The 421,444-nt window shown below is 38.7% G+C and overlaps 7 protein-coding genes and 1 long non-coding RNA gene across 16 annotated transcripts; 2 read left to right on the top strand and 6 right to left on the bottom strand.

Moving 5' to 3' along the window:
* Positions 1–3,355: 3,355 nt before the first annotated feature.
* Positions 3,356–10,096, bottom strand: LOC140658028 (uncharacterized). Of its 2 annotated transcripts, XR_012044574.1 has the most exons (7): positions 9,590–10,096; positions 9,446–9,504; positions 9,307–9,360; positions 7,412–7,467; positions 7,267–7,325; positions 7,129–7,182; positions 3,356–5,728 (listed from the first exon to the last, which is right to left on the bottom strand). It is a non-coding gene; the product is annotated as an uncharacterized lncRNA (long non-coding RNA). The 2 variants fall into 2 exon arrangements; XR_012044573.1 differs by lacking the exon at positions 7,412–7,467.
* A 28,205-nt stretch (positions 10,097–38,301) lies between these two features.
* On the bottom strand, positions 38,302–69,625 carry TKT (transketolase). The gene is made up of 14 exons (XM_072875809.1): positions 69,316–69,625; positions 64,677–64,794; positions 62,951–63,064; positions 62,180–62,277; positions 53,770–53,961; positions 52,820–52,938; positions 50,935–51,128; positions 50,150–50,314; positions 48,857–49,013; positions 45,282–45,412; positions 43,832–43,915; positions 43,559–43,652; positions 41,733–41,855; positions 38,302–38,600 (listed from the first exon to the last, which is right to left on the bottom strand). Exons 1-14 carry the CDS (start codon positions 69,420–69,422, stop codon positions 38,413–38,415), a joined length of 1,884 nt encoding a protein of 627 aa, XP_072731910.1. The 5' UTR covers positions 69,423–69,625; the 3' UTR covers positions 38,302–38,412.
* Positions 69,626–79,648: 10,023 nt separating this feature from the next.
* Positions 79,649–118,474, bottom strand: DCP1A (decapping mRNA 1A). 2 transcript variants are annotated; one of them, XM_072876001.1, is made up of 11 exons: positions 118,229–118,474; positions 117,084–117,124; positions 115,557–115,684; positions 106,067–106,133; positions 99,607–99,745; positions 95,118–95,237; positions 91,032–91,111; positions 90,347–90,443; positions 87,716–87,781; positions 85,398–85,616; positions 79,649–83,727 (listed from the first exon to the last, which is right to left on the bottom strand). In XM_072876001.1, the coding sequence occupies exons 1-11, from the start codon at positions 118,361–118,363 to the stop codon at positions 83,647–83,649; spliced, it is 1,173 nt and encodes a 390-aa protein (XP_072732102.1). In that variant the 5' UTR covers positions 118,364–118,474; the 3' UTR covers positions 79,649–83,646. The 2 variants fall into 2 exon arrangements, with proteins under 2 accessions (XP_072732102.1, XP_072732101.1); XM_072876000.1 differs by having other exon boundaries at positions 90,347–91,111.
* Positions 118,475–163,481: 45,007 nt separating this feature from the next.
* CACNA1D (calcium voltage-gated channel subunit alpha1 D) lies at positions 163,482–356,319 on the top strand. Its single transcript, XM_072875921.1, has 49 exons — positions 163,482–163,518; positions 165,766–166,084; positions 168,543–168,648; positions 230,220–230,359; positions 234,247–234,389; positions 235,788–235,940; positions 236,934–237,130; positions 250,670–250,773; positions 261,535–261,704; positions 270,620–270,707; positions 271,408–271,434; positions 277,711–277,871; positions 278,464–278,689; positions 278,834–279,041; positions 280,963–281,083; positions 282,145–282,259; positions 282,972–283,041; positions 283,655–283,724; positions 284,525–284,669; positions 286,490–286,619; positions 289,487–289,546; positions 294,047–294,153; positions 295,354–295,441; positions 295,944–296,051; positions 296,222–296,274; positions 296,535–296,681; positions 297,379–297,580; positions 298,799–298,957; positions 300,284–300,394; positions 306,006–306,089; positions 306,419–306,502; positions 317,677–317,715; positions 318,135–318,263; positions 319,006–319,071; positions 320,833–320,924; positions 322,245–322,404; positions 323,667–323,794; positions 323,909–324,005; positions 325,614–325,716; positions 326,834–326,935; positions 333,653–333,783; positions 343,312–343,428; positions 344,959–345,326; positions 345,641–345,667; positions 346,576–346,725; positions 348,981–349,144; positions 353,773–353,894; positions 354,669–354,989; positions 356,026–356,319. Exons 1-49 carry the CDS (start codon positions 163,482–163,484, stop codon positions 356,317–356,319), a joined length of 6,543 nt encoding a protein of 2,180 aa, XP_072732022.1.
* On the bottom strand, positions 346,590–379,879 carry CHDH (choline dehydrogenase). Of its 6 annotated transcripts, none has more exons than XM_072875924.1 (10): positions 379,682–379,834; positions 377,296–377,421; positions 373,425–374,236; positions 372,847–372,998; positions 368,900–369,029; positions 368,073–368,207; positions 366,758–366,900; positions 365,711–365,813; positions 364,718–365,132; positions 346,590–346,635 (listed from the first exon to the last, which is right to left on the bottom strand). In XM_072875924.1, the coding sequence occupies exons 3-10, from the start codon at positions 374,176–374,178 to the stop codon at positions 346,605–346,607; spliced, it is 1,863 nt and encodes a 620-aa protein (XP_072732025.1). In that variant the 5' UTR covers positions 374,179–374,236; positions 377,296–377,421; positions 379,682–379,834; the 3' UTR covers positions 346,590–346,604. The 6 variants fall into 6 exon arrangements, with proteins under 6 accessions (XP_072732025.1, XP_072732024.1, XP_072732023.1 ...); XM_072875923.1 differs by lacking the exon at positions 346,590–346,635 and adding an exon at positions 360,874–363,332 and having other exon boundaries at positions 379,217–379,847; XM_072875922.1 differs by lacking the exon at positions 346,590–346,635 and adding an exon at positions 360,874–363,332.
* Positions 379,880–386,091: 6,212 nt separating this feature from the next.
* On the top strand, positions 386,092–393,960 carry IL17RB (interleukin 17 receptor B). Its single transcript, XM_072876430.1, is given in 5 exon segments — positions 386,092–386,151; positions 389,280–389,406; positions 390,586–390,633; positions 391,908–391,972; positions 393,146–393,960. Coding segments are annotated over 5 exon segments (789 nt in total). The 3' UTR covers positions 393,635–393,960.
* A 1,006-nt stretch (positions 393,961–394,966) lies between these two features.
* ACTR8 (actin related protein 8) lies at positions 394,967–408,475 on the bottom strand. Of its 2 annotated transcripts, XM_072876519.1 has the most exons (15): positions 408,431–408,475; positions 407,703–407,795; positions 404,785–406,620; positions 404,414–404,584; positions 403,424–403,534; positions 403,007–403,111; positions 402,185–402,358; positions 401,526–401,619; positions 399,395–399,527; positions 398,898–399,051; positions 398,257–398,352; positions 397,520–397,660; positions 396,846–397,110; positions 396,350–396,513; positions 394,967–395,647 (listed from the first exon to the last, which is right to left on the bottom strand). In XM_072876519.1, exons 3-15 carry the CDS (start codon positions 404,905–404,907, stop codon positions 395,504–395,506), a joined length of 1,875 nt encoding a protein of 624 aa, XP_072732620.1. In that variant the 5' UTR covers positions 404,908–406,620; positions 407,703–407,795; positions 408,431–408,475; the 3' UTR covers positions 394,967–395,503. The 2 variants fall into 2 exon arrangements, with proteins under 2 accessions (XP_072732620.1, XP_072732623.1); XM_072876522.1 differs by lacking the exons at positions 404,414–404,584; positions 404,785–406,620; positions 407,703–407,795; positions 408,431–408,475 and adding an exon at positions 404,005–404,081 and having other exon boundaries at positions 394,967–395,075; positions 395,508–395,647.
* On the bottom strand, positions 407,699–410,103 carry SELENOK (selenoprotein K). The gene is made up of 4 exons (XM_072876523.1): positions 409,956–410,103; positions 409,285–409,375; positions 408,431–408,511; positions 407,699–407,795 (listed from the first exon to the last, which is right to left on the bottom strand). The coding sequence occupies exons 1-4, from the start codon at positions 409,972–409,974 to the stop codon at positions 407,699–407,701; spliced, it is 288 nt and encodes a 95-aa protein (XP_072732624.1). The 5' UTR covers positions 409,975–410,103.
* Between the last annotated feature and the right edge of the window lie 11,341 nt (positions 410,104–421,444).

Genomic DNA, 421,444 nt, shown 5'->3' with positions numbered 1-421,444 from the left:
TACTATTCCATCTTTATGGCATAGTTGGCTGGTTTTCTTCTAATACTACTCTGACACAACTCATGCCTGCTATGGTTTTGCTCTTGTCATCATTTTGATTGGGCATGGATTATGTCCCTAGAGTGCTCCACACTTTTTCACAACTACTCAAAGTTGTTATTACTGCATAAAACCTTCCTACAACTATGAAGAGTTTAGATCTACTCAGGAGCCAGTACTGCACGTGCTTTCTTTGAGCTTGCAATGGCTACATTGACCCATGGGCATTAACAAATTGCCCTCTGATGCTTGAGTCCAATTTAAATGATCATCATTTAAAAAATTTTCCCTGAGAGGCCCCCATTAGGAGCTGTCAACACCTATTTTCCCCCCCACACCCAGCTCTTTTTACCTGTGAGCATTTCCAACCCCCACTTAGCATTTTACTTTCATTTGCAACATCAGGAATGGCCATTGTTCTCATAGGGATACATTTTCGCGTACAATTTCTTTCCTCAGCCTTTTTGTTACATTTGAGCCATTACTGACTGCGAGTCCATTTTCCACTGTGATTTCTCACTATCCATTTCTATAATTTCCTTTACTACAATGACAACAACCACTGGCTCTCTAGCTGCTCACATGCTTGCTCCTCTTACAGTTATTTACTTATTCCTGTTATATATATACACACACATTTCACCTCTACTGACTCTCTATTACCTTGACAGTCATGGCAACTATTTAGTGCCCTGAGCTCTCTACCTAGTCCTCTCTCCAACATTTCTCACTTCTGCTAGGTACTCAGCTAAGCCCTTTACATCCTCCATTTTTCCTCTAGGGCACCATCATCTTCTCCCATTTGCATTCCTGAGCAGAAAGACCCAGAGCTTCTCTACTAGTCTCTACTAGCTCTCTACTTCCATGCCTGCACACAAAAATAAAACTCCAAATTATATCATTGCATCAGAAATCATGGAGCCCCTCAAAACACTTTATAATCCTACCACTAGACAATAACATTAAGGCCCACCCAGTTCACAGGCTTGTCCTCATCATCACTACTACAACCCTGACCTTCACAAGCTGCTCCTCTTCAACACCGCTGCAACCCTAACACAACAACCTACTCCAATTCCCCGCACCCCTCAACTGCAAAAGCCTCAATCATCCTCCCATAACCATTCCAAATATTTGCCTCAATCCCAATCATCCTCCCATAACACAGCCTACCTCCCTGCAATGACAGGCATATGCCACATTCCAGGTCACTGCTCCCCAGGAATAGCATTCCCAGGGGCCTCAAAAATCACCCTGCCTGCAAAAACCCCAGCCCGAGCCTGACCTCTGCCCAAACATGGGCAACAAACATCACCTCGTAGAGCAGCCAGGACCAGGGAAAAAAATCCAGCCAGGGGAGGGAAAAAGATTCCCCCTGCCTGGGGCTTTTTTTTATTTTCTTCTCTAGGTGCCTGTAAAGAAAAAATTCTCTACTCCACACACAACCTGCAAATGAACTAGAAAAAACCCTCAGCACCGTACGAGCTTCAATACATTCAAAACACCACACTCATTCACCTACCACACCAACCACCCCTCACTCTCTGCTGATCCATTCTGACAGCCAGCTACAACTGGTCTTCATCCTGAGTCTGCAGTGCTCCCCAGGAACAGTGTTCCCAGGGGCCTCAAAAATCTCCCTGCCTGCAAAAACCCCGGCCCGAGCCTGACCTCCGCCCAAACATTGGCGATGAACATCGCCTCGCAGAGCGGCCGGGACCGGGGGAAAAAAAAGCCCAGCTGGGGGAGGGAAAAAAAATCCCCCAGCTGGGGCTTTTTTTTTTTAATTTCTCTCAACATTAAACACAACCTGCAATAAAATACTTCACACATACAAGATTACACACATCCAAAAACTAACAGTCCTTCAACAGCCACCACCCACTCATAACACTACTGTTTCACCACCCACCTGCCACAATGGTGTATCACCCCACTTTTGGAGCCATCCCTGGAACTGTCTCACTGTGCACCTCAAAGCAACATTGCCGCTCCATACCATTCTCTAGTTTCCGCTTTCTTAACAATGCGCCAAGGAAGACACTTCACTACATGCACCGGTCCTGCTCCTCCTTCACTTTGATTTGTGTGCTCCCACAAGACTTGCCTGAGGATTTTCTCCATGGATCCCAAGCACCCTGGGACACCTGCACAACACAAACGGGACTCAAAGCCCTGCTCGCTGCTACCTATTGCCTATCCAAAAAACCTGCCCGGACAACTGCCGCCCAAACAGGTCACGCTACTCATACCGCATATAGTGAGTCACCTGGATGCTGACCCATCACTTGACAAAACCAAAGATCTCTCTTCTTTTTGCATATGCCTTCTGACCACAGCTGGAAAACAAACAAACCCCAGATATTTAGCCCCATGTATACAAGTTAAGCCAAATTCAGGATGCAACATGCTCAACTACTGTGAAAACTGATGCTCCCAAAAGGCCAGAATCCATCCCTGAGAACCCACAAAACACACTTACAGTAACTGCAGCAGCTATTGACAGCTGCTTGCCCACAGGTGGCCTGCACTGGTTTTGCCTTAAGAATCTGGACACATCCACATACAACCAGTTCACCAAACTAAACTACACTAGCCCTGCCTTTAATGTGGCTACACTCCTGAGCAGGGCAGCTCCAACCCTGACACGCACAGACACTACACACAATGTGACCGTGAGACACAAAATGATAGCGATCGATAATGACTCCTATTGGGAAGATGCCTCCGCCGCAGAAGCCCTATGGTGCCACGACACCGCAAATGCTCCGTACCGTCCCTGGGAAAGAGAGGCAACTGCTGCTGCCTGCGAGAGAAAGCTACCTTCTAAAATAAAAGAAAGGATGCTTGAGAAGCTGCGCTTTAAGACCTAAGACCGTTAAGGACACAGAGATGAAACGCCTGAAGACAACTGTGGAAACAGAACCATCTAGAGTAGAGCTGCAGGCACCGCCTGGCTTGCCACCACAAAAGATGACCCCTCAAAAACATCTACGATGCAAAGCTTGCCAGACGAGTCCATGCTTTAAGCCACAATGGCAAGAAAAGAAGGGCTCGCCAAGGGCTATGCTGATGAGGCAATGCATTTGAGACCCTCAGAAGGGCTACCGTGGTGCCTGCTATCACAAAGAACTATACAGACATCGAGACCTGAAAAAGCTATGGTGTAAGACACAGAAGACAAACTACAGAAAGTGAACACCACAGATGCAGGCTGGAACTGCCCTGCCCAACACCCGCTAGCGTCATGCTGAACACTAACCTGCTCCCCTTGCCTGCCCAAAAGGCACTCTTCCTGGACAGCCTTCTCCTCTACATGACCTTTGTAACCCCTCCCTGCAATTCCCAGCCTCGTTCCCACCCCGGTCCTGGTCTCTCCACCTACCTTATGGAGGGCCTGGGATGTGATTCCAAGCTCAAAAAAAGCTGGTAACTGAGATGTTGCTGCACTCACCTGGTGGTTCATCATTTGCAAAAAAAATTTATTCAAAACACACACCACAAGACAATGCTGGTATTCTGCATCACACCGGTAACTGCCAACCTCTTCCACAACACTTAAGATACCAGGACATACAAAGTTACCATTGCGCTTGTGAGAAATCACCAGCCCCACGCTCTTCCTCTCTACTACCTTGCTTGCCTCAAATGCTCATCGGACTCAAAGGAAGCCACCACAGCTCCCACAAAACTGAAAGGTAAATGCTTAACCAAGATGCCATATAATACTTTGCTATTAAAGGGGGACATGGCCAACAACCGCCTCACCTTCTCGGACCACGCCTCGGCAGGCAGCTACACCCCTCCGAGGCTGCCTGTGGCACATGGAAAAACCAAAGCGGAAGGCACATTCTGATAGAGCCCAAAACCACAGCCTGCCTTGCTGCAATTCCCCTCTCCCGCTCCGTCACCTTGGCCGCTCGTGCTCCCAGCCTGCATCATCTGGGACTGCCGCTTTGAAGCTTGTATACCACCTGCCTAACCCTAACAACAGGTAATAACTTCACCTACAATACAGCACTGGTAAAAAGAACTGCTCCTTCAATCCACTAGTCATTGCTCATCTTGCCCAAGTCAGCTCCAGTGCCTGTATTCCACTTTACTCATTGCTTTGCACCTTCAAAAAAACCACCAAAAACCGCTACGCAGTCACCCTGCCAACAAACCTCATCTTCCCTCTGACACCACAGACTAACTTGCCTTCATGATGGATGTGTAAAATACCAGGTTGGAAGGGACCTCAAGGATCATCTAGTCCAACCTTTCTTGGCAAAAGCAATGTCTACACAAGACGGCCCGGCACCCTCTCCGGCTGAATCTTAAAAGTGGCCGGTGTTAGGGAATCTGCCGCTTCCTTGGGAAGATTTTTGCCGTGGACGATTATACTCCTTGTGAAACATTTTCCTCTTGTGTCCGACCGGAATCACCCCACGAGTAGCTTGGGCCCATTAACCTTCATCTTTGCCGTGGGACTCCCTGTAAAAGGGGAGTCTCCATCTTCTTTGGAGCCAACCTTTAAAGACGGGAACATGGTGATAACGTCTCCTCTGAGCCTGCTTTTCACAAGGCTGAACAATCCCAGTTCTCTCAGCCTTTGCTCACAGGGCAGGCTTCCCAGTCCTTTCATCATCTTTGGGGCCCTTCTCTGCACCCTCTCCAGCCTATTCACCTCTTTTTTGGGTAGCAGGGTACCAAAAGGATATATACACGCAGTCTTCCAGGTGTGGCCTGACAAGCGCCAAGGAGACTGGGATAATGCCTTCATCTCTGCTGCTGACAGCCTTCTTAATGTACCCCTGCATCCTGTTCGCTTTCTTCGCTACAGCATCACATCGTTCGCTCGTATCAAGCTGGTTCTCCACCGGGACTCCCACGGTCCTTTTCCGCGGCTCCTCCCCAGACAGGTAAATCCCAGCCTGTGCTGTGCTCCTGGATTTTGTTTTCCCAGGTACAAGAATGCACTCTTCCAGCCTATCCAGGTCTTCCTGCAGGGTGGCTCTCCCCTCCAAAGTGTCTGCTTCCCCATTCAGTTTCAGATCATTGTCAAACTTGATCAGAGTACACTTGATCCCATTATCAAGATCACTTATGAAGATACTAAACAGCATTGCCCCAATATTGATCCCTGTGAAATCCCACCTCTGCCAGGTGGCCTGTTTCAGAAGGAGCTATTTGCCACCACCCTCTGGGTGTGGCCTGTCACCCACTTCCCCATCCACCCCACAGACCACTTGTCTACACCAGAATGCAGCACGCATTCCAGGAGAAAGCTGTGGGAAATCAAAAGCCTTGGAACAATCCAAGTAGACAATGTCCACCGCTCTCCCCACATCAACCGACCAGGTTACTTGGACACACAGGGCAATCGGGTGTGCAAAGCACTACTTGCCCTTGTGGAATCCGTGCTGCCTTTTCTCAATCACATGCTTAATTTGACTTGTGATAGCCCCCAGGAGACTTCATTCCACAGCTTGCCCGAGGACCGAAAGATGACTGCCAAGCCTATATTTTCCTGTATCCTCCTTTAAGCCCTTCTTGTAGATGGGGGTGACATTAGCCTTCTTGCAGTCTTCTGGGATCTCCAAAACAGCTTCTCAAAGATTACAGAGAAAGGGCACACAATGACCTTCTTCTGGGGATCCGCTTGCCTCCTCTACAGGACACTGGTGCATGGCTCATTCCTCTGCACCTACAAAACCAATATCAAACAACTCACCTGGATGCAGAGCAATACCTTAACAAGCCCAGAGGTCTTGTTCCCTCTTAGGAAAACCATCTAATATATAAATCAACTACAGCCTACCATTACAAAACAATAAAAACACCCCCACACCTTCAAGTTCCACACAAAGAAGCCTTCACACCTCTGAGATGGAAACTGCTTCACTGCCCCTGAACAGCCCCTCCCACGTGGCTCCCCTCACCCCCATAAAACACTATTAGAACAGCCATCCACACAACCTGCTGATGGCTATTCAACCTGAGATGCCTATACAACCTTTGCTGCAACAGTCTAGGCATATCAACAGGTTAGCCATAGGCTCTTGTTGCTATGCCATGTACCCCTGACTCTACAACCCTGGGCAGGGCAGCTCCAAGCCAAAACACACACATGCACAGGCCAACACTACACAGAACACTACAAACAAGGCACCTCAAAGATGAGAGAACACTCTCAGCGAGAGAAGTGGCACCCAGACAGAAGATGTCAGCAAGCAAGACCACCTGCAGGGCTGTGATGGTGACATGAGGAGGCTCTGTGGCAACCCCAGAAAAAGAGGAGAATGTCACAGCCCATAAGAAGAAGTTACCCTCAAAAGCGAGAGGATGCCTGCGCAAGAAGCCTGGCTTCAAGACCTAAGAACTTAAGGATGCAGGGAAGAAGTCCCAGCCCACTAAAATAGATGGCTAGAGAGCAGACCTGCTCACAGCCAGGAACAACGCTGCAACAAAGAGGACCGCTGGGAAATCTCCAACACACAAGACCAATCCATGCTTTAAGACTTTGATGCAAGGAAAGTAGTGCCTGAGTAGCACTATGCCAATAAGTACAGGCATTCGAGACCCTAGGGATGGCAGGTGAGGCATGTGCCGTGCTCCTTGAGCACAAAGGGCAAAGAGGACATTGAGACCCGAGGAAGGTCCAAGACACACAAGACAGACCACACAAACTACACAACAACAGACACAGCCTGGAACTGCCCTGCCCAGCACACACTAGTGTCATGCTGAAGAGTAACCTGCTCCCCTTTACCTGCCCAAAGGGGACTCCTCCTGGACAGCCCTCTCCCCTACACTATCTTCACAACCCCTTCATGCCATTGCCAACCCTCTCCCCTTGCCCCATCCACAGCACCGGTGCCTCAACTTAGCTTTCAGAGGGCCAGGAGTCTGATTCTATCCTCAACAAGACAAAAATCACAATCAGCCCACTGGAGTAATCCTGCAGTTGCCAGGTTCCTCGTCATCATCTGAAAAAAACCCACCCCAAGCCACACACAACAGTGCCGTCAGCCAGCAGCACATCCATCACCACATACCTTTCCCACAACATCCCCCACATCAGACACCCTGTGGTCTTCTGCTCACCTGCTGCACCCTGATTCCACAGTCAGACGCTATGGTTGTCATCACTTGTGGCACCTAGGATACCAAGAGATGCAAAGTTACCGTTGCACTTGCAAGACATCACCAGCCCCTGCTCCTCCGCTCTGCTACCCAGCTCACCTCAAACACTCTTCCCACCTCAAACGCTCATCCAATTCCAGAGGCAGCCCACACAGAACCTGCAAAACCAAAAAGAGTAAAAGTTCACTTAATTGGCATATAGTCCTTGGCTATTACATGCCAGCCTGGCCCACAACCGCCTCACCTTCTCGGACCCCTTGTCAGTACACAGCATCACCCCTCTGAGCCTGCGTGCGGCACCTGAAAAACCCCAAGCAGTAAGGCACACGCTGAGATACAGCCTGAAGTCGCAACCTGCCCACAGTGATCCCCATCTCACGCTCCTTTCCCTTGACACCTCACCCACCTGGTCTCCATCTCATTGGTTTTCCATTTTGAGGTTTGCACACCACCTGTAACATCCAAATAACATGTACTGCGTATAAACTGCACCAGCAACACAACACCTGAAAAATAACCGCTACTTCAGTCCACCAATCAACTACCACCTTGCCCAAGTCAGCTCCGGTGCCCTTATCCCTCATCGATTCACGCTTTCACAAGAAGAAAAATAGAAATACCACAACATAGTGATGCCACTGACATCTTCCCTTTATTATCACCCAATTCATAATACAATCCGCTCTCCTACACTGCGCTTAGTCGCGTGCCTTGTCCCTCTGTATCTGCAAAAATAATATCATTGAAAGTCACCCAGATGCAAAGTCCTATCTTAACAATTCCAGAGGCCTTCTTCCTATTTAGGAATACCATCTGCAGTCCAACTACAGTCGGCCATTAGAGGAAATAAATAAATCAAACATTAAGCCCTACACATACAAGCCTAAACACCTTTGAGACTCCTTCTGCTCAACTGGCACCTTAGCTGCCTCGCCCAGACACCTCCAGCTCATCCCCTTGGCACCTGCAAAACACTACAGAAGTCACGGTCCTCACCTGCTGCCAACAGCTGCTCCATCCCCAATGACTGTACAACCTTTGCCTCAACAGGCTAGGCATATCGACAGATTAGCCATAGCGATTCTTATTGCTATTCCACCTAGCCCAGTCCTGACTCTATACCCCCGAGCAGGGCAGCTTCAAGTCAAACACACACATGCACAGACCAACACTACACCGAACACTACAAACGAGGCGCCTCAAACATGAGAGAACACTCTCAGCAAGAAAAATGACACCCAGACAAAAGATGTCAGCAAGCATGAAGACCTGCAGGGCTGTGAAAGTGATGTGAGGAGGCTCAAGGCAACCCCAGAAAAAGAGTAGAACATCATGGCCTGTGACAAGAAGTTACTCTCAAAACTGAGAGGAAGTCTGTGCAAGAAGCCTGGCTTCAAGACCTAAGAACTTAAGGATGCAGGGAAGAAGTCCCAGCCCACTAAGACAGCTAGAGAGCAGACCTGCTCACAGCCAGGAACACTGCTGCAACAAAGAGGACCGCTGGGAAATCTCCAACACACAAGACCGATCCACGCTTTAAGACTTTGATGCAAGAAAAGTAGTGCCTGAGTAGCACTATGCCGATGAGTTCAGGCGTTCGAGACCCTAGAGATGGTGGCCGAGGTGTGTGCCGCACTCCTTGAGCACAAAGAGCAAAGAGGACATTGAGACCCGAGGAAGGTCCAAGACACACAAGACAGACCACACAAACCATGCAACAACAGACACAACCTGGAACTGCCCTGCCCAGCAACACACTAGTGTCATGCTGAAGAGTAACCTGCTCCCCTTTACCTGCCTAAAGGTGACTCCTCCTGGACAGCCCTCTCCCCTACACTATCTTTACAACCCCTTCATGCCATTGCCAACCTTCTCCCCTTGCCCCATCCACAGCACCAGTGCCTCAACCTAGCTTTCAGAGGGCCAGGAGTATGATTCTGTCCTCAACAAGACAAAACCACAATCAGCCCACTGGAGAAATCCTGCAGTTGCCAGGTTCCTCGTCACCATCTGAAAAAAAAAAGAGACAAACCCACCCCAAGCCACACACAACAGTGCCGTCAGTCAGCAGCACATCCGTCACCACACACCTTTCCCACAACATCCCCCACATGAGACACCGTGTGGTGTTCTGCTCACCTGCTCCACGCTGCTTCCACAGTCAGATGCTGTGGTTGTTGTCACTTGTGGCACCTAGGATACCAAGAGATGCAAAGTTACCATTGCGCCTGTAAGACATCACTAGTCCCATGCTCCTCCGCTCTGCTACCCAGCTCACCTCAAGCGTGCTTCCCACCTGAAACGCTCATCCAATTCCAAAGGCAGCCCACACAGAACCTGAAAAACCAAAGAGAAACACTTGAGCTGACTAGCCATGTATTACTTGGCTATTAGATACCAACCTCGCCCGCAACCACCTCACCTCCTCAGACCCCTCATCGGCATGCACTGTCGCCCCTCCGAGCCCATGTGTGGCACCTGAAAAACCCCAAGCAGTAAGGCACATGCTGAGATACAGCCTGAAGTCACAGCCTGCCCACAGTGATCCCTGTCTCACACTCCTTTCCCTTGACAGCTCCCCTGCGTGGCCTCCATCACTTTGGGTTTCCATGTTGAAGTTTGCACACCACCTGTAAAATCCAAATAACATATGTTGCTTTTAAACTGCACCAGCAACACACCACCTGAAAAGTAACTGCTACTTCAGCCCAGCAATCAATGCTCACCTCGCACGTGTCAACTTCGGTGCCTGTATCCAATGGACTTCATTGCTTCACACATTCAAAATAAAGAAAACCCCACCATAATGTAGTCACATAGCCACCATTCACATCTTCCCTCTAATACCGTGCACCAACCGACCTTCTTATTGTGCTCTGCTCAACTCTCCTCCATCACCCTGCACAGCTCGTCCCTCTGCAGCTGCAAAAACAATATCAAACAAGTCACTCTGATGCACAGCAATACCTTAATAAGCCCAGAGGTCTTGTTCCCTCTTAGGAATACCATCTAGAGTCCAACTACAGCCTACCATTACAAAACAACAAAAAACCCCCACACTTTTAAATCCCACACAAAGAAGCCTTCACACCTCTGAGATGGAAACTGCTTCACTGCCCCTGAACAGCCCCTCCCACGTGGCTCCCCTCACCCCCATAAAACACTATTGGAACAGCTGTCCACATAACCTGCTGATGGCTGCTCAATCTGAGATCCCTGTACAACCTTTGCTGCAACCGTCTAGGCATATCAACAGGTTCGCCATAGACTCTTGTCGCTATTCCACCTACAACCCTGGGCAGGGCAGCTCCAAGCCAGACACACATATGCACAGACCAACACTACACAGAATACTACAAACAAGGCACCTCAAAGATGAGAGAAAACTCTCAGCGAGAAAAGTGACATCCAGACAGAAAATGTTGGCAATCAAGACAACCTGCACAACCATGATAGCGATGTGAGGAGGCTCATGGCAACCACAGAAAAGAATAGAACATCATGGCTCGTGACAAGAAGTTACCCTTAATATTGAGAGGATGACTGCGCAAGAAGCCTGGCTTCAAGACCTAAGAACTTAAGGATGCAGGGAAGAAGTCCCAGCCCACTAAAATAGACGGCTAGAGAGCAGACCTGCTCACAGCCAGGAACAACGCTGCAGAAGAGGACTGCTTAGAAATCACGATGCAAGACTGATCCACGCTTTAAGACTTTGATTCAAGAAAAGAAGTGCCTGAGTAGCGCTTTGCCAATGGGTACAGGCATTCAAGACCCTAGGGATGGCGGCCAAGGTGTGTACCGTGCTCCTTGAGCACGAAGAGGACATTGAGGCCCGACGAAGGTCTAAGACACACCAGACAGACCACACAAACCATGCAACAACAGACACAGCCTGGAACTGCCCTGCCCAGCAACGCACTAGTGTCATGCTGAAGAGTAACCTGCTCCCCTTTACCTGCCTAAAGGTGACTCCTCCTGGACATCCCTCTCCCCTATGCTATCTTTACATCCCTTTCATGCAATTGACAATTCTGTCCCCTACCTCCCCCAACCTCTCCCCAGCACCGATGCCCTCAACTTAGCTTTCAGAGGGCCAGGAGTCTGATTCCATCCTCAACAAGACAAAAATCACAATCGGCCCACCGGAGAAATCCTGCAGTTGCCAGGTTCCTCATCATTACCTGCAATAAACACCACGCACACAACCTCAAGCCACACACAACTGTGCCTTCAGTCAGCAGCACATCCATCACCACAGACCTTTCCCACAACATCCCCCACATCAGACACCCTGTGGTCTTCTGCTCACCTGCTCCATGCTGATTCCAGTTGGATGCTGTGGTTGTCATCACTTGTGGCACCTAGGATACCAAGAGATGCAAAGTTACTGTTGCGCTTGCAAGACATCACCAGCCCCATGCTCCTCCGCTCTGCTACCCAGCTCAGCTCAAACACTCTTCCCACCTCAAATACTCATCCAATTCCAAAGGCAGCTCACACAGAACCTCCAAAACCAAAAGAGTAAAAATTCAACTGACTAGTCATATAGTACTTGGCTATTAGATGCCAACCTGGCCCACACCCACCTCACCTTCTCGGACCCCCCCATCAGCATGCACTCTCACCCCTCCGAGCCCATGTACAGTACCTGCAAAAACCCAAACGATGGAGCACATGCTGAGATACAGCCCAAAAGCACATCCTGCCCACACTGATCCTGGACTCACGCTCCATTTCCTTGACAGCTGAACTGCTTGGCCTCCATCTCATTGGTTTTCCATTTTGAGGTTTGCACACCACCTGTAAAATCCAAATACCATTTGCTGTGTATAAACTGCACCAGCAACATACCACCTGAAAAGTAACTGCTACTTCAGCCCACCAATCAATGCTCACCTTGCACGAGTCAGCTCTGGTGCCCTTACCCCACATCACTCATCACATCACACTTTCCAAATAAGAAAAATAGAAATACCATAATGTAATCATAGCCACACCAGTCACATCTTACCTCTAATACCATGCACCAACCCACCTTCTTACCATGCTCTGCTCAACTCTCCTCCATCACCCTGCACAGCTTGTCCTTCTGCAGCTGCAAAAGGAATATCAAACCAGTCACCTGGATGCAGAGCAATACCTTAACAAGCCCAGAGGTCTTGTTCCCTCTTAGGAAAACCATCTAATATATAAATCAACTACAGCCTACCATTACAAAACAATAAAAAACCCCCACACCTTCAAGTCCCACACAAAGAAGCCTTCACACCTCTGAGATGGAATCTGCTTGACTGTCCCTCCCACATGGCTCCAATCACCCCAAAAAAACACTACTGGAACAGCTGTCCACATAACCTGCTCATGGCTACTCAATCTGAGATGCCTGTACAACCTTTGCTGCAACAGTCTAGGCATATCAACAGGTTAGCCATAGACTCTTGTTGCTATGCCATGTACCCGACTCTACAACTCTGGGCAGGGCAGCCCCAAGCCAAAACACACACATGCACAGGCCAACACTACAAACAAGGCACCTCAAAGATGAGAGAAAACTCTCAGCAAGAAGAGTGACACCCAGACAAAAGATGTCAGTGGGCAAAGAGACCTGCAGAGCCATGATGGTGACATGAGGAGGCTCGGTGGCAACCCCAGAAAAAGAGCAGAACATCATGGCTCGTGACAAGAAGTTACCCTCAAAAGTGAGAGGATGTCTGTGCAAGAAGCCTGGCTTCAAGACCTAAGAACTTAAGGATGCAGGGAAGAAGTCCCAGCCCACTAAAATAGATGGCTAGAGAGCAGACCTGCTCACAGCCAGGAACACTGCTGCAAAAGAGGACCGCTTGGAAATCTCCACGATGCAAGACTGATCCATGCTTTAAGACTTTGATTCAAGAAAAGAAGTGCCTGAGTAGCACTATGCCAATGGGTACAGGCATTCAAGACCCTAGGGATGGTGGCCAAGGTGTGTGCCGTGCTCCTTGAGCACAATGAGGACATTGAGACCCAAGGAAGGTCCAAGACACACAAGACAGACCACACAAACCATGCAACAACAGACACAACCTGGAACTGCCCTGCCCAGCAACGCACTAGTGTCATGAAGAGTAACCTGCTCCCCTTTACCTGCCCAAAGGGGACTCCTCCTGGACAGCCCTCTCCCCTACACTATCTTCACAACCCCTTCATGCCATTGCCAACCTTCTCCCCTTGCCCCCTCCCCAGCACTGGTGCTTCAACTTAGCTTTCAGAGGGCCAGGAGTCTGATTCCATCCTCAACAAGACAAAAAACAATCAGTCCACTGGAGAAGTCCTGCAGTTGCCAGGTTCCTCGTCTGCAAAAAAAAAAAGAAAAAATCACACAACCCCAAGCCACACACAACAGTGCCGTCAGTCAGCAGCACATCCATCACCATACACCTTTCCCACAACATCCCCCACAGACACCCTGTGGTCTTCTGCTCACCTGCTGCACCCTGATTCCACAGTCAGACGCTATGGTTGTCATCACTTGTGGCACCTAGGATACCAAGAGATGCAAAGTTACCGTTGCACTTGCAAGACATCACCAGCCCCATGCTCCTCCGCTCTGCTACCCAGCTCAGCTCAAATGCTCATCCAATTCCAGAGGCAGCCCACACAGAACCTGCAAAACCAAAAAGAGTAAAAGTTCACTTAATTGGCATATAGTCCTTGGCTATTACATGCCAGCCTGGCCCACAACCGCCTCACCTTCTCGGACCCCTTGTCAGTACACAGCATCACCCCTCTGAGCCTGCGTGCAGCACCTGAAAAACCCCAAGCAGTAAGGCACACGCTGAGATACAGCCTGAAGTCGCAACCTGCCCACAGTGATCCCCATCTCACGCTCCTTTCCCTTGACACCTCACCCACCTGGTCTCCATCTCATTGGTTTTCCATTTTGAGGTTTGCACACCACCTGTAAAATCCAGATAACATTTGCTGCGTATAAACTGCACCAGCAACACAACACCTGAAAAGTAACCGCTACTTCAGCCCACCAATCAACACTCACCTTGCCCAAGTCTGCTCCGGTGCCCTTACCCCACATCACTCATCACTTCACGCTTTCAAATTAGAAAAATAGAAATACCATAACATAGTCACATAGCCACACCAGTCACATCTTCCTTTTAATTCCACACACCGACCCACCTTCTTACGGCGTTCCGCTCTCCTACACTGTGCTTAGTTGCGTGCCTTGTCCCTCTGTATCTGCAAAAATAATATCATTGAAAGTCACCCAGATGCAAAGTCCTATCTTAACAATTCCAGAGGCCTTCTTCCTATTTAGGAATACCATCTGCAGTCCAACTACAGTCAGCCATTAGAGGAAATAAATCAAACATTAAGCCCTACACATACAAGCCTAAACACCTTTGAGACTCCTTCTGCTCAACTGGCACTTTAGCTGCCTCTCCCAGACACCTCCAGCTCATCCCCTTGGCACCTGCAAAACACTACAGAAGTCACGGTCCTCACCTGCTGCCAACAGCTGCTCCATCCCCAATGGCTGTACAACCTTTGCTTCAACAGGCTAGACATATCAACAGATTAGCCACAGTGATTCTTATTGCTATTCCACCTAGCCCAGCCCTGACTATATACCCCCGAGCAGGGCAGCTCCAAGCCAAACACACACATGCAGACCAACACTACACAGAACACTACAAACAAGGCACCTCAAACATGAGAGAACACTCTCAGCAAGAAAAATGACACCCAGACGGAAGATGTTGTTGGGCAAGACAACCTGCGGGGCTCTGACGGTGATGTGAGGAGGCTCTATGGCACCCCCAGAAAAACAAAAAAAGAGTAGAACATCATGGCCCATGACAAGACGTTACTCTCAAAACTGAGAGGATGTCTGCGCAAGAAGCTTGGATTCGAGACCTAAGAAGCGAGGATGTGGGGAAGAAATCCCAGTCCCCTAAAATAAATGCCTAGAGCAGACCTTCTCATGCAGCCAGGAACGCCGCTGTGGAAGAGGACCATCCAGAAACTTCTGAGATGTGAGACAAAAGCACCCAATTGATGCTATGCCGATAAGTACAGGCATTGGAGACCATAGGTATTGCACTACAGGTACACGCCATCCTCCTTGAGCGCAAAAGAGGGTATTGCGACCTGAGGAATGTCCAAGACACACAAGACAGACCACACAACAACAGGCAGAGGCTGGAACTGCCCTGCCCGGAGCATGCTAGCATCATGCTGAAGAGTAACCTGCTCCCTTTACCTGCCCAAAGGGGACTCTTCCTGGACAGCCCTCTCCCCTACACTATCTTTACCACCCCTTCATGCAACTGCCAACCTTGTCCCCTCCCTAGCACCGGTGCCTCAACTTAGCTTTCAGAGGTTCAACTTAGCTTTCAGAGGGCCAGGAGTCTGAACCCATCCTTGACAAAAAAAGCCATATTGGCTAGCAGATATTTTCCTGCAGTTGCCAGGCATCATGCACGGCACCTAAAAAAACAGAGGTACAAAGTGACTGCTGGGCCTCGAAGCGGTTGCCCGCTCACAGACCTACCCCTCAAAAATAACCACCGCTATGGTTTGGTGCTCATCGCTCGCCTTGCCTGACAAGCTGAGGTGCTGACATCCTGCTCTGCATGTTGTTTTGTGCGTCGCTTTACGCCTTCCAAACAGAGCATTAACTAGTCACATAGGCACTAACAGTGGCGCGTTCCTTCCGTCATCGTGTGCCAACCTACCTTCTCATTGCGCTCCGCTCGCCTCCTCTCTTCGGTGTTTGGCTCCCTACTGTGCGTCTGCAGCAAGAATAAAACAAAGTCAACCGGACGCTGGCAAATACCGTAACAAACAGCGAGCCTACCCTATTCTGGCCCCTTTGCTCCGCTAACCTTGTCAATCCGTGCTTTGTGCTCCGCTCTGGCATACTGAGTCAGCAACATCAGTGAGTTCAAGAAAAGACAAACAGTAACGCCCAGAAGTGGTATACACCCTTCCCTCTTCTTTCCCTTAGCTTAACAGTCACATCCCAGACACATCCTTTTCCCCCAGCAGTCTAACACAGCTCTGCTCACCTCCTGTGCTCTACCTCGGGGTCACTGGCCACAGCAGGAGCCCACTTGTATAGTCGGTCCATCTCCGATGACTCAGGAACCGTAATCTTCAATGCCTGGCTGGCCTAAGAAAAGCAATCGAGAGTGAAGCGACCGAGACTGCCTGACAGATGAAGCCACGAGGATGAGAGGTCCACCGTGAAAGCGGCTTGAGACCCTTGAGCCCAGTTACCTACAAAGCCCCTTAGGGAATTAGAGGCAGGCGGCCGACAGAAAAACCACCATGGTGTGACATGGTGACTCAAAGATCTAAAATGGACACCTTACACCTACAGAAACTGGGGCTAAAAACACAATAGCTGAACAGGAACAAGAGAACCTAACTGCCATGACCGATACTAGACCAGACCTCATTGGACACTTCAGGAAAAAGGCAAAAATGGAATTATAGGAAAAGCTTGTGTGCCCAGGACTGAGCTAAAAAAAACTAGTCCTGGCTGGAGATTGTTACAAGCACGAAGAATACACATCCTCTTCTCCAGGAAACTCCAGGGAAGACAATGATACAAGAAATCTGGAAGTAAGTGCCTAGTCAATGCCTCTAAATAATGACTGTGACATCCACATGGACGGTGAAGGGATGGATGGAAAAATTCAGTCAGGGAACAAAGTAAGGAAAAGGCACAGTGGAGCAGAGACCTCCAACTTCTGGAGGATGTATTTTAATGTACCTCATGCTTTCCAAGATGAGGTTCAGTCCCGCATGTTGTGATGCAGAGGCCTAGACAGTTTACGCTGCCTCTCTTGTGACTTTGGCATACCTCCCATCAGCTGTGGGGAGACTAAAATACAGACCTCATCGATACCCACATCCAAGTGCAAAACCCATCTGAGAAAGGCTGATGAACCTGCCTCCCTTTCTCAACTGTCCCCTGGTCCCAAAACTTTAGAAACCCCCTTTTCTTCTCCTGAACTATCAGGGAAAGATCCCCCTATTTCCCGACAGCTCCTGCACTGTATTCGCACCCCTAAAGCCCCTGTATCGGCCGCTCCTCGGGAGCTGCTCTTCCAATCTGAGCCCTGTGAGCACCTCCCATCTTCTGTCTTCCCACAGACTCCAGGCTCTGCTACGGGCCCACAAAATAAGTGAGGTCCTGATGCTTATAATCTATGAGGGGCCTGCCACAAGCTGCAAAAGTTCAAGAGACAACATGGTACTCTGTGGGCAATTGGGAAAGGCAATGAGCCGGTCCATACCCTCAAACACACTATGCCTTATGTCCCCATTGCTTTCTTGAGAAATGCTAAAATATACAGATGCATACAAGATGCTCGCCTTAACACCTGCTAGATCATCTCACCATCAGTCCTATAAGGAGATGATATCAACAACTTGCATAATATACAGCCAGACTGGTGAAAAAAAACAAGACTCCATCTTCAATAAAGTCAGTAATGCCAGAAAAATACAATGCTCTTAGAACAAGGGAAAAACCCCAAAACATACTCTTAAACCATCTTGACACCCCTGAACATGCAATATAAAATTACTCATCTGAAAAAAAAAACCTGCATATAAATGTACTTTCTGGTATATATGCTGATAAAACCTTGAGCAGACCTGAGGCCCTTAACTCAGACACCTCCACATCTCTCAATATCAAAACACAACTACCCAAATAGCTTAGCTCAAAAGCTGCCTCAAAACCAGCAATCAACTGAAGGAATAGCAGAGCACACACAACTAGGAAGCACAGGAACACAATGAGCTCCCTGATGAGAGGCTGTGGCTCATATACCCCAGGCCCTGCCCACCACCCTTCCCGCCTCCCTGGGAACAGGGAGGGGCAAACCACCAGAAAGCATAAAGGCGGCCACAGGAGCAGCAGGGAGTTTTTTCATCTGCCTTAAGTTTACAGCATGCAAAGTACTGGACAGAAAAAGTGACCCTTACTGGAGACGACGACGATCCCTGCTCCTTTACTACAACTGCATCTATTGTATTGATGACGTGACAGGGTAAAATATTAAACTTAATTTTTCTGGGGCGTAGATAGAAAAAGATAGATGTCATGCTAAGCTCTGTAGGAAAGTAGCTTGTTACATGCAATATCAATATTACTATCAAAAATGATGTGCTTTAGTTCCCAATAGAAAATAACAAAATGCTATAGGGTTATGCTTCATTTCTAGCAAGACCGCACATGCTTCCTAACTTCTACGAGAACTACGTTGTGGACAGGACTGAATGACAAAGCAGATCTAGATCCTGTAAGAATCCTTTCTCAAAAATATCTCTGGTTGCAAAGTAAACTATTTACTGTAAATGGCTAACAATTCAGAGGTACCTCGACGGTCTCTCCGACTAACTCTGTTAACAGAACTACGTGAGTCCCAAAGGACAGAAAACACAAAAAAACCATGGAAATACAAGAAATGTATGAGAGGCTGTATGAAGCAGCCTAATTAACACCTAAGTAGTTAGAAGAAAAATAAATTGCAAAGCACGGCAGAAAACACCACAGGAGATGCATCCATCAAAACAGATGAAGGCTATCGCCTTCTCTGAAAAACTCGAGAGGAGATCTGCGCTGACAATAGACATCTTTGGGGTGCCAGATACCAAACAGAAGCTTACTATAAGGCAGAAAACACAGACCTCTGTGGAGCACAAAGATAGCTTAGCCAAAGGTTCTGACAGAACGAGAGGCATCGTCACAAGGATGAGAGAGATCCCAAAGGGGCCGGAGAGACTGTGCTGGTTTTGGCTGGCATAGAGTTAATTTTCTTTATAGTAGCCAGTATGGGGCTACATTTTGGATATGTGCTGAACACAGTGTGAATAATAGAGAGATGTTTTAGTTGTTGCAAAGTAGTGCTTATGCTAAATCGAGTACTTTTCAGCTTCCCATGCTCTGCCAGGTGCACAAGAAGTTGGGGGGGGGGGGGGGGCACGACAGACACAAACAAACACAATACATCTGGGACAGCTGACCCCAATTGACTAAAGGGCTATTCCATACCATATGATGTCATGCTCAGCATATAAAGGTGGGGGAAGAAGGAGGAAGGGGGGACGTGTTCCGAGTTATGGCATTTTGTCTTCCCACCTAACCGTTACGCATAATGGAGCCCTGCTTTCCTGGAGATGGCTGAACACCTGCCTGTCGATGGGAACGAGTGAATGAATTCCTTGGTTTGCTTTGCTTGCGTGTGTGGTTTTTGCTTTACCTGTTAAACCGTCTTTATCCCAACCCATGAGTTTTCTCACTTTTACTCTTCCGATTCTCTCCCCCCTCCCACTGCGGGGGGAGTGAGCACGTGGCTGAGTGGTGCTTAGTTGCTGGCTGGGGTTAAACCGTGACGGTCCTTTTCGGTGCCCAATGTGGGTCTCGAAGGGTTTGAAATAACAATAGGTTTGATTGCCATGTGCTAGGTTGAAGTTATAGCTGTTATTGCTGTTTAGCGATTAATTGGCAGGCTTCTGTGCTTACCGTGGGGCATGCTTGCCTTACTGTATATGACAGTCTAGTGCTTGTTAGTGGCTGCTTTTTGCTTTCACAGCTTGCTGTACTGCTGAGCATGTGACTCTGCTGTGCCTGGGAACACTTGGATGACAGCAATGGCGGCGTGCCTGCGTTATCCCATGACTGTGAGGTCGTTTACCCTGTGTGCGAGACGCCAATATACACACAGGGCAGAGGTATTTTTATTTCATGTCTGCGCAGAGATGGGTGCTAGGCGGTAGCTCCGCAAAGCTAGCGCAAAGTTCGGTCACGCAGATATGGTATTTATATGGTCTAGTTAGACGTAGGCATAAGTAATTACACAAAGCAGTTTTCTATTGGTCTACGTTCCTCTTATTTCAACTTAAAGCTACAGTGCTACTTTAATATGCTGTGCATGCTCAGAGGTGAGGGGTCTCTGGCTCGAGGGGTGTGACTTTTAGTATTATAATGAGGATAGGTTGCGTGAGGGTGCTTCTTATCATGCTTCTACTAGTAGGTTCAGATGGTTCCCAAAACATGGTAATTAGCTTTCATATTTCTCCAGGATGTGCTTCTCTCCCAAGGACAGTAATGCTTGTTTAGACGTTCCCCTTTCCAGTCTGAATCCCCCTTACCGGCTTTATGTAAGCCCTGGCCTTCCACCACCTCCTGTTAGACTACAATTCCCCCGTTTGTGACTGAGACTTTTCTTCATAGTCCCCATATGTCTCATTATTAGTTCTCATGAATAGTATATTATTTCCTGTAGTAACTTGTACAATTAGTCATGTAACACATTTTAAGGCACCGCTAACAACAATACAGATGAATATCACGACGATTACAATTATAATCATCGTTTGAAGTAAACTTGCCAACTGTGCGGTTAGGGAGAACCCAAAACTTTGTAACATTTTGCTTAGAGACCTGAATATCTCTACCAGATTTTGCCACTTATTTTTTTTCATCTATTGAGCTAAATGTTCAGTTATATTGGGGATATGGATGCGACAATCTCTTTTTTTCAGTTTTAGGTACTGACATACCCTGTGTTCCTGTAGTAACATTAAATCTAAGGTTAGCCTATTGTGCAACGTCATTTTTGAAGTTTCCTGTCACTGAGTACTTTAAATCTTGTAATCCTACTCTAGTTGCATTCGCTAACCACATTCTATTCTGAAAGGAGGTAATTTGGAGACCGAAGATAGCTTCGGTTTAAATCTAAAGCTAAAATTCCCCGCTCGAGGGGATCGGCTGTAGATTTAGGTAGTGGTAAACAGGCCATTATACCGCTGATGTTATGGATTCTTCCAAAGAAATGGACAAGTGTTAAGACTAGAGATCTGTTACAAAAACTAAATGCTAGGTTAATCGATGTCAGAGATAAAATTTTTATTGGACCGTGCTCAATTAATAACACTTTCTGAGAGTGTCCTAGGAGTAATTTTAATAGTACTTTTCTAAAAGAAAAACCTTGATATGATTCATCGACAGTCCCTGGTTAGTCAGAGTTTCAGTTCTCCAGTTGGCATAGAGATCCACTTGTCCTGGTCTGGTGCCGCCTTTACTCTGTTGCCATGAAAAGCTGAAATCGGGACTCGATAGTCGGGATGACTATTAAGCGGGTATTCTTTATTGCAGCGCTGGGCATCGCTCCGCCAGGTTAGCGCAACACCTCGGTTCATATACAGAAAAATTATACATAGTCATCAGATTTCCTGAAAAGGGCAGTTTTATGGTGATGAGTTCCCAGAGTTTATTTACATAGTCCGAGCATGCGCAGTAAAATTAGGGTTAGGGTCTCTTCACCCTCCCGGTGGTCTTCCGTAGTCTTCCTCACATTGTCCGCTAGTTGAACTTTGGGCTTCCTTTGTCCATAGATAGTCATTGAGTTAGCTCATCGGTCCTTCGGCCTCGGAATGTTACGAGGGGGTCGATTTAAACTAGTTCTTCGGTGCTTCTCTTCGGCACAAAGGTCCCGAGTTCCTGTTATCGGTGATTTAATTAGGAAGCCTAACGAGCTTGCTCAAGGCCTGTTTAGTCGTATCGGGTAAGAAGTTACAGAAAATGTCCTACCATAAACTCTGCTCAGCAGGTAACTAAAACTATCTTTGCAAAGGGGAAGAGAACAAAAGAGAACAAGGATGCGAGTGAAACTAAAAAAAAATGCGAGTCTATGTATCACAGTAAGGTCTTAGTCAGGGATTTAACCCTTTCAACTCTGGTATAACGAATCCGGGAGTCAATCCCATTCACCTTTACCGCCGTGTATGTTTTCAATAGCACCGTATAAGGTTCTTTCCGCTTTTCTTTCAAGGGCTCATCTTTCCAAGTTCGCACGTAGACCGTGTCTCCTGGTTGGAATGGGTGTATCGGAGTCTCCTGGTTTAGGTACCTACGCAGGGAGGATAAATTCTGCGACAGAGAAATCAAATATTCTTTAATTACAGCCTGTCCCTTGACATGCATATGGTCTCCCTTTGCGGTTAAATGATGGATTGGATACGGTTCCCATACGGGATCTCAAATGGACTAACAGTTTCCCTAACTCTGGGTGTAATTCCTACTCTCATTAATGCTATGGCTCGAATATCTACCCATTTCATTTGAGTTTCCTCAATGACACACTTCAGAAATCTGTCTTTTTAGAGTCCGATTCATTCTTTCTACTTTGCCACTGGACCGTGGCCTCCAAGGGGTATGCAAATCCCCTCGGATGTTTAGAAATCTGAAAACTCCCTGCGCTATTTCTGCAATAAAGCGGGGTCTGTTATAGGAGAATATACCTTCTGGAATGCTGAATCTGGGGATAGTTTCTTTCGATAAAATTTTAATTGCTTCCTTAGATTTGTTAGTACAACAGGGGAAAGCTTCGGGCCAACCAGAAAAGGTGTCTACCGTTACCGATAAATATTTATACAGATTACACCTCGGCAATTCCGTAAAATCTATTTGCCGGTATTCCCCGGGAGTTATTCCTCGTTTTACCGTTCCTCCCGTGATTTTCTTTGCAATTTTTGGGTTATTGGCACGACAGATAGCGTGCTTTTTAACTATTATATCTGCTAGGCTTTGCGTTCTTGGCCCAATGACGTGTCTTTTGGCAATTAGTACTAATGCATCTGCTCCTGAGTGTGTTTCTCGGTGCAGTTTCTCGAGTAGAATTTCCATCATCTTTTCAGAAATTAATAATTGCTTCAGTGGTGTCACCCACCAACCCTGATCGCTTTTGGAACGATCTAATTGCTCTGCCAATTGATTTTGCTTCTCGGTATATTGTGGGGCGGATAATTCCAAAGGGGTACTGGAATTAAAGCCCCTTCAAATTTTGATTTCTGTAATGCTGTTTCTTTTGCTAACGGGTCTGCTTTTCGATTTCCCTTCGTGATTTCATTGTTTCCCTTCTGATGTGCTTTACGATGCATTATAGCAACCTCTTTTGGTTGAAGGACTGCCTGTAAGAGCTTCATTATTTCTGTTCCATATTCGATCGGAGTCCTGTGTGAACTTAACAGTCCTCTTTCTTTCCAAATTGTCCCACGTGCGTGCGCTGCTCCGAATGCATACTTAGAATCTATGTAAATATTGACTCGCTTTCCCTGACTAAGCTCCAAAGCTCGTGTTAGCGCAACCGATTCTGCCTCTTGAGCAGATGTATTACTAGGCAAAGATTTAGCTTCTAAGGCCCGAGAATGTGTTACCGCTGTATATCCAGCTTTCCGTCTTCCTTCCAGCATAAAACCGCTTCCATCGGTAAATAACTCCGGTTCTGCATTTGGTAGGGGTTTGTCTTGCAGATCAGGCCTACTACAATACGCTTGTTTGATGGTTGTTAAGCAGTCACGATGCAATTCACCGGATTTGGAAATCGGGAGCAGAGTTGTAGGATTTAGAGCAGAGGTCGGGGAGATTACAACATCATCTTGTTCCAGCAGCGCAGCTTGATATTTAGCTAACCTGCGTGGGGAGATCCGCTAATGCCCTTTATTTTCAAGGAAAGAAGACACTGCGCGAGGTACAAATACAGTAATCGCTTGGCCTAACGTCAACTTCTGAGACTCTTCAACTAAGGTTGCGGTAGCTGCTACTGCCTTCAAAGAAGCAGGCCAACCTTTACTGACTTCATCTAATTGCTTTGAAAAGTATCCCACCGGTCTCTTCCAGCTCCCCAACCTTTGTGTCAAAACTCCTAATGCCGCTCGCTGTCGTTCATGTACATATAATTGGAAGGGTTTCCTCAAATTCGGGAGTCCCAAAGCAGAAGCCTCTGTGAGTTTCCTTTTAATTTCATCAAAACTCTTCCTACGTTCAGGTGTCCATTCGAGAACCCCCTCGGGTCATTTCGCAGCAGCATATAGTGGTTTGGCAATTAGTCCAAAATCGGGAATCCGTAAGCAACGCCATCCGGCCATCCCCAGAAATCCTCTTAATTGCTTCTCTGATGTCGGTACAGCAATTCTACAAATGGCCTCTTTTCTCTCCGTACTTAATTCTCTCTGTCCTTTGGCAATTTCAAACCCCATATATTCCACCTTTTTTTTTTCTCCCCAATCTGAGCCTTTTTCTTAGAAACCAGATACCCCGCCAAGCCCAGAAAGTTAAGCAAACTGGTGGTGGCTTCCAGACATGCCTCATAACTGTCAGAACTAATTAGCAAATCATCAACATATTGCAACAATGTTACAGCATCGTGATCATTTTGCCATAGTTCCAATTCTTTGGCTAGTACGTTACCAAACAAGGTAGGGCTGTTCTTGAATCCCTGGGGAAGGACAGTCCAGCAGGGCTGTGTCTTTCGTCCTGGAGTTGCATTCTCCCTTTCAAAGGCGAAGATGGTCTGGCTCTGCGCATCCACAGGTATACACAAGGTGGCGTCCTTTAAATCTAACACTGCGAAATAAGTATTACTGTGAGGGATTGTAGTAAGGAGGGTATATGGGTCTGGAACCACAGGGTGGACATCTACTGTCCTTGCGTTAATTTCTCATTAAGTCCTGTACCAGTCTACATTCAGAAGAATGGGGATTCTTTACATATAGTATGGGAGTATTAAATTCCGATTGACAGTCCCGTAACAATCCATGTTCTAAAAAGGAGCTTATTATAGGTTCTAATCCTTTTCAGGCCTCCAGCTTAATGGGGTATTGTTTCTTTCTTACTGGTTAAGCTCCTGGTTTCAGTTCAGTCTTTACCGGGGTCGCATTCTTTGCTCACACCAGCGGTGTGACTGCATTCAGTACTTCCTCTGAAATATTCATTTCTTCATTAAGATCTTTCTCAATTAACAAACATATCTGGGCTTTCCAGGCAGTCTCTGGAGGAATATGCAACTAAACAGAGTCTTCAGAAGAAGTTAGTTGTGCATTCAGCTTACAAGTAAATCCCACCCAAGCAATGGTAGGGGGCATTCTGGCATAGAAAGGAATTCATGAGTTCGTTTAGTATTTCCAATGGAACATTCCATAGGTAGTAAAAACAGCCTTAAAGTCTTTTTCCCTGTTGCACCAACAACGCTTATTTTAGTTCTACTTAAGGGTCCCCTACAACTACTTACTACAGCATGCGTGGCTCTGCTATCAATTAAAAAAAAATTATATTATTTCATTCCCCAGCTTGACTGGAACCAGAGGACCGTCTGGGGAAACTTTCATAGATTCCTCCGGTCCCCTTCAGTCCAACCCAATCTCCGTCATGACTCCAATGGCTTCTTCTGTCTTTCCCGATTACTCAGACGGCGTGGACAATCTTTTTTCCAATGGCCCTCTTGCTTACAATTTGCACGCCGATTGATTCCCAGGGGAATGTCATACGGATTTCTACTATCATCTCTATGGCCCCTTCCTCACCCACAAAATTCACCTCGTGTATTTTCTCTCCCTTTTTCTTGTTCTTCTGTCAAGGCAGCCAACAAAGAAAGTTGCAGCTTTACTCGTCCCCGCTTCTCCTTCTCTTCTCTTTCCTCCCGATTATTACGTACCTTATATGCGATTGAGAAGAACCGTGAGATTGTCATTCCATCCTCGCCCTCTACCTTTTGTAATTTCTTTCTTACATCTGCTGTTGCTTGACCAATAAACAGCATGTTAAATAACTTTAAATTATCATCTTCCGGATCGAGATCTGTCCATTTTCGAGCTACTTCACACAATCTCTCATAGAAAGCTGTCGGGGTTTCCTTATCCCCCTGCCTTACTTCATATATAGTTTAGATAAATTCTTAGGCTTTTGCACTCCATGTTGAATCCCATAAAAAATTAAGTTTTGATATTCCTTTACCCTCCGTAATCCCTCACACTTGTGTTTGGATTCCACCCCGGACCCTCTTTTGGGAGGTACATATTGGTATTAGGCACCCCCACACACACACATTGTTGGATCCGTCCCTCTCTAGCCTTCTCTAAAATTGTTCTCCTCTCCTCAGGGGTAAACAAATATTCTAGGAGAGCCTGTACATCTCCCCAGTTAGGATTATGAGTCATGATTAACAGTACTATACATTCCTCTGGATTGTTTCGATAGGATCCAACTGCCTGTTTCCAGTTTAATAAATCAGAAGCAGTAAAAGGTATGTGTACGGATACCGCTCTTCCTTCAGGCCCTACAGACTGAGGGGAGCCTGAGCTATCGGTTTCTGTCCCCTTGTTCTTTTAGAGATAGCACTCACAACTCTGTTACCACTTGAACTATCAGATTCTGGCTGTTCTGGGGGAGCTACCAATGGCTGAATATCCTCTTCTGAATTTTCTGATTCAATACAACGAGGGTTTTCCTTTTTCTCTTTTAACGCTTATATTCCAATCTGATGTTTAGCGTCCACTAAACCACATTTCTTCCTAATATCCCAATCATGTCTTAACGAAAAAAAACATCTCCACATATGGCATTTGATCCCATTTTTCAGTTCTCTGACAAAACAAGATTAATTCCTATATAGTGTTATATTTCAAGGATCCATTCAGACAGCCTGAGCTGTCTTATGATGTATATGAGCTTGGAACACTTGACATGTGAATACCGGATGGCTTTTCCAAGAGTCGTTTATCAAGGAACAAAGAAAGCTGTGGGTACAAGGAGCCTCACGCATAGCTTTCCTATCGCATGTAATTTGACTCCAAGCCAGCCACTTTATCTATAAAAATGACAGCCTAAGGGAGCCTTCTTTGAGCTCTCCCTGCTAGGCAGCGTGGCTGTATAGCGGTGATCTCCCCTTGAGCTGGGACACCTCCCAAGGTTGCTCCTCGAGGCAGAGAGACCTTTTACCGACAGCAGATCTTTGGTAAGCGACCTATATCACGCATAACCTTGTAGTATGGTAACTTTGACAAACTTTGCATATGTAATCCCTTAGACATAAACCGTTGTCCAAGTCTGAGACTAAGATTGGACCTAGCTGCACCTAAGCTCCATCAGGAGTTTAGAAAGCAAAGGGTCTACTCTGAACCTTAGGACTCAACCGGAGGGTCCTCCGTACCCTTTTGTATCCCCAATCCCTCTACGAATCATTCTAACTCAAGTACAACCCCATTTTCCTTTGTATGTTTCTTCCATGCAGTAGAGTGAACCTCGCCATTGAGCTTTATTAAGTTGCACTTTTACAACATCACATTAAAACCACTTTTTCCAATACCTTTGACGGTGATTTTTTTTTTTTTCAAGCAATCTAAAGCGCTCTTTTGCGACAAACTGGTTTTGTTGGCAGGTTGGCAAGTAGTATTGCTGATTACTTACGGAAGCACGGAATAAGTCCGAGTCCCAGATTCTCAGAAGAATGGGCCGGTGATAAGTGGCATGATTGGGAAGCCGTGAAAGAACAGCTAAAAGTGGCCAGGGGACATATAAAGGATGGAAAAGGGAAAGGAATTATTGGCAAAATGCTAGGTACCTGTTTGGAAGCTGCTTATCAGGATAGGGAAAAGAACAATAAAAAGCAGCAGGACCTAAAAGAAGAAACAGAAGGCAGAAAGGCAGCTGAATTAATACTGTATTTGAAAATTGAGCAGCTGCAGAAACAATTACAGGAAGAAAAGGAAAAAACACAAAAGCTGGAGGAAAAGATTGAGATGATGCTCGTGCAGCCCTGCATACCCCTAATGCCATACAAATTAGGAAACTCATAGAGCCCCCAGAGAACTGGGATGGTGATACTGGGGTGATCCAGATGACCATGAAAAAGAAAATGCTAACTCACTACCCCTTCCGGACTCCTCTGAATATAAGACTAGGCCCATTATTAAAACAGAATACTCTGAAGGACCTCGAGGAGGCGGTCAGTGATATAGTATGCAAAGCACTCCATAGGATGCATTACAACTGGCAAAATTACAAGATAAATACAGCAGAAAGCCACGTGAAGCTGAAACTGAATATTTGTGGTGCGTCCGCCTCAGCGGTGGTGACCGAATAATGTTGAGTGGAGACGAAGCAAACTGTTATTGGGGTCCAGGAATTTTCTTAAACCTAGGACCCAACCTGACAGATGAAGGCCATTCTATCACCAGTAGGGTAGTCTACGGGGCTGGGGGAATAGATGCCTTGGATTGAGGTGAACCTTCTGTAAGTAAGTCCCATCCATTCCCTAAGTGAACTCTCCACTGCCATCCCAAAAGCCACCTGCATATGCATAAACGTGGAGAGTCCAGTGATACCCCGGTATCTGCTACTGTAGATTATAACAGGCTAAAGCCACTAATTAGGGGAGCCCTGGCCATTCTTAAACCTTATTTAATTGCAAAATGGGATGAGATTCAAAGACACACAGGGCAAAATGAGGAATTTGACGGTGATGATCCCCACAGACAACTCACTACATGGGCAGAATTAATGCATGGTGTTGGAAATCATAGCCATGAAATGGGGTGGGATGATCTGTCGACCGAGAAATGGGACCCAAGATCCCGAACAGAAGATCATCAAATGCGACCGGTAAAACAAACACCCCCAGAGGGAACAGGAACTAAACCAAGGGAAAATACACCTAAAGACCCACGAGCAGAGTCTCGGGAGTAGAGAACTGAACTGTGGAGGAGAGCACTGGCACTGGGCATTCCCAGAGCTGCGATTAAGGCACAGCCTACTAGCATTATCCTGAATCTAATTCAAGCATTTCAGAAACACAGTGTTGGGGAAAGGACAGAACGTACTCCAAATACTCCGGCACCATTGCCAGCTCCGAGAAAGAGCGACAACTCTTTCCTCCCCCTTAAGGAGGAATTACAAACCTTGAGATCAAAAAACAAATAACGCCAGGAGAGCAATTGGGCCGGTCCGTCCGGCGAGTGGAAGCCTAGCCCTGGCTAAATGAAGGAAGCCCTTATATTTTAATTCCAGTTGGCCCTCAGTGACAACTGGTAACATTTCTGATAGATATGGGAGCAAAAATTTCAATACTAACACAACAGAATGCCAAGAAGCTGGGCGTGTGATGCAGACGGCAGAGTTAAAATAACTGGAGTGAACAGAGCAAGTGTTACTTGCCAAGCCGTGAAAGTTAATTTGTGGCTCCTGGGCGAGAAGTCCATGTTATCTACTCGCTTTGCAATCAAAGATCACAGTGAAGATGTTTTGGGTTTCAATGGTTTGAACAGCTGAACCCGGCGCCTGCCTGACAGCAGCGTATGGTCCTTCAGTTCAAATATCAACCCTAACCCTGACAGAAATCAGGAGGGTGCGTGTATTCTGCACAGCCCCTGCGCTCCCCAATTCCAAGGTTACTAATGTACCATGATACCCGATTTCTGCTGCGGCACGAAACAGAATTTCTGAAGTAATAGCAGACTAGGAAAAATGGCACATTATTTCCAGAACCCACTCCCCATACAGTTCACCAGTCTGGCCAGTCCAAAAGCCAAATGGGAAATAGCAGCTGACAATTGATTATCGGCACCTAAATGCCAACACAGCTCTGCTAGCGGCTGCAGTACCTAACATTGCAACTTTAATAGCCACGCTACAAATGGCCACACACCCATGGACGGCAGTGCTAGATGTGAAAGATATGTTCTTTACGGTCCCCCTGCAGGAGGAGGATAAAGAGAAATCTGCTTTTACTTGGAAAGGCATACAAGACACTTTTAACAGACTCCCACAGGCATATAAACATTCACCCACGATTGCTCATGCTGCGCTCGCTGAATTCTCACAGACAGTCTCACTGCCTCAAGATGTGAAACTGTACCAATATATAGGTGATATCCTAATCAAAGGGACCTTCGCTAAAAAGGTGGGGGAAGCGGCAGCAGCAGTGCGGCAAACGCTGCATAAAGCAGAAGTTCAAATCCCACTAGAAAAATGTCAGGGACCGAGCACAGAAGTAAACATTTTAGGTATTTGACGGATTGCAGGTAGTGCAGCAATCCCACCAGACACCCTAAGTAAAATAGAACAGTTACAGATGCCCCAATCTGGGAAACTTCTCCACCAGAAGGAATTGCACAGAAACCCACCACCAGAAAAGGGTACACCTACCTGATGGGAGTAGCAGATGAAATGCAATTGACTGAAGGACATACAAAAATTTCCAAGTTACAAATACCTGTAAACACTGACCCGCTAGCACTAAAAGAGCCATTTAAACCCTCACCGATTCTAAATGCGCCTCCCCTCACGGAGAAAACACTGACCGAAGGCATTTGGTTTACCCATGCCTCAGCAAAGAGGGTAAATGGCAAATGGCGGTACTAAAGCCGCTGCACTAGAGATTACCACCGGCAAACAAGTAGTATAAGGTGGTGAAGGTAGTGCACAAGTGGGAGAACTAAGGGCAGTTGTTCCAGCAGCACAAAACAGAGAAAAAGTTATCTTATGTCGACTCCTAGGCCATGTGGGCAGGTGCCGCACAATGGCTTTGTCAATGGGAAGCCCTAAATTGGGAAGTAAATAGATCCCCAGTTTGGAGAACTGAAGACTGGCAATTACTATTAGATATAGCCAAACAGGCACCCTTTAAACTAGGATGGGTAAAAGGCCATGTAAACAATGACCAACCAGCCACAAAATGCAATCACCAACGAGTACATGAATTAGCCAGAATTAGGGCAATAAAAACAGCAGATACACGAGATTCCCAAATGGTACCGACGGGGGGAACGGTTACATCAAAAATTAGGCCACACAGGCTGAGAAGCGCTTTATTTTGAAGCCCAAAGCTGAGGTTGGTCTCTAAACAGGAAAACATGTGACACCATCCTTACAGAATGCCCCCAATGTAAATGGAAGTTGCAAACAGAGCACCCTGCTACACCACCACCCCTACACATTAATGAGGGAAAAACCCTCTGGTCAACATGGCAGATTGATTACATTACATCCTATTGTAGTTTTGTTAGTTTTAACCTTATTATGTTTATTGCTTATAATCGTTCTGTATATCAAAGTTTGGCAAAAAATGAAACCAATTACATCAATCCAGGAGGTAAAAAGCATACAATCAATTGATTCTGTATGTCAAAGAGTATATAACTCACATTAATTAAGACACTTAAACTAAACAGCTTATCAAATAATTGGACTCTTACCACTGATCTGCAATACACCACATATTTATGACATAGAGGCAAGAGGTAACCGTGCTACCGCTCTATGAGTCGATAAAGCGGATTGACTGTAGTCACGGGGTGGAGTGTGATGGATGCACTTGACCTCTTAACCAAACTAGCAATAGTTTGGTACAGGCTCCAAAAGAGGTGAAGGCCTGAGCAGCGGCCGGGCCAAGAACTCCTCCGGTTCCGATCTGTTCCCTGCGAACCCACAAAGAAGCCGAGTGGCACAGTGAGCATCGATGCATACGAGCTTGGAACACCGATCGTGTGATGACACATGAATAGCAGATGGCTTTTCACAGACTCGTTTATCGAGGAACAAAGACAGTTGTGGGTACAAGGAGCCTCATGCATAGCTTTCCTATCGCATGCAATTTGACTACGAGCCAATCACTTTATCTATAAAAATGACAGCCTAAGGGAGCCTTCTATGAGCTCTCCTGGTCATAGACTGACCCGGGTAACAGATGCGGACTCAGGAAGGGTTCTGAGGGGAAGAGAGGGGTGCAAAGTGCCCTGCCAATCTAAAACAGGGCTCTGGGGCATAGGAGATGTCTCACGAGACCTCGGTAAAAGGAGCAGAGGAGTCCCGAGGGGGCCTGAGAGACCTAAGAAGCCTCAGAGATAACAATGAGGAACTCTGAAGGAGATTTGAACCAAGTACAGATGTCATCAGGAGGCCGAGCGCTGAATGAAGGCATCCTAGATGGCAAAGAGTAAGATAAGAGCGCTCTGAAGTGCACAAAACAACTGAACAAAAAATCAAAACGGAGCCAAAGTGCTACAAGAGTGTTGTGGAGTACAAGAAAGGACTCAGATGACATTGTTATAGACAGTAGAGGAATGAGGAGGGGGCGGAGTAAGAAAAGAAGGCTTGGAGACCCAGTGAGGACCTTGGAGTCTCAGGAGGGCATCTAGGCAAACGAGAGATGACTGAGCGAGAGAGGAACCGAACAGAGACGCCCTCGCAGACAGAAAGATAAAGGAGTGCTGCATGGCAAAGAAAGACCAGCCTTGGGGCAGATCTCTGGATGATATTCTTAAATTGCTTACTAACCTTAGACAAAACCAAAACAATATTCCCAAGCAATACCAATAGATGTAAGTTAACTACCCAAGGATGTTCAAGATACTGAAAAGTTATTGTAACGAAGGAGGAAACATCGCAGAGGAAGGTAGAGAAGGTGCCATTTTGTGTTTCCTCCATAAAAAAACCTCTCAGAGGAACAAGTATAATTGCTAATTGTCTCCATGAGGTGGTACCCGACATACAGTAATGGTTTCAGTATGAAAATTAGATGCCAAAGTAAACTCAAGGTCACTGTTTTAATAACAAATCTCCCAGGCAAAACATCACTAATCACTGCAGAGCACAGGAAACTGCAAAAACCGACACTGATCTTTAACATGTACAGCAAAAAAATGAGCATGGTGCGGATCAGATAAACCAATATGGAGAACAGATGAATCCATATCGTGACTCGCAACTATTAACAGATCTGAATTCCTTAACACGCTCTGGTTAATGTGGTATCATCTCAAACCATTCGTGCCCCACACTGGGCGCCAAAAAGGACTGTTGTGGTTTAGCCCCAGTCAGCAATTAAGTACCACACAGCCGCTCGCTCACCCTCCCGCCCCGGTGGGATGAGGGAGAGAATCGGAAGAACAAAAATAAGAAAACTCGTGAGTTGAGAGAAGAACAGTTTAATAATTGGAACAAAATAATAATAATAAATTGTAAAGAGAAGGAAAACAACAAGAGAGCGAGAGAGGAACAAATCCAAGGAAAAAAAAACAAGATGATAATAAGGTACATCGTCCTCCTGCCATTGAAGATTTATATACTACTTGCTTCCCCACAAACACCCACCTGTCTCAACCTAATTGTCGATCCAGAGGCAACGCCAAGCAGGCCACAGCCTGAGGCTCAACTGTCCTGCTTAGCCTAGGTCGATTACTTAAACTGCAAGAAGAAGTCAAACCACTCACCGACACACAAAAATTACAGTTACTGCCAGATGACTCGAATATAGGCAGAGACTGATACGCCAAAAGAGGTATGGGAAGCGAATGACCGTGGCTGGTGTAACCTCAGATTCTTCCTTTACGGACAAATAACTCACAAATGACTCCATGAACTGCAGCATGGAGAACCCCTCGAGGAGGCAGCATGCTCGCATGAGCGCGCTGATGTATATGGCGCGGGAGACCGGGCTGCCGGTAGCTGCTTGCATGCAGAACGCTACTATTAGATAACACTGCACTATAAAGTCTTAAGACAAAACTGCATAGGAGTTACAGGAGACCTGAGTGCAGACAGTTACTGAATATGACAGGAAAGGGGCCCACAGTCTAATGGACACCCCTCAGACCCAGATGCTGGATGAGAGATGCTTCTTGCCAAAATACGAGCTCAATGAGGAAAAGCCAAAGGTGATGCAGACCTAGCTATTAAAAATCTCAGTGCAGAAGTATTCATTACTTCAGATGGCAGGATGGTTCTGCCAGGTCGGTCAAGCCAAGCACTGGGTTCTGATGCCAGCCCAGTGGTGCCCATGATATGTCTCACAGCCTCCCATGTCATAGACAGCTCCCCTGTCCGGGACCGTGTTTTGCATGTCCCAGGCCCTCCCCGCACCCATGTTGAAAATCAAACAGAACAAATAAGGACTCTGCTTCATTGCCTCGGCCTCCAAAAGAAGCTTCCTTCCTCTGCTGACCGTCAACACGGATATCCTTGTGCTGTTCCTTGAATGCAGGCCGGCTTTGGGTGCCTGGACTGCCAAAGGAAGAGAAAATGATTACGCTCTTGTAACGTGCTCCATCATCCTCTTGTTCTTCAAGAAATCAAAAGAAAGCTACCAGCCCCATTGCTACATAACAGAAGTTTGTGCAGGAGACGGCTGAGCCAGACCTCCAGAAACGGAAAATGCTGCTATGACCCTGCTTTGCCTTTTGGCGACAGCGCCCGCCATCGGTGTGCCTCAAACCCCTTTGTGAGTCACTAGGAAAACCAGATACAGTTAGGTCAAAACACCTGGCAAAGATGATATGACCTTAAAACACGTGTACCCCACCTTATCCCAAAACCACTCAGATAGCTGGCTTCCTTCTGCACAAAACTCACATCTTCAACAAATGCACAAAACAGAACAACACGACACCAAACAGAACAAAATCCTGACCCTCTGACACACTCTGAAAGGGATTAGCGCACCCACGTCACAGATACTCACACTGTGGACCCACATAGGGCAAACGGGCAACGCTCCGGGCAGGGGGGCGCCCGCCCCAAACAGACGACGGCCTGGAGCAGGCGGGGTAAGAAAAGAAGGCTTAGAGACACAGTGAGGGCCTTGGAGTCTCAGGAGGGCATCTAGGCAAACTAGAGATGACTGAGTGAGCGGAACCAAACAGAGACACCTCGATGGCAGAGAGAAAGATAAAGGAGCGCTGCGTAGCAAAGAAAGATGGGAGGCTCTGACGGAACAAGAAAGATGGAAAGGGAGATAATGTGCTACAAGGTGCTACGGAGAACGAGGAACGTCTCAGGAGGCATCGTGACTGTGCGAAGAGGGATGTTGACGGGGGCTGACGGACAAAAGGAGGCTTGGGACAACAAGGAGGAACTCGGGTGATCATCTGAAGGGAGTACAGATCGTCTCAGTTGGCCAGGGACTGAACACAGGAATCCTAGATAGCGTAGAGGAACAAATGAGCGCTCTACAGCTCAAATTGCTACAAGATGGATGTGGAGCACAAGGAAGGTCTCGGGAGGCATCGTGACTGGAAGAAAGAAAATGTCCTGAGGGAGCCAGAGAGGCAGAAAAAGGATTGGGGACACGACGATTAAATCCAGAGGGGATCTGAATCAAGTAAACATGTCATCAGAGGGCCAGGGAACAAAGAGAGGCACAGCTAGAGGGAAGAGAGGACAGAATGCCTGGGCTGCGTCACAGATACAGACTCAGGAAGTCTTCTGAGGGAAAAAAGAGGGGTGCAAGGTCCTCTACAAAGCTAAAAGTGTGCCAAGGGCAACCTTGAAGGCATCGATAGGCATCGTGACACCATCAGAGGGGTCACAAATGGGACAGAGAGACCAAAGGGGGCTCAGGGACACAAGGAGGAAGGCTGGAGGGCATTTGAACAGAGTAGGTATGGCCTCAGGAGGCCAGGGACCAAATAGAGGCACCCTAGATGACAGACAGGATGATAGGAGCGCTCCAGTCACAAACAAACTGGAGAACGGGGTTCAGAGGTAACGAGAGAGGATCAAAGTCCGCTATGGAGCAAAAACAGGGCTGTGGGACACAAAGAAGGTCTCGGGAGGCATGGTGACTGGCAGCAGATGGGTCATGATAGAGACCCCTAAAAGGGAGGTAAAGCACTACCAAAATGCTATGGGGCACAAGGAAAGTCTCCAGAGGCATCCTAGATGGCATAGAAAAGAACAAGAACGTTCTTTTTTGGGAACAGAGATCTTAGGAGAGGTGCGATTGCAACAAAGTGAGTCCAAAGGGGGCTTATGGAGCTAAAAGCGTGCTGCTCAGAAGGCATCGTGACAGTAGCAGAGGGCTTCTGAGAGGGACAGACAAAAGAAGGCTCGAGGACGTGATGAAAAAGCCCCGGGGGGATTTGAACAGACTACAGATGTCCTCAGGGAACCAGGGACTGAACAGAGGTGTCCTAGCTAGCATAGAGGACAACATGAGCGTTCTGGAGATGAAAGATGTCATCGGGAATGGTTCTCGGGAGCAAGAAGGGTGCAAATTGCGCTACAGAGCCAAAGAGCGCTGTGGGGCACGAGGACGGCCTCAGGAGGCACGGTGACGGCAGAAGAAGGGTCCCGAGAGTGAGGGAGACAGACAGAAGGCGGCTCTGGCACGCAATGCAAAACTCAAGAGGGTGTCCCAGCAATATCCTCAGGGGATGAGCGACCGAATGGAGACATCCTAGACGGCAGTGACTAAGGTAAGAGAGCTGTGGGGCACAACAAAAGCCTGAGGAGGGGTTCTGTCCGAATAAGAGAGATGCACAAAGAGGGCTGCAGAGCTCGAAGGGTGCCGTGGGGCACGAGGACAGTCTCGGGAGGCTCCGGGGAAGGGTGGGGGAAATGTGGACAAACAAAGGATTGCCGACACAATGAGGTACTCGGGAGGGGATCTGAACAGAGTAGAGATGTCCTCAGGGGACCGGGGACCGAACAGAGGCATCCGATGTGCCAGAGGGAAGATAAGAGCTCTCATGTGGCAAAACAAAAGCCTGAGGAGTTGTCCTCTCTGGATAAGAAGGTACAAAGCCTGCTGCAGAACTAAAGGATGGCCATGGAACACAAGGACAGGTGCAGGAAGCATCGTGACAGAAACAGAGGGGTGCTGAGATGGCCAGAGAGACAGAAGAAGGCTTGAGGGCACAAAGGTACTCGGGAGGGGATTTGAACAGAGTACGGATGTCACGAGGGAGACGCTGACCCAGTGGAGGCAAGCGAAATGGAGGAGAGGACAAAAAGACTGCTCCGAGGAAGAGGGATGACCTGAGGAGATGTTCTGGCAAACCGAGAAGGGTGCAAATTACGCTTCAGAAATAACAGCATGCTGAGGAGACCCCCTAAAGCCTTGGGATGCCTAACATGTGAGGGGTTAAATTAAGCAATACAGATGAATACAAGTTATCCTGTAATATTTATATTCTCATTTACCTGTACTGCTTACAGGTCTTTGTAGAAATAGTCTGTCATACCAAAATACTGTACGTTTTACGTTGTCAGTCTGCAAATAGTCTTGCTCAGAACAGTGTAGTTAATGTCAAATGGCTTTTGGGTGAACTGAAAACTACGCATAGTCACGCTGCTCTGATGAAAATTGCTTTTTTAGTTTCCTCTGCTGTATAACATCTTTCTCAAAGGTAATTTGTAGAATAGTCAGGATGCGAAACATTTTAGTACTAAATGTGTTTTCAAATTTGGTACTCTGCAGTCAACAAAATGATTTTTTTTTTTTTTTTTAAACAGAAGCTGCTGAAGGGTAAAATAAGCAAAACATTTAAAAATCACCCAGTGGAACGCATCATGTGAGGTGAACAGCTGACCTAACTTAAGAGCAGGTCACATGAGAAGAGTCAATTCTATAGAAAAAAGCAACTTACACGTTCAGTCGCATCCTCTCAGGTATCTGGGAATTTCCTGCTGTTCTTTCAGATCCTTTTTCTTGAGTCCATCTCAGCATTTTAAACATTCCTGCCTCTTGCCCAATGGCAATGCTCTCATTCTGGTCTCACGTATCACCCGTGCTGCAGCACTAGCCAAGCACTCAAAAATATGACACAAGTTCCTATGAAGAGTTTCAACCTCCTTAAATGACCTCATGCTCACTGAGCTACCATTCTCCAAGTCCAGCAAGTCCCTCCTGAGCCCATGGCTCATCACTGATTCCCACAGCTCTGCTGGGCCTCCACCTCCCCCTGTTGCTTCCCCAGGACCTGGTACATCTCCTTCCTCTTCAACATTATCCAGCACATAGGGTGCTTCCTTCTTGTCTTTGGTTTTAAATGGCTGGGGGGCAATGCAGAGAGGAGGAACTGAAGCAAAGGCACTAGCCAGCCTCCTCCTGCAATACACGTTCCTGCTTTCCACTATCAAAGGCCTAACATTTCTGTCCAGAAGAGGGGCTAGTGACCTCTTCTGGCAGCGAGCGAAGAACTGTGTTTTTGCCAAACTCCCTTCAAGACAGGATTTTAATCTTCAGCAGTAAGTTGGACCAAACACTGAACAATACTTGCTCTATTCGCTCTAGGCTACAATGCCCAAGATCTATTTCCCTGCTGAAGCACAGCCTGCTCAGAACTTCAGTGAACACCCAACCACTCCCGTGCTAGAGATCGCAGTAGGGAAGGTTAGTTGCAAAGCAGAAAACGCTCCTGCTATACAGCAGGCAGACAAAGCACTGCTGCCCACAAATTGTTAAGTAACCTGAAGGTTTTTCAATGACTGAAAACATTCAGATGTTACCCCACTGCACAAAACCCCACAAAATAAAAAAAGAGATTAAAAACCAGAAGGTTTTTTAAGCTGGTATTTTTATTAGAACTCTCTACACAAAGCACCTTTGCCTGCCTTAAACTTACAGTACTTCTCTGAACAGTGCTCTTCCGTAACACAGCACAAGATGCTTCAAACTACTCCGCATTTCTTGATTTGGATGCTGCCACCTTAACAGCTTGCACAATGGCATCTTTATCGATGCCAAACATCTTCAGGAGCTCAGCTGACTTCCCACTGCGTGGTACATGAGATACAGCCAGGCGATTGACTGTGATACCAGGCTCACCCACTACTGCAGCGCACACTGTTTCTCCAATGCCACCTATGAAAAAAAAGTCAAACAGGACATACATCTGTATGCTTCAACAGGCAACATATAGACTCATGTATATCTGATTCAAAGGTCTATGCAAGTTAAATCCTCAACTCACATGCTTATGAGAAACATCAATCACAATATATGTCCGAGTTACCCACGTGTGAAATGAAAACTATTCCCTATTTCAAAGGCATTCTGAGGACAACTAGCCTGACATTTCTGAAGTACTTAATAATTGGCAGTACGAAACATCCCCCTAAAGGGCACAGAACTGTCAGGAAGCCCTCACCACTTCAGCATCAGCCACCGAGGGCCAGCTTTAAAAATATATTTAGACTAAGGAGTATTTACAAGTGTACTTAATGCACTGAAAGTCTTAATTCCCACCAATCTCAACAGCATTTAAGAGCTCCATCTTTTCACAATGCCTGTACATGCCGCTAGGCACCTCTCTGAGTTACGTAATATATTCACAACCTTTTCTTGGAGCTCAGCTCAGACTCAATCACTATCAGTCACAGGGACAAAGGATGCAATGGAGGACTGTGTGGTGGCAGAAGACACACTGGAAGCAGGAGTACTAGGGAAGAAGAAAACACAGGAATAGTGTCAAGAGCATGTGCTCCGAGACCTGGTAGGCGAGACACCTTGGTGCTGCACTTCAGTTAGGGTGTATCCAGGAACACAGGGCTTTTCACAGCTCCAGGCGTGGTGTAATTTAACCAGTCAAACTTAGCCTTCAGCCGGAGGCACCTCCATGAATGCGGCTGGGAAGATCAGCCTGATGTGGGCTTGCAATGCATTCAGGCTTGTGATGCGTTTATACTTGACCTTCCTTGATTGCATCACACAGAGAAAGCTGTGTGATGTGATCACACCTCAGAGTGTGATGATTTTGTCATCTTGCAAATCTGCAGTAAAATATTTGTCCAGAGTTGAAAGATAAGCTAGAAAATGATGAGGCTCAGTGACGCTATCACCATCCATAGTCCCGAACAAAAGTATGATGTAACGAACACTTACAGTAATACCAGATCACTTCAGATACCTGGCAAGAGTGATGCTTCACCTTAAAGTAGGATAATATTCTCATAATATCTACTCATTTCTATTAGTAGATATCTACAATATCTACTAATGGCATAGTTCACAGATGCCCCTCTGCTAATTTCTCTGTCTCCCCCAAGAGGAGCAAGCCTGACATGCAATTCACAACAGCGGCTCTCTGTTTGCATATGGTCTCATCTTCATGGGACACGTTTGCACAGGCAAGCCCCTGAAAACCTGTGCGAACAAGGCACGTCAGAGAGCAAGTGGCAGCAGATTATGGAGTTAACTCCAGTTGGGGTCTGGTCACGAGTGCTGTTCCCCAGGGCTCAGTATTGGGGACAGTTCTGTTTAATATATTTATCAAAGATCTGGACGAAGGGATCGAGTGCACCCTCAGTAAGTTTGCAGATGACACCAAGCTGGGCAGGAGTGTTGATCTGCTGGAGGGTAGGCAGGCTCTACAGAAGGATCTGGACAGGCTGGATCGATGGGCCGAGGCCAACTGTATGAGTTTCAACAAGGCTCAGGGCCGGATGCTGCAATTGGGTCACAACAACCCCAGGCAACGCTGCAGGCCTGGGGAAGAGTGGCTGGAAAGCCGCCCAGCCGAAAAGAACCTGGGAGCGTTGGGTGACAGCCAGATGAATACGAGCCGGCAGTGCGGCCAGGTGGCCAAAAAGGCCAATGGCATCCTGGCTTGTATCAGAAATAGTGTGGCCAGCAGGGCTAGGGCAAGTGACCGTGCGCCTGTACTCGGCACTGGTGAGGCCACACCTCGACTACGGTTTTCAGTTTTGGGCCCCTCATTACAAGAAAGACACTGAGGTGCTGGAGCGCATCCAAAGAAGGGCAACAAAGCTGGTGAAGGGTCTAGAGCACAAGTCTGATGAGGAGCGGCTGAGGGAACCGGGGTTGTTTAGCCTGGAGAAGAGGAGGCTCAGGGGAGACTTTCTCGCTCTCTACAACTACCTGAAAGGAGGTTGTAGAGAGGTGGGTGTCGCTCTCTTTTCCCAAATAACAAGCCACAGGACAAGAGAAAACAGCCCCAAGTTGCGCCAGGGGAGGTTTAGATTGGATATTAGGAAAATTTCTTCACCGAAAGGTTTATCAAGCATTGGAACAGGCTGCCCAGGGAAGTGGTTGAGACACCATCCCTGGAAGTATTTAAAAGATGCGTAGATGTGGCACTTAGGGTCACGGTTTAGTGGTGGACTGGGTAGTGTTAGGTTAACAGTTGGACTCGATGATCTTAAGGCTCTTTTCCAACCTAAATGATTCTACGATTCTAAATAAAATCCCGGCACAGAAGCTAGGGGAGTCTTATAGAGACTACTCTGCTTCTCCCAAGAAGCATTTTATCTTAAGATTTACTTGGAAATCATCTTGGAAATTCCTTCTTGCATGCATCATGCACTTTTTACCCTAGCTTAAGAACACTACCATATACCAGCAATAGATTCTGAAACTGCCTGTAAGCAGGTGACACGAAGGAACAAAAACAAACAAAAAAAAAGAGTCCAGTGAGGATATAAAGTTCTCTGGCTCTTCACAGGCCCTGATCTGCTCTTTTATAGCAGTGGAGATGAGAGAGAGAGGAATTTATCCCAGAGTGACTGTGGAATCTGCCCAAACCATCCGACTTCAAGCAACCTGGAATCAAGCTTTTGAACACATGGAAAACTTAAGAAACCTGCACAGCAATGGCGTCTCTTGCAATTTAACACACTGCAGGGCAGCTGCTGTAAAGCCATTCTGAGACCATTCTGTGCAGAATCACTGCACCACAGCAGGAATTTACAATTTCACTGGGCACAAATGAATCAAGACTTCACTTGGGCCAAGCATACAGAAGGGCACGCAAGGCCAAGTTCATCAGAAAGGCAACCCTGATTAACCCATTGTATCTTAGGAAACCTTCAACCCTCAGGGTCATCTTATAATCGTAACAGCAATGAAAAAGGCTAAAACCTCTCTTTTGCTTTAACTGAACGACAGCATCAGGTCCCATACTTCTCTCTCACGTCAGGAGAAACTGTGAGCTTCCAACCCCTGGGGAACAACTGTGACCTCCTGGACCCAGCTCACCTTCATGGTAATGGTCCTCAACAGTGATGATTCTGCCCTTGGTCGCTCTTGCATTTTCAAGTATTGTCTTCTTATCCAGGGGCTTTATAGTGAAGGGATCAATCACACGGATGAAGATTTTTTCTGCAGAAGTAGAATGAAATGATTTGCAACATGAATTTGGAGAATGCAAGACAATAAAAGCGGTACAGGCAGCCCCTGCGATCTTTTAGAGCCATTATGAAAACTGTCTACACTAACTCCCAGGTATCTGTACCTATGGCTTGTCTACCACAGAACCCAACCAACCCTCATTTTTGTATGTATTCTTTCTTCATGCACCTTGTGAGAGAGTAATATCCATCCATCTCACAGACAAAACTCTCGAGGCAGAAAAGCCTTGGAGAAGTGACTCAAGGTCACTAGGAGTGCCCGTCAGCAAAACAGTAATCTAACTGGCCTTCCCACAGGTAAGAGCAGAATCTAGTCACCAGGAAATCCTTCTTATGCAGACTGTCAATCACAATTTTTTTCCCAGGCTTTATTTTACCTTTAACTTTATTGTCAAGGCAAGCACAGTTTCCTCTGTAGGCATTCTGAATTCTTCATTGCAGGCTGTCCACCTATCAGGTATGCCTGTTTAAACTGCCCCAGCCCTGATCGTGGCACCCTTAGGGTTGGCATCAAAACCAGAATTTGTCCTGACATCACAAGGCAGGCCCGCATTGCTTGTTGAAGCTACGTACAAATGGCGATTGTTTATAAAGAATAGCTAATTACATGAGGTTTTGTCTGATCTTGGCTAGCTGAACACTGAGTCAACTCTTATCATACATAAAGAAGCCCTATGTTATGTTGATAGTTTTGCGACTGAAGGCTCTTTAGTGACCAATATATTTTGGGTATTGGACACTGCCTCTACACTAAGGGATTATCTCTCCATAGCTGGTTATTCATTCACACTGCAAGATCAGCAGAGCATCGCAAAGCATGGTAAATGCACAAAAATAACAACAGTTCTGCAAATAAAATTTTCAAAATGTCCTAAGCCTGATGACTCAAGGTCATGACAAAATATCTGTCCACCTAGATACAGCATACAAAGCTACCCGTAAGCCACAGGCAGCATTAACTGTATTATCTCTTACTATTTGTAATCTCTTCCTGGGCACAGGCCACTGACTCAGAGATGGATTTTTGATGGTTTCTTTCTCTTCTAGTTTCATTGAAGGACTTTCATCTTCGCTGTGAGATGTCAGTGCATTTGAGCACTATCATAGAATTACTGCCTCCCACCCTAGTTAAAAGTTATACATTCATTCAAAGAAAACAAGTTAGCCGTGAACCATATCGACACAAAGGCACTGCGTATCAACGGCATTGTGTAGGAGCACACACGGTTGCTGTGGCTCAGCTGACGAGCTGTATTTTGTTAAATGGCCCCAGCCTGATTGCATTCCATTGTGTTGGTACCCTAGCCTGCCCAGACAATATGCCAGGGAAGGATCACTCCTGCTTCTTACAACACTTCCTCTAAGATTCTGCCTGCAGGGCCCTTTCAGACAGATTAGCAGTTCTAAGGAGACTTTGATCTGATCAGTTTGGCAATTTTCATGGCTACTAATACTGCTAAGCTAACTAAAACCTACTCAATTAGGCAAGATTGGCAGATGTGTACTATGTTGCACTGTATCGGCTTAACAGGTGACCAGCTGCCTGTAACATATTAATTAATGTTTACCGGTACAAAGGGTGAGCAGTTAGGCTGAGTGATATTGATTTCTTTGCTGTGTTAAATGATTAAAAAAGGAAAAAAAAAAACACAAACCAAACCATAAACTGATCACCTTTTCTCAGCTGCTCTGCTGCAGCCAGAGCCTCATGCAGAGTGACTCCTGCTCCTATCACAGTCACTTGGTCATCCTTACTCTTCAGAACCACCTGCAAGAAAAGGTTCCCACCTATTTTTAACAATAAATCTTATTGATATTTCTAACATTTCTGGAGATTTTATTAAAAAGATCAAATCTTTGGCATTGGAATGCTTTAGAGGGCAAGGGGCTTTTACAGGAGGAACTTTGCATAGTTTTTCTGATTCTATTTATCTGGGCAATATTTACCTTTGCCTGTCCAATATGGAAGTCCTCGTTGTTGTTGTAAATAACAGGATTTTCAGGACGACTAGTTCTTATGAAACAAATGCCCTGTTTCCAAAGTAAACAAGTTATAAGTTACAAAACCAGAAAGGTGTTGACATTCTAGTTTTTAAACCCTACGAAAAAAATACAGCAAACCAACTTTTTCTCTTTGTCTGGTTTTCACCCTTTTACGTTACCTCTGGTTCCACTGAGTAAACTTGCCCCCCTCCCTTCCCATTAGTCTTTTTTCAATAGCTGGTTGTTTCAGACACTACAATACAGTCAACCTCTTCCTAGAGCACACTGATAACTTACAATTTTCTTTCTGAGTCCAAGATCTTTATTTCTCTTTTGTTCTCTTGTGGAAATGGAGAATCCTACTCGAGTTAATTAGAATCTTAGAACTTTGCCAAATGTGCAAATTTTACTCTAGCGACTTTAAAGCAAAAAAAGAAATGCTCACCTGAAAGCAAGGAAAAATCCTTACCATCGTTTAATGTTCAGATGCCCTTCCAAAACAAGTAACAAACCAGTACTTAAATCTAATCTCTCCCTCACACTACCTTACACTCCTTTCCCGCCCCGCCCCCCATCTTTTTTCCCCCACAAACCACTTGCCACATTCATTACATACCAAATTTCCACACTCCTTCACTTAAAGGCTGTACTAGCAAGACTGAAGGTTTTTCAGATTATTTTCTCCTTTCTCAAGGTAAATTCCTATGACAGCCAAAAGACGTACCACTCAAGATGATCCGACCCAATGCTACCAATGATGTTTGACCATTACTATGTCAAATTAGCTGAAGATAAGAGAAATCAGAAACTCTGTCACAGCCATGTGGGAAGTCTTAGTCGTCTTCAGCCACAGTCCAATTTAACTGCAATCCATCATTGGCAACAGAGGAGCAAAAGGTGACCAGTGAGACTGTCAACCAGCATAAGCACCAACTCTCAGTATCTCCAAAAGATGTACTGTCTTAGACTACTAGAGGACCTGACTCCTGAGCTTTCATGTACAGGCACCCGATGATCAAAATCCTCAAAATAAATTTTTCTTTCCATATCCTGCTTCAGTTCTGACCCCAGAGATATCATACTAGGAGTGTACTTTCTGTAGGTTTTCTGAAGACCAACAAGAGAGTTACACTCGCCCTTATTTCTGAGCCAATTTAGACCCAAACTGCTATCGCTGTGTAATCATTTACATCTCCCCAGATCTGGCCCACAGCATTCTGTGGCCACATTGTTCATTCTGCAGTAGCCTGGACAGAATGTCTGCAACCTTTCCATGCAAAGAAAACATCCCACTGCCACGCTGAAGCCTTTGAAAGAATTTCTGTGGGTAGAGACATGCAAGAGACATGCCAGAAGCAACAAAAAAAGTTTAAAAAAAAAAAATTCTCTGGCTCAGAAACACTGTGATGCAAACCTTGGTGTTGGCAGCTATTTCCACTGCTTTTTCAGTGGCTACAGCATCGCTAGGGTAAAACACAGTGGCATTGGGAACAGCCCGGAACATGCACAGATCCTCCAGTCCCATCTGAGATGGCCCATCCTCACCTAAAAGAATTAAACCAGGGTTACAAAAGAGTAAGTGAGCATTTTTGACAGTCACTCAATATAGCAGTGAGGTTCAATGTAAACCAGGGGGAAAAAAAAAAAAAAAAGTATAAAATCAGGCACACACAGGACATGCAAGTCTACCTGCTTGAGAAAAGAATCATCTTCTCCTCTAACTTGGACCCATCTAAACAGCAAATAAAGATAGAAAGAGACTAAAAAGAAAGAGAACTGGGGTTAAAAAGAAAAAATAGAAAATAAAGCGTAACACAAACACCACAAAAGGAAGACAACCAAAGCAGGAAGGGTACAGATACAGAAAGAGGATCACAAGATATCTGAGCATTTTCAGATTTACAAGTACTGAGGCTGCACCAGCAAAATTTGTACTTGTCAATAGCATTCCTCTCGATTTAAACTGCTGGAAATGTGAAAGGAGAATTGCATGTATTCCGTCAGAAATGGAGAATGCACTTGGTACAACTACTCTCAAATTCTTAGGCTCACTTCAAGATTAAATGAAGGGTATGTATTTCTCAACACTATAAAAAGTCTTTTAAAGAGCAATAGGGCATCCATGTTGTTAATTTAACAACTCAAGTGCCTTATGGCATAAACTGCAGATCTATAAAAAAGAATCGTTAACCAGAACATGTGCTGGATGCCATGATTTACCATAGTTAAAGAAACAACCACAACGCCCTCCGCCCCCAATGACCTTATGTAACGGTGCTTTGGGAATGGCACTGTTCCAAACTAACCATGCAAAGAGTTCTGAATCCAGGCACGTCACAGCCTGCAGAGCAGAAGCGGGGCAATAAGCCTTCCCACATGCACCCACTACCTGTTACTCAAGGACGCGTTCACGAGGAAGGAGGGGAGCATTTTCGTAAGAGCAGCACAAAACTCTGAAGAACTTTGAATACGTTAAAGAAATCAATCATTGAACTCTGCCGCTATACATTACTAATAAAGTAAGCACAAACCAGGAAAAGAGAGCATCTTGGCTTTCAGTCATGACATGAAAAGAAATTCTCAACGTCACAGTTTCTAAATCAGTGCGCGCTCTGACTGAAAGAACGGGAGCTCAGCGGGCATTTTCCTCTCCTAAAACATATCCACACAATGTATACATAGAAGAAAAGTGAAATTATGAAGAACAAAATTAACAGGTACCTGAATCAGAATCTTACCCAAGGTAAAGAGAGTACTCATCTTTGTCCTACTTTTGCTAACGTGGTGCCAATAATACCGGCATTCACAGTTCATACTAGTAATTTACAGACTCGCACTAAGCTGAGTTCGGCCCCAAGTGCAGCCTTACAAAAATCCTGATTTATGTGGTTTTAGAGTAATGCAGATCAGAAGAGCGTGATTCTCAATTACATCTGCAAAACCTATATTTATAGCTTAACAAAAAAATGCGAGTGCTTAATATGAATGGTATCAAATGTCTAGAATATAAAACTGGTTGTCTAAACAACTGATATTTCTATTTTTGACACATGTAGACTATGATTTCTTTCCCTATATGTTCAGTTTGGAAAATACAGAAAATTTTCCATTATTCTCTTATGACCTTGAAAACATATTTAATGTTTCATTAGATGTTTTGGTCCATCAGCAAGTATTGGTCTAGGCGTGAACTCAGGACAAGTTCAGAAGGTCGTCGTGATAGTTATTTCTCATAAATGTAATGGGTCCACATTTCAATGCAGCAGAAGCCCAGGTCTACCTGGAACTGCATACATAAAACTTCAATTTTCACCACATATCCAGTTAGGATTCTGAATTCCATGCAAGCTCAAAGTTCTAACAGGACATACACTTAATACATACCCTTCCATTTAGAATTTAATTTTCTAACTGCTAAAAGATTTCTCTGAATTACTTTATTTTACAACTTGGTTGCAAAACTTTGGATTCAAATTCTTTTTTGAAAATCAGAGTCGAGGCCCGAATCAGATTTGTAACTCAAACGACTTTACAAATCTAAGTAGGCACGTCACAATCACAGCTCCCAGCAGAACATTTCAAGTGCTGAAAACTGAAACGTGCAAGTGTAGTTCTAGGAGACAATTCAGGTAACCCAAAGGAGTTTTATCTTCTTAAATGAGCAAAGACCAAAGCTAATTGACTTTTGCACCAACGCCCTTTGCTGTTTGCTAAAAGTCTTAAACTGGATTGAACTAGACTATGATGAGGTGGGAGGACTGATTTTAAAAAGAAAAGAGGCTTGTAATAGAATCCCTCCCTTAATGACACACAAGCCATAATCTGATACACTCTACTTACAGTCTCCGCTACTAAAACATGCTCTATACTGCTGCAAGTTAAGCTTGAGGTTCTGGATGAGACTACACACATTTATGAAGCATCTTTAAATCTTTAAAGCTTTACTAATATTACAGGTCAAACTAACTATTTTGCTTTAAACAAAAAACCCCAACCCTCCTCCAAACCATACTGCTAGTCAAAACTATTAAATCAACTGAAAAATTTATGTATACAGAGAGCCTTAATTTACTACCCCTGTCAGCTCTCTCTCTCTTTCTTTTCCCCTATAAATACCTAGTAGTTTTTCAAGCATGAATGTCTATTGGCATTTTCCTTCTTGGTATGCAAGTCTGCTCCTGTTTTCATGGGTGATGTCTATGCATTTCATTAAAAACAAACAAACAAACCAACCAACCAACCAACCACACCACCACAAAAACCACAACTCCCTTCCTCCCTCAAACCAAAATCAAATCCCAATCTGATCTGACATGTACCAAACAGTTATGATGGGAAGCAAAGACCAGAGAAGGTACTGCCAATTTTCTGAATTACGTAACAGCTTCACAGTTCCTGTTCCATTAGTACTTTGGGTTTTTCTAATCAATGCATTAACTGCTTCAGTAGTAACAAATACTGAGATAAGTTGAAGCAATTATTTCAAATCGGTGATCTTCAAAGGCATAATAAACCAAAAATATTTATCCCTTGTACAGTGTTTTTGAGATTGGTGGTCAAGAGCATCTGTGCAAGAGTAAGTATCATTAGTTTCTCATTTTAGGGACCGGAAAACAAAGACACAGTAAGCACACGACTACTCTCATCACAGAGGACGTCAACTGCAAAGATGGAAAGGAACCTAAGCTCCTCGCTTTCAATACAATCCCTTTACATCACTCTATCAAACTGGTAAAACTGATAAGGTCAAACTGATAAGAGAAAAAAAGCAGATGAGCTGATGAAGGCTTGAAATCTTACTCATTCTTTCTGAATACAACGTCTGATAAAAGCGAATTGCAAATATGACTTCTTCCTATAAATGGTGCCACTGTTATACCATCACAGCTATATTACTGATTGTCTCCACAAAGCATTATCAGTTTGACTGCTAGACACTTATCACTAAATGGACGGGAATGCTGATAAATACACCAGGGCTGCCCTTACCAATAGAAACGCCACAATGCGACCCACAGAGATTGATGTTACTCTCGGAGATGGCAGCCATACGGATTTGGTCAAATGCCCGTGTGAAGAAAGTAGCAAAGGTGCTGGCAAAAGCAACAGTTCTGTCACGAGTGGCACAACCAACTGCAATGCTCACCTGAAAAGAGGGAGATTGTACAAGAACAGTGAATTCCTCATTTATCAATTGTTTCCAAGAGATCATCTGTGGGACTTCCCACCATAAAACTTTAGCAAGAAGCTCTCAATGCAGATTAAAAATCTCTGTCTAGTCCTGCTCCTAATTGTTGGCCTTTCCAAAAAGGAAAGGAGGCAACTCGCTCTCCCAGTATCTATCCTCCAGCATCTTCCTCTGCTCCTTGCCTCAACTGCTAGCTGTTATTGTTGATCCTTACCGGCAGCTTCTTTTCTCTGGACTGGTATTTAGTAAAAGGGCCCTTCTTCAGCAAGATGGAAATTAGAACAAGGTCCTTAAATTGTTTACTGCTACAATTACCCCATACATTTACTTTACGTAGAAATCGGCCCGCTCTTCATGGCAAGTTTCTCCTAAGCTGATGTAAATCCAAAATGCGTGACTCAAGCTCATGAAACTGCCCTAGTATAACATTTGCAAGAGACAGTCCATGGCTTATTTGGTTATCAATCATTAAAGACAACAACAAATTTCTGCCTGAATTTGTGTCTTTAATTTCATTTGCTTCAGTGAACCCATACAGGTGGCAACTGAAGACTTGGTCAAACAGATGAGTTATCAAATTATTTTAGTCCTTTCTGTACAAGTGTCATCAGGCTAACTTTATGAACTGTTTCTCTGTCCTCATCTTTGTACTGCAGTCTGGCGTAGAACTCATTGTCACGTTGTGACATTCCATTTCTTGTGGGGAAAAAAAAAAAAAACAAAAAACCAAACCAACCCTAAAAAGTCTTTTCAGAGTTAAACGTCTACAAATCACACTGTGGAAAGTATTCCTGTTGTTTACATGTTGCCATCTCTTTGTGTTCTGCTGAAACGCAGACAATATGACCGCAAAAATAAAAAAAAAAAAGAGGGGGATTAGGAAAGAATGATTAGAAGCACTCCTGTTGTATTATATTTGTAAGCTTTTGCCATAGCCTAGTTTTTCCCTAAGAAGCGAGCAATTCAAATTAAATATCCATGAATACACATATGAAAAGTAAACATTAAAACCCCACTCTCTGAAGACTCAGACTGAATGGTCTTAGATCCTGCTGTGTAATACCGGTATTTCATAACACTAAGAGACCAGTTACCATGTTCTGTTCAGCAATGTAGCATTCAATGTAGCGACTGGGATGTTCTTTCTTAAAGAGCTCTGAGAAGGTGGAGTTCTTTGTGTCTCCATCCAAAGCAATCACTCGATCATTAGCATGGCCCAGTTTTGCAAGTGCAACACCATAAGCTTTGCGGGTAGCCCACTAGGAAAAGAAAAATACAGCAGTACTGTTAGAACTTTCTGTTTCTAGAAGCTCCCCCCCCCCCCCCCCATTTTCTTGTTTTTCCATGAGTGCATGCACATACAATTAAAAAACCAAACCGAAACACAACCAAAACCATTTCAAATGTTAGCAGTGTCAAAAGTACATATGAGAACAGTGACACACAGAAGAGTAAACAAACAAACAAACAAAATACAGTGAAGCATCAGGACACACATCTGTGCTGAAATCAGCAACATCCTACCAATCCAGCCAGGAAGTTTTGAAAACCTTGGTTTCCAATCATGGAAATTCACTGAACCTCTTGGAGTTTCTTTAATTTTAAATACACATAAAATAGTTTGGATAATTGATAATGATCACAAAATTAAGAAGGGCGATTTGAGTCTTTATATTTTAATACATCCTTTCAATACCCAGTGAGTTGACTGTCTGTGTGTCACACCACGGGGGTAGGTGTTTACCAGAATACTCAAAATAGCAGAGAAGAGGTGGGTAGTTGAAATCGTGGCAAGGGATAACACAGAAACTCCTGCCATCCATTAAAGAGTCTCACACTTCGAAGATATCTGACAAACAGTGAAAAAGGAAGGGAGTACCTTTTCTCCCACTTTGTAAGTTGGTGGAGAGGGCATCTTAATGTTTCTAATATTTACTACAGGTGCGTCTTCTTCTGGGAGGGCTGGAGAAAGCTTTTTCTTATTTTGGATTTTGTCATCTATTTCCTGAATGACTTGTTCAGCCATGTTTTTTGGAAGGGGCTTTCCATGCCAGCTTTCCTTATCTTCAACACCTGGGTATTTAAAATTACATTACGAGTAAGAAAAATACAAAAACTGTCTAAGGTTTTAGCTGCAGATTTTACCCAGATAAAAGTGCAGTGGAGTATTACAGTCTTCCAAGGAAGAACTTCCTTATCATACCCACTGTAAACAATTACAATACTCTTCAATTGCATTAAGACAGACACGCTTACATACGTAAGAGAAATAGTAAAATTCCATATATTCCAAACTAGCAATGAAATTCCAGCATCTTCTACTGAAATTGTTTTTAAATTGGCACCTAAAAGACCTGGTCCATAAGTGTGGCAAGAAGTAAACGGTAAATCAGTGTGAACAGTTAACATGAAGTTTCAACAGCTAGGCCTAAATAAACAAACTCAGATAAGTTTCAAACAACAGTTAACCAAGCTGTCTAATTCAAACAAGACCTGACATTTTACAGCTTTATTTTAATAGCTTCCGATGACGCTTATCTTTGTGCAACCGGCACTAACAGCAAAATTACCTCTCTGGCTGATATACTGCTTTTCACTAAGAATAATAAATTTTGCTTGCTTACTCAATGAAAAGGAATGAAGATATTCACTCCTGTTAGTAATATTTATCCGGTCAGAAAAACAAATTCACAGAGTGCTGCTAAAAGCTGTAGCTGAACAGAATCATGGCAACCCCTGACACACTGAATATGCATTTACTCCATTCTATGGATGCACACATCTCACTTGCAAGAACCAAAATCATTTTCTTAGCACTAACGTTGTTGAGAAGTATGGAGAGTTTGAAAGACTTTCTGCATGCTATTGCTCAAATGTGTAGGTACACATCTGTCCCCTAGACAATGACGTTTAGGTAAGTTTCACACCACGTGAAAACTACAAAAGGATCTTAGAGGCACGGTGAACTCCAAAATCCAAAACAGCTGCTAACCTATGAAATAATTTCTATGGACTACTGTATCCTGTATCTCAATGAATTACACATCAGATCATACGAAATAACCTGTAGTATGACCAGGTAGCTTATATACCACGTCTCACCGAGCTCTGTCAAAACTAAAATGCAGCATCCCTCCTTGTTTTCTATGCATTTATACTGCCTGGCTGGTAACGACCAGACCCAGTTATCTGCAACACAGGGAGCAGGGAGCTTCTGTGACAAAGTTACACCCTTCTCAGACTACTCTCTCTGAGTCTAGGGATCAAGAGCAAGCCAAGAAGGTTGACCCCTTTTGCTAGGGCAATTTTCAAGACCAAGTCGCATGGTCCAATGTTCCCTCTCCCCCTGGCCATCTTCCAGACTAGAAAAGACCTTTTAAAGAGTAACAACTCAAGTACAGCTGACAGCAAGGGAAATCCTACTCTGCAACTGGGAATCTGTAAAAGCCCAGTCTATATGGAAGCGCACCTGGCTGGATGATGTGAAGAACTGACAGCCACATCTTTGCCTGCTTCCAATGAAGCATCAATCTAATGTCCTCCATAAGAAAAGGCAACAAAGGAAAAAAACAATAGGGTGAAGTTCTGAGTTTTCAGAGCATATGGTAGCATGATCAAGTCAAAAAGCTGACAGGATACCAACCTTTTTCTAATGTATGAAACATTAAACTTCTATATTTTTTTAATGACTGCACCTTTATTGCAGCACTACGTACATATTATTATATACCCATGCGTATGCAAAGCAACGGAGATTTTATTACCTGATATGCCTTTGCCTTTAAAAGTCTTTGCAATGATAGCCGTTGGCTGATGTTTGGCTTGGCCAAAGGCTTTGCAAAGTTCCTCCACACTGTGTCCATCAACGATGATAGCATGCCAGCTAAGAACACAAACAGATCAACTGTTTCTAAAGGCTTGTAGCATGTGATGCTCTCTGGTAGTTAGCAATAACAATAACGAATACTAACTTCATTCCAATGCAGTGTCTTTTTAAGAGACCCAAATTACGCCAGAAACACGAACTAGCATTCGAGATCATAAAATATCATAGTCCCTTTTTTATAACGCAAAATGAGTCACAGAGGGATTAACAGCTACTAGCAAAATTCACAGCCCACAGATAACTAAGTTATCCTACATTTCTTCAGACATAATAGCCATTTTTAATCACAAGAGTAAATCAAACATCTAGAAATCATTTTAAAAACTGACAATGAAAGTTAATTAAAATAAAAATGCTCCATCATAATTTGCATGGCTACTATCGCATCTGACAAAGTTTTTCATCATGGATTTTTGCATCTACATAGAAATATACATTTCTAAACTAAATTAAAGCCAATACAAAGAATTCTCTCACGAGTAATGGTTTCCATGCCCTTTTTTCTGATCTACTCCCTACAACAGCAAATTTGGTCACACAAACAGTTATAAAATCTGTATTTAATGTGATAAAAAACTGCTTTAAGATCCCCTAACAAATTTATCCAAGTAAGCAGTCCTTTTATTTTTTCTCTAAACAAAAAATTCTGCCACTTTTAATATTCCTGCTGTAGCAATAAAGACAACCAGTATCAGGCATTATGAAAAGACCATCTTTCTTGGTGAAGGTATCCTTTAGAGCTGAAAGCTCATTCAAAAAATTCTGAAAAGCAAATAAAACATACAGTTTCAAATGGGAGACTACACTGAACTTCTTCCAATCACATACCCAAAGGCTTCACAGCGTTTCTGGTAAATTTCAACATGATGCTGCAGAGGGGCAGGGTCACTTTGTCCAAGACGGTTAACATCAAATATAGCAACGAGATTATCAAGCTTGTAGAACCCAGCAAAGGCCATTGCCTCCCAAACAGAGCCTTCAGATAACTCTCCATCTCCAAGCAGACAATACACTCGATAGCTAGACAAAGAAATTAATAAAAAAAAACACCAACAAAACTTTGATGTGTAAGCGCAATCAAATCAAAAGCAAAACCCCTCTAACAATTCATAGTGAGACTTCACTACTTTTTCTGTCCCAAACTCAACTCCCATTGCTCAATACATTCCCCTCGGATAACCTTACATAACCCTTACATAACCTTACATCCCCTCAGATAACAAATTAAATTAAAATACTTTTGAGCTGTTTACACATGAAAAAAATAAGATGCGAAATACTGTACTCCTTTTCAAACTTTTGTCTCAAAAAAATCAGGCCTTAAGCCTCCTGTTGCAAGGCTTGAATGAATAGGCCCATTAAACACTGTCACTGTGACTCAGCAAGTTCACTAACAATGCATGAAAGATTACTGTCTGCTTCCTCGTTCCTACCATATACTCTCTGGAAGGACACCCAATAATTTAATTTCAGGAAACTATAAAAACTGGGGACGAACTCAACTACGGATTACAGCATGCTGCATAACCAAATTCGGAATTCAGGAAAAAGATAACCAGCATGAATATGACTTTGTAGACTACTTCTCCAAACTCTAAAGCTTTCTATTTAGGTAAAATTCAGGTAGCAGGAGTACGGCCTGATCTCTGCAGAATTCAGCCACAGTATTTTTCTTGTATTACCACTCTTTTTTTGGATGACAAAGCTTTATAAATGTTTATTACCTATTAAAATTTAAAAAGAATAGTAAATCAGCCTTCACATATATAATTTTAAAACAAAATAATCAAGATGGCTGTTAGCGATTTTTTTTTTTACTAGACATTAAGCTATAACAGACTTTCGATCTGAATCCCACCTGCCTTCAGCTAAATCTGAACTCCTTCCACATAAGCTGCTCCCCAGTACTACATGCAAGACCACCTTTTTCCTCTGTCCTGTAAGCACTGGTTAGATTTTTTTCCACATGTAGCATCTGCTAAACTCAATTAAAATCAGCAAGTCATCTTTCACAGAAATAATTTCAAGCTAGTGAAGTGTAGGACACATTAACCGGGCAGCCTATGCTCGAATGTACTAGATCTGCCACATAAAATATATCAACTACATCAGGCTATTTTCTTCCTCATAGAGATTTGCCTTTAGACATGTACTTTTCTTGTCCACAAAACAAATGGCAGAAGCAGCCATTTTTGTCTCTATGGAGTCAAGTGCCTTTCTGATAACATTTTCTGGTAACATAGCCCTACTTTATGATTCAATGGTGCTGTTATTGACCATAACAGTTCCTTATCTAGATACATGTTCTCCATTATTTGTCATCTGACTTTGAACAGACGCATCTCTAGTTTGCGTCTTCCTTCTAAGGGGACACATACCAGTCTCAAAATGGCTATCAATTACTCTCTGGAAGTTAGAGGCTGCTCCAACAACTTACTGTCTTCTCTGTTTAGGAACATCACCTTGCAATGCTGTCAGGTTACAGAAGGAACAGACATATGCACTAATTCTTGCTAGTCTTTAAATCCTTGGTAATTTCACTGGCAATAGCTTTGTAATTATCAGGCTAGTAATCTATCAGTTAAAACCTGAATTTGAAATCAGATTTGGGAATGGAAAATAGAATAAAGGATGTTGTGGTTTAACCCGGCAGCCAGCTAAAGACAGCACAGCCATTCGCTCACTCCACCCTGCCCAGTGGGATGGGAGAGAGAATCGGGGGGGGGTGGGGGGATGGGGGTGGGGGGGGTGGGTGGTGGTGTTAAAATTTGTGGGTTGAGATAAAGGCAGTTTAATAGGACAGAAAAGAAAGGGAAATAATAATAATAACAACAACAATCATAATCATAAAAGAATACACAAAATAAGTGATGCACAATGCAATTGCTCACCACCTGCTGACCGATGCCCAGCCAGTTCCCAAGCAGCGGGAACCCCCAGTCAACTCCCCCCAGTTTATATACTGAGCATGACATCATATGGTACAGAATAGCCCTTGGCCAGTTTGGGTCAGCTGTCCTGGCTGTGTCCCCTCCCAGCTTCTCGCTGGCAGGGCATGAGAAGCTGAAAAGTCCTTGACTAGTGTAAGCACTGCTTAGCAACAACTAAAACATCGGTGTGTTATCAACATTACTCTCATACTAAAATCCAAAACGCAGCACTATGCCAGCTACTACAAAAAGAAAAAAACCTCTATCCCAGCTGAAACCAGGACAGTATCCACCCCTTATTCTATACCATCTACGTCATGCCCAGGTCCCACACTTTCCAATACATTCCAATTAATCACCAGCACTTTTCCTGTCTTCTAATATATACACACATATCATTCCCTTCGTCTATAGACCATCCCAATAAAATGTTCACCGAGTTCATTTAGTCCATGACTTTGGGCTCCATCTGCCATAACAGTCCTTCCGAGCAGGAGAGATGGTGTGTGGTGTTGGACTGCTGCATGTTGAAGCCAGTTCTGGTTCCATTATCGCTGTGCTTGACCGGTTCTATCATCACTGCACTTTGCTCACCTTCAAAGTTCATTCTTCATTAATCTGGGTGACTCCTACTGTAATACCATTGATATGGCATATAGCCACCATTGAAGTGACGATATACAGTATTATATAGCAATTAACATAATATAATTTAATTCATTGGCTATTTTCACCCAAAATCAAATCCCCTTGAGGTACACATTGGATATCCCCATCCTCCTGCATCACCCACCAAATGCACCCAGGTCCTTGAGCAAAAGCAATCCCACAACTGGGTTTTCCTTTGCCCGAGGCAGGAGTAACCCAGACTGTCTTCCCCAGAATATTTTTCATGTGCACTACAGGGACTTTATCCCCCTCCACTGTACGTAAAAGGTTTGACTGGGCAGGACCAGCTCGATTGACAGATGTCCTAGTGTTGACTAACCAGGTAGCTTTTGCTAAATGTGTATCCCAATGTTTGAATGTCCCAGCACCCATTGCTCTCAGTGTAGTCATTAACAGTCCATTGTATCGTTTGATTTTCCCGGAAGCTGGTGCACGACAGGGGATGCGATATACCCACTCAATGCCGAGCTCTTTGGCCCCGGTGTCTATGAGGTAGTTTAAGAAATGAGTCTCGTTGTCTGACTCAATTCTTTCGGGGGTGCCATGTCGCCACAGGACTTCCTTTTCAAGGCCCAGGATAGTGTTCCAGGTGGTGGCATGAAACGTGTTTGGTGGCACGAAATGTGTTTCCAGCCATCCGGTGGTTGCTTCCACTGTGGTGAGCACATGGCGCTAGCCTTGGCGGGTTTATGGGAGTGTGATATAATCGATCTGCCAGGCCTCCCCATATTTATATTTCAGCCCTCATCCTCCATAGCACAGAGGCTTTAACCGCTTGGCTTGCTTGACTGCAGCACGTTTCACACTCATGGATAACCTGTGCAATAGTGTCCATGGTCAAGTCCACCCCTCGATCATGAGCCCATCTAATATGCTGCATCTCCTCCTTGATGGCCTGAGGTGTCGTGGGCACACCGAGCTGTAAATAATTCACCCTTATGTTGCCAGTCCAGATCCACCTGAGCCACTTCGATCTTAGCAGCCTGATCCACCTGCTGGTTGTTTTGATGTTCCTCAGTGGCCCGCCTCTTGGGTACATGAGCATCTACGTGACATACTTTTACAACCAGGTTCTCTACCCGGGCAGCAGCATCTTGCGACAATGCGGCAGCCCAGATGGGTTTGCCTCTGCACTGACGGTTGCTCTGCTTCCGCTGCTGCAACCACCCCCACAGGGCATTTGCCACCATCCATGAGTCAGTATAGAGACAGAGCACTGGCCGCTTTTCTCATTCAGCAATGTCTAAAGCCAGCTGGATGGCCCTCACCTCTGCAAACTGACTCGATTCACCTTCTCCTTCAGGAGTTTCTGCGACTTGTCGTATAGGACTCCATACAGCAGTCTGCCATCTCTGATGCTTTCCCACAAGACAACAGGACCCATCAGTGAACAGGGCGTACTGCTTCTCATTTTATGGTAGTTTATTATACAGTGGGGCCTCCTCAGCGCACGTCACCTCCTCCTCTAGTGATATTCCAAAATCTTTGCCTTCTGGCCAGTCCAGGATCACTTCCAAGACTCCTGGGCAACTGGGGTTCTCTATCTGAGCTTGTTGTGTGATCAGTGCGACCTACTTACTCCACGTAGCACCAGCTGCATGACATGTACAGGGGACCCTCCCTTTGAACATCCAGCCCAGCGCCGGCAGTCGGGGTGCCAGGAGGAGCTGTGCTTCAGTACCAACCAGTTCCGAAGCAGCTCGTACCCCTTCATATGCTGCTGATATCTCTTCTCCAGGTGGAGTATAGCAGGCCTCGGATCCTCTGTATCCCCGACTCCAAAACCCTAGGGGTCAACCTCGAGTGTCCCCTGGTGCTTTCTGCCAGAGGCTCCAGGTAGGGCCATTCTCCCCGGCTGCAGTGTAGAGCACATTTTTTACATCTTGCCTTGCTGGGACTGGCCCAAGGGCTACTGCATGAACTCTCTCCTGTTTAATTTGTTCAAAGGCTTGTTGTTGCTCAGGGCCCCATTTGAAATCGTTCTTCTTCCGGGTCACTTGATAGAGAAGGCTTACAATCAGACTCCAATTTGGAATATGCATTCTCCAAAATTTGCTAGTTGGTGGAGCCATGGCTGTTATTTTGTTGATCACATCCATTGGGATCTGATGACGTCCATCTTGCCATTTTATTCCTAAAAACTGGATCTCCTGCGCAGGTCCCTTGACCTTACTTCGTTTTATGGCAAAACTGGCTTTCAGGAGGATCTGGACTATTTTCTTCCCTTTCTTAAAAACAACTTCTGCTGTCTTGCCCCACACGATATCATCACCACCATATTGCACATCTTCCGGAGCCTCACCCTGTTCCCGTGCCGTCTGGATCAGTCCATGGCAAATGGCGGGGCTGTGTTTCCACCCCTGGGGCAATCGATTCCGGGTGTACTGGACGCCCCTCCAAGTGAAAGCAAACTGTGGCCTGCACTCTGCTGCCAAAGGGATTGAGAAAAACGCATTAGCAGTACCAGTTGTGGCATACCACTTGGCTGCCTTTGACTCCAAGTCGTATTGAAATTCTAGCATGCCCGGCAGAGCAGCACTCGGCGACAGCGTGACTTCATTCAGGCCACAATAGTCGGCTGTCAGTCTCCACTCTCCATTAGACTTTTGCACTGGCCAGACGGGACTGTTAAAGGGTGAGCGAATCTTGCTGATCACTCCTTGGCTCTCCAGTCGACAAATCAGCTTACGGATGGGAATCAGGGCGTCTCGGTTGGTGCGATATTGCCGCCGGTGCACCGTTGTGGTGGCAATGGGCACCTGTTGTTCTTCGACCCTCCACAACCTCACAACGGAAGGGTCCTCTGAGAGACCGGGCAGGGTGGACAGCTGTTTAATTCCCTCTGTCTCCAAGGCAGCTATACCAAAAGCCCACCGGTACCCTTTTGGGTCCTTGAAATACCCTCTCCTGAGGTAGTCTATGCCAAGGATGCACGGAGCCTCTGGGCTTGTCACAATGGGGTGCTTTTGCCACTCGTTCCCAGTTAGGCTCACTTCGGCCTCCAATACAGTCAGCTGTTGGCATCCCCATGTCACTCCAGAAATACAGATGGGTTCTGCCTCCTTATAGCTTGATGGCATTAGGGCGCACTGTGCACCCGTGTCCACTAGAGCCTTATACTCCCATGGGTCTGATGTGCCAGGCCATCGAATCCACACAGCCCAGTAAACCCAGTTGTCCCTTTCCTCCACCTGGCTGGAGGCAGGGCCCCTCTAGTCCTGGTCATGCTACTTGTTACTCACTTCTTGTAAATGCAAATCAAAAGTCCCTTTATTAAGATCAGAAGTAAGATCAGCCCTTCCGCTCTGTCTGGGGAACTGCTCACTGGAAACGGGAGCAGCAATTTTCCTGGAAGAACCCCCTTTTGTGATTGTTTTTCCTTGCAACTCACGTACCTGTGCCTCTAGGGTCGAGGTCAATTTTCCATCCCACTTCCTCGTGTCCTCTCCGTGGTCACGCAGGTAAAACCACAGGGTGGCCTGTGGTGTGTATCCACTATATCCTCTCTCTTGAGCAGAGGGATGCTGACTCCTAATGGCTGAGATACTGGTCCATACAGGTGGGGAGTAGGACATAGCCTCTTTGAGCTGCTGGAACTCTCGGGACAGTTTTTCAGACAGTTTTTCCACAGCTGAGACGCAGGCCCGTAGGGAGGAAGAGATACTTTCTTCGCGTTGCCAGAGTTGGCCAGCCAACGCATCCAGCGTTTGTCCCTCTCCGTCTTTCCACGTCGTTACTGCCAATGAGTTTGCGTGCGATGATGGTGCGTGTCGTACAAAATTCCGCCACATGGGTCACGTGCACTTGACTTCATCTGGATCTTTGGATAACCGCTCGTTGTTCAGGTCACCTTAAACCACCTCCAGCACGGCTAATTCCCTCAGGTACTGGATAAGTCTCTCCATGGCGGTCCACTTGCCTGGGTGACATATAACATCTTCCTTGAAGGGATACCTTTCTTTCACGCCCGACAGGAGTCACCTCCAGAGGCTGAGGGCTTGTGCCCCTTTTCCAATCGCTTTGTCAATGCCCCCTTCCCTAGAAAGGGATCCCAGCTGCTTGGCTTCCCTACCCTCTAATTCCAGGCTACTGGCCCTGTTATCTCAGCATCGGAGCAGCTAGGTGACAATGTGCTCACCTTGACGATGACTAAAATCTTTTCGCATATCTCGCGGCTCACTCAGGGATACGGTTAGGGTGGTTACCATATCATTTATGGGTTCTGTCTCCTCCTCCTCCTCCTGTCGTCATGGTGGCCCTGGTTCATGTTCTGACGAACTAAACGAACTGATTTTCTTGTGTATTTCTTCTTGTGTATAGGGGCGACTGATACCAGCATGGGTTGGTTCTTTGCTTCAGCTGCAGCGCCCGTCGCCGGGATTGGAGTCGCCACAGTGCCTGTAGCGATGGTATACTTAAATAGTTGTTTAACCCTAAACAAGACCTGAACCACATTCAGGAGCCATAGCAATACGAACATGCTGGTTTGAACATCCCAAGGGTATTAAAAGTTCTCAAGAGATGTTGTAACTAGCCTGAAGGAGAAAGGGAAGGTGAAGGAGCAGGGAAAGTGTCCCCCCACCTCCCCCATAGATTGGCTCTCTGAGGAGAAGAGGTAAAAAGTGTAATTATTAATAGTTTCTGAGAGATGGCTCCCAAAGTATGGGGATGACGGCAGTGCTGAGTACAATCTCACAACCAATAATTTTATCATACCGTAAGCCAGTGTTACACAATACAGTGAAGCGATAACTTCAATCCAACTCCCAGTGGTGATACACAGCACCACAGGGAGTGCATACGGCAAGTGAGGTGTTACATAAGACAACTCCGAGAACAAGCACAACAACTCTGAGAGCAAATGAATCAACATTGTGACCAGCAACTATTAAACTAATAGAATGAATGCTTATCATAAATTTGTTTTAACACGCTCTGGTCAGATCTGTCATTATCTCAACCCTTCGAGCCTCACATTGGGCGCCAAAAAGGACTGTAGTGGTTTATCCGGCAGGCAGCTAACCACCACACAGCTGTTCGCTCACTCCCAGCCCTGCAGAGGGATGGGGCAGAGAATCGGAGAAAAAGTAAGTAAAATTTGTGGGTTGAGATAAAGACAGTTTAACAAGACAGAAAAGGAAGGGAAAATAGCAATAACAACAACAACAACAACAGAATATACAAAGTAAGTGATGCACAATGCAATTGCTCACCACCCGCCAACCGATGCCCAGCCAGTTCCCGACCAGCGGTCCCCCGCCCAGTCAACTCCCCCCAGTTTATACACTGAGCATGACATCATATGGTACGGAATAGCCCTTGGCCAGTTTGGGTCAGCTGTCCTGGTTGTGTCCCCTCCCAGCTTCTCGCTGGCAGAGCATGAGAAGCTGAAAAGTCCTTGACTAGTGTAAGCACCGCTTAGCAACAACTAAAACATCAGTGTGTTATCAACATTATTCTCATACTAAAATCCAAAACACAGCACTATGCCAGCTACTACGAAAAAAAAATTAACTTTATCACAGCCAAATCGAGGACAAGGAGGAGGTTTTTTTCCTGATTGAGATAAGAATATAATTTATTTTCACAAAATATTCCCATTGAGTGCCTATAATAATGAAATATGAAGATGGAATTACCTGGCTCTGTCAAAGAATTTACCAGTGTATGCCATTCCACATGCAGCACCAAGACCCTGACCAAGGGATCCAGTAGCCACATCAGTGAATGCTTGTCTCTGAGAATAAAAAGACAATTATTTTACAGTTAAGAAACAGAGGAACTGAATTCCAGTTCTAGAAGATGGTTCGACACACATCAAAATTCAGCTTCTCAGCCCCAACAATACAGTGCAAGTCCCTCCAAATTTTGTTCTGTTCCCCTTCTTTCCCTGCAATGCACGTACCTTGATGATCAGTGCCACAACCTAACTAGGGTCTCTGAGAGGGAATGGTACCTACGGCCCAGGAACTTCTCAGCTATGCCTTGGATGGCAACAGCTAAGAATTGGTGATTTTGTGTAAAAAAGAATCAATTGAAACAACTGGCTGGGAATGGAAAGACCAATGAAGTGACCAAACTGCATATAAACTCTTGAAATACCTCAAAGCTTCTTAAAGAATGAGGAAAGCCATGCTGGAACTTCACATACACCTTTTTTAAACGGAAAATACTGACATACAGGACTGTAGGGGAACTGTACTACAACAACAAAGGTCATTTTTACATGCTCATTCAAACACAGACACTGATTCAGTTGTGAAGCCATAAATACCATCATCCTTCTTATAAGTCTTTGTCTTTGCTCTACTTATCCTTTCCTGTACTGGCAACCAGGAATTGCTGCAAAATACATGCACTTCTTGTTTTACAGAAAACACCATCTTATATCAAAGGTTACGAGCACTCACTGGTACTGGGTGTCCTTCTAAGACAGAATCAATTTTCCTCAAGTTCAGTAATTCTGCTTCTTGTAGAAAGCCCGCCTCTGCCCAAACTGAATATAAAATTGGTGCTGCATGACCCTAGAAAGAAACATAAATTTTAAGCAAAGCAGAAGCTTCACGATATCCTAGTATCAAGGCAAAATTCTACAAAGCTGACAAACCCCGGAATCAGGTTCTTATGTCCACTAAAAAGGGATCGAGTTATAAAACACCTTTACAACGCAACATTCACGCTGATGCTTGTTTCCGAGTCCCCCGTGTCCCTGCTTAGAGCACCCCAGATCTGACTACAGTTAAGACAGAAAGAATGCAGCACTCCTGAGGGCTGTTTAGGATGTCCTCGACAAAATCAACATGGAAGAGTAAGGGGGTATCTCTCAGCCATGCAGGTCCAATTCCAAAAAGTAGTTTTGGTCTCCAAATAAAAAACCTTGATTAAATTTGCTTAGGTACCAGTTTCAAGAACACAGCACTGTTCACTAAACCAGTAAGCAGATGGATGAGCAAGCGTTATCCCATTAGAACTTCTTCAATACATACATATTCAAGGTAAGATGCAGTGAGTGACAACAGGCAAGATTTTAAGCTTTAGACACTCAGATCCTTGCGGCCAGGTCCAACTGGACAACTGCAAAGTAGTAGTCATCTTCCACCCATGAAGTCATTAGGAGTCAAAAAAGCATGCAGAGGTTTGAAGCCATTTAGCAACTCTGGGCAGAAACCCTGATTAATTAGAGAGAGGTAAAGCAAATATGAAGAAGCAACCCTCTCTCTATTGCTTTACCACCGCAGCATTAGCTGCTTGCTTCTCCTTCAATTACTTATTTCAGAATGGTAACCGGAAGTGGCAACAGTTATTATATCCAGTGCAAGGATATATCCCATCAGCTATGCAGCACTATTGTAAGCCACCATGTGAGAAACTCTGACTCAAAGATGGAACCTGCCTCACTGGAGTACTTCATCTGCCATTTTTTACATCATTATGTTTTCTGAAGGCCCCTCAACTGCCTTTATGTCATATGATCGAGATGTCCCTGTGATTTGCAAGGGCACAATGCAAAAGGCGATAGAAACGCTAATGGACAGTCCAGATTGTGGTTCTATGTGTTTTCTGAACCACAGTGGCTTCAGAAGTAGTATTGACTTTAATATCATACTGGCACTGTAGGAATGCAAACTACTCACTAACCTACCATAACTATTTCATATAATGCTCCCTGAAAAGCTGACAGTAATTAGTGCACATCCGTGACGTGACTGCAGGCATAACAGCATGTCTGCATTTAACAAGTAGAGCACAAAAGCTAACTGTGACTTACTCATTAGAAAATTGGTTAAGCCAAAATAAAACAGATGTTAATATTTCTTCATAGATTTTATAGACAATATAATAACATTTATTATTTAATATTGGAACAACTTAACATAGTGAAGTTAAGACTTACCAAGACATATTATACAGACACTTTTAAATTATTTTTGAGTTATGCTACAACTTAAGTCAACCAGCTTTTATTTGTCTTTCTGAAGTAGACAAATTCCAAGCTCTCAAATATTTCCCGTAGACTTCTGTGTAGATACAAGCATAAGTAAGCATAAATCAAGGAAGACAAGTCAATTTAATTTACAGACAGACAGCTCCTTAGTAGCAGACTGCAACTGTATAGCGTAACAGTCGTTATTTTACCTTTGAAAGAACAAACCGGTCGTTGCTGGCGTTTCTGGGATCTTGCACTTTGTACCGCATGGTATGGAAAAACAGAACAGACATAATCTCTGCTGCACTGCAACATGATGTAGGGTGGCTACGAGTAAAGACAGACCCAAGATTACCACTTCTCATTATTGTTTGCTCAGGGCCGTATCTTTAAAATATCACTTTACCAGTCCCTTACTCCTCAGCATTAAAATACACAGTCTGAAGTGTTTTTGATAACCCATCCCATCCACCATCACCCCAATGCCAATTAGTTGTACTTTGAGACAAAGGGAGCCTTCTTATCTAGTTGAAGTGGATTTTGAAAGATAGACCCTGGTGACAGTTCAAGGCCATATCTTTTAGAGCTCTCTGTTCTTCTTCATGCCCAAGAACACCGCCCTAATTGGTGACTGTGAAGCACAGGAAGCAGTATGACCCTGATTTACTGGTGTAAACAGGATCATTCTTGACATCAGTGGCGGCTGCTGCTGAAGTACAGGAAAGTGAATGATGAACAGTGACAAGGTTATGGTTGCAGAAATCTGCACCAGCTCTGAAAATAACTTGCAGTCTCATCTCACTTTCTCTTCTACCAACGTTTATTTTTCATCTTGAACACGATACTCTTAAAATATTTGACCCTACTTGTAAAACAGGACAAACTTACTATGGAAGTGTCACATTTCATTTCCCGCATGTACATTTACCATGCATGTTAGGATTAGACAACACTTTCACTAGAACTTTAATCAGAATATTCTCTTCTGGTAGTAATAACTCTTCCCTCCCAACATCCCCAACAATGCTGTAATAAGAGAATAAAAACATGCAAAACACTAGCAAAATATGAATTACAGTTAGCGTCCATCCCTTAGTAAGAACTCACACACAGGGAACCAAAAGAATTAGATTTAAACCATGGTTCAAACATATTAGTAAATATTTATGTATTTGAGTTAATCAATAAGCCTTACATGCTTGTTTAAAGCTTTCATTCCTTTAATTTTATTAACTTTATACTTAACCATAGTTCTATGAACTCCTGGTCTTGGTAAAAAAAGTTTTAAACAACCTAAAATGGTAGCATGTGGAAATAAAAAAAAAAAAAGAAAGGTAGAAAGATTTAATAAATTACCTGAAAATTGAAAAAAAAAATTCTTGTTAAAACTACAGATTAATTAAATTACTTCCTACTAACAGAAGTTACCCAGAATTTAACTACATATCAGATACCAGAAATTATTCTAAAAGTTACTACACAATTTTCCTTAAATACAGCCATCTTAACTACATCTACTGGTCTTCTATTAGCTCATACTTTTCTAATAAGTTCTGTTAAAAGAATTCCTTGTTAAGCCTAGCAAAGTGTATTTGGATTACTCGTACAAGGGGAGAAAAAAACCCACGGCAAGTCATCGCCACTATTCTCACACAATCTTCCACATTTTGTTCCTGACTGACAAGCAACCTAGAACTTTGCAGTGGTGGTCCGATTAACACACTCCTCTGCCAGATAGCTTCTACTGAAGAACTGCCTTAACTTTGAAATATAGCCCTTTAGTCAGAAACCAAACCAAAGTACATTAGAACACTGAAATCCTGGATCCACACAAATCAAGAGTAAAATAATTACGCCAACATAGTTTTGTGGGTTTTTTTTATTACTCTGCATCAATTTATATTAGCTCCATCTACACGCTTCAACATGTTTCAGCTAAAAAGAATAGTGGTGGAATGTGAAAATGGAATACAGAATGAAAGACAAAAGCTAAAGACCTAAAGGAGAAAATTATCTGCAACAAGTGATCATACCACATGCTATGAATCCTAACTGCCTCTTAAGGAACTCTTGCAACTTCCACTTTCAAGAATTTAACCATCTAATTCTAGGAAGCCAGGCACTGTTTCAAAACTGCAGAAATTTATCATTAGCTACAAAGGAGACACTACCAGTTCTGATGAAAATGTCTGCACTACTCATCTAAAAGAAAATTTTCTTCCATGCTCAAAAGCAAGTACGTTCAATCTTTACAACTAACTTAATCAATTTTTTCCCCACCTAAGGCATTTCAAGTACAAAATTTTTTTCCCAGTTCACTGAATTTTTCCACTACAGCTGGTAAAGTAGTCAAAGTGATATGTTTGAGCATCTTCAGGATCAGACTACCTGATCTTTTAGCTCTTGTCCAGACAAAGGCTGTACTTTCTTCAACAAAAGTTAGTACAAGTAAAGACTGCAAGAACTGGTGTGTCAGATCTACCACGGAACCACTTCTGTCGCAACGTATATCACAGTTTACAGAACTTACTTCCTTGAAAGAAGTAGGCAAGTCCTGCTTTGTTTAAAGTGCTCTTATTCCAAGTATTTCCTTCAGTTTTATAAACTACACCTTTAACAAACACAGATTTCCTTAACAAAGTCAATGCAAGCATGACAATTGTTTTTATTAACTGTAAGCTTCTATTTAAATTCAACTTGGATTCAAACATCTGTCTACATTTTTAGTGTCTACTAGAAGTTTAAGCAAAGCCTACCGTCTCATTCAGGTTTTGGGAAACACATTCATAATGTATAGACTGTTTTAGAAACGTATGTGATTTGCCTAACAGCGCAACAGACTCTGAATGCCTTTTTCTTTTAGGCACATTACTACACCATCATCTAGGTAATCTAATCTTATCAAGAAAACATACGACTTGTCAACGGAATCTTCTCTCCAGAGCCCATCTTTCGTAATCTGCTCATTATCAGGGTGTGTAATAATTTCAGGCTTTACACAACTCTAGCGCTAGAATAAGCTAAAGTGATTACTGAAATGCCTGCGTGCAAGAAGTACTCGGTATTGTAGCGTACATGAACCAGGAATAAAAAGCTTGAGTAACGCTACTTTCACTGTTTCTTCATCAGTATGGGGAGAAGGGTTTTACTATTGAATTTCATGGACCACAGAAGAGAAACAAAGGCTGTAGCAAGATCCTTATTCTTTAATAGCAAATCAGACAAAACGGAGAAATAATTTTATCTGTAGATCAGAAAACTGATACCATACATCTCTGTGGCCTGCTTAAAATACACACTAGAAGCTCAAGACCGAAGCCCAAGCCCTACTAAGTAGATTTAGCACAATTTTTCTTACCTACAGTTTCACACAGGCTTGTGTAATACTGCCTGTACATTGTAGCTTTGAAACAAATCCAGAATTAAGAGCAATTGTTGGGTATCCTGTACTTCTCTCTCCAGACTGGACCAAACAGGTTACAGCTTTGTAAAAACCCACTCCTACAGCTAGCTGAGAGGTTTCCCGTGTCCCAACGCTGCATTTTACAGGAAGAACCAAAGCAACATTTTCATTTGCTGTATGAGAAAGGAACTAGTACAGTTCCGTTTCTGTATGCTTTGAGAAAGAGCCATGTGAGGTAGCCCATGCCAGACACAGGGTGAAAAGCGTAAGGCAATTCAAAGAAGAAGCTTTAAAATATTTTGCACGCTACCTTTCTCCACACAAGCCTCAGCATCCAAAGGACTCCTTCAATATATTTTTTTTTTCCCAATCTGTACAGCCAGTCTCAAAGAGGCCCAAAGGAGGAAATTGCAACAGGGTGGGATTAAAAAAAAAAAAAAAAAAAGCCAGCACTTTATATAGAAGCACTCAGATGTATTATTCAAGCAGAAAAAATGGCTTTAATTTTACATCAGTAAAAGCGGATTGTATGCAGAGATATTTTTCCATAGGTAAAAGCACGATCAAAGGAAGGATAACCCTGGAATCTGCACACATCAGAGCCTACGCTAAATCCTGTCCAGAGGCCTGAATAAACTGTCCATGTGAGACCGCGTGCATTTCACAGATAATCCCACTTGGGCTCGCCTGAAATTCTGTGCGGAATTAGTTCCAACTGACGGGCACGAAATGAAAAAGAAACCGCTTGCGCCTCAGGCACAAATTCTTTGGTTTTCAGTCCTGCATCAACTTAGCATTCCCGGTCTCTCTCCGCAGTCACAACACCCGCCAACCCCGGCGACCGACGTGGCCCGCGGCAGGGCGGCTGCCGCCCCCGGGTCGGGCCGGGCCGGGCCGCCTTTGGCAGCGGGAGCCCCCCACCTCATCCACGCTCCTCGCTCGCGGCCGCCATTTCCAGATGCAGCACCTCCACATCAAGTAGCTTCGCGCGAAGCCCCCAACGTGCCGGAGGGTATCGGGGCGGAGGGGTACAGGGGATTTGGCCGTGACCTCCGCGGTATCATCCCTCCCATACACACCGCGCTCGGGCTCCCCTATCCCCGCGCAGCGCACGTCCCGCCCGGGGGCCGCCTCAGCCCTCCCGCCCACCCGCGGGAGGCACGGATGGGCCTCCAGCATGCCCACCCGCTCGGCGTGCTGCCTAACGGGCAGAAAACAGAGTGCAAGGGGGAAGGGATCTGCCGGTGTGTCCCCGGGAAAGGGGCTGAGGGAGCCCGGCACAGCCCCTCCCAGCGCCACCCCACCTCGGCCTCGCCGCTGAACGGATGCACGACCCGGGATGCGGCAGTGCGGCTCGCCGGCAGGGCAGGCGCCGCGTACCCGCGGGCGCACCGCGGGGCCGGTCTGCGGCCAGGGCTGGGACGCAGCCCGCCTGCCTCACTCACCCGGAGCCGGCCGCGGTCGTGGCCTTGATGGAGCTGATGCGGAGCCGGTTGGCCGTGTCCTTCAGGGCCTGCAGGGTCTGCTGGTCGGGCTTGTGGTAATCCTCCATGGGGGCAAAGCAGGAGGGCCGCGGCGGCAGCGGGGTTTGGGCAGCGGTGGCACCCGGGGCTGGGCAGGGACAGCAGCGCTCCGCGAGGGCTGTGGGCAGCGCGCCTCAGCCGGGCCGTGCAGCGGGGTCGGGAGAGAGAGAGCGAGCGAGAGGACAGCCGCCCCGCCTCCCGCCTGCGCCGGACCTGGCCGCGCACACCACCGCGGCCGCCCGCAGGAGGGGCGGGGCGGGGCGGGGCGGGGCAGGCCCGGACGGCACGGCACGGCGCGGCGCGGCGCGGCAGCCCTGCCGGCGCCAGGGGGCGGCTCTGGCTGCCCGCCCTTGGCCGCGCGCAGGCGCCATTGGCGCCATTTCCCTTCCCCGCCTGGCAGCCGATGAGAGGAAGGCGGCTCAGCGGCGGCCCTTCCCAGCCGTGCGCAGTAAGTAGGGGCGGTCCTGAAGCTGGGGGGCGGAACCCGCCGGGCTTAGCGGAGTGGACTGTAACTCACGTTTTTCCACCGTTCAAACCCTGTTCGATAAAGCTAAGTTTCGGAGGGTTTCCAGCTCAACCCTGTTCCTGTCTGTAAAAGAGTGTCACTGCATCCAATGCCTCTTAACAGTAACCTTGTTCCTCTACGCAGTCAGGAGAAATAGTAACAGAATTACCCTGTCTGTCTCCAAGAAATTACTCATATTTCTGTAATATACGTTTAAGAATTTGACAACTACAGAGACTTTTGCATAAAAGATTGACTTCACCAGCCATCAATCAGGAAACACATTTTCTCTAGCAGTTCTGAACACTATGACATTGAAGCTACAGACTTAGCTAGGCAAGTTATATATTTCATATTTGTTCTAGAAAGCTCGAGCAGCACTAGAAGTCACAATCTGAAAAAAAAAAATAAGTTCAAACAGACAACAAAAAAAATCAAATACTTCACATCTTGCCCGTGAAACCTGGTATTCCTGCACTGCACTCTCCGTGTATTTCGGTGTTCTGTCCACTGGTAGTTTGTCCTGGAAGCTGTATTACATGATTTAAAAATACAAATATATTTTAAAATCTGTTTCACATGTAAACTGCTACATCTAGTGAACTAGTGCTATCATCATCTAATTTCAGAGGACACTAGTGATGTGTACCATTTACATTAAAAAAACTACACCTTTGTCTTCAAGACTCGGAAAACTTTGGGTTTCAGAAACAAAGGAAGCCACCTATATTTACAGAGTATCCATCCATCCTCACCTGGCAAATTGCAGGTAAAAAGTAACACGTGAAACTCTTAGCAAGGTAAGATAAACCCGTCTTCCATAAACGAACCAGTTTATTGGAAGAAAAAGAAGCAGACACCATTCCCTCAGCTTAACTGTTTTCTTCAACTGCTCCATCAGTTGTCTTTTCAAAAATACTTTTAATAAAAAACCTCAGAAGAAAAACTAGACTGGAAATAGGCTATATGCCAGGAAGAAGGAAAAAACGGAGCCAAACAACCAAACTTGACAGTAGCAAAGTGCAGAGTTCATTTGAGAGAGCACATTTGAGAGAGGTAGTTGCTGCAACTACCATTTGCCGTGCTCCAATCTATATTCTACTTTAAAATAATTAGGTAGGCCAAATACTTTATTTTCTTTTTGCAGAACGTTACCCAAATCTTTTAATTTCAGTAATATGCTTTGAAGTGATATGGACAATAAAATTGGGATATGGAAGAGCCTGATGAGAATCGCATAAGCCTTGGTTTAAGTTTAGGAACTCTGAAGACATGGCCTATAATGCCAAGAGCTTTCTAAGGGCAGAGCAATGCCCCCTTAGAGCAGAGCGCCAAGAACTGAAGTTGTTAATGCACTTCAAGGGTCATTGTGCAGATCCGCTACTGTCTCACGGTACAGAAAGACACATCATATACCCTGTGACATGCTGTGTCTAAACGGCAACTTGGAAATTAAATAACACTCGATAGCTAGAAGCTAGCTAGTTGTGTAGGAAATCATAGCAAAGAGATCCTAGCTGAGGAAACATAGAAAAAGGACTGCCAGACGTGGTGGAAGCAACCAACAGCCATTCTTAGTAGCAGTCCCCACAATAGTCCTGTTGAAATCCACTGTGCTTCAACGATACATGGACTTCTTTTGTCCTCTTGGAGCTATGATGCCCAAAGGAATATGGTCAGTAGGGGGACTATGAAAGATCTCAAGAGTTACAAGTAGCATCTACAAGAGATTTACTGATTTAGGGCTCCTCCTTTTCAGATTTTCAACGACAAAACCTACCTCAAAAACAGTAAATTCAAACCTTAAGTTTGAAAAGGATAAAAGATCCTTAACTGAACCTTATATATGCTATAGACCAGCAAATACCTTGCTAGGGATCTGGCTGTGCCATAGCCTCAAATAGGCTTAAAAATCAGTCTAATCTTGTAGAGTGAGGGTTACCAACATCTCCAAGCAAGTTACAAAACACTCCCTCTTCTCCTATGTCCTTCCTTGCATCCTTTCCACTACCTCGTAGCCTTTCTCAAGGCAACACCACACTTGATTCTGTCTGCAGCCATATGGTCAGAAGGTAAGTCTAAAGTAGCTTGAGCCAGAAGTGCCGTCGTGGATCGAATCTCCTGATCGTCTCTGCTTACTGTGCTTTGGCTTGCCCTGCAGAGCAGTCTGAGAGCTCATAAACAGGATTCCTGGATGAAACAGAAGATTCAGCGTGAGAAAGCATCTAATACACTCCAGCCATTAATGAGTATTCAGTCCAACAGGACAGACAAGAGCTAGTCTGGAGCAGAATTCAAAAACACATATAGTGCGGATGTTGAGTCTTCAGTACTGTCTCGTGCCCTATAGACCTGCTATACTGGAATCTCCTACCTGCTGGTGTAGACGAAGCCACAGAACCACGTGACTAGCACAGCAGCATTATTAGCTTGAGCTCTGCTGCATACTTACTCATTAAGGACAGTTGTTAGAATACTGTCTGTGCTAGGGAAGTGAATGGCAATTTTTCTATCACCCCCTGCTTTTTAAACACTGTTCTTTAGACAAATGTTGACATCTGGCTCAACCATCATCTCAGTGACATGGATAACTTCATATCAGTTGGGCAAGGTTAGGCAGGATAACTTGGTCTACCCTAATCTGTGGTTTAGAAGAGGTGCGTGAAGTAAATTCTTCAAATGAGGCCAAGCATAAGTGAAATAATGGCTATGATGCCAAACTCCACAGTATTTAGCGTTGACTGAAAATACATTAAGAAAGCATGGCTGTACACCCTTCCAATTTCAGCTGCAGACAATGTTTCCAAAAACTTCCAAAACACGTTTGCATCAGGAAACAAAAAGCTTATTTTAGAGATATGGGTACTTCATCTTTCTGGAAGGCTAGTAGTATCTATAAACACAGTAGAAAAATATCATAATGGTAGCAGGTATCATGAGGACAATCAAGTAATTTCTACACTATGTTTTTGCCTCTAATAGATTCATTTACTCCACATTTTATGTATATACAGTGTGATTAAGATGCAAGCATTGCCAGGCTGTTACTGTTTCTCTCTGCATACATCATTGTCAGTGACAAAGTGAGCTAACAGTCAACTAAAACAGAGTTCAGTCGCTCCCTGCTCCTTAGTCAATGTCCTTTGTTTTCCCTCACAATTCTTTTAAATATACACTGACTAGATCATAGCCTCAATTTTGGCTTTATTGGTCCAGGCTGATTTCATTCTTTGGCTGAAGAGTAAGGCCTGTGATCAAGTCTCTGTGATTACAATGAAGATGCACTCTTGAATCTTCATTGCAAGGATGGCTCCCTAACAAACCTTCTCCCGAGTGTACTGTAGCAATAGCAATCTTATCAGCTGCCTTGTCAGGCTGGACATATGGTGCTTTCTTTTTTCCCCTCCCGTAAGAAAATAAGGGGGATGATCTGGATAAGACTGGTATTACTATGGCTTGCAACTCTGTCTCCTCCATTGTTATCTGGACGGTAGAAAGCCTTTAAGATAGACTTAGCTTAGATAATGCCATTGGGAGATTACTGCCCGCAACTCACCCTCCTTTCCCTGAATCCTCATGCTGCATCACTGAGTGCTTATTTATGGTATTGTGTTGTTAAAACAGCAGCTCGAGCATACACAGGATGAAATTCCACCTTGTGTCAGTGCCTCCACTTTGATCTACTGAAGTGGCATGTTATTTCTGCAACTTTGACCAAGTGTGATGGACTGTAAAGCAATAGCTAAAGTCGTGGTATACATTGTGTACAACAGTCAACATTTCTTCCACATTCTTGGCATTTGCCTCTGAAACCACGTACAATATGATTAAAACAAGGATGCAAATGTATGGACAAACTGCCTTTCTTCAGCATGTACAATCACATCTCGTTAGCTTCAGTATTAACTAGGAGACTAGACAGCTTCTTAAATACATAGACAGGACAACTGGATTTTTCCATCCCCTCCTGCACGCATTTCACAGTCAGGGCATTATGTGCAGTAGAAGCATGGAAGCTGAGCTATGGCTGTCATTTGCTGAGATACTGCAAAAATGCATTGCTGACATAAGTACATGCAACCCTGTTTACCAGAGCAGGAGCTGCATGCACACAGCACTGCTGAAATTCAGGCCATTTAGCTACCATGGGGCTATGTGCCCAATTTTGCCCTAAAAACTGTTCTCAAATTCCAACATCAAAGTCTAGTAGGAACACGGAGTGGTTCGGTAGCTCATCACCTACAAAACTCAAACAACAGTGAGTAAAGAAAATGAGTGGAGGCATGGGAGGATACCAATGGGCTGTGCAATTGCCATTTAAGCACTGTATGGATTCCAAACTGAACTGCAATCTGCCGATCGCTGCTGGCATGAATCGTAACCTTGCTAGTCCTAAACATCTCCATGTAGCGTACAGGGTTTCATTTCATTTGCAGGGTACCTTATAAAAGACAAGTTATGTGGTGGAATTCCAATCATTGTAGTCTGGTGTAAGAGAATGCGATATATTCTCAGAACAAATCTGGTGCTGCAACTTTTCCAGATATTCAGTCCATACTGTCACATCTTACTCAAAATAAACTCTGTTCTTTTGTCAGCAATAGCAAGTGGTTTTAGTTAAGCACAAGTGCACACTCAAGTAAACATCCTGTGAAAAAAATATTCAGCAGGCTGTGAAATAATGATCAGCTCTGCAGTTCCCATTGGAGCATGAAAAACACTTTAAACATCCTTTAATTTCCATAGAACACCAGTTGTCTCTGCTACGCAGGCTACAAACATGTACAACCAGCAACCTGGAAAATGCAAGGTTCTCATGCAGCACCTGATCCAGAAATAGCCAGACAGGGAAATCAATTCACCTTTGAAGTCCCTAAGAGCAAGACACAAGAAAAAGATACATACATGCAGAATATATTCATAGTTAACTCAACTATAACCTTCTCCTCAGATACAGCTGACAAAGTAATCTGCGAAAGGAAAAATATCTATGGAAAGCTTCATAACAGAACAGACCGTTGTTGAGCTACAGGCAGCCAAATGTTGGATAAAAATAATTTTAAAATCATAGTAATTTTTGTATTGCCTCTAAGTAAAATGTCATTTAGTAAAAAAAGACTGGAAAACAAACCAAAATTTGCAAAGTTTCCAAAATATTATGGCAACTTTACGATACATGAGAAGTGGTCAGATTAAACCAAACAGGCCAAATGATTTGAGACTAGTTTTATACAAAGAGACTTTTTTATCTCTGTCTAACACGTAGCCTATCAGAGAAAAACCAAATCATTGCATGTCTTACACAGTTAAAAGGAATTCACTGTGACTGGTTTTGGTAATTGCTCTGCTGCTTGATGATATTTAGGGAAGTATTTCTGCTAGCAATACAACAAAATTACATTATTTAAATTGAAGTTTGTAATGCTAACACAGCAATATTTGAGGGTATTTGGATTAGTTTAATTTAACCGATTGCTTATATTAATATTATTTACACAATTTTTTGTAAATTTACAAACTGTATTTTTGCTTGTTGCAATTTCTTCACATCATCCGTTAACATAAACATGATATACTTATGTAGTAGGAGTTTGAGGCATTTGACTGCATCTATGCTTGAAGGACCTACTGAATACATAAATGTCCCACAGTCACTTCATCACATTTGCTTTCTCTATTTGATTCTTAATAATCCAGCTTCCATAACACTTAACTTCCCAGCTTGTTTGAAGAGTATTAGTCGCTTTAAGACTCTGTTTAAATGAATATCTGTATTCAAATAACTGAATTTGGTAAAATTAAAAGAGTAAAGTTATCATCAATAACTTATGCTAAAATAAATCTCTGAAACAGCAATGCTTTCATAGGTTGTGTAAATTTAGAAAGAAGGTAGGAAAGACAGCTATTATGACCAAATAAAGCAGGATTTATTTGTGCTGTAATGTGTATGGAAAGAAAGAAACTGAAAGAAATTTTCTTCAGCTTCTCCTCTGCAACACGCAGGCTTTGACTATTCTCACCCTTTGAAGGAACAGCTGCATTAGAAGCCCTTCAAGAAGGGAACTGTTCAAGAATGGATGAGGTGGATTTATGCCAAAGCATTCTCTAATTATGCAGACCATTATGCATCATCAGCACATCCCTCCACATGTGCAAAAATACGGTGACTCCAGCGATACATGGAACAGGTTGTTCAGCTAGTCTTCAGTAATAACAGTATTTAGCCACTAATGAATTTAAAGTAAAAAAAAAAACCAACAAACAAAAAAACGAAATAAAGAATTTAAAAAAATCTCCAATTTCTGTGCAACATAGCATCAAGGATTGCAAGAAATAATGATACCTACTGCATGGGAACAGATATAGGTGTAGTAGTAAGATCAGGCTGTCTTTTTTTGTCTAAAACGAAGTTATAGGTAGAGCTACATCATGGGCCCAGGCTCAGTCACTATGTGGTATGCAATCTACGTTACTTTCACATACATCTTTTATCTTAGCAGTTTCCTTCAGACAGCTATCCTCCTATCTGCAGAATATTGATTTATGTTTATTTTCAACCCCTTATTAAAAGTACTGCATGTGTTTCCAACCAAGCCTTTGGGTTTTCTGTAAGGGCTTCTGTTGTGGCAGGATGTTCCTGTTCAGTCATTGGAAAGCAGAGATCTCTCCTTATAATGGGTGCTCTGTGTCTTCCATCTTGAAGATTACACCAGGAGCAGGGCTTGCTGTAAACCACAACACATTCTGTACACATCCGAATCCTGTCAGCTTTAATCTCACCCTTTTATCTCAGTTCTTGTGGTAAGTTTAAGATAGCAGCAACTTCCTTTACAGCAATGGGAGAACTGTGTCCCCAGAGAACAGAAGCTAATTTATTTGATGCTTAAAAAGTAAACTAGAGAAGGCCCTTAGTATTATCCATAAGTCTTAAGTCTACATGAGAAAGTCAGATGGATAACCTGCTAAGCCTTTCCCATCCCTCTTATGAAGCACAAGAAGTAAAGCAGGATGTACAAGCCATATGCTCTCTGAATTAAGACCACATGGAGTTTTGCATATGTGAGACAGGCTGGGAGATCTTTGCTCTGTAGATGCTCTTCAAGCTTCTTGACTTATTTATGAGCAGAAAAGAAACACAACTTGTGCATTTTCATCACATACCTGCATGTTTTCAAGTAAGGCCTAAGGGCAAGTGCTTTCATTTCAGCCAGCATATAAAGAAAGCTTATTCTTTCGTGGTTATATTTGCCAAGGTTGATTTTGTAAAATGGAGCTTCTTGAATGTTGAAGAATGGATTATGGCAGAAATATTTTTAAAGGTCTATTTAAAATGAAAGATAAAGGGCAACTAGGTATGATGTAGCAGATTTTAAGCTGTAATCTGAGGCCATCAAGCAGATAAAATTAGGTACTGCTACGTATCAGCCAACTCCATTATGCTGCTTCATAACTGGAGGTTAAAGAAACCCCATAGCAGACCTGGCAAATTATGTATTGCTCAAGAATTAGAGCAGGGAAATCATGCCTAACCAGTCTGTTTTTGAACACACCCTGAAATATTCTGGATTCTTGTTTGAGCTTTGGGAATACCTGAAGACGACATCCAGCAGTACAGAAACAAAACTGTAACTTACATTCTTCCGTGCTTCAGGAATTACCTTCACAGGCCATACTTGTGTCTCTACAATATTCCCTTTCACATTTACTTACACCCTTTTGCTATTCTTTCCCTTGTTCACTTCTCAGGTATCTTCTATTCACTGGTCCTTTACCTTGCATTTTATTGCAAGTGCTCTTTCAAAAATGCAGCAACTGATACAAATACTGTCTCTTCACTGCCCTCTTTTCCCAATTCTTTGTGAACCTAATTAGGAGTCCCATATGAAGCAGGATTCTAAGAGGAAGTGAAAAATTGTTGCATAACTGACAAGGATGAGCTTTATGGTTAATGGCCATATTTCAGTTACAGGTCTATCACTGAAGTCTAACTCTCCTAAATTAGTAGGTCAGTTCAAAAGTAAACCCCTCAATCATAAAAGCTGGAAGAGAGAAAAAAAGCTGATTCACACTTGAAGTTGTGCAAAGATAGGAGAAAAAAATTCCACTACTGGGCACTGAAAATAACTTTCAAAATTGTTTAACATACGTTATAACTTCTAATCTTTTGAATTTCAGATTAGGTCACTAAACTTAGAGAAAAGTTACCTCAGCTATACTGAAGACTGTATTTAGTGTTTTGACTCTATCCTGTTCATCTATGAAGAAGCATTGTATGAATGACAGGTTTCTTATCCTCTGTACTAATGTTAACGCCCCCGGTACCTTGTGTATCGAGAATGAAGCGTAGTTGAATCCTTACCAAATATGAGTCCACTGACTTCAATTGAGTTGGCCCATGAACACGAGCTACAACTTCATTTAAAAAGCCAGTCGTGTTATTTCATTCTGCAAGCCTGCAAATAAAATTTGAGTTTTAGTGGATGAGTTCTAGGAAGCCTAATGCTTACTACTTGATTCCATCTAGTGCTGTATCACCATCGTAGTAGGGATTGACTTTATGCTCCCATGCACTCTCAGAAAACACGACTGTAGAGCACACACTACCAAGAGAGAAAAGGCCAAAAAGATTTTGGTCTGCATAAGTTTTTTATACAGTGCCTGGTTTAGCTGCAGCTACACATAGTAAGTCTATCTGTGGATTATCTTAATTATCCACTAAGTATTATCTTATTTCCAAACCAAAGGGGAGCACTTCATAGGAATAACAGTAACCAGGAATACCTGGATCCAGAGAAGACAAAAAGGTTAACAGCATCAACAATGACAAAAAATACTTCCTCAATATTGACCAAACAGGCAACACATCTAACATAGAATTTAAAGTTAGATTCTAGGCCTTAGCTGTTTCTACTTTTTCTCAATTATCTTACAGTAAATCCATTACTCCTGTACTTGTTTTGTATGGTAGTCTTCTAGTAGAAGAATCTGCTTTTGTATATAGTACAGGAGTCAGTTCAATATTAACTACTAGAGCAAACACCATCATTCAGTGGCCTCTCCCGACATTTGGTATGCCTCGCAATCTCTAACTCTCATGGGTAGTTAGAATGGGAATAAGCATCTAGCTAAGATTAAGGGACTTTGGCATAAGGTGTTGTTTAATTTAAATATCTATTCCAACAGAAATTCTGCTATGGCTTTCCTCCTCATCAGCTTCCCCGTTTTACTTTGTGAAATTTGGATCGATCAGTTGCATGATACCAATCAGATATGGTAAGAGGTCAACTGCAATTTCCAACATCTACGATCAAGGACCAACACTGCATTGAGTATCATATGCCATGTCTAGACAGATGAGAGGGGATACCATAAAAAAAAAGTTATAAGGAAAGGCACTAAAACCAGTTACAGCTGTACTTATAAGACAGTGACCTTGCAGCTGCATTTCTTAATGTGAAAGGAAATTGGTCTGTTTATCAAATTCAAAATGCAAGCCTGCTTACAGCAATACAGAGGATAGCCAGAAGCTGTTACAAGTGACAGATGCTATTCTCAGCTGTCCTTCAAGCAGGCATGCTGCATTTTCTTTAGTGAACAAATGCAATTGGTTTTTGCCCCCAGTATGAAGTAAGGAGTTTGAGTTTCTTCTCTGGAAAATATTAACCCTAAATAAAATCTGAACTTACCCTTCTAGCAGGCTACTACAGCTCTAGAAATAAAAGGAAACATTGGAACATTTTTAGGAGGTGCTGAAACAATTGTTTTGAAGTTTTATTACAAAAATATATCTGCAAACATACAAAATTTTGGATGAAAAAATGCTCATTCTTAAACATTTACGCAATAACTTAATAACTGCAAACATACATAGGTGCTATAAAATCCATACCATACCAAAAACATTAATGATGCAGTATCTACATTTATTGACTTAGAATTATTCTCATTCCAGTTTCCAGAAATCTTTCCTGAGGCCCCCCTTCCCCACGGTCTTCGTATTGAAAGAACATGCAAATGGGCACAACTGGTGCAGCCATGGAAGTGATAAAACTCAGAAATTACTAAAAGCATGTAATGTACATAAAAAAAACTAACTAGCCATATGCCCATACACTGAATAGATAAAAATAAATACACTACCAAATCAGAGATACTGCAATTTTTCTAACTTGAAGTGAAAGGAAGATATTGCATCTTAACATTTTCATAACGTTGCCAGACAAAACTGAGGTGATATATATTGCACACATTCCTCCTGTTAAGATATGCTGTACAAAGCAACCCAAATACCTGGCAAAAAGGTGGCCGATTTGTTTAGAATACTTTTAAAAACAAGAAGTCTCAAATTAAAGTTTGTTTTCAAAAATATTTCAGAAATTGTATCAGTGACTACACATGGCGTAATGGGTTTCAGAAATATACCAAAATGAAGCAATTAGAAATGCAAGCAAAAATGAGAAACATCCAACAGTGAGTGTTTAAATATTATATTGAGTATTTATACACAGAATTAAACATTTTATATGAAATCAAGATGAATCACTTAAATTTTTTTTACCTTTATTCAATCATTCTGCAAATCTTGTTTAATTTGGAAAGATACACTGCTTTTAAGTGAATAGCTGTTAGGCACCTTTCATATAAACTTTGCATTGTTAAATAACAGCAGATAAATTCTAACTACAAAACTGAGAATTTTGATTTTCCTGAACAATTCAGCAGCTGTAGGTTTTAAAACTGTCTTTGATTAGGTTTGAGTTTGGTGATTTATTTATTTTTTTTTTTTAAGTGACAATGCTAGCCACAAAACACATGCTTAAATAATACAATTAATTACTTTGGGGAGTATAGTCTAAACTAATGATCTTTTAATTCTCAGAACTAACAGGTAAAATTCCACTAAGCCAGTAATTTTACCAAAAAAAGTGTCACTTGAAAACGGTCACAATAATTTCCTGTGATGACCCATGGTAACTTGCCACGCACTAGTTATCCTTACATGCGGATAACACTAATCAAGCACTTCCACAAGCTGGTAATTTTAGATTTATACAAAAAGTTAAAATAATCAGGAAAAAAGTTAAATAACACAGTCCACATTAAAAAAAAAAAAATTCAAGTTTTACACTGTAGCTGAGCTTGTGTTTTACAATGCAACTTTTCAGTAACGAGGTTTGTCTGTTAAACCCACTACCCTGGCACTTGTCATAAATCTCTACAGTGTATTGCGTGACACCTAGGTCGGTTCCAGTGTCTGTTGGCTACACATAGAGAGGGTAGAACAAACGTGTGCAGGTGTTCAAGATGAACAGGTTTGCTTGTTGTAAAAATGTCTGCCTAGTAACTATGATTTCAACTCTGTTTCTCTTCCAATTCATTTTGAAAGTTGGGGGCGGGGGGGATGTAAACCAATAATGTATTGCTAGTAGTACACTACAGAACCAAAGTAAAGGAAGGATCTGCAAACTGCTTTGGGGGGGGGGGGGGGGGGTGGGGGGTCCCTGGACAGCTATAAACAAGTTAAGGATATTCAAAGTAGAGTCAAATTCTCATAACAGCACTGCTACTCTAAACAGTATTACTTTTGTCAACTGCATATGACTGAAGAACTCGAAAGACAACTCCTTCCTATCATTTCTACAGACCTTTGGATACGACTGTATTTAGCAAACAGTACAAATATGCACTATCAGCTTCCAATATTTCTATTCTTAGAAACTTTTATCAAATCTTCCTTTGAAGAAACCAGAAGCTGTCCATAAGGAGTGAGAAGGTACGGACTTCATCTTCGCTAAATCCAGATAAAAAGCAACTCTCTATTTGGTTTAGGCTATCCATTTTTGTTCAGACGAACTGCTCATTGGTTTGTCCCTTTTAGTGAAACTTTTTCTAAAAAACCCAACAAAACAAATTAGTTTTGACCTTAGATCTATCTGAGTTATTGTTTATGTGCATACACAGTATTATAACTCTAGAATTTATGTAGGAAGCTCCGATCTTCCTTAACAAGGCTGAGTTTATATTGCTGAATTCAAATGCTACCATTAAAGCCAATATATTTATTGATGAATGTGCATGACACTAGCATCTTTCCCTGAATCTTGCACATTTTTCTAACAAAATACTATCTATTTGAACTGGAAACACTGAACTCAAAGGCTGAGAAGAGCTTTTCAAGAAGGCAGGTAGTGCTAAACAAAATATATTTTCCACTAAAAAGCTATGAAAAAACTAAAATAGATCAAATACATAAAAATGTAAATATCTGTGTATCTAAAACATACCGATTTGTGAACAAGTCACAATTAAAGCTCAATTACTAGTTTCCAACGAAATGACCATGCACCTGGACTACGTCAATATTAACTAATCCTTAGGATATATATACATACATATATGTTGTAAGGAGCCAAACAATTTTTTTCTTCATATTTCAATAGTGCTTGAGGGAAAAGAAAGAAGCAGTGCATCATAACTCACTACAGATTATCTTTTTACTCAATAAACCAAAACTTCTCTACTGGAAAAGTATCCTTTAAAACTACTATTGCTGGAGAAAGGTGGGACCTGAAGTCTTATTAATTACCTTTGCATGCCTTTCAGAAATAAATACAAGCCATGGGTAAACCAACACGGCAGCATAAGAAACTATAATTAGAAATTTTCTGATTTCAAATGGGAAAGTATCCAGTTACATTTTTACATTAGTGAACAGTGAATTACTAAATCACATTTTAATTAGATAAACTTCAGACTATGAAGTGTGCACTAACAATCTGGGGAGAGAGCAACAGAAGAAAAGGATGCATTTGTTCCCCATCTGCATAGTTTTCAACACTGCAGTTCCAACCCTACTGAGGAATGAACGCCAACTATGACGTGGCCCATCCTTAAGCGAAAAGGGAAACAAAGTATTTAAATTACATCAAATGTTGCTGAACAGGAAGAGGGTCTTCCAGCGGTGGTCTCTTAACTATAGATTTAAAACAAGAGAACTTCAACATGCAACAGAACTACTCTGTTGCCAAAAAAAAATAATGCTACAATCACTGAGGATTTTGCATACTTCAAATGTTGCCTTTTTAAAGAAAATGGCCTTACTCACTTGGATACCTGTTTAATGTCAGCAATGCAGAAGCAAATAAGATAAATTGAATATTTAAAAGATAAATTTATGTGCATTAGCTAGAGACTGTCAACGTATTGAGCAAATCACATTTTTAAACCTTTTGTTAAAGATTGAGCTCCAGAGGCCTGGCTTCCAGATCCGTTCCTTCCCCACACCTGCCAACTTAATCACAAGGCATTTTGCTCTCCTTTTCCTCAGTCCTTCGAACTGGAACAAGGTTCCCACAACAGAATTTTGTTTTGGTGTGGTGTGGTGTAGTGTACTGTACTATGTATTTGCTGGTTTAAATAGTATTGAGTCTGTAATCCTTGAACAGTGAATACAGCTAGGAGTGAAAGCCAGAGCAAACATTTGCACATTCACTTAATGCTAATGAGAGCTCAAATGCAACTTAATTGCCCTCCCCAATAAAAACAAAAGGTTTGCTGGTGATGATCACAGTGAAAACCTAGATCACTTCTGAGAACATTACTTTCATAAGTATTTAAGGAATAGTCTTTCCTAACAGGTTCAAATTCAAGAAGTTGAAAATTAAATATTCTTTTACAAAAATATTAGTTTTATAGACAAGGCATAATTGTTTCTAAAATTGATATATTTTAGGTAGATTTAGCTTCTATTATAGCTTAATGTTGTCTGTATTCTTGGTTAGGACTTGCAAGTAGACTTCATGAATAGTGCTGAGAAAATGGGAATCATTCTGCAGGGAAAAAAAAAAACAACAGATTAGAAACATTAGTAAAACTATGCAAAAAAAGTTTAATTTAATGCCATTTAAGTTGTGCATTAGGATTCCTTGTAGCGCTAGCTATCTGAGAGTTAAGAGAAGGGAACTAGCTGCATACTCGTACAAACAGCAATGCTTTTTGGACAACATACAGACTTTGAACCTTGAAGCTGGTAAGATAGCTAAAGGGATCACTAAGCACACGGGATGCTCAAACAAACAGAACAGGGGTCACTAGGTCAGCCTCAGCAGCATAATTTCACCTCTCTCCAGAGTCCAAACCTTAGTCTTAAAACACAGGGAATTCCATCCTGTGTACAGGCCCCCAAATAAAGTCTGCATGAGTGTCAGAAATAATGTTACTTCTGTCTGTCAGACCAGCCTGAAAGGGATTGCAGTGTGTTATACAAGAATTCCCATGTCAAATTACTGGGAAATTAATTAATTTAACCTATAGACAATATTTAGAAATATTTCCTGAGTCTAATTCCTTCAAATGTCAAGTTGACAAAACTGGTATCTAATCACCTAGCTTGAAGATGTAATATTCTTTTTACAAGATCTGCATAGCAAATTTGGTATCCTGCTTGAAGTGCTGTGCAAGTACTCCCATGCTGCAAGGTATGCCTATTTTGGTCTTCATTCAGCTACTTGTCTAGATTCTCTATAAGAGAAGATTAGAGACAAATATTCCAATCAGCTCTCTGAAGTCACCACAATGACGTTCTTCAGACTACTGGGTAAGAATCAGTGCGCTATGTCTCTAATGAGAATAAAACTTCTGGCGGTTGAGCTCAGTTGCAAGACTTAGAAGTAAGCTAGTTTAAGTCTTTCAAGAGGGAAAAAAAAACCAAACAAACAAAACAAACACACACCAATACACAAAGATGTTATGCAAAAAGGAACGACAGTTATAAATCAGGCAACCTAGCTGATGATGGGATCTGGTAGTGGCCCTTTTTGGTCCTAACAACTTTATCGCTGGGATGATATTGTTTGCTATTTTTAGACTTGCATTCTGGGTGTAAGCTCTACTAACATCAGCATGGAGGGGACAAGAGAATTCTGAGTTGACGAAGAATGGTTTGTCATTCATGGCAACTTCGCCATGACATTAGAGGTCAAAATGATCTCACTGCATGGCTACTCCCAACATCACAGACTTAATTCAACTGAACTTTTTAGTCCCTAGAAATAGCAGAACTAGAACTTTGCAATTTCCTTTTCAAAGACACATACTTCAGTTAAAAGATCAGGAACAGTTCTAGGGAACTGGAATCATAACAGCTTTCCTTGGAAAAGCAGGAACACTTACAAAGACAACAAAACCAACCCCCCCCATCCCCATACCAGGGCTTCTACTAGTGCAACTTTTTCCTCACTTGTCCACAAATTCATATGGATGTGAAAGGACACATCTGACGTACAGCTCGGTCCTTCCAAGTCCTCCATCTCGCAACCAAAAGGACCAAGCTGTGCCATACTATGTGTACAGTTTGGAGTAATCTACCCCTTCCAACAGAAGGGAACAACTTTTGTAATGTTTCAGGGCAAAAGGCATTATAGGGGTACAGAATTTCTCAGTACTGGCTACTGTGCTTGGAACCCCATCCCTCAGAAAATGAGCTCTGTAAAGACAGGACCTTTATTAGATGTATCAGTGCTTCTTGAAGCTGAGACCTACTGAGAACAGTAGGAGGTATAGGCTGAATTTCTGTTATTCCAAGTGTTAAAGGTGAAGAAGAATTGGCTTTATTCTCCACTTCAGTAACTTTTGTAGCTGATTGCTGAAAAACACTAGGAGACAGGAGGATTGAAGGCGTTACTGTAGTTGTGGCTGTAACAAACTGCGGAGGTGCAACCTGTATAAGAACAGAAAATTAATAAGCATCGTGTCCAGTAAGAATGAATGCCGTTATAAAGGCTGGAGAGACGAGCATAAAAAATAAATTGTAGCCACTATTATTCAGTCAGATATTACAGAATAGCTGCTCTTAATGAAGAAATATCTACCTATGAAGATTAATATCAATAGTAATTCTCATTTTAAAAGCTGAAGAAGGTAACAGTCTTCAATATTCTTGTATACAGACTCCTTCCTCCTCATGCAGTTGCTACCTTCCAGAATTTTTGAGGCATAACACGTAGAATAAGATGAGCTTTTCACCTAGGTAATCGAAGGAGCCTGTAGTTGTTTTGCCAATTACTGTTTTTCTTAGGAGTTTACAGAAAGGCTAGTCCTGCTTTCCATCCCCCTACTTCTATGGTCTCCACCAAATACACTTATAATTTAAAGTAAAGTATCTCAAAGATATTTAAAATGACTGATGAATTATAATTAAAGCATTGTAGTACATTGAAATATTCTAAGTGCATTTTCCCTTGGGGGGATGCGAATATTTTGAGGACCATCTTCCCATCTCATTCTTCCACAGGTCTGTGTCCATTTCCTTACAGAAATCCACACGCTGCCTTTACCACTTTTCCTTTTAAACATAAATTGCAAATGCATAGGAATATTATATTTGCATAAAGTGGACAGGAATAAACATCAGCTTTGAGCAGCTCTTCACATCTCCTGATAACTGCAATTATTAATCAATATGATAATCTACATCTTGCTCAGGCTTCCAGAATGACCAACATGGTAAAAAAAAAAAAAAAGAAAATAAACAAGCCAATCTCACTCAAAAGAAAGCAAGACTAAATGTGATATGTAAAGATGTTTGATACGTCAGCAGAAAGAGTTCCCCTTGGATAATCAAAAATCTTCAGAAGAAAAGAAACTGCAAAGCCATCTAAAGTTAACATGTATATAACAACATCAACAAAAGTAGAACCGGCAAATTGATTTTGTTGTAGTCAAAACTGTGAAGACTTACAGCGTGGGATTTCAGCTGAAGACAACGTGTTTAAACCAACAAGTGTAGTTTACCACACAACATGCACATGTTTCTTAAAATTCCAAAATCCAAGTAAAATGCTTTTATTTAGATAACTATTTACTAACTGTGTCGTGAACAGACTGTATAGCTTGTCTTATAGCAGGCCAGTAGCTAAAACAGTATTTTACTTTAAGCAGGACCATTTTTACTGCCTTCACAATCAGATCTGGGCATGCTACTAAAACTGCTTCTATGTAGTGCAAGTTGGACAAGAATGAGGCAACTTAGCAGATTTGAAAAAGGAGGGAGTGGGTAAAGGAAAAGTAGAATTAAATTACAGATGGTATCCCGCAAAGAATACGTAACAAAAAGGCAATTAAAAACAATTCTTGAAGACTTGACTATTACCAGTTATTTTTTTAACTGCAACCTGAAATTTTATATTGATGTTATTTTGAACTGTTATTCAAAGGCAGTTCTAATAAAGTTAAATCTGTATTAGGATCACTAAAACTTGCTATTAGAAAGTTTTGCAGTAACAAATGCTTGTTATTATTTTCTTCCTCTATCGTCCTTTTTTTTTTTTTTTTTTCCTTGGTGTCTTTTTCATAAAATACAAGGTACCTCAGGAAAACTAGAAGGGACAGCAAGGCAAGGATTGCATTTTGTGCCTCTGGGGTGCTTAAGGTAGGGCTAAGGCTAATAGACCCTACTGCAATATTACAGCATTAGTACTGCTTGCTTACAAGATAAAAAAAAACGGCTCAAATGGTGCAAAATGAATGCAAGATTGCAGATCCAAAAATGTATTCTAATTTCTGCATTAGCATCAACAATAAGAGGCACTGTACAACAAAAAAGTGTACTCATTCATAGCAGTCTACAGAAACTCCCCCTTGCTTCAGTACAGCATGTTTCTGCTCTGTAACAGCACCTTAAATATGGCCAGCGGACAACGACTATTTGAGATACCAACTGCTTACCACAGTTTTACACTCCCCTCCACCCCCCCACCCCCCTTTTTTTCCTTTTTAAGAAAACCCACAAACAATTACCAGAAGTATTTACTCACTTACTTGACTTGCTTTAGACAAAGTCTTCGGCTGTGGAAATACTTCTGATTCCTTGTTTTGCTGTACAGTCTAAGTTAAAAAGAAAGCATAATTCACAAGTTAGCATCCATAGCTCAATTTCCAGTGGTGGTTCTCTGTTTTTATGAAAGCACAAAAATGCAAATTTCAACAGATTTTAGATGTAATTCAATCCATTTTGTAAAACTGATATAATCAATGGGAAGTAGGAAAAAGAGGAAATATTTGAATTTATGTTTTATGCTTTCAATATTACAGCAAACCTGTAAAGACATAACAAAGCACTTCTGAGGAAAGACTACTACAGTGGAAAAAAAAAAATAATCTAAACATTACAACACTGAAACTGGGAACAAAACAAATGGTACAAAGTGAAGAGTTCAGTACCTTGTAATCAGTTTGGTAAATTGCCAGGAAGGTTAAATTCAGTATTTTTTTTTCTAGGAGTTTGATCTAATCACCTCCACAAAAATTAAATGCAGTTTTCTGCTAGAATTTCAGAAGTATTTTATATCTCTACAAACAGCATCCAGATATTTCTTTAGTCAGATTTCAAGACTATAATATAATGAAATTCAAGTATTATAAAATATTAGCAAACACAATAAAAGGCATGTAGATAAGGTACTTTAGTAAATTCCTGTGGCATTCTTCGAAAGGCTTGTTATAGCCATTTGGAATACCTCTTGGCAACGCGGAACAGGAAAAACCCTTCGCAGCAGACAGTACTTAGCTTACTTGAACTGCAATGAAAAACACTCAGGGAATTGATAGTCCTTAACGACAAAAATAAAATTAGCTTTATGAAGTGGTAACAAGCACAAGATCAAATTCTTACACTCTAATTACAGAAGAGTTAAGTCTTTTGCTAGTTTGAGAGCATATTTGGACTATGGAGAATTTTTTCTAATGAAAATATGTACACACAGTGGACATGGTGGAAGGAAAAAAAAGGCTGTAAGACTGGCATATGAAGAGCTAATGCCCAAGGCTATCGAGCAGACGTTAAACAAACACAGTCAAGGGCAGTTATGGATAAACCCAGCCAGCTTTTCTAAATGCTCAAAGATGTCACAATCTTCAGTCAAATCTGTACCAAGGTTTAGTAGTACACGAAAGAAAAATACTGCTCAGGATGTACAGTTCTTCAATACTAGATCAAGATAGCTGCTCAGTGCTGCACTTGGACCTCCTCCTCCCTCTGCAAAACGAATCAGTCCAAACATCCCAAAAAGGTGATCGCTAGTGAAATAATCCTAGCATGTAGCAGTCACAGCCTTCTTGAAAATTTTCAACAACAGCAGATTAGAAATAAGGTAATTAGAAAGACAGCACAATGAAAACACAACCATTTCTTCAAGATTAACACAGGGATAACTCTTCTGAGGACAGAAAAGCAACACTTGAAAAATACAGGGTAGTCTAAAATAATGCTTAGGACAAGTTACAGGCTGAAGAGTTGAGCTTTTGATTAGATCTCTTATGAGTAAGTCATCACCATATTCATAGCAAAGAGTAGCAGCTGAGCCAGACAGGGCTACCAAAGATCTTGTTAAAACCCAGTGGCCAGCAGTGGATAATAATTAACATTAGGAAATTCATGCAGATGTCGCTGTAAGTAGTTTTGTTTGATGTTTTTTATTCTTGCATTATCACCGTACCCAAGATGCAAGAAGACACAATCCAACACTGGCTTAGTCGGCATGAGTGTAAATAAAATAAAATAAAATAATAATGCAACAAGAGAAGTCTTTGGATAACCTCAGAGGTGGGCACTACAGAAAGCTGCTCCCTTTGGAGAAAAAAGAAATCCAATAACCCAAACTCATTAATGTCTTTACTACTGCGGTAGCCAATTATACAGCAGAGCAACACTAATTGCTAGAAAATAATTTACAACACAAAGCCACACACATTAACCTTACAGAGTAGCAATGACATTTTCACCTAGTCTCTCAAAACCAATTTACTGCTTTGGCTTACATTAAGGCATAGACTTATTTCTTGGAGGCATTCTCCTCCAAGAAATAAAAAGTTTGAGAGGTCCTTTGTAAGCGCTACTAGGATAAAACAAACCACGGCGGTCAATTAGACAAAATGAATCAGTTTACGATCCATTTTGCTAAATAACTAACAGTATCTCAAGGTAGCCCACAGGCATCCCCAGCAGAAAGGGGTCAAAACTGAAACATCCAAAGCAAAATAACCAGAAAACTGTTAGTTTTGTACCTTCAAAGAAGGTACAGGCTAGACTTGCACAGCATCAGCTCTAATTAGACTGATCAGTCTGTAACCTTCTGTCCCTTCTCAGATCATCAGTTCCTAGCAGTATTTTTCTGACACAAGTACAGATGAATTCTTTAGGACTTATTCATCCCCTAACAGCACCAGCTTGAAAATCCTCCTCCTCTACAGACAGGTCTGTCACTCATAGCAGATGTTAATGATGTAAAACTAATGGAATTGGATTTCTAAGTTAGCAATTCAATCCATATCACACAGTGGAAGTCCTTAATTATTTTTAAAAGGCTAATATATAACAGCACATTTTCCAAGAGAAAATACACAGTCTAAAAACAGTCTAAAGCTTCATGGATATAAAAACCCACAGAATACCTGAAGGGGAGATATTATCTTGCTGTTCAAGGCTGATGGCTTACTGTGAGATTCTTTGAAGCTTTCTGGTGTTGCAAGTTGGCCAACCGAGGCAGAGATGTTTGGCGTTAAGGAAGTCTTAGTGAGAGACTGCTGTTGCATTTGGTCATGCTGTGGGGTCAACCTGAGTTTCTGGAGAAGATCAACACTTGTATGGGATGTATTTGAGACAGTTCCTGTATTTGTTGATGTCAAGGGTGCTATAAGCTGGCTTTGGCCAGCCGTTAGATTTTGTGGAGCATGGTTCACTTCAGATGGCAGCTGATTCACTAGTGGGGATATCTGCTTGGCAGCTTGCTGCATAACGTGCATTATACTGTTGTTTTGTTTTAGGCCAGGAAGCATCTGAGCAGGGGCAGCTTCCATTGTCGAGGCTGAATTAAGAATAGGGCTTAAACGAACTGAATAGCTTGAAACATTTTTTACATCAGGCTGGGAAACTGAAGCTGGAGGTATTAGCATAGGTGTTAAACATTCCTGCTGATTCAAAGGATTGGCACTGGTTTTAACGCTTGGACTTTCAGATTTCCCTAGTGACTGTTGTATTACTGTTGACTGGTCAAAGGGAAAAGGCAAGAGCAAACTGTGCTGCTCTCTGGAAGAGGTGTCAGTCTGCAACTTTTCCATTCTCTCTGGATTGGGATACGGAGCTGCGGGCTGTTCCTTTGGTACAGAGGTTCCAAACAGTTCCTCCAAAGTCAGATGCTTCTGCCTTGACTGAAACGGCTAGAAAGAAGCAAAAAGGAAGTTGTCCATTTAGAAATGTACATACCACTGTGCATCTCACATGGCCTATGACAATTTCAAGAAAACTATGGAAGACAACTAGGTCAAATGCATTTAAAATACAGTTTGGATATCAAATGTGCCCTATTTACAAGAATTTTGAAATCAATTTCATTTACAAGGAACATCCTGTCTACGTAAGCTTTGTCTCTCCAGCCTTCTATGGACAGACTGTGCGCTAGTAGTAAAGAAGGAGGAAGGCTCTAAATTCTGTCATTATGATGGCACCTGCCATCATCGATCAGCCCTAACCACACAAGGCACTTTGGGGGGAGTGGGGGGGAGAACATACATGTTCAGCAAAATCCACATAGAATTTATAGAGTTCGAAATAATTAAATGGCCTAAAAGGTTGGAAAGGAACAGAGAAACCTGAAGGTACACAGCTGATGTGGCAATACATGCCTAGACAGTTCTTCTCACCCTTTTCATTAACAATGCAATAGATGTTACAATAGGTAAAAGAATTTGTATAAACCTAAACATAAATATCTCCTTGAAAAGTGTGTATATATACACACGGAGTTACATCTACCAGTCCTTTAGTCTCTCCCCAAAATATACTTCTAGCCTACAGCACTGACATTGTTAGAAAAATCTGGTTTTAAGGATATCATCGTAATATTTTGCTGAAAATGTTTAAAAATGGGTTTCACTAAAGAGAAAAGAAACAACTATTAACACCCTTAATCGCAAAATTTTCCTGGTGTTCTTTTGTTGTTGTTTTTTTTTATTTATTTTTAGGTTGCACAGGACCAAAAGTTATGTAAAACAGCTGGACTAAAATACAACATTCCGTTCAGCAGACTGAATGGCCTGCAGCACAATTCCAGTGTATTCTGATGGTATGTCTAAACAAAGATGCTATTTTACTATGACAACTACTGTACCGTGACATTGCTATGCTAGCTCTACTTTTACCAGCACAGATAACAGCAGTGAAAGTATGGCAGTACACGTAGCATGCAAGTAGCCTAACAAAAAAACCTTGAGCTTGAAATCATATTGACTTCTGCCCAGATTACTAATCTCTGCTGTCGTTGTTGTTTCATTTTTAGCTAGCTTAAAGTCAGGCACACTTTTATTTTGCAGCTGAGACATTCCATAGTTTATAAACCTTGTTAATTATTTTAGGAAGTCTTCCTAGGAAGTTGTTCTTACTTTTCTCCACTGATCTTACCATTCTGGAGACCCGTCCTTCAACTGTCAAGATCCCATTAAGAGAAAAATTACTATTCCATCTCATTTCAAACTCAGCTTTTCACTTCAGTATGATAAATTGACTAGCTTTCCTTTATTAATACATTACAAAATTCAAGTAATAAACAGAGATCTCCACCGTGCTCTGATCCAAGTCAGACTAGCTGCTTATGTGGATACAGTCTCAAACATGAAGTTAATTTCCAGCCTGAAGTATAAAACACATCTTTTGCCTGTCCCAACTCTGGCTGAGATATATTTTGAGCGTATCATCAACTTAGCGTGTTATGAAGACCCTTATCAGCAGGGGCTGCAAAAAGGCAACATGATCACTTTACTTGATGGGAACAGAGTGCTGCTCTGAGGGTTTCTCCAGAAATCATTTCAGATGTATTGAAACATGAATTAGCAGTCAGAGCTGGCACTATAAAGTTTCATTTCAGTGTTCTAGTTCAGTTTTGCCGATTGCTGGCACAAAAGCATTTCATGATACAACTGATTTTCATTTTGAACTGCCAAGATAAAAAACTTGAACTTCAGAATATCACAGAGAAAACATTTATGTTTATTCCCAAGTCTGTGATATCCTTAGAATAAAATAAAGTTAGTCAATCAACTAAAAAATGTATTTTTACAATTGAAATGGACTATTTTTCCAGTAGTCTTCCAGTTGTCCATGTTATTAAAAATGTGATTAAGAACAAACACATTTGCAATATATTTGAACCCAGTTAACTAGCTTTACAGAATTATCATCACTTATGTTACCCAATTAATTTTTTCCACTATCTCTGCAGTTATTTTAACTAGCTCAACAGAAGTAAAAATATGCCATTTCACCTGTTCTATAAATCTACTGTTTCCCTTGAATTACTTCACAGCAATTTGTTAGAATCTTATCTTCCCAATTTTTCCTTTGCTAGTTATTTGATTTCTGTTCTGCAATTCCATGCACTGTCAGGTGGGGCACTTAGGTGACGGTGTACCGTCTACATGGAGTGACCCCAAAGAAAGTATCTTCTTTTAAAACAAAGCCTTAGGAAACTCTGCTGCCAGGTCTCAAGACCAGGCATGCAGCAAGCAGAACTGGCTGCCAGGGGTCAGTCTATCACTTGTGCTGATCCAAAAGCATAGGTGCTGCTGAGGGGGTAGAGGGGACTGTGATAGCCAAGGAGCCCAAACTCTCCATCCCCATTTTAATTCATTAACTGTTACTACCCCATCCCCTAAAACAGATTCCTGCTGCCCATACCCTAGCCCTAACCTGTACTGGAAATTATTACTACTACTGCAAAGTATTTTGTTTACAAGTACTAAGCGCAAGGTTGCACACATTTTCATAGGGCATTTCATTTTTCCGACACAGTGGTCTACTGCATCAGAAACACAACAGTAAACTATGGCAAGGACGGGGGGCAGGCCTTCCAGCTTACCTCAATGGGGTATTTTCTGAGGAGGACCACTACTGACCTTTCTGTGCCCACTGGGTGGCACTCTAAGCAGACCCAAGTTACTTAGGTGTTACAGGAAATTTAGTTATTGCAGAATTATTTTTTGTAATTTATCTCTCAAGAGTACAGCTTCCTTGTGCAGAAATGCTTACTAGAAAATGGAGCCAAATACTGAACTATTGCTACTTATTCCAGCCACTCCAGTGATGATACTACGTATTTCGCAACAAGTTTCCCATGGTTCAAAGACAACATTTACATGACGCAGAGGTTATTTTCACTAGCATTTTTACTGTGGTTTAAACTTTAGTTACAGTAGTAACACCAAGCTTTAGAATTTATAGATATTTGGATACGTGCCGATTCAACATGTTGTATCTAACACTTACCTGAAATAGATCTCAGCGCTCTTATTACTACAATTTGAGCAACATCCCTCCCCAACAACACTGACTTCCCGCCCCCCCCCACCCCCCCAATATTTCCCTTCCTGCAGAGGAAGGAATATACTGTCAAAGAGTTCTTAACATCGGAAAAAAACCCCAAACAACACTCCTTTCCCGCCCCCAACAAAATAAAAAACCACAAAGCAAACCAACACAAAACCACACCCACTTTTTCCACAATCTAAGTATGAAGGAATGGGCCAAGCTGACTGATCTCATTACCGAACAGTCATACAAGCAGAGCTTCAATGCAAGCTACAGAAGCGTGGGAGAAGATAGGTAAAGACACTTTCAGTTACACCAAAGAGAATTCAGTGCTGCCATGACTGAAGCACTTTCCATTTCTTGGCTACCAATTCAGTGTTGATTTAAGTTAGCAGGACTGTAGCTGTAGCTTTCAAGGCAGCACAGACAAACGTTAAGTAAATGTCTCAGACGTGAGAAAATAGGGCTTGAGTTCATGTGTGGAAGACTGCAACAATGTGTACAGCTAACTGATGCCATATTCAGTCCAATAATGTGGCAGCGGTAATTTTTTCTTGCTTCCTGGCTCTGCAAGTCATCCTGCACATTACAGTGGACGGACGTCTTCCAGAATCCAAGTTAGCCCATTTAAACATAATTGGATATTCACAGTAGTGTGGACATAGCCTCATATTTTTAAATACCAAGTCGAAAGACAGAATTTAGGATCCTAAAAGTCTTCAAACCCATTAGTTTATTTAAAGCAATAACACATTCAGCAGACAACACTGCAGGCATTCTAAGAAAAAAATATTTTGGTACCAAAACAAAGTACTAAATGAAAAAAAAAAAATAGCACCTTATTTAGGGATGGATGAAACATACCTGCTCTTGCACTTGTAATGAAGTTTTTTGTTCTGAAGGCTCTGTGCTTTCTGGCTTTGAAGGATTTGCATTTTGTTGCATTCCAGAACTTGATGTAATACTTAAGTCACTAATCTGATTCTGGGGGGGGAAGGGGGGAAAAAATTTAACACAAATACATGAGTTTCAGTCTACATTTACCCACTACTACAATCCTGTTTACATGGCATTTTGACTGAAATACAGACAATGTACAGAGTACTGATTTTTTTTAAGACACTGTGGCATTCACAAATTTTAGGAAATAAAAATCATACCAAGACATCCACCGTCTGGTATATAGTCATAAAGTTTTTACTCTTTATTATTAAAAAAAAAAAAAGACAACAACTGGCTTCATACTTTTTTCAGCAAGAAAGAAAATTATTCAAAGAAAAAAAAGGCAGGCTTTTCACATCCTTTATCTGCATTAGCTGCTAACAAGGAAGTTTGCTACACTTCATTAAATCAAGAAGCCAAACTAGAAACAGCTTAGAAAAAAAAATCCTGTCAGAAATCATTCTAAGTGGCTGGAAAGAGAGCTTGTCACCGACTTATTTCCACAGATTTAATTAACCATGTACATCTCTTTTCAGAAGGTGTTAATTTGGTCTTCCATGAACAAGGCAAAAACCAGACAAGAGTTGCATTGTAACAGACAGTATGTTTACAGATTGAGTTGACTTTCATCTTTAATAAATATACACATAAATGAATATAGAAATTGTATTACAGTTTAAATCACCAGTGAAAAAACCCAAACTGCAGAGCAGTCTAGCTTTCAATAGGTAAACTACACCTTATGCATATGATATAGCTGAACATTAGCACAACACATGATGATTGCTCTGGTCATTTACCCACAGCAGCAAAATACGGGTTAAACTTTTTAGCAACAAGTTAAAAAACAAATCTGAACTTTATTATTATTTTGTTTTCAATTTCTAATTGAAACCAATAAATACAAAATCAAGACTACATATTGTGATTTAGGGACAGAGGAGAAAAGCAACTTCTCCCATCTTTCCAACTTTCAGCCACTAACTTGAAGGTCAAAACCCTTTGTGCCTGAAATGCTGGAAGCCCTGTGGTTCCAAAATCAGACAAAGCATAGTTTTCTTTTCACTAGAGGATGAGCTGCAGTATGTTTCCATGCTCATACTGAAACATGCACACAAAACACCACACTATAAAAAGCATCCATTCACTTCATTAAAAAAAAGAAATCTCAGAATTCATTCATTTTCACATATGGACTTGATGTAGTGAGTACTTGGAAGGATTAAGCTGATTTGGAATCCTAGATTAAATCACTCAGACCTTCATAAATCACTTTTTCACTCTCTCTGCCCCCTTCTCATGCTGACACTCTGCCAATCTCATGTGGGCTGCACAAAAGGATTACTGTATGATCCATCTGGAGTGTACCAGGCAGATAAGTACTTTCTGCTCCTAAATACAAATTCATGTGTAATTACCGAGTGCCATAAAATAATTTAAAAAAACCCAACATTAAGACAGGAAAGGTCTCTCAAGAAGCCTTCAAAACAAGTTGGTTACTTAATCATGTTAACATTTACATACTTTGGCTACAAGGAGTTCCAAAATTTATGTGCCAGAGGTTTGTTGCTACAGCTGAGGTGGTCAACAGAACATTCTCCAAATAAGTTTGCTTGAAACGTGACCAGCATTGCTCGATTCTGTTTATCTGGCAATTTCTACATAACTACAGTCATAGCAGGCTATGGAATTACGTTGAACAGATTCAGTTTACAGTTCACATACATACAAAAAGGAAATTAAATAATTATTCTAGTTTCACTAGTGTTCTAAAAGCATCAAGAAACACACACAATAACAACAACTAATCAAGATCAAGACACAAAAACCCCAAGCATATTAGCTCTACTGTAGTCCATGCCCTGCGTCTTTCCCTATTGTATTACGGGCGCCACAGACATCGGCTGTCCACCACAGAATCTGCATACCATTGCCTGTTTATCAGTATTTTACTTGTCTACAGAGCTTCATCCAAGATGCTTAGGAACTTTGTTTCTAGCAAAAGCTTTTCAGTACTCTCACATGAAAAGGATCTGAAAATTGGGAGAAGACAAGTTGGAATATCCTTTCTGAGCCATTTTTAAGAGCCATCTATCTGTTGGAAATGTGTATTATCCAATACTGCAAGGACAGAGAGGGAGAAAGGCTTCATCACACCCTAAGAGGGCACTATCAAAACAGCAAGTTCTTGTGGTGTGTGTTTTCTTTTTGTTTTGGGGGTTTTTTTCCTTCCCCAAAAGCCTTGAATTTCCTCAAATCCCTCTCAATTGATAAAACATTGAAAGATGAGTCATTCAGGTTTTGATGCTTCCTTCTGTGCCCTCACAAAAGCTGCGACTTCCACAATGCTGGCCTTTGTACAAAGACAGACACCTTCTCCCCAAACAGCATTGATGAATCAGAAGCAATTTTTTTTTAAAAAAAATCTGTATTTAAAGCATTCAAAAAACACATTACTGATTTTCAGAAACTAGTATCTAGCCTGGGTCAAAGGTATTGTATGGTTTATCACATTCACCTGCCTTCAATCTACATCAGAAAGTGACAACTTAAGTTGGCTCATACAAGGTTTAATCCATGTGTTCATTCTTTTCTCCTCATCCCACATTGTACTGTAACAATCCAGAATCCTACAAAGACTCAAATCCCAAGTACTCAAAGGAACTCTGCTGTGACCTACTGCACAAGCAAGTTCTGGAAGGAATCAAGCACTCTACTAATGTAGAGTTCTAAGCACTAAGAGTGCTAACTCTTCTCCCACTAGTACAACAAGAAAAACCATACCGCAGCTCTGCGATGTTCTACTCACACATTACTTCGCTATTGCACATTCTTGTATTATTATACTTGGGGAGAGGCATGTTCAGAATCTTTGTTTCCTTTTTTGGATCTTCCACATACTACCCTTATATTCGTCCTGCACATATGAATTTGGTTCTCAGGACTATATAAAGTAATTCTTTCCTAAGAGAACTAATATTCTCCATTATGTAAACTCATGAATTTAGCACTGGCAAAAGATACCAGACTCACCCTTCTGAAATGAATTAATTTATTAAAAAGATAGACGCACAGTAGACAGGACAGAAGTAGTAAACTGGGGAACAGAAGGATAGGGGAACAGTATTGTTATACTTAGTCTACAGCTGTTAAAAATATGCTTCATAGAGTCTACAAACGTACTGAATGACTAAATATCTAATACCACAATACTTCTTTCGAGACTAAGAAGAGACAGGCGTTGTTGGGTACAATTTTTATTTGCTATTCCCAGAGACACAATTTTTTTCACAGCAGTAGAAATCCTTGTAAAATGGGTCCATCAAGCTACATTTCAAGTTGGATCACACGATCAGTATTCAACCTATCTTGCCTGAAATCAGAGACCGCTTCCTAGTAAAGTGTACTTGAGGGAGGGAACAAGGCATCAGTCGGAAAACAAGGCTACTGAAACAATGGCAGAGAATGCCTGCTCTTTAAACAAAACACAGCTGATGTGTTAAAAACTAGTTTCCAGATAGGCTTTCTTAAAAATGAAAAATAATGAAAAAGTAGGCAAAAACTTGCCCACTAAGGTAATAATTACAGAAATAAAACTTAGGAATTCATGCAACATGCAAATCCCACACTGTTTTATAATACAATTTTTTCTCCACATTACCCCTTCTCTCTAAGTCATTGTACATCTGTGCTTGTATCACCGACATGGGATAGTTCACAAAGTTTCTGGGCTTCTGTTATGTTATTCAACATGCCAAAGCATTTTAGCATGCAGCTCAATGAATATTCTTGATTATGATATGAATCATAGCAGATCTCCTCCAGTGACTTTCAGTACAGAGGAAAAAACTGAAAAACCAAAGTGTCAGCACTGTAAGGAATATCTACAATAATGGAACTTCAAGATCACAAAACCAGACATGTTCAGCGGTACGTTCTTCTACAGTGTTACATATGTACCTATTTGTTCACATTTCCTTTGACAATGATCTCACAAAACAAGACAGTAGATGAGTACTGAGATTAAGCAGCCCATGCACCTATTTTAGAAAAATATTCTGTTGTGTCTACATCTCCAGGTATCTGCTTTTAAAATTTTATTTCCCCCCCGTCCTCCAGAAGGTAGCAATTCAAACATAAGAATATACAGACCCATTAAATTATGGATTAGGTGCACTACTTTGCAGCCTTGGGTTAGAGAGTGTATTGCACAGGACAATTTAGTATATCGGAATTATTCTCTATCGTCCCTCTCTCCGAAATCACAGGGCATGCTATTTCCGTGGACTCCATATGATGTCCTAAGCCCCTTACTCAGAAGCAGAAGTAGTGTTTTTACTTGTTCATAAGGTTAGGAAAAAAAAAGAAAAAAAAAAGAAAAGGGGAAAAAAAAAAAAAAGAGAGTCCTTACTCGTTCATATTCATCCTTAGCTTTACTAAGCATTTCCAAGATGTCAATGGGCTTGTTTTCATTGCAGCCATTGGTTCTGCTGGGACTTCTTCTGTCCTGGGAAACTTGCTGCGATCTCTGAGCTTCTTGTTCTACCACTCTATAACAGGAAAGGAGAAACAGGATTTTAAAATTTTATCTGGAGTTAACATCTCACAAAAAGCAGTAAAGAAAAATGCACTCCCAGCATATTAACACATCTTGTTCCGCCTGTATAAAAACCTAACACACAGCTGACCAAAGTTATACAAGTTTTCATTTGCTACAAGGTTTATACAAGTCAAACTGTCAAATGGTCTGTACGATTTTTCTCCAATCCAGAAAGCACTGGTCTGCCTCTCACAAAGTCTGCCTACAATAAACACTACTTTTGTGGAACTGTCATATTTAGACATTTTTTACAGTAAAATATGTGGACGTTCAAGCACGTGTTATACAAAGAGCACACGTTATTATACCACAGACCGAGTAAAATACATTTTTTTACTCTTTACTTCCTGACATGAATTTTTTCCATATTTAGCCAAATCAAGCCATGTTACTCAACGAAATCAATTACAAAACAGTTCTAATTTAGGATGAGGCCTGCCATTATACAACAAAACAAAGACACTGGGAAAGAAGAGAGCTGGCTCACACCAGATGTCTCTGGAGTCAGTCTGCAAGGAGGCTTAGAGCAAGTTACCCCTTCCTCCCCCACTTAAGGCTCTGGAAAGAAGGGCAAACCATTTTCTTCTCTAGCTGCCCTGTAGTCATTCCAATTACCTGCAGGTTTACAACATGTCTTTTCCTCCAGCCTTTGGTGCCTATGGTTCATTCACCACTCCAACTCCACCCCTACCTGCCTCAAGTATCAAAAAATTTCAGTTTTAAAGACGGTTAAGATATGCAAGATGATAATGTGTACCTGGTACATTTTACTAATAAAAGTAAAGATGGCATATACTTCTACTCCTAATCCATATGCAGTTCACAATATATACATGGCTGTGCAATGTGCTAAAGCTTATCCTCTTGAAATAAACACACACCAGCCTGTAATCCCTTCTTTTTTAAGCCTGCATTAATCAAATATGTTAAGAAAAAACAAGCACTGTAAACAGGGTAGAGCTCTGGAGCTGGCACATTGCTTGAGAACTCTCGTGCTGTGGAACTGATGGCTGATGGGGAAGTCAAGAGGTGCCATCATAACAATCACAGAAAGTGTCAATCATTCCAGCCTCCGGTTTCTTTGGTCAGTTAGGATTCAGGAGTAACTCTAGATTTTATAGACTGTAGAGTAATTAGATATTTATATGCACCTCTGTGTTGTCATTTCTGAGGGGAAAAAAAAAAATAGTTCAAGTCTTGGAAGTTTCTTCCCAGTTTTCTAGCAACCAAACCTTTACTTCACTAGAGTTTAGCTGTGTTTATTTGAGGAAGGGTTAAATTTGGCTTTTAACAGTTCAGTGCTGCTTTCAAAATTACTTTGAAAATTTTTAATCACACAAGCTGCTTATTTAACTACCTTCTCATTATTAGTACAGCCTTCGCTGTTTGTAAGCAAGCATTCACCTGCAAACGTAACTCAGAATAGGGAGGCCAATCTACACTGTCTGACAATTTCTAGGAACTGCAGAATGTGCTCGTTTGGATGAAGCAGCTCAATATTGTGCAAATGTTTCTATGGTGACACCCTGACAGAACATTTTGTTCTAGCACCCCACTCGGTCATATAGTCCTGACTTAGGACTTGTCTAAACTCAACTCCGAAACTAGGGATGAGAATAAGCAAGGTAAAAGAACCAGAATACTTTGCTGAGATTTTAAATGTCAGCATAATTGTATCAGAAAAAATAAGTACTTCAGCTCAAGGGAAAATTCTGGACATGCAGGTGCTGCCTGATAGGTGAAGCAAAGGCTTCAGAGCTTAACTATTCCCATTAAAATAGTACTAATTGGTCTCATAGCAAAACATCTTCAAGGAGTACATCCATTTCACAGCAATGTTTCACAAAGATGTCTGAAAAACATTTCATAATTTTTTTCTATTGTCCATTATGAACTATTTGTTACCTTTTAAAGTTTAATTTTTTTTTTTTTTTTTTAAGAATAACAATTAAATTATCTTCTCATGTAGATAACTGTCTAATAGCTCTTCCTCCATCTTCTGTCTTGTGCGGGTTATATTCAGATGGTGGTGGCGGGGTAACTATGAAACAGTATACTCCCAAAACTCTCCGAGATACTCTCTCACTTGTGGCTTGCTGCCTATATCTCAGAAGCCAGTTTGGGTCTGACTGTTGAAACAGGGTAAAACAAGCCTATAAACTTACCTAAAAATAAACCCCCCCCCTACAAATTTACATGTCAGAATGCAATAGTTTCACAAAGATTTGAAAAACCCTAGTTTCTGTCCTACTTCGAGAAAGCTTACCCCTCATAAACAATCATCTTGACTAACGTGACCCAAATTAATTCCTTCTAAAGTTAGCAGTTTGGTGACTCCCATAAATATTTTTCATTTCAGAAAACTCTAGAATTCTTTAAAACAAAACAAGTTCTGTAAATCAAATACCTTTGCTGGGGAAAAAAAGTCAACTAATGCAAATCTGTACACTGAGCATGCTCTGTGTGCAATCCAGGATTAAATCTTTTTAAAGCAAGGCCTGCTGTTTCTTTCCATTATATCAGATAGTGGAAGAGGCACACATTCCTTTAGGGACACAGTAGCTGCTGTGACAGTTTGCTTAAGAATATCTGCAGTTATAGCATTGAAAATATACCTGGCACAACCTCACAGAAGGCGGGGTGGGGAGCAGGGAGAGAGAGAGGAAGAACGTGAGAAGTGAAGTCTGTGATTACAAAGCCCACAAACGCTAATTTACTTTTCTTTTGAAAGATAAGCCACCAAAATATAAATGGATGGCCTGCAATCTTGTTAACTCAGTCTGGCACAATAAGGTCAAGTCAGACAGCAGGAAAGAGAATGCAAATCTCCTTGAAACCTTTTATGGTTATGTTTTTGAAGCTCTGAGATACTGTAAAGGCAGGACTCTTTCCTATCAGTGATACAAAAAACCCCACCTAAACTAAAGGGTGCCAATCCAAATTTCCACCCAAGACAAAGACAAAAACTGTGGAACAAAATTAATTCTCTTGAAAGACAATGTAAATATTTATTTCAAAATATACTGAACTAAGCCTGATGGGGCCTGCTACCATGCACTGAAATGCAGCTTTCCTTCTCTAAGATGCAATTTTATTTTTTCTAAATTAAAAAGTATATTTTAAGTTTTCTTAAATACATCTTTCATCCCAGGATGAAATAATTCCTGCAGTTTCAGCCTCCTCCTTGTACAGAACCACACAGAAGTATCAGCATTTTTACTTTTCTTCTGACTGCCTTCTGCCCATTTTGGGGGAGAGAAAGCTTGATGTTTGTGGAAACGGATGTCAGCAAAATAGTATCAATCCGCTTTTCATCAAGTTTGTAACAACAGCCTCAGAAGTGCAGCTTTTCCATCCTACAGTAATGTGCAACTAGAATGCTTTCATTTCATTTTCCCTAATGTGAATCTTTAGATACTCAGAAGCTATAAGGCACGTGGTACCAAAATGAAGTGTGATTTCATTCTACAGTGCTTTTTCAACAAATAAAAGTAAATATACGTACACTGAATACCCTTCTCAGTATAAAAATGGCTTCTGCAAATACTTTTGTTACCCCCAAACCAATACACAATCCTGAAGAAAAAAAAAGAACTAGAAGTATTCAGACAGTCCATAATCTAATAAGGAATAAAGGTGTTATGAAAAAAAGCACTCACGATAATGAAAGGCTTATTACTAGCAGTACTTAGGGTAGCAAAGATCACTTACACCTTTTTTTACGAAGTTAAGGGCAGCAAAGACTAAAAATCATACTAAAGTGAGGTCCTAGCCAGCTCAGCAAGATTTAACTGTCTGTATTCTGTCAATAGCCAATCAATAAATCTTTTTTATGTACACGTTTAATTTCTCGTTTCACTTGCATAAGTCTGAAGTGACAAAGCTCAATACATGTTCCCCAAAGTCTGCTTGATGCATTAACTCTAATTTCAGTTTTAAAGATACTTTTAATCCACAATCATTCCAGCACCTACCATAAAAAATTCCAACATTTGAAAAATACATTTCATCTTTTTGACCTTCCAAAATAATTTGTAATCTCAGAAACTTTCTAGAGTGCTGAGATGCTACAATTACAAGAGCATGTGAGTATCTGCACCATAAACAGGGGCAAAGCAATAATGCCGACTGTGGCGCTCTGCCTCTGTGTGTTCATAAAGCTGCAATACAGGCATCAGGGACACAAGAAAAGGCAGGCTACAGTAGTTTACAAAAGAGATGACAATAAAGGTTAGATTATTCCCAGACTGACTTTAAATGAACCTACAGGGTTACAGTTATTTCCAGAAATTCACAGAATCCAGCAAAAAGGGCAGACGTTCTTTATGGACTGCTAAGCCATGGCTAGACTGGTCTGTTACATGATTACACTTTCAAAGATCCCTGAAGTATCGATAGCCCATGATTTGTGCTATAGCGACTAGACTAGTTTAACACCAAATGAACTCAAGTTTTGCTATATGACACTTAGATCTGCAGCGCAGCTGCGCATGACAGAATAAGAATATGGTAGAGTTTGGAGGGTTCAGCTCTTTCCCCCACTGCAAACATTAATCATGGGTTTAAATTAAAAGGTGCATTAAAAAAAGAAAACCTTGCCCTTCTGATGCTCTGTTTATAAAGTGGAGAGGCAATAGACATCTTATTTGTTTTGGTAACAATTTCTGAGAGTCAGTTTCACACAATTGTTTTCCATTAATCCTTGTAATTAATCCTTATATTTGGACAAGCCAAATACCAGCAAAAAGGCCAACAGGGCTGGGGACACACACAAAAAAAATAATTGGGAAATGGAAACCGTATAGGGTCATCAGGATGAGATAAAAGAAAATAAGAATTTAGAAAGAGACTGTGACATCAAAGTCTGTCATTTGTGTTGTCTTACAGTGCTTCTGTGGGGAAGAGCCAAAATAACCCAAAGCAAAAATCCCAGAAGAAGAAGTTAGAATTCAGCTTAAAATGTCTACACCATGACTAGTTTCCATATAATTAAGTTTTGCCAGTCTTCAAGATGTCCTGACTTTCAAGACGTGACATGCCAATTAAGGCATGTAATAGAAAAGGAAGTCCAGGAAAGTAGAGTGTGATGGTGAAGAAAAGCAGAGAACAAGGGATGAGAAGATATCCTGTGCAGTACATCTGCATTTTGCATTTTTGCTAGTGTAACTACCCTGTCACATACTTCAAGCTCCTTCCTTTCGTAAAAACATTGAAGATTTGCTTAAATTAATTCTCATCCTTTTCTATTAGTAAAAAGTCTTGGCTTCATCTGCAAGGCACCTCACCTGAAGGAGCAGAAAGGTGCAAGAATACCCTCCAATCACAACATGTTTTAAAGACTTTATACCACATTGCCAACTCGACCAGTTCCAGCCTTCTTTGACCTCTGTTGTTCCACTCAAACTTCCGTACTCAAGCCTGAAGCCCTCCTCAGCCGTGGCAGTGCAACCACCTACAGTGCAGATAGACTAACTGCCATAGCTACAGCAATAGCAGCTGAAACAAACTAACAAAACCATGTTATTGCAAAAGCAGTCTTCTAAGGTTTCTTTAACTTGAGATCACTTCAGAAATTCTCCTTCTGCATGACACCTCTAGGAGCCCTTGGAACTACAAATAAGAGCAAGTGACATGGCAGCTTTATAAGCCAACTTTATCTCCAAAGGGGGGGAGGGGGGGAAGAAAGAAAAAAATAATAATAAAAAAATCAAACAATCCAGAAATTAGCAACAACACGCTCTTATTATTTCATAGTTTTGCTTACTCTCCTAACATCACTTTAATTCTATGAGATTCCACCTACTTCTCCCACTGTTCTCAATCTCTTCACTGTAGTCAGGAATAGTAACTAAGCCTTAAAAAAAACCAAACCCAAACAAAAACCAGCCCACGACCAAACAAAGCACAAAACCAACCAAAAAAACGTGGCCATCATTTATTTGATTATACTTTCCGCATCAGATGATCTTTTGCCAGCATCCCTATACCAAATAAAATATAAAATAATAAACAGTGTTCATACTTGCTTTCTATGGAGAATGCAAACTAATACTTCAACTGATTTTTTTACCACTTAACTGAAAATTTTAATGCTGTAGTTGTTTTTAAAAACCAAAACCAACATTTTGATTACTTAAAAAAAAGGTACCAGCAACAATGTTGTATTTTTCTATTTAAGGAGAATGAGAAAAAACCCAAACACGTTTAATAGGTTTAATTTTTTTCTGTATTGCGTCAAAGAATTACAGAATAATAAGACCACAGTACTTACTTAGCCATGAGTTTTGCTATTCGATGACAGTCATTCTTGTCGTAAAACCAGATACTGTATATTGACACTTGAAAATAAGAAAAAAAAGAGGCAAGTGTAAGACAAAGGTTAAAAAAAAAATCAATAGGAAAAAAGCAAAAAAACAGCAGTCCATTAGATCTGCAACATATGAATTACCATCAATTTCCACTCAAATATTCTGTGTGTGACCGACTACTGTTTATAAAGTAATCTGAAATAGGACATGTGCAAACACAAATACAACTTCAGCCAGATTAAATGCAAGAACTGCAAAATGCTGATACTGTTTGTAAATAAAAGTGGCAGGAAAATGATGTTTTAACTACCAGAGGCCTTCCCACTACAGTTGCAACCTTCTGTTCTGAATTACTGACTTTACCATTTAAACTAGGTTAAAGAATATCCATACTTTATTAAACATTCATTTTTAAATTTGTCAATTTTTGAAGCTCAACAAAAATATTAAAGTTTGAATTACAGTATGATGGTTCAGTCAGAGGCGCTCTGGAAGGCTCCCTCTCCAAATTCTTTTCATAAGAGAAGTAATTGTATAAGAAGGAAGCAGTACCAAAGCTCCAATCATACTGTCACATTCATGGAGCAGCTTAAAACTAGATTCATATTGAACCCTACTCTTTGAAGGTATCAAGGACAAAGCAATGAGGGCAGAAGGGTTCCAGCTCAGCAAGACGCTAAGCCCCATTCTGGCCTTCAGAATAAGTAAAATTCCACTGAAAGTTGGCAGAGTTAGAGCCTGATCACTGAGCTGAAAAATACTCCAGAGGGAGAAACTTTGTCAGTAGTGCCATGTACTATTTCTTCCTCAGCAATCCCACTTCAGAGAGGCCATTTTTCCACACACACATACTCATCTCCTCACTGTCCCCACAGTTCTGCCAACACAACAAATCTGCAGAACTCTTTTCAGAATTCTATTTAATCCAACCCACAAAGCAGGCTATTTTAAATCTTGGTTCACCTATGAAGCTTGTCAATGCATAGCGTGCAAGTACATCAAAGGCAATTGGACACTTTACATATGTTACCATTAAGTATATTCATTTCTGAAAAGACACTTTTAGCCTTTTAAACCTCATCTTTATACTGCAGTTCATGCCAAAGTTTTTATGAAGTTGAAATCACTAACTGATTATAAAAATATGACTTAAAGTGAAGGAATATTTAAAAAAAAAAAAAACCACCAAACAACACAATCTTTTCTAGCCAGATGTAGATTTTTATTTCAAAGTGAAATCCTCCCCTCCCCCCCCCCTTTTTTTTTCCTCCTCAAAACAGTCAAAAATCTCAACCAAAGCCCACTCAAAATTATTTCAAGCCATGGCAAAGAGGGCAATTATTTACCAATTTTTTTTTCTAGACCTTCCAGTTATCCTAGTGTTGGACCAAAACCCTCAAAAAGTCATGCCCACACCTAATTTCTCTAACAATATCCTAAGACAAACCGAAGTTCTACTTTGCCTTTTTTAAAATTTTATTAAATAACAACTATATTAATTTGGGTGTTTGTTTCTTTAGAAGCTACAGCTTAAGTAATAGACAACAAAGCTTTTCAAGTCATAAACAAAGAAATCAATACAGCACAATTTAAGGAACTTTATTCTTACAAAAGACATAAGCCAATACACATTTCATACACATAGCCAATGCTTAAGAAATATTTATTAATATTTACAGTTTAATACAACTGGACTGTCTACTGCATAGAAACCTGAAAATGCTTCTACTTTGAGCTACTTCTTTACTCATGTAGCACATTTTAACACTGAAGAAAAGCTCTTTCCTTTCCCTGACTTCATTATCAGACAAACTGCCAAGAGCAGAAAGCTTCTTCAAAAGCATACTTGCCAAAGAAATGAAGATAAGGAACCTATAATGGTATCTTAATGGGACAAACGATAAAAGTCACACTCAATTCTGCCAGAAACAGGCCTACACAAGACCAGAAGTAGATCCAAGTCTCAGTTTGGTGTACAGAGTATCAGGCTTTTTTCCACTTTGTACTACTGGCAAGCAATCATAGGGAGTCACTGCAAAACATTAACAGTATTACAAAGATGTAAAACAGATTATGAACAAGTAAACTTGGGCATTAACTTAGCTATGGTCCAACAGGCTGGAATGTTTATCTTTCTCTTTTCAAAAGAGGACTCGTTTGTTCTATCAGTTCAGCTCCCTTGCCCCAGAAGTATCTGTGTGTGTCCCAAATGCATTACTATATTTGAGATATTTCCTACATGCATGCAACTTTAGCTATGAACATCCTTCTATTAAAAACAGAGTTGGTATTTACCAGTTCTTTTCAAATCTGTGATCTTTTTACTACACCCAACATAAACATTAGCTGAATGTTCATATGTCTAATGGCATATCTTTCTACTGCAGTTCTTTTAAGAGTTTCGTCCAACAGAAGCCACTAAATTAAGTTACTCCTTTTTCCATCTAGTTCAACACTTTCCATCCAGCTTTTCTACACTGAATGCTGGGCGGCATCTTTAGTAATCAAGTAGAAGCAGTTTGTAATCATAATCAGCAATATCCTTCAGTTGGATTCACACTACATTTTGACACACGTGAAGTCATGAGGAACCCATATCACAGACAAATCAGATTTCATAAAATTAAAAGAAGTCATAATTTATCTTCATCCACATTCTTCTCTGACATCTGTCATTTTTATTAGAAACACTGACCCACAAATATTTGTCTACACACATAACACTCAACTTCTCTCCAAACTTGACTGGATCAATCATTAAAACTTGATTGAAATTGCTATGGGAAAACAAAGAGATTTTGAGAAAACAAAGCATTATGGCAGTCTTCCTGCTCAAGCCTAATAGCTGGATGACACCAAAAGGAAAGGTGTGGTCTCTTCTACATTGCGCTCCCATTGCTTCATGGGGCAGTCAGCTTACTGTTTCAATGCTGCCCGGTTAGCAGATCTGAATTAAGAGTGGGGATAGCAAAGTACCACAGTGAGACAGAGGCCTCACTCTTTGGCAACATAAAGTGAAGTTGCATCCCAAAGCTGTAGTTACACCTCAGTTTACATTTTAAGTAAGCAGAAAGAGGCAGTGTCACTACCCTTACGTTCCCACAACTTTGCTGTTAACTCATTCTACCCCAATTTATCCCTCTCCCTTATGTCAGCTGGATACGTTTTAGTCCAGACCAGTTCCTTGATACCGTTTGCGCATCAGCTTCACGAACATGCCATCTAGCACAAGAGAGAAGGCAGAAACAAGAAGCTGGGGCCAGCACAGTAAGGCAAAACTGTTAAAACGTTCATGGAACTGTAGCCTGAGAATGCTATGCCAGAAGAAGTGTACATGGGACTCATCAGCACTGCCAGTTTCAGAGATTCCAGACACTATCACTCTCTTGCCTTAGGCAGTTTAGCCATTTGTGCCAATATAGCTTCATCTCATTTAAAAAGATGATCCATTTAAAAGTTACCTTAACTAGTTGGAAGAGCTGATAGAAGAGAGAGAAAAGTTTTATTTTACCGTTCCAATTTAGATGTTGCTATGCAGTGAAGCAGAGCAACTGGAAACGGAAGACAATAACGTTTCCAACTCTCTCTGGAAAGAAAGGACTCGTATTTTGAAACCCATCCTAGAAGGTAATCGTGGAAATCAACTTAACCGAATCTCACTCCCATAAAGAAAGCACATATATGCATCATTTGCATATGGTATATGCATCATTTTACACTTCAAATAGAGTTTAAGGCAAAAGCACGTAAAGCAATCTCCCTCAAAGCTCATCTTTCTTCCAGTAGCAAGGTTAGCTGAAATGCCACCTCTCCTCAGTCAGTCTGCTCTAATATCTTCTTCACTGAGATTCTTTATTCACTATTCATATTTTCCTCAATTTAAATATTAGCCTGCCACATAGATTTATAAATCATTAGAATTAATAAAAAAAAAGTCCCCCCCTTTCTTAGTGTTTTGAGTATCTAAGGCCATTTCACAAATACAGTTCACAGCACAATCCCACACGCAGTTGCACTAGAGTAATTCAGCAGGCGGCAAACAGCATCCAAGATCAGGAACACTTTAACACTGTCATCTGACAAAGTATAGTGTGGAATGAGGGGGATTACTACTTTGCAACACCAAACCAAAGCGGAAAACCCCTTCCAGTTAGAGTTCCATCTTCCAGGTCAGACAAAGTATTTTTAGAACTTCTTAACAGCTTTCAATGGTTCCTCCCCTCCCCTGAGCTTGCATTGCTGCTTCTGCTATAAAGGTATCAAGAACAGGCTCCCTTCTTATCTCAGACCAAACCAGTGGGTTAATGCGCTTGCTGGAGAGCCATTCACCTTCGGCAATCACAGAGACATGTTACACTTAATGCATTGCCAGCCGGGAATGAAGGTGATAATGAGAGTCTTTCCTTACCCGTAAAGATGCCCCATTTTGAAACCAGTCAGGAGCTCTTTCAAAGAATTTTAAAACCCTTTTGAAATAATGCAACTCATTTTGCTTTTGCTGTTCTGAATACAAGTTTGTTTCATCAATGGTAACACAACAAGTCTGGAAGACAGCACTTTGTAACTGAGTTTTCCATTTAAACGTATAAACCTCTCCAAAATCCATTATTTTATTTTATTTTTTTTTACTAACTCTTACTCTTGGACAAGAATAAGAAGCAAGCAAGAAAAAAAAACAAAAAACAAAAAACACCCCACACCAAACAAGGACCATTTATTTCAATACCCAAGTTTTACGCTTAACATCTGTCTTTCCAGCACCATGAAAATCAATCTGCCTGACCTCCCAAGTAAACTAGCTTGGATTAAAAAGCCCTTTAATCAAGACCAACGCCACCAATACAGAGGGAAAGTTATAAATGAGAAAGACTTAGAAGAATGCTTCTTGCAGACTTCAAGAGGCGAGTTGGCCATTGCTTAAAACTTTGACTAATTTTCCTCTATTATTAAGTAAACCGTCAACTATCAGCTCCAAATTCTCACATTAGAGATTGAAATAAAGTACTGAACTTTCAGATTGGACTATTATTACTGTTATTGGCAAAACTGTCTGCATTTTTTTAAATGGAGTTTAACATACTTTTCACAAAATACAGTCAAGAAGAGACAAGCTTAAGTTCATTAAAAAAAAAATAGGTCAACGGGATTCAGTGCTTCATGAACAAATACTCTGAATACTCTAAAGAATGTGCATGCGTCCAGAGGGAAAGTTAGACAGGGATCAAATGTACCTGGCAACACATATTACAGATTAAGCCATAATAAACAGCACATGAAGTATGAAGTATAATCTAAACAATTCTACCTTTTAAGAGGAATTCTCAATTAAAAATACGTTACGTAAAAAAAATTTCATTTTGGTAATTTTTTTTATTTGTTCACATTTGGAGATACTTGCTTTCTTTAATTCTCTCTAACAACGAAAAGTAGAATACAGTGGTAAACAGAAAAAAAGGTAACTGCTATAATGTCTCACAGCTTCTTAGTCACACCCCTTGTCATTTTTGCTTTAGGATCTGATGCCTCGTGAATAAATAGTGTAAGTTTTCGGGCAGCATTATATAAAGCTTTTAAAGTAGACATAACCTTTCTCAAAATTTAGGGTTTAAGTATTCTTTTGGGGCTTGAACTGTATTATGTAGCCAGAATGATTCAGAAAAAAATTGTGGAGTTGGGAAAGATTTCCCCATTAACAGCTAAAATATTAAAAATGTACTATTTTCTGGAAAACAAAACCAAAAAGCCTCTACATGTCTTACATCTAACCAAGTCGACCCAAATGTCTTCCATTTCACTCAGTGAACACACCAAAAGGTAGATATAAGAAAGGTACTATATCACTTGGTCTATTCTTCCAGAATACCCATGAAAGACTCCTTCATATTCCACCCTGCAAAAACGGGGGGAAACCCCCCCCCAACAACTATGAAAGATAAGTCAGGCCTCCTTTCCCATGAGAATAAAATGGCAATTACCTAGTCTTGTTCTAAGAGTATGAAAAAGCCTTTGTGCAATTGGATAAGGGACCTCATGTCTACAGCTTAACAGAAGTTCTGATATGCAGCAAACTAAAAATTCCGTTGTATATTAACAATAAGTATTCGAACAAATCAAACCATAAAAGAACGGTAAAACCCACCAAAAATATTATGATCTAGCGTGACAGGCAAATCATTCCTATAGCCTCCAGCCAAGCAAAAATAATGTTTATATGCTGCTTGCAAAATTTCTCATGTAACTTGTTAGCAGCTCTGCATAGATTGTAGTATGCCACTTGATATACTCAGAACAACTCCCATGCCATTTAAGACAGAAATGCCAGAGGTCTGATCTGGTATACATAACAGACTTTGCCCTTATGATATCGTCTTCCTAAGGCAAGACAGAATCCCAGAACAAAGTGAAAACGTGAAGTTTTTAAACAGTAGTATCATATTCAGTTATAAAGACTGTTGACAGGGAACCTTCCCCAAATACATGGTGGCATAATTTTGTTTTGATCATTTTCTACTATTTCTACCATGCCCTGGGGAAGCATAAAACACGATTTGTCATTGCTCCTGTTACGACCTAAATACATCGGCACAAAATATGTTTGTCTCTGCCAATCAGCAGTATTAATAAACATGATTTTAGGTTTTTATCAGATAGTCTGAACCATTCCCCATCTGTAAGCTATTCTGTAAACAGAATAATCAGTTCAATCATTCAGCAATCTTAGCAGGACAACTTACTCTTAAAGAGTTTCTAATGATCACAGTATATTTCCTCAAGCAGGATACAAAAAAAAAAACAAAACCCCAAACAAACAAACAAACAAAAAATCACTCTACAAGAAACAGGGCTGTTGCCAACACTCTGTATAAGAGGTAGTTTTTCCCTTGCACAACCTAGCAGTCCATCCTCTTTCAGTCATTAAAGGATCTCAGAAGAAGTTCACATTCAGCCATTAGAGATACACCACATTAAGCCCTTAGAGATAAACATTACATTAACCACTGGCTTAAAACTCCTATTTGAATTAGTCCAAAAATGCAAAGGTTTTTTACGCCAGCAGGCAGCTGAGCAGAAGTGGACACCCTTCCACATGAAAAGAACTTGGACAAGAATCCCCTACTCTACCCATACAAATAAAACATATACACGTTGAAATTTGTCTGCAAATCCAAATCAGTCCTGAAGGTTTTTTTGGTTTGTTTTTTTCAAGTTTCACGAATACTATGCAGACAGAGGCAAACAGCTTTAACACTGAACGTTTCAATCATATAATTTGTTTTCTTCTAACTAATTCAGCGGACAGAGGTCAGAAAATTTGGGAACCTGCATGTAAGGAAGAAAATCCAAAACACAACAACTACATGCAAATGTAAGGGAGTTCGTGGTGCTGAAATCCTAAGGAATAAAAAGCACAGATGCTGTTTTCTATGCTTTTAAGCTTGTATTTGAACAAAGTGAATGCTAGCAGAGGACACAAAAACTGATCTGCTGCTTATTTGTGGCACTCGGGGAAATAACCAGTGACATACTAACTACACTTCAACACTTTCAATTTGCAATCAGCGTAGACTGTTTCTGGACATGCTACCACCCTCTTCCAGGAGACTGGACAGAGTGGCCAAAGTCTTTTAAAACGACAATGGGAAAGATAAGAGGAAAAAAAATACTCTTGATTACTTCACAATGCGATTGTTTCCCATATCCAGTCTATAATATTTTCCTTGCTCACCTTTGTACGAATTTCTTCCTACCTCGTACTTTTCTATGTCATCTCTATCCTAACTCCCATGAGCCTCCCACAGATCTTGCACAATAGTGTCCCATAGGAAAAGGAGAGCTTTTATCAATGAGAGAAAGGCATATAATTAGCTTTAGCGGTTTCTAATGAACTCACACACAGCCTACATTCTCTGATTGTTTCCTTCAAGTGATCCTCTAGTCACTCCCACTAGCATACACCATGGTAATTCCACAGCAGCTCTTGCTTCCTGATACCATCAGCAGTTCCAACAACCCAACCAACTTCCTGCTTCCTTACGTCACCAATCTCACAGTTGCAATTCTTTCCTCTACTGCGACCTCACTGGCCATCCTACCCCCTGCCACCATCATCTACAGTTCCTCTTCCTTCCAAACCAAGCAACCTGCTTAAACATCCAGCCCAATGCAATATTTTTTCCCCTCCCAATTTCTTGACAGTCATTTGCTTTCCTCATCTCGTAGACTTCTCAACTTACTGACGAGTTTTGACTTTTTCCTCTCGATGACACTTACAGAAAGAAGATTGCTAAGACTGTTAAACAGAGGAGACCACCTACCTTAAGATGTTCTTTGGCACCATAATGGAATCTATCCTACTCCCCACAGATCCTAGAGGCTTTCCAAGGGGGAAACAGGAAGGGATTAACATTTGACTGTTCTTTTAGGTACCCTGAAGCATAGCCAAAGCAGTCTTTCTATCTGTAATTCAAGGGAACATTCCGATAGGAAGAAGACATGGTGTTGAGGAAGTACTGTATCCAGACAGCCTACAGGTTCTCCGAGTAATTCAGTAAGGGGAACCTGTCACTTGACAGCAGCAAACTAATTTCAAGAACTTTGCCTAGAAAAGAGGACGTGAAATGATACCTTTGTATCAGGAGGACACTCTGCTCTGTGGGGTGCCTTTTATTTATCTACTTAACCTAACGTGAATTTCATATACACATATACTCCCTCTTCCTCTCTTTAAGGGCTACATAATTTATACTTTGAGCTCTTTGGAGTAACAGGATTTTTGGCACGTACCTAATTGGAACACAGTACACTGGGACTCTGAAGCTCAACTGATGACCCAAAACACTACTAGAATTCAAAAAGCAGCAAGAAGATACTAACTACTATTTTACCGCTCATCTGTATAATGACTATCCCAACACCCAGACTTGCTGGAGTCTAGACTCCAGGAAATTTAGTATAGACATCTATCTTCTGAGTCCAAAACCTATTGCGGAGAAAGAAACCTTCAACCTAGAGCCGAGCAATTTTCTCAACTTCAACCAGCTACTGATTAATATTTCATTTTTCACTTGCAAAAGAGGAAGCCCTTAGAATTGTTCCTGGTGTTAAATACTTTCAAAATCTATCAGTCTTTATTATTCTATCGTGGTTTTTTATTAATGCTATAGCACTGTGTATATGTTGAGATTAAACCTATCAGATCATTAATTAAAAAGAATATAGCAATATTGAACTTCGTTAGTATATCCTCTTTTTATTGAAAGCAGGTGGTCATCATAATATAATAGCACAGCTATTTAAGTAAATCTAGCACTGTAGACAGAAAACATCATCAGATATTTCATTGGAACCTGCCCCATTATATTATACTTGAAAGAGACATCAGAGTAATCAGAAGTGGTCTAGGTTATAAAACAGAACATGAAGTTTATATGGGTTAAAGGAAGTTATACTCACAGCTAGCATTTCTGTAGAGAAGAAAAGGTTCATGGAGCTGAAATTCCAAATCTTTATTTACTGGTTCAACCAGGTTGTGCATGTTCAGTCGATTCACTATCGTAAAACCATGATAAGGAGAAGCTGACCTATTGTTTCAATTAAAACAAAACCAAGGATTAATACCTTGATCAACATATATAATTTTCTGAAACAGAGTTATAAATTAATATTCAAATCTGCATTGCTTTATTAGGTGAAGCTTTAGCACTCCTGAAGCTCTAACAGTTGTTCTTCTATGCCACTTCCTGGCATGCCAACTAATTTCAATTTAAAACTACACTTACCTCAGAGCAGGATTAGGATTAACATTACAGTCCTACACTGCTAAACTGCTGAATCAAAGATACGCCTCAAAAAAAATCCACTCAAAATAACTAGGGCAGGTCCAGGATTAAAATGCAAGTGTATTCAATACTTCACGTAAGACAGTTTTCAGGCACTTTAGAATCTTTTATTAGAGGAGAAAAAGCAAACCACTTACGGAGCAACATTTACCTTACTGTAAATAGGTACGACAATAAAAAAAGCTGCTAGCTTAAATAATATGAAATGCACTTAGAGGGGAACCATAAGCAGTTATTTCTTCCTAAAGGGAGACTCTTAAAATAAAGACTTAACCCAGTGTCCTCAAAGTAGACATCGAATTATCCAGAACTGTATTGCTTAGTGAAACAATTTTTATTATCTACATTTTTGATAAGACACCAGGTGGAAAAAGAAAACGTCAAGCAAGCAAGCACTGGAAGTTCAAGATAGTTTTAGATCTGTTTTCTCTTACTGCATGAACAACACATCAGCATACTCAACTGTGCCTGTAAGCAGTCATATAATCAACACAGCAGCATGATGAAGGCAGGGTAAAAATCAGATATAATTAGCTAGTAAATGTGGAGATTTCTGTAACAATGTGGCCACCTTTTACCGAATGATCAACAACAAAATCTGTCAAGAGCTTCTAAGGAGGGGGCAAACAATCCTTACCATCATCACGAGTTAGTCCTTTAATGCGCGTAACAGAACTTCTTTGAAATAATCAGCTAGTCACACGGAAATTTTTTGCTTAGTTTTTTTGTTTTTACTTTGATTGGCTTTCTTACACTAAGTATTTCCAAGCTTGGAGCTAAAGTATATTAGACAGGAACTGGTTACTAGTATCCCTTCACAGTGCCAGGATAAAATATTGTAATGACCTAGTCTATGACAGTCTGTTTCAGGATGGGTGAAGTCTGCATTATTTATATTTCCTACATTCAACAGAGTGTTATTTCATTGTTTGATTTTTGATTTACCTGTAATTTAAAACTTAAATCCATGATTGCTTTTATGTGCTGTATACAGACATTAACAGCTGGACAAATAAGTACTTATGAGTTTACTGGATGCAGTAAATCCCGTATGAAAGCTACGCATGAAGCCATCTGAGGTTTGTTTTCTTAAGGAAGGAAAACGACACCGCGCCCCCACCCCGCCCCCCCAACGCCTTACCTTTTGTACACAAATAAGGTGCCTTCTATGTCAGTTTTCTCCTACAAAAGACAGCAATTGTGTTTAAGGGACACGCTTGTTCACACAGTTATGTAGCTTTTGTATAGCATTTTAATTACAGAGATTTACAATATCCTTATCTTTCCATGAGGTTTGACATCATAGGCCTAAAAATATGACCTCTTACTTTCAGAAGCCACCTATTTTTTCTTAGTAAGATTAGGAAATTAAACCCATTTCCAGAAGACTTCGTTCATGCTATCAATCTGATGATGTGATATACAGTATTCTACAACCTTCCTATGCTGAGCCTGACAGGTTAGAGCTGAATGCCTTTCTCACAACTCTTTATTTTAAAGATGGACTACAGTCCATTAGTCTGCAAACATCGGATAGGTTGTGTTCCGCAGTGTTACTTAAAGGACAGCAATGACAGCCCAGCCAACAACAAAACAATATAACTATGGACCACGGCTGTGTTTCATACTTCAGTTTTCAAAGCAACCTTTACCATGTGCTAGTGAACCGCAAGCACAGAAAGTTGCGTGCAGCTCCAGTGCTGCCTATGACAATGTGAAGTTCCACATATTTCCATTTTTATAGTTTTACGATAAAACTGGCAGTCAAGCAAAAACTGCGTTTTATTGCAATGACGAATATTAACATTTCTCAAATCCCACTCTTCCTGAATTAGGGCTCTGTTCAACACGCATGAGCAGCGACAACAACAAATTACAATTAAAAAAAAAAAAGTCAACCTAGCAGCGGCCACCAAGAGCAAAAGAAACCTCGAGCCCCACAGCTGCTTCGGTCACAGTCACCCCGAGTAGGCGAACGATGCCGTGCCTCCCCCTGCGCGAGCACAGGCTCCCCTCCCCTCCCCTCCCCTCCGGCACAAGCGCCCGTCGGAGCCGACCCCTCCGCAGGAGGAAGGCACCCAACCCCCAAACTTCCCTTTGGCCGAGAGCAGCGCCCGCCGGAGGCCCCGGGCCAGGCGGCTGCTGGGGCCAGGGCACGGGCGACGGGAGCCCCAGCCCTGCCACGGCCAGCGGCGCGACGGGCGGCTGCGAACGCCCTGCCTGGGGCCGCGCCGCCGCCCCCCGGCCCGGGCGCGGGGAGTGCCAGGCCCGCTCCTCCGGACTTACCCACTCGTTGGCCTTTGGGCTGAAGCTGTAGAGCGCTACCTGGCCGGTCACGTCGGCGATGCTGGTGATGTACGGGTCGTGCTGCTTCAGGGCTGCCAGGCTGATCTCCTGCCCCGCTCTGCTCACCGACTCCATCTTGGATCCCGGCAGCCACCCGAGGGGGAGGGCAAGAAGCAGCCGCGCGGTGTCACCGGCGCACACGTCCCCGCCGCCGGCCGGGACGCCAAGCCCCGCGCCTGCCGTTCCGCGCGGCGGTTAGGCCCCCCCACCCCCCGAGGGCTGCGCTGCGGCTGCCGCCGGCCCCGCCAGCCCGGAGCAGCGAGGCCCTTCCCGGGCCCGCGGGCTCCCCTCTCCCCCACCTCGCTGCTCCCGTGCCCGAGGCCTTGCTGGGCCGTGAGGCGTTGGCGCTGCCCCACGGCCGTGCGGTTTGGGCACCGGCCGTGCCCGAGGCAGCCCCCAGCCCTGCCGACACGCGTGGCCCAGGGCTGAGGGTTGGCGTTCACACACCGCCGCCGCAGAGGGGTTAGTGGCATCGTGGCGCGGGGTCGTGACCCGCAGGTCAGCGGCTGGGCGGAAAACCGGCTTCATGGGCTTCAACCTGAGACGTGCAGCCGGGCTGTGGCGTGTCCCCCGGTGCTGACGGGCATCGGCGGAGCAGGCGGTGGGCCGCTGCGGTGGCAGTGCCTCCGCCAGCTGCGAGATTTGGACAGGCTCCTCCGTCAGAGCTGGCACCGCTGCGTGACGGCCTCCACGCTGCCGTGCTGCCAAGTGTGCAAAGACACTGACCGTTGCCATACCCTGCCAAGCAAAGAGCTGTGCTCCCTCCCTGCCGTTTCCCCTCCATTTCAGCCGGCGGTAGCTCCATCCAGGAGGTTTCTGTCGGACATGTTGTCACTTAGGTTCAGCTCACACAATGCTGTGAGGAAATGACTTTTAGTCCTTTGCTGAAGAAGGGATCCTATCAGCCACCCTACCCAGCTCCACTCGCTGTGCTTAGTCCCCTTGAGCACGTTGTATGAGATTTTCCATTTACTTCTTCTGAGATGTCCCTCCACATCTGGGCATGTCATGAAGAGAAATAGCTTCTTTGTTTCAATGGAACAGATTAAGCTAAAGATCTGTGTATTGTTTACACTGTAAGATGTGATAATTGTTATTTTTTTACTGACATTAGTAATAGAAAGGCTTCTGAGTTTACTGCAGGCTGGCAGTAAACTGAAGTGTGATGAGCTGGGTCACAGGCTGGAGGAATTATCTTCCAGTACTTTGGGGGTGATGCTGTTTGTTCACATGTTCGTCATTATCGGGTATCTGAATATTTCACAGTCTGCAGTGGGACATGGAATTTTCAATATTTTTAAAGAATTTTAGAATTAAATACTTTATGTTTCTCAGGTATAGTAAACATATCACCTGTCCTATGTAGTACATATTGAAGTTTGCTGGAACAAGAACAAGGTAATATGCAGTGCACTGAGCTTTGTTCCTGCATTTTTTTAAACCATTAGTGGATTTTAGGAACAGGAAAGTATAGAATATTTATTAGGACCGAGACATGAATGACTTCCAAGATAAGATCACTGAGATTCAACTATCTTTGTAGCATTTTGTGCAATCTGACAGGAAAAAACAGGATTGTAAATTTCTAAACAAAACCATGTCTGTGGCAAGCTTCTGACCCTTCTGAGAATGTGAAGAATTTCCGCTAAGCTCTGTATTACCACAGGTCATGTTCTTCTCCATTGCAGGTAGACATACTTCTGGTTTTAATACAGCTTTACAGTATAATCCTCTCCGACAATGGCAGACATTTAATGCACAAGCTATAAGCAAGGATCCAGCAGTTGTATGGTTCCATAAAAAGTCTTTCTGACAAGCAGTGGAAATATCAAGTTCCTGTATAATATAATTTTTTTAAGTTATAAAAGTAAAGCTTTTTGGAGAGAATATTAATTTACTTGTTTTGATGTCAGACAGTTGTAGTATAAAGTAAAAAGACATTTCTTAGAAAAAAATGTAATCTGGACACAAAACTCCTCTCTACTTCGTCCCAGTAACTCACCCCTGAATCCCAAGACCTAAGCATCAGTAAAAAAAAAAATGAAAATCATACAGAATGTCTTAGAGCTCCATAAATCTTCCATTCCTTTCTAATGGTTTTACCACAGGAGGGCCCAATCTAATCCATAAAATTTGGGTTTTCACTGGTTCTGTTAGTAAAGTACATAAAACTGTTTCCATCAAGGGCAAACAATGACACTTACTATGATGTCAAAAATACTGTGATGTAAAACATCTGGTTGATATTCAGTAACACTCTATATTAGGAAAAGGTAGTATGAGGAAGTTAAAGTTTGAAAAAATCTTTTATGAAGAGACAACATTCTAAGGGCTCAAATGAAACAGAAAGAAAATGACAAAAACTTTTTTAAGAGCTGGTTTTAAATGGCATCTTAAACATTTGCACCAGACTGCTCCTTTCTGCAAGATTACTGCAAAGGGAAGGTATCTTTCAAAGCAAAAAAGTTATTGGCAAAGGACAGCCTTCTGCTGTGTGAGATCTTCTCAAGTGTGAAAACTCCTTGGCGTCATCTTGAATTAAAAGTGAAACGTGAGGAGCATCGATAAAAAAAGAGAAGTGGTGGTTTCTGGTTATGGATTGTTTTCCTCCTTCATCTGCTAATTCCAGTTCTGCATGTTAGTGAATTTGTTCTCCCTGCTTCTTCACTGTTGTTGCCTTGGAATAAAATATTTTATATCAGAAATGAAACATATGGCCTGCCATCTGCTTCCTCAACCTTGAAGTACACCAAAGTATACAGTATACTTAGACTCAAGCTGTGACCTCAGTGTAAACTGAAATGTTAGTTGTACCCATTCAGGTTTGTTCTATGATTATTGTATATTGCAAATCTCTTTGTCCTCCCTTGAAGCTATGCAGCGGTTGCTGCTGGGGAAATGTTCATCCACCACTCTCCGTTCCTGATTCTTGCACTGAACCAGGCAGAAGTGGGATGATGAACACAATGCCCTTTTGATGTTTTCTCTGTGAGTGGGACAGATTCCATTTGTGTTTCAACAAGTGAAGAGAACATTGTGTTCTATATTTCAGTTATTCAGCTGAGTTTTTATAGGACAGGATATGATGATTTATTACCCTAAGTACTATTATCTACTTGATATATGTTAATATTAAGGTAGGTGAAATAATAAAGACCCTCTTTTACACCTTCAGTTGCTTGTGACAGCATGGCTGGGTCCCTCCATTGATGTCTGCTCTGCTGTTTGCAGTTCTGTTATACAAACTCTTTTTCGGGCCCCTGTTTTTCACGCAGCAGATTACTTATGTATTCCCAAAGCTTATTTGGGCTGCAGTCACTCCTTTCAGACCTCATACAGAAAAAGTCTTCTTCAGTCTGCAGTCCCTTTGTTTTCCCCTTGTTAGCTGAATATCATGAGGAAAGAATATATTGCTGCTGTTAAGATGATGGAGGAGTGCAGTAAGCACTCTCAGTCAGTGCATTTTGTGTTATTACTAAAAAAGTTTCGGGTCCAGTGGAGTCCAGCAAATCTGAGTGACTCTTAGAGCTCATATTCTATCTTTGCTGTTTTCCACTTGAAACAATTGTCAGAAGTTTCTGGTTTCATGAGATATTTTGCAAATGACACACTTTTTATTGGTTTGCTTACAGATGTTTTTCCTTGGATTGTTATAGCAGGCAATTCTTGGACTATTGATTAGTAATTGCATTGTTATCTATACCTTAAATTTCAGTGATAATGGCTGTAATTCTACAAACTGTTTATCTGGGCTTAGTCCTAGCTAGGGCAAATTGTCCTGATGATAACTTCCTTAATCAATAATTTAATGAACTTTTATTTTGCATTTTAATTCTCTGAGCAAGCCTGCAAATGTTTAGCCTGTCTTTTTTATGAGAGACGCACATTTCTCTGTTATTTTAAAGTGGTTAAAACAACAAGCGGGGGTGGGGACGCTAGAATTTTGCAAGGGTGGCCATTTTATTTCACAGGAGGCATTACTTGAGCATTTTTATTTGCTTATTATTTATTACAGTGTTTACTTCAGTTGTACTCTTTGCTCTACCGTGAATGCACATTTGATCTTTGCTATTGGTGAGGCTGACGGTTCCTGATATTCAGTCTCCTTACTCCTCACTGTACAAATAGTTCTACCTGTGGTGATTCTCCAAGCTGATAAAGGATACCTGAAAACTGCTACAGTTGGAGATTATGACCCCTCTCTTTGTAAACGAGATTTATAAACATTTCACCTTTTGAGGATTAGCACAGAAATAGCCTTGCATGCTACTCAACAGCAGTTTATGCCATATTTATGTACATAAAGAAAAGTTACCTTTCCTGGCAATTATTCTGCTCTTTAGGAGTGCCGAGTGAATCACAAGCCTTTCATAGGTCTTCCAACTTGCAGTATGCTCTTTCTGCACTAATGCTGCATCCACAGGTACCTTATTGCATATTCATGGCGACAGATATTTATTTTTAGCTGTGAAAAATCTTCTTCCACCTTTAGAGGAAAGTTTTCTAAATTGTTACACATTACAGTGCTATGAGGCAGCAAAATTTTTCCTTTTTACCTGAGAGTTTTTAAAATGTGGATACTCTGCAGTATCTGTTGGTCACCAAATCAGTTTCCTTTTATCCTTCTTCCCCTGGCTACAAAACTAAACTTGTCAAAACACTTGCCGGTTGTCATCAGGATAAAATACCACCAGATGTACAACTAATATCTTTTCCTTGGATGTTTAGTAATTAATGCCATGATAAATTTGTCAATTCATAACATCCTGCTTGAGTGATACACTAAATAGGAATCATAGGCAAACTGAGGAGAGTCCGGGGAAAAAGCTAGAGGAATGGCAAAGGAATTAGAGTGCATGCATTGCAAGAGAAAACAAAATAAATTATTATGTTTCTGGGTCAAAAGAAAATTTAAAAAAGAACATGGCAGTTTACACATTTGATGTGTAAAAGGTTGTGACAGAAATCAGTTCTCCACACTTACTGGCAAAAGGACAAAATGAAATCAGGTTAATGTACAGCAAAAATAATCAGGCTGGATCCTAACAATCCCAATCAGTAGGAATTGTTAAGCAATATAACGAGTTACTGAAGGATGTTATGGTGCCTCCTTCACTGTTGTTTTTTAGGATCAGATGATACGATATCTGTCAGGGATGATCTTTACATACTTGTTCGTACCTCTGTGCAGAGCCTTTTAGTTAAGGTAATTATTCCATTTTGCTATTGTATCATTTCTCTCCCACCCTTCTCAGGAGAGCAGTACCCCTTCACTTCTGCCAAGTCAATTGTTTAAGTCAGAATTATGAAATAAGCCAACCGTGTGTTTCTATAGTTCTTCACACCAGTGAAGAACAGTGACAGTTTCTGGCCCAGGTTTTGTCAACAGGTTTGGGTTTTTTTTGAGAGTGTGAGTACATCTGCAAATACAGTCCGGATGGATACAGAGCAGTGGTAATCTAAACAACAAATTAAAATCCATGGGATAAGTTGGTGTGTAAAGTGAGTCCTGGATTAGGAGTGACAAGGTATAGGAAGATAGTTCTGGGACTGCTGATTTACCCAGCTGTAGGTATGGGATTTTTTCCCATTTCTGTGCTGTACCTAAAATAGAGATAATACATAACTACTTCGTAGAGTATCTGAGTTTTTCAGATGTTGCAATACTGAAACCTGAACTTAACTATAAATTACTTTGGTCTCATTTTGTCATGTAATAGTTGCGGTCATGATTCTGTAACAGGAATGGATGACTTTTTCTTTTTTTCTTTCTTTTTTTCTCTCCTTGTACAACTGGCAAAATGTTCTAGAAAATGTGAAGCGAGAAGCATTAAAAACAATGGTGAATTACTGAAATAATGTAATTTAATAAAGTACAAGGAAAATGACATAAAAAAACAATCTAGCCATCTATTTGTTCACTGCCATTTTGGACATGAGTATTACCAACAGTTACGCTCCCTCTAAGAGATGCTAAAAAAACACGGAACAAAGAAAAAGCATTAAATTACACTTACAATTCAATAAAATCAAAAGAATGAAAATACTCAATTCGATTTATACAGTAAAGCTGTTCCCACAACAACAGCGCAAGATGTTGAAATAGGTCACAGGCAGCCCTCCTTACATTGCTCAAGAACATTGGAAGGATTAATCATTTATGGATTATCTCCTAGGAACAATGATCTGGCGCAGACAGGTAATCCAATCTCCTCTATCTTTCTAATCTGGTTTGCCGTTTCACAGGGGATTGTGGAAGGGTGGCAGTTTTTTCTAGGAAGACATTGCCTGCCAGCTTGAAACATGTAAATTGCTGGAATTTGCATCAAAATATGACAGCTCTTCTCTGACGAAGGTAGGTAGTGAAATTAGACCGGTAAAACTAACTTTTTTTAACTAGAACACAGAGGTTTGGCTCAGAAATTATATCATGTTCACCCTTAGTTATAAGGGTAAAGAGAGAAGTTTATCATTGACATAATTCAGAACTAGAGAGAAAACATTATTCCTGGGACTCCTCATTTTGCATAAATATCCAGGAATGTGTTCTTCCTGACTAAATTTGTTCAAAAATTTAAATGCAGCTTATTTTTTAATACAAACCTTTCAGTGATTGCAGCCTCTATAAGTACATTAGACGTAGGTGTACAGCGTGACTTCTATTGATTTACATACTTAATGTAATATGTAGGGCTTTGAACATACATCTTTAGCCAGTTTTGTCGTATTTTGTCCAACAGTAGATACAAGGCCTGCTGCTGAATATATTAGAACTGTACTAATTTCATTACTGAAAATGAACTCTGTTGCAAATCTCCATTGTGGCAAATTAGCAATTGGACAAAATATTGCTGTAGCAAAGGTTCTCCATTGCTTATTTCATTTTACATGCGGTTTCTGTTTTATTGGTGCAATAACATTAGGAAAACCAATACGCAATTACTATTCACAAGGCAGAGCAGCCTGTTCTCCTACGTCTTCTGGTACAGATTATAGATTGCACAGATCAAACAAAATGACAATTAGATTAGCAAGGTTACGCTCTGTACAGAACTGAGAAATACATCAGGAATAATTGTGCATCATAGTAGATACCTTGAGCCTTGAGAAAGCTACTTTAGTAGAAGTATGTCAGTTTTTAACTTGGCCAATTTTTAATTATTACGTTATCTACCTTAAATATACTGGGTCAGTTTTATGACATTATTGTGTGCTTATATTTTCGTTTTCTTTTGAGCATCCTTTTGTATCCTTTAAGGTTCTTGAGCCACTTTCAATGCCTCTATATATCTAGTCCTTTAAATATTGAGACTATCACATAAATTTTGAAATGTGGGTTTATATGCTTCTTTATCTCTGAAGCCTTGCTGCAAAATAGCAAGTCAGAATTCCTTGTTAATATTTTTAGCTGGTCCTCTTGCAAAATATGCACGTATCAGAGCAATCATCTTTAAAACAGGTTAGATGATAATTTTTTTATGACCAAATGTGTATTTTTCAATAGGCTTTTCTTGATGTGGTACAGTACTAATAAAGAAGACACACCACAATTCTGAGAATAAATAGCTTCTAGAGCTTTTCAGACATGACGGGGAACAAATATAATGTAAAACAGGCAGGTGGTTTTGGCTGCTTTTGGTGCTTCTTAGGTTGTCCGGTGTCAGAGGAATGGGAATCAGTAAACCTGCATTCATTTCATAGGTTATTAAACCACTTCAGCTCTCTATACCTTTGTTTTCCCAAACATAAAATGAGTACAATGTATTTACTCATCATTATAAATTTCATTGAAATACTTTTTTGAGGAGTAATATAAACAGTAGGCATTATGACAATATTTCACTTATCCGGGGAAGGGCTGGAGGATTGCTGATCTATCACAAGACCTTGTGTGAAGGTGAGGACAGCAGCTGCATTGACTGCTGTCATCCTAATGCAGCAGCCGTGACAAAGGAGGAGGTTCAGGAACTCCGCTGTGCTCTGGCAGGGTGGGTTTCCTCAGGCCCCTCGCTGCCACCTAACACCCTCTCTAGGTGCTCATCTGCCTACTGGGGTTGGGCTGCAGACCGAAAGGTACACAGACATAGCCAGAGACCTCAGGCACAGCACCGTTTAATTCTTAGTGTAAGCACATGTATCTCTTGCTCTTTGCTTTGTCAGCTTTCTCCAGGATGTATCATGTCCAAGAGTATTCAGTGACATAACCATGTGGATTTAATGTGTGTTGTGTGCTAAATTCTGCCCCTAAAAGTTGCAGTCAAGAATCCATAACGTGTTTCTGCTTTGAACTGAAACCCTGAGGCAGACCCACCTGGTTTGGGATGGGATGGCCTTCCTCCAGGGTGTAAGGAAGGCAGGCTAAGAAAAGCGGGAAGGAGTCACCATACTGGTGAAAAGGGAAGCTCAATTACATCATGACTAAGTAAATAAACTGGATGAGATCCTAACCTCTTATTTGGCTTCTTTTCACCAATTAAGTTCTGGCTGACGGAGAATTCCTTTGCTGTAGTCACTCAGAAGACAGCCATAAAGCTGTCTGCTGAAGATCCTCTGGGGAGCCCTGTGGTTAAGATGTGCGAAGAATGGTAAAGGAAGGGTGTTTCAAGTGGAAGGCAATACTGTGGAAATTTGCAACCAAACTAGCACAGAGCTTAGCGTAAGAAACTGCTGTAGTTCAGGCAGGCCTTAAGGGCTGTGATGGAAGTGCAATTGCAGCCTTCAATTTTGGGACCTCATGTCCCTTAACTCTGGTGTTAGAAAATAAGTGATCTGATAGTAGTGAATTGTTTAAGAACAAAGCAGTAACGTCTTAGTTAATTAATTTCAGACGGGTTGTGTGCAGTTATGTGCGTAAAGCAAAATGGCAGTCAACTAGTAAAATATTTTCTACAAAATTGTGTGTACAGATTTACTGAATTTTCATTTTGAAAATGAATGTAACTTTAGAGATTAATCTACAAATTAGATTGCTTTACTTTGGCATGTTTTCAAAGGAAAAAGAACTAATTAATGTGTTGTGTGTTGAAACCATCCACTGCATTCCTACAGTAATTTTTCCCCAGTGGTATTTCACGATAAAATTACTTTTACATGATGAATCCAAAGAGCTTGTGTAGGGATGATACATTTTGTCGGGTAGGGATTGAAGAGCTGATGAGCATCTCTCCAATAGATTGTAATAATCACAAATAATTACTTAAACACCTCTTGAGTACCAGTTTACATGACAGGCTCTACCAGGTTCTTTCAAAACTTTCACGGTCAATACGATGACTATTTCTCATTTTCAAAATTACTACCTCTTCTAAAGTCTATGTAACTTGTGCGATTTTCAAAACGATTAAATTTAACGGACTTTGAGAGCTGCAGTGTAAACAACACACGTATGCAAAACCAGCTGAAGGACCACATCTCCTCTCGCTTTTTCCTTCTGGCGTGATGCCTTCCAGAGGTGGCCAGTTCAGCCAAGCTCTGCAGTCCTGGAGGTCTAAACCCCATGCTTGTGTAGCTGCCCAGCTCCTCCTCTACCTGTGAGTGCAATCTGTGGCTGATGACAGCTGGCATAGAAATCGGTGATGGGTAGGTCAAACTTGCCATGTTTGCCTTTCCCCTATCCCTGTGTGCATGTGTGCACCTGACGTTGGTCAGACAGAGACGGGGCATTTTTAGGAGGCCTGACACTTCTGTGACAAAACAGACCTGCCAACCAAGAGAACCGAATTCCAGAAGTGGCTAACTGTTCTACGGGGCGGAAATGACCGCTATTTATTCTAATGGAAAATAATTCAAAACCAGTTACCAAAAAATAGAACCAAAAATTACCTCTGTAAAACATTTTCACTCTGGAATAAAACTGGCATGCAGTATTTTTGCCTTTTTTGGATTAAGAAAAATTCTGAGTAGCTCCATTTTCATGACAGACTTGTCACCTGAATAATTCATGAGTGGTTATGTCTAGGAGGTAAGCCGAATACGGAGGGAGAGCTGTTGGTGTACCTGTGGTGCATGGAGGGGGAGTGTGGGACCAGCCAAGGGGTTAGGCAGGCTGGTCCTCCTTCTCTTTGCTTTAGCTGTCAGTAGCAAGAGTGTCCGCACAGGAGTAGTAGGCGAGCTCAGGCTGAAGGAAGGTCTTAGCAGGTAGACAGCCGTGTCATTGCAATGTATTTGTGTGGGAAGGGGACTGTTTGACGTTGGTAATATCATGGGCATCTATTTTTTGTAAAGATCCTCCCATTATAGTTTGTTTTGGTTATTTTTCTTGGGTTTTGCGGGCTCAGTCATAAATTCCAGCTGTAATGGGGAACTGGCCAAGTTGGCTGTGTAAACTTTTGAGATTTAGCACTTCAGGGCCACCATGTGATTCATGAGCTTCTGTGACACGAGAGCTAGGCAATGCTGTTGGCTTACAAACAGCTGTGGGAAATGCATAAGTTAAAGGAGCAATAATCTATTATACTTGCTCCTTTAGAGAATCCCCAAAATACTACTGTGTCATATCAGGGGTTTTACATTTATTCAACCTCAGATATTCCTTTTTTAGGCCCTAATCTACTTCATGGTGCTTGTTTAATGGTCACACTTCTGCAAAGGGCTCTCCAAGGCTTAGTGGCACCATGCCAGCTGCTGAGAGGTTTGAAGGGTAGTAACTATTTGTTTGTTTTTAAACAATGAGAGGCCTACTAAGTAAAATCCAGTGCAAGCGAAAGCTGGTAACTGAAACACTGACTTTACCAGGTGAGCATGGCTGCCAGTATAAGGGCACTTTGTCGTCAAGCACTTCAAGAGAGAAAAAAATAAATGTATAATACTTAAGGTAATTGTACAAATGTATTTTGGTTTCTACCATCATGTCAGCAGAGCAGAGAGACTTACTAAACTTACTCCAATCCCCATTAGTTCTTTATCACCTTGACAAAAAATCAGAGCGCCAGATAAAAAAATGTCTATAGTCTATCTATTTAAGTTGATTTTTCATTTGTATCTCTAGTCAGAATTTAATTATTAATGTTTGCAAAAACATATTCTGGTACATGGGCTATTTGCAAACTGTTCACTGGGATTATTATTTAAGATATCTCTTAATTGTAGTTTTCAATTAACTAAGCAATATTGTAGTGGTTCTTGAAAGGCTCCAAAAGCCATCAGGCGTTCTCCAGAGGATATGCTAATGGGACATCAAAGTGAATTTATTATTTTAATTTATACATAGAAAGATTATTTTTTATACTTTTGTTACCTGTGTCTCATAAAAAATAATCTAATACTAGAAAATGTTTACCCTGTAAAATTATCAGAAGAGAATATCTTGCTTATTTGTATGTAGCCAAAGGAATACAGTATGTAGCAGCAGGGCTTGTATATATTTCTATTATAATCAGCAAAATGGTAATAGAGGAAAAAGGCAACTAAGACGTAGATCTGTAGCAAGATCTTCTGTTAGTTCATAGATTTCTGAGGCTTCTACAGTCTCTTTGGGGCCCAGGTTTTTCTCATATTTCAGCTGGAATTGCCTTTTTTTGCACTTCCACTGAGTTTATGGAAGAGAGGAACTTTGCAAATCTCCATAACTTATTTTTCTGATGGGAAACTTTGGAAGCATATGTGTCGCAATTAGGGGCTTCACTCATCTATGTAACGGGGGGAGCTGTTACCAGCCTTACTCCGGATCTGAATGACCCAGACTGGTGGGCTCAGTTGTGGGCTGTTAAGGACTGCTGGCTGGGCTGACCTTTTCAGCAAATCCACAGCCATGATGACTATGGTCACCCCTGTGAATGCTCACTCGTGCTAACATCAGTGCTATTTAAGGGAGCATCTAAATTTGTTTTCTGGCTAGTCAGTAGCTGAGGTGTATGGCTATTTGAAAATGCTCATTTTGTGACCTTCGGCTTGCATCCAGGACCTATTTCAGTCCTAACCTTTGGCTTGTATCTTGGTTTCTGACTCGGGCTCTTGACCTTTGGTATTTAGCCTGATCGCTGGTCTTTGGGTGCCAGATCGCTTCTTGTCCTAGGCTCGGATTCTGGTTTCAGATATTAGCTCTAACTGCTTATTGCAGTTTGGCACTTAAATCTTATTTGTGCTTTTGAAATTTTCCCCTTAGGTCACTAATTGTATTTCTTGCATTTCTTTTTCAGCCTTTATGTAAATGAGTTAAAACTCTTGTAATCAGAACAGCTCCATGTTGCTCAATTCTAAATGCATCCTTTCTCTCCTGGGTCATTAAACTGAGGATGCAGAGCTGTTTGGACACTCCTCCAGGAATCCTTGATTCCTACTCAACATGGGTAGTCACTCGGTTGCCTTTGTGCTCACACTTACCTGTTTGGTAGGATGGCTCCTGGCCTCTGTGCAAGTGGGTGGGTGCCCATCAGCAGAGCCTCAGCCCCAGGTGGCCACGGGAAGTCCGCTTTGTGTCTGGACGTTCCAAAAAACAAAACAAGTGCAAGCCTGATAAATTCCAGCATCCTGTTTGCTAGAAATCTGTTGCTGAGACACCAACCTGTAAATTTGCTTATTTGAGCAAATATGGCAGAATGAAAAACTCTCCATAAATTAAAATGAAATCAGTTAATTTCCTTCTAAGGCATTTGATAGGAAATGACAGCAAAGCCATGTTTAAGGAAAATAAAAACAACCCCCAACATCCCTATAGTATTTTCAGTAAAAGCACCACAAAATTCTGTCGGTTTTGAAGGTCAGATGGCAAGCTTCGTGTTCACAGTCGTGACTACATGCTCACGTGAGTTTGTTTCCCTGGCTTTACAGGGACCGTTTGCATGAATACTCCTGCAGAGTGAATAAAGGCATTTGCAATCTGGTCCCAGCTGGAAACTTATTTCTGAAGCCAGTTCACTCCCTTCATAAAGCACCGATACTTTATTTTATCTTGTTTTGCATTTAGTTCAAATGATTCGAGATCTTTGGGTTGACTGCTACTCCATTCCAAATCACTTCCTACTGGAAGAGACGTACATTTCAGAGCTCTTAATTCTTTCTGGACACGTATTTGGAATAGAGATATTCTTTTTGTCTGGGAGGAGAAGGGTAATTGCTGCCTGCCTGGATATCAGTTAATTAGCAGTCTCCTCACCAGTGGACGCCTGGCTAAATTCACTCCTTTGCTGAGTAATTTATTAAATAACTACAGGACTATTCAGGCAGCCCCAATAGTATTTTATAATAAAGCACTAATTACTTGGTACATTTAATGGCAAAAAGGGATGTAAGGAAATACAGGGCATATATTCTCGGTTGCTTACGAACCTTTCTGTCACACCTTTCTCTTGGATCACAGAGCTCAGTGAATTAGATCCAGTCGTTCCTCAAGTGCGGATGCGGCATAATTTCAGAGGAGTTATTGACTATCCTTTTCTTCCACAGTTAATGCAATCTCAGCCTGCTTGGAATGCAGCCTAACATTTCAAACAGGAATCACTGTCATAGACTTAGCAAGGCTGCTTAGATAGGGAGAATCAGCTCCACTAAGTGCCGATGCTTGTGTAGTGGCTTGGGAAACGTACGGAGGAAATGCACGATAAACCTTTTGCTCGGCTCCCCTGTCACATATTCTGTAGTGTGGCTGTCCATTAACATGCCACTGGCTCAGCGAGAGCGCTGGGGTCTGCCCAGATCACTTGGTAGCTGTCAAGTGGATAAGACAAGCTTTCTGGGGAATGTACTAAGATAATTACAGGAAGGTGGTGTTAAATCGCATACATGTGCTGCACCAAGTGCTGTGAGCAAAGGAGGCTTTATTCTGTGGTACAGGGACCAGATGAACTCGATGACTGTTCTTTCGGTTTCTGGGGGAGAATTCAGTACATATGGTCTGGAATCAACACCTCATTTTGTCAGTTCAAGTCACAGCACCACACTCCCCCCCCCCCCCCGCCTAATTTTTGTTGCTGTTTTATAAACAGAAAATCTACTGGTGAGTGCAAGCAGGTATGTGTTAAGGCAGCGGTTTGAAATCTGCCAGGTCTTTACCCCTTTTCTGACCCCCCACTGGAGTCCAAAAGCCCAAGTTCTTTTCTTCTCTTTCCTGCAGGGTAGAAACAGCTGTTATTTTGAAAAGAGAGGCTATGTACCAAAGTCATTCTTCTCAGCAATTTGAAAAAAGCACAAGCTCTCTGTTACTCTAATGCTTTATCAGATGATTTGCTGTTCTTATATATATATATATATATATATATATATATATATATATATATAATATACTACTGTATAAATTGTGAAAATGGAAGGTCAGTAGATTCGATGGTTAGGTCTAACCCTGTTCTTTTAGGACCAATCCTTGCAGCGTATCATCTAAAGTATCTTAGTACACAAAAGGTATACACTGGTATTTCGTAGGTATTACTTAATGAGTAATACCAACGGTCAGTTTTGTTCTGCAAATCATTCCTGCAAAACTGAACACATGCATGTTAAGACATTATTCTACACAGCATTGTAGTTCATCTGTTGCAGCCTTTCTTCAGGGAAAACAAGGATTAACTCCATATCTTAGTATACTGAATATTTTACTGTGCTGCAGAAGATTAATTTGAAGAGAGCCTTTTTTGCAAAGTAGTACGTAGACAAGCAAATGTAATAAAATTGGGGACCCGGCTTGGTAACTCTAGTTTAAATGGATATGACTGTACTTCATGGTATGGTCATATAAAAAAAATTTTAAAACCCTGTAGTCTATTTGTTAAAATAATTTAAAGTTTAGTTTTATCTAGACCTTTTCTGCCACATTTTGAATTTGTGTGAAATCATGAAGCTTTGTTTTTAATGAAATGTGTATGGTACAAAGAAAGAAACTATCATTTTAGATATTCATATATAATAGGCAGAGACCTAAATAATCAGTTTTGATATTTGTTAGTTCTTCCTTGAGTAAACACCTGCCCATTCTTGACAGTTGTTTGTGGTAGGGCAGTTTTGCTGTTGTTGCATCCCACAATTTTAGAATATTGAATCAGTAAATAGCACAGAAAGGAAATTTTTGCATAATGGAGGCAACTAACTCACACCAGGACCAAAATGTGTTAAGGAACAAGGCTGAAACATTGCACTGTCCTCTTGTTACAGATCAGAAATCATGGGTGTGGACAACACAGACCAGGTCGTCTTTGGGCTTTGGCGGGCTTGACCTTGAGTTAGCTCAGAGTATTTTTCATATGAATAGCAAAACTGAACTAGTCTTAGAGGTAAAGGAGAAGCAGGACCTCATGGTCCTCTAAATTTTATTTTTTTTTTAAATTTAAAGGAGTAATTAGTTTTCAAGGCAGAAGGGGTTAGTAATGATCCTTTAAAACAATGACGATTCCTTTTTTATTTAAAAAAATATCTCCTTACTGAAATGTTATTAAAGGCTGTTTAGAATGTTTTTGTTTTAATTAAATGGTTAGGTGGAATTAGGTAAAGAATTACACCAAATTCAGAAAATTTCCCGATGGTGGTGCCAGTTTGTTCTATATGAGGATCCGAAGGATTGCCACCAGAATGGTTACTATTGCAGCACTTGTATGTCACTGACAGCTGGAGCTGCTGTCTTTTGTTTTTGCAAAACTACCTGAAGTTTTATTCCATCCTGGTTTGTTTACGCTGACTTGATGCACACTTTCAAGTGTTTAGCAGCATGTATGAAGATCATTACTTTGAGAGAAGCAATTTCCATGGATTCCTTATATTTGGTGTCACATAAGACTCACATCTTGCATTGTGGACTCTGTAGCTCAGTTTTATTTCTGATATTTTAGAAAGCACACCTATAACTTGCGAGATAAAAAAAGTCATCGAAGCTGTCACTGTCCATTGCACTCAGGCTTTGACTTTTCCTTTGTATTTCCCATTATTCATTAATAATGACATGCTGACTGATCTCACTCACGTTTTATGATGCACAGACACTCCACGTCTATGACAAATACCTGCCAAAGCCTAGGAGGCTTTTTTTGGCTCCAGTGAATTGATTATCTTCAAAGTCCTGCCCCATATCTTTTTTTTTTTTTTTTTTTGCAACAAGCTATCTCCACGTGTCAAGGAGAGGGATTAAAGGTGCCTTTAAACTAGCCTGTTTCCCCATATGACAGATCAGCCTTAAGATGGTGTTGGTTTAGGATGTGCTAGAGGGTTGGAAGTGAAAGGTTTTACAACTGCACAACCTCCACTCTGATGGCAGAGGTTAAATTTCCTTTAACCTTCCCCAAGTATATACTAGCAAAGGATTGTTCTGGCTGCTGGTTTTCCCACTATAATTCCTACCTACTTCATGGATCTTACACTTAGATCTAAAATCAAATGGCGTTCAGGAAGTAATTGATACAACTTTCTACCGGGAAAACAATTGCAAAACTATTGTGAAAAATTTCTTTTCTGACTCATCCATTTGTGGACAAGTATTTTTATTTCACTCTGAATCAGAGGCACTTCCCCTGCTCTGTCACCCTCTGTGTTGGAGCAGGCGTAGTGGGTCTATTCCTGCATTCTGCATGAAATTGGCCCCTTTTCCTTTTGCCACAAGTGGGTTTGGACAGGAACTGAATAGTGGATGAAGCATCCACCATGAGGTCATTTTGCTGCTGTTACGTATCCCCATATCTATCAGGTTTTCCATGACACAAGTTTGGATGCATTGCAGGAAAAGCTAATGATGCCTTTCAACTTGAGAGTTCCCACCTTGCAGAGCTATGGCGGAGTGTCCTCCATGGCCTTGCTCCCCTCGGACCCCTTTCTCCCTTTTGCACCATTTTGAAACTGCACCAAGACCAACCAAGTGGAAGTTCCCACATCATTTCCAGCCTGGGCAGAAGCATTTGCAGAGCATACTGGACTTTGCCCAGACTTCATGCTTAAAGTCTTCTATACACTCACAATCCAAATAAAAAATCTGGGGTTTGAGTTTGGGGAATAGTATGGTAATAGGTACTGAATAATTTGACACATGCTTCTGAGTGGCTGGTAGGTCATTTAAGGCTTTGAAACTAACTATGTAAAAAAAGGTGATGTGGAAGCTATGTTTGGGATAAAAGCAACTTTTAGGTGTCTTTAGCAGTTCACAATGATGAAGCTTGTAAAAAAATACATGTTCATATCTTTTCAAGAGTGATACTGTAATTCCTTTTTCTGTTAATATGAAATAGTGACTTAAGAAAACGCCCAGTGCATTAGCTTTTAAACACCTTTAAACTTCATAGTCTCCAAATTTGGTATAGGCATTAAATTAGTAGCAGCTGTTTCTAGTCTCTTTTCCCCCTCCCTCCCTGAATATGGATCACAGACACAGGATGTATGATTTCTAAAATGTGTGCAAGTGCAGACACATTCCTAAAAGTCACGGCAGCTTCAGGTAGTTCTTTTTAATTTTACTGTTTCTTTGAAAGCTGATAAAATTAAAAATTTCCAATAAGCTGTAGAAAAAAGAATTTTTACTGTTGAAAAATACCTAATTCAAAATGTCTTCTAGTGATATGTAAGAACTTGATATGGGAAACATTCAAAACATTTTAAAAATAAAATTGAATGCTCCATTTCAACATTTCATTTTCTCATTTGGATCTTTTTTCATGTTCAAACTTTTAGACGTACAGACTACAATATTTCAATATTGCTGTAAAAATATTTCAACAGGGCCTGGTTGATATTTCCAAATTAAAAGGAAGTGGAATCCACATTTTACCAAACATTTTGGGGTTTCAATATTTTTTACCCACTTAGGATGAAAGTAAATTTTGAAATGCCTGGATTTCCCAAAGGATAGACAATTTATTACTCTAACAAAAAGGGGGTTTGCCACAGAGCTCCCTAACGTAGGATCCGTATCCTTATTACACAAAGCAGTGTGCTTCATCTTGCAGTCTTGACTATTAAAGCATGAGAGCTGTCAGATGAGAAAAAATGCGTAACGCGTAAGAACCATGTATCAGTAACACGTTTAAAGTCAAAGGAAATAAAGACCAAAAAAAATCATGTTTCTTTTCACCTTAACACTAAATCAAACGAACGTTAATTAACCTTCAGAGAGAGCAATACCTTCAGAAAATAATGGCCTTTCCAGGATTTTTATCAGGAGAAAGCCCTTCGTCTCCAAATACATAGCACAGAACTGTTTTTTCAGTTCCAAGGGCTTATTTAAAGAAAATAAGAAGAAGTTGCATCAAGATTTTTAGTCTCACTGAAAGCCATGAGCATTGGATTAGGTCTTTAGATCCGGTTATGTAAACATTTCTGTAACATTTTTAGACTGTAATGTTTGGACTGTTACTATAGAACGCAGCAGTGCTTTTCATAGCTTGATGTTTTAATACCTACATGTGAAGAGCTTATAATTTATTTTCCACCTGATACATCCTCTTCCCATGTTAATGCATACACTGGTATTTAAGACTGTCACTCCTTCCTTTCTGTACTCATTGAAATATGTGAAACAGCTGCCTGAGGTCTGACAAAACCTAAGAATGTTGTTAAGCCTCAGTGATCCTTAATTTGTACCAGAGGAGAAGTTACCCTTTGCATTTTATCTTGCAGCTATTGCCGGTTTACCTGTGGGTAAGAACAGGGTTTTTTTAATCCACTGTCTTTGCTCCTCATGCCTAGTGAGTGGATAAATGTGGCCACCCATCTGAATGCTGCCTTGAAGACTTTCAACCTATTTTCTTTTTTTTCTTATTCTTTATAAGCTTTATCCTTGTATAGCTTTATCCTTGTATAAAGAGTCAGTGCAAAGTCTAAGGTCCTTGCCCAAGAATGCTTAACCCCACTTGAAAACCTTGCTTCAGGTGTTACCTGGGGCTTCAGTGACACAGAAAGGCTGTGCTAGACTTTGCAGAGGAGGCCTGGAGGCAGAGGACTAGGAAACACTTGGTTTTAATTCAGCGAGCTGTATGTTCAGATACAAGATGAAGACAATACTCATCATTCTGAGGTCCCATTAGAAGGAAAGGAGGATCTCAGGTTTAAAAAGACCAGACTCTTCTCCTGTTAATTCTGCATACTGCACTGACTTTTTACCTAATTTTTCCAAAAATGTATCTCACTACTAAGTGGGTAGTATTAAACAAAGGGATCACATTGATCTAAAAAGAGTGAATAATAGATGCCTTGTATCAGAACCGCTGAAAGATCACACACTGACGAAAGTGACACGTAGTCCCTCATTCATTGTTCATTCATTCTACACTCCTCTGCCACCTGTTACACCAGCACAGGGACATGCTACATCATTGCATCTCAAAAGCATCAGCATTTTGCACAAAGGAAGCAGACTGAGAGTGCCAGGAAAATGGTTTTGAACGTGTCACCTATCTTATGCAAACAGCATGCCCTTCCCTGACAACACAGGCAAGCAGGGGAATGGAGTGCCACCTCTTCTCTGTGATAAATGACAGTAAATTTTATATTATAACATGGATGCATGTCCTGATAAACTTATGACAGAACTGTGGTTCTTAAGCAACAGCATTGTTAATTACTGCGGTGAAAAAAATTGCTACCAAATTAAACTGATGTTGTGTGGACATGTGTTTGTTTTAATATTGCCTTTAGTTTCCTGTTTCTTACAACCAGCAGAGCTCTCATATGATGAGCACAATATACTTTTTCCATGTTGTGCAGTTGCAGTGCTTTAGGAATGATGCACTAGACTTTCTCAAGCACTTGAACATATATTGTGCACAGCTGCCCTTCTTCAAGAGCTGCTGAAAGAATATCACAGTCCAAACCTGCACTTATTTACGAAGACAAGAAAGCCACTACCCTAACAAAGTCAATGGGGTTAGGTGACCTATATAATTGTTATCTTAAGGTCTTTGTTATAACTAATTCTGAACATGGGAACTAAGCACCTTCTTTTCTGACTTACTGGCATTCTTCAAATCCTCATAAAATTTTACTGAGATAATAATAGCAATCATGTGTTGCATAGATAGTACTGTTCATCTCTAAGTGCTTTTTAAAGACAAGAAGCATCTTCATTGATGCTGAAACAAAATTAAATCGCTTGTGCTAAGTCCCACAGCACCTACTGACAAAAATGGGAAGCGAGTAAACCATCCAATGCACCAAGTCTGTGTTAACAGTAACTGCATCTTTGTTGTTCTTAGTGTTTTCTATGAAAGTAATCAAATGTGTTAAAAACTTTTCAAAAATATATTAAAAAATAACTAATGCTGTGGTTCTACACACACTTTAACCTAGCATTAGCTAGCTCTGTTACTGCAAGAAGTGGCCCTAAACCTCTCTGACCTTGTCCACAACCTGATCCATAGGAACAGGGGTTCTCACAGGTTGGAAGGGACCTCAGGAGGTCACCCAGTCCAGCCTCCTGCTCAAAGCAGGCATCAGTACTGATCTCAGACTAGGTTGCTCAGGGCTTTGTCCAAGTTAAAACTGACCCACCATCATAGCTTAGTTTTAATCTAACTCAGTTCTTTACTCAGGGTCATTCTGCATCCATATGGGTACCAGTATTCAGGCTGACCAAGGAGCTGAGGGGATGAAGCAGAGGGGCAAGTGCGATCATTTCTTTCAATGGCAGTACTACCCTACAATGTAAGGCAGTAATTCATGCTACCCTACAATGTAAGGCTTACTGTTGGACTATAAGAGATATTTTGATGCTATGCTCAATCCTGCTTTCTTCTTGCATTTGGACATTTGCTGGAGCAATGGTCTCAACTCTGAAAGGAGGAAGGGAGAAAGGTACTCTACACTGCTTGAAAGAAATCTCTTATGTTAGTGGCACTTTCCACTCCCCAAACCAGTCCAAACAGACATATTTTCATACGTTCCCTAAGGGAAGTCTGATATCAACTGTTCAGATGTAATATTTGTGTGTGGTCTGCCTCTACTTTCTAGCTTATTTATTTCCACTGTACTGCAGCATAAATTTAACTTAAATTACCATATTAATACTTCTGGATCTTTTAAGCCATTCATAGTAGTTTCATAACAGTATATCTCACTGAGCTTTCAGTGCAATTCCCTCTCTATCACACCACCTTAATGAGAGAAGGGATAGTTCTCCTAGCTTAACTTCTTGCCTCATGCTTTGTAAGATACTGTTTGTTCCTGACATGTGAAGGTATCTTAGGATGCAGTCCTTGAAGCCTTTGCTTTCCTTTTCACTGTGTTCTTATTGCATCTGTCTGTGCTTTAAGTTTGATGGTCTGCCAAATTTTAGCCCGGAGTGGCAGGAGAGAAATGACCGTTATAATGAAAGTGCTGACAAACCCTTAGCTGTAATGATGTGAATGGCAGAGCTATCGTTTGAGTTTGCTGTGTTCTTTACTTTAAATCTGTAATGCTATTTTCTCCTTTTATCCTGTGTTGAACAGTGAGATTACTCAAGTGGTTTTTGGCTTAGAAGTTGTGCAGTTAAGTGAGTTGTTCAGTGGGGTGGAAGGACTCCTCTCTGGGGGCTACCTTCTTCATTTTAGAGATGTGGAAAAGTTTAAGGTTTGAGGAGGAAAAACACTGTTAGCAAGATGTTCAATACTGCATTGCCATTCCAGCAGTGCCATCAACTTTGCCCCCTGTGACCGCTCACTCTAATGACACCTTATTTTATATACCTGTGACTGAGGTAAGGTCAGTGTCCTCTAACGTGGAAGAAACAGGGCATTTTGTATTGTAAAGGGGAAAAGAATGAAGCCTTAAGAGTGAGAAAATTTAGCTCATATGAGAGAAGTATTAGTTGATGATGTAGGTATAAATATTTTAGACTGTAAGTCATTTGAAGCAGGATGTCTGCATTCCTGTGTGCATGCATGCTGTCCAAAACATTTGTGACATTACCACAGCCCAAATAATACATGGAGTAGATATGAATCCTTACCGAAGTGCCTACTCTGTCTGCATGTACCTGACATTGCAGCACTGGACGTAATGATCCTGTGGGTTTTCCCATTGATTTCAGTGAAAGCAGCAACAAATTTTCCAGGGGCCTTTTGGATTAGATCTCTAGCTTTTCTAGAATGGCAGAAGTCTTTTCATCTTGAATATGCCCTGCCATTTTATACTAGACAAGGATTTGGCTCTGAGAATTGCCGCTGGACGATATCTGCCTGATTCCAGTTGGATGCAATTACTGAGTGGGTGGATGTGTGGCTTTTGCTGTACCATGTGACCAGGTAATGCTAAAGAAGAGGGGAACTATAATCCCTTTAGCTCCATCATGTATCTTCCCATGGTGACTGAGATTAACACTGTATTAATTTGAACAAAATAAATATAGTATGCATATATTAAAAAAGATAAAACAAGATGTAAGTGCAGAGGGATGTTAACAGCCTACGGACATCGACTGACATGAGGCTCATGAAGCCCAGACCCATTTCCCCATTGGGGAAATGAAATCCTCATCTTCGAACATGGAGAAAACTTGACTGGGCAAGGCCACGAGTAACCTGCTCTAAGTTGGTCCTGCTCTGAGCAGGGGATTGGACCAGGTGACCTTCAGAGGTCCTTTCCAGCCGATATAGTTATATGAATCTAGTCTATTAAAAGAAAGATTAGTAGTGAAATCATTGTCATTGTGTTGTGAATCTAACTAAACTACTGAACCAGTGGGTGCTTAGACCTGCCTAGAGGGAGATTAATAGCTCTGGCAGGATCATTGAAGGAAGATCCTTCAAGTGTGCTACACCAGCAACAGATTAGCTCATTGCTGTCAGCAAAGTTAGGGTACAAACTTTGATTTGATCTCCTGTGCTTCCCTGTCACTATGAGATCTGTATTTCTCTCTTTCTTTACTATGATCATCGAATCAAAATGCTTATGCGTCAAGAATTCACCTGCTTTGTCTGAAATCATCCCACTTTTCCTTTACTTTACTGTATGGAAATTATGTCGATTCACAGGGAAGAGATTACTGTGCATCATACCTGCCTTTGCTCTCATTTTCTTTTCTGCTTTTCACATGTGACCACATTATATCGCAGGCCTTGCACCCAATGCTCAAGTTCTCTGGGGTATGATTTGGAGAGTTCCTGGAACCGTGTTGCACAGATGTGGCTGCCCTCTGTTGCACAGATGCGGATGCCCCAAGGAACACTGCTGCAAGCTGCTTTCCGTGAGAAACAGCACAAATTCTTCAGATCATTGTCTCTCCTTAACTCCCCTTGGTCTTTCAAGATTTTACCACCTAAAAAAGGCATGCAGATGCACTGTCTATACAACTGGGTGTAACACTTGGTTTCTTGAGCTGACAACTACCAGCAAGTTATTCATTATAGTCTTTTGAGGGACAATGCTAATAAGAGTGAGAACAGCAGCAGTGGGGATGATATCATGCTTCTCTGAGTCAGGTTTGATTAAAGAAGGTAAAAAATCATCAGAAGAAGCTTCTGAGAATCAGAACTGCAAAATAGGTGATAACAGCCTTCTCCGGATTATGTCTGACTCTTCAGCTAAAACAGTTTTATATATTTCTGGGATCCTCATTGACAACATTCTGCTGATCATAAGGCATATGAGCACAAGAAAATTTATGGAAAGAGATCCAAGTAACCTGCTTGCTTTATTTTGCTTTACCATCATTGTACTCCAGAGCAGATCACAGCAGATGAAGGGAAGTCAGAACTTTTGGGGTTTTATTCTTATCCCAGACCTGTAATTGCAAGAAAACTTGTTTCATCTCTCATTGCAGATTTTTGGTTTACATTCAAAAGGAGGATTAGAAGCTTAGTCCACTCACCTTTGTAAAGTATTTTGAAATATTTAGAAGAAGACATGTGAGTCCAAAGTTTTGCTGGTTAGGAGCCTGCTGTGCTGGGTGACAATGGTATTAAAATCCAGATGCGTTTTTTCTGAATGTTTTTCTGGACTCTTGTTTTGCAGTGTGACGTAAAGAGTTCATAACGAAACCTTGGCAGAAAATGCAGTTATACAGCACCTCCAGAACAGATACATGATGATCTCAGTAACTCCTGGGTTGGGAATATAGATATAGGAGACAGATGCACGTATTTTTCTTGAGTGTACAACTAAAGTTATGCAATGATTAGTAAGACTTGAGTGTTAAGCTTTATTCTGATTTCATTATGATTGCTCTCTGAGACACAGATATGAGCTGAAGTATAAAAAATTACTGATTTCTTGAGTGTCTAGTAAACTTTGAGAAAACTTCCAAAAACACCAGCATAACTATAAGTGTAATAAATTCTAGACTTTTTGGCCTTTGTACCACTTTTCCAAATAGCTTATGGGAAGGCCAATGTATCAAGTCAAGAGGAAAGCTTTAAAAAAACAATTATATATATTCTGCCCAAGAAGCCACACAATTTTTCATCCCTGAATACAGAGGCAGTATGTGACACTAGGACATTCTGGTATATATGGCAACATGTTAAACCCATGTTGGTTGATACCGACACTGTACATGTGGCTTACCCAGACAGCCACGGAAAGAAATGCCCTGCAAAGAGACAGAGAGGTATGTGGGTGTGGTCTCAGGCACCTCTGCCCAGTGACCTTTTTTGGGCAGCCTCCTTTTCACTGGATGCTAAGAGAAAACTGGAATTTCATTTTCAGAGGGACTATGGCAGAGACCTGTGGGAGACAACAGTCCCTTCAGCTGTCTCCCTGTCTTGGGGCTCACTCACCAACTTTGATTAAGTGCTGCTAAAAGTTGTCCTAACTAGTTTAGCTTGTTTCTCTTTTCCCCACTGAAACGTATGCATTGCGTCATCAGCAAGTCTGCATTCTATTCAGAGAATTACTTTCCTGCAGATTTCCCTGTGGAGAACTAGCACGTATCTTGCAGGGAGAAAAAAGTGTGTAGATGTCTGAGATGTTACATTTTCTTCTATATTTGCCCTTCATTCATGTACAGCAAGAGGCTAAAAATTGTCAAGGATATTTGTTGCTTGTCACTCTTATTTGTGCATGAACATACACATACAGCCTTATGCAGAGACATGGAAACTTTGAATTTTAAAACAGTAAGAAAAGGTTTTATATCCTTGTTTATCCTCTAGGCACTGTGCTCTCACTTCTCTTTTGATGCTGATGGGAAAGAGGCTTATTAATGGGACGGTTCAATAGACCTGTTAAAAGATTTTCTTTATAATAAAGGAAAAAAAACCTCTCTGAAATTCCATCATTGAATGAAATTACATCACTGGTTTAGTCTTTATTTTCCAAATGACTAAGCATCTCATTTTAATACAGAATAAAAATTCTTTTCAAGAAAAATTGGTCACAGTCAGATGTTTTCTAACAAGACGTCAGCTGCATCATTAGTATGGTTTTCCTCTCTAAGCTGAGCATCAGCTTATATGAGAAAGAAGTGATATGCTGAGCTCCACATTCTTCTTCGCTCTCTGATCTGCATATTGCGCTCCATTGCTCTGGTACACTAATTCCCTTGTGACCCAGCCATTCATAAATTAGCTCTCTCATCATCACTACAGAGAGCACAGAATAACAAACTTCAGTGAGGGAAAGATCTTGAAGGTCAGCCCACTCCATTTCCTCACCAGTACGAGATTGTTCTATGATACCTAGAGTCTACATATGCCTCTCCGCTAATACAAAACTATGTGTGTGGATTAGGAGCAAAGGAGAGAAGCAAGAAAGATGTGCTTGTGAAGGAGTGGGGGAAACCAGTGGTGCTGAGTTTCCACGATTATTCTGGTGGCATTGGTGGAAACTGGGACAACCACCACTGAGATACTTACTTTCCTCTCCCTGAAGAGTTTCAGACTCTTCTATGTCTCCAGTGAAGCCCTGGTATCCTTCTGTTTAGAAGTATTTCTTCCAAGGAAGAGGCATTCTGTCCTTTTCCCCACAGATTCCAGTGCAGAAGGACAGAAAAAGGATTCCTATTGTTCAGAACATTTAATTTTGACAAATATGTATTTGATATGTGAGAAACAAGCTATATATCTGTTCTGTATAGCTTGAAATGAAATACGTGAATGTTATCCCAAATGTTCTAAAGTTAAATACAGTCATATGGCAAATTTTGTTTTCAGGATCTTTTTCTGGTTTATGAGAATCAGTCTCATACAAATTCTATTTGCTTTGGTTTTAAACCCAGCCTTGTTTACACTTTTTTTTTCTGCACAAAGCCTTGTGACATTGTGACAGCTAGTGTATTTACAGACACATACCCTTCCCAGACGATGTAGTCAAAGGAAGGTAATGTAGTAATTTTATAGAGGTAAATCTTCACACAACTATTTGTCTTCTGAAATATAATCCCTCTAGTTTTTGTGTTTAGAAGGTCATTTAATAAATTATTTGTTGACCTTGTCTGCTCTTACAACTATCAGATCCACTGTTGTAGTACGCACTGTACTCAGTGTGCGAAAGAGTTTGGAACACTGTGTTGTGTTCACACAAATGGTATGCAATTTTTGGCTCAAGTTTAAAGGAATAAACCCACATCATTTTCCTAATGCTGCCGTGCTTTAATATAAAAGGCTTAGTGCTTTATGTTTGAGAAAATGTGAAAGCTTAAACTCTGGTTATACACCCATTTTGTAGTATACTGACTGAAAACCTCACAGAACATCATGGTTCAGCTTTCAAGTCACTCTTACGCTACTGGGCCCTAAGAGTGAAAATGTATTTTGACAATGCCATTGAAGCTATACATCTAGCCAACTTACAAATATCTGCTGACAAGTACCTGTTTAATTCCTCTGTGGAACTTTGCTTTACTATTGTGTGTTAATGGGTGGACATACAAATATATTCCGCAAGTAGTCAGTGACAAAAGAGATTATTTTATACATTTATTTCTTACACCCAGTGGACCTTTAAGTGCTGTTGTTTGTAGTGATGGGTTGTGGTCACTCTGCTACTGAAGTGAGAGTCAGCTAGTCTGGAAGATACAATTCTTTAAGAGTCTAGCATTTTCTTGATTGTGAACAACAGCTTTATTCAGGTCAGGCAATAATTTCATCAGCTGAGCTGAAAAAACATCTCAGGGAGCATTTTGAGGCATTCCTCTAAGGCAGTTAAGAAAAGTTTCATTGTTATGACTGCTGCACAGCTTTGCACATTGTATTTCCGTTTCAGACTAATGTGTAGGGTCAGCCCGAAGTAAAATGTCCACTGGGATTTTAAGCTTAGTTCTTAACCCAGTTGAGAATGAGGAGAAATGAAAATGGCCAATTCTGCACCTGGCTTCACTGGTGTCAGAGCTAATTGTAAGTTTGTGCATGAACTCGTAGTCGAGATGAAACCTGCTAGGGACTGTACTAAGCAAGAACATTTAGTTTCTTCGATAAAGCCTTCTCTTTATGGGCATGAAGCAATGTTCACAGAACCAAACGGAAGAAATAATCTTCTTGTGATAACTAAGCATCGAAATCACACACGCACACTGAAATGTACCTGCTGTTGTGAATGCAGTTTGAGGAATGACTTAGCAAAGACCACAATGACTAGGGAGGAGTTGAGGGGCAGGAAAAATAGAGGAATAGTTAATTAACATTTCTGAAACCATTTCATTGCTAACAAAAGTTCATTTATCTATGTGCCTTTAGCTGGAAGACATTTTTGTGTTGAGATTTGGCTACACAATAATCTGGATTATTGTCTCCCTCATCGTCCTTTACACTCAGTAATGTCAAATACAGGTAAACTGAATGAGATTCTTGTTTATTGTGAGAAAGGGTAGAAAAAGAGGAGCGAAAACATAGACAGAATCTATTTTAACAATACTCTAAAATTATTAGATACTCACGATAGATACTAAGTAACTGCTGATGGAGAATTTAAACCCTGCAATTTTTAATTAATTCCCAGATTTACAGAACTGCAGCCAATGGGAAACAACTGATGATGTATCCAGATCACAGAGATTGCTTGGTGGGATATTCCTGTGTTTGAAAAAAGTGAAAAATGCAGCCACAACAGTTCAGAAATTGAAGGGATAGTGGACTGATCAGCCCTATTTTGGCATCCACTTCATTAACCGCATTCACACCGATCGACTCCCTAACATAAATGAAACTACGTTTTGGAGAAAGGAGTGTTCATTGTGTGTAAATTGCCAGAAAGAGACTCTTAAGGAACTAAAGGAATAGTTTAGTAAAATTTTATTCTTCCTGCATTCATAAATGTTATTTAGTACTGAAAAACTGAAGTAATAAAACCTTAGAAATAGGCTTAGACAGAAAGCAGTTAAATATAAGAATTTCTATTTCTGTCCAAGCCTATTTCAAAGGTTTTATTACTTCAGTTTTTCAGTACTAAATAACATTTATGAAAAAATGATGGGAAGTTCAGTAGTTGCTTCTTTTTCCAGATTTTTAATGGATTTATGCAGGGAAAAGCTTTTTCTAAAAGATGCCTTCAGGGAAATGTCTTTTACTTTCTCTGCAAATGTATATTGCTATGACCACTAAAATGTGAGTTTGGAAATGCGAGTAGGCAGTAGCAGATTACTGCTGTTTTGGGAACTGGAAAAAGATGTGATCACAAAGCGACAATTCCCTACTTTTTGGAAGTCTAATCACTATATTCTTCTGGTTGTTGTAGTTTCAGGAATAAAGGGAATTAAAGGCATGTCATAGTTACATATGAAGAAGCTGTTTCTAGTCAGTTTTGCACTCAATGTGTAGTCATAAGTTTGGTAAAAATTATGTGTGAATATTATTTTAAGAAAAGTATAATGTGTACAATACATAGTGTGTGATCTTTTAAAAATCAATTTAACTTAGCTCAGCTGAATGTGCACAGATGTATTAGTTTGTATCTTCAGCATTGTGAGCGAAGTGGCCAATATAAGCACGTGATAGTAGAACCTCCCAGCCCACCGTCATATGATATCTTTCCCTCTCTTTCAGTGCATTTTTTAACTGTAAATCCTGCTGCCTCTGAATCGCTGATGCAGGCAGTCTCCAGCAAAGCCATTACCCATACCTTTAGCTGCAGGCACCTGCAAAAGTCCCATTCATATCCTGACTTCCAGAGCTGGGAACAAACTACTTCCAAGGCACCTGCCTCAAATGAATTAGGCAATCATAACAGTAAATTTAGAAGAACTTTAAAGATAATATTTTTTTTAAAAAAGGAGACAAAGAGTAAATAAAGTACAAGGCAGTGTAGATACTCTATAAATAAATCATTCATGACTAAAGTACAAGCTTGCAAACCTACCAGTGTCAAATAGGATTTTGTAACAGGCTGCCAGCCTGTCAGGAAGGAAAGCTTACCCAACTGAAGAATCAGGGAGAAAGCTCCGAAGAAGGTCTACACCTTCTAGATTGAAACCTCTCCATCGATGGTAATTCAACGTGAGAGAAACACCATCTCACAGCAAAGCTCTTATTATCTTTTCACAAATGTAAAGTTACTTTAACCTAATAGGCCGCGCAGACATATGTATTTTGTCATTTGCAGTCAGGTTGTTTTATGCTAACACTGCTAATTCTTTTGCTTCTGCTAGCTTAGCTGAATGAAACGATGTCTGTCTGAGACCTGTGCTTCCTGTAGTTCCTTGCACTGTGCGCTTCAGCATACATGCTTAAATTACTTTGAATAGTTTCTTATGCTGTCTTATAAGCTTGGCTTTTTTAATGGGTAACTGTTGTTATACCGAAGTTTCACAGACTGAGACAAATATTTGATTGCTTAGCTAAAATGAAATTATTAAATGTAAAGGTGAAAAATTTTATTGCATCTTTCTAGGAGGAGCTCTGGTCAAGAGTTGACTTCCTTGTTTCCCTAGAAATTTTTGAATACTTTCTGTAAAATCTTATAAAATCTAGGATTTGTGCTTTCTGGAAGATAAATATGTCTGCTTGTAACGAAACATAAGGTTTCTGTTGAGATACCAATGCATTAATACAATGCAAAGGAAGGTCTATACATCTATCAGACTTCCATTGCATTTCCTATACTGATCTGTTAAAAAAAAAAATCATTCTCATTTTCCTTCTTGAATTCATGACATTAGTGAGTTTATTTATTTTTTGAAACTCGAAACACAAATCAAAAGGAGTTCATGTTCAGTATAAAGAAGAAATTTCAGTGTCTTTTATAAAAATGCCACAATCGCACCTACCCACTAACAGTCTTTCCTGGTTTCAGTAATAGCTTTTGAATGTGTGGAGATACATGAACAAAATTAATTTGTGCCTTGGAAAGATGTTGAAAGAATGATCTTCACTTAACAGTGATTCTACATGACAGTCTATGAAGTATAGAGCTGTCGATTTTAAAACCATAAGAGACCATTGTGACTGTCTATTTCAATCTATGTAATTTTATGAATGAGTTATTGTATCACATCCAACAGCTACAACTGAAAGAGAACTGAGCTTTTAGAAAAATATCCAACTTTGATTCGAAGACTTTCTGTGATGCAAAGTCCTTTGCAGGCCCACAGTATACACCTTCTTCATAAGGTACATCAGACAATTTTTACTACATTGTATGCCACACTGCTGTTATCATCCTGTTTTAGTAATCAAAAGGACAGGTCAAATACCATAGAGCAGTCTAAATATAATACATTAATGAAGTTATATTATCAAAACATCTCAGTCTCAAAAGAAAAAAAGTCGCAAGGCGGTCTGAAAGATTTATTTTCCACCGCCCTGTGTCGACTTGCATGAATTATATTACCTTCCTTTAATTTTTTGTTGCTTAAAAATTCCAGTGCTGGCTTTTCTATTATTTTGCCCAGGATCGCTGTCAGCCTGACAGGCCTATAATTACCTTGGTCCTTTCATTTACGCTGTTCAAATTTGGCACAATTTAGCTTTTTTTCTGTCAAGCGGAATTTTAGTATTGAATTCTCCTTCCAAGCTAGGAAATTGTCCTTGGAATTTTTAAAAATAATAACTGACACTGTATTGTTCACATTGTGAGACCACCAGCATATGTCGTTGAGATATGGAACTGTTTTCTGAATAACTCAGCTTTATATCTAAAAAACCCGAACACCTGTAGCAGTGGAGGACAACTGAAAATATACTTTTTTTTTTTAAAGAATTAACTTTGCTGGAATAAGAATTTGAATACTTATTCTCTTGAAGTGTTTAATTCAGTGGTCACTGAGCATAGGGTGACTTTGCAGCGCTGGAATTTCTGCACACAGAAGTGCAAGTTGGGATGATAGGTCGTATTACTACTTAAAGATTTATAATGGTTTATTTAGAGGTCAAATGATGACAGGCTAAAACCGAGAAGGACCATCTTGCTAGTTATTAAGTAATTCACAAGAGCAAATTAATCTTCAGGAGGAGTCAAGATCATAATGGGTTGATTATGAATTCAGAATGGTCCTTCAAGAGAGCATTCCTGTTTATCAAAGTACGGCACTACATTTTTAAATATCAAAGAAGTAAAAGACACTTGAGGGCTTTTCTGGAATGGCCACCTTCAGTCTTTTTTTGTTGTTGCAGACACACAAACAAAATCAAATGTTAGGTTTTGGTAGTGTTTAAAGTAACTACATCATCATGGATAGTGAATAAAGTATTTACATTACTAAAGCTCTGTAAAAGAAAGAGGAAAAAAATTGTTTAGGAAACTTTTAAAAATTAATATGCTAGTCTCTTAGATTTCTCTGTAGAATTCCAGAGATTTACTGCTTTAATATTTTACGACCCATACTAAATAGTAGATGATGATTAAAACTAAGCTCTAATGTTTCTCCTGGCTGCAACTTCATCGCCAAAATACCACGATTTGAAGGCTGTTTTGCCATTAAAAAGTATTATGCTATTCAATACGATGTACTTTCTTGAGGATTTGTTGGTTTATCTTTACAAATTTGATTCTATACATGTCCATTTTATTTCAGTGCCCATTTTAATGGCTTTAAGTTATTGTAAGTTCCTTTAATAGTATTACATAATTTTTCACAATTTTACTCTATTATAGAGGTATTTAACTTTTTTTCCTGCTTTTCCATGAAAGATCACTTGATATTAAAATGTGCCATTTTCATCTCTTTAGATAATAAATTTTGCCATGGTTTATTTCATTTACAACTAATTTTAGTAGTGACTCTATTGCAAACCATGGGATCAATGTATATTTTACAGTGTATAGAATCTATTGTGACAAATCTTATGCAACAGATTCTTTGATATAAATAAGACTATTAAAAAAATGGATCTGAATTCTGTCTGCTTGTACACTGATTTGATTGCATCGTCACTGGCTTGCCGTCTAACATCAGTGAGTTTTCTTCCATTTAATCTTCATGACATTGCTGGAATAGTTTCTGCAGCGAAAACTTAAGTCCTAATGCTGTTGAAAGTAAGAGCACCCTCTGGTTTCAGTAACTCCATGATTTCATCCTGAATGCATAACCTTTCCTGATGTTGATAAAATCAATATAAAGCAATGAAGGCTACTGTTTTGGGGTGCCCACAAATAGTCAGATTGGTTGTAATTAAAATTCAGCCTAATACAGACAATTAGTGTTGTGCTTACATGGGATGCAAGCCTACTGAAACCTTATTCTTTGGTTTCATAAGCATGTACATAAACCTTTGCACTGGCTGTCATTGCAAGGGTGAATATTGGCCTGATGGAGTAGATGTCTTCATTGGCGTTTTGCCTACTTGCTCCATCAAAACACTTGGCTCCAAGTTCTGCACTGCCTGTGATTGCTCTGTAAAGCAATTAGCTAACTAGCCTTGTTCTTAAAGCTATGCTGACATCAGAAATGATGGTGGTGGCCAAAGAGTTTTGGCATGAATCTCTATAATGTAATGTCATCAAATAGAGCATCCATAGTAGTTTCAGTACAGCCTGAAACATGGGATAGTGTAGGCTATTAGGGAAAGGTCAGTAAGTAGGTAAGAAGCATACCCACAGACATTTAAATTAAGCAGCATCCAATGACATAAACGTGAAAAATCCACAAGGCTGGTTGAATGTGCATTTAGAAAAACAGGTATCTACAGAGAAAAAGAAATGCAAATTGCATAGCGGTGAGTTTATTTGGTGTGCAAAATCTGGGCAGAAGTGTTCTGAATCTGATGAAGAGAATAGTTGGATAGAATGTATTTTGCAGCCTATTTTGGCAGTTCTTAGGCTTCAGACATCAGTTCAATAACCTCTTCACGGGAGAAAATGTGTTAATTAATCAAGGAAAGTAAACAGTGTTACTGCATACTCGGGTGTAGAGAAGCCAAGAAGGCACTAGCCTCTCTCTTTTTCTGTGGTTGACTAATTACTAGATACAAAAGGTTTAATTACACTAACTTTAAGTTACAACAAAATATTATGTTCTTTAATTTTGTCTGATAATATCTTTTGAATCTAAGAGGGTCAGTGAGTTCCTTCCTTCGTGCTGCTAAATCTAGGGCCAGTGATTTGATCCAGGATGGGCCTGCTGATCTTTCATGCAAAGAGCTGGTAGAATATAAGGTAAATAGCCTGGTGTGAAGGTCTTTCAGCTTTGGGGTTATTTTACAGTGCTGAAATAGGGCTCATGACTGATCCTGAAATATCTGTTCTTTCAGATCTGCCATCAGATTTTAATAGAATCAATCTTAAGGTTTCCCTAATACTGTGAATATGGGTGCTGCCGCTCTCCAATGGTTCTGCCTAAGTAGTGAGACACTAGTTACTGTGAAAAAAAACAGGACAGAAACTGGGGGGAGGTTACAGATGTCAGGAGATTGCAGGTCTCGGATTGACTTCACTTCAAAGTAATGGAAAATGAATTTGCAAACATAGTACATTTGCAAAGGTTGTCCCATTGTGGATTGCTATGGAATGCTTTTTATTTCTTCCTAATGCTATACATGGTTACTGATCTCATGCTTTAATGTTGGTAGGATCGCTCTGGCCAGTCAGGTTATAATGAGTCATCTCTGCTTTCCTAGCTCTTTCAGACCTGGTTTCTGAAGGCTGGAGTAACAGTCACTTATTTTTGTGTTCTTCATGAGCTCTTTCTGCAAAATCACTTTTAAAGGGTCACTGTTGTTTGAAATTTTCTTTCAAGTATATTTCTCACAAATAATCTAGCCTCACAGCTTCTCTGTGTTTCGGTTATTCTAGATGGTACAAAGGTTAGTTCATATTTTATTGCTCTTAAAATCCTATTTTTACTGTATCCTCCTCTGGAAGTTGTGTTCTCTTTTCTGGCATTTCACTTTTCTTTACTGCATGGATATTGAATAGAAGTGTGCATTTACATGTCTAACTTTATCTTGTCGTTTTGTTAAGTCCTCTCATGTACAAGTTCTGTTAACAGCTCAGTAGCTAATTCCTTGTTGATCTTCATATCACTTAAATATTTTGAGATCCTTTATTGTTTTTCTTCCCTTTCTGAACAATCTTCTCACTTTGTCAATTCTGGCAGCTTTAAACAGTGCTGTTGTTGGGTTTGGGTTTTTTTTACAGCCTTTCAGTTTCAGTTCATAATTCTCTTAATCCTCTTCAGATTTCATGTTCTCATATATGTCATGTACACTCTATTTTTCCTCAAGAGCTCTTCTGACATTCTTAGTCATCCACATCAGTCTTATCCTTCCTTTATGCCTAGAATAGCCAATCTTGCTCATGCTCTCACAATCCCTTGACCTCCCTCCCTTGCCCCAACTCCTGTTTTGTTCATTATTTAGCACTGGATGTGGCTGGATTGAAAGAAATACCAGATCTCATGGAAGTCAATGATATTGAAGTGTCTGCCTATTTAGGGGAAGCATTGATGTTTAGCTTCAGTGGTTCGGAGTCAGCCTTTGCCCCCAGGCCACTGCCGCATTGCTGGCTCATTTGAACAGCAGAGAAGGTGGTACTTGGTGATGCAACAGGCATAGACTGAATAGGCACAGATTTTGCTTGCCAAAAGGTAAATCTGTATGTAAGCAGGATGCTTAGGCAGAGGTAAAAAATAAAATTAAATTGCTGCATTTGTCAGATAATGTGCTGAATTTCTAGGAAGCCAAAAAAGTCCTTCTGTAGAGTATATCAGCTAATGCACTATGCATACATGGCATGTGGTTTTACAGTGGGCACCTGTGCATCAGAGGCAAGATCAAATCCATTTTCTAGACACATGCTCCAACCCCAAACCTTCACATTTGAGTGTAATTTAAGTAGTGTTTCTGATGAGGTTATAACATTGAAATGTTGTATCTGAAAATATAATTAGAATTAAAGGATGGAGGAAAAGAATGTTTCACATGGGTTTACAGTGTAGACTATTTGACAAAAATCCAGCCTACTGAAGAAGCATTCCTGTCTATTTTTATATAGCTTGATTCCCCATGTTTTCTAAGTTGTTTAACAGCTTATTATTCTAAAAAATAGTTTCCCAACAACCCTTTTTTGAAGTCCCTATTACATTTTCTCTCTCCATAGTTCTGAAGCTGTACCTCCCAGGCATCTTGGCACCATGGCTCACTGCCATCAACGATGAACATTTTAATGCCTCATTATAATAAGCTACTCCGTAACTAGAGTGAGTGTTCATGTGTGGGCATATGTATGTTGTGTGTACCTCAGTACCTGCCTGCAGTGCGTTTCCAGGTGAGATCTACTGTTCAAGAATACGAGCAGCAGGAAAGTCAGCATTAGCCTTATTTTCTTGTCTCAGATACTAAAAGTAATAAAAGATCTGCAGTCTTTTTTTTTTTTTCTTGTTGTCGTCAAAACTGCCTGAAATATTTGAGCTCTTTTTTCTCCCTTCCACTCTGAAAGAAAACATTCAACTACAATTGATCTTGCTCTAATTTGTTCTTCAATTGGAACTGCTCTGCGGAGAGATGGCACTGATAGAAAGAGGTACTTTGCAGGTATCTTTACATTCTGGCAATCCAGGACTACATCTAGGGGCTAGTCTAATATCTGACATAAATTAATTTACCTTGGAGACTCTTCAAGTATATGCCTGACTGCAAGATGCTAAGAAACTGTATCATTAGCCAGGGATCTCCTTGGCAAAGGTCACCATCATTTGTATTTCCATTGAGAACACCATGTACTGAGGGCTAAAGCAGTTCTGAGGTTCCTCTGAGACATCAAAACTTCAAAAATAGCGGTGGTCAAGACAAAGTCTTTGCTAGGATTTTTTAAATAATTGTATTGGTCTCTTTCAACTTTGTTTAAACCTTGAATTTTTAATCAAAATTGTGCTGGAATTTATGAGACACTGTGTAACATACAAGGTACAGCTGTAACATGCCCACGTTGTGTGACTTCAGAATATGATTTTGAATGCATAGGGCACTCAAATATGTTTTATATTGCTAGGTACCTATATTAGCTATATTAGCTCTCAGGGGGGCATACTAAACAGCATTTCTTTCTCATCAAATGTTGGTTTACCCACTGTATAGTACAAAAAGTAGGTCAAAATGTGCTACAGCTAAGCAGAGCCCTTAAACCTAAATCAACTTAATCTAAATTGAACTTCTAAGTGAAATTCACCATTTGATTTGTTTACAATTTTCTAAATTCAGTATGAGACAAGAGGAAGCGATCTGTATCTTTAGAGAATTAAAATATGCCCATAAATAAGCTCAATCACTGGCCTTTGCACAGAACAAAACAAAAAAAAACCCCATATACTAAATTGGCTAGAAGCTGAAAATAAATTTTGAGATTGTACTCTATGTTGTTGTCTGTTTTGGTTTTTTTTTTAAACTGTGTATTTATATGGAACAGCAAACACAGATTATGCCTTAGTAATTTTTATGGCTTCGGCATCTGTCCCTTTGCTTTTATTCACATATTTTCATAGCCATAATCTCTAGTTTCTTATTTGATGATGCAAACCTTTCAAATGCAGAAATGGATAAAAATCTTGCCGAGTCTATTGAGAGTAATTTTCAGGAATAATCCTTTTATTTGACAGGAAGTAAAGACCCCAGGCAAAAAAAGAGCATCATGCATATAAAACAACTGAAGGTATCAGTGTCCAATGTTTTCATAGCTAGGTTTCTGCATAAAGAAATGCTTGGAGAATAGCGCTACAATAGCAAACTGGAAAAGCCCCAAGACATAATCCACCTGAGCCTACGTTTTATTTTGCATGCATAATAGAGCTTTATTGTGTTTGAAATTGCAGAGTATGTTGATAGGTCTGTCAGCTATCTCAAGCAGATATCCATAATGGGATACAGCCCCTTCATTGGGAAATGGTACCCTACTTTGAGATGCCAGTTCCATGGTCATTGAAAGGAGCTTTACACATAAGTTCAAAGCTGTAAGTGAACTGCATCAACAAGCCAACCGTGTGAGGCAGGTGATTATAGAATATTGAGATTTGGCTGCACTTGCTGATTTTCAATTAGTTTCAAGGGCATGCAGAAGAAAGCAGAAGTGTGCCAGAATTTGTTAGTTGTTTTAGAAATATTAATACGATGCAAAACTGTAATATTTTCATTAAATTAAACACATCATAGCACATCCTCATTTGATGTGCTTGGGCAGTGGTGTCTCTGATGAAAACAAAACAATCCCCAAACCCCCTAAGTAACAAACCATACCCCACAAACACCTTTTCATAATTGCACCTGCTGGATGAAAAACAGAAAGAGAGAGCCCATTGTGTCCTAAAGAAATTTTGTTATTTGCAGCTACTCTACTACGGATTGAAAGCTCCTCTATTGCCTTGTCCATTACTTAGGTGATCCCTCAGCACTTTTCTATAGGGATTTGTTTCCCTAGTCTATTAAGCTGGTCTTTGCGTTGTCAAAAGCTACACAGTGAAGTCTTATGATATGAAAGGATATTTACTTTGCTTCCGTATTTATATTTTTGTCCTTTCAAACTCTTTGAATTGCAGTGAAAGCACAGTTGTCAGAGATTTGACCTAACGTCATTCTGTGTTTTGCTGAATGTCACCATAAATCCAGGAAGAAAAATTTTTGGTAGGGTAGCAATCTTGATCTCGTGCAGCGTTCAGAGAGACAGGGAAAGGAATTTTTGAACAATAGGCAACTCATAGATGTGTTTATCTATCCATAAAAACAGAGACTGAACATATATATGAGATGTTCATGTTAAAGCCAAAGATGGGATCTTTACATGACAGTCTCCCTTCTACCTAGTGAGGCACTTTAAAAATGATGGTCATACCATCTACTGCTGAGATTATATCACAATTTCTAAAATAGTTAATAACTGTAATCCTTTACTTCTGTGAGTAATGCAGCTCATTGGATCTACTTGTAAGAATGACAAATTTTAAAGAAAAAAGGCTTTAAAAGCTTGCTCCAGATCTGAAAACCTAGAGTTGCATTTTACTTCAGTAGCATTGTATACCTTTTTTCCCCATTCTCTAATGCAGTTACTGCGACTCCTCCCTCATTCTATAGGCCTGTGATTTTCTTATTATCTGTGGTTCCTGTTTCAGTGCAGGGTGCTAACACCAACAAAGAGACATGAGTATATTTTCTCCGGTAGGTACCAATTAGCACAGATAGAAAGCTTTCTTTTTACAGTTGTTGTTAGCTCCTACTTATTCTAAAACTTGTTTGCGCTTACTGCTAGCCCTGCTTACTGTGAAACAGGTACAGGCAAATCCTGCATGCCTTTGCTGCAATAGAATTTTGCTTTCCAACAAAATAAGTTTGGAATACATTTTGTGTCATATCCATTGCTGAATACATAAATTAATTTATCAGATGAAAAGATAAATATAAATATTTAGTGTCAGTTTCTTGCTGTAAGTGTAGGCTCTCGCACAGCGTAGTGTATATTCCTGTAAAAGGAAGAAAGGATCATGTGAAACTGTGTCATGATGCAGCCCCAGAATGAAGTAGGACATTTCTTGACCTTGGTCTGCTCCACTGTGCAGCTGTAGTCTTCTTCAAGAGCTACCTTTGACAAGGAATGTCTCTCAAAGTCATTTAAAAAGTCTATTTGGGAAAGATTCAGCAGAGACATTTGCTAAATTCATGTTTCCTGTATCCGGCAAGTGAGAAACATTTTTTGAACGCCAGGTAATGTGTTGTGTTTAGTAACTGGAGAAGAGACAGGTAAACTTGAGAATTTTATTTCACCCTGTACTCTGCTATATGTTAAAAACCATGATTTTTTACTTGTTCCTTAATCTCTGTAAGTGTCAGTTTCTTAATATTTAATACAGAGCTAATGAATTTTACTTGTTCTGGCAAAAATACTTCCAGATACCACAGCAGAACAAGTTGGTTTAGAATTGCAAAGTTTACATTTGCAAGGATACATTTGTGCTTTCGTAGGAGAAATCAAAGGGCTTCATAGGAAGAGCAAGGACTCTTGCCTGAAAGCGTGTTTTCATTTGGGCTGGGCTCCACTCGGGAGCAGCGCTGGGGTAGCGCCTTGGGTGGCGCCCACAGGCTGCGGTGGGAGAAGCTCACGGGGCTGGATTTCCCATTTGACACTGTTGGACCCGGCCGCCCCCTCTCCTGCTGCCTCCCATGGCGCCTGCCGAGGGCTGGTGCTGCCTGGCTGTTGTCTCCTGCGGTTGCCGTGGGAGAGCCCACACACAAACGTGTTCGCTTCTGCCTAAAATCTGTGCAGTTTTTAGTAGTCTTCCAGCCTCTGGTACGGGGTTTTGAAACTCCATCACAAGCCACCATCAGAATATCCTGCAGAAGCTGGAGTGTGGCTTGTATTTATAAAAGTTATTTGTTTGCATAAGGCACATGTGCTGATACTGTGAGTCATCCATCCATTTTACTGTGACATTTTCAAGCACAATTATGTGTAGTGGAATTTTTTTGGTAGCTGGCTATGTTGCCCATCTGTGAAATTATCATTCTACTGAGCACTAAAAATAGAGATGAAACTCTTCAGAGAAAATTTTGAATCTACTTAAGCGACAGTTTGAAATGTGTGCCTGCAGTCAACAGTTTAAATATTTTCTATCCTAAATATGGATACTCTAAATTTAAGGTGATGTAGTCCTACTGTCACCACTTCAGTTCACCTTGCTAGCACAGTGATATAGTTGGAAATAATTTCTGGCTAGGAACCCAGTCTGGTGCCCACCAAAGCCAATTCACTTGGGCCTCACATGACTAGGACTGGCATAGACATGTAGGAGTTCTGGAAGGTAGATAACACACAGGGTGAAAAGTATTTATTAATAATGGCAGATCACTGGAGAAAAATGTGAAGACAATCCATGACTAGATCAGAGGGGAACAGGGAGAAGATTAACAATAAGACTACTAGGAAATGAAGCTTTGAGATAAAGAACAATAGAATATCCAGTAGCTTCTAAGTGGCTGTATTTTCAGTCAAATAATCAAAGCAAGTTAGGGAATAGATATGGTAAACACTGAAAATAGTGAAGAACTAGGAGAGGGAACTGCTGGAAGAATATAAACTGCATGGCTGAGTAATAGCATCCTAATTGAAGCCACAGAAAGCCAAAGAATCTAATTAGTCAGGAAAAGACATTTCATTACATTCTTAGTAATCTGTTTTGAAAAAATCCAACTGGATTTTAAATTTAACAGATTTTCAATATGTTCAGAGCAGATTACACTGTTTATACTTGCATACAGAGAAAATGAAAAATATAGTTTCAGAGACGTATACAAGAAAGCGTTTAATTCAAAATCATGTTTGCAGTTGTCCCTTACTGTCTGGGTAGCATTATATAAAGTTCTGCTGAGAGGACGGAAAAATTAAATTAGGACTTTTGTTGAGTTGGTAAGCATTACTGGAGACCATCATCCATTTCTTTAATCCACAGGCAATCTGAGACATATTTGAAGCTGTAGCTCAGCCAAAAAAAAAAGAAAAGAGCATTGTCTGTGCACCCCGCTGCCTTCCCTCCTTCTCTCCTTCCTTCTCCCTCCCTCCCTCCCTGTTTCTGTACAAGTTTTCACAATGAAATTTTTTTCCACAAAATGTACAGCTAGACTGAAGTAGTGTTACTCACTTCATTTACATTTAGCTTTCAAAAATTTGTATTTTTGGTGAGCTTATATGCAAATGTTACATGGTAAGACCTCAGTGTGGTAGGTTTCTTGTATCTTGAATGTTTTTGTCAAACACTAAATAGGAGAGAAGAAAACCAAAATTATGCTTAGTATTAGGATACTTTGCTCATGCAAATTAATAAAAAAACAATTATGCAAAAACATAAAAGACTATTCTTGCAGAGGGCAAATAAAAATTCAGTGTTATATCCTCTTGCAAGTTTTTTTACTTATTAAATCTCGAGTGTGGATAAGGTCAATAACATGGACAATTAAGCCTCCCTCTCATCATCTTTATTCTATACTGGATTAATGTCTTTTAAAATCCATTTATGCACATTTTTATCTACTTCTGAGATCCCAGTTAATGGCTTTTCAGGAGTATGCACTTTTTATAGTTGTCCATACAAACTACATTCATAATAACAAAGTGCTATTTTAAGCTCTTTAGAGATCACCATTACTGGTACTGACATCAGAAAGATGATATTCACTGATCTGACATAAACAATATTTGGCCATATTTAAATTTCATCGTGGTCTTTTTTAGATAAAAATTTGAACATCTTCAAACTCAAACTGTAGCTCTACCATACTTCAGACAAGAAGAATGAAAATATAAGTTTTTAGGCAAAAAGAAAAAGAGGATGCACCTGAAAATATATGCAAAATTAAAAGGAAATGCATAACATGGACAAGAATGAATCCTGCAAGTCCTTGTTTGCAACATAGCCGTCTTTCATTAAAATATTCCTCCCATGTATAAGGATAGTAATAGTTTAGTATATATTAGCATACTAATAACTTCAGCTGGACTATTAGAAGTAATAATGGATTAACCCACATGAGTGAGAATCCCTGCCTTGTTAAGAACTAGGCTAGTTCTGTTGCTTCCCATATTTTATAAAATTACGTATTTGTTACGTAAGTTCCTCCCACATGCATTGCAATTGGATTTGTTCTTTCTTCCCACAATGAACTGCTGCACAGTACTGCTGTGCACCGCTCCACAAGTTCATAGTTGCTGAAGTTTTGGTTAAGTAGGTTTATCCTGCCGCACAACGCTCCTAAATTCTTAATGGGCTTCCACTCCTATGATGTCCATAAGAGGCTGCTTCTTTGTCCACCTCTTTCCCTTACAGAGAATAAATCCCTGACAAACAATAAATGCCATTGAGGGGGAAATGATAGTAATTTAGTTGCAAATCTGCAATAAATGTATGATAATATTAAATGTATTTGTTCCCTGCTTTACCATTCTGTAACATATAAAGGAAATAAATACACTGAATATGGTATAGCACAGAGCGTATGACAGATGAGGACATCCATATTTCTTTTTTCTCTGAACAATGGTTGTTTCTATTCAAAATGTCATAACTTATTGTGGTAGCTGGTACACATTCTAAAACATCCATATAATGCTGGCCATTTCATTCAGGAATGAGTAACTAATATCAAAGTGACATAAAAATGAAGCAATCTTAGTGAAATAATTAGATACAAGTTTCTAGAAGAAGAAGGGAAAACAGCTGTTTAGAGAAGAATTGATGGCTTCAGTACTTAGCACTTTTGTGACTAAACAGTATCAGTGTTCTTGAATACTTTCTCAAAACTTTCTAAAAGGACTTGCATTTCTTTTTTAACTATAAATTTGATTTTGAAAATATTGTAGATAATGTGATCTAGCAATAAAGGGCCAGTTAGCTTTTGAAATATGCAAAACTATATGCTTACAGTTTTGGACCAACTGTGAAAAAAATTTTCTCTCTGTTTCATGGTTTTATTAGGAGGCTTATGAAGTTAGGTTTTGAGGAGTATTTGGTAGCTTCCAGTACATATTGCTATGGTCCGCTATAAGGACTAGGGGTTGGAAAATAGGCATTGGTGAGGCCAGAATTCAGGAATTTCATGAAAACGTTTGCAAGGGAAGCAGCCCTTTTCCATGGGATGCTTTTTGCTTATGTTAGATCCAGGCCTTATTAGTTATGAATTTCTCAAGAGTGCCTCAGTGCTTAACTTCATAAGCCTCATTTAAAAAAATGATTTAGATACCTGAGCCTAGATTTGTAAAGGTACTAAGTGCCTAAGCAGGTTAGGCACTAACTCCTGCTAAGCACGCTAGGTGCCTACTTCCAGTGCCTGCAGTGGTTGTTAGGCAACTAGTCTTGATTTAAATACTTTTGAAAATGGACCAAGTGTTTTTGACACCTAAATATTTGACTGTCGAGAAAAGAAGTTCTAGTGACCTTCATGGACATTTAAGGCAAGTACCTAAGTACGACTGTTTTAATGTGGAAAAACATGCACTGTAATGATAGAAACCTGTCAAGTGGGTGTGGTACCTTCCCAATTAAACCAAACTAACAGATTAACTCACCACTGCAACAGCTGAATCCATCAGGTCAGAAGTTTATAAAAAGGGAAGTGCTGAAACCAAGGTCAAGAAGTGGCATTGGGGTTTGCCCTATTTAAAAGACTTCTCTCTAAATCAGCCTTGCTGCTAATGCTTTTTATCCTTTAACTTACAAAGGTAACACTGAAAGGGGTAGGCTTCTCTTAAGAGAGCGCTTCTTATAAAGCTGGAGGATGGGCATTCTTCACCAGGTCCCTGGAGGATATCAGCAGCATTAAGGTTTTATTGCTCTTCTTCTAATTACTGCCTGTAGTTGTTATTTATTCTTAATTAGATGGACATAGCTGTGGATGAAGGATGGCTAAAAGAACGGATAGGGACATGACTAAGGAAGTGGTAGAGGAAAGGGGTAGTGTAAGTAGTTTCACTGGAATGTTTTCTTAACAAAGTACCACCTGTGTCAAAGATAAAGGTTCAAAACCATCAGGTTTGATCATGGCTTGTTCAAAAAAATCCTAAAATACTCTTAAAAAAATGGGGAAAATGTTCATTGAAGAGAAAATAAACTTTAGTTTTGAAGAATCAATTCTGTTTTGAATTTGTATGTCTATAATCCTTACTTTATTTCATTAACTACTTTTTGCAGTGATTGAAATGCTGCCTTGCAGTAATTGAAGGCAGCTGTCCTGAGTTTTCTCCTTTGCAGCATACCTCATGGCCCCTCCAGCCGTGTATATAGGTACACAGGACTTCTGTGGTAGTTTCAAGACCAATTAAACAAAACCAAAACCTAAATTAAAGTTTTAGGGTTCTGCAGTGAAAGGTAACATCAAAAATAATTTTTTTCAAAGCCAGATTTATTCAAATTATTTATTTGGATAAACTTTGAAAATCTCAGGGTTAGCTTGGAGTCAGAACGACGACATTTCAACAGGTTAGTGTGGTAAGCGGAAAGCTCAAGGTTCGAATACCTTACTGGGCTTTCCCTGGAGGTGAAGGCAGAAGCTGAGCGGAGGCCATGGGGTGAGGAGAGGAGCCACACGGGGTTGGGCGGCGCGGGAAGAGCGCGAGCGCGCTGTGGGAGAATGGTGCAGGCAGGGGCGAACGGGGAAGGTCGAACCGGGCCGGTCAGCCTTGAGTTGTCAATTGCGAGAGACGCGGCTGCCGGAGTGCGTGGAGAGGGAAACGTTAAAGCCGCTCACGTGCCAGCAGTGTCCCGGGCGTTACACCGGCACTTGCCGTGTGGGACAGCGCGAGTCGTACGGGAGGGGAAAGGGCTGAGGACGGGCGGCGTACGGGGAACGCTACAGGGCCTCGGCCGGGACGTGGCGACCGCACAGCTGGACAGCGCGGCTGAAAGCGCAGCGGTGCCTGAGGGAGGGCTGAGGGGCGGGAACCCGTCCGGTGGGAGCGGCTGCGCGGCGGCGAAGGGGTTAAGTCGGCGGCAGCTCTATTTGCGGCTGCCGGAGCTCCAGGCGATTAGAGAGCGGCTCCGCGCCCCCGCCCAGCCTCGCCGCGGGAGCGCGGCAGCAGCAGGTGGCGGTGGCAGCAGCAGCGAGGGAGTTAACCCTGTGGCGGCGGCAAGTCAGCGGCAGGAGGAGGGGGACTGAGGAGGAACAGGCGGCGGCGGCGGCAGCAGGAGGAGGGGGACTGAGGAGGAACAGGCGGCGGCGGCAGCAGGAGGAGGGGGACTGAGGAGCGGGCAGCAGGAGTGGGACTGAGGAGCAGGCGGCAGCAGCAGCAGCCGGGTTGCTAGGGATGGAGAGATCCCGTGTCACCCGGATGTGAGTGTCATGTTGGCCCAAACTCTAAGGGATTTGGCAGCGGCGAAGCATCAGGAGGAGGAGCAGCCCCTCGCGCGTCGCTAGTCACTACCATGGGGGTCGGGTAGCGGGGAGCGCAGGGGGCAGCGCACACCTGGCTCGGGGTGGGGTGGGGGGCTTTTCTGCCCTTTTTTGTTTTTTCATTTTCCTCTCACGCACTGGAGAAAGTGAGAATAATGCACCACCAGCAGCAGCCGGAGCAGCACCCAGAAGGTAAGAGCCGGAGCAGAGGGGAGGGAGGGGGGAGCGGGGGAGGATTTTTGAGGGATTTGGGAGTCGGGGATTGGGGGGATTAGGGAAGGGGTTGAGGATGGGGTAGGTTTGGGATGGGGAAGGGATGAGCGGCTGGGTTCGAGGAGGGACCAGGAAGGGCAGGGGATGAGGTGAAGGCGTGATAAGGTGCTGCCCTCGGCGTGTGACCAACATGGGAGCGGGTTTATGCGTGTCTGTCTCTTGCCCCGAGGCCATCAATATCAGATGGCTGCGCTGGGGGAGGACACGGCTTGGTCTGCGTTTCCCTCTTCTTTGTGTAATCGTGGATAAACCTGCCCGGAGATGCGGCTCCCCGGCGGCTTCCCCGCGCCGGGGCGGGAGGGCAGCGAGGGGTTCGGGGAGGGCGGTGGGTGCGACGTGCTCGGCCCCCTGCTTTGCCGGGGCGCACGGGGGCGAGACGCGGGGCTCTTCAGCGTTAATCCCGTCCGCCGACGGGCTCGGGCGCTGCCACATCCCCCACTGTTGTTTTTAAATGATTCCTCGCTCCTCAATTAGCAGTAAGTTTGTGGTTTTGCCCCTGCCGGGGGCCAGGGGCTCCCCTGGAGAACGCAGGCACCCGGGTTTTGTTTCCCTTTCAAGTATTGATTTAAAAAGACGATGGATAGATAGATATATAGGTGGATGGGTGGTTTATTTGCGCCGAGCCACGTTTCATGGCATCCCAAAGGGCAGGCGGAAGGCGGGGGAGATGGCTGTGCCGTTGCTTTTCTATTAAACCAAAAAAAACAGAACGTGGGGAGGAGCAGGGATGCGTTGGAAAAATGTTGCCGATAAAATTCCCACCTTTGCCCCCGGTGTCAGCCCGCCCCCCAGGCGGCACTGCTCCCCGTGTCACCCAGCTGTTGATGCGCCGGGCGCTCGCCGCTGGCCAGCGCTAGCCGCGCTTGTGCCGGGTCCCCGCGGCAGCTCGGCCGCCTCCGTGGGCGATGCGGGCGAGCCCCGGAGTGACCCCCCGCTCGCCCCCGCGGCCATCCCGGGGAGCCATCTTGGTGCTTCCGCCTCCCTTCGCCCCCGGCGCGCGCTGCCGCCCCTCACGCAGGCAGGGGCGCGAGCGGAGCTGGGCGGCGGGAAGCGGTGGTGGCCGAGGCCGGACTCGTCCGCATCCACGCGTGTTCGCGGCTCTCGCGTCTTTCTCGTTGTCTGTTTCTCCCCGTCTAGAAAAGGAGAGGTGTGCTTTCTGCGTCTCTACTCTGTTTGACGAGCAGCGATCGCTGGGGAGCTATTTTCCTCTCCTGCCTGGGTAGATCCATTTCACAGTCATCCCGCCTGCCAGCCCTAATTCCCAGCATGTATATTGTGCCGTTCCTCCATTTTTTTCCCACCCAGGCACCTTCAAGTTTTGAATTTCACTTAGGAGTCTCTCCTTCCTACAGGTGCATGTAGGAGTAGACTCTGTTGCTCTAGTCAAAGAGCTCACGAGGAAACATCCTTGTGAGGAGGTGGTGTTTTGCCTTCTTTGCTGTAATCTGGATAAAGAGGACTTTATTATTATTTGGAAGGTGCAGTTTATTTTGTAAATCCTTGTGAAAAAGCAAAAACAAACCCCATCCCTTTACAGTGGTTTCACGGTTGTAATTTCTACTGTGAAAAATACCAGTGCTTTATGAACATGTTTATCAGCAGACAATATTGGATTTTTCACTTGTGGGAGGCATCCACGCATTTTTCTTTGAAAATGCAGATTAGGGCAAGATTTAACTTGCTTACGGGACTTCCCCCTCCCCCCCCTTCCCCGTGTTGGTTATTCTTAATTGAACAATGTGTAAGTATTTTAAACAACTACTTTTTTTGACCAAAATGAAGTCAGCAAATAGTAAATGCTAAGGTACTACAGCAAAGTTGATCTTAAGGAGTAGCTACATTTTGTTGCATAAACATGGTGACAGAAAAGCTGCCATGTGGTTAGGAAAAAATGCAGTAAGTGGAAGAATCAAAACATGAAGTGTTTGTGTAGCACTCGTCTTGATGCTTGGATTAAACTTGAAGTTATAATACTGATTCCTGAGCATTTTTTGCTACTGTTCAATGACATACATATATATATATATGCATACAGTTGTGCTCTGTAGTATATGTAATGGAAGCATCACACTGCCAAGAGGTCTTAAAATAATATTTTTGTCAGAAATAGTGACACATTTTAGCATAAAAAATTATAACCAAGTACTTTTTTCTTTTGTCCCACAGAGGCGAACTATGCAAGTAGCACCAGAATTCCTCTCCCTGGTGACGGACCAGCTATTCAGTCAAACAGTTCAGCACCATCCAAGCAAACTGTTCTATCTTGGCAAGCTGCAATTGATGCTGCTAGACAAGCAAAGGCTGCCCAAAGTATGAGTACCACGACAGCCCAGCCTGTAGGATCTCTGTCCCAAAGAAAACGCCAGCAATATGCCAAGAGCAAAAAACAGGGTAATACGTCTAATAGTCGGCCACCGCGTGCCCTTTTCTGTTTATCCCTCAACAACCCAATACGAAGAGCCTGCATTAGTCTAGTAGAGTGGAAGTATCCTTTGATGCAGTTTCGTTTTTATGGTCTGTTCCTTGTGTTTTCTGAACGTATCAAGGGGATTGTTTTACAGCATCTCTTTTAGCATCACAGCTAACACAGTAGTTCGCTTGCATGTGTGGGTAACTGTCATTAATGTCAATGGTAGTTAATTTTGCTTAAATTGTTAAAGATATCCTAATTTGTGTCATAATGACATAGAATATCATTTTACTGAAGTAAGTAGTTCAGAGTCAGAGAAGAGCTCATAGCTGCTCCTTTTTTCTTGGAGGAGATGGGGGAACATTTTTCAGAACTTTTTAAAGTTACAGGCTTACATTATATTCCAGGAAATCTCTGTATTGCATTTGTTACCCTTCCAAATAAAGTTGAATGGATAGGAGTGCATCTAGCCGTGTTAATTGGGAGATGACCTAGGATGTCAAACCTGTATCTTCCATATTGCTATTTGGTGTATTGCCATTAGGGCAAATAAGGCAGATGTAGAAATCCGTTTGAAACGATTATTTTTCCAAGTATTAAAAGTAGGAAAGATTTTTAGTTAAGCCAGGGACTCAAAGTACATACAAGTGTCTGAAATATATTAATCTTCTGAACTTTTACAACATATGTCTACCACCAAACATATTTGGAAGCATGTACATCTGTAGATAGGAGATCAGATATACTGGCCTGTATTCATGATGACTTGTATGCTGGGAAGTATTGCTTTATCTTCAGTTCAGTGGCTGTGATGTGGAAGTATGTAGATTTCTTTGGCAGAACTGATAGCATGTTGATGTGGTATATTATTTAATCCTCAAGAAAAGGTTTGAAATAGAAAATAGTTGTTGAGGTATGAGGAGAAAGATGTTTGCCTATTAGCCATGGCAACATCCCTGTAACGGAAAACAGCTGTTCAAGAGAGTAGATTACTGAAGTAAAACTCATTTTGTTACTTTAAACAGAACAGCCAACCTAGCAATAGGAACTGTTACTCATTTATTTGGCTTGTTTTTTTCAATTCTTTGAACATAATTCAATTGCAAATTGAAGATTCTACTTTCATTTAAACTGGTAGAAGTCCAACTAATTTCGGTAAATTGGCCTCTCCTTGGCTAACGTCAGTTAAATGAAATTACTATGGATCTGGAGTGGAATAACTCAGGGCAGAATTTGTCCTGGTAGCACTACGTCATAAAACAAGGTTGTCAATCTTGCGCTGGTATAATTTGTTTATTTCAATCTGGAGAATGCTGCATGTTTAAGATGCATGTTGTAACTTTATTTTGTACACAGCATAGCAGCTGTTGATGTTGATATGAACATGAACTCAGCCCTTGAGGTGACAAACTTTTTGTAGGCCAACGAACAAAATTTAACAGATCTGAAGGGGCACATGGGCTTTGCAGGAGTTTTTTTCAGGAAAAATAACTTATACGGACAAAAATATGCTTTTGAGTATATTCAGTACTCTTCCCTCAGTCTTTTATGGGACTCTTATGGACACGTATCAGGAAGTTGTGCATTGAATTGAGGAAAGGATGTCAAAAATCATAGCTAAAGCCCGAAATACTCCCTTTCCAAACTTCCATGAATAGGTACATCTGGGTACCTCCGTGTTTGTAGTTAAATAAAATAATGAAATACTTTTGGGGGAAAGGGAAATTAATGATAAACTGAAGGATGAATTTCATAGGCCTGAATTTTAAGAAATATTTTTCTTTCTGGAAGACAAAAGATACCTCCAGGTTTCAACTACTGTCATCCAGATGTGGTATAAAAAGTGTAGCTGCAATTCATGCTATTGTCAGTGTGAAAGCCCATAGCCTCTCAGTATGCATGGCTGCCAAGCCAGTAATGATATTCTATTCCCTAGTCTACTCACCTAAACTTTCCTCTGTCCTGGCCAAAGCAAAATTGTTCAGGAGTCCAGCTGTCAGAGACATGAAGAGAGGCTCAGAATTTTCCTGCGTCCATTGTACAGCTCTCCAGCTCTCATACAGAACAGTTGTGATTTGCTGGGAATCTTTCTTATATCCTACTACGAACTAGATCCCAAATTATTTTTCTCCCTTGGACAAACATGCTTCTGTTAACATTAATGAGACTTATGTGAGCATATAAGGGCAGAAGACAGAAGAATTCCTTATCCACCATGATGACCCACGTATTGATTTAAGAGTGTATAATTATATTCATCTCTGGAATTTAATATAAAGTGCTCTGTGGCAGCAAAGAGTAACAGTTTTCTCTTTTTTCGAAAACAAGAGGATGTTGAAAGATCATTGTGATGGAAAATAATATGGTATAGTGATATAACTAAAGGTGATGAACTGTTTGTCACAGTTATCGGCCAAAAGATTGCCTTAAAAGTAAGACTTGTTTTACAAGTGTTGATGCTGAAAGGAGAACTAGACTTAAAAGTTTGTAGATACTCATAATTCTCATGAATTCCTTAACAAGATTTTTCCAGACCATTTGACATATTTATACTACTGTCTATTTTTGCCAATTGTGTGGCCTTAGCTGTTTACATCCCATTCCCAGAAGATGATTCTAATTCAACTAATCATAATTTGGTAAGTACTCTTGAGATTTTATTTTATATGCTTGCTATACTTTTAAGTTGATGGTCATGATTAACTGCTGGTATTTGAAACTGTATTAAGTATAGATAATTTTAGTAAAAAAAATAAAATTGGTATGTAGTGATACTTTAAAATAAGATGTATATGGAATTGCTATGGGGTTTTTTTTGGTTTGGTGGTTTGTTTTTTTTTTCAGTTTTAATACGTGCTCCCTTATGTCGTGTTTAAAATAAGATTTTTCAGCAGTGATATTCTTTGGAGGGGAGCGTACATTAGTATTATGCTGCATGTCTATGTATATTTGTGTGGTTTAAAAACTGTATTGTGAATTTCTATCGCTTATATTGATTAAATATATTTACTAGCTGTTATTGTGTTTCTGATGTTTGTTTCTGTCCTTCTGAAGTTTTACTGCCTTTCCTAATATACTTGTCTAGTCTGTTTGCAATTTTTAATGGTGCTATTTAACTGTATATTTTACTAGATATTTCAGTTTTTAATGAGAGGATGGTGAGAAATTTTACATTAATACATTTTAAAGTGATAGGAACATCAATGTGAGTTTTAAAAGCAGTCACTGCTGGTATCAGTGATCTTTCAAAAAGGGATGGTACTGCAGTACGTAGTGTGTAGAGACATATTTCTTCGATTGAAAATAGTATACTAGCATTGTTCTTGAAAATATGTCATGGAAACTAATTTTGTTTTAATTCTCTATTAAAACTTATAGAGGCTATCACACTCAAGGGCAATATTGAATTACATTGCAATAATTTCATTGTTTATACTAAACACCATCTTGAAATAGTGGAGTTCAGTGGTCCTGTGCACTCAAAATCTGCATGTGGCTTCTTTTTTGGGGGGAGGGGAGGTTTGTTCACGAAATAAAGAATTGGATACCAGTAAGTAGGCAATTTTAGATTATTTTACATGGAAAATTTAGGTTGAGATGAGGTCTTCTATTTATGAACATGTTTGTGTAATTTGTGCTGTGTAAGCTTGTTTATTTTCCTAAAAGTAATTATTCTGTGCATATGACCCATTTTATATGTTTTTTGTTTATCAACATTAAGCAAATATGGACAATAAAAAATGCTGGCGAAAGGCAGAATAATTCAGGTCAATGTAAAGAATGATTTATACAGCTGTGTATCTAGCCAACCAACAGTGTTTATCTCTCCTTTCTTTTTTTTTTTTTATTTATTTTTTTTCCCCTGAGAAATTCAGGGCACAAATCTCCATAGCTGTCAATCCACCAGGAGATCCACTAATAACTAATTTCATAAAGGATTACATGAAAAGGGTAAAGCAGTTACTTGTGTCAGAGGCTGATCATTTTGAAAGAAATGTTTTTAGCATTAGTTTTGTTAGGCTAACGTCTGGTATTTCTGACCTAATTCTACAATGTGCTAGTATTTAGAAAGAAATGGATATTTTCATCCCTGATGGTTTTGCCTGTTTTTTTTTTTTATCTAATGTGGCCAGGTTAGTCTAAGCAAAAATAAATTACTTTTTTTTTTTTCTTTAGTAAGAGATCCTTATCCATTTTAAGTAGAAAAGGGTCTTGAACACCCCCAATTATATGTATATAAAGTTTACTTGGCTATGTAAATTCTCTCAAATTCCCATTTAAATTTGCATTCTGCTTATACTGATGTTGAGTAATTCCACTAAGTTTGCTCAAACAGCAAAAGAATTTACACTTAGAATTTATCCTGACAACGTACTTTCAGGTGCTGGGACAGATTTAAGCCCGATAAGGGGACACACAGGCACATCCTGTGTACCTGATCTAATAAAAGAAATAGTTCTGGAATGAGCAGCATTGGCTTTTCTTACGACTAAGGTTCTACATAATGAAATACACTAACCAGTGATCTGAGTTCACATATCTTGCTCTGCTATTTCACTGACGTTTTTCCTAGTGTACACCCACTTCCTTTAGTGAATGCTTCATGTGGATTCAAGTGTATTGTGAGGGAATCTCATAGAAGAGCTGAGTTAGAAATCTTCAGGCTTGCTTGGGAATCTGCTTGAGCATGCATTTCCTGATGCTTGAGGTGTACATATAGATATATATTTGAGAGAGGGCTGTCAGTTGTCTTATAGTGGAAGTAGAGATTATTCTGTTGAATAATGTTCTGATCTTTTGTGATACTGGTCTAAAAAACAGACCAAATCTTAAAAATCAGTATTAAATCTTATGAATAGGTTTGGTAGGATTTTAGCCCCCTGCATGTAGACATGTTTGTCTTCCATGAGGCCTAAACTGCCAGTTTGATCTTGCTAGGAGACTGTACCTCACTCTGGCTTTAATTCAAATTCAAAAGTTGAGGAGAATAGGATAATCTCCTCTCTCCTTCCAGCCCAGGTGTTTGGTCCTATCAGCCCCACAGCTTCTTCTCCCCCCTTTCCTCTCTCTGGACACAGGTATCCATTGACACTGTACAGATTGCAGCACTTTTATCATTTAGTGCCTTGGGGAGGAGAGACCAGAGTGAGGAACAGGAACATGGTCTGCCTCCAGTGCCTTAACTTCCTCATTATGTAAACCGCAGAAGTTCAGCTTTATAAATTTTAGTTTGCATATGGATATTGTATCTAGGGCTTGGTTCTTAGGGAGTAAATCAGTGTTGCTTCATTGAATTGAGTGGATTAATTGCTTTCCATCAGCTAGCTGAACTGGCTCATAATTTTAATTTGTAAACAGAAAAATGAAATATTTATGCACGTGGATTTTTTTTTTTGGTAAATACAAAATATACATTGTTTGTAATCAGCCATGGAAAGAGGAAGCAATGGTACAAGGGTGCAAAAACCAGTGGAACGCTGGTAAGTGGGAACTAGAAATGGAAACTTTTCCAGTTTTGCTCGGGCTAGGGAGAAGACTGTGTATATGAGAAGCTGAGGAGTTGAAGTGTTCATTCTTTATGGCTTCAGGAAGTCTGCAATGGCAACCTCAATCCAAGGGTGTGCATGCAGAACGGGTATTTATTCCCCTTTGTGATGGGATGTCAGAAGACAGCTTCTGTACGATGGGATTTCCAAGACTTGTAAGAGAAACCTGAGATACAATTTCTGAGTCTGTCTTCACCTGTGACTGAGCCAGTGAAACACTGACTCTGTCAACCACCTAACCACTGGTTGAGCTGTGAGTGAGCCCTGTTCTTACCTTCTCATGAATGTTTCAATATGTGGTGTCTCATCAACACAGTCAGTTATACGTTGCAATAGTAACAGCAAAATAAATTTTATCACAAATGAACCAAAAATATAACAAACATTTTAAGAAACAGGTAGATGTATCTTAAGAGAAATAGTAAATCAAATGTATGCATATTCATGTTTTTTTAAAAAATAGAATGTATCTTGGGTATCTGTTATTCTTGAATCTAAGTCAATTTTTAATCTTAAATATCTTAAGGTCGATGCCTGTGAGAAGGTTCCACACCCTTGTTTTTGGAACAGTAGACTATTATAGAAAATTGACAGTACAAGCTAAATATAAGGATGGGACAATTGTATGTTGCTGTGTTGGTCACTCATCTTTGCTGAGATCCAAGTTGTGATTGTTGAAGTTCTTGTGATAGAGCCAGCAGCGTGCTATGAGAGATGAGATACTTATGACAACTTAAGCAAGAAAGGGTTTCTTCATGATATCAGTGACTAAATTAAGCAGATGATAATCACTGATGTTGTAGGATAGGAGTCTCTTTCATTATTAGTTTTTTTGTCTGTCTTTTAATCTTCTGAGTAGACAAGCTTAGATTTCTGTTTTGCCTTTTTGCCATTCTCTGTGAGTAAGGGTGCACTACAGCTATCTTCTTGCACCGTGAGTTCGTGGTCATCCTTATTCTCTCTCAAGAATGATGTGTTAATACTGGGTGATACAAAACAATGCATTTCAAACAAAGCAGAAGTGCAGAGTTAAATTCAGACTGGACTGTGGTTGATCGCTTGCCAGTGTTACAGTCCTGTGTTCTGTGGGAAAGTTTATCTAATTCTTTGTCTAAAAACACCTTGATGTGTGTGTCTGGTGTGTGCTGGGAGAGGCAGGAGGACGGGATCTTCTCTGCTGTGCTTTGAACGGAGCAGTTCTCTCGTGTATTTCTGTACTGCATAGAGTGCAATACAGACTAATGAACTTTAAAAACAGTTATTGAACTTGATTCTGAATTCTACTTAATAATTAGTCCCTAATCAGTTGACATTCTTTCACAGGTGGGCCCAGTTCTTCTGCAAGTAAATGGGTGAAACTATTAGTGAACTAAAGAAGTTTATTTTTTCTCTTACAGCAGAACAGGGCCAGTGTACTGTGGGATGAAATCCTCATAAGCTCATTGCTTCATTCATATTTTAATGTAGTTCCTTTCATCTGCCTTCAGAAGTTTCAGGTGATCTGAACTTTCCATGCTTGATTCGGCTCTTCTTTTGGCAGTGTTTCTTGTCTGAGCTTGATAAGAAGCAGTTTCTGGAAGGATGGGTTTCCTGTATGTATCTTTCTTCTGTTTCTGTCTTTTCCTTTTTTTCCCCTCTGTTACATTATTTCCTTTCATGTCTTTTGTCTTTGTTAACTTCCCACTCCTTTCTTTCTTCCTTGTTATCTTTTGTCTTTGCCCTCTGGCTTCCCTCTGTGTTTACTCTTCTGTTTGTCCTCTTCTGCAGCATGCTTTGCTCTACCTCACTCTCCCATCTCAATTTTTCTTTCTTGTATCATCCTGCTGGATTGTTCTCCTGTGCTCTGCCTCCTACTGACTTGCCTATTTGTTTGACTAGCACTGGGCTTCTTTACAATGTGCAGGCAGACTGGCACAATACAAGTCTGGATTTTGGCCGTGATTAAGACCTTTTTTTTGGTTATTTTTCTTTTTTAAAATAAGTAAATGTGAACTATAAGAAGTCATCCATACTGAGTCTATGAAAACTAGACCCCTGAAGTTTGAGTTGAGTCTGCTTTGGGTGTACTGCATCTCTTGTGACTACACCCTGAAGGTTTTCACTGGTGACACTGTTCTACCTGAGAAGAGATTGACAGTCTGTGCATTTTGGGAGACTTACTTGCATAAATTACAGCAAATTGGCAAGTGCAAAGTCACGTGAGTAAAGGACTTAACCCTAATGCATAAAGGGCTGGAACCTAATGATAATTAAAGACTCTATGCCCCCGATAGCAGGATTCTTCAGCCTTGTTTCTGACTACCATTGTCAATGGGGAACCCTCTCAAAGAATGAGGTTCTGCCTTAAAAGCAGGTCTCTCTAGCCTGTGCTTACAGAGCAGGTCAGGTGATCGTCCTGGACACCTCCTCTTTCTCCGAGGCAGTTGGGACTGGGAGAGCCATGGTGGGGGGATACTGCTACAGAAGGGTAACTGTTTGTGTCCTACCTTTCAGGCAAAGATTTCCTCTAAGTAGATGTAGGTGGATCTTTAAGTGCCTCCAGCAATAGGAAAGCCAGTGTTGTCCCTGAACTGTTAGTTGTGCCTTCAATCTAGGGCACAGCAGGAGAGTACTCTAAGAACCGGCTGAACTCTTGACTTGGAGGTGTCGGGCTTCCTATCCTTTAGCAGCCTATCTCATTAGCAGCCCCATGACTCATTCAGTTCTAAAGCCACATGGCTAATTAATCCATCCATTGAAAAGGTTTTTGGTTTTTACTTTGCACCCGGTTATCCTCTATACGTAGCTTATCTGAAAATATTGTAGAATGCTGTTAATTTTAACCACATTTAGAATTATTTATTAAACATTTTTGTTTAATTGCTAAATGTTCTATGATGTATTTTAGAAAGACTTCTACATATATCTACTGTCTTTGCTGTGTTTACTTTTTCAGTTCAGGGGTCTCTGAGGCCTCTGTGTGTGTCTCCTCGCTTAGAATGTCTTCCAGTCTAAATAACTTTTTGTCACTTGTGTTTCCGATCTTTTTCTACTTTTAGATTCTTAGCTAATGCTGTCTCCTAATGTCTCTGCTAGCTGGTATAGAAGTCACCTGAGTAAACTTTTCAGGAAAGATGCAAGATAATGTGGATTCTGCTGAAAATACTTCATTTTGCATATGGGAAAACATGGTGGAGACATTGCAGTGTTTTGTGTGTATTTAGCCAAGCCCCTAACTACTGGTCCTAAAGGCACTAGATTAATTCTTTGTAAGGGAAAATGTCATTAAGTTTAATTTGAAAAAAGATTCAAAAATATTTGATCTAATTGTAACTGATATACCACAGGAATTTTATGTTGCATATTGATTCAAGTCAGTGAAATGTATTTATAGATCTGTGTATGAGTAGTCAGGAGGGCCTGAGAGAAAGTCAGTAGTTTAATTATGAAAAAAACTAGTGGTAGGAGCTGTCCTTTCTCTTTTCATGCAGGCTTAAAAATGAAGAGGCTTGAATTCTCTCCTCATCAGTTTTTGGGTCTATATGCATATGTAAATGCTCTGAGGGATAGTTTTTGATAATTTTTTTCTGCTATTTTTAAATGTACACTGATTACTCTGGCATCTGTTTTGTCATTCAAAAAAAACATGAAGTAACTATTTAACTACTGGAGCAGCCTGACTTATCTTTCTGAAAATTAATAGTAAAGCTGTTTGATGGTTATTAGGTGAGACAGTATGCATTAGTAAGTAACCTTTGCACAGCTGCAGGAATTCCTTAATAGCTGACATTTCTGCAAGGGAATTATTAAATAATATTGTAATGCTGTACTCAGCCCTATCTTCATATTTCAATTTTTTTGTATTACTGGCAGCCCAAAACTTCCAGTAATATACGCTAGCTAATTATTATGGATTGCTTTGACTTTTATCAGTGCAGATCATGTATTTAGAAAACTTTTTTCCTTTGTGTTATAATGCACACCTCTGCAAAATAAATGAAAATTCTGAGTTGGAAGCGTTTTACACCCACTTTGTCTTGCAGCCAGTTCCTAGGCCTATTCTGTCTGCTCTGCACTGTACCAGTAGCATGAAATGGCTCTTGAATTTTTTTGGTAAACATAATTGCATGTGTCAAGTCCATCTCTAGTGGTGAATGAAACAGAAATTTTATTTCATACTCTGGCTTAGGAAAAGGAACATTCCTGAAAGAAAGATATGACCAGGATGACTGGCAATTTCCAACAGGTAGAAGGGTCACTTGGGTTTGTAGAGGTTGGGAATAACATAGGCTAGTCCTTGTTCTTCTTTATTTTATTTTGTGTGCCCCAATACAACTTAGGATCTAGCTTCTTCAGCACAGATGAAAATGGCTGTTTGGAGTGCAAGAGTATGAGAAGAAGGTCTGCAACTTAGTTTTACAGGTTTCAGTTAATGACACTGCAAAAATAATTTCCTTTTTTTTTTTAATGCAGGAGATAGCTTCTCTGTTATCCAAACCAGAAGGCCTTACAAAAAGATGTACTTAATCGTGCACAATTGAAATAAAACATTTTTTCTGTGTTCAAAGTTGCGAGCTTGTTCCTGTGGGGAATTCCTACTAAGGGCTTGTCTCTCCTTAAAAAGATTTGCTGGTAGTGTTTCACTGGCAAACTGCCTAGGGAGATACAGCATACACCAGAAAGAGTTCTTTTTGTATTATAGCCTAAAGTCAGTTTCCCAAACAGAATAGTGCCGCACTGGTAGAAGGCTGCCTTTTTTTTTTTTTTTTTTAACCCTGGTTTAATTGTGCTGTGAAGAACATTGATTCTCCTCACCCTTCTTTTCCCTTACTCCCTGCTTGATAAAGTGTAGGACTGGTCACAGTAAAAGTGTAGGACTGGTCACAGTAAAAGTATATCTATGTACTTCCAAATACACAGAATAATCTTATTAGTTACTACATCAGTTGAACGGTTGGTGGGAAAGTAGTTATATTTGACATTAAAATTGTAATTCAAATCTAAAGTGAGTATTTAAGATGAGTGGGAGAAGTTTGTACTTTTCATACAAACTATTGGAATAGAGTAAAAGTTGATTTTTAAATGCTCTGAAAAAAACATGAACAAACCTAGGTTATAAAACCAGTTTACTGACTGTATGTAAACAATGTGAATTACTAATTTCCTCCAATATTGAGCATGTAAATTTAACAAAATACTAATCTACAGTTTTATTCTTTGACAATAGCTGCTATGCTAAAGGAAACCCTGAAGAGTGTTTCTGAAGGTTTTACTCAAAAAGTGAACACATAAAATTGAGCATCTTCACATTTTGCCATGTATCAGTGCCACCCCAGAAGTAGATTGACATAAATATTACTTGGATTTGCTTTATAAAACCTGTCTTAAAACTCTAGGTTATGCAGAATATGGGTGGGTGCTTTCTTTTAAAAACATGTTTCATATAAGAAGCTTATTATACATTGAGAACCGTGGTTTGTGGGGTGTGTGTTTTTTGTTTTTTTTTTTTTTTAAATACGGTCTGTGTGTATGTGAGCGCTGTGTCTTGATATACCACAGAGTTGGGATGCAAGGCTTTTGAAAGTGCTGGTCAAGCCTTGCTTGCTTAATTTAAGCAGAAATGGAGAAGTTCTGGGTGCTTTTGAAAAGCCAGTCCCTGGATACTTCAAAAGACTCATGTAGCTGTTTAGAAAATATATTTTAGTTGATCTTATCTGGTGAGCTTTAATGACAAATTGTTTTCAGTGATGGTTAATTGAATGTGTGATTTGGTTTACCATTCATTTTGCAAGAATTCATATTTGTTTATCCTGCTGTCATGCACCAAAACCTTTCTTTTGCTGGGCCATCTGGAAGGACAAGGCCACGAAGAAAGGTTAAATGAATATGTAGCGATAGTGGGAGAATGTTAATTAGGATGGATTTGCTTTTCAATGTTAGGGTTTTTTGGTTATTGTGTAATCCTGTGCAATAAAATTTTCATTTAATGAATCGCAAATACAGTATCAACCCCCCCTCACCCTTCAGAGAAGACTGAGAGCGTGCCCTTAGTTCCTGCTTGTATAAAATTCACTTGGTAGCACCGATTAGCAGCCTACTGTTGTTCATGTTTTTTCGTAGTCATTTTTATGAAGAAGAGTGCTTTTAGAGTCCCATTCTTCTTGAAGAATGCTTTGATTAAACAGAGTGTGATTCTTCTCAGAAACCTAGGTGCTTGACTTCAGCATTTGAAACCAAACTTTAAATAAAGATTTGAGATTTATCTTCAAAATTTAACTATGAAAGTAACATTTTTCAATGCAATCAACACAGCTGACCAGGATCCATCATTTGCCTGTTCAATGTTAGTAGGGAGTATTATTCTAGAATAATACTGTAGTGATTGATAGTAATGTAAAACTTTGAAATTATGAGCAGATTGATTTTCATGGATTTGTTTATATAGTTACGAACCAAGATTTTTTTCCTCTTATTTAATATTAAAAGGTATTATGTGAGTACATTTTAAGTTTTGTTGCATAGCTAAAAGTTTGGGCAGCATCTAACTCCTCTGTTACCGTTACATGATGGTTTTCACAGTGGTCACTATTCACGTGGGTAGAGAGCTGCTTACAAGTTTGAAAGTTTGTAGAGTTATACCTTTTGATAATGTCATTATTAAGGATCTGAATCTTGCTATTTGTTATTGTGGTAAATCACGTAATACAAACTGTGATCGGTGTTGGTCAGTATAGCAGAAGGGATGATGCTAGACAAAGAACTGGCAGAAGATCAGAAATTAATCTTCAAATTTATTGCATATTTTTGAAGAAAGTAATATTTGTTGTATCTTAATTGAGGAAAGTAGTTCAGCCCAAAGATTCATTTGGCCAATTGTTTTAGTTGTCCTCTTCTCATATGATACAAAACAGGTGGTATGTTGAATTTTATCACACTTGACAGCTTAAATATGTCATACTGAACTACCTACTACCTACGTAGGTTGTATTTCAGTCAAATTTTGCAGAAGATCCAGTGGCACAAAGGAGCATACTGAGCCGGTTACATTTGTATGGCATAAAGGCTGGAAAGCTCTTTGCAACATAAGAACACAAAAACACAAGAAATGTTCATTAATAAGGTTCAGTAGTTCAATAATTATACTTTTCTGGGTTGGCTGACGGTGGCTGCAGCAGCCTCCAGCAAGATCGCATCTTATGCCATTCAGCTAATCAGAAAAATGCAGTTCTTCCAAGGTACTGTGTAGCAAATACCCTAAAGCTGTATTATGTTTATCAGACATTTTGTTAGTGCAATTTTAACTCCGATGGATTTATTGTAATGCCATTACTTTTTTTTTTAATGCAGAATCCTTTAAAACACATACCAATGATGTGTGGCGTAAGTCAGTTATTCATCATGAAATGATATTTAAGTAATTATATGCTTATCTTCATTCCAAGATGACTTACTAGTTTTGAGTTCAGGTAGCTTTTATTGTTCAGTAATTTATTTCTTGCTATAGCAAAGGAAAAAGCTGAAAGAAACCAACCTACCAAATTATCTAGATCTTGTATATCTATTAAAATAAGGTCTCAAAATCTCTTGACACCACTGACTTCAGAAAAACTAAATTAAAAAAATGCAGTAATAAAAATGAACAATGTTTAACCCAACTGTACCTAAAAGTCTCACGGTATTAAATGATGCGGACTACAGTTTGCACTCTGATTGACTGCTAGAGCAAAGATGAATACTTCCAGGTACAAAGTCTCTGTGACTGGCGTGCATTAGTAGTGCAAGGCAGCTGGCTCTGTCTCTTGAAGTGCCTCAGCTGCCATAATTCTTGAGGCATAGTATAGAACAGAAAGTTTCTCTACATTCTAGTACCAAATTGAATGATACTGAAAAATTTTTACATTTTGTCTTAAGTATAATGAAACTATCACATTTAATTGAAATTCCCTAAAACATGGTTTCAGCAGAGGCCATGTTATTTTACTGGCTAATGATTCAGTTTTGTCATGAGTGTGTTGTTGTAAGCCTGTCTTAAGACCAGATATGCCTGCCATCTGTATTCTTAATACAATAAGAAGACCTTACCCTGAACTGTGAAACTCGCCGGAGGCTTTGCAAGCTTAACATCCATAGTTAATGCAGATTGAGCATAGGTGTAGACTGAGCACGCGCAGACCCACTCTGTCAGCCAGGTTAGATTTGTGACTTTTTTTAAAGGACTTTGTCTCCTGTAGGAAAAGACCGTCAGCTGCTTCTCATATTTATGTTTTCCCTAAGCACTCTATGACTGAGAGCCCTTATCAGTGTGGATGAAAAACGCATGGGCCACAAGTTGTGATGTAGCTAAGGTTGTTCTTCCAGGAGCTTCTTATTAAAAAGGGGGAAAGAAGCGGGCGGGAAGCTTTTGCAGTCACATGCTATGTGTATATCTCTTTGAGCTCTGTAACTTCTGATTTCAACCAAATACAGCAGAAACAAAGATTTCAAAGTTATTTTTACATGTTTTTAGAGAACAGGAAAAGAGAAACTTTGTGTTTCTTCTTTCCCCCAAAGGCAGGCTGCAGCAGGAGCCCACACCATACCGAAACTCATCAACCAATGCTAGGCTGTAGGGATGAGGCTTTATTAATTTTCATGCTTACAGAGCTTCTTGTCTCCTCTAAGAGGAACACTGAATTATGTGGGTTAAGGAAATAAAATGGTTTGTTGCCATAGCAGAAAGGGTAAGAAAAGGTAGGTAGGATGCTAGCCAAGAAGTTCAGAAATGAGCATTGAATTTTTTAGTTTGCCCCTAACTTCTTGTGTGTTCTTGGACAGGCTATTTATCTTTTTACTGTTTTAGTTTCCCACCTATAAAATAGTTTTCTGCTCTAAAAGGATATCAAAAGGAAAAGTACGTTTGAGGCTGTGAAACATTCAGATATGGTGATAAAGCTCATATGAACAGTAGAATGAGATCTAGGGAGTTCTCTTAAAGCAGTTTCTTATTTTGTCTTTATTTGGAAATGGTTTGGCTGACTTTCTGGTGAACACTGTCTGGTGAATTTTGTTGTCAGAGACTATATTTTAAGTTTGAGAACGTAGAATGTTTTGGCAGCAAATTTTGGTGAAGAAAAAGTGATTGGTAGTGGCAATATAGGAACAGAAGGAACAGCCACTGTTCCCATAGTGATACGGCAAAAGCTGTTTACCTAAATGTCACTGCAGTAGGAAAGGAAATTTGGGGGAGTTAATGTTAGATGCCTCAGAAGATACAGTAAGCTTCTATACGGTGTTTCATGTGTTTCTGAAAATGCTAATGTTAAGCTTCTATTTATTATATTAGTAGCACAAGCACCCCTCAATGTTTTTTTTCGTGGGAAGTTCAGTGACTTCCTTGAACAGGTGATCTGTGAATGAAACCAAGGCAGGCAACATCCCATTCAGCAGAAATTGCACATAGCAAAAGAAAGCATGATATTTTGAGTGTTTACAAATATGCTCATGTGAACTGTCCAGCTGGTGGGAATGGTAGCACCGAAGGTGTTTTTAGCATGACCGTGTGACACATGGATGACAAGGGTATTTTTAGAAACCCTTGCAGCAACATTACTATTGATCCAAATATTACATACTACTTAGGCCCAAATAATTATTTTAAATATACGTATGAAAGCTCAAATACAGGACCTTAGTACTCATTTTACTCAATGAGTGCTGGGGCTGAGGCCTTGCATGATGTTGTGTGTACCTCTCTGTTTATGTACTGGTCAGTGGAAATTCTGGGATCATGTAATGACTTTAGCTTGCGGACTAAGCAAATAACTAGGTGGATAAAAGTTTTGGTTTTGGAATAGTAGTTGTTTGAAATAAAGTAGTATGAAGTAGGAAGAATAGGGCGTTAAGTGCAGGGTCGGAAATTAATTTGAGACAAAAGTTGTGGGAGAAATAGAGTTCTGGAGACTTTTTTACATTGAATCTTTTCCTGAAAGTTAGCTAATCAGTTAAAGCATGGATTAGATAAACTGTCTTCTGAAGTGTTACACAGTAAGGGGGTGAAGAGCACTGACTTATTGGAGTTAGTGTCCACACAGGGACTCTGGGCAGGAGTTTATCTAGTCCCCTTTGTCCACGTTTGTGAATGAGACTGCTTCAGAAAGTATCAGAAGGAAAGCAACAACTGGAAAGGCTGATGGAAAGAAAGCGAACTTAAAAGAGCAACTGCACAAAGATGGTATATTTTAGTATATTTTAGTGTGGTATGACGTAGCACGTTTTAATAAATAATCTGAATGAGCTTGATCCGTTCTTTGAACAAAGATAAGGCTATGCTAGATCATCTTGAACATGCTTTGTTCTGTTCCAGTGAAAATAGGGTGAAGATTTACGGATGATTTTGAGGCCTCGACACGAGTGGGTGTTCAGTGAATGGAGGGTTTCCAGTGAAGGGTTAAGTAACGTGGATTGTAAGCACATTAGAATTGCCTTTTTCTTGCCTTTAAACAAGTGCAGAGGTAACAAAATACAAATGTGTTGGTAGATAACCTTCAGACATATTGATCATGACGACTGAGTTAAACCTACAGATTTCTGGGCTGAGGATACTGGAAGTATTTAAAGAGATGGATTAAAGCTCTATGCTTAAGGGCTCCTGCACAATAGCTGTTTTCTAATGGTTAGAGAAGTGATAAATTGTCAAGGATGCATCAATATCCTTCATGCAACATTTATCAATAGAAATGTATTTCTGAAGAGTATTTTTACACATGTAAGAAAAGTAGATGTGTTATTTTGTAGCTAGATTGCTTCGTAAAAGTGTACTTTGAAAATGCCTATTTGCCTATACAGAGGGTATCTTTAAGGCGAGGTGATGATGCTGAAAAAGGCTTAATTGGCCCACGTGTCAGCCTCAAGTTGCGAGACCAATGAAGTCTTTTTGGATAGCAAGATTCTGTGTTCAGAAATGTTAGTTTAAATTCCATATTCCATCACTTAGTACAAAAGGATAGTATCGTAGAATGGTTTGGGTTGGAAGGGACCTTGAGGATCATCTAGTTCCAACCCCCCTGCCATGGGCAGGGACACCTTCCACTAGATCAGGTTGTTCAAAGCCTCATCCAGCCTGGCCTTAAGCACTTCCAGGGAGGGGGGCATAAACAGTCATGTTATTTTCTTTGATATGTGACTTTGTGAAATACTACTAAAACCATAAAATACTTGTGAATTTGCATTTAGAGAAGTACAAAACATTTAACATGCTTACTCAAAAGTTTCATATCTAATAAAGAACAAATTTTACATGTAGATAGTTCAATATTTGGATTTGGGATCTTGAGTGCAGAATTTATTTGTTTTTGTAAGATGAATGTTTGCACTTTTAATTTTGTTTATAAGTCAGGGAAAAGAAAGAAACAAACCTATGTGCCCAAGTGCATACCAGAAGATACAAATCATGTAAAGAGGATTTAGTTTCTAGAAGAGATCATCAAACTAGAAGAGATCTACCAAATGTGTAAACCACATTTTTGCTGAATGTGGAAGAAAAAGTTTAAACCCACAAAAATCTTCTTTAAACTACTAAAAATGCAAGTGAGTATGGCCATTTTATACCACAAAACTGTAATATTTTTTTATCAGACTCTCGTTTCCAGTATGGCATTTTGAAGAGTTTGTGTTTGAGATATACAGCCTGTCCTATTATTAGCCAATAATCTCAAAATAAGTCCCTGGCAAATGTGGAGGACAAATTAGGGTGCTAGGGGTCCAGGTGCTCGGGCTCTTTTCCACTTAGTTTACTCATTTCCTTTTTTCACTTTTTCTCATTCTTCATGAGAAGAAAGCTGGTAGTGGAGACTCTAAGGTGATATTTCCACCATAATAATGTACTTTTCGTCTTGGCAAGTAGTGGAAGCTCATCTGTTCTTCTGTGAACTAGATCTTGAAGGATATGAACTGATAAGTAACCTAATCAACTATCAATGAACTTACAGGATTTGGGTGTCTCTTCATAGTCATGGTTTGCACACTCATAGTCTGCATAATTATATAGTGTTGATGCCTGCTCTTCACTAAACTATTAGGGAGGTCACTGAGAGCAGAGATACTTCAGTTTCCTGGGCAAGGGGCAAATATGTGGGCTCACATTTGTCTGGAGGAGGCATTTCCTCAACTGACAAGCAGCATTCGGCGTGCCAGACACTCCAGCACAGGGTCAGCACTCAGCATGTAAGGTGACTGTGAAACATCAGCGGTTTCTGCATTGTGCAATTTGTAACCCCTTCTTGGTGTGTGAAGACCAGACAGGGAAATCTTAGGGTATAAGAACACAAGTTTTCCTATCCTTTCTCCTCTAAAGTTTTGGAGGAGTAACCATGAGTAAAAGGCCCATGGGTTTAAAGTCCATGGGTTTACTGTACGCAGGGGCATTTCAGGACGCACCCTACAAAGCTGTAATCGTGTATTTAACAAAGATTTGCAAAATTGCAAACGCTTCCTCACTTTTACTTGCTGTTACTCCAGTCGTGAATAGTGCATGTTAAAACCCTACTGGAATGAAAGAAAATCTGTGAAGTTGAATCCTTGAATTGGAGTGTTACTATGTTAATTTTTTAAGTTTGTGGTGGAATATTTGTTTCTCTAAAAATGAAAAAGGGGTAACTATGGGCTTTTATCTTGACTTAGAAAGGAAAGTTAAAAGGACTTGCTCTGTTTTGGGATGTAATTATCTTTTGAAGAAGTCTGAGGTTCTGGGCTTGTGAGTGCATTACAGATGAAGCTACATTGCTTGAAGGTTTGAGAGTCTTTGCATTTTAACAGTCTGACAGCTTAGCAGTAGTAATGGTGGTAGAAGCTTCACTAGAAATGGATTTTATAGCTTTGATTTGTAGGTGAAAAAAGAAATTTCATGAAGTGTATTAAAACATTAAAGAATGTTATCATTCTAGCTAGAAGATAAAACTGAGACTGAAATCTTTATTTGAAAATTATTGTTTATCCTTAAACTAAATATGAATCAGTCTTTGTAACTCTTTGTGTATTGACTTGATTAGAAATGATTGGGTGCTGCTCTTAGACAACCCCAGTTGCAGAATGAATCACCTTATGCCACCCCTTTGATGGCTGCTCATGTTTTAAATTAAGGCATTTTACTTGCAGTTAAGATGTGTTAAACACAAACACTTAAAGTATAATGAGTTAGCTAATGAGGGATAAACTGCTGTGGTGTTATGATCACATGAAAATACCTGACTCCCATGCAGCAGACAAATTTTCAGCTTTCAGATTATAGTTAAATAAATGTTAGAATTTTTATAACTCTGAGTAGGATATACAGTCTCAAGGGATTGTACTTTTTTAAGCCGAGCCTAGAGTGTGGACATTGTACATAGAACTTGCCTTTCTAAATAACTAGCTTCATAATTCAACTACTGTACCTGTTTTCAAATCAGAAGAAGCTTATCGAAGTTTAAGTTTATATTTTGCCATTTGTAGTATTAACTCTATTATGGATACTTCACTGCATCTAGTTAACTCTTTCCTAAGGCTAAAGGCTAAATACCAAAGGCTGTGCTCTGCAGAAGAAGGTTGAAGAATTCACTCACCTTTGAAAACCTATAGATAAGTACGTATTACAGCAAAATTGTCAAAAAATCAGAGTGGATTAATTTTTGATAAATGTCATGGCTTCATGATGGAATTTGCTCTGTCAGTAACTATTAGGTTGATAAAAATTTATGAGAATTGATTATCTAATTTGTAAGTTAGTCATGTGTTACATGTACTCTACCAAAATAGTTGGATTCTGGTGCATTTTATTCTGTAGCTTTTCTTAATACAGTTTTTCTTCCCATACTAATAGATTTTTCTAAATAGTGATATTTCAATGATGAAAATAGTAACACTTCAAAATAAATTAAAATTGGTGAATGGTTTCCCTCAACTTCAGTAATAGTTGGATGCTGCTATATTTTCCACTAATACATGTGGTGATTACTTGATAATTTGATGCTATATCTATTGAAGCAAGTTGTGCATGAGTTATCACATATTTTAGCTTATAGTTGCTAGCTGTGATTTTGTGTAAGCGGTAACAAGCAGTAGAATGTGTGCTATGTGGTTTGAAGTGACCTTCATTGCTGGGAATAACTGTAAGAAAAAAATCAAAGACATGGTTAGAAATTCTTTGTTTGGAGGGCTAAATCTGGCCTGTATTCTGCTGTCCTAATTGTGCATAGTGATTGGGGACCTTTTCAGCTTGGACATACACAGGTCTTCCGAAGGGCAGAATCAAGCACTCAGTTTTGGTTTTATTTTGCAGTACTGTATATATATCAGCCTAAAATAGAGCAATGTGTTTGTTCTGAGCTATAGATTTCTACTCTGCATGCATTGTTTTTATGTAAATTTGACAAGCATTCATGCCTCTAAAAAGGACTAGAATTTATTTTTATCAGTAATTTAAGCATCGTAATTAGTTGGAAGTTAAATCCCCCCCCCCCCCCAAATTAACTTCATCATGCTAGAAGCAACTCTGTGTTTTAGCAAGATTTTCCTTAATGTCGGAACAGCAAATTATAACAGCTGTACTAGGTTACAGCATCAAGCCCCCAATCCTAGCTCTAACACTGACCAATAGGGGATGTATAGGGAACGAAATAAATGCATAGTACTGGATCCAGTAGTCCTCATCTCAAGAACTTTGAGGCAGAGGTAAGGCCTTTATGTTTACAGGTTTTAAATGAAACAGTACACATCACAGTTAACTCAGTAGTTTCATGCCATACTTGAAACGTTTTGAGAGAACATCATCTGGTAATTGTGCTTTCTTATTAATTGTTCTCAGTTTTTTTTTCTAAAGATGTTTCAGCTGAGACAAATTTTCTAACATCTTCCCCATAAAAAAATCTTCCATTATGGAGCAATCTCCCACTCACCTTCAATTTTTTTGTTACTCTTTCCATTGCTCCTTTAGCAAGCTATTTTATTCTTTTATGTCACTGTAGTAGCTATTTTTGCTTTTTCTTTCTGTACCTGTAAGGAAGTAAAACTTAAGAATGTAGTGATTGTTGCTGCAGAAGTATTCTTCAGAAATGTTTCGAATCAGAACTGTTCATGACATGATGACATTTGGATTCCTTGGAAAGATGATCCGAGATGCAGTCATGTATAGTGTGTCATAATTCAGTACCGTATCAGATTGATTCTGACCTAGTATTTACCAAGTAGTGATCTGGGTTACTAGAATAGCCTGGTTTTGTTTTTTCCTGCCTTTTGAAGGCTTTCTGGTCTCATTTAGCATGTAACAGATACTATTCATTCAGTAACAGATACTATTTATGGAGGTATAAAAATATTTTCTGTTAAAATAAAGCAGATGTCTTTTAAAAATTGCACTTAATAGTATTTTGTCTGTTGTTATTAATCTAATGCTTATTTTGGCAAGCATAAAGTTTGAAATTCAAAAGTAGTCAAAGTATTTTCTTTGTCAGATGTCAAATGGAATCCAACAGCACAGTTGATACTGATATTGGTCTCATTTCCCCCCTCAGCTGCCCCTGCAATTTGAGTTACTTTTTGCATACTGCAACTACCCCCACAACATCTAATTTTCTGTGTTTCTGAGATTCTGAATTGTAGCAGTATTTCTCATGTAATGGAAGGGATAGTAAGAAAAGTGCACTTTGAGAAAGTAGCAGCTGTGATCATAATATGCCTGCTTCTTCTATACCACAAGTGAACAGCATATGCATGTGGAACTTACTACATCATTTAGGGCTGTGTCAGCTATGCCTTTCAGCAGATTTCACACTGTCACAAATTTCTTATTTTAATTGTATAATTTCACTGTAGCACTTTTGAGTAATTTTATTGGTAGAAGGTAAAGCCAGTAGGTCCTGGACAAATTCTAGTAATGACTTTAGCTAAATCAGATTATCTCCAGATATTTAGATATAGTTTCTGCACATTATTGGTAGTGATACCGCATTACATATACCTACATATAATGATGGCTTAGAACACTGTTCCTGAGTACACCGTGCTTGCAGTATTTCTCATAAAAGTATATTGTAGTATTATGAACTATCTTCCTAGCTTACTTGTTAGTAAATAAAAACATATTCCATATCATGCCATCCATAAACTTGTTCATATTATCTGGTGTTTTTTGTAAAGAAGGCAGCCAGTAGTGATGAAGGTCAGCTACAGAATAGTGAAAAGTTTGTCTGTGAATCGAAATGTGTGGTGGATACAATTTAACAACTATTTCTTGCTTTATTTTTTTGTCCCAAGATTTTAGTCTAATTTGGTATCATGAGTTACTGATTGTTTTGTAGTTTTCTTAAAAACAATTTTCTATTACCAGATTACCGAATTAACATACGTATACAATAAGCTAATAGCATATTCTTAGTCTTAAAAGATCATGAAAGAAGCTGATGATTCCAGCTATAGTAGGAGGAGGAAAACAGTTGGACTGAAATTGGTCAACAATAGGCAGCAGCTGTGAAAAAAAATCAACTGTTCTGTTTTCAGCCCGCTTACACTATCTTAATTACCTGATGAATAGTGAATTAGTTAATCAAGTAGTCAGCATGGAAGTATCTAGGAGAAAATAAGACGTAGTTAGCAGTAGAAAACAGAAGTTCAGTTAGAATTAAATTGTGCCAAGCTATGTTTGTTTCTGTTTTGTTTAGAAATCTATCCTCCCTTTTTGCTTCCTAAAAATAAGAATCTTTGTAGAAGTGTTGAAGGCCTGAAGGGGACAGTACTCCAGCCCCGATTCATGAACCTGTTTTTTTCCCAGTCCTGTAAGAGATGATGATGGCAATTCCATCGCTTTGTTGTTTTCCAGTGAGATTGACCAAAGTCTCTGTATGAAGCCCAGATCGATAGAACCTTCCAAATTATTCATTGGAAGAGCTTTGGGATCCTGTTCAGACATGTTTTCATGACTGTGGTGCTAAATTTGCTACTAGAGACACTGTTCAGGAAGGAGGAATGGGAATGCTTCTGGGGAGCAAGCTTTGTTATCAGGTCCTTCTTTTGGCCTACAGACCAAGTGTTGTCTGTCTCCAGTATTGCAGTAGTCCTAATAAATGAATGCCCAGTCAAGATATGAAAAGGTGCGTTGCCCTCTTAGCGAATACGTATCATTCCACTCACGCTTTTCTTTTCCTAACTTGTCAAGCAGTTGGTGTTATCCTTCAGCTATCCTGGCCTTCATTAAACTAGGCATTAAGGAGGAGTGGACTGCATAGTTATTTCTCCTGAGATTTCTCTATTATGCAGAATCTTTTAATTACCTCATTGAGAAAGGTAGCTACAGTAAAGCAGAGAAGATGAATAAAAAGCAAGGGATACAGTCATCCCAGAGAGCACACCTCATCTGTAAAATTGTTAACTTCAAAGTCTTCCAAACTCTAAAAGTTAAAAACATGGCATTTTGTTTGGCACTTGGTGTACAGGCTTCATGCCTGTATACTTACTGCTGTTCCCCAACAAAATTATGCCTACACCTCTCTTTCTCTGCCATTTTTTTTTCTCTGTCTGTTGTTTCATCAATGAAACACACTTAAAAATCATTTAAAAATTGCTTAGCTTATGGAAGGTTCTCTGACTTTTAACTGCCATAAAACAAATCAGAAAGTCTCCAGAGTAAAGTAAATGTTTTCAATTTATATAGGAATATTGCATTGTGATTTAGGGGAAATTATAAGTCTTAATACTGCATAAAAGTAAGAAATGAAGATGAGAAGCTGGGTAAACAAGCTTAGAAAAATCCCTTTATTTTATAGGAAAGTTAAAGAAAAATTCCTAACACTTCTAAATTCCTTATTTGCCAGGAGCATCTCTGGTTGCTTGCAGATAAAATAAATAGATCCTGGTTTATGTTCACTGGTTTGTAATTTAATGTACAGCGTAGAAAGTCTTCAGTGGATAAGATCTTCAGAACTACTGCTTTGGAAGTCTGCCACTTTTATTCAGGAAATTGTTATTGCTGAAGTTGATATTGTTTCAGTAGAGTATCTGTGTGTGTGTGCGCACGCTTGCACATAAATATACATATATACTGTAAGTTTCTAAGAATGTACATATGATAACACATCAGTCCAGAATGATTCCTCTGCATGAGAAAACAGAACATTTGATATGTGGAAATTTTTTAACACAACCAGACCAGTTGAAATGGTCACTCGTCCTAATTTCTTTTTGGGCTGGTAGACCTGCTGGTAGAATAACCAGAATGTCACTCTTCCCCCCCGCCCCATTTCTTTCCTTTGCCTTGATTGTTGAATGTAACTCAGATTTTAATTGGGAGATTGGTCTACTTCCTTGGAAAGAGCTCTCTCTTTAGCAGCTACTACTGAACTGAATTCTGTAGTAATCAGTACAGTAATGATGAAACTATGTTACAGAAATTCCTTTTTCCATTAACATGCTTTTGGATCACTGATAATACCTTCTATGAGTTCTTACAGGAGACTTTGTCTCTAAGTGGTACAGATTACTAAGTAAGGAGCCATCTCACAAGCAACTACGTTGCTTGTCTAAGGTCAGCAGACTCAGTGAGGAATCTCGATTATTCATCTCAGCTGAACTTTGTGCCTTTGTCTGTAAATTCGCATCTTTTAGGAGGCTAGCCAGGAATCAGTGATCTAACTGGGTCTGTTTGGTGCATCCACTACGTGGATACAGGACTTTGGTAACGATATTGGCATGCCACAGTTTAAAAGAAAGTTTCCATGCAGGATGCCTGCCAATTCCAGTTGCCCTTGCTGCATACCCTGTTGGGGGTCTATCTAGGAAAGCCCCCAAGCTGACCTGCCCATAGGGCACATGGGAACAGCTGGTCACTGTCTTCCCATCCTTCTACACTGGCCACAGGCATGCACTTCGAGTGCGATGAGGAAGTGGGAGCCTGATAGTATGTTCTTCTCTTCCATCAGCACTGTCTTCTGTCCTCATGATGCGGGGATAAGACAAAGTCGGGCTCAGGTGCTGAATGAGGCCTAAGGGAACTCTAGCCACTGTCTTGCTACAGTTGTGCTGGCCGTCTACAATGAAGATGTATTTTGTGAGAAAAATAAAAATTTTGCAAAATAACCAACATGACTTATGCAGCAGGATGTACTATTAGTGATGGTATCTCATCTTAACCAGAAACTATGAAGTTACTAGAAAATGGGGAAATACGTTCTGGAAGACATACGTCATTTTCCAGTCTTTATAAAACAGTGTGTTTTATAGTACTTTTATATTTGTATTCTGTGTTTTTGTGTTTTCTGTCATACCCCAAAATGCAGGTTAGTGCATCTTTGGAAGTGGTTACCATAATTTTTATATAGTAGAACTTGTCATTTTTTTAAAAGTAGAAGGTTATTCTGTGCTGAAGGCTGATGTCTGTAAAATTTCTTGTACTTATGAGAAGAGCCTTTTCATTTAGCTCATCAGTCAGCTGTAATTTTAATTTTTATCTTCAGATGTAGACAACAGCAGGGAGAGGAATGCTCTGGGTTGCTTTCATTGCTGATAAATACTTCAAAAATCATTAAAGAGAAGGCTCTTTCATGCTGAGGAAAAATCCTGCTTTGTTGTCTGTCCTTCCATGAAGATGTAGAAGATTTTGTGTGTCTCGTTAGTATTAGTGTTGCCTGTTACAAATCTGCCAACTACCTCTAGAAGAATAAGCCTGCATTTTTTTAGCATTATTCTCAGCTATCATAATATCCTTTTATCCCTCATCAGCATCCCTTGCAAATAGCATCTTACACAGCTTGCAACTCAAACTCTGTGCATTAATTCAGTTTTGTTCTGGAGGGTGGAAGGGGGAAGAAATAGCAAAGTCCTTACTGGACACTTTGCATAGAATTAGTATCAAGGTCATATGCAGTAAGAAATGCAGTGAATGTAAAATTCAGTTGTTTGAAATTATAGTGTAGAAGCTTTTTGCTTTGGACCAGAACACTTTTAAAATTTTAGTTTGTGTCAAAACTTTGGCCCATATGAAGATTTTCTGGATAGCTTGTGAAGAAATGTCAAGTTTCTATAGCCAGATGCCTGTTTTGCAGTGTCAAAACCTATTAAATACCAGGTTATACAAAGTCAAGACGCTTATGTGTAATCTCTGATTCTCTCTTTGGGTCTTTTTCTAAAATGAGATTCCTAATATCACATTTAATCAACACTAGTATTACAGAGTTTGCTTGCTTCATCAGTTGCTTCATGGAACATTTTTAGGCAAAAATGTACTGTGATATGCTGAAATCATAATTTATTTTTCATATTTTAAACAGTGACAACATATAGAAAAATAAGGCAATGATATGTTTCATTTAACACAAGGTTTAGCAGTTAGCAAAGGGGAACTCGTGACTGGAAGTTCATAAAGCAAGTGCTTTTGTATTTTAGTCTTTATTCTAAAATTAATTACATGATTGAGGATTAAAAAGGTCACTAGTAAATGCATATCTGAATCATTTATGTCTTGGCAGTATAGCCTTCAATTTGCAACCTGATTTCAGCTGCCTAGCTGTGATAAGAACATGGTCCATCACCTTGTAACAGTTGAAGTGTCAATGATCTACAAGTTTTTCCGTGGTTTTCAATACCTGAGCCTGCAGTTATGGTGGAGGAGGGGATAGAAGGATATTGGAATGAGGATACTTTGATGACAGCAGAGACAATGCACAGGAATGATGTTGTATCATTTTATCTGTCTTTTATTCAGAATGTTGCTAGAATTGAGGTGTGGTTGCTTTCTAATTATACTGTTCAATTTGCTTTTGGAATTTTTGGGGGGATTTCAAGATCATGTAATTCTTAAGACTTCAGGTGTCAAACTGTGCCATGTAATGTGAATTTATATGCATGTGAGTTGTGGTCCTCAGTGCCAGTTTTACTTAGAAATGTCTATAATTTTTTAAAATGACAAACAGTCTCATACCGTATTTGCTTTATAATTACTCTGTTTACCAGTACTACCAATAAACTTGCATATATAAGGAAATTATAGGCTTCCTTTTGGGGGGGAGGGGACGACACACCCAAACCTTCCAAGAATAGAAACCATATAGAGAATTATTAGACCATACAGAGAAGATATTATAGACAACTGTGCGTGGTGAACTTTACTGTAGCACTAATTTTTTCTTCTTTAAACATAAGGCTTTGGCATACCTGAAATCAAACTAATGTTAAACTCATTTTAATGTTTCTCGAAAATCCCAGACTTTATTCATGGTATCTGTTCTGATTTTTCAAAGAGCACACCACATGTGTTGTGGTGGAACCTAAGTGGTCTTCTGAGCTGGTTTTTTTTTTGTGAGATTTTGTCACTTTTATGATTTCGTTTTTTGGCGTAGGTTATTCATTATGAAATTTCAAGAAAAAAAGAATTAAATGTAAGAATTGTAAGAATGAACAGATAAAATGGCCAAAAAAAATTCATGAGGATAAATACGAACTTTCAAAAATCACTTTTGTTCAGCGTGGTTGATGCCCACCAAGACATTTAGTTCATTTTTCTTCCTCCTCTTAAAAGTCAGTTTCCAATTTAGTTTCCTCAATGTCTTGGATAAACAGTGAAATTTAGGAGAGTGAGCTTATCAGTTTACTTTGTATCCATTCATTGTGAGACTTGGGCAATATACTTCAATTCTATTAGCCAAAATCTTAGCAAATTCTTCCCTGTTGCCTGAATATATGACCTGTGCTAGCTTTCCAGCCTGTTAAATAGGAGAGTTTGTTGTCTGTTGAACAAGAGGCCTGGTTATGAATGTACAAGCATTTATCTGACTTATCCTATTGATTTCAATGAGCATATTTTTTTCAGTAAGTGTTAACAGTATAATTTACGGGATCCTAATCTGTCTCAAGATGTTAACAATTAAAAATTAGTAACTTGAAGATGTAAGTTATGTGCTTTCCTGTATTGCTTATTTAACACTGGACTCCATTTAAAAGGGATTAAATGAACAAGTACTTGAGTTTATCCCTGACATTGTTGTTCTCTTATCTAATTCCTTGTTTATAAATCTTTGGTTTGTCTTCTCATTTCCCTGTTTTTTGGGGGTTTTTTGGTTGGTTTTTTTGTTGTTGTTTTGTTTTGTTTTTCCCTCTTCCTTTCTATTTCTACTTCTATTTTTCTTTTGTGCTTTTTGAACTGAAATTGCCATGTCTTACCTGGTGGGTATTGCACTGGCTTTTTGGAGTTTGCTTGCCCATGAACTCTGAAAATATTTTTCATACAATGTAGTGTGACTGGGCTGTGTAAAGCACATGTAAGGAAAAATACGGCTTCTACCACTGTGTATGTAGAAGACATTTAGTTTTTCCTTGTTTTTACATTATGCCGAAGGAAAATTCTTGATACAGCTCACCAACATTTCCTAGCTATCTGACACTTGGTGGATTGTCTGATATTTCCTCTTCTTTCTGGTTGGTATTATTTATACTAATTATGGTACTCCTTTCTTAGAACTTGAAACTAGTAATGATTGCCTGACTGAATTTGTCAGGTCTCTTGCTAATAGAACAAAGATGTAAGAATGGGAGCCCATTCGTATGGCTTTGAAGAGAAGCTAGCACTTCTGACAAAGAGTTTGGAGGCTGGCGTTAAGAAAGAGCAGCAGCAGAACTTTAGGTGCCTTCATCTACCCATACAGCCAGGGAATCTAACATACAGAGGCTCAAGGACATGTATTATAGATAAAAATGCTCCACATTAGGTTTCCTTGCAGAACAGAGATCAGAGCCTGTAAGTGGATGATAAGGAAATCAGAGGTGATAGTAGAGGTGAGGCTAGCACAGTTATTTGGGAGTGAATTCAGAGCAAACTGAATGTATTACTTCAGACCTAGTTTTCAAACTAAAACTAAATTTGTGCCAGGATATTGGGTGAGAATTGTCTGTGTATAATATTCTTGTTTGAAAGTAAACTCTTTAATAAACTTGAATATTTTGTTCAAATACTGGGCAACGTCCCAGTTTATGATGCTGTTGAAATGGGAAAGTGTTTAGGATGAGTAGTGTTGAAAGCCACAGCAAAGGCCTTAATATTGGTGGCATTTAAGTATTAACCAGGAAAATAGCATGTAGTGGGATACAAACCATTGTAATTCAATTTAAAAAGTCCATATGTGCTAGCATGGGAGTTGGATTATTTTGTATAAATACCACATTTGAGCTATTAAGCATTTATTATGACAGTGCAGTAAGTCTTCTGACCTAATTTGTTGATGTGACGTTAGTTACTTTAATGACAAGGAGGGTGGTAACCCTTCAGGAGAGTAAATTGATATTCTATACCATTAAAGTTTCCATGCATGGATGATTCAGGAATGCGGTCTGAAGAGTTTCATATTTGTAATGTTTTTCTGCATGTATAACCATTGGTATCGAAAAGCTGAAACAGGGTATCTTTTTATAATGGGATATAGTGCTGTTGAATATCAGAATTTTATATCTTGCTCTCCTTTATTTTACCAGTACCGGATGAGCAATCGTTACCATCAAAATATTCTTTGAAGTCTGGTTTACCTAAGCAGAAATGACGATCTTAACAGGACTTTCTCAGTTTAGTAAGGATTACATAGATGAATGATGTTTCGTAGTCTTGGATGCTAGCTTTATTCTTTTTTCCTGCTAGAATGCCTGGTAGTATTCTCTGATGGAATGAAGGGCTTAGGTGCTCTTCAGAAAAAGCAAACTCAAAAATTGTTTTCAGAGGAATAGGTTTCTTTACATTTGTGTCAAGCTACTTTTCAAGCTGGAAGGAGGCTAAAAGTTTGCTTATGGTGTGTGTTAAGACTATACAAATCTGATTTTTACATGCTGATTTTTCTAGTGTAATATATTGATTGAAAGGTAAATTCTGAAAAAAGTACAATCTAAAAAAGAAAAGAGAAATCTAGCTTTTTAGATAAATTGTGTTATCAAATGAAGGAACGAGAAACCAGAGAAGTGGAAAAGGATTTTGCATAGTAGTATAGACTAGTAGTTCAATTCCTGGCTTCCAGTTTTGATTTTGGCAAGCTAAATGACCATATTTTGATTCAGTTACTTTTGTGGGGCTGAGGAGGAAGGAGGGAAAGAGAGAGAGAAGGAAGAAACTATTAAACTTTAGAAAATTATAAGCATTTCCATAACATTCAGAATTGTCAAAAAGGTTAGATAGGATTTATTTGCATCATGAATATTATAAATACAAAGATTATATAAAGGGTTTATGATTACATATTCAGAAGACCTGCCTTATGAAAAGCCTTACTTTTCTCTTAAATCCAAGCACTTCTAAAATTTAACATGACCTTTAGCCTGAAAGGTAGAATACATTGACAAAGGTGGGGTAAATGTATTTTATATAAACTCATATGGACAGGTTTTAGAAACCTGTTAATAAGACTGATGTTCAAATTTGAAGTCGAGTTCAATTATACATGTAAAAGATGTTATGAGTAGCTTTAAAAATATATTGGAATGTATTAACATCCAGATTGATCATTAGCTCCTGTCTCTTCCTCTCTACTAGGAGAAACCATTGTCTCATATCTGCCAGCCAAAGTGTTGCTGTGGTTGTTCCCTACCCTAACTTTTCAAAGTGAGTTAACTGAAACAGGCTAAACAATAAGCCTCACTTTTTTCCAAACTAAGCAGTGATGAGCAGCTAAGAATAGACTGAATGGGGTTCTCTTTTCTGCTCTACAGCTGGATCCAGAAGATGTTTGCCCACAATTTCATCTCCAAGTTTGACACATAATCTTCAGTTGACGAGGTTTCCCCTCTGTGAGGGATTCTGCAACCAGAATCTCCCTCCTTGTATTGGAAGCACAGGAGGTGACAGAGGTTGAGAGCTCTCTGTTATTGCACAGCAGCAAGGATTGGACCAAAGCAGGCAGAAGTGCTTGAGCGAGGGGGCTTGCATGAAATTGCCAATGAGGGATTACAGTCTATAGTCTTTTCTCTCAATCAATTTACAGCAGCAGTTGAATGCTGTGAGGCTTCCTTCGTTTGTGGAGGGATGCAATTTCAGTATCAGTGAAGAAAAAGAACTGAAATTCTGGAAATGGAAACCTGTTTGTTTTTGTTTGTTTTGGTTTTGCCCTCTGTGGACCGTTTCTGTTTTGCGGATAAATGGTACTATGGTACTTACATTAGCACGTGGCTAAGTCGTTAATTGTACTAGTTCAGGTAATTCAGAATTAATGTCTCTTTTTTTAATGCTTCAATACATATGCAGCATAGACGCTTTAATACATACATGAGCACGCAACATTTGGTAATGAGACATCTTTATCAGTTTAAGTGCACAGATGGTACCTTTAATGCTATATGAGGCACGAACAGACATGTTGCCAAGTTCTTCTTTTAGTTATACTGATGTTGACTATAATTCTGCAGTTCTAGAATTATGCCTGATTTTAGTCCTGGCTTTGGGGGGAAAAAAATGAACATAGTATCTGAAAAATAATTAGTGCTTTCATTTCAGGTACCAACGCAAACAGATGATTTAATTATTGCATTTAGCTTGTCCTGTAGTGAGAAATTCTCTTGTGATCCATACATGCAATGAAGTGAGCTCAAATCTACTCTTGGGAGTTTTATTATTTTTCTTGATTTCTGCGTTATTAAATATGTACAGTTTTCAGTTAAGAACAGCTTCTCTATTTTCATATTTTGTAAGGTAAGCTGACAAATGCCTATAACAGTCTACATACTTACATGTGAAAAGTGTGGGTATAATTTAAAGCATGTTGTGTCAAGCTGCCATTATCTTAAGGAACAGTGTGCTTTGCCAGTAACAGAGCATCTGCTCTCTGTTGACATTGTCAGAGGTTGAGGTCAGTAATGGTATTATGGTCTACTGTATAGTTAGCAAAGAGCAGGGTAAAGCTTTTCTGTTTCTAACATGTTTTGCGGGTTGTGTTTGCCTCCACCACCATCATTGACGTGTCTGATTATAAAAGCCAGTACTGTTTGTAGTTCCTTAAAGGTATTTGCATGTTGATTTTACTATGCTCTTGGAGGTGTGAGAAGCTGCTAGTATTCCGATCTGATTATGAAATATAAAGGATGTTGTCAGGCACGCTTCTGGTGAATTTAACTTCTTTGATCATCAGGATAATATTCTTATCTATGTAGCGTATCTTCTGGAACTTGGGTCTTGGAAAGAGAGGTCTGTGGTCAGAAAGATTATATCACACCAAAGCTGTCAGTGTTGGGTATTGCTGAGGAGCAATTATGAGGGCTTAGATGACGTCAGAGAGAGCTGCTAAGGATACCGGGTAGGAAACTGAGTTATAATGTAGGTGATCTGAATACAGCCCCTTGTGTCACCAGACAGCAGGGAAAAGGGTATGTGATCAACAGTTGCTGTTACTGTATTGTTTTAGTGACATTCTGCTGATGTAGCAAAGCTGTGGCCATAGCAAATCATACAGCAAATATGTACTTTCCTGGGCACATTTTACTGATGCTTCTGGAGGAAAAGGCACCTAAAAGGTGTTCCCATACCAGTGAAAGCATTGTTAGTAATACTCTACCAGAAATGAATATGCTACATATCTTTTATGAAAAACATAAGAAACTGAATTCCCCCCGCCCCCCATGTGAAATTGTCACTAGAGTCTAGTTTGGCCTAACAAATTTCTAAGTGGTTCAACAGCAAACTAGAAGAGCTTCTTCATTGTCCTGGGGTATTTCATTAAATAGGTTTAGGAAAAAATAGGACAAGATCTTTGTTTTTAATTAAAACGCTAATTCATAATTACAGGAGGCACGTGACCTTAAATTACTGTGTAATAATCTGTTTCTTGTCAGATCATACTTCTAAATGGTATAGTAGCATTAACATTTCTTGTAAGAGTGGTTTTGGTGATCAAAAGCAGTTCCAGTACAGCACAGTACTCTCTGGTCAGTAATACATCTTAGGTACAGTTTGTTTTTAAACTTAATGTGAATGCCCTTCATTAGGAAGTAAAGTATGGCCTCTCTGAAACACTACCAAAATTATATATTTGTGGTCCTGCAAGCTGATCTGGGCACACCAATCTCTACCCCTGTATGGAGAGCTATTAATTTTGCTGGTGTGCTACAGCAGTGCCAAGGGAATGGAGGAGTGTGTTCACACAATGTGGTTTTAGTCTTGCTTAGATGTGTAAGCAAGGTGCTCCAAGTTGGAATGTGTTACCAGGGATCTTTTAAATATGTTGTATAATTGGATCTTATTGATTCCTCTTCCTGTCCCACTGTGCTAGGTAAATATTTTATTACATTTGAAACACAGATACTGACGTGTGGAAGTCTGGCTTTAGGCAGCTGCCTTTGTGTTTGTACTCCTGAAGCTTTTGCTGACTGGCAATGCAGGGGCAGTTCTCTCCTATGACTGCAGAGTTAAAGCTTGTATGGTATTGCACATGTGACCCGGGGGCAGTTTGATGGTTTCTTCTTTCTCATTCTAGGAGTCTGCTTGGGGATCATTTTTATATGTTTGCTTATACTTTTACATCTTGCTCTTCAGTGGTCTGCATAAATGTCAAAATTTAGTATATATGGTGTGTTTTACACAGGTTATGTACTTCTTTGTTCTGTTACCCCCAAACTGGTTTGCCGCACTCCAAGTCTGCATTTCTTCAAAACACCACTGGTGATTTCTTTGTAGCCTCCACTGTCAGCCTATGCTCGCGCTCTCATCCTGTGCCCATACACCTCTACGCTGCAGCTTGTCTTTCCACTTTTCAAGGCCTCTGCTGTATTTCTCCACACTAATCATAAACGTTTCATTCTACACAAAATAACTACTTGTTACTGCTGTCTATATACGGCTATGGTTATCCTACATGAAAATAAGCAAAACAAATCAGGCAGAGCTACCTGGCTGTTAGAAAGAATTGCTGTTACAGCTAAACCAAGTGAAAAGAAAGCTTCAGGTGGTTGAGAAAAGTTCAGACAAAGTGTGTGTGATGAGCCTTGGTCCTGAGACCCAGCACACTGAGTACGGAGCCTGTGTCCTATCATTTGCAATACTGTATTTACAGGTCTATGGTTTGTCTCTGCGATGTGGCAGAGAAGAGGTAAAAGTAATCCTGAAAAGTTAGTACGTGAGAATGGATTGCAATCATAAGATTAATTAATCTTTTAATTTTTTGGTTGAAAGCTGTACAGCTTTTGAGATGTCCCTCTAAAGACGTGGTTATGAGGAAGCTGTGTAAATTATTTTGGCAGCAGGTGTGTTCCCATAACTCATTTATCAGAAACAGGTTGGGACTAGTGAGGGGCATGCATGCTTTGAAGAGCGCATACTTACAGATACTTGTAGAAATTACTGGATTTACAAATTTATAACATTCTATAACATTTATGTTATATAAACTCTCTTTTAACTTAGAGTTAGATATTAGAAATACAATGCATGCATGCGAACTGCAAAGAAAAGTTTAGAACCAATCCAGTAAGATCATAGCTGTTGCTCCAAGGTGTGCCGTGGGACTTTGCAAACTATAATACTGAACATATTCTTGCACCGGTACCTTTGGGGACAGTTAACTACAGGGAAAAAAGGACTGGTGCTTTATACTGATGCACTGGTGCTATGGCAATATAGGAGTGTCTGCATATGAAAGTTGAATGGGGAATGACCCTCAGCAAGTGTAGCTTCCACAAGATAATGCTGTCACTTGTTCTCTTCCTATGTCCTCTTGCCTCAGATTTGCAGGCACTTCCTCATGGCATAATACATGCTATTAGAGCTACCTCTGAGGGAGATATTTTCAACCACTGCAGTGCAAATGCAATGATAAAACTCCTTTCTAGTTAACTAATCCATTTAAACATTAGCTGGGAACAAATGGCTAATATAGTGAAACATTACGTGTCCACCCTACCTGTTCTCACTTTCAATATAAGTTTTAGAGTAGGAAGGAAATACTTGCATAGTTGATGGCTAAGAGGTGGTGCAGGTATCTGTCATGGTAGTTTTAGGGCAATAACCTTGATTGTTTTTCTTCAGAGAAATCCTGAGATTAATATAACATTCAGTTTAGTCTTAGATGATCTCAGATTCCTTACTTGAATATAGAGTTAATTTCAAAGCAGCAGCATTATTCTTGAGCAACTCTATAGCTTCCCAGTGTTGCTGTGATAGTTTTCTAAATTAAAATTGGGAACAGTCATAATTGTTTAATGTGATGATAATAAACTAAACAGATTGTCTGTTCATTTTAAAAAGGAACTAAAATGCACTTAAAATGACAGGAAAAGGCAATTTCAGTGTCCGCTGCTCACGGAGGATTAATTTTCAGATGTTCTCTGACAAAAGTGGGAGTGCAAGAAATTAAGATGAGAAATAAACCACAGTTCTTATGTGCAGTTACAATTTATTTATCAGATTCTCGTTTACTTCTTAATGTGCTCAAAAGCTTGGATGTACACACGGAGCAGAAGAACTAAAACCAAAGCGAAATAACAGTATTGACCTCTCATCAGTTGACTGTCCTCATTATTATTTGGAGGATCAAATCGTGTGTTTGTGTCCTTACTGAATGTGTTGTACACAGTGCAGCCCTTACACTGTGTGTATAAAAGTTCTCACTTACAAAAGGAGTGAAGTTACAGGATTTTTTTCTTCAAGGAAGTAGCGTATCTAGCCCTGTTCCTTATCCAGCTACTCCTTGATTAGAAGTGGTTCTTCTCTGAACTCAGTTTTTTGTTTCAGTCTTACAGAGAGTAAAAGAGGAATATATCAGCTTTGGAAGAGAATGCTTCCTAAGTTCATTCTCAAAAATAGCGTCTTTCCTCTGGCAAGAATAACGGCAAAACTGATCACTAATAAAAGCCCTTCTTACTGCACCAAATTAACTAAACAAGAGCACGGAAGTGGGGAAACTCTGAAAGTATACAAGAAGAAAGTAGAGGAAATACGTGTATGTATACTTAAGTATATACGTGTGTGCGCGCATGACTGCAAATGGATAAGTGAGTCTTGGAATAACTGATACTGGAAAAATTGCACAGCTTGAATAAAATTATAAGATAGAATGTTCATACACAGGGTTAGTTCCCTAAAGAAGGGAACTTCACACATTTTTGTGTCTTTTATGATCTTACCAGAGGTGTAATTCACCTCCATAGAACATTTACGTGACATTGGAATAACTGGGGGGGGGGGCAGAAATATGGAAAATTTTTAAGACTGGTGGAAAGCTAGTAAGTACAGTCATTGACTGCACTTCATACTGCTGAAGAATTGTGTAAGAGATGGCATATATTTTTTTTTATTATAACTAAATAGATTAGTGTTTCATATTTTTAAAGAATGCAGTTAATCAGCAACATTCTCTTTAGGTGTCTTTTAAATGCCTATATAATTTTTAAATTAAAAACAAACTGAGTCATTCTTCTGTTCAACTGGAGTAAAGGAGTAAAGATCAATAAACGTAGATTATAAACAATACTGTGATTATCCCCAAATAAATATGCTAGGCCTAGTTATGCCTGTAGGTCTAGTTTGATTTTTTTAATGTATTCCAAAATGACTTAGAAAGTACTGGAGACCTATATTTGGAAGTCTGCTATTGGAATTTCTGTATCAGAAAAAGGAGTGAATCATCTTTAATAAAATGTGTTCAAGTAACATGATCCATAAAATTTTTGCTGACTGTGTACAAAGATAGTAAAGTTAAAGTGTTCATGGTTTATGTATTCTCACGTGCTGTATTTTCTCAGGAGATGGGAAGTAGTGGTTTTGAGTACTGGGTACAGAGTCTACCTATAAAGGTCATTGTTACAAAAATCACATTCTTAAAAGTAAAATTGATCAGGATGGAAAGCGCATTGTACCAGGCTGGCATGCAGATTCACTGGCAGAACACTGTTTTTCCTGAATGCTAATTTCTTCTTCTTTAACCTTTTGGTCAGGTAAACTTTCTAAGGATGTGAATTGCACCTCATGTAAGATCACAAACCTGAAGTTCCCTTCTTTAAGACACTAACCTTGTGTATGAACATGTTACAGTTTTATATTTTTCCAAATCTTGTGACATTTTTTCTTATGTATAGCTATGAATTGAAAAAAACCAAAAAACTCACCATTGCAAATGGAAAAACAATTGATCTATTTTCTGATCTTGGCTAGGTCTGTCTGCTCACCTAATGCTACTTTTTAAATTCCAATATGGAGGTCCAAAGCACGAAAAATTATGGCTTCTTTTTTCTTTTAACTTGTCCCTGTGATTAAAAAAAATAGTAGTAAGGAAATGCTTGCATTTCTACACACCACATAAGCATTTCTATGGGAAATTTGAGCAGATAAAAGATAGCAGCTGTTGCAGCACTTCAGATTGCTCTCAATGGAATGTACTATTTTTACTGGTATTTTTTGTGGATGGTTTTGCAAGCCACTTACCAGAAGGTCAATTATATAATCCTGGTTTAATCACAGACTAGTGCAAATTGAAAGAATATTTTACACAGAAAGCCAAACTGATCTGGCTCATTGGCAAAGACCTGATTTTGCAGGAAAACCTTCACGGTTTAAGTCAAAATATGTGGTAAGGCAGGTGACCACCTAAGACCTTTTTGGGAAAGGTTCTGGCTGTGCAGGTCACAAAAATGTTTGAAATTGTCATTCCTTCTGCAATAGCTTTAAATTATGTAATATTTTGGACTGGATTCTTTTAAGATGTACTGGAAGAATATAAAGCATGACCCTGTTGGCTGTATTCATGTCTGAAATTACAAATTTTTGAATTCTGTTCCAAGCACGTAGTTAGGGGTGAAAACACTTTTATATCTTAAACAGAAACAATAACTCCATATAGGACCTTATAGGGTTTAAGGTGTTACCTAAGCCTCTGGTAAGGGAAGTGCAATACAAGTGCCAATATTAATAACAGTTAATCTGAGAGAAAGAGGAGGATAAGTTGCTAACCTAGAAGAAAGATTATTCATAACGTATGTATGTTTCTTGTTATGGGACAGAATCTTTTTCCAGTTTCTATATGCACTTGAAAAGCCACATTTTGGGACACTTTCAGCTTAGTGTTTCTATATGTTTTAAGAAGGATAGCTAAGAAATTGCAGGAATGTCATCTAGGTCTTTTTAAAAAAGAAAAGTCTTTTAGAGATTTATGATTAAGGTTATTTTATCTATTGATACGGTAAATCAAAGATAGTTTAAATATATTCTGGTCTGAATTACTTTGCATTTCTCCTTCAGTAGTTACTCTGCAGAAGTTTTCCTTGTGGAGGAGTAAAAGACAATGAATGCCAAAGTCACATGCCTTGGGAACTCGTTAGCTTTTCTGCAATCTTGTAATCAGACCTCCATGTAAAGAAACCTTCCTTTGTGAACGTACTAATCTAGGAAGTAGGCCTATATTAATTATGTAATAGGAGTTGCTTTAGTAGCAATTTCTAAATGTTACTTTGTTACAGATGACTCTACTCTTGAAGTGACATTACATTTAGTAATATGCTGAAGAACTCTAAATCATCTTTGCCAAAAATAGGTAACATATTTTGTTTTCTAGCAGCAGTCAGCTATGACTGTCCCTTCTAGCAGCAGAATTACTTTTATCATGTAAAATCTCATTGTTCATTTTTTGGTCCAGCCCAGACTAGGATAAATCTTTGAATTGATCTGCTTACTATCCTTTAGTTTTTCAAAGCTACTTTTACGCTTCCATTTGTACAAAATGTTTGGATTGTAGTCAAATGCGTAGAAAATCTGAGCAAATCATTAAACTTTTTAAAGTAAAGAAGAATTCTGTGGAAAGGGTAAATATATGGATTGTGTTTAACTGTGCGATATACGTATGTTTTAATAGAGTCCTTACTAATTTAGTAATAATACGATCCATATGCAATTGAAAATATATTTTTATTCGCTCTGTATTGATTCAGAATATTTTGGTAAGTTACAGTTAAGGATACCTAGGTTTATTTACTGTATTAATTTAAATTCAGAGGAGAAATGGTCAGCAAAAGGCAACACCCATCTAATATTCTCTCAAGCATTGTGTTAACCAAATTGACTGAGATTTTTGCAAGCAAAATAATTTTTAATTTCAGTGCTCAAGCATGTTCATTTGACCTCACTTAACCGCTCAACACTTTATTTTGTAGGCAGCAGTATAGGTATCTTTGCAGTAGTTGAACCACCAAAATTCTGTGCCTGGATTGGCAATTTTTAGTACCATATCTCTAGCTTTTTTCCTTGCATAAAAACAGCTAAAGCAAGAGTATGACTATTCTTGCTAGAGAAGTTTAAATATTAACTATCTTATCTGCGATATCTGTCAGGTTGAGCTGGTAGAGGAACATTGTCCTAGGTTTTATCATGACTTATTTTATGGCCTGTACCATAAATTACATATATAGAGAATAACAAATGCTCAGAATTATTATAACTGCTTTATTAAATAAAATAGCTTCTATAGGAATTTACTTAAGTATCAGAATGGGTATTCAAATGTAAATGAGTACAAAAGTACAGCCTATGAGTACACATTGGCATGAGAATGAAGTTCAGCTAGTTTTATTCTACATACTCGGCCATAGCGGTGCAGACCTTTATTGCAATAAATCATAGCTTCATTGAAGCTAATGAACAGAAAGCCCACAACCTTAGTCAATGACTAGCCAATTGTACAACTTCCTATTTTTCTCCTATTTATTCTGAATCTTCATTTAAATTGGGGTTGCTGAAAACTTTTCTGACATGAATAATTAAAAAAATTATGAGCTGGAGAAACAACATTAACTGTTTCTCATATAGAGTTCACAACAGCATAATTGGATCCTGACAGTTTTTTCATTTTCATTACTGATTTAAAAAATCTTTTGTAGTATGGATACTATGGGGAACAATTTTTTAAATTTGTTTACTTGTTTATCACTTTTTAAAACAGTATTTACTACACTCAAAATTTTTGATAATCTTAGCTTTTTTAGTTGTTCTACAGACATTTTTTTTTGTTGTTTGAAGTATTATAAGTATCAGAAAATGTCCAAGAAAACATTTATTTATCTGTTGAGTGCCATGTAAATATTCCATGTGTCTGTTTTCTTCCAAATAAGGAAATGTTGATTCATTTGAAGAAACTGATTTAAAAAGAAAAAAAAATTATTATGTATATTGAGGAATGCACAATTTGATTCCCTCTTGGAAATTTGGGGCAGACTTTCATTATCCATTTTTTTCATCAGCATGGCAGTTGTGATAGAGAAGCTTGTTGAAAGCATGCTGGTCTGTTGGACACTCAGTTATGGGTAGGTTGTGTGGACTCATTAAGAAGTCTTAATGCAGAATTCTCAAATTACATTTTTCTGTAGGATTGTGTTTCTTTAAGGTATCAGTGATTTGTTCCTGCAAAGAACAAATTGGGTTGTTGTTTTTTTTTTGAAGGCGGTGGCTGATTTTAAGTGTCTGAAATTGAGGAACTCCAAATTCCGCATATTCTTCTGAAAATTCACTTGGAAATAGAAATGTTATTCATTAAAGACCAGATTTGTTGCACCGAGTTTAAAAAAAAAAAAAAAAAAAAGAGAGAGAAAAACATTTGCCTTCCAGGCTTGTGCAGGAGTAAAAGGCAGAGACACTTGTTTAATATTATTCTGTATCTGCCCTCATGGTTCCCAGAAATTATTGTTTGGACTTATGATTCAGGTTAATCTGGCAGTTAAAAAAAAGAAGTTGATCCTTTAAAGGAGTTGTCCAGTTTCAGTCACTCTTTGCCTCCAATAGGCAGGTTCTGACCACTCTTTAGGGGGCATGTGGTATTAACTGGAGAGGTTTATGATTTGGAATAATTCTGCTGATGTGTTTATTCACTAACCTTATGAAGAAAATACCAGCCCCACTATCCTATGGACTTGTGTAAGCCAAGGTCAAAAATATTTCTCCCCCAGTCTGGCCTTTGCTTGGTCTGCTTACCAAATGGAGCAGTGCCTACTTCTGCCAGTTTTTTCAGTTCATAATATATAGCAAAGCACTGGTGATGGGTGGGTTCTTCAGCAAAATTTCATTAAGTTCATGTCCCACGCACATTCTAACTTACTTGCAAAAGTGAGAACCAATATTTTAAACCTTGCGTAACCCATTGTAAGTAGGGAAATTATGTATGCACACAATGGGACCTTTTAAAACTTAAGGTATGATTCAGCTGTTCTTGCATTAAATAGTACTTACTCAAGGTGTAATTCTATTTGTTTTGATTATTAGATGGTTATTGTAACACTTGATCAGAATGACTCCACTTTTAATTAGCCTCCAAGGATATGAGGTTGTGACTCATCCTCATGCTGAACTATTTTTAGTAAATATTTATATTCTTACATAGTACTGAGAGGAAATGGACCCAAGTATGTTGACACAGGAAAGAGTAAGTCCCTACTCTGGAGGTGTTCTAAGTTGTAGATTAAATAGCGGGGGGTTTTTTTCCCATGACTGGCTTCTATGAAATTAGGATTTTCTAGACCACATTATTACTGAACATGAACAAGATGTAAGAGTTGGACACAAGAAATTAAATTCAAAGACATTTCAAATCACTGTCTGGTTTCAGGTACATACGCATTTTCTGTACTTAATATGGCCACTGCCAGTGTCCTTGAGCATGTTGGTAGTTTTGAGGGATACCCGATATATATGTGCAGAAATGTGAGACAACTTGTTGTTCAACTTCCTATGTAAGACCAAATTAGAGGGTGAAAAATGTAGTAATAAAGAGATGGAACTACTTTGTTGAATGTGCAAGGTTTTGGGTTTTTTTTTGGAATATTGAGGTCATTCAATGAATACTGGCTTAACAGGTACATTGTTTTGCTTCCACTGGGTTGGTAGGAGTGTTTTTCTCTGCACTGCCATTATCCTGAAAGCACAGGATTTGGGTGCTTTTTCTTAGTTTGGTGTTGCACTAACTTGTGCTGATGTTCTTCAGAACATTGAAGCTTTTACTTTATCTTAGTCTGTCATCATGCTGTAAATTAAAGATCATATAACAGATAATGAAAGAATATTCAGCGTTTACCTGCATTCCATTTTGTACAATTTATGAGCTTTTCTCCTGTGTAAGAATTTGATCGCAGTATTCCCAAATAAGGTAGTAATATTTCAAAATTGGAAGAAAGTCATGCTGTAAAACATACTCACAGAAATAGTAGAGTTGTCAGCAGCAGCTTCTAAAATACATCCTTGTTAAATATTTTAGGATTCCATCATGTTCTCAGTCATTTCCTTAGAAGGGACTGTGATCACAGTGGAGAATGTGTTACTTTTCTTTGAGCAATGTGTCTGTAGTCAACAAGAAATAGTTTGAGGCGGCTGACCTTCTAAAGTCCTGCCAGAATTCTAGTTAGAAAGTTATTCTGTGGCTGTAAGGAGGGAATTAAGAATCCTGATGCATGAGAATAGAGGCCTCTGGGAGCAGAAGGTGATTTACATGTACCATGCTTTTCCAGAGGGCGCTCTGTTACCCTGCTGTTTTTAAAGCAACAAGCTCTAAAAAATGACACAAATAATTTCTGGGGACAGGTAATTTCCATATTTTTCTGCAGACTTCACTGTTGGGCAAAGCCTCCAGAGACACATTTTTTTTTTTCCCCATTGCACCAAGCTACCAGGAAGGTGTTCTGATTATATATGTGAGCAGATCTTTCTGGTGGTTTGTACTTGGACATTCAGATAGTAAGAAGAAACAACATTAGAAACTTTAATATTTTAATGGTGTGGAGATATGAGTGAAATACATTCTGATAAATTTTGAATTTTATATTTGGTTTTGGGTCCTTGATAGGTAGTCACCTGTTTTACTGAAAATAACTGCATTAAAAGAGTTTTTTTAAAAATGATATAGCTAGAAGAACTTCATTAAAGATGAATAAAATTTAATCCACTAACCAAAGCATCTCTGGTGGTTTAAATAATATGAACTATTGAACAAAATAAGCTATACTTTCTTCAGGCCATTTGACATAAATATTGATGCATTAGTATAAGCAGTTAGAACAAATTTAGCTTTGCATTCTTAGACTCCCCTTTCCAGTCTCCGTAGCATGAATCTAGTGTTTTGTTTTTTTTAATACAGTTTTTGGTAGATTTTAAAAAAAATTCAGTAACGTATAACCAAGCTGCAAGTTATTTCTCAGTGCACTGGAAACATGTGATTATTTCATCAAGCATTCAAAGAAACTTGTTACAGCAAAATACTTTAGTAAGAAATTTGTTTGGAGTGAGACCATGCAGCACATGCCACTGTGTTGGGTTTTTTGTTGTTGTGGTTAGTCCAATTTTACTGAACATAGTCAATATGTATATAGTGAATATGAAGCAAAGAACTCTGTGTTTGGGTAAAGTGGAACTTTTGCTTAGCTCTGCCTTGTGAGATCAGAAGATTGAACAAGTTTACCTCCATAAGCTACAGATATATGTGTGGAGCAAAGAGAACCTGAAGGAAGGGGGTGGGGGGTGGAAGACAATTTGAAGAAAAAAAACATTTGGTCAAAATCTTATTTTACCTAATTTTTGCTTTCCAACTGGGCTGTAAAAATCTTTCCCATCATGTTCTCTTAAACATACAGTTGAAAGGCTTCCTAAAAAATACTCCTCATTCTCCTCCATCAAAAATAGATTCTTTTATTTAAAACTATTGAGAATTCACTTCTTCTTCAGTTACTGAAATAAGCTGGGTTAATCTCTGCAGTCCCAAAGAAAATCATAATCTGTGAAAGCAATTTGCATGTCTTTTTCTTCCCTTGATTTAATTGCTATGCAATTGGTGCTAGTCCAATTTGTTTCCATTATGCATTAGATCGCATGACTTTGCCTAGTGCAAATTACTGTCTGTGAAATTGATAGACTCGTTCAGTTTTTCTGAACTTAGTTTTGTGTAGGCTGACTTAGTTGTGACTACTGTTAACTGTGTTCTTTAAATTTTGTTTTGCTAATCAGGGGTTTTTTTTCTTGCTAGTCTAGCTAGAGATATTTGTATCCTCTTTAACCTTAATTGCATCACCCCTCATTTTAACATGCAACTCTTTGCTAATCTTGTAATTAATTCCATGTTTTTTAGATAGGTTATAGAGTTTTGTTATTCATTTTCAGAGTGATCTGATGTAGAGTACCTAAGGACTTTTTTTGCAAGATATGTCAATGCCTATATACAATAGGACTGAAAGAGTTCTGGATAGGCCGTGAAACACTTGAGCTGTATGATTACATTTTTTTCCATCCAAATCCTAAACCTCTCGGATATAGTGATCCTAAATGTCTTAATGCTGGAAGCTGAAGCTGTACAAACTCTGAGATGTAAGGTGAAAATTTTGAACAAGTGGTATAAGTAATGCTACAACAGTTTGACAGTGGTTATAGTAGATGCCCCGCATGCATCTGACCATTCTAAAAATCTGGATGGGATGCTCTTTGCTGCCTGGCATGCTGCTCGAAGAGGGCAGAAGCAGATTTATGTTTTTGGAATTGTACACAAGGTTTGTTTAGGGACCTGTCAGAGCTTTTGACCCAGCTCTCTAGTGAATGACATGAGGCTTGAGTATTCACTCCTAATACTTAAACACAATTTCATGTGTTGTGGTTTTCTTCTGACAAGTTTACGTAGGGTCTCAGCCAAGAAAGAGCAGAGAAGGTCAGAGGTATGTTTTGAGGGCAAAATGGGGTTACTAAACTTATTAAAGGACTCTTTATTCATAGATCAATTTCTTTCCTCTAGGTTGATTGAAGGGCACTGCTTTTTGGCCTGAAGGAAAGGAGAAGCTTTTATTCATTGAGCTGAATCACTCTCTTGTTTTTGTAGCTATAAAGTCAAGTTTGATTAAAAAACATTTCCCTGGGTTGCTGTGGCAGTCATTGTTTCAGGCTGGCCAGAGGCAAAACCCGTCTAGGCTTTTGTCATATGGGACATCAGATAACGATGATTTCTGCTTGGTTTTATAGCTCTATTGCCGTTATTGGTAACTTCTGTGGTCCCATCTTCAAATTCTTGGAAGATGAAATCTGGTATCAAGTTAGCTTTGCTTTCTTCTTTTCTCCTTGTGCTGAAGTTACTTAAAGGATCCAGCTCTTGATACTTCAACAATTCCCCTGCTAGATGATACGTCTTCAGTTATGGTTTCCTGTGTCATTTTATTTTTTTATATGGACTCTATCTTCTGAAAACTGCTTCCTCCCTCCACCCCCCCAAGATAGAACAACTGAGATTTTAGCTTGATGAACAGTTTTCATTTTCACTGCTTGCTTGAGCATTGCCTTCATCCTCCACTGAATGTTTCTGCTGCTTCAATTGTGCTGGTGTAACTCCGTGTACAGCTGTGTTGTGAGACAGATCAATGAACGAATTTGTGTTTAAATGGCCCCTCCCCAGAATTTTTAATAAACTTTTTTTAATTAACTGGTTCAACATATGCCCAGTAGTTGTTCTCACGTAGTTGAAATGGTGCTGCCTTTGTGAGAAAGAGTGACAAGATGGAAAGAGGGAAAAATGCTCTTAATCCAGTACTGCTGCTGGGGAAAAAAGGCTTATCGGCATCCTTCCCTGCATTTCTTATTCTGTAGCAGACTGGACCTAAAACCATAGGTATTTCATTGTACGTAGAACTAACATAAAATGAGGAACTGTAGAAAATCTAGCCTTTTAGTCCAAGTCCAGTAAAATACAGTTTGCTGTAGAGGCTGAAAGTACTAAACCAGAAATGCCATATGCGTATGGTGTAGCATTCTGAACTCATGTAAATTCATGTAGCTGTTTCAAGTTTGCTAAATATTTTTTCAGTAGATAAACTTTTCATTGACACTTCATGCAGTGCAGGTATTGTCTCTTTGGCCTACTAGGTCTTTCTTTTTCTGGTTTAGGGATCATCTGACCTACTATAGCTGTCAAACTTCTATAAGCTCCATATTACATGCCATGAATAATTGAAGAGATACATGATCACGGGCCATGTCTGATGTGAATCAAAATTTTTCCTACTGGGTGAACTGGCATGGATATGCTGTGAATTTACAGCCTCAGCCTCCAGACTTGTTTCAGTTTTGAATTCTCTGGGCAGAATTTTAAGGGAAGAACATTGGGACTTGTGGCCTCAGACCGTCCAGCTGCGGATTTCTGAAGTTTGAATGAATACATGTGAAATGATTGCAAAGATATTCCCCAACGCTATAGTAAAAATAATCTTTTTGAGACATAATATTTTAAAGAATATTTCTGAATCGTGTTTTCTTCTCTGTGTCTTTAAGTCTTGTAGGCTAATGAGCTTCCATTTGGAACTGAGTTTGGTGTTGGCAGTTTGATTAGAAGTACATTGTCATGGTTGCTTCTGTCACTGGAAGAAGTACAAGTATTATGTGCAGTTGTCAAGTGACTCAAAGTATTGTAACAACTATGCAAATTAGCTGCAGAGCATTTAGGCACTTTTAATGCTTTACTGGAAGGTAGTTATGAAAATGTTGAGGCAAAAGGATACCAGTTTAACAGTTTTCGGGTTTTTTTTGGTATTGTGTGATTTTAGCGTGAACGTAATAATATCAGTTTTACAGACAGTTAAGGATGTAGTCTCAGTATACGTTGTACAGTTCAGGGATGGAAAGTCTTCAACTACATTTTTAAACATTGGCATGGTTTAATGATTGATTATTTTTAATGCACTTTCTGGTAAATTGAGGTAAGGTAGCATACGAACATACTAGCACAGTAAAATATTTGTCATATGTAGGTGTGTGATGCTGTATTAATATAATCTTGCACATTAACTTTAAATGCTAAAAGAATTGAATTTCTTTCATAACTGATGAATAGAATAACTGCTTGCTCACATCTTTCATGTAAGGCTTGTACAGCATTCATCATATTGGTATCTAACCATCTGCATTCTTTATGGAAAGTGAATTTATTGTTTGAAGCAAACTGAACTTCTTTATCTACAAAAAGATACTATCCAGACAGTCTTCATGAAAGTTGTCAGATGCTTCATTGGGAGCCTCAAGTACTGTAGTTACTGTTATCTACTTAGAATTTGGTCTGGCTGGGCAAGTGATTGAAGACAGGTATTAAATGGATTCTGAAGAACTTGACCTAAACTTTATTAAATTGATATACTGATGTTTTTCAAGTAGGCGCAATGTAAGGATTACAACGTTCCTGCCATGTAATCTGTAACTCAGGGCAGGTTTCCCTCAGCATACCAAAAGGGTTCAGCTCTTTCCTCGAATTCTTCTGTTTTCTCAGTTGGTAGAAGAACAGAAAATAGAAACACAGCTATTATGATTTATAAAGTTATTTCTTTCTGTAAGTGTATGTATGATCCTTCATTTACATTAGAGGTCGTATTTATAATTGAGTTTTTCACCTGTGCTGAATATTGACTTCAAGTTGTGACAAACTGAATCTTTGCACAGCTAAATACAGCCTCTAAATTTTAGTGTATATTATAATATTTAAATTTTAGTAATATTTAATGACTAGAAAATAACTTCATCCACAGTTGAGTCAAGGGTAAAGATAGAGGATGTTACCTTTTTCACTGTTTCTGCCAAACAGATTGTCCAGCTATTTGTTACATGGACACACATGGTAGCATTTGCCGTGAGCATACTAGTTGATGACACTGTAGGCTACAGAAGAACATTCAAAGAATCCAATTTCAAACACTGTGCACCTAAATTGAGTTTAAACAAATGACTGAAAGGTGAAAGGATTTATATCCTGTTATAACCTACCCTTCGTCTATGTTTTAAAGTTTTAGTCCTCTGCTAAATCTTTTCTTACATGAACTTTCTGTATTTGTGTTCATCCTAAGATGAACACACACACAGGGTTTTCAGACTTTTTGCCCTAATCTCATTTTCCTGCTGAAAAACAAAACATGCAAATCTTTATGAAAAGAGCGTCAGTGACGTAGTTTTAGTATTAACAGTATACGGAAGCTGCCATCTCACGAGGGGAAAAAACGGCTTATATTTTTGCCTTCTGCTTTTAAGGAGCAAAGATATTCAATATAGTAGGAAGAAAAAATTAAGGAATTACAATTTTGTTTTTTAAAGAAAAATTCATCTGCGTTATATTGTTGTGGCAAAGAGAAATTTTATGCATTAGGATTGGGACAGGGATAATTTAGATATAAATAAATAAAAGCTCTGCATCTACATTTTCAGTTTCTTACCTCTGCTTGCTTCCTCTGGCTCTATATGCAACAGTATAGCAAACATATGGAAAAGCTTCTGATGTATATATATTTTAATTTTCTCCCTTGCAGTCTGCAACAGTTGGCTAGCATAAAAATGTCAGGAAATACGGCCAGGTCATACTGACCTACTTTATTTTTGAAGTGCGGGAGAATACTTTTATATCCTAGTACTGTCCTTTAGATGCATTTGGGAATAAGCCCAAATAGAGGGGATTGGTTTGAAATCTCCTCACTTTCTCCCCACTTCTCGGAACATGCTACTACAAGGAGTCTCTACTAGTTACAACATCTAAGAAGTGTTACACTTTCCATTCTCTGCTATACCAATAGTTTGTGTATCACACATATACAGACTATATTACAATGTACAGACTGTAGTCTGTATATATATAGTTTGTAATATACAGGCTGTATATTTATCTAAGCTACCATTAAAATATTAAAGAAAATGAGATGCATGTAGAATTTGTACATGGCAGTCTTAGCTGTCCCAACTCCAGCAGGGTGGTGTTGGGCCGGATTCCTGGTCTCAATTTGCAGTGCCTGGTTTCATCACTGCCACATATGCTAGTGATAGATGGAGAGGGTGTATTTCTGCATATGACTCATAGATGCTGGAATAGAGACCCTAGACAGCCAGAATGCTGTAATTTATCAGACTACTTTATTTGCTAGCCAGTACCAGGTTTTATGGTACTGTCAAACTGCTGTGTCTAGCTGGTATACACTGCAGTCAGAGGTTTACTTACAGAATACATAGGGTAGATTTAAAGCTAGCTAGCTTGGGCATGAAGATCAGTGGAGCTGCAGTGCCAGTGACTTCACTCTATACAGACTGCAGGTTACTAACCTGTGCTGATGTCTTGCTGCTACAACTGTAAAGCTATTAGTACTTGGCTAGATTCAGTTGACACTAATCTACCTGTTTATGCTATGGTCACTTTGCTATTAGCACTATAGGTAAAATATATATTAATAAGATATTAATAATCTCCATGCATCTGTCCTTGATGCAATCAAGTTTACAGTATATATGTGTATTAATTACTTGTGACTCATTTAAACTAATTGAACAAATATGATTAAAGCTTAGCACTGGTTTAGAAATAAAATATCTGTTGTGATAGACAATCTAAAGTAATGACACACAAGGTGAATGCAAAGTATTTTTCTCTAACTTAGAGCAAACATAGTGATGTGAGAAAGGCAGGAGAATGCAATAAATATAAGCAAATATGGTGGATTTTTTCTTTCCTTTTTGCAGACATGTTTTGCACTGAATTTTTGTGGAATTTGGTGAAACTTGGAGGTAAAGGGAAACTAGGGAGGTAAAGAAGCTTGATTCCCTGGCCCCATGTTAAAATCTGTGGTCAGTATAGATTTTAACATTCCGAAATAAATACATTGTTTACTATGTGACCGTATGATTCCAAAATCATCATATATTTAGGGACTAGTGAAAGATTAGTGCATGCAGTCCAGTTGGTCGTTACGTAGTATGTTGCATTCTTAATTACCGCTTTTGAGTATGGCCTATATGTATATATAATTTAAGGATGGTTTCTGCTTCCAGAGATTTTAGGTCATAATTTCGAGTAATTTGTGGTATTTTTGGAGGTCAGTGTAGTTGTAATTATTGTTATGTACTTTTCTGTGAGATGACTTTACTATAATGTACAGGGCAGAATTTGTTGCTGGTATTTTTGCCTATTTTTCTTTTAAAAAAAAAAAAAACAAACCAAAACACAACCAAAAAACCAACCAAACCAAAAACCAAACCCAAAACAAACAACAAAAATCTCCAAACATAAAGAAGTTCAGATGCTTAAAAAGGATGTGAACTAAGCCACGTAATATGGCTGAATTTCCCTGAAGGAGGAGGAAGGTGTCAGTTACGATTAATGTGAACAACATTTATGGCCCTCGAGATGTGACCTCTCATTACAGTAAATGTGACAGCATGAATTACTTTCAATTACAGTGAACTACATTCAGCTACATTAGTTCTGACACACCTCACTAGGAGACTGCTGCTTTGATAGCTTTAACCAAAGGAAAAAAAGGCAAAACTTTTGAGTGCAAATGGGTATGTCACTTGAGCAAAACCATTGGTTTCTAACTATGACGTATTATTGCCTCAGGTTTTACACACTTCTGTTACATCATTTGTTATTTCCACTGGCACTTTCAGGTTTATGCCTTGGGCACTGGCAAATATGAAAACCACCTTTTTAATATGCCATGTATAATAAATGTAAATGCTGATTTTTTTTTTTTAAAGATTAGATGAATTATCCTTTTTTTTAAATTATTTATTTATTTTTTTTGTCAGATTGTAACCTGTACCTTTACTTGGAGCTATGATAAGTGGGGTTTACTGGCTATCAGCACGTCCCATTTGGTATGGCATAACTCCCTGTAACGTTTATTAACACTACCAATTTATTGTTACAAATTAAATATATTGCAACACAGGATATTTATCACTTGACAGAAGCAGTTGTTATAATGTCACTATTTTTTCCTTTGAGGTTCAATTATCATGCTTCAGTTTCTACCTCTAAGCTTTCGTAGAAAATAAAAGATGCCCAGGGCAGAAGTCAACCTTTCACTTTTGCTACAGAGGAGATGCCATCTATTTCACGCTGTGCTAAGTATTCCATCAAAACATGAGTAAAACAATGCCTTTGGCAAATAATAAGTTAGAAATAGCACTAAGCAAAAGAAATAGCTTTAATTAAAGCATTTTGTTTCTCTTTGAGGACTTTGCACAGTATTGGGCATTTTTTCTGCAAAGATGAAGACTCTCTTTTCAAATTAAAGGGATTGGTGTTGCGGAATCACGCTAGAAAACTTGCAATGTAAAATTGCTAGTTAGCAAAAGAGAACAAATAATGGTGGTTGCTTATTCCAAAGTGATTCTGAATTAAGGCTGCGTAGGGTGAATTCCTTTTATTCTTCATCCCATGTTAAGGGCTAATTTTCAAACCTCAGTTCTTACAATATTTTCACTGGCCATTCCATGTAGTGGTGGATTGTGAAAATATTTGGAAATGTTTCAGTAGCTATTTTAAAAAACAATATGCGGTATAAACTTATTTCCGTATGTCAGTAACTTCCAGGCCATTAAGGTACAAAGATGTGATTTTAATTTTTATACTTATTAAAACTTAAAATAGAATCAAAAATTTTTAGAGCTTTCTTCAAATCACTGGAACAGTGGGAGTCTAGTAGCATTTTCAGTTCAGCTATTCTGGCTGTGAAATGTCCTCACTTAGGCAATCAGATTCCCTAGAAGTGATGAAGATTCTTCTTTTTTGTTTTGTTTTGTTTGTGCAACAGAGAAGATTTAGGGGCTAATCTGAGTATCTCCATTGTTGTAAGCAGTAAGTTTGATACCAGAGAGGTAACATAAATGGTTAGAATAGGTCAAATCAAAAAAGGAATTTGTGGCCCAATCCTTATATCCTACCTGCATGGACAAAGCAGGATGGGTTAACAGATAACACTTTAGGTTTATAACAATGAGTTTTCTCCTGCTTCTGGAGATGATGTATGCTATTCATTCAGTAATTTTCTTTATGTATTTTTAACAAATGATGGTGTTTCATGCCATCAAACCAAAGAGAAGCTTCACAGCTAACTCCGTTGGATTTCTTTTCTGCTGTTCATGCGCTTAAGTCCTCGCTTAAATGTACTAATGGTACCTGACTGGTTTTAGTTGCAATTCATTGAATTTGACTTTTTGGCTTTACATGCCACCTAGAAACTCTTCCTCTCTCCTCAACAAAATGGGAAAATCTGGATGGACTGTCCATGTGAGCCAGGTAAGCTGATGGTCGTTAGCAGAATCGTCAAGTTCTGTCATATATATATATATATATCTATATATCTATATCTATATATATATATATATATATCTATATATCTTAATATCATAGGAACATCTAATATGAATTCATGAGCACACTTACATAGAATGCACATGAGATTAAATTAGCCTAGCTTTTGGGGAATTCCTAATGATTGTTGTTTCATTTTTACAAGTATTGAAGTACACAAAAAGCTGGAAAAATATAGGGCTGACTACACATGAACATGTTCAGCAAATGCATGTTTTTGAAATTCTGTGCATATAACTGAAGGAGAAAAAATTTTTTTTTTTTTTTTTTTGCTCTTGGTCTCTCAGTGATTTGTATCCGAGCAAAGTAATAGTTTTTTTTCTTGCCTACTTGGAAGTAGTAGAGACGCCAGTTCTCTAGGGGAAAAAGCCCAATTTTTCCAAAAAGGAAGTAACAACTCTTGTACTCTTGTTCCATGTTTTTATTTTCAATAACACAATTTGTAAATATGCGTTAGGGGCTATCTCACTGAATAGGTGTGAGAAAGTCACGGGGACTGTGAGATTTTACATCAGCTGGAGAGCAGTTTTACAAGTGGAGAAAAAGCCGGTGTTGGTATACTCAAACTGTCTTACAGTGATAATGGAAGTGAACTCGAAACAGTGACAGAGCACTTATGAATATATTGTTGTGGACAGTGAGTTCTCTGGAAATTAAAACTGATATGCCAGATAGGGGAATAAAGAAAAAAAAGGCTTAGATGCAGTTTAGATGGGAATAAGAATAACAAAATTGTCTTCCTGATAAAGTGTTCTGTGTGGAGAAGTGGAAAATGAAATAAGAAATCCAAAACCTAAATCCAAAATCTTGGAAATAAGAAATCCAAAATGAAATAAGAAATCCAAAACCAATCCAAAATCTCCTGTCTGCCAAATGGTATAGGAATGAAAGGAAGAAAATTATTTTGCATTGTAACTTTGAAATTACAAGAATGCACTTAGAAGTGTTTGAGATTTTTGAGTACTGCTTACTGCCTTTAGTATGATGGCTGGCTATGTGATTAAAAAAATCCCACATGCGTAGTCACTTGCAGAATCTGGAGCTGTAATTGTAGCAGCCACTGGAGGGGCACTAACTAATGTTAGTAACATTCTGCAAGATAGAAGGAAAACTGATTCATCCGTATAGAAGAAAGAAATTTGGCTTCAGGGCAGGCAGACTCATATTTTCCTTTCTATCAGAAGTTGAAGATTTTTATCAGTAAGATTTGATCTGTAGATCACAGGAAGTGAACAAAGAATATTTCTTCAACTTCATTCAGTTATTTCAGTTTTGTTTTTTCTGTGGCAAATTTTCCTGATACTTTAGCAATGGCTATCAGTAGTATTCCATGTGTTTATTTCTTTCAAAATTAGTAAATTTATTGTTACTTTTGTTGAACACTTTTCTATCATGGTTAGAACGAAGAAAAGAGTAAGGCTTCATGATGATGGTATTACTAGAACCAAGCTAAATATGTTTTCATTTTTTAAATGAATTTCCAGAAGAGTGGACCAGTATTGTACCTGAGCACAGCTGAAGTCAAACAGGTATATCACTGATCTTGTTTGTGGACTCGGTAAATTGGTGGTTTAGCTGTGCTATTTTTTTGAATTTTTCTTGGAGCTCCTTTGTATTTATAGAGAGCCATTCCACCTCTTAATACTTCTTGTTCTTGTGCTCTATGTTTGCAATGTATGTCCAGGCTACTGTCCTTTTACTTTAGGGAACAAAGGGCTTCCATTGAACACTATAATGGCAGAAGAGTACGTTTCTCCTTGAAACTGTATTTTCTCTACAGGCATTTTCTCAGTTATGGAACAGTCAGAGCAGTGTGACCCTCAGATGCATAACGAAAATGTTCTTGTGTTCACGGAGCCTGCTGTTCAAGTTGGAAGAATTATAGAGGTCTTCCCTTTCATAGTTATCCAAATACTACTGGGCACACAAAATGGGAATCTCCCTGCACTTTATTGCTGCAGGGAAATGCCAGTTTCTGCAGCTGAATTAAATTTTGCATATTTAGAATTTACTACAAGATACTATTTAATAACAAAGTCTTTTATCAGTGGAAAAGCTTTGATTTTTGATGATTGTGGAATAAAATTTTTATTAAAGAAACACTTCAAACATTTGGTTCAAAAACAGCCACAGGAGAAGGAGTGCTAGGAAGAACTTCTTCAGCAAACTGAGACAAGCAAGCATAAAGTTGTGCTTTAACATTTTCATGTATATTGCAGACCATTCTACTGTCCGTTCAGATAAATGCATTTTTGTGTTCTTCACTTTGTTGTTCTGAACAGTGTCTACAAGCAGTAGTGTATCCTGCCCTCTCCTATACTTGAAAATTATTTCATTAACATCATTTCTGTTGACATTTTTATAGTTTGACTACTAATGCTCTGGCAGGTTGTCCGCTCATAACTAATGCAGTCTTCCTAGACTTATGAAAGTGTTATCTTTTATAGTGCAGTACTGCACGTTACCTACTAACAAATATAAAGTACATTAATGTGTATCTAAGTAGTTAAGAAATTCTTTCTAGAATAAAAAAATTCCAAAGACATGATAGAGCATGTAGCATATCATTACCAGGAAGACATTAGATCTTTCACAGTGGAACTTATTATTTAGCAATCATACCTTCTCCTCAGTATAGAAGTGTCATATCCACAGCATGTATTGCATTCAGTACCTTCTGTATGACATTCTAGTGATGGTCCGAGGTTATGAAACATTAAACAAGAAACTAAGAACTAAATACATATTTCTCTGATCAAATTTCTTAACATTGTTATCCCGATATAAGGGATTCACATCCTCTAGTACTTTTTAAAGCCCTTGTTGATTTTTTTTTTTTTTTAATAATACTTTAATTCTGTAGCCTGTCCTGCTACAGAAGACCTAATCCTGGTCATGGAAGTTGACTGCTCTACAAAAGCAGAGGATTTGAAGACAGTGTTCTTTTCTTGATCTTGCTGGCTTGTGGGAGGCAATAGTAGACCACAGGTGTAGGACATAGCTCCCTGGTTGACAACTGGTCTAGGGGTCTGCCATTTAAAACTTGAGAAGGATGATTAGAAAAATTCCAATAAAGTAATAGACCTAACCGTGTCCTCCCTTCATATTCTGAGACTTCAAAGTCAGACCAGGACATACAGTAGATACAGATCTTGCTTGTGTGTTTGAGTTTTTGAAAGCCTTATTCATGGGGATTTCTTCAACCTTCTCCACCACAGTAAAAAAAAACCCAATCAAGAAACACCAAAAACCAAACACCCATGCCCCACAAAAAAACCAAACTAGCACTAAATTATTTAGCCTTACATAATGAAGATTTCTGTCCTACTAAAGGTATTTAGAAAAACAGACTGTCCCATTGGGTAGGTTTTTAACAAATCATTCTGTAGTTTTTAAACTGTAGTCATATATCTGACAGATTAATGAGTAAAGTACTGTAATGAAACTGTTCTATCAGTTTTACCCAGTTCCTTTGTAATCAAAGTGGAAATTAGATTTGCAATCAGATGGATAAATCTAGGGCAAAAGACACCTACTCAATGAATACGTCATTGTTCTGTTTCTCAGCTGACGCTATCAGTGCAGAACGTAACTACAAAACTAATCTGGTCTCCATATTGGTTTTTAATCTTTTTTTACAGAAAGCAGTAGAGGATTTACTGCTATCAGGGCTCCGGTCTGTTTTCTACTCTTGGGTTTCTGCATGGTCAGAGGTGAATTTATAGGGATTAAAAAACTCTCCTGGCTTATAAATTCTCAGAGAATTTGAAGATGTTCACTAAAGTATCTGACACCTAGTAGCATTCTCACTCTCCGGTTTCTAGCCAAAACATGCTCTCTTACAAATAAATAAAAGTGCTAGCAAGTAACAAAATATATTTAACATTATTTTAATGCTGTTTTATGACTAGATGTAGGTTTACTTCATCACTTGACACTAACTCTAGTCAACCAGGTAAGGTAAAATTATGTGACAATGTGACAGGATACATAAATATTCTCTTCTACTTTCCTTATTTTGCTGTCCTTATTTTCCTGAATATCATCAATTAGAGGGTGGCAGAAAGACACCCAAGTAATTTGGATTCCATTCCAGTTATATTCTTTATTGCTTACTTGGCTTTCTTTCTGTTGTGCAATTCAGATTCTTTGGTGTACTGTGCTCAGTCTTCAATAGGAGTTGTATGGATTTAGGTCTGCCTAAAATCATGTGTCACTACCTATTAGCATTTCTACAACTTGCCTTTCACATTTGGCAAGTATACAGACAATGTGAATTGATTGATTCATTGTCCCTTCGTTGATAATTTTTCAGTAGATGGTAAATTTATTTTGGGCCTGTTACAGTTTTAGTCATTTATGAGCAAATGTCCAAAATCATGCCATTTACCTTGTTCCTTCAGAACAATATGAAACAGAAAGATAGTCTGTGCCTCTATAAGGGTATGTAAGGGAGTGTCAATAGTGTATTTAATAATGTACGTACAGAATGGATATGTGTGTTGTTTCCACCTCGCTGTTACTCAGCAAAGCTCTGTATTACCTGTCAGAGAGCAGAGAGAGTTCCGCCTAAATGTAGCATAGCAAAAAACTAGACAAAGAACTTCGATTTTTCCTGTTTAATGTTATGAATGGAAAATACGTAATTTGCATATGTACTAAATAGAGCTTTTACATGAACAAAAACAGCACGGATCCACACAGATGCCTGTAATTGGTAGGAAAATTTGTCATTTGGATGCAGCATTTTTCTGTCTGTACAAATGCTTATTTACAGAACTGAGGTATTTAACTGTATCTCCATTATTGTGTTATTCACAAGGTGAAGTGGAAAATACACAATTAAAAATAAGAGAAGTATTCACACTCAAAGATGAAATGCAGGTCTACAGTGCATTTAGAGGAAGTGATTACAGGAAATAATGAAAAAAAGTAATCAAAGTGTTAAACATGATCTGCTTATTCATCTACCTGTGGCTGCCAGAATCTGTCAGATGAAAGTATAGGCATTACTGCTACCTAAAACTCTTTGAAGGCTGAGATACTATTTCAGTGATGTAAGTTATTCAAATGCTACTTCGGACTACATTGATAAAAAAGGGACTTTAAGAATCTTAATTACACTTAACCTTAATTACACTTCCAACGTATAGCTTGCACATCCATTTTGTTCATTTGCTGTGCCTCAGTATTTGAGATGTCCTATTGCACATTCTTTTCTTGCAAGCATAAATGCCTGCTTGAGATCTAGAGGGTGGAACTGTTGCTAATTGGGGCTATACCAAGGGATTGTGAATACACAGTTCAAATGAGATTAAAAGATTTTTGTGTCCTCTTTGGAAACAGTGAAAATTCTGTGAGTTTGTTGTTTGATTTGATTTGTTGTTGGCAGTGGTACTAGGGATGTGAAATCCCTTCAGTTTTTTATAAAACTGGTTTAAGAATGTTTATGGTGTGTGGCACCTACTTAGTTCTACTCCTAAATATGGAGTTTGCATTTGGTATTGACTGTTAAGTATCAACCTTGCTATCAGATGTACCAGTGCTAAGTGCCAAAGCATCTGGATCTGCGGTAGTATGATGGTGTCCTATAAAGAGCCTCAGAAGATTGGAGATATTTCTGCCCTAATTCCTGCCCAGCGTTGCCCTGGATTTTACATGTGAGCCAATGTATTCATTTCAGTTTTATTATTCCAGACTTTCACAACCAAATCTAAATTTCTTACACTTTTTGTATTAGTTACTTTTGTAAATTCAAGAACATGCTTGGATCCTGACCACTGGATAGTATCATAAGGGTTAGGAAATGTATTCTCAAAGTTTCCCAAAACAGGCTTCTGAATGCATAAAGACATATTATAAGTTAATATATGAAAGTGGCTTAGCCACATCAGTACTTTTTCCACTAATCCCTTCTGAATTTCTGAATTTTGGAAAGAACTACTCAGATCTTTGTCCACACCTTTGTAAAACATTTTTCTTTAGCATATGTATCTCGATGGGGTGCCTTTTTGATAGAGTTGTTTGGCAGTTACCGTTTAAGGAGGAATGCTACTATTCAACTAGAAACACAGAGATAATTTAGTCACCAAAAGTGGAATCCATATGAGCAGCTAAATGATTCTTCAAAATACAATGTCTACACAAGCTGTCTCCTTTTCCACACTGGAATCCTAGTCCTCAGGAATTCTGAGGTCTGTCCACCTCTTTGTACTCCAAGATGTGGGGATGCGGGTGTCCTGGGAGCAATTTAAGGTCAGGGGACGCTGCTAGTCAAACATAAAATGGCCTCATGTACATGGAACTTGAGTATGTGCGCTTGAGTATGGAAACAATGTCTATTGGCCTGTGTCTGTATTATAGAAGTATAATTAATAAATATATTTTCTAAAGTAGACAGAGGAGCTCTGCAGCTAAAAGCAAAGCTTGCACTTACAAGAACACTAATGCAGCCATCTGACATAGTTGAGAGCAGTAGTTGTATTCCCTCAGGTGGATCAGGATCAGGAAGGTGCCACATAATTTAATTGGATTGATCAGAATACAAATCCTTAAAACACTGTTTTTCAAACTCTCCCTCCCTTGTTTGCTGTTATGTATCTAAAGACATAGTTAACCAATAGTTATCACCGATTTCTTGAGTGATAAACAATTCTAATTCTTCTAACAAAGGGAGAGTAATTTCCGTATCTAATCTAGGAAGTAAATTATTTCATCAGCTTTAAAAGCAGAAACAAAGTAAAGCTTTAGTGCTGTTTTCTTTTTGTCAGGTATATGATATGGATTTCATGTTTGTTTCATTTTCTATATTGGGAAACTGCTATAACATTTTCCACATGTGGGAATAAATAGGTTTACTTTTCTTTTTTTCCTATTACTGTGGTGCAGCTCACAAATGATTTTCAGGGGAGTACAGGTATAGAAATTGAAAAATGAAATTATGTTTTGAAATTAAAAACTCAGTTACTTTTCTGTCTTACCAATGCTGTGTTTTCCCAGTGGCAGAATTTGAAAGAATGGCTGTTTATCAGAAAGGTAAATGGCTTTGTATGTTGTCAAGGCATCAGTCACACATCTTCTTTTAATAGCACATGATTGATTATTAGTCCCCAAATCAAGAATGTCAAAGTATCTGGTTTTGTGTATGTCTAAAATGCAGAAAGTTGATCAGTTTGGTTACTTCACTTGAGTTGAATCACTTTATCTCTCAGCAGTTTTTACTTTGATACATCTATGTTACTCTGGGTGCAAAAATGTATTTCTCCCTGATGCCCAGGGAGTAGAAATTAGCATGAGAAGACTCAATTACATAGCATAATAGATTAAGGTTTTGCAAATCAGTGACTTTTTATTTTGAAACAATTATCTTGGGAGACATCTTAAGTTAAATGCAGCATTTTGGTGCATCACATTACAACATGTAACAGTAGCTTTGTATATTTCTTTCAGAGATTTTGAAAATATGAAGATAATAAATGATGACTAATGTACACCATCTGGCTGGGGGGGGGGGGGCAGGGACTTTCTTCCTGAGCAACAGGGTTTCTGCTAAGCTGGTTTATTTAAAATAAGAATGCAAATGCATTTTTTTTGCTGAGAAAATGAAGTTCTAATGACTTAACTGAAACTCAGTGGATAAAGGTAGCCTTTGTTTTTACTCCATGATCAATTTCAAAGTGGAGCTAGTTGGTCTCTATCAGAAAGGCAGTGTATCTTATCAGTCGTGTTGTTGCATCTCATATTCAGAAAAAGATTGCTGAGACTTTGAGCAACATTAACAAAAAAGATTTTGAGCAACATTAAAGATTTTGAGGATAAAAGATTTTGAGCAACATTAACAAAAGTATTAGACAGCCTTACAGGAATCAGCCCCCTGTAAAGAGAGATGACCTAGCTCTGTGTGGTATCAAATCAATGAAGAAACTACTATTACTCTATACAGCCATAGGATTAGATCCTTAGTAACACAGAGATATTTTTGTGCTTCGTATCTTCTTTAGATTTACAACTGTCAGGCTTTTTTCTCTGCTACTTTTGTGATGCAGTATGGAACTAAAGGCAATAATAGATATTGGAAATTATGTACAATTTCTAATTTAACGTGTGCAATTTCTTAGAACCAAAATTGTCATCTTTTAGTTTCTTTTAATACGGATTTTGTTTTTCAGGCAGTCTTATCTGCTTGCTTATTGTTTGGTTGGTTGACTTATTTCTTAGTGTTCCTACTTCAATTTTTAATGAAATAAAGTATTTACTTAAAGATCTCGACTAATTTGAACAAAATAAGATGTGCAGGGATAGTTTTCTCCACTATAGGGAAAAGAAAACAGATAAATGTGTGCATCAAACTGTTAGAACGACAGTCTTCAGTCTGTATTTTTAAATTATCTCTTACTGCTTTAGGTTTATTTTTACATAGCAACCCTACCTCTGCAACTCTTCCACTAATACTGAAAATGATATGGTAGATTAAACTTTATTTACTCTTGAGTAATGGTTGCTTAAGCTCTGGACATGCTAGGTGACGTATGGCTTACAGATGTCTTGGTTGCAGAGGCAAAAATTGATGTCCATAGTGACTGGCAAGAAGTTACAGAAGTGTGAGAAGGGACTGCCAGTACCTTCCTGAGGGTGAGCAGGTTGTTAATTTTGCAGTTTGTGTTAGAACATCTGTTGGCTGCCTACTTATTAAAAAAAAAAAAAAGGCAGTCTGTAAAGAAAGCACAGCCTGTACTTTGAATATTGTTAACTACTGGGACAAAGCATTCATCTGGCCTCTGTGGAAGACAGAAGTTGTGATTTAAAAATAAAAAAAAGGTGAGTGTGCAAGAGCATGAAAGAAAAAGAAAGGAAGGAAAGGAGGAAGGGAGGAAAAATAAAACACTGGAAAATAATAGGCCTCTCGGGTTGTAGATGTACAGAAATACCTGTGTTCCTTTTCTCAAGGTTTTCACGAAATCGTGGCTCTTGATTGCCTAGTGGCTACTGTTACAAAGCATCTTTCCCTTGTGCCATTGGCTCCATTAATAGCGTCATCCCTGATTCTATCTTGTATCGATTATGAATATAAGTTTCTAGGGCAAATTCTGGAACCAGGCATATATATGCTTTACAACAGGGAACAAGGATGGAAGGAAATGCTTCCATTCTTCCACAGAAAGGAAGGAAAACTTTCCAGTGTTCAACGTTACATAGAATGCAGGGGTTTTTACATGTTGAATGTGTAGTGGGTGTAGGTAGTTGTACATGCCTTGAATCTATCTGTACTTTTCCCTATGATCATGTAAGAATTATCAGAATCATATCAGAGTAATAGAAATTACAGAACTGTTAACTGGGAGAGACCTCTGGAGGTTACCTTAGTCCTTCTGCTGCTAGCAGGACTGTCACCAGTGTTAGATCAGGTCAGCTGTACCTTTGCCTAGCTGCATTTTCAAAACTTCCTGCTTTGGAGCTGCATGTTCCCGTTCTGCACTACCCTTCTGATAAAGAAGTTTTTCTTAACAACCTCCAAACCTGCAGCTTGTGGCTGTTTCCCCTTATTTTACCATGTGCTGCTACTTAGCATTTGGCTTCATAGACTTTTTAACTGCCCTTCAAGTAGTTGTAGTCCACTGTTAGACCTTCACTTAGCCTCCTCTTGATGGAGAGGAGATCTTTCCTTCACTGGAGTCTGCGCTTTCTCAACACCCTTTTTGAACTAAGAGACCTGAAACTGTAGTAGTGTTGCAGCCTCACTTCACTAAGTAGAGGTGGGTAATAATTTCCTTCTGCTCACCATGCTGTTCCTAATACAGCCCAATATGGAATTTGTCTGACTTATAATGAGCGCATATTTAACTTGGTGCCCACGTGGCTTCCACGTCCTTTCTCAGCCCATATTGATGCAGGATTATTTAACCTGAGGTGCAGGACTTCACATTTTTCCTTGCTGAGGTTCATGTGGCTTCTGTTGGTCTAGCTGTCAAGGTTTCTTATGGTCCATCTGCTAAGTGACACACAGTAACCTTAAGCCCATCATAGTGTTTAAAAAATGAGCTTGTCTTACATCCCATATTGTTTGAATGGCATGTTTGCAATACCGTTTAGGAAATAAGAAACAGTCCTGGTTCCATAAAAAGGGAAATAAAATAAACAGGAACAAGATCGATATTATTTTAAAAGATGGATGGGAAGTGATAGAGCAGAGTTGTTATATTTAAACTGTCACATTAAAGTGAACTGCAAGGGTACGTGACCGTTAAGCAAGTTATGCTGGGACTAGGACTGGTGCCTAGCCCAAATAGCAGAAGAGCATTAGAACATTCTTTGAAGGGGAGCAGTGAAGGGCAAAGATGCTTTTTAGGATGGAATCTGGTAGGCTGATGCGTGGAATTAAATTACATATTTGCCTGTAATGACAGGACACTGGACATGATGACCCAAGAGGTCAACTTGGCCCAGACGGTCCCATCCAGTCCTGTGTCCTAGGTTCCCTTTACGTAGAGAAGCTGTTGAAATTTTGCATGTATGAAACTTCCTATCTCTTTCGTCTCACCTTTTCTTTTACTACTATGATTTTGATATATATTTTGCCCATAGCAAATGCCAACCATAATATTTTTGTCTTCCTTATGTTGTCTTACATTATTTATCTTTCTATATCCAAGCTGCAGACTTAGTTATACGCAGGGAGACAGAAATAGCTGTTATTGTGAAATGTGTACGTGGTAGGATTTGCTTGAATTTAAGCATTTTTGCAGTATGTTTCTCAGGAATGCTGATAACTCATATTATTGTAACCTCTGTGGTGCTCTCTAGCCGAAGAAATCTGGCTTTTGGTGCACAAACCATTCACATTTCTTCTGTGAGGCCACTTCACTCTTGTTATCCAGTAATCATTCCAGTTTATTGGTGGTAAATTAAGTGGAAGGGACAATTTCGAAATAAGTATTAGGAAAGAAATCTGGAGAAGGGAGTGAGGAGAAGGAGGATGTCCATCAGTTTCACTGGGCTGGAAGCTCTCATGCAAAATATAATGCAGCTGAGGAGAAGCTGCCTTGGGTGAAGCTCTACAGTGTTTATGAAGTGTACTCAAAGCAGAGGAAAAAGGCAGGAGTATGGGACTGAGCTAAGCAGAGAATGGGATCCAGGAATTCTTGCTTTGCACTAGAAGAAAGCCTTACCTCTCATAGTGATCCCAGGGTGCTGCTTGTTGGAGATAAAGACCTGGAGAGGAGTATGTAGTTTATTGAGAAGCCTCTACATTTATTAAGTCACCAGTGTCAGATTTATAAATGGACATATCACATCCTATACATAACCAACCCTAAATGGCCTTTTCACAGGGAAAAGACATCTAGCCTCCCAAATTAAAGACTTTGCACAGCGGAATATAAAGATATTTGTTTAAATTGCAAATGGTCAAGGCTTGTTTTTTATTTGGTTGTATGTGAAAGTGCCAAGCTGTTTAACAAATAGCAAATACATAGTTTCATATGTAATGTCTGTGCTATATTTGAGTATATGATAGTAGAAGATTGTAATCCTTACTGAGCAGTTATAGTCCATATAAGTAACGCTGTGTGTGATAAGTGAGCAACATTATGTGTTCCTGAACAAGTTTAAAAAAAATGAATCATTCTCTTTGTGTCTTTTATTCTTGGCTCTAATATTTTCATAGCAACAGGTAACTAAACAAAGTATTATACAAAGTGATGAAATTAAGATTTCTGAAGGTAAAAAGAACAAATGTGTTAACTGATCTGGTTTGATAGCAGTGACTTTTACAATTTATCCAAATCAAATATGCTATTACTATAGAAAGAAGCAGCCACAAAAAATATATTATCGAATTAGCTAGGAAAAGAGGTTCAATGTGTAACTGTTTAAAGTAAGAATTTTGGTAAAATGAAGAAACTAATAATGTTTAAAAAAAGCATTGAAACAAATCTGAAAGTGGAGCTTCAATGATACAAGGTGATGATATATTAATTTAAAATTTCTTCAAGCGTATTAGGGTGATTTAAAGAAAATCTGGTGATGTAAAAGGAAGAATAAATCAATTTAAACTTCCACGTCAAGATGCAAAAGTTGCAAGACAACGTAAAATTAAATGAAGACCCTCTTAAATAGCTTATAACTTTTTGAATCTCCTTAGTATGGGATAACACTGTCTCAAACTCCCTTATTAGGTAGAACTCTGTGGGTCCTAATTAAATAAAGGCTGATGTACTGAATAGTGAAAGTAAGTATACCACTGCATACCTTTTAAGGATATTACCAGGGCCCTGTTCTACATCATTTTCTGGTTTTAATGAATGCAAAGAATCCTGTTGACCTGGATGGGACTATTTGCTTAAGCAAAGGTACAGTATACTTCCATGTTTGCAGAAACAGAGCCTTTTTCTCTTACAGAATGTGAAAACAGGAAAATCTCATGCAATTATGTAATTATAACCTTGTCAGTACAGCTATCATTAAGTGCTATGCAATTTAAAACCTGTAAAATAAACTGCCATGAGGTATTGTATCTCCTTAGTCCTGATCAATAGAACTTACCCACTTACTGCAAATTCTAACTAGTAAAAGAGCTGTTAAATCACATTGTCTTTCATTGTACTTTTTTGTCTTTAATAGGAAAAAGTAGAATATGCCTTCCTGATAATTTTTACAGTTGAAACATTTTTGAAGATTATAGCCTATGGATTATTATTACACCCCAACGCGTATGTCAGAAATGGATGGAATTTATTGGATTTTGTAATAGTAGTAGTAGGGTAAGTAGCTTATCCTTCATTATACAAAGATGTAAAATCTTCTTTACAGTGAGGTAGGTACAGGTCTGTTTGTCTGTAATGGCCTATACTTGATTTCTATTCCTTTGGAGTAAAAGAATGAACTGATATGAGTGAAAAATTCAAAACAAAGTCCTAAAAATTCTCAATGCTATCTGTGGCTGCAGGCTGTGTTGCACAATCAGCTTTATAGTAAAACTTCCCAGGGAATTCTGAGTTCTGCCAAAAATTTTCCTTGGTGGTTGTCTTGCAGAATCTTTTCCATCTGATTTTTTTCCAAGGTGAACTCCTGATGTCTTTCCAGGTGATAAAGGTTGATCTGTTTAGGTCCATACATTGTTATGTCGTTTATTCATTTATCCCTATACTGTGGTTATGTGGAGTTCATCTATTCTACAAAGACCTCTGGAAGAACCCACATGTTTCGAAGTGGAGGAGAGTGATCAGGGGAGACAGTTAACTGAGTCATTCTTTGACCTTCCCAAAGTCTGAGGAAAATTAGACATTTAAGTACTTTCCTTTGGGGTGCTGCACATCAGGCCTGCATTGGCTTGCCTGGGGGAGAATGTATGTTAAAAATGTTTGGGGTTTTTTTAACCCTGTGCACCTTGCTGTACCAGGAAACCCTGGACAGTTTGTTCTGCTCCTCAGAGGAGGGACTGCTTGGGCCTTATGCAGGTTACAGAAGAGCGGAGAGTGGAACATCCCACATTTACATTATACACCTGCTTATGATAAATAACACGTCTGGCTTTTTTGTCAGCAACTTCATGTCAACGGTTGTGCTAGTTCATTAGAAGATCCTACCTTCAGCTATCTGGGGAATTAATCTTGAGGCATATATTCCCCAATTCCCTAAATATGGAGGAGATCATATTGGAAAAAAAGGAATTGCCAGTACTGTAAATTTTGTTTGCTGAAAACATTTATTGATATAGCACATGAAGAACACTATCCACATATAACTTTGTATGTTGTGGCTGGCTTGCAAAGAAGACCTTGGCATGCAGTGTGCAATTCTAATTTCATTTTTAAGTTCAAACTGTATCAAGGGTTGCCTGTAATTGAAAAGGCCCAGAAATTAGAGTGCGTGCTGCTCTTAACTCACATCATTACATTAAGGGAAAAGAAAAAGATGCAAAGCAAAGGAATTTGTAGTAAAGCATTATTAAATTTGGGTAAGTATTATGAACGTATGAATATCCAATTCATAACTATTTGATTCTGAGATGGTAAATGTTACTGAGAAGATTGTATTTGGGCCAGTTGCTTGGCATTTAGGTAGTTTTGGTCCAGGACTAAAATTTGTATATAAATAGATCCTTCATCAGGTCAGGTCATTCTCAACAGATTGGCCTCTGTGCCTGAAGGGGAAGCTTGGTGGGCAGGTGTGGAGACTATCACACATAAGAGCTCTATTCTCTTGCCAGGCCATCACTTGAATAGACCTATTCCCTCTTGTCAAGTGACCATGGAGTTACAGTAACCCTGGAGCAGTCTAATTACCATGACCTCTATCTTTGGCTGTGTCCTAAATACATGATAACTAAAAAATTTTCCATTAACTCATAAAACACTCATTATTGGAGGCTAAATCTAGTTAGGTCAAATGCTCACAGTGAATCCAAGGAAAACACGAAGAAAAAAGGACTACGTCTTATCAAATACCTAAAATATCACACTAAGATTTAAATCCTAGCTCAAAACCAAAAGTTTTGGAATATGAACTATTGTGTAGGTTATCATCAGTCTACCTGGAAGACCAGGTGGACCCTTCATAACATGTCAGGCACTGACAAAACTGTGAGCAATGTTTTTGTTCTTGCACTCTGTGAACAATATTTTTGTTTCTTCTTTTAAGAAGAATACAATCCACATAAGCAAGTAAGCAAGCATGAGTCCATTTATTTAATTAATACTTAAAAGCCCAGTGAAAAATTGACTTTCATATATAACCCAAGGTGGGTATGGAATCACTTCTGGATCTGATTTTATTTGACTAGTTTCATTGTGAAATTTAATTAGGTATTTTAATAGCTTTGAAAGAGCTGCCATGATGTCCTATATTGACTGTATTAGATGAAATTTGCTTCATGTGCTTTCTCAGCAGAAACTGTAGCAGTTCAAATACATAAATCTTAATTATACCAAAAGAAGTTTCTACTAGCAAAAGGGAAGCATGTATAGAGACTTTTTTCCACAAGATCAAATTTGGCATTTAAACTTCAGTAAACTGTACGGGAAAATAAATGTCAATTGTAAAAGTAATAAAGGAGGTCAATGGTTTTATACCTAAATGGCTTTATAGGATAGGCATAAAATGACAGAGCAGTAGACATAGCTGTGAATGTGATGTTTTCTCCTGTCTTTTTTACTTCTCTCTGAAACCAGCCAGAGTATGAATTACTTTCAGAGCGGTCTACTACTTGCCTGCATGCTATGCCACATAATTTCCATTGATTTCTATGAAAGAATAAGGTCCTGGTAGAGAAAGCTTTCATAGCACCTTCCTATCCCTGTAGCCCTTTAATTTTCTGAATGATGTATGGGCTGACAGGCTGAAAACAGCTTCTCTTAATTTGGGACTTGATTCAGAAGTCTGTTTAATCATGTCTGCCTTTAGAGCATGAATAGTCACTCTGAAATCATTGAGATGGCTCATTTTCGTAGAATTATGCTTCTGTTAAATAATAGGGCTGAATCAGGACCTGAAATATTAAATGTCTGGATTTCTATGCTTATAGCAGTATCTAGGTTGCTAGTGTTCATTCTGAGATCTGTAGTCTTTGTGGCTGGGTTTCACTCTGGAGGGGAATGAAGCAGAATAGGGATGGGTATTGACTGATACAGTTGCTTACTGGGGGAAGAGAAAGTCTTCAATATCCTATTTGGGGCAACCTGTTAAATATTACATGATTTCTAGCAACTATCCATCATGACAGAGTTGTGAACCAGAGCTGTGAAAACTTTTCTTGACAAAACCAAAAACCTGCACATTTCAGGAGTCCTTTACCAGTGTGAAACATTTCAGGATTACAAAACTCTATTGACTTGATAATCCTTTCAGGAGAAGTTCAGTTTTGCAACTACTGAACGACAGACTCTGTGCAAAGGAAAATATAGTTTGTATGGTCTAGCCACAGTCTAGAAAACCATGCATCTGTAATGCAGGGCCAAACTAAAATAAACCTAAGGTTACTTTGCACTTCAACCGCTTCCATCACTTCAAATTGCTGCTAGAAGTGGGAAAGAAAAATAAAACTCTTGTCTTCCAAACTGTTCTAATGACTGACTAGCTTGTTTCTGCAGTGAAGAAATACAATATAATAAATGAGTCATCTGGGAATATTTTTATCCTCAAAGATACTATGTGTGAGAAATAAATCTTTTTGGTGTTATTAAATGTTGGACTCTAATTATTTTTTTCATATATTCAGTTTTTGCTGACTGTATTTAGAATATTGAACTGCAGTGTCACTTGGAGTTCATATATTCCATCAAAATTAAAACAGATGGTTTCTTGTGATTGTCTATTTCATGTTCTAAAGAGAAGACTAATTCTCCAAACCTTACAGCTAAAACATTTGAACAAAGAAGTGGCAAAGTAGCTTCATTTATTTAAAAATAGCAGATTGTATATACAAGCAGAATGCTAATTTATTGGATACTGTGTGATCATTGCTCTCTGGAGGGATTAGAAACTCTTGCACTTAATAAGTCTTCCTGTCATGATTTAATGTGTAAATATACCTCTCATTTTGACAGCTGAACAGCTTTTCAGAATTATCTGCAGTTCAAGTAATTTCCTAATACCTTTGATTGTATGGTAAATGGATAGTGATGACCTTACCCTTTATCTCATTTTCTAGATTATTTAGTGTAATATTGGAACAATTAACCAAAGAAACAGAAGGTGGCAGCCACTCAGGTGGCAAACCTGGTGGCTTTGATGTCAAAGCCCTAAGAGCCTTTCGTGTATTGCGACCTCTCCGGCTTGTATCAGGAGTGCCCAGTAAGCTCTCTTCTGTTTAATTCCATTGGAATGAATACTGTAACTGATCCGATTATTTGACTTTTTCTTGTTCCAGACACTAACAGAAATGAGATAATATAAAGTTGATTTTTTGTTATCTGGTTATGTGTATAAAGTGAGTTTTGAGATGTATGATACCCTGTTTCAAGTTGAAAAAAGGATTGTGAATTAATTCAGTGTATGATCATCTTACACAGTTCAATAAGCAGACAGGGAATACACTTCCTTTTTAGAAGCTTTATATAAAAGTAAATTACATGTTAAAATACAAATACACTAGAAAAAAAAAATTCAGATTTTTTTTTTATTCCAAAACCCTGCAGATCTGAAAGTGTAGGTGGTCCTAAAATAGTTTATATGTTGGTAAGTGTATGCCAAAGCACATTACACATTTCATATTTCCTGCCCCCTCTAGTGCACATGAATGCCTTCTGTTTATCTCAGTAGAGCTAACAGATAAATTAGGAAACTTAAAAAGTAGAACGGTATTATTTAAAGAAAACAATTGAATTTTCTGATAATCTTTCCTATTTTCTTTTAATAAATTATTAATTACTGAAGCTATTTGGGCTGAATAAGAGGTTCATGGCTTACAATTCAGCTCTTTCCAAGGCATTTAAAAGAAGAATCCTAATGCTGTGTTTATTATATCATAGTCTGTTACATGGAAATGATCGTGATGGTATATATTTAGCAAAAGAACTTAAGTGAAGAAAGAAGCAATCTTAGGAAATGTCAGAAAGGAAGTCTATTAAAATAAAAATGAGCCATATTTTGTTCTCATTGGTACCGTGGCAGCTTCATTACTCTGGGATTTACTTCTGGTAAGACCAAAATTTGCCTAATGTTTAATTAAGGAGTAAAGAAAAGAAAAATGAGGTACTTCTGAAAGTGGTGTGAGGGATAAATGCTGAAAAAGTAAGTTTGTTCAGAGTAAAAATGTGTTTTCCCAGGTAACTATCTCACCAGACCAAAAATACAGTTCCACAATTGGCCGAGAGTACATTTTCTCAGGACTTGCCACGAAGTTGTGGTTGTAGCACAGAACTTTTTAAAGGTCATATAAAATGACCTACAGCCACACATTGACTACATGCCCTTTCTTTCTAAAAAACCATAAATTCTTGTGACATGTTTCAAGCATTGACTTCTATGGCATAACCTTTATTAACAGAGGAAATAATTAGACTTTGACACAACGGTTTAGATTCTTATGAAGTATTTTATGTTACAGGAACATTTTGTGGCTCTAAACTTGTTTAGAACTGATTCACTCTGCATGCCTGTTAATTTCTACCAATGTGTAATTGTAGAAAATTCGGTAAGGCAAGGCATACAAGTCTGGTTCATATCTTGTATTCTCTTTTTTTCTTTTAGGTTTACAAGTTGTCCTGAACTCCATTATAAAAGCCATGGTCCCCCTCCTCCATATTGCCCTTTTGGTATTGTTTGTAATCATAATCTATGCTATTATAGGATTGGAACTTTTTATTGGAAAAATGCACAAATCTTGTTTTCTTATTGATTCAGGTAAGGTAGTGAAACTGGTAAGTCATGAAACTGTTGACTAAAATAAGGGATTAATTCTGTTTTCTTTCAAGTCTGTGGGATTTCAGTTTGAAGTAGAACAGGGACCCAAGCCCTAAAACTGTTGTAACCCCAGTTTTCACTGTGGTTCGTAATTTTAGGAAGAGTGCATTAAATTTAAAAAACAACAACAACAACAATGCAAACTAGTTAGAGATTAGAAAATGCTCTGAATAGGTTTTCATTTCTGAAATGTGTAATTGAAATGTCAGTAGTGAAAATAGTAAGGATGACTGTCCAGAAGGAACAACTCAATAGTTTTTTCTAATCTCTAATTACTGAAGAGCTAACTAGTCCTATTCTAGGGAAGATATACTTTCCTGAGTTCGCAGTCGGGCAGTATCTCTCCTTCAAGATTGTGGCAGTGTGGTAAGAAGTGCAGTTCTGAAATGAGTAATGAAAGAAAACAGTGATCCTCTGTCCAGGTGAAATGATGAAATGAAAGTGGTTGTTATGGGAGAATTTTGAAGGAGTGAAACATCGTGAGGGAGTATCTGATGGCTAAGGGTACATTTCTGTCAGCTAAGTAATGAAATAGACTATATGTAGGAATTAGTCCAGACCTGTTTCCTTGGTGGTCCGTATGTTAGTATGAAGTGGCATGAAGTGGAGAAACAGCAATGACGAGGGAAAAAAAAAAAAATTAGCATGGGGAGATTCTGAAGAGATATGTTGTATTATTACATGCTTCTTTCCACTGCTTAATTACTCGAGCTCTTTTATACATTCAGTTTTGATTAGCCTATTTTAAGGCTGTAAGGCCCAGATGTGAGAGACACTAAAAGTTCCGAAGCTCCCACAGGTTGCCTTTCTCAGCATTTCTCAGGTTGATATCTGGATTTACCTTCCAACAGGGCTGATATTTCTTTATGCAAAGAGTTAACTCACAAAAATTTGAGAACTGAAAGTTCTGATTTTCTTTTTGTCAATTTTCAGATATACTAGTTGAAGAAGATCCAGCACCTTGTGCATTCTCAGGGAATGGACGTCAGTGTGTCATGAATGGCACTGAATGTAAGGGTGGATGGGTTGGACCAAATGGAGGCATAACCAACTTCGATAATTTTGCATTTGCGATGTTGACTGTGTTCCAGTGTATAACCATGGAAGGATGGACTGATGTGTTATACTGGGTAAGTTCATAAGTCACTGAGCTTTGTTTACTTTTAAACAAGCTTCAATGTTCAAGTGAGAGATAAGCTGTGTTTTACAATACCGTCAGTGGGAAATCTTGGTGAGTTTTGCAGGAGATGAGCTCAGCTGCATACTTTTTCCAGTCACAGCATGGTACTGGACTCCTCAGGCTAAAAGGACATTTTAGAAACAAATTTATTCATTGCTTATTTGAGGGGGTTTTTGCCTATTCCATTTGGATGAATGTAATGCTACATTTATGTCCTTTGGACTAGCATTTTTTTGTGCAAGCCTACAGTTCTTAAGTATGTCTCTTCTGATTAAGCTTAAAAGCTCTCTTTTTGCAGTATTTCTGCAAAATATTTCACAATATTAACATAAATTAGAACAAAGCAAGCTCTCAACTGTCATTGCTTGCGTGGGGACTGCAAACTGTTTGTTAACTGTTCAGAAACAACAAATCGCAAGAGCTGTGAGCCTGACATTGTCTCCATAGAAGCAGCAAAAGGTATTAAGAAAACTAACTGTGTAAGTCCCCACCTTTAAAAGCTACTCTAGCATCGGGTATGGAACCTCCACAATCTTTACAATATAAACAGACAGCTGGACATGGACTGGAAAACTGAAGATATATTTAGTCCTGATTTTACAAATGAGAACGGAGGAAGAAGAACACAGATTTTTAAAGGACTAGGGTCACCTAAATATACAGGTAGACATTTCTCTGCCTAACCTCATTCCAGTCTAAGGACATTACATTATTTTGTGAATCTTTAAGCACCTAAGTATCTGATGTGAGTAATTTGTCCAAGGTCATTCAAGAAGTCTGTGACAGAACCTACCTACCGTAGGTGCTGAAAATCAATGAGAATATTCTGTACTACTTGCTACTCAGCAGTAAGTCTTTGCAGCAATTAGGACCTTATAACACACACAATTCTAACAGTTCAAATATTGGAAAATATTTATGAAAGAAGAAAATGATTACTAGTAAGGATCACTATTAGCAAGCTGTTAAAAATGGATGAGCTATCTCAAAATATATCTCACTGGAACTATACTCTAGGTCATGTTGCTCACAGCAGCTCACATTTTGAATTTCTTTAAGTTTGGCCAAGTGGGACTATTTATTAATAGCACATCTGTTGTGGAGTATTGGATACAAATAAGGATGTAGTATTACCCAGTGAATTAACACTTAATTTCATGTGGTGATTTGTTGCAAATCAAGGTGAAATATGCTGTTGCTAAAAAATATAATACCAGAGTGTAGTCTCAGATAAAATCTGTGGTACTAGAATATAGAATATGGAGGTGTTTTTAAGATAATGTCACTGTTAAAGATGGTAAACTGGCATTCTTTTAGGATTGAAAGACAAAAAAATTTGGCAAAATATGAATCTCTGCTTCCATTGTCTGTTATCAGGGATACAAAATTGGCTATAAACATGCAAACCTTCAATACTAAAGAGTCTAAAAATAATGCATAGCTACATATAGGCTAATGTATTGTTTCTCATAGTGTAGGTTTATCAACTCTTTGTGTTTTGCTCTCCAACTCTTCCTAATTTTCTCAAAGAGACTGTGTGAACGCAGAATTGGTATGTGCTTTATATGATTTGTGTTCATGATGATGACAGTTATTTTTATCCCTCCTGAAAGAAAAGGGAAGGTTTGCCATGATTCTCTAGAAAAAAAAATACACATTTAACATCTTTCAAGGCAAAAATATGCCCACATTTCGGTACCTGATAATTCTTCCAACTGTCACCATTTTTTTTCAAGAAAAATGAATGTAAAAACTTTGGGGAGTTACTGTATTTAGAATAGGATTGTTACAAAAGATATAGAAACAATTTAAGCTGAGTGGCTCGGTATTAAACATTTTTCCCCTAAGAATTAATGAGCTAATTGACCTGATGCTTTTTAAGAAACCATTGTAGAGTCTCCATTGACAGTACAAAAAAGAAAACCATTAAAATAGGATGCTGAATAGTGTCATGATCAGACAAATGCAAGGCATAAAAAAATTAAAAATTAAAAAAATTCAAAACTGCACACATGAGTTATCTATTTCTCTATAATGAGTTCCTGTTGTAGAAGATATTTACAGGTACACAGATGTCAGTTTTCATTTTATTACAAATGATACTGGGATTATTAGACAGAGAAGCAAATATTTATTGACCTAGTGAAATGCAATCAATGTCAGACATTCAAGTGGCTTTGGAATCTGTCTTAACTGATGTTTATATAATTAAATTATAGATCTGGATTATTTCTATCCGTAGACCAACAGATTTCCCATTGTCAAGCTGAAATTACTTGCTGAGGACAAGAGAAATGACAATTTGTATGTTTTAATTTTACCCCTGGATTAAGCTGAGGTAGATTTAGCTATTGCTAGCTAAAAAATTGGAAAAGATTTTGTTTTAATTGCAAATTGTGAAAACATTAGGGGTATACCAGATTGTAATAAAAATGTCCAAAGAATCCAAGGAAACCATTTTAGCTAGAGGTGCATGGGTTTTGTGGGTTGCTTTTTACTTAAAAATCTGTTGATGATACACAGACTGTTTATGTTTTGTATAGAACTCATTCAAATGCAACCAAAACCACAAATATTAGAAACTGCACAAAATTCTGATTTCCATTTGGTCACGGTGTGAACAGTAAAATTAACTATGTAGGCTTATCTCACTAGCAGGTGTAATCCGAGTGGGTGAAATACGTGCAATATTTTGGATCATGCTATGTGGCATTCTGTTAGCAAGAATGACAGCTGAAAATGACAGCTTCCAATAATGCTCACTAGCACAGCTTGTTATCACCTGGTCAACAACAGTAAACTTGGCTTAAAAATTCTCCAAGCATCAATAATGATTTTTCTCTTATGCATTTCTATTATAGATTGAGGGCTTGATCCTGCTACTGCTAGGCACCCTTCAGATCCTGGTGACTCACATGGACATCCTGCTGCTCACCAGTTTGCATCTGAATCCCATATGTCCTAATATTTTTTAGAGTGTCTTCATCTGGCTACTTTTCTCTCTGTAACTTACGTGTAACTCACTGGATAGCACGTATTACATGTTTCATCCACAAAAAATGTGACTCCTTAGTGCCAAATGCTAGACTTCACTATAGAGGTTAAGGGGTAGTGTCCTTGTTTTTACCAGCCAGTGCAGCATATGTGTTCCCAGATTGTGGGAGTTCCCAGTTTGTGGCTGCACATCTGTACGTCTTCTCCATTTATATCAGGACTGTGTTTATTCCCAGTCACAGTCCTTTCTGTTTGCTCTCTAGTCCTAGCTGAAGGCTTATGCTATTAGTTTTGGATCCCAGTGCAGTCCTTGTTATTGGCAAAGTGGCAGCCTCTGTGTGCCTCAGTTTTTAATGCTCTGTCTCACATTCTAAGGCTGAGAGCATGGTATTCTTTGCCTCATTTTCAGTTTATGCTAGCAAGCATTCAAGAATTACAAAATTTGAGTCTGCATTTGCATATCTGGCTCTAGATTTTTTTTTTCCATGTCTTTCAAACATCTAGATTTATAGTCTATTAATGGCAAACACGTATTTTATAAATTGCTTTTTATTTTTAGCTGTTTCACTTGATACGTAGGAGCACACATAATGAGCAGTGGTACTTGCCAGTAAAACCCCCAATTTTCCCATGAGTACCAAAATTATCATATTTAATTCTTCTTGTTTTCACCATAGTGAAGTTACCCTGAGTTACTACACTTGAATAATCTGTACTGGCACTACTGTAACTTGAATGAGAGATAGGCAGGGCCTCTGTGAAACAGAGTACTGTGTGATGGGTTGCCAGAACAGTTGTTTCAATGATGGAGCAACGGTATTAGTGGCTACTGAATTTTGCTAAGTCAATTTTATGGACAGACATTGCATTACTAGCTCAAATATTAACAGCTCCTCAGTTCTCTGACACCTAGCTAGCACTATTCAGATTGATCTTGGAGATTTTTGAGATTGAAGCACTCAAGCTGAAATTTCTGAATAATGGTACATTGATGTCTTATATGGTTTTGCCTATTAATACACCTACTGATATGTTAACAAGTATTCTTTCAAGGATTCATGTTTAAAATACACAATTCATTACCTGAAATGTCTAAGCAATTTAAAATATATCTAAAACTTGCATAAGGTTTAAGGAAAGGGGTGTCAGGTTTTTTTAATATACCCTTTACTAATATGTCAACTTCTTAAAACTGTGTCCTTTACTACTGTTAGATAGTAACATATGTTATCATCAAAGAAATACTTCATTCATAATTCCTCTGCTTTTTATAACAAAAGGAAGCGTGCACCTAGAAATCTGTTTCTTGCTTTAGAAATTAAGCTTTATATGCCCCAATATACTCCTTGAAGCATCTTAGAACATTTGAAGAAAACCAATCATTTCTGTAACACTGTCTGTTTAGGCTGCACTGCACTTTTGCATATGTCTACTATGCAAGTGTCTACACAGCCATTACATTAATGTTACTGGAAGTAACATATCAAGATAGAAAAGGCTGTATCAATATTTCTTTGAATGTGTTTCCATAACGAAGTACAAGAGCTGTGGCTTCCTCACTAGCTTTCCAGTAGTACAAGATGACTGTCTTTTATTGTGCGTAAACTAAAAGGTAGAAAATCATTATATGTTTGTTTTCTAACTGGATGAGAATTTGAAAGAATGATTATAACTCCCATATAAACCTATGCATAGAAAAGACAATAATTACAATAATAAAACAAAGCAGTCTATTGATTTTTCAGAATGTCAGTCAGATGATCAGGAACTCAGACAATCTTCTAATCATGTCACTTTGTAGAATGCTCCTAGTTCAAGAATCTTAAAAGGACAGCCTACTCAGAAGTATTATAAGGGGATATAATGTACTTGAAACCAGCTGATGTGGAGCCAAAGATTTTTCCTAAACACAAGCAAATATTTTGCAAATATATCTCACAAGACAACCCATTGGCTCAGACACAAAATGTATTATTAGTCCATAAACAAAAAGGTGCAAAGTATGTTTGAAGTATTATCAAAACTGTCATCAAAGTGCTGAGCAGGAATCTCTAAAAAATATTTCAAAAAATGTGACCAACAGTCAAATAAGCAATAATATTCTAGAACTTTGAATTGAATGATTTAATAAACCAATGGGAAACAACTACTTTGGGTGATTTAAGTCATATTAGTCGCATTACAGCTGCAGAAATGGAAGGCATGTGTTATTGCTTCCAAACAATACTTGTCAGCAATGAATTTCAGCTTACAGTCTGAGAGAAGTCAAAGGATGCTTGACAGCTTTTTTCCTTTTGTACATCAGCTGCAAATATTCGGCAAATGATGTTAAAAATTGTGAGGGAATATGCTAGAAAAATCTTAGAAAATATTTATTTCTGCCTTTGTCTGGTATGTACTAGAGATAGCTTAATGCTATTCTCTTAGCATCACTCAACACCACTCACAGGTCATCTAAGGGAGACTATTCAGTGAAACAAGGCAGCTCATCCCCAAAGGCATTGATGTGCTGGATGCACAGTGCACCCAGCCTTTGATGACTACATAGCCAGAAATTTAACACGTGATATTCAGCTGGGGAAAGAGTGATAGAAATTTTGGATAACAGTATTAATATACTGCATAAATCACACTTAAGAGCCAGAAATTGCAGGCAGGATTTTTTTAATTTGCATGTTAATTACTTGAATCCAATTTCATGTTAAAATCTAGCTTAACCCCCTCACCTTTTAGGTAATGATTTGGACTAATTACTTTTTTATATCCTCTAGATAGGAAAAGCTCCAAATCAACCAGTTTTAGATTGCAAAGAGACAAGACTTAAATTGCTGATAACTTAGAAACCTCAGAAGGAGAGAAAAGGGAATGATCAAATTCAGACTTGCAAACAGAGCTACCAAGCCAAGGAATATACATATTAAAAGTTTGAATTAGCATTGAAAGGTGTGATCATATAATAAAATTTTTTTCAAATTAGCATCTTAACACAAAGAACCCACCTGAGGAGGATTTTAAACTACCTCACAGGGAAATATCTTTCCCATGAACTGAACTTGATTTACTTGGACAAGATATCTAGTGTCTTAGTCTTAGCTGATGCTGACCTGTACTGCAGTCAAAGCATGGAACTAATTTCTTGTCATAGATCATTGCAAATACTGAAAAGAACATAGTATTTCTCCCCAGAAAGTTTAAATAAAATGGATAGAAACTGGATTAGAAGTAGGGTAGACTTTAGGTAGTGCTAAGAACTCCACTAGTTGAATAGCTAGAGTTTCTTCCAAAAACTTTGCCACAAGAAGTAAACAATCCTTTTAAAACCATCTAGTTCCCAGACTGTCCCAGGATAACAGTTTAGTAGATGCATTCAGATCTACCTTGAGTATTGGGGTTTTGTTAATTGTTTCTGCATAAACTAAGGGAACAATTTTACATCATCAATCCGAATAGTACATGCTATTATGCTTGCATTTTTTTGTATCCAGCATATGGGAAATGTTAAATACATCCAATTATTATATAGTGTTGTATGGTACATATATAGGTGGCATAGCAGATATGAAAAGAAAAAAGGTATTTAGTACATATCACCAAAGTGGATACTATTACTCTGTGCATTTTAATATTTAAAAATAAACACACTGTTCATCACATTAGTTAATTCATTTCAATAGTTGTTTGAGCCCTTAGATTTAATAAACCAAATCAGTACATAGATTTTATAAATTTCTTATGTGAAATTAGTTTGGGCAATATAGATAAATAGGTAGAAACACTAACAAATTGTTAATCCTAAATTAACATGCTGCAACCAATGAATGAATCAAACACTTCCATTTTGTTATACCTGGAATATAGAGTTTGTTAAACCTGGTAGAGTCCTCCCACAATCCAACAGAAAACCTTCTCTGGGTTACTACTTTGTAGAGGCAGTACTCTTAATTTTGTTATGGTAGTGTCTGTCTGCTCTGCAGATTCAACCTGGGATAGCTACCTGAAAAAGAGAAAATAATTTCTTAGCAGTCACATTTGACAGCTAGGCTTTCCTTGAACCAGTTATTTGACACCTCCACCCCTCCCCCGGTTAAAGACAGTAAGCTGATTAATGAAATGCCACCAACACTAATTAGCTAAAATACTTTAGTTTGCATCTAATGCTATCTGAATGGAAAACAAATTAAGACCTGCATCTAAACTTATTTCTAATCAACATTAGAAAAAAAAAAATTATAAGCAATCAGCTTTGAAGAATAAATGCTTTATTTGACTACCTAAATTATGCACTTCATTATCTAACGATGGATAAAAATAACAGAAGGTAGAAATTGAGGTCTGTTCAGATAGATCAAAGAAAATTAATAAAACTGAAGCAGTGTCTTACAAGTTGAGGTTTAATTTGAGACGGTCACTTATATGTGTCCTATATGCAACTTTATACCACAGTTTATGTACAGAAGATGGGGGCCAAATTTAGTGGTGATTAAGTAATTACGAGGCTCTCTAGGTACTGTAGCAATTTTTCAGTTCTCCAAGGGATATATTTCTCTTTAGCCTGTCTTAATGCCTGAGCCATGAAATTCTGATTTTCCAGCTGTTGCTGAGCTGAAATGCTTAACAAAGCAGTGGTCTCTGAGTTCACATCCCACCAGCATATCTCTTGGCTCATTTCTGTGTTGGCAGTACAACAAAGTTGAGTCTGGCCAACCAGGAGAATGTCAGGGAAATCCGTGCTTTAACTCTAGAACCCAGAGAAGACTGAAGATAAAATTGCATGCTTTTACAAACCAGCCTGGAGGCTGCTATGCTTCAAGCACAGCCTATTTTGAGTCAACTTTAAGTTAACTCCACTTCAGCCTAGAATATCACAGAACAGAACTTTTGAAGCTAGAAGGCTTTGAAAAGCTGTCTGGTATGCTCTAAAATGAGTAGAATAAGTAGCCTGTGATCTGAAGTTTTGTGAACCTACGTTGTATGCTTCGAAGAGTGCAGGATTAGTCCCATTTCACAAAATACTGATTCCTGAAGGATTTTTACACCTGTCAAGAGACTGAGTTTGTCAGTCTTAATAATTTTTAAGATGATTAGGTAGATTAAAGGTAGCAATAAATAAACCCACCAGTTATGTGTCTATTGGAAAGTTATAAAAGGAGGAAGGTAAAATTGAAACTAAGGGAGCTAAGAAACTTAAGAAATTACGTGAGTTTGAAACTTTGTGAAAAATAATTCAGAATAGGTTCATGCATCAGCTCATTATGTCTGTAATAGTACAAATGCAGAATTAGCATTTGTTATTGTTTGTAACAAATTATCATTTGTTACTGCATTGCTTGATCATTATCCCCAGTTAGAGCTTATATTGATACATACAAAGAGCTTGCAACAATTTTCAGTAAACCAGTACCAGGTGTACAGAAAAGTAAGATCTTGATCTGCATTCAATGACATATGGGGATTTTACTCAGTTACCACAGATAGGGATAAATGAGGCATTGCAATGATTCCTGATTGGTGTTTTAGATTGGAGTGTGCCGTCTTGCTGCTGTGTAATACTAATGGTTATGTCTGCTGTAAATTTGACTTCCTCCCTGTTTCACTTCAGAGTCTTGGTCTCTGATGATCTATACTGCATTGCAATGATAGCTGTGCTGTAGTTGGAGTCAACTAACAAGATAATTCACTCCAAATGCTGGATGAAGCAGTTTCAGACTGTACCAAGTTTGTCCTATCAGCTCAAGATAATTCTTCAAGACTTTGCAGACATATACTCACAAACATAGACATGTAAATGTAAAGAGCCAAATATACAATGAAAATTAATTATTCTCCACCAATTTAACTTGCATAGAGTAACTTGTCTCCAGATCTGGTAGCATCAACAAATGGGACCTTTTATAAGGGCTTTTGAACTGTTAGTTACTGTGTCACTCATGAAAGGGACAGGAAGAGCTTCAGAGTTCAGTTCAAAATTCTTTTCAAAGCTGTTTAAACATACAAATCTAATTTAACATCTGTATGAAAAGAGTGAAAATGCCAGAGCGTAGTCAAAAGTGGCATCTCTGGAGAATAAGCATTTTTAAACACTTATCTAACTGAGTAGTACAGGTCTACTGTTATGGTGAAACAGAATTATGTAATATGAAAAGTACTTTGTCCTTCATATCATCCATAGTCTCATCTGTCCTCTGGTTGACGTGATGGACAAACTAATTAGAACTGAAATCCAAACAGTAAGACTAGATCTGGAAAAAGGTACAAAGAAGGGCAAGAAGGATGGTACTTGGGGGTCTCTTTGCAGTAGGTGTTATGGATGCTAAAAGCTTAATGGAATCAAAAAGAGATGGGACAACTCCATTGAGAGCCATTAAATATGACACCTCCTTTGGTATAGGGCATCCCTGAGCCACAGAGGGTGGGAGTCTTGCAAGACTTTTTGCTGAGGATTTGAGATATCTCCTAGATTTCCTGGTATTACTTTAGCATAATTCAGGGGTTTTTATTGTTTATGTTTCTTAGTTGCAACTTCCAACGTATCTGGAATTTGTGTCTTTGTAACTCCTTATTCTGCACTTTGGGTGAGAAGTCAGTATTAATCCTTTCAACTCAAAATACCTTATTTCTGAGGATGGAGATTTTCTTGTGCTCATATATTAACCAAGCTCTGCCTCAATTTTTGATCAGAAGGCAAATTGACTCCTTTAATCTCTCTTTAACTGAAAGATATGGAAAATGCCACTTGACATGCATGAAATGAGCAGCAAAGTTTTCCAAAAGGAAAGGACTTCTTTTTATACTTTCATCTCTGGTATTAATTCAATCAGAAATATTACTTCATGAATGGAAATTACAATGCATTACTTTAATAGAGTTTAATTGTTTCTAGAATTAAATGGTAAAATTCTTGAGTAGACGCAGTTTTAGGCTGTTGCTTTTAGGGATTCAGTCTTAGATTAGTGCCAAGGTGTTCTACTAGATTAAGGGTTCCTGAGTTAGGAATGCTTTTGAATTTGTTCAGCATCTGCCCAAATCAAAACAGTTTTTGTAGCACTGTTTAGCTGCAGTTTCCAATTTTTACATCACAGGGCATTAGTCCTAGATAGATTAGCCTAAAACATCGGGCTTAAAATCAAACTGCATAAATGAGGAGAAATGTTTTTTCATATGTTACACACTATAAAGTGAATGAAGGAAATGCAAATTACAGTTGCCTGTGCTAATAGAGCCTTTATGACCAACCATGGAAATTTCAGCTTTGCTCCTGGGTTACTAAGTTAGCGCAATGCCTGGCTTCTTGAATATGTTCTCTTTATGAGCAAAAAGAGTGTATCAAGTTGGATTGCAGTGATTCCCAGAGCTCTTTTTTCTTAAAGTAAAAATTGCAAATACTAATCTTTCAGTTTTTTCAAAAAGATTTATAGTAGGAAAATGTTGGCATCAACACCAGATGAATTTATGCCTTCACTCTGAACTCTGGTGACTTGCAAACAACTGTTTGCTAATGGTATAGTTCAGTTAGATGCAAAATGCATTCATAGGTATTTGAAATTTAATCAAAATGTTCACTCTTATCAGCTCTTGTTAGAAAAACACTTTGCCTGTATCATATGAATCATTTCTATGAAGCAAACTCAATTCTAAAGTAATAAAATAATTATGAGTATGCATTTTAAAAAACCATTGAGTAAATTTTATTCCTAAACTTTAAGGCCAGATGCCTACAATTGAAAGAAGAAGCAAGGGGCAACATACACTGGGACAAAGCAGAAATTCAGTCTGGTTAATAGGGTTATAACACTATTATACAGGTTATATAACTATATACTATAGGTTATATACTATATTACTATATTACTACAGGTTATATACTATATAACACAGGTTAATAACACTAAGTACCTGAGTGTCTTCATTGTTAAGACTTCTCAAATGTAGGAGACTTGCTCTGAGGGAATGGGCATGGGTGATAAAAGAAAACCAAAAACCACAATTGATCTCCTTAGCATGGGCACCTGATGTGCTAAGTATTGATAAAAGTATTGCACAGGAGACTAAGTAGTTCAGTATAATGGTCAGCATTATGAAAGACTTTATTTTCCGTACGAATATGCTGTTGCAGAACTGAACTATGGAAACTTGGGATCTTTAATTTAAGGTAATGATCCCAGCCTTTCTGAATGGCTATAACACTTCTCCATTTTAATTTCTCCAAAATATAGTTTTATTGACATTAAAAGGAAAAAAATCTAAAGCAAATATATATTTTTCAGTTTTTCCTAGCAAGTCTAAGTAATTTTAAGTTACTTTTCAGTACCTCAGTTCAATTACTAAAGCATTTTAAAAGATGATACATAGAGAGATCATTTTAAAGGATGCATGAAGAAGTTGTGTAAAATAATCTTCTTTGGTTACTTAGGAAGTTTGTTTACTTTAGTTAGTATGAAGTGGCATTATTACAGATCACCATTGAAGAAAAGTGGCTATGGGCCTTAACCTGCAAAGACTTAATGCGTGTGCTTATATCTAACCGTCCGTAGGGCCACCTTGCAGAAACTGACATTATGATACATTTTAAAAAGGTAGAGGAAAAAATACAGTAAGTAGTACAGTTTGAAAAATGTTTGTTCCCTTGTTTAATATGTCTATTCCAACAGAGACATTAAGGACAGGAGTCAAACTTGGCTATCAATAGAGCTCAAAGCCTAATCACAAATTTCAGGTACAACAAACACAACAGCCTTCACGGAAGAGGAAAAAGGTTTGCCCAAAGATTGTTCTACAATACCATATCCAGTCTCAAATGCTCATGCAGTTTTTATTGTCTGCTGAATTTTCATGGCTAAAAAGGATCTTAAGAAGAATCTGATGCAAACTTGTCAGTATAAACAAAAAAGCCGGAATAATTCCTCTCCCACAAGAGACATTTCCAACAACTTCCAAGTCAGAATTATTTTTGTAACTCATCAAAATGTCTTTTTGTACCTGAATGCTACACACAAAAACAATTTCCCTGTGTTTTACAATATATCTTTTTCTGAATAGGCCTTTTTCTATTTCCATGGGTATGTTCCTTAAGTCCATCTTCTGATCAGTATAATGAGCTCGCTAAGAATAGACAGTGGAAAAGGTCTTTATAGAAGAGCTTGTATGAGTCTATAAAGAATGTATTTAAAGCTCAGTTACTTCAACCTTATTTAAAAAAAAAAAAATCAGCAACAACTTCTTAAACTTCATTTAGCCTTGATCTTGATATAGTTTTTGTTCACAAGTGTTTCTGGAATATTTCCATGTTTCCACTATGTTTCTAAAATTTGATTTCAATTTTTCATTTTCCTAAAATTGTGTTCATGTTTTTACACAAATTCATTCTCATTTATTTTTTAATTAATTTAAAATGTCTGACTGCATCCAACTGTAGTATTCCAGGAAAAAAATATTGAAATTCCATGTTACAGAAAAAATAATACTGCTTGTACTGTTGAGAATACATATTACTGTTTATTTTCTCAAAGGATAATTTATGTAGCTAGGATATATATGAACTAAAAATCCTGATATTTCAATATACTTTATAAGCATAATTTTAATTAGTGAGATCTGAAATTTAATTCATGTTCTAGGTATTAAAGAACAGAACTGTTGCAGTGCTGCATTTACATTTGATAATATTTTTGATCTGAATGCTAGGTTCACTCAGTATTTTGTTTCAGAGTATGTATTAGAAGTGCAAAGTGAATGTGGCCAGTGCCTTCTTTCTTGTATTATTGTTCTTTGAATACTGAAAGAATGCATAGAATGCTCTCTCACCTGAATGATTAAATTCTCTTTTTCTCTGACTCTTCATTGCTATTATTATAGTGATCTACTCTATAAGATCATCTTATTTCTTGCAGATGAATGATGCTATGGGATTTGAATTGCCATGGGTGTATTTTGTCAGTCTCGTCATCTTTGGGTCATTTTTCGTACTAAATCTTGTTCTTGGTGTATTGAGCGGGTAAGCATACACCTTTTTCATCATGAAGGCAGAGTCCTGAATTCAGTTGCCATGAACACAGAGGTTATCTTATACAGGTGAGAATTCAGTTGTGATGACATCTTTCAATAAACTTCTATTTCTTCCTCCTCTAATTAGAACAGAAACAGTTTTCTGTAGCTATCATATAAATAACATACAAATACCAAAATCAGAGTTTAGACGTACCAGTATATATTGTTCATGTCCATGCTTGTGGAAAAATTATAAAAAGGACTAATAATTCTCCTGCACTTATTTAAATGTTATTTTAATTCATCTTCTAAGGCATCACATGTACAACATAATTTGGGTAAGTAAAGAAATTAAACAAATCTTCATTGATTTTGGGTTTGTTTTTTTTTTTTAAGAACTGAATAAGCCATAAACTTTCAGTGTTGAAACCTACGTGATCTGGCAGCTGCAAAAAGGACTCTGCTGTTTAATGAATGACTGAATCGTAACTTATTTCCTTACATTTTACAGGTAAATGATGCAATAGGATGTGAATGGCCATGGATCTATTTTGTTAGTCTTATCATCCTTGGCTCATTTTTCGTACTTAACCTGGTTCTTGGTGTACTTAGTGGGTAAGCAGTTGAGTTAACATTGTGTATGCTGCTGCTACTTGTAAGATGGCCTCTGCATTTACTCAAGCTTCTCAGTGATGGCTTTTTGCATGCAGTTGAGATTCTTATGTCATCCTACCAGTGTTTGCTCTTTTGACTGAACTGTGTGATTCTAGTGCCTGTATCTGTCTGACATCACGTTCACCATGCTTGCCAAAAATATTCATTAAATGAGGCACTAATCTCCTTGTTCTATAATGTTCCAGCAGGGAGAAACGTTATTTTGCACAGAGATGGGTGGTGCACCTGTACAAATATTCTCCCCTATAGTTATAGAACAGTGTCCTTTTCTGAAAGCCCAACTTCTGCTTTTGTTCAAATATCCATAAAGTAATTGAAATGTTATTTGTGTTTACCAGTCACATTGCAAAATATTTTTAATGGGTGCTTCAAGATCTGACTTACAGAAAGAGTATGACTAGCTTACCTTGACACAAAGTGTTTAGTGCTTCCTGTATTGTAGAGCTATGTACTGTGTACTGCTGTGACAACCTGCACCAGCAAGCTGATATATTTATCAATAATCAAGTATCAATTTAATATACTTGTCAGTGGGAGGTTGTCACAGGTTTTTGTTGGTTTGTGTACTCCAGACTCCAGCCAAGAACTGGTGTCAGTTGTAGCTGTATAATGTGATTTAAAACTGTAGTTTATGGCAAAAGTTTGCAAGGTTTTCTTCTTACAGAGCCCCTTACTGAGGTTACAACTCCACTTCCTTTGCCATTTCCTGGTTTCTAACACACTTGAGCTTGGGAAACTCCAGTTTATGGTGAAGATATTTTCTGATAAATAAATAAAAGATCCTGCTAGCATTTGAATACTAAAAGAAAACTATTATAATTGTATGTGTTAGCTTTTAGTTATAGAAGAAATGATACTGTTCTGGCAATCTTAGGCAAGCTGTGCCATCTTTGTTAGCCAACAGAAAAAATTCTCTTGCATAGAAAGCAGCCTGACACTGTAGTTGATGGTGTCATCAGACTGCTGATTGTGTGCGCAGCCCTATTCATGGCTTTGCCATTTTATACATTAGATTTGAAAGGAATTATATTGCATTATTATATTCCTGGAAATCAGGCAATCAAACAAAACTTCCCGTTGATGATATGATAACTATGTTACAAGAGCATTTTTATCTGATGAGTAGTTTTACAATGTGTTTTTTAAAATCCTAAGTTGTTTATCTGTGTTAGATTACTGTTGCACACAGGAAACTAGGGAAAGCTTAGTTTTACCTTACTGTCAGAATCACTTTACAAAGCAGATGCTTAAAAGGAAAGAGATAGTGCTAAAAACACATCGCTGATTTTTACATTTAATCTCTTCCTTCCAAGACCTACCCTGTAAAGTCTGATTTATACAGTCATATTGGCTTTGTTTTGTTCAGGGACAAATGCGTCAATTGTTGCACAACTAAGGGCCTAGCTTTCATGTCACAGCCACGCTGGACAAAAAAAATAAGAAAGAGGAGGACAGATAAATGAGGGTAGTTGTGTAATTTATTTCTTCTTTTGTACTGTTACCTAACGTTGCTGTGTGACTAGACTTCCCACTGAAGTCAGTAGAAGATTAGGTTTTCGCAGTTCCTTTCCCTGGCCCTTAAGAAGGTCATAAGCAGCAATTAGTCTTCTTCCTGTTGTATGAAGGTGTCCTGTGGTAACAGTTAACTAAATATTCCTCTTTTCCCTTGCATAACTCGAATTGTTATTGTTTTCAGATTTTTATGTTTTTAAAAATACGTTGTGGGGAAAGTAATGTCAGACTTGGTATTTTGTTGCACATGTTCATTTCTTCTACTGAAGCCTTGGAAACTGAGAGACCCTCACAGCTAAGCTTTACATTTGATTTAATAAATTTAAAATGCTTTATAAGGTTTGCAACATTATGATATATATGATATTTGTTGGAATATGGAGTTGTTATTTAGCTGCTGCTACAATACAGGGGAAGAGGTGTGCCCTTGTCCTTGGGTTCCATTCTGCAGACAAGAAATCACCACTGATTTCTAGGTATTGCTTCATCCGTAGAGCTCTAATGCTCTTCAGAACCCTTGCCGGCTTGCCTTCGATTTCCAGCGAACAGAGAAGGCAGTGCCAAGTGTGATGTGAACTCTCCTTAAATTCATAAATTTGTTCATTCCTAAATTTATTTTCTGCCATAGTGTTACCTAACTGCAGTGTCACTTGAGTGCTCAGGGTGCTTGAAGAATTGTTTGAATCCATGTTTGCCCTAAAGATGTGAAAGGGCCTTCCTAACACTCCAGTTTTTTGTTTTCTATGCTGAAGAAAATGCTACTAGTGAACTGAGACATGTGGTGTATGAATATCACCAATGATTGACATTGAGAGCGGAAGGAGAAAGGAAAAGAGAGTATTCCTAAAAGATACCTATCATACCAAACTAATGTTTGGCACATACGTGAAGGAAATGTCCTGGCATACTTGTTTGAAACTCTGACAAGGGCCAGTGTGGAATACTGTTACACTGATTTGTTCTGATCACTAAATGCCATCTGTATATAAATAATAAATATTTTTCACATATTTTCTATTTAGACCTACTTGCATAAATTCAGTGGGTAAAAATGATGTACTACTAAAATCCTATAGATGTGTTTGTATTCCTTAGTAGAAAGCTAATATTTTTCATTCTGAGCCAGGCATTCAATATGTAACACATGCATTCTTTGTTTTTTATTTAAGAGTTATTAGCTTTTACGTTTTATGCTCTTCAAACCATAGCATGAAACTTGGTTTATAATAAATCTACAAAGAGAGTTAAATTTTACTAAACCAATCAAACTTCAAGATGTAAAAATTAGGCCAACTTACTTGAAAAGCATGGCTTTGCATACAGATTTTGAAAGTGGAATCTGAATGCCTAACACACCTTTTCTGTATGAAAGTGTTACGTCCTGTAATATCAAGTTATGCTGTGTACATTTAAATCTGCTGTTTTTATCTGTTTGTGGTTTTAAAACATTCATTCTCTTTGCGCTCCTTTGTTACTCTGTGACCATCTGCCCGTTTGTATTTCTGTAATGCCTCTTGTGCACTGCATGTTTGATGTATTTAGATACAATACAAATGGATGAGAATGATGATTTGGGAGATCTTTTGTTTTACGTCTAGCCATTTCTGAAGGTGAGTGTTTCCTGGTGATCCATATCAGTTTTTTCTGCTGAAGGTGACATTCTTAAAAATAGAGTTCATATTTTTAATAGCATATGTGTAGGTTAATAAAATAATGTGTGTGTGGAATCTGCATGTGGTAAATATTTTAATTTCTGCATGGAAGCTGACTGTGGAGATTTCTTTTTCTAAATATTCCCTTGAATAACAAGGATGGAGAGAATTCATAGGCTTGAGGTAATTCAGCTTTTTCAAAATACTCTATTTTTTACTCTGTATTAGACACTGGTATTATTCACATTCTCAAAGTGAATTCTCAATTGAAAAGCTATTTGAGTTTGCAGGACTCTACAGGAAAAGGGATTGTGAGATAAACACCTCTAGAGCAGCTCTAGTAAAGGCCTCTACAAAGAGCTCCAGAAAGAGGGCTATGGGAAAGGGCTCCAGAACATGCTTTAAATCCATCTCCAATAAATGGCTGGGCAGTTGAACCTTAGACCCAGCTCTGGAAAAGACCTCAAGAAATGGCTCTAGTCCCACTCTGGAAAGGGGCTCTAAAATTGGCCTAAGATCTACTTCTGGAAAGTACTCTAGAAATGGCTCTACAGCAAACTATAGATGTGGCTCTAGGAAAGGGCCATCTAGCCATCTAGTGATGGCTCTTGGTCCAACGTCAACAGAGGGCTCTGAAGAAGGCTGTAACTCTGGCCTGAGAACAGACTTGACAAACAGGTCCTCCCTAAACATATTAGAAAAAACTGGCTCTAGATCCAGCTCCAGAAATGTGTTTGGAAGTGTGGTTCAAAACATGTGCATGTTGGTAATTTCTTTCAGCACAGTGAATTTCTTAGGACTCTAGCTGGACACCTGGAACTGTCAGCTGATCTTTCACAAGAAGACTGCATTTTTTAATTCTTTCAATATTTGGAAATACAGAGCAAAATGCTTGCAGCTCTGGAAAGCTGTCATAGATGTATTCAGATGTCTTTGCATTTTCATTGTCTTGGGCTTGTCTGCATTTTGCTCATTCACATTACAAATTTAAAGCTGTATATGGCTCCGAATAATTGTTTTAGCTCCTAGAAATCGCAGGGTGATTGTCATGGTCACACTCTATTTTGATTGCTATGTCTTTTGAGCCAGCAGCGGGGAGTGGGCTCAGTCTGTAAGACAGAGCACCTTTTTTTCCTTTGTAAAAATTCCTCTGGTTATGATGAAAGGATTAGGCAGTGCATCTTTGGGGCAACTTCACATGTGATGGAATGGCACAGAAATTGCCACTGAGGAGCTGCCCAGCAATTCTAGCTCTGTGAAGGGTTGTGGACTGCTTCAGGAGCCTGCTTTTACATGTAGCTTTGGTTACATACAGTGTGCGTAACAGGCATAAACTGGACCTGTGTTCTCCAAAGTCACGAAGTACTAGGCACAGAAATTGGGAGCTGAGGACAGGCCTCCTCCAAATATTCCAGGATGAAAGACCAGAGCATATCATGACTATTGGTGCAAGAGACAGTGAGCTGAAATTAGAAAGTTAAGTTAGAAATTATAAAGTTAAGGTTATCAGAAAGTTAACAAATAAAGCTAAAACTTCAAAATGTAAGGGAGTTGAGAGATACTCATCCACCCTGAAAGTACCTTTAAAAGTGTCTTGAAAGTTAAAATAAATATGCTAGTAATTCAGCATGCATTAAACTGTTTTACTATGAACAGAGAAAATAATAAATTATAAAACTTCATAACTTATTTATCAAGAGGCATGGCTTTTAATGCATTATAATCTATTCCTCAAGATACTCCTTATCATTAGGGGACGGTTTCCACTGATGGCATTTTCTGCTCAAGGCGTTAATATTTCTTTGGGTAGCCATGGGAACAAATAAGACCTTTCAAACACACTTTAGTAAATCTCTGTAAGTTGAATTTATTGCCTTGCTAAAGGACACCAAAGCATAAGCTTTGACATGTCCTTACATACATCCTCCTACATGCAAGTCTTGCAGGTTACTAAGAGAATATTAATTTTTTCCATTTCTTTCCCACAGTATTATTTGCAATGTATGTACATAATGATTCTAAAAGCTAAGGGTACGTACTCATCTTTGCTAATCTCACGGCAATATCTGTCAATTAATGTCATATAAAATATGTTGGCACAGATAAGCTTATCCACCTAAGGACTGTTATCTACAGTATCTATGGAAAAATCGTAGAAAAAGGCATTTGAATAATAATGCACCAAATAGAAAACGGCAATGAACTGTCATCCATAGTCTGTCAGCAAAAGGGAAGTGAACTGGTTTTGACAGTGTTCCTTTTCACAGCAGAGGGAAGGCTTAGTAAAAAAAAATAATGTTATGGATAAAAATTTAACTCCCTCACATAGATAAACACAATATACATTCAAAAAGAGGAGAGGGACTTCAGCTCTAGATCTCAGCAGGTTATAAGCTAAAGCAGGTTCTTTTGACTGCTGTGTGGCTGGTAAAAATAAAACTCAAACACAAATAGATACAAAACAAGGAAATATTATCCTTGCTAGATTAATTGAATATACTAACAATAAATAATCAGCAAATACTTTCAGCTGTATACAGCAGTAACTCTAACCAACTGCTGTAGACAGAGACCACTAAAGTCAATGGGAGTAGTTCAGTACTCTCGAATGAGAGCTTGAAGGGAACTGATGTTATTTCAGTCCTGTTTGAACTTATCACACGAAGGCTTCTTGGGGATTAGTCCTGTGAGATGCTTCTGATGAGCTCCTGACAGGTAACAAACCACATGAGTTTCAAAAACTGTGTTGACGGTGCACATCACGATGGTGGCGTGAATACGCTCTGGGGTATGGCCCTACCCTCAGTACTGCCAGTTCTTCCTCTAAGTAGTCCAGTGTGTCCTGAGCCAAACAGGTGTCTACTCAGGACAGAATGAGCATGTCTTAATATGCAGATATAACAACAGTTTGAAACATCAGATCTCAGTTTTGTTGCTCTATCAAATTGTTCCCTATCTTGCTGTTCCCACAGATGATCCCATTGCATTCATGTGCACTCTGGCACAATAATGCTATACAGGCCCTCTGGTGTGTACCAGAGGTTGTGCTGGAGCCATTGAATATACATTTTGTCAATTGCTAACGAACTATATAGAGATAACTATGGGTAGGTAATACCAATTTGAACTGGTATTACCAGAACCCAGTGCTCCTTGCTCAAGGAAAATTCCTGCTAGAATTTTTTTGTGCTGCAGAAATAATTCTACAGTGTTCGGCCTATGAGTTTTTATTATTTCTAAAAGAAGGGGTAACAATGATGTATACAAATCTCCAGTAATTAAAGATGCGATGTTACTTAACCTTTTCTATGTCTCTCTACATCTGTTATACATTACACCCAGCTGTGAGCCATTGTCCATGCTATCTGTACAGTTTAAGCAGTTTGAGTTCTCTGATTTCATTCTGCTAATTTGTTGGTTGGTATGGTTACCACTGCATGAAACCTCTTCTGCGAGTCTGGTGCCCAACACTGTACTCCTGTGAGTACATTTTTGTTGTTATGTGACTGTTCTCTGTGAATAAACCAGAGTCTAGGATGTCTGGGTGACAGTTCTGCATATAGCATTAGCATAACACTTTCCATGTACCAGACCCTGTGTGCAGTAAGTTGTATATTGCAGCAGATTAATTCTCTCTCTCACTGCGTTTGCAGTGGCACAAAAGGGCAGTAATATGACCAACGAAGAATTAGTGTCCTGGTTTATGCTTAGACATCGAAGGCAACTGTTTATTTCCTATCATCAATGCCTAGCAATGCACAGGAAATACAGCAACACTCATGTTGCTGCACAAGCCCCCTTATGACTGTCTAGCCTTTATCATGGAAGAACTTTCAGCTGATAGGAAGCCAGTATAGGTGTCTCCTTAGTTGTTATGTCCATGAATTACAGAGAGAAGGGAGAGTATAGCAGATACTCACATTTAAGAAAACTGTAGTCTTAGGATTTTTGGTTAATATGACCCTGCCTCAAATTAAGGTGTAAGAACCAGAGAGCTGTAATTGAGTCCCAGTAGGTACTCCCTGCTGCCACTTCCACACTGTTGCATCAAGCCATTCCCACCTGATGCATACCAGCAGGAGTTATTTCACTCTGTTGAAGAAAGAAAAATCTGGCATGAAAATGATTGCCCCAGATTATCGAAGCGTGAACTCAAAACCTGCATTTTATATGCTTCTGCCCCAACAACCATTGATGATTATGGTGGTGTGCCTAAACAGAGAATTGAGATCATCTTTCTGCAAGGAGACAAGGAATTTTTGGGCAATAGAAATAAAACTTGCATTTTATATAGTAGCTTAGTTATCACTAAAAATAAGTTAGATTATGTAGGCGAGTCTTCATATAATGCTTTATTTTGCAAGTAATGTCTCCTTTCTGCTGCAGGTGCAGTTGTGAAACCAAGTATTTACAGAGCTTAAGTCCACTTACCACAATTAATATGGCACTTCCTAAGCCTGTCAACTTCATAGGCTTCTGGACTGAGTACCGGGTTGATGACAGGGAGGCCGGTTCAGGCCATTAGCCTAACCACGTCAGGACCTATCCTGCCTACATAGCCAAAAGCTTTTTCTTCCTGCCCTAGACCCAGTCTGTGCTCTCCATAGCCATGAAATGCTGCACAAGCAGCTGTCTTAGTCTCCTTCCAGGAGATCAGCCAATGTCTCTCTATATATTTGTCTAAATATTCAAATAACTTGGCGTCTAGATGTCCTTGTCAGAAGCTTTAAAGAGCCAACATCTCTCCCTCATCTCACCGCCATCATCTTTTTCAAATAAATTATTGTTTCTTGGAAAAAGATGCTGTTCTCTGCTACCAGGAAGCTCATTACATTGCAATTCCATTTAATTCCACTTTCTTATTCATGGTATTTCAGTAAAAGGAGTATGTACGTATGTGTGTCTGAGGGATGTCACTTCATTGTGACTGTAATAGAAAAAAATACCATAGAGCCAGATACCTCCCTCTCCTAAAGAAAATGCAGTCTTCTCAGATGTTACACTTCCTTACAGTCAGGTTTTAAAAATAAAAGTTTTAAATATCATGGAAATTAAGCACCACTGCATCTCCCCCTACTGATAAATTGCAGCAGCATTTAACAAGACAATGTCTGACTTCTGTGCTGTATTAAAGGGAAAGTTCATAGTTAGCTGTCTATATAGAAAATGGCCTTAATTGTCTGTGTGCAGCCATTTTAATATAAAGCCAAAGTCAAAAGGTAGTTCAGTCATGGATGAAGTGCTGTTGAAAGTATCAGCCTTGCCAACTGTTTCATTTTTATATGGAGTGAAGTGAAAAATCATTTAACAACAGCAGCTTTCATTTTACTTTACCCGCATAGATCATATATTCTTCACCCTAACGAAAAACACCCGAAGGACTTAACTGGACAAAACATCAATGCTTAGTAAACGCTAGCAAGGCTTGTTACTTCTGATTTCATACTATGCCATGATAGCTCTTTTTTCAAAGATACTGCCTATGGAATGAGAGTCACGAGCACATTGCCTCAATCAGATGTAAAGCATGGTCTCTTTGATACTCTCTCTGAGAGAAGCTTAAACCCAGCATTCCATAAACCAAACAAATTCTTACAGGCTTGTGACATCTTCTGCCAAAATAATGAAATCTTTTTGGTTTGTTTTGTTTTTTTAAAAAGCAATTATCCCTCAGAGAGTTCTGTTGAGCACTCTCTCTTTCATGAGCATTTTTCTGAAGAGATGGCCTTTTGAAGGACCTCGTCCTTGGATGCTAGGTGAAGGATAGCAAATGCAAAGCAAGCACTGGCATTCTTCAGCTTCATTACAGTGCCATCAGATGGAACAGGATGATCTACACATGCCAAAGCAAATTTTTGTCGAATTAAGTCCTCAGCTATAAAAGGTGTAGTGCCTGCCTCTTAGTTTTTGCAACAGAAAGCTTTTTAGCTTCTGCAACATAACATTAAAAAAAAATACAAAATCTGTATGGTTGCATGTAAAGAGCTTAACTCTTAAATTTACTAATGTCAAAGCAGAAATTTAGCGTTTAGAAGATGTGTTTGAAGACTGCAAATAAAACAATAAAAATAAAAAAAACCTGGAGAGACTATATCTTTGCAATTCCAAATAAGTAATGTCTGTCACCGAACTGAAATATTATGTTGAAAAATTAAGAGCCTTTCTGTTATTCTGCTATATCTTGTTAGCAGGGCAACGCTGTACTGATAACTGCATTCACCTTGTTAAAGTATTTTGCAAATCTTACACTAATTTCCTAATATTTTTCCACTTGAAAAAGGGTATTATTGAGTGCTTTAATAAATTTCCCCTTGAGAGTGTATGTATTAGGGACTAATTTCAAGTGAAAGCTCACAACAAATAAAGGGGTTGCAAATTCATAATAAATGAAATTGCTATAGCCATTTTTTAGGTTTAATTTCAGCCCTGTTTTAAGATTAACAGTTTAGAAAAAGCTTAATTTTAAATACTGACTTGTTACATAGTTACAGTACAGTTCAAAAGTTGCTTGCCTACCCCTAATCATACATATTGGTACTCAGATAAATGGGAAAATGATCCTTCTAGTGAAGGGAGTTATGTGGTTGGAGCTGTGTATCATACCAAATGTTGTAATAATATTGGCATATGAAATGTCGTGATGCAAGAATTTAATTGATAATTCTCTTGAGTCATATATCATTAAGGGAACCATAGGTTCATGAGGTAATTCAGGTTGGAAGAGACCTCAGTAGTCCATTTTATCCAACCTCCTTCTCAAAGAGCATGACTTAATTATTTTAATTATCATTCCATGATAATTTAGGGATCAACCCAAATCACGAAGCTAAACTAGACAGACAGTCAAATACATTATCTTGAGACTGGGACAATAAGACAGAGGATTCAATTTATATAAAAGGATGCATTTCTGATCTGCGAGAACAGGATTTCTAGGTTCTGTTACAGAGAGCAAAAGGGCGAAACAACCAGATCTCAAATAGCACAGGTGCCTGTGCATGATGTAATTAAGAGAGAGCTCATTAGTGGAATTCTGTGAACCATGCACTGAAATAAGTGTGTTTGGACATGGCCAATAAACCGTGGCTGGAAGAGGAAGGGTTTTAGAACTGGCTGCCAGAATTTCCTTTTCACTGAAACTTATACTCATCTCTCTGAAATTACTTCATTACTGCAAGTCAATTTCTCTTTGTAGCCATTAGATAAAACTGATTTTAAAATCTCCATGGAAGAACACATAACTAAATGGGGGACACACACACACACACACACTCTTCCGATATGGGAAGAGTCAAAAATACTGCTTAATTTTCAATTAAATCATAAAAGCTCCCAAAGTTTTGATGTAATACGATAGGGATTTGTCATGACTTCTTTGCACCGCTCTCTTGTTTTCAAAGAAGCTCTCAAATCTTTGGTGTAGTTTATTCAGTTAATTTTCTATGTCAGTATGTTATTCTGCAATGTCAAGACCTAGGTCAAAATGCCTGGGAGTTTAACAATTGGTATTTTTTTCTGCTTTATCTGAATTTGGTAGAGAATTTTCCAAGGAAAGAGAAAAAGCCAAGGCCCGAGGGGACTTTCAGAAACTACGTGAAAAACAGCAGCTTGAAGAAGATCTGAAGGGCTATTTAGACTGGATTACACAGGCAGAAGACATTGACCCTGAGAATGATGAAGAGGTCGATGAAGAAGGCAAGCGGAACAGTACGTGTTCTTTACTCTGTACTACTTCTGCGTGGGACAGTTTGATTGCTTTTAAGGGTTTTACACTGGGGTGAATGCAGCCTATCTGATGTCGCTTTCTGATTTCTAGTTTGCAGAAGTGTTCGTTAGCAGAGCAATCATGTCCGTTAATATATTGGTAATTGGTCGTGGAAGATAATTCAGAATCTTACAACAAAATTCTGCTCTGAGCTGTCCATGTACAAATCGCTGTCTGCACTCAATCACTACTGAGACTTAAAAACTTTGCTTTATTTGTGTTCTGCAAAAAGTTAGTGTATACAAGCTGTGTGCCACTAAGTATCATCATAAATCCTTAGTCAAGAAGAATATGTGTTTACCTGTAGGTGCACGCAATAGAAATAATAATAATAAAAAAAGCTTTAAAATTATGGCCAAAACTGCAGTCCTGAAATAACCTTGTGCTAATAGTTAGGGTTTTTTTGAATTTTGAAGTAGGGAAATGACATTCTGGATCTTTCTTTCTGATATTCAAGAAAACTATATAAAATCTTTTTTACTAGACGTATTAACTGAGTGTGAAATAAATGAAATCTTGTGGGATTTTTGCTTGACACCAAGAAATATAATTATCACTTACAATGTATTTATTTGACAGTAGTGTATAGTGTATTATGGGGAAGGTAATCTATGCCGTAGTGGCCCTCTAGTGCTTCTGACCCAAATTCTAACATAAAGGAACAAGTTAGTTTCATGTTATTGCAACAACTGTAAAAGTTATAATCGATTTCTCTATGTCAGAAATTTGGAGTAACAGCAGTATTTTAATGCCATAATTTAGTAGAGGTTATTTTAGCATCTTAGCCATGTTTACATAGTAGTGGTTAAAATTTTCATGAGAACTTTTAGTGCTGTACGTAAATGAGAACATGGATTCGGGATGTTGTTTATGATTTAATACTAAATGTAAGACTGAAGTCCAAGTTTCAATATACATACTAATGCTAAATAGCACCTTATTATTCATCTGATGCTCTGGAAAGTCATGATATTTATTCATTTAGATACCATTGAGTATATATAAGAAAATGCATCTACAAGTGGTTTGTCAAAGGCAACTCAGAATATTATTTTCTGTATTGAAATAATACATTATTACTGTTCTTTTTCTTCTGGTGCTGCTAATTTATTGTGAACTGTTCTTTTAAACCATAGTACTTTTCAGAAGTAGGAACATAGTGAAAATTACCTGGTTTGATATTGAGGTATCTGTTTTTAAACTTATCTCTGTATTGCATGTAGTTAAGTTTTAAAAAAGCTTTATATTTTTGAGTTTCAGAATTTTATTAGTCCTTTAGTTTGCAATAAAAGCAGGGTGTGAATCTGTGTTACTGACTGGAAGAGAGCAAGACGATTTTATGAGAGGCTGGAAAGCAGCTTGTGGGTTGATGTTGCTGCCAGTGCCACCCAGAAAGGAATAATTTATGTCTATATGAAAATCTGTAGCACAAAGAGTTTTTGTCTAGAGCAGAGCAAAAAAGCCAGAGTTCATTATACTTGGTTGTTGCTACTAAAGTTGTGTGGAAGGAATACATAAACTGTGGGTTTGAGTACCAGTATAAGTCCTAAGACTGAGAAGTAAAAGATTGCACATTTTGTGGAGTAAATACACTTTGTACAAGACTGCCATGCAGAATTGTAGGTGATGCCCAATTTGCACAGTGTTGGACAACCATGGTGTCAGCTATGGTGCTGATGGACTTGGTTTGCAAGTCTACAGGTGAAATCCCAGGAACTTTTTGCATCCTGTTCAAACTGGATGTTTGCTAACATGCTGCAAAAGAACCATTTGCTCCAGCATTCCTTAAACAGCGTCTAGGTCATACAGGTCTTTCATAAATCAAAAATACTTATTTGTGTAGTTGTTGAGTTTGAGAGAGCTTTTGGCTCTAAACTGTTAACTTAGACATAATTTTAGGGTAAGTTAAGAGTTGGAGGAGACTTGCAGAGTAAAAGTAGGAGAAGGAAAGTAATTAAAAGAACTTTAAAGCAATTCCCAAGAATTTAATTTCAGGCATGCATATGTATTTTGAGTGGAAATTCCCAGCTAATAGGCTATCTCCTAGCACTCCTCTGCATTTGTGCACATGTGCTTAAATGTGTGGCTCGGAATTTCATTTTTAATATCAGCTGCAACAGGGTGGAAAGGAGGAAGTGTTGCTAAATTGCTCCACCTCCTTGTGTTCAAGACATGCTCTGCTGCATATCACATTGCATGGGGATGTATGATGAGAGACAGCACAAGCTATCTATCCAGTTACTCCATGGGAAGCTTTTGGGTTAGGAGTATAGTTACGATAATGAGCTACCTGCTTGGGAGTCAGGTGAAATTTAGCTAGTTATCACCAGGTTAATAATCTTGAGTAGTAAGCTTAGGAAATAAATTTAGTCCAAATATACTGGTGATGTGTTTCTAGAAATGTCTTTGAAGCATAAGGTAGGGCTGGGTCCCAAGATAGGCAGAATAATCATTTGCAGGCTTCTAGGCAGCTATGTCCCTATTTTGAATACCTAAACCTCTGGATGATCAAGATTGCTGCTGATTTATGGTGATGGAAGATCACTGTAATGCTCTTCAATGATGTGGAAGAGCTCTGGGTTTAGGATACGTAAGATCTCTTCTCTCTATGGCATGAAAAGGTACATATTTCAAAGGCAGGTAAATCAGTGATTAATAGCTTCTTACATAATCCTTTCAAAATGTAGTTTAGGTTCCTGCAACCCCAGCATTTTAAAATTTGTAACCAGAGAAGTCATTAAGTCAAGTCATTTATATATGAACCCCCTGTATTTGTACATCTCTGTTGCTGATAGTGGGCAGGTATTCAGTGCTGCTGAATACTAGAATACCTTTTAACTACTAGAATGTCGACTTCAAAGCATTTCAAATTTAGCTCAAAATGCAAAATTAGTGAGAAGTGAGGGATTTAGCTCTGATTAGTTATGCTACTGGTAATTTCAATTGGTTTTGCCTAACATTGTGTTGTATATATGGACACATTTTTATTTTTTGCGTTGCAACTGCTGCCATCTACTGTGTAAATGCTGGGATTACATGTACTTAACACGAAGGGGTTACATTGGCTGACTTAATGGAAGAAAAGAAGAAAAGCAGACTTAGTTGCTTTGGCCATTCTTCCAATAAACATGGTAAAACATGTTCTGATTTGCAGTTGAACTTTCTTTTGTGCCAATACTGCATTTGTTGTGTTAGCTTTTGAAAGCACATTATTGTATGCGTTTTCTATAACAAAGGCATATACATCTTTAGCATGTAGACACTCGTGCATGCAATTCTGCTGTTTTAAGTGCATGTCTGAAATAGACTGGTGCTGCAGTGCTCTACCTTCCTAAAGCATAGTCCTTAATCCGTTTAGATTTCCACTGACATGTCTTTGGGTGTGACTGTTCTTGTTGCAGCATAGGTTTTCTTCTTCAAATGTCAGGTAAACCAGATTAAAAATGAATTTTAAATTCAAGTGTGAAGAAATTAATCAAAGTATTTTACAAGCTTTATAATGGATCATAGTGTAAGCTTAGAACAGTATGATGATAATATTGAGTATTTATTTATAATACTTTTAATGTAGACTCTAATAAAACATAACAAACTTATGAACTGTATCTCCTCTTGTTATTGATAGTTTTGTTTCTGTAATTTGTGTTTTATTCAATTTCTTTCCATCCCACAATGGAGATGCACAGGAGTTTTACAGTATGATAGTTATTTTTAAATCTGCATTCTTTTAATACTGGCAAACATATTGATTTGACATAATCACAATTGTAGTAATTAGGAGACACAGTTTTAATCCTACCTACAACAAAGTCTTTGGAGCAACTGACTTCCTTGCTGTCCTGAGAATCACTATTGTGGCTCAGACTGAGGTTGACAAATCTGATCCAGTTTCTTTACAGAATGCAGAATATTAAGTCAAATTGCTAGGACCTGATGGACTCGTTTTCTACAAATACTGAGTTTGCTTGAAATTATTTGTGTAACAGTTACATATATTGTCTAATAGCTCACACAGCTTTACAGGCTGGAATAATTTTTCCATAAAAATTGCTAAAAGACAGTGGTTGCAATCTTACTTTGGATATGTGTTTCAACATAGCCTTTAAACTAGCAGGTTCAGGTTCTGATGTCAGTCATGAAGCAGCTTGGAAGAAGCTGAAAACTTGCTGTCATCTGCCGGCCGCAAATGCTGTCTCGCTACTAGTTCCTGACGTTGCTAGTCAAAAGCATTCTCAAGCATGTGTGCGCTGACTTACAGTTTCATCTGTGTGTCTTGCAGGGCAGGTATACCTTTTATGAGTAGGATTTTTCCAAAGTACAAATTGGTGGCCTAAGTCTATTTCTTTCTGTATTTGTGAGACTATTATGCTGATCTGAGCAGCTCAGACTTAGACTACCACTGGATTAGAAATCCCACCCTAAATATTTTTCTTTGTATTACCTGTACCTGTATTTCTATAGAAAGCAACAAATCTGTAGAGTATACATTCTCAAGATTCACAGTGTGATCCTTCGGGCTAGAAGTGGTTGGTTCAGTGATGCTTCTGTAATGAAGACTGATTATTTCACTCTCCTTCCACTCCTATGTAACCATTCAACCTTATCTTGAGTTTCCATGGGCTGCCTATAAAAAGAGAGAGCCTATAAGAATGATTGTTGATAGTATCAACATTAAATCTGCACTACGACAACAGATACCTTGCTACAGTATAATGTAGAACATCTTCCAGGCAGTCCCTCCTTAAACTGAATTTACCCTGAGGAGCTTCACAGTCAGAGTAGATAGTATCACTTCTTTCTGATGTGTTTTCTGGGCATGTAGCAGACTTAGGAAAATTTGTGATGAATTTGCAATGATAATTTTGCCTCTGCGATTTTGTTGTTGTTGTTCTATTCTCCTGTTTGATTACGTCAAAGATTTGGTGTAAAGGATTCAGAAAATCTATGTTTTGAGAAAGTATTAGGAGAATTTTGGAGCTCGTGGAATTGGTTGGATGTTACTAGCAGACAGAAGATGACCATTTTGCAAGGTTGATCTAGAATTTTGCCAGTATAGTACCTCTTTTAATAATTGTAAGATTACTGATCCAGTAGCTATTACTGATTATCCAACTAGCTCTGCAGATCACTGCACTTCTGCAGCTCTTTTCCTTCAGCATGTGTAACCAGAAAGCTACCCAAAGTGCATCAGTGTGGAAATGAGATCAGCCTGTGGATCAAAAATGCATAGCTGAAGTTGAACCAGATTAAAATACTACTTATATACTTTCTAGAGGAAAACATTTCCAACAATAATACTTGCCACCACAGTTCAATAATTCAGGGTGTAATTTAGCCTGCTTCTGGATTCTACAGTGACACTAAATTGTCATCTAGCAGGATTATGGCATTTATTTCTTCTGACTCCAGCTGGCTGGGACATATCGATGCTGATGGACGCTGACTTGCTCTTAGCTATGCATTGGTTATGTTGTGTCCTGGAGTGGAGTTTGAAATCCCTGCTCCAAAATCTGAGAACTGTTTAGAGTAAATAGTGAACATTATAACGTGAGAAAAACAATCTATTTTCTTATCCACAGAAATAAAATGTAGTAGTTGATATACTTGACCTATTTTCTCTATACTCAGGAAAGTATTAAGCTGCATGCTATATGGGTTGTTTATATTGCCTAATGCAAGCATTCTTTTGTTTGAAAACAGTTAACATAATTGAAGAGAGCTGATACTATCTAGAAATTTAGATAATCTTTCCAGAAGAACGCCAGTAAAATAAGGGCAAAAGGTGAATAACGAATAGAGAAAATTTGGTATCTTCCTTTGAATATTGGAGTATCAGTTTACAGATCTCAAAGCTGGCCTTACTGAGATCAGACGGTCTTTCAGAAGTTCATTCTGTGTGCTGTACTTTGCCCAATGAACACTGCCCTTAAAAAAGCTGTGGTCATGAAATTGAGCCTTTCCAAGACTTGCCAGGTTGCTTGCATTAGGGAGAGTGGTTGTGGTCATGCAGTGCTGTTGCTGTTTTCTTCTGGCTAAAGATTTAATGACTTGCTAGCATTGCTGGAGCTAGACTTCCACATGGTGCCTTTCTCAGTCCTTCTGTCAAGTTTTCCTTTGGCATATAAATTACAGTATAATGACAGCTGAGTTTCTAATGTAAACTGACCTGTATACGGTTCTTTTTTTCCTCTTCCATTTTTGTAACACAGCACCTGCAAGTCACTAATAGAGCTAGAGCAGTAGCCCTGTCTGAAATAGAGAGTAACATTCTGGCTGTATTTAGTTATTAGCAGAACTGACATTGGCTTCAGTAGGGACAAAGATTTTTTTTTTCTTTGGTATTTTGTTTTTCTTCATGCAGTCATGTTCAAGAAGGGCTGGTATTTCTTACTGTGGGTTAACACATCAAGTCTGGGTAGACTTGAATCAAAATTATGTTGGTTTACACTTACTCTTTTAGAGATGAATTGGCATGTATTAAAACAAATAGCATTTGTGTGACACTGGGTGACACTTTATGAGCAATTGGATTCTAAGTACTGCTTTTAGATGAGGGAAGGGTTGATAAATTTGAGCACAAGTGTGAGACACACATCGCACATGTAATACTTGCAAAAGTGGGCCTAGCTCTTTTCATGGCAGCTCTTGGTAACAGTGTGTGAAACGAGACTTCTGCACTCATATTTTGCAGTTGCCCATCACAAGTGCTAAAATGTTCATTGTTAGGTGGCTATAATGTTGTGTTTCCTAACAGTATGCAGGTCACCTAGCACAAGACAACCATTTCAGTTATTAACCAGACAGGGAAACTCCTTGCATTTATTGCAAAAGACCCTGGCATTTTTAAATAAAGACTATTAGTTCTGAAGATCTGAGACAATGTCTTGTAAAAGATATTGAATAGTTTTGTAAATAGTTTTGTAGATTTTTTTTTTTCTTAAATCCTTTCAAATTTTAATACTTGAATTTGGATATCATCAAGGATTGTTTGCTTTACTTTTGGTTGAAATTCCTTTTGAAGTCTATGACTGTAAGCTGTGAAGTTCACACAAGACTAGCAATATTCATTTTTTAAAACTGATTTATAGAGAAGCATGATATTAGAATTGAGGCACTTGTAGGTGCTAACCAGGGATTTTTCATAAGTAAAGCAATTACAGTAATATTTTAAAAGAATCATCAAAACAGAAGAACCTTGTGAAAGAAGGTTTTGCTGTGCTTAGTGCCTGAAGTGCCTGAAGTTTTATTCAAACACCTGCATGGACATTTTGGATCTTTCTTTGTTATGCCAACCCTGTGTTTAACATTTCATGTAATGGTCACTTACATGTATGGGGACAGATTCTCAGCTGTTGCAAATAACTGAGCACCTAGCCTGCATAGACCTGTCACTCTCTACTTGGATGGAACTGATGAGCATGGAAACCCAACTACCATTTACCACTTCCATGTATCTCTATGTCAGTGTTGAGGCAATGTAGAGGCTGTGCAGAGAAACTGTTACTAACGGTTCTCATTTTGTACCTGATCTGTAGACAAATCAGAAAATTCAGGGCCTGGTTCTGGAGTCTGACTTATATTAAGATGTGTGTAATTAAGCCTGCTTTAGGCTACCAAAATAGTGAGACATCCCTAACAGAAATAGGCATTGTAGCCCTTCTGCCTTCAGTACTCTCAGTCCACAGACATTGGCTTAAACCCTCCCCAACAAAACAAAACAAACAAACAAAAAAACCAAACAAGCAAACCATCAAAACAGCAGAAGGTACTGAAATTACTGTAGAACAGCAAGAACAAAAGAAAAAACAGAATACCTTTAAGATACTCTGTTTTTCTTTTGTTCTTGATGTTCTACAGTAATTTCAGTGCATCTTCCACCTCTCTTATTTTTTCCTACTTCATATGGTATTTCTACTGTATAAACGAGCAACATTAATTTTACACTTTTCTTGTTTCTGAGGTTTTCCTTTCATGCTTGCTTTGCAGACATGGAAGTAGTGTTCTCCCCTCGGAAGTACTGAGAACTCCGGCTGTTCATCATTTCCTAACACCTTTTGACATATGTTGTCTTCCCTCTATATTTCAGTTGATTTGAAGATAAATGATGATGACCAATCTGCAAATGAGTTTTGTCTAAAAAACCATTAGCTACACTTGCTAACTATTCAGTAATGATCCACGATATGTACAGTAATTCACTGTTTAACAAATATAGTAATCCCCTTTTTATTAGTAGTAATTATCATCATCCTTTGTAGTACCCATTCTGCCATTCCCAGTGCTCCTTCCTGTCTGCTCATATAGTATTTGCAGGCACAATTACTTTCTAGCATCTTGCTGTGATAATTCATAAGGGAAGTAAAAGCATAGAGTGGTCAGTATGATCAGAGTGTGATAGTTCCTATTTTCAGAAGAACTTTCGTGACGTTTCTTGGAATTAACGAGCATGTTAGCAACACTAAAACTAACACTTAAGCACCTCCAAAGTGTTAGCAGAACACTTCTTAAAATCAAAGGTCACAAAATCTAGCTCAGCTTTATTTCCTTGCCAGGGGTAGCAAGCTCTTTGTTACAAAACTCCTCTATGTTGTATTCTGTAGTGCATTTTCAACAGTTATGTTGAATCATTGGAAAGAAACAAAAAAAAGCTACTATACACTCTGGAATTCTGTGTGCTTGCTTTCGTTCTAAGAGGAGGACTGATGAAGTGTCTTTCTTCATCTGCTGTTCCTCAGATCTTCCAAGCTCTCATTAGACCTGCAAAAAGTGGAGGCATTCTTGCAATAGAACAGGAGATCACATTCTGTGTAATGCCTTGCTTGGCTATCAATCTAAAGCAATTTCTGTCTCCTAACAGCAAGCATGCCCACCAGTGAAACTGAATCAGTGAACACAGAGAATGTGAGTGGAGAAGGAGAGAACCCAGCATGCTGTGGGAGTTTATGGTGAGTACACAGACTGTTTTCAAGTACCCACCCTCATCATCTCAAAATTTAGAAGAATCATTCTTTCCCCATTGTTTATTTAGCCCAAACTGCTTTCAAATAGTCAAGCTTTGTAGGACACTTGGGGAGTTTTTTTGCCTTTCAGTAGTTTTATATTAGACCAATTATTACAGCATTAAAGCACTCCTAAAATTCTCAAGAAGATAGAAAAGAATTCAACTAAACTTCCAAGTGGAGTCATGTTTTCCAGAAAGCTTTTGTAAAATATAATTATTGTCCAAAATAATAAGAAAAGAATGGAAGTCCCCTATGATATGTAAAAAGAAACATTTTCTGGAGAATACATATTTTTTAGGCAATAACTGAACGTGTGGGAGTATTTCTATATCGCATGGTGTTTGCTATTTATTTGCTCAGATTTTCATTACTTCGAGCAGCTTCTGCATGAGCAGTTTATTTACTTAGTTCTAAAGGAGATTTCCTTTCTTTCACTTAGAAAATTTGTAAAGCTTTAGGAATGGTATTTCTGAAAATAAATAACAGACAATTCAATTTCATCATTCACGATGCATTTTGTTAAAAGCTTGGTTTTATGTATGTGTAATTCCAATGTATTGATTTACAAAATCCTAAAGAGAATGAATTTGTGTTAATTATTTTTTTTCCACATTCTTAAAAATGTGTTTTCCTTTTCTTCTAGTCAAACCATCTCAAAATCTAAGTTCAGGTCAGTATTTTCCTCTCTCTTCATCGCTTTTATTTTTCCTTGTGACTATTTACACATCATGATGATCTCATATAATTATTCTTTGCTGTACTTTAAATTTTACTGTGTGAAAATTCTTCCCAACAGTTACTGGTGAATACAAAAGTAAGGTATCCATGAACACTTTTGGAAATCAAACTCCCTGATTTGCTTTGCTGATATTTGTGGCTCTCTCTTCACTTACTAGGAGCATTTGGGAATATGAACTTCTTTTTTCAAGTATGATTGCAGAAGGGAAGTGTTATAAGCAAAATTAATAATTAATAGTCCTGATATTGTAGATGCTGGATGTGCCAGTACAAAACCAACAGGTTTCTTTATTTTGATTTTATTTTCCAGTCTTATAGGACATATATTTAGAAATTAGAAAGGATAATTGCAAGCACAGAAGAGATACCTCTTTCTGTTTAAAAAGGTTAGTTTACTCCATGACGGAACAAAAAAAAAATAGCTATGTGATTTAAGCTGAGTAATCAAGTGGTAGACTTAGTGAATCATGAAGGGCAAAGACACTCCTACAGTGGCAGACAACCCACAGAATAAATATTTTTCACGGAAAATTTTCAGTGGAAAAAAAGGGACAATCAAGAAGATTTGGCAACATCTGGCATCAGTTTTGGCAACATCTGGAATAATTCCAATTTTTTAACTCTAGTAAAACTGATTTCAGTGTTGGATGTATAGTAAGTAATTCATTGGTAACAGCAGTGTATTCTCCTTGCAGCAATGAAGAGGAATAGCATACCCAGGTTTATTCTACTAGCCTTACTAGCTCTAATGACCTACCAGCGCTGACCAGTTGCAAGCAATTGGATTGGACTTGTGTTCCTTCCGAATAGTCTTCTTTCTTTTTTGAAGAAGAGTTCCCAGGCAACAGTTAACTGGTGCTTTTCTACACTGACAGTTTTTTATGTGATGTTATGATCAAGCTTTATTTTGCCATCTGTTTCAGCCAGCAAACTGGTGACAGCATATAAATGTGCCTCACTCTGCTGAAGACTGTGGCCAGTGGCAGTCTGGCCATTTAGGATGGTAGCGAATACGCAACTAACTTTTTAGAAGTTTCATCATTAGTTATTAAAGCTGTATCATTTCTTGTATGCCTTCTGCTACAGAAACTGGCCTTAGATACACCAACTGAATGGATCAGTTATGTCCATGTGGACCTTTGAGCTTAACCCTTCATGAGAATTATGAGAGATGAGACTGCTTTTAGCTTAATAAAGAGAAGCGATTCAGTATGCTAATGGTCTGTCATTTCTCTTGCCATTGCTTCCAGTTACCATAACAGTAGAACAAATGGAACAATTTATTTAGTATTTCATTAGCTGAGAATCCCAAACAAGCATGATTATTTTGAATCATGAGATTGTCTCCAATCAACCTTATAGCATACTGTTTATTGCTATGAAGCCTACCCATGCTGGTTTTAAAGGAGAAACTCGAATATGAAGTGGTCGCATGAAACTTCAAATACCAGACAGTGCAATAGACTGCCATTATACTACATTCTCCAGGTTTGGTCTGTTTGCACAGTGGGGACGCATAGAAGCATTACAGAGAAAGCAAAGTAATGCCTATGTTCTGAACCATGCCCATTATTCATATTTTAAGGAAAAAGAGAACTCCAGAAGTTCTGTTAAATGAAAGCTGCTACATCATCTTTGAGAAAGGAAAATTTCTACCCAAACCTGATGTTTTTAGTAGTCCAAGCAGTGAGTAAGAAGCAGTCAGTGCTATCCATCTCTACCATCGTTGTTCATAATCAACACATCAATTTGAAAGAAAACTTATTTGCAAGCCAGAAAGTCACCAAAGTATCTCCAGCAGTCTAGATTCTGCCACAGTCCTAAATGTCTTTTGCATGACCTCTTTGATCAGAATCTGTTCTTGTGGCATTGAAAAACACAAGTCACACAGAAGTTCGTTCATACATGTATTGCTGCATCTATTCACAGAAGTTGTGGCAATCGGCAACAGGAGGTTGGTGTCTCTCATTTGGAAGTGCTGCAGGGGTCTGCAGCTGCTTGAGGTCTTCAACCATACTTAAAGTTTTTAAGCTGAATTTGGTAATGGGAATTTCCCCTTCAACTTTCACGTCTTTACTTGTAGCATTGGAGAAAGATCTATCCGTTTTAACTTAATGAATCCATGTCAGGAGGAGTATTGAGGCAACAGAGCTCAAAATTATAGTTGTGCCGTTGTCTTCCAAACACATGTGGTTTGCACCATGTCCCAGATCCCTAAAAACAGCTGACAACATCTGTTATCAGAGAGAGAAAAAGCACTCTGAAGAGCTGCTGGCTTTGCAATGCCACTAAGAACAGAGTGTATCTGCTCTTCTATCTCTATAAGGATCTGCAGACTCATGGTTCTCATCCCATTGCTTCTGGATACCTAACATCTCATATTTACAAAATCAATTTTTCTGATATGTCAGAAGAATGTAATTTTGGTGTTTTTCATTTGAATAACTAGTTTCTAAAAAGCTCTGTTTACCTAAAATACAGAAACTCTCAGTTGTGCAGCAAAGCCCTAGATTATGTGTTCAGCTGTAAGGGATGTCCTAGCACATTCTAAGCCAAACACAAAATCTTGGTCTAATTCTCAGTCTTCTGGCCTGATCCTCACTCCAACTTTGGGAATGTTATTCTGCAGTGGCAGTACATTGTGTTTCAGGGCAAAGTAAATCAGGACATAGCTTATTGGTTTGACAGTAAATGTCTTTGCCTTTGGATCAAAATAGAAAATGCTTTTTATTGCAAGCTAGCCTACCTGCTGTACCACAAGTGAAAATAGCAGTTAATCCTTGGAAATATGTTTCTGTACAGTCAGATGGGTACTTGGTCAAGAGAATTACGTCCTAGCAAGATAGAGCAGTTATCTGCCAGTTTATTAAGTGAAGGTGTCCATCAGCCACACGTTATGCCAGGATATATATGGGTAAATATGATCTGTGCTGCATATTTGTAATCTTCCAGGTGGAATATGAAATGTTTTGATACTAGAACAACTGTTTTTTCTCCTCACATGGAAGCAACATAGCTATGATTAGAGGAAGATAGGGATCTGCTAGTTGAAGAGATTTGTGCACTTTGTCCTCTGTGAAGATCCCTCTTTTTAAGAATTTGCTTCCTTATTTGTCAGTGTGATTATATGGTCACATTAACCTTCAAGTCATGCTAAAAAGCTGGTACTATGCCCTGAATCCTGTGACTACAAAAATGAGGAATGGAAAAATAATCTCAAAGGCTTCTATTTTTTCATAATGAGTGAGCGCTCTAGTGCAATTCTTCTGTCCTGTATTTTATAAATAGGAGTAGTGAAGTCTAGGGTCTCTGCACAGATGTTAGCACCCACAATTACAGAATAATTCATCTTGGACATTAATATTTACTTCTCTGTGAGCTTACTGGTGAAAATATGAGGCACGCCAGTTTCGCAGTCACAGGGATTATGCATGTGGTTCTAAACAGAAAGTCCAGTTGAGAAAAATACCATGTTATAATGAAAGGCTGCTGATACAAAATAATCTGAAAATGAATGTTCCTACCTTTGCATAGGTCTAGTAGCAATATGCAAACACACATGAATAGCAAGTAAACAAATTAAACTTCATAGATTCTGCATGACTGACTGACACTGAGTTCAGTCAGACTCAGTGCAAGGCTGGATTTCCCATGTGTGGATTCAAATTTAAGGCCAGGGCCTAAAGGACCACCTAAACATGAATACCTGAGTGAATGAAAGTGAAATTGGGAACACATTTGTAAGAATAATGATTTGCTCATAAATAGTTATGAAGAAAAAATGATAAATTATTTAATGAGAACAAAAGCAGTGAATAATTTGGTTTGTTGTAACAAACTATGTCAACTCTGTGTCCTCTGTGATTTTAATATTTATGCAACTGCTGTATTTTGTGAAAAAGGCTTGATAATTTCATGAAAGCAGTATTATATCATTGTAAAATTATGAAAATGGAATTTCCCCTCAAAAGAAAAGAGTACATTTAATTCTTCCATAAAAAAATTATGCTATTTGGTTAAAACTAGGAGGGGTGGTTACTAAAAATTAGAAAACTGTTGCATGAAAGTAGTGTAATTTGTTTTCCTGTTTTATATAGCCGCAGGTTTTCCTGGCCAACAGGCCATCTACTTCAGTCTGCTAGTTACTATTTATCTCTTTACTTGTACCAATCTAATGAAGGTGGAAAATTACTCCTATTCTCCTTTTTGAATTTTTGACTTATTTCTGTAGGCTTTTTACATATGCCTATGTTATTCATACACTTCTACATGTGGGTGCCGTTGCACACCCTTCAGCAGCATTTTCATATGTGCACCATTGTTTTGCCACTGATTCCACAGACCTTTTGGGGGAAAAAAGCCCCAATGGCTTCAGAGAGCTATGAGTTACACACTTTGAGACTGCTTTTGGCTCCTATAAGTAGATATATCCAAACAGTATTACTCTCGTCTCATGAGACTCTTATCTCATTTACTTCAGTGATAGGATGTTCTGTAAGTGTAAAAAAAGGCTGGTTTACCTACCCAGGGAGTGAGGCATCCTGATGATGGCCGTGGACATAGCACTGTTTGGCAGGGGACTGGCAAGATAAGAATGTTTTTGAATACCGTGTTGCTTTAGGTCAAGACAGGATATTTTTCCTTTATATGGTTAGAATACTGCAAAGGCTTGAAACATCTTTGTACCGATGTCTGAAACCAGTATTAATTTCCATCACTACAAGTACAAATTTCAGGTGCGTAAGGAAAACTCAGTTAATGCTTGAATGCAATGCTAATCTCAGTTGTTTTTATGGTGGTGTTATTGCATATTGGCTTTCTTTGCTGAGGCAGATTTAAAGCATTTCTGATTTTATACATACTAAATACAATACCTGCTAATTCAGATACTGAAAGTGTTAAGAAATTCACCTAGTTAGTTGTAACAATTTTCAAAAGCCATAGTTCCATGTTTTGGTACTGCCAGAAGGGCTGCGGTGCCTTTCCCACTCATTCTTCCTGCTCTTTCTGTGATGCGGCAATACAACGAATTGGATCAGACAAGTGACCAGCTAAAATCAACCCAGAAAAAAAGAAATTGTTTTCCAGCAGTCAGTTCTCAGGTCTGGCTCACTTCATTAGGGCTAGTTTTGGCAAAAGGGAAAGGAGAGAGCAGACGATCCCTTTCTATCACAACAGATTTGTGCTAGACTGACTTGATAGTGAAACTATAGAGGAAGAAGCTCGTACATGCACACTCTTCTCAGTTCTTTGCTATTTTAAGGCTAGGTCAAGCTTCCATTGGAGTCTGTGCCTGCTCTGTCCCTTGAATTTTGGATGAAGCAGTTGTCAGTTCCTAAAATTTATTATCTGAGTCCACGGCTGTAGTTCTGGGTGTGTGAATTTTATATGCCTCCCTTTTAGGTAATATCAAGTGCTTCCTAATCCTTCTCCTCCTATGACCCAGCAATATATTTTCTTTCTGTTTCACAAATGGAAATGCCACCCAGGGAGACTAATTGGTTCACTAAAGTTCCCATAGTGAAGCAGAGAAATTAAATCTAGTTTTATGAGTCCAAAGCTAAGCTAATACCCTCACTTGTGAATCCAGCTCATATCTAGATAGGGCCTGTTTACTTGGCCTTGATTGTCACTCTTACTCATTTCACAAACATTTGCCCACTGACACAATTTTAGTGCACATCAGTGGAAATCTCTAGGAGTCGCTGACTGAGATTTCTAACATTATAGGGTAGATTTCTAAAAGTTGACCTCAGCATTCCTGCCTTGTTTAATCCTGCCAGAATTGTGCCTGTGGTTTAACTCAAAGCCTACATTTTCAGACTAAATGCAATTTGAAGTCTTAAGTTGCTTCATTGGCTTTTCTTTACTACTATTAAGTGTATGGGGCCTGGGAAGACAGATATATCTTGTTACTCAATGAAATGTTATATGCAACTTGATCTAATTATGTCACAGGCATTTAGAGTCTCCAAAAATTGTGGTTTACATTTAAAAATCTATAATGAAACCTAAAAAAAGAATAACAAATTAGCACTCCCTAATCTGCAACTGGTAACAATTTACGTAACTATTGTGCACATATTTATGAAAATACACCTGCTCACACATACATGCTTGCACTATGTTTTCTACACAGAAGAAATTCTCCTTAAGTTCATATGTGTTTTCTGTATAATAATAAATTTGTTTTTATTTGAACTTTCAGTCGACGCTGGCGTCGATGGAATCGATTTAATCGAAGAAAATGTAGAGCTGCGGTAAAATCTGTCACATTTTATTGGCTTGTTATTGTCTTGGTCTTTCTGAACACATTAACTATCTCATCGGAGCATTATAATCAACCTGACTGGCTGACCCAGATCCAAGGTACAATCAAAAATTATTTCTCCTGTTTTTGACTGTGGATACTTGCATGCTATCAGTGCCTACTTTTGTACTTTGCCATTTTGTTGTTGTTTGCTGTCCTGAAGGATATTCAGCCCAGCCACAGGGAGATATAAGAAATGACTGAATGTATTTGATTTCCACAACTGTAACACAGCTTAATGGCATACCAGCAAAAAACTGACAATACTAAATTGTAAATACCTGTACTTTTATTGTTAAACCGTGCTTGAAAAATGAGGAAGGAAATGGTAACTGGCACAGCAGAACATGCTGTGGGATGTGTTGCTTAAGTTACAGTGTGGACTCAAGCTGTGAGGTGAGCAGCCATGAACTGCACAATGGATTGGAAAGATGAATAGTTTATAGGTGGCAGGAAGCTTTACATCCTTGTGTAACTTTTGCCACTTAGGCATCAAATACAGCCCAACATAAAAAAACAGTACTTCCTTCTTAAGCGAAAGGCTGCGAACTAGTATAGAAAGTATAGTACTAATATGTTAAAATAAAAATGGAATCTATGAGACAATTCAGGAATGTCTTTTTTTTTTTTTTTTTAAATGTTTTGTTCCAGATATCGCAAATAAAGTTCTTCTGGCTTTATTCACCTGTGAAATGTTAGTAAAGATGTACAGCTTGGGCCTACAGGCTTATTTTGTTTCCCTTTTTAACCGCTTTGATTGCTTCGTTGTTTGTGGTGGCATTGTTGAAACCATTTTGGTGGAGTTGGAAATTATGTCACCCCTTGGAATTTCAGTGTTTCGCTGTGTTCGTCTCCTGCGTATTTTTAAAGTAACAAGGTAAGATTAATTAATACTGCTAACTTTAGGGGTAGCTGAAGGCGATCAGCAGTTCTTTTGTAATACTTCATCATGCGCTGCTCTTTTACTGTTTGGTTTGGGGTTTTTTTTGGTGTGTGTTAACACACGCATTTTAATTTATAGGCACTGGGCATCCCTGAGCAACTTGGTAGCATCCTTGTTAAACTCAATGAAGTCCATTGCTTCACTGTTGCTTCTGCTTTTCCTCTTCATCATAATCTTCTCGTTGCTTGGAATGCAGCTGTTTGGAGGCAAATTTAATTTTGATGAAACTCAAACAAAACGGAGCACCTTCGATAATTTTCCACAAGCTCTTTTAACTGTATTCCAGGTAACTTTCTTTCATCCTGTATGAAACATTTTACCTTTGATGATCAGCAAAACTGTTTAAGTGATCATGTTGCCTGAAAATAGAATCACAAATACTGTTTATTCAGTTTACTTTAAGTAGCATTCTGCTCATTAAGTTCAGTACTCTGGTAACTCTGCACCATTTGTACCATTTGTTTCATGTCTTATTTGATCTATCTATGCAACATAGCTGTCATATTACTTCACAAAATGAAATCTTCGTCCATCAAATACATGACTAGAAAAAGAGGTGGAATGCTATTTTTATTTTAATAAAATTGTTTTCTTTAACCTCATTAACTATATAAAAGTTCAGCTATTCCCAAGCAGGAAAAAATGAGCATTGTAACAGTGCATATTTGCATATGGCTCGTATCACTTACTATAATATAAAAATAAGTATGAATTTCTTTAAAGAGACACTGTCAGGTTTCTTAAAATTTTAAAGCAACTTGTCTGTTACTTGTGAAAAGATAGAGCCATACTTACGGTTTACTTTTCAGTATTTTATGATCCTTTTTTTCATTTTTCCCAATTTGGATACTCGAATTAGGCTAATTGGTTTCATCTTTCTAGCCATTTTCACATTCAGCTTTGCACATTACCACAGTGTTTGGTTTCAGACATTGTAGGTGAGTGCTTAAAGCTGACCCTGCAAGACTCAAGTTTGTGTGAACGCTCTATCTCTTTGGTAGAATTTTCATCTGGTGGCTGCCCAGAGCAAGCAAAAAATCTTTCCATGTCATTTTAACATAAGGAAATCTTAATGAGAAATTTCCTTAAGAGGAAAAGTGTCCACATTTGACCTGACATTGCCCCTTTAAAAAGTTAAGGCTGTACTTTCAAACTCAGCTGAGTTGGATTTTATTCAGATTTTAGGCTGCCTCATTTTCAAAGGAATGAGGCTTCTTCAGTTTCAGAATACATTCAGGAGCAACCAACCTGTTGGGTGCTCAACAACTATGAAAATCAGTTGGATAAGTTTAGCTCTCCAAAAATGAATTTCAGAAATCGGCACGCATATAATTTTTTGAACAACCACTTAATTACTTGGAAGGAGAGTCAGTATTACATGTTTTCTCAGGATAGAACTGATAATTTTTAAGAAGTTACTTAGAAATATATAAAGTGCCCCTATAACCTGCATTGTAATACTCAGAATTTTTGTCCTAGTACAGGAAAAGTGGAGTTGCCTCATTGGCAACTATCGGCAACATAAAACTATCCATATAACTAATCAACAGATTTCTGTAAAATTCTTTTATACTTCTTTGAAATTATGTGAAACAATAGCCAATAAGAAAATCATGTAATTCTCCCACAGCATTGAACTCCTTTCAGTTTAAAATAGCTACCATTTCAAAAGCTGTAACAGTAGTGTATGTGTGTGGTACATGTATTGCATAATTTATGATAAGGTGGCCAGTCCCCATTAAAACTGAAACTGGGTAGACCAATTTGCAGGACTAACAAATGGCATACGCTAGAAAAGCTTTGTGGCCGCTATTTCAAAAAAAAGGAGAACCTTCAAACATATACTAACTTGATTTTCAAGGGTGATGAACATTTGTGGGTGTTGCTACGTGTATGGCATTACTGAAAATCAGGGGTCTTACTTTTGGGTGCCAAAATCAATAAAATTATAGGCTTCTATTTTTATCGTTTTTGCCTTTGAAGTTCAGTGATGTAAATGCGTAGCATAAAATAAAAGCCAGTAGAGTTAAACCCAAGCTTTCAGGAGATGCTTATTTAAATGGAAGTTTTACAACAATGCTTTAAAAGATTATGGTATTGCTTTATGTGTACAGAAGGTTAGCTTATTGTGTATTGTGGTCAGAGGAAACGTATTTCTCTATTGTTCTTTTTGATGTTGACTTACTAATAATGTATCTGCTTCTTAGATTCTAACAGGTGAAGACTGGAATGCTGTTATGTATGATGGCATAATGGCATATGGTGGCCCATCATCGTCAGGCATGATAGTCTGTATATATTTCATTATCCTCTTCATCTGTGGTAACTGTATCCTTTGCACTTACTGGAAACATCTCCAAATGGGGCTGTGTGCCAGGGACATATGCAAAATTTCTCTAGGAGGGAGTAAATTGCAATGGACATGCAAGCACTTTCTGCATGTGCCAAGTCCTTCAAACAGGCTTTTCTTTGTACACCCGTTCCCTAGTGAATGAGACTCCAGTGATCTCAGAGTCTAGCTCCTGCCACCACAGTGGCAGAAGACACAGAATTTTTTCTTTCTTCCTTCAGTGGGAAAACAGCCTTATTCTACCTGCTTGTCTCTATTTGACATCTCTCCCCCTGAAAATGCATGGATGTGGCCTGATCTCTATGGCAGTAATTTCCCGTTCATCGCTTTGATGCTGTTAATAGCCCTGTTAATTCTGGCACACGCTGACAGTGGAGCCAGTGATCCACTGTATAGTGCAGGGACCAGGTGAGGGAAATCTGCATGGAGAAATATTGAGTCAGTTAGGATTAAGTCTGCTGAAGCATTCCCCTTCCCTGCCTTCAGTGTACTGGAAATACTTCGTTGGCTCCATGTAGCAACAGAAACTAGTGCCAGTCTCAGAAGTTCTTAAAAGGTCAGGAGGTGATAAAAGGGCAAAACCATTCTATTTTCTGTACTATATGGTACTTGTATCAGTATTTGTACTTAACTGATATGGAGTGAAGTACAGAATTTGATACAGATTGTTGTAGACACAGAATATAATGCATTATAAAAATAAATTTTTCAAAATGCCTGAACAGTCTTCACTTTTAATAGACAGTGTTTCATGTTTGAGACTTGCTCAGGCTAGCATAAAGTTGAATTTCATTTCTTTAAAAAATACATCAAGTATTCTGGTATTTTTAAATCAGTGACCTTAATGGATCTCATTTTACACCCAGTATTAATCTAGTCCATTAAATGAGTGTTATTTGCACTACACTCCAGCATCACAAATCTCTACGCTGTGGGTTGGGAACATGAGTTTTGTATCTCTCACATTGTCCGTGTTTAGGCTGATAATAAACCAAACAAGTATAGTAAGGCATAATGTCCTTAAAATTATTTGAAATAGATATCTTGCTAAATGTCTTCTTGGCCATTGCTGTGGATAACTTGGCAGATGCTGAAAGTCTAAATACAGCTCAGAAAGAAGAAGCTGAAGAAAAGGAAAGGAAAAAGAATGCGAGGTAAAATAGCATGGGCATGTTGAATAAGCAGGAGAGGGAAGGAGTAGGGTACTGAATTCTTTCATAAGGATTTTCTTTACTTTATATAAATGTCTTTACCATCTTCAAAATTTATTGGACTCAGGAAAAAAATGAAAGAGTTTACCTAGACATTAAAATAAGACCCAATTAGTATGATTTTAGATAAAAGTTGGGTACTAGTTGGGAAAATGGGGTGAATTAAGGACATAATGCTAAGCCAGCTGATACTTAAACATTGCAACGGTAGGATTTATTGTGCAATTAGAACAAGAATGTATCTGTTGTTGCCAGTGCACAGCTCCCTGTGGAATCAGTTCTCTAAGCCCTATATAGACAAGAAGAAAATCTCTCTTTGAAATCCGTGCAGGCCTATTGAAGTCAATGCAAGTTGTTTGTATGAGTCCAAGGGCACAGTTTATCCCTCTAGAAAGGAGTAATGATCATGCATCGAATTTTTTAGGGATTAGCTTCTGGAATTATATTCAAAATTATAATCTTTTAAATGGATCATTGCATTCAAATGCAATAGCTTTTATTGCCCTGACACCTGCAGCTGTGCAAATAATTTTAAATACTTTACTATATGGTTTTAGGTATGCTCTCTTAACTTTTCATAGAATGGGTATAGTTCACTTAAAATCTTCTGTCTTTACATGACGTGCTTTGTAATTGTTATTGTATTGTTTTGTAGAAAAGAGAGTCTGGAAAATAAAAAAAGTGAGAAGTCAGAAGGTGACCAAAAGAAGCCCAAGGATAGTAAGGTGTTTATTCTAAAAATTGTGTATTTTCTAAGAAGCAGTTTTACTAATTTTGCTAGGGAGTACTTTTCAAGACTACTGTGAATTGTACAATTTCTTTGATGAACCCATCATCCCTACATTTTTCTCCAGGCAAAGGAAACTTAGTTCTGATGCTTTGCATTCTTACAAAATCTCTTAATTCAGGATATCCTGAGAAGGAAAAGCACTTAGAGCATAACATAGTTAATGTTAGAAAAATTTGACGTTATTTTAGGATCCCTGTAGGTATTTTTCCTGTTAAGTCCAGTGGAAGAGATTAGTGAATGATAAACTCTTAGTAGAATGTTCAAACATTCTTGCTAATTTTTACCAAAGCCTGTTGGTTATATTCTCATTGTGATCTACACAGCCAGAAGAATGTGGATACTATAGAAAAATCATTTTTAAAAAATATGTATTAAACTGTCAGCTGTCCTCTGTTCTCAGAGTAACCCTGTTTCAGAAAACTCAGACTAAGCATAGGGATCACTTCCCTGACTTCAGAGGCTTATTTGGTTTGCTTTCTGTTGAACTTTATACTCCAAGCTATATTTAAATTTATTTTTCTTCTTGTGCATCCCTTTCATTGCTGTAGGTGACAATTGCTGAATATGGAGAAGGAGACGATGAGGATAAAGATCCCTATCCACCCTGTGATGTACCAGGTATGTGAATACCAGCCAGAAGACAAACACAATTTAAGTTTGTTTGCTAAAATATCCTAAACTTGCTCTTGCTGAACACTGAATCAATTCCTTTGAAGTTGGTGAAGTTGTGCTCTGTTGTCAGTAGATAAATGGGCCTGTAAGCTGCCAAGTATTACCTTTTCCTGCAGCTTCCTAGACAGTACAAACAGCATATGAGGGTTAATATTGTGAGCCTGAAGACTGCTGTAGTAATACTATCTGGATGTAAGAGCAAATTCTAAACTTTTCTGAAACATTTAGCAAAAAAGGACATTCCAGGGCTGATGATGTTTGTTCACTTTTGTCTTAGCTTCTTCCAGTCCAATGAACATACTTATCTAAAAATCAGTTCTGTCTGATTGTCTGGATGCCTGTTACAGAAATCTGCCCTGCCTTTAGAGCGCTCAGTGCTCAGCCAGTGGACTCAGTGGTCAGCTCAGGCATGGACTGATGGTCAGGGGCTGAGCTTAAGTGGGGCTCCAGAGCCCATGTGCAGGGAGTGTGAGTGGAGACCCTAGATGAGGCTGGTCAGGGCCAGTAAAGCCTATTAGTGCACTCAGGGCACTTATGCACACACCCATATACGCACATAAATAAGTATATAAGCTCATGAGAACTAGATGGATGTTCATATATTGATTCATAGATTTTTAAAGCCATGCTGTGAATATGTATTTCCTGTAAGCCATATATATTTTAATACAAGCCATGCTTTTATATTGTTATGAACAAAACCTCAATGTTTTTTATTTTATAGTAAAAAAGTGTTTAATTTAAAGTAGGTGAAGATGAAGAAGATGAGGAGGATGAACCAGAGGTACCAGCAGGCCCACGTCCCCGTAGAATATCAGAACTAAATATGAAGGAGAAGATAACACCGATCCCTGAAGGGAGTGCCTTCTTCATTTTCAGCAGCACCAATCCGTAAATATAACTTTGAAAAATACTGTTTTAGTCCATCAAGGTTTAGCAGTGAAGGAACAGGCCTCCTTCCAGTGAGGTTAGGAATAGAACTCCTGTATCTTCAGCAGGAGAGAGATTGGCTTCTCTCCTAAAATTTTCTGAATGACTTGGCAAATTGAAAGAATTTGACAAATATATTAATTTGCTTCCCACTGTTGAAGATAATAGCGTTTTGTATGTATAGTCTGTCAAGTCTGCACATGTCTGAAAAGTACCCTTTAATGTATATTAGCTATTTATTATGTTAGTCACTGGATATAAAAGGTGTGAAATAAGATCTGAGCATCTTCTACATGAGACAGGAATCCTGGCAACCCTAGGAACCCTTGTGGAGCAATACAGGTGAGGAGGGAGAAGAGAAAAAAAGAGGAGAAAAAGAGAAAAGAAGGAGAAAGGATGTATATATTCCTCTTGGGGTAACAGCATTTTCCCAGATTCAAGCAAACACTGAAGATTATTTGAAATGATTTAAAAAATCAAGACCAATAACAGTTGGATTTTGGGGGGAATTGGAATCTTTCATCGCTCAGTCTAACTCCAGAGCATTTGAAGTTCTACACTGATGAAGAAAGCAAGCTTCAGTAGTCAGTAAAAGTCATTACTGGTTGTTGGATGGAAGTGAACAAGTGAACTAAAATCAGTTCCTACAGACTGAACATTGCCTTTACATTTATATATAGTAATTTCATGAGCAGTCTTAGAAGGGAGCTCAAGAGTTATTTGGCACGGGAGAATGCTGTCTTCTCAATGGTAGAGATCATCACAATTAAGTTTAGAAGATGGTGTGATGATCAAGATACAATGTTTTGGGCTTGTATCTTGTTCATTGCATGGGTTGTCTAAAACTCTTCAGAATTTTCAAACAAACTGGAAAGACAGATATTTAAACTAGTAATTTTAAGAACACATATGCTGAATGCAAAAACATAAGGTGTGTTGAACATGTCAAATTGCTTTTGGCCTCAACTAATGCTACTTATCCTCAGGCCAAAATGGCCATCTTACTTAACTAAGATACACTATACTCAAATCATTGACTTAATAACAGGAGCACAAATTTTCCCCAGGAACCTTCTGATTCTTCAGCAGAATTTAGACAACTTCAGTGTTAGTCAGTTACGAACCTGATCCTGCCTTTTTGCCAGTTTAATCCCGGACCTACTCTACCAAGGTGCTCAATAGCATTTGTAATAACCTTGGGCTCAGTGACTCTAAGCGTATGTACAGTTCCACTTCATGTTATGTGGCTGAAACTTAGCAGCTCTGTAATCTTCAACACCCACTTGTCCTAATTCCATAAGAAAATCTTCACAGGAGATTCTGATTTGGCTTGAGTCTCTAAGTAGCACAATGAGATCTGCAGTCTAAGCCACATCTCACCATATGAGTATTTTTGACAGCTTTAATAAGAATCAAATCAAACTGGGGATCTGAAATGACTTATTATCTAGCGTTGGTCCCTTTGACATTGGCCTCTGTACGCACACGGTGGTATAAACACTGGAACTTGCAGTCGCATTCATAACCCATTGAAAACCAACAGGAGCTGGGAAATCCTCTCTGATTCCTTCAATAAGTGCATCTTCACTACAGGTGGATGGGATTTTGAATTTATTTACATTTTTAGAAATCAGAGCTATAACTACAGCATTTGCACCGCTTTTAGCTGCTGATGGTTGCTCTGTTCTGTCAGCGTTGTCAGTCATAGAAAACTTGTTGTATATTAGCCATCTGCTGAATTCTGTTTGCACACATGGTATATTTTTGTATCTCTTCTTCAGAATACGAGTGGGATGCCACAGACTCATCAATCACCACATCTTTACCAATCTCATCCTTGTCTTCATCATGCTGAGCAGTGTTTCCCTAGCAGCAGAAGATCCAATTCGCAGCCACTCTTTTCGAAATAATGTAAGCCCCTAATTTTTATGTCTGAAGATAAATATGTCCTCACAGGATAACAATCCTTTAGGACTAGTGCCTGGTTTTTAATTTTCAGGTTAATAAATTTTCCTTTTCCTTTTTCAAGTCATACATTTATATTTTTTTGCTTTAAAAAACATAAATCTTTAAAGACAAGTAACTTTATTGATGGAACATCATACGTATTAGAACAATTTATTATGTAGATAATGTTTTTCCTTTGTTGGCTATTAATATATCAGAATAAAATATGTTCAAGCTGAGCATAATCTTTATAATTTTCATATGTTTTCATAATTTTCAGCTGGTGTACCTGATATGCATTTCCTGAATCACTCTTAGTGCCTCTCAGTGTTTGACACTGATTTAAAAATGCCAGTTAAAATTATCACTGTTTATAACATGTTGGGAATAGACTCTGACCTGTCGTCTCTTCTCCTTCATTGTGTCTATTATATGGTCTTGGGGAACTCAGAGTATCACTCTGTTAGTGAGTGCATGCATTCGTAAGGATATTACCTCTTCTTTCAAAGAAGCTGGTGTGGCCACACTAATGAGTTTGAGTACCACCACATCAGACCTGAAGATCCTTGGATTCCTTTTGGCCAAATCAGAAACTAAACAAGTTTCACTTTTTTCTAAATTCACATGTAAGATGGGGATCAGAGCATGCCCAGCTCTTGCCTTGATTCAGAGTCAAATGCCATTTCAGCCTATATACAAACCTGAAAATTTGGAAGTGTTTCTGCATCCTTTTTTAGATATACTTGTAGAAAAAAACTATATGTAAGAATATTAATTTCAGAAATGTCTCTATTATTCGATAAAAGTGTAGTTTATGTGGTAAGTAAATATCTGTGTTCTCCTAAAACAAATTCCTGAATCCCCCATTTTAAGTTCTTAATATAGGAGAAGACTTACTTGTTATTCAAATGCACAATTGTTAGACAGAGAAATGAAACAAATCCACTCTCATGACCACTAATGTTTGTCTTACACTTGTTGCACTTGTATTAGTGGTGAAGCAAGCCTCTGATGTTATTGTGAGTTGTGCACGCTTTAGATTAGGTATGAAATAGCTCAGATGATGCAACTTGGTAAGCCTGTGGGGACTTTTGGGATGCTTTGACAGAACTTCCAGGCCTCTCCTGTCTTAGGTATAAATTGATCTGTAGAGATTGCCATGGAGTTAGAGAAACTCTTCTACCTCTTACAGGAAAGATGGTCCTACTAGGTCAGTAGATGTTGTATCTCTTTAGTTCCTGCTAGTGTAGATGCAGCCTCTGAAAGTCCTCGTTTGGCTGTTGACATTGTCTGAACATTTTTTCAGTAACATCAGTAAAAACCAAAAAGTTAAACCTTTCTTCAAAGGTGAAAAGAGATCAAAGCACGAAGACACTCTTTGTGTACTATTTATTCAGTAGAGCTGTGTGCTTCCCACATCTATGAAACCGGACAAGTGCAATCTTATGAATAAATCACACTAATGGATAAGAAAAAGAGAGCTGGTGGGCAATACTGAAATTGTTATTGTAGAAATGGTTTGAAGGGCTCATAATTGTTTTTGTAACTAGAGGAGTGCTAGGAAAATGTAACTGGAGAGTGGTGGTAACTGAAAGGATTATTCCTATTTGGGACACAGACAGGTGAAATGCATGAGTGATTTCGAGAAGGCATTGCCCTCTTGTTGTACATATTCACAAATGCACCAGGCCTGCATATTTTTCTTGTTACTACCTTGAATGATCATGTTCCTTCAACCAGCCAGCTTGGCAAGGGAATGAAAGTTTACAAACTGGAACACCATTAAATATTTTCTTTCAGCTGCTAGAATGAATTCCTTACTGATTACTCTTTGTTGAATGGCTTTAATATTTGCCTATTTTTTCAGCCACAGCAAGGGACAGAAGGATGTAATCTTCAACTGAACATGGGCAAAAAAATTATTTCCTTTTATATGATCTAATAGGAATACTGTCTTTTTGTGTTGTCTCTTTATTTTATTTCTCCTTGCCATTTTATTAGTTGCTGAGCCACAGGCAACATGTTTCTGTGCACAACTGTTTGCTAGCTGGACTGCCGGATCCTTGAAACTAAACTAGTACCCTATTGCAGTGCATGTCAGTCGCTAAATTAGGTGCTAGTAATATGGCCACCTTGAAAGGGTGAAATCTTGGTTGTAGTGAAAAATATGGCAGTGTTTCTGTCGACAGCAGTGAGGTCAATATCACATCCACAGTCTTTCAAGAAGTTTGCATATCACTATGCAACTGTTGTGGGTTCTTTTAAATTTCCTACAAATAAATCACTGCTGTATCTTCCAAGTTCAAGAAAAAAGAGTTGTAGTGATGATTTTAAGTAATTTAGTTATTAGTTAATTTGCTTTGTTACACTCTAGCCCAGTCTACACAGGAACAATATAATGTAGCAGAATGTAGAATGATGTGCAATCTAGAAGCATCCATTGAAGTTTTATTTTTTGATGCGATACTTTGGTAAAAAAAAAAAAGACATTATTAATAAGTATTTATTCTTTGTGTAAGATTCTGTATCTCTGCTAAAGGCTGAAAGTACCTGTGAAAGCTGATAGAGGAAAGTCTGAATTGAAAGAAAGTGTTGCTTATTGGGTCCTGTTAACTCTTTAGGGGTGAAATCTACTATCTAAGCACAGTGGCATCTGATAAATTTTTGAGTAAATAAAAATGGTTGCACAATAGCTGGAATTTTAAACTACTTTGTCTAAATTCCCCATCTGCCTACTTAGATTAATTCAGGTGGTGTTGTGCATGTGGTCTAAATTGTAAAAATTTATTAATAGATGGATTTCTTACTGTGGCACATATTATACCTTGCAGATACTTGGTTACTTTGACTATGCTTTCACAGCCATCTTTACTGTTGAAATCCTGTTAAAGGTAATGCATTGTTAATTGATCCTTGTTAGCTCAAAAGCAGCTTTAGCAATAATGTTTGTAACTTTTTGTTTACCTTCCAGATCCTAGGGTATGCAGATTATGTCTTCACTAGTATGTTTACATTTGAGATCATTTTGAAGGTAACAGGTTTTTAAAGGAAGTTTGTTTAAAAGGATTTTCCTTGTGTGTCACCTGCCAAGAAAAGGCACTTGAAGTGTTCTTCACCTTTTCTCTAAGCGATCAAAGCTAAACTTTTTTTAAACCAGAGGATTTTTTTATTTGACAGTTCCTCATAGTTTTGATTGGTTATTTTTTACCATTGGGTGCATGAAGAAGATGATTTTTTGTCATTACATCAATTTAATAATTCATTTTTTACCATTTTTAAACTTACAGCTGTCAGAAAAGGGAAAAATAATTCACTGCGCATGAGCTTTTCCTTCTCCTTGGTCTGACGTTTCCAAAAGAGATAATCAGTCTTTTAAGGAGGGAGCATGTAATTTCTCATTTCTTTTGCTGAGCTATATTCACAGAGCTAAAATAGTAGATAACTATTTTCTTGCAATAGGACTTGCAAGATATCTTGCATTTGTCTATCTATATACTAAGATACTTTGCATTTATCTTGGGCATACATTTAAATACACAGAAAGGCATAAATATGCTTGCTTAAATGTATTACCCATGCATGAGTCAAAAATTGGCATTTTAATGTATAGTTTGTGTACTGATTATTAAGAATGTCCATTGAGGTTACTCAGATTTTAGATGTATGAGTCTTCTTCTGGCAAAGAAGCCGTATAACTGAGGATTAGGTTCACACATACGAAAATGCTGAACAAAGAAATCAAAATTTTTGGTGGGAATTTGTGAAATATTTTTTCAGAGATTTACACACGATTCCTAAAAGTTTCATGCTATGCATATTCACCATGAGTTTTTGGTTGAGTAACCCTGACCTATACACTTAAAAATTTCTGGTACGCTAAGAATCTGTACATAAACTTTGCATTTCCAGTTAAAGATTAAGCTTAACAAAATCTCTTCTCCCAGCTTTTGCTCATATTGCTGTGCGTACTCTTCACAATGTGATTTGATTAATACTAACTGATGCAATATTTGGGCTGTTTACAAGATAAGCTGTACTGTAAGTAGTAGACTATTTTTATGCTTGCAAATATTCTCCCAGACTTACATTTATCCACTTGTTTCTTATTTTCAGCATTGAGGAGCTTTCTATAGAATTGATTAATCTTATAAAATTTGTAGCATTCTGAAATAAATAACCAGTTTTTTCACTGCTAGAGAAAGGCCAAACTAAAGGAAAGAATGAAGCACTGAAAAGAACTGTAGCATTAGATCAAACTAGTTCCCAACTCTGAATTTGAGAAGACATACAAAATACATTACCACCATTTCTGTGGCAGAAGAGAGTCGGTAAACTTCCACATGCTCTGAGCAGCAGGTTGTATAGCTCCTGCAGTTCAATTGTGTTTCTCTAGGAGACAGAAGAGTTATAAAGCATGGCACAGAGAGGCATAACTGGGTGTGTTAAGACAAGCAACATTCCTACTAATTGCAAAAGATTTTGACACCGAGTGACTCAAGAGTTATCCAGGGGAAGCAGGAAGCTCTAGAGCTTGTGCTGCTGAAATCTGGCATTGTAAAGTATTACAAAGAAACAAGAAGCCACATCATAGCAAAAAATGTTGATGCTCCTGAGTCCACTTTCTGCAGGAAGCTCTGTGCTGCAGTGCACTCACATGTATCTACAAAGGAAAATAAGTTGTACCATAAAAAATGTAATGGACAACCAGAACATGACACACGTGCATGCTTTACTAACATGTCTCAGACACTGGCTTTGCTTGCTTACGGCTGGAGTCCTCCATGTCTTCCGTGCTGGGTTTTGCGCTGTGCTTTGCGCAGTATCTAAGTCGTGCAGAAGCTGCGTCTGTTCTGCAAGGAGTACATTCAAGATTAGACCTGCAGTAACACTAGCATTCCTTAATTTCCAGGCAAAAAGTATATGAAACTGAAATTAAATTAACCAGAGGCAATATTACCAGCTGCAGTGAAGAAACTCGTAAATGTCCAAAAAACAAGCATTAAAACAGAATAATTCTCAGCATGTGGAGAGTCTCCGTGTGCTCTATCTTATTGACTGCTTTGCAGACATGAGGATTTCCACATTATATGATGTCGAGTATATGCATGAGGATATGAGTAACAGAAAAGCCGCAACATCATTTTAAAGCATTTAAGAATTCTCTTACGTAATCCCTATGTGGCGCTGAAATCCAGTTTACCATCCCGTTTGCAGTACTTGGGAAATGTGAAAACATCAGAGCAAGGGTCAGGTTAGGACCTTCTGCTTTTAACCTTGCCCCAGCTGTGCTAATCCCACACCATTTAAACCATTCCCCACTGGTGTGGAATTACAGGCAGCAGGAAAAGAGCAGCACTGGTGGTGCCCCAGGCGCTCAGCTCAGTGAGTGTCCTGCAGCATCTGCTCCACTGAAGACTGTGTGACAGCACTCACCACCTCAAATCTGCTCTAGGCTTTGCTTTGGACTTGATCAGTGTGAAGGGTAGAATGATTTGCTATAGAGAGTTTTAGTGAAATGCTTCCACTGGGATTTGTAGTGATTGAAATATGAGCCTCCATATAAAGATGGGGAGATACGTACTTCACCTGTATTTTTAGGTCAATATGTCTTTACTTTTGTGGGAGTCTTTACATGAAACTTTGTGTGCTGCTAACTGATAACATACTACAGTGTAAATGAGTATTTGTAGATAGATGTAGGTTTGATATTCAAGGTTATTTTAGTGTTCAACTCCCACTGATTTTAATGAGTTTAGCCATACTCTGTACAGCTCTAAGTGAAAAGAGCTAGGAATTTATTGGAAATTGTATAATACAGTTATATTACCTCTCTCATGTCATGGCACAGGTTAAAGCTTTAGGATTTTTATGCTTCTAGTTTTGAGGGACATTTAGTATTTTGATTACAACAAAAGCGAATTTAACATGAGAATAAGGAGAGAAGGGCTTCCAAGAAAAAAGCATCTTTTGTAGTTTGCATTCCTTTGCAGATATATAGCTTTCACTGATGCTGATGGTTTTTCATGCAAAAAGCCTGGAAGTTTGTGCACACAAGTAGTGACACAGTAGACTGAGATGCCCATTGATGGTAGCTCTGTTTTACATTGTGGAACAGTCTTGAAAGATGTAATAGTCTGCTGCAAGAGGAAAGCTAATAAAACCTTTTCGCTCCATCTTGAGGAACAGAACAGAATAGAAAGTAATAGGTTTAAAATGCACAGTCAATATCAGATGTTCTCTGGCTGGCACTGAGTTTTCTTACCTGTGGAAAACAATGAGTAGCTGAGAGTACTCAAGTCATGTTAAGAGGACCTTAAGGCTGTAGAAATTAGAATCCATGTGCCTGAACTGACTACTAGGTATTTTTTCAAAGGTATCCTTATTTTAATCTCAAGTTTTTAGTTTCAGCATTTCAGTCTTAATCCATAACTATGGAATAACCCGTGCAAAATTCTACTCAAGCACAGATTCTGTGCTTCTAATGGCTTAACTGGATTCCTCTATGCATTTTTTAACTGGTACTTACTAGCAGTTATGGTAAGGGTCTAATCCATAGATTTAGGAGCCAAATTCAGCTTTACAATACCTGAGAACATCTGCCCAGATTCTGTCTGCAGCCATAATTAATGGAGCCTTTATCACTGGCTCTTAAGGAAACCTGCAAATGATGCATGCGGGTTCCTTCACAAGATACCCTTTGTGTGCTTCTTTCATCTTAATCTAGGCACAGAAAGCAAAAAATGAAGAGAAAGTCCAGTAGAGAGAGCAATGTTTCATATTCCCCATGGACCAGCAAAACTTGGGCACGTGTGTCCACACATAATACAAAATCTATGGGTTGTTCTAGGCTATTCCAAGATACCCACTCATGATCTTAACATGTCTCCTGTGAGCCAAAGGCAAATAGCAGTGTAATGCTGCGTTATGACAGCCTTGTGCTGGTTCTGTACCGGATTTGACTCTCAGGTTTTTGCAATACATTTTCAGCTCCTTCAATTCTCAAGACAGTATGAATGATTAGGAGTCAGAATCTGGACCTTACAGTTTAGTAAGCATGGAAATTTTATGGTTCTTGTAGTCATTTTTCTAACAAAGGCCAAATCAATTCACCTCAGTGTAATCACCTCAGCCTAATCAGTTCTTACACAAAATGTAACATTTGTTGACATCAGAAACAATTAACACATTTTCTGGTGTTGCTTGAGCAGAATTTTTATGATTAAATGAAAGATTTAATATACATACTGAGATTGTTTTGTATCTGAATTGCTTTTGGAAAGTGAGATAATATTGTATGCATTCACACTCTAGGCAAGTGTCTTGTAAACAGCCTAAATGTGAATTTGAATAAATGGGAATATATACTAAATGTGTAACAATTCTATTTTTAGATGACAGCTTTTGGAGCATTCCTTCATAAAGGGTCCTTCTGCAGGAATTATTTTAATTTGCTGGATTTGCTGGTTGTGGGTGTTTCTTTGGTATCATTTGGTATTCAGTAAGTACTTATAGTATACTTATAATGTGAATGATTTATTTTTGCTTTGGGGTTTTATACTGAAATCAGTGTTTCAGCTCCTTTTGTTCCCCCATTGTTTGTGGGTGTGCAGTCACAATATTCAGGGGTGGGACTGGCAAGAGGTAGTGCTTTGTATGGAGACTGTTGTAACTCATTACTAATACGGGTTGGAAAGAAATTACTACTTCCTGCTATTACCAAGAGAACAAGAGCACCGTGACACTGTATTGTATAGCAAGTAATTCCTGGAGCTTCAGGAGGTTTACATACCATCTTTTGTGGTATTGCCACATCTACAATCTAGTTCTATGAGCTTGCTCTTTCAGCATGACCTACTGGGATATGTAACTTGACAGTATTTGAAGGGGAGAGAAGTTGTACCTTCATCAGGACTGTAAGTGCTAGTGAAGAGATTTTTTTTGCTTTGTTTGGATCAGGCTAAACATAATAAAAGAGTCTGAAGATGCTTATTGATTCACTGAGCAGTTGTGCCTCACTTAAAATGATCTGTGAAACCCTTAGTAACTTAGAAAAGAGCAAGGACTGGGTGTCAGCCAACTGCTTCCCACTTTGTGTTCTGCTTGTACTAGAATACCTGTTACACAAGCTTTCAGTTTCACAATATATTCTTTAAAAGGCTGTCTGCTATTACTTCCTCAAAATGCAGTCCTAGCTACTTGAACAAAGAGAATGTGAGTCATTTGAGATCTTTTCATCTCCAGCTGGTTGGAAATTAAGGTATTCATTGATTTACAGGACTTACACAGTGTCTTTGAAAGAGCTTGTGAACACTGAAAAATACTTTGGGGACTATTTTGCTCCTGACCAAACTTAACTGCATTACAGTATCAGACAAGCTTCTGAGCTATTAATTCCCACGTTGCTCCAGAAATCATTCTTATAGTATTTATGAGATTGATACTATTTTTTAATTGATCCTTTATTAATATTAGAAATCTTGTTTATATAAAAATCTTGTATATATAGAAATCTCTCTATATATAGATTTCTATATATATAATCTTGTATATAATCTTGTATATATTAAAAAATCTTGTATATCTATTTTGAGACTTTTTTGAAATTTCATGTATAAGGAAGTTGCAAGAACATTGTTATTCTTAGTAATAGAATCAGTTACCTTAAAAGTAACAGAATAACTTTTTTTTCCCCCCCTAGATCAAGTGCTATCTCAGTTGTGAAGATCCTCAGAGTTTTAAGAGTCTTGAGGCCTCTAAGGGCAATAAACAGAGCAAAAGGACTTAAGGTGTTTATTTTTATTTTTTAAGTTATATTTCTGTTGGCCCGATTCTTCAGTCCTGCCTCAGGTTAAAAATTCTTGCACAAGAAATGTTGCCTGGAGGAGTTCACAGGGCAAGGACATAAATGAGTTCCTGATTATTAAACATATTAGGCCACGTTCTGCCCACAGTTACAGCACTTTATATGTGGAGGAACACCAATGCCATGGAGAGCAGATTTTGACTGTAATACTTGCTGTGAACCAACATGCCAGAGCAATATTTTAATCGTTTTTCCATAATGCTTATGTAATTTTTAGTCAGTTGATGTTGATGGGTCTATGTCAACAGACTTATAGACAAATTTAGAAAACAAGTTTAATTATGGTAGTAGGTATAATACTGACAACACAGAGGTAGTAGTTTTAAAAAATAATCTGAACGTGATAAAATAGACTTTTAGGGTATGTATTCTGTGGTACTAAGTAACAAGTTGTATTAAAATATATTTTCTTTCTTTCTTTCCAGCATGTTGTTCAATGTGTCTTTGTGGCTATTAGAACTATTGGTAATATTATGATTGTTACTACGCTGCTGCAGTTCATGTTTGCTTGTATTGGAGTGCAGCTGTTCAAGGTAAGTAGGCACACTCAAAATTTTCACTGCATCAAGGAAAGCAAAGCTGAGCTGAATTCTTGGTGGCTTGCTGCTGGAACTCGGTTGGTCCCATTCTGAACCAATCATAGTATAAATGTGTTTATTTTGCATATTCTGCCCTGTGTCATGGCTTTTTGTTTTATATCTAGGGAAAATTCTACAGGTGCACGGATGAGGCAAAACAGAATCCTGAGGAATGCCGGTGAGAACATCTTTGATCTAAGAATGACACATTGTATTTTGAATAATTTAAACTGTAGCAGATATGAGCAGGCATGTGTCAGGCCATTTAGGTTTGTGTAAATTGGAATTACCATTTTAAATCTACCAGAAAAACACAGGCTAGCAAGGAAATAAAACAAGCTTAGGGAGAGAGTAAAATAAACTGTTTTTAATAGAGCACTGAGTAACTCTGAGGCTAATTAAATATTTCACTAATGACAGTTTGTTTCTTTCCCACAGAGGGATATACATCGTTTATAAAGATGGAGATGTTGATAATCCAATGGTCAAAGAGAGGGTCTGGCAAAATAGTGATTTCAACTTTGATAATGTTCTGTCCGCTATGATGGCCCTTTTTACAGTATCCACTTTTGAAGGCTGGCCAGCGTGAGTGAATTCTCCATGTTCTCACAGCATTGTTAACACAGTTACATTTTCCAGAACAGTTCTTTATCATTTACCAGGCATTTTTGGGCAACAAAGCAGTCTTAAGTGATGGTATAAAAACTTATTAATGCAGGAAGGAAAAAACTTACTATCCTTCTGAATCTGTGCACTTTTCCTGTATTTCTTCATTCACCTGTATCTATAAAGGGCAAACGTTTTTTTATATTGTTTGATTCCTAATCTTTCAGCTACTTTTGCTATAATGAGCTGTTCTTTAGCTCTAATGGAAGTAATCCTTTTAGATGTGTATCCATTGATGCCCTTTAATACTAATATGAAAATTTTAGGCCTTTGAGTAAACCTTTTACTACAAAATCAGGCAATAGTACACTGCATAGAGAGGGCCAGGAAGAGTAAACCACTACTCACTATTTCCCTAAATGAAAAAAGTCTTAGAGGATAGCTTTATGGGGGGGGGAATACAACCATCTGGTCATTACCTTGATTCTTTTGGAAAAAAGCATATAACATTGTGTGGTGTGATTCTTCTGGTTTCAATATGCTTGTAAGCCCTCTCCATAACTAGAAAAAACAGTAAACAGCAGACCATTTCTGAAATGTGTCCTCTGAGTCTGCATATTTTACTCTGTTTTGTCATTTTAATGCTAATAAAGATAAAATTTTGTTTGTTTTTCAGGCTGTTATACAAAGCCATTGATTCAAACGGCGAGAATGTAGGACCTGTATACAACTATAGAGTGGAGATCTCCATTTTTTTCATCATCTATATCATCATTATTGCATTCTTTATGATGAACATATTTGTTGGTTTTGTGATTGTTACATTCCAAGAACAGGGAGAACAAGAGTATAAGAACTGTGAGCTGGACAAAAATCAGGTTAAAATAAATAATGAACTCTTAACTTTTGAAAGTATTCTTTTTTATTTATGCACGAAGAGCTTCTTTTCTGCTTTGGGTCAGAAGAGGGCACCAAACACATATCTTGGTAAAAAAATGGAATTAGTACATACTATCAACTGGTATTCAGGTCATTTTATGCTCCTCTTTCTGTATGCCTGACATATCAGTCTTTTTGTTGTGAAAGGTGTTACATTAAGCTTGTTAGCTTCTTAGTGTCTCACTTGTTGGTGTCACATTAAGAAGAATACAGCACTTGCCAGCTTATCCACAGGCAGAGGTAGGTTTTACAATAAGAACAGGAAAATAAATTTTGTGTTCTGAATAGTCTGAAAGTGTTCAAAATGTTCTACTCTCCCTCCCACCCCCCATTTATTTAGACATTCACAGGGGATATTCAGATTCAAATAAAAAAAAAAAATCTGTCCCTTTTTACTGTTTAATCCTTTGACTGAGAAATTAATCAGTCACCAGTCATGATTTTTCAGGTACTCTTGTCCAACTGTAACACACTTCATTTAAACAAAGTTAAGCATGAAACTTTAGCCAGCATTCATTCTGCATTTTGTGCCCCATCAGTCAGCTTTTATAAGCATTCTTCAAAAGACAAGTGGAAGGCCCAGCCTGCATGAGGATTTCAGGCACTAATAGAGTAGGAGATGAATCCATGATGTTCCTACACATGTGACGTGATTTTGCAGGGCAATTTAACTGAACTATTAGGAATAACTCTTTCTCAGTTTTTATTTTGCTGACTCTGGGTTTTATGCTATGCAGTTACATTGGTGGTTGAAAACTTAGTAAAGACAAAGCAAGACTTATAGATGAATTAATAGTCATGCTGTTAATAGTCATGCTATATACTATACATATACATACCTATAGTCTGCAGTATACTACTGTATACTAATACACTGTATAAAGGTGAAACACTTCAGAATTTCCATGAGCATTATTTGATTCTTTGTATGTGGCTGAGTAGTGTATACGATTAGGTACAGTTGTAAATAACTAAGTCAGGATTGGTAAGCTACTTGTTTATTTTATTAACACTTAATAATAAAAAGCCCTTATATCAAGTAGATAGACTGTCTGTTTTTAAGAGTGATATTTAACAATTTGCACTTATTAATTATATTATCAGTTGATTAACTGTTAGGTGTAGTCTGACAATTTTTGATGTATTTGCTTTTACAGCGTCAGTGTGTAGAATATGCCTTGAAGGCACGTCCTCTTCGTAGATATATTCCAAAAAATCCTTACCAGTACAAGTTCTGGTATGTGGTGAATTCTACTGGATTTGAATACATCATGTTTGTCCTCATCATGCTGAACACACTTTGCTTGGCTATGCAGGTAGGAAAACTAGAAGCTCTTTTGAAGCTGTTGGCATAAATTGCAGGGAAGGAATGGGTGATATAACGGCTTGCATTTATGGCAACCTGTATTTTTTAATGAAGTTAAATTTTAAAAAAACCCACCTCTAATCATAGTACTCTTCTGTGACATGTTCTAATCTGTTCATCAGTGCTCTGAAGTAAAATTGTTTCAAACAGCTTGATGTTGACAAAGGTCTTCCTAAACTAATCAAGCTCTTTGAGCTTTATTTTGTACCTGCAGTGTAATTTAATTTATATTATATGTGTGTTCCAAAGATAATCTGTGTGCAAGAAAATCTGAAGAGAATATAAAGTCTAATTTTGTTAGCAAACGTTTCTCTCAACCCCTTAGATTCTTTTATCTACTATATTCTTCTATGCAGTGCCTTTAAGCAGTGTAGTTTCTGTACTTGTTCTGTGTTCATTTTGTATATGTGCTACTTCATATTTGGTTGGATTGGACTGGATGATCTTTAAAGGTCCTTTCCAACCCAAACCATTCTGTGATATTTCTATCCTCTGTGTCTATATCTTCTTCAGAAATGTAAAAAGTTAATATATGGAGCAACTTTAGTTTTGTGTGATAATGCAAAACTCACGCAAACATGTTTTCCTATATTAGCTGTATATCTATATATACCTGTGTGTATTTTTTGCATGTGTGGGGTTTTTTGCATGTATATATATTTTTATTATTCTAATTTTTCTACATTATGTATGCAGTTCTTCGCTAGCTACTTCTCTTATCTACTTTTCCAAGTTGTCTCTTTCTTTTCCCTAGTAATTCAGAATTTGATAAGAAAAAGAATGGTTCAAATTCAGTTTACAAAACCATTCTACATTATTCAATAAATTTGCATGCCCTGTATCCTCTTAAAAATATCACTCCTACACAATATATGTTGTTCTGTGACTAACATACTGCAGGCTTTCTAAGCAGGTGTGACACAAGGTTATGTAATTTTAAAACCTAGCATATAAAACTTGCGAAATTGCTGCTACCTAATACTCCTTTTTTGAGGGAACAGTTTTCTTCTCAAAACCATCTCTCTGGAGATTCCCTTAGGATGTACAGGAATGACAGTTTTGTTCCACTTAGTGCCTAAACAGAATAGATTTAAACAATTCCATTCTTGACCAGAGATATTCAACTAGTCTTGTATGTATATAGGTGTGCATCATAAATACTACTAGAAAATGTTTTCCTGTGCTGCATTTTTACCAACTTTGTCTTAGGCTGCCTTACTTTCACTTAATATTTTAAAGCCTTTACTTTTAAAAGTATTGTATTTTTCATTCACAGCACTATGGACAGTCTAAGCTCTTTAATGATGCAATGGACATTATGAATATGGTTTTCACAGGAGTGTTCACTGTTGAAATGGTTTTGAAACTGATTGCATTCAAACCCAAGGTAAGTTTTAGATATGATTTAATTAGGTCATCACCACAGGAATTAAGTATAACGTAAGTTTCACACTAGCTATGTATTATTCAAAGAACAAAAAGAACCTACGTTTCCCACATTTATCTATCAGTGAAATCATAATAGAAATGTTAATCTGATAATATGTATATATGTAACTCCAGGAAATGAAATGCAGATATCAGAAAAAATATTACAAGGTGGTTGATGAGATCTGGAATATTTTGAGGTAATGAAATGTCCCTTTGTAAATCAGATAAATCATTTCCTGTTACAAGTATTACCACTTCTCCTATTCATGGTACGACATTCATAACTTTACACTAAGTTAATCTCCAGTAAAGACCTGCATATTATATTATATTTCCTATTCTAAAATGCAAAATTATTTGTTTACTTTATAAAATATAGCCAAGTACTACAAACATACACATGAATAATTTGCATATTCAATAGCCTTTTTAGATTTTTATGTTTTCCATTATACATACAAACTATTTGGTAGAGGGCCCCACAGTGAGCAGTTGATTCCTTGCCTTAAAGGGACACTGTCAAAATGAATAACGCAGACACATTTTCAAAAGTAGATTTGCAAGAGAAACTGATAGCTATAATTACTAATTGAAAAAAAAGATGAGAATCAGACTGTGACAGTTAATGCAGTCTTTTTGTTCGGTTCTCATACCCCATTTATGACAGTGCAAAAGTTAATAATGAAAAACGAAACCAAATTGTGTTTTCAGTACAAGGAAATCAGTATTTATTCTGGGTTTATATATATGTAAGTATGTAAAGTGTGGTCACTCATTATATATGGAATTTGAAAAAAGCCAGTCTTGCCATTCGAAGTTTACTGATCTCACCATCTAAGGCTGGTATTTCTCATTTTCCATTGCCCTTCTTTTAAAGTAATCAAGATATCTGCATCTGTAATTGGCTGTGAACTGTGCCCTTTCTTGGTGTTAAGTAGTGAACTGGATGACTGTAGGCTGTGTGGGCAATCTTATTCTTGCTTTAAACAAGCTAGCTCTGATACTTAGAGCAACATAGTCATGGCTGCCCAGAGCTCAGCATGGAGTAGATGTATAACTACTTTCCAGCTTTTCAGAACTATTTATTCAGCTTGCATTTAGTCATGAGCTTGACTGTGAAGCCTGAGCTACTTGATTTAAAGCTAGTTTGTATTTGCCTGCAGAAATAAACAAATTATACATCACTGGAGGTCTGGTGTTGAGATGTGAGGTGTGTAGATCTGGGTGAATGCTTACCCACTCTCCCGTAGTCTTTCTCTGCACAGTCCAGTCCATTGTACATTTCTAATGAATTTATTTGTATTTTGTGTCACCTATCTTATTTAAATACTAAGGATTTCACATTAAAAATAACACAATACGAGGCCCCAGAGGAGATAGATGACATATGTGGACCACAGTGTCATGAGTATGCTGATTGTGTTTCCTGATTTGTATTTCCTGTTCTATATCCTTGTTTCACACTGAAGTTTCAGAAGACTTTGCTGCATTTTATCATCTGCTCTTTGAAAGAAGATTGGGAATCCTTGTATGCACTTGTGACTGTAGTCAGAAATAGCAGCTAATGCAAAACATAGTGGTCTGATCATGAGTGTATAAATCACAGTGCTCCATTTGTGTTATGGACTTCCTACTCATTATCAAATGCAATGTCTTAATACTGGTCTCTAAGACTTTACAATTTGAGTTTTAACTCTGTTGCAACATGCTTTCTATTGATTGGATCCTTTTACCGTGAGAGACCCCTGGATCTGAACCCTGAGAGTTTGAAGGGCAGACACTGTCAGTGAAAGGTCCTCATTTCCTGAATTTCGTTCCCCCATAGATGCAGAACACCTTAAACTTGTTAATTAGCAGGACAAGGTTAAAAGGCCATGATATTAATCAGACTTTTGGCAGAGATTAATTAGCAGGAAGGGAAGGGAGTTAAATATCTTTAAGGTTGTTCCTGTTATTCTTTGAATATTGTAACTTCTTAAATTGTCAGATACTCTTTAACAAAACACCTATTGGTAACATATATTACATAGTTCATTAATAATTGCAAATAACCTATCAGTCTTAAGCAGAATGTGAATGTCTTTTAGTAATCTAAGTTTTAAACTAGATACATGCTTAAAACAACAATGAATTGCTTTAACTCATATTAACATTTAATAATAGTAGGAACAACCTGAAACCCAACTTAATGTTTTGCTTTAGGGTCCGTGAGGAAAGACTGATTCATTTCCTCTATGTCTGTGTCATTGGTGGGTTTCTTAGTCTAGTCTGGCAGAATGGACAGTTTTATTTATTAATTTTGTGCATTTAAAAAATTATTTCAAAGATGCTCAAATTGTCAAATAAAAACTCCATTACTCACTCTTTAAAAATAAGAATAGATAAAAACATGTTAGTTTTTATCTCATCTGCTTGACAGTGTCCCCTTAATACATTGACAAAAATCCTGTGAAAACTGATCTTTTGGTTTCGCTGGTCATGCAAACTTAAGGCTACTATAAATTACTGATACTCTTACTATGATATTGTGTTGTTTAAAACCAAGGTACTGCAGACTGCCTTCCAGCTGTGAAATATATAAAACATGGATAAGTGATAGATAGTAAAGGTGATGCTGAGTGTCTGGCACACTTCTTGACTGGGAGATTGGAACACACAGTACTTTGCAGAATGAGGCCCTAAACCTTTCAACGGAGTACTAAAAGGACTAAAATATTTATGTGGTAGATCTATAGAAACATATTTTGGTGTTAATTCTCTATGCCTACATATTCCCCAGGATTTGTGATTTTATCCTTCAGCATTTCTCAATGAACACATTTTTCATAATGTAAGTTAAAAGAGTAGGCATTTTTTCTTCACATTGTTCTTCACATTTGCTAAAATCTGTTACTTAGCATGGTTTAGTACAGTACAAAACAAAATACAGCTATGAAATCTAAAATAATACATCAACACATACTGTATGTACAGCTTCATGATAGCTAGCTGTTACTTAAACTTGTATTGATTTTCCATGTCATTTTACATCAGATTTTTGTAAGAAAAAAGGAAAGATGGCTAGTAAGTGAATTGATCTTGGGTCATTGCAGTGGTGAAAACAACTTATTTGCATGATGTTTATTTGCTGTGACTTGTCCATTCCTCCCTTTTCCAAAACCATCTTTATTTTCTCTTAGTTTTTTTGTTTATTTGTATGCTTTTGCTTTACATATTACTTTAAACAATATTTGTCTATACTGATGGAAAAGGTTTCATAAAATAAATAAATGTGTAGAATATTTTAGCTGTATTGAATCAAAACGTGAATTTGTTATTTCAGTGCCTTATATTGTAGCATGTCTAGTAAAGTCACTTTTTCTATAGCTGGAATTAACCTTTATTTGGACAACCTTTTTTGGTTCCTGTTGTAGAGGAAGATGGATAGCACACCTCAGTATCGTGCTGATTATCTGTTTGCTAATAGTCTCTTATTTTATGTATATATATAAATATCGCTATTTTAAAATCAAGAAAGATACTTCTCAATGAGAGAAATAAGGAATACGTGCTCAGGAAGAATATTATGAGAGTAGCTCCCCTTCTTTAGTTGGGAGCTGCTAATCTCTTTAGGATTATAAATTTAAGTATCGTTGAGGTGGTTCAGCATGATGTTTAGTAGAAACTTTGGGAATGGCTTGTTCTTGTGAAGCGGGATGAGTAAGGAAGGAGCGATAGGGAATTGTGCAGGAGCTCTGAGAAATGGATGCGTTTGTTCAGGAGGCCAAATCCATGAACATTGGCTTTTGCCCCAAGACTGGAATTGATGATTAATCCCAAAGAACCAAAGCATGTGGCACAAAGGAAAGTAGTAACAATCATACTCTTATCTATTTTCCTCTTACAGCCCCTTCCTTACATGAGGGAATGATTATAATAATTTGTGTTTTAAAAGAGCTAAAAGAGAGTAGCATTAGAATTTTGTAATAAAGAATTAGAATTTTTATTATCAGGCTTTCCTGACTCTGCTCAGTGCTAGAATATGCTGTAGAGCTGTCTTCTGCTGTAGAAGCTCTCTTGTAGTCTCCAAGAGCAAATTTCCACATTAAATTAGCTTTTTTCAAATAGTAATGTACTTGAGTGTAACCTTTAAACTGTGAAGATACTAGAAATTCTAACAGTTTAAAATCTTAAGAAAAATATTGTCCAATTCTAAAAAATTTTGTAGCTGATTTTGCTTTTCTGTGGTAACAACACATGTAACAACTTAAACTACTCAGCTAAAACATTATCTTATAGTAACAGTGTAATAATAAGTGTAACTAGACATAAGGTTAGATTAGCATGCTTGTAATTTTAAACTTTTTGCTAAATTAATTTTTTAGGTCTTCAATAGTGGCTGACAAGTTACTATTTTAAAATTAATTACCAGGAAAGCAGAATGTATGTGTACAGAATGTACATTTCAGCTTTTGTTGTGTAATGCACATTCCTTAGTCATGGTTGGCTGAGAAATGTAACTGAATGAGAAAAAGGGCAAGTTCAGTAATTTTTGCAATTCTGAATTTTTGTAATAACTAGGCAAAATGCACATATTGCAGAAAACCTACATATCTTGTCTCCGTAGAGTTGCCTTCAACAGAGTAATACATCTTGATTTGTTCCCAGTGACAGATTGATCCTGGAACCTACCTCAAGGTTTCTTCTGAAATATCTTTTTGCTCAAACATGCAGTTTTGATGCCAGTAGACAGCTGATTGTATGATAGCACTTTATAACCATTTGCAGGAGGGTGCCAGTAACATACACATAGGGAATATATTTAAAGCCATAAAATGTCAGAAGTGACTAAGCAATTTATGAAAATGAATTTTCAGACATTGGACCGGCTGCATTAAAAGCATTAAGAAATTGTTCAGGTTGCTATGGTTCCTAGCACTGACTTCACTTGTTACAGAATCAGGCCCTGACTGCAAATGTAGTGTGAGTTCCTATATTAAACCTAGTTCATGAATAAAAGATTAAGTCAGTTCTGTAATATTTATGCACAGTTCCATGTTAATAATTGTGCATGATTAACCAGTGATGAGCTTTTACCCTTTGACTATTTTTACCAGTCACTTAGATAGGACTATCATGAAGTCATTAATGTTAAGGAGGTTTCAATTGGCTTGGTCTTGTAGAAATATTATTAAAGGGATTTTGTCATGCTTATTCGGGTATATACATTAGAATTTTTCAGCCTTGCTGGAAGTCCAAAACCAGTTTTGGATGATGGCTTGCTTGCCAACATTGTGCTTATATGATGGTGTATTACGCATGCATACTGCGTGTGTGTGTGCGCGTGTGTGTGTCTGTCTGTGTGTGTGTCTGTACATGTATATATATAAAATATATATATACACACACATGCACATATATGTTGCTTTTCCTTCAGTAGGCAATATTGTTTGTTTTGTTTTGTTTTCTCATTAGACCACAGGTTTTGTTTAACTAATTTCTGTTTATGCAAAACTAAACAGAAGTATGCAAATATTTGACATTTCATGTGTAATCACAAACGTTTGCACCCTGCCTGCTCTGTTCAGGGCTATTTTAGTGATGCCTGGAATACGTTTGACTCCCTCATCGTTATTGGCAGCATAGTAGACGTCGTTCTCAGTGAAGCTGATGTGAGTATACCCCAGCTTACTTTCCCCAGTCCCTACTTCTCTTTCTCTGTCTCCCCACTATTTCCATCATCTGGACAAGTCACAGATTTTGATCTGATGTTTCTAAAGTTTGAATACAGACCAGTCATAGGTCAATTATGTTGATATGGGAAATAAATAGCCTTTTTTTTCTACCAATTTTTTTTAGCTATGAAAGGGAAAGATTATATTGTATAGTGGTACATCAGAGAAGCCTAGAGTGTTTCTGTGTTATAACACTGTCCTTTTCTTCTCTTTTTCTGTTTGTGTTTTTCTCTTGCTCTCTTTCTGCTGAATGCTTGTCCTAACAGCACTATTTCACTGATGCATGGAACACTTTTGATGCCTTAATTGTTGTTGGTAGCGTCGTTGATATTGCTATAACAGAAGTTAATGTAAGTAGCAACTGTTCATGCACTAAAAAGTAATTGCTGTCATCAAGAAATATAGAAAACTTTATCCCCCAAAATCCTTCTCTAGAAAAGTATGGTTTGTCCTGGAATCGAAGACCAAAACATTGATATAGATGTTTGTACAAGCTGTTATTATAAATCTATATACCTGTATAATTGCACATGCACACAGCATAGTGAGACAATGAGAATTATATTTTTCTATATATGTACAGAAAATATTTAAAACATTTTATGTATAAAAAAGGAATTAAGCCTCTGTTACTATTTTACTTGAAGCCTAGTGATTTTTGTAGGTACCTTGACCAAGATAATTCAAGATTCTGTAAGTTGTTTCAGTGGCTCAGTTTAACAAATAATGTTTTTTTCTGTGGGAGGTTTGGTTTTTAGAGCGATGTTAGCATTCATATCTCATGAGGTAGCAGAAGAAGGGTACATAGAGACAGTAAGGCTTTCCATGCTGTGGAAAATAGAATGTTTGTTTTTTCCTATTCCTTTTGCTTTTCCCATCCTGCAGTAAATGTTTTGAAATTTGAATTACTCTTAAAGTACTTGGGAAACTCCATCTTTTCACCAAAATTTTGACTGATGGCCATTACACATATGGGTGTTGGACAACAGAAAAATCCATTTCCAAGAAAAAAATAGGGAAATACTGGGTTTTGCCTGTTTTCTATCTGACTTGCTGGTTTTAACAAGGAAAACTGTATCACAAAAATGGTAAATGAAGGGTAACAAAATACATACCAGTTCTGTAGTAGATATGCAAGTGCTTCCCATACTTACATGCCTCTTTGTTTAACTAGTCAAAATAAAATTTCAGAGGAAAGTGCCTCTTCCCTCTAGTGCTTCTTGAGACCTCAAAAAGGGAGACTGAAGAAAGTGAGACTTGGATCTGACCCAGCCACTGAAAATGCTCAGGGAGCACACAGACTCAGTAGGTGAGGTTAGCGTATTCTACCTGCTGAAGATCTTACCTGTTTATCATTCTGAGAAATAAGTTATCCAGAAATACCCATGATGCAGGAGATCCCCAACATTCACATATTTTCCTTGTATCAAAGAATAGATTAATCAGAGAAAGCTGTAGATATAAATAGTTGCTTGGTATTATTTGAAGATATTTAGCTTTCATGTTTTTCTACAGCAGTCACAGTTTATGAGCCTGGCTAATAACATTCCTTTTCTCTTAAATTTGTTTTAGTAAGCTACTTGCTAGACATCTTTTTTTGCCCCAGTGGATTTTATTACTTACCCAAATGGTTTCTTTTCAGTAGGGATATTTAATATGCATCACCTTTCAAAATACTTCTAAATTTGAATAAATACTCTTCAGTGGTGAATATTTAAGTTGCAATATCTCTATCATATTTTGGGGAAGCAAATCCATCCTGTGGTTATCATTGCCATTTAACTGAAAGAGTTTTTCAGAGAAAACACAGTTCAAAATTTATTTTCCGAAGTGGTTCGTGTCAGGAACCCAATTCTTAGGATCACATTCCTCCAGTCAATAGCAGAAATGATACCCTTTACTCCATTTAGACAGTACCTTGATTTTGGAACTGTGAATACCGTGATAATAAAGTTGCCCAGGAACATGGAATAGAAATTGTATTTGAAAAAAAATGTGATCTGTTCCAGGCATTCCAGGATGAGGGGAAAAAAAAAAAAAAGCATAATTCTCAAGTAAGATCTGTGTAGAAGACAGGTTTTGGCTTTCAGTGCGTTGTTCAGATCAGCAGACCACCTACTAGGAGCTTGGATTTGTCAGGTTGGTCTTGATTGAGGCCATGGTTTGATGAGGATTCCATTTGGCATCTCCGTGAGCTTAAGCAGCCTTCGTCCACAGCCCTTCTTACCCCCATAGCTATGGGAGCTGTGCTTGCACAAGAGTTTGAGGACTTCACAGTTGGCTGGATGAGGTGCTGAGCACAAAGTATTGACAAAAGTGTGGGCCATGGTAGGGCAGAAATGAGTGGATAAGGCTGCTGCCAAAGGAAGTACTTCTTATACTGTGCCCATACAGGTCTCCCTTCAGAGCATATTAGCGTTGGCACAGACAACATCAATTAGTGGCAGTAGCTGCTGTTGAGAAACAGTGATGTACATAGTTTTTAATCTTCTTTGGTTCTTGTCTATTTGGTAAGCATAGTAATACCTATTATAAATGCATTTCAACCAAATACAGAAAACAAATGTGTTCTTTTATCTTTTTTTTTTTTTTTTAAGATGGCAGAATGTCTTCAAGCATACACAGAGTCTATTAGCCCTGATTAAAGACTTCAAATTTCTTTATAAAGCTGCAACTTCTACACTGTCATCTCAAAGAGTAAATAGAATCAAAATAATTTTAAGGCTGATTCACCTTAAAATTCCTTCCTGATTTTACGTTAAACTATGAGAATCTCATGACTGACTGCGTTACTGGAAAGAACAATGGAGGAGTGATGTGATAATGTGGGAGCAGAAGGACCTTAGCCTGACCCTTAGATTTCGGACTGATTTTGCTCAGTTTTCAGAGGGCAATGGATCTTTCTATCTGTGAAATGCAGGAACCTGAGCTGACAGCGAGGGTCAGTCAGCACAGAACTGCACTGTCCCATTGAGACATTTCTCAAAGTATAATTACAGTTCATGGAGAAGATTTTTAAAAGCTGCCTCTAATTTGTTTGGAGGTGTTTTTTGTTTGTTTTTGGTTTTTTTTCCAGAAAAGTTTTGATGTAGACTTTCAGCTCAAGTATTTATGATTTACCCACTATTACCATTCACAGTAGTACTGGTGTAGATGAACATAGTATCTGAGGAGCGTAAAAAGACCAATCATTTAGAATAGCTTTCTCTAATAACTGCAAAATGTACTTGATTGTGAAGAGATTGAAAAATAGCTCAAATGTACTTCCGTGACCACAGAAGATGTCCCTGTTTAACCCCGTATTTAACACTGTATGGACAGTGTTAATTTGACAGCATTACTTGTAACTGATCACTGCTGAGCTTTCCGCTGTGAACAACACTGTCATTTTAGTAATTCACACAGTTGTCTTGAAAATATTCTGGAGATCGAGTAGTGATCTTCAGGAAAAGTACACACCACAGTCAAGAACTAGCACTGTCATTTCTTAGTTCTTCATGCTATACTCACTAGAGAAAAAAGGCTCATCTTTATCTTCTACTACTGCACAGCAGACTATTTGTGTACTAAGTATTGTCTGTTTCTGGTCTTTTCCACTTTTTTGTGCTTTGTTCGTGCAAGTCATTAATGCATTACAGTTTCAATATATTTCTGGGCTTGATTTCCCATTTTCAACATGAAACAGTGAATACTGCAGAGTGTCCAGGGAAATTTCTTAGATTTTAATGACTTTTTTTGTTTTGATTCTACTGAATTATTCCTACTTCATTAGTTTTGTGTAAATTTCTCTAATCCAAATACAGTATTTTAGAATCTTTTTCTTAATATTTTTTCGGCATTCTGAATTGTGCCATTTCCCCTGTACTTTTTAATCTAACACTGACAGTGATCCTGGGAAATCTACAGCTCTGCTAAGATGCTAACAAGACTTTGTCTTCAATGGGATTTCAAGCACGATTCAAATGGCACCTGTGAAAATGCTCACTATAGAAACTTCTTAAACTCAGGAAGCTCAGCCTTGTTTGAGGGGTGATCTGAAACAGTGTAAATTGCTAGCACTGATGTAAAATCAGATCTTGTTGCAGCTGTAACTACACACGTACAGCCGTCTTAATTGATCAATGTAAAAGAAGACTTGAAAGAATGTGAATGCCTAAAATAACGTACTCAAGATGAACTAAGCTTTCTTATAGGTATGCATATACAATTTCTCATGCTGTGGAAACAACTCAGCATCATTCTGATAGTCTAGCTGTGTACATTTAGACTAATTCCAAAGGCCAGCAAGTTCTTCTAGTATATAACATGTTTGTATCTGACCCATTTTTTTTTCAAAAGAGTGGGTTGGGCTTTCTAGTTGCATATCACCTTGATTTCAGTATTAAATTCTGGAAATTAAATCTAATTTCTTTATTTTGTTTTTCCTTTTCTTCTTTTTTTAACGTTTTATAATAATTTATATGGTGCCCTGAGGCTGATTCTTCTGATCCAGTAACCTCCCATTCACATATAATCCAGGAGATTACTGTGTTTTGAGTATTTTTGGTGCCTGTGGAAATCAGTGTTTAATGCGTTCAGCAGTTCAGCAACAAGACTGCTCAGCATCCTCAAGGACTGGATCAGTGACCAACTCCAGAAATGAACCACCTCAGAGCAACATATATTTTGGCAATACACTATTTTCTATGATTTTTTTTTTTAATTTACTCTGTCATTTAATATCCCTTCCTTTAACCAGTTCTTCTTTTATGAACCTAATTGGTTTTCATGTTCATTTTATTTTTAGAAATTTTTAGAGGCAAGTATATATAAGTAAATATATATGGTATAGCAATAAAAAAAATTTAAAAACACTACTAAAACCTATATAATTCCTTTTGGTTTTTGTAACCTTTTGTTTTCAAAAAGTTTCACATGACACGCAGGATCTTGTGTGGTCATAAAAATGGTTCCTTTTCAATTAAAAAAGCAGAGTAGTGATTGTGAGACACAAGATGTGGTCAGTCCATTCTGGGAGATGGACATATATAGCTTAAGACAATGAGAGATAAATAAATTGAAAATAAATTCTGAATAAATGAGTAAGTTCTTAAATGGAAAAAACAGACAAATTTCAATCTGGCCTGACTATATAGAAATTATCTTATTTGTCAGCTCAGAAACCAGTTGAATGACCAGCACTGGATGACTTAGAGGCATGATCACATTGTTACAGTAGTAGTTACAAAGGTTTTAATTCACATTTTTTATTTAAGTTTCTTTTACCATTCATGTGCTGCCAAAATGTCGAGAAAATAATGGAGAGTTCACTTTCCTCTTCTTTTATGCAAATGTTCAATGCAGTCCCTATGGGACTAATTTTATGCTTGAAGTTAAGTAAAATTCAAGTTCTTTGCTGAAATAGGGCTTAAAGGAACAGCATTGATATCTTCCTCCTGAGCCCCTCAGGAAAACCTATTTTTCTTGAATCACCACTGTAAACACGTGAGGCTTATTCAATGCTTACACTACCGTAACAACTAACAGTAGTTAGTAGCAATGTCATGCATCAAAAAAGTCTCTCACAAAACCAGAATTCGATATTCTGCCATGTGGCAAGAAGGAGCACCATTATTACCATTTCAGCACTATGCAGTGCATAATGTTGACTTGTGAACAGTGGGATGCTCTTTTCGTCTGCTAGACTGTTAGTGGAGTGTGTGCTGGGAGGGCTGATGCTTATTTTTACATAGCTGCCCACTCACCTAGTAGCTGGTGGGACAGCTGATCTCGGTTGTGCAGAGGAGTGGATTAAAAACCTCGTATCTACCTCCTATAAGAGATTCTGGATTCCAATTTTGAACAAAAGCACTGAAGTTCAGTTCGAATTCCACTTTATGCATCAGTATCCTATGTTAGAACTTATGTTTTGTTGCTAGTAATTGATATTTTTGAATACTGTTAATGCATTTTGTAGACTTTTGCAAATGTATCTCTTTAGGCTTAAGGATAGGTCAGAAAATACATTCTCATATGGCTTTGCTTTCGTTAGTATGAAGTCTTATTGCAATATGAAATCTATACTATGTTGCAATATTTAATTTGGAAATAGAAGTAAATTTCTGAGCTGCTTTCATGAAGGTGTTAATACTAATAATTTTGTTACTTTATTGCACAACAATATTTATTAGTTATCATAATACCCTGTGCCATCAACATGTTAGTTATGAACTTAAGAGTTTTAAATACATCTTTTTACAAGGGAAAAAATACTTTTTTTATCTACTCTGGGGTTCTTCACATTGATTCAAAATTTTTGCTAACTTATGTACATGGGCATTTGGTTCATGTTGAACAGGGAGAGCACTGCGTCAATGGTTTAACCCCAGCCGGCAACTAAGCCCCACGCAGCTGCTCGCTTACTCCCCCCCCCCCCCCCCCCCCCCCCAGTGGGATGGGAGAGAGAATCAGAAGGGTAAAAGTGAGAAAACTCCTGGGCTGAGATGAAGACAGTTTATTAGGGAAAGCAAAAGCCACACACGCAAGCAAAGCACAACAGGGAATTCATTCACTCCTTCCCGTGGGCAGGCAGGTGTTCAGCCATCTCCAGGAGAGCAGGGCTCTATCTCGCGTAACAGTGACTTGGGAAGACAAACGCCATCACTCCGAACGTCCCCCCTTCCTTCTTCTTCCCCAGCTTTATATGCTGAGCATGATGTCATACGGTATGGAATGTCCCTTTGGTCACTTGGGGTCAGCTGTCCCAGCCGTGTCCCCTCCCAGCTCCTTGTGCCCCCCCAGCCTCCTCCCTGGTGGGGGGGGGGTGGGGGGTGAGGAGCAGCAAAGGCCTTGACTCTGTGTCAGCACTGCTCAGCAAGAACGAAAACATCCCTGTGTTATCGACACTGTTTCCAGCACAAATCTGAAACATGGCCCCATGCTAGCTACCATGGAGAAAATTAACTCTACCCCAGCCACAACCAGCATACACTGATAAGACTATGAAGAAAATGACTTGCTAGCACATTTTAATTTCAATAATTATTCTCTGAGCAAATTGTATATGTATATACATACATGCATACAGACACACGTAAACTACATATTTCTGAAGATATTTTGGCAACCTGAATGCTTTCCTATATATGTTATTGTCATCATATGTATTTGTCATTCAGGTGTTTCCTTCTGCATTTGTAATCATGATTACATCATCATTATGTGTTCATTTGTTTTGGCATACTCTCATACCCTTTGGCACAATCTGTAAAAAAGAAGCATTTGACCAACACTGTATACTAATATCCACTGATTTTTACCATGTTTATTTTTTCTTAAGCACAGAGCTACGGGTTGCTTCAATGCATGATGCAATCTGTTTCACACTGTTCACAGTTTTGACATTGAAGGTTTTTCAGTTAGGATGTTTATTTGGAATTTTTGTTGCAATATGAAGAATGCAATGAGATACTGTTTAGGAAATGTGCTAAATTTTTCATAAGCAGCAATAAATACTTGACTGAAATTGGTAGCAGGTTGCAAACACTTTAATCAGTGAGGCAGAAATTTACGTTGGTCATTGGTTAATCTTTTTTGAGGGTTGGGATTGTTTGGGGAAGAAAGCTGCTGTGTTGAACTTTGATTAAGAAAAAAAATCATGTTACTGCCTATTTGAAGTATTTAAGAATTGGCTTAAAATTACATAGTTATGAAGTGCTTTGCTGAACTAGGCTCTCAGTGTAGCTGGCACATGGCTGACAGAAAAGGTAGAATAATTAAGCCAGTCTCTGTCCTCATTTACCTCATTTCAGTCCATCTGTTAGCCAAGCAGTGAAAGCAGAAGCTGTTCATTTATTCTAGCTGTGCCCGTTACCAGACTTGTAGCAGTGATCCCAGAAAGCACATCTGTCATCTTAGGAATCATGTAATCCCACAGGGGACAAAAAATCATGATAATGACCAGTCAGTCCCCAAGCGTTTGCAACACGAGTAGTATTGGAATGGTTGGTGGAAGGTGAGGGGAAAGAGGAGGTTGTAAGTAGGTTGCCTGACCACAGGAAATATTTTTATTTGCATTCTTGTCAGCAGTTATCATCCAAAGAGACACTCTCTGCTCAACCTGCCCCCTCCTCAGTCTCAAGTCTATTCTAATACTTTCCCTACATATACATAATGTGCCACCTACTTCCGTGTGTACATGTTAAGTAATATTACTGAAGTTGCAAATAAGACTATGTGTTTGGGTAGTGTATCTTTTTTCCTTATCTGTAGGAAGCAGATGTTCTCTGTTATTGTCAGTCTGTCTGTTATTGTTACTGAAGATTGTGTTACCTTAATCTTAGTTTCCCAGATCTTAGTATTACTTCCTGCTGGATGGCCACACATAAACGTTAACTAACTTCGTCTCTCAGATGAGCATTTCCTTTATAAATGCGTATGAATAATGTTTTATTTGTGGTATATCACTATATTAGCTTCATTATATTTATTATTTATAATATAAACCAAGCTGCTGTATTATCAGAGGGAAATGCCAGAGAGGGTAAAAAATTAGATACACTCACTTTAAAATGTCAGTACCCAAAACACTTGGCCAATGATGGGCAGAAGTTGAATATTTTCAGCTCCAGTAGAAAAAAATCATTTGGTATCAGGAGTTCATTTTCATTGTTTGTTTCTAGCATCAATCTCCACCCTGGTATTTTTGTACAATTTACTTTTTGTGAACAGGGTATTTTCCTTTTTCATTCCTGGCGTGCTCTTTCCAGTGTCCATAATTGATAATCTCTTGCATATGACATCCTAACACTTCCCAACAGCAGCAGATCAGCCATCACAAACAGGCAGTTAGAGACTGCTTCGTACAAAGAAGCTGCAAAAGAGTGATTTATGAGAGGAGTGTGCGTTACACAGTCCTGTGCATACGCAAATACATTCAGTGCCCTTCAGACAAAAAAAAAAGTTGAGGGATTTTGCACTCATCATTCCTGAGCACCTGCAGTAGAACTGTTCACATAGTTCTGGTAATCTGATCTCTGGCAACATTTTCAAAAGTGAGAATTAAGTAATTATTAAGATAGTCATATGTAGAAAAAGGGGTTTTAACTGACTTTTCCTTTTGTGAGGGTTTTTTCATAACCAAATCATAATGCATACTCATTATTTTTTCTTTTGGAAAGCAATTAAATAAAAATCTGTAGGACTAAAGTATCCTTGTTCTGTTCTTATCTATCCTATTACATATTGCTATCCTAATACTGTTCCTAGCTTATCTGGAGCCCAATCCTTCTATAAAAGCTAGTGGGGAAAAACTCCCAAATGCAAACCCCAGCATTTTACTTCATTTTTTTTAGTGTCAATTTGTGATGATACTGTAATTTAATCTCTTCTGTATCTGTCAAATATTTCATTTAATTTTTGATGATACAAAATTTTGAATGCTAATTAAGTAATTTGCTCACTGATTAAGACAGTATCAAGCTCAGCATGAGTCAGTCACCAGAGATTAATACGAAATTTCACGCTTCATCTGCAATTTCTTTAAGAGTTTCAGATAAAAAGGTATTTTTTTCTGTACCAAAAAGTCAATAGCAATGTAGGTCTGTGTACACTATTACAGGTTTGTGATTAATGCAGCTAGACAGCTTTGCAAGATTGTCTCCATGTTTTGTGATATTTTGGCATTTATGATATTTGTGATTATTAATTTCTCCTTAATCTATATTTTGATGTTTTTATTTCAAACTTGAAATATGCAGGGAATTTCTAATGCAGCAACAGTCTTGCATTGGCAGCATATTTTTTTGTGTATTTTATTAAGTGCTTACGAAGCTTAGATGTTACAGCTGATTTTAGAAATACTCTGCTTACTGAAGTCTAGTGAGGAGATCTGGGTTTTGGTTAATATAAATGCATCAATTTAGTAATAATCCCTTAAACAGTTTTAAAACTTTTTGTTTCAGAAAATACTGATATCCTGGAGGGCAGTAATGTATACATATGTAGATTGCACGTAGTTGGTTCATTGGCTGGTAGTTGGTTATTTTTACCGCATTTTCCCCTTGCAATACCTTTATATTATATATGTTTTGCAAAAAAGTAATAGACAAAACAATTAGTATTTTAATAAATACAGCTAATGATCTAACTTTAGCAAAGTACTACCTATTCTTGTTTTTTTACCATAGTATGTTTGTATAATATACTGCCAGTTTTTTCAGCAGAATCAGCTCCTCTCTTTTGCCTTCCCTCTCCCTAGTTTTATCTTAGGTAACAACAATACTTGAGATTTTACTCAGTGAAGCATGGCATTGGGAGTGTGTGTCTGATGCACCTACAATGTGTTGGAAGCAGCACTGAGGAGGCATCAAGGTTATTGCCGCTATATGTGACAATAATTGTTGAAAGGTGCCCCTTTAAAGGGAGGATATTTTAGGCAAAAGAGTAAGACCCATCACTTGGATCTAACGTCCAGAATCCCACTTCTTCTAGTGCTATAAAGTTTTGAGAGGCGCTTCCATTCAGTTTTGGAAGAAGCTGCTGTGAATCTGTCAGTGCACAGGCAAGCGTAGACAGTTGGTACTTTAAGCTTTGCTAGCTGTTTTGCTAAGTGTCTGACCATTTAGGATATCAAGACAGTTTCTCCAAAGACAGAGACATTATAAAGAGAGAAGTGAGTTTCTTCTTCACAGGACATAGAATTTGACTCTGTGAACAACAAGTTGGTGTGTGCCTCTCTCCTCCCTGTAGCTCCTGAGGGTTATACAGATCTGTTCCAAAAGGGTCAATCAAATCCCGAAGCCCTTTCTCCATGCCTGATCCTCTTACATCAGCTCAGGTATATGAGTACTGTGTAGACAGTGAGAGAGTACAAGTATTGCCTTCTCATTTGCACCTCTATGGGAAGGCTAGCCTTCGTGTCATTGTGCTAAAAATGTTTGTCTGTCACTTTGGCAGAGTGAAAATCTGTCCTTGTTAAGCACTGCAAAACCCAATGTTCATCACTGAGTGAGTTAACTCAAGTGAATTAGTTTGCTTTAAGGGAGCTCCTGATGTGATATAAAACACAATTACTTGAATAGGGTTAGATTCCAGTGATGGAGTAATTAATCTTCAAAAAGAGCACAGCAAAAAAGGGACCTTGAAAGGCTCGTTTGACCCCAAAGCTTTGTTCTTGAGTTTTACTTAGGCTTACTGCTATAATTTCATACAACCTGTGGAAGTCAATGGCTGATTTTGTTTGGCTTACATAGGAGCAGATCTTTTATTTTGTATTTACTTTCCATTGAGTCTTTTCAACACGTTTTATACTAGCAGATTTTAGTATGAGTCAGCCAACAATGTTTTAGTATGAGTCAGCCAACATGAAATGCTAAAGGGAAGGTTTTAATAAGGATATTAATGTTTTGTTCAGGAAGTATATTGAGTTGAAAGATGTTCATTTACATTTAGAAATGAAAAATGTCCTTCCTTCTGTTTATGGTTAAGCTGATTTTTTTTAATCTTTTATTTGATTTTAATATTTAATGTTCTTAATTTCTTAAAGCCAAAGCCAACTGAAACAGTCACAACTGATGAGTCTGGGGTAAGATTAGTAAACTGACCCCAGTGGTTTTACCTCTACTTGAGTTTATTCTTTTTACCATGTCTATTTTCCACCAATTTTTTTCTGTATTTTTCATAACTGTCTTACTACAAAGGTGTTATGCAGTGGTTTGCATTCATTGTCAGTGTACTATTGAAGTCTACTACAAACAAGCCTAATATGATCCTTATTAACAAACTAGAAAACTTGGAAATGCATGTGATGTGTGAAGCATTTCTACAGGTCCTGTGTTTTTAGCATGTAATTTTTCCTTTCATATCATGCTTATCAAGGTGAAAAGGCCCTCAAGATACATTTCCAAATCTTACCTCTTCCACCTTTGCATTTGATGTTGTTTTTCTGGAAGTGTTGCATGTTTGAGTTTGTATTTAGTTTGACTTCTCCATGATGCTCTTCAGAACTCTGAAGACAGCGCTAGAATCTCCATCACTTTTTTCCGTCTCTTCCGGGTGATGAGGTTGGTGAAGCTGCTTAGCAGAGGAGAAGGCATCAGAACTTTACTGTGGACATTTATTAAGTCATTTCAGGTTAGCAAAATTTATTTAAATTTGCTTTATAATTACAACCATTTATACACCAAACGTTATGAAGCACTACCCTGTAGAGTGCAAAAAACATTTCTTTTGAAATTCATGCTTTGAAATTCATGCTATAAATATATTTGCATACTAATGCCAAAATAAACTTTATCAGTTACTTCAGTGAGTCCGAGGGTCATTTTTTGTCGTTTAGTATTAGCTGTTACCGTGAGATTTCTACTGTGCTTCATAAAAAAATATTTGGTATATGTAAAAGGGATAGGATAGGTTTGACACACACAGGTCTCATACTTCCACACATTTTATTAGATGACTACAAAAGAGGAATTTAATCTATTTTTTTATATAAAACTGATTTTATAAGTGTAACAAATAGCTATTTGAATCCTTGCTCCTGAAAACTCTGATGAATGTGAAGTTAATGGAACTGTAAACTGTATAGAAGGAAGTATCTTTGTGTTGTCAGAATCAGTAATGAAAATAAAATTAAAAACTGCTGAAGATGATTCCTCCCCCCAGATTGCTGGTAGAAATAATTTAAAATATAATGGAGCTTGTGTTCATTGTATGCAGCAGATTATTAAGAGTGACAGGTAATAACTTTTTAAGCACTTGCATAGGAAGAAAAAACTTGGAAAGCCTCTGTTGTACAGAGAACTTATTTTTGTAAATGGAAATTGCCATTATGGTGTGAAATTATTAAAAGACGATGCACCTGTCCCATTTCTAGGCTCTGCCTTATGTTGCCCTTCTGATAGCCATGCTGTTCTTCATCTATGCTGTCATTGGAATGCAGGTAATTATAGAATTTTTTTAGCATTAAACAAAAGTACAGTGTTGGCTACTCTGAGACTTGTTTACTAAGGTGCTTATTGAAACATTCCTTTGATAGTGGTCCTATATATAAGGCAGAACTTTCCGAGTAATGTAAAAATCTTTTTTTGGCTATGATTTTGGTAGTCAGAAAATCTAAAAAGATGAAAGAGAAGAGCTTGGTGTAAGCTTATAGTATCTTGGTTTGCTGAAAGGAGCCGCTCCTCTTCCATGTACTGTGAAGTTTATTCCTATGCATGAATGTATGAAAGAATGCATGGGGGTTTTCTTACTATAGACTTGTTTTGGGAATCAGGCATTAAAACGCCAGCTTTTTTTTTTTCTTTTTTTAAAGTCTTTCCCATCTGAAAAGAATAGAACGGGAAAAGAATCTAGGTAAAGATGTAGGCACAGCTGAGCCCGTGGTTAATCAAGAGTAGGATATATGTACAACATGTACAAGCACAGAAAGGATTTTGGTAACTTAAAAAGTAAAAACGTGCTGCTGGGAGGAAGGTGCCACTCCTCACACCAGCAGCAGTCCTGTGAGAGCAGAACAGGTTCTCCAGTCTTAGTAACTGCAGAGCTAGATAGGAGAAACCTGTCAGGAAAGTGTTCCTAAAATTCATACTAATGGGCCATTTCTAGTGTGAGGATGGGATAGTTGTTTGAGAGGGGACTGCACAGACTGCAGGAAAGCAGCAGATAATGGCACTGAGCATGGAGCTGTGATCTGGAGTGTGGTTTGAGTTGCATGGTAGTCTCTGTGCCACACATGAGATCTAGTGCTTGCCTAAAGAGGTGCCTGAGGAGCATGGCTGGGTGACCGTTAACACTGTGGCAGAAGTTCCTGTTACGTATCCTGAATTTGGGCTGCAGTTCTCTCTCTCTCTCTCCTCCCCCCCCCCCTTCTTTTTTTTCCCCTGTCATAAGGCCATAGGATAGCTCTGCATTCCGTAAAACTTTACAGATGTTTTCTTTTGTTTTCAAAGTTGTAAGGTTCTTCAAATCAACACAAAGGGAGGTCCTAATTACATGGGATCAATAGAAGAAATATGCTATGGAGACTGGTTTTGCTTCTGGATACTTTCTTTTCATCATTTATCCAAAAGCAACTTAATATCCTTACAGTCCAGCAGCACGTATACAGAGCAGAATGGTGTTAATCTCTCTAAATTAAGCATCAAAACAGCCTTCGCTGTATTGTAAGAGGGTATAAATGTATTATACTGGGGAAAAAGAATGGTCTTGTGGCCAAGGAATTGCAATTTAATTTTGAGGAACAGAACTCATTTCCATCTCTGGCTGAGATAGGATGCTTGGACTCTCTGTGCGTTGGTTTCCGTCTTTGCATCTCTCTTTCTCTATTTAGATTCGAGGTTTTCAGGACAGCAATTATTTCTTCCTACTAGTATGTACAATATTTAGCGCAGTAGGGCTTTAATATCAATAAAGGACTCTAGATGCTAGTTTAAAACAAATAATATTTTCTCACCTGAAATACAGGAATATGTATTAGTATTGTAATGGTTTATTGATGCTAAATTAAATGATTAAGAATTATCTTGGACATGTGATAAATTTACTGCATTTACATCATTATCAGGAAAAACTAAAGAGAGTAAAGAAAGTGTATTTGTGAAAGTGTTTTTCATACTTACTGAAGCAAGTTTAGACTGTAAGGCCTACAGCTTCTGACAGTACAGGTCACTAGGTTAAAAGTCAAAATCCTGTTTTATTATAGGTATTTGGAAAAGTGGCCATGAGGGACAACAATCAAATAAACAGAAACAACAATTTTCAGACTTTCCCCCAAGCTGTGCTGCTTCTCTTCAGGTCAGTAAACCTTAACTCTTACTTAATGCATCCCATTTTATTGTTCTATGAAAAATGTCTGTAGCTTTTGTACCATGGATTTGTTCAAAATGTGTTTGCAAGTGAGAAGCAATTTAGCATAACAAGCACCTACTCTCTATGGCTGTATGCTGAGTGTCCATTGTCACAGCAGGGTTCTAATCAAGTGATACAGACCTAAACTCATGACAGCTACTGTGAAACGTCTCATTTATGGAGTAATTGTCTTCAGGTAGAGCCCAAACATCTGTATCACTCTCTAGGTGTTGGGAAAGGTGAAAAAGACTGTGCCCTTACTGTATTCTTTAGAAGCAGAGCTAGCATGACAGTTTGAAAAAATGAAAGGTTGTTACAAACATAAAGAAATAAACTTTACATTTGCTGTAGAGATGACAAGAAATAGAGGGTGTAACGTGCAGAAGGGAAATATCAGATAAGCAGTAGGCAAAACTTTCTGATGGCAAAGGTAGCTAAATCTTGATGTACAGGGATTATGGAATCTCCATCACTAGAGAGCTTAAGAGGGTTAACATTTGCCAGGAGGGCTTCAAAATGTCCTGGAGCAAGGAGAGGGAATGACATGGAACAGGGATGCCTCAAACGTGACAACTTTGAGAGCTCTCTTGCTTGCAATTCTGTAACTCCGGTTGGCTCCTGTGCATTGTTACTAACTTGGTTGGCAAAACTGGCAGGTCATTCCTTATCGGACACCAAGGGCATCACCCAGTGAGATCTAAGTCACTTTATTCACGTAAAGACTTTTGCCTTTGAAACTAGGTAATGAACATAGTCAGAAATGTCATAAGTATGTAGCTGTTTTTTAAGTATTTGAAATCATGGGTCTGTACACAGGCATTACCCAACTATGCAAAAAATGCGATAGCAGAAGTTAAGAGACAAGCATTTCTTCAACCATGCTGAGGAAAAGGCAATTCATCTTTTACAAATAGATACTTTCAGCTTTTGTGACAGGTTTTCGTACAACACCGCTTTCGTACACAGCAGCTCTACTGCAATAAGTATTTAACTTGTAAATCACAGTTTGGGGTTCAGATTTTTACATGGAAACCTTTGTGGTGCATTAGTCTACCTTATAAAACATGTCTGCAATGTCAGATCCATGCTTGTCATTTCTGAAACTCTGTATTTTTTTCAATTAGTTCCTGCTCTGACAAGTTCACGATCTGTCTGCACATTTGTGCTTGTAGAGCTCCAAGCATTTTGTCAGAACTTAACAAACTAATACATCTTTAATCCATTTCGATCAAATAATGCTTAATTTATCTTTGTGACCTTATAAAGGTGCGCAACTGGAGAGGCCTGGCAGGAAATCATGCTGGCATGTTTGCCTGGAAAACGCTGTGATCCAGAATCCGATTATAATCCAGGGGAAGAATACACATGTGGAAGCAATTTTGCCATAATTTATTTTATCAGTTTTTACATGCTTTGTGCATTTTTGGTGAGTCTAGCTTGTGCTTTTTAACAGAAATGAGCTTTGGCATTTTGACTTTCTTCCAAACTAAAAGAGTAGTGGGTTCAGAGAATGATTGAAAATCCCATATCTAAAATATTTTTGCAAGGTTATATTTTTCCATACACAATCCTAAATCCTGTATCTTATACTGATTTTTATGGTGAGGGTGGTGAAACACTGGAACAGGTTGCCCAGAGAGGCTGTAGATTCCCCATCCCTGGAAACATCCAAGGTTGGGTTGGACGGGGCTCTGAGCAACCTGATCTAGTTGAAGATGTCCCTGCTCATTGCCAAGGGGTTGGACTAGATGACCTTGAAAGGTCCCTTCCAACCCAAACCATTCTGTGATTATATGATTCTAAATTCCCATGTGCAAGATGTTCTTCTGACTACGTATATGCAGGAGTGGTTGGTTGCAAGTTTGAAAGCTAAGTTAAAAATCTTTTCATCAGCTATTATTTCATGCATTTCTCAATAGTATCATTAAATATGCATTAATAATAAAGCTGCAATTCCTTTGACTTACTAGTAATGCTATTTGTATTATTTAACCTTAGCAGAATTTGGATTCATGTCTCTACAAGTGTGCTCAAACTGTGGCACATGAGATGTGGACAATAACGTTTCGCCCTAATCCATGGCAAAATGGATTACTTGCTCTAAGATAATCTTTGAAATATGTTTTTCCTCATTGCAGGTGTCTAGTCTAAGCTGGTTGATTTGTTCTATTCACAGTACTGTTCTCCTTGCAAAAGGAGAGTGGTCGAACAGAATTCTGTGAACTAATGTAAACACACACGTTCTGCTGTTCTGTATTATCTTCTGAGTTAGCAAAACATATGCATAAGTCTTATGGTCATGACATTGAATCCTATTAATACAAAAGCTGTTTCCTGAGATCTACACTGTGTCAAATATATGTATTGGATCCATTCTTTAATTTGATGTAGTGGGATCTGGCAAATCAAGGAAGAGAAACAAAACCATGTTACAGCCTATGTCAAAGACCGAGAACTCTAGGATAGAATCACGCTCTTGTCATATCATTACTTGATAAGAGTTCCAGTTAGTCGTTTAAATGGTTAGCAAGTATTTTCTGTGATATTTGATGATATTTGCCAAAAATAATCATTTATGAGGTCAGTTTGTTTGAATTCTTAACCTGCTACCTTATAAAATTATTTTATTTATTGATTTTTTTAAATTTCAAAATAATTAAGGCAGATTGTTCTTAATTACTTTTTTAGATTATAAACTTATTTGTGGCTGTCATTATGGATAATTTTGATTATCTGACACGTGACTGGTCTATTCTGGGTCCCCATCATTTGGATGAGTTCAAAAGGATATGGTCAGAATATGACCCTGAAGCAAAGTAAGTTAGATCATTTATCTGATAAGATTTATCTGGTAAAAACAATAAAAGGAGAGCGTAGTATATTCTTTGGGAATGGATGTATGTTTGGTAACTGATGCATGTTGGTTCTAGGGGAAGGATAAAGCATCTTGACGTGGTTACATTACTGAGACGCATTCAGCCACCACTTGGTTTTGGCAAATTATGCCCTCACCGAGTGGCCTGCAAGGTACGTTTTACCCTATTTTCTTTCTCGGTTTCTCTCACAGTTCATTCCTTCATTCAGTTCTGCCCAATATGTGTCACGTACGCACAGTAATCCTGTCTGTTCACAAGGTCTCCTTCACTCTCAAGTTTTCCTGGTTTTTTGCAGGCTTAACTTAAACCAGCAAAATTAGTGTCATTTCTTTCAGTGTGCTCATTTGAGTAGTTCCCACCAATGTAAAATTCTTCACAGAGCATCAAAATGAAAGGGTTTAGTCTGTAAATCTATCATTAGTCTATTTTTGTCATGTATATGAACTACCTCATCCCAGCATTTCTGGTGACCCAGTGTCACATATAACACTACTTGAACCCAGTGACATTTCTGATTTCTCTTCAGTCCCGGGGAGAAGAGGATGGTAGTTTACTTTGATTGACAATTAAGTTTTGATACAGTACTTTTACAGTCGCATTCATGAGAAGTTTGCTGCACATGAAACATAGAAATGAGATTGAAGGGTGGGGACTGCAAGATGATAAACCGAGCTGAAGTGAATAACGGTGTGCAATACAATATGTAGCAGTGAGTAAGAAGACTGAAAATTAAAGGGAATTTAAAATTATGTAGAATTTGTCCGGCACGATGTGTAATTTAGATGAGGATTAATTGCATTTTAATATAAAAGTTGAAAAGCAACACAAAGGAGATGAATAGTTATTACGTTATTTGAGGACTTCAGAACTATAGATATTGTGGTTTTAGAAATTTCAGTAGGAATAAGATCAAGCCTTTTAATTAAAGGATTGTTACAACAGCGCTGTCATTTGGATTTCTTTTATATCTATTTTATAACTAGGTAAGTTGATGTATAAAAGACTGGGTTCAAATGGAATGCCACAAGGCATACTTAAAGCAAACCTATATCTATACGTTAAGATAAATTATCCAATTGAGTAATGGTTTTAATCTAGAATAGAAGAAAATCCAAGTCAGACATTAGGAAAAGATTTTGATAGATTTAAATAGTGTTCTTCTGACAGACAGGGTCACAGCGATACTGCTTTAAAAGATGAACACTAATGCAGAGAGAGAGTAATCCGAAGAGGAAAGCCCCTTTCACACTAATTCAGTGTAGATAGCATAAGAGATGCACGGCATCACTGAAGAGTCACCTGAGAAATTAATCAGCTTATACAAGACAGACCTGGTGCTGTGGTTCTTCATGGAGCGTGAGGCTGGAGGAAGCCATGGGAAACCTGGAACATGACTGCAGCTGGAGTGCATGCTCTTAAATAACTGCATTTGTCCTTAATACTTGCATAGTGTGACTTATAGCCAAGGACTGGGCTTCAGTGTTTGCAAATTAACTCAATAAATAGCTCATGAAAACTACTGGGCAGTTTTAGCTTTTGTATAAGCATGCATGTGATTAATATCAGAAAGAAGTGATATTGGGTGGTTATTAAACGCAGCTGGGATGGAAGACAACTTTTTTTGAAGACTTATATAACTTTTGTGCCTCTCGGTGCATATTATTCTTTGAATACATCAGCTTTTCAGAAATGAACATTACAGGAGGGTTTTTTTCAAAGAAAGCCGCATCAAAATTTGTTTTCCTTTTCTCATTTACAGAGGTTAGTAGCCATGAATATGCCACTAAACAGTGACGGAACTGTCATGTTCAATGCTACTCTGTTTGCTTTGGTTAGGACTGCTCTAAAGATAAAAACAGAAGGTAAGGTTCTTAGCTATAAAGCCTTTACTGCACTTGTCAGAAGGTACAATGAAGAAAAGTTACAATTTACTTTATTAATTTTGTTGGATATGAGTAAGGCTGCCTTACTCTCACTGGATTTGGTTTGCTTCTGGATCATGGGTTGTATTCACTGTTGCTAGGAATGATTTGCTAGAAAATGAAAGGAAATGGACAGTGAGGCCAGAGCCCAAGAAATCTCAGAAATTATTATAAGCTTTTATCTGGTCAGATAAAAACATGTAGCAGTGGCATAACAGGAGTTCTACTGCAAGGAATGAATGAGTTCCTCTTTCTGCCCAACCAAGATGCTCCTTCCTCAGTACTCTTTAACTTGGTGCCTTGGATCCCACATTGGTGCAACTGCAACTTTTGCACACTTGAAAGCAACATCCCCAGTTTGATTGAGGCCAGTTCTGACTGGGTTGAATGTATTTCTGTCATTTGTATCAAAGAGAGAAAAGTTTTAAAAAATAGTGGTATGTTTCAAAGAATTTTCTTTCTATTTTCATGCATTTTTTCATTATTTTACCACCTTTTACTACTTTCTGTTCTGTGTCTTCTGCTCAACTCAGCAGAATTTGAGTTCCACTGCCAATAACAAACTGATTAGATTAAGCCCTCTCAGGCATCACTGTGGTTTAGGTGAGCACTGCAAGAGATGAAAAACTGCTCAGTAGTCAGTTGCCTGAATTTTCAAGCCTGTACAACTGAGTAATTACTATGATTAAACAAATAAAGGCTCAGCTTTGGATCAAGAAAGAAGTGACTTGTAAAGAGCAAGTCATCACTTTCTGCACAATTTAAGCAGAAGGTGTTAAGCAGTGACAGAGTAGAGCCAAGATCTGTAAATTATGGTTGACCTCTGCAGTGCTCCAGAGACTGATTTGAAAGCCCCAGGAGCTCACTGTCTTACACCCTTTCTTCTCTTTAGTTGTTGAAGTGTTGTTATCTGCTACTTCTTGTAGCTTAGGCTTGCTGCAAAGCATCCTTATCACAGTCTTTATTTGTATACAGCTAATTAATATCCAAAGGATCATTCATTGCAGCCAGTTGAAACATAATTGCCATCCTCCATTTTTCTATTTCATTGCCACAGGTAACCTAGAGCAAGCAAATGAAGAACTTAGAGCAGTTATAAAGAAAATATGGAAGAAAACGAGCATGAAATTACTTGACCAAGTTGTCCCTCCAGCTGGCGGTCAGTCTGACAAACTTTGCAATATGCTATTCTCTGTGCATTTTGGTCTGTCTGGACCAAAGAGATAAGATTACTAAGTTTTGCAATTATAATGTTATTAAAGGACGACAAGCAATAATGAAATAAATATAGAGAAAATTATATCCTGTAACACTAGATAATACATATAGGACTGATAAATACAACTGCCTTAGAAAGAGAGGAAAATCTTATGCTTATTTTCGTGCTTGAAAAAAATACCCTTATTAGACCTAAATCTAGTCTTGATTTCAAGTCATTCAGCAAAAGAAACTAAACTTAGTTTGATTTCAAAGCATTGAGCAAAATAACACGTTTTGTGCTAATTAAGCTTGACAATGTACACTACATTATAGCTTATACCCTTGTATATGTTGAATACTTCTGGGAGAAAACTGAAAAATTGTAATTGCCAGCTTAAAAATAATTTTGTTGCTAAACTGATAAAGCAAGAGGCTAAAGTATCTCAGTTACACTAGTTTAAACCAGAGCAGTTCCATAGTCAACAGATAATGGAAATGGTTCAGATTTATGCCAGTATGACTGAGATATGAATATGGCCCATGTAAAGAGATACCCACATTCTAAAGACACCAATACGTTTCCGAGAACTACAAGGCATGTATATTAGGTGTTCGTACATGCTCTAAAATGACAAGTCAAATATTAGTTATATTTCTCTCTTTAAATATATATATTCTAATATATATATTTAGCCTTCTTCAATATATACATTTTTATTAATATGCTGTAGTGTAGGTTTAGGTGACTGTTTTTTACTTGCTTTTTCAAGTTTTAAAGGTGCAGGATCTGTTGCACTGTCACCCACACCCAGGATATATTTATCTAGACATCCAATACACATCCATTGTAATTGTCTGGTCTTTCTTGTAGTTTATTGTACTTTTATAGTGTTACAGCAGCTTTCAAGACTGATCAGACTCAGGTTTGGAAGCAGACTCAAGATCCCAGGCCCGATGGTGGTGGAGGCTGATCCCTTTCTGAAGGTGACACTCTCAGTCTCTAGGGGAGGAAGAGCATGCTGGCTGCACTGCTGTTCAGCATGACCCAAGAAGCAGCATTAGCTTTGTCGCTGGAGGGAGCCACTTGCTATCGGTGTGGTGGCTGCCAGATAATAGTGGGGACGAAGGCAAAAATCTAGCAAATTCGACTATCCAAAGGGGAACTGATACTGCACATTTAAAACAACTTTTTGTGTTCTACTCTGTTGTTTTTAGCCTTACACCTAAGTGCTTGCATGGCATAGATGAATTGCTTTGTTATTGTTGTAACTATGTGCTTAAGCTTTTTCTGCAGCCTCTGTTCCTTTCAACTATGAGTCTTTCCGAATATTCTGAAGCAATTCTGTTTTAGGGTGGTGGCATGGAATTAGTGTTGCCTCTTGCCAACTTTATTCCCCTACATTTTTTAATTGAAATAGAGATGCATGCTTCAGAATAGCGAGCTGTGCCTGCCTAAATCAATCTGACAAAGAATCTGTAAAGATTACATTCCTAGAACTAATCTTACATAGTAACTCCCTGTTAACTTCAGCTTCATTTCATTGCTGAATATAAGCTGTATATTTATTTTTCAGCTATACTAAAATTCATTGCTAATATTTATTCTGCAAATGTAGCTCTTCAGTGTAGCTAGAAGGCTGAAAACCTGGTTCACTGCTCAATTGATAGGAAATAGTATGGCTTCTACAACCCAGTATAAATAAGAACACGTTGGGAAGTCCTTAAGATTTAATAATTTTTAATTTCAGTTTGGTTTGTTTCTCTGTGGACCTTGTGACTTACCTGAAAACTGAAAATATTGTAACCCACCTAGAAAAAAGAGGAATATAGCTATTTTACATTCATATGCCATAGGAGTGTAAAATAGCTTAGTATACAGTAGAAATTAGTTTCTCTTGATGCTTAATATTCAATAGAAAATTGTATATGACAATAACACCAGTGACAGCTGATAATAACAATCAGCTAGGAGACAGAAAATTCTCTTCAATATAAATCAACAAAGCATCAAAATTCAATATGTTAAAATCACTTGCACTTAAAAGTATTGAGAGGTCTAGTTTATAATGTTTTTCTCCAGTATTACTTAAACTCTTAGTAGTTAGCAACACATTTTCAGTACAGAAAAATGAAACTGCTTTGCAAAAACATAGAATGTCAGTCAAATGCCTGAATGTATGAAGGAGTTAACATTCTTAGGAGACTAGAGAGTAAGAGAAACACATACAACTCACTAAAGATTCACCTGTATTCTCTAAACTCCCCAGTCTCCACCTGCAAGCCCATTTAGTCCTGCCTAATACTTTTTTCCCTCTTCCAAAAACTTCCTACTGAAATTATTCCTTTTGCTGTCACTAATTGTAATTATAGATTTGTCTATTCTGTGGTCAGTTATGCTTAGCTGCCTCCCTGTACCTGTCCATATCTGGCTATATGTGTGTTACTCAAAAAACAAAGTCAAGGATGGCTCCCCTTGGCCAGGCTTCAGTTCTTGTGTGCACGTGTCTGCAGTTCAACTGACTGTGCCTGTGAAGTACATATGCATCTTGTTTGTACATACAGACTTTGTCATGCACAATTCAGCAAACTGGTAATGCATTGATCTAATATGCTTATAAAAAGTTGGTGCATGTCCAGAGTGATCAATAATGGCCCTTCATTTCTGCATACTGAGACTTTGCAGGTACTCTCATCTCAGGTACAGTCGGTAGTCGTGCAATGTCATAGCCTGACTTGAGACATGCTCTAAGTGCAACCCATAGTAGTATATGTTATCAAGTCTGTCACTTCTATGTGCTTGTTCTTTCTAGGAGCCATTTGCTATATCACTTCCTTAGAAGTTCTGTTCAAATACTTGAAACAAAATAGTATAAAGGATGAGGAAAGGCTTATCTGGGAGTTTGACCAAAGCTACGTTGCAGATCAATGGATTCAGCTAAACTAAGGACAGCAAGTTTAGATTAGATGCTTTGTAAGAGATCTCTTCCTAATACAAAACACCATTAATCTCCTGAGGAGCTGCCAAGAGAGATTACAGATGAACATCAAAGAAAATGTTCACAAAAAGTTTAGAAATTAGATTTGGGGAGTCAATTGAAAAGCTTTTTACTGCTGAGACTGAAACTGCAGACTGGTGAGCTTTTTTGTGAGCTATGGAGTTCCTCCTATTTCCTAGCGGGAACTGGGGGGACTTGGAACTTTGAAGAGATGTCAGTATTTGGCAGAGCCGGCTCTTCAATGTGCCAAGGTATTTCCTGCAACAGACTGGTCTCACAAACAAGATATTTTAAAGCAAGTATTATAATTATTTTTGCTTTGATACATTTAAAGACAAATAAAATGCTGGGAGAATACATCCCTGGTACATTTTTACTGAAGTTAAAGCCTGTCATACTTTCTCACATGCATACAGCCCATTTCAGACATTATAGTAAGAAGCTTATTTTGAATGGTAGAGGATTCATTTTGAGACAAATTTTGTCACAGAGGGAAAAATGAGTTTAAACAGTATCGTACATGGCTTGGATTTCCCCATCCTTTCTATTGATGTGAAAGCAAGTCACAAAAAAAAGAAAGTTAATTAAATTTAAATTAGCAAAAGCTGTCATATTACAGGTAAAAATACTACTAGAAATACTATCATTAGTGAGATACATTGGGACATATTATTGATAAAACAAAGACACAAGGAGACTGTTTTAATCAAATGTTAATGTATGACATTATAGTATAGGACAATCGATTAGAGAATTTGCTTGACAATCAGAGAAAAAGCTTGCTTAACAGAATGTGTTCATGTGTAAAATAAACCTCACAAAACAAAACAAAAAAACAAACTCAAGTCTATCCTAAAGCTGCATTAGAGAGTTAAAATATGGAGAAAACAAATGACATAAAACTAAAAAAAAATCCATACTTTCTAACAAAGGTGTGTTAAAATGTGTCTGGGCACGTTAGATTTTCCATGTTTAGTCAAGTCACAACTGTACAGAGTAACCCGGATCCTGAGATGTGTTAAGCACCTCTCTGTCCCAGCAAGGGCAACTGGAACGACGGGAACTTACTGTCCCTCAGGATGTGGGCCCTAACAGTGGAGAGGACTTTGATGCCTAAAATACACCAGCCCTCCTTTATGTATGGCAGTAGCCAACTAGCAACTATGTTGCAAATAGCTATCTCAAGGTACTGAAAAAAATTGAGAGATTAGGCAACAGAGCAGAAAGGGAAATATCTAACTTCATGCCCAGTAACTCTACGGGAAAAAAAGTGTGTGGAAACAAAAGCAATGTTTTTGAATAGAAAACTATTCCTAGTTTTCTGGCAAGTGTTACTCATCAAGAGATCAAACTTGCACAGCTGAATGATTCAATGGGACTCATAAAACAGGCATGTACATTCTTAACATGCTATGAACCTGGCGATTTTGATATCCTCATAAGGTACCTGCCTTTGAGCTCTGAAAACATTGAAATTTGGACTTTGTTCACAACAGTGACTCTGTAAAAATGCTAGGTTTTACTGCACTTGCTGTTTGCATATCTTTTGAATTGTAGTAAATTAACTGATGGAAGTTATTTTCATTTCTATGAGCATTGCAGAGCTGATACGATACAATAATGTGGGAAAATGCCATGTTGTTTCATATTTACTGTTATCATCACCGCCTATCTAGAAGGTGGCTAAAGGATCACATCTTCACTTAAACAAGAGCCTCATAGAAAATATGTGAATTTGTAACCTCTGTGGGATTTTCTCAGAGTCTAGAATCTGTCTTATTGGGTGACAATAAGATAGCAGAAGATACAGCCCAACATGAGCATCTGGTACACAAACAAAATTCAAACTGGAAGATGCTCGGGTATTACAGTGAGGGCATGACACCAATAAAAAAATGTGCATAGCAAAGCAGGCTGTAAAGATGTCTAAGTCCTTATGCAGTTAGAACAATGCTATATTGATACACTGACTAAGCAAATTTGGTTCAGCACTGAAAAAAAGAGATATTGTAAGCAGGACCTTTTTTTTTTTTTAATAGAGTCACTTTTATGAACATAGAATCATAGAATCATTTAGGTTGAAAAGACCTTTAAGATCATCAAGTCCAACCATTAACCTAGCCCTGCCAAGTCCACCACCAAACCATGTCCCTTAGCACCACATCTACACATCTTTTAAATACCTTCAGGGATGGTGACTCCACCACTTCCCTGGGCAGCCTATTCCAATACTGGGCAACCCTTTCGGTGAAGAAATTGTTCCTAATATCCTATCTAAACCTCCCCTGGCGCAACCTGAGGCCATTTCCTCTTGTCCTATGGCTTGTTACTTGGGAGAAGAGACCGACCCCCACCTCGCTACAACCTCCTTTCAGGTAGTTGTAGAGAGCAAGAAGGTTTCCCCTGAGCCTCCTTTTCTCCAGGCTAAACAACCCCAGTTCCCTCAGCTGCTCCTCATCAGACTTGTGCTCTAGACCCTTCACCAGCTTTGTTGCCCTTCTCTGGACGCGCTCCAGCACCTCAGTGTCTTTCTTGTAATGAGGGGCCCAAAACTGAACACAGTAGTCAAGGTGTGGCCTCACCAGTACCGAGTACAGGGGGACGATCACTTGCCCTAGTCCTGCTGGCCACACTATTTCTGATACAAGCCAGGATGCTATTGGCCTTTTTGGCCACCTGGCCACACTGCCGGCTCATATTCATCCAGCTGTCGCCCAACACTCCCAGGTCCTTTTCGGCTGGGCGGCTTTTCAGCCACTCTTCCCCAGGCCTGCAGCGTTGCCTGGGGTTGTTGTGACACAAGTGCAGGACCCGGCCCTGAGCCTTGTTGAAACTCATACAGTTGGCCTCGGCCCATCTATCCAGCCTGTCCAGATCCCTCTGTAGAGCCTTCCTACCCTCCAGCAGATCAACACTCCTGCCCAACTTGGTGTCATCTGCAAACTTACTGAGGGTGCACTGGATCCCCTTGTCCAGATCGTTGATAAAGATATTAAACAGAACTGGCCCCAATACTGAGCCCTGGGGAACACTGCTTGTGACCGGCCGCCAACTGGATTTAACTCCATTCACCACAACTCTTTGGGCCCAGCCATCCAGCCATTTTTTTATGCAGCAAAGAGTATGCCCGTGCCAGCCACGAGCAGACAGTTTCTCCAGGAGAATGCTGTGGGAAACGGTGTCAAAGGCTTTACTAAAGTCTAGGTAGATAACATCCACAGCCTTTCCCTTATCCACTAAGCGAGTCACCTTGTCATAGAAGGAGATCAGGTTAGTCAGGCAGGACCTGCCTTTCATAAAGCTAAGTGTATGTAAGTCATAGTAGTTTTTATTTTAATCCATGTATTCCAAATAACTAAAGCCAGTCTTTCAGCTTCTATGCATACACAAACATGTTTATGGTTTTGTTAGAAATGTACATGAACTTACTTAGAAGTACATGAGACTTGGTAAAGTATTGTATTTTCTTCTTTATTAAGGATGAGTTCACTTAACTGACTGAGCCTAGACTGCTTGCTAAAACATTGCTTTTAGGCTAGTTAGAGGTTTCATTGTCATAAGCTGAAAGCATAGTACATATTGCACCCATCACATTTTTCCCCCCCAAATCAGATTTGAGTGTAACAGGCTATTGATAAATGTGCTGACTTGGGAGAGATCTGTCTGGTCTGTTCATTTAGATGATGAGGTAACCGTGGGGAAGTTCTATGCCACCTTCCTGATACAGGACTACTTTAGGAAATTCAAGAAACGCAAAGAACAAGGACTGGTGGGGAAATATCCTGCGAAGAATACCACGATTGCTCTGCAGGTGATTTTGGTTTTACATTTTTAACTAACCATTTTGTGAGCTTACTTGAAATAGCAGGTAGATGAATATTGATGATTGTGCAGTGCTGCAAGGATTTTATTTAGCTGGCACACTTTTGGCCCTTACTCATCAGAAAAGTAAAATGTAATCCTGCTATTCTGTCTATAACAAGGTAAGTGCAAAAAGTTATTCTCTGTGGATTACTCAAACAATAGCAACAGTTATAAAATTTCTTAGCAAATCTAGTAGATACATCACAGTCTAAAGTTGCTGATGTAAAATCAGATAAATGAAGTTCTGAGCTATCTTTTCCATTCTTTGTTTTGCTTTAACTGTTTAATTTCTTGTGTTCCTACAATGCTATAAGTTAGTTCTTGGAAAACTTCCTAATACGCATTACCTTATAGTAAAGAGGTTTTTATATGGTATGATTTTTCTTCTTAATTCTCATTGTCCTTTTTCTTTTCCACTTATGATTACTGGTGAAATATCTTCCTATCAATATTTTTTAATATTTGCAAATTTTGAACTTCACATTAATGAATTTCTTTTATAGGAAGTAATATTAGCATATTACATTCATGTCATATACTTCTGTCTGTCTCTTAAAACAAGGTATCAAATGGAAACCAGGACAATAGATTTGGCCATCTGTCTCTCAACAGGCCTGCAGCAAGCAGTCCATAGAGTATATGTGATCTGAAGAGTATACTGCGAACATTTCTGTCCAGTGATACCCTTTGTAGTATGAACTTTGAAACACGCAAATGGAAGGCTGTCCTCAAATAATTCCAGACATCATACACTGCACCATTTTTGTTGGATTGGGACTTTCTGAATTTCAGTTAATGCTGAGTAGATTCCTACAAACTATAAAGATATTTAACATTTCTGATAGCTTTTTATTTTGATGCCAAAATTTAGGAATATGTTGTGAAAATCCCTTTCTAAAAGGGGAGGAATGTGTTAACCTGATTCAGATACTGTTTTCTTTGTTAAAAATCCTGCTGGTTTGTACTTTGATCTAGCAGAATGATCTTTGCTGTCTTAAGTGGGTAATTTGTTTCATTCCTGTTGCCTAAGAATGTCTCTGCTGGCAGGTCTGTCACACATTCTGTTCCAAGTCACCGTAAGCATGAGATGCAACAGGCAGAGAAAGGTTCATCACAATGCTTGCTATTGATGTGTGAGCACGTGACTTGCCACAACAGTATGAACTATATTTGCATATCATGAGAGAACAGAAAATTATGGGGAATGGAAAAAATAAAAAGAAAAAGACTGCAAACAGCTGAGTTTGCTGAGAGGGAAGTGAAAGACACAGGAGTTTTAGGAAGGACTTTGCAGACTTCTTCATTTCAGAAGCATTTGAGTGTAAGGAGCTCAAAGTTAGTTTTAAGCCACAGTATTACGGTTTTCCACTTGTGTTTTTGAAGTTGCACACATAACAATATAGAAACAAACACTGAGTTTCCAAATGTGGGTATGCTCTGTTGTTTATTATCAGATCGCACTTCCTGTTCAATAACAAAGACGGAGGGCAAGATGAAACTGGAAAGAATTAGCTCTTCCTCTGTCTTTAGACAAATATTTTTCAATTCAGAACAGCTAAAAAAATGCCCATGAATCTCTGCTAGGAATCTTCAAAGGCTTATGGGATTTGAGGCATGGCACTTAGTTTTTTGCTGATTAAAACAATGCTCCTGTGGTAAAAAAAATGAGCCAGGCTGGTAGATGGGAAGGTTATTTCTTTCTCCCCATTTTCCTCTTTTCTACTTTTGTCTTTCTATCAGATCAGTAGCAACTCAACTTGATTTACCAAAGAAAAGTGGAAATGCCATTTCAAAGAAACCTGAAACCTATGGTTGGGAAAAAGCCCAGACTTACGGGTTTTCAGTCCAGCATATAAAGGAATAATATCATTCAATACTGGAAGCTACAGCAACTCAAATTCAAAGTCAAAATGCCACGTTTGTTAGAGTAATTAATTATATGAGTATACAAGTTTAAAACAGACCTGGATATCTTTCTAAAAGAGATGTTCTACTTCAACAAGGAATCGATTTCTTCCCATCAATGCCCCTGAGAACAGTCCTGTGGGATGTATTATGGGGAAGTTAGTATAAATGATCACAGAGGATCCTTTTGGCCTTATAATGTATAAAAATCTGACGTCTCTCCATTTTCAGCATCTTCATTCCAGACTTGCTTTGTCCAAAGTCTAAATGCTTATAAAACTTTAATGGTTTCAAAATGCTATGTTCTTAAAAACTATTTTTGGCAGCATAATTTATGGGTATACCATCAAACTTGTTTGTCAACTACAGAAATTTTGTTGAACGAACTGTGAAAGGCTTGTAACTATGAAGATGTTACTTCAGTTCTTAGAGAGCTAATAGTAGCTATTTTTCCATTTATTCTCTTAAATACTCTAAGTAAACGAATGTTTGCAGATGTCTCTGGTAAACAAGATACTAAGAAAAGCAGAAACATGCAATATCACTCTCATCCAATTTCTTAGGGAAATTGTGATGACTATTATGCCAATATACGTCACGCTTCCATTGTAAACACTGAAAGAACTTCATATAGCAATCACAGTGGACTGATATCCTTATTACCCAATTTATCCAGATTAATTTACCATACATTCCACCCATACATTAGTAAGCAACAGATTGTGAGCAAAAAAAAGTACTAAATTAGTCAGCCTTCTCTCCTCTCTGGAGGGGAAAAATATCCTCAGCTACACCCGAGTTCCTGTCACTGAAATCTGCCAGTAAATATGTGGCCTTTATTTTTATTCTTGGCTGTATTTACCTTATCTTTTCATTGTTTTGAGAACTTTCTTTTTGAAATTAGAAACTTCCTCTAACCAGAGCAGGGACGTGACTTCAGCAGCAGCTTTTCTTTAGTTTCTCCTTTAAACTAGTTAAGATTTCACAGTATGTAGTAGTCATGATAATACCACTGCAAACAGCTTCTGCTTTCTGGACTGCTGGAAGAGATGAGAACAGCAGAAGCTGGGCTGAGTCTGTCTTTAGTTTTTCAAGCTCTGTCATTCAGAACCTTCCTATACTAGGAATTGTTTGCTTAAAGCTGTAAAGAAGATGAGGAAAATACTTTTATCAGGCTACAATAAGAAAAGGCTTTCCAGCCATCCGATTCTTCTATTTGTAAAGAACCAGACCAACCGTATTTTCATATTCTCGTCAACATCTCACCCTACTGCAGATCAGTTGTCATGGTGCAAAATCCTTAAGCAAACCAACAGAAAAAAAGCAGTGTCACCTTTTCCAGTTTGTGTCAAAAGCTATACGAGCAATAAATGCTCCTGTACTTTTGCTGAAATCTGCAACTTTCTCTTGGGGTAGTTGGAATTACCTGCAGAACTAGTTAGTTAGTTAAGAACATGCTTCCCAAGGATCTTACAAGCCCTGCAATTGCTGCATTATCTAGCTCTGGCCTTCCTTATCTCCTTTCTCCTGCAAGAAAGGGAGAAAACAACGTTATCAAGCTTTACAATCCATTCCTAACTGTTTGATGAAGCAAGAGGTGAGTTACAGTTTCATAATCCTGCTGATTCCTATAGTTGGCCATGTCACTCTTTTCCTGGCATCAGGGAGTAAACATCTACTTTGAGAGAGAAGGTATACGCTCCTTGTGACAAAACCTATTCTGTATTTTAATTCTCAGGACAACTGCTGAGGCAAGAAATTAATGGATGTTGCCATTTTCCCTGATTTATGAAAATGTAACAGAATTTTTTTAACATAGATCACTCCTCTTTGCCTGCCTTTATTCCTCATGTTCTCAGTGGTATTTTTTTGGGGGTCTGGGGATTTTTTTGTTTGATTTTAACTATAGTTTTGTTTAGTGCTTTTGAAGATACTGAAGGGAAAGCCATGTAACTGTCAAATGGCCTAAGGCACTGCTTCTTCCAAGAGAGTTATGCCTACTTTTTTTTTTTTTTTTTACTAGTCCTTTAGTTATATTCTAGGCTATTAAGTTGGATGCCTTGCTTTTAGCTAAAACTGTTTAAAACATTTACTTCTTATGCTGCTATTTCTGATGGAATAATTTATGTTAACTTAGGCAGAAAAATGATGCGCAATAATTTAAGAACTTTGACGTGCAAGATAAAAAGTTTTGTAGAACTGCAAAGCAAAACCTTCACAATATTACAACTAGAATTCAAGGTCATAAAAAGTGATGTTTGCAGCAAGAAAAGCACTTCAAAAAAATCTAGTATAAAAGATAAGGAGTCATCTACACCATCTTTAAAGAGAATTGCATAACATGGGACAAAATTCTGTGAGCTCAGGAAAGTCCAGTGAGGTTTTCTGGGGGCCTACACAGTCATGTTTGTAAGTTCTGTTTCAATAAGTGTGGGAATAAATCTTCCCTTGGAAGCCACGTTATTTAGCTTAAGATTCAATCTGTGGACCCAGGAAGGCAGACTGACTAAGAAACGTGTGTAAAAATAGTGTTCTTAGAAGATGTTATCTTTAGAGTTACACAAAAAGGGTTTAATTTCAAGGTTAAGTAAAAAGATACACTTTTTTTGGTTAGATCGAGAAGTTTTGGCAGTAGATGTAGTAACTAAAATCAATGGCACCTTAATTTTACCCTTCTCCCAAATGTCTTTTCTGTCATTTGCAATCACTAGATAAAAGCATTCTACACATGCAGTTATATTGGCATCAGAATGTTTTTCCAGCACTTTACAGCCATATTAATACAGCAAAATTTACTTTATGAAGCCTCTTATCCCACTTGAACCAGTTATTACTGTATATTTGTCAATAAAATACTCCTAAATCTCAAGAAACTTTTATCATCCTTTGACTTTTGAAGAATGCAAGGGATGTATGTTTTTCTTACTTTTAAATATTTTGTTATTTATAGTCACATAGTTATTGAAAAGCAGTTTTAGTTAGGGGAGGTTCAGTGGCTTGAGGAAATAATTAATAGGGTTCTTAGGCTTTCTAAATTAACCGTTTTACTTAACTCTGCTTTCTTACATACACACCTCTTGCATCCTTAATTACTTCTAGTTGAAGTTAACAATGCTAACACTCTCAAATTTAATTTCAGGTAATGTTTGAAAAATTCAAACTAGTGAAAAAAGTTTTCTATTACTTTAGGTTCTTCCTTTACTATATTGCTCTATAAAACAAAACAAAAATAATCATAACTTGCAGTATGCATTAACTGCCTAGCCCTGATGATATTTATGTATCTGACATCAGTGATACAGATGTGCACAAACAGGGAATCACACTAAAGGAATCCTCTTGGCTGCTGCTTCTCTGATGTCAAAGACATCAAGAGATGCAAAACATCAAGAAAAAACAATGGGAAAATAAGGTGTGTTTTTTCCCCTCCAAGGTTCTGAGAGTTTTATAGGTAATGGGGAGTTACCCTGCCTTTCTGCCAACAAAATCAAAGCAGTTCTTTAAAGGAATTGCACTTGATTCTGCTTTCACTTTGAAAGGAGCTGCACTTTTCATGCAGTGCTGTTAAAGCTGCCGCCTCTGCCCCTTTGAAACTGTTAAGTAAGAGGATGTTATAGTTGATCTTGATCAGTGCCAAGTATTTAACAAGACTGAATACATTTGAAATTGATATTGAATTCTCTAATAGGAAGACTAACAGAGCTTTAAAAACACCTGTTGTAAAGATTATTTTTTTTCTTCCCCTTCCATTTCTGTTTAGCCTACTTGAATTTCTCTCTCTGCAAGGTAGTGATACTTGGTCCTTAATTTGATAAAATATTTCTTAGAAATGCCTCTTTCACCAAGAGCAGGTGGCTCTTTCACAGTGTAATGGTAGTGTAACAAGCTAAACTAGAGAAAGAAAAGGAAAACAGATAGTGGTGAGTGGGCAGACGTTTACTTCTGTAAGAGATTTTATTCAACTGTGTCCAGCATTTGATCAGACTCTTCCAGGCACTGTAGTGTGAGGAGTGGCTGTGTCTGCCTCTCAGGGGACAGTGTAGAAGCTGTGAAATCAGCAGCTTCTGAATTAGCCCTAGAATAAGTACAGAATACTTTTTTTGTCATTATGACTTTAGGTGTTTTAACACGTGAAACTGTGAAAATCTCATTCTTTGCTTGAATTTTATTGGGTTGCATGAGACCAAAACTTGCGTACTCCGTCAAGAGAATGTCACTGGCAGCCCCCTCACCATTTTGGGGCCAGAACCTTGACCCAACTGGAATAAAGAAAACAGCTGTTTCTGATACTGGGTTTGAGAAATGTTTGCGGGGGAGAAGAAACAATAAAAGCTTGGGCTGAGTTAGGAAATTAGAAGGGAGTTCCCTGCAAAACTAGATTTGCTTTGCGAATGCCAGAGCATGCAGCAGGGAGGAATTCCCCTTCTTACTCCACAATAATTGCATTCAGGGTGATTTTTATTCTGTATAGCTCAGTTTTTCCTCAAGGATGCAGCATTTGCTGTTAGCCTAACACATGCTGCTGTTTGGGTACATGTAATCAGAGAATAGGAAGCACTCTAGAAAGTGAAGTGGGTCTCAGGAGGTTATCTGCTCAGGCTATCCACTAAAGCCTTTTTGCCATGAAGTTTCAAATTCCTCCTCACTCAGAAAAGGACACTTCAAATTATAACCAACAGCAGTTTGTCTAAACTTGCATATTGTCACCAAAAACATCATCAGAAAATAAATAACAGTATTCCTTGGAATTACAACAGTCTGTCTTCTGCAGACCCGGGGATTTTCACGCCTTATGAAGGGAAGAAAAGCAAGTGGTTCTGAAATGATAGGTGACCAGTTCATGTTAGCTGTCTACTATCATTTTTGTGGTGTTATATATGCTCCTAGGACATGAGAAAAAAAAATCCTTAGGGCTCACAGTGCCTTTCTTATGCTATTGACTTATACTTAAGCAGTGAGAACAAATATATTTTCTGGGTAAAATCAGAACAAAATTATATTTGTAGCAGTTTAGGAGATGTCTTTTTGTAGTGATGGAAATTTGTATTGAGCCAAACAGTAGTCACATTGCTAGTAAAATAAATGTTAAGTGAAGCATGAACAAGTTTAATTACTTTCATCTAGTACTTAGAGTGAATGAATTAATGCTACACTCTTTTCCTAGGGAAAATACTTACTGTAAACTATGTAACGTTTGCATCTATATTTCACATTTATTTATGTGTAACCCTCTGTGTTAATACATACAAATAAAAGTTAAAGGATATTTCCCTTCACATCACAAGTACACAAAAGCACTGATTTATTCAGCTGAACTTGATTTTGGGAACATTTTTCAGATTAAACTAATTTTGCTTTCTTCTCTCTGCAAATTTTATAAGTAATATCAACCCTGCAGTAAACAGTAAAAGAAAAAAGAAAAAACCCTCTCGTAGGCATCAGCTGAGGGGTTAATACGTTGCTCAAGTTCAATTTCATTGTGCTTCCATGTTCATGTTGTGTTCACAGAAAGGCTTAGCTTGAAGGGACTCTGGGTCTGACTGAAAGCCCAGCGCTTTCCTGTAGTTGTAGAGCAGTGCCCTCAGCTTCAGCACTAGAAGGTGGGCTCTTAAGAGGATGGGTAACACTGGGGAATTGCAACTTGACTACTGTGTCTCTTATGTTCACTGCTATAGCGTAGGTCTATTCAGCTACTTCTGTGCATGCTTATTATTCTTATTTTAGTAGTTCTTGCATTGTATTCTGTTCATACTAACCTCAGTTTATGTTTGTTTAAGTGTCAGTGTAGCTTTGGGGTTTTTTGTTCTTTCTAGTTTTCTTTGCTATTAAATAAGCAGGTAATGAGTGTGAAATGCAAATGACTATTCTTGCTAATGACTGAATAACCAAAATATAATAGTAATCCTCTGCTAAGTAAATACTGCCTTTGCCTCTGCTAAATAAATAGAAGCCTTTGGTCTTCTACTTTGAAATCTGTACCTTAAACTGTTAATTTTACTTCCCGTTAGCACCTTACAAAATTATTACATTAGCAACCTTGCTAAGGTCTTGACTATGCAATTAGCATAAGAAGTGGGAGAAAGCACAATGTATTCATGAAATGTATATTAACTCACTAGTAAATGATTTTTAGAGCTTTGTTCACTTACAGCATAACTGTCAAAGTTCATCCCTGAGGAAGAAAATATAGTTGCCAAATACATGTAGCTAATATGATTAGTCAAGCGCCATTTTCAGGAAGTCAAATACTAGTATGAGTGCAACCTGAAGAGCAGCCTATAGTAAATCCACACTGTTAGATACAAAGCTTTTTGGCTCATCCCTTTCCAGGTTCTGATTGCCCACGCTGTATAAATGCCATTTTGCTCCCCAGCAAATCAACTATTTCCATTTTGAGCTAAAACCTGACTGCAATGCTGTAGTGTACTCCAGAGAACGTGTATGATAGGCAGCGTGAATGGGACCAAGCCACATGTGGTGCCCTCCAAGGTCCTTCAGCTCCTTCTGGAGCTGTGAAACACGCAAAATTCTCTATACATCTTCATGCCACCCCAGAGCAAGTAACATGCAATGTCATGCCACAGAAGTACAGCTCTGATGGGCTGGGACAGCCCCCGTCTGCATAAAAAAATGCAGAAAAATAATAAATTAGGCTTTTAGATCATAATCAAGAATTGAGCCAAGTGCTGTGCATGATCATTAGTAGTGTAAGTGTAGTGTTAGTAAAGGGCTAAGCAAACAAATCTTTGATTTCTTCTGAACCTGAGGAGATTAAAAAAAGAGATGGGAAGAGCAAGATTGCGTTTTTTGCTTCAGACCATGACAGCCAGAGTTAAAACAGGAAAAATATCTCCTTTTTGAAGTAAGGCCTATACAAAAGCACTGACTTCTTGGCCCTGAGTATGATGTCTGTTTTGTCTCTAATGTACAGGTCTGTCCTTGTCAGTTTCAGCATTATCCCTTTTCCTAAAGGTTGCTTGTGGTAGAAGGCTTGAGAGGAAGATGAACTGATATACGCTGAGGTCCATGTTACTGTAGCTAGATGGTTTTGTGTCCTAAACTAAAGCTTTAAATCAAATATCTGCATATCACAGTGCAGTGCAGATGAGCTGGAATTATTTCACTGCTTTCTTTTCCATCTGAGCTCTGCTGAAACTGCTGTTGCTATAGCAAAGATCTCCTTGCGTTTCCTTTGTGGATACAGGCTGCAAACATGTGTCTAACATTAAATATACATCTCATTGAAATGCATTTTATTATAGTTCTTGCTGATTATTTATAATTTATTATAAGATGAATTTTATTTCCATAGGGTTCCATAAACATCAGTGGTCCTTTTAGTCAGGATCTACACTGTGATAACAAAGACATGATCACCTCAACAGGGTTGTACTGGAATATAAGCCTTTTATTAATAACAGTAAAGAGACATATAGTAGGATGCATCCTCTGTGGATGTCAGGATACAAAAACTTGTTAACTGTCCTTTAAACTAAATTTATACGCCTGTAATTAAAGAACGAAAAATAATTTGCATTCCTAATGTATTATGATATTGTCATTGATTTAGGCAGGACTAAGGACACTTCATGATATTGGCCCTGAAATACGCCGAGCTATATCCTGTGACTTGCAAGATGATGAACCAGAGGAAAACAATCCAGAGGAGGAGGAAGATGTTTATAAAGTAATGTCAGAACACAGCTATGTGAATCGTTTTATCATATAATACGAGATTAAAGAATGAGCTTATCCCTGAATATGGAATAATAATAACAATAATAATTAACCCCCCTCAAACCAGAACAATAGAAATATTTTATAAATAAGTATATTTTATATATATCTATTAAAATGGTATTACCAGGACACTTGCATCTCAACATAAATTTAGGAAGCAGTTCCTGCAGGGTGATTCTGCAGTTAGTTCTCCTGCCCCTAATTATTTCTCATTAATTCTTATTTTTTTCTTAAGCAAATCCTAAGAAAAGGTATGAACCTTGTCATCTCAAATTTTGATAGTGGCAAGGTTAAACTATAAATGTCTTGACTTCTGCAGTGGTAGACAGGAGGATGAGAATGAAATTTTATGCAGCCAAACCACAACAGACACAGAGCTGCGTATTTTAAAATTAATGCCTGGAATTACACAGAAGTCAACTAAATATAAGTGCCATTTCCAGTTTCCTGTGAGGGATATCAATAAGAACCAATCAGAAAAAAAAGATTAGTTTTCCTCTTTTACGCTATAGATATTCAGTCTAACAGTGAACATGTAAAGTTGGTTTTATAATCAGGAGCAATCTGCAAACCATTTGTTGGCCAGCAAGAAAACTTAATTTTTCACAAGCATTTGAGAAGAAGCAGATGTAAAAGCATGCTTCTGCAGTAATTATGTCAGAAGCCCCATTGCTTGCTATTGTCCTTTGCAAAAAAGGAGGATGTGGCACTGGAGACAGTGCCACAGCTACCATCAGTAAGATGCATTTCTCTGCCAACCATCATTACCTCCTGTCTTCCCTAGACTGAGCTTCAAGACAGACTGCTGTCATCCAAGACCCACAGCTGGCTAGACAGGGAGGCTACATAATCTGGGTCAGATGTAAAAGAGAGCTGCATGTCATAGTCATAACTTAGCACTTCATTCTCTCTTTCACCATCCATTACACTCTTCAGGGCTGATGAAGAGTTACTACCTCTGCAAGAAGAAAGAATGGAAGCACTGAAGCTTAATGCTACCTACTTGAGATATGCTTGCAAGCTGTTGCATGGCACTCCATCCTGTCCGAGTGACGCCTGTTGCAAACTGATGCTCTGGGAGAATAGGAGAGAATTCCACCAAAGTGTTCTCAAAAATTAAGCAGACACGTCCCTTTATGAGGAAGTTGGTGCATGTTTGTGTATGGGAATCTAGGTTTCTCCTGCATAATAAAATGTGGAGAAAGCTGGATGTCATATTTAGTTGTATGGAAAAAGAATAATGATCACAGCATAATGTTGATTTGACTCTGAAACACAAATATTGTCATTATCACAGTCACACCTCTATCACTTCAGGAGATCCCATCTGAAGCATCATAAAATTAGAAAGAAAAATCACAGATTATTTGAATTGCTACTTTTGTATGCATGTAGGAGAAAAGTAAGTTATCACTGTCAAAAATATGTTCTGTTAAGGTATCTGATGTATTTTTTTCTATCTCTTCCCCTAAAACAGAGGAACGGTGCCCTCTTTGGCAACCATATAAACCATATTAGCAGTGACAGACGAGATTCGTTTCAACAGATCAACACAACACACCGTCCCTTACATGTTCAGCGGCCTTCAATTCCATCTGCAAGTGATACAGAGAAAAATATATATCCTCAGGCAGGAAATTCTGTATACCACAATCATCATAATCATAACTCAGTAGGAAAGCAAGTTCCAAACTCAACAAATGCCAATCTCAATAATGCCAACGTGTCTAAAGTTGCTCATGGAAAACACACAAGTTTTGGAAATCATGAGCATAGATCTGAAAACGGTTACCATTCATACTCCAGAACTGATCATGACAAGCGTAGAAGGCCAAGCAGTAGGAGGTAAACTTACAAATATGTATTTTCTTTTAAATAAATCTATGTATTATAAATACACTATAAGAAAACTTATGCTACATGAAACTAACTTGTATATTTAGCTTCATTTCTGTGGCCTACTGATGTATGAAATGTATTTAAAATATAGCTCTGATGTATGGGAAATGTCATACAACTTTAATAAGGTTTGAAAGTAGTATTTTTCTTTAAAGTGAAATTATTAGTTACAGCACAGACATTGTAATCACCAATGAACTTCTCTAAACTACCTGATTTTAAAATACCTTTCTCCTTATTTTCATGGCTTACCTGGGTAGAACCCGCTACTATGAAACATATATTAGGTGAGTTGATATTGTTCTGACATAATGGAAGAGGACAAAGTAGTTTTTTGTTTTCTTTCTCTTTTTTTTTTTTCTCTTTCTCTTCGATTTTCGAAATTATGACAATGCATATGCTGAATAACTTAAGTGACAATTTCTAAGTCAAATTGTCCACTGCCTGTTCTAAAAGAATAAATTTCTGGTAAAGTTCAAAATTATTCAAGCCCTTTTAAAAGTCCAGGCATGTTTGTGCAGTTTTCAACAGGCAAAAGATCACACCTGATGGCAGCCCTTGTTTAAAATTGACTTGCAAAGACTGGAAAAAACACTGAGTTTAGCTTTGGTAAATATTAATGTGTACAGCTCCATTTATAGGGGACCCAAAATCTTTCCTGGTCTTATGTCTGAATATTTTCTAAGACAGCTTTTAAAAACAGGATATATTGTGGTGTTTGAAGTGCATTGCTAAATGTACATTCATTGCTAGTTTTTAATGTCTAGATTTGCACATCCGTTTCAGATTTTTCTTGGAATACCTCAGTGAGTGCTGCTTACTATTTTAGCCATTTGTCAAACTTCAGACATTTGAGAGAAGCTGTGTTTCTTCAAAGTACTCTGAATTTATATTTTGTAAAAATGTCTTAAATGTATTTCACTTCACTGAGCATCCCCATATTAATTATTTTTCTATTTGTATCATAAGGAAACAACGGGAGGTCATCTTTAAGAAACAGATAAAATAGTCATGTTCTGAACCTGCAGTTCTACGCAATTTACTATAACACCACATTCTGACTACAAAAGAGTTGTTAATGCTTATCTTTTTTTTTTTTTGGAAGCACATTAAAAGAACTGTGTATAAAATATGCAATATATTATTTATATAAATAAGATATAAAAAAATATAAGTATTTGTTTGCTACTTACAGATCTGACTCTGGTGATGGGCGTCGACCTACTATTTGCCGCGAAGAACGTGAAGTTCAAGACTATTGCAATGATGATCGTTATTTGGGAGAGCAGGAATATTTTAGTGGAGAAGAATATTATGAGGAAGACAGTATGTTGTCAGGAAGCAGGTGAGGATATTTGTTAAAGAGGGAAAAATATGTCAATAAATTAGGTACATATCTGTAAAGGCTTCACTAAGCACACTTACACTGAAAATTCTCTAAAGAAGTTAATACTCCACAACTGCTGGCAAGTGAAATGGTGTATAGGAATAGTGTGTGTACCAAAGATCTTTTGTATTTGGCATCATGTGCTGACTCCAGCAAAACTTCTGTACCAAATTCAAAGGAAAGCAAAGTTCCTTTGAACTGAGTATAAACTAGATAGTGCATAACCAAAGAAATGTTTTCATTTATAAATAAAATTTCACATACAGTGGAAGAAGATTCAAGTTCAGATAAAGGAACTTCTAGGAATGGTTTTCTTCTTTTAATTTAACTTAAAAAGAAAGGCGAAACTGGTAAACTATGGACTGAGATCATAAGGTAGTACTAGCTGGACCAATAAGGAATTGGATGACTTCCTTTTGAAAATTCTCATTATACCTCTTTATTAAAAATCCTCCTCTTGGCACCATTTTTTGTCCCCTTAGTACAAACACTTAACACTGTCATAGTTGTCCTGGCCTTTCTATGTTTGAAATAGATGGGTTTTAAGTTTTATTCATAAGCTTTATGGAAATGCCCCATCAATTGAATTTTAGTCAACAACTAGCATTTCTTACAAATTTGTATTACTGCATAATGTCCAATCTGTATTAATCTGAAGTTCCCTACTGTAACTGTAGAGTTCTAGTTTTGTAACCTGTTCCCTCTCAGTTTTCTAACTCACTTCTGTTTTCTCCGACCAAAATCTAGAAGAGTATCCGAGTTAATTATAGTATTTCTGTCCAGTAGGGTTTTTCCAAGGCCCAGTAGTGTTTTTTAACAACTCTTGCCTGATCCTGTGTATTTAACTCCCATGATCTTTGCATTCAATATGTTAATTTCAGATTTAAGAAGAAAAGACCTTGATTTAATTTTGCTAAAATTAAGCTTTTCTCTGAAACTTCATTGCACACAGTTTCTTCAGAAATGGCCCGGGGTGGGTTTTTCTGACTTTAGAACAGTGGTTCCCAAGTTAGTTCGGCTTTGAGCATTACCATGTTAGTTTGATTTGAGCACTGTGCCGTCGGCTTCAGGCAGTGATGGCTTCAGCAACACAGCAGGTCCTAACTTTGCATTGGGACCACTCCTGTACATAAATAATAGGTTTCCAGTTGTTCAGGCAATAATTGGGTGCTGCTTTGGGAGGAAGTCCTGATATCCCTGATTTAATCTTTAAAATGTGAGATTGTTCCAGTGTTTTCTGAGTATCAACCTGCCATGGAACAGAACCTATATCTGGTAATACTGAAAGGCTTCCTATTTAAAAAAAATTAAATGCACCTTCTTCCCAAATATCTTGTGTTTTTTTTAATTCCATAATATTCACCTTCTCATTATGACATGAAAGACATATGCATTTACAATATCTTGAATAGCTTGTGTTCATCTTCCTTAGAATAGCTATGTTTCCCTTCTGCTGAATAAATTCAATAACTTACCAAAAATATCCTCCACTTTATTTTGAAGTCCAGCCCAGAAGTAGAGGAATTTATTGCCATTTTTATCTTATATCCATAAGTGCACGTGCACAAGTGCCAGACATGCTTAATTCTCTTCCTCCTCCTATACTGCCTTTCTTTGCCATCTGAATTCTGGCAAGATTGGCACCCTAATCTGCATCTTGTTGGTTTGCACAAAAGCTAAGATTTGCATGAAAGCTAAATTTGACAGAATTCTCAGGTCACTGATTTTTTGATGTGATAATTACAGTCAAATAACACCCTTACAAGATCTGATTTTCGACAAGAGAAGTACCCAGAATGTAAAAGGCTTAATTTCATTCTCTGAGTTTCTGTGCTCCACACGTTACCCAGGCTTCACAAGAGAGCACGGCAGGAGTAGAAGAGTTGGGGTTTTTTTTAAGCAATGTACAACTGAGGTTCTACATTTTAGCCTGTACTGGTAAGAATAACTTAATTGAAAATATAATTTGATAAAAATTTCACGTGAGAACTTACTATGTAACTATACTCGTACAAAAATGTATGTTCGCTATCTCAAAATCAGTTTGCATACAGAAACTGGACTTTAAAATTGAGTCAGGTAATTATATAATGGAATGTTCGGTTATCTCGGTGGAGAAAGAGTAGATTTGAAAATCTTCTAGAAGAAATCTAATAGATCAATTTACAGAAACTGACTGAAATAACATTTTCTTTATCGTATTTTAAACGCAGGCATATATATGATTACCACTGTAGATATCACTGCCATGACTCAGATTTTGAGAGACCAAAAGGTTACCATCACCCACATGGGTTTTTTGAGGAAGATGATTCACAGATCTGTTATGATACAAAAAGATCTCCTAGGAGACGGCTGCTACCTCCAACACCAACACGTAAGTGCATTAAGAACAATTGGTTTGCAAATCCAGAATTATTTAAACACATTCAGACATGTTCCAGTTTAAAAAGGCTTCTTTTTAACTTGGATTTCAAACATGACATTTCTTGATTACTGTTGCTAGTGGATTATTGTGTTATGGCAGAAATATCTATCCATCCTGAGAGATTGCTCAGAGAATCTATGGATCCTAGCTTACAAGTCAGTCTTTCTAATATCTCTTGCCTCACTCATCCAATAATACAAAAATAAATGTATTCATATTTATTTATATTTTTAAAAAATTAAGAAAGAGCAAGGTAGAATGCAGCAGTAGTTTGCTTTAACACTTTGATCAGAGGGTTTCAACCTGTGTGCCCTTCATTCACACCTACAGATGTGCAATGTTGCCCTGAGTCAGTGCCATGGTCTCTCTAGTGACTCACCTGCTGGCACTTCCCCTGTCTCTTAAGACATGCTGCTTAACAACTTTGTAATCAGTTCCATTTACATCTTTACCTCGTACTGTTTTAGTAAACGCTAGAGTCTGAAGTAGGATAATTTTCAGGGAAAAAAGAACCAAGAGTGAGCTTAATGGTGCTTTGGTTTGGGGTTTTTTTTCCTTACTTTTGAAGTGCCTTTAGCTTTTTAATGTAAGTTTCTCAAATCCCTGTGAAAAATAAAGGTGTTATCCTGGGCTAAGCATCTTATTTCAGATTCACATTGGTACTCCATTCTACCATCACAGGAACAATGCTTAATATTCTGTGTTTCTTCTGAGGGACAAAATGTTTCAATTTATAGATTGAATTAGTATTGTCAACTGATTTTTTTACCTGTTTTTTTAATTTTCATTTATTCTCCTCCTTAGATCTTTCCCTTGGTTTCCCCTTATCTCAAGCAAAATATTGCTTTATCTGCATTTCTAAAAGCTCTCGTGCTTCTTATCTTGTAATGTTGTTTTTGTATGTTCCAGGCCATACTGCAGAGATTAGCTGTGCTAATCCTCTGGTGAAACTAGGCACAGACTCAAAGCTCTTGGATTTTGGTCTTTGACCTCTGACACTCACCGGAGGAAGCACCTGAGGTTGTGAAGTGTAAAATAAACCGCTTTCCAAGGCAAAAATAAAGAGACTGAGTTGATGCACAAGAAAACAACACTTAGCTCCATGCAACCCCATAGTGTCCCTTAGGGTACTCTTAGGCATGGTGTGGTCAGCACAGCCAGGTCTGTTACTGTCGCGGATGGAGTGAGAGTGCACTTCACTTGTAAGAGAGAAGTAAAAATATAGTTTATCGATACAGAATAGGGAGTTAACAAAGTTCAATGCGACAGTGTTTTAACAAGATTCGATGGCGAGGCACACTTGATTATTTACTGCATAGAGGACAGGGTCAGGCAAAACTGTCAGGGAGACCCTCCCATTGAGTCATGAGGTTCGGAAAGGATCCCCTTGCTTTCTAAACTCCTTCTCAGAGAGGAGTTTAGGTGCGGCTAGATCCAGTCCTAGTCCCAGACTTGGTCAACGGTTTATGTCTAAAGGATTATATATGTGCAATCAATCCTTTATATCACTTAGCTAAGCTTTCAAAGCTTAGCATGCTATTAGTCACTTACCGAGGATCTGTTGCGGCAAGGAATCTCTCATCTTCGAGGAGTAACCTTGAGAGGCGTCCCTGCTCAAGGGGAGATCCTGGCGTGCAGCCCGCTGCCGTGCAGGAGTGCTCAAAGGGCCCTGGGCTGTCCACTATTTAAGGAGTAAGATGATTGACTTATGGTCATATTTGCATAACAGCAAGAGGTTTAGGTCCCTGCTTCAGGCAGCCCTTGGCTACTTTGTTACCATTCGTCCTCAAGGGCCAGCATAAGCTGGATGCAGCTATCAGGATGACTCCCACTGATGGTTACTGCTTGTGCAGGGAGCGGGGGGGGGGGGAGCACACCCCCACAGTTACATATGTCTTTGGATGATGCCACCTAACCAGTGTCATCCAGATGAGACAGTGCAGGATCGTTTCTAGAAGAGTCTCCACGTTTTGTCTGTTCTAAGGTGGATTGGCTTTCTAGCAAAACCAGAGTTGTCTTTCATTATGATGATGCTAGCAGCCAGAGTCACAGTCCATTTATCTATGGAAGTATGACTGTAAGGAAGGACCCTGTGGGTAGGAAAATGGGTTTCGGTCCTTTCCTGTCTCAGGCACCCTAAAGAAAAGGCAGGTATAGATTTAAAATAAAAAGTGTTTCAGAGACAAGTGTTGTGGGATCATTCTACAATGCCTGAAGTACAGTCTCAGACTGTTTAAAGCTACAGAGAGCTGTAGTGAAGGGCAGCAGCAAAACGTATTATTATATAATAAAGGAAACATTCTTCAGCAACACTGTCAGTGCTGGATCCTCACTTTTGGCACTCGGCTCCTTATGACAAGACTAGTAATGCTCTCTGCTATTTGGCTTTCTGACCTTAAGGAGCACAGATGGAAGAAGCAGAAAGAATACGAGTCTTGCACTATAGAGGGTAAATAACTCAGATGAACGATAGTGAGGTGTACAGAAAGCTGATAGCTGTCTTCCAGTAGCAGAAGGAAAAGACGTCAGACAAAGGGGAGACTGTGAAAGGAGACTCCTGTACATCTTTCTACAAGCTTTTCTGATAGCAGAGGAATTTTAAGCCAAAGAGAGAGATGGATGCTTTATATATCCTTTCCATACATTGCAGAACAACCTTCTTATAAAAATCCTCTGGGGTCTTCCCATAGAAGTGTTGAGACGCGAGGGTTGAAGGCTTCCTGTGACTGTAGCCTTTGGGCTTCATTTAACTTTGCTGATAAAAGTTTTGATGACAGTATTAAGCACATGTTTCTTTAGAGGAAGCTTATGCTTTTAATCTCACGTACAAGAGACTAGATAAATGTACTAGATAAGAGGGTATTTGATATCCTAGGATAAGAGGACCTAGTTCTGATCTAAGTTGCGTAAGTAAGGGTAATGTAGGAAGTAAAGTCCTTTGACTTACAGCAGTATAATGTCACAAGAGCACAGTCAGGCCTGTCATAACCATGTATTTAACGTTCAAGAACACAGCTGAGAAATTTTAGAGGCTCAGTATCTCAGCAGATTTTAAAAGAAGCTCAAACCTATTATTTGTAACTAGTCTACGGGCTGTTTGGCCTGGGGAGGAAGCCTTGATGTTCTCACGTAGAGAAAGAAAAAAGAGAAAGAAAGAAAAAAAAGAACCTGCAACATTGCACTAAACAGTTCCTGCTAGCATCTGGATTCAGTCCAAGTTAATGCAACATACAGTGCCTTGGCGGAGTACTGAGCCAAGTTAGTAAACTGAGCTCTGTGTCAGGCTTTCTAGAAGTCTTTATACCAAACTCATCACCACAGTATTTGAGCAACTTCCAGAAGTGCACTGGGAAATGATTAATATGTTCTTTCAGAGACTGTCCTGGGGATAAGCATGTGCAAAGCAGTGTCTTGTTTTGGATGAGGGGACTTTTTGGTTTGTTTTTTGTCCATTTTGGTATTGGGACATTTAGCATTTGTTAGGATCAGGAGCTAAGGTGTACATTCCTGTATTTGGATTTACCATAGCGACGATGGAAAGAGACAAAAAGTTTGCATTAAGTGGACTGATTCACCTCCTGGAGGTGCCTATTTTCGTCCAATGGCTCTTTAAGGAACCTTGTTATTATCGAGAGTTAAGTGCCTCGTGATAACTATGAGGAATCCTAAGTCTATGGCACTTAAGTCTTCAATAGTGTTCACAAAATTCTTGGTGTTGGGAAAAAAAAGATATCAAGAATAGTTTCAGTAAGTTGAGAGAGAGCACAATTTTGTGTCAGTGCTTTGTACAGTCAGGCTCTTTCCAGTTTTCCACTACGATGCTCACAGCTGTGACGATGCATCTGGATTCCAGTTGCGGTTCAGCACCCACGTTTTCTTCACACTGAAGCTAACACAGAGGAATGATACCCATGTGCTGCTTCCCATCATTCCCTAGGCTTTCACCAAGACCAGCTGAAACGTTTCCACATCAGCCAAACATCTCGATCCAGTTTAGGTTTCTACTTTTTCCTTTACAGCATTTGCACGAAAAGTAACAGCATACATAAGAGCAGAGACCATGGCTTATCATTGTCATAAGTAACAGAATAAACATCAGGAATTGATAACATGAGTCTTTGACTTGCATATGGTTTTTATATTACACATTGCTTCCAAGGAACTGGGGATTTGGTATTTCCTTTGAGAAGTCTGGTTCATTACAATGAAGAGTTTAAAACCATGGGGAAGAAAGAAGAAACTATTCTTTGTAACTATTCACAGCATTTACAGCAAAACTCTGAAGTTCAGTGTCTGAACCAGTCTACTGCGTAACACAAGCTTGCTTTGTGAAACATAGCTGCTTGAAATTCTGTCGTGTTAGGCTGCTCGTGGTTTCTACCTAGGACTGCATTTGCTCATATGATGAATCTATCCTTTGTCTTATAACCAGCTGCTTGCTTCTGTTAGCACAACTTATTTCTTATTTGGGGATATGTTTTGATTTGTGCGATAGTTGACTCACACTGGAATTCTGGAAATAATAGACTTTGACGAAAAGTATTTTATTTTCCTAATGAATTATGGTCTCCCTGTAGCAAACAGACGATCCTCCTTTAACTTTGAATGCCTCCGCCGACAAAGTAGTCAAGATGACATACCGTGCTCTCCTAATTTCCACCATCGCACTGCTTTACCACTTCACTTAATGCAACAGCAGGTAACCACGAAATCTTATTTAACTAATAATGAACTACGTTTTTCCAGCTTCTATATTGTACCTCTGACTTTCATTGTTGTTTGAAACAGTACTAGTGTATTATGTAGTTTGCCTGCGCACGACTTCTAGGCCAAGTGTAGGCTTGTAGACACGAGGCTTCTCAAAGGCTGACCTTCTACAAAACATTGAAATTGAGTAGTTTGCCCCTATGACTCTCTAAGTGTCCACCAAGAGTTGGGATGCCCTAAGGAATTTTGACCCCGACTGCATAATACAGCAACTGTCTATTAATCTTTGCCTATGCAGTTACTCGGCTCCATTTGTGAGAGCTTGCAAGTACAACATACACATCTTCTGAGGCTCAGTGCCCAGCTCTGACACGGCCCTGAGAAGACGGCAATTTCCATTGCCTAGAGACACCATCCAGAATGCTTGGAAAATGCTGACAGCTTTCTGTCCTGTCCCTACAGGACAGAAGGAATGTTTCTACACTTTGCTTTCTTTGTTTAACATATTGCATAAGCAATTATTTTTCTTCATTAACACTACTACCAAGATTTTGTGATCCGAGTAATAATAGAAAAAATACCATCGTATCCTGTCAATTTACCGATTTCAGTCCTGTTCCTCCTTTACATGACTATTAAACATCAGAAAATGTTAACTTTGCATAGCTGCTGCCTGAACAGTTGGTTTGAACTGACTGCTGAAGTGAGAAGTTAGTATGACTGAGCATTTGAAATCACTAACTTCTAAAATTCTTCCCCTTACCAGGTCATGGCTGTTGCAGGTCTGGATTCCAGCAAAGCTCATAAACATTCACCAAGTCGTTCAACACGTTCCTGGGCTACTCCACCTGCAACCCCTCCCAACAGGGACCGTGCTCCATATTACACACCTCTAATCCAAGTTGATAGGGCTGAATCTACAGAACATATGAATGGTAGCCTGCCTTCCTTGCATAGGAGCTCTTGGTACACAGATGACCCTGATATTTCCTACCGAACATTTACACCAGCCAATTTAACTGTACCTAATGACTTTAGGCATAAACATAGTGACAAACAGAGGAGTGCAGACAGTTTGGTAGAAGCGGTAAGTATTACAGAAACCTCTGAAGTAGCCACGAGTGTCTCTGTTCAGTTCTTGTGTTAACTTTAACAAGCGTATCAGTCTACACTATCACTCTGAAAATGTGGTATTTTCAGTTTCAAAGCCCAAAACTGTTTTTAGGTAATGACAGGGGAACTTATTCGTAGTTGTCATGTAGTGAAGGATTTCTACTGAAACCAATTCATAACATCAGTGTGTCAGAGAACTGGAGAGATTTCAAAGAGATTTGAAATTTAAGTTTTCTAGATGAGGATCAGTTATGAAGTGTCCTTCCACAATGGCTGATAGGGAAGAGATGATGCATTTGCCTGCTCTCTCTGTTGTTCCTATAGAAATACATCACCATTTTTGCAGTAATCTGAATAAAAGAACAAGAGCTCTATGAATCAGTGTACTAAATGCAGAGGTGAATAAGAACTACAAGGATTGATTTGTAGGTGTACTAAAGAATGTTAAGAATTCCCTTTTACATTAAAAGAAGATTTGAAGGTAAAGAGTATATAGCATTTCTGAATCATAATTACTGTTCTTGCTTCCATCTATCACTTCCTTTCCATTGCTATGAGCTAAACAATATACTTTGTTAAATTTTATTTACAAATGGGACTTCAGAATCTTTCTTCCATGTACTCTAAAGTACCGAGAACATATCTAGGATTCTGTGTTTCAGGCTGTTGTTCTCATTGCACCATCTGCGATATATTAACTGTTGTCTTTAGTATATCAGCCTGATGATTGATGTTTATCAAAGACTACTCCCGAATTTCTAAAGAGAAAAGTCAGACGTATTGCATTATCAGTTACTTTATCACATAACTGACACAGTGTGGTCTGGAGCCATTTGATTGTTGATTTGATTTGATTTGATTGTTCTTTACACATGCAGTTTTGCTGTGGGTTGCTGTAGCGATTCAGCATGGGGTTTCTAGTGTTTTCCACAAATGAGAAACGTTTTTATGACCTCTCTGTTCTTCTGTATTTCCACTGTATATCTCATTCTCTCCCCTCCATCTGCCAGGTACTTATATCTGAAGGCCTAGGAAGGTATGCAAAGGACCCTAAATTTGTTTCAGCTACAAAACATGAGATTGCTGATGCATGTGACTTGACTATTGATGAGATGGAAAGTGCAGCAAGTAATCTTCTCAATGGAAATATCAGCAATGGGACCAATGGGGATATGTTTCCCATTTTAAACAGACAAGATTATGAACTTCAAGATTTTGGTCCTGGCTACAGTGATGAAGAACCAGAAACGGGACAATATGAAGAAGACTTAGCTGATGAAATGATATGCATTACAAGCTTATAGTATTTAGCAAGGAAAATGATTCTAATAACAGAAAAAGTGCCTCATAGTTTAAAGATGCTAGGCACTAGCTGGAGCGAATAACCAATCAAGTTTTGTACAAGCGATGTCACACCTCAAGGAAGCCATAACTAATACATTGATTATCTCCAGGTTGCCGAAATGTGATCAGAGCTGCAGTGCATCAAGTCTCCTCCCACAGAATCTTCAGTTCTTCTGTAGGAATATGGTTATTTTAAAACCAAGCAGATTGTGACAATCACTTTTCTGAGGGCTAGAGCGGGATTCTGAGGTGTAATATCTTGCCTGTCTTTCAACCTTGTGCTGCTGTCCTTCATAGTAGAGCAGGATTTTGTCAGTGAAAATGTCTGTGTAAGTCCGGCACAAAATTGCGTGGGAAACAGCAACATGAGATGAGTGATGACAACCAATAATGTCATTACCTCAGTACTCAATAGCATATCAGCTACCTGTTGCATATCCATTCTAACATTGTTTTCAAACTTGCCTCCTGATTTATTTTCTTAAGGCTCTTCTAAAATACAGTTTGTCATGCTCTACCTGTTAGAGATCGTTGGAAAAATAAGTTATGTAAAGAATAATCTGTCATATGTAACACCAGTTTACATAGGAAAATATCATTCAGATAGTCTGTTTTATGACTATCACGTTAAGGGCAAAATATACTGGAATAATTGCATTCTTACTAATGCACTTGCAACCAGGTTATAGTAGAATTAGATAAGATAGTTTGCTAAAAATTATATAGTAGAAATTATTGTAAATTAATTGTAATATACAATGATTTGTATTTGTAAAGAGATGTTCTATATTTTGTAATTATTGTACCGTAATTGAACTGCAGCAATATTTATGGACCCTAATTATTGTAACTCTCCACAGAATTCTAGATAGAAGTATTTTTACTTGGAATATATAGATCTATAGCATAAATATTTAAATAGAGCCACCTCTCAGTGTAAATCTCTTTTTGGGATAAAGCGTCAAGTTTGAACTTGGCAAAAGAACAGATTTTTTTTTTTTTTTTAAATAATTGAGTCGAATCTCTCTGCATAAGGGATGCACAGTTGACTATTTACAGTCTTATACTTGGAAAGGTAAAAGATTTAAAGTTATTTTAACTTTTTTGATTGAAAAAATAAGCTCTAATTTTATTTTTTTATTAATCCCATACTAAAAATAAATATTAAAATAATTTAAAAATTGGCAAGTTCATGCCAGGGTATTACTGGTCATGAGACAATTAGTTTTGACAAAGTATATTACCGACATACCCTACTTTGATAGGAAGCATCTTGCGCAGAAAATATTTCACAGGTAAATGAAAATGCTTTACTTCAGTACTACTTACTCTGCTTGGAAAGAAAAGAAATATGATAAAGTGATTCTTCACAGAACCAAAAACCTTGATATAAGTAGTATACTGTTTTATTGCCTCTACGTTTCTGTTGTTCTGCGTGTACTATTTCAAAGATTTATTTTTATGCAATCAAGAGAGGGCTTAGATATTGTTCACAATGCAGTAAAACCCTAAAATGACTTTGAGGCTGAAACGACCTTGGAGGAAAATCAAAAAACACTGAAAGCTACTGTCTATTTTGTTAGCACTGGATAACAATGACTTGTTCTAACAAGTTATCTTATCAGGTTTTACCTGTAGTTCATATGCTAGATAGCAATCCAGTTCACATTTTTACAAATGTGATGTTTAAAACATGTCAATAAACATTTTGTACATAATGACAGTTTCCTATGAATAGCTTACAGACTTCCTCTGAAATCATTCTTACTTCAAATGCCAGGATAAGAACTTAAAGGTTTGTAAATTATTTCTTGACCTACATCATTTTGTATTAAAACAAATGCAAAATGTTCTTCAAAATAAAACTGTGTAATAATTTTATTATACTTTGGACTCCTTTTACTAATAGTTTTTCACCAAGAAGATCCAAAAGTTAAATTCTGTTTTCACTGTTTGAAGAATGGAAGGGAGTGTGTGGAATATAGTCATCAGTCTACACTATCACAGTATGCGAGTCTTTTATGAGTGATTGCTGTTAACCAGAAAGAAAGAAAGTGATTAGAGTATTCATATGAAAAAGGGTACTATTACTGCCCTACTACCTAGGGGATTGTTACTTCCCTAGATACAGATCACAGAATTGTATAGGTTGGAAAAGACCTTTGAGATCATCAAGTCCAACCGTAAACCCACCACTACACCCTGTCCATAAGCACCTCATCCAAACGGCTTTTAAATACTTCCAGGGATGGTGACTCCACCACTTCCCTGGGCAGCCTGTTCCAATGCTTGATAACCCCTTCAGTGAAGTAAAATTTCCTCATATCCAGTCTAAACCTCCCCTAGCACAACTTGAGGCCATTTCCTCTCGTCCTATCGCTTGTTACCTGGGAGAAGAGACCGACCCCCACCTTGCTACAACCTCCTTTCAGGTAGTTGTAGAGAGCAAGGTCTCCCCTCAGCCTCCTTTTCTCCAGAGTAAACAACTCCAGTTCCCTCAGCCGCTCATCAGACTTATGCTCTAGACCCTCCACCAGCTTCGTTGCCCTTCTTTGGACATGCTCCAGCACCTCAGTGTCTTTCTTGTAGTGAGGGTGTGGGATAATAGCTGGAGGTGACTTAGAAATTAAACTTATATTCACACTTTTAGGTAAGGTACAGCATTGAAGAAGCTTCCCGGGTGGAATGCAGCTGACATGCAAGGCCATTCCATGGAAGTTCCCCAGGCCTGTAACCTTAGACGTCGGTGACGCCAGGGGAGCTTGGTGTACTGACTCTAAGAAGGTACTGTTCGGAGGGTGGAGCAGTGTGAAGACGCCGCGGCCAGGCTCTGCGATTAAATGGGAACTCAAAGGTATTGTGTGTGACCAGTAAACTGCACATTTGCTATCCTGGGCCAACAGTCATGTTTCTGACAAAATGCTGTCCTTTGATGAACTTTGCTCATTATAACATCATTATAATACCAAAACACACCTCCATCCCAAAAGCTACCCGCCTCCAAGGTGCGACCACCCCTCACTGAGCCTGCGCTTTGAATTTTTCCTAGCCTATACCTTTAAAAGCAAAGCAAGAAAACTTTACACCAATCCTAAACAAATATGTACGACTAGAGTCACTCAAGCTCCACCCAAAAGTTGAAAGATAGTATAAAATGGCTTAAGAGAAAGAGAATGTTAGGGAAGACACCATCGCGTACCACTCTGACCTCTGGGATCAGTCGACGGGCTGAGCCTCTCTTCCCCCCCATCGGGACGCCTTTGGGTAAGAATTGAACACTTGGTTATTCCAAGTGCCTCCCCGGGAAACTTAGAAATCTCTCTCAAGTTGCTTTATCATCTTTAACGCGTTTGTAGCCGGCAGTGTCACTCATACTCTTGGTATTTGCACATGCTTTGCAGACAGTAAATTTATCACCGGTAATCCAAAGAATCTGTGTATCTGTTGCTCTAATAAACTGCACTCTTTATTAATGTGGCCGTGATAGTTCATGCAACACGACTAGACTGGAGGTGCAGCGTGTTTAAATTAACGCTGCCGCCTTTGATGCATGGCTGCATATACAGTCCTTAGAAAATAACTGTTGACCGAGTCTGAGACTAGGACTGGACTTAGCCGCACCTATACTCCTCTGTGAGAAGGAGTTTAGAAAGCAAGGGGGTCCTGTCTGAACCTCGTGACTCAACGGGAGGGTCCCCCCCCTCAGCCACTCCTCAGACTCCTACACGACAGTAACTCTTAACGCCACAGAGGGGCCCAAAACTGAACACAGTATTCGAGGTGCAGCCTCACCAGTGCCGAGTACAGGGGCACGATCACTGCCCTAGTCCTACTAGCCACGCTATTTTTCATACAAGCCAGGATGCCATTGGCTTTCTTGGCCACCTGGGCACACTGCTGACTCATATTCAGGCGGCTGTCAACCAACTCCCAGGTCCTTCTCTGCTGGGCAGCTTTCTAGCCACTCTTCCCCAAGCCTGTAGCGTTGCATGGGGTTGTTGTGGCCCAAATATATGAGGCCAAATCTGAGGCCCAGATCTATGGGAACAATTAGGAAAATCTGTCTGAAATCCCCTAAAACCTCAAAATACATCTTTCATGCTGTCTGCCTGGAAACACTTGGGTAGGTTACCCAGCAGCAGTCACTTGGTTACACTTCCCCAGCTTACAGAAACAACCTTTAGGAGACCAAAATGGAGCTTTCTGGATCTGGTATCACTGTGAAATAACGAGTAGTTTTCAAAGTTCCACCTACTGTGGTATACCCACTTCTGAAAACCACCTTTAAAGCAACTGAAGTTGAACATTAAAAAAAAAAAAAGAAGGAAAAAATCCCAGACCAGGTTAGGTTACTTAACTGCATGGACTTTTGACAGCACATCAAATTTGGCAGATTGAGCTGAATGAATGACAATTTTTTTAATTAATCATTTGGCCAAGGGGACAGAAAACAATAGGCTGACTTCACTGTGTTTTCTTGCTAGTATAGTTAGTCCTTAGCTTTCAATAGTCTGATGAAAGACTCTTTAGGGCAGATACGATATTTTATGAGAAAACAGTCCTTACAAAAACAAATAATGAAGGAAATTTAGTTACAAACCATGTTCTATATAGCTACTGGTTTAAGGGAGAACATATATATGGATACATAGAATACCTGTTTAATTTTATTACAGAAGTATATGGAAAAAAGTAACCAGTATGTGCAGAATTGCATGGTTATTGGCACCCTTAAAATGCTGCTAATCATAGTAATTACTCAACACAGAAAAACTAGAAGTTATCTCAACAATTAAGGCATATTTCATGAGTTTCCAGATTTGTTTACATATGTATATAATGACAGAAAACATTAGTAAAGAATTAAACATTGCTAAGTCTTTCACAGTGAAGTAAATTCACTGAAAAAATGAATATATAAAATATATTCATATTGGAACAGTGTCTTTTTCTGGAGCCTGGATGACAGAAGAATAGAGACTAAAAATTATAATACTTTAATAAGATATGCTTGTGTTCTCTCTACAATAACTTCATTTTAACTATAATTTTTAAAAAATGCATAAATTCTTTTATTATTCCTCAAAATATGTTTCTATGTTTATTTTATAGAAAATGCGTGTTCCAAGCCCACTTTCCAGTTTTCCAGTGTTTATATAGCTGCCTCATTTGGTTGCAGACTAATTGAAATCAGACACTTGGAAAGGATTTTAAGCTGCAGAAACATCAAAAGTTCTGGTGTACAAAACCTTGAGTGGCCTTACATAAATTAAATATAATGCAGTTTTTCAAATACTGCTACTTTCTGCTGCTTTTAAAAGCACTTCTCATACTAAAGCAACTTGAACTGAAATATGTGTACAAAAGAAACATTTTTGGTCACTTTTCTTTCTCAATCTCATTGTCCCCAGCCAGAGACCTCCAACTGTGTCTGAAGCATCTTCAGCAAGCTATTACCATGGAAATGCTGGCGTTCTCACTCGCGGCACCATTGCTGGTTCAAGCCATGCTGGCAGGTCTAGTAACTTCCAAATTCTTACATCAAACAGCTTTTACAGTTAACTGTTTTTGAAGACATAATGTAGTATCATCTGTGCATTTATAGAAAAATTTGTATCCGGGTAGAACTGGGAATAATACTCAATTATACATTGTATTATTTTGTTAAATAAGTAAAACTCTGGAATTATCAGCCTGTGTTCTGCAATCCAGTAAGGTGTAAAAGATGGTTAATTTTAGCTAGCAGATGGCTAGTGCTCCACAGAGCATGTTAAAATATCTTGTACCTGTTCCAAGTATCCCTTAGCAGACTTGGCTCTGCTAGAAGTAAGAACAATTTTAACAGGAATTCAGTATCAGCAACCAGATACAATGCAGGATAAACTAATGGTAGCTTGATGCTACCTAAAGACTTCCCTAGGGCAACGAAACTTTCAAATACCCAAGCCATTTCTTTGGCACTGCATCAAAGGAATGTCATGAAGGAGCCTCAACGTTCTATAGCAGTGAGGCCTAAAGCAACTGTGGTTCATAGCAATGAAAATATATAAGTGTTTAGAAGGGGAGGACTCTGCAAGGTGTCTATGTATGTTTAGAACTGCAAGAAAAGATGACAATGTTTCAGAATAAATGCCCCGTTATCTGATTGCACAATGCAGCAGTGTGTACCCAAATGTAAGACGCACATGCAGTTCGGCATGTATATCTAACCTTGCTGTTCCCTCATCTTCTAGAGCTTGACATAATGGCAGAGGATAGCTCTGTGCGTGTTCAGTAGTAAGTTATGTAAGACTGGCTAGTTAACCCTCTGTGGTTGCATAACAACCCCCATGCATGCCTGGAGTGGAAACCCATGTTGTAAATCTGCAAACGCAGGAACTTCAGTATTCTGTCTTTCCAAACTGCTTCCCCTCTCAACTGCACACGACTGTGGTAAGTCTCACCAGTATATATTACTCCGAGTATCCTAATACTGTGTATTCCAAATGACCCTAAGATACCTACTGAATGCCTTTAAATGAAAATCTCAAAAGCACAGGTGCTGAATAAAAATTATTTGCCATAAAAAGGTACACCATACACAATTCATGCTTTCCGCAAACGCACGGTTGCATCAGATGAATTGTCTTATTAACACAGCTGATCAATCACCTGTGACTTAAAATATTCTTGCTTTTCCCCTAATTCCAAAAAAATGCATCGCATACATAGAAAGGGCTTACCTGTCTCCTTTTGGAGCAGAGTTCACTGCTACCATCTTCCATCTTCAATATTTTTGTTTGTCTTTATGCAGATATTCTAATGAACTAAGTCCTTTCCCTCTGTTAGCAGCAGGGCTTCCAACCACTGCCTTACAGCAAGCAGCACCAGGTAGAAGTATCTGGCTTAAGCATCTGCAGTTGTCCCTCTAGCCAACATCTGAGTCAGCAAGTTTTTTTACAATCTGCTCAAATGATGTAAAATTCCATTTTTTCTGAAAAAAAGTTTATTCTGTTTACCGCAAGTCCTGAGCAATCTTAGGCTACAGAAGCTTTTACTTTATAATTTGACAACTGCTTAGTCAGAAGTTATTTTGGAATACTTAATAAATCCAAATAATTCAATGGATTCAATTTCATTCAATGAGTTCAGTTTCTTTAGGTTTGTGGTTTTTTTTTTTTAAATCGGTACCTGAAAGTTAGATTGACACAGAAAACAGCCATGAAAGATCATGTATCTTGCTTTACACATCTGAAGATAGTAAAGCAAAGATTTAAATCCTAACTAAAAGATAGTATTGGTTCACTGAATAAGTTACTTGCCTTCTAATTTAAAAAAGATCTCTTCCCGTATCATCAATATCTGACTTTATGCAGTTATTTTGAGTAACCTTTCATTTTAGATCTAGCTTGGCTGTAATTTTTTTTAATAAAGTTTGAGTGATAGTAAGGCACCATTCAGGATATTTGCTGAGAAATATCTTTTGCAAGCACCCATCTTTGAGTAAAGACCAGTAACTTTAAGGACGTTATAGGAAGTGCAGACCTCTTACTGTGCTAAATGATGAAGTACAACTAAATCAGCTTAAATTGTGAACTGAATTCTACTAAGCTCCTTGCGAAAAATGTGAGGAGAAACTCCAGTTTTCCAGTATATTTTTATAAATATCAGCTCCTGTTCTGCATTTTTTTTGAAAAATAAGTTTCTGATAAATACAATGTATGTCTTCTTTCTGAATTATAAGACTGCTAATTATGGTGAAGTCTAACTTTCAGTGAGGATTTGTAAACTGTGCGTTCCTCTCATAAAAAACTCCACATTTGACAAATTCCGAACACAGGCAGATTCCTCTCTCTCCTATGAATTCTGATAGGAACTACTTTGGCCTGTAAATATGAAATTGAATAAATGCTTACATTTACTTAACCATTCTTTGCAGGATGTGGGGATCACTGACTAGCTGTTACCCTGGGTAACACTCTCACAGCAGTTAAAATCCTTCTTTTAAATAACAAGGCATACCATGATTTTCAAAATAGCACAGGTTAATCTCTTCCATTCCTCATGCAATTGCACAGTATTTCTGGCTTATGTGCACAACTGTCTTGTCATTTAGAAATAGCTTCTCTTCAACAAAAAATATGAACTGTACCACAAAAGGTCATGTTTAACTAAAATAAGCAGCTTAAGCCAACTGATTAAAAAAAAAAAAAGAATAGGTAGTCTAATATAAGAGAATGGTTCAAATTAATACTTATTTTCATAGGATATGTTGTTTTGCATGGTATTTATTTTGTTGGCATGTTCAGTATGAGATATCAACATGCTGATGAAAGCCTAAGTAGCAAAAGATGTAAAAGGATGAGAACATTTGTTTACCTCTGTGTTTCCAAGGTCTTGGGCTTATATACAGGAACATTTTTCTCCTGAAGCGATGGGAGGCCCTTAATTATATCTGCAGCTTTCTCTGCTATCATAATAGTTGGGGCATTCAAATTTCCACTGACCACACTGGGCATTATTGAAGCATCTACTACTCTCAAGTTTTCAACGCCAATTACTTTTGTTTGGGGATCAACTACAGCAGTGCTATCTGAAAGCTGACCCATTTTACAGGTGCAGGAAGGATGATAAGCACTATCAGCCTTCTGCCTTATGAAAGCATCTATTTCTTTGTCAGACTGAACATGGTTTCCTGGTTGAATTTCAGGCCCGCGAAATTTTTCAAAAGCTTTCTGAGCAAAGATCTCTCTGGTCAACTTGACACACTGGCGGAATTCCCAAATATCTCTTCCTGTATGGAAAGAAAATAGGAAAACTGTAAGTACATGCTTAATTTAGTAATACATACAGAATGCATAACAGAAAAAAATATCATCAAAGAAAAAAGGCTGGAGGGAAAGTCACTTATTGCTGAAAGCCATAGTAAAGTAGGATATTTTTCAAAGTCACAGGTATTTACATTCACTGTGAACAAAACTGTCACTTACATTGCACAATCCCAAAAGGGAACAGGTGAGCTATGAAGAATTGCTCTTTATGTCGCTATACCCCGTCTAGCCAAGGACACTAGTCTCAGCACAAATAAGCAAACGAGATCCATTCCGTCACAAGCAGAGGAGGGGATGAAATGAACAGCATAATGCAGCAAACACTAAGAACCCTGACTGCATCCCCAACAGGGAATTCCTTTTGGTTTCTACAGTGCTTTGCACAATGGCCTCTTTTGATACTAACTGGCTTTTATAAATGAGAAATAAGTAACAGTGCACGAACCAGCACTTCTGAACTGGTGTTGAGTAGATATGAAAATCTGCTCCTGAAACAGGCAGGAAATAAGCTGACATCAGAGCAAGGAGAGGCTGCATTTACCTGTTGACATGTAGTTAGGCTCAATGATAGGATGGTCATTTGGGTCTGTACTTTTCAGCTTTAGCCAGCCCACACTCGTACTCCTCATGGGTCCCACGTGGACCTGCAACACCCATGCTATACTCATGACACAATCCCACTGATGTATTTCCAAATTCAGTATTAATTTTTTTTTGCAATTTGGACAGTTTTTACAAACTAAGCAAATGTAAATGTTAAAGGGAGATAATGGAAAATGCCATTAAGCATTTTTCCATTTTATATAAATTTGTTGTAAATATGATATTCCATAAGGGGAAGCGAATATACCTGCCTTATCAACTCACAGCTGTTCTTTTAATTTTAAATACAACCATTCCAATTTAGCAGTAGCAGAGCATTCTAATACAATCAGCAATCAGACCAAATTACTATCATCACTGAAGAAAAGAGATTAGCAATAAGAAACATGTATATTCAGTGACAGTTCCCCAGCATTAGCACAGACTTTTGGATCAAGATTATAGTCTAAAATGGGGCTTGAATTTGTGCCAATGAATAAATGAGAGGCCTCATACATTCTTGCTTAAACCTCTGTCTAAACTGCAGCGGAACAGGGAACACATTGTTTTAGTTTGGTACAGCATCTAGCACAATGGTATCCTAATCAATAAGCACTATGGCACTTCAGCAGTACAAATACTTGAACAGCAGTTCAATACTTGCCTATTTTCCCAGAGATAAAAAGTAATATAATTTTGGTAGCAATATCAAATAACAAGCTCATGTTTTTTTTCCCCAATGGTAGGAGGTTAAGCCAGCTCTTTTGTATTATACTGAACAAATATATAGCCAAATTTGTATTATACTGAACAAATATATTCAGTATATATACTGAATATATATACACACTGATATATATACATATAGTATATATATACATACTATATACACACACTATATATATATATTCAGTATATAGCCAAATTATCAATATTTATAATAGAGTGTAAGCCTCTTTGCTAATCACTACAGAACATTACTGGAATATGTTCTTCAACAACTTACCTGGTAAGCTTCCATTGTGGAAGCAACCCGCCCATGATCAATAACCTGAGAAGGGAGAAAGTGGAACTGAATGTCGGGGTGAGGAACTCCTGGTTCACTTCGGATAAAACCACCAGATTCTAAGTGGGCAGTGGCTCCCTCACCTACAGAGTGTAAATGAGAGAGAAAATGCCATTAAAAGACCTCAGAAAAGCAAGAAATCCACTTCTTAACCCTTGGTTTCACTACTATGAATGATTTATATATGCAGTGGCAATTGCAAGGAATGCAAATCCATTATGGACAGCTTGAATTTAAGCAATATGCATCACTGTCATCTGCTTTTTAATCACTAGATAAGTCTAAATATGCATAACTTTGGAAAACCCACTTATCTGAGAGTGGGGTGTGTTACAGTTACCTCACTGTAACTGGCAGGCCTAGGGTCTAACTCCAGAGGCAGGTTTGGTCCCAGGATCCTAACAGGTGTGGAGGGAACTGACTGCAGCATCCTGATATTACTGCACTGCACGCTCCATGACATGCAGTATAGTTATTCCATCAGCCACATGTAACAGGCATAGCGGTCTACAGTACCCACCCTGAAGGGGAAAGATGAAGAGCGTGCAATGCCCCTCATATTATGTTATTTTCACATCCATTTAAAACCATAAGTTAGCTCTCAATATTTACTTGCATGGTAAAAAGCCACAAATACCCAGCATAAGTTGTCAAATACTAACACAATAATTCCACAAGCAATGAAGATCTCAACTTTGGCCAAACTATTTTACTGATTTCAAGGATTACTTCTACAGATTCTTTTTAAGGTACAACTTAACAGCTGGGGTACCGTAAAATGAGTGTGTCATTTTAACAGAAGTCACTTCTGATTTACATGCAAGCCTGAAGGATTCTGATCAGAGCAACAAACTCATTATTTTGGGGCAATTATACAAAAAACTTAATTCAGTTCAACAACATGTTTTTATTGACACGATATCTATTTCAAATAGAATTTTTTCATTTTTTACAACAGCTTTCCTCAGTAGCACCAAGATTTTTAAATGAGGAATTTTTCTTAAAATGAGGGATATAAAAATTTTAAAAAACAGTGTATAAAAACCTCCCTTGTTACCTAAGATATAATAACTGTTTTAAAATATTCTGATTTAGAAAAAAAGTAGTAGTTCAGGTCCATTTGCAAGCTCCAGTTATTTCACAGAACATGAAAAAATTATATATGAAGGCTCCCAGACTTTGAAATTCATGGATAAAAGGCTGTAATAGTTCTAAATCAATCAATGGTTGAATGATTGTGTATTTTGTTTCATACCTGTAAACTTCCAAAGCCATTCTAGACCAATCCTCACCATGTTAACTGGCTTTTGTGCGTTATATAGAGTAATAGGTTTGGTGCACTTTTGCTGGATGTACACTTCTAAATGATCTTGAAGGTTCTGGCCTACTCCTGGGGGGGAGTACAAAGGGGGAGGAGGGAGAAGAAAAGGAAAAAAAAAGTTATTTCACACACAACAATTACACACAACATTTGCATCCAGAAAACAGCGTAATGGGAACTAAACTAACCTCTTACAAGGGCAGTGATGACTAAGACCAAGACCATGAGTCATATCAGCCTTTTGCTCATGTCAGAATAAGGTTTTACATAAACATAGCATAACTAGAATGAAAATAGAACGTTAAATGGCAGGCGTATCACTTGTTCTAAAATTGCCAGATATGACTTCTAAATACAGTACTAGCTCTTCTAGTTTTAAGGAAAAGTTCATGTTATTCCCTCTATCTTTGAATAGACTTTATACAATCTGTGGGAGTTTATACAAATAGTGGGAGTTTAAACAATCTGTTGTGGATCAAAACTCATTCAAAATTCTAAATGGTAAGTATGCTGCTTTACTTTAAAAGTACTCAGTGGAATTTTTCAGAAAGGCATTTTTCACTATCAAATGTAGTGAAGAAAGTGTAGGAGTTTATTGCTCAGTCCTAAAATCAATGCATGTTTCCACTGATTTGTAACACTTACGTTTCAGTCCACACAACCTGACATAAAGACAACTAAATTTCACGGTTCATTTCATTTAATGGTCTTTGAATTGCATCCATAGGAAGATGTACGGTTAAAAGAAATAATAAAATTACCAGGAAGATGGCAAACAACAGGGATCCCCAGTTTTTTTAGATCATCTGCATTGCCAATCCCAGACAGCATAAGCAGCTGTGGAGAATTTATGGCACCTCCACTTAAAATAACTTCTTTACTGGCAAAAGCCTAAAAGGAAATGAGCACAAAAGTCCTAACATTATTAAGTCTGATCTGAATGCAGGCAACATGTCAAGAGCTTCTGTTCAGATATGCTATTCTGATCCAGATTAGACACCCTTCTCTCACATTTTTCTCATTCTAAATGTATTCCTATCTTGCCAGAAGTTTCTGCAGAGAGAAAAGATCAAGCTTTCACTTTTATAATTTCTGTATTTATTCCCATGTTTACAATCCATTCAAACTGTATGGCACACAAACGTTCAGCTCAGCCAGTACCATGGCTGCCAATAAACTCCTGTGCTACTTGCCAGGAAAAAAGTACCTATGACATTTGGATCAGTCAGCTAAGCATCTCTTCCATTTTCAATAATGGTTTGTAAATTAAAACTGAAACTCCTAAGGAAGATTTTGAATTCAGAGACATGCTAGCTCAAAAATTCTCAAGAGCTTATTTTCTCAATTCAACCAAGACTAATGTTTGGTTTCTTAGCTCACTGTAGTCCTCAGAAGCCCCTCAACCACTAAAGCACTGCTGAGAAAACTCTGACTGCAGGCATATATATAATTCTGTTTTGCTGACAGACTTTTCATCAAACAGTTTGAGTCTGAGCCCTGAGCTCATCATGATATAGGCTGCTAAGCTATTCCTCCGCCTTTGACTCGGTTTTCTGTGCTGGATAGTTCTTTTTTCTAGAACTTTCTCTGCAAGTATTTTTGGCACATCTTCTTTCCAAGGATTTCTGCCCCCAAATATGCTCATTTAGCAATACCAAAATCATTCTCTGTGTCATTTGTATCTGGGGGCTACCTCTGCCCTGTTGCCACATCTCTTACAGTTAGGATCAGAACTACCCCCCTTTAGTGCTTTTCACTGTTAAAAGGGAAAACTGCGTGGAGTAAGAAAATATTGATACCCTCCTCCTTTTCCCTTTACTATTTGAAAGAGGATGATGTGGGTGAACCCAACCTTGTTCAAACTATCCCTTTCTATTCTAATGAGATGGCCCATGAACACACACACATTGGACGCGCTCCATCCTCCCTAGTCGCACGTATGTTGCCTGTTGAAATAAAGATACCCTTTGTATACACACTGAGTTAGGTAGTTGAGTACAAACTCAATAGTGACTCCTGCACGTTAGAAAAAAAAGATTCAAGATTCACCTGTTCTTAAGAAAGAACAACTGCACCACAGAAGAAACAAAAAGTAAGCAACAATTTATATTTAATGCAAATTCTAATGCTACCTAAGCTAGTCCAATGTTTTAAAGCAATACATATTTGCAAAAGTAATACCATAACATTTATCTGTGAATTCTAATACATCAGTGTGGCCACAGTGAGGAAAAAATAGATGAGGCACACAATTATGCCCCTGAACTTCCCCTTGTTAACAAGCAAAACCCAGAAGGGTTCAAGGAAACGTATCTGGTATTGCTCATCTGCATTCTCCACTTGCGTAGAATGTAAGGTGCTATCATGAGTAGCTGCTTGTTTTTATTTTTAGATGAGACATTTAGCTTCTAAAGCAACATTAAAAAGTGCTATTTTTTTCCTGTAGTATGGTGAAGTGTTAACAGATTAGCATGGAGTGCATATTAACTTGTAGTAATCCTGTCCTTTTTGAATGACACCTCAGCTATACAGAATGATGGTGAATGAGGTTGTTGCTAGTAATAAGATCAAAATGTAGTACAAAGATAAATTTTTATAAATTGTTTCCACATTATTTATCTGATATTGCCGATGGATAGCTGGTGCTAATTTTTTTTGTTCGTTATTGTTTTGCTCCAGGCAATCATTAGTATGTTAAGACTCATACATAGCGTATCTGTGACTGCTGAATCAATACCTAGATCTGTATTTTGCATGTTATACAAATATAACTTATTTACATTTTCTATGGTACACACAGAACTGGTGCCAGTTTGTTCCAGGTCATGTTCAAATGATGCTCATCTGGTCTACACTCACTGCAAAGTCAGCACTGTAGTTATTCCTAGCCCATATACAGTCTTTCATTGTGCTTAAAGCTAACATGCAAAGAGGAAAAACTGACTTTGAAACATTTTTGTATGGGTTATTTAGTCTATGATCCATTAAAAACATTTTTCCCCTTTAAATACACTTTTCTGCTTGATTCTGAACTCGGAAACTCCAGGAATGTTCAGTCTACCTTCCCTGCTTTTGTCAGAGGGCTTACTGGAGTCCTGGGAGCTCCCCGGGACCGCAATGTCTACTGAAATAACAATTAAGTCACTGGCTTGATGAATAGGTTTTGAATCATGCTTGAATCTGGTTTTGATGACCTTTTAACTTTATTGATGACTGGCATAAAAGAGAGCCTACCTAAAATAGACTGTAAAAACAAAACCGCTTTAATATAATCAAGTGTTTCATCTTGATGTTCATAATGCAATAAAATTATTAGCTCTTCCATCCTGACAGGTATAAAATTTTCCAGGAAGTACAAGCAGACAAGTCCTGCAATTTTGATGTTGGGGGGAAAAAAAGGAAGGGAAATACTTTGAAGGTGTACTTTTTATGATATATGCTATAAATATATATCATTCACTATGTATAATTCATACATGTATTAATACGTATGAAAATTCATAGCAATTAAAGAATTTTGCAGTTAAAGTGGTCCAGTATTCAGAAAGTCTTTGATCATATGTAATTAGCTTTCCAAGACTTTCTTCAACAAAATTCATCTTGATAATGGCACAAGAACAGCACGCAGAGACACTGTTTTCGCAGACATTTAATAGCTCATGAAATCAATTAAATTTTCCGCAACTTTTGTTTTACATTGCTAAAATGATTATCATTACCAATCCACTTAGAAAAACAACAGATTTGTTCTGTGCATTAGAAAATGAAAGAACAGTTTATTTATATTGCATTTTAACTTTTAGCAGGTGTCCAGTCACAGAACACGTGTCTGTTCAGAGTCTTGTAAGCCTTACTGAACTCAAACCATCAAAATTTGTACTCTTCTCTCTTTACTATTGCACTTTTTAATTATTTTATAATTGTTTGTGACTAAGTATCTTAAGTTATTGACATACAAATCCCTTTTAGGCAATTTTCTAGTTAAATATTCCATGAGCTGTAATGGTAAAGAGTTAAGGGAAATGAGAATGTTTTAGGTCTTACAGAAGTCAATGGATGAAAGCTGCATAAAATGAACTATCCACAAAGTTAAGCTGTAATGGCAATTCAAGCTTCCTTCCACATGATCACATGTTCAGTGTAAGTTGGACTGAGACTGAAAAATAATCATTCCACAAACAACAAAAAGGCACATTTCTTCATTATGTTGCATCATTACTGTCCCCAAACTCAATACATAATGGCAAAGTAGAATTGAATGACTCACTATTTATCCCTTGAGCCATTCAGATTTCAGTACCTAGCTTTTACAGATTTTTCCTATGCCAGAACAGCATTTTCAGAATTGTTTTTCAGAAACATCAGCATTTCAGCACACTAGTCAATACGGTGAGACAGTGCACGATTGCACCATAGGTTCCAGCCAGAAACCTTACACAAGACTCTTGCATAACATCGTTATGGCTTGTCTCCTCAGTACCAAGAGATGGAACTATAATGGAGATGTTAATCTCTAAATCGATACAGCTGAAATATGACCTACTGTGAAGTAACTGACAAGGAATCATATACTGGAAGAGACAACATAGCATCTGAAAAACAGACATTTTGCATAGTAAAGAGCCACTTTTAATAAAAGTTTGTTTTAAAAAAAATTTAATTTTGCTTTGACCCATACCTTTCATACTGGAAAATAAAAATCTCTTACCTTTTTCCTTTGCCCATTTTTCACATACTCAACACCAATGCATTTTGTTCCTTGAAACAAGATTTTTATTACAATCGTCTTCTCTGCAACTGACAAATTTGGGCGTGATATGGCTGGGCGAAGGTAAGCACTAGCTGTGCTCCATCTTTGACCTACAATGTATATTTACATTAAACATCAAAATAGTCATGCTCAGTATTCTTCAAGATTTTGGCCAATAACCATCAGGATGTTTACAGAGTTCAAAGCAAATGTGATTTGATATAATAACTAAAGATTTTATTTTAATATAACAAATTTCACAATGACATTCTGAAAACCTACTCTCCTTCTCAAATTTAACTATGACTCAAGAAAGACTTGCACGTCAATGCAATTTTCAATGAAATACACCCTAGACTGATAGCAAGCTGCTGTGATATGAACAGGGTGTAAATACCAAGTGCCATAGCTGTTCAGTAATCTAAACAAACAAATGGCATTCAGTACAGATTACGTGTCCATATTCCAAAATGCTTGCAGAAGAACCACTGGTGGGTCAGAAATACAAATTACTTAAGGACCCCTTTATGATTTACCTTGGTGTACAGTCATGTCCATCCAGCCAAATCCTTCTTGCTGATAGCCATTCATATCATTTGTGAAGGGATACCCAGCTTGCTGGGTTGCCTCCAGGAATGCATGATGAAGCGGATGGTTTGTTTTCCCTCTTGACACATACAGGGGTCCATTTCCACCTCTGTACTGGTCTGGCCCCAGTTCATGTGTCTGTGCCTTCTTAAAATAGGGCAAGCAATGTTCATAGTCCCATCCTATAGCCCCTTCCCTGCTCCACCGATTATAATCTTCTGCATGTCCACGAATGTATACCATAGCATTGAGAGAGGAGGAGCCACCCCACACTCTTCCACGGGGCCAGTACATAATTCGGTTATCCATATGCTTTTGTGATGTCGTGTGGTAATACCAGTTATATTTCTCATCACAGAGGTTGTAAGTTAATGCAGCAGGCATATGAATTTTCCACATCAGTCTTTTACTACCTAGAAGGGTATCTTTAGGGCCTGCTTCCAAAAGTAGTACAGTACTGAGAGGGTCTTCAGTCAACCTGTTGGCTAATACACACCCTGCTGATCCAGCTCCAACAATGACATAATTATAAGAGTTTGCCTTTTCAGAACTAAGTTGAGATGATGTACGTGAAATTTTGAATTGTTGTTCATCGATGCCCAGTATGTTCTTTAATATGTGTGCCTTAAACAGAGTGCCTGTTACTTTGTGCATCTGATTCACAGGGCTGCAGCATTTAACTCCCTTCATTAAGTATGACATCTTTACTGATTGTGTAACTCCTGCAGAATTTCTAACAAAAATCCAGTGTATTATTACCCTAGAAAAACAAACAAACAAAAATCCTCATTAAGATGTAGGCATTAATACAATGTATGACCTCTAAAATGTCAGTCATTTTCAGGTAAAACTGGTATACTTTACCCATTCTCGCTGTCCAAAAGGTTAACAACAGTGCCAATAAGCCAATAAACATTTACTCTGAAACTTGCTGCCTTATTTTAATGCAGTCTATGCACCAGTCAAGTGGCATACATAATTTTGTATTTTACGCAGTCTGATTTTGACTTGCTTCTGGTTCCTGAGATAGATACATGAAGCAGATTTTCAAGTATTTGCCAAACCATAACAGATGGAAACCTTTGCTTACCTTGTAGTCTCTCTTTATCTGCCTCTAGTAGGTAAGAATTTAAAAAAACAACAATTTCATAAACTTCTCTGTAAGTTTGTGGCAGTCAGTGATATTGCATAGCCAAGTCACAACAATGGAAATTATGAGTATGCCCACTGTACCTTCTGCCAGACCAAATCTAGGACAACGTCTCTACAAAACATATGTGTAACAGTGAAACTCATTTTCAGCTGCCACTAAGGTGAAAACCTGCTGGTTTGAGGCATGTCTCCGAATATAGGCAAAGGCAAAATCTGTTCATCTGTGGCTTTCTACCTGACTACTAAAACCAGATCCTGCAGGAGTGCTCTGAGGACAGTTACAATCTAACACCACCAGATCCTCAGGCTGAGTAGGAATGGCAATTTTTTTTTACCTTCAGAAAAGCCTGTGAGCCTTGCAAGCAACAGAGATTTAGCTCTGCATTGCACAGGTTCCGGTACAGGGACTAAATGCAACATTCTCACAGTCCATGTAAGTGTCGTAGGTACTGATGCTGCTGGCCATGTGTGTCTGAAGTGCATTTCTCTTGCTCTCTCTCCTTGAAACCATTTCCCTTGGTATAAACTAGTGAAAATGGATATCCTTGGGCTGTAAAAAGTATTTCTGCCTGGGACATGGCTTCTGTCTAAGCAGTTGCCTTGGATTCCAGAGACAGCAACCTATCCAGAGGCTGTTACGCTGTAATGCACTGCCCATCTGAAAGAGATAAGCAAGCTTTCTCCTGGAAATATATTGTATACTGTATTATGTTTGTGAAATCTAATTTTTCAGAAATTAATTAAGCAAACATTGATTTTCATACATTCAAGTTTCATAGTTATCCAATATTTTGTAATATAAGCCCTTGTATTTCTGTAAAATGTCTGGGTTTTTTCACTAAAAGAAAACATGTCTTAATGAATCACTGAGATAATCAGCTTTATTTTTACTAAGAGGTGGAACAGAACTGTACTAATTTTCTTGGGTGAAACTCTACAATGTACAGCTTGCGAGAGCACACATGAGCTCTTAAGGCCCAACTCTGTAACAAAATTAGGTGCAAGTTCCTGATAAATGTTGTCTTCCACTTACAACTATATTTATTTACAATTTGATGTACAATCTAATATGCAAAAGTTGGGTTTTTTTCTCTCGGGGAAGGATGGGAATAAGCATACATCTTGTACTCTTCTCTAGGGAAACTTGTAATAGGCTGTACAAGCCCTCAAACTTCTGGAAAATGAACAACCAACCATGGAGAACAGTTTGCTCTGTTAAAAAAAAAAAAAAAAAAAAGGATGCAGGGGATAGGTCTGAGCTCAGAGTTCACACAGCTGATTCCCACAGGGCTAGTTCAAAATTTATCCCAGCTGAAGGTGGGGGTTGTCTTTTACAAGTGAAGAATATTAAAGGATTCTTTCTTAGAAAGAAGATTTAGCAATTTCCTGTGATGCAGCAGAGGAGGATACAAAGGTAGAGAGGGTTTGGTTTGTGATGAAGAGGGCTACAATTCTGAAGGACTTATGTTTAACCTGCAGAACTGGTGGGTCACAGGGCTTTATTGTTTCAGGAACAGCAGATGTCTGATGGGGTTGGTACAGTATGAGCCTGGGCTCTGATAATCTGGGAAAGATACTTTGACCCTATAATGTGAGTTGTTTCTTTTTTTCTGGTGGAGATTCATCATGATGAGGTGAAGTGATCAACCTTACTCCCGATGAAGTAAACCCTCAGGTTTTGGTCCTACAGATGGTCAGCACTTATTATTTAGATAGGTAGGGCTCACAGACGTTGGAACAAGTACTGGCCAGCTTATTTTGGCATGGGATCTATAATGCCATCAAATATTACTGTGCCTCCTAACCAGAATGCTGGCTGTTAAGCCTACAACATACCTAGTTGTTGGCTGTAAAGACAGTAGATTCTGCAGAATCCCTGGAATCGTGTTCAGTCAGGGACTGGCTGACTCCGGCAGTGCTGGAGGCTGTGGTTCTACAGCTTGCTACAGCATAAGCAGTGGCTACTGAGCTCCCAAAAATACTATCTCAAGGGAGACTCCAAAGGCAGCATTGATGTTACAGCATGAAGTGTTTGTGTCTTGCCTTATGCCAGAACCCTAATACTGAAGTCTAGACCCTTTTAAAAGCTGATTTGTTAAGAGCCTCTCACATGTGCAGGCTTTGAAACTCATAGAACAACCTTGTATAGAAGGGGTTGGTGTCAAGGACTGAGATCATGAAGCCCTGAAATTAGAACATGATGATACTTCTCTAAAATAATCTATGTAGTTCTATGAGCATACATGGGTTTACCACAGTTCAAGTTTTTCTACAGAAGATAGTCTTGTGGAATTTTGCAGGAGTCCCTCTTTGAACAAAAGAACATCAGTCAAAAAGTAAGCTAATGCATCTTCGTGTTCAACTTTCCTTAGTTTTATCTGACTTTTTTGCCAGGGAGAATTTACAACCTGTGCAGTGTTCCTAAGAACTGTATTTCAGCAAGAATGTGCTTTTTCCAGTAACTGGAAAAAAATCCAGTTGTTATCCTAACAGGTAGAGTTATCTGAGGCTCTGAGATGTGCTGGGGAAGCTGACCCCATTTACCCAGTAGGGAACTATAGTTTTATAGCCAGCTCTATTAAATATTGTAGTAGCTATGTCAAAACAAAATATGTAGAAATAGGGAGGTTTACACAACATGGTTCTACTGGAATACTCTGTACTTACCACCAAAAAAAAAGTTGTCTTTGGGGCCTTACTGGATATTACTGCGTGTCTTTATCTGTATTCTCACATATCATGACCTCTTTATAAGCATGTAGTAAGATGTTCCTCAGGAATCAGTGAACAGACCTGCAGAAATGCATACGGCAGCAACATAGAATATATTCACTGTATTGCACTACAGCTTCAAAATCTGGAGCTCATTTTTTAAAAGTATGTATTTACAGATATTATTACTATTGAGCAGGGCCTATAGACAGTGGTTTTACAAGAGTGAGGAGAGCAAGAGCATCTCAGTGGGAAAATTCTGGTGCTACAATTTAATAATATGTCTAATCATAACCAGGTATCTAGAAGTGGGCAGTGGGGCTCTGAAGTTAGGTGTCTGGGGCTCCTCACTGCATTCAGAAATGTGTTTCAATGATGCATGAGGCTTGCATGAGAAATAAACCCTGAGGTAACCCATGGGTACGTAACATTGCAACTCTACAGATGTTGATTTGGGGTCACATGTGAAAACAGACTTCTCTAAGGGCTAGTGAAGCTGTGAAAGGTGAAGAATGTGGTGTTTGGTTTTTGGATTTTTTTGTTGTTTTTTTTTTTAAGGAATGGGGAGACAAAAAGGAGATAAAAGATATGTAAGAGGTTGTGTAGGGCATCTAAGGACTAAATTGGCTTGCCCTCTCTGTAAGAAAGCTAAGCAAAAGTTCAAGGATTCAGCTCAGGGACCTTACTCCTAGACTTCTAGATTTAAAGGGCTCACAGTTCACAACAAAGAGAGGAGGGCAGCTATTGTGCATGCATAGAGCAGGATATATTGAAAAACAGTAATGAAATGGTTCTGTAGGTGGATGAGGTGGCTAATCTAGAAAAGTTACAGGGTACTGGGCATCATTACTGTTAACCAATCAGGGCTGTCCCGTTCTCTGATAAAACTGGAAATAAGTGATCAAAAATATGTACCAAGATAGTTAGGGTACCCACTGTGTGGGCTAGAAGGCTGAATTACCAGCCAAGAAAGCTAAAATCTAATGTTCCTTTTAAGTAACTGAAGTAGTATTTTGAATGTACTCCACCACATTTGTCAGATTTATAGTTAGATGTTATTTTGTGGTTTTCTTTGTGGTTTTTTTGTTGTTGTTTTACATAAAATGGAACAGGACTGGCAGAGTAACATTTGAGATAGTTTTTATCTTGCAAAGAGTGAGTTGGGAGTTAAGTCAGTCAACAGTGTCCTGGTCATAACATTTGAAAATCAGCGTGTAGATGATTCACAAATTTCTGTGCTTTTAAATTCTGAAGTGCAGAGGTCAAAAATCAAGCCATTCTGACTTAATTTAAATCCAGCATACATAGTTGGAGTGAATGGATGAAAACACTTCTTTCAATGCACAATTCTGTTTGTCATATTGATCCATACCCACTCTCATCTATGCATGGTCATCATGCATGAGCACTATCCTACCCCAGTTCCTGTAAACCAATCCTGAAACAAAGAGGAGATGGTCACTGTGGATGAAAACTTACTCCCCGTCATGTTTTGCCAAGGCCAAAACAATAATATCCTGTCTGGCAGATGTAAAATATGACCCTCTCCCAGATATGTCCAACAGCATGGACAATACATGGTGCAGCAGAGCAAGGGGACCTTTGCTGGGCATTCACCCTTCATGGCACTGTGCTGACAAATCCTGTCAGGCCTGTCTGTGTAAGACGCAGGAGGAACAGCTCCTCGGGTAAAAGCAGCTCTTGCTCCCCTCCCACTGTACACAGTTTAGACTGTGTACACAGTTTAAACTCATCTGCTGTGGGAGTGTTTTGGACTAACTTTCCCCTCAGTCCTGCTAGTAAAAAAGTTCGTTCACTTACAGAAACCTTGTGGTAACTTTCATTTCCACGGCTGAAACTGGTCAAGCCTACTTACCTTCACCATTTCCTTCGTTATGAACAAACGTATCTGCCGGCCTAGGCCGCCAGGCTGCTGTAAACTCCCGCAGCTCTGCGGGCAGCCTACGACCCTGCTCTAGGGCGCCTAGAACGGCTCTTGCTCCTCACAAAGGCCCGGGGCCGGATCGGGCTCCCACCCAGCCGCCCCGAGAAGGAGGGCGACCAAAGGCCTGTCCCGGTCCCCTACGCAGGACAGGGCACCCACGGGCTGTGTTTCTCTCCTTCCCGGCCGGGGAGGCCTGTGCCTCACTCAGAGCCGCTTGGCGGGGGGGAGGCTGCCACCGGCGGTGGAGCAAAGAGGGCCGCGCTGCCGAGCGTCGGCAGTTACCGCCCGCTCCCGTCCTGCCGCGGCCTCACCCCCCTCTCCCGGCCCTTCCTCCTCCCGGCTCCCAGGAACTCCCCGTCCGAGCCTCCGCAGCGCACCGCCTGCGGCCCCACTCACTCGCACGCCGTACGCGGGAAGCCGCGGCGGCGCTCCCCGTCGCAGCTCCCGTCGGAGGGCGGGGAAGGGTCCTGCGGGGCGCTGAGGCCCTCGGCGGAAGGGCGCGGAGCGGAAGGCGGGCTGCGCTGCGGCGAGGCCAGTGCTCCCGCGCTCAGGACTGGCCCCGGCAGGGGGAGAGGTCCGTGGGGGAGGCAGGGCAGGGGAGCGGGTGGAACTTCCCACAAGAATGCACCCTTTGGCCGCCGTGGAATATCTCAGTCAGAGCGACTTCGTGCTGTTTCGAAACCGGCCAGAGCGGCAGCGGGCCGAAGTCCGCCGCCTCACCCACCCCGCCGGAGTCCCCGGGCGGCTAGGTGCCCCGCTTCCGCACGCCAGCCGAAGCAGGGCTACAAGCTTCGCCCGCGGGCCTGCAGGAGCGGCCGGAGCAGGGGCAAGCGGCGCGGAGGGGGAGGCCCAGCCCCGGCGCGGAGGCGGCCTCCCCGTCCCGTCCCAGGAGCGCTTTAACTTTTTCACCCAGCCCTTAAGTGCGGTAAACAAAAGGCGCTTTTTTTTTTTTTTCCCTTAAAGCAAACCTATTACACAGTGTTGCCACTTCGGCTGCGAAGCCGTTTTCCAACAGAAGGGTTGGGAGCTGTAACGCGGCTTGAGGTGACAGGGGGGAAACCTCACGTCGTCGTGAGGAGGCGCCCGCCCTGTTCCCGCGCTGCGCTGCCGTGCCGTCCCCCCGCCGCTGCTGCGTCTCACCGTCACTCACGGGCCGTGTTCGCTGTGGTAGCTTGCGGATGCCATGCTCGAGGGCTGCGTGTGTAAGTTGAGCTGGCATCTGCGATGCAAGCCTTTAATTGTGATCCTTACCTGTGTAACGCGAATTTCTAAGAGAACACGCTGGTTTGGAAGCGAGCAGATAGTAAAACGAGCTGTCCCACCCCGTCAGTCTTTGTTAACTAACTCAGCAATGACGACTAGTCGGTTTTAGTAGTCATCATTGATAAGTGAGCGTTCAACAAGAATTCTCAACAGCATCCCACTGGCTACCCAAAAGTACTAAAAATACTACAGGGCTTTTGTAACTGTCATATAACTTACTTTTCTGTTGGCTTTGCCCTCTAAGTATCGTCAGTATATCCTGCTTCCGTGTGTGTTCAGTGTAGGCTAAACTGCATGGAAAGGTAGTGGTGGGGAGAACATCCCATAAAATTCCTTGGGAAATGGCCAAGGATGGGTATTGCATGAAGAGTCAGTGCCACTGCCCTTCTGGGCTGCTGGAGGATGAACCCAAGAGTCTCGTTTTCCCGTTCAGAATGTTCATGGTAGAATAATGATGATATAATGAAGACTAATCAAGATAATTGTTGTGAGAAGTTACACTTTCTCCAGAGATCTTGTAATGACAATAGTCTCTGCTACAGTATCTTCGGTATTGCTTGTAGATGCTGATTATTTTCCTAAGTCCTTTCCTGTAGCTCTGCTTGGAATGTATTGGATGATTAATAATTTTCTGCGATAATTGCTTGTTAATGTTTTTGCTCTTAGGTAAACAGAAAATAACAGACAGTCTCTAGGGTGGTTGGTTATTCATACTTAGGCACCAAACTGTGAACTTCTGAATGATTATTCATTAATGGAAAAGAGTCATTGTCCCCTGTGGGAACTATGAGTAAACGTGTACTTGCTGTAAGTGGTCTTTAATCTTCGTAGTGATTAAGAATGCTTGAAACCAAGCTGATGGGTGTATGCAGTGTTTGAATAATTTCATACACCTTCGATGCTTTTATTCAGTAAGCAAATAAAAACTCTATAGAAAATATGCATTCAATGTGTATAAGAATATACAAAATGTATATATAAATATGCATGACATACATACATTTAAGAACTATTCTGTTTCTTTTCAGTGAATAGTGGGTTTTTGATCTCTGATTGTATAGCACCAGCTGCAGTGGAGCAAGTCCTGGTCCCTTGCTAGAGCTCTTAAGCACTCTGACGACACTAATAAGAATCAATAATTATTTTTTGTTTCCTACAGAAAAAAAAATCGTTAATTTGTTGATTCCTTCAATTTCAATGATTTCTGCCCATAAAATGTGGCTGAAGCAAGTTCTAAAAGTGTAGGCTGAATCACTTGTGTGCAACCCCGACGCTCACATGGAACAGACTCACAAGCACCAGTCTTTAGAGCTGATGATTAGGATCTTATGGCAACTGGTGTTTTGTTTTTCTGTTAGAGAGAAGGGGGAGAGCAGGATGGATTCTTCTGTATGCATTACTACATTGATTCATGCTACACCAAAACTCTTGGAAAGACAATAAACTAATACATGAATTAGCACAAAGGTTAGTGAAATTTGAATATTAAAATTGTTTGGGTCACAGTATGTTTAAGTTATTTTTTGGGAAAGCAGAGACCTTAAGTTTGCATGGATGACCATAATTGCTTGGGTAGATCAGTTGCGGGAATATCAAAGGTACTAACTTGTATTGACTGTAATGTTATGTTCACATGGAAATGAACTATCAGCTCTGGACTCTACTTATGTGATGGGTAGAAGATTTATTTTCTAAAAGGTCTTTTCAGCTTAATTTTTAAAATCTTAATCAAAGTTTGAAATAATTGTGAAAGAGGAGATGTGTTAAACAACTTTGTCTCATTATAGAGTTTCTTCCCTACAGATTTACCTTCTCGTTTGGGCAGTCAGTGGTGCATACTTTCTATTAACCTGGTTTTTAGAGGTTGATGACAAGATGTTCTATAGTGAAATTTGAAATATTTTACTAGGAAAAAAGCATAGGAACATCTATACTTGAGATTATAGTTCAAAGACAAAAGAAAACATTAATTATTGTGTAAAGGGCATAACTCTCATCTGTGTTTTGCCATAGAAATAATAAGTTAATTATTAGAGACACTGTAAATACAGTCACAACAGGAAAAAATCAATTAATAAGTACACATTTCTCAGGAATAAAATTATATAGAAAAACAGAAAAGAACCAAAACCACTGAAGAGTAATGGATGGGTCCACATGCTAAAATTCTGTGGTCCTAATTCTTGAAAATAGATTAGCATAAATCAAGATTATCTTCAGTGTCAGAAACGTAAACAAAAGCCAGGCATTATCTTTTTTAAGCTACAAAAGCTCTGACTGAAGTAGACAAGAAACAAATTAAAAGTGAGTTTGCTGTATTACCTATATGGATACACCAGGCTTAGTGACTATGCAGACTTTTCTGTAATTTGACCTGCTCCAGTTTTGCTACATTTTCTTTTCTTGCAGCTAATACTAACAATGTGTACTAATTTTTACTCTAGCTTCTACAAGAAAGTGTCTTCAGCAATGAATAACTTAAGAGGACTATAAAAGAAAACAGAATTGATTTTTAAATATTACTCTTCTGTTTAGCAGAGCACCAAGTGTCATGAGCATCTGTTACTGTTTAAATGTGCAAAGCAGCAGTTATATGTAAATCCTTAATGAAGCATTAGAATCAAGGCTGATGCTTCTCACTTGCTGTGTTTTTAAGCTTAGTTAGTGGAAGTTCAATTTGAGTGGAATATTTTCTGGAGATTAATTCAGAATCTCTCACCTTAAGCCAAAAAAAAAAAAAAAATCACGAGCCACTTTTGAAAGTCATGATAATAATGTTTATTCTTCCCTTCTCACATTAAGCAAATTGTAATTAAAAATTCTGTCACTTTTTTCTAGATGGTCTTTTTATTGAAACTTTTCTTATTGTATGGAAGGGAAAACTTCAGGCTGGAAAGCCAAACTTCAATCCCCAAAGTTGTGTCTGTTGGCCGTTCAAATGGAGATGAAAATTCCTCAATTCAGTCTTCATAGAAGTGAACTACAAGATTTCATATGAGTCTTTTAAAACCCCACACATCTTAATTTTTCCACTTTAATCCCATGTTTCCTGTACCAAGGCTATAAAATCTAACTGGAGAGAAAACAGTGAATACTCTAGAAATGCAATGCATGCTTTCTATGCGTGACATTTTCCCATGTCTTTTAAATAAATGTTTGTGAACTACAGAGATTTTTAGTTATGAGTATTTTTGCAGCACCTTGATGACAGCAAGAAAAAAAATCTTTGAGCTGAACTTCTGTGTAGTGTAGCACAATAGTCATATTTAGAAGTATTAAAAATCAGTTCTCATCTTCAAAACACTTTAAAATTTTAAATTATTTTAGTTTCATTATACAGTCTACCAACCATATAATTAAAAGTATCCAGAAATTAGGGCAATTAGAAATAGTTATTAGAATCAGCTCTTCAAAGAGCCATTCCCTTATGAAGGAATTGTCTGCCTGGGACGCTAGGAGTTTTTCCCCATCTCTTCGATGTTTCTACTTCCTGATGCCCAATGGCTTCTCCTTTGTTGACACGTTGGCTTAAAAAAGAAGTTTTATGAAGCAGTAGAGTAATTTCAGCAGTTAAGCAGGGGCAGATCTGAATGAACACAAGCAGAAATTTGTTTTGAATATGAAAAAATGGAGGAGTTTCCCACTTCGTTGCAAGGGCTCCTCCTGCATGTGTCCAGTATTTCATGGGTTTGTTGTCAGTTTTTACAAATCAGTGATGCTGCCTTATCCTTGGCTACTCCAAGGATCAGCGCTTCTGCCCTTGGCTCAGGAAGCTAGCATCTGATATTTTCTATCACTTTGTCCCATCGTTATCACCTGAATCTTTACAGTCATCTTCTGTTGCTTTTCTCCAGTACTGTCATCACCCATTTCCAGTCATGCAGTGTCCTGCTGCACACTGACTTATTTTATTTCTTTTTAACAGAGTCTCCATTATTCCTTTCAGTTTCCATTTTCTAAAACTACCCTGTTTGGATCTCCCAAACCAGCACGCAGGCAGGGCTCCTGTCTTGTTGCGTCAATCCTACTTGTAAGCATATAACAAAAAGGCACCCATCTCTCTTTAGCCGTGTTGACAGTAGAGGAAAAATATATCCATTTTTAATAAGGCATTCTGTAAGAAATTTCCATGAGACATGCTCAAAAAATACCCTCATGTGACCAGAATATGTATAATGATGAGGGCTAAAAATAAATATTGGATATATGTGTGGACATGCAAGGCCTATATGTGGTTGATGTATTGTGTTGTTGATCTGATCATACAAAGTTTAAGCTTCTGTGCCTAATTATTTGAATCTTGGCATGCTGGCCATATATAGCATGAACCTATTTGTTACTGGTCTTTCATAGGTATCCTATTACTCAATAGCACAAATAGAGATACAGTGGAAAACTTGACCTTTAGGGTTTGCTTCTACATACGTTTGAGCTCTTTGATCTTGAGCAAGTCTCCTTTTGAGAAAGTTGCTCAATGTCTCTTTCTCAATTCTTCATTTGTACTTGGGGCTTAAATATTAATGAATATGTTCCTTAAACTGTTCTTAGTAAACTGCTCAAATACTGCTGCAGTGACCATGTAAACTTCAAAATAAATAGCATCCTTTTATTTCTACATCAGTTAATTCTGTTTTTTCTCCATTGTTCTCACAAAATGGATAATAATCACTTCCAAAAAGTGCAGTTAATGGTTGTTTTTGTCATCTAGTGAACCTCAGAAATGGCTGTAGTACCTAAATATTTATTTAAAGCACTTTAAAATCCTTTATTATGAAAAGTAAGTACATATAGACATGAAATATAATAGTATTCTTACCTTACTTTTGTAATGTAATCGCTGTTTAAAGACACACTCAAAATTTCATGTTGGCACATTTCATTAAATGCATTATAGATTACTTTTGCTCTTAGGAGTATGTTTGCATCCTTGAATTTGCATTTCAATTGAGAACAGAAGTTGATGTTTCACATTTTCGCTAAATATTTGCAGGAATAGCTCCATGTAAAAACAAGTGTCACTGGCAGTCACCATGCAATTCAAGATACGCATTGTAATAGAGATGCGTGATTTTTGTAAGCAATGCTAGCTGCTGCCCTGCTAACATTAGTCCTAATTATTAGAGAGTGGGACTTGGATACAGAAAGGTATGTTTAGAAAGTGTTAATAAACTTACTTATGTTTATATCCTGAACAAGTGAGTTGAACAAGTGGCACTATTAGTTATCTAGGAAGCCATTAATATTCCTGCTTTAATGGCTAGATTACAGAATTCTGAAGGATACTTTATTACACTGTTGTAGCGGAAGATAGAGGTTTTAGAGTTAGCACAATATTTGGCTGGAAAACTGAAAGTGATATCAAATTAAATTAAACTGTGTAAGTTGTCTTTCTCTGCCTTATTCAACCAACGGGCTGTCATGTGAAAGATATGAATGTTTATTTCTCAGTTTTGGAGACAGGGTATGGATTTTTCTGTTACATCTCTTTTTACACTGGAATAGCTTAGTTTACTTCAATGGAATCAACACCTAATTTCATCAACATGAGAATCAAAATATTGATGGATATAAGAGGAAGCCTTAATGGAAAGCTTTATTTTATGGTCAGTGATAAAAAAAATCAATATAAAATGTGCTTAGTTCCTGTAACTGTATTAATAGAAACGTATCTGATCACTGTGAGGTGAACAATCCTTAAAAGCAAAATGTTAAAAATAGCGCATGAAAATTGAGTAAAGCTAACCATTTAGGATAAGATGTGCTAATAAGCATTTGATGTGATTGTCTTTTTGCTCAGTTTTAGTCAAAAAGATGCATGGCCTGGTTGTGCTTTAGAGAGTCATTGACAAAAAGACTGTTGCAGAAGCCAAGTGTATAAGCAGCGGTGAAGTGAAAGAAGCATTTGTTGCATTGTATATTGTCTTCTGCTCAAAAACCTGGAGAGCAAACCAAAAAACTTGAAGTAAAAGCTGTGATAAAGATTCAAGAAATCTAATGCCTTCACATGAGGACTGAGAAGAGTTTATTTACAGCTTCCTAATTCACTAAGGAATTCATTGAGGATGGGGGGGAAGAGTTTAGACTTCAACCATTGTTAATCTAACAAAATATGAACAGGAAAAGAACAATCTGTAAGGGGTTTTAATACCTCATAAACAGTTTGCTCACAGCAAAACTTATTTCATTTTGATTTGGATACACAATCAGATTGAGGAATTGTTTCGGAAGTTTTTAATGTTTACATAATTCAGCAAGGAAGTCCTTGAAGACCTAACAAAGATGGCCTCAGGCTAGTTTTTCTAATCCCCAAAAGCCACAGAATAGCAGTTGTCGCCTGGACAAGGTTTCTGTTTTCTTCAAGTTTTTTATTTTCCAGTAACTTGTCAGTACGTGCTGTTGGTCCAAATGTCTTACAGTCATGCAGCAGTTTTTCAGTTCTGTTCAGACAGCCATCATCTGCAGAGCTGAGATTCATGTGCAGATAAGATACACTTACTCAAATGTCGAATAATATATCTTTGTAGTCCATGGAGCTGAGTAATTTTTGTTTGTCTTTCAATGAAAAGTGTGGATTCAAACCTCTGAAATTTAACAATTAAAGTTAGCTTCACTAAATTGTAAGCAATATAACAAATTAAAATAATCCTTGGTTTACATTTATCAAGTGGTTTTACAATTTTGTTACTTACCATAATAATACTTACCAATATAAATAACTAAAAACAACATTTAAATTCATTCTCTAATTGAATAAAATTTCTTGCTTAAAATGAAATAATATTTTTGCTTTTTTTGGACCTACAAGTAAGTTAAAATATAGTTCTGTAGTTCTACAGCTTATGCAAATGTCTAAACCTACAGGTTTTTTTGCAGTCATTTCTGAAATGGTGCTCAGCAGCTTGACCTCGTCTGTTGTTTCAGTTTAACATGAAAGCTTATTTTGTTGGTGATGGAATATTCTTCAGTTTAATTTTTTTCTTCTGTATTCCTTTATGTAAGAAATGTAAGGAATATCAAGTCTTATCTTTTGCAAGTCTTCTGTATGACTAGATGCAAGATCTACATGCTGAAAAAGAAATAGTGAAAAAGAGGGCTAAAACTGCAACAATATTAACTCCAAAACATTAATTTATTGTCATTGTTAAAAAAAGTGTGAAATACAGAGGTTTTAACAGTCAGGCTAAGATGACTTTCAACCACTTGACGTTAAATTTTGTCTGTTAAGGTTTTGTCATTGCACCATCTGCCTGGTACACAGACCCAATATTCTAACTGAAAGATCAAAGGAAAAAAAAAAACCCACACTTGTATTTGTGAAAGGAGGGAAATACATGTAAAAGATCAGACCTTCTGGGAAGTAAGGCTGATTATCAGCCTATTATTCATCTAATACAGAGATAGAGTAAGGTTGAAAAAAATGTTACAAAGAAAAATGGGTACTTGTCATTGCCTGCTCTACTTCCCTGCCTTTTGTATCAGTGCTATTAACTTTCAGAGAAGGCAGCAGAAGGGTAAAAATTTCAAATTATTTTATTTTGTCTATTCAATCTCCTGTTGACCAAGGTTTAAAGAGCGTTATAGCGGTGTTAAGCATATCGGGGAGTTAACATCTGGTTCTGTGTTGTGCTGTCACCTGTATGTTTCTCTCCATAGTATAAGTTATTTCTGTCCGTATTTATTTGCTGACTTTCAGCCTAAATGCATCAGGTTTTTTGCTTTAGAGTGATGAGTATGGCATGAACTGGATAAAACAAATTGAGAAAGGTATTACAGTCTCTGGTATTAGTTCTGTAAACAGGCCAAAGGAAAGTACGTGGCAAATTTTAAAATGGCTATGCTTTATTCAGAGAAACAATTGTCACAGAAGCTTTCTTTGTTTAATATTCTATGATGTGAAACAACTTTTATTTTTTATTGATCAGCAAATGTCGTCTTTACTTCTAGCCAGCATCAAAGAACTGACAGCCACAAAGATTTGTGTGACCAGCAAAGGATTTGTTGAACATTTTCAGTGTATTTGATGCAATTATGCAGAAAAGTTTCAAAGACAAATTGCAGTCAGTAATCAAAGAATAAGAGTATTCTTAAGTAGTTGTTTTCTTCATTTATTGTAGTTTGGGAAGAAGAAGGTGGGGAATAGGGAAGTGACATTTAAAAGTATAGAGTAAAAATTTCCTGTCTGCTGAAGTTAGTAAAAAGGGACCTGAGAAGGAAAAAAATAGTAGTTTCATACTTCCTTCAGATGTTTAATGAAAGAGGGATTTGAGCCCTGTGTTTTGGGAGACTGAGAACAAAGCTATGGGAAAATTAGCCATCTCTTTTCCGTAACTTCATCTCTCCTGTTCTCAAATGGATGCTTAGCACCAGGGTAACACAAGCCAGAAATACATGATCTATCATTGGATTATCTGGGACAGAGGGAGGTGTGATAGGGGACAACCCTCCTTCACTGTGGGCTAAAATATTAATTATTTCATATTGGCTGCAAGCTATAGGTGTGCATATACATAATAATGAAATTGACACTCGATATCTTGTTCCTGTCTCCGAGTTTGGTATTCTCTTTTCCTAGAAATCTATTTTTGTCCTCTTTAAGTGCACTTTTAAAGTAACTGTTAGCAGTTACTAATATATATAAATTCTCCCCTGTTAAATCTGGTCCCATTAGGATTGTATATATTTATTTTTGTACTAAGTCCTTGAAGTGAACTTTTCTTCATTTTTGTTTTAGTGGCGGTTCCATTATGTTGGATTCCCTGTAGAACCGGAAACCAAATATTCCATCCATGCTTACAATCTGCCCCCAGCAAATATAAAAGAGGATTTTCCATCAAAATCCATTTTGCTAACTACAGCACGTAATTTACCAAGCATTCTCTGCTAAATGATAGTACTGTTTTTTTCCATCCATGTTACTGCACAGATTTCCTTAATAAGGCCAGAAATGGCTTCTGTTTTCAATGTGTTTTGAAATCTGTCTAGCACCTTATAGACACACAGTCATCAAAGCTGAGAACTCACATGCAGCCAGCTCTTTAGCAGTGGTTTGTTGTTTGGGTTTTTTTTCCATGCTTGTTTTGTTTCTGTGTTTGCTTGCGATTTATGGTTTAGCAACAGAGAAATGGATATTGTTTTTCAAAGAAAAAAATATTTCTTCTGCTGTCAATTTTAAAAGAATTTACACTTTTAGCTAGACAGTTTCTCAATGTAGTTCTTGATAAACATTAATCAGGAACATTATTATTTCTCTAAAATTATAAGGCAGCCTATAAGTTTAGAGTTGCTTTAAAGAAGAACATATTGTTCTGGTCATTTTGCTCGATGACTGTAGAACTGGTGATCTCTGTCTCCACACAAAACAGGGACCAGCTTGGTGCTTGTTCTCCAGGACACCTATCCACCAGGTGAGTGGGTGTCCTCAGTAATGAGAAGGCAGCCATATTCATTATACGTCTGTTAAAGATTTGACTTCTCAGGTCAGGATCAAGGCATTGCTGCTGTGTACATAGTACTCTTCCATACAGAGGACATTCCCCAGCTAGATGGGATTGAATTAACTATAGTTTGAAATAGGTCATACCTATTTATTTTCTTTCTTGTTTTGACTTGTATTGTCAGGAGATAGATAATACGCAGAGCAGTCTGATAACGGGATGCTTTTCTTTTTGTTTCTTTTAATCTGCAGTAAGATAATCACTGGTAAACAAGCTTTTGTTGCCATGAGAAAGACCACTGGGATTTTTTTACTTAATGCCTAGTCGTCACTATCACATTTTAGGCAGCTGTCTATGAGGATTATGTAAGTGGAATGTGTTTTGCTTGAGTGCATGTGTGTGTGTGAGAAGATGGTGATAGAAAATAAGACAAAACCACTTTTAATGGAGCAGGAGTTACATAGGCTAGTACATATTTTGAATTGTCCTTTCTAAAATATGTTGTATTTGGGGATTCATTTATGCATATTTTAATAGACTTCAGTGAAAATGCACACAGATCGTGCATTTGCTAAAATTTTAAATACCCATTTAAATTCACAGGCTGTAAAGATAATGTAAAGAAATACAGCAAAAGTTGTATTGAAATGGGTAAGTGCTATGTACGCATAGAGACATCATACAGAAGGGGGAAAAAAAACCTCTTCAAAAGTGTTTTGCAATATCATCTTTGCCTGAATATTGAATAGGGTCCAAGACCTACTTCTGAATCTTTCCCAATATCATACTCATGACCTTAAAATGGGAATTTTGAGAATTCTCTACAGTTTAATTTACATAATAATGCCATATTTTAATCCGTGAATATGGGATTGAGAAATTCTCATGGTGGTAATTTAAGTCTATATTGTTCTGGAGAGTGTCCCTGTGCTATAAAGCATAAAGCAAACATACCTGATATGTTTACACTGAATTTTCTTAGATTCTTACTTATCTGCTGAATCTCTCTTCATTTTTGTTATTTGTATCAGTTGTAAGGAAACTATCTTTCAAGAAAATCTGGTAACAGTTTTAGGAAACACAGTACTCCTGTCAGGAGCCCAAACCATAGTACAGAAGGAAATACATGAAAGGAATGAATCTGTGCTGAAATCTCATTTAACTGTGGATTGGAATTATTCTACTTTTTTTTTTTTTCTCCAGATAGTTCCTTACTTTGCTAAGTGTGGATATGACTGCCCAAGGCCTACAGAAAACCAAACAAACTGCATGCAGATGAAAGCCAATGGTTGAGTATTTATCATTCTTTAGTCAATATTCAATGCAAACTAAATAGAAACTACTCAATGTTTTCTGTTGCATTAGGTATTGTGTATATTCAGCAGATTTTCCCCTGTGTATGTGCAAAAATCTGGGAAAATAAAAGTTTTGGTAGACAGATATTTGAATGTCAAAATCCTGTTAAAAAGCAGAGAGCTTTGGTCTTAGATTACTTTATGTACACTGGCCTTGGCAAATTTTGCCTTTCATCTTCCTCTTAAAAGTTGAAGTGTTATGCTTAATACAGTAATGCTGCAGCTCAGGAATTAGGTATTTTATAACTCTTGCTCATAGTAAAACTCCAAACAAAAGGGAAGAGAGGAGAACAACTGATGGAGGAGGTACGTTCCAGAAACATAGGAGGAACATAGGGAGCAGATTCAGACCACTCTCTTGTTTCTTTCAAAGTAGGGAAGAAAATTAAGTAACTTAGTCAACAGCTCTGTAGTTCTCAATGTGATTTATTAACCCTTTTGCATTACCTTTTAGCACAATTTCTCTTCCATGTACTGACATTGGAAATGCTCATTTCAATAATTCATTAACTGAAGACTGTTTTCAGCTGTGAAAGACTTGTTTCGAAGTGACTGTTCTTTCTCTTCTAGAGATCCTCACAATCAATTCAGTTGGAAGATTTGTGTGTTTTCTCCTTGCTGCTCTACTTGCAATAGTATGTATTATTGCTGCGGTAGCTTGTGTCATTGCAGACTGAGGTAAGAGTTCTCACTTTTTTGAAATTCAGTATTTCTGTAATTCCTTTTTTTTGAGTTTTGCTGCAAGCATCCTTTTAGGTGAGATAAGATATGAAGGAGACTACCTTTTAGGTATAATTGTAATAGAAATTCTCTCAAGTCTGTTTAGTAAACTCCAGATGTGTCTATGTTAATATTTTAGTTTAAATCAATCAATCAGTATTGCCCTTTTGAAGGGAATCGCCCAGCAGCCTCACTATGGTTTGGGTCGTATTGCAGGGTGGTTGAAGAGTGCAGCCTTGATTCTCTCAGATGAAATTAAACTGGAAGATGTGCCCTAATGAATATAACATAGTCCAGCCACTAATGGGTATGCAGGCCACGGGACTGGACTAGGGCTGGGCTGCAGTAATTACCCTGAAATACTTAGTGCAGAAGTCTGTTCCTTGGCCCCATTTGCTTTGCTCTGTAGTCTCTGCCATCCTACCACGCTACGTGCTAATGCAGGCCTAGCCTTTTTCCTTCCATTGTTTTTTTTTCCCTAAATGGAGAGTAAATATTTAATCTCTTAAACACTTGTAAAAACAGTGAATTACTTAGAGTGTGGACAACTTTTGGTTTGCCCTTTCTTCTATACCAAACACCAGTTGGGGTCATGTGAGCATTTTGCTGTTTAATTTTTTTTTGCTTAGCACTTTTTTTTCACAGTATTAGTTTTACACAATGACTAACAGGTTAAGTACCATGCCTCTGCTACCCTCTTCTCATCAGTCTGCAATGCAAAGCTGCTCCCTTGGTGTAGTAGACCTTAAACTGTTCTAGTGACTGAACACTGTTTTGCTAAATTATTTTCAACGTTCTTAGAGAGATGAAGTGCAGATAAATCATCTAACTTGGATCTATCTCATAATGAAGATGGGAATCTGAGCTCTAAATTCAAATTTTAGTTCATTATTTTTGCTTTTCATACTTTTATACAAAGGTATCTATTTTTTCTAGGAAAAAGTAAGAGGCACAGGGTCAACCCCTCTATACCAATTTAGAATGCCATTCAAATTTGTTTACGTTGTTTCTAGAAATACTGACATTTCAACAGAGCATAGTGTCCTTTTTGTTAAACAGATTCATTTAGGAGGTGATTCTTCCATCAGGTGCAGCTGCCACTACGTGTTGAAGTACTGGTTATATATCCAGAAGTGTGTTTTCATCACACTTTTTCTTTTGCTGAACTCCTGTGTGAGGGCTGCCAGACTGATGTTATTCTAGACATGTAGGAGAAAAGGAGAATTGCTGACAAAGGTCCTGTACAATGGCTTGCTGCTCAAAAAGCAGCAGCAGACAGGGTGATTTTCCTCCGTTCAAATCCTACCACTGCTGCATGTGATGTTTCTTGTAAAAGCATGAGAAACCACAATAACATGGAACATATGTTCACTCTTGCAGTTAACCTATTCTGCAGTGACATGTCAAATCAGTCCTCTGTACAAAAATACATGGTCATTTCGTTCAGTGAGGTGAGTTCACAAGACACTTTACCAAGTGCTCTGAACTTCTGTCCAAAATACTGTCTTATGAAGGACATTGAGAACTTCTGCAGAGACCTTTCTGTTTCACGCAGTGAGGTGCACGGCAAGAAATAGGATGTTATCAGGTGTCTGGATGTTGAGCTCTAGTCTTATAGAACTGAGGACAAAAGTATCAATAGCTGACCAAACAGTAGGGCACTGTAGCTACTGGGCCACGTTTAATACAAGCTTACTTATTTGAAATAAATCCTGAACAAAACATTTCTAAGTTGTGGCAAACTAAGAAGTGACTTCCATAATAAGAAATGAAATGAGAAGAAATTTGTGCTCAAATAAAACTATCAGTCAGAAGTAACTGGTAAATACCAGAACACAGTCCATCAAGTAATATAGAAGTACTGCTCTCCTCTGTGTGGAGTTCATGAAGTTAACTGATGGGAACTTCAGGTGCAGTTAAGCAGCACAGGTTTTCCAACATGACTTAAAGGCCAGTTTTCTGATTCTGTTACTTTGTTGAGTTACAGTGTGCATTTACAGCATGTTTGATATGCTGTTGTAAGAATAACGTAGCTTTTAAAGTGGAGTAATTTACCTCAACCTTCAGTGTGTCCAAGTGTCAGCACCCACTGATGTGAAGTTGTGAAATGTTTGCCATGGAGAACCGTTTGTATATCAACAAATCTAAACAAGATCTTTGTACGTATGTACTTTCTCTTCTGAATCACAATCATGCAACTTAAAAAAAAAAACAACATTTCTTCTGTAACAGGAATTCTGGATCCTTTTCTTGAAGGGAATGCCCCCTTCTCCCCCCAAAAAAACAAACCCAGCAATGACATCTAATCTTGCCAGAGTAAAATTTGAAGTATTGTATGCTGTCTTCAATAAAAGAGAGCCCAAAGGTCCTAGTCTTAAATAAAATACAAGAATGTAATCACAGCCTGCCGTAAAATACTTTCAGATAAGATTACAGCATAATTTGGGTGGAAATATCCTTTCTCTTTAGAACTTTTAATGAAAGCAGATTAAAAGGAAGTCAGTTCTTTCTCGTGTGCTTTGTAGAAACTACATTCATTCATTTTTTATATTATATTGTTAGAAGTGTTTTAATAGTTTTAATCTAGATTATAATTGCAGATATGGATTTGAGGTGTGATCTGAGGGTGGTGGGAGCCTTCATTACAGAAGAAAAAAACCAACAAATAGCACTTCTGTAACTAAGGATTATTTGTTAGGAGAAAAAGCCCATGTGCCTGTACCACAGGATTGCGGTTGGTGCTGACTATATAAAAATGCATCTAGTTCTTTTGAGTGTATTATATTGGATTTTTTTAAAATAGGGAACAGAGTGGATAACTACCATAGATGATGAAAAGCTAGCAAGAGCTTTTGATGATGAAAATAGGCAAGAAAAAATACTCCACTTCCAAACTCTTTTAAGTCTTTCCACTGAATAATATAATTTATTATGTAAGCAAAATACCAACAGCAAGTGTAGTTTGGGTTCTCCATTTCACTTTTTCCACGATGGTCGCTTATATAAGAATTTCATCTCCTGGTAACATTAGAGTATGAATCAGAATAAGGCATTAAACCCACAGCCTGCACTCTTCAGCTATTGCTTCTGTGTACACGTATCTGGAACGAATCTTGGCTTAACATCTGTCACATCAATATTTTATACCTCAAATTCCCACACTGTGCAATTTTAATATACAAAACCTATATAATATAAATGTAGTGAATTTGGAGATGACTGTGATACTCTTTACACAGAATTCAATGCATAGAATTCAAAAGATGAAGTATAGCAATGCTGAAGGCTTTTGCACCACTTTTGGAAAAATCTCAGTTGAAGTTAGTTTTAATAAAATAAAATACAAAAATATGTATCAGCAGAACATCAATACATCTGCACTGGAAAAAGGGGGCATTTGGGGAAAGGAATCCTCAATTAATCATATTCCACCGTAAACATATCCATTACCATACAAATGCAGCTCGCTCTCGTAACATTCTGACACCAAAACGTTGCCATTCTCGCTGATATATCCATAGCTCCTGAGTTGTATCAAGACAGGCTAAAACCGCACCTCCTTTCCATGCAATTAAGCGGGGATCCATATCCTAAATTCAGAACACAGATTGTACACAATCACTGGTGTAAATTTGCATAGTTCTCAAAACTTGTATCCTAATTTTCCAACAGTATTCACCACTTAGAATCCTGGAGGTGAAGGGAGGAGAAAAGAAGTTTTTCAAAATTATTCAGGAAAAAATAGTGAGATAAAAATATGGAAAGAATAGTTAAGGTATTTAGAGAAGTCACTTTGGTTTTTTTGTTGTTTGGTTTTTTTTCTTTAAGATGCCTTCTAGGCATGTCATGGAAATCCTGCCCTCAGCGATGGAAGCTCTGAAAAATACTCAAGTTTTGATTTTACAAGTTTTGCCTGATTAATGCCATATGAAAATTGCTCTTTTAATGCCATACTTTCTTTAACCTTAATAGTAATAAAAAACCTTAGCACAATTTCTTGCTGAGCAGACAGGTTAACTTCATGGGCCAGTACTAACTACTTCTTTAAGAATATGGCCTTTAGCTAATAAACATTTCCGTGATGAATACTAGTAACACGCTAGTACTCTACACCTCTAACCTCCTGCCTGTAATTGGAGAGTGCTATGTTATGAGCTGAAAGCTCTCCTAAATCTCCTCAGATATGCAACTAATCTGTGGTTTTGAAAGAATATATATTTTTTTTTCTAATCCTTTGAAGATTTCAACCAATCATAGTTTATTAACCATTTAGCTATCAGTTAACAGTATACCTTAGGTCTCGTGATGACTTCAACATTTTCAACAACTCTTCTAAAAGAAGGTGGCATTTTGTTGAGAATTCGATGTTGAAGAAACTCCTGAGCTTTATGAAACATAAGGCCTCCTCCCACTACTAAGATGGAGCTGTACATCTTCTTTTTTGTATCATCAGATGCTGGAATGAATGGATATATAGAAATATATCTGTTTTCTAAAGTTAATATGGCCTGTATTTGTATTATAAAGAATTTGGTGCAAGTCAAACCAGATAGAAACCACTAAGTGTTTGCTTTTAAAACTCTCTTTCTATTCCTTGGAGATTCAAAATGTCTAGCTCAAGAAGCCTCAGCAAAGATGCAAGTATAAGGATCAGTGTAGCTACTCTAGAGCTACAAAACTACAAAAACTTAGGGACATACATGTTACTTTGGTAAAATACGGGAGTTACCATAAATCCACACTGACTGACATGTATATTTTACAGAATTGTACAAATGTAATTCTTACCACAGCAGTCAATACTATGAAGAATGGCTTTGTCAAGGCCTAAGGCTTTGCCTTCAAACTGAGTAATAGCTGTTTTCCTGGACAGGTGTGCAGTTAAAGGTTCCTCTGAATCATTTCCAGGTATCATACAATCACTCTGGGAAGATCCCAGTTCCACTTCTTGTGGGTAGATCCTCTCTGAAATGTCTGAGGCTTGGCCTCTCAAGTCTCCCTCAAATGTTCCAGGCTTCGACATAGATTTTCTATCAGCTGTAGCTTTTGCAGACTTAAAAATGAGAAAACAAGTTGAACTATGAAAAATGCAAAAAGATCTTCAGCAGGTTACAGAACAATACACAGACTTAACTAAACACCACTGTACTTCTTGTCACCTTTTTGCACAGAAAGATTAAGCATTGTATTATTTCATTTTAATCCTCACTTTCAAAGTAAGGGGTTTATTTTGAACTCCATCAGATGTATCAATGCCATAATATGAAGCCCTCTTAGACTCTGAAAATAAGCAGTTCTAAGTAAGGACTTGTCTAGACATCCCTAACTCCTTACTCTAAATCTGTTTTTTAATGCTTCTGGCCCAGATAACAAACTTTGGTTTCTGAGATGAGCCAATGAGTCCTGATTTTATTCCCCAATTAAATAATACTTAATGAAAAATAAAATGAGCATTCACATACCTGCTCCTGCTTACTTTGTGTGGCTAGCAGATAATGTTCATCATGAGGATCCTCAGGGTCACCTTGTGACCTGTGTTGCAAAGTTGTCATTTTTTGTCCAACAATTCCAAAAGTTGCTGGATAAAACAGAGCCATTGGAGCCTGAAGAACGAGAGATTTGACATGGTTTTACTACGGGGGGGGGGGGGGGGAGTTGTATTTACTATTAAAAAAAAGAAAGAAAAAGCTTGTTCTATTTTTCTCACAATTGAAAATTAAATACGCATTTTTTTCAAATAGTTTTGTAAAAGGCTAAAGTGTCTTCAGCTTTGTATAATTAAAAAACCCCCCAAACATACAATTGTACATGTATATAGATTTCTTTACAGATTCTGGCATTGTATGATAAATAAGTATTCAAATGTAGTTTGTTACAAAATTAGAGAATTCAATGGCGAGGTGAAAAACATGCAAAATTAGCATTCATTCCTTGCCCTTGAAGGATAAATATAATCATATTTAGCTGAAGTTACAACCATTCTGGCTAAAGCTAGTTAGGAAGTCTTGTGTGTCCACTAGTGCTGTATTAGGCCCATTCACACATATAGAAATTAATTTTAAAACTATCAACAAGCATCTGTTAAGAACAATCCATAAATCACGTGGGGTTAGTAGCGGTGGACCAATACAAAGTGAGGCCCTGAGCCTGAATGCTGAATATGATTCTTGTAATTAAAAAAAAAAACAAAAAACCTCACCTGTAATTTTTCATCTCCTAGTCGGAACTGGTATAATAAAGCTGGAGAATCCGGATGACGAATCTGGAACTCATGGTCTTGCAATCCAGAAATATCCTAAGGTCAAGAACAGTGTAAAAAAACCCGTGTCTTTTATCTCTCTCTATCAAGCTGCATAACCCATTTAAACTGTAGAAACAGCAAAAAGTAACAAAACTCTTCAGACTGTGAATTTCATTTACCTATTCTTGAACTCTTTTTAAAGTCTTTTCCTTGTAGCACAATCTGCCAAAACAGCTTTCTACATGCCTAAGCCTCTAGAATGAGGGTTTGTGCAGAAAGAAGAGACCTGCTGGCAGATCTTAACAAAACTGAAGTTGAAAAACAGTAAATACGCAGCTACTATCAGCTTCTTTCAGTAATATGAACAAAGAAACGACTTTTCTAAGAGTTGGGATTCTTTCAACTAGAAGAAAAATAAAACAAGTTACAAATACTTCAAGTTTAAAGCTTCTCCAGCTTTTGCCAGTATTCTACTGAGTAAAATACTACATTTTATTCCATTTACAAGCAGTTGTAGACTCGCAAAAGGGTTCCCCAGAGTAGCATTCCGTAAAGGAAAAAAAAAATTACTTGGAGAATATACCATTTTCTCTTCTCACCTGGTCTAGATGACAAAATGTCTCCTTTAAGTGCTGAAGCAGCAGGCAATCCAACTTGCTAGTTAACTGACAGTCTCTATATGGGAATCCTGCTCGTTGCATAAGCCAATAAAAACACCTTGACACGTCAGATCCTCCATATGCAAGGCACAGCCTAAAGCATAGAGAAGAAAATGATTATTAATTTGCTGAAATACTGGCCTTTTACAGTAGCATACATAGGAATACAAGCAACATTTGAGACATGCTGTCATCATGACCTCCACATAGTTTGCAGAGCACAGTATCAGTTCTGCCTGTTTTCTTCTTTTAAAGATGTCAGAATTCTTTAAGGTTCATACTGTAACATGACGACCCTGTCATGCAGCTCACAGTAAACAAAACCTTGTATTTGTAAAAAAAAAAAAAAAAAAAAAAAAAAGGTCTTGTTTTTAAAGTCAAATCTCTGGTAAGCAACTAAGTACATGCTTATAATAATTCTGCATATTAAAAGATACCTGGTGTTGCGATGGGAAACACCATCTTCTACACAGCAAACGCTTGTCTTCTGATCTCCCACATCTACTATACACGCACTGCTTAAACCACTTCCAAAAGTAGCACAGACAGACTCCTGGTGTACAACAATTCCTAGCAATATGAGAAAAAATTATATCCAATTTATGCCAAGCTCCAGAACCATGTTGCTGACATTTAAAGGACATTTTAATGGCTTTTAAAATCTAATAGTAGCCTGACTCTGCACTGAAAATCTGTTTATTTAGTGAAGATGGAGTGGGGGGGGGGACTTACAGATTTTTTGTTTGGCAGGCCCTTAAAGTTCTGAGAAAAGCTAAGAGCAGGGTGGATGCCTATATTCAAATGTTCTTATTTTTTGCAAGTTTAAAGATACTGCCTCCAGACTTGTTTTTATAACCAGTATTGCAGGGTCTTGGTTATCAGATGCACACAAAGCATTTTCCTAATTTTTTCTAATCAAGTGTCATTACCATTAGTGTTTTAGATATGTTCTTTAAAAAGTCATAAAACAAGATCCAATTTCACTGTCTGCTTTCCTTTCAATCCACCTTTAACTCTCTAAAGGAGTACCTTTATTTGTATCACAAGCCCATAGTTAAACCTGAGAAGCACTGGAGGCTTCAGTCTGTCCTTCTAGCCAATGAAGGGAAAGAATAGCTCAACTGAGCTGTGCTTTGTAGACAAAAACTAAGCAGAATTACTGTTTTAAAGGCAAATGTTTTTAAATAGATGAAGATAATTTAGTTATGCTGTATAATTAGTTCAGCTCTTCACCAAATTATTATTTAGGAAATGACACTCTGAAGAGTTATTAATGCTGCTTTCTGGTTTTCACTTTCATGTATCAGATGAATATGAAGCTTTGTATTTTTTTCTTAGTATTCTTCCTGTTCCTCTGAAGCTAACATTTCAACTGCAAATTCTTCTATCCTAGTGCCAGTGCATTTTTACACAGTAGTATTATTAGGTACTGTTCACATTACTTCTATGTAAAAACTGAGGAGGAATCAAACAAAGTACGATTTAGAACCATTCTGATCAAAAACTAAAACCAACACCCAATATGGCTTGTTCATTTTAACACAATGAAACAAATCAAATATATACGTATGTGAACAAAATTTAGATCTCATGAGATCAGTCTCTCTTTTTGCAGTGTTTATTTACCACCTACTTAATTCTTTCAGATGGGAAGCAATAATATCTAAGCACATATTCTGCTGAGAGTAATACTTGGGAACTGTTTGCACTTCGTACTGATTAATTATTAAACAACAGCAGTATTAACCTCCAACATCTTACAATTAACTTACTGTTTGACTGGTCTTTATCATTTAACTTACTATTCTTGTCCACTTTTTAAGCCTCTTTCCTTGCATACGTAATACAAAAAAAAGGACTTTGCAGCACCAAAGGCACCACTACTGTGATTATTTCAAATTAAGCATGCTCCATATGGTTGGGTTACTGTGCCTTCTGTAATGATTTGCTGTGTTTTCTCTAAATGTGAAATCAAAGATGGCTAAGACTACAGCAGTTCTTTCCAGAGAACTAGCCAGAAACTTCCAGCAGTTTAACTGAAAAGAAACTGTATCACTCTTTTTAATCACACAGCTTTCCAGTCTAAAAATAAGTATGTAGAAGAAGCTAACAATTACTTGGTTACTTTTAAAAAATTGTATTGCTCTTCTATATTTAGTATATGCATTTAAGCAACTCTGAAACCGCCTATTATGTCATCCTGTAGAGAGGACAGTAGCAGCATCTTACATCATAGACTTTTGTTTTGAAGTCTAAGAATCTTAATACTCTGTGGAGTTAACATTGTGCATTTTAGAACTACTTGAGAAATCAGACTGTTGCTACTTTTATCTCAGCTGAAGTGAGAAGCCCACGGTTGGAATACCTAGTAGCAAACCAAGACACTTGTTTCAATACTAGCCAACCATTTTGTCCCATTAAAAAGAGACAAGTTATGGGAATAGCAAAAGATGAAAGGTGGTAGTCTCACCCAAACTGGGACTGATGTGCAAAAATGTTCCTTAAAGGTAAAAAAAAAATAATCTTTACACTATTAATGATTCAGTGCTTGCTTATGTATGGTTTTACCTGAGAAGCCCATCTTCATTAGGATCATATTTACCAGTTCTTTCACATGTTGTTTATTATAGATGTCTGGAATTAGTAAAATGCATCTGTAGTACTGAAGATAAGAACAGTAAATTAAAACCAGCTCTCAAATTAAGCTTCTCTTTACATTCTTGAATACCTGATGCTAAGGAAGGAAGCATAGTATACAAGTTATTAAAAGAAGCAAAATTACGGAAAGGGGAAGGGTTTTAATAATTTTAAAAATGAGTTCAGAGTAAGTACCAAGTTAAGAGTTTATAGATCACTAAACTGTTTAAAAGTACATCAGATATGAGAAAAACACCTACTCGGCCAGGAGAAGAAATTATGCAAGTATTAGGCACCCATTCTTCAGTTGCCTCCTTTTTAGTCAACAAAAAAATCCCAAACAGAGTAAGACTGAAATTTCTATAATGGGATTTCCAGACCTCTTCGGTAGAAGTTCTGTTAACAGTTTTTGTCTTAAAGACATGCACAAAATTCCAAACGAAGTCTTAGGAACCATGCTCACCAGCAGAAAAAACTTATTCTTTAAGAAAACCACCAGCAAGAGGCTAACAATAACAGCAGGTTGTTTCTTTTTTATACTAACATCTACAGAAGTGGATACAGCCCACATTAATGTGTTCACAGCTCACCTTCAAGTCTTTCAATGGTATTTCCAGATATTTTTGTATTGCATGTGACCATATAACTTCAAGGTCTGCTAATACTGCAGTGAGGGAGCCACCAGGTCCTGTGTGGAGATTCAACTGCCCTCTTCTAATAGGCCAATGTATATTATAAGAATCTAGTGGATTAACATACAGCGCCTGAAAATAAGAGACAATGTTCTATGCATTGTTTTTCCCAAAACCTTAGTAACAAATACTAGAAAAATACTGCAGAAGCAGATACAAGACATACAGCAGCACTCGGAACGATGTGACAGTAATACAGTGGATTTCTTTTTAACAGGGCTTGATTATAAAGTGTTAAAATAAAAAGAGACATTAAATACATGGTTTACATTGTTTGAATTTTCATATCTGTGGACATCTGCTATGATCATAACAGTATATTTTTCCATTATCTCAAATTAGTAACTAAAATAATTTAAAGACTCTTTGAAGTTCATGAATACTTAATTACTGAGCAGTGACTCCATGTACTGATGCTTTTATCAGTTTCTTGCCTTTTCTCTGAATTATACCACATGGGCAAAGTTCTCACCTAGTCCCGGCAGAAACACTGATTTATAGCAGCAAAGGATCAAGGTGACTTGCTAGGCAAATGGGGGAAACTGTCTGGTCTTGCTGAACGATAATACTCAGTCAGTCCATAGTAAAGCTTCTTATGTGTTGCTTGACTAAATTTTTATGCCTTTCAGTACATACTAATGCATAGCAAACTTCTACCAATTACACAGACACATTAAAATGTAATACTAAGCCTCATTTCAGCGGGAAAATTAATCTTACCTCTTCTCCTACCAAAAATTCAGGATGATTTGATGTGTTTGTCCACTTGGCCCCAGAGCTGTGATCTAAAATAGCTGGCCGCATCTGTCTGTTGTATGACCTGGCCTGAAATGTAATCAAAACAAATGCTGCTGATAAATATTTTACCAGTCACTTTTTATGCATGAAAGGAAAAAGAAACCCCCCACGCCTCGAAGAACCATTTTAAATCTTAATTTTCTCAGATCTTCAGAGTTAGGTCACACAACAGCACTATCTGTATAATGATATCTATTCTCCTGTATAAATGATATCTACATTTGCTGTATGCTCTACACATGCTGTATAAATGATATCTATTCTCCTCCACTAAAATACAGCATCACACCAAATGACTATATGAATGAACAATTTAATAAAATCTTAAGAATGAGTTACCTGATCAGGTGACACTGGTATACGCCTTGCGCCATTTGACATCTTTTTGGACCATATTGCTTGGTCCACCATTTTAAGGCCATTTTGTCTCTGCTCAGTACTTTCAGGTTTCTAAACAAAACCCAAAAATATGCAACGTAAATACTTAGTTTCTAACTACATGTCTGTATGCTGGTAATACTGAAGCTATTATTAAACAATTAAATCATTACTGTAGTTGATAGACTGTAGAAAGGACAGAAGGTTTGCACATTGTACAATGAACATAGGCTTATTTTTAAAGAAACTCTTTTTTATATTAGTTCCCAACACCTATTTGCCTAAGTCAACTTGAATCTTTTAACTGATTGTAATGGCTGCTGGACTTCGTCTCCACAGCGATGAGCTCAGGACATTATCTATTTAGCTACAGAAACGTTAAGTAGGAGCAAAAATGTTTAAATAGATCTCAGTTTTTTAAAGGTGAGGTTTAACAGTAGAGACATGAATTTGACTAATGATTTTTTGGTACAGATTCAAAGTATGAATAAGATCACTGCATGTATTTTTTGAGCAGGTTAGACCATTACTGGCTACCTTACCCAAGTTACAAGGCAACTTGTAACCAACGCATTCACAAATGGAGCAGTTCAATTCTAGTTCTGCAGTTGTCATCCTACAAACAGAAATACTGTGTGTGATATCAGACCACAGAGCAGAGAGATCGATGAGTACAAACCCTCAACCCATCAATTTATGGGATTTAGTTCATTGCAAACAAATCAAGTACAGCCTTAACGCAGACTGGTGCAAGTCTAATGACTTCAGTAAGGTGGCATCTACAGCACGTTAAAAGGGAAAAAGGTTTGTCTTGAGACGTATTCCTCGCTGGAAAAACGTAATGCACGAGGGGAAGATACGCATTACACAACTAAAGAATGCAACAGAAATACGTAGTTACTCATTTTTGCAAGTTCGGAAGACACGCCACGGGCGCGCGGCCCGGCTTACATTGAGCCCGTCCCTCAGGAGCCAGCTGTCTCTGTAGGCCGCCTGTCCTTGCTGCTTGTGCCGCCGCGCGATGACATGGGGAATGCCCACGGGGAGCGTGTCCGTGGCTCTCCCGAGCCGCAGAGTCGTCGAGCCAGGGTGTATCACCACGATGAAGTTGCTCTGGATTTGCTGAAAGCACCGCAACGCGCACGAGTGAGCCGGTGTCCTGCCCGCGCCCACGCTTTTAAAGGGCCAAGGCCGAGCCCAGCCCCGACCCAGCCCAGCGCAGCCGCTCAGCCAGCAGGCAGGGAGCACCGCCCTGAGGAACCGCCGCGGCCCGGCCCCTCACCGCTCCCCGGGCAGCCGGGCCGGGCCTGGCCTGGCCTCACCTCCTGCAGGGACTCGGGCACAGCAGCGGGGACGATGGGCCGCTTGACGCCGCGCTGCTCGCGCTCCCGGTCGCGCTCCTTGTCCTTCCCGTTCTCCGCCTCGCCCTTCTCCGCCTGGGTCATGCTCCCCGCCGGGCGAGCGGCGCTCGGCCGCCAGGCGGAAACCGCTCCTGCGAAAGCCGCTCCTGCGAGGGCCGAGCGGCGCCAAGCCCGCCGTTCGCGCGGAGCGGAAGCGGGCGGGCCCGCGGGCGGGCCCGCGCCCGGCGCCGCCCCTCAGGCAGGTACCGCGGGGGGGCTCAGCGGGAAGGGGCCCGCCGCCCTGGCCGTCCCCTCAGCGGAGCCGGCGCCCGTCCCGGGCCGCCTCGGCGCCGCTCGGCTAGCAGCGGGGTGCGCGAAAGCAGCGTCTGCGCCGAGGGACCGCCCCGGCCTCTGCGTGAGGGGGCGAGCAGCGAGCCTGGGGAGCACCGCCGGTCCGGGCTGCGGGGGGTCTGACCTAGCGGCAGCAAACCCTGTCAGCTAGCCTGTTATAGCCGGTGGGGCTGGGGAAACACGGTCCTCCGGACAACTGAAAAAAATACTGTCTGTAAAAGTAGCGTCGTGCAGCTGACATACCTGCGAAGAACGAAGGACGGCCCGCCTGATCTGGGGGCGGGAAGCTCCTTTACGAGGCTGCGACGCCTGCGCGGAGCCGAGGAAGGAACGTTTATTAGACCGAACGCTGCGCAACAAGAGCGGGAACCACGGAGGGGCGGTTTTGCCGTAACCAGCTGGCAAAAGCCAGGTAATTAGTAGATGCTTATGTTAAGGGACGCTGTTGGATGTTATAATTTCCTGCTAAAGAGACTACTGGAGAGGTTTAAGTAAAAAATTTGCGGTGGCACCTTGTAAAAGATAATTCAGTCTGGATCCTTGGCAGCTAATCTTGTCTCAAATAGACACAGCCCTCTCCAACTGAACAAGAAAAACCAACCCCCAGACAAAACGCAAGAACAACAGTAAGAAACCCCCATCCTGAAATGGGGTAAATTAGAGAAAAGGTAGTTACTGTTTGAAAGAAAATAACTCTTTTGTGTTAGCACTCTGTAGTTGAGTTCACTACTTTTTCCTTCCTGTAATAAAAACAAAGTCTAATTTTATTGAAAAAAGTCTTACCAAAATTTGTACAGCAAATAGGCTTACACATTTGAGCAAGTTTATAGTGGAGAAGGAAGTTGTTTCAAGAGGCATGTTATAAAACTCATTATGGGCCTTAAGGAAGTGAGTTTGTATAAGGCAAGGACTGTAAAACAAAGTAATTCGTAAGTTGCATTTTTAAAGTGTTTTTTAAAAGAGTATCATTACTGTCATAAACATACAGCAAGGTACAGAATGTTAGTACTGACATCAATAGAGTAAATACAAAACCCATTAGGAAGCGCTGCTTTCAGTTTGACTCTTGAGGGACCTTTGTATCAATTATAAATATGTATTCTTCCCCTTTTGAAAAGAAAAGGGCTTACTGTACTTTAGACATATTTTCTCTAAAAATGAGAGAGTCAGCCTTGTGACAAGCCAAATATAATTTACTTATTACTTTGCAACTACAGTAAACTATTCAGAAACTATACAAAGACTTTAGACTTTAAAGACATATTTAATAAAACTGTGGTTCGGTTACACTGGATCCTTGAAGAAGGAGTTCCCAGTACAACTTCATTGATCTGCTTGTATCACAGAACAGTTTCCAGTTAGACATACACATTCACAACATTCAAACTCATTTGGTCCACCACTAAACTCTTATTTCATCTTGCCAATGTGTATGCTCTTTTGCCTGCCTCTTCAGCAGGTGTTTACCTAAAAGATAAAGTAATTACAGAACACTTAAAAGACAACAAGGCCTTTCTTTGCGAGAGAAAATTACGGAAGTAACAATTTTTAAATAAAATTGGTTTTAATTTATCTAAATGGGACATGATAAAGGCTTGCAAACTTCTCTTCCTGAGCAGATTACACACTGCCATTATTACCCAAAAGCCCTCCCCACAGCCTTTGGTGGCCTCATGTCTAGTCGAAAAAACATCCAAATGAAAAAAAAAAATCATGGGAAGAAGCTTATGCTTTTTTAGGGAACTGAAATACTGGTGTATGTGTTTCTTGGAATATGAACTTTTTCCTATGGGACTTACAGGTATTAACCACCTGCATGTGTGTTTGTTTTCTTGTAACTTTTGTTATGGTAACAATGGGATTCATGAAAAAGGATTGTTTACTTAAGTCTTAAAGTAAATTAAACCATGTTATATATACATTCAGTGTTAGATGAAAATCCCACCAGCCAAAGTACTAAATAAAATAGAATTAAGGTTCAGGCAGCTGTAAGAAATTTAAAGACCAGGGTTTTTGCCCCCCTCTTTAAGCAATTCTGATTTTTATGCTGAACTAGAATTCAAGATTTGCATAGCTATATCACTGTAGCAGGAAAAAAGATTTTTACTAATCACCTTTTAACAACTTTATTAATTTTCCTTCTTTTCTATTGATAAGTATGTACTTTAAACAAAAAACCTCACCTGTTGCATGATAACTATTAGAAATGCAAACAAAGTTTGTCACTACTGATCTGGACAGGACTTTAAATTAGCAGCCAAAAAAGATGAAAAGTTCTAAACAGTTTATCAGCTGCATTCAAAAATCTTTGCTACCCTTTGTCTATCCACTTCTATGCAATTAAAAGTAGAAGCTCACCATTTCTGAGCCAAAAACCTTTTAACAACCCTGCTCCCTTTTTTCCCCCTTTACTGAAAGTATCTAACTGCTTTGATTCTCCTCCTGTTTTGCAAAAGGACGACAAAACACTCCATTCTACCTTAACCTTCAATTATCATTGTTACTTAAAAAAAATAGTTCAAAGCAGGATACAGCAGATTTGGAATTACCTTCCTCATCCACCTCCAGCCATTGGTGGTGGACTGGGGCCTCCACCCCAGTGATTTATTCGACCCATCCTACGGCGAGGATGTGCTGGAGGCCTGATGTGAAAGCAAGAAAAACAACATCTATTCAATCGGCATTAAACTGTTAAACTAGAAATATAATAACACTGTCTCTAAATGGTAGTAATTAGGAAGTTAGAACCTCTGGAAATGTTGTTTGGGTTTCATGTGAAAAACTGTAACAAAAACCCCCAACCCCACTTCCATGAAAATTCTGTTACACAAACTGTTCGAATTACTCCTGTCTTGCAAGAGAAAGCTACAGCTAATGGGCTTTTACACAGTCCTACAAAAAAGTTGGACAAACCAGTAAGAATAAAGAAACACAGTAACTATAGTGTTTATAAAAATGATCTGTAGGTAATCTAATACATGAAATGACTGATTTAATGTAAATCAAATGCTGAGTGTAAGCGAGTAACAAAGAAATTTAAACAAAGATTCATATTGTCTATTAGGCAGGTTTGAAAAATTGTTTCAGTGAGAGTTAGACTATACTGTTATTACAAAGCTGTATCAATGAGTTTCAGACAAAATACCGCAGATAAACATCTTAGTCTTCTTACATGATCCAATTCAATGCAAATCACAACTGTAATCTGAATATATTATGTCATTTTGCTAAGATAGGAAAAAAAAAAATCAGGACTAGTTTGAATATGAAAAAATACCCTCTTCCATCATTGTATCCTGAATAGGAGGAAGATGTGTAACCTCTTCTTCTTAAATCTGGTTGAATAATGCTCTGGAAACTGAAAAATAAAGTGGGAGTTAGGTGAATTGATTGCTAGATATAGTTTCTGAATTTTTGGATTGCAAGATAATAAATGGCCTGAAAAACAGTAAGTAGTGTTCAGGAATGAACAGTGTATCTGCTCAAGCTTATTGTTGTTTAATAAATCTTGGCAATTTTTTTCCTACACACAAAGATAAAATCTGAAGTAATTCCAAATTACAGTAAGGCTCAAACTATAAAATCTGTTTTTCTGGTAAATAAAGTGCAAGAAATGCATAAAGTATAAACCTGTAACTGAAATAATGAAGAACTGTTAATACGTCAAAAGAACTTTTAGTTTCTTAACTGGCTTTGATCTGGGGCCATAAATTTGTGATTACTGCTGTGTGATTATTTTTACATAGCCAGAATCTATTGTCACCAGTAGAAATTCTCCAAATAATATCTTAAGGATTTGATCAGCTATTAGAAACTAGCTGTTTAACAAAAGTATATGCTTTTTGTTTTTGCAGTATTAAAATGAAAGAAATGTAAGAAAAATAATTTGAACTGCCAGCAAGTTAGCAACCCTTTTCATACCCTTTTCTTTTTATTAAATATATTATAGTTCTTAATAACCAAAGCCACATAGTTATAGTAAAACATTCACATATGCTTTGGGGACAGTAGATATGGAATGCTAAAGAGTAAATCTGGCATTTTTATTGTTGTGTTACTGATAGCACTGAGTAGCTTCTACCTGTGACAAATCTAAAATAAAGCTCGTCAAAAGAATTCATGTCTACTTACAAAAGAACCACAAAATCTGCTATCGACCAGAAGAAATCTGTTATAGATGACAGACGCCAAGGAGCCCGGCTCTGGTTATCCAAAACTTGTCCTGCAACATATCAAGATACAAAACAGCCAGCGATGTTTAATATGTGACACTGTACAGTATATTACACAAAAACATATCTGCTGCGTCTAGAACTTGCAAACAGAATGGAGAAACTACGCGTCACGGGCAACGTAGCAAGTTTCATTCCCTACAGGAATTGTGCAAGTACTTGAGATAATCGGATCACCACCGCCAAATGGACGCTGTGTCCAGCTAAAGCTACAGAAAAACACCAGCACAGTCTCCCTTTCCCTGTATGTGGTTAAGCTGCTTGTCTGTTACGCTCCCGACGTGTCCTTAAAAAAAAAGTACTGAAAAACTGTGGAGACGCGCGTAAGGCTCAAACCCGGGCCGCAGAGAAGCGCGTGGATGTGGGGTCGATTCGGTAGCGACAGTGGCAGCGGGCGAGACGTGCCGGGCCCTCCCGGGCCGCGGGGGTGCGCGGAGCCAGCGCTCTGCCCAGCGCAGGCCCGATGCCCCCCCCCCCAGTCGTCCCCCGCTCGCTGCCCAGGCTCCAGCCCGTCCATCGCCGCCCCGCTGAGGGGCAAAGGCGCGACCACTGCCCCCGGCCGCCCCTCACCGTTCGAGATGTACACCATGGCGGCGGGCCGCGGGCGATGCCCCCTCAGCTGCCCTCGGCCCCCTGCGCGTGCGCGGGCGGGAGGCGCATGCCCAGAAGGGCCGCTGAAGGCGGCGCCCTCCCGCCGTGCCGGCTCCTCGCTTCCGGCTGATGGGGCTGAGGGGAACGGGCTGGGCCGGGCGCTTCTTTTCTTGGTTCCCTTGCCATAGTAATCGTAGCGGCACGCAGCCGCCCTTCCTAACGGGGCGTGCCCCTCAGCAGCCCCGCTGGGGGGCCGGCCGGTGTTCAGGTGGGGCGTCTCCTCCCTCAGGGCGGGCTGTTCTGGCTCACTCATAAAATGTATTTATTTCAGTAGTTACACAGCTGTATGACGCTGTGTCAGAGCTTCCGTACACGATAAGCCTATGGTTTTACCAACGGTAATAGGAAACAATACCCGTAGTTAGCAGTAGCTTTCATAAAGTTACATGTTCTTAGTAGTCTTCCATAGTTAACTTCTGCTGGATCTCACATACAAGCTAGTGCTTTTGTCCTTTATCACTGCCTCAGTTCTCTCTAGTTGTGGAAGACGGCCTCAGCCATCCCTCTAGTTTTCTCTAATGGAATACTGAAAGTGATAACTCACTGTAGTAATGTCAGAAATATGACCACGTGCAGATATTTGTTTAAAACTTCTCTCCAAAGGGAACTTCTGTTCCTTTTATGTAGTGACAGGTATGTGTCTATGTATATTCCCATTGTGTTGGGAATGTTCAGCCCAAAGTTGAGCATTTGTTTTAATTTATTTTATTTTTATAAAAACTTTGCCCTTCAAATAGTGGCTAGCATTTCTTCTTATGGAGAATCCATGCATGTAAAATCGGAGGTAACTGTATAGCTATATACACAAATTTAATATAATGCCATCTTTCTTTTTTAAACTAAACTTGTAGGGAAGGGATGTGTAATTCTGCTGGGAAACAGCAGTAAGAAAAATGAATATAAACGTATTTTAATACTGCCTTTGCAAGACCTGTCTTTTCTTAGTAACTATGAGGTAAAGTCTTTTGCTAAACCTCTTACACAAGTGTTGTCTGAAGTTGAAATTGTAGTATAATATGTCTCTGACAATGTAGTTGTCCCCTAGTAAAGAAACTGTTTGCAACTGACAGTTGTTTATAAATGTTTGTTGCTCCAGAAATAAACTCTTGCTAACAACTGAAAGCAGTTGTGAAAGAAAAGTATCTGTAACAACATATGTAAAATAAATATTTATCTTTAATATAGGAGCTAGGTAATCTACCGCTCCATAAATGGGGAAATACGAAAGTGTTGAGAAAATAGCGGGTGCTACGCAGTGCATAATGGGCATAAATGCAGGCAGTATGTTAAAATTATTCAGGGACAACATCTATCCTTTTTGTTAATTAGCTGTGTTTATAATGATTTTTTTCAAATAATAGTCAAGTGCAGTCAGATCAGTTTCAGTTTACAAATTGCAAAACACAGCCTACATAGGTATAGAAGAAAAACAGAGATTCAGTTAGTAAGTCATTTGAACATTGTTTTTAGATTCTCAGTGAAACCAGATAAATGGAGCAATAAACTGGAAGAAAGATGTATTGGTGTACTTTTAATTTATGGAATGCATAGTAGATCTGATATTGTGTGTTAGGTGATACTGTTACATAAATACTAACTTTATATGGAAAGTGGAAACATTACTTTAAAAAGGTATTGTCAAATAATAGGAAAGTAGCAGCACTCAAGGAAAGTATATGACAAATGCATACCTTTGTATTAGTATGCTAATGTGAAAATGATATAGTCTTGTTTTTAAATAATTTTCATAAATATACTTCGTTTTCTTTTCACCAGGCTTTGAGACAAAACAGCAAATTATCTTATGTTTAAAGAACTATTGCACAAGTTGTAGATACAACATTTATCAAGAAGAAAAAAAGAAGGAGCGTGGCAATGGGAAGATAACGGTGGTAAGTAGAGATAAAGGAGGTATTGTAAATTTTGTGATGTATTGAAAACACACACAAACTAACCCTTGCTAGTATAAAAACAAACGTCACAGTCCAAACTTTTCACTGTAGTTTAGACAAAAACATAATAGTGAACCTGAATACAAGCAGGTAATTATTCCACCTGAACTCATGCTGTGTATGCAGTTGATGTTGTCCTGCATGAATTAATGTAATAAGAATTTGAACAATTCATTCCCTTCTTTAATGTATTATCTTTCAGAGGGAATGTGTTAATCATGCAGAAAGGAACAATGTATTTTTTGTTTTTCAAATGACAAAAAAAAACCCAAACCCAAACAACAAAGAAGATGGTTAGTGGGTTCTTCAGTTATTTTTTTTTATAAAGTAAAATCATATGTGAGATAGTCTTGGTTTATTTACTAATAAAGTAATAATAAGTATTGTCTTAGTGCCCTAAAATTATATAATAACAATGCAAACTTTATCTGTGAAATGTATTTGTGGTGAATGAAATTAAAGAAATAGACTTTTTAAATTGAGATTACATGTGTGTGTGTGTGTATTCCTAATATAGTTATATTTTTCCAAGAAAGCATGTCCAGGTACTTAACAGTGGCAAAACAACAAACCATTGCATAAAATGGTACATGAAAGTTTTAGTCTTTATAACTATTTTTTAAGTACTTACATATGCATTATTTATTTATTTCCGTATTTAAGTTTTAGAAATGAAAATGTGAGATTTAAAAGGCGTGCTTAAAAATCAATGGTAGCATTACATTATCAAGCTTGCTATCCATCGGCCTGTCCTTGGGTCAGGAATGGAGTAGAGAAGAGGAATAGGAAAACAGTTGTTCATGTGAATTTGCAGTTTATGATGCTGTTGGGGCAGCAGGTGTGGACATAAGCTCCGGTGGGAGCTCATGTCTGGTAGCGACGCAGCCCTGGCATCCCACTCTGAGCAGCTACTCCTTCACAAAGGGCAGGGCAGGTGTCTAGGGGTTGCTAGCTAGAGCCCTTCAGTGGCCCGCCCCTCTGCTTTCAGCCTGTGTGCCCGATGCTGGGAAGTTCAGAGGACCGTAGCAGCAGTGCTGCACTTAATGAAAACCAGTAGGAGAAGGCTTTTGAAATTCAGCAACAGAAATACAAAACATTTGGGTTGCCCTTCTGAAGGTGGGTACCGTGAGGAATAGAGCTGGGCAGTCATTAGTGCATAAGAGCTAAAAGTTAACGTGTAATTTGGAAACTGTGGAGATGTGATCGTTTTGATGGTAGGCAAAGTAAATATCTGTATGGTGCCATGAAGTGGCAAGTAGTGTAGGCCATATATTAAGGTAAGGAACTGGAAAAGACCAATACTAAATGGGCTTTTAATTTTTTTTAAAGCAATCTGAACTCTCAATGGGATACCTTCTGTTTTTAGGTGGTTTGGTTTTTTAGGCTCTATTCCAGATGTAGTTTGATTCCTTGTGAATTGTGTATTTGCATATCAATACCTAAGTGCTGGTGTCCAAGCAACATATTACTATGTTTTAGTAACTTTTTCTGTTTTTTCATCAAAAGTAGCAGAACCACGAGTCAGCTATTTTTATAGCATTTTATATACTAAGGGATGACCTTTTAGTTGTGATGCAAGAGAATTAGAAAATTGTGTGCATAAGGAAGTGGTGATACAGCATGAACAGGGCTTGTACTCTCTAAAATTTATGCTACATTTTTTATATGAAAGTAAACTTTTAAAGAGAAAATAGTTTTGAATTAAAAGCTAAACTGAGGAAACTTGACCCTGCCCTGAAGAGGAATTGCATACTGTTGGCCACATTTGAATAGCAGAAATAGAAAAGGCATCTTTTTTTTGCTGTCCTATAGTTTTTTCTCATAGTGATTATCATGTTGCACCATCACATAATTTAAATGGAAACATTCAAAACTTAATTTGGACTTGAATTATTCATAGAAGAGTTGATTGTCATATAGTATTTGTCTTATGCATACACAATTAATACTGTATGTATTAGAGTGAGAAGGTCTTCTAAACTCCAAATTACAAATGTAGAATGTTCATTGCAACATAAACATAAACTTTAGAGGATATTTCACAGGATTCTATTTTTTAAAAGCTTTTATAAGAAAAATTAATTTGCTGTTTGTGGAAGAGCTGAAACTCAGTTCTTGGAACTAAATTATGTTGATTTAATGTCAGAATTTTAAACAGAACTTAACTGTTTAAGTGAGCTTCAGTTCTGAATAACTGATTGAAGACCTAATTTTTTTATTCTTTGGTGCCCCAGAGAAGGATATACTTGTGTACTGTGGGGTTTGAGTTAGAGATATCTCGTGCAGATTTCAACTGGAAGATACATTTTGCAAAATCAGCAGCTCTGATCTCAGCATAAAATCAAGTCAAGAAAATAAGCACATAATTCTGTGAACTGTTTTTTCCCCCTAGCTGGGAGAGAGACTAGATGTTCCAGTAACAGAATTTGTCTGCAAATTTTTTTTTTATACCATTTGTTGATATCTGAATAACAAACATGATGAGGCTTTAGTGCAAAATTACTACAGTTAACAGTCTGAAAGCAAATATATGCTGGAGGAATGCCAAAGGACTGTCTTGTGATTATTTAGATATCTCTTTAGATAACAGCATATCCTTATATACAGAAAGCCGTAACTGTCTGTAAATGTTATATATTATTCTTAACAACAAAGACTTCAGCCCTCCGTAGAATGAAATCGGCCCTCAATTTAAAGTTGTATGAGTCTAGAAAGAAACTTCCACACTCCTCTACGCAGGGTGAATAGTGTGCTAAGTTTTCTCTTCAGGCAGAAAGAGGGCATGTTCAGTAACTGGTGAAGCCACCTGACCACGGTGAAGAAATACTCGTGTTTCATGCCTGGTTATTGAGTAGTGGTGATACTTTGAATATCCATCAGGTGGCAGTGTAAGTGTGAAATAACGCTATCTGTTTTGTTTAATTACACGGCAAACTTTCTACCCAGTTAGTCATAACAGGTTTGGATTCTCCTTTATATAAGAATCCTTAGTCCAGTGCCACTGGACACTTATGTAATGCATAAGTGGCAAATTCTTACTGGGTTAAGGACCAGTGTTGAATACACAGATGTATACCGTTTGGGGAATTTGTTAGAAGCCTCATATTGATAGGATCTTGGGTAAAGTTGGAGAAATGCTTGTATGTTCACATATGATTATTATATAATGGGAAAGATTGGGGGGTTTTTGGTTGGTTGGTTGTTGTTGTTGGGTTTTTTTGCCACGGTTAGTTAGTCTGGGAAGAAGCTGAGAACTTGGCTGTGGACTAGCAGACTTCCAACTTCGTTAGTGGTACTGTTAGAAATTTTTTGGTGTAAATGAAAAAAGGTGAACATAACTAAGTGTAATAATTATCTTTCGAAGTATAGTAGGTAGGAAAAATAATGATCATCAGATGGGTCAACTGAAAATAAAAATTGCATCCTCAAACCTATGCAGCAAGTTAATGGCAAAGCCTGAAATAGAACTGACTTGCTTATTCTCATACCTGTGTTAATTTCTGGAGGATATGCTTGCATCTGTCAGGTAGAGGAGACAAAAGCAATCTTAGAATCTTTTACTATTTTGGTTTAAGGCAAATATCCTTTGCCTTGTTGTGCTTTCTGCTAATGCATGAGAATTTCATTTGTCATGTACCCGATGAGACTGGACTGTGAATGTATACACACGCACAATGCCTGCTTTTGCATGTTCTTCTTCCTCCTCTTTTTCTGAACTCACTTAAAAATAATGGGCTTTCTGTTTAGTGAAAAGTAAAATTTAATGCAATGAAATTTGAAGAATAAATGTTCAAGCTAGGGATTATCCTTCTTCATTACTGTTCTTACATTTGTAAATCCTATTTGTAAAGTTAGCTTGTAAGCACACCTACAGATTTCACATAGCTATTCCCACTTCCCATATTCTAATTTGATACCAAAAATGACATCATTATCCCGTTGTGGTATCTCTAGAAATTAAAAGGAATGATTAACCAGAGGAATGGATTTGTTGAGACAGGTGGTGTGATGTGGATGTTGGCTTTTCTGCCAGACAGCCCACAGACCAAGGCACTACATCAGCTGCAGGTGACAACGTGACTGAACTGATGTTGTAGTCTTCTACTGTGATTTTGGTCTTAACCGCATGCAAAAATTTGCTTATACTGATTTGTTTAGCACTATGGTACAGCAAAGCCGGCAGAGGTGTTTTAAAGGCTGGGAAAAGATAAATGTGTTGAAGAAAAAAATGGCATCTCAGAGTGCTGAAGAACGGTTTAAATGCCAGGCATTATCATATCTAAGTAAACCTGGTTTTGTTCAAAAGGTTGGTTAATAACCCATTTTACATTGAATGTGTTCTCTGGGGCCTGTTAAGGCATATAGTGTGTTTCTGTTATCTGTGAAAGCTCTGTTAAATGTTTGGCATACATTAGGCTGTCCATTTAGGTGATAGCTTGGTTATGAATACATTCCAAGGATGAAAAAGGCTTTAGCTTGCTGATGCTGTGGAGCTGCTTGTAGGTAGCTGGAACTTTCTTACCAGCCACCTGGTGGGAGAGGTATGGGCTATATGACTGAGAAAACTCATATGTGAAAAGTGGGAAAGGAAGCTGGGAAGTCTTGCATTCCAACAAGGCACTGCTGCTTGTCTTTCATCTTTATTTTTGTGTCTGAGACGACTACAACACAAAGTACGTAATGGAATCCTCTGGCCTCACTGATGTTCAGGTGAGCCTTGTGTGGGCAGTGCCTCATGGGATAGCTGGGGCAGGCATGTGAAGCCACAGCTGGAAAGGTATTAGATTTTAGTAGGAGTGACTTTTGGGAATGTCTGTGCTGAAGGATACATGTTTCTGAAAAAAAGAAGCATGAATCACTCCGAATATTTTTTAAGGTCTTATTTTCTTATTTGTATGCATGTAGTTTTTGTTAGAGAGCTGGCTGCTGTCCATTGTACTCCTACACTTGGTTTAGTGTGATTGGTTTTATCAGAAAGTTTCTGTCCCACAGCCTAATCCAGTTCTACTGAACATTAGTACTATCTCCAGCTGTAGGTCTTGGGAGACTTCTGAATATTTATGGACTGAGATGTTTATACATGAATTATATTTCTTGGTTATGTTAGTCCTTTTAATGTAATCAGCACTCCTATTGCTAAATTTTTAAATATTGTTAAAGAACAAACTCACCTAATTGTTTCTTACTTCTCATATACTCAACTGAAATGGCACTTGTCCCTGAAAATATATGCAGCTAGGATATAGACAATGTTGTTTTCTGCTGGATATGCATCTACACTGATGGTTGAGTGAACAGGAATGTTTCTTCTTGATGCATATTTGCTTTACTGTATGTTTGGAGTTTTGTGTCTGCATTTGGAGTCTTGTGGTAGGCACTTGAACATACTACTGTTGTGCTAAGAGTGGATTCCCTCCTGATGAACCAAGGCTGAGATTGCACAGCAGCTGGAGCACTCCTGCAGTGTTGACACAGGGTTATTAGCTCTCTGTTCATATGCTGTGCACACTGAGGACTGGCAGCTGGCATGAACTTTGCTGCTGGTAAAGATGTAATGTGGAATGCAGTCCTGGAATCATACCAGATTTCAGCAAATGAAACCTTGTTTTTTCCCTCTTTGCAGCATAATGGCCAGCAATGTAGATTGTCGATGGAAATTGTATATGACAAGATTAATGTAAATTTTGAGAATGTCCATTACTGCATTAGAAAGGGCAATACAAGTAAGGTGACAAATTAAACAAGGCTCTAACTGTTGCTGGAGGCATCTCTGATACTTGATCTACAGCTTTAGCTGTTGTAACTGTTTCAGACTTAACGGCCAAGGTTAGTTAAGGTACTTGTCAGAAGTAGGTGGATGAAGCCAATTCCATAATCTATTTGGTGAATAAAACAGTGATGTGATAATTGATACATTGTTCTGAAGAGCTCTTATGGTTGTGTCAGAGTATTAATATCAATTTTTGTCTTCTGAAAAGTTATTATTTTAATGGAATACGTTAATGCAATTGAAAAATCCTTTAAATGGGTGCTAGCAGTGTAGATATTTAAAAAGCACGTAGTTATGATTTGTTAGGGGATGTTTGGGAAGATGCGGATGCTGTGAAGCCTGGAATGGGTGCTGACATGATGATTCTATAGAGGTTTTACAAGCGCATTGTGTTCAGGTTGCAGCATTCTTACTCCATTCTTATTGCTCCTGATTTTGATGTTTCTCTGTATGCAACATTGCCATTCTTGGTTTTACTGAACATAAAAGGTAAGTTACAGCCATGACAAAAGATTCATTGCAAAAACAGATTGCCTTCTCTGAAAGATGTATTTAAAACAATGGTCTTCTGGTAGGAAAAATCCCCTACAAGCTATAGGAGTAATCTGGGACAACACACCCCCAGAAAAATTCCATGTTTTGCAGGAGGTTGGTACGCTGTGCTGTACAGTGTCTCATGGGTTGCAAAAATGGTTTTGAGTTACCATATGAAATCAATTTAGGCACATGTGAGACTTTTTATAGTAGAGTTAATCAAATATGTATTATGTAATATCTGATTGGGGAACAGATACCTCATCCCTGGTTTAGCTTTTCTGTGAATATCATGTTTGCTTCTGTCATTATCACATGATAGAGGACTCCAAAGAATCTGATTTTAAAATACAGCTGAAATTCTTTATTATCCTATTTATTGCATTTTCCATTTTTTCTCATTTAAGACAGTCCACTGCGTTACGCCTCATAATCTAGAACATAACATACACTGGCTCAGTGCTATCAGAAGCAGAGCTAGACCCCAGTAAGAAATAATTGCATATAAACTTCTTGAATATTTTTGTCCATCTTCATCAGACTGGGTGAAAAAAACATGCTTTCAGTTCTCTACATTCATATTGTCATGACTTTAAAAATTCTCCCTTTTCTGCCTGGCTTAAATAAGCAGTTTTTAAACTCAGAAGGAACAAATTCAGGACATTGAGAAGAATCCCCAGTAACCTCTTTATGTTGACAATTAATTGCAATTGAGTTGTCATGTGTTTCATGCTCAAGGAGGGAAAACTAGCCTGTAAAGAATTCATAAGTGCTAATTTCATTCACCAATAACTATGGTAAAAATTAAGGTTCTCCAGCAATCCAGTCAGCATGAAGGTGAGCTTCAATGGTAGTGAAAAAGAATGCAAGTCAGACTAAGTAATGAGATGATAAAATTTCTCCTTAAATTCTTTCATAGAGTAGTATGTTGAGTTCTAATTACTGCATCATAAAAAAAAATAAATTATGGCAGTACAGAGGATGGTAGTAAAAGTTTATTTCTTTTAGAAGCGAAGTCAGGCATAAAAACAGATATGTAGTAATACCTAAGTATCTGAGAAGATAAATATTAAGAGAGTTGAAATATATAAAAATGTAACTGGATTAAGCAGCGCAAAGTTTTGCATTTTCCTTGGTAACAAAAACATTTGAAGCCAATGAAAATTAATGGGTATAACAGGTATCAGGAAACCCTTTATGATGTCTTGACAGAAAGACACTTCCATGCAGCAGAAGGTTGTGCTACTTCATATAAAAAAAAAAAAGCACCAAAACCTGCATTGTAAGACTTTTTCTTTCAAAGGGCTTTGGAAATCAAGCATTTTAGATTTTATGCTTTTGTCCTGGTTTCAGCTGGGATAGAGTTAATTTTCTTCCTAGTAGCTGGTATAGTGTTGTGTTTTGGATTTTAGTATGAGAATAATGATAACACACTGATGTTTTAGTTGTTGCTGAGTAATGCTTGCACTGGTCAAGGACTTTCAGCTTCCCGTGCTCTGCCGGGCACACAAGAAACTTGGAGGGGGCACAGCCAAGATAGTTGATCCAAACTGGCCAAAAGGCTATTCCATACCATATGGCGCCATGCTCAGTATAGAAACTGGGGGAGTTGGCCGGGGGGCAGCGATCACTGCTGGGGGACTGGCTGGGCGTCAGTCGGTGGGTGGTGAGCAGTTGTATCACTTGGTTTTTTTTCTTTCCTGGGTTTTGTTCCTCTCTCACTCTCTTGTTGTTTTCCTTCTCATTACAATTTATTATTATTTTTTTTTGTTCCAATTATTAAACTATTCTTATCTCAACCCACAAGTTTTCTTACTTTTGCTCTTCTGATTCTCTCCCTCATCCCACTGAGGCAGGAGGGTGAGCGAGTGGCTGGGTGGTACTTAATTGCCGGCTGGAGCTAAACCACAACAGCTTTCATAGTAGGATTTTCACATTCTAGGCTACTGTCAAAGTTAAATTTCTTTTTGGAAGAAGTAGAGGTGAGTTTAAAGAAAGACATTTTTTTCCTTAGGCATTGTATTCCTTCATTCTTGTTGCCCTGGGGGGGGGGGGAAGTGAGAATCAAAAGGAATTGGATGCTTTTGACTAAGAAACGAGTTTTATTTATGCTTTTAAAAAAGTCAGGGATATAAAAAATCATGTCTGAGTCTCCAAGCAGTAGGAATTAAGCTGAGATGTTTGACTGAAGTAGCTTATTCCCATATTTATCTCATATGCTATCTCTCATACTTTTCTTTGAAGTGTTTGACATTAGGTACTGGAAGGAGCTATAGCAAAGCGTTTGATGCCTGGAACTCCTTTCAGAGACTTTCCAATCATCATTGCTGCCTCCCGCTTACCTTGCTGCTGCAGATCTGCAGCCTTCCTTATGGATGTTAGAAGCAGTCATTAGGCTTCTGGAATATTTGCTTCTCTCATTCTGTTTGTGTTACAGCTTCAGTTTTTTCATCATTAACAGAAGTTTCCACATGCTGTCTTGGCAGTGTTTGTCTAACTTGTTTCTAAAGTGAGATAATAATGTACTGCATGGTCCCATTGTGTGCCATGGTCTTGCTGAGAACCAGTAAGCATCAGTTCAAGTTAATTGTGAGAGTGAGGTCAGGCACCAGCATGAAAATGCAAGCATTTGAAACAAAAAGGTCCCATGGCTAGCTTTCTTATTAAGCATATACCTCAACCAAACTTTAAATGCTGCCAAAGCAGCAAGGCTATGTTATCTATTAAAGTTCTCTAAATGACACATGGAGAAGGTGCTCCTGAATGTTCCCCACCTACAACATGACCCTGTAGGCTAGCCTTTGCTATTGACCACACACATACATTCCCTGACATGTAACAAAGGAGAAGAGATCAGTATTTGGCTGGTCATACAGCCACCAGAGAACAAGAAGGACAAGGATGCCAGGCTTGAGACAGCTGCTGCTGTTCACTGTGCAGAAACTTTCCAGGTATGTGGCAGCAAGGTAAGCAGGAGACAGCTGGCGATGAAGTTCTGTATTTTTTTGGGTAGTGCCTTAACTTGAAGATCCTTTCTGCACCCTTTAAACCTTTCCTAATTTTAAGTCATTAAGAAGGAGAGAGAAAGGGTAAAGAGAATTGGTTCCTCTGGGCTTATACTTCCACCCTGAATATTTTGGCTCTCTATTCTG

Source organism: Ciconia boyciana, chromosome 11 (genome assembly GCF_034638445.1).
Source record: "Ciconia boyciana chromosome 11, ASM3463844v1, whole genome shotgun sequence".
NCBI lineage: Eukaryota > Metazoa > Chordata > Aves > Ciconiiformes > Ciconiidae > Ciconia > Ciconia boyciana.
Note: the sequence above shows the minus strand (reverse complement) of the source record. Positions and strands in the feature narration are given on the sequence as shown.

Excerpts from the sequence above, each read along its gene's own strand:
- TKT (XM_072875809.1), bottom strand. The coding sequence starts at position 69,422 with ATGGAGGATTACCACAAGCCCGACCAGCAGACCCTGCAGGCCCTGAAG. Across the intron at positions 63,065-64,676 it reads ACCGGTTTGTTCTTTCAAAG|GGTCATGCAGCACCAATTTT; the intron begins GTAAAATAACGA and ends GTTTCTTTCTAG. Across the intron at positions 53,962-62,179 it reads AAATTCTTTGACAGAGCCAG|CTATCGAGTGTATTGTCTGC; the intron begins GTAATTCCATCT and ends TTCTTTGTCTAG.
- DCP1A (XM_072876000.1), bottom strand. The coding sequence starts at position 118,363 with ATGGAGTCGGTGAGCAGAGCGGGGCAGGAGATCAGCCTGGCAGCCCTG. Across the intron at positions 117,125-118,228 it reads GCCCAAAGGCCAACGAGTGG|GAGAAAACTGACATAGAAGG; the intron begins GTAAGTCCGGAG and ends TGTCTTTTGTAG. Across the intron at positions 83,728-85,397 it reads CACTGATACATCTAATAAAG|AATGATTCCCATTTTCTCAG; the intron begins GTCCTGTCTTTA and ends TTTTCCCTGCAG.
- CACNA1D (XM_072875921.1), top strand. The coding sequence starts at position 163,482 with ATGCACCACCAGCAGCAGCCGGAGCAGCACCCAGAAG. Across the intron at positions 294,154-295,353 it reads TTGGTATCATTTGGTATTCA|ATCAAGTGCTATCTCAGTTG; the intron begins GTAAGTACTTAT and ends TTCCCCCCCTAG. Across the intron at positions 318,264-319,005 it reads CATTTATTAAGTCATTTCAG|GCTCTGCCTTATGTTGCCCT; the intron begins GTTAGCAAAATT and ends TCCCATTTCTAG.
- CHDH (XM_072875923.1), bottom strand. The coding sequence starts at position 374,178 with ATGTCATACTTAATGAAGGGAGTTAAATGCTGCAGCCCTGTGAATCAG. Across the intron at positions 372,999-373,424 it reads GGACATGACTGTACACCAAG|GTCAAAGATGGAGCACAGCT; the intron begins GTAAATCATAAA and ends TATACATTGTAG. Across the intron at positions 368,208-368,899 it reads TGTTGTTTGCCATCTTCCTG|GAGTAGGCCAGAACCTTCAA; the intron begins GTAATTTTATTA and ends ACTCCCCCCCAG.
- ACTR8 (XM_072876519.1), bottom strand. The coding sequence starts at position 404,907 with ATGACCCAGGCGGAGAAGGGCGAGGCGGAGAACGGGAAGGACAAGGAG. Across the intron at positions 404,585-404,784 it reads TGCCCGAGTCCCTGCAGGAG|CAAATCCAGAGCAACTTCAT; the intron begins GTGAGGCCAGGC and ends CGGTGCTTTCAG. Across the intron at positions 397,661-398,256 it reads TAGGAGATGAAAAATTACAG|GCTCCAATGGCTCTGTTTTA; the intron begins GTGAGGTTTTTT and ends CTCGTTCTTCAG.